The sequence below is a fragment of the Pristiophorus japonicus genome, chromosome 9 (genome assembly GCF_044704955.1).
Source record: "Pristiophorus japonicus isolate sPriJap1 chromosome 9, sPriJap1.hap1, whole genome shotgun sequence".
NCBI lineage: Eukaryota > Metazoa > Chordata > Chondrichthyes > Pristiophoridae > Pristiophorus > Pristiophorus japonicus.
The window spans coordinates 11,243,390-11,820,105 of NC_091985.1; the positions used below are offsets into that span (position 1 = coordinate 11,243,390).

General features: G+C 46.7%; 1 long non-coding RNA gene and 1 pseudogene across 1 annotated transcript; both read left to right on the plus strand.

Moving 5' to 3' along the window:
* Window positions 1-7,449: 7,449 nt before the first annotated feature.
* On the plus strand, window positions 7,450-336,588 carry LOC139272569 (uncharacterized). The gene is made up of 3 exons (XR_011594892.1): window positions 7,450-7,526; window positions 20,855-21,019; window positions 336,509-336,588. It is a non-coding gene; the product is annotated as an uncharacterized lncRNA (long non-coding RNA).
* On the plus strand, window positions 38,850-54,991 carry LOC139272545 (small ribosomal subunit protein eS27-like; annotated as a pseudogene).
* Window positions 336,589-576,716: the final 240,128 nt, after the last annotated feature.

Below are 576,716 nucleotides of genomic sequence, written 5' to 3' on the forward strand. Positions count from 1 at the left end.
GGTACTGAAGTTGCATGTTCAGCCACGAACTCATTGAATGGCGATGCAGGCTTGAAGGGCCGAGTGGCCTACTCCTGCATCTATTTTCTATAAACGGGTCCTTTTCAGAATGGCAAGCAATGATTAGTGGGTGCCGCAGGGCTCAGTGCTGGGACCCCAGCTATTTACAATATATATTAATGATTTGGATGAAGGAATTGCGTGTAATATCTCCTAGTTTGCAGATGACACTAAACTGGGTAGCGGTGTGAGCTGTGAGGAGGATGCTAAGAGGCTGCAGGGTGACTTGGACAGGTTAGGTGAGTGGGCAAATGCATGGCAGATGCAGTATAATGTGGATAAATGTGATGTTATCCACTTTGGGGGCAAAAATACGAAGGCAGATTATTATCTGAATGATGGCAGATTAGGAAAAGGGGAAGTGCAACGAGACCTGGGTGTCATGGTACATCAGTCATTGAAAGTTGGCATGCAGGTACAGCAGGTGGTGAAGAAGGCAAATGGTATGTTGGTCTTAATAACTATGGATTTTGAGTATAGGAGCAGGGAAGTCTTACTGCAGTAGTACAGGGCCTTGGTGAGGCCTCACCTGGAATATTGTATTCAGTTTTGGTTTCCTAACCTGAGGAAGGACGTTCTTGCTATTGAGGGAGTGCAGCGAAGGTTCACAAGACTGATTCGCGGGATGGCTGGACTGACATATGAGAAGAGACTGGATCGACTGGGCCTATATTCACTGGAGTTTAGAAGGATGAAAGGGGATCTCATAGAAACTTATAAAATTCTGACGGGACAGGACAGGTTAGATGCAGGAAGAATATTCCCGATGTTGGGGAAGTCCAGAACCAGGGGACACAGTCTAAGGATAAGCCATTTTGGACCAAGATGAGGAGAAACTTCTTCACTCAGAGAATTGTGAACCTGTAGAATTCCCTACCGCAGAGTTGTTGATGCCAGTTCATTGGATATATTCAAGAGGGAGTTAGATATGGCCCTTACGGCTAAAGGGATCAACGGGTATGGAGGGAAAGCAGGAAAGGGGTACTGAGGTGAATGATCAGCCATGACTATATTGAATGGTGGTGCAGGCTCGAAGGGCCGAATGGCCTACTTCTGCACCTATTTTCTATGTTTCTATGCCCTTGAGAAGGTGGTGGTGAGCCGCTGCAGACCGTGTAGTGAAGATATTCCCAAAGCGCCGTTAGGGATGTTCCTTTATCGACCCAGCGACGATAAAGGAACAAAAACGATGGGGTTAGATTTTGCATTATTTTTGCATGCATACCGCCCACAACGTCCATTTTAACATTGAAATGAGGTGTAACACCTATTTAGCCATAAAATGGAAAGTAACGCCCATTTCTCGGTCACTTATCGCCGAGCGTTAATTTTGGCATGTACGTAACGCCGATAAAATATAATACCGCCTGCCAATTTTTTAATGCGGAAAGATCAGAATGGGCAACACCAATGCCCATATCGCCTAGTGTTACTTTCGGCTCATAATTCATGCCGAGATTTAATAATACCGCCCGGCCACTGCTTTTTATTGTAAAGATCACATTTGCCGAAACTACTGCTCAGAAAATCACCCATCCTTACTTTCAGCACCTCGCACACATCTCGCCAACAATATCGCTCGCCAAAAAAAAAAACGCTGTGAAAAAGTTAAACTTACCGGGACTACTCACAGCGGTATGGATGCCATTTTCTAAATCGCAGGTTGCATCATTTAAAAGGCTGTTCTGCTTCAACTTCGGGGAATTTTGGATGTACTCTGGAGATCTTTTGTGGTGATGTGAACATCTGAACAAACATCTTATCATACTGTGGACGATTGGAATTTACTTTAGGTGTCTTAGTGTTGAGATTTATTGTTTGTGAACAATCGGTGTAATAGTGATAGCTATTGAAATGGGGCCTGTCATTTCTCAGCCTCTCTTGATGACCACGCACATGCTGCACTCGAGATGACAGAAAGTACATTCAACAGCATTATGAGCCCAATGTAAGACGTGCCAGACTCATGAGGACCATATGTTACACCCCACCGCCCCCACTTACAAGAAGCAGTCTTACCTCAACTTGTCCGACACCACTTGCCTTTGGAGACTGCGCTTCCACAAGGAGTTATTAGTGAGATATGCCAGCTCATTAGGGGAGATCTGCAGCCTGCCAGCACCGTCGAGGTCAAGATCACCGCGGAACTTTCGTTCTATGCGTCGGGTTCCTTTCAGGTCTCCGCTGGCGACATTTGCGCTATATCTCAGCATGCCACACAGTACTGCATTAGACAAGTCACTGAAGCCCTTAATGCATGCAGGATGGACTTTATCAACTTCCCTATGACCAGGGAGACTCAGCCTGAGAGGGCTTTAGGATTCTACCGAATTGCTAACTTCCTCAAGGTGCAGGGAGCAATAGACTGTACACACATCGTGAAGTGGGCACCTTTTCAGGATGCAGAGGGTAACTCGTTGTCGACCACCAGCAAATTATAATGACAGTAAATGCAAAATTTCCGGGCAGCATCCATGATGCTCACATCCTGCATGAGAGCGCTGTATCTGATATGTTTACTAGTCAGCCACAAGGTCAATGCTGGATGCTTGGTGACAAAGGATATGGCCTCGCCATCTGGCTGATGACCCCCCTGCGTAACCACCCAGACAGAAGCTGAGAAGCGATACAATGAGAGCCACAGAGCCACACGCAATATCATCGAGAATACCACTGGCGTGCTTAAGTAGCACTTTTGATGCCTGGACCACTCAGGAGGCGAATTACAATACCACCCTAAGTAGGTAGCTAAATTCATGGTGGTGTGCTGCATGCTGCACAATTTGGCTATCAGAGGGGACAAGAATTGCCAGACGGGACTCAGGAGAGGAAGAGGAGGAAGACGCTGACCTCGGGCCAGACAATCAGGCTGACAATGAAACCATGCTCCCCCCCCTCTAGATCGCAGGAAAGGGCCCGTGGTGGCTACATAGCTGCAAGATTCTGACGTCAGCAGCTCATAAATGATCACTTTGCTTGAAATAACATTGGTCGTATTTACAAAGCTGCAAGACTGCTGTGTCTGCAGCTTATACATGAATGGTGTGCATTACCTTGGTGACAGTTAAAGTTTAAGTTGATTCAAGTGATGCTGAATTATATCCTTTCATGTTAAGGAATCACCAGTGTGTAACGGTGCAGCTATCTGAGACAATGAGCAACAGATTATGTTAAATAAAAAACATTTAATCCGACCATTTGTTTAAAATCATAAGTATATCTGTAAAAAAACACCCCGCCCCACAACAAATTTATCACATTTACATCATTACGATGGTCCCCATTTCCCGCAAAACAGAACACAAATGCAAACTAACAAGGTAGTCCCCTCGCCCCAACCCTCCCACCAAAATAGCAGCAGCAACCTAAAAATATGCCCCAGACAACACCTGCGGCCATGCACCTCACTTTCCTCCCTCTCCGCTTCTCCTCCCCACCTCAACCCCTTCCCCTCCTGACTCCAAGCCGCTTGGCCGTGGAGCTCCTCAGGCACTGCTTTATTGGGGAGGATGACAGCAGAACCGCTGATTGGACGGATACGGGAGAGGACAGTCCCGAGGTGGGAACGTGCTCCAAGCCAGAAGCAAGATCTTCCTCCCGACTCTCATGTGTCGTTGGCAATGGGGGTGCGCACCTTGGGATACAGTGCCGCGCTCCGGGACCACTGGGAGCCCTCTGCCACCAGAGTTCCTGGCTAAGAGCTCCAGGGCCTCCTCCATCCCTTCCATGTTATATATTATTTGTTGGATAAAAACTCAGTGCCAACTATGTTCTTCGTTTTTGGTGCTTAAAAGGCTTTTTGCTGCTGATTGAATCTCCCTCCTGCCTCCCACAACAGCCAAACAAACACACACCACACCCACTTTCAGTTCCTCTCTGCTCCCTCTCTGCTCCCTCTTCTGCACATGTAATGATGACCCCTGACCTCCTGAATCGTGGGAAACGTGCGTTGCCATGCCGTTGCTAAGGACGGCGACACTTTACAGCAGAAGGTCAGAGATTTAACGCTAACGTCCATTTCAGATCGCTCACGGTAATGCCCATTTTTTAAAATGGAAACTAGGGGGTTTGAAAATGGGCAATAATCTAACAATCTGAAAACCCGTATTTACTGCCCATGACAGAAATAACGCCCATTTTTGGGCCATCTGCACAAAAATGGAAAATCTAGCCTGATATATTTTCAAGTCAGGATGGTGTGTGAATTGAAGTCAAACTTAGAGGTGATGGAGTTCCCATGTGCCTGCTGCCTTTGTCCTTCTAGGTGGTAGCAAGCCACGGGTTTGGGAGGTGCTTGGGAAGAAACCTTACACTATCGCACGTCAAGAGCTACCCCAGTCTTTAGGCCTGTGCTTGTAGGCTTTGCTTGACAGCCTGCAGCACATGCAACTCCTAACTCACCGCAATTATATATGGCCCTGGAGAGAACACACCTGAAGTATTGTGTACAGTTAAAGTCTCCTTACCTAAGGAAGGATATATTTGCTATAGAGGGAGAGCAACAAAGGTTCACCAGACTGATTCCTGGGAAGGGAGGATTGTCCTATGAGGAGAGATTGAGTAAACTTGGCCTATATTCTCTAGAGTTTAGAAGAATGAGAGGTGATCTCATTGAAACATACAAAATTCTTACAGAGCTTGACAGGGTAGATGCAGGGAGGATGTTTCCCCTGGCTGGGGAGTCTAGAACCAGGGGTCACAGTCTCAGAATAAGGGGCCAGCCATTTAGGACTGAGATGAGGAGAAATGACTTCACTTAAGAAGGCTGTGAATCTTTGGAATTCTCTACCCCAGAGGGCTGTGGATGCTCAGTCGTTGAGTATATTCAAGACAGAAATTGATAGATTTTTGGATATTAAAGGAATCAAGAGATATGGGGATAGTGCAGGAAAGTGGAGCTGAGGTACATCAGCCATGGTCTTACTAAATGGCAGAGCAGGCTCATAGGGCCGAATGGCCTACTCCTATTTCTTATGTTCCATCTTCTAATATCCCGATCCCGTTCTCTTGCTTCCTTTTTAACTTTCTCTCTCACTGTAAATAATAACACCTTTTTTAACTGATGCAGTAATGTGTAACTCTGCAGCTTGCTGAAAGGTGAAAACAGTGTTGAAATAAAGTACTTGTTTGCTCTGGGTTGATTCATTTAATGAGTTGCTCAGCTGTATGTTGAGCTCAACTAGGGTGAACTAGATATTTGTAGTGTGCTACTCCAGGATGTCACATGGCCTTCTATGTTTTAATAATTTGTTTTACTCAACCATGTCCAGGATTTCCTTCTGAGCCTGGTAAGAACAAATGGGGTCATAGCTTTTGAAAAGAATTATCCTCAGGATTTGTTCATTGCTGGCATATATTGCCTATCCCTAGTTGCTCTGAGGTAACTGTGGTTTGCTTGGTCACTTCAGAGGGTAGTTAAGAGTCAATCACATTCATGTGCGACTGAAGGCTGATATAGGCCAGACTGGGTAAGGACGGCAGGTTTCCTTCTCTAAACAATATTAGTCTACCATTTGGACCACTTTTTCCTGATATAAACTTTTTTATTTCCAGATTTGTTTTAAAACATAATTCAAATTCTCAAACTGCCGTCGTGGGATTTGAACACATGTCCTCTAACTTATTATTCTAGGTCACTGTATTACTCGTCCACTACCATAGGCTACCGTATCACCAGGGAGTTAAGCTATGAAGCTGTAGCTAATCATTACACAACAATGACAGGTTAGTGGTTCCTTCTTGATGCAGAGTTCAGGTTATTGACAGTTTTCTTTGTCAACTACACTTCGTATGGTGTCCTCCAATAAATTCATACTGAGGTTACAATCACTTTGAATGTTTTAGAATACTATCTCTCAACGGTTCACAGCATTTCTCTCTATGTTCTGGATAATGCACTTGTTCGATAATCTCTTGAAGACCTGTGACCTAGGATTAATAATGACCCGATTCAGTGAGCTGCACATGGATCAAATGTAGTATTGTGCCACACTACCCACTCAGACTGGAGTTTGTGCAGGCTAAAACAACTCATGTATATGTATTTACAATTACACAGAAATGTGAAGCATACAATAAATCAGCTAATATTCTAGAAATATTAAGCAAATCCCCGATTTTAATCGCTCCATCGGTGGCCCTGCCTTCAGCTGCCAAGGCCCTAAGCTCTGGAATTCCCTCATTAAACTTCGCTGCCTCTTTCCTCCTTTAAGATACTTCTTAAAACCTATCTTTTTGGCCAAGTGTTTGGTCACCTGTCCTCCTAATATGTCATGTGGCTCGGTGTCAAATCTTGTCTGATAACGCTCCGGTGAAGCGAATTGGGACATGTTACTACGTTAAATGCACTGAATAAATACAATTTGTTGTTGTAAAGAGCAAAATGCAGAAGAGATGAATTACCATTTTTTTAAAAATGGGAACCTTTGTAAAGCAAGCCAGTCTTCGGGTTGCAAATGCTGCTGCTGTGGCCCATTCACTCCGTCTCAGCGATGATCGGACCTGACCCCTCATGTACAATGCAAATCTCATTTTGCTGGCTTCCGCAATCTCAGAATATACTGTAAAAACAGCACATTCAAAAACAGATTATCTGGTCATGATCACATTGCTGTTTATGGGATTTTGCTGTGCACCAATTGGCGGTCACATTTCCTACATTAAGACAGTGATTACACTTCAACAAGTTCTTCATTGGCTGTAAAGTGCTTTGGGTCATCTGGTGGTCTTGACAGGCGCTATATAAATGCAAGTCTTTTTTTTTAAAAAAGTGCAGCAAGTTTCTGTTTCCTCAACAACTTCCATTTTCTTCTAAGCCTTGGCGAAATTTAAAAAATATATCAAGGATGCCTTCTGCCGGTTTGAATATTTTTCATGTGTGACTGTTACTTCGGGTGGTGGGGTATGTCGAGCTCAGAGCCGGCGGCAGGCTCCGGGCCTCCGAGGGAACTGTTTCACGTCGGCTCGAGACCTTTCCCCCTCAGAGGCGGTCTGGCCATCGGGAATTCGCCCCTCCTCCTCCTCCCTTGCGCGGTCCGGTGAATATGGAGCTCTCGATCTCACTAAAGGTGCTCTTTGCCGCAAGGCTCTGAGGCGAGGCGAGGCGTCCACCACCGCCCGAACGGACTACGTACTCCCTGCTCCTCCAATCGCAGCCTGGCCTTTTATCCCGCGCTCACAGCCGCTCGCGCTTCTGCCGTTCGAGGGGTTTGAACGCTCAGCCCCTCCCCGCTAATGCTCTCGGGTCGTCCAATCATAGCTTTCCTTTACCACTCTCCGACCGCTCGCGCTTCTGCCGTTGGCGTTTGAGCGCTCAGCATCCGCCCCCGCGCGCTTATGCTCGCTGCTCCTCCAATCACGGCCTCGCCTTTCCCCACCCCACTCAGGCGGCTCACGCTTCTTCCGTTGGGGTTTCATCATCACAGGCAGTCCCTCGAAATCGAGGAAGACTTGCCTCAACTCTAAAAGTGAGTTCTCAGGTGACTGAACAGTCCAATTCGGGAATTACAGTCTCTTGTCACCGGTGGGACAGACAGTGGTTGAAGGAAAGGGAGGATGGGGACTGGTTTGCTGCACGCTCCTTCCGCAGCCTGCGCTTGATTTCTGCATGCTCTCGGCGACTCGAGGTGCTCGGGGCCCTCCCGATGCACCTCCTCCACTTCGGGTGGCCTTTGGCCAGGGACTCCCAGGTGTCGGTGATGATGACATAGAAACATAGAAACTAGGTGCAGGAGTAGGCCATTCGGCCCTTCAAGCCTGCGCCGCCATTCAATGAGTTCATGGCTGAACGTGCAACTTCAGTACCCCATTCCTGCTTTCTCGCCATACCCCTTGATCCCCCGAGTAGTAAGGACTTCATCTAACTCCTTTTTGAATATATTTAGTGAATTGACCTCAACTACTTTCTGTGGTAGAGAATTCCACAGGTTCACCACTCTCTGGGTGAAGAAGTTTCTCCTCATCTCGGTCCTAAATGGCTTACCCCTTATCCTCAGACTGTGACCCCTGGTTCTGGACTTCCCCAACATTGGGAACATTCTTCCTGCATCTAACCTGTCTAAACCCATCAGAATTTTAAAGATTTCTATGAGATCACCTCTCATTCTTCTGAACTCCAGTGAATACAAGCCCAGTTGATCCAGTCTTTCTTGATATGTCAGTCCAGCCATCCTGGGAATCAGTCTGATGAACCTTCGCTGCACTCCCTCAATTACAAGAATGTCCTTAGGAGACCAAAACTTTGGTCCTTGAAAGGCCTTGAAAGACCTTGAAAGGTTTGCTCTGCCCACCTGGGGCTCAGAGTTCTGAGTAGAGCGCTTGCTTTGGGAGTCTTGTGTTGGGCATGCGAACAATGTGGCCCGCCCAACGGAACTGGTTGAGTGCGGTAAGTGCTTCAATGCTGGGGATGTTGGCCTGAGCAAGAACACTGTCGTTGGTGCGTCTGACCTCCCAGGCGATTTGCAGGATCTTGCGGAGACATTGTTGGTGGTATTTCTCCATCGATTTGAAGTGTCTACTGTGATATATTCACAGAGCACCGCGCACACAGCTTTTTATAATGGCAGACAGCATCTCAGAAGTTCCGGAAGCTTCTGGTCACCTTTAGTTGCAGTAACACAATATGTCCACAGGGTGGAGCTACAGACATTACACCTCTCTCCTAAATGAAGAAGTTATTATAACAAAGATCATACATAACTTGCATGTTTATACATTACAAAGGATATGGACTTATTTTGCCAGATTTGCAAATTTAACTTAACCACTTGTTTTCTGTTTCGAAGAGGATATCTTCGCTCTCGAACAGAACCTTCCAAACATGGTGTTGAATTTAAACTCATTTGTGGCTCATCCTGAGGAAAGTTTTCGTGCAAGGAATTTCCTTGATTTCCATTTGAACTCACTCGAACTTCAGACTGTTTGTTTTCTTGACTCGGACTCAGACTTAAATTCTGATTTTCTCTTCAATTTGTTTCCAGTACATTGGATATAGGATTTGCTACTGGTGTATCAAAACTCTCTGATGAGTCAGAAATAATTGAATCATTTTCACCTTCAACTCCTTCCAATTCTGTAGGTAAAATATGATCAATGTGAACAAACCTAACCTAACCTGTCCATTATCAAATATCTTGACCAAATATGTGCAACGACCACATAGCTTCACTACTCTTCCTAGTAACCACTTTACCCATTTATGGTGATGGTTCTTCACTCTCACCTTCTGACTTAATTTCACACTTCTCTCTTTTTTACTCTACCTCTATCATGATTCTCTTTCTGTCTTAATTGTGTCTCTTCTACGGACTGTGCCAAATTTGGTTTTAACAATGAAAATCTGGTTCGTGGATGTCGTTTGAGAAACAACTCTGCTGGTGTTCTACCTGTAGTTGCATGAGGAGTATTATGATACGTAATTAGAAAATTAGACAGTTTGTGATCCAATGATAACTGTCGTTTCTTTGGATTTGGATCCAGCATTTGTTTTATGAGGGCATGTTTTACAATTTGTACAGTGCACCCTGCTGCACCATTCGAAGCAGGGTGGTACGGTGGAACCTTGGTATGTTTCACACCATTTTTGCTTGTGAACTGTGCAAATTCTTCTGAATGGAATTGTGGTCCATTATCTGAAGCAATTTCTTCAGGGAGGCCAATTGAAGAAAATAAACTTCGCAAAATGTCTAATGTTTTACTTGTTATTTTCCACATTGGAAACACCTCAACCGACTTCGAATGGCTATCAATCACAATGAACAATTGTTGTTCTTCTAGCTCTGCATAATTGATTTGTAGCCTTTGCCATAGCCTGGGAGGCCATTTCCATGGCTGTAATGGTACTGATAGTGGTTGCTTGCTTACCGATTGACATGTCATACATTGACTCACGATGTACTCTATATCTTTATCAAAACCTGGCCACCATAAATAACTGCGTGCAAAACTCTTGGTCAAGCACATCCCCAGGTGCTGGTCATGGAGGTCTCCTAATAATTTGGACCTGAATTTATTTGGCATAACCACTCTTGCACCCCACATGATACAATCTTTCACGACTGATAATTCATTCCTACGAATGAAGAATGGATAAATATCTTGGTCTGTTACCTGGTTTGGCCATCCATTTGCAATATAATCATACACCTTTGACATCACTGGGTCACGTTTGGTTGCTCTACCAATTTCTTCAGCTGTGACTGACAGTTCATCAGTGTATGAAAAATCGAACACTTCTTCCCTATCGGGTGTAACTTGTGATGGGGAAGGCAATCTAGACATTGCATCAGCATTACTGTGATCAGCTGATTGTCTGTATTCAATATCATATGTATATGCTGACAAAATCAAAGCCCATCTTTGCATTCGGGCTGCAGCTAATGTTGGAACTGGGGACTTTGGATGGAGGATTGCTGTCAGGGGCTTATGGTCCGTAACGATGGTAAACTTACGACCATACAAGTATTTGTGAAACTTCTTGACCCCAAATATTAATGCCAAAGCTTCCCTTTCGCTTTGCGCATAATTACTCTCACTGGCACTGAGAGTTTGTGAAGAAAAAGCAATTGGTCTCTCCTCCTCAATCCGTAATACATGAGAGATTACTGCTCCAACTTCATACGGAAAGGCATCACATGCTAGCTTAATCTTCTTAGATATGTCATAGTGAACTAACATGGTGCTCTCTACCAATTTGCTTTTACACTCCTTGAATGCTGTATCGCATTCTTTTGACCACTTCCAATGGACCTGTTTTTTCAATAGTTCATTCAATGGATGTAATACTGTAGCCCAATTTGGTAGGAACTTCCCATAATAGTGCAAAAGACCCAAAAATGATTGAAGTTCAGTAACATTCCTGGGAGTGGGTGCATTTCTAATTGCATCCAGTTTTCCCATGATTGGATGTAAACCACGTTTGTCTACGCTATACCCTAAGTACTCCACTGGGTTTTTAAATAACTCACACTTACGAACAGACACTCATACTCTGCTTCTCTAGTCATTTTAGGATGTAATTCAATATGTTATTATGAATTTGCCTATTTGATGCTGAAATTTGTATGTCATCCAAATAACATATTACCCCTTCAATACCTTGCAAAATCTGGTTCATCACCCCTTGGAATATGGCAGGGGTGGAAGACACTCCAAACGGTAACCTATTAAATTGATATAAGCCTAGATGAGTATTTATAGTCAAACATGACTTGGACTCCTCATATAGTTCAAGCTGTAAGTAGGCATTCGTAAGATCCAGTTTTGAGAAAATTTGACCATTTGTCAGTGTTATGAACAAATCTTCTATATTCGGCAATGTATTGAGGACATTACCATATAGAACCTGGTTTACGGTTACTTTATAATCACCACACAATCTTACCTTACCATCGGACTTAGGTACAATGACAATGGGTGTAGCCCAATTACATCGATCTATCTTACAAATAATGTTCTCAGTCTCTAGTCTTTTGAGTTCTTGCTCAACTTTCTCATTGAGTGCATATGGTACAGAACGTGGCTTGCAGTAAACCGATCTAGCGTCCTTCTGTACCCTGACACTCATCTTGAAGCCTTGGATTGGACTGCCCATTTTGCAGAACATCTTCGGATAATTCTTGATAACATCATCTTGTTTCAACACGGAAAATCTCATTCCAATCCAGCTTCAGTGATCTCAACCAATTTCTTCCTAGTAAGGCAGGCTTGTCTCCTTTCATTACTATTAGAGGCAAGTTCTGAAATTGATCCTTGTATTTCACCAGTACGGTGATATGACCTACCACAGTTCTCTCCCGAGTAGCCTCGCAGCTCAATCTTGGATTTCTCCAATGGGAAATCACGCAATTTGTCGAGGTATCGCGACTCCGGTACTACACTCACGGATACACCAGTGTCGCTTTCCATTGGTATCTTGAATCCCGCAACATCTATGTGGATTTTGATACTTTTCGAATCGCTGTCTGTTAACCTCATACTCCTGATGACGTGTAACTCCAACATCTCCTCGTCCTCTTTTTGTTCTTCTATGCTATGTAGTCTTATCGGAATTTCTACTCATATCTTTGAAAACTGGACATAGCTTTGAAAGCCAGTTTATCCTTCAGTTGGCATGCCTTCGCAAGATGCCCAGAAACAGCAGAAACACTCTGCCTTCCCATATGGACAACTTTGAGCAATGTGTTGTCCCAGGCACCGATAGCACGACTTCAATGCTTTGTTACAATTTCCAGTTTCTGAGACTTTGGGCCCCCACCGCCTTTTACTTTGAATCTGCAGATGATTCACCTTGGTTGACTGACGACCGTTATTATTATGAAATTCTCGGGAATTTGCTGTCTGACAAGCAATCTCAAAAGTCAAGTCATCCATCGTCAATAACTTTCTTCTGATCGCATCATTTTTCATCCCACAAACAAAACGGTCCCGCAATACTTGGTTTTGAAAGTTTCCAAAATTACAGTGAATAGATAGCTTTTTAATGCTCCAATGTACTCACTGATATATTCATCAGTCTTTTGATTTCGTACACCGAAACGATAGCTTTCAGCAATTTATAATGGTTTGGGGTTGTAGTGCTGCTCCAGCTTAGTTAAAATCTCTTTAAACGTTGTGTCCTTTCCTTCGTCAGGCACAAGCAGATTTATCAGAGTTTCATACAATTCTGGACACGCTTCAGATAAGAAAATTGCTCTCTTACGTTCCAACACAGTGAGGTTCTGATCAGCATTCTGTGGAACTTCGATTATATTATTTACAGTGAAATACATTTTTAGCCGGTCCACATATGCCTTAAACCTTTCCTGGTCACGTTTATATTCACCTAAGTGTCCCATTACTGCTATGGGTGCCACCATTTTGGCTCTGCAGTGCAGACAGTGTGCTCGTTTTTTTTTTACCTTGGATTTTGTAGCTATTTCCAAACACAGAAGCTTCCAAAGTCTCTCTGTCGGCTGGCTGAATCCTTCACCAACAAAATTTCAGCTTTATATCATCCAAAAAATGCCATCCTCATCGCAAAATGTGATAACTTCACAGAGCACAGTTTTCTATAATGGCAGATAGCACCTCAGAAGTTCCGGAAGCTTCTGGTCAGCTGACTCATTTATTCACCTTTAGTTGCAGTAACACAATAGTTCCACAGGGTGGAGTTACAGACATTACTTCTACTGTATATGGTCCACGTCTCTGGGCCATACAGGAGGGCAGATATCACCACAGCGCTGTAGGCCATAAGATTGGTGCCAGATTTAAGGGTCTGATTTTCGAACACTCTCATCCTCAGGCGACCGAAGGCTGCGCTGGCGCACTGGAGGCGGTGTTGGACCTCGTCGTTGATGTCTGCCCTTGCAGTTAGTAGGCTCCTGAGGTATAGAAAGTGGACACGTTGTCCAAGGCCGCGCCATGGATTGTGATGACCGGGGGGTGGGGCAGTGCTGTGTGGTGGGGTCAGGTTGGTGGAGGACCTTTGTCTTGCGGATGTTTTGTGTAAGGCCCATGCTTTCATAAGTCTTGGTGAAGATGTTGACGATGACTTGGAATTCAGTGGACGACAGAGGATGGGACGGTCTTGGACCTAGCCTGGAGGCGACGAAGGTTGAACAGGTTCCCACTGGTTCTATAGTTTAGTTCCAATCCAGCAGGAGCTTGTTGAGCGTGAGGTGGAGCATTGAAGCAAGGAAGAAAGAGAAGAGGGTTGGCGTGATGACGCAGCCCTGCTAGACCTTGGTCCGATTGTGAATTGGGTCTGTGGTGGATCCGTTGGTCAGGATCAGGCTTGCATGTCATCGTGGAGCAGGTAGAGGATAGTGACAAACTTTTGGGGGCAGCTGAAATGGAGGAGGATGCGCCCTAGTCCCTCGTGGTTAACAGTGTCAAAGGCCTTTGTGAGGTCAAAGTAGGCCATGTACAAGGGTGATGCTGTTCCCTGTTTTTCTCTTGCAGTTGTTGCGCTGTGATGATCATGTCTGTTGTACCCCGTAGCGGACGGAATCCGCACTGTGACTCCGGGAGCCACAGGGAGAAGATGGTTGAGGAGGATTCTAGCGATAATTTTCCCAGTGGCCAACAACAGGGAGACTCCTCTGTACTTGCCGTGGTCGGACTTGTCCCCTTTTTTAAAGATGGTCACGATTACAGCATCTCTGAGATCTCCAGACATTCACTCCTCCTTCCAGATGAGAGAGATGAGGTTATGCATTCGAGCCAATAGTGCCTCTCCACCATACTTTAGTGCCTCAGCGGGGTTTCCATCTGCTCCTGATGCCTTGTTGTTCTTGAGCTGATGGATGACCTTTTCTACCTTGTTCAGAGCTGCGGTTTTGCTGAGATGGTGGCGGTTAGCATGCTGCGGGATGGAGTTGAGGACACTCGTGTCAAAAGCAGAGTCTCGATAAAGGAGATCTTCAAAGTGCTCCGTCCAGCGGGCCCCGACTGCCTCAGTGTCCTTGATGAGTGTCTCCCCATTCTTGGCCAGCAGTGAGGTGGGTGCTTGAGCCATAGGTGTGTTGATTTCTGAGTTCTTTTCTCTCAATCTGGTTCAGTGAAATTACTGAGTCGAATACCGATTGTGCTTTCAACAAAGCAGTCTTTATTCACCGGCCGGCAAGACTTATCAGACAAAAGGTATACTCTCTCGATAGAGCGTACACACTTCCTACAGATAAGCGAAGTTACATCGTAAAGCGACGACAGTTATACATTTTTGAAAATAGATAACAAGATACAATTAGATTGACATTCTAGTTCAGCTTATCCCTTTTGATCCTTCCTTTCCTTTGTCCACTCATTAGCCGACATCTATATGGGCTGTTTTTTACGAAAGCTCAGGCATTGCCTCTAAATGTTACAATTTTACTGGCGTGACTACTAACGGAAACCTTGCAATTCTGCTAATTGTGCTGATGTTGTATTTTCATTTATCCATATATCCATTTCATGTTACAATTTATATTGGCATGATTAGTAGCTTAAAACCTTGAGAAAGTCTGTTAATTGTGCTGATGTTGTATTATTTGCAATCTGACATTCTCTTGGTTATTTTTCCATGGCTTATACATTTTCATATATCCAGTTCACTTCACTGTCTTTATTTCCATATATCCAGTTCACATATCCACAGGTGGACTTGACTGCGGTGAAGAATCCTCGCATGTCATGGCTGTCGGCAAGCTGCTGAATCTCTTGTGCTTTCTCCATCCACCATCTGCTCTTTAGGTTGCGGGTTTTTTGTCGGACCTTGGCCTAACCCCCTGTAGAGCTGCTTTGCTGCTCCCGAGTTGGGTTGTTGCTTTAAGTTCAGAAATGCCCTGCGCTTGCAATTTATTAGCTCTTGTATCTCCTGGTCATTCTCATCAAACTAGTTCTGGTGTTTCCTGGTTGAGTGACCGAGCGTCTCTTCGCAGGCATTGGTTATGGTGGCCTGGAGGGCAGACCAAGCGCTGTGGGCACTCTGTGTCTCGGGTCATCGAGGGTCGTCAGGTTGGTAGTGAGACATTGGCTGTATAGGGCTCCCTTAGCTGGGTCTTTGAGTGCCCCGGCATTGATTTTTTTGCGACATTACTTCTGTTACCTTCGTCGCTTTGAGGTATATTGATGATGGAACGGATTTGGCGGTGGTCCGTCCAGTAGTCGTCGGCTCCTGTCATGGTGCTGGTGATGCGCATTTCCTTGCGATCCTTCATTCGAACGATGACATAGTCGAGTAGGTGCCAGTGTTTGGAGGGAGGGTGTTGCCACGATGCCTTATATTTGTCCTTCTGGCAGAACAAGGTGCTGGTAATGATAAGGTCATGTTCTCGGCATTTTGTCAGGAGCAGGGTACCGCTGGAGTTGATTTTCCCTACCCACTCTCTACCTATCACGCCTCCCCAGAGATCCGTGTCCATACCGACTATGGCGTTGAAGTCACCGAGGAGAATCAGTTTGTCGTCCGTAGGGACGCGGGACAGGGATTGTTTGAAGCTGGAGTAGAATGCTTATTTGGCCTCATCTGTTGCGTCGACTGTTGGGGTGTCCACACTAATAACTGTAATGCACTGGTGCCGGGATAAGATGAGCCGGAGAGTCATGAGGCATTCGCTAATCCCGCAGGGGTAGTCTCTGAGGCGGTCGACCAGCTCTATCTTGATGGCGAGACCAACTCCATGGAGGCGGCGATCTTCCTCTGGTTTGCATTTCCAGAAGAAGATGTAACCTGCACCTTGTTCCCTGAGCTGGCCTTCCCCTGCCTGCTGGGTCTCACTTAGGGCGGCGATGTCGACATTCAAGCGTCTTAAGTTCCCGGGCAATGATAGCAGTGCGGCGTTCTGGCCTGTCACTTTTGGGGATGGTCCATGAGGTTCCTGACTTTCTAGGTCCTGAACTTCATTTTGAAGGGTGGAAGATGCCTGTGCGTGAGTTCTTTTAACATGCGGTGGCCATTGCACACCGGCTACCACATTGGCTTAGCAGAGCAAGGTCTTGGTCCAGTGGCAAGGGGGTCCGAGATGACTGGAGACCAGGCTTGTTGGGGTTTGAGCGCTCAGCTGGCACCCGTCCATCAGCCATTGGTGCAATAGGAACACAGGAGCAGGAGGTGGCTATTCAGCCCCTCGAACCTGTTCCACCATTCAATGAGATCATGGCTGATCCGTGACCCAACTCCATAAACCCACCTTTAGCCCATATCCCTTAATAACTTTGGGTAAGAAAAAGCTATCAATCTTCGATTTAAAATTAAGAATTGATTTTCCATCAATTGCCATTTGCGAAAGAACATAAGAACTAGGAGCAGGTGTATGCCATTCGGCCCCTGAGCCTGCTCCACCATTCAATAAGATCATGGCTGATTTTCTACCTCAACTCCACTTTCCTGCACTATCCCCATATCCCTTGATTCCCTTGATATCCAAAAATCTATCGATCTCTGTCTTGAATATATTCAAAGGCTGAGCCTCCACAGCCCTCTGGGGTAGAGAATTCCAAACATTCACCACCCTCTGAGTGAAGAAATTTCTCCTTATCTCAGTCCTAAATAGCCAACCCCTTATTCTGAGACTGTGACCCCTGGTTCTAGACTCCTCAGCCAAGGGAAACAGCTTCCCTGCATCTACCCTGTCAAGCCCTGTAAGAAATTTGTATGTTTTAATGAGATCACTTCTCATTCTTCTAAATTGTAGAGAATATAGGCCGAGTCTACTCAATCTCTCCTCATAAAACAATCCTCCCATCCCAGGAATCAGTCTGGTGAACCTTCGTTGCACTCCCTCTATGACAAGTATATCGTGAGACCACATATACTGAGAGACCAAATCGAAGGATCACTTATACTGAGTGACTAAATCCAGGAACTACTTATTCCGAGAGATCAAATCCAGGGACTGCTTACACCGAGAGACCAAATCCAGGGACTGCTTACTCCGAGAGACCAAATCCAGGGACTGCTTACACTGAAGGACCAAATCCACAGATCACTTACACCGACAGATCAAATTCAGGGACTGCTTACAACGAGAGACCAAATCCAGGGACTGCTTATACCGAAAGATAAAATCCAGGGACCGCTTACACTGAAAGACAAAATCCAGGGACCGCTTACACCGAAAGACCAAATCCAGTAACTGCTTACACCAAGGGACCAAATCCAGGGACCGCTTACACCGAGGGAAAAAATCCAGGGACCGCTTACACTGAGAGAGCAAATCCAGGGACCGCTTACACCAAGAGACCAATCAAGGGACTAGTGACACGGTGAGACCAAATCCACAGACGACTTACACGGTGAGACCAAATCCAGGGACCGCTTAAACTGAGAGACCAAATCCAGGGACTGCTTACACCGAGAGACCAAATCCAGGGACTGCTTACACTGAAAGACCAAATCCACAGATCACTTACACCGACAGATCAAATTCAGGGACTGCTTACAACGAGAGACCAAATCCAGGGACCGCTTACACCGAAAGACAAAATCCAGGGACCGCTTACACCGAAAGACCAAATCCAGGGTCTGCTTACACCGAGGGACCAAATCCAGGGACCGCTTACACCGAGGGACAAAATCCAGGGACCGCTTACACTGAGAGAGCAAATCCAGGGACCGCTTACACCGAGAGACCAAATCCAGGGACCGCTTACACCGAGAGACCAAATCAAGGGACTAGTGACACGGTGAGACCAAATCCACAGACGACTTACACTGTGAGACCAAATCCAGGGACCGCTTACACTGAGAGGCCAAATCCAGGGACTGCTTACACCGAGGGACCAAATCCAGGGACCATTTACACTGAAAGACAAAATCCAGGGACCGCTTACACCGAAAGATCAAATCCAGGGACTGCTTACACCGAGGGACCAAATCCAGGGACCGCTTACACCGAGGGACAAAATCCAGGGACCGCTTACACTGAGAGAGCAAATCCAGGGACCGCTTACACCGAGAGTCCAAATCCAGGGACCGCTTACACCGAGAGACCAAATCAAGGGACTAGTGACACGGTGAGACCAATTCCACAGACGACTTACACTGTGAGACCAAATCCAGGGACCGCTTACACTGAGAGACCAAATCCAGGGACTGCTTACACCGAGGGACCAAATCCAGGGACCGCTTACACTGAAAGACAAAATCCAGGGACCGCTTACACCGAAAGACCAAATCCAGGGACTGCTTACACCGAGGGACCAAATCCAGGGACCGCTTACACCGAGGGACAAAATCCAGGGACCGCTTACACTGAGAGAGCAAATCCAGGGACCGCTTACACCGAGAGACCAAATCCAGGGACCGCTTACACCGAGAGACCAAATCAAGGGACTAGAGACCCGGTGAGACCAAATCCACAGACGACTTACACTGTGAGACCAAATCCAGGGACCGCTTACACTGAGAGACCAAATCCAGGAACTGCTTACACCGAGGGACCAAATCCAGGGACCATTTACACTGAAAGACAAAATCCAGGGACCGCTTACACCGAAAGACCAAATCCAGGGACTGCTTACACCGAGGGACGAAATCCAGGGACAGCTTACACCGAGGGACAAAATCCAGGGACCGCTTACACTGAGAGAGCAAATCCAGGGACCGCTTACACTGAGAGACCAAATCCAGGGACCGCTTACACCGAGAGACCAAATCAAGGGACTAGTGACACGGTGAGACCAATTCCACAGACGACTTACACTGTGAGACCAAATCCAGGGACCGCTTACACTGAGAGACCAAATCCAGGGACTGCTTACACCGAGGGACCAAATCCAGGGACCGCTTACACTGAAAGACAAAATCCAGGGACCGCTTACACCGAAAGACCAAATCCAGGGACTGCTTACACCGAGGGACCAAATCCAGGGACCGCTTACACCGAGGGACAAAATCCAGGGACCGCTTACACTGAGAGAGCAAATCCAGGGACCGCTTACACCGAGAGACCAAATCCAGGGACCGCTTACACCGAGAGACCAAATCAAGGGACTAGTGACACGGTGAGACCAAATCCACAGACCACTTACACTGTGAGATCAAATCCAGGGACCGCTTTCACCGAGACACCAAATCCAGGGACCGCTTACACAGTGAGACCAAATCCAGGGACCACTTACACCGGGAGACCAAATCCAGGGACCACTTACACCGTGAGACCAAATCCAGGGACCATTTACACCGTGAGACCAAATCCAGGGACCGCTTACACTGAGAGAGCAAATCCAGGGACCGCTTACATCGTGAGACCAAATCCAACGACCGCTTACACTGAGAGAGCAAATCCAGGACCGCTTTCACCGTGAGACCAAATCCAGGGACCGCTTACACTGAGAGAGCAAATCCAGAGACTGCTTACACTGAGAGAGCAAATCCAGGGACCGCTTTCTCCGTGAGACAAAATCCAGGGACCACTTACACCTAGATTATAAAATGCGTATCAGAGTGCCTCAGTACAACCAATGATCATGGTAGTGAAACCAGCTCTCGTGAAGGCTAAAGACATGTAATAAATGTAACAGATGGCGACTGGTGAGACCTAGTGATATAATACTGTCAGAAGCTCTTTGCTGACATCCCGGTGACTGGATATAACCTATAACCTTCTGGATCCACCTGTTCGTGTGCCAAAATCCAAAAATCTAATCTCGCTGGGAAACGTAGAGATGTTAAAGAAGGGAGGAAATCAGGCTTGGGCCAGAAGAAATTTTTTTAGATGTGTTTTGTTACTTGTCTGCATGAGGTAAAACCATTAACTGGAAAAGGATGCATCTAGTTCCAAACATGAACTTATCCCCCTTCCTCTAGCCCTAATTTCTAATCCTAACCCCTAAACCGAACACACTCACCACTAGCCTCCTAATCCTAACCAATAATCACTAACCTTAAATCGTGCAGTGTCAATAGCGCAACACACAGCATGGTATTGTTGTGTCAATAGTCATTGCGATGACACCGATGTAAGTCAGCTGCGTTGTCAATAGTCACTCACGGAAAAAAAGGCCATCCAAAAAAATCTTGATCAAAGCCAGAAGGGAGATGCATTATTTGAACAGGAAAGGTTACAGAGTAAAGCACACAGATTGCCATGGACAGGAAGGGCTCCCCTTTTCCCCTGTGTCCTGGCCAATACATATCCCTCAATCAGCATCGCTAAAAACAGATTATCACATTGCTGTGTGTGGGAGCTTGCTGTGCACAAATTGGCAGCTGCATTTCCTACATTACAACAGTGACCACACTTCAAAAAGTACTTCATTGGCTGCAAAGTGCTTTGGGACATCCGGTGGTCATAAAAGGTGTAGTATAATTGCAAATCTTTTCTTTCAGTTTTCATACCCACTGTGGAGGACCCAGAGATAATGCATGCAAGGTGTGTGCAGAGCGTGCTATGAGCTTGTGGTTTATCGCTAACACTGAGGCAGCCAGTTGTGGTTCTATAACAGATTAGGACCAAAGGAAATCAACATGACAGGTACATTCCCAAACAGAAAGGTAGGTGGCTCAATCTCAGGTCCATTCTGACCATGTGCCCTTTCTGTTAACACAAATATTTCTCATATTTAACAGATATTCCAGGGTGATATGAAAAAATGTTTACATTTGTGAAAGGTAGTTAGAAGACTGCTGCCTCCGGTGGTTGGCGGTTGGGACAGGGGGGGTATTGGGTCAAGATGAGAAGCCATAGATACAAGGTTAAATATAAGAGATTTAGAACAGTAATCAAGAGAAACATAGAATCATAGAATGGCTACAGTACAGAAGGAGGCCATTCGGCCCGTCAAGCCTGTGCCGGCTCTCTGCAAAAGCAATTCAGCTAGCCGCACTGACCCGCCCTTTCCCATAACCCTGCAAATTTATTTCCTTCAGGTACTTATCCAATTCCCTTTTGAAAGCCACAATTGAATCTGCCTCCACCGCCCTTTCAGACAGTGAATTCCAGATCCTAACCACTCACTATGTAAAAACGTTGTTTCTCATGTCGCCTTTGGTTCTTCTGCTACTCACCTTAAATCTGTGTCCTCTGGTTCTCGACACTTCTGCCAATGGGAACAATTTCTCTATATCTACTCTGTCCAGACCCCTCATGATTTTGAACACCTCTATCAAATATCCTCCCAAACTTCCCTGCTCTAAGGAGAACAACTGCTTCTCCAGGTTATCCACGTAACTGAAGTCCCTTATCCCTGGAACCATGTGGACAATTAAACAACTAATGGGAGAAGGAGGCTCCATGAATATCCCCATCCTCAATGATGCCGGAGCCCAGCACGCAGATGAAAAAGACAAGGCTGAAGCGTAAGCAACCATCTTCAGCCAGAAGTGCCAAGTGGATGATGCATACCGGCCTCCTGAGGACCTCACCATCACAGAAGACAGTATTCAGCCAATTCAATTCACTCCACGTGATATCAAGAAACGGTTGAACACACTGGATACAGCAAAGGCGATAGGTCCCGACAACATCCCGGCTGTCGTGCTGAAGACTTGTGCTCCAGAACTAGCTGCACCTCTAGTCAAGCTGTCCCAAAACAGCTACAACACTGGCATCTACCCGACAATGTGAAAAACTGCCCAGGTATGTCCTGTCCACAAAAAGCAGGACAGATCTAATCCAACCAATTACCGCCACAACTCTGAATCATCAGCAAAGTGATGGAAGATGTCGTCGACAGTGCTATCAAGCGGCACGTACTCATCAATACCCCAACCTCTGTCGTCGAGCTACAATACGCGGATGGCGCCTGCGTCTGTCTGCGCACATGCAGAGGCTGAACTCCAGGACATAGTCGATGTATTTACTGAGGTGTACAAAAGCATGGGCCTTACGCTAAACATCCGTAAGACAAAGGTCTTCCATCAGCCTGTCCTCGCCCCACATCACTGCCACCCAGCCATCAAGATCCACGGCGTGGCCCTGGACAACGTGGATCACTTCCCATATCTCGGGAGCCTCCTATCAACAAGAGCAGGCACCGACAACGAGATTCAACACTGCCTCCAGTGCACCAATGCCTTCAGCTACCTGAGGAAAACAAAGTTTGAAGACCAGGCCCTCAAAACTGCCACCAAGCTCATGGTCTACAGGGCTGTAGTAATACCCACCATCCTGTATGGCTCAGAGACATGGACCATGTACAGTAGACACCTCAAGTCGCTGGAAAAATATCACCAACGATGTCTCCGCAAGATCCTACTAATCCCCTGGGAGGACAGATGCACCAACATCAGTGTCCTCATCCAGGCTAACATCCCCAGCATTGAAGCACTGACCACACTCGATCAGCTCCACTGGGCAGACCACATAGTTCGCATGCCAGACACGAGACTCCCAAAGCAAGTGCTCTACCCGGAGCACCTTCATGGCAAATGAGCCAAAGGTGGGCAGCGGAAACGCTACAAGGACACCCTCAAAATCTCCCTGATAAAGTGCAACATTTCCACTGACACCAGTTCCACGCACCCCTTCGCTCAACGACGATCTGTCCCACCTGTGACAAAAGTCTGTGGCTCTCGTATTAGAATGTTCAGCCACCAAAGAACTCACTTGGAGTGGAAGCAAGTCTTCCTCGATTCCGAGGGACTGCTTATGATGATGATGATGACTCACTAATATCATCATCATCATAGGCAGTCCCTCGAAATCGAGGAAAACTTGCTTCCACTCTAAAAATGAGTTCTTAGGTGGCTGTACAGTCCAATGTGGGAATTACAGTCTCTGTCACAGGTGGGGCAGACAGTGGTTGAAGGAAAGGGTGCGCGGGGAGCTTGGTTCACCACACGCTCCTTCCGCTGTCTGCGCTTGTTTTTCGCATGCTCTTGGTGACGAGACTCGAGGTGCTCAGCGCCCTCCCAGATGCTCTTCCTCCATTTAGGGCGGTCTTTGACTAGGGATTCCCAGGTGTTGGTGGGGATGTTGCACTTTATCAAGGAGGCTTTGAGAGTGTCCTTGAAAGATTTCCTCTGCCCACCTGAGGCTCGGAGTTCCGAGTAGAGCACTTGCAATGGAGTCTTGTGTCGGACATACGGACGAAGTGGCCCAGTGCAGTCAGTACTTCGATGCTGGGGATGTTGGCCTGAGTGAGAACACTGACGTTGGTGCGTCTATTCTCCCAGGGGATTTGCAAGATCTTGGGGAGACACCGTTGGTGGTATTTCTCCAGCGATTTGAGATGTCTACTGTATTTGGTCCACATCTCTGAGCCATACAGGAGGGCGGGTATCACTACAGCCCAGTAGACCATAAGCTTGGTGCCAGATTTGAGGACCTAGTCTTCGAACACTCTCTTCCTCAGGCGACTGAAAACTGCACTGGAGGTGGTGTTGGACCTCGTTGTCGTTGTCTGCCCTTGCTGATAGTAGGCTCCCGAGGTATGGAAAGCGGTCCACGTTGTCCAAGGTCGCACTGTGGATTTTGATGACCGGGGGCTGTATTGTGTGGCGGGGTCAGGTTGGTGGAGGACGTTTGCCTTATGGATGTTTAGTGTAAGGCCCATGCTTTCATATTCCTCGGTGAAGATGTTGATGATGGCTTAGAGTTCAGCCTTTGAATGTGCGTCGACACAAGCGTCATCCGCATACTGTAGTTCGACGACAGAGGATGGGACGGTCTTGGATCTAGCCTGGAGGTGACGAAGGTTGAACAGGTTCCCACTGGTTCTATAGTTTAGTTCCACTTCAGCGGGAGCTTGTTGAGTGTGAGGTGGAGCATTGCAGCGAGGAAGATCGAAAAGAGGGTTGACGCAATGACGTAGCCCTGCTAGACCCAGGTTCGGACGTGGATTGGGTCTGTGGTGGATCCATTGGTCGGGATCACAGCGTGCATGTCGTCATGGAGCAGGGGGAGGATGGTGACAAACTTTTGGGGCAGCTGAAACTGAGGAGGATGCTCCATAGTCCCTCGCGGTTAACAGTGTCAAAGGCTTTGTGAGGTCAAAGAAGGCCATGTACAAGGATTGGTGCTATTCCCTGCATTTCTCTTGCAGTTGTCGCACCATGAAGATCATGTCCATTGCACCCCATAGTGGATGGAATCCACATTGTAACTCCGGGAGGAGCTCCTCAGCCACAGTGAGAAAACGGTTGAGGAGGATTCTAGTAATGACTTTCCCAGTGGCTGACAGCAAGGAGATTGCTCTGTAGTTACCGCAATCGGATTTGTCCCCTTTTTTGAAGATGGTCACTGTTATATATGTGGACTTGTATTTACTCTGTACGGCTCATCCCCTGGAGTCCCAAGGGATCCCATAATCCCTTGGGAGCACAGGTATTTAAGAAGGCTTCACAGTTTGGAGAGGCACTCTGGAAACCTGCAATAAAAGACTAAGGTCACACTTTACTTTGAGCTCACAGTGTTTAGTCTGACACTTTCTCCATACACAGCAATCACGATTACGGCATCTCTGAGATCTCCTGGCATGCTCTCCTCCTTCCAGATAAGAGAGATGATGTCATGCATTCGTGTCAATAATGCTTCACGGTCATACTATATTGCCTCGGTGGGGATTCCATCTGCTCCTGATGCCTTATTGTTCTTGAGCTGACGGATGGCCTTTTCTACCTTGTGCAGGGCTGGGGTTTGATGTGATGGTGACTGGTAGCCTGCTCTGGGATGGAGTCAAGGACACTTGCGTCAAAGGCAGAGTCTCGGTTGATGAGATCTTCGAAGTGCTCCTTCCAGCGGGCACTGACTGTCTCAGTGTCCTTAATGAGTGCCTCTCCATTCTTGGTTAGCAGTGGGGTAGGTCTTGGGTGCTTGGGCCATAGGTGGACTTGACTGCGCTGAAGAATCCTTGCACATTGTGGTTGTCGGCCAGCTGCTGGATCTCCTGTGTGTTCTCCACCCACCATCTGTTCTTTAGGTCGGGTTTTTTGTTGGACCTCGGCCTTCAGCCGCCTGTAGAGCTGCTTTGCTGCTCCAAAATTGGTTTGCTGCTTTAAGTTCAGAAATGCCTTGCGCTTGCAGCTTATTACCTCCTGGATCTCCTGGTCGTCCTTGTCAAACCAGTTTTGGTGTTTCCTGGTTGAGTGACCGAGCATCTCTTCGCAGGTGTTGGTTATGGAGGCCTTGAGGGCAGACCAGACATTGTGGGCACTCTGCGTCTCGGGGTCATCGAGGGTCGCCAGGTTAGCAGAGAGGCGCTGGCTGTATAGAGCTTTCTAAGCACTGGCACCTGCTTGACTACGTCATCGTCCGAGCGAGGGACCACAAGGATGTTCGCATCACCCGCGACATAACAGGAGACGATGACTGCTGGATGGACCACTGTCTAATCCGCTCCATCATTAACATCAATATAGCCCCAAAACAGAGCTGGAAACAGAAACAATGCCCAGGAAAATCAAAGCTGTGGCACTCAAAGACTTACCAATAACCTGCACACCGATGCTCAGTTTGGGTTCCTTCAGGACAACTCGTCTCCAGACCTCATTACAGCCTTGGACAAAAGAACTGAATTCCAGAGCTGAGGTGAGAGTGACTGCCCTCGATATCAAGGCAGTATTTGACTGAGTGTGGCATCAAGAAGCTCTAGTAAAACTGAATTTAATGGGAATCGGAGGAAAACTCTTCACTTGCTGGAGTCATACCTAGCACAAAGGAAGATGGTTGTGGTTGTTGGTGGTCCATCATCTTAGCCCCAGGACATCACTGCAGAAGTTCCTCAGGGCAGTGTCCTGGGCCCAACTATCTTCAGCTGCTTCATCAATAACCTTCCCTCCATCATAAGGTCAGAAGTGGGAATGTTCGCTGATGATTGCATAGTGTTCAGTTCCATTCGCACCTCCTCAGAAAATGAAGCAGTCCATGCCCGCATGCAGCAAGACCTGGACAAATTTCAGGCTTGGGCTGATAAGTGACAAGTAACATGTGCGCCACACAAGTGCCAGGTAATGACCATCTTTATCAAGCGAGAGTCTAACCAGCTCCCCTTGAAATTCAACGACATTACCATGCCGAATCCTCCACCATCAACGTCCGGGGCGGGGGGGGGGGGGGCGGCGGTCACCATTGACCAGAAACATAACAAGATGAGCCACATAAATACTGTGGCAACAAGAGCAGGTCAGAGGCTGATTATTCTGCTGTGAGTATCTCACCTCCTGACTCCCCAAAGCCTTTCCACCATCTACAAGGCACAAGTCAGGAATGTAATGGAATACTCTCCACTTGCCTGGATGAGTGCAGCTCCAACAACACTTAAGAAACTCGACACTAGCCAGGACAAAGTAGTCCACTTGATTGGCACCCCTTCCACCACCTTCAACATTCACTCACTCTACCTCCGGTGCATCATGGCTACAGTGTGTGCCATCAATAAGATGCATTGCAGCAACTCGCTACAGCTTCTTCGGCAGCAACTCCCAAACCTGTGACATCTAGCACCGAAGGACAAAGGCAGCAGGCACATGCGAACACCATCATCTTCAAGTTCCCCTCCAAGTTACACACCATCCTTACTTGGAAATATATCGCCGTTCCTTCATCGTCGCTGGGTCAAAACCCTGGAACTCCCTCCCTAACAACACTGTGGGAGTTCCTTCACCACACGGATTGCAGCAGTTCAAGAAGGCGACTCACCACCATCTTCTCAAGGGCAATTAGGGATGGGCAATAAATGCTGACTTTGCTAGTGACACCCACATCCCAGAACGAATATAAAAAATAAAAAAAATTTCTGCACATCCTTCCTAAAGTTCTGTACCCAGAATTGGACACAATTCTCCAGTTGAGGCCGAACCAGTGTGTTATAAAGGTTCATCATAACTTCCTTGCTTTTGTACTCTATGCCTCAATTGATGAAGCCCAGGATCCCATATGCTTTTTAATCGCTTTAGTTTATATTGCCTCCCCTCATTCTTCCGACCAAAGTGGATCACTTCGCACTTTTCTGCGTTAAATTTCATCTTCCACGTGTCCACCCATTCCACCAGTCTGTGTCTTCTTGAAGTCTATCACTAAACTCCAAAGTTTTGTGTCATCTGCAAAATTTGAAATTGTGCCCTTGCACCCAAGTCCAAGTCATTAATATATACTGTATCAAGAAAAGTAGTGGTCGTAGAACCGACCCCTGGGGAAACCCACTGTATACCTTCCTCCAGTCCGAAAAACAACAGTTCAGCATTACTTTCTGTTTCCTGTCACTTAGCCAATTTCGTATTTGTGCTGCCTCTGTCCCTTTTATTCCATGGGCTTCCACTTTACTGGCAAGCCTATTATGTGGCACTTTGGCAAACGCCTTTTGGAAGTCCCTGTATACCTCATCCAAACATTCAAACAAGTTAGTTGTGAGGCTGTGCAATTCTTTTTCAGGGTTATGGTTAGGTACAATGTTTCGTAGTGACAAGTGGATCTCCTGTTTTTATCCATGACAGGCCTCAGCCCAGTCATTTGCTCCAAATGTTGACGCAGTGGTTCAAGCTAAGAGATGCCAGGTGTCGGGAGCAGCAGTAGCAGTGAATAAAACCTAAATGTAAATCAGTACCAATAGAGTTTATCTTCACTATTTCTGTTTAGTAACTTTTGCTGTATGTGGCCTATACCAAGGACAACAAGAACAATAACAGCTTGTATTTATGTAGCACTTTTAATGTAGTAAAAGCATCCCAAGGCTCTTCGTAGGATCGTTAAAAATCAAAATTTGACACCGAGCCACATAAGGAGATATTAGGGCAGTGGTCAAAGAGGTAGATTTTAAGGAGCGTCTTAAAGGAGTAGAGAGAGATAGAGAGGCGGAGAGATTTAGCAAAGGAATTCCAGAGCTGAAGGCACGGCCACCAATGGTTGAGTGATTAAAATCGGGGATGCTCAAAAGGCCAGAATAAGAAGAGGTCAGATATCTCGGGGGGGGGGCTGGTTGTGAGTCTGGAGGAGTTTACAGAGATAGGTAGGGGTGAGACCATTGAGGGATTTGAAAACAATGTTGAGAATTTTAAAATTGAGCTGTTGCTTAACTGGGAGGCAATGTAGGTCATTGAGCACAGAGGTGATGAGTAAACGTCAGATCAGACTTACAGTAGAAAATGAGTTTGACACCGTAGTTAACTCAACAAATATCAGGTTTGTGTCTATTAAGGCTGTATATAAAAACGTTAATTTCTGTCTGCAAAGCTTCACTTAATGTAGAACTGTTCAGACAAATGCAATGGGTAATCCATTCACCTCACAGGAAAACTGGACTCCTGCTGTTTACATTATATTAAATCGCTTAGTAATTTAAAACAGGAAACTAATCTTATCGTGGGATCAAAGTCCAACTTGGTCTTTTATCTCTTGAATAATAGGCCCCATCTGTACTTCATTTGAAATTGCCACGGGCAAATCGACACATTTGCAACACAGGGATTCAAATAAAGTTTGCGAGCTGGAATTTGGTGTTTGAATTTGAGGACTTTTTTCTGGAAAGCATCCCAGTTCAATCTTCAGCACAGTATTTCCATTTTTGGAAGTATGGATCATTGAAATCCGGAAGCATTTTGTTCCCACTTTTCTCATTGTTTGCCTGCTTATTTTCATATGGATTAAGCTTTTTCTAAGCCCTGTGACATATCCTCTTTCAGTTAGACTCCTTGGACAACCGCTGTATCTATCACATCTGAGCCGAGCTGATATAAAACAGATGTACGTGCAATAGGGAGAAAACCCATGCAATCCAAAGTGTAAATGGGATGTGTTCTGAGGGGAAGAATTGGGAAAGTCGAACTGTATGATCCAGATGGAAGGTTAAGGAGTTGGGGGGGGGGGGGCGGGCGGGGGCGGTGGGGGAGATATCACTGAGGTATATATATTGGCTTGAAGTTTGCATAATGGCGATATTGGAGACAAACTCCATAATTAGACATTGAGCTCCCCGATACTCCAGTGGCGAATTCTCACCACAACTCGCTGGAAAAATAATTAGAATCGTCATCATAGACAGTCCTTCGGAATCGAGGAAGACTTGCTCCACTCTTAACATGAGTTCTTAGGTGGCTGTACAATCCAATACGAAAACCACAGTCTCTGTCAAAGGTGGGACAGATAGTCGTTGAGGGAAGGGGTGGGTGGGACCAGTTTACCGCACGCTCTTTCCGCTGCCTGCACTTGATTTTTGCATGCTCTCAGTGACGAGACTCGAGGCGCTCAGCGCCCTCCCGGATGCACTTCCTCCCCTGGTCTTTGGCCAGGGTCTCCCAGGTGTCAGTGGGGATGTTGCACTTTATCAGGGATGCTTTGAGGGTATCCTTGTATCGTTTCTGTTGCCCACCTTTGGTTCGTTTTCCTTGAAGGAGTTCCGAGCAGAGTGCTTGCTTTGGGAGTCTCATGTCTGGCATGCGAACTATGTGGCCTGCCCAGCGGAGCTGATCAAGAGTGGTCAGTGCTTCAATGCTGGGATGTTGGCCTGGTCGAGGATGCTAGCATTGGTGCATCTGTCCTCCCAGGGGATTTCTAGGATCTTGCGGAGACATCATTGGTGGTATTTCTCCAGCGACTTGAGGTGTTGACTGTACATGGTCCATGTTACTGAACCATACAGGAGGGCGGGTATTACTACAACCCTGTAGACCATGAGCTTGGTGGCAGTTTTGAGGGCCTGGTCCTCAAACACTCTTTTCTTCACATGGCCGAAGGCTGCGCTGGCGCACTGGAGGCGGTGTTGGATCTCATCGTCAATGTCTGCTCTTGTTGATAGCAGGCTCCCGAGATATAGGAAGTGGTCCACGTTGTCCAGGGCCGCGCTGTGGATCTTGAAGACTGGGGGACAGTGCTGTGCAGTGAGAACAGGCAGGTGGAGGACCTTTGTCTTGCTTATGTTTCGCGTAAGGCCCATGATTTCGTATGGTTCAGTAAATACGTTGACTATGTCATAGAAACATAGAAACATAGAAAATAGGTGCAGGGGTAGGCCATTCAGCCCTTCGAGCCTGTACCACCATTCAATAAGATCATGGCCGATCATCACCTCAGTACCCCTTTCCTGCTTTCTCTCCATACCCCTTGATCCCTTTAGCCGTAAGGGCCATATCTAACTCCCTTTTGAATATATCCAACGAACTGGCATCAACAACTCTCTGCGGTAGAGAATTCCACAGGTTAACAACTCTCTGAGTGAAGAAGTTTCTCCTCATCTCGGTCCTAAATTGCTTACACCATATCCTAAGACTGTGTCCCCTGATGCTGGACTTCCCCAACATCGGGAACATTCGTCCTGCATCTAACCTGTCCAGTCCCGTCAGAATTTTATATGTTTCTATGAGAGCCCCTCTCATCCTTCTAAACTCCAGTGAATACAGGCCCAGTCGACCCAGTCTCTCCTCATATGTCAGTCCTGCCATCCCGGGAATCAGTCTGGTGAACCTTCGTTGCACTCCCTCAATAGCAAGAATGTCCTTCCTCAGATTAGGAGACCAAAACTGAACACAATATTCCAGCTGAGGCCTCACCAAGGCCCTGTACAACTGCAGCAAGACCTCCCTGCTCCTATAGTCAAATCCCCTAGCTATGAAGGCCAACATGCCATTTGCCATTTTCACCACCTGCTGTACCTGCATGCCAACTTTCAATGACTGATGTAGCATGGCACCCAGGTCTCGTTGCACCTCCCCGTTTCCTAATCTACCGCCATTCAGATAATATTCTGCCTTCGTGTTTTTGCCACCAAAGTGGATAACCTCATATTTATCCACATTATACTGCATCTGCGATGCATTTGCCCAATCACCTAATTTGTCCAAGTCACCCTGCAGCCCCTTAACATACTCCTCACAGCTCACACCGCCACCCAGCTTAGTGTCATCTGCAAACTTGGAGATATTACACTCAATTCCTTCATCCAAATCATTGATGTATATTGTAAATAACTGGGGTCCCAGCACTGAGCCCTGCGGCACCCCAGAAATCACTACCTGACATTCTGAAAAAGACCGTTTATCCCGTTTCTCTGCTTCCTGTCTGTCAACCAGTTCTCTATCCACGTCAATTCATTACCCCCAATACCATGTGCTTTAATTTTGCACACCAATCTCTGGTGTGGGACCTTGTCAAAAGCCTTTTGAAAGTCCAAATACACCACATCCACTGGTTCTCCCTTGTCCACTCTACGAGTTACATCCTCCAAAAATTCCAGAAGATTTGTCAAGCATGATTTCACTTTCATAAATCCATGCTGACTTGGACCGATCCTGTCACTGCTTTCCAAATGCGCTGCTATTTCATCTTTAATAATTGATTCCAACATTTTCCTTACTACTGAAGGCTCACCGGTCTATATTACCTGTTTTCTCTCTCCCTCCTTTCTTAAAAAATGGGTTGCATCAGCTAGCCTCCAGTCCAAAGGAACTGATCCAGAGTCGATAGACTGCTGGAAAATGGTCACCGATGCATCCACTATTTCTAGGGCCACTTCCTTAAGTACTCTGGGATGCAGACTATCAGGTCCTGGGGATTTATCAGCCTTCAATCCCATCCATTTCCCTAACACAATTTCATACATAGAAACATATAAAATAGGCGCAGGAGTCGGCCATTCGACTCTTTGAGCCTGCACCGCCATTCTATAAGGTCATGGCTGATCATTCACCTCAGTACCCCTTTCCTGCTTTCTCTCCAGATCCTTTGATCCCTTTAGCCATAAGGGCCATATCTAACTCCCTCTTGAATATATCCAATGAACTGGCATCAACAACTCTTTGCGGGAGGGAATTCCACAGGTTAACAACTCTCTGAGTGAAGAAATTTCTCTTCATCTCAATCCTAAATGGCTTACCACTTATCCTTAGACTATGTCCCCTGGTTCTGGACTTCCCCAACATCGGGAACATTCTTCCTGCATCTAACCTGTCCAGTCCCGTCAGAATTTTATATGTTTCAAATGGATCCCCTCTCATCCTTCTAAACTCCAGTGAATAGAGGCCCAGTCGATCCAGTCGCTCCTCATATGTCAGTCCTGCCATCCCGGCAATCAGTCTGGTGAACCTTCGCTGCACTCCCTCAATCGATGCGCCGAGAGATTGTGGAGCAATGTGATCGGGGCCCAGGAGAGTCGAGAGTTCAGTGCCCAGAAGAGGCGAGGGCCCATGGGCTGGCCGACACTGCAATATGTGTGTGCACTAGGTCCGTGCAGCAGAGCTGGTCTCCAGTCATCTGGTGTAACCCTTGCCACTGGACCAAGACCAAGCTCTGTCAAGCCCGTGTGGTTGCTGGTATGCAAAGGCCACCACACATCAAAAAAATCCACCCACAGGCATCTTCCACCCTTCAACATGTAGTTCGCGACCTGGAATCTTAGGTCCTTCATTGAAACACCTGTGAACTCATCCCTTTTGGCTTGGAAGCAAGTCATCCTCGATACGAGGGACCGGCTATGATGATGATGTAAATGCAGGTACTTGTCTGCCCACAATATGCTCTGTTCCCTCTTTACGGGTGCTCAGGGTTCCCAGCATTTTGGCTCCTCTTTCGATTGTAATAATGTGACACGGGTTGTAGAAGAGTTTTTCTCTTGGGAGGGAGAGAGAACAATGTGAAGGGGGCCTGTGAGGGGCAAGGACACCTCTCCACCCCCCACAGTATGGACCTGCATCCGATGGTGATGATGAGAGGTGGAGGTACATTGCCCCTTTGAACAATTGAGCTTAAAGACTGGCAGTGGCCCTTGTGGCGGGCTAGAAGTACAGAGTAATTCAAATGGAAGCAGTGGTGGCCTGTGTAATGTAGCATTGTAGTGTAAGATGAACCTGATACATCTCATACGCCTCAAAGCTGGACCCTCTGAGCCTAATAGAACGAGACCCAGTTGTAAAATGATCATTTAGGTGAATAAAAATCAGGCCTGGTGGAGCATCTCATCACTAAAAGGAGCGACGCAGTTTAATAAGGCCAAAAAAACCCCAAACAAAACACTGGGATTCATGTCCAGAAAGAAAGAAGGAGGAACTGAGGGAAATCCTTATTAGTAGGGAAATTGTGTTGGGGAAATTGATGGGATTGAAGGCCGATAAATTCCTAGGGCCTGATGTACTGCATCCCAGAGTACTTAAGGAGGTGGCCTTGGAAATAGCGGATGCATTGACAGTCATTTTCCAACATTCCATAGACTCTGGATCAGTTCCTATGGAGTGGAGGGCAGCCAATGTAACCCCACTTTTTAAAAAAGGAGGGAGAGAGAAAACAGGGAATTATAGACCGGTCAGCCTGACATCGGTAGTGGGTAAAATGATGGAATCAATTATTAAAGAGGCCATAGTAGCGCATTTGGAAAGAAGTGACATGATAGGTCCAAGTCAGCATGGATTTGTGAAAGGGAAATCATGCTTGACAAATCTGGAATTCTTTGAGTATGTTTCCAGTAGAGTGGACAAGGAAGAACCAGTTGATACGGTGTATTTGGACTTTCAGAAGGCTTTCGACAAGGTCCCACACAAGAGATTAATGTGCAAAGTTAAAGCACATGGGATTGGGGGTAGTGTGCTGACGTGGATTGAGAACTGGTTGGCAGACAGGAAGCAAAGAGTAGGAGTATATGGGTACTTTTCAGAATGGCAGGCAGTGACTAGTGGGGTACCGCAAGGTTCTGTGTTTACATTGTACATCAATGATTTAGACGATGGGATTAAATGTAGTATCTCCAAATTTGCGCATGACACTAAGTTGGGTGGCAGTGTGAACTGCGAGGAGGATGCTATGAGGCTGCAGAGTGACTTGGATAGGTTATGTGAGTGGGCGAATGCATGGCAGATGAAGTATAATGTGGATAAATGTGAGGTTATTCACTTTGGTGGTAAAAACAGAGAGACAGACTATCATCTGAATGGTGAAAGATTAGGAAAAGGGGAGGTGCAACGAGACCTGGGTGTCATGGTACATCAGTCATTGAAGGTTGGCATGCAGGTACAGCAGGCGGTTAAGAAAGCAAATGGCATGTTGGCCTTCATAGCGAGGGGATTTGAGTACAGGGGCAGGGAGGTGTTACTACAGTTGTATAGGGCCTTGGTGAGGCCACACCTGGAGTATTGTGTACAGTTTTGGTCTCCTCACTCGAGGAAGGACATTCTTGCTATTGAGGGAGTGCAGCGAAGGTTCACCAGACTGATTCCCGGGATGGCGGGACTGACATATCAAGAAAGACTGGATCAACTGGGCTTGTATTCACTGGAGTTCAGAAGAATGAGAGGGGATCTCATAGCAACGTTTAAAATTCTGACGGGTTTAGACAGGTTAGATGCAGGAAGAATGTTCCCAATGTTGGGGGAGTCCAGAACCAAGGGTCACAGTCTAAGGATAAGGGGTAAGCCAATTTGGACCAAGATGAGGAGAAACTTCTTCACCCAGAGAGTGGTGAACCTGTGGAATTCTCTACCACAGAAAGTTGTTGAGGGCAATTCACTAAATATATTCAAAAAGGAGTTAGATGTAGTCCTTACTACTAGGGGGATCAAGGGGTATGGCGAGAAAGCAGGAATGGGGTACTGAAGTTGCATGTTCAGCCATGAACTCATTGAATGGCGGTGCAGGCTAGAAGAGCCGAATGGCCGACTCCTGCACCTATTTTCTATGTTTCTATGTTTCGATGTTTCTGACACAGAGAAATTAGATTGAAAAGGCTGAGACTTGTTCCTCTCGGAAAGAAAATGAGGGGTGAACCGATAGAGGTCTTTAAGATTCTGAAAGGATTTGATAGCGTAGACATGTAGGGTGAACTAATAATGATTTCCTTCAGTTCCTCCTTCTCACTAGTATTTTCAGAAAGTTATTTGTGTCTTCCTTCGTGAAGACAGAACCCAAGTATTTGATCAATTGGTCTGCCATTTCTTTGTTCCTCATTATAAACTTCACCTGATTCTGACTGCAAGGGACCTACGTTTGTCTTAACTAATCTTTTTCTCTTCACATATCTACAGAAGCTTTTGCAGTCAGTTTTTATGTCTTGAAGTTCAGCCTCTGTATGTGTGCAGACGCAGGGCGTACTGTAGCTCGACAACAGTTTGGGGTGGTCTTGGATCTGGCCTGGAGACGCCGAATGTTGAACAGGCTCCCACTGGTTTTGTAGTTTAGTTCCACTCCAGCGGGGAGCTTGTCGACTGTGAGATGGAGCATGGCAGCGAGGAAGATTGAGAAGAGGGTTGGGGCGATGACGCAGCCCTGTTTGACCCTGGTCCGGACGTGGATTGGGTCTGTAATGGATCCATTGGTAAGGATCACGGCCTGCATAGAAATATAGAAACATAGAAAATAGGTGCAGGAGTAGGCCATTCGGCCCTTCGAGCCTGCACCGCCATTCAATAAGATCATGGCTGATCATTCCTTCAGTACCCCTTTCCTGCTTTCTCTCCATATCCCTTGATCCCCTTAACCGTAAGTGCCATATCTAACTCCCTCTTGAATATATCCAGTGAACAAGCATCAACAACTCTCTGCGGCAGGGAATTCCACAGGTTAACAACTCGCTGAGTGAAGAAGTTTCTCCTCATCTCAGTCCAAAATGGCCTACCCCTTATCCTAAGACTATGTCCCCTGGTTCTGGACTTCCCCAACATCGGGAACATTCTTCCCACATCTAACCTGTCCAGTCCCGTTGGAATCTTAAATGTTTCTATGAGATCCCCTCTCATCCTTCTAAACTCCAGTGAATAAAGGCCCAGTTGATCCAGTCTCTCCTCATATGACAGCCCAGCCATCCCTGGAATCAGTCTGGTGAACCTTCGCTGCACTCCCTCAATAGCAAGAACGTCCTTCCTCAGACTAGGAGACCAAAACTGAACACAATATTCCAGGTGAGGCCTCACTAAGGCCCTGTACAACTGCATTAAGACCTCCCTGCTTCTATATTCAAATCCCCTAGCTATGAAGGCCAACATACCATTTGCCTTCCATACCGCCTGGTGTACCTGCGTACCCACTTTCAGTGGCTGATGAACCATGACACCCAGGTCTCATTGCCCCTCCCCTTTTCCTAGTCTGCCGCCATTCAGATAATATTCTGCCTTTGTGTTTTTGCCCCCAAAATGGATAACCTCACATTTATCCACATTATACTGTGTCTGCCATGCATTTGCCCACTCACCTAACCTGTCTAAGTCACCCTGCAGCCTCTTAGCGTCCTCCTCGCAGCTCACACCGCCACCCAGTTTAGTGTCATCTGCAACCTTGGAGATATTACACTCTATTCCTTCATCCAAATCGTTAATGTATATTGTAAAGAGCTGAAGTCCCAGCACTGAGCCCTGCGGCACTCCACTAGTCACTGCCTGCCATTCTGAAAAGGACCCGTTTATCCCGACTCTCTGCTTCCTGTCTGCCAACCAGTTCCCTACCCATGTCAGTATATTACCCCCAATACCATGTGCTTTGATTTTGCACACCAATCTCTTATCTCTTGTGCGGGATCTTGTCAAAAGCCTTTTGAAAGTCCAAATACACGACATCCACTTGTTCTCCCTTGTCCACTCTGCTAGTTACATCCTCAAAAAATTCCAGAAGATTCGTCAAGCATGATTTCCCTTTCATAAATCCATGCTGACTTGGTCCGATCCTGTCACTGCTTTCCAAATGCGCTGCTATTTCATCCTTCATGATTGATTCCAACATTTTCCCCACGACTGATGTCAAGCTAACCGGTCTATAATTATACATTTTCTCTCTTCCTCCTTTTTTAAAAAGTGTTGTTACATTAGCTACCCTCCAGTCCATGGGAACAGATCCAGAGTCGATAGACTGTTTGAAAATGATCACCAATGCATCCACTATTTCTAGGGCCACTTCCTTGAGCACTCTGGGATGCAGACTATCAGGCCCCGGGGATTTATCGGCCTTCAATCCCATCAATTTCCCTAACATAATTTCCCACCTAATAAGGATATCCTTCAGTTCCTCCTTCTCACTAGACCCACTGTACCCTAGTACCTTCGGAAGGTTATTTGTATCTTCCTTCGTGAAGACAGAACCGAAGTATTAGTTCAATTGGTCTGCCATTTCTTTGTTCCCCATTATAATTTCACCTGAATTCGACTGCAAGGGAGCTACGTTTGTCTTTACTAATCTTTTTCTCTTCACATATTTATAGACGCTTTTGCAGTCAGTTTTTATATTCCCTGCAAGCTTTCTCTCGTACTCTATTTTCCCTCCCTTAATTAAACCCTTAGTCTTCCTCTGTTGAATTCTAAATTTCTCCCAGTCCTCAGGTTTGTTGCTTTTTCGAGCCAAATTATATGCCTCTTCCTTGGCTTTAACACTTATCCTTAATTTCCTTTGTTAGACATGGTTGAGCCACCTTCCCAGTTTTATTTTTACTCCAGACAGGGATGTACATTTGCTGAAGTTCATCCATGTCATCTTTAAATGTTTGCCATTGTTTATCCACCGTCAACCCTTTAAGCATCCTTTGCCAGTCTATTCTAGCCAATTCATGCCTCATACCGTCAAAGTTACCTTTCCTTAAGTTCAGGACCCTAGTTTCCGAATTAAATGTGTCACTCTCCATCTCAATAAAGAATTCTACCATATTATGGTCACTTTTCGCCAAGGGGCCTCGCACAGCAAGTGCAGAGTTAATAATAAACAGAACCAGGCAGATTCCGGAGGCTTCCGAGAGAGCTGCCTGCCATGTAGGAAGCTGTGTGTGCTTGTGCTCTGTGAATATATCACAATTCTCATCAAACCAATCCTGGTGTTTCCTGGTCGAGTGACCGAGCATCTCTTTGCAGGCACTGGTTATGGAGGCCTGGAGGGCAGACCAAGCGCTGTGAGCATTCTGCGTCTCGGGGTCATCAAGGCACGCCAGGTTAGCTGTGAGGTGCTGGCTGTATAGGGTTCTCTTAGCTGGACCTTTAAGTGCCCCGGCATTGACTTTTTTGCGGCACTGCTTCTGCTGCCCCCTCCGCTTTGGGGCTATGTTGATGTCAATGACGCATCAGATTAGGCAGTGGTCCATCCAGCAGTCGTCAGCTCCTGTCATGTCGCGGGTGATGTGCACATCATTGCGATCCCTGGCTCTGATGATGACATAGTCGAACAGGTGCCAGTGTTTGGAGTGAGGGTGCTGCCACGATGCCTTGTACTTGTCCCTCTGGCGGAACAAGGTGTTGGTGATGTCAGGTTCATGTTCTAGACATTTTGTCAGGAGTAGGGTACCGCTGGAGTTGGCTTTCCCTAATCCCTCTCTGCCAATCACGCCTCCCCAGAGGGCTGTGTCCTTGCCGACCCTGCCGTTGAAGTCACCAAGGAGGATCAGTTTGCCATCCGTGGGGATGCGGGACAGGAATTTTTCGAGGTTGGAGTAGAAACCCTCTTTGGTCTAATTTGTTGCATCGAGTGTTGGGGCATATGCACTGATGACTGTGTGAATGCGAGGCCACACCAAGATGCCCCTGGCGAAAGATTTGTTGCATCCGTCTCCTGAGGAGGAGAAGAGGAAATACAAGAAGAAACGCTTGGTGCAAAGCCCGAACTCCTACTTCATGGCTGCTACAAAATCACCACCGTGTTCAGCCACGCTCAGACCGTGGTGTTGTGTGTTGGATGTTCCACCGTACTCTGCCAGCCCACCGGGGGGAAGGCCAGGTTGACAGAAGGCTGTTCCTTCAGAAGAAAGCAGCGGTCTGAGGATGGGTGGGACGATCCCACGCATCCCGGGATGAGCCATAAGGCCAGCCATTGGCACTCTCACTGAGGGACACTGAGGGGCTTCCTTGCCCCCTGGCCGGCGGTGGGGGAGAGGGGGCGCCTCACTGTCCCGTGGTCTCACCCGTCTGGTTTCTCTACACTTTTTTTGGGGGAGATCTTCTTGTTGGTATTGAGTTCCTTGTTTTAAGAATTGTCAAAAAAAATAAAATGAGGCAACGATTAAAAAAAAATCTTTGGCAAGTACTTGAATTAGAAGTTAAAAAAAAAAATTTGGAGTTTAATCTAAAATGCTGCCTTTCCTGATGAGAAGACTTTTACTATGACGGCTTTACTAATGATTTCTGCTGTTTAACGAATTCCTAATTTCTAAGCAAGTTTTGAAGGCACAAATACTTTTTTTTCAGATGATTACGTGAAGTCACGTAATGACATCAGTTCTTCTTACAAACCTGTAAAGGAGTTAACCCTTTCCATTGACAGCCGTTTTATACTGAACATTATTAATTTGGATTTCTTAATAGAATAAAGACTCACCTGACAGATAAAGGAAATGGTGGGATAGTCAGAATAAAATAGAACTAGCTTATGTAATAATACTTGCCTGATACAATAAAGAAATAGATACTCAAACAAAACAAATTCAAGAGTTAAAATGCTAAGATAAATAAGCTGAAAGAGATTTAAAGAAAACGGGACCAGACAGAGACAGATAGTACAGTGCACAGCCATAGCACCATCACCTGTGGCAAAAGAGCCAATGTACCCCACGGTGGGGAGTCCACAAACCCAACCTAACCCTGACCTCCGATTTCACGAAGTGACCTCGATATGCATGGATAAAAGATGAGTCAGACTAAAACCTTGCAAAAGATAAATTAGCCTCGGAAAAACCAATGCCAACCATCCAAGATGTCATTAAAGCACAGGAGGACGCTCCTGAAAAAGATAAACTGTTGTGGAAAGATTATGGATGTACTTATGACAATGTCTCTAACTCTGGACCACTCCCGTGGAACAGACTTGCATGTCTGATGAGTTGGCCCGATGAGTTACTGAATGTATGCACTTTGCTACTCACTGTGGAGCAAGGACAACAAGTGACAAGCTTTTGGCCACTTGGTGGCACCCTAGACTCCAGGCGCTGGCCCAGAACATCAGTAGTCGCTGCCTTGTTTGCCAACAGCATAATGCAGGGAAGGGAATCCCCTGTGATTGGGGTAAGACGCCCCTACCAGAAGGTCCCTTTGAGACCTTGCAGTTGGACTACATTGAGTTGCAAAGAGTTCAGTGTTACAAATATATGTTAGTAATAGTGGATGTGTTTAGCAAATGGATCAAAGCTTACCCTACCCTGGACAATAAGGCTCAAACTGTTGTTAAGGTGTTAATGAGGGAAATTGTTCCTAGATATGGTATCCCAGCTCGACTGAGTTCCGATAATGGCCCTCACTTTATTGGCCAAGTTAACAAAGAATTCTGTTCCCAGATGCGCATTAACCAGCAGCTGCATTATGCCTACCGACCCCAAGCTGTGGGATTAGTTGAACGTGCTAATCAAACTCTTAAAACCAAGCTTGCAAAACTGGTAGCATCAACCGGACTCAATTGGCTCAAACTCCCTCCCATTGCCCTATTCCAGATCCAAACTACTCCTACTGGTAAGGCTAGACTGACCCCCGCTGAGGTCATTTATGATAGACCCCTTAGGACCCCCTGGAATCAGAATGTCCCCTCCACTGTCCAATTCCACCACATGACTGAGGAGATGACTACCTATGTTCTTTCCCTGACTCAGGCTCTGCGAATAGCCCACAACCAGGTTCGAGATGCTCACCTCGACCTCCCAGTCTTACCTGAATCGTCTCTCGTGGCACCAGGGAAGTATGTCCTGATTAAGAAATGGATTCGGAAGGGATTGGAGCCTTGATGGGATGGGCCTTTTCAGGTGTTGCTTACCACCCCCACCGCCATCAAGGTTAAGGGGAGGAGCACCTGGGTTCACCTGCACCACTGTAAACTTGTCACCCCATAACGAACTTATTTTACTGGTTGTCCTAACCCCTGTATCTGTTCCAGACTTCCTCTTCTCCATAGCTGAATCAAGTCATTCCTAGGAGCGTCCCGACTAGCCGAGTGGGTCCCGAGGAGAACAGTTTGAACCCCTGCCCGTAGTGATAGACAACCAGCTACACCAACGATGACCTGAGAAGAGAGGCGAAAAAACCAAACTCTTTGAATCAGCAAAATATTCGGACTATTTATCCTTGTCCATAGAGACGCTACAAGAAACATTTTGTTCTCGAGTAATTGTTAACCTAGAGCGATAAGATGAAACTGTGTCTGTGTGCCACAGTCTATATAGTAGCGTTGGTGTACGTCAAGTGCAGCGCGTGGGAAGCGAGACTGAAGCGAGAGCTCCATGTAAACACCTTTTTGTATATGTCTTATGTTTATGTGCGAAATGGGAACTTTTCTAGTTGCTGGGTGTGCTCACATATCCCTATACATACCGTTACCGCGTGGACAACCACGGGGACGTCACCGAGTGGGAGAGTGCTGGGTACCCCATTCGTCAAACGTTCCAGGGATGGTACCAACCACCCTATGACCATAAAAAGGAACCCCCATTCTTAGTCCTGACCAATACCTCGGGGATCGGGAGGCCAACCGGGGCCATATGTTTAACCCGAAATGACACCAGCAGAAAGGGAAATATTATAGGGTACAGCGATTGCCCACACAACCTCAACATCACAACAGGTGCATGAGTCACTATCCTCTCTCACCTTCCAAATAAAACAGGTGAAGGTCTGTGGGCCCAGTCTTGGGACCCTAACACAATATATATAAAGGCAGCGTATAACGGCACGTATTTTGTGTGCGGCCATAGGGCATACCCCTGGTTACCTAGGCGATGGACAGGGTCCTGCTATTTGGGATATGTGGTGCCATTTGTGCGGCAAACACGTACCCTGGCGGAAGCACATGCCTCCAGCCGACACAGGCGAGACCTCACACCCGTCGAGAGGTTCTTTGGGGTCATGATGTTCCCATTCGGGATAGGATGCACCATGGATGAAGTACAGAACCTAGAGGGGATATTGGAACAGATAGCTAACTATACTGCTGAAGCTCTGGAGGGCATTACGGCCAAAATGATAGCAATACGGACCGTGGCATTACAAAACCGAATGGCCCTCGATTATCTGTTAGCTGAGAAAGGGGGAACATGTGCCCTGCTAGGATCTGAATGTTGCACTTACATCCCCGATAATTCAGAAAACATAACTAATCTCGCTGATCACATAAGAAGGGAGGTAAAGAAGTTATCCACCCCTGCAGGAGGAGTAGGCTGGTTTGATTGGCTGTTAGGTGGATCCTGGGGATCGTATCTAATGCATGGAGCGATTATTCTCATCGTAGTAATAATTACCTGTTGCTTGATTATTAATTGCTTTAATCTTTGTTGTAAAGTCATGATGGCAAGATTAGCAAACCCTCTTGTGGCCAAGGGCTCTCGGATTATGATCCAGCAAACTAAAGACCTACTCAACAAGGAGGATCAGGAAAGAGAGTGCGAACGGCTGAATGCGATACTCCTGGAATAGTCACCAGGGTTATCATGGAATGATAAAAGGGGGGAATGTGAATGTGAGAAAATGTATAAGCAATAGAGACAGTGAAGTGAACAAAGGAATCATGGAAAAATAACTAAAAGAATGTCAGACTGCAAATATTACAACATCAGCACAAATAACAAACTTGCTCAAGCTCTTAGTTACTAGTCACGCCAGTAAAATTGTAACATTTACAGGCAATGGGTGAGAAAGCTCTTTGTGCAAAACAGTTGCTATAACCACTTGCCCGTATCTAATTGGGCAAGGAAGGCCAGGTATCGGCTAATGAGTGGACAAAGGGAAGGAGGGATCACAAAGGATAGGGTGAACTGAATGTCCCTCAATTGTATTACGTATTGAAAGTGTCTAACCGTTGTGCCCCTACATTGTAACGGGGCTTGTCCGAGGGAAGTGGTCGCACTCTGAGGGAGAGCGTCCCTTTGTTCTGATAAGTCCCGGCCGGTGAAACAAATAATAAAGACTGCTTTGTTATAAGCTGCTTTGGTGTCCACCTCAGTGTATTCACTGAAACAGATTGAGGGAAAAAGAACCCGGATCAACAACTGTGGTGCATTGATTCCGGGATAGGGTGAGTCGAAGAGTCATGAGGCATTCGTTAACCCCGCAATGGGAGTCTTTGAGCGATATTATGTTAGACCATTCCTCTAGTGGCGAATTTATGCCACAACTTGCTGGAAAAAGAATTAAAATATGCCGCATCGAGCATAACAGATCAGAAGTGTAGTGGCCAATGTCTGATATGTATCCAAGTTACTGGGGTCTGATATGGAAGAGAACAGTGAGTTATTTGACAGGGGCATAGTTAGCAGCAGTAGCTCTGATCTGATAACGTAGGAATGGTTCACGGTCTGTGCGGACAGAATGTCCAGGTCAGGTTTAATTTGATCTATGAGTTTGTACACGTATAAATATGTAAATTGGTGTTCAAAGGGGACCTTTATGCATGGGGTCGTCTCCCAAACTGCGTGCGATCCCTTGCCATATTTCATTACTGGTTGCATTCCATGCATAGTGCACGATCTTCAATAAATCACACTTCAAGTGCACATCCAAGTACCCTTTAAATGTGGCCTCTACCACCCTTTCAGGCAATGAGTTCCAGACCCCCACCACCCTCTGGGTGAAGAAATTTCCCCTCAAATCCCCTCTAAACTTTACTTTACTTTAAATCTATGCCCCCTGATTGTTGACCCCTCTGCTAAGGGAAACAGGTCCTTCCTATCAACTCTATCTAGGCCTCTCATAATTTTATACACCTTAGTAAGGTTTCTCCTCGGCCTTCTCTGTTCCAAAGAAAACAATCCCAGCCTATTAATCTTTCCTCATAGCTAAAATTCTCCAGTCCAGGCAACATCCTCGTAAATCTTCTCTGCACCTTCTCGAGTGCAAGGTTTTCTTTCTTAGAATGAAGTTCTTTGCTCTAAGGTATATGAAATTTTAGAATAATCTGTTAGATGAGAGAGTAGAGAGAAAGGCATTAGGAGCATTCAAAGTGTGCTTGGATGTTGTAATGGAAGATTTAGGATACTGGAGAGATGGATTTCAAAGAGCAAATGGCTCCTTAACTGTTCTTCTGATGTTCAGGAGCTGTAAACCTGAGGTTAAAGCCTGGCCTAATTTTTAGCCAAAGCCTGGCTTATTGTTTTAGTCAACCTCTAAATCCAACTTGAGTGGTTGCAACACTTGGCTGTCGGGTCAACTAAATGGGAAGCCAGGCTTCAAATGCAGGATCCTGGCCTATGCTATGTTTTATGCAAGTTTTTTTTTTAGTGAGATTGCTATAGGAACAAGGTTTAGGTTTAGCCTTTCTTTCACTGCAGCTCTGGGTGTGGCCCCTATTCTTTAATAAAGTGCCTAATACCACAATGCGAATGCGGTCCATAACTGAGCGCTCTGCATCGAGGGTCATTTCAGCCAAAAAAAGTTTTTGCACAAGGCAAAGTCAAGTGCATCCAAATGTTGTTTTTCATTAGTGCTATTTGGCTGCTCTGCTTCTTCAGCTCATGCTGTGCGCTGAGATTTCTTTTTAACAAACTAAGTAAATTAGCTCTTTAATGCTGAGGACTGGTTGTCAAAGTGAGTTCTCAAGCAGTATTTCACTCCTTTCCCTCCTGGTTAAAATCTAGCTGTTTGTGGATTAAGTTTGGGCAGATCCATCCAAGTCTGGCTGCAACATCCTAAAACTGCCCTCTTTCCCATTCCCCCTCCAAACAGGATCAGACTCAGCTGTGAGGTTGTCCTCAATGAAATATGCTGTCTGGGTTCACAAAAATACACACAAAAAATAGACATAATGTGTGTGCTGCCAACATTCAAGAAACTGGAAAGTGCCAGCACCTACGGCTCACCTGAAAGACAGTACCTCCGACAGTGCAGCACTCCCTCAATACTGCACTGGAGTGTCAGCCTAGATTATGTATTCAAATCCCTAGAGTGGGACTTTGAACACACAACCTTCTGACTCAGAGGCGGGAGTGTGAAACACTGAGCCAAGGTTGACACCGCTGGACCAGCACAAACCTATGTTTTGCTAAGATTGCAAAATCGGAGCTGGTATCCCACAGATGTGGAATATGCTGCATGTTTCTTATAAACATTACATTGTGTAATGGGCCTGAGTAGATCATATAAAATAACCTCCTAAATAAGTTGTGCAATTGCTTCATTTCATAGATGCTGTGGGAATGATGATACATTTTTGCAGACGAGTGGATGAAAATGCTGGTTTATTAAAAATCATATATGCAGGCACCGACCACAGATGGTTGCCAAAAATATTAATTCATATTGAGCCTTCATTTTTGCAGACATGTATAAAATAATCCTGCACTTGTCGATCATGGTCAGATCTTTTTCTGCACACTTTACGATTCCCCATTCATCTCCGCAATGGAGCTTTGCCCTTTACAATTTGGTTAAAAATCAAATTCTGCCCAACAGTAATGAAATTCAGCAGTTACATCAACTGGTATGCCAGGGCCCATGGATAACATAAGAACATTAGAACATAAGAAATAGGAGCAACAAAGGAAGTTAAATATAAAATTAGATCAAAGGAAGAGACTTGTAATGTTGCCAAAAAGAGCAGGAAACCTGAGGATTGGAAGGATTTTAGAATTCAGCAAAGGAGGACCATGAAATTAATAAAGAAATGGAAAATAGAATATGAGAGTAAACTAGCAAGACACATAAAAACAAACAGTAAAAGCTTCTGTCGGTACGTAAAAAGGAAAAGATTAGTGAAATTAAATGTGGATCCTGAATGTAATGTAGTCAAGTTTGCTGACGATACAAAGATGGGTGGGAAAACCAGTTGTGAGGAGGACACAAATAATCTGCAAAGGGATGTGGACAGACTAAGTGAGTGGGCAAACATTTGGCACTGTAATGTGGGAAAGTGTGAGGTTATCCACTTTGGCAGGAAAAATAATAATACAAATTATTATTTAAATGGAGAGAGATTACAAAATGCTGCAGTACAGAGGGATCTGGGCGTCCTTATGCATGAAACTAAAAAAGTTAGTATCCAGGTACAGCAAGTAATCAGGAAGGCAAATGGAATGTTAGCCTTTATTGCAAAGGGGATACAGTATAAAAGCAGGGAAGTCCTGTTACAACTGTACAGGGTATTGGTGAGGGCACACCTAGAGTACTGCGCACAGTTTTGGTCCACTTATTTAAGCCATCGTCAACACCTTCACCGATTGCCACATAGCATTGCCCCCCGGTTATCAAAATCCATGACGAGGTCTTGGACAATGTCATCCATACCTCGGGAGCCTCCTGTCAACAAGGGCAGACATCGACGACGAGGTCCAACACCGCTTTCAGTGTGTCAGTGCAACCTTCGGTTGCCTGAGGAAAAGAGTGTTTGAAGACCAGGTCCTCAAAACCGGCACCAAGCTCATGGTCTACAGAACAGTGGTGGTACCCGCCCTACGATATGGCTCAGAAAAATGGACTATGTACGGCAGGCACCTCAAAACACTGGAGAAGTACCACCAACGCTGCATCTGCAAGATCCTGCAAATCCATTGGCAGGATAGGCGCACCAACGTCAGTGTCCTCGCTCAAGCCAATATCCCCAGCATCGAAGCACTAACCACGCTCGATCAGCTCCGCTGGACAGGCCACATCGCCCGCATGCATGACACAAGACTCCCAAAACAAGTGCTCTACTCGGAGCTCCAACACGGCAAGCGAGCCCCAGGTGGGCAGAGGAAACGCTTCAAGGACATCCTCAAAGCCTCCTTGAAAAAATGTAACATCTCCACCGACACCTGGGAATCCCTGACCCAATACCGCCCAAAGAGGAGGAAAAGCATCTGGGAAGGCGCTGAACACCTCGAGTCTCTTTGCCAAGAGTAAGCTGAAGCCAAGCATCGGCAGTGGAAGGTGTGTGTGGCAACCCAGGCACCCCACCCACCTGTTCCTTCAACCACTGTTTGCCCCACCTGTGACAGAGACTGTAGGTCCCGCATTGGACTCTTCAGTCACGTAAGAACTCATTTCTCATGTGGAAGCAAGTCACCCTTGACTCCAAGAGACTGCCTACAATGATGACTTATTTAAGGAGGGATACACTTGCATTTGAGGCAGTTCAGAGAAGGTTTACGAGCATGATTCCTGAGATGAAGGGGTTGACTTATGAAGAAAGGTTGAGCAGTTTGGGCCTTTTCTCATTGGGGTTTAGAAGAATGAAAGGTGATCTTATTGAACCATATAAGATACTGAGGGGGCTTGACAGGGTAGATGCAGAGAGGATGTTTCCCTTTGTGGGGGAGTCTATTTAGAACTGAGATGAGAAGTTCAGAGAAGGTTCACGAGGAGAACAGATACACCACTTTGAATACTGTTGGGGGATGACTCATCAGGGGGGAGCAGCAGCAGCCAAGTTCATAGCACCTTGGCTGGCTCTGCTGCTCAGGAGGGCAGGAAAAAGAGTGGGAGAGCGATAGTGATCGGGGATTCAATTGTAAGGGGAATAGATAGACATTCTGAAAATGTAGGGTGAACAGCCAGTTGTCGTGGTGCATATAGGTACCAACGATATAGGTAAAAAAACAGGATGAGGCCTTACGAGATGAATTTAGGGAGCTAGGAGCTAAATTAAAAAGTAGGACCTCAAAAATAGTAATCTCAGGATTGCTACCCGTGCCACGTGCTAATCAGAGTAGGAATCACAGAATAGCTCAGATGAATACGTGGCATGAGCAATGGTGCAGAAGGGAGGGATTCAAATTCCTGGGACATTGGAACCGGTTCTGGGGGAGGTGAGACCAGTACAAACCGGATGGTCTGCACCTGGGCAGGACCGGAACCAATGTCCTAGGGGGAGTGTTGCTAGTGCTGTTTGGGAGGAGTTAAACTAATGTGGCAGGGGGATGGGAACCTATGCAGGGAGACAGAGGGAAATAAAATGGAGTCAGAAGCAAAAGATAGAAAGGAGAATAGTAAAAGTGGAGTGCAGCAAAACCTAAGGCAAAAAAACAAAAAGGGCCACATTACAACAAAATTCTAAAGGGCAAAGTGTGTTAAAAAGACAAGCCTGAAGGCTCTGTGCCTCAATGCGAGGAGATTTCAGAATAAGGTGGATGAATTAACTGCGCAGATAGCAGTTAATGGGTATGATGTAATTGACATCACGGAGATATGGTTTTAGGGTGACAAAGGGTGGGAACTCAACATTGAAGGGTATTCAGCATTTAGGAAGGATAGACAGAAAGGAAAAGGAGGCGGGGTGGCGTTGCTTGTTAAAGAGGAAATTAATGAAATAGTAAGGAGGGACATTAGCCTGGATGATGTGGAATCGGTATGGGTGGAGCTGCGGAATTCCAAAGGGCAGAAAACACTAGTGTGAGTTGTGTACAGACCACCAAACAGTAGTAGTGAGGTTGGGGACAGCATCAAACAAGAAATAAGGGATGTGTGCAATAAAGGTACAGCAGTTATCATGGGTGACTTTAATCTACATATTGATTGGACTAACCAAACTGGTAGCAATGCGGTGGAGGAGGATTTCCTAGAGTGTATTAGGGATGGTTTTCTAGACCAATATATTGAGGAACCAATTAGAGAGCTGGCCATCCTAGACTGGGTGATGTGTAATGAGAAGGGACTAATTAGCAATCTTGTTGTGCGAGGCCGCTTGGGGAAGAGTGACCATAATATGGTCGAATTCTTTATTGAGATGGAGAGTGACACATTTAATTCGGAAACTAGGGTCCTGAACTTAAGGAAAGGTAACTTCGACGGTATGAGGCATGAATTGGCTAGAATAGAGTGGCAAAGGATGCTTAAAGGGTTGACGGTGGATAAACAATGGCAAACATATAAAGATCACATGGATGAACTTCAGGAATTGTACATCCCTGTCTGGAGTAAAAATAAAATGGGGCAGGTGGCTGAACCATGGCTAACAAGGGAAATTAAGGATAGTGTTAAAGCCAAGGAAGAGGCATATAATTTGGCTCGAAAAAGCAACAAACCTGAGGACTGGGAGAAATTTAGAATTCAACAGAGGGAGACTAAGGGTTTAATTAAGAGGGGGAAAATAGAGTACGAGAGGAAGCTTGCAGGGAACATAAAAACTGACTGCAAAAGCTTCTATAAATATGTGAAAAGTAAAAGATTAGTGAAAACAAACATAAGTCCCTTGCAGTTGGATTCAGGTGAATTTATAATGGAAAACAAAGAAATGGCAGACCAATTGAACAAATATTTCAGTTCTGTCTTCACGAAGGAAGACACAAATAACCTTCCGAAGGTACTAGGGGACAGTAGGTCTCGTGAGAAGGAGGAACTGAAGGATATCCTTATTAGGCGGGAAATTGTGTTTGGGAAATTGACGGGATTGAAGGCGGATAAATCCCCGGGGCCTGATAGTCTGTATCCCAGAGTACTTAAGGAAGTGGCCCTAGAAATAGTGGATGCATTGGTAATCATTTTCCAACAGCCTTTTGACTCTGGATCAGTTCCTATGGACTGGAGGGTAGCTAATTTAAAAAAGGAGGGAGAGAGAAAACGGGTAATTATAGATCGGTTAGCCTGACATCAGTAGTGGGGAAAATGTTGGAATCAGTCATTAAGGATGAAATAGCAGCGCATTTGGAAAGCAGTGACAGGATTGGACCAAGTCAGCATGGTTTTATGAAAGGGAAATCATGCTTGACGAATCTTCTGGAATTTTTTGAGGATGTAACGAGCAGAGTGGACAAGGGAGAACCAGTGGATGTGGTGTATTTGGACTTTCAAAATGCTTTTGACAAGGTCCCGCACAAGAGATTGGTGTGCAAAATCAAAGCACATGGTATTGGGGGTAATGTACTGACGTGGATAGAGAACTGGTTGGCAGATAGGAAGCAGAGAGTCGGGATAAACAGGTCCTTTTCAGAATGGCAGGCAGTGACTAGTGGAGTGCCGCAGGGCTCAGTGCTGGGACCTCAGCTCTTTACAATATACATTAACGATTTAGATGAAGGAATTGAGTGTAATATCTCTAAATTTGCAGATGACATTAAACTAGGTGGCGGTGTGAGCTGTGAGGAGGACGCTAAGAGGTTGCAGGGTGACTTGAACAGGTTAGGTGAATGGGCAAATGCATGGCAGATGCAGTATAATGTGGATAAATGTGAGGTTATCCATTTTGGGTGCAAAAACACGAAGGCAGAATATTATCTGGATGGCGGCAGATTAGGAAAAGGGGTGGTGCAACGAGACCTGGGTGTCATGGTTCATCTGTCACTGAAAGTGGGCATGCAGCTCCAGCAGGCGGTGAAGAAGGCAAATGGTATATTGGACTTCATAGCTAGGGGATTTGAGTATTGGAGCAGGGAGGTCTTACTGCAGTTGTACAGGGCCTTAGTGAGGCCTCACCTGGAATATTGTGTTCAGTTTTGGTCTCCTAATCTGAGGAACGACGTTCTTGCTATTGAGGGAGTGCAGCGAAGTTTACCAGACTGATTCCCGGGATGGCTGGGCTGTCATATGCGGAGAGACTGGATCAACTGGGCCTGTATTCACTGGAGTTTAGAAGGATGAGAGGGGATCTCATAGAAACGTATAAGATTCTGACGGGACTGGACAGGTTAGATGCGGGAAGAATGTTCCCGATGTTGGGGAAGTCCAGAACCAGGGGACACAGTCTTAGGATAAGAGGTAGGCCATTTAGGACTGAGATGAGGAGAAACTTCTTCAGTCAGAGAGTTGTTAACCTATGGAATTCCCTGCCGCAGATAGTTGTTGATGCCAGTTCATTGGATATATGCAAGAGGGAGTTAGATATGGCCCTTACTGCTAAGGGCATCAAGGGGCATGGAGAGAAAGCAGGAAAGGGGTACTGAGGGAATGATCAGCCATGATCTTATTGAATGGTGGTGCAGGCTCGAAGAGCCGAATGGCCAACTCCTACACGTATTTTCTATGTTTCTATGTTGAAGGTCGATAAATCCCCAGGGCCTGATAGGTTGCATCCCAGAGTACTTAAGGAAGTGGCCCTAGAAATAGTGGATGCATTGGTGATCATTTTTCAACATTCTATTGAATCTGGATCAGCTTCTATGGCCTGGAGGGTAGCTAATGTAACACCACTTTTTAAAAAAGGAGAGAGAGAGAAAACAGGAAATTATAGACCAGTTAGCCTGACATTGGTGGTGGGGAAAATGTTGGAATCAATTATTAAAGATGAAACAGCAGCGCATTTGGAAAGCTGTGACAGGATCGGTCCAAGTCAGCATGGATTTATGAAAGGGAAATCATGCTTGACAAATCTCCTAGGATTTTTGAGGATGTAAATAGTAGAGTGGACAAGGTAGAACCAGTGGATTTGGTGTATTTGAACTTTCAAAAGGCTTTTGACAAGGTCCCACACAAGAGATTAGTATGCAAAATTAAAGCACATGGTATTGGGGGTAATGTACTGACGTGGATAGAGAACTTGTTGACAGACAGGAAGCAGAGAGTCGGAATAAATGGGTTCTTTTCAGAGTGGCAGGCAGTGACCAGTGGGGTGCCGAGGGTTCAGTGCTGGGATCCCAGCTATTTACAATACTTTAGAATGATTTAGATGAAGGAATTGAGTGTAATATCTCCAAGTTTGCAGATGACACTAAGCTGGGTGGCGGTGTGAGCTGCAAGGAGGATGCTAAGAGGCTGCGGGTTGACTTGGACAGGTTAGGTGAGTGGGCAAATGCATGGCAGATGCAGTATAATGTGGATAAAATGTGAGGTTATCCACTTTGGTGGCAAAAACAGGAATACAGAATATTATCTAAATGGTGACAGATTTGGAAAAGGGGAAGTGCAACGAGACCTGGGTGTCATGGTACATCAGTCATTGAAGTTTGGCATGCAGCTACAGCAGGCGGAGAAGAAAGCAAATGGCATGTTGGCCTTCATATCTAGAGGATTTGAGTATAGGAACAGGGAGGTCTTACTGCTATTGTACAGGGCCTTGGTGAGGCCACACCTGGAATATTGTGTTCAGTTTTGGCCTCCTAATCTGAGGAAGGATGTTCTTGCTATTGAGGGAGTACAGCGAAGATTCACCAGATTGATTCCCGGGATGGCAGGACTGACATATGAGGAAAGACTGGATCAACTGGGCTTGTATCCACTGGAGTTTAGAAGAATGAGAGGGGATCTCATAGAAACATTTAAAATTCTGACGGTATTGGACAGGTTAAAGCAGGAAGAATGTTCCCGTTGCTGGGGAGTTCCAGAACTAGGGGTCACAGTCTAAGAGTAAGAGGTAAGCCATTTAGGACCGAGATGAGGAGAAACTTGTTCACTCAGAGAGTGGTTAACCTGTGGAATTCTCTACTGCAGAAATTTGTTGTGGTCAGTTCGTTAGATATATTCAAAAGGGAGTTAGATATGACCTTTACGGGATCAAGGGTTATGGAGAGAAAGCAGGAAAGGGGTACTGAGGTTGAATGATCAGCCATGATCTTATTGAATGGCGGTGCAGGCTTGAAGGGCTGAATGGTCTGCTCCTGCACCTAATTTCTATGTTTCTATGTTTCTGTGTTTGATTCCGGAGTTAAGGGGATTGACTTATGAGGAACGGTTGAGTCGGTTGGGCCTCTACTCATTGGAATTCAGAAGAATGAGAGGTGATCTTATCAAAACGTGTAAGATTATGAGGGGGCTTGACAAGGTGGATGTAGATAGGATGTTTCCACGGATAGGGGAGACTAGAACTAGAGGGCATAATCTTAGAATAAGGTGCTGCCCATTTAAAATTGAGATGAGGAGGAATTTATTTTCTCAGAGGGTTGTAAATCTGTGGAATTTGCTGCCTCAGAGTTCTGTGGAAGCTGGGACATTGAATAAATTTAAGACAGAGGCAGACGGTTTCTTAACTGATAAGGGAATAAGGGGTTATAGGGAGCGGGAAGGGAAGTGGACCAGCCATGATCGTATTAAATGGCGGAGCAGGCTCGAGGGGCCTTATGGTCTAAGGTAAGTATATCCTTCCTCAGATAAGGAAAACAAAACTTTGAGCAGTACTCCAGATGTGGTCTCACAAAACCCTGTACAATTGTAGCAAGACTTCCTTACTCTTATACTCCAATCCCCCCGCAATAAACATGAACAACAACAACTTGGTATTTATATAGCACCTTTAATGTGGTAAAACATCTGAAGGCACTTCGCAGAAGTACTATAAGACAAAACATTTGACATCGAGCCACATAAAGAGAAATTAGATCAAGTGACCAAAAGTTTGGTCACAGAGGTAGGTTTTAAGGAGCGTCTTAAAGGAGGAAAGGGAGGGAGAGAGCTGAGAGTTTTATGGAGGGAATTCCAGAGCTTAGGGCCTTGGCATCTGAAGGCATGGCCGCCAATGATTGAGTGATTAAAATTAGGGATGCTCAAGTGGCCAAAATTACAGGAGTGCAGATATCCCGGAGGGTTGTCGGGCTAGAGGAGATTACAGAGGTCGGGGGGGTGCAAAGCTGTGGACTGATTTGAAAACAAAGATGAGAATTTTAAAATTGAGCCATTGCTTTGTTGATTTCTGAGTTCTTTTCCCTCAATCTGGTTCAGTGAAATCACTGAGTCGAATACCGATTGTGCTTTAAACAAAGCAGTCTTTATTTCACCGGCCGAGACTTATCAGACAGAAGGTTTACTCTCTTGATAGAGCGTACACACTTCCTACGGACAAGTGAAGTTACATCGTAAAGCGACGACAGTTATACATTTTCGGAAATAGATAACAAGATACAATTAGAGTGACATCCTAGTTCAGCCTATCCCTTTTGATCCTTCCTTTCCTTTGTCCACTCATGAGCCGACATCTATATGGGCTGTTTTTACTAAAGCTCAGGCATTGCTTCTAAATGTTACAATTTATACTGGCATGATTAGTAATTTAAAACCTTGAGAAAGCCTATTAATTGTGCTGATGTTGTATTATTTGCAATTTGACATTCTCTTCGTTATTTTTCCATGGCTTATACTTTTTCATATATCCAGTTCACTTCACTATCTTTATTTCCATATATCCAGTTCACATATCCACATTCGCCCCTTTTATCATTCTATGATAACATTTAGGATCATTCTAGGAGTATTGCATTCATCCGTTCATACTCTATTTCCTAAATCATATTGTTGTTATTGTCGAGTAGTTCTTTAGTTCGTTGGATCATAACCCGGGAGCCCTTGACCACAAGAAGGTTTGCTAACCTTGCCATCATTACTTTACAGCAGAGGTTAAGGCAACCAATAATCAGACAACAGGTAATTATTACTACGATGAGAATAATTGCCCCATGCATTAGATAGGATCTCCAAGATCCACCTATCAGCCAATCAGACCTGCTAGATCCTCTTGCTGGTGTGGATAACTTCTTCACCTCCCTTCTTATGTGATAGTCTGGCTCTGAATCCATCTGACAGTCTCAGTTAGGATCAGTGGAACAGGGCGCAAAGGAATTCCCCCTTTGGAATGTATAGGGATATGGGAACACACCCAGCATCTCGAAAAGTGCTCATTTTGCGCATAAACATAAGACATATACAAAAAGGTGTTTACATGGAGCTCTCGCCTCTGTTTCCTTTCCCATGCGCCGAAACTGTCATATATCAATACTATTATATAGACTGTGGCAAACAGACATGGTTTTATCTTACGGCTCAGGATTCAGAAAAATAGTCCAATTATTTTGCTGATTAAAAGAGTTCAGTTTTCCCGTCTCTCTTCTCAGGTCACGGTCGGTGTAGCTGGCTATCTATCACTACGAGTAAAAGTTCAAACTGGTCTCCTCAGGACCCACTCTTTTAATCAGGACGCCGCTAGAGATGGCCTTGTTCAGCTATGGAGAAGAGGAAATCTGGAACAGAAACAGGAATTAGAATAACCAGTAAAATAGGTTTGTTAGAGGGTGGCGAGCTTGCAGCGGTGCAGGTGAACCCAGGCACTTTTCCCCTCAACCTTGGCTGCAGTGGGGGTAGTGAGTAACACCTGAAAAGGCCCCTCCCATCGTGGCTCTAATCCCTTCCGAATCCATTTCTTAATCAGGACATACTTCCCTGGTGCCACGAGGGACATTTCGGGTAAAACTGGGAGGTCGAGGTGAGCCTCTCGAACCTGGTTGTGAGCTAGTCGCAGAGCCTGTGTCAGAGAAAGAACATAGGTGGTCATCAGTCGAGCTGGGATACCATATCTAGGAACAATTTCCCTCATTAACACCATAACAACAGTTTGAGCCTTATTGTCCAGGGTCGGGTAGGCTTCAATCCATTTGCTAAACACATCTACTATTACTAACACATATTTGTAACACTGAACCCTTTGCAACTCAATGTAGTCCAACTGCAAGGTCTCAAAGGGACCTTCTGGTAGGGGCGTCTTACCCCAAGAACAGGGGACTCCCTTCCCTGGATTGTGCTGTTGGCAAACAAGGCAACGACTACTGATGTTCTGGGCCAACACCTGGAGTCTAGGGTGCCACCAAGTAGCCAAAGCGTATCACTTGTTGCCCTTGCTCCACAATGAATAGCAAAATGCATATATTCAATAACCCATAGAGCCAACTCGTCAGACATGCAAGTCTGTTCCGCGGGAGTGGTCCAGAGTTTAGAAACATAGTCATAGGTACATCCATAATCTTTCCATAACAGTTTATCTTTTTCAGGAGCATCCTCCTGTGCTTTAATGACATCTTGGATGGTTGGCATTGGTTTTTCCGAGGCTAACTTATTCTTTGCAGGACTTTTAGTCTGACTCATCATTCTGGGCACTACCATTTGTTGTCCACGAGAGGCCTGTTTGGCCTCTTGGCCAGCACAGCGGTTTCCTATATCAACCGGAGTGTTTCCGGTAGTGTGGGCGGTACATTTGACAATGGCAATGCGCTTGGGGAGCATGAGGGCTTGCAACAAATCAGATACTAGCTGCTTATGAGATATCTCATTCCCATTTGAAGTTAGGAATCCCCTATTTTTCCATAATTGTCCAAAATCATGGGCTACTCCAAAGGCATACCCAGAGTCAGTATAGATATTGACCTTGAGGTTTTTAGCCAAGATACAGGCTCGGGTGAGGGCGAATAGTTCAGCTTGTTGAGCGGAATAGGCGGTCTCAAAGGCGGCAGATTCCAGTACCTGATTCTCCTGGTCTACTATGGCATATCCCGAATTTCGTCTGCCTTCTGGGTCAATGGAAGAGCTTCCGTCAACATACATAGTAGAGTCAGGGTCCTCCATTGGTATATCAACTAAATCTTCCCTGACCGAGTTAGCTTCTTGAATTAAAGATAAACAGTCATGACTTGGTTCTTCCTCATCTTGGGGTGGCTCGGTAAGAAAACAGGCCGGATTAATGGCAGTACAGTGCCGAAAGGTCAGCTTAGGATTATTTAGTAGGTAGATCTCAAATCTGCTTTGCCTGGCCATGGTAAGATGTTGAGTCTGCAGTTGACCCAAGAGGGCAGCTACGGAGTGAGAGGTATATACAACAATATTCTGCTGGAGGGTAAGGTTGGCGGCAAATTGAAGGCTATTGTAGATGGCAGTTAATATTTGAGTACATACGGGGTGTCCCAAGGCAACAGGATCTATTTTAGAAGAGTAGTAGGCTTGCCCCCATGTTTCTGAGTTAAGACAGCGGTAGCACAATCTTTCAAGATCGTACAATACAGTTGAAAGGGCCGGTCATAGAGGGGCTGGCCCAAAGTCGGAGCTTGCAGCAGGGCTGTTTTTAGTTCCTTAAAGGCTTGGATGTCTGTGGTTTCTATTTCAAAGCTGCCTTCCTTGGTAGTGTATGGTGTGAGTTGCTTGGTCATCAGGGCAGCATTAGGGATCCAGGATCTACAGTAATTTATCATCCCCAACCACTGCCGCATTTGTCTAGCTGTGCTAGGGACTGGAAACTGGCAGATGGGTTCGATTCGACTAGCCTCCAAGGCTCGGTGGGTGCCTGATAAAATGATCCCAAGAAATTTGACTTGAGACTGGCCAATTTTGACCTTTGACGGGGAAATTATCTATCCCAGGGAGGACAAGTAATTCAGTAACTGATTAGCATCTTCCTGATTACTTGGTTCATCTGTGCTGTCTACCAGTAAATCGTCCACATACTGAATTAAAGTGGATCCTTTAGTCAGCGTGAGGGATTGTAACTGTTTCTGCAGGCACCTTGAGAATAAGGTCGGGGAGTGGATGAACCCTTGGGGAAGTCTAGTCCAGGTATATTGCTGTCCCTGGTAAGTGAAGGTGAATAGGTACTGACTTGCCTGGGCTAGCGGCAAAGCGAAGAAGGCATGTTGAAGGTCTATTATAGCGAAGATCTTGGCGTTTGCTGGGATTATTGACAGTATCTGTGCTGGGTTGGGAACCAGAGCGTGCAGGGCTGGACGATAGCATTGATAGCTCGAAGGTCTTGAACTAAACGTATTCGTTTGGTCTGCCTGGCTTAGGGACTGCCAGTATAGGAGTAATACACGGGGACTGGCATTGGACCAAAATCCCCTGTTCTACTAGCCCCTTAATTAGTTGGTGGATACTCGGCATTGCCTGTGACTTCAGTGGGTACTGTCGGATAGAGGGCCAGTCCACATTGCCTTGTACTGAGATCTCAATCGGATCAATGGGAGTATAACCCACTTGGGAGGGGTCCTCTGCCCACACATGAGGATCCACATAGTCAGGTATGTCAGAGCCAGTATGATGCTGCAGAGTTGTTGAGACCTTCTCGGGGTCCCCGTGGAATTGGACTGTTCGGCCATGTTTCACAATTTGCACATCCCGGCTGGTAGGGTCAGCCTCGTCTATAGCCTGGCGCACCATAACTCCCAAATCTTTAGCGTGGTGAAGGGCTAGTACTTCACGAGTAATATGTGGTGCCACCGTTGGGGGCTGTCTCCACAGATTCTTATCCATTTCCACAAAATCTGCCTTCCCTTCCGGTCCAGTCACTCTAGCCCTCAATAGAATTTCCTTCACTTCCCCTTCGTGATCCTGATAAAAGTTCTGCAGGTCCTGATTCTTTCCACTGGGATCGTATGCTAGGGTCATGTGAAAGGGTGCCTGTGGCAGAGAGACCACCACTGAGGGGTTCTAGTAGTATTATACTGCCGCTTAGGGATCCCTTGTTTTACAGTAATCCCATCATCTCCACACTCCAAATGCAAGTGGAATTTGCAGAAGAGGTCTCTAGCCATCAAGTTACAGTCCAGATTGGTAGTGATAACAAATCGATGTTGTACCGATTCTTCCTGGTAACCCACTTTAACCGGTTCTGACACCGGGAATGTAGAGACTCGTCCCAGGAATCCTGACAGTCCCTGTGTTTCAGTGGAGGCAGGGAGTTTAAGCTTTGATTGTACAGAAGACATGAAGGCTCCCGTATCTATCAAGAAGGGTTACCACTCATTCAGAACTTTTAACAATATCATCGGTTCGTCATCCGGGGAGGGTCCCTGGACAATCAAGCTACGTAGTCAATATGAATAATTGGGGGACGATTGGCCAAAGGGGTTGTTCTGAGAGAAGTTAGTATAAGATCCTTGTCCTCTCCCCCCTTGCCCCCCTCCTCTTCCTTTTTCGTGCTGACGGTAGGGACAATTTTTATTCCAATGTCCTTCTTGCCCACAATTAAAGCATTCATTTCCTTTCACCCAACCCCGACCTCTTCCCATACCAGGCCGGGGACAATAGGGTGGTCCGTAATTAGCAGGGCCCGGGCCGTTTGGATGTTTAGTATAACTATATCCTTGCTTATCTACCCAACCCTGCATACAATATTGCGGTTCCATCTGGTATCCCCTTGGGTTGAGTTTTGGTCCTTCCACCCGAGACGGCCCTTCCTTTCTAGTCACGTATTCAGTCATGACCCGGGTTGGGGGCACACCTCCCCCCTCTCCTTTCTTTTCCTGCCAATAATATCTAACCGCTCTTTCCATCTGGGCTTTACTGTTATCTGCCCAATTCATATTATTTGTCCGGATAGCGTGAGCAATTGAATAGGGCAGGCACTGAAGTAGGATAGCGCAGAATTGAGGAGAATCCTCTCCTTTCCTGAAGGCATTATCTCCTGATTGACTCCCGTATATTTCAATAAATCTTTCCATGAATTCATCGGCAGTTTCTTCTCGGTTGGGTTTAGTTTCTAATACTGCGGCCATACTGATGGGCTTCTGAAGGGACGTGGTGAGAGCATTAAAGATAGCGTTTAGGCGATCCTCGACATTGTTAGGGTGTGCACCGCCAATGCATCATGAGTAGCACGTCCTAGGTGAGTTAGAAATCGGGTATGCTCAGTTGGGCTCAGGGTTTGCTTTACCAAGGCCCACAGGTCCCTTGATTCTGCATTATAAACTGAAATAGTAGTTCAAAGATGATCTATAAATTTGCTAGGTTCTTTTTTTTCGATCTGGTATGTTGACCATAAGGGCCATAATTTCGTTCGGTTTCCAGGGCACATAGACATCTATGGTGGGGTGGTTTGCAGCTTGTTGTGCATCAGGGTTTGGCATTGGTCGGACTGGGAATTGGTGTCAGGGCTTTGGGATCTTGGAAGGCATTTCTAGGTCGGAAGATGTTTCGGAGCTGTCTGACTGCTCGACACCTCCGCGTCTCGATCGGCGGGAATGTTTGCTATGCCTTTCACAACTGGGACTGGTAGTTTGACTAGAAGATTTACGGGATTGTTTGTGATGTCGAGATATAGTTCTACCCTTCCGAGTGTGAGATCTGGTCCTCTTGCCTGTGAACTGGGGATCCGAATCGCTATCAGAGGATGAGGAGTCAGTTTGGCTTGTTGCTTCGTTGGTGTGGAGTTACATTTATATATTTTTTTTGCCGGAGTGTAAGGTGGAGGGGGATGAGAAGAGGACAGTGGCAAGGGGCTAGGGGGTGCAGGAGGCGCCGTTGGGTGCCGAGTCAGTGACCATTCATCAATTTCATCATCAGCCTCGGTCAACGCAAAGCTAGCCATTTGACTACGTAGTTGGTCAATACCTTTCTCAGAGGTCCCAGCGGATCTCTTAGTATGTTTCTCATACGCGCATTCTTTTTTTAAGACGTCTACAGTTTTAACATGTCCTCTGTCAATGAAAGTCCTAATTTAATAGCATTTATTTGCCAACTTGACAGAAGTGATGCATCTTTTAATTTTTGACAATAGTGTCGCCATGTTGCAATTAAGTTTTTGTCCCCTTTCCCTCGTCCCCTTCTCCAAATCAATCACTGTGCTTTTTTTTTCGACCTCCACGCTTCTAGTGCCACCTAGATGCCATTGGTCATCTCCTAATAATTTGTTCAGGGCTCCTGATAATTTTCTAAATTCTTCAGCTCTTTCAGGGAATTCCTCACATAACTTTTATAGCGGACTACCCGCATCTGTTGTTTTATCCAACTGATTACCCATTTTCACGCCGCCCCTCGTATTTAAACTAACTCTAATTCCCGCGTCGTCCCGCGGTTCGCGTCGCCGCGCGATTTAAACTAACTCTAACTTCCGCATCGCCCTGCGGTTCACGTCGCCGCACGATTAAAACTAACTCTAACTTCCGAGTCGCTCCACGGTTCGGTCGCCGCGCAATTTAAACTAACTCTAACTTCCGCGTCACCCCGCGGTTCACGTCACCTCGCAATCGCGTCGGCCCACGGTTCATGTCACCTCGCAATCGCGTCGGCCCGCGGTTCATGTCACCTCGCAATCGCGTTGGCCCGCGGTTCACATCACTGCGCGATCGCGTCGGCCCGCGGTTCACGTCACCTCGCAATTGCGTCGATCTGCGGTTCACGTTGCTGCGCAATCGCATCGGCCCGCGGTTCACATCACTGCACGATCGCGTCGGCCCAAGTTTCACGTCACCTCGCAATCGCGTCGGTCCGCGGTTCACATCGCTGCGCAATCGCGTCGGCCCGCGGTTCACGTCACCTCGCAATCGCATCGGCCCGCGGTTCACATCACTGCACGATCGCATTGGCCCGCGGTTCACATCGCTGCGCGATCGCGTCGGCCCGCGGTTCATGTCACCTCGCAATCGCGTCGGCCCGCGGTTCACATCGCTGCGCGATCGCGTCGGCCCGCGGTTCACGTCACCTCGCAATCGCGTCGGCCCACGGTTCACATCACCTCGCAATCGCGTCGGCCCACGGTTCACGTCGCTGCGCGATCGCGTCGGCCCGCGGTTCACGTCACTGCGCGATCGCGTCGATGCGTGATGTTGCGTTATCCCGCGGTTCGTGTCGCTGCGCGATTTTGCGTTACCCCGCGGTTCGCGTCGCTGCGCGATCGCTTTGATGCACGATTTTGCCTTACGCCGCGGTTCGTGTCGCTGCGCGATTGCGTCGCTGTGCGATTTTGCGTTACCCCGCGGTTCGCGTCGCTGCGTTTCTATCTAGTCCTATCTAGCCCTACCTTCTGTGTTGCCACGTGATTTGAATCCAATCAGTGCCTAGACGGGCCAAGTGATATACAAGGTCGACGTCACACCTGACTTGGACACTTATCCCCTATGAACCTTACTTAATTCCCCATAAGCCTTACTTAATTCCCTGTGAGCCTAATTTAATTCCCTATGAGCCTAATTTAATTTGTTCTAGTCTCCAGATTTCCCTATCCTTTCGCGTCACTGCGCAGTTTAAATCCAATCAGTGCCTAGACGGGCCAAGTGATATACAAGGTCGATGTCACACCTGACTTGGACACTTATTTCCTAAGTTTAGAAGGTATTCGCCAGATTGTTATGGATCTCGTTCAGACACTACCTGAGAACCAGCGAGTGGCCAAACTTTCCTCAGACTTTTGAAACCGGGGGAAGCTGGAGCTGTATTAAAAGTATACTTACTCCAGTGGCCACTTTCCCCTCGTCTTGTCCAAGGCTAGTCTGGCTCTTAATTCGCAAATTTTCGGCAGTCGTCCGTTGAGATCCCACTTCTGACACCAAATGTTGATTTCTGAGTTCTTTTCCCTCAATCTGGTTCAGTGAAATCACTGAGTCGAATACCGATTGTGCTTTAAACAAAGCAGTCTTTATTTCACCGGCTGAGACTTATCAGACAGAAGGTTTACTCTCTTGATAGAGCGTACACACTTCCTACGGACAAGTGAAGTTACATCGTAAAGCGACGACAGTTATACATTTTCGGAAATAGATAACAAGATACAATTAGAGTGACATCCTAGTTCAGCCTATCCCTTTTGATCCTTCCTTTCCTTTGTCCACTCATGAGCCGACATCTATATGGGCTGTTTTTACTAAAGCTCAGGCATTGCTTCTAAATGTTACAATTTATACTGGCATGATTAGTAACTTAAAACCTTGAGAAAGCCTATTAATTGTGCTGATGTTGTATTATTTGCAATTTGACATTCTCTTCGTTATTTTTCCATGGCTTATACTTTTTCATATATCCAGTTCACTTCACTGTCTTTATTTCCATATATCCAGTTCACATATCCACAGCTTAACCAGGAAACAATATAGGTCAGCGATCGCAGGGGTGATTCCCGACTATCAAATTCGCTCATCTTTAGAATGATATCGAGAGTTAGAGTGTTAAATTATGAGGACAAGTTGGCTAGTATTCCCTCAATTATGGAAGATTTAAGGGTGATCTAATTGAAATGTTAAAAGATTTTGATAGAGTAGATATGGAGAAGCTGTTGCCTCTGTTAGGGGAATCCAGAACATGGGGATATAATCAAAATTAGAGCAAGGCCATTCAGGTGAAAAATATGGAAGCACTTTTTCACACGAAGGGAAGTAAAAATAAATTGTTTTCGTGATGTTGGTTGAGAGATGAATATTGCCCAGTACACTGGGATGAACTTCCCTGCTCTTCTTCAAATAATGTCATGGGAATGCTGTCTTAAAATCCAAAAATATGACCACAACTGGTTCTCCTTTATCCACTCTACTCATTAGCTAGGAGTTAAATTAAAAAGTAGGACCTCAAAGGTAGTAATCTCTGGTTTGCTACCAGTGCCACGTGCTAATCAGAGTAGAGGGAGCAGGATAGTTAGAATAAATACGTGGCATGAGCAATGGTGCAAGAGGGAGGGATTCAAATTCCTGGGACATTGGAACCAGTTCTGGGGGAAGTGGGACCTGTACAAAAGGGACGGTCTGCACTTGGGCAGGACTGGAACTGATGTCCGAGGGGTAACATTTGCTAATGCAGTTCGGGAGTGTTTAAACTAATATGGCAGGGGGATGGGAACACATGCAGCGAGATAGGGCGAAGTAATATGGAGTCAGAAACAGATGGTAGAAAGGTAAAAAGCAATAGTGGAAGGCCGAGTAAACAAAGGCAAGAAACAAAAAGGGCCACGCTACATCATAATTCTAAAAGGACAAAGGGTGTTAAAAAAACAAGCCTGAAGGCTTTGTGTCTTAATGCAAGGAGTATCCGTAATAAGGTGGATGAATTAACTGCAAATAGATGTTAACGGATATGATGTGATTGGGATTACGGAGACGTGGCTCCAGGATGATCAGGGCTGGGAACTCAACATCCAGGGGTATTCAACATTCAGGAAGGATAGAATAAAAGGAAAAGGAGGTGGGGTAGCGTTGCTGGTTAAAGAGGAGATTAATACAATAGTTAGGAAGGACATTAGCTTGGATGATGTGGAATCTATATGGGTAGAGCTGCAGAACACCAAAGGGCAAAAAACATTAGTGGGAGTTGTGTACAGACCTCCAAACAGTAGTAGTGATGTTGGGGAGGGCATCAAACAGGAAATTAGGGGTGCATGCAATAAAGGTGCAGCAGGTATCATGGGTGACTTTAATATGCATATAGATTGGGCTAACCAAACTGGAAGCAATACGGTGGAGGAGGATTTCCTGGAGTGCATAAGAGATGGTTTTCTAGACCAATATATCGAGGAAAACAACTAGGAGGGAGGCCATCTTAGATTGGGAGTAGTCGTGAGAGAGGTTTAATTAGTAATCTCGTTGCGCGAGGCCCCTTGGGGCAGAGTGACCATAATATGGTGGAATTCTACATGAGGATGGAGAATGAAACAGTTAATTCAGAGACCATGGTCCAGAACTTAAAGAAGGGTAACTTTGAAGGTATGAGGCGTGAATTGGCTAGGATAGATTGGCGAATGATACTTAAGGAGTTGACAGTGAATGGGCAATGGCAGACATTTAGAGACCGCATGGATGAACTACAACAATTGTACATCCCTGTCTGGCGTAAAAAATAATAATGGGAAGATGGCTCAAGCGTGGCTATCAAGGGAAATCAGGGATAGTATTAAAGCCAAGGAAGTGGCATACAAATTGGCCAGAAATAGCAGTAAACCTGGGGACTGGGAGAAATTTAGAACTCAGCAGAGGAGGACAAAGGGTTTGATTAGGGCAGGGAAAATAGAGTACGAGAGGAAGCTTGCAGGGAACATTAAGATGGACTGCAAAAGTTTCTATCAATATGTAAAGAGGAAAAGGTTAGTAAAGACAAACGTAGGTCCGCTGCAGTCAGAATCAGGGCAAGTCATAATGGGGAACAAAGAAATGGCAGACCAATTGAACAACTACTTTGGTTCGGTATTCACTAAGGAGGACACAATCAACCTTCCGGATATAAAAAGGGTCAGAGGGTAACATACAAACATAGAAACATAGAAGATAGGTGCAGGAGCAGGCCATTCAGCCCTTCTAGCCTGCACCGCCATTCAATGAGTTCATGGCTGAACATGAAACTTCAGTACCCCCTTCCTGCTTTCTCGCCATAACCCTTGATCCCCCGAGTAGTAAGGACTTCATCTAACTCCCTTTTGAATATATTTAGTGAATTGGCCTCAACTACTTTCTGTGGTAGAGAATTCCACAGGTTCACCACTCTCTGGGTGAAGAAATTTCTCCTCATCTCGGTCCTAAATGGCTTACCCCTTATCCTCAGACTGTGACCCCTGGTTCTGGACTTCCCCAACAAGGGTCTCATAAGAAGGAGGTACTGAGGTAAATCCTTATTCGTCGGGAAATTGTGTTGGGGAAATTGATGGGATTGAAGGCCGATAAATCCCCAGGGCCTGATGGACTGCATTCCAGAGTACTTAAGGAGGTGGCCTTGGAAATAGCGGATGCATTGACAGTCATTTTTCAACATTCCATAGACTCTGTATCAGTTCCTATGGAGTGGAGGGTAGCCAATGTAACCCCACTTTTTAAAAAAGGAGGGAGAGAGAAAACAGGGAATTATAGACCGGTCAGCCTGACATCAGTAGTGGGTAAAATGATGGAATCAACTATTAAGGATGTCGTAGCAGCACATTTGGAAAGAGGTGACATGATAGGTCCAAGTCAGCATGGATTTGTGAAAGGAAAATCATGCTTGACAAATCTTCTGGAATTTTTTGAGGATGTTTCCAGTAGAGTGGACAAGGGAGAACCAGTTGATGTGGTATATTTGGACTTTCAGAAGGCTTTCGACAAGGTCCCACACAAGAGATTAATGTGCAAAGTTAAAGCACATGGGATTGGGGGTAGTGTGCTGACGTGGATTGAGAACTGGTTGTCAGACAGGAAGCAAAGAGTAGGAGTAAATGGGTACTTTTCAGAATGGAAGGCAATGGAAGGTTCTGTGCTGGGGCCCCAGCTATTTACATTGTACATTAATGATTTAGACGAGGGGATTAAATGTAGTATCTCCAAATTTACGGATATCACTCAGTTGGGTGGCAGTGTGAGCTGCGAGGAGGATGCTATGAGGCTGCAGAGTGACTTGGATAGGTTAGGTGAGTGGGCAAATGAAGTATAATGTGGATAAATGTGAGGTTATCCACTTTGGTGGTAAAAACAGAGAGACAGACTATTATCTGAATGGTGACAGATTAGGAAAAGGGGAGGTGCAACGAGACCTGGGTGTCATGGTATATCAGTCATTGAAGGTTGGCATGCAGGTACAGCAGGCGGTTAAGAAAGCAAATGGCATGTTGGCCTTCATAGCGAGGGGATTTGAGTACAGGGGCAGGGAGGTATTGCTACAGTTGTACAGGGCCTTGTTGTACTGAGGTTGCATGTTCAACCATGAACTCATTGAATGTCGGTGCAGGCTCGAAGGGCCAAATAGCCTACTCCTGCACCTATTTTCTATGTTTCTATGTTTATATGTTTCTATTACATCTTTAACGTTCATCTGAGAAAGGAGAAGAGATTTAGGCAGGGAATTGCAGAGCTTGGGGCCTAGGCTACAGAAGGCACAGCCACCAATGGTTGAGCAATTATAATCAGGGATGCTCAAGAGGGTAGAGTTAGAGGAGCGCAGATATCTTAGGAGGGTTGTAGGGCTGGAGGAGATTACAGGGATAGGGAGGGGCTTGGCCATGGAGGAATATGAAAACAAGGATGAGAATTTTGAAATCAAGGTGTTACTTTAACGGGAGCCAATGTAGGTCAGCAAGCACAGGGGTGATGGGTGAATGTGACTTCGTGTGAGTTAGGACACGGGCAGCCGAGTTTTGAATGATTTTACGTTTGCATAGGGTAGAAAATGGGAGGCCAACTGGGAGTGCATTTGAATAGTCAAGTCTAGTGCTAACAAAGGCATGGATGAGGGTTTCAACAGCAGATGTGTTGAGGCAAAGGTGGAGACGAGCGATTTTACAGAGGTTTAAATAGGTGGTCTTAGTTATGCTGCGGATATGAGGTTGGAAGCTCATTTCAGTGTCAAATATGACACCAAGCTTGCAAACAGTGTGGGTCAGCCTGAGACAGAAGTTGGGGAGAGGGATGGAGTCAGTAGCTCGGGACCGGAGTTTGTGGTGGGAACCAAAAACAATGGCTTCGGTCTTCCCAATATTTAATTGGAGAAAATTTCTGCTCATCCAAAACTGGTTGTCGGACAAGCAGTCTGACAATTTAAAGACTGTGGAAGGGTCGAGATAAGTGGCGGTGAGGTAGAGCTCGGTATCGTCAGCGTACATGTGGAAACTGACTGTGTTTTTGGATGATGTCACCAAGGGGCAGTATGTAGATGAGAAGTAGGAGGGGGCCAAGGATAGATCCTTGGGAGACACTAGAGGTAATGATGCAGGAGTGGGAAGAGAAGCCATTGCAGATGATTCTCTGGCTATGGTTAGATAGTTAAGGATGGAACCAGGCGAGTGCAGTCCCGTGTTGGACGACGGCGGACAGTTGTTGGAGAACGATGGAGTGGTCAACCGTGTCAAAGATTGCAGACGAGGAGGGATAATTTACCTTTGTCACAGTCACAAAGGATGTAATTTGTAACTTTGATGAGAGCCATGAATAAAGGCTAACATACCATTTTACTTCCTAATTACTTGCTGTACCTTGATGCTAACTTTCCTCCAGGAGGACACTTAAATCTCTCTGAACACCAACAATAGTTTCTCACCATTTAAAAGGGAAAATGGGCTGGAACTGGCCTATGGAGCACTACTCATAGATATCCCAGTGGCCAAATGGACAAATATATTAAGATTCGAAGATTGGATCCATGATTCTTAGCTGAGTTAGCAGATCCCAGCCAGGGCAGAGGTTGAGTGTTTCTGACATCAGTGCTTCTGGTTAAGGAGAGGCAAAATAAGAAAGGATCTATTTACATTTATAAGAGGCTTTTATTTCCTCAGAACACCACATCCTGCTTGACAGCCAATTAATCACCTTTGAAGCATCGGCCCTGTTATTGTCAGTAAACATAGTAGCCAATTTGCACACACAGCAAGTTGTACAAACAGCAATGAGATAATGAATAGTAAATCTGTTCTTTTTTTGTGTTGGTTGAGATCCCTGCAGAATACCACTTGTCACATCCTGCCAATCAGAGAACAAATCCTTTTTGCCCTTAACCAAAAATAATTGATCGCAGTACGGTGAGGGCTCTCATCAAGAAATTGTAGATTACATATGAACATAAGAAATAGGAGCAGGAGTAGGCCATTCAGCCCCTTGAACCTGCTCAGCCATTCAAGAGATCATGGCTGATCTTCTGCCTCAACTTCCTGCACTATTCCCATATCCCTTGATTCCATTAATATCCAAAAATCTATTGATCTCTGTCTTGAATATACTCAATGAATCTCTGGGGTAGAGAATTCCAACAATGCACCATCCTCTGAGTGAAGTCATTTCTCCTCATCTCAGTCCTAAATGGCTGAAAACTTATTCTGAGACTATGAACCCTAATTTTTGACTCCCCAGCCAGGTGAAACAACCTTTTTTTTTAATTTGTTCATGGGATGTGGATATTGCTGGAAAGGCCAGCATTTATTGCCTATTCCTAATTCCTTGAGAAGGTGGTGGTGAGCCGTCTTCTTGAATACAACTGAATGGCTTGTTAGGCCATTTCAGAGGGTAGTTAAGAGTCAACCATGTTGCTGTGCATCGGGAGTCACATATAAGACAGACTGGGTAAGGTTGGCAGATTTCCTTCCCTAAAGTATTGGATGGTTTTTTTGCGACATTCCGGTAGTTTCATGGTCACCATTAGCTTTTTAATCCGGATTTATTTAATTGAATTTAAATTCCCCAGCTGCCGTGGTGGGATTTGAACTCATGCCTCCGGATTGTTAGTCCAGGCCTCTGGATTACTAGTCGAGTAACATAGTCACTATGCTACTATAAGGGGTGGTCTCTATGAGGGGGTCAGGTTCTCCTCTGACCAACTTGAGCGGTTCGAATCGCTCCCACACCCTTGGGTTCTCGACACTGGATTTGACAATGTGCAAAAGACACTGGTTCGATGCAGAAGAACTTTGATTTTATTACAGTCAAGAAAATACAAACTTATAATTACTCGAATAAGAAAGTACAAGGTCAAAACTTATTCAAACTTATTAAAAACAATACCTTACACACTCAGAGCGGGTTACAATAGCTTATAATGACTCGAATAGAGAACAATACATTACATATTTGAAGGGGGTTACAGTAGAATTACACCTCCCACCTCCCAATCCCTAATCCTAGCTAGGTTGGACTCCAAGGCAGGCAGGAACTATGCTTACCAATCCCTTTGACAGTTAGCGATAGATCGCAGTTTCGGGGTTTGCTGGACGAGGTAGGGTCTGCTTGCCATACCCCGAACGTCGGAGAAGACTTTTTGCTGCGCAATCTTCAGCTGGGTTGAGTCCGCTGATGCAGTAAGGCGCGTTTTGGATCTGTGGGTTAAGTACCCGTTTTCTTTGGTTAGAAATAGGTTTCTACAGTCTTTTAGGTAATGTTTTACCCGTTGGTAGGTCAGGATTAGGTTGTAGAGTGGAAACTTTTCGATTCTTCGTTTTTTTCCCATTGGAGTTTTGTTTCGAGTTTGGTCGATCGCGCTGGTTTTCCGTTGATACCACGTTGGTTGTGGTCGGCTGCTGCCGCGATGGTGATGTTCTTCCTTCCTTCAGGACTTCGAGGCTGGAGAAGTTAGTTAACTCCTTGTCTTGATGACATAGTCGTAATATAGTACGAGCAATATGGCATACCCTCTGTTGAAACAGGGGGCCAGTTATGCGGTTTGAGTGGTTCTAATCTTGGCGCCAAATCAGTTCAGAATTCTTTGTTTAAATTTGGCGGCTTGACTCTTTGTAATATTTTGGCGGGCTCGTTAAAAGTTAATATGGCTTGGGTGGGTTGTTGTTCGAAAACTGTTTCCTGATAGAAATATTTGCTTGGTAATCGCAATGTCCTTTTGTGCTTAGTTTTCTGCATACAGGCTGGATTGGGCCGCTTTGTGATGTATATGCTGAAATAGTTTTCCAGATTCAGGTTGATGGTTGGCTATCTCTGGGTTATTTGTTGTAATGCTAATGTCTCTTGTGGAGAAGGATTCTCGAATGCCCATTCCTCCAGACAAGTAAACTTAGTCTCAACATCTAGACAGTTCCAATAATCAAGTTATCTCCTGTTAGTTCTTTAGGCCCGCCCACAGCCTTGAATTTGTCTTTTATAAGTCCAAAATTCGATTAAAGCTCGTAGTTTCTTCCATAAGCACTTTAGGATTCCAAACGTTTCAGTAGATAGTCACAAATTAAATTTTCTTTCGAATGAGCCCAAACACTGCGGGGCATGCTTGTGAATTTTGCATCCTTTCAGTCCCCGCTGTTGGCACTCCACAGCCTTGAGTGTCAAAATCAAGGTAAGCAAAATTCCTGCTCCCGAGAGTCAACCTTCCCTGCATTTACACTAGCTAAAACATTACCCTGCATCCCCCGTTGACATGCAATGCAATCTACAGGCGAATACAATCATTACAATCCAGTTATAGCATAGAGGGGATGCCCCTCCTTTACTCGGTTTTCTCAGTAAAGTAACGGTATACAGTCAAACACAACTTTAAGTAAAATAAAATGAAAGCATACAGTCAAAACACATTCTCAAGTAACATAAAGGTCCATAGTCAAACATCTTTTTAAGTTCAGTAAAAATAGAGGTACACAGTCAAACACGTTTTAAGTAAAACTCTTACAGCACTCAATATTTTGCGGTTTACAGCAGGTAAAATCAAACACAAATTAAACATGGTAGTATGGTGTCACCCCTCCCTGCGCGATTCCCAAGTTCGGCCAAGGAGCGTACAGACCTGATGGCCTCTGTGTTTCACTCAGCAACTGAGACAGCATAAGTAAAGAATAAGCGCGAGTTAACAGATCACTAAAGTGTGGGAAGCGATTCGGATCCAGACTGGGACTTCTATATTTCTGAAAAGTTCCCACCAAAACCGAATTGTGATCTCGAGAATCTGTTTCCCTAACTCAATGGTTTTCTGTTCTAGAGTGTAGAAGTGTTTTTGTGAGATAATTACAGCTTTTCGCAGAGCGGTAAGATGTTCGGGTAGAGGGGGAATTGCATAGCCAAAATGTACAACATAATCCTGCAGGTTTGTAATGTTTTCCTTCACAGTGAGGTGGACAGTGGAGGGTTCAGGAATGGGGACAATCCGTTCCTGGGCCACTTGAACTGATGCCTCAGGTTTGAAGTAAAACTTGCTGTCACTTACCGGACACCAGAAGTGTCCATGTTGGTAGTGGGGCGCACTGGTGAAACATAGGGCACAAATTTCGGGCCGCGCCTTGAACGGCGCAGCCCTGACCTGGACGCCCGTTTTTCACGCCACAAAGTGCGCCTAAAAAATACTTACAGATTCTAAAAAAAAAACTTGCTGGTCCTCTGGAGTCGGGCGTGGCGCAGCACGAGCTATAGGGGGCGGAGCTAGGTCCCTGCGCTGAAAACAGTGCCGGGACCTCTGCACATGCGCGCTACAGTGGGCGCACATGTGCAGTAACTCCAGGCACCCAAAACTGTGTGGGAGGGGCCCGAAGCACACAGCCCCTAGCCCTGGCCGAATGGCCTCACTGGGGCTGCGTGCATAAGGCTGCCTCCCACGCCCAGCTCCTGCTTCCTCTCGACCTGACTCGACTCCCGCTTCCCCCTGCCCCCGCACCCGACCCGACCCCGACCCGACCCCCCGGACTGGACCCGACCTGCGCTCCCCCCAACCATCCCCTCCCCCGACCTGACCTCGCTCTCACTCCCTCCCTCCCCCCCCCCGACCAGAACCGAACCGACCTGCTTCCGCCCCCCCGACCCGACCCGCGCTCCCGACCCGCGCTCCCCCCCCCCCGACCTGACCTCCCTCTCCCTCCTCCCCCGACACGAACCGAACCTCCCTCCCGACCTGACCCGCGCTCTCGACGCCCCCCCCCCCCCCACCCCACCCGGACCGGACCCGACCCAACCTGACCTCTCTCCCCTCCCCTCCCCCCTCCCCAACCCGAACCGAACCGACCTCCCTCCGCGCCCCAAACCCGACCCGACCCGCGCTCCCCCCGACCCGACCCGCGCTCCCGACCCCGGACCCCGGACCCGACCCGACCCAACGCCACCTACCTGTGAATCTGATGCTGGGGACGGGCCCTGCCCAAAGTCTTGGGCCCAGCCAGGCCCGGCCCTTTCAGCCTCCTCCCCCCCGCCCCTTCTCCTTCCCCCCCCTTCTCCTTTTCCCCCCATCTCCTTTCCCCTCCTCCTTTCCCCTCCCCTTCTCCTTTCCCCCCCTTTTCCTTTCCCCCCTTCTCCCTCCCCTTCCCCTTCTCCCTCCCCCTCCCCCCTTCTCTCTCCCCTCCCCCTTCTCTCCCCCCTCCCCCTTCTCCCCCTTCCGTCCCCCTTCTCCCCATCCCTCCCCCTTCCCTCCCTCCCCCTCTGCCTCCCTCCCTCCCCTCCCCCTGCCTCCCCTCTCTCCCTCTAGCCCCCTCCTCCCCCTCCCCTCGCTGTCAGAAACACAGACACTGACAGACAGAGAGTGAGAGACACACACAGACAGACAGAGAGATAGAGACACTGACAGAGACACACTGAGGGGGAGGGGGGGGGCGACATCCCAGCACGCTGTTGGAGGGCTCCCGGTGCTGCAGTCGGTAAGTAGAAAATGTTTTATTTATTGATTTTTTAAAAATTATTTCTTAATTAATTTTTTTGATTGATTTATTGGTTGATTTATTGATGTTTTTATCATTTATTATTGATGATGGCTCTTTATTTGTAAAACTGAAGTGTTTAATGTTTGTAAGCTTCCCTTTAAACGCCCCCCCCCATTCCCTACGCCTGATTTTCTAAAGTGTAGACAAGGTTTTTTCGAGCATACAAAAATCTTCACTTACTCCATTCTAAGTTAATTTGGAGTAAGTTTTCACTGCCGAAACTTTGAAAAGTGGACAGACACGCCCCCTTTTGAAAAAAAATTCTGTTCCAAAGTGAAACTGTTCTAACTGATTAGAACTGGAGCAAACTAAATGCCGAGAATTTGAATTTCTAAGATACTCCGTTCTACACCAGTTGCTCCAAAAAATCAGGAGCAACTGAGGCCGAAACTTGGGCCCAATATGTCCCACCCCCTATGTATGCTACCTGTGGAAGGACGTGGTCTTGTGCCATTACTTCCATGGTGCAGTAATAGGCTGTGCGCCAGCAGCTTCAAACCCACACTGTGACTTTGAATGGGCACTCAAGTACTGGGGGCACAGTATTACGTGTGCACCCCGGCTCCAGCACCCAGAAAGGACAGCACCCGTTATAGCATGTTCCCACTTGATGACATTGGGTGGGACCGCTGCGAAATGAATGTGTGCACCTCCCTGAATAACTCCAATGTTCTCCACCCGGTATACCAGTACGTGTTGGGCTGTCCCACCCATGATCAGCATCCTTAATATGATTCCCATAATGGTGTGGTTAGATTTCCCACAGTCTACTGGGACAGGATAGGCTTCAGAGGTTAGGCGGAGCTGTCACGGGCTTAGTGAACTGCTGTATGGGTGGAGGGCTGCGAGGTGCTTGTTCCTGATCCAAGAGGTGACTACACCTTGTTTTAAATCTTCCAGGTTGTTGCGGCCCTCACCCAACAACCATACCCCATAAAGTACGCACACCTGCGCAGCCTGGTCCGAAGCGTTTCTATCCTCCTGCATGAGTGCATTCACTGTCTGTGCATGTTTTTCAAGCTCAGCCACTATTTCTTATAAATGGACAGTCATAACCTGGTCCTCTGTGTAGTTCTGATCCTACTACTGTATTCTCTTGTTTCAGGATTTTCCTCAATTGGTATATTCAACAATTTATCTGTGTTTGCAGTTCTGTGTCATCTAGGCTATTTATTACAGAGGATGCTGTATTGTAGGTAGTAAAAACGTCATTTATGATTCCCCTTCTAGGTCCCCCTGAGCCCATGGTGTCCCTTGGGTGTATAGGTTTGCTTTATCTACATTTCCAAAGTCCAACTCATAAAATTTCTTGAACATGTCTCTCAGTAGGGCCTGGCATAGCAGCTCTGTTTCCTTCGGACACCATGCAGGTAGGTGTACCTCGGTAAGGTTTAAAATTACTGAAGCTGCTGCATAATGTACCCCCTAGTATAACACCTTTTCGGTCGGTTCCAATGCTAATCCATTCCCAGGTCCCTTGGTGGTGCTAGGACATCTTTCTATTAGTGTGCATATTGGCGGGGTTGTGGGCAGGGGTTTCTTAATGTGTGTTCTTAGTTCGGTGGCGTTAATTGAGAGTGGGGAGTGTGGGACCGTGCACCCATGTAGGCTAGAATCCGACCCATCCCTTCCCCTTCATCTGACCATTGCCTGGCGAAGGCGATCGATATGCTTGTGGGACAAATGCTCTCTGATCCCCACATGCAAATGTTAATTCCTTGTTCGGATTCCCACCATTTGTCCCAACGCACTTTTACTCCTCCCTGTGTCCCCGTGATGGTGCGGTACATATCATTACCGAGTCTTTCCCAGTCCGATTCCTGGTCCCATGCGTCCTTGCTGAGTTTCCTGAGCCACCACCATCTTCCTAGGGGAATCTGTCCTTTGCAAATCAAACATATGCGTTTTCCCTCTGTAACACTGACTCGGGCAGCGATGATCCGTATCCAGGGGCATGGAACTGAGGCCGCCCCGTAGGTAAACCCTTCCTGGCTGGAGTAGCGGGTAGAATTAGATCCCTGGCCATCTTCCCTCGTGGGCGTAAACGGCGAGTTCTTCCACGCCTGGGGTGCCACCCCCGTCGGTTACGATCGGTGCTCTTCTTCCTGAACACCCGTAAATGAGGGATTCTTCCACGTCTCCTCGGTCGCCACTGCTCATACCTGTTAACTTTCAGTGATTTGTATACAAGGACACCCAGGTCCTCTGAACATGAAAATTTCCCAATCTCTCACCATTTAAAAATACTCTGTTTTGCTATTTTTCCTACCAAAGTAGATAACTTCACATTTCTCCAGATTAGACACTGATGCCCAATTATCTTTGTTGCTCTCTCTGTCCCTTCCTTACTCACCTTATTTCTACCCAAAACTCTGCTCTGCTCTAGAGCCTTGACATTTCTCTTGCTGCTTTTAAATTTACTCTTTCTTGAATCCTCCCACCATCCCCTTCATTAGTTTAAACCCCTGTTTACTGCCCTAGTTGTTCGATTCGCCCGGACACTGGTTCCAGCCCGGTTTAAAAAAACATATTTACAGAAAACATATTACTGAGCAGTGCAGTTATGAGTGAACTGTATTAACCAGAACACACAAGATTTATTTGCCTTAATCCTCTGTCATCTTTCGGATGAGATATTAAACCGAGGTCCCTTCTGCCCTCTGAGGTGGATCTAAAAGACCCCATGGTACTGTTTTGAAGAAGAACAGGGAAGTTCTCCCCAGTGTCCTGGCCATCATTTATCCCTCAAACAACATAGCTAAAACAGATGATCTGGTCAATATCTAATTGCTGTTTGTGGGAGCTTGCTGTGCATAAACTGGCTGCCTGGTTTCCTTAATTACAACAGTGACTACACTTTAAAAGTACTTCATTAGTGTGAAGCACCTTGGGATCCCCTGATCTTTTTGAAAGGCGATATATAAAGGTAAAGATCAAGCACGATTTACTTGAATGGCAGAGCAGGCTGAAGAGGTTGAATGCTCTACTCCTGTTCTTCTATTCATGCAGTTATATAATCAGTATGTGCTTGGTTTTATGAATTTCAATTGTGTAGTATTTGCTAAATTATATAAAGCTTAATAGTTTTTCCAGCCAATACTGTCTAATGGAAAGTGATGGAACTGGCCAAGTGCTGGCACAAGTGAACATAGAGGGGTGGAGGGAGGTGGGTTCATAATCAATCACTACCCAGGCTTATCATTCAGACATACCCAATTGCATGTAACCTCATCCTTCTCCTTCACGTTCCCAGTTATTACAGCATTTTACAGTCACTGGGACTGACTTCCAAACACTCCAGGAAAGGCCAAACATTAATGGAAATTATTTCAACTTTTCCATACGGTTCAATGGGGACATTTTTACATGCTAATTTACAGCCAAGGCAAGGGTCCTAAGAATGACTTGAAACATTTGGCTTGATGAAAATTAATAGTTTTTTTACATCAAAAATGCCACTTTTCGAAAGCCGTATATTACATTTTACATTTCTCTGGGGGACTTCACAGCATTGATTAAGAGGGAAAGGTTAATCTGTCTCATCCCTTTAACATCAATTAATATCAAATTGCTCTTTTCACTTAGCATCAACACAGATTCAGTAATTAAGGAAGTAAGTTTTTAAAAAGCATATAGCCTTGATCCACTTTGACAATTCGAACTTTCTTTATGGGAATTTCCATCTTACAGCCAGCCCTTTGAAGTCAACTCTCTTATTCTTTCTCTATCTGTCTTTCGGATGAGACGGCTGCTCTCTTAGGTGGATGTAAAAGATCCCATGGAACTATTTTGAATAAGAGCAGAGGAGGTATCCAAAGTGCCCTGGACAATATTTATTCCTCAAGCAACAGCATAAAAACAGATTATCTGCAATGATCAGTGCTTGGGCCTCAGCTATTTACAATCTATATTATCATCATCATAGGTTGTCCCTCGAAATGAGGATGACTTGCTTCCACGCCAAAAAAAGGATGAGTTCACAGGTGTTTCGAAAGAAGAACCTCAAGGGTGGAAGATGCCTGTGCGTGGATTTTTTTAACGTGTGGTGGCCATTGCACACTAGCCACCACACGGGCTTGACAGAGCTAGGTCTTGGTCAGGCGGCAAGGATTAACCAAGACAACTGGAGACCTGCTCTGCTGCACGGACCTAGTGCGCACATATATCACAGTGTGGGCTGACCCGTGCAGTCCCTGAGCCCCTGGCCATATTACTGACCTAGATGAAAGGACTGAGTGTAATGTATCTAAGTTTGCTGACGATACAAAGCTAGCTGGCTGCTCGGGGACAAGAGATACGGCCTGGTCACCTGGCTAATGCCACCCTCCGCAACCCTACCACAGACCCAGAAGAACGCTTCAATGAGAGCCATGCTGCCACCCTCAACATCATAGGGCAAACAATAGGGCTGCTGAAGCAGCGATTCTAATGCCTGGACTGCTCTGGAGGCAGCCTTCAATACTCCCCTGAACAGGACTCACTATTCATTGTCGTGTGCTACATAACTTGGCTATCATGAGGGCCCAGGCCTTGCCAGTGGGGATAACAGGCCCACCTCAGGAGGAGGAGGAGGAGGGCAGGGAGAAGGAGGAAGAGGAAGAGGAACAGGAGCCTGCCGACGCCCTGAATGTCCAGCAAGGCGACGAAGACCAGCAGCAGCCACGGAGGAGACAGCATGCAAATGTTGGCGGCAGCAGGACTATTCAGCGCCGGCTCATAAGGGATCACTTTGCTTAAATTGAGGGAGCTGAGGGATGCATCTAATAATGACCCACATTGTGCTACGATAATGCCACAACTCCATCACAAATCCACAGTTATACACCAGAGGCTGATGGAGATGGTCAAAGTAAGAGTTTATTCAACAGAAATCGCTGGGCCAACCCCCAAACCGCACACCCTCAAAGAAAACAACATGGAGCACCCGCCCCTTCAAAGAAAACAAAGATACATCAGACTTGAGACATTTTCAGTGAGGTGCCAGACCCTCAAATGAAACAAAATGGAGCACCTGCCCCTTAAAATAAAACAAATAAACATGAGAGTTGATTAATTTTTTACACACGTCCTATGGGGAGACGTTTGCTCAGTGGATCCTAAGATGGCATTTCCCACCCCTCTGCCTCACCCCCCTCCCAAACCTACTGCTCCTCCTCAATGTGGCCTCAGTGCATGCAGCAAGGCTGCTCAAGAACTGCTGTGGTGTCTGAGGCAGTCAGGCCAGATGGATACCCTGGAACAGCTGCAGCTAAGGAAGGCCTGGCTGCTGACTGCACCACCTCAGGATGGGCAGCAGCTAAGGGATGGCTGGGGTGCAGGCCATGGCGGGTGCAAAGGCGGACTGGTAGTGGTGGGAGCTGGAATGCTGTCATCGTGAGGAAGGACATCACCTTCCATTTCCTGAGGGACACAGCCAGTTCTCCAGGGTGGTGTCAGAGCATCAGGATGAATATGTTGCCCCACAGATTGCTTACCTGATGTGGCACCATTTGTTCCCCCTTCCGGCTGTTGGCACGATTGAGAGGATAGCGGCAGATGCTGCTTCCATGACAGCACTCTGAGGCTGCATAAATGTAGGGAGTGCTTGAAACACTTGAAAGTGGACTGCTGAGAGGCATGGGCCATGCTGGTGGTGACCTCCGCCAACCTCACAGCAAGTGCATCCATGCTCCGTGGCACACTCCCCAATGAACCCATAATCTCACAGTGCATCTGCAATAACTCCCTGGGTATAACCTCCAAATACAAGTCCTCATCTGCCTAATCACTAATTAAGTAGTACTTGGTAAAATAATGGGACTAAAGGCGGACAAGTCCCCTGGACCTGATGGCTTATATCCTAGGGTCTTATAGGAGGTGGCTGCAGAGATAATGGATGCATTGGTTGTAATCTACCAAAATTCCCTGGATTTTGGGGCGGTCCCGGCAGATTGGAAAATCGCAAATCACGTCCCTATTTAAAAAAGGAGGCAGACAAAAAGCAGGAAACTATGGGCTAGATTTTACACTTTGGTGCAGATCGCCCAAAAATGGGTGGTATTTGCGGCATGGGCGGTAAAAATGGGTTTTTAAATCACCGGCTTGTCACCAATTTTCAAAGTCCCCTTGTCTCCATTTTAAAAATTGGTCGTTACCACGAGCGATCTGAAATGGTCGTTAGCGTTAAATCTCTCTGGGCTAGAACCTCCACTTTTGTGCTTATCGCCCAAAAATGGACGTTATTTCTGGCGTGGGCGGTAAAAAAATTTTTCAGATCACCGACTTCTCGGCCATTCACAAAACACCTAATTTCCATTTTTCAAAAAGGGTGTTATCGCGAGCGATATCAAATAGACAGTAGCGTTAAATTTTTTTGACGTTCTGCCGTAAAGTGTGGCTGTCCTTAGCAACGGCATGGCAATGCTCGATTCCCACGATTCAGGAGGTCAAGGGTCATCATGACATGTGTAGAAGAGGAGAGAGGGAGCTCAGAGGCACTGAAAGCATGTGTGGCTGTGGTGTGTGCTTGTCTGGTGTTGTGGGAGGCACTACAGAGATTCACCAGTAGCAAAAAGCCTACTAAGCACCAAGAACATAGTTGGCACCGAGTTTTTGTCTAGCAAATAAAATATAACATAGAAGGGATGGAGGAGGCCCTGGAGCTGGTAGTCAGGAACACTGGTGGCAGAGGGCTCCCAATGGTCCAGGATCGCCGCACTGCACCCCAAGGCGATGCACCCCCATTGCCAACCACACATGAGAGCCAGCAGCAACATCTTTCTTCTGACTCGGAGCACGTTCCCACCTCGGGACCGCCCTCTCCCGTATCCGTCCAAGCAGCGCTTCGGCCGTGACTCCCCCCTCCCGCCCAAATGAGGCATCACCTGAGGACTTTCTCGGCCAGTTGGCTTGGAGTCAGGAGAGAAAGGGGTAGAGGTGGGGAGGAGAAGTGGGGATGGAAGGGTTGGTTTGTACAGAAATACTGATGATTTCAGACTAATGCTCAGTTTAAATGTTTTTTATTTAACAAAACCTTGTAGCACATTGGCTCAGATAGCTGCACCATTACACATGAGTGATTCCTGAACATCAAAGGGTGTAATCACACTTAACTTCAATCAACTTAAACTTTAACTGTCACCAAGGTGATGCCCACCATTGATGTATGACCTGCACACCCAGCAGTGTGTCAGCCATGGAAAATAACACCAACGTTCTTTCAGGCAAAGCAATCATTGATGAGCTCCTGACGTAAGCCTCCCTGGTGCAAGGGTCAAGGATGTCTCGGAGCGGGTGCAGGACATTCTAAAAATGGAGGGAGATCAGCCAGTTGTCGTGATGCACATTGGTACCAACGACATAGGTAAAAAAAGGGATGAGGTCCTACGAAACAAATTTAAGGAGCTAGGAGCTAAATTAAAAAGTAGGACCTCAAAAGTAGAAATCTCGGGATTGCTACCAGTGCCACGGGCTAGTCAGAGTAGGAATTGCAGGATAGTGCAGATGAATACGTAGCTTGAGCAGTGGTGCAGCAGGGAGGGATTCAAATTTCTGGGGCATTGGAACCGGTTCTGGGGGAGGTGGGACCAGTACAAACTGGACGGTCTGCACCTGGGCAGGACCGGAACCAATGTCCGAGGGGGAGTGTTTGCTAGTGCTGTTGGGGAGGATTTAAACTAATATTGCAGGGGGATGGGAACCTATGCAGGGAGACAGAGGAAAACAAAAAGGAGGCAAAAGCAAAAGACAGAAAGGAGATGAGGAAAAGCGGAGGGCAGAGAAACCCAAGGCAAAGAACAAAAAGGGCCATTGTACAGCAAAATTCTAAAAGGACAAAGGGTGTTAAAAAAACAAGCCTGAAGGCTTTGTGTCTTAATGCAAGGAGTATCCGCAATAAGGTGGATGAATTAACTGTGCAAATATATGTTAACAAATATGATGTGATTGGGATTACGGAGACGTGGCTCCAGGATGATCAGGGCTGGGAACTCAACATCCAGGGGTATTCAACATTCAGGAAGGATAGAACAAAAGGAAAAGGAGGTGGGGTAGCATTGCTGGTTAAGGAGGAGATTAAGGCAATAGTTAGGAAGGACATTAGCTTGGATGATGTGGAATCTATATGTGTAGAGCTGCAGAACAGCAAAGGGCAAAAAAAGTTAGTGGGAGTTGTGTACAGACCTCCAAACAGTAGTAGTGATGTTGGGGAGGGCATCAAACAGGAAATTAGGGGTGCATGCAATAAAGGTGCAGCAGTTATAATGGGTGACTTTAATATGCATATAGATTGGGCTAACGAAACTGGAAGCAATACGGTGGAGGAGGATTTCCTGGAGCGCATAAGGGATGGTTTTTTAGACCAATATGTCGAGGAACCAACTAGGGGGGAGGCCATCTTTGACTGGGTGTTGTGTAATGAGAGAGGATTAATTAGCAATCTTGTTGTGCGAGGCCCCTTGGGGAAGAGTGACCATAATATGGTGGAATTCTGCATTAGGATGGAGAATGAAACAGTTAATTCAGAGACCATGGTCCAGAACTTAAAGAAGGCTATCTTTGAAGGTATGAGGCGTGAATTGGCTAGGATAGATTGGCGAATGATACTTAAGGGGTTGACTGTGGATGGGCAATGGCAGACATTTAGAGACCGCATGGATGAACAACAACAATTGTACATTCCTGTCTGGCGTAAAAATAAAAAAGGGAAGGTGACTCAACCGTGGCTATCAAGGGAAATCAGGGAGAGTATTAAAGCCAAGGAAGTGGCATACAAATTGGCCAGAAATAGCAGTGAACCCGGGGACTGGGAGAAATTTAGAACTCAGCAGAGGAGGACAAAGGGTTTGATTAGGGCAGGGAAAATGGAGTACGAGAAGAAGCTTGCAGGGAACATTAAGACGGATTGCAAACGTTTCTATAGATATGTAAAGAGAAAAAGGTTAGTAAAGACAAAGGTAGGTCCCCTGCAGTCAGAATCAGGGCAAGTCATAATGGGGAACAAAGAAATGGCGGACCAATTGAACAAGTACTTTGGTTCGGTGTTCACTAAGGAGGACACAAACAACCTTCCGGATATAAAAGGGGTCGGAGGGTCTAGTAAGGAGGAGGAACTGAGGGAAATCCTTATTAGTCGGGAAATTGTGTTGGGGAAATTGATGGCATTGAAGGCCGATAAATCCCCAGGGCCTGATGGACTGCATCCCAGAGTACTTAAGGAGGTGGCCTTGGAAATAGTGGATGCATTGACAGTCATTTTCCAACATTCCATTGACTCTGGATCAGTTCCTATGGAGTGGAGGGTAGCCAATGTAACCCCACTTTTTAAAAAAGGAGGGAGAGAAATAACAGGGAATTATAGACCGGTCAGCCTGACAACGGTAGTGGGTAAAATGATGGAATCAATTATTAAGGATGTCATAGCAGTGCATTTGGAAAGAGGTGACATGATAGGTCCAAGTCAGCATGGATTTGTGAAAGGGAAATCATGCTTGACAAATCTTCTGGAATTTTTTGAGGATGTTTCCAGTAGAGTGGACAAGGGAGAACCATTTGATGTGGTATATTTGGACTTTCAGAAGGCTTTCAACAAGGTCCCACACAAGAGATTAATGTGCAAAGTTAAAGCACATGGGATTGGGGGTAGTGTGCTGACATGGATTGAGAACTGGTTGTCAGACAGAAAGCAAAGAGTAGGAGTAAATGGGGACTTTTTAGAATGGCAGGCAGTGACTAGTGGGGTACCGCAAGGTTCTGTGCTGGGGCCCCAGCTATTTACACTGTACATTAATGATTTAGACGAGGGGATTAAATGTAGTATCTCCAAATTTGCGGATGACACTAAGTTGGGTGGCAGTGTGAGCTGCGAGGAGTATGCTGTGAGGCTGCAGAGTGACTTGGATAGGCTAGGTGAGTGGGCAAATGCATGGCAGATGAAGTATAATGTGGATAAATGTGAGGTTATCCACTTTGGTGGTAAAAACAGAGAGACAGACTTATCTGAATGGTGACAGATTAGGAAAAGGGGAGGTGCAAAGAGACCTGGGTGTCATGGTACATCAGTCATTGAAGGTTGGCATGCAGGTACAGCAGGCGGTTAAGAAAGCAAATGGCATGTTGGCCTTCATAGCGAGGGGATTTGAGTACAGGGGCAGGGAGGTGTTGCTACAGTTGTACAGGGCCTTGGTGAGGCCACACCTGGAGTATTGTGTACAGTTTTGGTCTCCTAATCTGAGGAAGGATATTCTTGCTATTGAGCGAGTGCAGCGAAGGTTCACCAGACTGATTCCCGGGATGGCGGGACTGACCTATCAAGAAAGACTGGATCAACTGGGCTTGTATTCACTGGAGTTCAGAAGAATGAGAGGGGATCTCATAGAAACGTTTAAAATTCTGACGGGGTTAGACAGGTTAGATGCAGGAAGAATGTTCCCAATGTTGGGGAAGTCCAGAACCAGGGGACACAGTCTCAGAATAAGAGGTAAGCCATTTAGGACCGAGATGAGGAGGAACTTCTTCACCCAGAGAGTGGTGAACCTGTGGAATTCTCTACCACAGAAAGTTGTTGAGGGCAATTCACTAAATATATTCAAAAAGGAGTTAGATGAAGTCCTTACTACTAGGGGGATCAAGGGGTATGGCGAGAAAGCAGGAATGGGGTACTGAAGTTGCATATTCAGCCATGAACTCATTGAATGGCGGTGCAGGCTAGAAGGGCCGAATGGCCTACTCCTGTACCTATTTTCTATGTTTCTATGTTTCTATTATGCCACCATTGGCCCTTTCATGCGGTCTACAGGGGGCAGGGGGGCATGGCTTCAGCGACAGCCTGATTGTCTGGGCCGATGTTAACGTCCGCATCCTCGTCCTCCTCTTCCTCTCTCTGGTGAGGTGGACTGTCAAACTCATCAGGCAATTCTTGTCCCTCCTGATAGCCAAGTTGTGTAGCATGGAGCACACCATCACGAATTGAGCTACTGCTCCTGTATTGGAGCTCATCTTCTGAGTGGTCCAAGGAATCGAAAGCACTGCTTCAACGCTCCAGTGGTTTTCTCCATGATATTGCGAGTAGCTCTGTGGCTCTCGTGGTATCACCTATTGGCCTTGGTGTGGATGTCACACAGGGGAGTCATCAGCCAGCTGGAGAGGCCATATCCTTTGTCACCAAGCATCCAGCATTGACCTTGTGGCTCATTGTTAAACAAGTCAGATACAGTGCCCACACACAGGATGTGAGCATCACGGATGCTGCCCGTAAATTGAGCATTCACTGCCAGTATAATTTGCTGGTGGTCGACAACCAGTTGGACATTCAGGGAGTGGAATCCCTCGTGGTTGCTGAAAACCTCTGCATCCTTAAAAGGTGCCCGCATCGCGATGTGCGTACAGTCTATTGTTCCCTGCACCTTGGGGAAGTTTGCAATTCTGGAGAATCCTAGAGCCCTCTCACTCTGTGCCTCCCTGGTCATAGGGAAGCTGATCAAGTCCCTCCTGCATGCATACAGGGCTTCAGTGACCTGTCTAATGCAGCGATGTGTGGCATGCTGAGAAAGTCCGCAAATATCACCAGATGTGTCCTGAAAAGAATTTGAGGCGTAGAACGACAGTGCCGCGGTGACTTTGACCTCAATGGACAGTGCAGTACTGATGGTGCTGGCAGGCGGCAGATCTGCCCTTATCAGCTGGCATACCTCAGTGATAATCTCTTTGTGGAAGCGCTGTCTCCAAAGGCAGATGTCGGGCAAGTCGAGGTAAGAATACTTCTCCTTGTACTTGCGGTGGGTGTAACATCTGGTCCTTGTAAGATTGCAAAATTTGTGGGAAAACGCCCCCAGTGTTTTCACTCATTGGAAAGGAAATTCGATTTGGATCTATCAGCCAGAAAGTTTGCGGTCCTAAAATGCACATGGAAGAAACTTACAAATTTTGGATTTTACAGAGCAGATTGGGTCCATGTGAAAAGGGCTAATAAACTAAGGGACAACTAGCCTCCAAAGAAGCCAGTCTTTGGGTCTTGAAACTGTCTGGGGTATTGAAGCGAAACAAATTGTCTGGAGAATTATGTAAACTCGAAAACCCTTCTCCCCAGGCAACATTAACATAGCAACAATCAACCCAGAGGTAGCCAGCCATTGCTCTAAGCAGGAAACCCATCCAGCGCATACATAATGTTAATGGCCCATCCAGCCCACATGGAAAACCCAGGTCGAGGCAGACATTGCAAATACCAAAAGTAATTTCCCCGATTGAGTGGAGGGCAGAGAAACCCAAGGCAAAAAACAAAAAGGGCCACTGAATATAAAGGGACTGCAGGAGGGGTCAAAACTAAAAATCAAGGTTTAAAAACGAGTATTAAAACACTCTACCTAAACATGCGCAGCATTCGAAATAAAGTAAATGAGTTGACGGCACAAATCATTACAAATGGGTATGATTTGGTGGCAATTACAGAAACGTGGTTGCAGGGTGGCCAAGACTGGGAATGAAACATACAGGGGTATCTGACGATTCGGAAATATAGACAAGAAGGGAAAGGAAGTGGGGTAGCTCTGTTAATAAAGGATGATATCAGGGCAGTTGTGAGAGACGATATTTGCTCTGATGAACAAAATGTTGAATCATTTTGGGTGAAGATTAGAGAAAGTAAGGGGAAAAAGTCACTGGTGGGTGTAGTTTATCGGCCCCCAAATAATAACTTCACGCTGGGGAGGGCAATAATCAAGGGAATAATGGAGGCATGAGAAAAAGGAACAGCAGTAATCATGAGGGATTTTAACCTACATTTCGATTGGTCAAATCGAATCGCACGGGGTATCCTGGAGGAGGAATTCATAGAATGCATGCGGGATTGTTTCTTTGAACAGTATGTTACAGAACCTACAAGGAAGCAAGCTATCTTAGATCTGGTCCTGTGTAATGAGACAGGAATAATAAACGATCTCCTGGTAAAAGATCCTCTCGGAATGAGTGATCACAGTAAGGTTGAATTGTAATACAGATTGAGGGTGAGGAAGTAGTGTCTCAAACGAGCGTACTATGCTTAAACAAAGGGGACTACAGTGGGATGAGGGCAGAGTTGGCTAAAGTAGACTGGGAACACAGACTAAACGGTGGCACAAATTGAGGAACAGTAGAGGACTTTTAAGGAGCTCTTTCATAGTGCGCAACAAAAATATATTCCAGTGAAAAAGAAGGGCAGTAAGAGAAGGGATAACCAGTCGTGGATAACCAAGACAATAAAGGAGAGTATCAAATTAAAAACCAATGCGTATAAGGTGGCCAAGGTTAGTGGGAAAATAGAAGAGTGGGAAAATTTTAAATGACAGCAAAGAATGACTAAGAAAGCAATAAAGAAAGGAAAGATAGATTACAAAGGTAAACTTGCGCAAAACATAAAAACAGATAGTAAAAGCCTTTACAGATATATAAAACGGAAAAGAGTGACTAAAGTAAATGTTGGTCCCTTCGAAGATGAGAAGGGGGATTTAATAATGGGAAATGTTGAAATGGCTGAGACCTTAAACAATTATTTTGCTTCGGTCTTCACAGTGGAAGACATAAAAACCATGCCAAAAATTGCTGGTCACAGGAATGTGGGAAGGGAGGACCTTGAGCCAATCACTATCACCAGGGGGGTAGTGCTGGACATGCTAATGGGACTCAAGGTAGACAAGTCCCCTGGTCCTGATGAAATGCATCCGAGGGTATTAAAAGAGATGGCGGAAGTTATAGCAGATGCATTCGTTATAATCTACCAAAATTCTCTGGACTCTAGGGAGGTACCAGCGGATTGGAAAGCAGCTAATGTAACGCCTCTGTTTAAAAAAGGGGGCAGACAAAAGGCAGGTAACTATAAGCCGGTTGGTTTAACATCTGTAGTGGGGAAAATGCTTGAAACTATCATTAAGGAAGGAATAGCGGGACATCTAGAAACGAATAGTGCAATCAAGCAGACGCAGCATGGATTCATGATGGGGAAATCATGTTTAACTAATTTACTGGAATTCTTTGAGGATATAACGAGCATGGTGGATAGAGGTGTACCGATGGATGTAGTGTATTTAGATTTTCAAAAGGCTATCGATAAGGTGCCACACAAAAGGTTACTGCAGAAGATAAAGGTACGCGGAGTCAGAGGAAATGTATTAGCATGGATAGAGAATTGGCTGGCGAACAGAAAGCAGAGAGTCGGGATAAATGGGTCCTTTTCGGGTTGGAAATCGGTGGTTAGTGGTGTGCCATAGGGATTGGTGCTGGGACCACAACTGTTTACAATATACATAGATGACCTGGAAGAGGGGACAGAGTGCAGTGTAACAAAATTTGCAGATGACACAAAGATTAGTGGGAAAGCGAGTTGTGTAGAGGACACATAAAGGTTGCAAAGAGATTTAGATAGGTTAAGCGAATGGGCTCAGGTTTGCCAGATGGAATACAATGTCGGAAAGTGTGAGGTCATCCACCTTGGGGAAAAAAACAGTAAAAGGGAATGTTATTTGAATGGGGAGAAATTACAACATGCTGCGGTGCAGAGGGACCTGGGGGTCCTTGTGCATGAATCTCAAAAAGTTAGTTTGCAGGTGCAGCAGGTAATCAGGAAGGCAAATGGAATGTTGGCCTTCATTGCGAGAGGGATGGAGTACAAAAGCAGGGAGGTGTTTCTGCAACTGTATAGGGTATTGGTGAGGCCGCACCTGGAGTACTGCGTGCAGTTTTGGTCGCCTTACTTAAGGAAGGATATACTAGCTTTGGAGGGGATACAGAGACGATTCACTAGGCTGATTCCGGAGATGAGGGTGTTACCTTATGATGATAGATTGAGTAGACTGGGTCTTTACTTGTTGGAGTTCAGAAGGATGAGGGGTGATCTTATCGAAACATTTAAAATAATGAAAGGGATAGACAAGATAGAGGCAGAGAGGTTGTTTCCACTGGTCGGGGAGACTAGAACTAGGGGGCACAGCCTCAAAATACGGAGGAGCCAATTTAAAACCGAGTTGAAAAGGAATTTCTTCTCCCAGAGAGTTGTGAATCTGTGGAATTCTCTGCCCAGGGAAGCAGTTGAGGCTAGCTCATTGAATGTATTCAAATCATAGATAGATAGATTTTTAACCAATAAGGGAATTAAGGGTTACGGGGAGCGGGCGGGTAAGTGGAGCTGAGTCCACGGCCAGATCAGCCATGATCTTGTTAAATGGCGGAGCAGGCTCGAGAGGCTAGATGACCTACTCCTGTTCCTAATTCTTATGTTCTTATGTAAATTCGACAGATCGACACATCCGAAACAGATTACCATTAACGAGCTTGCCAAAATATGACAAAGAAATATCAAGCCCGCCAAAATTAAGACAAAGAATCAGGGCTGATTTAGAAACATAGAAACAGAGAAAATAGGTGCAGGAGTAGGCCATCCGGCCCTTCGAGCCTGCACCACCATTCAATAAGATCATGGCTGATCATTTCTTCAGTACCCTGTTCCTGCTTTCTCTCCATACCCCTTGATCCCTTTAGCCGCAAGGGTCATATCGAACTCCCTCTTGAATATATCCAATGAATTGGCATCAACAACTCTCTGCGGTAGGGAATTCCATCGGTTAACAACTCTCTAAGTGAAGAAGTTCCTCCTCATCTCAGTCCTAAATGGCTTACTCCTTATCCTAAGACTATATCCCCTCGTTCTGGACTTCCCCAACATCGGGAACATTCTTCCTGCATCTAACCTGTCCAGTCCCGTCAGAATTTTGTATGTTTTATATGAGATCCCCTCTCATCCTTCTAAACTCCAGTGAATAAAGGCCCAGTCGATCCAGTCTCTCCTCATATGTCAGTCCTGCCATCCCAGGAATCAGTCTGGTGAACCTTCGCTGCACTCCCTCAATAGCAAGAATGTCCTTCCTCAGATCAGGAGACCAAAACTGTGCACAATATTCCAGATGGAGCCATACCAAGGCCCTGTTCAACTGCAGTAAGACTTCCCTGCTCCGATACTCAAATCCCCTTGCTATGAAGGCCAACATACCATTTGCCTTCTTCACCACCTGCTGTACCTGTATGCCAACCTTCAATGACTGATGAATCATGACACCCAGGTCTCGCTGCACCTCCCCTTTTCCTTATCTGCCGCCATTCAGATAATACTCTGCCTTCGTGTTTTTGCCCTCAAAGTGGATAACCTCACATTTATCCACATTATATTGCATCTGCCATGTATTTGCCCACTGACCTCACCTGTCCAAATCATCCTGCAGCCTCTTAGCGTCCTCCACAAATCTCACACCGCCACCCAGTTTAGTGTCTTCTGCAAACTTGGAGATATTACACTCAATTCCATCATCCAAATCATTCATATATATTGTAAAGAGCTGGGGTCCCAGCACTGAGCCCTGTGGCACTCCACGAGTCACTGCCTGCCATTCTGAAAAGGACTCGTTAATCCCGACTCTCTGCTTCCTGTCTGCCAACCAGTTTTCTATCCACGTCAGTACATTACCCCCAATACCATGTGCTTTGATTTTGCACACCAATCTCTTGTGTGGGACTTTGTCAAAAGCCTTTTGAAAGTCCAAATCCACTGGTTCTCCCCTGTCCACTCGACTAGTTACATCCTCAAGAAATTCCAGAAGATTTGTCAAGCATGATTTCCCCTTCATAAATCTATGCTGACTTGGACCAATCCTAACACTGCTTTCCAAATGTGCTGCTATTTCATCCTTAATGATTGATTCCAACAGTACTGATGTCAGGCTAACTGGTCTCTAATTACCCATTTTGTCTCTCCCTCCTTTTTTTAAAAATGGTGTTACATTAACAACCCTCCAGTCCATAGGAACTGATCCAGAGTCGATGGACTGTTGGAAAATTATCACCAATGCATCCACTATTTCTTGGGCCACTTCCTTAAGTACTCTGGGATGTCGACTATCAGGCCCTGGGGATTTATTGGCCTTCAATCCCGTCAAATTCCCTAACACAATTTCCCGCCTCATAAGGATATCCTTCAGTTCCTCCTTCTCACTAGACCCTCGGTCCCCTAGTACATCCGGAAGGTTATTTGTGTATTCCTTTGTGAAGACAGAACCGAAGTACTTGTTCAATTGGTCTGCCATTTCTTTGTTCTCACTTTTTAAAAAAGGAGGGAGAGAGAAAGCAGGGAATTATAGACCGGTCAGCCTGACCTCAGTCGTGGGTAAAATGATGGAATCAATTATTAAGGATGTCATAGCAGCGCATTTGGAAAATGGTGACATGATAGGTCCAAGTCAGCATGGATTTGTGAAAGGGAGATCATGCTTGACAAATCTTCTGGAATTTTTTGAGGATGTTTCCAATAAAGTGGACAAAGGAGTTCCAGTTGATGTGGTATATTTGGACTTTCAGAAGGCTTTCGACAAGGTGCCACACAGGAGATTAATGTGCAAAGTTAAAGCACATGGGATTGGGGGTAGTGTGCTGACGTGGATTGAGAACTGGTTGTCAGACAGGAAGCAAAGAGTAGGAGTAAATGGGTACTTTTCGGAATGGCAGGCAGTGACTAGTGGGGTACCGCAGGGTTCTGTGCTGGGGCCCCAGCTGTTTACATTGTACATTAATGATTTAGACGAGGGGATTAAATGTAGTATCTCCAAATTTGCGGATGACACTAAGTTGGGTGGCAGTGTGAGCTGCGAGGAGGATGCTATGAAGCTGCAGAGTGACTTGGATAGGTTAGGTGAGTGGGCAAATGCGTGGCAGATGAAGCATAATGTGGATAAATGTGAGGTTATCCACTTTGGTGGTAAAAACAGAGAGACAGACTATTATCTGAATGGTGACAGATTAGGAAAAGGGAAGGTGCAACGAGACCTGGGTGTCATGGTACATCAGTCATTGAAGGTTGGCATGCAGGTACAGCAGGCGGTTAAGAAAGCAAATGGCATGTTGGCCTTCATAGCGAGGGGATTTGAGTACAGGGGCAGGGAGGTGTTGCTACAGTTGTACAGGGCCTTGGTGAGTATTGTGTACAGTTTTGGTCTCCTAACTTGAGGAAGGACATTCTTGCTATTGAGGGAGTACAGCGAAGATTCACCAGACTGATTCCCGGGATGGTGGGACTGACCTATCAAGAAAGACTGGATCGACTGGGCTTGTATTCACTGGAGTTCAGAAGAGTGAGAGGGGACCTCATAGAAACGTTTAAAATTCTGACGGGTTTGGACAGGTTGGATGCAGGAAGAATGTTCCCAATGTTGGGGAAGTCCAGAACCAGGGGTCACAGTCTAAGGATAAGGGGTAAGCCATTTAGGACCGAGATAAGGAGAAACTTCTTCACCCAGAGAGTGGTGACCCTGTGGAATTCTCTACCACAGAAAGTAGTTGAGGCCAATTCACTAAATATATTCAAAAGGGAGTTAGATGAAGTCCTTACTACTCGGGGGATCAAGGGGTATGGCGTGAAAGCAGGAAGGGGGTACTGAAGTTTCATGTTCAGCCATGAACTCATTGAATGGCGGTGCAGGCTAGAAGGGCTGAATGGCCTGCTCCTGCACCTATTTTCTATGTTTCTATGTTTCTATTATGAATTCACCCGAATCCGACTGCAAGGGACCTACGTTTGTCTTCACTAATCTTTTTCTCTTCACATATCTATAGAAACTTTTGCAGTCATTTTTTATGTTTCCGGCAAGCTTCCTCTCGTATTCTGTTTTCCCCCTCTTAATTAATCCCTTTGTCCTCCTCTGCTGTATTCTAAATTTCTCTCAGTCCTGTGGCTTGCTACTTTTTCTGGCTAATTTGTATGACTCTTCCTTGGATTTAACACTGTCCTTAATTTCCCTTGTTAGCCACTGTTGAGCCACCTTCCCCATTTTATTTTTACTTCAGACAGGGATGTATAATTGTTGAAGTTCGTCCATATGATTTTTAAAGGTTTGCCATTGCCTATCCACCGTCAACCCTTTAAGTATCATTTGCCAGTCTAATCTAGCCAATTCGCGCCTCATGCCATCAAAGTTACCTTTCCTTAAGTTCAGGACCCTAGTTTCTGAATTAACTTTGTCACTCTCTATCTTAATAAAGAATTCTACCATATTATGGTCACTCTTCCCCAAGGGGCCTCGCACAACAAGATTGCTAATTAGTCCCTTCTCATTACACATCACCCAGTCTAGGATGGCCAGCTCTCTGGTTGGTTCCTCGACATATTGGTCCAGAAAACCATCCCTAATACACTCAAGGAAATCCTCCTCTACCGCATTGCTACCAGTTAGGTTAGCCCAATCAACATTTAGATTAAAGTCGTCCATGATAACTGCTGTACCTTTATTGCACACATCCCTTATTTCTTGTTTAATGCTGTCCCCAACCTCACTACCACTATTTGGTGGCCTGTACACAACTCCCACTAGCGTTTTCTGCCCTTTGGTATTCCGTAGCTCCACCCATACCGATTCCACATCATCCAAGCTAATGTCCTTCCTTACAATTGCATTAATTTCCTCTTTAACCAGCAACGCCACCCTGTCTCCTTTTCCATTCTGTCTATCCTTCCTAAATGCTGAATACCCCTGGATGTTGAGTTCCCAGCCTTGGTCACCCTTGAGCCATGTCTCCGTGATGCCACTCACATCATATCCGTTAACTGCTATCTGCGCAGTTAATTCGTCCACCTTATTCCGAATACTCCTCACATTGAGGCACAGAGCCTTCAGGCTTGTCTTTTTAACACACTTTGATCCTTTAGAATTCTGCCTTTTTTGCTTTTTGCCTTGGGTTTCTCTGCCCTCCACTTTTACTCTTCTCCTTTCTATTTTTTTCTTCTGTCTCCATTTTATTCCCCTCTGTCTCCCTGCATAGGTTCCCATCCCCCTGCCATATTAGTTTAACTCCTCCCAAACAGCACTAGCAAACACACCCCCTTGGATATTGGTTCCGGCCCTGCCCATGTGCAGACCGTCCGGTTTGTACTGGTCCCACCTCCCCCAGAACCGGTTCCAATGTCCCAGGAATTTGAATCCCTCCCTTCTGCACCACTGCTCAAGCCACGTGTTCATCTGAGCTATCATGCGATTCCTACTCTGACTAGTACGTGGCACTGGTAGCAATTCTGAGATTACTACTTTTGAGGTCCTACTTTTTAATTTAACTCCTAGCTCCTTAAATTCATCTCGTAGGACCTCATCCCTTTTTTTTACCTATATCATTGGTACCCATGTGTACCACGACAACTGGCTGGTCACCCTCACTTTTCAGAATCTACTGCACCCGCTCTGAGACATCCTTGACTGTTGCACCAGGGACATGCAGATTTGGCGCGCAAATTGGAATGATTCCCAAAGTATAACTGGGGCCCTGTTTTGTGGGTAAAGGAGACCACCGCAGAAGCCTTAATGAGCCTTCCAGAGAGCTTGCTACACAGCCTTCTATGCAGCTCTTCTGAGTATCAGGATCTTCAGCTTTGATGACACGCCCGGGCTACACTGCTCTGCTACCGAAGAAGAAGGAAGAATATCATCAAGGCAGAGAAGAGCAGTTCTCAGTAACTTCGGACATCACCATCGCGGCAGCAACTAACCACAGCCAACGTGGTAACATTGAAACCACCATGATTGATAAATTCTAAGAACAAAACTCCTTAAGAAGAAACCGAAGATTCGAAAATTTCCACTCTACAATCTGTTCCTAGCTACCAACAGGTGAAACATTACCTAAAAGAACTTTAAAACCTACTGCTGACAGAAGAAAGTCGGTACTCACCACATAACTCTATTACGCGCCCTACCGCATCAGCGGACACCACCCAACTAAAGACTACATAGTAAGAAGTCTTCCACGCCGTTCGGGGTATGGCAAGCAGAACCTACAGAGTCCAGTGAACCCTGAAATCACGAACCACCGCCAACTGACAATAAAAGGATTGGTGAGCATAATCCCTTATTGCCCTGGAGTTCAACCTAGTCAGGGTTAGGCATTGGGGGGTGGGAGGTGTATTATTTTCTGTAACCTCTTTTGAACGTGTGATAAAGTGTTCTTTTTGTAGTGATTGCAAACTTTGGTATTGTACTTTCTTGTCCTTAATAAAATCGATGTTCTTTGCACCAAAACCAGTTGTCTCTTGCACTTTGTCACATCCCCAAATAAATCCAAAGTCTAGAACCCAGGGAGTGGGAGCAATTCAAACCACTCAGAGGTCAGAAGTGAACCTGACCCCCGAGACCACCCCCTACAGAATGGCAATGATGGCAGGACTTTGGTACAAAGGATGTGATGCAGAGAGTACTGTATTGGAGTAAAGAACTAAGATGGAAGAGAGGATTCCCTCCTATGTGCATAAGAAAGTGAAAGTCACTAAAGAATGGGTGCTTGGTCTGTTGTGTGCTGAGCATCTGGGAGATGCTGCGGCCCAGTGGACTGCAAGAAAAGACCATAAGGAATCAATAGAAAAGGCAATTTGGTTGGCCTGCTTACAGCGACAGGTCCAACTCTTAGACAAGAACATCGAGTCACTGCAGGCAGAACTGTGGGAATGTGCAGAAACATCACATGAAAGGGCTATGGCAGGAGAAAGGTTATGGGGAGAACTCCACAAGCTGAAGCACAGAAAGGCGCAGTTAATGGAGAGGTTCAAGAACAGCCAGGACTATTTTCAGTGTCAGGTTACAGAGGCTAAGAATAATGAAAAGATACTGCGGGAAGAAAATACTTGCCTTACCCTTCAAATAAAAGAGCAGGAGGAGAAGTTAAGCGACGTACAGGCAGCTTACAAAGTAGCCAGCACTAATGGGTTTGAGTCAGGCGACCACGGTCTCTGCCAGCAACAAATCAAAAGTATAATCCTTGCTCTGTCCAAGGCAAAAGGCATGGTATGCCTAATAAGCCCGGGTGCGGCCCAAATAAACCTGGAAGAGAAGGAAGAAAGTGTTCAACCACCATCTGTGGCACCGGTGACGGTACCGGTTTGGCAGCAGGAGGGCGAACGGGTTGCGGGACGGACAGGGATTGCAGACCACCACCACCTGTGGTGCCGAGTTTCAGCTCGGTTTGGCAGAAGGGAGAGGTAGGCGAGCCAGAGCAGGAAGAGCCAGAGCCGGGGCCAATGTGCCCGGTCCAGCAACAGAAGTTTGTCCCGCCCAATGGCGCTGGGGGTCAGGGGCCCTGGAAAGTCAGTTTGTGTTTCCCCACACTACCCAAAAGCTTAGGGCTATGATAAGTCACTTGGGAAAGCTCACTCCAAAGGTAGACCCCTCAGACCACTTTATGGAAGTGGAACAGGCAGGGGATATCAACGGTGCGATGATGCCGAAATAGCAAAAATGCTCCTCCTCTCACTGGATAGTAAGCTGTACCAGTCCCCCTCTACCGAGAGCAAAAGGGGGAAGAGGACATATGCTGCCATCCGGGAGGACATTCTGGAAGCCATGGGCTGTAATGACGGGAGTCCCTTCTCCAGAGTGGAAAAGACAGTGCAGCTCACAGGGGAAACCCCACAGGCCTTCGCAGACAGATTGCGGCCTGTATACCAGAGCGCCTGTGGTGGGGACCTCAACCGGAATCTCCTAACCCGGGACGAGAGAGCCCGCTGGCTCCAAAGCCTGGTGGCAAACAATTAAAAGCAAAGGCTGAGGCCTGGTTTGACCTGAGAGATCCCCATGCCACTGAGGAGGGAGTGGTCAGGCAACTGACCCGAGCTTACCGGAACAACAGGGGGACGGAAGAGCATCCACCCAAGGGAAGGGTCCACAAAGTCAGACCTAGTCAGGATATGAGGGAATGGCACCAGAAGGGGGCAACCCTTCCGATACGAAGCGGACCTGCTTTGGGTGCGGGAAGAGTGGGCACTGGAGAAAGGATTGTAAGAATCCATGGAAGAGTAGCGCAGGGAAGAATTCTCCAGCCCCTGCCCAAAAGACCGAGACCGAGAAACCAGTCTCTCCCCATACGTTTGACACATTCATGAATGCGCTCCGAACAATGCTAGATGGCCCTGGGAGGGTAGCCGCTGCCACCGCTACCGAAATCCCATCTGCCCTGTCCCATTCAAAACATTGACTAGGACAGGCACAGCCTGTTCGCCTGTGTTCCCTCGAGTATGATGCGTGGGGGAGACCGACTGTTCAGATGGAAGTGGTAAAGGTGAAAGGGACTTATCTGCTGGATACCGGTGCATCGAGCATCCTCGTCTATGCAGCTAACCCCGCCGCCTCACCTCTGTCTAGCGAGGTCCCCTACAGCTTAGTGGGTTTCACAGGCACCGAGCAGGCTGGCTCATTCTCTGTTCCGCTCTCTATTCATTGAGGAACACTCCACACCAAGTGGACTTGAGTCCTAATGAAGTGGGAACAGGAAGGGAGGGGGATTCTGGGGGCTGACTTCATCCTAGGCCACAGGATCCTAGTGGATTTAAGAAACCACTGTCTTTGGGGGGCAGTATGTACGGGACAAGAGAGTGAGGTGGTGGTTACCCCAGAAAAACGGGGAAAAGGGACGGTGTGCACCATGAAGCTAAAGGAGGGGTATGACCTTGAATCACTGGTCAGTAACGCTCCGATGGAGTACCAAGAGTACGTGAGGGCAAACCTTACAGCCTTTGCCACTCACAAATATGACTGTGGAATGATAAATGGGGTCGAGGTTAGCGTAGATGGGGACCCCATGACCCGACCGCAGAAACAGTATAACTTCCCCAGGGAGGCAGAGGCAGGCATGGAAGCAACCTTGGGTTCTTTGGCTAAACAAGGGGTATTGAGACCAATAGCCACCCATGTGAACTCTCCATTGTGGCCGGTTAAGAAACTGGACAACTCCTGGAGAACCATGGTGGACTATCGAGTACTCAACCGTAACATCCCCGGCTGTGAACCCACGGTTGCTGCCGTCGCCGACCTCATTGGAAGTATCCCAGCCTCCGCGACCACCTTCACGGTGCTGGATATTTCCAATGGGTTTTGGTCCATCCCTTTACGAAGAGAAGACCAGTACAAGTTTGCTTTTACCTTTAAAGGCCAGCAATACATTTGGAACTGTCTACCTCAGGGCTTCCTAGTATTTTTCACCAATGTATGGCCAACTGTTTAAAGAACTTCAGTAGACCCCAGCAGTTGGTACAGTATGTGTACGACCTGCTTCTATTCACCGATGAGGGGGAGGAGAATAGCCCACTGCTGGCTGAACTGCTGGAGCTACTGAAGGAAGAGGGGTTTAAAGTGAATCCCAAGAAGGCACAGATCGGCCTGAAGGAAGTAAAATTCCTGGGACTGACTGTGTACGCTGGGGAAAGAGCGCTTGACAAAGCTAGAAGGGAAGCAGTGCAGAAGTTACCAACCCCCAACACAGTAACAGGAGTAAGATCTTTTCTAGGGCTAACTAGGTACTGCAGAGATTTCATTGAGGATTATGCAGCCACCGCAGCCCCTCTGATCCGACTCCTACACAAGGGAGTGGAGTGGGATTGGGACGAAGGTTGCGAGGCAACATTTATCCAGCTCAAGAAAGACCTGCAGACCGCGGCAGCTTTAGGGGCTATTGATGGGGGTAAAGAGTTCTTCCTGGAGGTAGCAGCCAGTGGGGACAGCCTGAGTGCAGTACTGCTCCAGGAGCGGCACGGCCGGCTGAGGCCAGTGGTCTACTCCTCCAGGATACTCACAAATGTGGAGAAGGGATACTCCAACTGTGAGAGGCACCTCCTAGCCACTCACTAGGCTGTGAAAAGATCACTGATCTTCACAGGGGGACCCGCTATCACACTCCTTACCCACCATACGCCCACCCAAATGCTCCTGGATGGGAGAATCAAGGACGGGATGGTGAGCAGTGCCCGCATTGCTCGCTGGATCCTACTCCTCTCTCAGATGATCCTAAGGGTAAAGAGTCTCTGTGAGCCAAGGCTCGCAGCCAACATAATCTATCCAGAGACAGCCCACCGGTGCTCCATAGAAGGGGCATGGGAAATTAACATCGGCTTTCGGGCCAGATTACACTCCACAGTCCGAGAAATTTATGTAGGCGGTTCAAGTACAGTATCTGCAGGCGAACGACTCACATGCTGCGGAGTGTATGACCCAGAGGCAGGCATTGCCCTGGCGATTAAACTCCCCAGTACTATGAGTGCCCAGCATACTGAATTGTCGGCGGTGGTGTACATGGTCACACACCCCTACCCCATACACGATTTGCTCGGACAATATGTTCACATGCAATTCGTGCATGGAATACCTGGCTATCTGGTCCCGTCGTGGATACACATCTGCACACGGGAGATCCCTGGCAATTAAACCTTTACTGGAAAAGATCATGGCAGCCATGAGGGAGGAAGGAAAGGTCTATATACACAAAGTGAAGGCACACTCAACCACTGAACCCCGTAGCGAGGGAAACCAGCAGGCTGACATGTTGGCCAAACAAGGTGCTCGCACCGGCAGGCTCTGGGATCGGTACAATCCAAGCCCCATTGCAGCGGTTAGGGGCGGGATTGGGACGGCAGGGAGGGCAGGGGTAGCATTGCCCCCGGACCTGAAGACAGTTCAGACCCAAGACCCCGTCCTCAAAACTGTCCTGAACACGCTAGCTAAAGGGGAAAAGGTAGACGGCCCGTATGGCACTGCAGCGATTGCCATTAAAGAAGGCATGCTGTTCAGGGGGGAGCAATTGGTAAAACCGCAACAACACCGGAGAGAATTCCTCCAGCTGCCCCCCCCGAGGGTCCAGGAGCAGGACACTCTGGACCTGAAACCGCTTGGCAATGGGTGGAACAGGCAGGGTAGTGGCCGGGACTCAGGGAAGATGTCCGCAAGTTCTGCGCCAGCTGTCTGGTATGTGCTGCCAACAACCCTGACCCCCAGAAAAGGAAGGTGTCAATAGGACACATCAGGAGGCTAGAGGGACCCTGGCAGTCAATCCAGGTCAATTACATTGGGCCCCTACCCACTGCCCAGGGAGGCTACAAGTACTGCCTAGTGTTGGTGGATGTGTTCACCAAATGGAAGCCTTCACATGCCAAACAGCTTCTGCATTGGAAACAGCCAGGATCCTGGTCAGGGAAATGTTCTCCCGATGGGGACTACCACAGTACGTGGAATCTGACCAAAGGAGTCACTTCACCGGGCAGGTAATGCAGGAGACCCTTAAGGTGCTTGGTATCGAGGTGAAATGGCATGTCGCCCACAACCCGCAATCATCTGGGCCTGTGGAGCGTTTAAACCGCACTATCAAAGAAAGGTTAAGTAAGGAGACAGGGTACTCACCTAAGAGGTCTTGCCACTGATCTTCATGGGAATCCGGGCCAGCCAGTCAAAGAGCACGGGGTACTCCCTGTACAAGCTCATGACCGTCAGAGCCACGCGAACCTCCACCCAAACATTAGCCCCGGTGCTCACAGAAGGGCAGCTCAGAGAAGCGAGCCAGGACAACTTTGTCAGGAATCTGTTTGAACACCTTAAACAGATTCACTGGCAGGCTGCTAACAACATGGGAAAACAGCATCGGAGAAATTGATTGCTGCTAGAGCCCCACAAACACCACAAATGGGAGATAGGAGACCAGGTTATCGTACGGAACTACGCTTGAGTAGGGGCTTTTGAGGCACTGTACATGGGGCCGTACCACATTGTCGACAAGGCAAGCGCCATGGTCTATGCTGTAATGATATCCCACTGTACAAAGTAGTTCCACATAAGCCAGTGTAAACTGATTAACCCCGGGATAGCTGCAAAGCGCTAGGGGCAGCCAGGAACAGGGAACCATTCTAAGGACAGGGATCCTCCGCCAGCAGCCCACGACTGTGAAGATCCCACAGGGGACGTGGCAGACCCACAGACCGTACCTAATGGGGCGGTCGACTGTGTTACTGGAGGAGCTATCCCCCCAATCATTTGGGACTTGGACACACCCCCAGTAGTCAGAGCCTTGAGGAGGACTGTCCGCACGCCATGACCTAAGACACCACGGTCACCAGCGCCTCAATTTTTAGTGGTTCAGCCCCGGGAGGGGGACCAGCCGTAAAGGGGTACCTAAGATCAGGGACCAGCCTGCGAGCAGGGACCCCCAGCCGGTAGTCTTGAGTGACGAGGGAACCCCGGAAGAAATAGTGGTGGACCAGACACCAATTGAGAGTCCCCAGCCTGCAGCCCTCGACTATGCAGATCCCTCAGTTAACAAAACGAACCTTGCAGCCATCCCTAAAGGGGCGATGTGCTGTAGCACCGGAGGGGCCGTTCCCCCGATAATGTGGGACTCAGACCTACCTCCGGTCAGGACACTCCAGGTCCTGCGGTACAGGCTGACTTACTGCCAGCCACGCTGGAAACCCAGAGGCCCAAAAAGAAAAAGAGAAGAATAGGAGTTAACCTGGCCACCCGGAGACGGGTGGCAGATGTATATAAATAGGACGACATGAGTTAAAGTGTGTTTAATAAGAATAAATAGAATGACATGAGTTTAAGTATGTTTAATAAGAATCTAGCGTAGTGTGGCATTGTGAGTGTAAGAATTTTCAGGTCACCACGACCTCATGAAGAGTGATTTCAGGTCACCACGACTTAAAGAAACCACGCGTAATGAAGTAGTGAAACGAATACGAAATAGGATACGAATGGTTTAAAGACTTTATATGAAATGAAAGAGTTTCGGCGGGCAGCCGGTGTCCGGTTAGTGACATGTACCTGGTAGTATTTTGGGAAGGTGTGTAAGAGCCCATTCGGGTATGAGAAGAATCCACCTGTGCAACTATTAGAAGAGGCACAGACCAGGTAGCATCCGGGAGTATGGAGAATCTACCTGTACAGCTATTAAAGGAAGCACCGGCAGTATTTCTGGGGAAAGGAAAAGACTCCACCTTGTAGTCAGTAAAAGAGGCACTACAAGGACGATAAGAAAATGACTAAGAGACGAAAATTAAAAACTAGACATCAGTTCAGAGACAGGAACTGAAAAAGATAGCCAGTTGGTTGAAGACTTTATTATGCTTCCGAAAAGAAATGAGCTGAAATTGGGACTTGATTACCTTTTGTCAAGCTGGAGAGTTTTTCTCAGGGCTAGGCTATGTGTTTTATGTGTCCCTACAGGAAGGAGAACGACATGAAAAGGGCCTTGTTCCTGCTCGCCCTGATAGGGATGAGCATCGGTGACCGAGGAGACATGGAAGAATTCCTCATTTATGGGTGCTCGGGAGAGAGAGCACAGATCGTAACTGCAGTGGGTGGTACACGGGTGTGGAAGAGCTCACCGTTTACGCCCACGAGGCAAGGTGGCTAGGGTGGCTGGGGTCTAATTCCACTCGCTACTCCAGCCAGGAAGGGTTTATCTATGGGGAGGCTTCCGTCCATGCCCCAGGATACGGGTCGTTGCTGCGCGGGTCAGTGTCACCGAAGGAAAACATGTATGTTTGACTTGTAAAGGACAGATTCCCTTGGATAGATGGTGGTGGCTCAGGAAGCTGAGCAAGAATGTGGGGGACCAGGAATCTGACTGGGAATGACTCGGTAACGATAACGTACCGTACCATCACGGGGACACGGGGAGGAGTGAAGGTGTGTTGGAACAAGTGGTGGGAATCTGAACAGGGAATTTACGTTTGCATGTGGGGATCAGAGAAGATCTGTCCCGCAGGCATATCAATCGTCTTTGCCAGGCAATGGCAAGATGACGGGGAAGGGATGGGGTGGGATTCCAGCCTACACGGGTGTGCGGTCCCACACTCCCCACTCCCAATTAACGCCATCGAACATATAGCACTCATTAAGAAACCCCTGCCCACGACCCCGCCAATGCGAACAATAATAGAGAGGTGTCCTACCACCACCAAGGGACCAAGGAACGGATTAGTATTGGTACCGACCAAAAAGATGTTATACCAGGGAGTACACTATGCAGTAGCTTCAGTTATTTTAAACCTTACCGAGGTACACTTAACTGACTGGTGCCCGAAGGAAACAGAACAGCTATACCAGGCTCTACTCAGGGAAATGTTTAAGAAATTTTATGAGTTAGACTTTGGGAACGTAGACAAAGCAGATTTATACACCCTACACGCTAGGGATGCCATGGGCATGGGGAGACCTAGAAGGGGAACCTTGAATGACATTTTTACTGCATATAATACAGGATCCTCTGTGATAAATAGCCTGGACGATATAGAACTGCAAGCGCAAATAAATGGTCTAAAAAACCAACTGAGAAAGATCCTAAAAGCGGAAAATACAGTAGTGGGCTCAGAGCTACACAAGGACCAAGCTATTTAAAAGAGATCTTTGCTGAGCTGGAAAAGCATGCACAAACAGTGAATGCACTCATACGGGAGGATCGGAATGCTTCAGACCAGGTTGCACAGAACAAGGTGTGTGTGTTGTATGGGGCATGGTTGTTGGGCGACAACCTGGAGGATTTAAACCAAGGTTTAGTCCCCTCCTGGATCAGCAACAAGCACCTCGCAGCTCACCACCCGGATAGTAATTCACTAAGCGTGTCAGCTTCTCCTAGCTTCTGAAGCCTACCCTGACCCAGTGGATTACGGGCTTTCTAATCACACCATCATGGAGATAGTACTAAGGATGCTGGTCATGGGTGGGACAGGGTGGAGAACATTGGAGTTATTCAAGGAGGTGTACACGTTCATTTCACAGCGGTCCCACCGTATGTCATAAAGTAGGAGCACGCTATGACGGGTACTGACCTCTCCGGGTGCCGGAGCCGGGGTGCACACATAATACTGTGTCCCCAGCACTTGAACGCCGATTCTAAACCACAGTGCGGGTTTAAAGCTGCTGGCACACAACCTATCAACTGTACCATGTAGGTAATGGCACAAGACTATGTTCCCCCAAGGTAGCATACATAGCGGGTGGAACATATTGTGTCACCACTGGTGCGCCCCACTACCAGCATGGACAACACTTCTGGTGTCCGGTGAGCGACAGCAGTTTTTGCTTTAAACCTGAGACAGAAGTTCAAGTGACCCAGGAACGGATTGTCCCCATTCCCAAACCCTCCACTGTTCACCTCACTGTGAGTGAAAATATCACAAACCTGCAAGATTATGTTGGACATTTTGGCTATGAAATTCCCCTCCACCTGAACATCTTGCCCCTCTACTAGAAGCTGTAATAATCTCACAGAAGCATTTCTATACTCTAGAACAGAAAACAATCAAGATAGGGAGAAAAATTCTAGAGATCACAATTCCACCTTTATGGGACATTTTCAGAAATATAGAAGTTCCTGTTGGGATCAGAATAGCTTCCCACGTTTTGGTTGTCTGTCAACTCGCGATTATTCTTTACTTATGGTGTCTCACTTGCCGAGTGAAACGCAGAGGCCGGCAGGTCCGGCACGAAAGGGTGCTGTACGCTCCCTGGCCGAACTTGGGGATCGCACAGGGAGGGGTAACACCATATTATCATGTTTAATTTGTTTTTGATTTTCACCTGCTGTAAAAACGCAGAGGTCGAGTGTTGTAAGGATTTTACTTAAAAATGTGTTTGACTATGTACCTATATAAAACCGGAGTAATGGAGGGGCATCGGACCCCCTCTATGCTGTAACATAATTTGAATGACTGGATTTGCCTGTAAACTGCATTACATTTCAAAGGGGGTATGCACGTTTAAGTTTTAGCTAGGTAAATACAGGAGAAGGTTGGCTCTTGGGAACCAGGAATTTTGCTCACTTAACATGACATTCTAGCATGTAGAGTATCACAGGGGGCACTGTAAGGTTGCAAAATTCATGGGAAAACCCTCCCAGTGTTTGGACTCATTGGAAAGGAAATTCGATTTTGGAACTATCAGCCAGAAAGTTTGGGATCCTAAAATGCAGATGGAAGAAACCACGAGTTTTAACCAAATTTGGGATTTTACAGGGCAGATTGGGTCCGTGTGAAAAGTGCTGAAAAACTAAGGGACAACTAGCCTCCAAAGAAACCAGTCTTTGGGTATTGAAACCGTCTGAGGTATTGAAGCTAAACAAATTGTCTGGAGAATTGAGTAAACTCGAAAACCCTTCTCTTCAGGAGACATTAACATAGCAACAATCAACCCAGAGAGAGCCAGCCATCGCTCTAAGCAGGAAACCCATCCAGCGCATACATAATGTTAATGGCCCATCCAGCCCACATGGAAAACCCAGGTCTAGGCAGACATTGCAAATACCAAAACTAATTTTCCCGATCGAGAAACAAATTTGACAGATCGACACATCCGAAACAGGTTGCCATTAACGAGCCTGCCAAATATGACAAAGAAATATCAAGCCCGCCAAAATTAAGACAAAGAATCGGGGCTTATTTGGCGCAAATTAGAACGACTCCCAAAGTATAACTGGGGCACTGTTTTGCGGGTAAAGGAGAACACCGCAGCAGCCTTAATGAGCCTCCAGAGAGCTTGCTACACAGCTTTCTATGCAGCTCTTTTGAGCATCAATATCTTCAGCCTCGATGACACTCCTGGGCTACACTGCTCTGCTACCGAAGAAGAAGGAAGAATATTATCAAGGCAGAGACTAGCAGTTCCCAGTAACTTCGGACATCGCCATCGCGGCAACAGCCAAAGAGGCAACATCGAAACCACCGCAATCGATAAAGTCTAAGAACAAAACTCCTCAAGAAACCGAAACTTCGAAAGTTTCCATTCTACAATCTGTTCCTAGCTACCAACAGGTGAAACATTACCTAAAAGGGCTTTAAAATCTACTGCTGACAGAAGAAAGTGGGTACTCACCCCATAAGTCTAATACGCGCCCTACCGCATCAGTGGACACCACCCAACTAAAGACTATGCAGTAAGAAGTCTTCCACGGTCGAGGTACGGCAAGCAGAACCTACAGAGTCCAGCGAACCCCGAAATCACGAACCACCACCAACTGACAATAAAAGGATTGGTAAGTATAATCCCTGTTTGCCCTGGAGTTCAACCTCGTCAGAGTTAGGCATTGGGAGCTGGGAGGTGTATTATTTTCTGTAACCTCTTTTGAACGTGTAATAAAGTGTTCTTTATTCTAGTGATTGCAAGCTTTGGTATTGTACTTTCTTGTCCTTAATAAAATCAATGTTCTTTGCACCAAAACCAGTTGTCTCTTGTACTTTGTCACATCCCCAAATAAATCCAAAGTCTAGAACCCAGGGAGTGGGAGCGATTCGAACCGCTCAGAAGGTCAGAAGTGAACCTGACCCCTGAGACCACCCCCTACATCCTTCTCATCTGTCTATCACTTCTTACATTGGGCACATAATGTAATGGAGCATTCCTTCAGCGATGTCGAGTCTGCTGCATGTATTTGGTCACCAAGAGAGGGTGAGAAAGGACAGGCCCCATTGCAGTAGCTCTCTGTTTTCCACCGATTGGTCACAAACAAGCAATGTCCCGACGAAGACACCTCTTCAATTCCAATCAGTCACACTATGGTCAAGTTGTTTTTACAGCACATCAACTCCAACGACCTGCAGAGTACATCCGAACTCCGCCGAGGTTGAATCACAGCAATCTTTTAAAGGACGCGACATGTGATCTCGAACATAGCGTCCATAACACTGTGATTTGTTCCGTTTAATTCTGTTATGTATGGAACCCTTGGCAACCTGTATCATACCACCACCAGAGGGCTTATCTGTTGGAGTCCCAAGGGATCTCAGAATCCCTTGAGAGCACTGTATATAAGCAGGCCTCCCACACTGTACTAACACTCTGGAGTTTAATTAAAGGAGCTAAGGTCACACTTACTCATTGCATACAGTACTCAGTTGTATCCTTTATTATGAGCATAACAATTGGCGACGAGGTAACGAACAACCACGTGAAAATGCAAAGAACTGTTGGTATCCTGGTGAAATTCTCAGAAGGGGACAATTGGGAGGCCTTCGTGGAACGACTCGACCAATACTTCATGGCTAACGATCTGTTAGTGGACAAGAACGCTGCTAAACGAAGAGCGATCCTCCTTACCGTCTGTGGGGCAACAACCTATGGCCTCATGAAGAATTTCCTAGCTCCGGTGAAACCAACAACCGAATCCTATGAAGAATTGTGTATGCTGGTCCGGGAGCACCTAAATCCGAAGGAAAGTGTTTTGATGGTGAGGTATCGGTTCTACATGTGTCAATGGTCGGAAGGCCAGGAAGTGGCGAGCTATGTCGCCGAACTAAGGCATCTTGCAGGACATTGCGAATTCGATGGATTCCTTGAACAAATGCTAAGAGACTTTTTTATGCTTGGCATTGACCATGAGGTTATCCTTCGCAAACTATTGACTGTTGAAACACCGAATCTGAGCAAAGCCATAACGATAGCCCAGGCATTTATGCCCACCAGCAAATACACCAAACAAATTTCGCAGCATAAAGAGGTTTCGGCTAGTACTGCACACAAAGTAATGTCGTTTTCAAGCAAGAATGCATATGGCAGAACGTACACGCCGGCAGCTGCACGACCTCAGATGACCCAGCGTCTGCCATCAATCGTTAATGCGAGGCAGTTAACACCTTGTTGGCGCTGTGGAGGTGATCATCGGGCCCATCATTGCTGCTTCAAACACTGTGTGCAAAGGCTGTAGAACAATGGGACGCCTCCAGCGAATGTGCAGACGAGCTGCAAACCCTGCAAACCACCACGTTGCAGAGGAAGATCAATCTATGGTGGATCAGGCTGAACTAGAGACTTGAACCGAGGAGGCAGAAGTACACACCTTCACCACGAAATGTCCACCGATCATGTTAAAAGTTGAACTGAATGGAATTCCAGTATCGATGGAACTGGACATGGGTACGAGTCAGTTTATAATGAGCAAAAAGGCTGTGGAGCAACAAGGCACACAGGCCCAAGCTTAGCCCCATTCACAGCAAGCTAAGAACTTATAACAAAGAGCTGATCCCTGTTATTGGCAGCGCAGAAGTAAAAGTCTCCTATGATGAAGCAGTGCATGAACTCCCACTATGGATTGTGCCAGGGGATGGCCCCGCACTGTTCGGCAGAAGATGGCTGGGAAAAATCCGCTGGAACTGGGACGACGTCCAAGCGCTTTCGTCCATCGACAATGTCTCATGTGCCCAGGTTCTGAGCAGATTCCTGTCGTTGTTTGAGCCAGGCATTGGAAGTTTCTGAGGGGTGAAGGTGCAGACCCACTTAGTTCCCGGTACATGACCCAGCCACCACAAGGCACGGGAAGTACCATATATGATGCGAGAGAAAGTGGAAATGGAGCTGGACATGTTGCAGCGAGAAGGCATCATCGTGTTGGTGGAGTTCAACGAGTGGGCCAGTCCAATTGTTCCGGTTCTTAAAGGCGACGGCATGGTCAGATTTTGTGGGGACTATAAAGTAACGATTAACCGTTTTTTGCTACAGGACCAGTACCCGCTACCCAAAGCAGACGACCTATTTGCGACCTTGGCTGGAGGAAAGACATTCACCAAGTTGGACCTGACCTCAGCCTACTTGACGCAGGAGCTGGAGGAATCTTCGAAAGGCCTCACCTGCATCAACACGCACAAAGGTCTGTTCATCTATAATAAGATGCCCGTTTGGGATTCGTTCGACCGCGGCAATTTTCCAACGGATCATGGAGAGCCTGGTAAAGTTGATTCCACGCACTGTGATTTTCCAGGATGACACACAGGTCGAGACACCATCGAACACTTGAAGAATCTGGAAGATGTTCTAAGTCAGCTAGATCGCGTGGGACTCAGATTGAAATGCTTGAAATGTGTTTTCCTGGCACCAGAGGTCGAGTTCTTAGGAAGAATAATTGTGGCAGACGTCATCAAACCTACCAATGCCAGACGGAGGCCGAGACCACAGAATGTGACGGAGCTGCGGTCATTCTTGAGATTCCACAACTATTTCAGTAATTTCCTACCCGGGTTAAGCACCTTGCTAGAACCCCTACATGTGCCACTGCGCAAGGGAGACGACTGGGTATGGGGGAAATCACAAGAGACTGCTTTTGAGAAAGCCAGAAATCTGTTATGTGCCAACAAACTGCTTGTTCTGTATAACCCATTGTAGGGGGTTTATTGCTCTGCCCAATTACAGGGGTCTTTGGTGGCAGTTGGTGTATTGGGCCTCTCTGTCCCTTCTAGGAGACAGTCTAGCAGCTTATGGCTCGCTGACCACTAAATTGGCAGTTGCGAAGTGCACTAACACCCCTATCTGATTGTAAGCTCAGAATTCTGGTGGATTATGAGCTTCCACAAGGGAAAACAAAACACTCAGAGACAAGTGGTTCTTGGAACAAAAAAAACGGGTAGGTCCAATTTATTAACCATGGTAAGTTTCCAACGAGGTCAAACTTCATCAAAACACCTATCTGACACACACTTATAAACTATGAAAATCTATGGGAAGAAACGGACACAATGAAAACCTTACACAATTTTATCTTTACAAGACAGTTCCAACACCACCCCCACCACCCTTTTTACCTGACTGACCTAGGCTGACAGTTGGGAAAAGAAAACCCCAGGATAATACTTACGATCTCTTTCGACAGTTATCCTTTTAGCCTTAGGATGGTTGGTTTACGGGGTAGCTGAAGTGAATGTTGCCTCTCCCAGTTACTTTGGTCTCCGGTTCTTCAGCTAGTTGGCCTTGGAGCGTTGTTCGATGTGCGGCTCGGCTTCTTGAGACAATGTTGGGTCTCTCGGTAGTTGGGTTGTATATTCTGCACACAAGTCGAGCCCAGTGCCCGTACGATGGTATGTTTCACAGCCGGTAACAGTCTGTCTCCGTTCTCTCTCGGTTTCTGTCTTGTTGCTCCTCGACTCCTTCTCCGACTGCCCCAGCTGCTTTCTCTCTGTTGTTTGTCTGTGGTTCTCTAGGTCCTACTCCTCCAGCTGCTTTTTCTACTATATTCAAACTGGGCCGGGTAGTGCCTATTGGTTGAGGATTTCCCCGCTTCAGGCCCGACTTGACCCCTGATTGGCCTGCCAGAATGCACTTTTCCCCCATTGGCCAGTGCCTCTGTCTCACTTTTGAGCCAGACTCCACAATGTAATCAGAAGATGTCATAGGTAGGTGTGAGGGGCGCGGAGTCCCATGTTACGGGATGCACCCCTTGGTCCTCCCACTGGTCTATCCCTTCCTCTACCTGCCCTGTCGTTATACTGCACAGGACTCCCTTCTCCTGTGCTAAGTCCCTTTCCTGCCTATCAGGCTGTGTGATGGTCTTACTGTGGCAGTGGACTATTCCAGGTTGTGGGGCTTCGGGGCCGGGGTTGACCTCTGCTACAGCCTCCATATCCATCAGAATGTCCTCTGCCTCCCGTGGGGTTTCTTTACCTGTGGGAGTCTTCCTTTTCCCTGCCCTAGTAGGGTCGAACCGCTTGCATTGGTTTATGTGGTACCACTTTACCCGGCGGGGTAATTGGACCGCATAAATCATAGGGCTTGCCTTGTCCACTATACTGTAGGGCCCCATGTACAGTGGCTCAAACACCCCCACCCTGGCAAAGCTGCGTACCATGACCTGGTCGCCTATTTCCCAGTCGTGGTGGCTACGGGGTTCCAGCAGCAGCTTGTTACTAAAGTGCTGTCTTCCCATGTTGGTGGCTGCCTGCCAGTGAATCTGCTGCAGCTGTTCCAGCAGATTCCGAGCAAAGTGGTCTCGGTTAGCTTCCTGAAGCTGTCCTTCGGTGAGACCCGGCACCAATGTGTGTACTGGGGTCCTCATGGGTCTCCCAGTCATCAGCTCGTGGGGTGAATACCCTGTGCTTTTCGACTGACTGGCTCGGATCCCCTCTATCCGTCTATTGGGTGAATTCCCTGTTTCCTTGCGGAGCCTTTCTTTGATGGTGCGGTTGAGGCGCTCTACAGGGCCTGAGGACTGGGGGTTGTATGCCACATGCCACCATGCTTTAATCCCCAGTACCTTTAAGGTGGCCTGCATCACCTGGCCGGACTCCACAAACTGCAGCAGACCCCACCTTGAGAACACTTCCCTGACCAGGATCTTGGCCGTCCCCAATGCAGTAGCTGTTTGGCAAGGGAAGGTTTCCACCCATTTGGAGAATACATCCACCAGCACTCGACAGTATTTGTAACCCCCCTGGACGGTTGGTAGGGGCCCTATATAGTCGATTTGGATCGACTGCCATGGTCCCTCTACCCGCCTGATGTGTCCCATGGATGCCTTTCTGGGGGTCTGGATTGTTGGCTGCACACACCAGACAGGCTGCGCAGAAATCACGGACGTCGTTCCGGAGATCTGGCCACCATGCTGCCTGTTCCACCTTCTGCCAGGTAGACTCTGGCCCGGGGTGTCCCGCACCTGGACCCTTATGGGCCAGTTGTAGGAACTCCCGCTGGTGTTGTGCTGGAACCACCCACTTATCCCCTTTAAACAGCATCCCTTCCTTGACAGCTATATCTGCGGCACTGTATAGGCTCTCTGCCTTTCCTCCACTTAGGATGGTTGCTATGGCAGCCTTGAGGATGGGGTCCTGTGCCTGAACCGTTCTCAGGTCCGGGGCCACTGCTACCCCTGCGCTCCCTTGTTTCCCTGGCTTGCCTCTAGCTGCTATCACCCTGCCTTTCTCATACGGGTCCCAGAAGCGACCTGTCTTGGCTCCTTCTCTGGCCAGGAGGTCCGCCCGCTGGTTACCCTCTGCCCTGGGCTCTGTCTTAGAATGTGCCTTAACTTTGTGGATGTAGACGTCCCTATTGTTCCCTAGGGCTGCCACTATCCTTACTAGCAGGGGTTTGGTTACCAGGGGCTTCCCATCTGCGGATGTGTACCCCCTGCGTGACCAAATAGCCAGATACTCTGTACACGAATTGCAAGTAAACATACTGCCCGAACAAATCGTGTACGGGGTGGGGAATTTCTCGGGGTGAGTCACCACGTACATCACCGCTGACAGTTCAGCCTGCTGGGTGCTCAGGGTGCTGGGGAGTTTAAGCGCCAAGGCTATGCCTGCCTCGGGGTCCCAAACTCCGCAACCCGTGAGTCTTGTACCCGCGGACACTGAACTGGATCCATCGACGTAGATCTCGCGGCCTGTGGGATGTACCCCTGCCCGAAATCCAAAGTCGGTGTCCCAAACCCCTTCTCCTGAGCATCTGTGTGGCTCTCCTGCATATATGAGGTTAGCTGCAAGCCTGGGCTCGCAGAGGCCCCTGACCCTGATGGCCATTTGGGAGAGGAGGAGGGTCCAGCGAATGATCCTGGCACTGCTGACTGTTCCATCCTTTATTCTCCCATCTTACAACATCTGGGTCGGGGTGTGATGGGTGAGGAGTGTGATAGGGGATATTCCTGTGAAAACCTGTGCTCTTTTCACAGCCCAGTGAGTGGCTAACAGATGCCTTTCACAATTGGAGTACCCCTTCTCCACCTCTGCAAGGACCCTAGAGGAGTACACCACCGGTCTCAGCTGTCCTTGCCTTTCCTGTAAAAGCACTGCACTTAGACTGTCCCCGCTGGCTGCTACTTCTAAATAGAAATCCTTTCCCCCATCAATAGCCCCCAGTGCAGGTGCCTTCTGCAGGTTCTGTTTCAACTGAAGAAATGCAGCTTGGCAGCCTTGGTCCCACTCCCACTCGACCCCTTTGTGTAGGAGCCTTAGTAGAGGGGCTGTGATTGCTGCATAATCTTCTATGAAATCTCTGCAGTAGCCTGTGACCCCTAAAAAAGATCTGACTCCGGATACGGTGGTCGGTACCGGGAGTTCCTGCGCGGCTTGCCTTCAGGCCTCATCTATACCTCGTCCCCCTGCTCTGAGTGTTAGACCCAAGAATTTTACTTCCTTTAACCCTATCTGGGCCTTCTTGGGGTTGACCTTAAAACTCCTCTCCTTAAGCACAGCCAACAGTTCTGCCAGCAGGGGACCATGTTCTTTACTGTTGTTGGGAACATTGCAACTGGTCGCCTATGCATCCAGGAATTTGTCCAAGGCTGAAAGGGCTGACAGCTTAATTGAAAAAGAAGCTCTGGCATGCGTTTACAGGGTGAAAAAAATGCACCAGCATCTGATTGGTCTCAAGTTTGAGCTAGAAACTGACCATAAGCCGCTCATATTGCTATTCTCAGAGAGCAAAGGGATTAACACCAATGCCACTGCCTGCATCCAAAGATGGGCGCTCATGCTGTCGGCATACAACTATGTAATCCACCACAGACCAGGCACAGAGAACTGCGCTGATGCTACCATTGCCCACCACCAGAGTGGAAATGGCACAGCCTGCAGTCTTGCTCTTGGTGATGGATGCATTCGAAAACGAAAAGTCACCTGTTACGGCCCACCAGATCAGGACCTGGATCAGCCAGGATCCTTAACAGTTCCCGGTAAAAAACTGTCCTCCATGGGAGTTGGTCCAGTGTCCCAGTGGAGATGCAGGAAGAGATCAAGCCGTTCCAGAGGTGTAAAGACGAAATGTCCTTACAGGTGGACTGTCTTTTGTGGGGCAATCGCGTGGTCTTGCCGAAGAAAGGCAGGGAAATGTTCATATGCGACCTACACAGTACCCACCCAGGCATAGTAATGATGAAAACCATAGCCAGATCCCATGTGCGGTGGCCCCGCATTGACTCAGATTTAGAGTCATGCGTGCGCCAATGCAACACTTGCTCTCAACTGAGCAATGCACCCAGAGAGGCATCATCGAGTTTGTGGTCGTGGTCCTCCAAACCGTGGTCTAGGATCCACGTAGGCTTTGCGGGCCCATTTCTAGGAAAAATGTTCTTGGTTGTTGTGGATGCTTATTTATAATGGATTGAATGTGTAATAATGTCGGTAAACACATCCACTGCCACCATCGAAAGCCTACGAACCATGTTTGCCACGCACGTTCTGCCGGATATCCTTGTCAGCGACAATGGGCCGTGTTTCACCAGTGCTGAATTCAAGGAATTCATGACCCGCAATGGGATCAAGCACGTCACATCTGCCCCGTTCAAGCCAGCATCCAACAGCCAGGCAGAACGGGCAGTTCGAACCATGAAGCAAAGCTTGAAACGCATGTCGGAAGGCTTCCTGCAGATCTGACTGTCCCGAGTCCTGCTCAGCTACCGCACCAGACCCCACTCGCTCACTGGGGTTCCCCCAGCTGAGCTGCTCATGAAAAGGGCGCTCAAAACAAGGCTCTCTTTCATCCACCCTGATCTCCATGATCACGTCGAGGCCAGGCAGCATCAACAAAGCATGAACCATGATCGCGTAAAATTGTCACGCGATATTGAAGTCAATGACTCTATATTTGTACTCAACTATGGACATGGTTCCAAATGGCTTGCCGGCACTGTCATAGCCAAAGAAGGGAGTAGGGTGTTTCAGGTCAAATTGGCCAATGGACTAACGTGCAGAAAGCATTTGGACCAAACCAAATTGTGGTTCACAAACAGCCACGAGCAACCTGAAGAGGACACCACCAACTTCGACCCTCCAACACACACACAAGTGGCCACCGACATCATGGTTGACCACGAAGCTGAACTCACTAACCCCAGCAGCCCAGCAAGGCCAGCTGCCCAGCAGCCCAGCCAAGAACCCACCAACTCACCCACACCTGCATTTTTACCAAGACGATCGACTAGGGAGCGAAAAGCCTCAGATTGTCTCACCCTGTAAATAAGTGTACTATTGACTTTGGGAGGGAGTGATGTTATGTATGTATCACACGACCACCAGAGGGCCTACCTGTTGGAGTCCCAAGGCATCCCAGCATCCCTTGGGAGCACTGTATATAAACAGGCCTCCCACGCTGTACCAACACTCTGAAGTTTAATTAAAGGAGCTAAGGTCACACTTACTCATTGCATACAGTACTCAGTTGTATCCTTTATTATGAGCGTAACAAGTCCCACCTTTTGTTGGCGAGCGATATTGTGGGCGATATGTGTGCGAGATGGTGAAATTGACGATGGGCGATCTGCATGGCTGCTAGTTTGGGTAAATATGCTCTTTACGTCAAAAAAAAGTGTGCGGGCTTAATATTGAATCTCGGCGTAAAATCCGTGCGGAAAGTAACGCTGGGCGATATTATGGGTGTTGAGTTTGCCCATTCTGCTGATTCCGCCCAAAAAATGTGGGCGGCCAATAATATTTTTTCCCGGTGTTAAGCACTTGGGGAAAGTAACGCCCGATGATAAGGTTCCAAAAAATGCCCGCCAGTTTCCATTTTGTGCCAAAATGGGCGCTATATAGGCGTTATACGTCATTTCAGCGGTAAAATGGGAATAAGTGGGCGTTACGCATGCAAAAAAAGGGGAGGTTCTAGCCCATAAACAGGCTAAGTGAGTGGGCAAAAATAGAGTATAGTGTGGGAGCATAGTGTGGCAGAAAAAATAGAAAAGCAAATTACATTATAAATGGAGAAAAATTGCAAAGTGTTGCAGTACAGAGGGACCTGGGGGTCCTTGTGCATGAAACTCAAAAAGTTAGTATGCAGGTACAGCAAGTGATCAGGAAGGCAAATGGAATGTTGGCCTTTATTGCGAGGGGGATAGAGTATAAATGCAGAGATGTCCTGCCACAACTGTACAGGGTATTGGTGAGGCCACACCTGGAGTATTGCGTACAGTTTTAGTCTCCGTATTTAAGGAAGGATATACTTGCATTGGAGGTAGTTCAGAGAAGGTTCACTAGGTTGATTCCGGAGATGAGGGTGTTAACTTATGAAGATAGGTTGAGTAGGTTGGGCCTATACACATTGGAGTTCTTAAGAATGAGAGGTGATCTTATCGAAACATATAAGATAATGAGGGGGCTCGACAAGGTGGATGTGGAGAGGATATTTCCACTCATAGGGGAAACTAAAACTAGGGGACGAAGTCTCAGAATTAGGGGCTGCCCATTTAAAACTGAGATGAGGAGGAATTTCTTCTCTCAGAGGGTTGTAAATCTAGGGAATTCTCTGCCCCAGAGAGCTGTGGAAGCTGGGTCATTGAATATATTTAAGTTGGAGATAGACACATTTTTGAGCAATAAGGGAGTGAAGGGTATGGGAGCAGGCAGGGAAGTGGAGTTGAGTCCATGATCAGATCAGCCATGATCTTATTGAATGGCAGAGCAGGCTCAAGGGGCCAAGTGGTCTGCTCCTGCTCTTATTTCTTATGATATTATGTTCTTATGCCTGATTCTGAACCGGACTAGCGGGGAGCTGGCCCCCTTGCTTCCCCTCACGTTGCTTCAGGCCACTGGGGCCAGATGCGTTTGCATCTAGAAACCCCGAGAACATGCCCTCCTTCACCGACATGGTCTCCCCATTCGCAGGCACTGAGGATGGGTCTCGGTTTGTGGCCACACACATCTCCACATCCTCCTCATCCTCCCCCTTGTGTGGTGATGGCGACTGACGGGCAGGCTACGGCTCATCTGGGCCATCATCTGTAAGCACAAAGCAACACAAGTGTGGATTGCAATTGGGAAGGGGGCATCGTTATTGTGGAGCTACATGTTGCAAGGCAAGGTTCAGGGCTCTCAAGGAAAACGGACATCTCATTCACAATCCGTCACTGTTGTGCAGGGGCTCTGCCTCGCCCCCTGCCAATGGCCCGACTGGTGGGCCTATTCGGGCAGACACTCGCTCCTCTATGGCACATAAGTCCTGGAGGTCTGACTCCCCACCTTCCATCCACTCCTGTTCTTATCTGTTGTGAGTAAGTTTGGCCTGCAATGACCAAAACAAGAAGTCAGTGGGTCTGTAGCTACTCGTGTGCCACATGTGTCTGCAGTAAGTGACTCAATACTAATGTTGCAAGGTCTGAATCTTTCATCTCAGTCTGCGTGGCAGCGCACAGTGGATTTATCAAAGGTGGGTTTTGGGGACAAAGAGCTACGAATAAGTATGAGGCTGAAGGCCTGTGATCGCATATGAAGAGTTAAAAGATGTTGGTAGGTGTCCTCGGGCTACGTTGAGAGCCAGCAGGGGAAAGATGCTTGGATGGATGGGGCATGTCTGGTGAGGTGACAGAGAGCTTTTAGGGTTTCTCCATCAATGAAGAGTATGGCCTAGTACACATAGAGAAGGGTGGGCAGTGTAAAACCTTTACATTGTGCAAGACAGTGAGGCTCACATGAACGCATTGCAAGATTAATGTAAAGGGTACGCACACTGACGACCCTAATGAGATCGCTGCATTTCTTGCGACATTGAGTTGCTGCCTGACCACTGTGTCATGGGCAGAGATGTGCTGGGCCAATTCCCTCCACGGCCTCCTGAACACCCATGGAGATGGCCTTTATCCCCCTTCCAGGAGGCAGGGCACTGTTGCACCTCTCCACAGTCTCCAACAAGGCCTCAAGCGCCATGGCTGAGAAACAGTGCGCTCTCTGCATTCCTCCCTGCTCCTCCATTTTCCCGCTCTACAGACATTGAGGAGGTGGAGCTGCGCATGCGCATACTTAACGTATCATGCCTTTAACTGTTGGCGTTTCCCGGGATCGCAAGCGGAGAGCGGCAGATGCGCAACGGGTCAGTTAAATTTAGCGCTGGCATTTTTGTTAGCGCCCCCCCAGATCTAATGTGTAACGGCTGATTTTGCGCCACCTTCAGCTCTTCGCCCAATTCCGACAAATCTCTCAGTGGGAGGTGCAAACTTTTTCAAGGCGCTAAAATTACCGCTTCGCCTAGTTTAGAGTCCCGACTGAGGCACGACCGAATTTGTCCCTCCCAGTCCAGATGGATTATATCCACACATTTTAAAAGAATCTAGGGAAAAGATAGAAGAGGCATATTTAATAATTCGTTCGTAAAAGGTGTAATGCCAGAGGACTGGAGGATAGCTAATGTAAAACCTATAATTAAGAAGGGGGGATAGAACATGTCCAGGGAATTATAGACCAGTCAGCTTCACATTGGTGGTAAGAAAAATAATGGAATTCCTACTAAAGGAGAAAATAGAAGAGCATCTAGAAACCAAAAACAAAATAATGAATAGTCAACATGGGTTTCAAAAGGTAATGCAGTAGATGTAACTTATCTAGATTTTCAAAAGGCCTTTGATAAGGTACCCCATAATAGACTGATGAACAAGGTCAGAGAATGCGAGGACAGGGGCCAAGTCTCAGAATGGATAGCTAGCTGGCTTCAAGTCAGAAAGCAGAGAGTAGAGGTAAAAGGAGTAGGGGTAATTCAGAGTGGCAGAAAGTGAGTCATGGTGTTCTACAAGGATCAGTGCTGGGACCACTGTTATTCACAATTTATATTAATGATTTCGACTTTGGAATCAAAAATACAATTTCTAAATTTGCTAATGACACCAAATTGGGGGGTTCGTCAATACTGAGGAGGACTGCAACAAATTACAGGAGGACATTAATAAACTTGCAGAATGGGCATATGACGTTCAACACAGATAAATGTGAGGTATTACATTTTGGTAGGAAGAATAAGGAGGTCACTTATTCCTTGGAAGGTGCGAATCTAGCTGGGATAGAGGAACAAAGGGATCTCGGAGTACAAATACACAAATCACTAAAAGTTGTGACACAGGTTAACAAGGCTGTAAAAAAATCAAACCAAGCACTCGGGTTTATTTCTAGAGGTATAGAATTGAAAAGTGGGGAGGTTATGCAAAACCTCTATCAAATCTTGGTTAGACCACACTTAGAGTACTGCGTACAGTTCTGACCGCCTGGATAACGTGGCCCATTTCCCATACCTCGGGAGCCTCTTATTAATAAGAGCAGACATTGATGACGAGATTCAACACCGCTTCCAGTGCGCCAGTGCAGCCTTCGGCCGCCTGAGGAAAAGAGTGTTCGAAGACCAGGCCCTCAAATTGCCACCAAGCTCATGGTCTACAGGACTGTAGTAATACCCGCCCTCCTGTATGGCTCAGAGACATGGACCATGTACAATAGACATCTCAAGTCGCTGGAGAAATACCACCAACGATTTCTGCACAAGATCCTACAAATCTCCTGGGAGGACAGACGCACCAACATTTGTGTCCTCGACCAAGCCAACATCCCCAGCCTTGAAGCACTGACGACACTTGATCAGCTCCGCTGGGCAGGCCACATTGTCTGCATGCCAGACACGAGACTCCCAAAGTAAGCGTTCTACTCGGAACTCCTTCACGGCAAACAAGCCAAAGGTGGACAGAGGAAACATTACAAGGACACCTTGAAAGCCTCCCTGATAAAGTGCAACATCCCCACTGACACCTGGGAGTCCCTGGCCAAAGATCGCCCGAAGTGGAGGAAGTGCATCACCAAGAGCATGCAGAAATCAAGCGCAGGCAGCGGAAATAGCATGTGGCAGACCTGTCCCACCCACCCTTACCCTCAACGACTATCTGTCCCACCCATGCTAAATGTGAGGTTATCCACTTTGGTGGCAAAAACACGAAGGCCGAATATTATCTGAATGACGGCAGATTAGGAAAAGGGGAAGTGCAACGAGACCTGGGTGTCATGGTACATCAGTCATTGAAAGTTGGCATGCAGGTTCAGTAGGCGTTGAAGAAGGCAAATGGTATGTTGGCCTTCATAGCAAGGGGATTTGAGTATAGGTGCAGGGAGGTCTTACTGTAGTTGTACAGGGCCTTAGTAAGGCCTCACCTGGAATATTGTGTTCAGTTTTGATCTCCTAATCTGAGGAAGGACTTTCTTGCTATTGAGGGAGTGCAGCGAAGGTTCACCAGACTGTTTCCCATGATGGCAGGACTGACATATGATGAGAGGGGATCTCATAGAAACATATAAAATTCTGACGGGACTGGACAGGTTAGATCCAGGAAGAATGTTCCCGATGTTGGGGAAGTCCAGAACCAGAGGACATAGTCTAAGGATAAGGGTTAAGCCATTTAGGACTGAAATGATTAGAAACTTCTTCACTCAGAGAGTTGTTAACCTGTGGAATTCCCAACCGCAAAGAGTTGTAGATGCCAGTTCATTGGATATATTCAAGAGGGAGTTAGATATGGCCCTTACGGCTAAAGGGATCAAGGGGTATGGAGAGAAAGCTGGAAAGGGGTACTGAGGTGAATGATCAGCCATGATCTTATTGAATGGTGGTGCAGGCTCAAAGGGCCAATTGGCCTACTCCTGCACCTATTTTCTATGTTTCTATGTGACAGGGAATGTGGCTCTTGTATTGGACTGTTCAGCCTAAGGATTCATTTTAAAAGTGGAAGCAAGTCTTCTCGATTCCAAGGCACTGCCTATGATGATTATAAAAAGGATATAGAGGCACTGGAAAGGGTGAAGAGAAAATTTACAAGGATGATACCAGAAATGCAAGAGTATACATATCAGGAAAAGATGAACAAGGTGTGTCTCTTTCCTCTTGAAGGCTGAGGGGTGACCTAATAGAGGTCATTAAAATTCTGAAAGGTTTTGATAGAGTGGATACAGAGAGAATGTTTCTACTTGTGGGGAAGAACATAACTAGAGGCCATCAATATAAGATAGTCACCAAGAATTCCAATAGGGAATTAAGGAGAAATATTGGCCAGGACTTCTCTGATTTTCTTTAAAAAGTGCCATAGGATCTTCTATATCCACCTGAGAAAGCAGGTTGCATCTGAAAGTCGGCACCTCTGATAGTCCTGCATTCCCTCAATACTGCACTGGAGTATGAGCCTGGATTCTGTGCTCAAGTCTCTGGAATAGGACTTGAACACACTGCTAGCACTGAGCAATGGTAATACTGTAAGTGAAGTGTATACTCCTTTACAAAGATGGGAGGAAAAGCAAAGTGTGAGGAGGACACAAAAAAATCTGCAAAAGGACATAGGCAGGCTAAGTGAGTGGCAAAAATTTGGCAGATGGAGTATAAAGTTGGAAAGTGTGAGGTCATGCACCTTGGCAGAAAAAAATCGAAGAGCAAGTTATTTAAATGGAGAAAGATTGCAATATGCCGCAATACAGCGGGACCTGGGGGTACTTGTGCATAAAACACAAAAAGATAGTATGCAGGTACAGCAAGTGATCAGGAAGGCCAATGATATCTTGGCCTTTATTGCAAAGGGGATAGAGTATAAAAGCAAGGAAGTCTTGCTACAGTTATATCAGGTATTGGTGAGGCAACTACACTTGGAAAGTTGTCGCTCGCATTCTCCTCAATCGTCTTCTCCCTGTGGCCGAGGAGCTCCTCCTGGAATCACAACGCGGATTTCGTCCCCTATGGGGCACAACAGAAATGATTTTTGCAGCGCACCAGATGCAGGAAAAATGCAGGGAGCAGTGCCAGCCCTTATACGTGGCCTTTTTTGATCTTACAAAGGCCTTTGATACTGTCAACCGTGAGGGTCTATGGAGCGTCCTCCTCCGTTTCGGATGCCCCCAAAGGTTTGTCGACATCCTTCGCCTGCTTCAGGATGACATGCAGGCCATGATCCTTACCAATGGATCCATTACAGACCCAATCCACGTCCGGACCGGGGTCAAACAGGGCTGCGTTATCGCTCCAACCCTCTTCTCAATCTTCCTCGCCGTCATGCTCCACCTCACAATCAACAAGCTCCCCACTGGAGTAGAACTAAACTACAGAACCAGTGGGAAGCTATTTAACCTACGCCACCTCCAGGCCAGGTCCAAGATCACCCCAACCTCTGTCATTGAGCTGCAGTATGCGGATGACGCCTGCGTCTGTGCACATTCAGAGGCTGAACTGCAGGATATAGTCAATGTATTCACTGAGGCATATGAAAGCATGGGCCTTATGCTTAACATCCGTAAGACAAAGATCCTCCACCAGCTTGTCACCGCTGCACAGCACTGCCCTCCAATCATCAAGACCCACGGCTCGGCCCTGGACAACGTGGACCATTTCCCATATCTTGGGAGCCTCTTATCAACAAAGGCAGACAGTTGATGCGGAGATTCAGCATCGCCTCCAGTGCGCCAGCGCAGCCTTCGGTCGTCTGAGGAAAAGAGTGTTTGAAGACCAGACCCTAAAATCTACCACTAAACTCATGGTCTACAGGGCTGTAGTAATACCCGCCTTCCTGTATGGATCTGAGGCATGGACGATGTATAGAAGGCACCTCAAGTTACTGGAGATATATCACCAACGATGTCTCCGCAAGGTCCTGCAAATCCCCTGGGAGGACAGGTGCACCAACATCAGTGTCCTTGACCAGGCTAACATCCCCAGTATTGAAGCACTGACCACACTCGATCAGCTTCGCTGGGCAGGCCACATAGTACGTATGCCAGATACGAGACTCCCTAAGCAAATGCTTTATGCGGAGCTCCTTCATGGTAAACGAGCAAAAGGAGGACAGCAGAAACGTTATAAGGACACCCTCAAAGACTCGCTGGTAAAGTGCGACATCATCACTGATACCTGAGAGACCCTGGCCACAGACCGCCCAAGGTGGAGAAAGTCCATCCGGGAGGGCGTTGAGCTCTTCAAGTCTCAACGCAAAGAGCATGAAGAGGACAAGCGCAGGCAGCAGAAGGAGCACGTTGCAAACCAGCCCCACCTGTAACAGGATCTGTGGCTCTCATATCGAACTGTTCAGCCATCAACAAACTCACTTTGGGAGTGGAAGCAAGTCCTCCTTGATTCCGAGGGACTGCCTATGATGATGATTGGTGAGGCCACACCAGGAATACTGCATGCAGTTTTCGTTTCCATATTTACGAAAGGATATACTTGCTTTGCAGGCAGTTCAGAGAAGGTTCACTAGGTTGATTCCAAGGATGAAGGGGTTGACTTATGAGGAAAGGTTGAGTAGGTTGGGCCTCTACTCATTGGAATTCAGAAGAATGAGAGGTGATCTTATCGAAACGTATAAGATTATGAGGGGGCTTGACAAGCTGGATGCAGAGAGGGTGTTTCCACTGATGAGGGAGACAAGAACTAGAGGGCATGATCTTAGAATAAGGGGCCGTCCATTTAAAACAGAGATGAGGAGAAATTTCTTCTCTCAGAGGGTTGTAAATCTGTGGAATTCGCTGCCTCAGAGAGCTGTGGAAGCTGGGACATTGAATAACTTTAAGACAGAAATAGACAGTTTCTTAAACGATAAGGGGATAAGGGGCTATGGGGTGTGGGAGGGGAAGTGAAGCTGAGTCCATGATCAGATCAGCCATGATCTTATTGAATGGTGGAGCAGGTTCAAGGGGCCTTATGAACTACTCCTTTCTTATGTTCTTATATGTTCTTATTAATCTCAGACGTAGCTCAGTTAGTAGCGTCCTCACCTCTGAGTCAAAAGGTTGTGCATTCACATCCCACTCCACAGCCTTTGAGCACAGAAATCTAGGCTGACACTCCAATGAAGTACTGAAGGAGTGCTGCACTGTCGGAGTTGCTCTCTTTTGGATGAGACGTTAAACCAAGACCCTGTCTGTTCTCTCAGGTGGACGTAAAAGTCTCCGTGGCACTAGTTTAAAGAAGAGCAGGGGAGTTATCCCGATGTGCTGGCCAATATTTATCCCGCAATCAACATCACTAAAACAGATTATCTGGTCATTATCTGATTGCTGTTTATGGGAGCTTGCTGTGTGCAAATTGGCTGCCACATTTTTCACATTACTTCAGTGACTATACTTCAAAAAATACTTCATTGGCTGCAAAGCACTTTGGGACGTCCGGTGGTCGTGAAAGGTGCTATAGAAATGAAAGTCTTTTTCTTTCTTTCTGTTCAGAGGGCCATAAACCTTCCGCAGATATTGTAGCTGTGGTGATTAGTCCTTGTTTCCCCAAATCTGGGCCCATTCACAGTATATTGGACCAATTGCCCTTGCTGAATTTTTTCATACCATGTCCTATACAGAGGGTTATTACCCTTTGGTACCCTCAGCGGGAATTCAATTGTAAACTTTCCATGTCTGTTTTATTTTGCTAGTAAACACATTGCCAGCAAGTTTACATGGTCAGTTTTGGTCAAAAATGACATTAGCATAACCGGAGCCTTGAGAATTTTTCTTATTGGGAAATCTAGGGAAAGAGCTAAGGTTTGGAAGTGTTGGGAGAAGACAGGATCAGTGAAGATTAGGTTGACCACAAACTTGAGTTTTAAAAGCCTGTGGATTATAGAAGGAAAGTAGGTTGAATGGAGTTCTGCTTTTGGGATTAAAATGATCTCAAGTAGGAGACTGTGATGAGTCTGGATTTCAGCCCAGGATGGAGGAACAGTTTGGAAGACAGCACATTTGAAACTTGGCAGGAACAAGGGAGGAAAGTTCAGGAGACATTAATAAAATAGAGACAGTAAAAAGGGTTGCAGTGAGACAAGAAAGAATTTGGAGGGTAGAGGTGAAAGAGGCATCATCTAACAGATGACAAGTTTTGCCTTGTATCCAACCCAGTAGTTATTGAGTCTTGGGGCCTCACAGTGAGTTGAAGACAACTTGCATTTATATAGTGGCTTTTTTGACATCAGGATGTCCCAAAGTGCTTTGTAGCCACTTAAATACTGTTTGAGGTGTAGCCACTGTTGTAATGTAGGAAACGTGGCAGCCAATTTGCACAAATCATGGGGTCAATTTTCTCCAGTGATTTGCGCCGTTTTCTTGGCGCGCGCCACTTTTTTTGGCCTAAATTAAAAAATATAAGTTTCCCCAATCAATGTGCACCAGCGTAACTCAGTCAGTTACAATTTTTTTAGATTTGTTTTTTTTGTGTGTCATGGGGGCGTAACCTGTCACCCACGCCAATTCTGGCCAGTTAAGCAAGTTTGGCCAGCTCCAATTTACTCCAATTCTTCTTTGGACGGAGTATGTGGCCTCTGTGGGAAAACTTTCTGGTGAGTTAAGAAAATCAGCGCAGGTAAATAAATCATTCCTGGACAGCAGCAGTAGAGAGGTGAGAGAGAGTGGAAGGGGAGGGAACCTTTCGGGCATAGTTAGGTGCAGGGACCAGGAGAGAGGAGACCGTTTGCCCTGGAATAGGTGGAGGGACTGGGAGGCCATTCGGCCAGGGATAGGTGCGGGGACTGGGACCTGGAGGACATTCGGCCAGGGATAGGACCGGGACCGGGAGGGGAGAGACCATTCGGCCAAGAATAGGTACGAGGACCGGGACAGAGAGGTCACTTGGCCAGAGATAGGAGCCAGAACCGGGAGGCCATTTGGCTAGGGATAGGAGTCGGGACTGGGGGGCATTCGGCCAGGGATAAGTGCGGGGACTGGCATCGGGAGGTCATTCGGCCAGGGATAGGAGCGGGGACCAGGAGAGGGGGAGGCCATTTGGCCATGGATGGGTGGGGGATTGGACCAGCACAGGGAGGCCTTTCAGCCTGGGATAGGAGCAGGGACCGGGTCCGGTATTGAGAGGGTGTGGGAAGGGAGATAGACTTTTGTCATTACACTTTAATAATTTAATGGAGGTAAGTTGCTGCAATGTTTAATGTGTTTGGTAATTTGCTGTAATGTGCTTGTGCAGGTTGCTGTGAGCTGGCTGTATGTTTCACTTTCCAGCCTCAGCCCGCATTGAGTCCTTGGTTACCGTGGCAACCCAATCTTTTTGGTGCAAATCAAGGCTCTACCCATAAAACTAAATGACAGGCTAGGCAGCGCCAAAATGAAGAATTCAAATGGGGAAACTTGGATGATTTTTTTTAACACGTTCTTGAGCCCCCCCAAAAAGCGGGCGTAATTCTTCAAGTACGCCAAAAAACAACTTTGGGGAAAATTGAGCCCAAGTTCCCAAAACACCAGGGAGAAAAATGATTAGATAATCTGTTTTAGTGACGTTGGTTAAGGAATTAATATTGGCCAGGACACCAGGATGAATTCCACTGCTCTTCTTCAAAATAGTGCCCTGCGATCTTGACATCCATTTGAGAGGGCAGACTGGGCCTCGGTTTAGCGTCTTGTCTGAAAGATTCATTCTCAGCATTTCAGAGGAATGAAGGAAGAATGGTTGATCAAAGAGTATCCCTTTCACCGCGAGCACAGGTACATTTTTTGTCAGAGTGGAACTAGAACAGCCCTGAAATTACAATATTTCTTCAATGAAATGTGGCTTTTCATGTGATTATAGTCCCAGCAGTAAAGATCAAGTAATAAGAAAGATTTACATTTACAAAGCACCTTTCACAACCACTGGACGTCCCAAAGTGCTTTATAGCCAATGTAGTACTTTTGCAAGTGTAGTCACTGTTGTAATGCAGGAAACGCAGCTGACAATTTGCACACAGCAAGCTCCCACAAACAGCAATGTGATAATAACCAGATAATCTGTTTTTTAGTGATGTTGGTTTTGGGATAAATATTGGCCAGGACACCAGGGATACCTCCCCTGCACTTCTTGAAATAGGATTTTCTACTTGCATCCGAGAGAGCAGATGGTTTAGCCTTTCATTCGAAAGAGGCCACCTCAGTCAGTGCAGCACTCATTCAGTACTGCAGTGGTGAGTCAGCCTAGATTTTTCTGCTCAAATCTCTGGATTGGGATTTGACCCCACAACCTTCTTACTCAGAGGTACGTGTGCTACCAACTGAGCCATGGCTGACACTTTCTGTACCTCATGCCATGTATTTTCTTTAATTTATTCTCAGGATGTGGGTGCCGCCAGCAAGGCCAACATTCATTGCCTAATCCTCGTAGCTCTGAATGAAAATCATGACAAACAAAGCCAGTCAAAGTCTTAATGAATTTGTGTGCCTGATTGTGCCTCGTTCAATGCAAGGGTATTATACATAGTGAGAACATCACTGAGCTTACTCACTAATATATTTGTGTCGCCGTTTGTAATCATTTTTCATTATTTATCAGAAATGATTGCATTGTATTTTTTACTTCTAACTTTTATTGTTAGTTGCTTGCATTGTTTATGAAACTATGGGGGTGAAATTAGGGTACTTTGCGCCTCCCGTTTGCGTCCGCGGGAGGCGCAAATGGGTTTCCGCCTGCACGCAGCGAAATTGGCCTGGGGTTTTGCAGAGATACTAAAAGGTAACGCCCCTGCTTGGCTACGCCCAGCAATGATGATGTTATTGCCGTGCGCAGCAGCCCGTTACCGCCCCGGAAGAGAATTTCGGTGGCACCCCCTCACTTACCGCCTGATGTGGACAATGACAGTTTCAGTCAGGAGTCGGCTGGAGGAGCGCTAATTAAAGGCACTGATCTTTAGAAATAATTTTTGTTGGCCATTACTGTTTGCAGCTTACTAACACTTAGGCAGACTTGCTGTTGGACAGATTTGAGAGATTTTTAGTAGAAGGAGTGTTCTGCCTCTTAACCATTCCTGTGTTTCATTGAGGGCAGAATTAAAAGTACAGCATTTAAATAATTTCATGGGGACTGTCTTGGCATTCGACCTCCTGCTCCGGTCACTCAGTGCAATGGAACAATTCTCAGTGTTAGGTCTATGATGAATAATATAATCATAGGCAGATAATGTCAACGCCCTCCTCTGGATATGGGACGATGCATTGGTATTAATCCCGTTGTTTTCCGAAAACAATGAAATGAGTGACTTGTGATCCATTTCGAGTTCAAATCGAAGACCAAATAGGTACTGATGCATCTTTTTGACCCCATACACACAAGCCAAAGCTTCTTTTTCTACCATGCTGTAAGCTCGTTCTGCCTTTGACAAACATCTCGAAGCATACGCAACAGGTTGTAGCTTACCCGACTCATTTTCTTGTTGGAGTACACATATGATGAAGCATCACAGGCCAATACAAGACACTTACACCGATCATAATGAACAAGCAACTTGTTTGAACAGAGCAGATTCTTAGCTTTCTCAAAGGCTCTATCTTGAGCACACCCCAGACCCAGATATCGCCTTTTCTGAGTAACACGTGCAGTGGCTCTAACAAAGTGCTCAATCTGGGTAAGAAATTACCAAAGTAGTTGAGTAGCCCAAGGAATGAACGCAGCTCCATCACACTCTGAGACCTGGGTGCATTTGTGATGGCCTTGGTTTTCAAATCAGCAGCAATCTTCCTCCCCAGGAATTCAACTTCAGGTGCCATGAAGACACACTTTGAACGTTTCAGCCTGAGTCCCACTTTGTTCAGACAATATAGGACTTCTTCAAGATTGTTCAGATGTTCAGTAGTGTCGCGACCTGTGACCAGAATGTCATCTTGAAACATGACACTTCTAGGAACGGACTTCAGTAGACTTTCTATATTCCTCTGAAATATGGCTGCAGCCGAACGAATTCCAAAAGGACACCTGTTGTAGACAAACAATACTCTATGGGTGTTGATGCAGGTGAGTTTCTTCGAAGTGTCATATCGGTTGACATCAGATCCAGTTTAGTGAACGACTTTCCACCAGCTAGCATGGCGAACAGGTCATTAGCCTTCGGTAACGGGTACTGATCCTGTTTCAAAAATTGGTTAATTGTAACCTTGTAGTCTCCACAAAGCCGCTGCTTTGGGGTCAAATGGCCGACCTGACCAAAATTCAGGTTGGGGATTTTTCGGCCTGAACACAAGCCCGCCCAATTCTGATGACCGACGAAAGCGAGTCATGAGTTAGTGCACTGCCAGTTTTAATAAAGAAAAATACTTACCTTTCTAAATTCAGCTGAACTCATCGATCCCCTGCTGCGCGGTGCCCCCAACAGGTTTTTCTGTCGATGCACTCTCTCAAGAAAGAATGCGGCCCAGCAGTGCAGTGTTGATGTCTGGGAGCTTGCAATGTGCCTATTGGTTGCCGCGTTTCCTACATTATAACAGTGACTATAATTTTTTTTAAAGTAATTCATTGGCTGTAAAGCATTTTGAGGCATCCTGAGGTCGTGAAAGGCACTATATAAATGAAAGTCTTTATTTTTCTTTTCAGTGACATAACCACTATGCTGACATAACCTGTGTTACGTGTACTGCCTTATTGACCACGACCTAAAGGCTTTACTTTACTATTATCTACTATTATCGATGGGTTGGTTATACGTCATTATCCGCATACAAATTGCTAATCAACTGCAATCTGTATAAGCTGTAACTCCTGAGACCTACAGGTTACAGATTCGTACTTGAGATTTATGAGAAATTACACAAGATACATGAGCTCCATCTTTAAGATTTTATTGTTCTTAAGGAAGATTAAAAACTTTAATCACTATTCGAACAGTACACCAATAATGTTACAAGAGATCATACATACACCCACCCGCAGATGATCAGTTCAGCGTTGATTGTAGGTCCTCGTAGGCGAGATGACTGGCCAGGCCACATCCTTCCGACTGCAGTGTTGATATGTTTTATACAGTTCTTGTTCTTCTCAGTAAATTTCCATCATGCAGGGACTGTGAGGGGCGTTCCTCCAATGTTCAGCTTGAGTTTCTGAGCTGTCAATCTCTCAAACATACACATACTGTGTTTACGACCGTTGTTATCTGCTAGGTGCCCTTGTCAGACCCCGAGTCACTCAGTTACTCATAAGAATTTTCAGAAGTGGTCAGCAGACCATTAGATCCCAATACACATTGTGGAATACTCATTAATTTGTGTCCTGTCTTGCAAAACTCCCAAGGTCTGTTTCATCCCTTCAGCTACAGATGTCTTGTTTCATGACCCCCGTGGCCCCAACCGACTGATTGCATTGTCTGGCCTTATCAGCCCTTTTGAAAAAACAGGTTAATGTGTCAAAGCAATTCAGTAAGTTTTCCAAAATAAATGTACCCATCTGCATCGCTTAACGCTCCTCAAAATATGCTGGTGAATTAGGTCAAGTTCTTAGCCTTTGCTCATTAAAGTTTGTTATCATCTCCATTAAATTCTCAGAGCAAGACTTAAAGAACGTTCTTATTCTCCTTTTATCAGTGAAAGACAGCTTGTTACACTCAGCAGATTTATTTCACTTTGAAAAGTCTTTTGGCCTGGCAAAGCATTTTAATATACACAAAATTAAGGGTCTGTACATTCTTACAAAGCCTGTAGTAAGCACATACCTCTATAAGATCACTTCTCATATACTTCGTTTTCAGACTGAAAAGCCCAAATCTTTCCAGTTTCTCCTTAAAATTCAGACCAGGAACATTAGGGATCAGCCCTGTGGCTCTTCTCTGAGCTTCCTCCAGTGCTTGAATTGTCTCTCCTTGTTTCTTGGCAACCAGAGCAGTATTCAAGATGCGATATGATCAGAGCCCAGTAAAATTTGATCACTGCATCCTCTGAATTATATTCTACTGTTTTGGCTCAGCATTTCAAAATGATTGCTGCTTTGCATTGGCTGGATATGTTTCGCATCGAGTCTACTAAGAGACCCAGGTTTCTTTCAACTTTCAATGAAGAGAAGGAAACTAGCTCACCTATGTCTCAGTGACTCAGTGCACTGACCAGAGTTGGTGCTGAGTCACACGGTTCTGAATGCCTGGGTTGGCCATGTGCCTGTGTGTACATGTTTGCGTGTGTCAGCCTTGGCTCAACGGTAGCAATCTCGCCTCTGAGTCAGAAAGTCCCACACCAGAGACCTCAGCATAAAATCTAGGCTGATACTCCAGTGCAGCACTGAAGGAATGCAGCACAGTCAGAGGTGCCACCTTCCAGATGATCCATTAAACCGATGCCCTGTCCGCCCTCACAGATGGATGTAAAAGATCCCATAGCACAATTTTGAGGAAGATCTGGTGAGTTCTCCCAGTGCCTTGCCAATATTTATTCCTCAATCAACCTCACTAAAACAGATTATTTGGTCATTATCTTATTGGGGCTTTGCTGTGCACAAATTAGCTGCTGCATTTCCCTGCATTATAATAGTAACTACACTTCAAAAGTACTTCATTGGCTGTAAAGCACTATGGGATGTCCCGAGGTCATGAAAGGCACTTTTTAAATGCAAGGTTTTCTTTTATTGTACATGTTTGTGTAAGAACCTGCGTGCATGCATATAACTACCTATTTTGGAGAACCAGTGAAAATTTAACGGAATAGAAGGTTTAAGAAAAGTTTTCAAAATTATGCAAAGTTTTGGGAGTGCAATCAGCACAAGATTGTTTGACTGTTTGCTGAATTGATAGTAACAGGATACAAACTGAGAATTATAACTGGAAGAATGAGGAAAGAAGTTAGAAGAAGTTTTTTTTCTGCACAGGCAGATGTTAGAAAGATTGAGGGTACTGTAGCATAACAGTTGTGTTATGGATTAGTAATCCAGAAACCTGGACTAATAATGTGTAGACAGGAGTGAAAATCCCACCATGGCAGCTGGGGAGCTTAAATTCAGTTAATTAAATAAATCTGGAATTTAAAAAAAGCTAGTATCAGTGATGGTAACCATGAAACTATCAGATTGTTATAAAAACCCAACTGGTTCACTAACATCCTTTAGGGAAGGAAATCTGCCGTCTTTACCTGGTCTGACCTACATGTAACTCCAGACTCACAGCAATGTGGTTGACTCTTAACTGCCCTCAGAAATGGCCACTCAGTTGTATCAAAACCGCCACAAAAAACTATAATCCATAAAGACTGCGGCGGTTCAATAAGGTGGCTCACTACCAACTTCTCAAAGGCAATTAGGGATGGGTAGTAAATGATGGCCTTGCCAGCGACGCCCACATCCCGTGAATGAATAAAAAAAATAATTCTCAGGATGTGGCGTTGCAGTCAAGGCCGGCATATTTATTGCCTATCCATGGTTGAGTTTGAGAAGATGTTGGCCAGCCTTCTTCTTGAACTGCTGTAGTCCATGTGGTGAAGATGCTCCATGATTGAAAAGGAAATTGGCTAAGTATTTGAATGAGAAATCCATTAAAGGATACGGGGAAGTGAGAGGGATATAGGATTAGAACATATAATTCCATTTGAAGAATTAGCATCGGCATAGTCACGATTGGACGAATGGTCTCATTTTGTGCTGCAATTGTGTGATCGCCCTCAGATTGAATTACACCAAACCTTTGTTTTGTTAGACTGATTTACAGCTCTCTTCGCCCTGTGGAATTATTATAGTGCCCTGGTTATTGTCACTCACATTGACAGTCCCTGGCCCTTTGAAGCAACTTTTATTTGCCTACCAGAACAATTTAGCTTCAGGTTTTCTTGCAGTTTGTCGGCGGCTGTCACTACTGGTTTCAGCTGTCAGTGTTCAGTGTATATTCACACCTGCATCCCGATCAGTCTGAGATATGTAAATCCCTCATGTTTCGCTGGAAAACATATTTTTAATAGAATCCGAGGACTTGAGCTGTTTCAAAAAAAAAATTGAATCTTTGGAAGATCAGGATACTGAATTGTATAACTCCCAAAGCTGTTGTCTATGGTTATTGGAAGTGTTAAAACATGAAGGGCACGTTGCATAAATTTGGCTTGTATTCCCTTGAATTTAAAGATTCGAGGCATTTAAAATGATAAAGGGATCCACTAGGGTAAGGATCATCTGGTGGAGGAATCAAGAACAAGGGAACATAACTTTAAAATGATTGCTAGGCCATATAGGAGAGAAATCACGAAACACTTTTTCATGCAAAGGGTAGTGGAAATCTGGCACTCTGTCCCGCAAAAGGCTGTGACTGCTGGGACAATCGGAGCTTAGACTGAGATTGATCGATTTTATGTTAGGTAAGGGTATTGGGGGATATGGAGCAAAGGCAGTAAAATGCAGTTGAGATACAGATCAGCCATGATCTCTTGAATGGCGGAGCAGGCACGAGTGTCAAGATAGCCTACTGCCTATCCTACATTCCTAAAATGAGCTGCAGTCCTCATATCATAACAGGAGCATGCAAATGAAACACTATAAAGATGCTGGATCAAAATCCTGGAACTCCCTCCCTAACAGCACGGTGGGCGTACCTTCACCTCATGGATTGCAGCAATTGAAGAAGGCAGCTCAACACCCCCTTCTCAAGGGCAATTAAGTATGGGTAATAAATGCTGGCCTTCCCAGCGACGCCCACATCCCTTGAAATAATTTTTTAAAAGCACGCAGGGCTGAATTTTCGGCTTGTTGCCACCTCTGTTTTTGCCCTGTTTTGGAGGGGCAGTAATGGCTGCGGAAAGCATTTCAGGGCGGGCGGCCAGCTTCCAGCGCCCCACCAGGACATTCAGTGCCGGGTTTGTGGGGTTGGGGAGTAGCACCGGCCGGAACAGGCGAGACGGTGTGCAACGCCCCTGGTTGTGACACCGGCTCGATATTTGGTTCGTGCCCGATCCGTAGTGCCCGTAGCGCACCCGAGTGGGATCGCCTGTGATAGCTGCCGCTCCAAGCTGTACCGGCCGCAGTGAGTGAAGTAATGTCGACCTGAGGTAAGTGTGATTGTTTTTTTATTTTTTTATATTTGCGATTAATGTTGATGTGGCGTCAGTAATGTATTGGTAATATTTATGGTGTGTACTCTGTGGCTGGCTGGTGTGGGATTTTCAGTTGCTCAGCCGGCCTAGCGCCCTAAAAGAGGTGTGAAACATTTCCCTTAGTGCTCCGCTCCACACTCAGGGCCCAGCTGGTGAATTTTGTGGCAGGAGACACAAAGCATTTCCTGGCACAAAAATTACCGCTCCACCTGGATTAACACCCAGCAGAGGCGCGACCGAATTTCTACCCCCAACTATCTGTCACCGTTTGCCCTATTTTTCTTTGGGTTCCAGCAGAAGACCTATGAAAATTCAGGGCTTCTGTTTTGAAACAATTTCTCACGAATTTAAATGTTCCTTTAGTCCGGCAGCTTTCCTCTAATTTGAAGTGTAATTCTTGGTTTACGTGCTCTGTGCTGTTTCTCTTAATAAGGTTCCTTCTCCATCAGCGTGGGGCTGGAATCCCCAGTTTACATCAGCTGAGTTTGTCTGAGGGAGTCCTAAGCGGACCAAAAATTTTAGCAATCGGGCATACTTGGATAGTCTGGTGTTGTTTCCTTTGGAACAGAGGAGGAGACTTAATTGAGGTGTTTAAGGTATAGGAATGACCTGTTTCATCTAGCAGAGAGGTCAATGACCAGGGTGCAAAGATGTAAAGTAATTGGAAGGAGGATTAGAGAGGAGCTGAGGAGAATGTTTTTCACTCAGAGGGCGGTGGGGGTCTGGAACTCACGGCCTGAAACAGTGGGAGTTTCAGAAACCCTCATTGCATTTAAAAAGTACTTGGATATGCACTTGAAGTGCTGCAACTTACAAGGTAAGTGGGATTAGGCTGGTTAGTTATTTTTCAGTCTGCACTGACCCGATGGCTGAATGGTCTCCTTTTGTGCTGTAACTTTCTATGATTCTATGAAACAGTCTGGACTTGAGCCGGGAAAATGGCGGAGAGAAATTGTCCTGAAGGGAAATGCCTCCAGGACGGCTGGATATGGGGATTGGATACACACAGGGCCCCGTGCCACGGCACCGGTTGCACAGCCCTAACACTGCCCCTGTAAGAATCTCTGGATAGCATTCAAGAGCAGGAACTCCCATTCCTGAACACAGAGGCAGTGAAACTTACTGTAGCAATTGTGATCAGCTAATGCAACACAGGGTTTAAACTTAGCACCTTTCTGTCATCTAAGGTTCGTACTGGGGTAATGCATTTTTCCAGTCAATGCGTCATCCTCCGATACAATTTTATTTTCCTACTATTGAGATGAGCTTCTGACCCATGTTACCAAGACTGCCAATTTTCACCTCCGTAACATTGCTGGTTTCTGCTGCTGCCTCAGTCCATCTGCTTTTGAAAGCCTCATCCATGCTTTTGCTGCCTCCAGACTTGACTATTCCACTATCCTGACCGGCTTCCCATCTTCCACCCTCCGTAAACTCCAACATCCAAAACACTTCCGCTTGTATCTTAACTTGCATTACTTCCCATCATCCCTGTGCTCGCTGACCTACATTAGTTCCCGGTTCACCAATACCTCAAATTTAAAATTCCTATCCTTTTGTTCAAATCCCTCAATGGCTTTGATGCACTCTATCTCTGTAACCTCCGAGAACTCTGTGTTCCTCCAACTCTGGCCTTTTGTAAATCCTCGATTTCCTTCGCCCCCACCATTGGCAGCCGTGCCTTCAGCTGTCTAAGGCCTAAGCACTAGAATTCCCTCCCTAAACCTCTCCACCTCTCTGTCCTCTTTTAAGATGCTCTTTAAAATCTACCTCTTTGGTCTAGGTTTTGGTCAGCTGTCCTAATATCTCCTTACGTGGCTCAGTGTCAATTCTTTTCTGATGACGCTCATGTGAAGCGGTCTTGGGACATTTCACTACATTAAAGACGCTATATAAATGCAAGGGATTTCATTGTTTCACTGTGGGTCTATAAGGAAAACAACACATGGGAATGTAGGAGAGAAACTGTGGAAAGTTTGGGAGACACAGAATGTGCTATCTCTTGGGAACGAGCCAATACCTGGAATGAAGGAAAATCATCATTCAGCACTACCCTGTCTCCCTCTAGGCCTGAACATTTGCTCCACATTTAATGACAGCTACACGATCAAGGGGCTAATGGGTGATATGGGAAGAATGCAGTAAACGTGGTTCAAGTCCATATGTTGCTCGATGATAAGTTGTCGCAAAATTATCTTTCAAGTTTAATAGATTTACAGGCTTGGATAGACTTCAACTACTGTGCATCCAGACAGAGGAAACCATAGCTACTGAGGGCGAACCAGATGACCCTCCATCTTAACCAAAGTCTAGACTGAATTATTTATTATCTGTTTTTATTATTCGGTAGTTCTCTTTGTTTCTTCAGATGTTCTCCCTATGATAGTCAGAAAAAATGTGGATTTATATAGCTCCTTATCAAGTCTCTCAGAAACATCTAAAAAAAAGAGCTTCTTCTGCAATGAATTACTTTGTTATGGTTTTTTGCATGGCAGCCATTTTGTTCCAGGAATACCTAATGAGATGAATATCTTGGTGATATTGGCTGAGGGAGTAATGTTGGTCGGGATATGGAAGAACTCTTGGCTTTTCTTCAAATAGCCCAGTGGATTGTTCAATATCTGTCCGAACCACCAGATGAGGCCATGGATTAACATCTTGACCAAAAGATAGCACTTCCTCAGTACTGCACTGCAGTGTTAACATAGAGGATTCTTGGTACTGGCTTAAACTAGTAAACCTGTCCCAGAGGCAAGCGTGTTACCAATTGAGCCAAGTTGATTCACAACTTTCCACACAGAAAGAGGGATGGGGACGAGAAATTCAGAATTGTGCTCTAATTACTGGTTTTGTTTTAAAGCCTCATTCCTTAACACAGAAGCATTGAGGCTTATTGTAATTTTATTTGTGCTCATCAAGGTGAGAGATATCAGTGTTGCAGAATGGGATATTTAGTAGTGTCACTCCCTACACCTCTCCACTTTCCACCTCCCTTTTCTTTAAGACCCTCCTTAAAACCAACCTCTTTGACCAAGCTTTTAGTCTCCGAATGTTTCCTTCTTTGGCTCGATATTGAATATTGTCCGATTACACTTTTGCATCACCCCTTGGGACGTTTATTAATGTTAAAAAAGGCACTATATTAATACAAGTTGTTGTCAGCATTCAACAGATCCGTTGGTAGGATGTGGAGCATTGCTTGCTTTGCGTGCCCCGGAGGCGATAATGGGAGGTGCTAAGGAGGCCAATTTCTAGGCCCTTATCTTAGAGAAGTACAGGGTGCACAAAGAGATGGAGTAGATCTTAGCAAAGTAGTTCATGCAATATCATATTTGGAAAGCAGCCAGATATATCTTTAGTTAAGAACAGAGTCAAAGGTTATAAGGATCCATATTGACTTAGCTGAAAAAATACTCCGCAGAACATTTTGATTCTAGCCTCTTATTCTTGGGTGTGTCAACTGTAGAATTCTTTAATGTCAGATTTGACAGAAAGACTCAGATTTATATAGCACCTTTCACGACCAAAGGATGTCTCAAAGCGCTTTACATCCAATGAAGCACTTTTTGAAGTATAGTCACTGTTGTAATCTAGGAAACGTGGAAGCCAATTTGTGCACAGCAAGCTCCCACAAACAGCAATGTGATAATGACCAGATAATCTGTTTTAGTGATATTGATTGAGGGATAAATAATGGCCAGGACACAGAGGAGAACTCCCCTGCTCTTCTTCAAACTAGTGCCATGGGATATTTTACATCCACCTGAGAGAGCAGACCAGGCCTCGCTTTAACATCTCATCCGAAAGATAATACCCCAGACAGTGCAGCACTCCCTCAGTACTGCGCTGGAGTGTTAGTTGAGATTTTTGTGCTCAATCTCTGGAGTGGGTCTATGAACCTTTTGAGTCAGAGGCGAGAGTGCTACCAACTGAACCACGGCTGACACACTAAGTTAACCTGGGGCCTTTCGGACTGTATACATCAGCTATATGTGAAACATCAGAACATCTAGAGCTAGTGTTAAATGACGTTAAATTGACCTCCTGAAGCTTTTACTCATAATGAAGCAGTACTTTTCCAGAGTTCTCTTGTCTTTGAAATGATCTGTGAGGTTGTTAAGTTCCTCAGGAGATTAAGGCCCTGATTTTCCACATTCACGATTTCAGGCACCCACGAACGATAACGTACATTTGCCCCGTTTGCGCAAAAAACCCGGCAATTTCCACAAATGTAGAATTTACCAATATCTCGCAAAGATTCCAGGTACCTTTCCCCTGCAGAGGAGAAGAATCCCTTTCTGGGCTTTTAAAATGAGTTTAAAGGGGCAGACAAAGCCTGTGGGGGATAAAAGGGGATGCATTCATGGAGACCCCCCCCCAGTGTTTGGACTCATAGGAAAGGGAATTCAAAATGGATCTAAATTACAGAAGCTTGAGATCCCTTAAACATCTATGGGAAGGAGCATATCAATTTTAAGATTCTACAACATTTTGGCTGCGAAAAAGAGTTATCAAATACAGGAGGTGGGGCTAACCTCTGAAACAATTCATCCCCTAAGAGATAATCGAATTACCCAATCAAGCACAATGGAAATCATGGTCAGGAAACTGGACAATCCTAAAACAATGCAAAACCAGTGATAGCACATTCTCACACCCTAATCGAGTTACTGCTGACAAAGGAGACATTTGAAAATCAATGGACAGAACAGTTTAAACAGAGCCCAAGATATTTGATGGGGGATAACGGAACCTTTTTTTTGGGATATATCTATCCACCAGTTTTACAGGGAAAAAACTAACAGAACACTGACTGGAACTCGCACAGACTCGAACAGAACACAGACTTGGAACTCGCACAGACTCGAACAAGGACATAGACTGGAACACAGACACAGACACAAGCAGCCTGCTTCCTCGACAGTGAAGAAATGGAATAGTGAAGGCAACTACCAGAACTCATCAGGAACTGACTGAGCACGAGGCCTACAAAACGGAAGGTTGTCAGCAACCAAATTGACAACCACTCTACAATCTACTTCTGAACGTCCCAACAGGGGAGAAATTACCAAAAAGGGACAAACTAAAACTATTCCTAACCAAAGAAAGTGGGTACTTAACCCATACATCCAAAACGCAACTTAGCGCATCAACGAACGCACCCCAACCGAAGACTACGCAGTCCGAAGTCCTCTCCTCCGTCCGGGGTACGGCTCGCCTAGAAGGCCAAGTGCAGCGAACCCCGAAACCGTGATTCACCGGCAACTGTCTAAAGGGATTGGTGAGCATAGCCCCTGAACCCTCAGAGCTATAACTTAGTTAGTTAGGGGAATTGGGAGGGGGGGAGGCTGGGATAACTTGTGTAAATATATCTGCATTCTCCTCTTTACCCCATTTAGAGTTTAAGCTGTATTCTTCTCCCCACAGGCTGTAATTTGACATTTTATTCAATGTGTTGTACCCCTCAGTGTGTATTGGTCAGTGTGTGTTATTAAAGGTGTGCCTTTTACTTCTTTTTAAACACAATAAAGCCATATCTGCTTCCTACCTTGAAACCGATTGTCTGTCCAAATCTGTCACAGTCCCTTCATAATTCCAGTGTCTAGAACCAAGGGTATGGGAGCGATTCGGAACCGCTCATATAAGGTCAGAAGGGAAAACTGACCCCCTGCAAACCACTCCTTACAAAAGAAGAAGTTATTTTTAGCGCCGCGCTACCTGAAGACATTTCTGGGGGCGGAGTTGTAGTGTGTGCCAAAAAATAACAGTGCATGCGCTGGAAAAAAAAATCACTCACTGTATACGCTGGGGGAAAAAAATCACTTTCTGCACATGATGGGTCTGCCTGGTCTGGATCACCACTGAGAACCCATTGGTAGCAGAGGTGGGTTTGCGGATTGAAAATACAGCTTCAAACAAAAGATGGATGCAAGGGAAGGGTCAGAGAAAGAGAAAGGGACAGAGAAGGGGAAGGGGAAGGGGAAGCTGTAAGGGCCAAGAGATGTCTAGCAGAAGAAATTGAGCCCATGGTAGACATAATTGAGAGGAGATGGGATGTGCTTGAAAACAAAGGGAGAATGGACCAAAAGAAACTTAAACCCTCTGAACTTGCAAAAGTTTGGGACCAAGTTGCAGTAGAGTTTAATGCATTGTCTATTACCCTGAGAAGGGGCGTACAGCTCAAAAAGAAGTGGCAGGACCTCGGACAAGCAGTGACTGTAAGTAATATTTTTATTTAAATTTATTTAAATGTATATTTATATTTATGCACTGCAATAACATTTTTGAATATGATTAATGTGTGTGTGTGCAGAAGGACCCTCTCTTAAAAAAGTTCTATTTTCATCTTTGCAGAAGATGGTGTCACAGATCATCCGAGAAAGGTCAAAAACTGGTGGAGGTCCGGCAAGTAGGCTGCAACTAACAGCCGTGGATTGAGATCGCTCCTCGAAACCTTGGGTGGGGTGAGGATAGAACTGGTGGGACTGGCACTTGAAGTAGCAACACTGACTGGAGGAATGGGTGAGGTGAGGGGAGAAATTGCGGGACTGTCATTAGAGGTAGCAACACTGTCGGGACAGATGAGTGGGGGGTTGTCAGAGGTAGTAGCAGCAATAAGGGTGCACACCCAAGCTGTCATTGCTGCCACTAACATTCAGGGATTTGATCCACAGGCTGAAGAAGGGTCCGAAGAGGAACCCGGGCCTTCCACAATGACGTCTGATAGCTCTGTCCCTGACCCACCAACAACAAACGCACCGTCGGAAAGAAAACAGAAAACACCTTGGGGTCGGGCGGGGCCAGGAAGCAGAAGTCTGCAACAACGGGCACGGGGAGGGGTAGAAGCAACAACATGGGCGGGAGTGGCACACAGCCCTAAGGGGAGGAGAGATGGCTTGTTTGTTTGTTTCTTCATTGAAAAGTTTGATACAAAATTTAGTACAGTTAATAGTTAAATTAAGTACAAGTACAACTGTACTGTACAAATGTTTAATAAACATATTTATTTTTTACATTTAACCATAATCCTGTACGTTATTTTTTGAATCCAGCACTAGAAAATCTTTCTAGGTTATGTCATGGATTCGACAGGCCAAATTGCCTACTTCTGTGTTGTAACCAAACTAGGTAAAGTTCAGGAAACTATTTCATTAACTTGATCAGCATGAGTCATCTTTACAAGACACTTTTTAAACATAAAAGGTACAAAAAAGGTAATTATGAAGCAATGTAGGCTTTGGGGGAGAAAGAGGTACAAAAGGGAACAAATATTGTTCACATTTAAACTCTGTGCTTTTAAAAACTGAGAATTAAAATTTTGTTCAGAGCCAAATTTGCAGCATAAAACCACACACACACACACACACACACACAATAATCACGCTCCTTTCCAATGCTGACCTGAACGCCCATTCTGTGATTGTGTGCTGGAGACGAAAGGGAAACTACAAGCACGAATGTGACACCTTCATATAAAAATTTTAATAAAGGCATTAAAAGATGTAAAAGTTAATCTTGTTAACTTTATTATAAAATATGTAGTTTAAAATAACTAAGTTGAAATGAAACAGGGGTAGGTTCTATAAGCTGTGATCTGCTCTGCCAGGTGGTCCCTTAGGGCAAAGTTGAAAATTGCCCCCATCAGTCTTGTTTGTAAAATCAAGCTTTGCCTTCCAGAATTGAAGTGTTCATTTGATGACTTTGTAAACATGCTTCCTCCCTAATTTATATATACAAACTGCCTTTTGTACTGCAAAAATTCATCATGGTTTATGTCCCATTGGAAGACAGTGTAAATTTGGAATTGGATTGGATTAAAGATCAAATGAGATTTGTTTGAAGCATTCTGATAGGGCAAAAGAAAACAGAATGAAGTCAGCAAATTAGAGCCCATCTGAAAAGTTTAAGTAATGCATTTTTGAGCAAGGCTGCTTTAAATTCTTGACAAATCTTCGAGAGTTTTTTGAGGATGTAACTAGCAGAGTGGATAAGGGAGAACCAGTGGATTTGGTGTATTTGGACTTTCAAAAGGCTTTTGACAAGGTCCCACACAGGAGATTAGTGTGCAAAATTAAAGCACATGGTATTGGGGGTAATGTATTGACGTGGATGGAGAACTGGTTTGCAGACAGGAAGCAAAGAGTGGGAATAACTGGGTCCTTTTCAGAATGGCAGGCAGTGACTAGTGGGGTGCCGCAGGGTTCAGTGCTGGGACCCTAGCTATTTACAATATACATAAATGATTTAGATGAAGGAATTGAGTGTAATATCTCCAAGTTTGCAGATGACACTAAGCTGGGTGGCAGTGCGAGCTGTGAGGAGGATGCTAGGAGTCTGCAGGGTGACTTGGACAGGTTAGGTGAATGGGCAAATGTATGGCAGATGCAGTATAATGTGGATAGGTGTGAGGTTATCCACTTTGGTGGCAAAAACAGGAAGGCAGATTATTATCTGAATGGTGACAGATAAGTAAAAGGGGAGGTGCAACGAGATCTGGGTGACATGGTACATCAGTCATTAAAGGTAGGCATGCAGGTACAGCAGGCAGCAAAGAAAGCAAATGGCATGCTGGCCTTCATAGCGAGGGGATTTGAGTATAGGAGCAGGGAGGTCTTACTGCAGTTGTACAGGGCCTTGGTGAGACCACACCTTGAGTATTGTGTGCAGTTTTGGTCTTCTAATCTGAGGAAGGACATTCTTGCTATTGAGGGACTGCAGCGAAGGTTCACCAGACTGATTCCCAGGATGAGATATGAAGAAAGACTGGATCAACGAGGCTTATATTCACTGGAATTTAGAAGAATGAGAGGGGATCTCATAGAAACATATAAAATTTTGACGGGATTGGACAGGTTATATGCAGGAAGAATGTTCCCGATGTTGGGAAAGTCCAGAACCAGGGTTCACAGTCGAAAGATAAGGGGTAAGCCATTTAGGACCGAGATGAGGAGAAACTTCTTCACTCAGAGAATTGTGAACCTATGGAATTCTCTACCACAGAAAGTTGTTGAGGCCAGTTCGTTAGATATATTCACAAGGGAGTTAGATGTGGCCCTTATGGCTAAAGGGATCAAGGGGTATGGAGAGAAACATAAGAACATAAGAATTAGGAACAGGAGTAGGCTATCTAGCCCCTCGAGCCTGCTCCGCCATTCAACAAGATCATGGCTGATCTGGCTCCACTTACCCGCCCACTCCCCATAACCCTTAATTCCCTTATTAGTTAAAAATCTATCTATCTGTGACTTGAATACATTCAATAAGCTAGCCTCAACTGCTTCCTTGGGCAGAGAATTCCACAGATTCACAACCCTCTGGGAGAAGAAATTCCTTCTCAACTCGGTTTTAAATTGGCTCCCCGGTATTTTGAGGCTGTGCCCCCCAGTTCTAGTCACCCGGCCAGTGGAAACAACCTCTCTGCCTCTATCTTGTTTATCCCTTTCATGATTTTAAATGTTTCTATAAGATCACCCCTCATCCTTCTGAACTCCAACGAGTAAAGACCTTGTCTACTCAATCTATCATCATAAGGTAACCCCCTCATCTCCGAAATCAACCTAGTGAATCGTCTCTGTACTCCCTACAAAGCCAGTATATCCTTCCTTAAGTAAGGCGACCAAAACTGCACCCAGTACTCCAGGTGCGGCCTCACCAATACCCTGTACAGTTGCAGAAGGACCTCCTTGCTTTTGTACTCCATCCCTCTCGCAATGAAGGCGAACATTCCATTCGCCTTCCTGATTACCTGCTGCACCTGCAAACTAACTTTTTGGGATTCATGCACAAGGACCCCCAGGTCCCTCTGCACTGCAGCATGTTGTAATTTCTCCCCATTCAAATAGTATTCCCTGTTTCTGTTTTTTTTCCCAAGGTGGATGACCTCACATTTTCCGACATTGTATTCCATCTACCAAACCTTAGCCCATTCACTTAACTTATCTAAATCTCTTTGCAGCCTCTCTGTGTCCTCTACACAACCCGCTTTCCCACTAATCTTTGTGTCATATGCAAATTTTGTTACACTACACTCTGTCCCCTCTTCCAGGTCATCTATGTCTATCGTAAACAGTTGTGGTCCCTGCACCGATCCCTGTGGCACACCACTAACCACCGATTTGCAACCCGAAAAGGACCCATTTATCCCGACTCTCTGCTTTCTGTTAGCCAGCCAATTCTCGATCCATGCTAATACATTTCCACTGACCCCGTGTACCTTTATCTTCTGCAGTAACCTTTTGTGTGGCACCTTATCGAATGCCTTTTGGAAATCTAAATACACCACATCCATCGGTACACCTCTATCCACCATGCTCGTTATATCCTCAAAGAATTCCAGTAAATTAGTTAAACATGATTTCCCCTTCATGAATCCATGCTGCGTCTGCTTGATTGCACTATTCCGATCTAGATGTCCCGCTATTTCTTCCTTGATGATAGTTTCAAGCATTTTCCCCACTACAGATGTTAAACTAACCGGCCTATAGTTACCTGCCTTTTGTCTGCCCCCTTTTTTAAACAGAGGCATTACATTAGCTGCTTTCCAATCCGCTGGTACCTCCCCAGAGTCCAGAGAATTTTGGTAGATTATAACGAATGCATCTGCTATAACTTCCGCCATCTCTTTTAATACCCTGGGATGCATTTCATCAGGACCAGGGGACTTGTCTACCTTGAGTCCCATTAGCCTGACCAGCACTACCCCCCTAGTGATAGTGATTGTCTCCAGGTCCTCCCTTCCCACATTCCTGTGACCAGCAATTTTTGGCATGGTTTTTGTGTCTTCCACTGTGAAGACCGAAGCAAAATAATTGTTTACGGTCTCAGCCATTTCCACATTTCCCATTGTTAAATCCCCTTTCTCATCTTCTAAGGGACCAACATTTACTTTAGTCACTCTTTTCCGTTTTATGTATCAGTAAAAGCTTTTACTATCCTTTTTTATGTTTTACGCAAGTTTACCTTCGTAATCTATCTTTCCTTTCTTTATTGCTTTCTTAGTCATTCTTTGCTGTCGTTTAAAATTTTCCCAATCTTCTATTTTCCCACTAACCTTGGCCACCTTATACTCATTGGTTTTTAATTTGATACTCTCCTTAATTTCCCTGGTTATCCCTTCTCTTACCGCCCTTCTTTTTCATTGGAATATATTTTTGTTGAGCACGATGAAAGAGCTCCTTAAAAGTCCTCCACTGTTCCTCAATTGTGCCACCGTTTCATCTGTGTTTCCAGTCTACTTTAGCCAACTCTGCCCTCATCCCACTGTAGTCCCCTTTGTTTAAGCATAATATGCTCGTTTGAGACACTACTTCCTCACCCACAATCTGTATTACAAATTCAACCATACTGTGATCATTCATTCCAAGAGGATCTTTTACTAGGAGATCTTTTATTATTCCTGTCTCATTACACAGGACCAGATCTAAGATAGCTTGCTCCCTTGTAGGTTCTGTAACATACTGTTCTAAGAAACAATCCCGTATGCATTCTATGAATTCCTCCTCCAGGCTACCCCGTGCAATTTGAGTTGACCAATCGATATGTAGGTTCAAATCCCTCATGATTACTGCCGTTCCTTTTTCACATGCCTCCATTATTTCCTTGATTATTGCCCGCCCCACCGTGAAGTTATTATTTGGGGGCCTGTAAACTACGCCCACCAACTTTTTCCCCTTACTATCTCTAATCTCCACCCACAATGATTCAACATTTTGTTCATTAGAGCCAATATCGTCTCTCACAACTGCCCTGATATCATCCTTTATTAACAGAGCTACCCCACCTCCTTTCCCTTCTTGTCTATCTTTCCGAATCGTCAGATACCCCTGTATGTTTAATTCCCAGTCTTGGCCACCTTGCAACCACGTTTCTGTAATGGCCACCAAATCATACCCATTTGTAATGATTTGTGCCATCAACTCATTTACTTTATTTCGAATGCTGCGTGCGTTTAGGTAGAGTGTTTTAATACTAGTTTTTAATCCATGATTTTTAGTTTTGACCCCTCCTGCAGCCCCTTTACATTCAGTGGCCCTTTTTGTTTTTTGCCTTGGGTTTCTCTTCCCCCCACTTTTACTCATCTCCTTTCTGTCTTTTGCTTTTGTCTCTTTTTTGTTTCCCTCTGTCTCCCTGCATTGGTTTCCATCCCCCTGCCACATTAGTTTAACTCCTCCCCAACAGCACTAGCAAACACTCCCCCGAGGACATTGGTTCCGGTCCTGCCTAGGTGTCGACCGTCCAGTTTGTACTGGTCCCACCTTCCCCAGAACCGGTTTCAATGCTCCAGGAATTTGAATCTCTCCCTGCTGCACCACTGCTCAAGCCACGTATTCATCTGAGCTATCCTGCGATTCCTACTCTGACTAGCACGTGGCACTGGTAGCAATCCTGAGATTACTACTTTTGAGGTCCTATATTTTAATTTAGCTCCTAGCTCCTTAAATTCATCTCGTAGCACCTCATCCCGTTTCTTACCTATATCGTTGGTAATAATGTGCACCACGACAACTGGCTGTTCTCCCTCCCTTTTCAGAATGTCCTGCACCTGCTCCGAGACATCCTTGACCCTTGCACCAAGGAGGCAACATACCATCCTGGAGTCTCGGTTGCGGCCGCAGAAACGCCTATCTATTCCCCTTACAATTGAATCCCCTATCACTATCGCTCTCCCACTTTTTTTCCTGCCCTCCTGTGCAACAGAGCCAGCCACGGTGCCTTGAAATTGGCTGTTGCTGCCCTCCCCTGATGAGTCATCCCCCTCAACAGTACTCAAAACGGTGTATCTGTTTTGCAGGGGGATGACCACTAGCTGGCTGTGGACCCTTCACCTGCGGTATGACCAACTCACTAAACGTGCTATTCACGACATTCTCAGCATCGTGGATGCTTCAGAGTGAATCCACCCTCAGCTCCAACTCCGCAACGCGGTCTGTCAGGAGCTGGAGGCAGATACACTTCCCGCACACGTAGTCGTCAGGGACACTGGAGGCGTCCCTGAGTTCCCACATGGTACAGGAGGAGCATATCACGTGTCAGAGCTCTCCTGCCATGACTTAACCCTTAGATAGGCAACAACAATGCTAAAGTTTACTCACTGTTTTAGAAGAGAAAAAAGAAAAACTACTCACCAATCACCAGCCAATCACTTACCCCCTTGGCTGTGACGTCACCTTTCTGTTTCTTTCTACTTCTTTTTTGCCTTCTCCCTGTAGCTGCACCGGCTCGCCTCTCCACGCACCTCCTCGACGCTGCTCCCGACTCAGCGACGCACCTCCACACGCTGCTCCCGACTGCCGCCGCGTTGGGCCTTTTGTAGGCCTCTCGCCGACCCCGGAAGCAGGAATGGGGTACTGAAGTTGCATGATCAGCCATGATCATATTGAATGGTGGTGCAGGCTCAAAGGGCCGAATGGCCTACTCCTGCACCAATGTTCTATGTTTCTGTGTTTCTTCTGTGGCAATGGAAAAAGTAGGCTATGCGCCTGTTTTTACCAGGTGCAAGAGTTTTAAGGACCTTCGCTGCAAATACCGCAATCTTGCCCATGCGAATGTCCTTGCTGCTGAGATGCGTGCGATCTGTCAAGCCAGAACTTGACAGATCGGAAAAGCTGGTTTTCAGAGCATGATCATTGCGTGCCAAAATCCGGCTTTTGCGATGCCTTCCTGGGTCCGTACACACTCCAAACGAACCCGGGGAGGCCGGAATTTCCGGCCCAATAAAAGCATGAATAACAATTCCCTATTAAGATGTTTTATTTCCACCCCATTTCTCCTCTTCACCTCCATTGCACCCCCCTCCGCCTCCCCCCCCCCACACACATGCAGTCTAAATTCACTAACCACAAATCAACACTTAGAAATTTTACATTTTAGGCAGTTTTGAATACCAAATTAATTGAAAATACTGTGGACTGAAATAGTATGAAATTGACGGGAAGTTGCATTCAATTGTATTAAGGCCAATAGATTGAAAAGGCTCTTCTGCAAGTTTATTTTTCAGTGCCTGGAGTATGATTGTTGTTCAGTCTGGCACAGAAGTTCTAGACGTGGATTGCAGCGGGCCGGGTAATGTGGAGGACCTTTGGCCAGAGATTGCAGCGGGCCAGCGCCGATTTCCTTAACTTAAGGTAGACATTTTTACAATGGTGTCTAAGATCTCTCTGCACTGTTTTGAAAAAAATCATTGCTGGGGAAACTGGCATAAATGGCCAGAAACGGAGCGGAATTCCTTTTTAACGCATACCAGCGTCAAAATATCTGGCGCCAAAAAAATCTGGCGCTGACAGTCGTTGTCGGCGCCAAAACTTTGGGGACAATTTCAAATGACCGCTTACACCAAAGAAAAATCGCCGGGCACCAAAAAAACATCGCCCAATGATGCCGAAAATTGCCCCCTAAATAAGTAACATAATGGGACAAATTACACATTGCCTCTTGCAATGAGCAGTCTTGGTGAGCCAAAGTGGTATTTTCACATTTCGGGCTTTATACTTTCAAGAGGAAAAATGAACAAGCTGTGCTTTCTAAAAAGCTCAGGTCAGTGACCTAGTCAGGGTGGCCCAGTTACCTGATGCCAACGTGAGGAAATACAAATATGAAAAATTGGGGTTTTCTTTTCTGTTAGAACAAAGCAGATTGCACTTGAAGTGCCGTTAGCTACAAGGCTATGTACCAAGAGATTAAATAGAACAAGGTCACATTCTGTGTTTCTATATAGGGGTGCCAGTGCAGATGATGTGCCGCAACTGCAGCATGTGGGAATTTGTGGAGAGCATTGTGATGCCAGACAATCGTGTTTGCAGTAAATGCCTGCATCTTGAGGAACTTCAGCTTAGAGTTGTTGAGCTGGAGTCTGAGATGCTGACATTGCAGGGCATCAGGAAGGGGGAGATTTACCTGGACACTTTGATCCAAGAGGCAGTCACACCCCTTAGATTAGGTAGTGGTGCAAGTCTGGTTAGTGGTCAGGGACAGGAGAGTTTGACTGCAACTCAGGCAGTTAAGGGGATCCCAGGTGCAGTGCTGGAGGAGCCTCAGCCTTTGCTCTTATCCAACAGGTATGATGTATTTGCTGCCTGTGTGGATGAGGGAAAAGCCTACAGGATGGATCATAGAATCATAGAAGTTTACAGCACGGAAGGAGGCCATTTCGGCCCATCGTGTCCATGCCGGCCAACAAAAGGCTATCCAGCCTAATCCCACTTTCCAGCTCTCGGCCCTGGCAAGAAGTTGGCCAGTGGAACGTTAATCAGGCCCGGGAGTTATAATAGTCCGGGCCTTACTTCTGGAGCATCGGGTGAGTTTATAACTCACAGTGCTACCCACCTGCCTGGAGTTAAAATCAGGGCCCCAGAGTGTGAACCTGAGGGGGGGTGAGGGTGAGTGAAGGAGGACTGAAGGGGAGTGAATGGGGAGTGAGAGCGATGGACAGAAATCGAAAGACAAAGGAAGTGAGAAAGAGTAACAGAGCGAAAGCCAGACGTGGAAATAAAGGGGAAGTCTGACAGAAGAAAATAAGAAATAGGAGCAGGAATAGGCCATTCAGTCCATCAAGCCTGCTCCACCATTCAACAAGATCATGGCTGATCTTCTACCTCAACTCCACCTACCCGCACTATCCTCATATCCCTGGATTCCCAGTATGACAGAGAGAAAAGATGGACAAAATCAATGGAGAGTGAAAATTAGACACACGCACATAGAAAAAAGATTATTTATTGAATGACGAGAGACTGGAAAATGTTTGTATTCAGATAGACCTGCATGTCCTTGTACATGAATCACAGAAAATTAACATGCAGCTACAGCAAGCAATTAAGAAAGCAAATGGTATGTTAGCTTTGGTTACAAAAATCTTTGAGTATAAGGCTAAAGTCTTACTACAATTATACAGGGCATTGGTGAGGCCACACCTGGAGTACAGTGTACAGTTCTGGTCTCCTTTCCTAAGGAAAGACATACTTGCCATAGAGGAAGTGCAAAGAAGATTCAGTAGACTGATTCCTTGGATGAGGTGATTGCCATATGAAGAGAGATTGAGTAGACTAGGCCTAAATTCCCTAGAGTTTAGAAGAATGAGAGGTGATCGAATTGAAACATATAAAATGACAGGGTTAATGCTGAGAAAATGTTTCCCCTGGTTGGGGAATCTGGAACATGGCGTCACAGGTTCAAAATAAGGAGTTGGCCATTTAGGACTGAGATGAGGAGCAACTTCTTTGCTCAGAGGGTTGTGAATCTCTGGAAATCTCTACCACAGAAGGCCATGGAGGATCATTCTGTGAATATATTCAAGACAGAGTTTGATAGATTTTTGGATATTGATGCTATGGGGATAATGCAGGAAAGTGTTGAGGCAGAAGCTCATCCATGATCTTATTGAATGGTGGAGCAGGCTCGAGGGGCCGAATGGCCTACGGCTGCTCCCAATTGTTATGTTATTATGGTCTAAGAGCTGAAAAGTGGGATTAGGCTGGATAGCTCTTTTTTGGCTGGCACAGACACAATGGGCCCAATGGCCTCTTTCTGTGCCGTAAACTTCTATGATTCAGATAATAGAAGTGTTTAAAGTTATGAAAGGGTGGGACAGAGTAGAGAGAAGCAGACAGATTCCAGGTGTTGTGGGGTCAAGAATGAAGGATGATTAATACAAGATAAAGTGTAAGAGATGTAGAACAGAGGGCAGGAGCAACCTCTTCACACAGACAGTTGAGAGGCTGTGGAATTCACTCCCAGGGTTAGTGGTTGTGGCAGAAACAAAATCAATATTCAAGATTACATTGGATAGGTAAGAAAGAAAGTGGGATAAAGGGATATGGGAGCAGGTTGAGTAAATATGATTAGGACTAATTTCTCACAAGAAAAAGAAAGAAAAGAAAGACTTGCATTTATATAGCAACTTTCACGACCTCAGCGCTTTACAGCCAATTAAGTACTTTTGATGTGTAATCACTGTAGTAATGCAGGAAATGCGGCAGCCAATTTGTGCACAACAAGCTCTCACAAACAGCAATGTGATAATGACCAGATAATTTGTTTTTTGATGTTGATTGAGGGATAAATATTGGCCAGGACACCGAGGATAACTCTCCTGCTCTTCTTCAAAATAGTGCCATGGGATCTTTTACGTCCACCTGAGAGGCCAGACGGGGCCTCGGCTAACGTCTCATCTGAAAGATGGCACCTCCGACAATGCAGTGCTCCCTCAGTACTGCACTGAGGTGTCAGCCTTGATTTTTGTGCTGGGGGTAAATACCAGCTCGAACTGGTTGGGTCTAATAACCTGTTTCTGTGTTGTAACGTTTATGCTTTTCAATATATAGCAAACCCATTACAGTTGACTTCCATAAATTAGGCAAAGGAGATAAAATTAGCCAGCATTCCCACTATTCAGAGGTTCCTGCTGGACAATGTATACATGCAGATTTCAGTTGAGATGGCCAAAATCAAGAGTGGTTGTTCTGCCCTCCATAGCCTAATGGCCTGTTGATGCTAATTGGCCTGGCTGTCACGTGTAGAATGGACCCAATGGTAGTGAGAGTGCAGACTGCAAGCATATAAAAGTACTGCAGTAGGTGTTGACACAACTATGAGAGGAGGGGGAGGAAATTGGAGATGGAATATAGGAACATAGGAATAGGAGTAAGCCATTTAGCCCCGCGAGCTTGGTCCGCCATTCAGTTAGATCATGGTTGATCTGTAGCTCATCTCCATTTACCCAACTTGGTTCCATATCCTTTAACACACTTGACTAACAAAAATCTATCAATTTCAGTTTTGAAATTTACAAATGACTTTCCAACCTCAACAGCTTTTTGGTGGCGAGAGTTTCAGATTTCCACCACCCTTTGTGTGACGAAGTGCTTCCTGACATCACCCTGAACAATCTAACTTAAATTTGAACTTCCTCACCAATGGAAATAGTTTATTTCAATCTACCACAACAAATCCTTTAATCATCTTGAACGCCTCTATCAGATCACTGCTTCTATATCAATCTTCTATACTTGAGGGAATACAAGTCGAGACTATGCAACTTGTCACAATTGAACCTTTTCAATTGAACATTTCAGTCCCGGTATCATTCTGGTGAATTTTCGCTGCAAAAGACCAGTATATTCTTCCTGAACTGCGGTGCCCAGAACTGAATGCAGTTACTCCAGATGCAGATGTGGTGGGTGGGGGGGGGGGAGGGGCAGGGGCAGGGATAGCTGTGAAGAACATAGGAAAAAATGGACAAGCATGCGGTTGAGAAGAATCTCGCAGCAGTACACAAGAGTGATTTGCAGGCAGCCATCATTGGAGCAGATACAATAATCAATGGAGCTAAACAGAGAGTTTAACAAGAAACCACTTTATACTGTTCACAGCCCTCTCCCCTAGGGTGACTGATTTATAGCCCTGCTTTGTTTCTACTGCAGAAGAAAGAAATCTTTTGGAAGCTGACTGAATCAATCTCTGAAGTATTTAGAGCGCTAACGCATTTCATCTGGCTCGCAGGTGTTGCTCCTGTCCACTGTACAGAATTAGCCTCAGTGCAGTCTCATTGGTGAGAGAACGTATCGTGCCTCTAGCGGTTTGGAGAGGGGCATTGGGAATCCCTCCCCCACACATCTGTCCCCAAGTCACAGCCCAGACTATGGAGCCGTATGCTTGAATGAATGGGACTGAAGAAAGTCAAGTGTGGAGCTGTGTGCACAGTTTATAACAGCCGCACCCCAGACATGGAGAAAGATCTATGGCTGCTAAAATTACCAAGGCTTGACTGTTTATATTGGATTACAGATGACTTATGGAAACTGACTTTCGATTTTATGATATTCTTTTGCGATTTACGTGCGTGTTTTCTCTATTTTATGTCCACAAGCTCCTTGGTGCTGACCTTGGGTCACATGAAAGCACATCAGGGCATTGTTATACGATGGATGCTAGTTTGAGACCAGTACTGGCTCAGACCAACGGCGAGCTGAGTTATACTACCAGATTTGCCTTGCTCTCTGGCCAGGGAAAGTGGAGTTCTCTGAATGGGACAGTTGATTCTCTGATAAGTGAAGTTTAAAAAGTTTCAGTACCTTCCATAGCATTTCATTGGGGAACTTTTTGGACCATGCTGGTTTTAGTGACAGTGCAGCAGGTGTGAAGCTGAAAGAAAAATGGTCAGGATTCTTGAACTGGTACCACAGTATAATTAGGCTTCAATTTGTCTGCTCATCTGAAAGAAGGTATTTCCCAACAATGCAACACCTTCATCGTCAGCTTAGATAAGGTGACAGACTCTTGTTATGGCTCAGTGGTACCATTCTTACCACATCTTTAGAAGGATCTGGGTTCAAGTCCCACTCCAATCTCAAAAATCTAGTTTGACACTCCAGTGCAGTACTGCAGGAGTGCTGCACTGTTGGAGGTGCCGTCTTTCAGATGAGACATTAAACTGAGGACCCGTTAACCCCCCCCACCCACCTTAAGGCGGACATAAAAGATGCATGACACTATTTTGAAGAGGAGCAGGGGAGTTCTCCCCGATGAACTGGCCAATATTTATCCCTCCATCCACATCACAAAAACAGATTATCTGGGCATTATCACATTATTATTTGTGGGAGCTTGCTGTGCGCAAATTGGCTGCCGCGTTTCCTATATTATAAGAGTGACTACACTTCAAAAAGTACTTCATTGGCTGTAAAGCGCTTTGGGATGACCTGAGGTTGTGAAAGGCGCTATATAAATACAATCTTTCTTTTATAATTAAACTGAATGTTTGGATTACAGAAATGCAAGTCTTTCTTTTTGAATCTGTTTTGTAGACAATTCTTTCCCAAGGAGTCAAGACCACTGGGACCAAAGCTGAAATGACATTTGATACACTTCACCTGGGGTCCTTTTAGCCAACACAGAGAAGAGACTTTCATACCATTAGTCTGGCCTGCATTCAAACCCAGGTCAGGGAGGTAAAAGAAGACATTTCTATTTGCACCATCTCACTTCTTGTAAGACCTGTTTGCAATTAATTCGGCTGACAGATCTCTGAGTATTAGTGGGTGGAGTCAGAGTCAACATGTAAAACCCAGCTCTTGGTAAATCAGCAATCAGGCATTAATCATATCATCTGGAATAAGATTAAGGGGAAGAAATGAGCCTTCTTTGCACCTCCTGCTAGCGCCTCCGGGGGAGGGTGCGATAACGGAGTGCTACTGCCTCTGCGACCGGCGCAACCAGAGTACTGATGTCCACGAAATTCCTTTGCAGGTTAGCGCCGGCGGTAAACCCTAACGCCACGATCTCCTGCGTCCCGGAAATTGTTACATCATCCAGTGAGATACCACCCTGGATGCGAACTTTGCTTCTGCCCCCTGCAGCATCGCAGGGCATCAACACCAGCAGCTGCAGGAGGCATTGCAAGATAGCCCAGCCACTTGGGTAGCACTAGTTAAAGGGATTGCCGGTGAGGTAGGGGAAACATTTTTATTCAGCCCTCAGGTCATTTTTTATTTAGATTTCTTCTGCCGCGATTGATAAGCCCTGCACGCTGCTTTTCCTCCCATCTTTGTAATCGTCAGCAAACTTGGCTACGTTACACTCAGTCCCTTCTTCCACATTGTTAATATAGATTGTAAATAGTTGGGGTCCCAGCACTGATCCCTGCGACACCCCACTAGTTACTGGTTGCCAACCAGAGAATGAACCATTTATCCCAACTCTCTGTTTTCTGTTAGTTAGCCAATCCTCTATCCAGCGTTGGCCTCACTTGTGTAACACCCGGCGATATTTTTGCGCTCTCGCAAAAGTTCTTGCCCCACATTACATAAAAATTTAAAGAATAACATTTTTAGGAAGAATATGGCACAATTGTAAAGTGGGCTGCAGAAATACAGATTTGGGGTCCCCATACATAAATCTTTGAAGATTTTGAAGGACAAGTTGATAAGACTGTTAAAAATCAAAGAGGATCCTGGGCTTTATAAGTAGAGACATGAAGCAAAGAAGTTGGGCTAAACTTTTTTAAATCATTGGTTAGGCCTCTAACTAATGACTTATAAAATCACTATAGGAGGGATATTTAAGGCCTTGGAGAGAGCGCAGAGGAGATTTTCTAGAATGGTACCAGGGATGCGGAACTTCAGTTATGTGATGAAGCTGAGGTTGTCTCAAAGCAGAGAATAAATGATGCGCGCATATTGAAAATTGACCCTTTGCAGGCTTTAGGACGTGCTGAGGTCATGAAAGGCTCCATATAAATGCAAGTTCTTTCTTTTCTTTCTTAGGCCTTAGTTTGAAGGAATTGTTGTCTTTTGTGTGGATTTAGCAATATTAAGACCAGCTGAAAGCTGGTTGTTGATGCAAACCTCAAGCATTAAAGGTTTGAGGGGAAAAAAGCCATTGACTGCCATTACAAACACAACCATCAATTAAAATAGTCATCACCTTATGTAACAGTTGGGTTGGTCTGGTTTATTACTGGCACAGGCCATTAAAAGGAAAAACCTGGCACATTACAAACCTGTGCACTAAGAGAAAGGAATGCAAACACAATGGAAATAATTCTGTCCCTTCACGCCAAGTTACGAAGACCACCCTTGCGGAGCGTTGAGATGTCCCAATACCTTGGCTTCACTGAGTGATAAGAACCCTATGTCCTGAAGGGTGTGTTCAAGAATCAGACGCAGTGATATTTATTCAAGAATTGGAGTTCTGCGTCTGAGACCCACACAGGGAGCTGACCAAATACACAGCTGCTTTCCCTGCTGTTCTGCCATAAAAGATTTTCATTGATCTGGTTGCTCCCGGCTTTTCCTCATTCTATAATCTGCTTCCTGGCTGTTTTACTTCCATCATGGATGTTTTTTGTTTTGTTCCGTTTCCTCCAAAACATCTCCATCATACAGTACAGAACTCGGCTATTTGACCCATTGTGCCTGTGCCGGCTCTTTAAAAGGCAAACTAATGATCCAGAAACATGAGTTAAAATCCCACCGCAGCAGCTGGAGAATTTAAGTTCAGTTAATTAAATAAATCTGGAGTAAAAAGCTAGTATCAGTAATGGTGACCATGAAACTACCGCATTAGCATAAAAACTCATCTGGTTCTCTAATGTCCTTTAGGGAAGGAAATCTTCCATCCTTATCCGGTCTGGCCTATATGTGACTCCAGACTTACAGCAATGTGGTTGACCACCACCGTCTCAAGAGCAATTAGGGATGTGCAATAAATGCCGGCATTGCCAGTGACGCCTGTTTTGTTCAGAATAAATCCACAGGATTGTATTGTAAGCTCAAACTGTTCCATAGGCCATCAGCAGAGAATGCACCTTGGCCTCTTTATTCAGACTCCAGAGTGGGGAAGCAGCATGATGAATCACCTTTTATACCAGCTAGCCCCAGAGTGCACAGGTGACCCTTAGGTCTCCCACAGGTGTGCCATCTAGTGGCAAGTCTTACCCTGAGGTCTAGCAATCCCAGGAGGGCCGCAATGGCCTTGAGACTTTCGGTAGTGGCGGGAGGCCTATTGGTCCCCGTGGGTCCTGGGCCATCGACTGTGTGTAGCTGCCCTGCCTCACTTTGCAATGTTGGGTGTGCCTTTCGTCTTTGCGACGGATAGGTTGCAACATCCCGTCTAGCAGTCCATCTTTGGCAGGCGGTAACGTGGGATCCTGGCTGGTCCAGGTCCTAAACTGCGGGGCCGTTATGGTTGACCCCTCGCTTTCTAGCATTTCCACCATGAGTGGATCTGCAGGCTGCGCCGTTTCCACCCCGGTGGTTGGCAACGGTAGCCAACTGAGGGCATTAATACCATGGCAGATCATGTTACAATGCACAGTGTTAGACATTAATGAAACAACGCATCGATAGTGGTGCCTCTGCTCTCTCAAACTTGTGGGATGGGCAGCTTGTTTGAATCGAGCACATATTGGAACACTCTTTGGTACGTCTCTTTAGTCACGTGAATACAGGCTGCTGCCTTGGTTAACTTATTGGATACATGTTCAATCGTTTGGGGCTCGCCCGCTACTTTTGCTTGCTGCACAACATTCCAGACCCCGTGTGGTAACATCTCACTTGCTACGAATACTTTGCTAGATACATATACAACTGGTTAGGTTTCGCCCGCTACTTTGGCTTGCTATACAATACACCCAACCCCGTGTGATAACACATCACTTGTTACAAGTACTTTGTCAGATATATATACGACCGGTTGGTGTTCGCCCGCTACTTTAGCTTGTTGTAAAGTCCCCCCTGTTATGTCTCATATAAAGTAATGTAACTGAGTACTGTAGACGTGAGTAAATGTGACCTTAGTTCCTTTATTCTAACTCCAGAGTGTTGGTACAGCATGGGAGGCCTGCTTATATACAGTGCCCCCAAGGGATGCTGGGATCCCTTGGGACTCCAACAGGTACGCCCTCTGGTGGCGGTATAATGCTGGTTACATAGGGCCCAATTTTGGCCATGACTTTCTCCAATTTCTTTTGGAGTAAGTTGGTTTTTCTGGCGTAAGTTAAAAAACTCAATTTTCCCCAATAAACTTGCTCCAGAGTAACTCAGTTAGGTACGAGTTTTTTAGTTGCTTTTTTATCAAAAGGGAGCATTCCCAGCCACTTACACCAGTTTTGGCCATTTATGCCACTTTGGCTAGCTAAAACTTACTCCAAATTGACTTAGATCAGCGTATGTGGCCAGCTCTGAAAAACATTGCAGGCAGTTAAGAAATCGGCGCATGTTAGCACATTTAAAGCACCACAGTTCTGAGCTTCACACCATTTATTCTGATCTATCTTTCTTGGGTCCAAAGTGGATAATCTCAGCCAGGGGAAACAACCTTTCAACATTTAATCAACTTAGCATATAGTTTTTTAACTCATTACTTGATCTACTTTAAGTTATAAGTAGATTATATGAAATATTTAAATATGTAACAAGTATTGAAGCTAAAAATCAGAACCTCCTTCCCCTCTGCACCGAATTCCCACTTACCAAATTCCCAACTTTTACCAAATTCCCAACTTTTATACTTTGTTTATGTTGCATTCAGTTTCTGACAACTTTGAGCGACCCTGAATAAATACTGCAGGATATTCCGCACTCACCAGGCAAACATCGGGGCGTCCCTTCGGCCAGGGATAAGGTGCGGCGAACATCAGGCGTCCCTTTGGCCAGAAATAGGGGCTGCAAGCGTTGGGTCCTGCTCACAGCCCGCACAACACACTGGGAGGGCGAGGAGCATGCGCGCAGACTCCACTGTTCATGTGTGCAGCTGCCGGCAGTGTTTTCTGTGCTGGGCTGTTGCTCTGCCCCCCCCACTGCACTATGTATGCCACGCTGGGACACCTGAGACTCGGCAGAGCGGGCAGGATGGGGCCACTTTTATTCGGTGCCGTTTCCAGTGGCGCATTTAGGGTAAGTGCGCCGAAAAAAGGGGTTGTGGAAAATTGGGCCCTTAGGGTTGCATACATAACATCACTCCCTCCCAAAGTCAATAGTACACTTATTTACAGGGTGAGACGATCTGGGGCCTTTCGCTCCTTAGTCGATCATCTAGGTACAAATGCAGGTGTAGGTGAGTTGGTTGGTTCTTCGCTAGGCTGCTGTGCAGCTGGCCTTGCTGGGCTGCTGAGGATGGTGAGTTCAGCTTCGTGGTCAACCGTGATGTCATTTGCCACTTGTGTGTGTTGGAGGGTTGAAGTTGGTGGTATCCTCTTTGGGTTGCTCGTGGCTGTCTGTGAATCGCACTTTGGTTTGGTCCAAATGCTTTCTGCAAGTTAGTCCATTTGCGAGTTTGACCTGAAACACCCTACTCCCTTCTTTGGCTATGACAGTGCCAGCAAGCCATTTGGGACCATGTCCATAGTTGAGTACAAACACAGGGTCATTGACTTCAATATCGCGTTACAAATTTGCGAGATCATGTTACATGCTTTGTTGATGTCGCCTGTCCTCGACGTGATCATGGAGATCAGGGTGAACTAGAGAGAGCCTTGTTTTGAGCGCCCTTTTCATGAGCAGCTCGGCTGGGGGAACCCCGGTGAGCGAGTGGGGTCTGGTGCAGTGGTTGAGCAGGACTCGGGACAGGCGGGTCTGGAGGGAGCCTTCCGACACCCGTTTCAAACTTTGCTTGATGGTTTGGACTGCCCGTTCTGCCTGGCTGTTGGATGTGGGCTTGAATGGGGCAGATGTGATGTGCTTGATCCCATTGCAGGTCATAAATTCCTTGAATTCAACACTGGTGAAGCACGGCCATTTGTTGCTGACAAGGACATCAGGCAGGCCATGCGTGGCAAGCATGGCTCGTAGGCTTTCGATGGTGACAGTGGACGTGCTTACAGATATTATTACACACTCAATCCATTTTGAATAAGCATCCACAACAACCAAAAACATTTTGCCGAGAAACGGGCCAGCAAAGTCAACGTGGATCCTCGACCACGATTTGGATGGCCATGACCACAAACTTAGCAATGCCTCCCTGGGTGCATTGCTCAGTTGAGAGCAAGTGTTGCATTGGCGCATGCAAGACTCCAAATCTGATTCGATGCCGGGCCACCACGCATGGTATCTGGCTATAGCTTTCATCATTACTATGCCTGGGTGGGTACTGTGTAGATCGCATATGAACGTTTCCCTGCCTTTCTTAGGCAAAACCACGCGATTACCCCACAAAAGACAGTCGCCTGTATGAACATTTCGTCTTTGCGCTGCTGGAACGGCATGATCGCTTCATGCATCTCCGCTGGGACACTGGACTAGCTTCCATGGAGGACACAGTTTTTTACAAGGGACAATAACTGATCCTGGCTGGTCCAGTTCCTGATCTGGCAGGCCGTAACGGGTGACTTTTCGTTTTCAAATGCATCCATCACCAAGAGCAAGTCTGCAGGCTGTACCATTTCCATCCCCGGTGGTGGGCAATAATAGCCGACTGAGAGCATCAGCGCAGTTCTCTGTGCCTGGCCTGTGGCGGATTACATAGTTATATGCAGACAGCGTGAGCGCCCATCTTTGGATGCGAGCAGAGGCATTGGCATTAATCCCTTTGCTCTCTGAGAATAGCGATATGAGCGGCTTATGGTCAGTTTCTAACTCAAACTTAAGCCCCAAAAGATACTGGTGCATTTTTTTTTAATCCTGTAAATGCATGCTAGAGCTTCTTTCTCAAAGTAGGCCCTTTCGGCCTTGGACAAACTCCTGGACACATCGGCGACCGGTTGCAATGTTCCCGATTCGTTTGCTTGTTGTAACACACACACCCGACCCTGTACGAAGATGCATCGCAAGCTAGCACTAAACGTTTACATGGGTCATGCAGAACAAGCAGTTTGTTGGAACATAACAGATTTCTGGCTTTCTCAAAAGCAGCCTCTTGTGATTTCCCCGATACCCATCTCCCTTGCGTAGCAACACATGTAGAGGTTCAACCCGGGTAGGAAATTACCAAAATAATTGAGGAGTCCCAGGAATGACCGCAGCTCTGTCACGTTCTATGGTCTTGGTACGTTCTTGATAGCCTCCATCTTGGCATCGGTGGGTCTGCTGCCATCTGCCCCGATTCTTCTCCCTAAGAACTCGACCTCTGGTGCCAGGAAAACACGCTTCAAGCATTTCAACCTGAGTCCCACATAATCTAGCTGACTTAGAACCTCTTCCAGGTTCTTCAAGTGTTCGATGGTGTCTCGACCTGTGATCAATATGTTGTCCTGGAAAACCACAGTGCACGGAACCGACTTTAGCAGGCTCTCCATGTTCCTTTGAAAAATAGCCATGGCCGATCGAATCCCAAATGGGCATCTATTGTAGAGGAACATTCCTTTGTGCGTGTTGATGCGGGTGAGGCCTTTCAAAGATTCCGCCAACTCCTGCGCCAAGTAGGCCAAAGTCAGGTCCAACTTGGTGAATGTCTTCCCTCCTGCCAGCGTCGCAAATAGATCATCTGCCTTGGGTAGCGGGTACTGGTCCTGCAGCGTAAAACGGTTATTCATTACTTTATAGACCCCACAAATTCGCCCTTGAGGACCGGAACAATTGGACTGGCCCACTCATTGAAATCCACCGGCGCGATGATGCATTCTCGTTGCAGCCTGTCCAGCTCGATCTCTACTTTCTCTCGCATCATATATGGCACCACCCGAGCCTTGTGGATGGGTCGTGTACCGGGAACCAGGTGGATCTGCACCTTCGTCCCCGAGAAACTTCCGATGCCTGGCTCAAATAACGACGGAAACTTGCTCAGAAACTGGGCACATGAGGCGTCGTCGACTGACGAAAGCACTCGGATGTCGTCCCAGCTCCAGCGGATTTTCCACAGCCAGCTTCTGCCGAACAGTGTGTGGTCATCTCCGGATACAATCCATAATGGGAATTCGTGCACTGCTCCATCATAGGAGACTTTTACTGCTGCGCTGCCAATTACAGGGATCAGTGTAATTCTCAGCTTGGTATGAATAGGGCTCAGCTTGGGCTTATGTGCCTTGTTGCACCGCAGCCTGTCGAAGGCCTTTTTGCTCATGATAGACTGACTCACACCCGTGTCCAGTTCCATGTATACTGGAATTCCGTTCAGTTCGATTTTTAACATGATCGGTGGACATTTCGTGGTGAAGGTGTGTACCTCATGCACTTCTGCCTCCTCGGTTTGAGTCTCAAGTTCAGTTTGATCCACCATGGATCGATCTTCCTTTGCAACATGCTGGTTTGCAGGGTTTGTTGCTCGTCTGCACACTCGCTGGAGGTATCCCATTGTTCCATAGCCTTTGCACGCATGGTGTTTGAAGCAGCATTGATGGATTCGATGATCGCCTCCACAGTGCCAACAAGGTGTCAGTTGCCTTGCATTAACGCTTGATGGCAGACTCTGGGTCATCTGAGGTCATGCAGCTGCAGGCATGTAGGTTCTGCCATATGCATTCCTGCCTGAAAACGACGTTACTTTGTGTACAGTACTTGCCGAAACCTCTTTATGCTACGAAATTTGTTTGGTGTTATCGCTGGTGGACATAAATGCCTGGGCTAGCATTATATCTTTGCTCAGGTTCGGTGTTTCAACAGTCAATAGTTTGCGAAGCATAACCTCAAAGCCAATGCCAAGCATGAAAAAGTCTCTTAGCATTTGCTTCAGGAATCTATCAAATTCGCAATGTCCTGCAAGGCGTCTTAGTTCGGCGACGTAGCTTGCCAATTCCTGACCTTCAGATGTGATGAGATGTGTAAAATCGATGACTTGCCATCAGAACACTCTCCTTTGGATTTAGCTGCTCCCGGACCAGCATACAAAGTTCTGCATACGATTTGGCTGTTGGTTTCACCAGAGCGAAAAGATTCTTCATGAGGCCATAGGTTGTTGCCCCGCAGACGGTGAGGAGGATCGCCCTTTGTTTGGCAGCGTTCTCGTCCCCTTCCAGCTCGTTGGCCATGAAGTATTGGTTGAGTCGCTCCACGAAGGCCTCCCAATCATCCCCTTCTAAGAATTTCTCAAGGATGCCAACAGTTCTCTGCATTTTCGCGTGATGGTTCGTTATCTATTACTCGTCGCCATTTGTTATGTCTCAAATAAAGTAATGTAACTGAGTACTGTAGACGTGAGTAAGTGTGACCTTAGTTCCTTTATTCTAACTCCAGAGTGTTGGTACAGCATGGGAGGCCTGCTTATATACAGTGCTCCCAAGGGATGCTGGGAACCCTTGGGACTCCAACAGGTATGCCCTCTGCTGGCGGTATAATGCTGGTTACACAGGGTTGCATACATCTCATGTATATGTACCCCATATAATGGTACACCATTGGCCGCGAAAGACCGCTCACATGGGTTACATAGTGCAAACAACTTTTTGGAACATGGTGGGTTCCTGACCTTCTCAGCGGCCGCCCCTTTAACTTTGCCCCAAACCCAGTCGTCTTCCTTGCTGGGCGACACATTCCTCCATTCCGTTGTGGTGACCTCCCATGGTCTGGATGCTCTCTCGTCCTGTGGTCTGGACGTCCTTTCGTCCCGTGGTCTGGACGCACTCTCGTCCTGTGGTCTGGGCGCACACTCATCCCGTGGTCTGGATGCTCTTCCGTTCCGTGGTCCGGATGCCCTCTCGTCCGTGTCCATGATGCCGACTGCCGCGATCTTCCTCCCCAGGGATTTTGCCTCTGGCTTCGGGAAGACGCATATGGATCGTTTCGACCGGAATCTCACTCCGCATGGTCGACCTGGAGCCTCTTCCATCGTCACAAAGAGGTCGTCGGCTTTGGATGGTTGATACCGCGCCTGTACCACTGCTCGGTTGATCGTCAACTCCTCGTGGTCGTAATGAACGGCCTGTGCCTTGGGGATCTGCAAATGAATCTGCACTTCGATGCCTGGTTCTGCTGAAGATGGGGCTTTGCTCAACCTTTGAGAATGGGAGATGTCGTTTGCCGGAGAAGGTATGCAGAGGTCTTCCCAGTTCCATCGAATTTTCCCCATCCACCTCCTACCAAACAGCGTTGGCTCATCACCTGAAACAATCCACAGTGGTAAATCGTGCACTGCTCCCTCATGGGATACTCTTAGTCTGCAATAACTAGTATCAGTTCCTTGGTGTAGGTGCGCAGCTTTGCCAGAATCGGGATCAGCTTGGGTCGCTGTGCTTCATCGCCCCACAGCCTCTCTAATGCCTTCTGGCTCATAACTGATTGATTCGCACCCGTGTCTAGTTCCATGCAGACTGGAGTGCTGTTAAGTTCAACTTTTAACATTATTGGACGGCTTTTGGTGGTGAAGGTGTGTATCCCATATACTTCCTCTTCATCCTCAGGTTCAGTTGCCTCTCCTGCTCATTCATCATGATCCTCACTGGATTGGTCATCCTTTCCTGACTCTGCCACGTGGCGAGTCAGAGATCATTTGCACATTGGAGGTGTCCCATTGTTCCACAGCCCTTGCATACATAGGGCTTGAATCGACATTGATGATCTCTATGGCTGCTCCCGCAGCGCCAACATGGTGCTAATGGATATGCATTCACGCCCCACGGCAGACTCTGAGTCACTCTAGGCCTAAGTCTGGCCTCTGCAGTCATGTGGGCCCTGCCCTGTGCCGTTCTGCCTGCTGAAAACATTATTTTATGCACAGTACTTGCCGGTGAGCTTCAATTCTGTGAAGATATCTGTTTCATGTTATCGCTCGTGGATATAAAGGCTTGGGCTATCTTGGCCTTGCTCAGATCTAGGGATTCGGCAGACAGCAGTTTGCGAAGAATGACCTCGTGGCCAATTCCAAACATGAAAAAGTCCCGCAAGGCGTCTTAGGTCGGCGTCAAAACTCGCAACGTTCTGGCCCTCAGAGCGATGGTGCGTGTAAAAGCGATACAAGGCCATCAGGATGCTCTCCTTTGGCTTGAGGTGTTCCCTAACCAGCGTTCACAGCTCTGTGTAAGACTTGTCCATTGGTTTGACCAGTGCCAGCAAATTTTTGAGAAGGCCATATATCGAAGACCCACATACGGTGAGGAAAATCGCCCTGCGCTTGATCGCCATCTCACTGGTCGAGGCGCTCAGTGAAGGCTTCCCAATCATCACCCTCAACAAATCACTCAAGAATACCAATGGCAGCCATTACCACGTGAAAGTTCATGATCCGTTACTCGTCGCCAATTTGTTATGTTCAGAATAAATCCACAAGACTGTATTGCAAGCTCAAACTGTTGTGACCTTGGTCTCTTTATTCAGATCCAGAGTGGAGAAGCAGCATGCTGAATCACCTTTTATACCTGCTTGCCCCAGGGTACACAGGTGACCCTTGGGTCTCCCACAGTTGTGTCCCCTAGTGGCAAGTCTTACATTTTGGTTTACATACATACATAACAATTCCCACATCCCATGAACGAATACAGTTTAAAAAAAACACAATTAATTCCACTCCCCTGCAAATTCCCCATAGCCTTGCAATTTTTTTCTTTTCAAGTATACATTCAATTCCTTTTTGAAAGCTACTATTGAATCTGCTTGCACCACCGTTTCAGGCAGTGCATTCTAGATCATAACAACTCACTGCATAAAAACATATCTCCTCATCTCCCCTCTGGTTCATTTGCAATCTCTTTTATTTCCGGCTGATCAATGATCGGGTTTCTATAAGAACATAAGAAGCTGAAGTAGGCCAATTGGCCTTTTGAGCCTGCTCTGCCATTCAACAAGATCATGGCTGAATTTCTACCTCAACTCCACCTTTCTGCACTATCCCCATAGCCCTTAATTCCCTTAGTTCCCAAAAAATGATCAACTTCTGTCTTGAATATATTCAATGACTCAGCATCCACAGCTCTCTGGGGTAGAGAATTCCAAAGATTCACAACCCTTTGAGTGAAGAAATTTCTTCTTACCTTAGTCTTTATTCTGAGACTGTGACCCCGTATTCTAGATTCCCTAACCAGGGCAAACATTTTCTCAGCATTAACCCTGTCAAGCTTCTATGTTTCAATTAGATCACCTCTCATTCTTCTAAACTCTAGGGAATATCGGCCTTGTCTACTCAATCTCTCTTCACATGGTAATCACCTCATCCCAGGAATCAGGCTGCTGAACCTTCGTTGCACTCCCTCAATAGCAAGCATGTCTTTCCTTAGGTAAGGAGACCAGAATGTACACTGTGCTCCAAATATGGCCTCACCAATGCCATGAATAATTGTCGTTAGAGTACTTTACTCTTATACTCTAATCCCTTTGTAACCAAAGCTAACATACCATTTCCTTTCTTAATTGCATGCTGTACCTGCATGTTAACTTTCTGTGATTCATGTACAAGGACACCCAAGACCCTCTGAATACAAATATTTCCCAGTCTCTCACCATTCAATAAATAATCTTTTTCCTATGTCTGTGAGTGTCTGTTTTTCACTCTCCATTGACTCTGTCATACTGGGAACCCAGGGATATGAGGATAGTGCGGGAAGGTGGAGTTGAGGTCGAAGATCAGCTCATCATCATAGGCAGTTCCTCGAATCGAGAATGACTTGCTTCCATGTCAAGAAGTTCACAGGTGATTCAATGAAGGACCTAAAGTTCCAGGTCCTGAACTAAATCTTGAAGGGTGGAAGATGCCTCTGCGTAGATTTTTTAACGAGTAGTGGCCGTTGCACACCAGCCACCACACGAGCTTGACAGAGCTAGGTCTTGGTCCAGTAGCAAGGATTAACCAAGACGACTGGAGACCAACTCTGCTGCACAGACCTAGTGCACACACATATCTCAGTGTGGGCTGACCCGTGCTGCTCCTGGGCCCTCGCCTTTCCTGGGCCCCGAACTCATGCCTCTGCTGGGCCCCAATCACGTTCCTCTACAATCTCTCGCCGCTCCTTCGCCCCAACCTCGCCGCTCCTTCGCCCCGACCTCGCCACTCCTGCTGTATCTGCCCATGCTCCAATCACAGACCTGGACCTTGGTGATGTCCCTTTTCACTGCCATTGCTCTCCTGCTCCAGCACGTGCTGCTCCCTGGAGTGGTATGCCGCCACACTGCTCCTTCAGCTATGGGCTTATTGAATGGCGGAGCAGGCTCGATGGCCTGCTCCTATTTCATATTTTCTTATGTCAGTCTTCCCCTTTATTTCCACGTCTGGCTTTCACTCTGTCACTCTCTTGCACTTCCTTTGTCTTTCTATTTCTGTCCATCGCTCTCACTCCCCATTCACTCCCCTTCAGTCCTCCTTCACTCACCCTCACTCCCCTTCAGGTTCACACTCTGGGGCCTTGTTTTTAACTCCAGGCAGGTGGGTAGCAGTGTGTTATAAACTCACCCGATGCTCCAGAAGTAAGGCCAGGACTATTATAACTCCCGGGTCTGATTAAGGTCCTGCTGGCCAATTTTCTGCCAGGAATGAAGAGCTATAAGGCTGGAGGAGGTTACATAAATAGGGAGGGGCAAGGCCATGGAAGGCTTTGAACATGAGGATGAGCATTTTAAATTTGAGGCAGTGCTAGACCAGGAGCCAATGTACATCACCGAGCACAGGGATGATGGGTGAATGGAACTCGGCGTGAGTTAGGATACAGGCGGCAGTATTTTGGATGAATTCAAGTTACTGGAGGTTGGAAGATGGGAGGCTGGCCAGGAGGACATTGGTATACTTGAGTCTAGCAGTAACAAAGGCATGGATGAGGGTTTCAACAGTAGATGGGCTGAGGCAAGGGGAAGCCGAGAAATGAACGCAAATGATGTTAATGGACAAACACATAGGGCATTCTTGTCTATTTTTATTAGCAGAACCATCAAACCATTTATTTTAAACTGCTGCATTAAAATACTAGACAAATTAAGGTTCTATAAACATGTTAAGCTTTGGCACGTTGCTTTTATGCACTACTGTCTTAGCTTTTATTGAGTTAATTGATATGGCGTTTCAAAGACTAGAGAGATCATTCAAAATTTTTCAAAAGCAAAATTTTCTTTTCAAAAGATAGGTTACCTCGAATTACTTATCAGGATTGGGAAATGGGGACATGCAAAATGAACCCTTCACATCAGTGGATGAGACAAATTGCAGATCAATTATCTCATCTCAGCAAGTCAAAACACAATTAAGAACCAGTAAAGCTAAAGTGTTATGAAGTAACTTAAAAGAAAAAAATGAACAGGATACACTTTTCTTGTTCTATTTTTTAAAATTTCAATGGACAGCAAACAAAATGGTGGCTGAGCGTAATTTTCCTGCAATACCAATTAGAAAAAGAAAGGAAGACTTGCATTTTTATAGTGCCTTTCATGACCTCAGAACATCCCAAACGCTTTAATTTTTGAAATGTAGTCAATGTTATAACGTAGGAATAATGGAAAACTGACTTAAATTTATGAATCACCTCTTACATGGTAGAAACAATCAAACATTCTTATTCAAGCTACAGTGTAACATAGCTGTCTGTAAAATATCCATGAGAATGAGAAAGTTTAGATTTACCCACAAGCTCCCGCTTGCAGTAAACATTCCACTCACTCCAAATTGTTCTTCATTTTAGTTCTTTACAATTATAATAGATATGTAAGCCAAAATAATTATTTTTAAAAAGGATTGGACTTGCTTGTGCTTAATTGATTTGTTCTAAAATAATTTTAATTCAGCTCTAACAACACTGAAGAAGCTCGACACCATCCAGGACAAAGCAGCCCGCTTGATTGGCACCCCATCCACCATCTAAAATATTCACTTCCTCCATCACCTGTTGCTGCAGGATCTACTAGCTATAAGATGCACTGCAGCAACTAACACGCCAATGGTTCGTTGCCAGCAACTCCCAAAAGCGCACCCTCTACCACCTAGCATGTCAAGGGAAGCGGGTGCATGGGAGCACCACCACCTCCAATTTCCCATCAAGTCACACACCATCCTGACTTGGAAATATATCGCCATTCCTTCATCATTGCTGGGCCAAAATCCTGGAACTCCCTCCCTAACAGCACTGCGGGAGTACCTTCGCCACACGGACTACAGCGGTTCTCGAAGACGGCTCACTACCACCTTCTCAAGGGCAATTAGGGATTGGCAATAAATGCCGGCCTTGCCAGCGACGCCCACATCCCGTGAACGAATAAAAAATAATTACGACAGTTACTCAACCTAAAGCACATGACAAGATAATTTTAAAATATATATATATATTCATTCTCAATATGTGGAAATCGCTGACAAGGCTATCATTTTAATGCCTATGTCTAGTTGTACTTGAGAAGGTGGTGTGGGCCTTCTTGAACCGCTGCAGTCTGTGTGTGAAGGTATTTCCATAGTGCTGTTAGGGAGGGAATTCCAGGATTCTGACCTGGCAACGATGCAGGAAAATAGACTGACTTCATTCAGTTAATTATGACTGTGTTGATGCTTTGTTCTAAATATCAGACTGATAGATTTATGACTCTGGAGTTCAGAAGAATGAGAGGTGATCTCATTGAAACATATGATTCTGAGGGAGATTGACAGGGTAAATGCTGAGAGGTTGTTTCCCCCGGCTGGAGAGTCTAGAACTAAGGGGCACAGTCTCAGGATAAGGGATTGGTCATTTAAGACGGAGATGAGGAGGAATGTCTTCACTCAGAGGGTTGTTAATCTTTGGATTCCCTACTCCAAAGGGCTGTGGATGCTGAGTCATTGAGTATATTCAAAGCTGAGATAGAGTGATTTTTAGACTCTAGAGGAATCAAGGGATATGGGGATCGGGCAGGAAAGTGGAGTTGAGGTCAAAAGTCAGCCATGATCTTATTGAATGGTGGAGCAGCCTCGAGGGGCTGTATGGGCTACTTCTACTCCTAATTTTTACGTTCTTATGTTCTTAAGAGAATTAAACATTCACAAACAACAGGGAACTCTGCATTTGTGCACTTGAAAATCTGCACCTATCTCCACTCCAGAAGGATTGATTTAAAAAAATTTTGGCATCATAGGTAGAAGAATCTCTACTCTCGACACATTCTGGAGTATTCTTTGTTGATTTATAAAGTGCTTCGGAGGTGCAACGCCATATTATAAGCACAGTCTGTTTGTGGATAGGAATTACACTTGAGTAATGCCCAAGTGGTGTGAGTTTTTCTCCACAGGGGATTTATCACCGCTCCACTCTGGAGTCAGATTCAGATCTAAATCTGGAGTTAAAAGCTTTGATTTTAACTCCCCCTGCCGAGCGGAACATAGGAAGTGGGGGAGCAGGGGTGGGGGGTGGCGGCGGACAGTTAAAATGGAGCAGGGAACTTTACCCGCTCCTTTCCTGTCCTGATCTGATCAACTGTAATTTTAAATTGCGTACAGCAAGGCACCCACCCCACGCTGGTGGACTCCTCATTAAATATAACGCTATTAGGGCCCGATCCACAGTTTCAATCTGAGGCCTGAGCGGTCAAACCTGCCCGGAGCTGAATTGGGCTTCCCTGATCCCGAGCTTTCATTCCGCTTCCCTGATCAAAATCACCACTGGACCCCCCCGCCCCTCTCCCCCCCTCCCCCCCCCCCCCACCACACCCCATCACCACTTACCCAGGAGCTGTTCCCACGGGTCTCCTGCTGCTGGAATTCCCACTCTCACTCACCAGCCAGGCAGTGATTCCTGCTGGGTTTGGGTGGGAGTTGTAACCTAAATATTTAAATGAGGCCCTGGAGTCCAAGGGGACGAAATTCAGGCCCGCCAGAAACCTAGTGCACCTACCGTCTTTTTGGCGACATTACCGTCACGATGTTTGCGGCGGGCACTCGATCAATTTTCACGGATGTTTTTGAAAAAGCGGCGTCCAGCGGTAATGACCGGCGGGAATTGGGAGTTTGCAGCGGTGTGGGTGGGTTGGATCGGCATTACCAAAAGGAAATTCACACTTGTGGTCATTTGCAGCTAACAAGTCAGCTGCTCGTGGACTTCTTAAAGGCCAGAGTTTGCAGCTAAGCCCTGAGGGGGGAAGGAGTTGTATCCAACGATGGCTGGTGCTGCTGGAGCAAGAAGAGCAAGTAGAATTTTCAGTGTCGAGCTGGACACGCTGATGTAAGGTGTGGAGGGAAGGAAGCGAGTCCTTTAGCTAGGTGCAGGGAGACCCACTCGCGAGGTGTTTACCAATGTCTGGAGAGAGATTGCTGTGGAGGTCTCAGGGACCTCCGTTCATAACCACACAGCCACTCAGTGCAGAAAACTGCTGAATGACATCATCCATCTGATGAAAGTGAGTACCTGTTCCACCAACTGCTGACCTTGCATCTGCGAGCCTCTCCTTCATCCTTCTCTTATTTCCCACCTTCACTACATCGTCACTGAAGCAGTATTTCATTGTTGAGGCCTCTATATATCTGTGTAAGTCTGTGTAATGGAGGCTCCCTTTCATCTCACGTTACAGTTACATGTCAGGGATACACTTGTGCACCCATTTCTGATGCGTCATCATAGTGGTACTCACCAACCATTCCATGTTTTGCAGGCCAAAATTGCACACAACAGAATGGAGCAAAGAAGGACTGGTGCTGGTGAGGCCGATCTCCAAATTCTCACACCCTTGAAGGAGAGGGTTGAGGCGGTCGTTGGCAGACATGGTGCCTTCCCTGTTACCACCGGTACTGCAGATGCCGATGTGGTATGCGAAGGTCCTCCTTTAATGCTCTCTCTCCCTGAATGCAACAGCACCTACTATGCTCGGTGCAGCCTCAATGCATCAATCCCCTACCTCCCCCCTCATGGCAGCCCTTCTCCCATTTAGGCTTGCAGATGAGAGGCTGAGTGGCAGCCGAGGAGACCGAGAGGCACCACCTGTGAGACCAGCGCCAGGCCTGGAGACAACCCCGGAACCGAGTGGCAGCACATCATCCTTGGCAGTCCCTCGGGGTCGAGGATAACTTGCTTCCACTCAGGTGACTGAGGTGTCCAATGTGGGAATTACAGTCTCTGTCACAGGTGGGACAGAAAGTGGTTGAAGGGAAGGGTGGGTGGGGAGTCTGGGTTGACGCACGCTCCTTCCGCTGTCTATGCTTGGTTTCTGCTTGTTCTTGGCGATGGGACTCGAGGTGCTCAGCACCTTCCCGGATGCTCTTCCTCCATTTTGGGCGGTCGTGGGCCAAGGATTCCCAGGAGTCAGTGGGGATGTTGCACTTCATCAAGGAGGCATTGAAGGTGTCCTTGAAGCGTTTCCTCTGCCCACCTGGGGCTTGCTTGCCGTGTTGAAGCTCCACGTAGAGCGCTTGCTTTGGGAGCCTCGTGTCAGGCATGCGGACGATGTGGCCGCTCAACAGAGCTGAACGAGTGTGGTCAAAGCTTCGATGCCGGTGATGTTGGCCTGATTGAGAACACTGATGTTGGTGCGTCTATCCTGCCAATGAATTTGCAGGATCTTGCGGAGGCACTGCTGATGGTACTTCTCCAGCGTTTTGAGGTGTCTGCTGTATATAGTCCATGTCTCTGAGCCATATAGGAGGGCGGGTATCACTACTGTCCTGTAGACCATATGCTTGGTGCTGGATTTGAGGTCCTGGTCTTCAAACACTCTCTTCCTCAGATGACCGAAGGCTGCGCTGGCAAATTGAAGGCGGTGTTGGACCTCGTCGTCAATGTCTGCTCTTGCTGACAGTAGGTTCCTGAGGTATGGAAAATGGTGCATGTTGTCCAAGGCCCTGATGTGGATTTTGATAATTGGGGGGACAGTGCTGTGTGGCAGGGTCAAGTTGGTAGAGGACCTTTGTCTTACGGATGTTTAGCGTAAGGCCCATGCTCTTGTACGTCTTGGTGAAGGTGTTAACGATGGCTTGAAGATCCGCCTCCGAGTGTGCACAGACTGCTTACTGTAGTTTAATGACAGAGGATGGGACGACCTTGAATCTGACCTGGAGGCGGCGGAGGTTGAACAGATTCCCATTTGTTCTATAATTTAGCTCCACTCCAGCGGGGAGCTTGATAAGGGTGAGATGAAGCATTGCAGCAAAAAATCGAAAAGTGCGTTGGTGCGATGACGCAGCCTTGCTTGACCCCCAGTCCAGATGTGGATTGGTCTGTGGTGGATCCATTGGTCAACCCTGGAACCGAGTGGCAGCACAGGAGACAGAGAGGCACCACCTGTCAGATCAGTACCAGGCCTCGATGGCAACCTTGAGTACAGCAGTATCGAAATACTTAATGACAGCATCAAGGACATTGAGGGCTCCAGCCTTGCTGACACCCTGGAGCACTCTCTATCTTTTGGGGACCTCAGTGATGAGGAAGAGGAAGAAGAGGACAATGCTGGCATCACTGCTTCCACCCACACGCGCCAGTTCAGATACTGGTGGTCCGATCCCGTGCAGATAGTACAGGGGTCTGCACTGGGTGTTGCACCGGGGAGTAGAGGGCTGCAGCATGGTGATGGGACTAGGCAGCCTCAGGTGCCATCTCTCTCCGGTGGGCGACTCCGCACCAGCGTTCTGCTGAGGAGGACTCAGACAAGCCCATCGATGTTGCGGCTTATGAGAGAAGGGTGGAGGCCATGCATTCCCAGATGTCGGGGGCACTGGAAAGGGTCCCAGAGAGCCTGTTGGACGTGGTGAGGAGCATGGAGGACTCCGCCTCCCTCATAGTCGACAGCTCTGCTCACTCCATAGAGTGCATCATCTGTATCCTGGTCCGAGGAGCCTGAGTCATTCACCAGGGACAGCACATTACCACCACCATCAATCTGAGGGAGCTCAGATTGGGGATGTGGGGACGCACCAGATGGTCACCCGTGGCTTGTGGTGGATCCAGCTGCGAAGGCAGTGTGCAGGCGATGGTGGACTCCCAGAGTGTCCATGAGGATCCAGCTGTGGTGCTGCAACTGGCAGGTGACATGACAGGTGCCATTGCAGCACAGGCGTGAGGGAACGAGCGCATCGGTGCTGGTTTGGAGAGGATGGCCGTGGCCCTGGAAGCGCAGAATGTTCATGCACTCTGGCCAACAGGCCACGGAGCGTCTTCCTGCTGCCATGTCTGCTGGCTTTGAGACACTGGCTGCTCTCATGCAGTCTCAGCTCGATGCCACCTGACACCTCAGTGTTGCCTTCGCAGCTGGATCCACCACAAGCCACGGGGGACCATCCGGTGTCCCCCCCCATCCCCAACCTGAGCTCCCTCAGATTGGTGGTGGTGGTAATGTGCCCCTGGTGAATGACTCAGGCTCCTCGGACCAGGATACAGATGATGCGCTCCCTCAGGGACGCAGCATTCCTGGTCCCAGACCTGTCACTCCACCAGTGCCTCCACGCATGGCCTCGCCTGAGCCAAGCCAGACTGAACCCTCCCAGGAGGGTGTTGACCAGTCTGCAGCCAGTCCTTCCAGGCCCAAAGCTGGTCGAGGGCATCTTCGAAGGACATCTGCAAGTTCCACACATGAAACACAGCAGTCTTCCCAGAGCCATGAGGCAGCCACAGGGGAAACACTGAGGCATAGCCGTAGATTAGGCACGTGTAAGAGAGGTTATAAGGAAATGCACAAGAGTGAGAAATAAGTTTTTTGCATTGCTTTTTGCATTGATTTAGATGATGTCATAAATCTTTATTTTTGGCACCTATACCTGGGCAGGTGTATCATTTCAGAGTGGGCAATTATGTATGAAGGCACTCATTGGGATATCCATGGAAAATAAAAGCTGAAGGGTCATGTGGAGATGAAATTTATCTGAATCGAACAACAATCAGACGTCTCTGCACCTCCCTTGCAGGGTTGGAATGGCGACGACATCTCTTGGGTGGGTGGCGACGGGGATCATGGTCCTCCTCCTCCTGCGTCTCCTCCTGCTGCTGCTGCACCTCCTCCTCAGATGGTACTGCTGGCTCGACCTCCAGCAGCTTGCCCCTCATGAGATCCAGGTTGTGCAGCGTGCAACAGACCACCACGAATATGGAGACCCGTTCAGGAGAGTACTGCAAAGTGCCACCAGAGCGATCCAGGCAACGGAACCTCTGTTTGAGGATCCCGATGCAGTGCTTGATATTGCACCTGGTGGCAGAATGAGCGTGGTTGTTATGCATGCTCGGCTGCAGTCCTGGGGTTCCAAAGTGGAGTCAGCAGCCACAAGCAGCCATCCACAATCGTGGTTTGGCCCAGTGAAGACGGCCGGCACACTGCTCTGGTGCAGGATGAACGAATCGTGGCTGCTGCCTGGATACCTGGCATCAACTGCCAGAATCCTACACCAGCTGCACCTTCAGGGAATGGAATCCCTTTCTGTTCATAAAGAATTCGGGATGGTTCAGTGGCACCCTCAGGCCAACCTGTGCGCAGTCGATGCCACCCTGCACCCTGGGGAACCCTGCAATCCAGATAAATCCAGCTTGCCACTCTACCTGCTTCTCCCTGGTATGGGGAAGGAGATATATTGGACTCTTCTCTTATACAGAGCATCGGTCACCTGCCGGATGGAGCGATGGGCGGAGACTTGGGATATGTTGGATATGTCTGCAGTTGCAGACTGGAAAGAGCCCGTCACATAAAAGTTGAGAGCTATGGTGACCTTGGTCTCAATGGTGAGAGCTGTCCTCAACCTTGTCTGAGGCTGCAGATCTGCCCGCAGGAGATTGCAAAACTCCCTCAGTATGTCCTTTCTAAATCGCAGCCTTCACAAATATTGTTCATCATTGAGCTCCAGGAATGAAAACTGACATCGATACACCCTTTGACAGCAGGGCCTCCTTCCCCCAAGCTTGTGCTGGGCTCCTCCGATGGCAGCTGGCTGATCGTATTCGCTCTGTTCCTGCTGATGTTCTTCAGCCTCTGCAGGTTGCTGCTACGGGGGGGGGGGGGTCAGTGTACCTGACCCTGCTCCTCACGCCATCTCCCTCGTGGCCACCCTCTCTACGTGAAGGTCTGCGGCCTTCTGCAGGCCTTTCTCCATGTTGGGAAGCCATGACTGCTGGCTTCCTTGCCCACTGCCTCTGTACCCGTTGCTGATGGCACCGTCTTCTCCTGCGTGACATCCTGCCTCTCGCAATGTGCACAAGGCATTGCCCTACCAACACTGAGCCTACTCCATGTACAGGCTCGACCCTCACAAGGAGGCCTCTGAGGGAACATGCACCACTGCAGCAGAAGGCCAGAGCCTCATTGGGCCACCGAGGAAAAGCTTGTTTTGGCAACGCTGGGCTTGCCGAGGATTTTCCCGGGGGAATATCGTCGTCGGGGAGGGGTTAGATCACCGCTGCGCACGGTGATGACGCGCTTAAGATGGATCAGTAGCAGCGGAGTGGTAGGGGGAACCTCAGAAGGGCATTTGGGCTATCAGCGCCATTCCACCAAAAGTCGGCGGCCACTCCACTCTGCCGATTTGTGGTGGTAACAGGCCTTAGGGAGAAGAGCAATTTCGGCCCCTTAATGTCCTATAAAGTGTCCTCAAAAACTACTCAGTTTGAATACAAGTGCTTTAAGAAAGCCCACCACCATCTCAGGGAAACTAGGGGTGGGCAATAAATGCTGATGTTGCCAGCAGTGCGCACATCCCAAGAAGAAATATTAAAAATATCAGAGCAGGAACTGACAAACAGCAAAGATTCTACAGTCAGGAAACTGTTTAATATACATATTGCATGTAAGATAGTTAATTTTACATTATCTTCACACAGTGTAAAGCTTAAACAGTTTGGGGCCGGAATTTCCCCCTTCCTTAAGGCCTCTAAGAGGTGGAAACGGGGCGGTAAGTCCTTTCCGACGCATGTGGAATTGCCCCCGAGTAAGGGGCGGTGGAAACAGGTTTCCGTCGCACCCTGTGTTTCCACCGCCCCCCCGCCGCTCTGACCCGTTGTCGGGAACACAACAGCCCCTTCTGCCCCATGAGGGAAATTGCTCGTGGGCGCGGAGCCGCTGCCGGTCGGAGCCCCCAACAGCTTCTGTCAGCGGGAACCTGCCAGTAGCTGGGCGGTGCAACCTTAAAGGAGAGGGCGCACCGCTGTGGCCGCCATTTTATTTTAATTGCCGGCCAACTCTGCAGTTGGCCCGACAATGGCGGTCATGGGTTTGGCCGGGTCGCCAATAGGCACGCTGGCACCCCATCTTGGGTACCGGGCGGTTGGCCCGGCCAAAATCCTCCCTGGTGGGCGAGTGGGCTCAATGTATGCCTCGCAGAGGGAGGGATATTGAAATGAGAGGGAGGGACATTGATACGCATCAGTGTGATGCGGCACGTCCGCTTTGCGCTGACGTCATTAGCGTTATGCTAATGTGCTCAGTATGGCACTGATGACATCGCCCGTCTTCCATCCCACTCCCGACTAGCTTCTTTGGTGCCCCAAAAACCTCTTGAATGAAAAGAGAGCAATTATCCTCTATTCTCCGCTCCATCGATTCGGCCGGTAATTCATCACAGAATACAAATTATCAGCCTCAAACGGGGCGGAGGGCAATTTCTGCCCCATTGAGTTCCTCTGAGTAAGACTCACAGTGCTCCAATTAGAATCAAAGCAAAGCTGTTGCGCAGGAATACGAATGTGGCAGCATAACTGCGCTCCTATGGTATTCTCATACCTCATTGCTTAATGTAATCCTCAGATCGACAAGCTCTGGATCCTCAGATCAACAATATGTTAAACTGCCCAAGTATGTCCTGTCCACAAAAAACAGGAGAAGTCCAATCCGGCTAATTACTGCCCCATCAGTCCACTCTCAATCATCAGCAAAATGATGGAACTTGCTGCCGACAGCGCGATCAAGTTGCACTTACTCACCACTAACCTGCTCACCGATGCTCAGTATGGGTTCTGCCAGGACCACTCAGCTCCAGGCCTCATTACAACCTTGGTCCAAACATGGACAAAAGAGTCGAATTCCAGAAGTGAGGTGAGAGTGATTGCCCTTGACAAGGCAGCAATTGTGGCAGAATCTAGCACCAAGGAACTCTTGTAAAATTGAAATCAATGGGAATCAGGGGAAAGACTCTCCACTGGCTAGAGTCATACCTAGAAGATGGTTGTGGTTGTCAGAGGCCAATCACCACTGCAGGAGTTCCTCAGGGCAGTGTCCTAGGCCGAACCATCTTCAGCTGCTTCCTCAATGACCTTCCCTCCATCATAAGGTCAGAAGTAGGAATGTTCGCTGATGATTGCACTGTGTCCCGTTCCATTCACAACTCCTCAGATAATGAAACAGTCTATGGCCACGTGCAGCAAGATCTGGACGACATTCAAGCTTGAGTTGATAAGTGGCAAGTAGCATTCACGCCAGGCAATGACTATTCTCCAACATCATCATTATTGTATTCATAACACAGAGGGAGGTTAAAGTAACAGTGATCTTAGTCATTAATAAGACACTCCAAAGTGAGGAACAGGCCTTATATACAGTGCTCCAAAGGGATGCTGGGATCCCTTGGGACTTCAGGGGATGAACCCCCTGGTGGCGGAACATGGGAGTGCATGCTTTACAGATACACAGCATCACTCCCCCACCAAAGTTAAAGTGAAAACTATTTACAAGGTGAAGCGGTCGGGAGCTTTTCTTTCCCTGGTGGACTGCCTCGGTACAAATGTCTGTTCTGGTGTGTTGGCTGTGCCCTCACTGTATTGGTATGTTGATGGCCCTGCCGGGCTGCTGGGTGAGCCTGGCCTTGCTGGGCTGTTGGGCGTGATGGGTTTGATTTCCTGGTCCGGCGTGGTGTCGTTGATCCTTTGGGTGTGTGTTGTGTGCTTGAAAAAGGTGGTGTCTGCTGTGGGTTGTTCAGGGCAGTCTGTGAACCGCTGTATCGTTTGGTCCAGGTGCTTTCTGCAAATTTGTCCATTGTCTAGTTTGACTACAAACAACCTACTCCCTTCTTTAGCTATCACCGTGCCCACGATCCACTTGCGACCATGTCCACAGTTTAGCACATACACAGGGTCATTCAGATCAATTTACCATGACACTATGATGCGACCATTGTTTATATTTTGTTGCTGCCGCCTGCTCTCTACCTGATCATGCAGGTTGGCGTGAACCAGCGAGAGTCTGGTTATAAGTGTCCGTTTCATGAGTAGTTCAGCCAGGGGCACCCCTGTGAGCGAGTGGGGTCTCATGCGGTAGCTGAGCAGTACTCGGGACAGGCGGGTTTGGAGTGAGCCTTCTGTGACTCGTTTAAGGCTCTGTTTGATTGTTTGTACTGCCCACTCTGCCAGCCCATTGGAGGCTGGTTTAAACGGGGCCGAGGTGACATGTTTGATCCCATTGCGGGTCATGAATTCTTTAAATTCGGCACTGGTGAAACATGGCGCGTTGTCACTGACCAGTATGTCAGGCAGGCCGTGGGTGGCAAACATGGCCCTCAGGCTTTCAATGCTGGCGGTGGCGGTGCTTCCCGACATTATTTCACATTCAATCCATTTTGAAAAAAGATCCACCATCACCAGGAACATTTTACTGAGAAACGGACCCGCATAGTTGACATGGATCCTCGACCATGGTCTGGAGGGTCGGGACCACAAACTTAGTGGTGCCTCTCTGGGCGCATTGCTCAACTGAGCACATACGCTGCATTGCCGTACACAGGACTCTTAGTCAGAGTCGATACCGGGCCACCACACGTGGGATCTGGCTATCGCTTTCATCATTACTATACCCGGGTGTGTGCTGTGGAGATCCGAGATGAACGTCTCCCTGCCATTTTTTGGTAGCACGATGCGGTTACCCCACAACAGGCAGTCTGCATGAATGGACAGCTCGTCCTTTCACCGCTGGAACAGCTTAATTGGCTATTGCATTTCAACGGGGATGCTGTCCCAGCTCCCTTGCAGTACACAGTTTTTCACTAGGGACAGCAGAGGATCTTGGCTGGTCCAAGTCCTAACCTGGTGGGCTGTGACAGGTGATTTATCATTTTCAAATGTTTCCATGACCATCAACAAGTCTGCGGGCTGCGCCACCATCAACAAGTTTGCAGGCTGCACCATTTTCACCCCAGTGGTGGGCAATGGTAGCCGACTGAGAGCATCCGCACAGTTCTCGGTGCCTGGCCTGTGGCGGATGGTACAGTTATACGCTGATAGCGCGAGTGCCCACCTTTGTATGTGGGTTGAGGCATTTGTATTTATCCCCTTGTTTTCAGCGAATAGGGATGTGAGGGGCTTGCGATCGGTTTCCAGCTCAAATTTGAGGCCAAACAGGTACTGATACATTTTCTTTACCATGAACATACACGCTAATGCCTCTTTCTCAATCATGCAGTTGGCCCTCTCGGCCTTAGACAAGCTCCTGGAAGCATCGGCGACAGGTTGCAACTTCCCCGCAACGTTAGCTTGTTGTAATACACACCCGACTCCGTACGATGACACATCACATGCTAGCACAAGTCTTTTACACGGGTTATACAATACAAGCAGCTTGTTGGAGCAGAAAATGTTTCTGGCTTTCTCAAAAGCAATTACTTGTTTTTTTCCCCATACCCAGTTCTCACCTTTGCGCAATAACACCTGTAGGGGCTCTAAAAGGGTGCTTAACCCCAGTAGGAAGTTACCAAAATAGTTGAGGAGTCCCAGGAACGACCGCAGCTCCGTGATGTTCTGTGGCCTGGGCGCATTCCTGATAGCCTCTGTCTTGGCGTCTGTGGGCCAAATGCCATCCGCCGCGATCTTTTTCCCCAAAAACTCCACTTCTGTTGCCACGAAGACGCATTGCGACCTCTTCAGCCGCAGCCCTATGCGATCCAGTCGCTGGAGGACCTCCTCCAGGTTTTGTATGTGTTCGGCGGTGTCCTGACCCGTGACCAATATGTTGTCCTGAAAGACCACCGTGTGTGGTATCGACTTGAGTAGGCTCTCCATGTTTCTCTGGAAGATCGCTGCAGCCGACCGAATTCCAAATGGGCATCTGTTGTAGATGAACAGTCCCTTGTGCGTCATGTCGAAGTCATGTCGAGCTTGGTGAACTTCTTGCCTCCTGCCAGCCATCTGCCTTAGGTCCTGTAGTGAGAAATGATTAATAGTTACTTTATAAGCCATTCAATTTTACGTTTAGCATTATAGGTGGACATTTCGTCGAAAATGCGTGCACCCCGTGTACTTCAGCATCTGCCTCCTCTCTCTGAGGCTCGAAATTGCTTTGATCCACCATGGACCGATCTTCCTCTGCCACGTGGTGGTTAACAGGTTTTACAGAGCTTGCAGCTCGTTTGCAAGCTCATTGAAGGTGCTCTATTGTTCCACAGCTCTTGCAAACATACCCTTTGAAGCGGCATGAATAGGCTGAATGGAAGCCTCCACAACGCCAACAAGGTGTGAATTGCCTTGCATTCATCCTTTGTTGCGGACTCTGAGTCATAAGAACATAAGAACATAAGAATTAGGAACAGGAGTAGGCCATCTAGCCCCTCGAGCCTGCGCCGCCATTCAACAAGATCATGGCTGATCTGGCCGTGGACTCAGCTCCACTTACCAGCCCGTTCCCCATAACCCTTAATTCCCTTACTGGTTAAAAATCTATCTATCTGTGATTTGAATACATTCAATGAGCTTGCCTCAACTGCTTCCTTGGGCAGAGAATTCCACAGATTCACAACCCTCTGGGAGAAGAAATTCCTTCTCTACTCGGTTTTAAATTGGCTCCCCCTTATTTTGAGGCTGTGCCCCCTAGTTCTAGTCTCCCCGACCAGTGGAAACAACCTCTCCGCCTCTATCTTGTCTATCCCTTTCATTATTTTAAATGTTTCTATAAGATCACCTCTCATCCTTCTTAACTCCAACGAGTAAAAACCCAGTCTACTCAATCTATCATCATAAGGTAACCCCCTAATCTCCGGAATCAGCCTCGTGAATCATCTCTGTACCCCCTCCAAAGCTAGTATATCCTTCCTTAAGTAAGGTGACCAAAACTGCACACAGTACTCCAGGTGCAGCCTCACCAATACCCTGTACAGTTGCAACAGATCATCTGGGTCATCTAAGGCCGGCTGGCAGTTGCAGACTCATGGGTTCTGCCTTGTACATTTCTGCTCGCAAACACAGTTCCAGTTAATTTATGAACATTGCTAGCACTTGTGTGCTGAGAGATTTGTTTGGTGTTATCAATGGTGGACATAAACGCCTGTGCTATCGCAACGGCCTTACGGAGGTTCGGGAACTCGACAGTCAAACGTTTTCATAGGATGGTCTCGTGGCCAATGCCCAGTACAAAAATTTCTCTGAGCATTTGCTCCAGGTCGCCATCAAACTCACATTGTCCTGCAAGTCGCCTTAGCTCGGCGACGTAGCTCGCCACTTCCTGACCTTCAGATCACTGGAACGCGTAGAACCGATACCTCGCCATCAGCACGCTCTCCCTCGAGTTAAGATGCTCCCGAACCAGTGTACACAGCTCCTCATACGTCTTATCTGTGGGTTTCACCGGAGCCAGAAGATTCTTCATGAGGCTGTAGGTCGGTGCCCCGCAGACTGTGAGGAGGACCGCTCTCCTTTTTGCAGCGCTTCCTTCTCCGTCCAGCTCATTGGCTACAAAGTACTGGTCTAGCCATTCGACATAGGCTTCCCAGTCCTCACCCTCCGAGAACTTCTCCAGGGTGCCCACAGTTTGCTGCATTTTTGCGTTGGATTCGTATTCTCATTGCCAGTTATTGTGTTCCTAACACAGGTGAGACTGCACACAGGGTGGTTAAAGTAACAGTGACCTCAGTCTTTAATAAGACACTCCAGAGTGAGAAACAGGCCTTCAGGGCCGGCTTATATACAGTGCTCCCAAGGGATGCTGGGATCCCTTGGGACTTCAGGGTATGAGCCCCCTGGTGGCGGAACATGGGAGTGCATGCTTTACAGATACACAACAATCATCATCATCATTATCATCATAGGCAGTCCATCAGAATCGAGGAAGACTTGCTTCCACTCCTAAAGTGAGTTCTTTGTGACTGAACAGTCCAATACGAGAGCCACAGAATCGGTCACAGGTGGGACAGATCGTCGTTGAGGGTAAGGGTGAGTGGGACTGGTTTGCCACACGCTCTTTCCGCTGCCTGCGCTTGATTTCTGCATGATCTCGGCGATGAGACTCGAGGTGCTTAGCACCCTCCCGGATGCACTTTCTCCACTTAGGGCCGTCTTTGGCCAGGGACTCCCAAGTGTCAGTAGGGATGTCGCACTTTATCAGGGAGGCTTTTGAGGGTGTCCTTGTAACGTTTCCGCTGCTCACCTTTGTCTTGTTTGTCGTAAAGGAGCTCCGCATAGAGCACTTGCTTTGGGAGTCTCATGTCTGGCATGCGAACTATGTGACCTGCCTAGTGGAGCTGATCGAGTGGGGTCAATGCTTCAACAAGAGAGCGTCTAATCACCACTCCTTAACATTCAATGGCATTAGCATTGCCGAATTCCCCCAAATCAATATCCTGGGAGGTTATCATTGACCAGAAACTTAATTGGACCAGCCATTTAAATACTGTGGCTACAAGAGCAGGCGAGAGGCTGGGTATTCTGCGATGAGTGTCTCACCTTCTGATTCCCCAAAGCGTTTCCACCATCACTGGTCAGGAGTGTGCTGGAATACTCTCTCCTTGTCTGGATTAGTGCAGCTCTAACAATACTCAAGACGCTTGACACCATCCAGGACAAAGCAGCTTGCTTGATTCTCACCCCATCCATCTCGTTCAACATTCACCCGCTCCACTGTGGCGGCAGTGTGTGCCATCTGCAAGATGCACTGCAACTCACCAAGGCTTCTTCGACAGTACCTCCCAAACCCAGGACCTATACCACCTAGAAGGACAAGGGCAGCAGAAGCATGAGAACACCATCACCTGCGAGCTCCCCTCCAAATCACACACCATCCTGACTTGGAAATATATCGCCTTTCCTTCATCATCGTTGGGTCAAAATCCTGGAGCACCCTCCATAATAGCATTTTGGGAGTACCTTCGCTATACAGACTCCAGTGGCTGAAGAAGGCAGCTCACCACCATCTTCTCAAGGGCAATTAGGGATGAGTAATAAATGCTGGCTTTACCAGCGATACCAGCATCCCAGGAACAAATTTTTTAAAAGCTCAGATATGATGATTATGTAAAAGAAGAAGAAAGAACTGCATTTATCTAATACATTTCACAAACTCAGGATGACTCTGCTCATTTGGGGGTGGTAATGGCAGCGTAGCAGGTAAAGTTTGCGCCTGGGAACAGTTTGCGCCTCAGTCAGGTAAATTCATTAGCTGGGCCCTGAGGGGCGGAGCGCTAAGGGAAGTGTTACACACCTCTTTTAGTGCGCTGGGCCGGCTGAGCAAATGAAAATCCCGAACTAAACAGTCGACCTCGGAGTGCTCTCAGAGAGGCCTGGGAGAACAAAAAAAACCTGAAAAAAATCACATTCTCAATAAATAATTCACAACATAACATAAATTGCAAAGAAATAAAATAAAAAACAATCACACTTACCTGAGGTCGACATTACTTACTTCCCTGTGGCCGCTACAGCTCGGCCCACCAGCTTTCACAGGCAGTCCCAGCAGGGCGCTCTACGGAGTGCTACGGATCCAACGGCAGTCAAAAATCGAGCCAGTGTCACAACCATTGGTGTTGCACACCATCCCGCCCAGAAGTGCTTAGCGCCACCAATGTCGCCGCTCCAGGACGCTAACAGGGATGAGAAAAGACTGAATATCCAACCCAAAGTGTTTCACAGCCACTGAAGTACTTTTAAAGTGTATTCACTGTAGTAATGTAGGAAATATGGAGCCAATTTGCACAGAGCAAGCTCCCATAAACAGCAATGAGGTAATGACTACTTGTTGGGGGAGAGATACACAGCCACCTGAGCGAGCAGACGAAACCTAAGTTTAATGTCTCATCCGAAGAATGTCACCTCTGACAGTGTAGCACTCCCTCGGTACTGTACTGAAGCATCAGCCTGGGTTTTGTGGACTGATGTGTATTTGAGATCACTTTGCTTCTGCACCAAACTGAGAGTTTAATAGGCCTCATCATCACAGGCAGTCCCTCGGAGTCGAGGATGACTTGCTTCCATTCCAGGTGACTAAAGAGTCCAATACGGGAATTGCAGTCTCTGTCGCAGGTGGGACAGACAGCCGTTGGAGGAAAGGGTGGGTGGGGAGTCTGGTTTGCCACTTGCCCCTTCCGCTGCCTGCACTTGTTTTCTGCATGCTCTCGGCAATGAGACTCGAGGTGCTCAGTGCCTTCCCGGATGCTCTTCCTCCACTTAGGGCGGTCTTTGGCCAAGAACTCCCAGATGTTGGTGGGGATGTTGCACTTTATCAAGGAGGCTTTGAGGGTGTCCTTGAAATGTTTCCTCTGCCCACCTGCCGTGTAGGAGTTTCGCATAGAGCGCTTGCTTTGGCAATCTTCTGTCCGGCATGCGGACAATGTGGCCCATCCAACGGAGCTGGTCGAGTGCGGTCAGTGCTTCGATTCCAGGGATGTTGGCCTGATCGAGAACACTGACGTTGATGTGTCTATCCTCCCAGGGGATTTGCAGGATCTTACGGTGACATCGTTGGTGGTATTTTTCCAGCGATTTGAGGTGTCTACTCCTCAAATTGGCAGGATAGACGCATCAATGTCAGTGTTCGCGCTCAGGCCAACATCCTCAGCACCGAAGCATTGACCACGTTTGAACAGCTCCGTTGGGTGGGCCACATCGTCCGCATGCCCAACACGAGACTCCCAAATCAAGCACTCTACGCGGAGCTTCGACACGGCAACCGAGCCCCAGGTGGGCAGAGGAAACGCTTCAAGGATACCCTCAATGCCTCCTTGATAAATAGACCTTTAAAGCCATCATAGGCAGTCCCTCAAAACGAAGATGACTTGCTTCCACGCCAAAAAAAGGGTGAGTTGACAGCTGTTTCAATGAAGGACCTAATATTCCAGATGCTGAACTACATCCTGAAGGGTGGAAGATGCCTGTGCGTGGATTTTTTTAACGTGTGGTGGCCGTTGCACACCAGCCACCACAGGGGCTTGACAGAGTTGGGTCTTGGTCCAGTGGCAAGGGTTATGCAAGACGACTGGAGACCTGCTCTGCTGCACGGGCCTAGTGCGCTCACATATTGCAGTGTGGGCTGGTCCATGGGCCCCTGGCCCCGAACTCACGCCCCGATTACATCCCTCCACTGCTATATCTGCCCACACTAAAATCACTGACCTGGGCCTTGATGATGTCACTCTTCGCTGCCGTTGTCCTCCTGCACCAGCTCGCGCTGCTCCCTGAAATGGCTGCCACGTTGCTCCCGGGCCGCCGCACCTCCGCTCCTTTTATGGCCCCGACCTGCCACTGGTTTTCTCACTCAGGTCAGGGCCTCCACGTCTTTCTCTCGTCTGCCACTCGCTGTCCAGTAATAGTCACCTTTAAAGTAATACTCAGCTGAAAGAGAGAGAACCTTAATTCTGGTTAAAAGCCATTTAAGTTTGTTCCTGCTTTTCTGGCAAGGCAAATTTAATCTGGTTGGGACTCTACGCTGCCCCATGTTGGTGTTGTTGTATGAACTAAACCCTGAGCAATCACATTCACTGAATCCCATGGCTTGCTTGGCAACAAGCATGCTTTATCTCCTCTGCCAATGTTAGCACTTCTCCGATAATGGTTCCAGCCACTGACACCGAACCTAAGAAAGTCAAACAATAACAAGCAACCCATTCAAAACTGTTCACACATTCTCCTATAAAGCCAGGACTTAGCTGTTGTTGCAGTGGGAAGGTTATTGTGGCCAATATGCTATTGCCAGCTGGAGTTAAATGTCAATAAAGATCGCACGTTGTTGACAATCCACAGGCAGCGGCAGTTGGCGAGAGGCGGGAGCAGCGTCGGAGCGGCCTATAAAGGCCCAGCGGGTGTTCCACAGGCAGCGGCAGTTGGCGAGAGGCGGGAGCAGCGTGGTGAGGCCTATAAAGGCCCAGCGGGTGTTCCACAGGCAGCGGCAGTTGGCGAGAGGCGGGAGCAGCGTCGGAGCGGCCTATAAAGACGTACCGGTGCAGCTACAGGGGGGAGAGAAGGCAAAAAAGAAGTAGATCAAGAAGAAGAATCAAAAGGTGATGTCACAGCCAAGGGGGTAAGTGATTGGCTGGTGATTGGTGAGTAGCTTTTCTTTTTCTTTTTTAGATCAGTAAGTAAACTGTAATATTGTTGTTGCCAATTTAAGGGTATCTAAGGGTTAAGGCATGGCAGGAGAGCTCGGTCGGGTATTATGCTCCTCCTGTACCATGTGGGAACTCAGGGACGACTCCGGTGTCCCTGGCGACTACGTGTGCGGGAAGTGTATCCGCCTCCAGCTCCTGACGGACCGCGTTGCGGAATTGGAGCTGAGGGTGGATTCACTCTGGAGCATTCACGATGCTGAGAATAACGTGAGTGGCATGTGTAGCGAGTTGGTCTTACCGCATGAGAAGGGTCCACAGCCAGCTAGGGAATGGAAGACCAGCAGGAAGAGCAGTGCAAAGAAGGAAGTGCAGGGGTCCCCTGTGGTCATCCCCCTGCAAAACAGATACACCGCTTTGGGTACTGTTGAAGGGGATGACTCATCAGGGGAGGGCAGCAGCAGCCAAGTTCATGGCACCGTGGCTGGCTCTGTTGCACAGGAGGGCAGGAAAAAGAGTGGGAGAGCGATAGTGATAGGGGATTCAATCATAAGGGGAATAGATAGGCACTTCTGCGGCCGCAACCGAGACTCCAGGATGGTATGTTGCCTCCCTGGTGCAAGAGTCAAGGATGTCTCCGAGTGGGTGCAGGACATTCTAAAAAGGGAGGGAGAACAGCCAGTTGTCTTGGTGCACATTGGTACCAACGACATAGATAAAAAAAGGGATGAGGTCCGACGAGACGAATTTAAGGAGCTAGGAGCTAAATTAAAAAGTAGGACCTCAAAAGTAGTAATCTCGGGATTGCTACCAGTGCTACGTGCTAGTCAGAGTAGGAATCGCAGGATAGCACAGATGAATACGTGGCTTGAGCAGTGGTGCAGCAGGGAGGGATTCAAATTCCTGGGGCATTGGAACAGGTTCTGGGGAAGGTGGGACCAGTACAAACCGGACGATCTGCACTTGGGCAGGACCGGAATCAATGTCCTAGGGGGAGTGTTTGCTGGTGCTGTTGGGGAGAAGTTAAACTAATATGGCAGGGGGATGGGAACCAATACAGGGAGACAGAGGGAAACAAAAAGGAGACAAAACAAAAAACAGAAAGGAGATGAGTAAAAGTGGAGGGCAGAGAAACCCAAGGCAAGAAACAAAAAGGGCCACTGAATATAAAGGGGCTGCAGGAGGGGTCAAAACTAAAAATCATGGTTTAAAAACTAGGATGAAAACACTCTACCTAAATGCATGCAGCATTCGAAATAAAATAAATGAGTTGACGGCACAAATCATTACAAATGGGTATGATTTGGTGGCCATTACAGAAACATGGTTGGAGGGTGGCCAAGACTGGGCATTAAACATGCAGTGGTATCTGACGATGCAGAAAGATAGACAAGAAGGGAAAGGAGGTGGGGTAGCTCTGTTAATAAAAGATGATATCAGGGCAGTTGTGAGCGATGATATTGGCTCCAATGAACAAAATGTTGAATCATTTTGGGTGGAGATTAGAGATAGTAAGGGGAAAAAGTCACTGGTGGGCGTAGTTTATAGGTCCCCAAATAATAACTTCACGGTGGGGCGGGCAATAATCAAGGGAATAATGGAGGCATGTGAAAAAGGAATGGCAGTAGTCATGGGGGATTTTAACCTACATATCGATTGGTCAAATCAAATCGCACGGGGTAGCCTGGAGGAGGAATTCATAGACTGCATACGGGATTGTTTCTTAGAACAGTATGTAACAGAATCTACAAGGGAGCAAGCCATCTTAGATCTGGTCCTGTGTAATGAGACAGGAAAAATAAACGATCTCCTAGTAAAAGATCCTCTCGGAATGAGTGATCACAGTATGGTTGAATTTGTAATACAGATTGAGGGTGATGAAGTTGTGTCAGAAATGAGCGTACTATGCTTAAACAAAGGGGACTACAATGGGATGAGGGCTAAAGTAGACTGGAAACAAAGACTAAACGGTGGCACAATTGAGGAACAGTGGAGGACTTTTAAGGAGCTCTTTCATAGTGCGCAACAAAAATATATTCCAGTGAAAAAGAAGGGCGGCAAGAGAAGGGATAACCAGCCGTGGATAACCAAGGAAATAAAGGAAAGTATCAAATCAAAGACCAATGCATATAAGGTGGCCAAGGTTAGTGGGAAACTAGAGGATTGGGAAAATTTTAAGCAACAGCAAAGAATGACTAAAAAAGCAATAAAGGGAAGGTAAACTTGCGCAAAACAGAAAAACAGATGGTAAAAGCTTTGACAGATATATAAAACGGAAAAGAATTAATAAAGTAAATGTTGGTCCCTTTGAAGATGAGAAGGGGGATTTAAAAATGGGAAATGTGGAAATGGCTGAGACCTTAAACAATTATTTTGCTTCGGTCTTCACAGTGGAAGACACAAAAACCATGCCAAAATTTGCAGGCCACAGGAATGTAGGAAGGGAGGACCTTGAGACAATCACTATCACTAGGGGGGTAGTGCTGGACAGGCTAATGGGACTCAAGGTAGACAAGTCCCCTGGTCCTAATGAAATGCAGGATATTAAAAGAGATGGTGGAAGTTATAGCAGATGCATTCGTTATAATCTACCAAAATTATCGGACTCTGGGGAGGTACCAGCAGATTGGAAAGCAGCTAATGTAACGCCTCTGTTTAAAAAAGGGGGCAGGCAAAAGGCAGGTAACTATAGGCCGGTTAGTTCAACATCTGTAGTGGGGAAAATGCTTGAAACTATCATTAAGGAAGAAATAGCGGGACATCTAGATAGGAATAGTGCAATCAAGTAGACGCAGCATGGATTCATGAAGGGAAAATCATGTTTAACTAACTTACTAGAATTCTTTGAGGATAGAACGAGCATGGTGGATAGAGGTGTACCGATGGATGTGTTGTATTTAGATTTCCAAAAGGCATTCGATAAGGTGCCACACAAAAGGTTACTGCAGAAGATAAAGGTACGCGGAGTCAGAGGAAATGTATTAGCATGGATCGAGAATTGGCTGGCTAACAGAAAACAGAGAGTCGGGATAAATGGGTCCTTTTCCGGTTAGAAATTGGTGGTTAGTGGTGTGCCACAGGGATCAGTGCTGGGACCACAACTGTTTACAATATACATAGATGTCCTGGAAGAGGGGACAGAGTGTAGTGCAACAAAATTTGCAGATGACACTAAGATTAGTGGGAAAGCGGGTTGTGTAGAGGACTCAGAGAGGCTGCAAGGAGATTTGGATAGGTTAAGCGAATGGGCTAAGGTTTGGCAGATGGAATACAATGTCGGAAAGTGTGAGGTCATCCACCTTGGGGAAAAAAAACAGTAAAAGGGAATATTATTTGAATGGGGAGAAATTACAACATGCTGTGGTGCAGAGGGACCTGGGGGTCCTTGTGCATGAATCCCAAAAGGTTAGTTTGCAGGTGCAGCAGGTAATCAGGAAGGCGAATGGAATGTTGGCCTACATTGAGAGAGAGATGGAGTACAAAAGCAGGGAGGTCCTGCTGCAACTGTATAAGGTATTGGTAAGTCTGCACCTGGAGTACTGCATGCAGTTTTGGTCATCTTACTTCAGGAAGGATATACTAGCTTTGGAAGGGATACAGAGACGATTCACTAGGCTGATTCCAGAAATGAGGGGGTTACCTTATGATGATAGATTGACTCGTTGGAGTTCAGAAGGATGAGGGGTGATCTTATAGAAACATTTAAAATCATGAAAGGGATAGACAAGATAGAGGCAGAGAGGTTGTTTCCAATGGTCGGGGAGACTAGAACTAGGGGGTACAGCCTCAAAATACGGAGGAGCCAATTTAAAACCGAGTTGAGAAGGAATTTCTTCTCCCAGAGGGTTGTGAATCTGTGGAATTCTCTGCCCAAGGAAGCAGTTGAGGCTAGCTCATTGAATGTGTTCAAGTCACAGATAGATAGGTTTTTAACCAATAAGGGAATTAAGGGTTACGGGGAGAGGGCGGGTAAGTGGAGCTGAGTCCACGGCCAGATCAGCCATGATCTTATTGAATGGCGGAGCAGGCTCGAGGGGCTAGATGGCCTACTCCTGTTCCTAATTCTTATGTTCTTATGTTCTTATGTTCTTATGTTCTTATGACAAGCCCGGCTCGGGAATGAGCTGAGCACCACAGCAGAAGGTTAGGTGGACTTGATCGGTGGCTTGATAGTTTTCAGTCCTGCTGGACTCCAGTTGGCTAGCACGAGCCATTGGCTGATTGAACTCTCTGAAGTTTCTGCAGTCTGCATGTCTGTTACTTTATTTTGAGTCTTTTCTGCCCCCTCAAATGCTGTAATCCAAACTTCCGTTGGTCTTGTTTTCACATTTTTCATTGACTTTACACATCCTAATATAATTGTAAATACTAATCAGTACACAATGGGGATATATCTGGCTAATTGTTGCTTACAACGTATCGGACTGACCATTGTCCATGATGCCCTCAGCAAACCTCAGGTACAATTTTCGGGCTGTCTGGAACAGTTTCCAATTACTGCTTAGAATGTCCATAAGTACGTTAAGCCAGTCAGTACTTGCCTCAAATGGGGAATGTAATATCGATTTTGTTAACCATTGACAATCAAGAGAGATATTAGAAGAAATTCCTTTACACAGAGAATTGTTGGAGCTTGAAGTTCTTTTTTTTTCCATTCACTAGATAAGGGTGTTGCTGACAAGGCTGGCATTTATTGCCCATCTAGTAGAGTTTTTTGAGGATGTAACCAGCAGGGTAGATAAAGGGATGTTGTATATTTAGATTTTCAAAAAGCATTCGATAAGATGCCACACGAGAAGGTTGTCGCCCATGACAAGGGCTCATGGGATTCGGAGTAATATATTAGCATGGATAGAGGATTGGTTAAAGGAAAGAAAACAGAGAATCGGGATAAACAGATCATTTTCAGGTTGTCAGGCTGTTACTAGTTGGGTGCTGGAAGGATCAGTGCTTGGGCCTGAATTACTTAGAATCTATATCAATGAATTAGATGAAGGGATCGAGTGTAATGTATCCAAGTTTTGGCATTGTGGAGGCTTCGATTCAGCCTATTCATGCCGCTTCAAAGAGTATGTTTGCAAGAGCTGTGGAACAATGGGGCACCTCCAACAAGCTTGCCGACGAGTTGCAAGCTCTGTAAAACCTGTTAACCACCATGTGGCAGAGGAAGATCAGTCCATGGTGGATCAAAGCAATTTCGAGCCTCAGAGAGAGGAGGCAGTTGCTGAAGTACATGGGGTGCACACATTTTTGACGAAATGTCCACCTATAATGCTAAATGTAAAATTGAATGGCTTACCCGTAGCCATGGAACTGGACACTGGTGCTAGCCAATCCATCATGAGTAAAAAGATGTTTGAGACACTGTGGTGCAACAAATCACTCAGACCAGCCCTGAGCCCCATCCACACGAAACTGAGAACGTACACCAAAGAGCTTATCACTGTCCCAGGCAGCACCATGGTCAAGATCACCTACGAGGGCACGGTGCACAAACTGCCACTCTGGATTGTCCTGGGCGATGGCCCCACACTGCTTGGAAGGAGCTGGCTGGGCAAATTCCGCTGGAACTGGGGTGACATCCGAGCGCTATCACATGTCGATGAGGCCTCATGCACCCAGGTTCTGAACAAATTTTCTTCCCTTTTTGAGCCAGGCATTGGAAACTTTTCCAGGGCGAAAGTACGGATCCACTTGGTCCCAGAGGCACGAACCATTCACCACAAGGCGCGAGCGGTACCTCACATGATGAGAGAGAGAGTGGAAATTGAGCTGGACAGGCTGCAATGTGAGGGCATCATCTCCCCAGTGGAATTCAGCGAGTGGGCCAGCCCGATTGTTCCAGTACTCAAAAGTGATGGCACGGTCAGAATTTGCGGCGATTATAAAGTAACTATTAATCGTTTCTCGCTACAGGACCAATACCCGCTACCTAAGGCAGACGACCTATTTACGACGCTGGCACGAGGCAAGATGTTCACCAAGCTCGACCTGACTTCGGCCTACATGACGCAGGAGCTGGAGGAGTCTTCGAAGGGCCTCACCTGCATCAACATGCACAAGGGACTGTTCATCGACAACAAATGCCTGTTTGGAATTCAGTCGTCCAGAGAAACATGGAGAGCCTACTCAATTCGGAACCACGCACGTTGGTTTTTCAGGACGACATATTTGTCATGGGTCGGGACACCGTCTAGCACCTTCAAAACCTGGAGGAGGTCCTCTAGCGACTGGATCGCGTAGGGCGGCGGCTGAAGAGGTCGAAATGCGTTTTCATGGCAACAGAAGTGGAGTTTTTGGGGAGAAAGATCGCGGCGGATGGCATTTGGCCCACAGATGCCAAGGCAGAGGCTACCAGGAACGCGCCCAGGCCATAGAATGTCACGGAGCTGCGGTCATTCCTGGAACTCCTCAACTATTTTGGTAACTTCCTACCGGTGTTAAGCACCCTCTTAGAGCCCCTACATGTGTTATTGCATAAAGGTGAGAACTGGGTATGGGGAAAAAAACAAGTAATTGCTTTTGAGAAAGCCAGAAACATTTTATGCTCCAACAAGCTGCTTGTATTGTATAACCTGTGTAAAAGACTTGTGCTGGCATCTGATGCGTCGTCGTACGGAGTCGGGTGTGCATTACAAAAAGCTAACGTTGCGGGGAAGTTGCAACCTGTTGCCTATGCCTCCAGGAGCTTGTCTAAGGCCGAGAGGGCCTACAGCATGATTGAGAAAGAGGCATTAGCATGTGTGTTCAGGGTAAAGAAAATGCATTAGTACCTGTTTGTCTTCAAATTTGAGCTGCAAACCGATTACAGGCCCCTCATATCCCTGTTCGCTGAAAACAAGGGGATTAATACTAATGTCTCAGCCCGCATTCAAAGAAGGGCACTCGCACCGAGAACTGTGCGGATGCTCTCAGTCGGCTACCATTGCCCACCACGGGGATGGAAATGGCGCAGCTTGCAAACTTGTTGAAGGTGGCACAGCCCGCAGACTTGTTGATGGTCATGGAAGCGTTTGAAAATGATAAAGCACCTGTCACTGTCCGCCAGATTAGGACTTGGACCAGCCAAAATCCTCTGCTGTCCCAAGTAAAAAACTGTGTGCTGCATGGGAGCTGGGCCAGCATCCCCGTTGAAATGCAAGAGCTAATCAAGCCATTCCAACGGCGAAAGGACGAGCTGTCCATTCAGGCAGACTGCCTGTTGTGGGGTAACCGCGTAGTGCTACCCAAAAAGGGCAGGGAGACTTTCATCTCGGATCTCAACAGCACACACCCGGGTATAGTAATGATGAAAGCGATAGCCAGATCCCATGTGTGGTGACCCGGTGTCGACGCTGATTTAGAGTACGGCAATGCCGCGTGTGTGCTCAGTTGAGCAATGCGCCCAGAGAGGCACCACTAAGTTTGTGGTCCTGGCCCTCCAGACTATGATCCATGAGCAGCTCAGCCGGGGGCACCCCTGTGAGCGAGTGGGGTCTCGTGCGGTAGCTGAGCAGTACTCGGGACTGGAGTGAGCCTTCTGTGACTCGTTTAAGGCTCTGTTTGATGGTTTGTACTGCCCGTTCTGCCTGCCCATTGGAGGCTGGTTGAATCGGGGCTGAGGTGACATGTTTGATCCTATTGCGGGTCATAAATTCTTTAAATTCAGTACTGGTGAAACATGACCAGTATGTCAGGCAGGCCGTGGGTGGCAAACATGGCCCTCAGGCTTTCAATGGTGGCGGTGGTGGTGCTTCCCGACATTATTTCACATTCAATCCATTTAGAAAAAGCATCCACCACCACATGGAACATTTTACCGGGACCTATCCGTGCGCCACAAGAGGTATACAACGTCCCCTGATACAGGGCCCAGATACTCAAACTTACGTACTAAAGCGCAAACTAATCCCAGCCGCTAACTTTCTCGACCTGCTGCCATTATCACCCCAAAAACACAAAAGCTGAAAATCCAGCCCAAAGAGCTGCAAAGGGATATAGAAAGGTTAAGAGCACGAAGGTGGCAGATGGAGTATAATGTGGGGAAATGTGAGGTTATTCACTTTGGTAGGAAGAATGGAAAAACAGAATATTTTTTAAATTGTAAGAAACTATTAAATTTTGGTGTTTAGAGGAATTTGGATGTCCTTGTACACGAAACACATAAAGTTAACATGCAGGTACAGCAAGCAACTAGGAAGGCAAATTATATGTTGGCCTTTATTGCAATGGGGTTGGATTGCAAGGGTAAGAAAGTCTTGTTGCAATTGTACAGGGCTTTGGTGAGACCACACCTGGTGTACTGTGTGGTTTAGCTCTCCAGACCTGAGGAAGGATATACTTGCCCTAGAGGGAGTGAAACAAAGGTTCTCTCGATTGATTCCTGAGATGAGAGGGAAGCGATCGGGGGCTGAGACTGGCGGGGGGCTGGGTGGGATCTGAAGAGATCAGAGGCCGGGAGGAGCACAGGTAGGGTCAGAGGACCAGGAGGGGTAGGGGGAGTAGGAGGAGCGGGTGGAGGCAGGTGACATCGGAGGGCCAGAGAAGCATGGCGGGGGTGGGAATCAGAGACCTGGGGGCTGGGGGATCAGATGCCTGGGGCTGGGGTGGGATTTATGCCTGGGGGTGGGGGTGAGGCCTAGTGGTGGGGGTCGGAGGCCTTGGGGGTGGGGGGGGTGTGCATCGGATGCCGGGGCGGTAGAACCAGAGGCCTGTGGTGGGGATTGGAGGCCTGGGGGAATCAGAAGCCTCACGGGGGGTCTCCGATTGTGGAGGGTGGTGTAAAGGCACTTGCATCCTGGATCCAGCAGTCCTCGCCTTGCATTAGCTGGCAGGTTTCATGATGCCTGCAAAACCCAAGCAGCTGAAATTAAAATCCAAATTCAGATTAAAGCAGAGGCTTCCAGCTTCATTATAATATTTAAATAGACAAGCCGCCACCATTCAGCAGATTTGCTCCCTGCCCAGTCTCGCTTCCGTTAAAACCGGCAGTGGGCAGGTCGGAGGCAGGTTCAGGTCAAGATTCAGATTTTTAAAACTTTAACTTGCCACATGCCCCCAACCCATCCTTTCTTTTTAGGTTAAAATTTCCCCTGTATTATCGGTAGGTCTCTGAGCGATGCGATAAATCTCGACAAGTTTTTAAAGTCTTTCGTTTTAACTGGCCCTTAACCATGTATTAGGGCACTGTCTCACATTCATTTAAGGATACCATAACAACACAAAGATTCACTGTTCTATTTAACAATGCGCACAGTATGGTAAATGATGCCGGTTATTGGGATTTTAGCTGCATTCGATTGCTCCCGAGTAAATGTATTGCCATTGCATTGCAGCCAATGGATGACCAGGCATCAGTTAATGATCTATCTGTTGCTGTGTGACAAGATGACTCACCATTTCTCTGGACTATATTGTTTATAGCTTCCCCTTCTATAAATGGAAAGTTTGAGAACTGAAAGGTTCTCTCCCCTCCACGCTGTCTGGTGATCTGTGGAGGACGAGTTAAAAATAATTTATCTTAGTTTCCATCTGAGAATCCCAATGGTTCAATAAATCTTCTCAGAGCAGCACATCTGAGTTGTGGAAGAACATCAGATAGAGACTGTCTGAGTAATGGCAACTAGCGCGCTATGGGTGAGTCATACAGGGAGTAACACAGCTCTGGGGGAGTTATATAGGGAATAACACACAGCTATAGATGGTTGTACAGAGAGTAGTGGTGAAACGTTGTTTTTTGGACTGGAGGAAGGTATACAGTATTGTTCCCCAGGGTTTGGTACTAGGAACAATGCTTCTCTTGATATATTTTAATGACTTAGGCCTAGAAATTCGCCTCCTTTGCGCCTCCCATTAGTGTCTCCGGGGGTCAATTACGGGGTGCTACTGTCTTTGGAACCGGGAGCGGCAAGAATACCGCCGACCGCAAAATTACCATCGAGGTTAGTGGCAGTGGTAAGCCCTAGCGCCACGATCTCCTGCGCCCGAAGAGCGTGACGTCAGCGTGCTGGACATCGCCCCAGTAGAATGCCGGACCCGAACTCCGGTTCTGCCTCCTGAAGTATCGGCAGGCGACAACACTGACAGCTGCAGGAGGTGTTGTTAGGAAGGCTGGGTGCTTGAGGAACGCTATTTAAAGGGGATGATGGTTGCGTCAATGAAAAATGACTCTGACTCCGTTACTTCAATTTTTCAGCGTTTTCTTCGGCTGCACTCTTATCAGCCCTGCACTCTTCTAGAATACTCAGGGGTGATCGGTGCAGATCGCAGCTGAAGTCAGCGACGAGGGACATCGTTTCCATGCAGAGCCTGCAGCGATGACCCTTTTCTTTCAGGAAGGGAAGGAGCCTCCATTCCCGGCAGCGCTGCCCTCGACATTGGGCAGCGCTGCATCACTACTGCCCCTCTTGCCGGCTTTAGCGCTCCAAGGGAAGTGATAGCGCATGATTTAGCGCTCCACTTTCTTCCTGGAGCGCTAAACCGGAAGTTTGCGTCGGAGTCCCTCGCGTAGCACCCGGCAATACTTTTGCACAACCACAAAATTATCGCCCCAAACAGCATTGCGCAATTTCTTCCCTTGGATGTGGGTGTGCAAAGCACAATTTCAAAATTTGCAAATGACACAAAACTTGGAAGTATAGTGAACAGTGAGGAGGAGAGTGATAGACTTCAGGAAGACATCGACAGGCTGCTGGAATGTGCGGACACACGGCAAGTGATACATTTTGGCAGGAAGGATGAGGAGAGGCAATATAAACTAAAGGGTACAAATCCTGGAGGTATATGTACACAAATCATTGAATATGGCAAGGCAGGTTAAAAAAGCATACGGGATCCTGGGTTTCATAAATAGAGGCAAAAGTACAAAAGCAAGGAAGTTCTGATGAGCCTGTATAAAACACTGGTTCGGCATATGTTGTAAGGCTGTCTTGTTCTTTTTGTTTCATTGCTTTAAACATCGAATTACACACACACGCAGTTGTAGTAAAGGCAGGATTGGGTCTTTTATTTAGACATTCATACTAAACAAACCCAGTCTGAAAGTTACTGAGATACTTCACAAAGGCAGCTCTCTGCTTTCCGTGGCTACTTGTGACACACCTTCCGAGATTCCAGTGTGTGGTGTCCAGTATCTAAACTCATCTTTATACCAAAAAGGCCTTTGAACTCTTATTGTACATTTAGACAATTAAAATTGTCCTGATATCATGGCGAACTGCTTTCTGAATTACTATACACAAACCAGATCATTTAACATCCAGATTACTATTATTATTCGCGTAGTAACAAGTTATACTCAAATACATCATCATCATAGGCAGTCCCTCGGAATCGAGGAAGACTTGCTTCCACTCTTAGCATGAGTTCTTAGGTGGCTGTACAGTCCAATACGAGAACCACAGTCTCTGTCACAGGTGGGACAGATAGTCGTTGAGGGAAAGGGTGGGCAGGGAGCCTGGTTTGCCGCACGCTCCTTCCGCTGCTTGCGCTTGATTTCTGCATGCTCTCGGCAACGATATTCGAGGAGCTCAGCACCCTCCCAGGTGCACTTCCTCCACTTAAGGCGGTCTATGGCCAGGGACTCGCAGGTGTCAGTGGGGATGTCGCACTTTATCAAGGAGGCTTTGAGGGTGTCCTTATAACGTTTCCTCTGCTTGCCTTTGGCTCATTTGCCGTGGACGAGTTCCGAGTAGAGAGCTTGCTTTGGGAGTCTTGTGTCTGGCATGCGAACTATGTGGCCTGCCCAGCGGAGCTGATCAAGTGTGGTCAGTACTTTAATGCTGGTGACGTTGGCCTGGATCAGGACGCTAACATTTGTGCGTCTGTCCTCCCAGGGGATTTCTAGGATCTTGCGGAGACATCGCTGGTGGTATTTCTCCAGCAACTTGAAGTGTCTACTGTACATGGTCCACATCTCTGAGCCATACAGGACAATGTCATGAATTACTATACACAACTCAGATAGTAACAAGTTACACTCAAATACTCAACATGGCACCATATCGTCTAGCAGCCTGTTTTAATCCAATCTTCCACTTTTAGGGCTCAAGTTTTGGCTCGAGTTGCTATTTTTTTGGAGCAACTCGTTTAGAATGGAGTATCTTAGAAATTGCATTTTTCAGCATTTAGTTTGCTCCAATTCTAGTGAGTTCGAATAGTTTAGTTTTAGAACAGTTTTTTTTTAAAAAGGGGGCGTTACCAGCCACTTACGCCTGTTTTGCAAGTTTAGGCAGCGAAAACTTACTGCAAACTAACTTAAAATGGAGTAAGTGTAGATTTTTGTACGCTCAGAAAAACCTTGCCTACACTTTATAAATTAGGCGCAGGGAGCGAGAGATCGGGGGAGGGAAAGGAAGTTAGAGTGAAGTTCGGGGATTTTACAAGCATTAAATACTTGACTTTTACAAATAAAGAGCCATCATCAATAATAAATGATAAATAAATCAACCAATAAATCAATCAAAAAGAATTTTAAAAAAATTAAAAAATAATAAAAAATCAATTAATAAATAAAAAATTAAAAGTTTCTACTCACCTACTGCAGCACTGGGAGCCCTCCAACAGCCTGCTGGGATGGAGTACCCCCAGGAGATGCCAGTCGGGCGGGCCCCGCCGCCGCCGAGGATGCCGAGGACTTCGGGCGGGCCCCGTCGCCAACAAGATGCTGGGCAGGCGGGCCCCTCCACCGACGAGGAGTTCGGGCGGGGCCTGCCCCCAGGAGACGCTGGGCGGGCCGCCGGGGAAGAGGTAAGGGCAGTCAGGCCACTCGGCCCGGGATTGGCCAGGGATAGGGTCGTCGCCCGGAGACAGGACGTGCTGGGAGGGCCAGGAGCTACTGCGCATGCGTGCAGCTGCGGCACTGTTTTTGGCGCAGGGCTGTAGCTCCGCCCCCAGCAGCTCCTGCTGCGCTGTGCTTAGCTGGAAACAGGCCGACAGAGAATCGCAAGGTAAGTATTAGGCGCAATTTCTGTTCTACAAATTAGGCGGGCCTCTCTGATATGCGCCGTTCTAGCAGGTGTCCGAAACTTGAGCCCTTAATCCTTTCGATCGCCTGACCGCGCCGAAGCAAAGAGTTTCAGAAATGCAGGCTTGCGCTCCCACAGCCTCAACTGGAGTATTGTGTCCAATTCTGCACACCACACTTTAGGAAAGATGTGAAGGCCTTCGAGAAGGTTCAGAGAATATTTACAAGAATGGTTCCAGTGCAGTTGTTTGCCTTAGAGCAGAGAAAGTTGAGAGGAAATTTGATAGAGGTGTTCAAAATTATGAGGGGTCTAGACAAAGTAGATAGAGAGAAACTTCCTATTGACTGAAGTTTCAAGAACCAAAGGACACAGATTTAAGGTGATTGTCAAAAGAACCAAAGGCGACATAAAGAAACACTTTTTTATGCAGCGAGTGGTTAGGATCGGGAACGCACAGCCTGAAAGGGTGGTGAAGGCAAACTCAATCATGGCTTTTAAAAGAGAATTGGATAAGTACCTGAAGGAAAAATAATTGCAGGACTACGGGAAAAGAGCAGGTTAGTGGGACTAGCTGAAGTACTCTTACACAGAGACGGCATGGGCTCGACGGGCCAAATGGCCTCCTTCTATGATTCTATAAGGAATAACACACAGCCCTGTGGGAGATAGAGAGTAACACAGCTATGGGTAGTTATACAGGGAGCTACACACAGCTATGGGAGAGTTATATGAGGGTAACATACAGCTCTGTGGGTGCAATAATGGGAGTATCATAACTATGAGGAGGTTATATATTGAGTAATGCACAGCTCTAGGGGAGCTATACAGAGTAATACAGCTCAGGGTTATATAAGGAGTAATACGTAGCAATTGTGGTATATAGGGAGTAACAGGTCTGGGGTGCTATGCATAGAGCAGCACAGCAATGAGGAGGTTATACAGAGAGTAAGACACAGCTATGTAAAATAATTCAGACCCATAGCCCATAAGTTAACCGTATAGTTGCGACATGGATAGACAAAAAGTGATACGTAACCATGAGGGAGGTCTAAATGAGTTGCACAAAAGGGATCACAGCTATGAGGTAGTTACATATCTCAGTGGTGCCTTTTGGGAACTGATGCTGAGTAAAGTATGGGCAAACTCTCCACCCAATTGGGAAAATTGAAGAGTCAGCCCTCATATAATGCTCAGAAAACCAGGCTTAAGGAAACAGCGCTTAATTCCTCAAGCATGGATGATTTGCCATCTTAGGGATGAACTTCACCCATTTAGTCTCCAGATGTAAAGTTCCACATAACTATTCACTGGTCCCCAAGCAAAATGTTGAGAATATTCATCCAGCCTCACATCTTCATTGTTCAACCCTGGCCTGCTGCCCAACATAAACAACACTCACTCCCCGTCATTCTCCCCATCACCCCCTTACTAAGGTCAGCAGCACAGCAGCCATTGTGTCCCAAGGAGCAGTTGATCATCTCAGTCCGTACCTATCCCTTGTGACGAAGCTTTGGATTGGCATTGCCTGAGGCCTGGGAACACATCTGCCCATCCTCTTCACTGTGGATAGTGCAGGGGCTCCATGAAAGGGAAATGGCAGAAGACTACTTCATCATAAATAATAGAAAGACAAATATATTACCTTCTCTAATGAACTGTGTATTTAGAACATAAGAACATAAGAAATAGGAACAGGAGTAGGCCATATGGCCCCTCGAGCCTGCTCCGCCATTCAATAAGATCTTGGCTGATCTGATCATGGAGTCAGCTCCACTTACCCGCCCGCTCCCATAACCCCTTATCCCCTTATCATTTAAGAAACTGTCTATTTCTGTCTTAACTTGGTTCAATGTCCCAGCTTCCACAGCTCTCTGAGGCAGCGAATTCCACAGATTTACAACCCTCTGAGAGAAGAAATTTTTGCTCATCTCTGTTTTACATGGGCAGCCCCTTATTCTAAGATCATGCCCTCTAGTTCTAATCTCCCCCATCAGTGGAAACATCTTCTCTGCATCCACCTTGTCAAGCCCCTCATAATCTTTTTTCGTTTCGATAAGATCATCTCTCATTCTTCTGAATTCCAATGAGTAGAGGCCCAACCTACTCAACCTTTCCTCATAAATCATCACCCTCATCCCCGGAATCAACCTAGTGAACCTTCTCTGAACCGCCTCCAAAGCAAGTATATCCTTTCGTAAATATGGAAATCAAGAACCCAAGTTTCCACAGGATAAAAAACGGACGCCCCTCCGAGCTGGGCGTCCGTTTTTCGCGCCTAAAACGGCACCAGAAAAAAAACGGGCTATTCTCAAGTGCTTTGCAGCTACTTGTCTGTTTGGCACGGTGCCCAGGGGGGCGGAGCCTACACTCGCACCGATTTTGTAAGTGGGAGGGGGCGGGTACTATTTAAATTAGTTTTTTTTCCTGCCGGCAACGCTGCGCGTGCGCGTTGGAGCGTTCGCGCATGCTCAGTGTGAAAAAAAACATTGGCACTCAGCCATTTATGTAGTTCTTTGTAGCTGTTTAATTTTTGAACATTTTTTAATAAAATCACATTGCCATCAGCACATCAGCACTGTCTCCTTCCCCTCCCTCCCCTCCGCAGCAACAAACGGCTGTCTCCTTCCCCTCCCTCCCCTCCACAACAACAACCAGCTGTCTCCTTCCCCTCCCTCCCCTCCGCGGCAACAAGCCGCTGTCTCCTTCCCCTCCCTCCCCTCTGCGGCAAAAAGCCGCTGTCTCCTTCCCCTCCCTCCCCTGCGCGGCAACAAGCCGCTGTCTCCTTCCCCTCCCTCCACGGCAACAAGCCGCTGTCTCCTTCCCCTCCCTCCACGGCAACAAGCCGCTGTCTCCTTCCCCTCCCTCCACGGCAACAAGCCGCTGTCTCCTTCTCCTCCCTCCCCTCCCTCCACGGCACCAAGCTGCTGTCTCCTTCCCCTCCCTCCCCTGCGCAGCAACAAGCCGCTGTCTCCTTCCCCTCCCTCCCCTGCGCGGCACCAAGCTGCTGTCTCCTTCCCCTTCCTCCCCTGCGCAGCAACAAGCCGCTGTCTCCTTCCCCTCCCTCCCCTGCGCGGCAACAAGCCGCTGTCTCCTTCTCCTCCCTCCCTTGCGCGGCAACAAACGGCGGTTTCCTTCGAACGATGGCTGAAGCACTTTCACACAGGTAGGAAGATGGTTTATTTAATCTTTTCTTTGCTTATAAATGTTTATTCAGGTTGGATTTATTTGTATGATATTTGTAGAAGTATAAATAAGGATTGATTGTAGAATTTAATGAGTTCCCTTCCCCCCCCCCTCCCCCCCCACCTCGTTCTGGACGCCTAATTTGTAACCTGCGCCTGATTTTTTAATGTGTAGAACAGGTTTTTTCAGTTCTACAAAAATCTTCACTTGCTCCATTCTACTTTAGTTTGGAGTACGTTTTCACTGTGGAAACTTTGAAATCAGGCGTCAGTGGCCGGACACGCCCCCTTTTGAAGAAAAAATTCTGTTCTAAAGTAGAACTGTTCTACCTGACTAGAACTGCAGAAAAAAAAATGTGGAGAATTGCGATTTCTAAGATAGTCCATTCTCCACCAGTTGCTCCTAAAAATCAGGCGCAAATCATGTGGAAACTTGGGCCCCAAAACTGCATGCAGTATTTGTGATACTGCCTTAAAGGAGACAAAAAGGAAAACTTGGCTTTTATTGCGGAGGGGTGGGGGTGGGGGACGGTGGCGGGTGGAGTACGAGTGTAAGGAAGTCTTGCTAGAATTGTACAGGTCTTTGATGAGACCACACCTGGAGTACTGTGCACAGTTTCGGTCTCCTTATCTGAGAAGGGACATACATGCCTTAGAGTTGGTGCAACAAAGGTTTACTAGATTGATTCATGGAGTCAGAGGGTTGGCATATGAGGAAGAATTGAGTAGATTGGGCCTATTCTCTCTGGTGTTTAGAAGAATGAGAGGTGATCTCATTGAAATATATAATATTCCGAGGGGGATTGGCAGGGTAGATGCTGAAGGTTATTTCCCCTGGCGAGAGAGTCTAGAAATTGGGGGCACAGTCTCAGGATAAGGGGTCAGCCAGTTAGGACTGAGATGAGGAGGAATTTCTTCACTCAGAGGTTTGTGAATCTTTAGAATTCTTTGCTGCAAAGGGCTGTGGATGCTGAAGCAAGTATATTAACATAGAAACATAGAAAATAGGTGCAGGAGTAGGCCATTCGGCCCTTCAAGCCTGCACTGCCATTCAATGAGTTCATGGCTGAACATGCAACTTCAGTACCCCATTCCTGCTTTCTCGCCATACCCCTTGATCCCCCTAGTAGTAAGGACTACATCTAACTCCTTTTTGAATATATTTAGTGAATTGGCCTCAACAACTTTCTGTGGTAGAGAATTCCACAGGTTCACCACTCTCTGGGTGAAGAAGTTTCTCCTCATCTCGGTCATAAATGGCTTACCGCTTGTACTTAGACTGTGATCCCTGGTTCTGGACTTCCCCAACATTGGGAACATTCTTCCTGCCTCTAACCTGTCTAAACTGTCTAAAACCCAGTTGATCCAGTCTTTCTTGATATGTCAGTCCCGCCATCCCGGGAATCAGTCTGGTGAACCTTCGCTGTACTCCCTCAATAGCAAGAATGTCCTTCCTCAAGTTAGGAGACCAAAACTGTACACAATACTCCAGGTGTGGCCTCACCAAAGGCCCTGTACAACTGTAGTAACATCTCCCTACCCCTGTACACAAATCCCTTCACTATGAAGGTTGAGATAGATTTTTGAGCTCTTGGGGAATCAAGGGATATGGCAATCGGGCGGGAATCAAGGGATATGGCAATCGGGCGGGAATCAAGGAATATGGCAATTGGGCGGGAAAGTTGAGGTCGAAGATCAATCAATATCTTATTGAATGGTGGATCAGGCTCAAGTGGCTGTGTGGGTCACTCCTTCTCCTAAGTTTTATGCATTTAATGTTCTTAAGTTGCATTTCTATAATGCATTTCATGACCATAGGACGTCCAATGTGATTTACAGCCAATTAAATACTATTTTTTTTGAAGTGCAGTCACTGTTGTAATGCAGGAAACATGGCAGGCAAATTGTGCATAGAAAGCTCCCACAAATAATAATGAAATAGATAATTAGATTATCTGTTTTTAGGTGTAGTTTGAGGAATAAATAGCCAGGCTATCAGGATAATTACCCTGCTCTTCTTCAAAATGGAATCTTTTACATCCTCTGAGAGGGCAGACAGGACCTCGGTTCAACATCTCATCCAAAAGATGGCACCTCCGACAGTGCAGCTCTCCTACAGTACTGGACTGAAGTGTCAGCCTAGATGTTCTGAATTTGCTACATCTTGTCCAGGTGGCACATTGGCAAGCAACTTGGCATAACATTTCCACGGGGTTCATCAAACTCTGGCAGAATCCCTATTTTCTATGTTTCTATAAACTTTGGATGCCATTTCTCCAGAGTTCCCATTGATCTTCCACCAAAGTTACGGCCAGAGATAGAGAGAGCACCACACTCCTGCCATTGCCCACCCCCATCTCACTAGAATTACTGTCAAATCCGTTGATGTCCAGCTGAATTTGACTATGAGAATTATCACCGGTACACCTTTATCGACACCAACACCATGGCTGCCCATGCTTGCAAACATCGCACCACCACACCTACGCCGCGAATATACAGTCTCCGGAGAATACAATAGCTACACCAGCAAAGACATGCTGATTCAGGCTGACTTGAACAAGCTACCATCAACTCATCTCAAATCTAGAAGGTCATTTTGGACCGTCGCCGAAGCCCTTTAGTGATCTTCCCTCAGCCTTGATGACCGATGGCGAAATGCTTGGAAGAACTGCGAAATAACCTGAAGGATCAAATCTTCCTCACGAACAGTGGACAACCATCAACCACCTCAGAACTGGTCATGGTATATGCTGTCACCTTCTCTATAGCTGGCAGATTAAAGCATCCCCATAATGCGACTGTGGAGCTCTTAATCAGACCCTGGAGCACATCATAGAGCACTGCCCTCAGAGGAAATTTGCAGGTAGCCTACAAGATATCCACGCTGTGTAAGGGGGTGGTCCCGGGGGTCAGGTTCACCTCTGATCTACTTGAGCGGTTCGAATCGCTCCCACTCCCTTGGGTTCTAGACTCTGGATTTTTGGGGGGTGTGACAAAGTGCAAAGGACAACCAGTTTGATGCAAAAGAACTTTGATTTTATTACAGACAAGAAAATACAATGTCAGACTTATAATCACTCTAATAAAGAACAATACATTACACATTCAATGGGGGGTTACAGTAAAAATTACAGCTCCCACCTCCCAATACCTAATACGAGCTAGATTAGACTCCAGGGCAGGCAGGGACTATGCTTACCAATCCTTTCTGGTCAGTTAGCAGTTGTTCGCAATTTCGGGGTTCATTGAGTTCTGTAGGTTCTGCTTGCTGTACCCCGAACATCGGAGAAGAATTCTTACTGCGAAATCTTCAGTTGGGTTGAGTCCGCTGATGCGGTAAGGCGCGTTTTGGATCTACGGGGTAAGTACCCGGTTTTCTTCATTTGAAATAGGTTCAAAGTCTCTTTAGGTAATGTTTTCACCTGTTGGTAGTCAGGACTTAGATTGCAGAGTGGAAACTTTCGATTCTTCGGTTTCTTTCTGTTGGAGTTTTGTTTCGAGTTTGGTCGATCGCGGTGGTTTTTCGGTGGTACCACATTGGCTGTGGTTGATTGCTGCCGCGATGGTGATGTTCTTCCTTCCTTCAAGACTTCAGGACTTCGAGGCGACAGAAGTTAGTTTTCAACTGTCACGTTGGTTTCTCTCCATTCTTGATGGCATACTCGCAGTATAGCACCTGGTATCGTATGGCATACACTCGGAATGAGTGATCACAGTATGGTTAAATTTGTAATACAGATTGAGGGTGAGGAAGTAGTGTCTCAAACGAGCGTACTATGCTTAAACAGAGGGGACTACAGTGGGATGAGGGCAGAGTTGGCTGAAGTAGACTGGAAACACAGACTAAACGGTGGCACAATTGAGGAACAGTGGAGGACTTTTAAGGAGCTCTTTCACAGTGCTCAACAAAAATATATTCCAGTGAAAAAGAAGGGCGGTAAGAGAAGGGATAACCAGCGGTGGATAACCAAGGAAATAAAGGAAAGTATCAAATTAAAAACCAATGTGTATAAGGTGGCCAAGGTTAGTGGGAAACTAGAAGATTGGGAAAATTTTAAACGACAGCAAAGAATGACTAAGAAAGCAATAAAGAAAGGAAAGATAGATTACGAAAGTAAACTTGCGCGAAACATAAAAACAGATAGTAAAAGCTTTTACAGGTTTATAAAACTGAAAAGAGTGACTAAAGTAAATGTTGGTCCCTTAGAAGATGAGAAGGGGGATTTAATAATGGGAAATGTGGAAATGGCTGAGAACTTAAAGAATTATTTTGCTTCGGTCTTCACAGTGGAAGACACAAAAACCATGCCAAAAATCACAGGAATGTGGGAAGGGAGGACCTTGAGACAATCACTATCAGTAGGGGGTTAGTGCTGGACATGCTAATGGGACTCAAGGTAGACAAATCCCCTGGTCCTGATAAAATGCATCCCAGGGTATTAAAAGAGATGGCGGAAGTCATAGCAGATGCATTCGTTATAATCTACCAAAATTCTCTGGACTCTGGGGAGGTACCAGCGGATTGGAAAGCAGCTAATGTAACGCCTCTGTTTAAAAAAGGGGGCAGACAAAAGGCAGGTAACTATAGGCCAGTTAGTTTAACATCTGTAGTGGGAAAATGCTTGAAACTATCATTAAGAAGAAATTGCGGGACACCTAGATAGGAACAGTGCAATCAAGCAGACGCAACATGGATTCATAAAGGGGAAATCATGTTTAACTAATTTACTGGAATTCTTTGAGGATATAACGAGCATGGTGGATAGAGGTGTACCGATGGATGTGGTGTATTTAGATTTCCAAAAGGCATTCGATAAGGTGCCACACAAAAGGTTACTGCAGAAGATAAAGGTACGCAGAGTCAGAGGAAATGTATTAGCATGGATAGACAATTGGCTGGCTAACAGAAAGCAGAGAGTCAGGATAAATGGGTCCTTTTCGGGTTGGAAATCGGTGGTTAGTGGTGTGCCACAGGGATCAGTTCTTGGACCACAACTGTTTTAAATATAAATAGATGACCTGGAAGAGGGGACAGAGTGTAGTGTAACAAAATTTGCAGATGACCCACAGATTAGTGGGAAAGCGGGTTGTGTAGAGGACACAGAGAGGCTGCAAAGAGATTTAGATAGGTTAAGCGAATGGGCTAAGGGTTTGGCAGATGGAATACAATGTCGGAAAGTGTGAGGTCATCCACCTTGGGAAAACAAACAGTAAAAGGGAATATTATTTGAATGGGGAGAAATTACAACATGCTGCGGTGCAGAGGGACCTGGGGGTCCTTGTGCATGAATCCCAAAAAGTTAGTTTGCAGGTGCAGCAGGTAATCAGGAAGGCAAATGGAATGTTGGCCTTCATTGCGAGAGGGATGGAGTACAAAAGCAGGGAGGTCCTGCTGCAACTGTATAGGGTATTGGTGAGGCCGCACCTGGAGTACTGCGTGCAGTTTTGGTCACCTTAAGGAAGGATATACTAGCTTTGGAAGGGGTACAGAGACGATTCACTAGGCTGATTCCGGAGATGAGGATAGATTGAGTAGACTGGGTCTTTACTCGTTGGAGTTCAGAAGGATGAGGGGTGATCTTATAGAAACATTTAAAATACGGTTTTCACAGTAAAATAACGGTATACAGTCAAACAACTTTATGTTCCGTAAAATAAAGGTACATAGTCAAACACATTTTAAGTTCAGTAAAATAAAGGTACATATTCAGACACATTCTAAGTTCAGTAAAAATAAAGGTACATGGTCAAACACATTTTAAGTTCAGTAAAAATTAAGGTACATGGTCAAACACATTTTAAGTAACATCCTTACAACACTCGATATTTTGCAGTTTACAGCAGGTAAAATCAAACACAAATTAAACATGGTAGTATGGTGTCACCCCTCACTGCGTGATTCCCAAGTTCGGCCAAGGAGCAAACAGCACTCTTTGGTGCCAGACCTGACGGCCTCTGCGTTTCACTCGGCAAGTGAGACACCATAAGTAAAGAATAATCGCGAGTTGACAGATAACTAAAGTGTGGGAAGCGATTCGGATCCAGATTGGGACTTCTATATTTCTGAAAAGGTCCCACCAAGGCAGAATTGTGATCTCGAGAATCTTTTTCCCTATCTCAATTGTTTTCTGTTCGAGAGTATAGAAGTGATTTTGTGAGATAATTACAGCTTTTAGCAGAGCGGTAAGATGTTCGGATAGAGGGGGAATTGCATTGCCAAAATGTACCACATAATCCTGCAGGTTTGTAATGTTTTCCTTCACAGTGAGGTGGACAGTGGGTGGTTCAGGAATGGGGACAATCCGTTCCTGGGCCACTTGAACTGATGCCTCAGGTTTGAAGCAAAATCTACTGTCACTTACCGGACACCAGAAGTGTCCATGTTGGTAGTGGGGCGCACTGGTGGTGACAGATTATGTCCCACCCCCTATGTATGTTACCTGTGGAGGGACGTGGTCTTGTGCCATTACCTCCATGGTGCAGTAATAGGCTGTGCGCCGGCAGCTTTAAACCCACACTGTGACTTTGAATGGGCACTCAAGTACTGGAGACACAACCGGAGAGGTCAGTACCCATTACAGCGTGCTCCCACTTTATGACATAGGATGGGACCACTGCGAAATGAATGTGTGCACCTCCCTGAATAACTCCAATGTTCTCCACCCGGTATACCGGTGCGGGTCGGGCTGTCCCACCCATGACCAGCATCCTTAGTATTATTCCCATAATGGTGTGGTTAGATTTCCCACAGTCTAATGGGACAGGGTAGGCTTCAGAGGCTAGGCGGAGCTGACACGGGCTTAGTGAATTGCTGGAAGGGTGGAGGGCTGCGAGGTGCTTGTTCTTGATCCAAGAGGGGACTACACCTTGTTTTAAATCCTCCAGGTTGTTGCGACCCTCGCCCAACAACCATGCCCCATTCGCACACCTCGTTCTGTGCAGCCTGGTCCAAAGCGTTTCTATCCTCCCGTATGAGTGCATTCACTGTCTGTGCATGTTTTTCCAGCTCAGCCACTATTTCATTTAAATGGACAGTCATAGCCTGGTCCTCGTGTAGTTATGAACCTGCTACTGTATTCCCTTGTTTCAGGATTTCCCTCAATTGGTTCTTTAAACCATTTATCTGTGTTTGTAGTGCTATATCATCTAGGCTATTTATTACAGAGGATCCTGTATTGTAGGCAGTGAAAACGTCGTTTATGATTCCCCTTCTAGGTCTCCCCGAGCCCATGGTGTCCCTAGCTTTTAGGGTGTATAGGTCTGTTTTGTCTACATTTCCAAAGTCTAACTCATCAAATTTCTTGAACATGTCTCTAAGTAGGGCCTGGTACAGCAGCACTCTTTCCTTCAGGCACCATGCAGGTAGGTGTACCTCGGTAAGGTTTAAAATTACTGACGCTACTGCATAATGTACCCCCTGGTATAACACCTTTTCAGTCGGTACCAATACTAATCCGTTCCCAGTTCCCTTGGTGGTGGTAGACACCGTTCTATTACTGTGCATATTGGTGGGGTTGTGGGCAGGGGTTTCTTAATGTGTGTTCTTAGTTCGGTGGTGTTAATTGGGAGTGGGGAGTGTGGGACCGTGCAGCCGTGTAGGCTAGAATCCCATCCCATCCCTTCCCTTTCACCTTGCCATTGCCTGGCGAAGGCGATCGATATGCTTGTGAAACAAATATTCTCTGATCCCCATATGCAAACATAAATTCCTTGTTCAGATTCCCACCAATTAGTCCCAACACACTTTTACTCCTCCCGTGTCCCCATGATGGTGCGGTACGTATCATTACCGAGTTTTTCCCAGTCTGATTCCTGGTCCCATACATCCTTGCTGAGTTTTCTGAGCCACCATCATCTTTCCAGGGGAATGTTTCCTTTGCAAGTCAAACATGCACGTTTTCCCTCTGTAACACTGACTCGGGCAGCGATGATCCGTATCCGGGGGCATGGAACTGAGGCCTCCCTGTAGGTAAACACTTCCTGGCTGGAGTAGCGGGTAGAGTTAGATCCCTGGCCATCTTCCCTCGTGGGCGTGAACGGGGAGTTCTTCTACGCCTGGGGTGCCACCCCCGGCGGTTACGATCGGTGCTCTTTCTCCTGAACACCCGTAAATGAGGGATTCTTCCACGTCTCCTCGGTCACTGCTCATCCTTATCAGGGCGAACAGGAACAGGATCCTTCTTATGTTCTCTTTCCTGTAGGAGCACATAAAACAGATTGTCTAGGCCTGAGAAAGCTCTCTGGCTTGACAAAGATGACCGGGTTCTCTTCCTTTCAGACATAGTATAGTCTTTAATCGACTGGCTGTCTTATTCAGTTCCTTGTGGACTGATGTCTGCTTCTAACTTTTATCTCACAGCCATTTTGCTTGTTATCTCACTGGTGCTTCCCTTAATGGTTATACCGGTAGATTCCTCTTACTCCCGGGTATTACACGGCCTGTGCCTCTTTTAATAGCTGCACAGGTAGATTCTTTTCCTTACGCCAGTAACTAATACATATATACTTATCATTACACAGATAATCTTACACTATAAATTACTCACTAGACATACTTAAAGTCATATGGTACTATATACATACATCTGCCACCCGTCTCCGGGTGGCCAGGTTAATTCCTGCCTTCTTTCTTTCTTCTTTTGCCTCTGGGTGTCCAGCGGGGCTGGAAGTAAGTCGGCCTGCACCACCGGACCCGGAGTGTCCTGACTGGACGTGGTTCTGAATCCCACACTATCGGGGGAACGTCCCCTCCGGTGCTGCAGCACACCGCTCCTTTAGGGGTGGCTGCCTGGTTCGTTTCTTTCCCTGGGGGTTCTGCCTGGTCAAGGGCTACGGGCTGGGGACTTTCACTTTGTGCCTGGTCCATCACTATCTCTTCTGGGGGTCCCTCGAGGCTATCAACTGGGTGTCCCTGCTCGCGGACTGGTCTCTGACCTTAGGCACCCTTTTGCAGCTGGTCCCTTTCCCGGGGCCGAACCATTCAAACTGGAGTGCTGGTGACCACGGTGTCTTTGGCCGTGGTGTGTGGGGAGTCCTTCTTAAGGCTCTGGCTGCTGCGGGTGCGTCCGAGTACCAAATGATTCGGGGGACAGCTCCTCCAGTAACACAGTCCTCTAGGTGCAGTCTATGGGTCTGCCACGTCCCCTGTGGGAATTCCACAGTCGGGGGCTGCTGGCTGGTGGTCCCTGTAAATTGTACGGTTTACAGTTTTTGGCTGTCCCTTACGTTTAGCTGCTGCCCCCGGTTGAAAAGTTTGCAGATTTATGTGGAACCACTTTGTACGGCGGGGCAATTTAGGGCATAGACCATGGGGGTTGCCTTGTCGACAATTTGGTACGGTCCCATGTACAGTGCCTCAAAGACCCCTACTCTAGCGTAGTTCCTGACCATGACGTGGTCCCCTATCTCCCATTCATGGTGTTTGCCGGGCTCTAACAGCAGTCGATTGCTCCGATGCTGTTTTCCCATGTTGTTAGCAGCCTGCCAGTGAATCTGTTTAAGGTGTTCAAACAGATTCCTGACAAAGCTGTCCCGGCTCGCGTCCCTAAGCTGACCTTCCGTGAGTCCCAGGGCTAACACATGGGTGGGGGTTCGCACGGCTCTGCCGGTCATGAGCTCGTACGGGGAGTACCCCGTGCTCTTTGACTGGCTGGCCCGGATCCCCATGAGGACGAATGGTAGGACCTCTACCCACCCTTTGGGTGAGTCCCCTATCTCTTTGCGCAACCTTTCTTTGATGGTGCGGTTTAAACGCTCCACAGGCCCGGATGACTGCGGGTTGTGGGCGACATGCCATTTTCCTTTGACATCGAGCACCTTAAGGGTCTACTGCATCACCTGCCCGGTGAAGTGACTCCCTTGGTTCGGACTCCACGTATTGTGGTAGTCCCCAGCGGGAGAACACCTCTCTGTCCAGGATCCTAGCTGTTCCCAGGGCAATGGCTGTTCGGCATGGGAAAGCTTCCACACATTTGGTGAATACATCCACCAATACTAAGCAGTAATTATAGCCTCCCTGGCCAGTGGATAGGGGCATCCCTGACAGGGTCCCTCTACCCTCCTGATATGTCTCATCGACACCTTTCTTTTCTGGGGGTCGGGGTTGTTGGCCGCGCACACCAGACAGCTAGCATAGAACTCGCGGGTGTCTTACCTGAGTCCCGGCCACCACCCTGCCTGTTCCACTTATTGCCAAGTGGTCTCAGGTCCGGGGTGTCCTGCTCCTGGACCTTCATGGGCCAGCTGGAGGAACTCTCTCCGGTGTTGTTGCGGTACTACCCATTGTTCTCCACTGAACAGCATGCATCCTTTAATGGCGATTGCTGCTGTGCCGTACGGGCCGTCTATCCTTTCCCCTTTAGCTAGCATGTTCAGGACAGTTTTGTGGACGGGGTCTTGGGTCTGAACCATTTTCAGGTCCGGGGGGCAAAGCTCATTTATAGGGAGTGACCAAAAAGGCCAGCTGATGCAGGGAGAGAAGGCAAAAAAGAAGTAGAAAGAAATCGAAAGCTAACGTCACAGCCAAGGGGGTAAGTGATTGGCTGGTGATTGGTGAGTAGTTTTTTTCTTTTTCTTTTCTTTATCAGTAAGTAACCTTTAGCATTTTGATGCCAAATTAAGTTAATCTAGGGATTAAGTCATGGCAGAAGAGCTCAGACACATGTTATGCTCCTCCTGTACTATATGGGAAGTCAGGGACGTTTCCAGTGTCCCTGACAACTACATATGCGGGAAGTATATCCGGCTGCAGCTTCTGACAGACTGCATTGCGGCACTGGAGCTACGGGTGGATTCACTCTGGAGCATGCGCGATGCTGAGGATGAATAACACATTTAGTGAGTTGGTCTTACACAGCCAGATAGGGGATGGGTGACCAACAGGAAGAGCAGTGAAAGGAAGGTAGTGCAAAACAGATACACCACTTTGGGTCATGTTGAGGGGGATGACTCATCAGGACAGGGCAGCAGCAGCCAAATCCATGGCACCGTGGGTGGCTCTGCTGCACAGGAGGGCAGGAAAAACAGTGGGAGAGCTATAGTGATAGGGGATTCTATTGTAGGGGAATAGACAGAAGTTTCTGCGGCCGCAACCGAGACTCCAGGATGGTATGTTGCCTCCCAGGTGCAAGGGTCAAGGATGTCTCAGAGCGGATGCGGGCATTTTGGAGGGGGAGGGTGAACAGCCAGTTGTCGTGGTGCATATAGGTACCAACGATATAGGTTAAAAAAAACAGGATGAGGTCCAACAAGCTGAATTTACGGAGCTAGGAGTTAAATTCAAAAGTAGGACCTCAAAGGTAGTAATCTCTGGAATGCTACCAGTGCCACGTGCTAGTCAGAGTAGAAATAGCAGGAGAGTTAAGATGAATACATGGCTTGAGGAATGGTGCAAGAGGGAGGGATTCAAATTCCTGGGATATTGGAACCGGTTTTGGGGGAGGTGGGACCACTACAAACCGGACGGTCTGCACCTGGGCAGGACCGGAACCAATGTCCGAGGGGGAGTGTTTGTTAGTGCTGTTGGGGAGGGGGATGAGAATCTATGCAGGGAGACAGAGGGAAGTAGAATGGGGGCAGAAGCAAAAGATAGAAAGGAGAAAAGTAAAAGTGGAGGGCAGAGAAACCCAAAGCAAAAAGCAAAAGGGGCCACATTACAGCAAAATCTTAAAGGGGCAAAGGATGTTAAAAAGATAAGCCTGAAGGCTCTGAGCCTCAATGCGAGGAGTATTTGGAATTAGATGGACGAATTAACTGTGCAGATAGCAGTTAACGGATATGATGTAATTGGCATCACGGAGACATGGCTCCAGGGTGACCAAAGCTGGGAACTCAACATCTCGCGGTATTCAACATTTAGGAAGGATAGACAGAAAGGAAAAGGAGGTGGGGTGGCGTTGCTCGTTAAAGAGGAAATTAATGCAATAGTAAGGAAGGACATTAGCTTGGATGATGTGGAATCTGTATGGGTGTAGCTACGGAATACCAAAGGGCAGAAAACGCTAGTGGGAGAGTAATGAGGATGAGGACGGCATTCAACAAGAAATTAGCGATGCGTGCAATAAAGGTACAGCAGTTATCATGGGCGACTTTAATCGACATATTGACTGGGCTAACCAAACTGGCAGTAATGCGGTGGTGGAGGATGTCCTGGAGTGTACTACGGATTGTTTTCTAGACTAATATGTCGAGGAACCAACTAGAAGGCTGGCCATATTAGACTGGGTGATGTGTAATGAGTAAGGACTAATTAACAATCTTGTTGTGCGAGGCCCCTTGGGGATGAGTGACCTTAATATGGTAGAATTCTTTATTAAGATGGAGCATGACACAGTTATTTCAGAGACTAGGGTCCTGAACTTGGGGAAAGGTAACTTCGATGGTATGAGACATGAATTGGCTAGAATAGACTGGCAAATGATACTTAAAGGGTTGACGGTGGCTAGGCGATGGCAAACATTTAAAGATCACGTGGATGAACTTCAACAATTGTACATCCCTGTCTGAAGTAAAAATAAAATGGGGAAGGTGCCTCAACCGTGGCTAACAAGGGAAATTAAGGATAGTGTTAAATCTAAGGAAGAGGCTTATAAATTGGCCAGAAAAAGCAGCAAACCTGAGGACTGGGAGAATTTTGTAATACAGCAGAGGAGGACTAAGGGTTTAATTAGGAGGGGGAAATAGAGTATGAGAGGAAGCTTGCTGGGAACATAAAAACTGACTGCAAAAGCTTCTATAAATATGTGAAGAGAAAAAGACTAGTGAAAACAAACATAAGTCCCTTGCTGTCAGATTCAGGTGAATTTATAATGGGAACAAAGAAATGGCGGACCAGTTAAACAAATACTTTGGTTCTGTTTTCATGAGGAAGACACAAATAACTTTCCGGAAATGCTTGGGGACCGAAGGTCTAGTGAGAAGGAGGAACGGAAGGATATCCTTATTAGGCGGGAAATTGATGGGATTGAAGCCCGATAAATCTCCGGGGCCTGATAGTCTGCATCCCAGAGTACTTAAGGAAGTGGCCATAAAAATATTGGATGCATTGGTGATCACTTTCCAACAGTCCATCAACTCTGGATCAGTTCCTATGGACTGGAGGGTAGCTAATGTAAAACCACCTTTTAAAAAAGGAGGGAGCGAGAAAATGGGTTATTATAGACCGGTTAGCCTGACATCAGTTGTGGGGAAAATGTTGGAATCAATTATTAAAGATGAAATAGCAGCGCATTTGGAAAGCAGTGACAGGATTGGTCCAAGTCAGCATGGATTTATGAAAGGGAAATCATGCTTGACAAATCTTCTGGAATTTTTTTAAGATGTAACTAGTAGAGTGGGCAAGGGAGAACCTGTGGATGTGGTGTATTTGGACTTTCAAAAGGCTTTTGACAAGGTCCCACACAAGAGATTGGTGTGCAGAATCAAAGCACATGGTATTGGAGGTAATGTACTGACGTGGATAGAGAACTGGTTGGCAGACAGGAAGCAGAGAGTCGGGATAAACGGGTCCTTTTCAGAATGGCAGGCAGTGACTCGTGGGGTACCGCAAGGTTCAGTGCTGGGACCCCAGCTCTTTACAATATACATTAATGATTTAATGATTTAGATGAAGGAATTGAGTGTGATATCTCCAAGTTTGCAAATGACACTAAACTGGGTGGCGGTGTGAGCTGTGAGGAGGATGCTAAAAGACTGCAGGGTGACTTGGACAGGTTAGGTGAGTGGGCAAATGCATGGCAGATGCAGTATAATGTGGATAAATGTGAGGTTATCCACTTTGGGGGCAAAAACACGAAGGCAGAATATTATCTGAATGGCGGCAGATTAGGAAAGTGGGAGGTGCAACGAGACCTAGGTGTAATGGTTCATCAGTCATTGAAAGTTGTCATGCAGGTACAGCAGGCGGTGAAGAAGGCAAATGGTATGTTGGCCTTCATAGCTAGGGGATTTGAGTATAGGAGCAGGGAGGTCTTACTGCAGTTGTACAGGGCCTTGGTGAGGCCTTACCTGGAATATTGTGTTCAGTTTTGGTCTCCTAATCTGAGGAAGCACGTTCTTGCTGTTGTGTGTGTGCAGCAAAAGTTCACCAGACTGATTCCCGGGATGGTGGGACTGACATATGAGGAGAGACTGGGCCTTTATACACTGGAGTTTAGAAGGATGAGAGGGCATCTCACAGAAACTTATAAGATTGTGACGGGACTGGACAGGTTAGATGCGGGAACAATGTTCCCGATAATGTGCAAGTCCAGAATCAGGGGACACACTCTTAGGATAAAGGGCAGGCCATTTAGGACTGAGATGAGGAGAAACTTCTTCACTCAGAGAGTTGTTAACCTGTGGAATTCCGTGCCGCAGAGAGTTGTTGATGCCAGTTCGTTGGATATATTCAAGAGGGAGTTAGATATGGCCCTTACGTCTAAAGGGATCAAGGGGTACGGAGAGAAAGCAGGAAAGGGGTACTGAGGGAATGATCAGCCATGATCTTATTGAATGGTGGTGCAGGCTCGAGGGGCCGAATGGCCTACTCCTGCACCTATTTTCTATGTTTCTATGTTTCTATCACTGCCTTCTCTGCCGTCCCCATCCCCCCTGACTGCTGCGATGGGTCCTAGGTTGTGCGGATCCCAGAGCTTGCCTGTCCGGGCCCCCTGCTTGGCCAACATGTCAGCCTGCTGGTTTCCCTCACTACGGGGTTAGGTGGTGGAATGTGCCTTCACCTTATGTATAGAGATATTCCCTTCCTCACCTATGGCTTTCATGATCTTTTCCAGTCGGGGCTTAATTGCCAGAGGTCTCCTATCTGCGGATGTGTATCTGCGGCGGGACCAAATAGCCAGGTGCTTCGTACACAAATTGCATGTGAACATACTGTCTGAGGAAATCGTGTATCGTGTCGGGAATTCTTCGGGTTGTGTGAATATGTGCACCACCGCAGACAGTTCAGCGTGCTGAGCGCTCATAGTACCGGGGAGCTTAATCGTCAGGGCAATCCCACCCTCAGGGTCATAAACTCCGCAGCCTTAGAGTCATTCACGCACAGATACTGTGCTTGAACCGTTCACATAGATCTCTCGGCCTGTGGGAAGTAACCCAGCCCGAAAGCCTATGTTAGTTTCCCATACCCCTTCTACAGAACACCGGTGGGCTGTCCCTGGATAAATCATGTTGGCTGCGAGTCTTGGCTCGCAGAGACCCTTTACCCTTAGGTCCATTTGAGAGAGGTGCAGGGTCCAGCGAGCAATACGGGCACTGCTCACTGTCCTGTCCTTGATTCTCCCATCCAGCAACATTTGGGTGGGCGCATGGTGGGTAAGGAGTGTGTTAGGGGACCCCCTTGTGAAGATCAATGAACTTTTCACAGCCCAGTGAGTGGCTCGGAGGTACCTCTCACAGTTGGAGTATCCCTTCTCCACATCCGTGAATATACTGGAGGAGTAGACCACTGACCTCAGCCGGCTGTGCCGCTCTTGGAGCAGTACTGCACTCAGGCTGTCCCCACTGGCTGCTACCTCCAGGCAAAACTCTTTACCCCAATCTATGGCCCCTAGAGCTGGTGCGGCCTTGAGTTGGATAAATGCTGCCTCGCAACCTTTGTCCCATTCCCACTCCACTCCCTTGTGTAGGAGTCGGATCAGAGGGGCTGCGGTGGCTGCATAATCCTCAATGAAATCTCTGCAGTATCCGGTTAGCCCTAGAAAAGATCTTACTCCCGTTACTGTGTTGGGGGCGGATAATTTCTGCACTGCTTCCCTTCTAGTTTTGTCAATGGCTCTTTCCCCAGCGCGCACAGCCAGTCCCAGGAATTTTACTTCCTTCAGGCCGATCTGTACCTTCTTGGGGTTTATTTTAAACCCTTCTTTCAGCAGCTCCAGCAGTTCAGCCAGCAGTGGCCATGCTCCTCCTCCTCATCGCTGAACAGGAGCAGGTCATCCACATACTGCACTAATTGCTGGGGTCTGCCGAAGCTCTTTAAACAGTTGGCCATAAACTGATGGAAAATACTGGGGCTGTTGTGGAAGCACTAAGGGAGACAGTTCCAAGTTATTGCTGTCCCTTAAAGGTAAACGCACACTTGTACTGATCTTCTCTTCTTAAAGGTATGGACCAGAACCCGTTGGAAATATCCAGCACCATGAAGATGGTCGCAGAGGCTGGGATACTTCCAATGAGGTCAGCGACGGCAGCAACGGTAGGTGCACATGCGGAGATGTTACGGTTGAGTACTCGACAGTCCACCGTGGCTCTCCAGCAGTTGTCCCCTTTGTTAACCTGCCACAATGGAGAGTTCACATGGGTAGCTATTGGTCTCAATACCCCCTGTTTAACCAGCGAACCCAAGGCTGTTTCCATGTCTGCCTCCGCCTCCCTGGGGAAGTTGTACTGTTTCTGTGGTCGGGTCATGGGGTCCCCATCTACGCTAACCTCGACCCCGTTTATCCTCCCACAGTCGTGTTTGTGAGTGGCAAAAGCTGCAAGATTTTTCCTCATATGTTCTTGGTATTCTATCGGAGTGTTACTGACCAGTGATTCAAGGTCGTAACCCTCCTTTGGCTTCATGGTGCACACCGTCCCTTTTCCCTGTTTTCCCGGGATAACCATCACCTCACTCTCCTGTCCCATACAGACTGACCCCAAAGACAGTGGTTTCTTAAATCCACTATGATCCCGTGGTCTCAGATGAAGTCAGCCCCCAGGATCCCTCTCCCTTCCTGTTTCCACTTCATCAGGACACATGTCCACTTAGTGTGGAGTGTACCTAAATGAATGGAGAGCGGAACGGAGAATGAGCCCGTCTGTTCAGTGCCTGTGAGACCCACCAAGCTGTAGGGGACCCCGTTAGACAGAGGTGAGGCAGCGGGGTTAGCTGCATAGACAAGGGTACTTGAGGCATCGGTGTCCAGCAGGTAAGTCCCTTTTACCTTTTCCACCTCCATCTGAACGGTCGGTCTCCCCCACGCATCATACTCAAGGGAAGGATATCCTTATTAGGCGGGAAATTGTGATAGGGAAAATGATGGGATTGAAGCCCGATAAATCCCCGGGGCCTGATAGTCTGCATCTCAGAGTACTTAAGGAAGTGACCCTAGAAATAGTGGATGCATTGGTGATCATTTTCCAACAGTCTATCGACTCTGGATCAGTTCCTATGGACTGGAGGGTAGCTAATGTAACACCACTTTTTAAAAAAGGAGAGAGAGAGAAAACGGGTAATTATAGACCAGTTAGCCTGACATCAGTAGTGGGGAAAATGTTGGAATCAATCATTAAGGATGAAATAGCAGCGCATTCGGAAAGCAGTGACAGGATCGGTCCAAGTCAGCATGGATTTATGAAAGGGAAATCATGCTTGACAAATCTTCTGGAATTTTTTGAGGATGTAACTAGCAGAGGGGACAAGGGAGAACCTGTGGATATGGTGTATTTGGACTTTCAAAAGGCTTTTGACAAGGTCCCGCACAAGAGATTGGTGTGCAAAATCAAAGCACATGGTATTGGGGTTAATGTACTGACGTGGATAGAGAACTGGTTGGCAGACAGGAAGCAGAGAGTCGGATAAACGGGCCCTTATCAGAATTGCAGGCAGTGACTCGTGGAGTGCCGCAGAGCTCAGTGCTGGGACCCCAGCTCTTTACAATATACATTCACGATTTAGATGAAGGAATTGAGTGTAATATCTCCAAGTTTGCAGATGACACTAAACTGGGTGGCGGTGTGAGCTGTGAGCAGGACGTTAAGGGGCTGCAGGGTGACTTGGACAGGTTAGGTGAGTGGGCAAATGCATGGCAGATGCAGTATAATGTGGATAATTGTGAGGTTATCCATTTTGGGGGCAAAATCACCAAGGCAGAATATTATCTGAATGGCGGCAGATTAGGAAAAGGGGAGCTGCAACGAGACCTGGGTGTCATCAGTCATTGAAAGTTGTCATGCATGTCATGCCTGTACAGCAGGCGGTGAAGAAGGCAAATGTTATGTTGGCCTTCATAGCTAGGGGATTTGAGTATAGGAGCAGGGAGGTCTTACTGCAGTTGTACAGGGCCTTGGTGAGGCATTACCTGGAATATTGTGTTCAGTTTTGGTCTCCCAATCTGAGGAAGCACGTTCTTGCTATTGAAGGAGTGCAGCGAAGGTTCACCAGACTGATTCCAGGGATGGCTGGACTGACATATGAGGAGAGACTGGATCAACTGGGCCTTTATTCACTGGAGTTTAGAAGAATGAGAGGGGATCTCATCGAAACGTATAAGATTCTGACGGGACTGAACAGGATAGATGCGGGAAGAACGTTTCCGATGTTGGGGAAGTCCAGAACCATCGGATCTAGTCTTAGGATAAGGGGTAGGCCATTTAGGACTGAGATGAGGAGAAACTTCTTCACTCAGAGAGTTGTTAACCTGTGGAATTCCCTGCCGCAGAGAGTTGTTGATGCCAGTTCATTGGATATATTCAAGAGGGAGTTAGATATGGCCCTTACGGCTAAAGAGATCAAGGGGTATGGAGAGAAAGCAGGAAAGAGGTACTGAGGGAATGATCAGCCATGATCTTATTGAATGGTGGTGCAAACTCGAAGGGCTGAATGACCTACTCCTGCACCTATTTTCTATGGGGTGAAGTTTTGGCCTGAGTTGCTCCAATTTTTTTTGAGCAACTGGTTTAGAATGGAGTATCTTCGAAATTGCAATTCTCGGCATTTAGCTTGCTCCAGTTCTAGTCAGTTAGAACAGTTTCATTTTGGAACAGATTTTTTTTTTCAAAAGCGGGAGTGTCCGGACACTTCTGCCTGTTTTGAAAGTTTAGGCAGTGAAAACTTACTTCAAACTAACTTACAATGGAGTAAGTCTAGATTTTTGTATGCTCAAAAAAACCTTGGCTACACTTTAGATATCAGGCATAGGTTATAAATCAGGCATAGGGAACGAGGGCGGGGGCGGTGGGGGAGGTGGGGAAGGGAAGTAATTAAATTTGCAAGCATTCAACAGTCTTACTTATACAAATAAAGAGCCATCCTGAATAAAAAATTATAAACAAAGCAAATACAAAATATTGAATATTCCTACCTGTGTGAAGCAGCAGCAGCCTTCGAGCTGCAGTGCTTCAGGCAGGCCTTCCATGTAGGAGACAGGGGCGGTGCCAGTGACTCAATGGCAGCCCAACAACAATGGCAGCAAGCAGCCTTCGAGCTGCGAGGGAAGCTGAGGCCATTCGGCCACGGGATAGGGACAGTGGCAGTGGCTGACGGTGGCCGAAGACACAGCAAGCAGCCTTCAAGCTGCGAGGGAAGCTGAGGCCATTCGGTCACGGGATAGGGGCGACGGGAGTGGCTGACGGCGGCCGAAGACACAGCAGGAAGCCTTCAAGCTGCGAGAGAGGCTATGGCCATTCGGCCAGGGACAGGGAGAGGCAGCAGATAGCCAGGTTGAAACTTAAATTTGTAATTGCTGAATGGGTGCTGCATTGTCAACACCACGGATTATGCAATGTTTCGCCAGCAATTCACTGCATAGGAGAGAATTGATTAGAGCTCACCGCACCAGGAATGTCATAGCCCATAGGCTGATGGGCAGGAGACCTTACTCACGTCATCAATATCGAGCCAGACGCTCATACCTGGACATGAGCGAGGTTGATTGTGTCAAAAGGCTGCGTTTCCGCAGAGAAGTTGTCGTTGAGATCTGTGATATGCTGAGAGCAGATTTGCAGGCCAGAAGCAGAACGCCAACTGTTGAAGTGAAGATAACAGCTGCACTTGCCTTCTATGCCTCGTGATCGCTTCAGGCTACACCTGGAGATGTGTGCGCCATCTCTTAACGTGCAATACATGCCTGCGTTTACCAGGTCACGGCTGCACTGAGGAATGACTTCATCAATTTCCTAATGACCGCACAAGCGATCCATGAGAGGGCTGTGGGCTTCTTCAGGATTGCCGGCTTCCCAAAGGTACAGGGCTGCATGATTGTACCCACATAGCCTTGCGAGCACCTGTGGAGGATTCCGAGCAGTACAGGAATAGAAAAGGTTTCCACTCCATCAATGTGCAGCTCGTGTGTGACGACAAGCAGCGCATCATGTCAGTCGATGCGAGATACCCTGGCAGCACCCATGATGCATTCATCCTATGCGACAGCGTTATATCTGACATGTTTGAGCAGCAGCCAGAACGGCAGAGCTGGCTACTGGGAGACAAAGGGTACGGCCTGACCACCTGGTTCATGACACCCCTACGCATGACACGGACAGAAGCTGACCGTCAATACAACATGGCGCACATTGCGACACGCAGCATCATTGAGAGGACCATTGGCATATTGAAACAGCGTTTCCGATGCCTGGACCATTCTGGAGGCCACTTGTAATACTCTTCTCAGATTGTCGGTCACTTCACTATTGTGTGCTGCATGCTCCATAACTTATCCATCATGAGGCAGCAGGAGCTAATAGTGGAACCAGAAGACGCACGTGAGGGTCCAGTGCCTGATGATAGTATTTTGGAAGAGCAGGATGAGGATGATGGCGACAATCAGGAAAACATGCAAGTGACTGATGCCGGAGCACGAGGTCAGAGGAGGGCCGTCCATCGTGCTCCTTTAAAGATTGCTCGAGCCCTGCGCCAGCAGCTCATCCGTGAACGCTTCAATTACTGATGCCTGAGGTCTCTGCAACAACTGTTGCGCATGGACATGTTTATTCTTTGGAGTTGTTCCTACGTTGTGTTGTGTTAATGGAAGATGAATCAGTTTTAATGAAAAAATACTTTATTGAAAAGTTAACGTCACTGTGATAAAACATTTGTTGTATCAAACTTTACTTTTTAATATGACTCTTGAAGATACTTAAAAACTTTAAGATCACTTATAAACTTGTAAAGTTACAGAACAATTTCAATGTGAAAAATCTTACACTCTTAAGGTCACTTAAACTTCAAGATCACTTTTAGGTGCAAAATTAAATAAGATACAAAAAGTGAGAGCATTTACGCTATAAGATCACTTAAAAACCCTAAGATCACTTATAAGTTGTAAAGTTACAAAACTTACAAAACAATTTCAATTTGAAAAACGCGACTACAGCTGCATCAAGAACAAGAACAAAAGCAGCAAAGAAAGGCTGCAACCATCTCTCATCCACATCTCAGTGAATGTTCACTTCTTCATGGGGGTGTCATTTGATTGACGGGGCTGTGTGCCCTTATTGCAGCAGTTACCTCCATGAGGGCCTGTGCCGTCACTTGCATGCCCTCCCTGACGGCCTGTGCCGTAGATTGCACTCCCTCGGACATTCCCTCCCTAAGTTCCCGTGTCATTACTGCTATTTCTCCCGTCAGGACCGTCACCTCTTCACCCACTGCACTGACGCTACCGATGAGTGATCGGGTAAGCTCATTGGTCTCCATACCCAATGCCACAACCTGAGCCGCATCTGTTGCACGCTGCATCTCAGGAGAGCGTGTCTCCAATCTCCTTCTCCTCTGCCTGGGTCTGCCTCGCGGCACCACTGCACTGGGGGGCGCGGGCACAGACGGTGGGACGCTCGGTGTTGCAGACAGCAGTACTAGAGAGAGAGGCACAGGCTTGGACGGTGGGACGCTCGGTGTTGCAGACAGCAGTACTAGAGAGAGAGGCGCAGGCTAGGATGGTGGGACGCTCTGTGTTCCAGACGGCAGTACTAGAGAGAGAGGCACAGGCTTGGACGGTGGGACGCTCGGTGTTGCAGACAGCAGTACTAGAGAGAGAGGCACAGGCTTGGACGGTGGGACGCTCGGTGTTGCAGACAGCAGTACTAGAGAGAGAGGCGCGGGCTGGAACGGTGGGGGGCTTGGTGTTCCAGATGACAGCACTCGAGTGCGAGCCGTGGGCTGGGATGGTGGGTGAATGGGTGTAAACTGCTCCATTATATCACCAGCACCACTGGGACCCGCAACGTCGGAATCAAAACCATGGAAGGTGGAACCAGAACCTATGCAAGGGGTTGAAACTCTGATGCCCCTTAATGGGGGCTCATAAACATTAATTTGGAAGCTCTCCCCTGTAGACATTTCAGTCATCGCTGCCAGCATCCAGTCTAGATCGTCCGCATCTGGTTGTACTGGTTCTTGTTCTGTATCTTCAGGATCCTCAGGGTTGGCAGCATCATCATCATCATCATGTTCTGCAAAATACATCAGAACAGTCAAATGTTTAACAGCAAGGGAGGGGGCCGGATGGGTGGCATGAGTACTCTCACACATAGCAGGCCAGGCAGCAGGTTGATTTGAAGGGCTACGATGCATTTTCAGAACTTACCTTCTTCCTCGCATGCGGGCCCAGCTTTGTGCTGTACTGATTGCTTTTCTCCATGTACGACTCATCATAGCATCTACCCTTTGTTCCAAGGGTGTCAGTGGATGCAGATTGGGCGAGCCGCCTCCTGTTCGAGTTGCTTCCCTTTTGTTGTGGGCCAATTTCTTCTGCAAAGAGTAAAATCTAACTTTTTACAGAGTGCGTCTTTCTGCAGGGTGGGACATACAGATAGTCACATTACAATTACGATTATATTAAAAAATGAAAATATACTTACACTAACTACTTGACCAAGATCGTGCCATTTCTTTTTACACTGGCTTCCAGATCTCATGGTATGCACCACTGCGCAGTAATCTTCTGCAACTTGGTTCCAACGTTTCTTCATTTCTTTAGGTGGCACTTTTATGCGACGTCTGCTGCTGGTATCTAGCTCCTGCCATCTCTGCTCAATGACGTTGACTCATATCTCCACTTCCACATGAAATAAATTATTTATTCTTGGTGGACGTTGCTCCATTGCTGTATTGAATTGACACTCTTATTTTTCAAAACACACAGTCCTTAATTTGCATGCACCTATGCTGCACATGTTCTGGAAGTTTAGCAGTGAAAAGCAGAACTCACTGATTTCAGCAGGTGATTTATTCAACAGTGCTGCTAAAAACACTCCTTCAGACACCAAAGAATCACCAAACTTCAATCCCAAGCCTTTCCAGAGGTCCACAAGACAAATCAGCACTTTTCTTTAAGTTCCTTTAAAAATGGCCGTGTGCCAATGTTTCTGGGCTCCTGCGTGTGCGCGCGCGCTCCAACGCGCGTGCGCAGGGCTGCCGGCACGACGTTCCCTCATTTGACTTAGCCCCGCCCCACTCCACTTGCAGAATCGGCGTGCCTCTGTGGCTCCGCCCCCCGCTGTTGTCTGTGCGCCGCGCCGATATCCCAGGAACCAGCAAGGAGCCTGAGAATTACGAGGTAGATTTTTGTCGCGCTTTTAGGCGCGAAAAACAGTTGTCCATGTCGGGGCTGCGCCGTTCTAGGCGCGGCCCGAAACTTGACCCCTATATTTCTATGTTTCTATGTAACACAGGTGGACAGGCTGCGCCTGTTCTAGTCACGGTTTTGGTTGGGATGGGGCAGATGGGATTTCGATACCGGTGGTGGTGGCTACCTTCCCAGGGCATCTAACATGGTTTGGAGTGCGGTTAGGAAAGTATCGAATGAGTGGGGAGGGACTGGCTTATCGGTCTCGGCCCCTTTGGTCGCGCCTGGAGAACTTTTTCCTGCGCTACTCGTCCAAGGATTTCTACAATCCTTTTTCCGCACCCGAAGCAGGTACGTTTTGTATCGGAGGGGTTGCCCCCCTCGTGGCGCCATTCCCTCTTATCCTGGCTAGGTCGGATTTCGTGGACCCTTCCCTTTTGTGGGAACTCTTCCGTCCCTCTGCTGTTCCGGTAAGCTAGGGTCAGTTGCCTGACCACTCCCTGTTCGGTGGCTTGGGGATCTCTTGGGTCGAACTAGGCCTCAGCCTTGGTTCTTATTCGGGGTAAACTGTTAGCTACTAGGCTTCGGAGCCAGTGGGCTAACTCGTCCGGGCTTAAGTTATCTCGGTCGAGGTCCCCTGCACAGGTGCTCTGGTATACAGGCCACAGTCGTTCTGCGAAGGTCTGTGGGGTTTCCCCTGTGAGCTGCACCATTTTCGCTACTCTGGAGAAGGGACTCCTATCATTACAGCCCATGGCTTCTAAAATTTCTTTCTAGATGGCAGCAAGTGTTCTCCATCCCCTTTTGCTCTCAGTAGAGAGGGACTGGTACAGCTTGCTGTCCAGGGATAGGAGGAGCATCTTTGCCATTTCTGCATCATCGCATCCATTAATATCCCCTGCCTGTTCCACCTCCATAAAGTGAACCGAGGGGTCTTCCTTTAGAGTTAGCTTTCCCAGGTGGCTTATCATAGCCCTAAGCTGTTGGGGAGTGTGGGGGACCACAAACTAACTTTCCATGGGCCCTGGACCCCCAGCACTGGTGGGCGGGCCAAACTTCTGTTGCCGGACTGGGCACATTGGTCCTGGTTCTGGCTCTCTCTGTTCTGGCTCGCCTACCCCTCCTCCCTGCTGCCAGACCGAGCTGAAACTCTGCGCCACAGGTGATGGTAGTATCCCTGTCTGCCTCACAGCTTGTTCGCTCCTCCTGCTGCTGCAGCAGTGTAGCCACCGGTGCCACAGGTAGTGGCTGAACAATTTCTTCCTTCTCTTCCAGACTTACCTGGGGTGTACCCGGGCTTATTAGGCGTACCATGCCTTTTGCCTTGGACAGACCAAGGTTTAGACTTTTAATTTGTTGCTGGCAGGGACCGTGGTCTCCCGATTCAAACGCATTAGAACTAGCTACTTTATACGCTGCCTGCACATCTTTTAATTTTTCCTGGAGCTCTTTTACTTGTAGGGTGAGGTGAGTGCTTTCCTCCTGTAGTAACTTTTCATTATTTTTGGCCTCGGTAACCTGACATTGAAAATAGTCCTGACTGTTTTTAAACCTTTCCATTATCTGGGTCCTTTTCTGTTTTAGCTTCCAGAGTTCTCCCCATAACCTTTCTTCTGCCATAACCCTTTCCTGATAGATCTCTACGCATTCCCATAACTCTGCCTGTACTGTCTCATTGGTTTTATCTTGGAGTTGGACCTGTCACTGTAGACAGACCAACCAAATTGCCTTCTCTACTGCTTCTTTGTGATCATTGCTACTGTCCAGTGGGCTGCAGCATCAGCTGGATGCTCAGCGCGCAATAGACCAAGCATCCATTCATGACATTAACCTTCTTATACACATAGGAGGAAATCCTCTCTTCCATCTTGGTTCTTTGCCCGAAACCAGCACTCTCCGCATCACACCCCTTGCACCAGAGTCCTGCTGCGGTTGCCATTTTCTAAGGGGTGGTCCCGGAGGTCAGTTTCACCTCTGACCAACTTGAGTGGTTCGAATCGCTCCCACTCTCTTGCGTTCTAGACTCTGGATTTATTTGGCGGGTGTGACAAATTGCAAAGAACAACTGGTTTGATGCAAAAGAACTTTGGTTTTATTACAGGCAAGAAAATACAATGTCAGACTTATAATCACTCTAATAAAGAATACATTACACATTTAAAGGGGGTTACAGTAAAAATTACACCTCCCACCTCCCAATACCTAATCCTAGCTAGGTTAGACTCCAGGGCTGGCAGGGACTATACTAACCAATCCTTTCTGGTCAGTTAGCGGTAGTTTGCGATTTCATGGTTCGTTGAGTTCTGTAGGTTCTGCTTGCCGTACCCCGAACATCGGAGAAGACTTCTCACTGCGCAATCTTCAGTTGGGTTGAGTCCACTGATGCGGTAAGGCACATTTTGGATCTATGGGGTAAGTACCCGGATTTCTTCGTTAGAAATAGGTTCAAAATTTCTTTAGGTAATGTTTTCACCTGTTGGTACTCAGGACTCAGATTGTAAAGTGGAAACTTTCGATTGTTCGGTTTCTTTCTGTTCGAGTTTTGTTTCGATCGCGGTGGTTTTTCGTTAGTACCACATTGGCTGTGCTTGGTTGCTGCCGCGATGGTGATGTTCTTCCTTCCTTCAGGACTTCAGAACTTCGAGGCTGGGGAAGTTAGTTTTCAACTGTCACATTGGTCTCTCTCCCTTCTTGATGGCATACTCGCAGTATAGCACCTGGTGTAGTATGGCATACAGTGTCTCCTGAGCTAGTAGCAACCTAGCCTCTGTTAAAACAGTGGACCAGTTATATGGTTTGAGTTGTTCTAATCTTCGTGCCAAATCAGTCCAGAATTCTTTGTTTAAATTTGGCGGGCTTGACTTTTCTTCGTAATATTTTGGCGGGCTCATTAAAAGTTGATATGTCTTGGGTGGGTTGCATTTCTAAATCTATTTCCTGATGGAAATATTAGCTTGGTAATCGCAATTTCCTTTTGTGCTTGGTTTTTCACATACAGGCTGTAGTGGGCCCTTTGTTCTTATTCATGGCTTTTCTCAGTTTAGTTTGATGGCTGGCCATCTCTGAGTTATTGTTGTAATACAAATGTCTCTTGTGGAGAAGGGTTTTCAAATGTCCATTCCTCCAGAAATGTTAACTTAGTCCCAACACCCAGACAGCTCCAATAATCAAGTGGGCTTCTTTTGTTCCCTCGGCCCGCCCACAGGCTTGAATTTGTCTTGTAAAAGTCCAAAATTCGATTAACGTTTGTAGTTTCTTCCATAAGTACTTTAGGGTTTCAAACTTTCCGGTAGATAGTCCCAAATTAAATTTCCTTTCGAATGAACCCAAACACTGGGCTGGGGTGGGGGGAGGGCGGGGTTCTCGTGAATTTTGCACCCTTCAGCTGTTACACCAGAAGCCTTGGCCTGGATATCCAACTTCGATATTAACATTTGATTTGCTTTGCTACTACCATACGGAAGAAGAAGACTGGAATCACTAGCACTTTATTGGTTAAGTACATAACCAGAGAGAATAATGTATATAAGGGTGTGATTGCACAGTAAACAATTCAGCCTCCGCAACATCCATGTTATCTCCCTACTTGCATCTTAGCTGACAGGTGGCAGCTCAGGTTGTGCTTCTGGACAGTTAATTCTTCACATATTAACTGGAAAAAAGAAGATCTGGTCTGCCAGATATCTGATGTCCTCCGATTGATGGCACATGTTCCTAATTACATGTCTGTTGAGTCAGGGATGTAAAGGATTAGGTTCAGGTCACGGTGACATTGGTTGATGATTCTGTGCAGATTTATTGCTAAACTCCAGCTGCCCTACATTTAAGTCTGCTATTCGAATAAAACACCCTTCCATTGGCCCAATGCCATGAAAATTCCATACACCTCCTTGTTTGGTAAAAGAACATGACCAGATAAACACCAGTAACTTCAAAGCAATTTGGACTGACATTGCTTGCCAATCCCAGTGGTTATGCCAGGATTGTGCCCACTGCTGCCCTCTGGAAGTACCAAAGTTTGCAGGGTCAGTCTTGTCTTACCCTGTCAGTCTAGACTCAGTTGGTAGCACTCTCACCACTCACAGAAGGTCATGAGTTTGAGCTCCACTCCAGAGAATTTGACACAAAATCCAGGCGAACACTTCAGTACCAAAAGAGCTTTCAGATGAGACGTTAAACTGATGCCCTAACAGGTGGATGTAAAAGATCCCATGACACTATTTGAACAGCAGTGGAGTTCCCCTAATGCCCTGAGCAATATTTATCCCTCAACCAACATCACCGAAACAGTCACTATCACATTGTTGTTTGTGGGAGCTTGCTGTGCACAAATTGGCAGCTGCATTTATTACATTACAATCGTGACTATATTCCAAAAGTTATTAATTGGCTGTAAAGTGCTTTGGGACATCCAGAAGTCATATATAAATGCAAAGTCTTTATTTATTTTCTTTTTTTTTTAGTGAGAGAGCATCTAATTAAAGAAAGAAAGACTTGAAAAAAGTGTCAGCTGTGGCTCAGTTACTAGCACCCTCGCCTTTGAGTCAGAAGGTTGTGGGTTCAAGTTCTGCTCTAGACACTTGAGCAAAAAAATCTAGGCTGACACTTCAGTGTAGTGCTGAGAGAGTGCTGCACTGTCGGAGGTGCCGTCTTTCGGATGAAACGTTAAACCAAAGCCTCGTCTGCTCTCTCAGGTGGACATAAAAGATCCCATGGCACCATCTTGAAAAAGAACAGAGGAATTCCCTCTGGTGTCTTGGTCAATATTTATCCCTCAATCAACATCACTAAAACAGATTATTGGGTCATTAGATAAGAGTAGGGATAACCAAGGAAATAAAGGAGAGTATCAAATTAAAAACCAATGCGTATAAGGTGGCCAAGGTTAGTGGGAAACTCGAAGATTGGGAAAATTTTAAACGACAGCAAAGAATGACTAAGAAGCAATAAATAAAGGAAAGATAGATTACGAAAGTAAACTAGCGCAAAACATAAAAACAGATAGTAAAAGCTTTTACCAATATATAAAACGGAAAAGAGTGACTAAAGTAAATGTTGGTCCCTTAGAAGATGAGAAGGGGGATTTAATAATGGGAAATGTGGAAATGGCTGAGACCTGAAACAATTATTTTGCTTCAGTCTTCACAGTGGAAGACACAAAAACCATGTCAAAAATTGCTGTTCACGGGAATGTGGGAAGGGAGGACCTTGAGATAATCACTATCACTAGGGGGGTAGTGCTGGACAGGCTAATGGGACTCAAGGTAGACAAGTCCCCTGGTCCTGATGAAATGCATCCCAGGGTATTAAAAGAGATGGCAGAAGTTATAGCAGATGCATTCGTTATAATCTTCCAAAATTCTCTGGACTCTGCGGGGGGTACCAGCGGATTGGAAAGCAACTAATGTAACGCCTCTGTTTAAAAAAGGGGGCAGACAAAAGGCAGGTAACTATTGGCCGGTTAGTTTAACATCTGTAGTAGGGAAAATGCTTGAAGCTATCATTAAGGGAGAAATAGCGGAATATCTAGATAGGAATAGTGCAATCAAGCAGATGCAGCATGGATTCATAAAGGGGAAATCATGTTTAACTAATTTACTGGAATTCTTTGAGGATATAATGAGCATGGTGGATAGAGGTGTACCGATGGATGTGGTGTATTTAGATTTCCAAAAGGCATTCGATAAGGTGCCACACAAAAGGTTATTGCAGAAGATATAGGTACGCAGAGTCAGAGAAAATGTATTAGCATGGATCGAGAATTGGCTGGCAAACAGAAATCAGAGAGTTGAGATAAATGGGTCCTTTTCAGGTTGGAAATCGGTGGTTAGTGGAGTGCCACAGGGATCGGTGCTGGGACCACAACTGTTTACAATATACATAGATGACCTGGAAGAGGGGACAGAGTGTAGTGTAACAAAATTTGCAGATGACACAAAGATTAGTGGGAAAGCGGGTTGTGTAGAGGACACAGAAAGGCTGCAAAGAGATTTCGATAGGTTAAGCGAATGGGCTAAGGTTTGGCAGATGGAATACAATGTCGGAAAGTGAGAGGTCATCCACCTTGGAAAAAAATACAGTAAAAGGGAATATTATTTGAATGGGGAGAAATTACAACATGCTGCGGTGCAGAGGGACCTGAGGGTCCTTGTGCATGAAACTCTTTTAGAGTCTACCTGCAAAAACATAAAACATTAAATCGTGCCACCCGACCTGGGTGACACACCAGACATTTACAAGGCCCTTTTTTTTCCTTTTTTTGTATTTTTTTTGAGTTTTTTACTTTTCTTTTTTTTTTTGGGCACTAAAATCACAATTTTCCAGTGCCCCCTATAAAAGGGAAGGGGACACTAAAAGCACCGGCATTTAAAACAAATTAAACTTTAAAACGTAAAATCAAATTAAAATTTGGTTGCCGGGCGTGATGATGCACTCCAGTCCCTCCGGTGCCCACCTCTCGCGGAAGGCCGCGAGCGTACCGGTGGACACCGCGTGCTCCATCTCCAAGGACACCCTGGACCGGATGTAAGAGCGGAAGAGAGGCAGGCAGTCAGGTTGAACGACCCCCTCGACCGCCCGCTGCCTGGACCGGCTGATGGCGCCCTTGGCCGTGCCCAGGAGCAGTCCTACGAGGAGGCCTTCGGACCTACCCGCTCCCCTCCGCACAGGGTGCCCAAAGATCAGGAGAGTGGGACTGAAGTGCAGCCAGAATTTCAGGAGCAGCCCCTTCAAATAATGGAACAGGGGCTGCAACCTCGTGCACTCAATAAAAACATGAAACACGGACTCCTCCAGACCGCAGAAATTGCAGGCGGCCTGGGAGTCCGTGAACCGGCTTAAAAATTTATTGCACGGGGGGACCCCCGCCTCCTCCGGACGGCAAGATGGTACGCCATGGCGTGTCCGGACGGCCGGCGAGGATGGCAAAGTTGAGAGTGTGCAGGAGCAGCCCGTACAGGAAACCCCTCCGCGCAGAACTGAAAGGCACGGAGGGGATTTCCCCGAGGCGGCTCAAGTTGTGAGGCGCCGGCCCCCGAGGGAGGTTCCGGGGTTTGGCGCCGATGAGGAATTCCATCCGGACGGGGGTCAGTTCGGACGGGATCTCCCCACGTGCCTGAGCCTCCTCGATGCACCTAACGGAGTCAGGGCCCAGAGCTGTTTTTAGCGACTCGATGGCATCGGCCGCGTGACGGACGTTGGCAGAATTTATGCGCCGCGCCAGCGTGTCTGGCGCCATCCAGCCCGCTCCTCCGCCATCGAGCAGGTCCCTGACCCTGGTCACCTCACCAGCCACAGCCCTCTCTTCCGACCGCCACATAAAACCTCGGTCGTGGAGGTACGGATTCCCGAGCAGCGGCTCCTGCAGGACGGCCGCCACTCCAGCCGGCGGAGAGCTGCGCTTGGTGGAGACTTTGTTCCAGACCCTGATGAGTTCCCTGTAAAAGACAGGCAGCTCCCGGAGGGCGGTCCTGGCACCCCCCAAGTTCACAAACAGGAGCTGCGTGTCATAATTGAGGTCGCGCTGCTGGCGGAAGAAATACCTCGCCAGAGCACACCACCTAGGAGGGGGCTCGACGTAAAGGTATCTCTGCAGGGTCTGAAGACGGAAAGTCGCGAGCTGGGCGCTGACGCACACCAACGACTGACCGCCCTCCTCAAGCGGGAGACTCAAGACCACAGTAGAGACCCAGTGCTTCCTGTTGTTCCAGAAGAAGTCCACCAGCTTCTTCTGTATCTTGGCGACAAACGCAGGGGGAGGGGTCAAAGTGACCATCCGGTACCACAACATTGCGGCCACCAGCTGGTTTATGACTAGCGCTCGACCCCTGTAGGACAGCACTCGGAGCAGTCCTGTCCAGCGCCCTAGGCGAGCGGCGACCTTGGCCTCCAGCTCCTGCCAGTTCGCCGGCCAGGTTCCCTCGTCGGGGCTAAGGTAGACTCCCAGATAGAGGAGATGGGTCGTGCTCCAGGCAAAAGGCCTGAGCTCCCCCGGCAGGGAGTCCACCCGCCACTGACCCACCAGGAGTCCGGAACATTTCTCCCAGTTGATCCTGGCGGAGGACGCGGCCGAGTAAATCTCCTGGCACTCACGCATCCTCCGCAGGTCAGCGGGATCCTCTACCGCAAGGAGCACGTCATCGGCGTAAGCCGAGAGGACGACCTCCATGCCCGGCCGTTGCAGAGCCAGTCCCGTCAACCTCGTCCGCAAGAGGCGCAGGAAAGGCTCCACGCAAACGGCGTATAACTGGCCGGACATGGGGCATCCCTGGCGCACCCCTCTCCTAAAGCGAAGGAGCGCCGTCAAAAACCCGTTAACCTTAATCAGACACTCCGCGGCGGCGTACAAAAGTCGGATCCGGGCAACGAAATGCGTCCCGAATCCGAAAGCGCGCAGAGTTCCGAGCAGATAGTCGTGATCCACCCTGTCGAACGCCTTCTCTTGGTCGAGGGATAGGAAGGCAACCGACAGACCAACCTCCTGGGAACAATGGATGAGGTCCCGGACCAGATGGATGTTATCGTGGATTATCCGGCCCGGGACCGTGTAGGACTGGTCGGGGTGGATCATGTGGTCCAGCACGGCACCAAGGCGAGCAGACATCGCCCTGGCGAAGATTTTGTAGTCCATGCTGAGGAGGGAGACCGGGCGCCAGTTCTTAAGGAGGCGGAGATCGCCCTTCTTAGGCAGCAGGACGATGACTGCCCTGCGCCAAGAGAGGGGCATCTCCCCGGTCGCCAGACTTTCCCCCAGGACCCGCGCGTAGTCGCCCCCCAGGACGTCCCAGAACGCCCTGTGGAACTCCACGGTCAGCCCGTCCAGCCCCGGGGATTTTCCCCTCGAGAGCCGGGCGAGGGCACCGGTCAGCTCCGCCAGGCTTAGCGGAGCTTCCAGATTTTCGGCGCATTCCGGGCTGACCTTCGGCAGGTCCTCCCACAAAACTCTACGCGCTTCCTCGCTGGACGGATCCGGAGAGAACAGAGCCCCGTAATATTTACGGGCCCTGTTGTTGACGCCCTCCGGATCCGAGACGAGAGAGAGCCGTCGTCGGCCAGCAGCGTCAAGAGCTGCTTACGGACACTCTGCCTTTTTTCCAGCGAGTAGAAGAAGGGGGAGCCGCGGTCTAGATCCCGCAGGAACCGGATCCGCGACCTCACGAACGCGCCTCGGGACCCGACGAGCTGCAGGTCCTTCAGCGCGGCCTTCTTCGCTTCGTACACCGTCCGCAGGGCCGGGTCCTGGACGACTTGACCGAGACGGGCTTCCAGGTCGAGCACCTCTTTTTCTAGGCGCCCGACTCTGGCCGCCCGCCTCTTGGTCGACCCCCTCGTGTACTCTTGACAGAAGACGCGGACGTGAGCCTTGCCCACGTCCCACCATAGCCTCAAGGAGGGGAAGCCCCCCTGCTTCCTCCTCCAGTCGGACCAGAATCGACGGAACGAGTCCTGGAACTGCACGTCCTCCAGCAGCCGGTTGTTAAAGTGCCAGTACGCGGACCCCGTCCCCGCGCGGAGCGAATCGAGCTCCGCCCACACCAGGTGGTGGTCCGAACACGGCACCGGCCGCATGGAGGCCGCCGGGACGCAGGAAACGTACGCCCGAGACACGTAAAGGCGGTCGACTCCAGACCATCCAACTCCAGGCCTCACCCAAGTAAAGGCGCTGGAGTCGGGGTGGAGATTTCGCCAGACGTCCACCAAGTCGAAGGACCCGACCAGGTCCCTCAACTTCTCCATTGCCGTCATGCACTGCGGGGCACCGGAGCGGTCCCTCGCCTCGAGGGTGCAGTTAAAATCCCCCCCGAGGACAATGCAGTCGCCGACGTCGACGGAGCCAAGAAGAGCGGACACCTCTTCAAAGAAGCGCGTTTGCTGCGGGCCGGGCTGAGGGGCGTACACGTTCACGAGATGGAGCGGCACGTCCCCCAGGCGAACCGTTACGTGCAGCAAGCGGCCTGGCACGGGCTCCTCGGCCCCCAAGATCTCCGGCTGAAAATGCGGGCCCAGCAAGATGGCCACCCCACTAGAAATGGCGGTGCGGTGGCTCATGCGGACCTCTCCTTGCCATTCCAGGAGCCACGTGGCTTTGTCTCCCGGAACGGTGTGGGTTTCTTGCAGGAAGCACACCGTATATTTCCCCTCCCGCAGGAGCGAAAAATTGTCAAATCTACGGCGTGCCCCTCTGCCGCCGTTGATGTTGAGGCTGGCTATGGTTATCTTCATGGCAAAAGCATAGTGCAACCTCTACCTTAACCTATTGTGGGGGAGGGAGCGGAGTCTTTTGTTGAACTCCGCTCCCTCCGCAGCCCAGCGAGGAGTCCCTCGAGCTCGCGCAGCTCAAGGTGTTGCGCCTTTGTCAAGGGCCCGCCCGCGGCCAAGGTTTTAACGGCGGCGCGGACGGACCCCTTGATCAGCTCTGGCTCGGACCATTTTTCCAGGGCCAGTCGGGCTTGGTTGCAGTGACCCCGGCTCTGGGCCAAAAAGTCCCGGAGTTCCTTTGCAGGAATGAGGATGGTCTCGGCGGCGGCCGCGAGCAGATCCACCGCCTCGCTGGCGGTGGTCTCTAGGTCTTCACCCGCGTCCCCCACCGAGTCCCCGTCCTCCTCCGGGAGGTGGCCGCCAGCAGCCGGCCCATCGACCGCACAAGGTACGGCAAATGAACCGGCCGCTCCAACCGGCCCTGGCTCTGCCCCGATCCCACCCCCAGGATCGTCGGCAGAGGAGTCCCCACTGGGTTCTTTTAAAAATGGTGCTGGGTCGGGAAATGACAGCGGAAGGGGTTCCCCCTCCGCCCAGGCACCGAGGAACAAGGAGAGACCCGGCCATAGGAAATCCCCAGGCTCCCCAAGTGCACCAGCTCCAAAGTAAGAGGCGAGGGTGGGTGTTCCTCCCCCTCCCCGCTGCCACCCCCCGGCCCAGCATCTACAGTTTCATTAAAATCAATCATTTGTGTTTCTGCCGGGTCGAGCGACTCCCGGGGGAAGTTGATTAATAGCAGGGCGGGCTCAGGTTCGGCCTTTTCGGCCCCGCCTGCCTCAGTCCCCGGGACGCCCGACCCGGCGGCAATGCATTCCTCCACGATCCCCACGCCCCTCACGACAGGCAGATCTTCCACGCCATCCCCGGGAGGCAGAGGCTGGGCAGCCTCGACTGTCTCACCCTCCCCGGGGACAGACTCCTCTCGCCTACAGCGCAGCTTGGGGGCGCTGGTTGGGGACACGGGACACGCGGCGGGCACCGACTCCTCCGCAGAGGGATGTTGTTCCCCCTCCGCCTCATCGGAGCCGCGCCTCCTTTTGTTCCTGGGGGCGCACGGAGGCAGGGAGACCTCCATGTCTGCCGAGGCCTCCCGCTCCGCCCCCCCCTTTTCCTTTTCTTGCCCGCGCCCGGGCCCCTCTGTGGTGTTGTTCAAGGGCTCGGACACGGGCTCGGGGCACCCCGCGCTCGCCGGTGACTGGGTTGGGCCGAGCGCGGTAAACAAATTGTCTGGCGCACCGAGGGGACCCGCCTCTGGATGTTTTGTCTTCCCCCGCGCCTTCCTTCCGATCGGATGCTCTTCCTCCCCCCTCGCCGGAGGCCGTAATAGCAAGGGCCCCCGGCGATGCCCGCACACCCATGGCTCCCGGCACGCGGACGCAACTAGGGGGAGGGGTGGCGGCGGCGCCAGCCTTGGCCGCCTTCGGTGGTTTGGCGGCCTTGGAGGCGGGGCAGTTCTTGCGAATGTGCCCCACCTCTCTGCAGGCATGGCACCGCACGCCGTCCGACGTCCAGAAGACGCGATAGGCAGTCCCCTCGTGCACCACATTAAAAGACCCCTCCGTCGTCTCCTCCCGCGCCAGCCGGACAAAGAGCTGGCGGCGGAAGGAGAACACGTGGCGCAGGCTGCTCTCCCTGAGGCCGAACGGTATGGGGTTGATCCCCGACCTTACCTCCCCCAGTTGTTGTAGGTGAGGGAGGAGGAGCCCAGCGGGAACAAAGGGCGGGACGTTCGACACGATGACACTCTGCGCGGTGGCCTCGAGGGGATCCACCGGCAGGAACGTCCCGCCCACCGTGAGCCCCCTTTCGAGGGCCAGGGACACCGCCCGCTCCGACCCCAGGAAGAACACAGCCTTCCCAGACATCTTGGAGGCTGCGACAATGGCCGAGGGGCCGACTACCCCAGCCATCGCCCGCACGCACTCCTCGATGGTCATTGTGGGGTGAGTGTAGCTCTTGACCCCGTGTTTTTTTGTGATTAATCTGAATGGTGGCAGGACAGCGGGTGGCGCAGGAGGTGCCGTGGAAGCGGTTGCCACCTGCGCATATGTCCTTGCTGGCCCTGCCACCGGCGTGGATGGGGTCGCCATCACGGGGTCCCTTTAAGGGCTACACCCACCCCAAAGTCACAGGCCTTAATGGTCTTTATTGGCCTCTTGTATATTGACTGAGCAGAGGAGCCCTTAATGAGGCACACCTCTCCCCTAGTTGGCAATTGGGGAGGGGCCTTGCTCCCTCTGCTCAGTTGTCTTAATTGTTTTATCTTTTTTTTTTAAATTAGAAGAAAGCGGTCTCAGAGAGAGAGGGGAGAAACAGAGTAACTGAGAAAGAGAGAGGGGGGTGGGAAGGGGGGGAACTGCGAGGGCATGTCTCCCCTCGCAGCTGTGGGTGGATGCAATCCCCAGATGGCAAAACAAAAACACAGTCTTTGGGTTGGTCTTCAGGTGAGGGGAGAAGATGTCTTCACCTGGGGCAGCTCGAGCCACCAGGCACACACTCGTAATGATGTTTAATAGGGTGATTAAGGAAAATCTTCAGCCTGGTAGCTCCAGCTATCCCAGGCTAGGCAATTGGGGAGGGGGGGGGTTCAGTTGTGTGTGGGGCCTAGTTGTAGCAAGGCCCCCATACACACTTCCACACACACACACACCCCGCGATGTTCCGGCCCTCAGTGGTCTTCTTTCCTCCCCCCACCGATTCAACAAAGTCTTTTTGGGACTGCACCAATACACCCACCTGTAGAATGGTAGAGTCTCCCTCCTTCCACACTGGATGTTTGTTGGTCTTTCCCCCTCTCTCCAACTCTTTGCAGAATGGTAAAATGTTGTTTAAAAGTTTTCTGCTTCCTCCTCTCCCTCTGGGTGAAAGTTGGTGGTGAAGCCCCTTCCTTCCTTCTCTTCCTGGGCTGGTCTCAGGGCTCTCCAGGCAGGAGCAAAATTTGATAGCTGCTCTCCTCTCACTGCTCACAGCTCCAACTGAGCAGGACACACCTCCACTGCTCCACAATTGGTCCTTGTGCATAAAACTCTTTTTGGAGTTCACCTGCAAAAACATAAAACATTAAACGGTGCCACCCGACCTGGGTGACACTCCAGACATTTACAAGGCCCTTTTTTTTTCCCCCCTTTTTTTTTTGTGTTTTTTTTTTTAGGCACTAAAATCACAATTTTCCCCAGTGCCCCCTATAAAAGGGAAGGGGGACACTAAAAGCACTGGCAATTAAAACAAATTAAACTTAAAAACGTAAAATCAAATTAAAATTTGGTTGCTGGGCGTGATGATGCACTCCAGTCCCTCCGGTGCCCACCTCTCGCGGAAGGCCGCGAGCGTACCGGTGGACACCGCGTGCTCCATCTCCAAGGACACCCCGGACCAGATGTAAGAGCGGAAGAGAGGCAGGCAGTCAGGTTGAACGACCCCCTCGACCGCCCGCTGCCTGGACCGGCTGATGGCACCCTTGGCCGTGCCCAGGAGCAGTCCTACGAGGAGGCCTTCAGACCTACCCGCTCCCCTCCGCACTAGGTGCCCAAAGATCAGGAGAGTGGGACTGAAGTGCAGCCAGAATTTCAGGAGCAGCCCCTTCAAATAATAAAACAGGGGCTGCAACCTTGTGCATTCCATAAAAACATGGAACACGGACTCTTCCAGACCGCAGAAATTGCAGGCGGCCTGGGAGTCCGTGAACCGGCTTAAAAATTTGTTGCACGGCACTGCTCCGTGCACCACCCTCCAGGCCAAGTCCCCGATGAATAGTGGGAGGACCCCTGCGTAGAGTGCCCTCCATCGGGGACCCCCGCCTCCTCCGGACGGCAAGATGGTACGCCATGGCGTGTCCGGACGGCCGGCGAGGATGGCAAAGTTGAGGGTGTGCAGGAGCAGCCCGTACAGGAAACCCCTCCGCGCGGAACTGAAAGGCACGGAGGGGATTTCCCCGAGGCGGCTCAAGTTGTGAGGCGCCGGCCCCCGAGGGAGGTTCCGGGGTTTGGCGCCGATGAGGAATTCCGTCCGGACGGGGGTCAGTTCGGACGGGATCTCCCCACGTGCTTGAGCCTCCTCGATGCACCTAACGGAGTCAGGGCCCAGAGCTGTTTTTAGCGACTCGATGGCATCGGCCGCATGGCGGACGTTGGCAGAATTTAGGCGCCGTGCCAGCGTGTCTGGCGCCATCCAGCCCGCTCCTCCGCCATCGAGCAGGTCCCTGACCCTGGTCACCTCACCAGCCACAGCCCTCTCTTCCGACCGCCACATAAAACCTCGGCCGTGGAGGTACGGATTCCCGAGCAGCGGTTCCTGAAGGACGGCCCCACTCCAGCCGGCGGAGAGCTGCGCTTGGTGGAGACTTTGTTCCAGACCCTGATGAGTTCCCTGTAAAAGACAGGCAGCTCCCGGAGGGCGGTCCTGGCACCCCCCAAGTTCACAAACAGGAGCTGCGTGTCATAATTGAGGTCGCGCTGCTGGCGGAAGAAATACCTCGCCAGAGCACACCACCTAGGAGGGGGCTCGACGTAAAGGTATCTCTGCAGGGTCTGAAGACGGAAAGTCACGAGCTGGGCGCTGACGCACACCAACGACTGACCGCCCTCCTCAAGCGGGAGACTCAAGACCGCAGCAGAGACCCAGTGCTTCCTGTTGTTCCAGAAGAAGTCCACCAGCTTCTTCTGTATCTTGGCGACAAACGCAGGGGGAGGGGTCAAAGTGACCAGCCGGTACCACAGCATAGCGGCCACCAGCTGGTTTATGACTAGCGCTCGACCCCTGTAGGACAGCACTCGGAGCAGTCCTGTCCAGCGCCCTAGGCGAGCGGCGACCTTGGCCTCCAGCTCCTGCCAGTTCGCCGGCCAGGCTCCCTCGTCGGGGCTAAGGTAGACTCCCAGATAGAGGAGATGGGTCGTGCTCCAGGCAAAAGGCCTGAGCTCCTCCGGCAGGGAGTCCACCCGCCACTGACCCACCAGGAGTCCGGAACATTTCTCCCAGTTGATCCTGGCGGAGGACGCGGCCGAGTAAATCTCCTGGCACTCACGGATCCTCCGCAGGTCAGCGGGATCCTCTACCGCGAGGAGCACGTCATCGGCGTAAGCCGAGAGGACGACCTCCACGCCCGGCCTTTGCAGAGCCAGTCCCGTCAACCTCGTCTGCAAGAGGCGCAGGAAAGGCTCCACGCAAACGGCGTATAACTGGCCGGACATGGGGCATCCCTGGCGCACCCCTCTCCTAAAGCGAAGGGGCGCCGTCAAGGACCCGTTAACCTTAATCAGACACTCCGCGGCGGCGTACAAAAGTCGGATCCGGGCGACGAAATGCGTCCCGAACCCGAAAGCGCGCAGAGTTCCGAGCAGATAGTCGTGATCCACCCTGTCGAATGCCTTCTCTTGGTCGAGGGATAGGAAGGCGACCGACAGACCAGCCTCCTGGGAGCAATGGATGAGGTCCCGGACCAGATGGATGTTATCGTGGATTGTCCGGCCCGGGACCGTGTAGGACTGGTCGGGGTGGATCATGTGGTCCAGCACGGCACCAAGGCGAGCAGACATCGCCCTGGCGAAGATTTTGTAGTCCGTGCTGAGGAGGGAGACCGGGCGCCAGTTCTTAAGGAGGCGGAGATCGCCCTTCTTAGGCAGCAGGACGATGACTGCCCTGCGCCAAGAGAGGGGCATCTCCCCGGTCGCCAGACTTTCCCCCAGGACCCGCGAGTAGTCGCTCCCCAGGACGTCCCAGAACGCCCTGTGGAACTCCACGGTCAGCCCGTCCAGCCCCGGGGATTTTCCCCTCGAGAGCCGGTCGAGGGCACCGGTCAGCTCCGCCAGGCTTAGCGGAGCTTCCAGATTTTCGGCGCCCTCCGGGCTGACCTTCGGCAGGTCCTCCCACAAAACTCTACGCGCTTCCTCACTGGACGGATCCGGAGAGAACAGAGCCCCGTAATATTCACGGGCCCTGTTGTTGACGCCCTCCGGATCCGAGACGAGAGAGCCGTCGTCGGCCAGCAGCGTCAAGAGCTGCTTACGGACACTCTGCCTTTTTTCCAGCGAGTAGAAGAAGGGGGAGCCGCGGTCCAGATCCCGCAGGAACCGGATCCGCGACCTCACGAACGCGCCTCGGGACCGGACGAGCTGCAGGTCCTTCAGCACGGCCTTCTTCGCTTCGTACACCGTCCGCAGGGCCGGGTCCTGGACGACTTGACCGAGACGGGCTTCCAGGTCGAGCACCTCTTTTTCTAGGCGCCCGAATCTGGCCGCCCGCCTCTTGGTCGACCCCCTCGCGTACTCTTGACAGAAGACGCGGACGTGAGCCTTGCCCACGTCCCACCATAGCCTCAAGGAGGGGAAGCCCCCCTGCTTCCTTCTCCAGTCGGACCAGAATCGACGGAACGAGTCCTGGAACCGCATGTCCTCCAGCAGCCGGTTGTTAAAGTGCCAGTACGCGGACCCCGTCCTCGCGCGGAGCGAAGCGAGCTCCGCCCACACCAGGTGGTGGTCCGAACACGGCACCGGCCGCATGGACGCTGCCGGGACGCAGGAAACGTACGCCTGAGACATGTAAAGGCGGTCGACTCTAGACCATCCAACTCCAGGCCTCACCCAAGTAAAGGCGCTGGAGTCGGGGTGGAGATTTCGCCAGACGTCCACCAAGTCGAAGGACCCGACCAGGTCCCTCAACTTCTCCATCGCCGTCATGCACTGCGGGGCACCGGAGCGGTCCCTCGCCTCGAGGGTGCAGTTAAAATCCCCCCCGAGGACAATGCAGTCGCCGACGTCGACGGAGCCAAGAAGAGCGGACACCTCTTCAAAGAAGCGCGTTTGCTGCGGGCCGGGCTGAGGGGCGTACACGTTCACGAGATGGAGCGGCACGTCCCCCAGGCGAACCGTTACGTGCAGCAAGCGGCCTGGCACGGGCTCCTCGACCCCCAAGATCTCCGGCTGAAAATGCGGGCCCAGCAAGATGGCCACCCCACTAGAAATGGCGGTGAGGTGGCTCATGCGGACCTCTCCTTGCCATTCCAGGAGCCACGTGGCTTCGTCTCCCGGAACGGTGTGGGTTTCTTGCAGGAAGCACACCGCATATTTCCCCTCCCGCAGGAGCGAAAAATTGTCAAATCTACGGCGTGCCCCTCTGCCACCGTTGATGTTGAGGCTGGCTATGGTTATCTTCATGGCAAAAGCATAGTGCAACCTCTACCTTAACCTATTGTGGGGGAGGGAGCGGAGTCTTTTGTTGAACTCCGCTCCCTCCGCAGCCCAGCGAGGAGTCCCTCGAGCTCGCGCAGCTCAAGGTGTTGCGCCTTTGTCAAGGGCCCGCCCGCGACCAAGGTTTTAACGGCGGCGCGGACGGACCCCTTGATCAGCTCTGGCTCGAACCATTTTTCCAGGGCCAGTCGGGCTTGGTTGCAGTGACCCCGGCTCTGGGCCAAAAAGTCCCGGAGTTCCTTTGCAGGAATGAGGATGGTCTCGGCGGCGGCCGCGAGCAAATCCACCGCCTCGCTGGCGGTGGTCTCTAGGTCTTCACCCGCGTTCCCCACCGAGTCCCCGTCCTCCTTGTGCATGAATCCCAAAAAGTTAGTTTGCAGGTGCAGCAGGTAATGAGGAAGGCAAATGGAATGTTGGCCTTCATTGCGAGAGGGATGGAGTAAATAGAAACATAGAAAATAGGTGCAGGAGTAGGCCATTTGGCCCTTCAATGAGTTCATGGCTGAACAGCAGCGAGGTCCTGCTGCAACTGTACAGGGTATTGGTGAGGCCGCACCTGGAGTACTGCATGCAGTTTTGGTCACCTTACTTAAGGAAGGATATACTAGCTTTGGAGGGGGTACAGAGACGATTCACTAGGCTGATTCCGGAGATCAGGGGGTTACCTTATGATGGTAGATTGAGTAGACTGGGTCTTTATTCATTGGAGTTCAGAAGGATGAGGGGTGATCTTATGGAAACATTTAAAAATAATGAAAGAGATAGACAAGATAGAGGCAGAAAGGTTGTTTCCACTGGTCGGGGAGACTAGAACTAGGGGGCACAGCCTCAAAATAAGGGGGAGCCAATTTAAAACCGATTTGAGAAGGAATTTCTTCTCCCAGAGGGTTGTGAATCTGTGGAATTCTCTGCCCAAGGAAGCAGTTGAGGCTAGCTCATTGAATGTATTCAAATCACAGATAGATAGATTTTTAACCGATAAGGGAATTAAGGGTTACGGGGAGTGGGCGGATAAGTGGAGCTGAGTCCACAGCCAGATCAGCCATGATCTTGTTGAATGGCGGAGCAGGCTCGAGGGGCTAGATGGCCTACTCCTGTTCCTAATTCTATGTTCTTATGTTCTTATCACATTGCTGTTTGTGGGAGCTTGCTGTGAATTGGCTTCTGCGTTTACTACATTATAATAGTGACTACACTTCAAAAAGTAGTTCATTGGCTGTAACGCACTTTGGGACATCCGGTGGTTGTGGAAGGCACTATAGAAATACAAGTCTTCCTTTTTGACTCACTGTCTTATGTCTATTTTTACTACCGCAGTCCAGATTGTGTATATATATGTTGAAAAGAGAAATAGCCCCATACTGGAATAAAATGGCATGGGTGAGGTCAGAGAGCAGATCAGCCTCTGGGATCTTAGCCACAGTTAGTGCATTGGGGGAGGGGAAGCACAATTTGAGGAAGTTGCTCTCTTCACTGAAATGGCGCAGAACTCCCAGTTGTGTCTACATCGGGCGTCTTGCCAGACCTCATGTGGCAAAATGACAGCTGGCATGGTGCCTTCTGGTTCTGTATTAAGGAGAACATGTGTCATTTTAGTCAGTAACAGGGCTGATAACCTTATCTTCCAACCTTAACCCTCTCTTCCTCCAGAAACACATCCAATTGTTTTTGGAACCCATTTATTCTTAAGAACGCCACACATCTTGAAGTGAGAGAAAAAAGGTAGCATTTGGTTCCATGAAGCTTGCTCTTTCAACAGTTAGCGCAGGGACTTTATGGCCTCACTCCTATCCATATTAATGGTGGTGTCTTCAGCTGCCAAGGCCCTAAGCTCTGGAAATCCCTCCCTAAACCTCTTCGCCTCTCTTTCTTCCTTTGGTTGATGAAGCATCCCCCCAAACCGTTAACTTATTTGACAACTTCAAAAAGGGAAATATTTGAATATTTGGAAAAGCAAAATTCGATCAGGCAGAGTCAGCATGGAATTATGAAGGGGAAGTCATGTTTGACAAATTTGCTGGAGTTCTTTGAGGATGTAACGAACAGTGTGGATAAAGGGGAACCAGTGGATGTGGTGTATTTGGACTTCCAGAAGGCATTTGACAAGGTGCCACATAAAAGGTTACTGCACAAGATAAAAGTTCACGGGGTTGGGGGTAATATATTAGCATGGGTAGAGGATTGGCTAACTAACAGAAAACGGAGAGTCGGGATAAATGGTTCATTCTCTGGTTGGCAACCAGTAACTAGTGGGGTGCCGCAGGGATCAGTGCTGGGACCCCAACTATTTACAATGGTGTATTTAGGACTTGGTAGAAGGGACTGAGTGTAACGTAGCCAAGTTTACTGACGATACAAAGATGGGAGGAAAAGCAATGTGTGAGGAGGATACAAAAAATCTGCAAAAGGACATAGACAGTCTAAGTGAGTGGGCAAAAATTTGGCAGGTGGAGTATAATGTTGGAAAGTGTGAGTTCATGCACTTTGGCAGATGAAGTATAATGTTGGAAAGTGTGAGGTCTTGCACTTTGGCAGAAAAAATTAAAGAGAAGTTATTATTTAAATGGAGAAAGATTGCAAAGTGCTGCAGTACAGCAGGACCTGGGGCTACTTGTGCATGAAACACAAAAGGATAGTATGCAGGTACAGCAAGTGATCAGGAAGGTTAATAGTATCTTGGCCTTATTACAAAGGGGATGGAATATAAAAGCAGGAAAGTCTTGCTACAGCTATACAAGGTATTGGTGAGGCCACACCTGGAATACTGTGTGTAGTTTTGGTTTCCATATTTACGCAAGCATATACTTGCTTTGGAGGCAGTTCAGAGAAGGTTCACTCGGTTGATTCGAGGGATGAGGAGGTTGACTTATGAGGAAAGGTTGAGTAGGTTGGGCCTCGACTCATTGGAGTTCAGAAAAATGAGAGGTGATCTTATCAAAACGTATAAGATTATGAGGGGGCTTGACAAAGTGGATGCAGAGAGGATGTTTCCACTGATAGGGGAGACTAGAACTAGAGGGCATGATCTTAGAATAAGGGGCCGCCCATTTAAAACTGAGATGAGGAGAAATTTCTTCTCTCAAAAGGTTGTAAATCTGTGAAATTCGCTGCCTCAGAGAATTGTGGAAGCTGGGACATTGAAGAAAGTTAAGACAGAAATAAACAGTTTCTTGAGCGATAAGGGGATAAGGGGATACCTCGCCATCAGCACGCTCTCCCTCGGGTTAAGATGCTCCCGAACCAGTGTACACAGCTCCTCATACGACTTATCTGTGGGTTTCACCGGAACCAGAAGATTCTTCATGAGGCTGTAGGTCGGTGCCCCGCAGACTGTGAGGAGACCGCTCTCCTTTTTGTAGCACTCCCTTCTCCGTCCAGCTTGTTGGCTACAAAGTACTGGTCTAGCCATTCGACATAGGCTTCCCAGTCCTCACCCGCCGAGAACTTCTCCAGGATGCCCACAGTTTGCTGCATCTTTGCGTTGGATTCGTATTCTCGTCGCCAGTTATTGTGTTCCTAACACAGATGAGGCTACACACAGGGAGATTAAACTAACAGTCTGAAATAAGACACTCCAGAGTGAGAAACAGGCCTTAGAAACATAGAAACATAGAAAAATAGGTGCAGGAGTAGGCCATTCAGCCCTTCGAGCCTGCACCACTAGGGGCTGGCTTATATACAGTTCTCCCAAGGGATGCTGGGATCCCTTTGTACTTCAGGGGATGAGCTCCCTGGTGGCGGAACATGGGAGTGCATGCTTTACACAACATCACTCCCCCGCCAAAGTCAAAGTGAAAACTATTGACAAGGTGAGGCGGTCGGGAGCCTTTCTTTCCCTGGTGGACCGCCTCGGTACAAATGTCTGTTCTGTTGTGTTGGCTGTGCCCTCACTGGGCTGGCGTGTTGTTGGCCCTGCAGGGCTGCGAGGTGAGCCTGGTCTTGCTGGGCTGTTGGGCGTGATGGGTTTGATTTCCTGGTCTGGCGTGGTGTCGTCGATCATTTGGGTGTGTGTTGTGGGCTTGAAAAAGGTGGTGTCTGCTGTGGGTTGTTCAGGGCAGTCTGTGAAACGCAGTCTCGTTTGGTCCAGGTGCTTTGTGCAAATTTGTCCATTGCCTAATTTGACCTATTCCCTATTCCCTCTTTAGCTATCACCGTGCCCGCAATCCACTTGGGACCATGTCCATAGTTTAGCACATACACAGGGTCATTCAGATCAATTTCCCGTGACACAGTGGCGCGACCATCGTTTACATTTTGTTGCTGCCGTCTGCTCTCTACCTGATCATGCAGGTTGGGTGAACCAGCGAGAGTCTGGTTTTAAGTGTCCTTTTCATGAGTAGCTCAGCCGGGGGCACCCCTGTGAGCGAGTGGGGTCTCGTGCGGTAGCTGAGCAGTACTCGGGACAGGTGGGTTTGGAATGAGCCTTCTTTGACTCGTTTAATGCTCTGTTTGATGGTTTGTACTACCCGCTCTGCCTGCCCATTGCAGGCTGGTTTAAACGGGGCTGAGGTGACATGTTTGATCCCATTCCGGGTCATGAATTCTTTAAATTCAGCACTGGTGAAACATGGCCTGTTGTCACTGATCAGTATTCAGGCAGGCCGTGGATGGCAAACATGGTCCTCAGGCTTTCAATGATGGCAGTGGCGGTGCTTCCCGACATTATTTCACATTCAATCCATTTTGAAAAAGCATCCACCGCCACCAGGAACATTTTACCGAGAAACGGGCCCGCATAGTCGACATGGATCCTCGACCATGGTCTGGAGGGCCAGGACCACAAACTTAGTGGTGCCTCTCTGGGCGCGTTGCTCAACTGAGGACATACGCTGCATTGCCGCACACAGGACTCGAAGTCAGAGTCGATACCGGGCCACCACATGTGGGATCTGGCTATCACTTTCATCATTACTATACCCAGGTATGTGCTGTGGAGATCCGAGATGAACGTCTCCCTGCCCTTTTTTGGTAGCACTACGCGGTTACCCCACAACAGGCAGTCTGCCTGAATGGACAGCTTGTCCTTTCGCCGCTGGAATGGCTTGATTGGCTCTTGCATTTCAACGAGGATGCTGGTCCAGCTCCCATGCAGTACACAATTTTTTACTAAGGACAGCAGAGGATCTTGGCTGGTCCAATTCCGAATCTGGTGGGCCGTGACAGGTGATTTATCATTTTCAAATGTTTCCATGACCATCAACAAGTCTGCGGGCTGCGCCACCATCAACAAGTTTGCAGGCTGCGCCATTTCCACCCCTGTGGTGGGCAATGGTAGCCAACTGAAAGCATCCGCACAGTTCTCGGTGCCTGGCCTGTGGCGGATGGTATAGTTATACGCTGATAGCGCAAGTGCCCACCTTTGTATGCGGGCTGAGGCATTAGTATTTATCCCCTTGTTTTCAGCGAACAGGGATGTGAGGGGCTTGTGATCGGTTTCCAGCTCAAATTTGAGGCCAAACAGTTACTGATGCATTTTCTTTATCCCGAACACACACGCTAATGCCTCTTTCTCAATCATGCTGTCTCGGCCTTGGACAAGCTCCTGGAAGCATAGGCGACAGGTTGCAACTTCCCCGCAACGTTAGCTTGTTGTAATACACACCCGACTCCATACGACGACGCGTCACATGCTAGCAGAAGTCTTTTACAGGGGTTATACAATACAAGCAGCTCGTTGGAGCATAAAATGTTTCTGGCTTTCTCAAAAGCAATTACTTGTTTTTTTTCCATATCCAGTTCTCACCTTTGCGCAATAACAGATGTAAGGGCTCTAAAAGGGTGCTTAACCCCGGTAGGAAGTTACGAAAATAGTTGAGGAGTCCAGGAACGACTGCAGCTCCGTGACGTTCTGTGGCCTGGGCGTGTTCCTGATAGCTTCTGTCTTGGCGTCTGTGGGCTGAATGCCATCCGCCGTGATCTTTCTCCCCAAAAACTCCACTTCTATTGCCATGACGACGCATTTCGACCTCTTCATCCGCAGCCCTACATGATCCAGTTGCTGGAGGACCTCCTCTAGGTTTTGTAGGTGCTCAGCGGTGTCCCGACCAGTGACCAATATGTCGTCCTGAACGACCACCGTGTGTGGTACCGACTTGAGTAGGCTCTCCATGTTTCTCTGGAAGATCGCTGCAGGCGACCGAATTCCAAATGGGCATCTGTTGTAGATGAACAGTTCCTTGTGTGTGTTGATGCAGGTGAGGCCCTTCGAAGACTCCTCCAGCTCCTGCGTCAAGTAGGCCGAAGTCAGGTCGAGCTTGGTGAACGTCTTGCCTCCTGCCAGCGTCACAAATAGGTCGTCTACCTTAGGTAGTGGGTATTGGTCCTATAGCGAGAAACGATTATTAGTTACTTTATAATCGCCGCAAATCCTGACCGTGCCATCAGTTTTGTGTACTGGAACAATTGGACTGGCCCACTCACTGAATTCCACTGGGGAGATGATGCCCTCGCTTTGCAGCCTGTCCAACTCAATTTCCACTCTCTCTCTCATCATGTGAGGTACCGCTTGCGCCTTGTGGTGAATGGGTCATGCCTCTGGGACCAAGTGCATCCGCACTTTCGCCCCGGAAAAGTTTCCAATGCCTGGCTCAAAAAGGGAAGGAAATTTGTTAAGAACCTGCGCATGAGGCCTCATCGACATATGATAGCGCTCGGATGTCATCCCAGTTCCAGCAGATTTTGCCCAGCCAGCTCCTTCCAGGCAGTGTGGGGCCATTGCCCGGGACAATCCAGAGTGGCAATTCGTGCATCGTGTCCTCGTAGGTGACCTTGACCATGGCGCTGCCCAGGACAGTGATAAGCTCTTTGGTGTATGTTCCCAGTTTCGTGTGAATGGGGCTCAGGGCTGCTCTGAATGCCTTCTTGCACCACAGTCTCTCAAACATCTTTTTACTCATGATGGATTGGCTAGCGCCAGTGTCCAGTTCCATGGCTACGGGTAAGCCATTGAATTTTACGTTTAGCATCATAGTTGGACATTTCGTTGAAAATGTGAAAATGTGTGCACCCCGTGTACTTCAGCATCTGCCTCCTCTCTCTGAGGCTCAAAATTGCTTTGATCCACCATGGACCGATCTTGCTCTGCCACGTGGTGGTTAGCAGGTTTTGCAGAGTTTGCAGCTCGTTTTCAAGCTCGTTGGAGGTGCCCATTGTTCCACAGCTCTTGCAAACATACCCTTTGAAGCGACATGAATAAGCTGAATGGAAGCCTCCACAACGCCAAGGTGTGAATTGCCTTGCATTCATCCTTTGTTGGGGACTCTGAGTCATCTGGGTCACCTGAGGCCTGCTGGCAGTTGCAGACTCGTGGGTTCTGCCCTGTACAGTTCCGCTCGCAAACGCAGTTCTAGTTAATTTATGAACATTGCTAGCACTTGTGTGCTGAGAGATTTGTTTGGTGTTATCACTGATGGATATAAACACCTGTGCTATCGCAATGGCCTTCCTGAGGGCCAGTGTCTCTACAGTCAAAAGTTTTCGTAGGATGGTCTCGTGGCCAATGCCCAGTACAAAAAAGTTTCTGAGCATTTGCTCCAGGTAGCCATCAAACTCACATTGTCCTGCAAGTTGCCTTAGCTCGGTGACGTAGCTCGCCACTTCCTGACCTTCAGATCGCTGGCACGTGTAGAACCGATACCTCGCCATCAACACGCTCTCCCTCGGGTTAAGATGCTCCCGGACCAGTGTACACAGCTCCTCATAAGACTTATCTGTGGGTTTCACCGGAACCAGAAGATTCTTCATGAGGCTGTAGGTTGGTGCCCCGCAGACTGTGAGGAGACCGCTCTCCTTTTTGTAGCACTCCCTTCTCCGTACAGCTTGTTGGCTACAAAGTACTGGTCTAGCCATTCGACTTAGGCTTCCCAGTCCTCACCCGCCGAGAACTTCTCCAGGATGCCCACAGTTTGCTGCATCTTTGCGTTGGATTCATATTCTCGTTGCCAGTTATTGTATTCCTAACACAGATGAGGCTGCACACAGGGAGGTTAAACTAACAGTGACCTCAGTCTGAAATAAGACACTCCAGAGTGAGGAACAAGCCTTAGAAACATAGAAAAATAGGTGCAGGAGTAGGCCATTCAGCCCTTCGAGCCTGCACCACTAGGGGCTGGCTTATATACAGTTCTCCCAAGAGATGCTGGGATCCCTTGGGACTTCAGGGGATGAGCTCCCTGGTGGCGGAACATGGGAGTGCATGCTTTACAGATACACAACACAGATCTGCATTCTTTTTCTCTGTGAAAACATGTGATGGCAATGCTAAGGCTCATTCCGCCTTCTCTCATATAATTGTTAAATCAGTGGAATTACACTCTTGTCTTTTCTTTTCACATTTCCAGCTCTCGAGTTACTTCACAAGCCTGTGGTCTCTTTGGGAAAAACATGTGACATTTTTGGTCGATGATGACTCCTCCCCACCCCAAATCATAGACCTTTTAGCTCATTTTGGCTAGTTAGCGATTGAACAATGAGCAGACACGGTATTGGGTTTTATGTCGTGATTGGACTTCAGCATCCTTTCATCCGCAGCCAGGGCTGTGGTCTAATACACATGTGATGATTTATGTATCGCAGATGAACAAAGGATTACCATTTTTTTTTAACGCTTGGGCTTCATGTTGGACATAGGCTCCGAGGGGAACAATGAAAACCGCAGTGCCGATCCCACGACTGTGCCCAGCCTTGTGCACACCAGCCAAAGGAGGAGTAAATAATCAGGAATCTCACTGCAGATTTTTCAGATACAGAAGCTTCAATCCATGTGGATAAGACTAAGGGAGCATTTAAAGCTGTAACACATCCTTGATTTTTCAGCAGATCTATCATAGAATCATAGAAATTTACAGCAGAGAAGGAGGCCATTTGATCTATCACGTCTGTGCCAGCCGGAAAAGAGCTATCCAGCCTAATCCCACTTTCCAGCTCTTGGTCATAGCAACATCGATAATAGGAGCAGTAATAGGCCATTCGGCCCTTCGAGCCTGCACCGCCATTCAATATGATCATGGCTGATCCTCTATCTCAACACCATATTCCCACTTTTTCCCCATACCCCTTGTGTCTAGAAATTAATCTATCTCCTTCTTAAATATATTCAGTGACTTGGTCTCCACAGCCTTCTGTGGTAGAGAATTCCACAGGTTCACCACCCTCTGAGTGAAATAAATTCTCTGTAGGTTACACACTTCAAGTGCATATCCAGGTACTTTTTAAATGCGATGAAGTGCCAGATCCTCACCACGCTCTGGGTGGAAAACGTTCTCCTAAACTCATCTCTAATCCTTATAGCAATTACTTTAAACTATGCCCCCTGGTTATTGACCCCTTTGCTAAGTGAAATAGGTCTTATCCACTCTATCTAGGCCCCTCTTAATTTTATACAACTCAATTACATCTCCACTCAACCTCCTCTGTTCCAAAGAAAAAAAACACAGCCTTTCCAATCTTCCCTCATTGCTAAAATTCTCCAGTCCTGATCCATTGAATCTGCTAACCAGTCTTTTTGTTAAGCTTTCAGCTCACTTGATCCTGAATCAAGCATTAATATCACAATATTAAATACTACAGTAATTGTTGTGTGTGCAAGCACTCTAATAATGACTCCACGAGGTAAGGGTATAGTACTTGAACTGTAGTGACCTTAGTCCTTTATTGCAGCTCCAAGAATGAGGACACCAAGAGGTGAGCTCTCTTTTATACTTGGTTATCTGCAGTGTAGGTCTCCAGCAGCAGCACCTTCTGGTGGTACAAATATAGTATATACAGGGTGAAGGTACATTCAGTGGTCTAGTGTTACAGTACATATATTAACATGCATACATAACACTCCCCCCTAAGCCTTTCCCAAATCCTTATTGCAATGACATGGGGAGGCAATCAGTAGTGGACGGTGGAAGGTTGTGGTGAGGGTTGTGTGGGTGCCAGGTGTGATCCATGTGCTTGTGGCTGCACACATCCATTTCCCCCCCCCCTCCATACATAGACCATGTGGATATGTCACTGTTGGAGTATTTTGCGGTGGCGGAGCAAATACATGTTGTTATGGGTAAGCTACATACATTGTAGAATGGGTAGGTGATGGCGTTTAGTGGTGGGTAGGGCCGCAGGGTGGTGTGGCCTCCTTGTCCTCCACTGGTCGAAGTCTGGTCATCCCAGGTTCTGCCGGGAAAGCTGGAGGGTACTGGCCTCTTGCTCACAGTGCTGGCCCTGGTGGCCAGGTGGGGTATGGCTGATCTGGGGCGGGTTGCCAGTGGTGGTGGCTGTGCTGCCCATTGACTGTTGTCCCTGCAGTGGGCATGTTCCCACTGGGTGTGTGGGAACCCTTGGAGCATCACATTGGTCCCGGAAGCGCAGGCTACATGATCAGGTAGCCCGCTGGACCTGGGTGTTTCCCACGTGGGGTTACCTTTAGCATTGTCAGTATACATGTAGAACCCGGTATCATTTCTCATTCTATCATTAGCATACATGATATATTGGCTCCGACCATAACTAGGCGACTCGACATTGTTATATCTCTTTACACTTTCACATTTGTTACTTACAACGCTTTCTTGTGTGCTATCAGTATCTCTGTACAAGATTACATTTGGATACCTGCCTTTGTTAGTTACATTTGTCACGTTAGCAATAATGGCATCACTGTTCAACAGTACAAGCTTGTCACTTACATTTCTCCCATTACAGTACATTTATAACCTGCATTCATTAATTCCACTTTTATCCATAATATTACCGGCATCGCTGTGCCAAGATTGGAACTGTCCCTTTAATTGTTTTGGGTTGCCGGTCTCTTTTAAGAGGGCCTTGCAATCTTTACTCCAATACGGTTCGCCGCTCGGTAACACATCATGCTCCCTCAATGCTGCCCCTCGTGGTCTGGTCGTGGCCATCCTGATTTCAGGTGCTTTGTCTCGTGGTGCGGGCGACATCTTCTTTCTCTCCACGAGGTAGGCTGCGGTGATCATTTTCTCCCCAGGTTCTGCCATGGACGCCGGGAATCTACCTTCTGCGCCGATCTTCTTCCCTCAGAGTCCTGCCACTGGAGCCCGGAAGGTGAGATCTGGTCGTTCAGGTTGGATCATCTCGCCGTTGAGTTGTGCAGTCTGTGTCGTCACCGCGCAGTCGAGTTGGACGGTAGAATTTTCAGGTGCTGCGATGGATCCAAGTTTGGGGCCGCCTAGGATGTCGATTGCCGGGGCCCGGAGGCCTTTGTCGCTCCGACAGATTTGGACTTGCTTCATCCATCGTCTTCACAGCAGCGTTGGACCATCACCGGCAACGTTCCACAGGAGAAGCTTGTGCATCGGGCCGCCATGGGACACCTGGACCTCCACACTGCCAATGGAGCCTTTTGTGTAGGTGAGCAGCTTTGCCCGGATTGGGGACATTTTGGGTCATTTGGCGGGGTTGTCCCAGAGTTTCTCAAAGGCCCGTCTGATTCATTAATGACTGGCTCGCCCCTGTGTTGATCTTCATCGAGACTGGAACCCTGTTGATTTCTACTTCCATTTTCCACAGGGAACTCTCGGTGGAGCAGGTATATATTCCGTATTCCTCTTCCAGGGGCTGAGCCGCTTCGTCGTCTTCAGCACTGGAGCCTGGGTCATCGGCCAACTCTTCAGCGACTCGGTCAATAAAACTTCTACACATTCGCTGAAGGTGACCTTTAGGGTTGCAGCCTTTTCAGGTATAGTCCTTGTATCGGCACTGGTGGGCCCTGTGGTTTCCTGCACAGCACCAGCACGGGGCTAGCCGGTTGGCCCATGTGGCGGACTCAGGGTTGCGGGACTCGGGGCAGCAGTCTTGCCTCTGAACATCGCCATTCTGTTCACTGTACTCGTCGGGTTTAAGTCATCATCCTTTTGGAGTCGCAGACCGAAATCATGAATGTCTGGCTCTCTTTGATTGCCTTCTGCAGTGTCCGCAGAGAGCAGTTTATGGAGGAGGCCCTTGTGGCTGATTCCAATAACGAAGACGTCCCTTAGTGCTTCGGTGAGGTGGTCATCAAAATCACATGGTGCAGCCAAACTTCTCAGATCTGCAGCATATTTAGCAATTTCTTGGTATTCGGGCCGCCGTTGGATGTAGAACCGATGTTTGGCTTTGAGGATGCTCTCTTTAGGCTTGAGTTGTTCTTGTATTAAATTTACGAGCTCCACATAGGTCTTGGTTGTCGTCTTCGCTGGGGCTAGCAGGTCCCTGACGAGGCCGTGGACATTGGGCCAACAACTGCTGAGCAGGATGGCTCTGCGCTTGTCCATCAGCGAGGTTGGTGAGTCCCCAGCCATGTTGTTTGTGATGAAAGTGTTCTAGCCTGTCCACAAAGGCATCCCAATCTTCCCCATCAGTGAATTGTTGGAAGTTGCTCAGGTTAGACATATTGTATGTGGGAATTCATAACATCTTCGCCTGTTGTTGTGTATGCAAGCACTCTAATAACGACTCCACAAGGTAAGGGTATAGTACTTGAACTGTAATGACTTTAGTCCTTTATTGCAGCTCCTAGAGTGAGGACACCAAGAGATTAGCTCCCTTTTATACTGGGTTACCTGCAGTGTACAGAGATGACCCTTAAGTCTCCAGCAGCAGCACCCTCTGGTGGTACAGGTATAGTGTATACAGGGTGAAGGTACATTCAGTGGTCTAGTGTTACAGTACATACATTAACATGAAACATTACAGTAATATTTATAGAAATAAAGTTACTACAGTCTCAGCAGCTTTATTAGAAGGAACAAACTTTCATTTATATATTGCCTTATCACAACCTCAGAAAGATCACAAACCTCAGGTACGGGTAGCCTAGTTGTCATGATACTCGATCAGTAGGCCAGAGTTTGTGAGTTCAATTCTCCACCAAGGCAAGTTATAATAATTGAATGATAAATTTATGAGCTAGCACCAGGAAAAATATGACAATGAGAGCTGACTTATTATTGTAATATCCTTCAGGAAAGGGAACATACCACTCCTAGCCAGTCTAGGCTACATGTGACTCCAATCCCATATGATGTGGTTATCACCTAAAGCCCTCAGGGTAAGACTATGGGAAATAAATATTGCCTTGCCAGTGTTGCCTGCACCCAAAGAATACATTTTTAAAATCCTCAAAACAATTGAAATTCAGCGATTTTCAGCCATGGCTCAGTGGGCAGCACTCTCGCCTCTGACTCAGAAGGCTGTGGGTTCATAGTCTAACTCCAGAGACCTAAGCATAAAAATCTAAGCTGACACTCCAGTGCAATACTGATGGGGTGCTGCACTGTCGGAGGTGCTGTCTTTCGGATGAGTTGTTAAACTGAGATCCCGTCTGCTCTATCAGGTGGACATAAAAAATCATATGGCACTATTTCGAAGAAGAGCAGAGGAGTTATCCCCAATGTCCTGGCCAATATTTAACCCTCAATCAACATCTCAAACAAATTATATGGTCATTGTCACGTTGTTTGAGAGAGTTTGCTGAGCGCAAATTGGCTGCCGCATTTCCTACATAACAACAGCATCTACACTTCAAAAATTACTTCATTGGCTGTAAATTTACCCATGAGACCCACTTCCTGCTCCCTTGAACCTATTCCCACTAAACTGCTGACCACCCAACTTCCTTTTTTGTTCTGTTAGCTGACATTGTTAACGGTCTCTCTCCTCAGATACTGTTCCCCTCTCCTTCAAATCTGTGGTCATCACCCCTCTCCTCAAAAGGCCAACCCTTGACGCCACTGTGCTTGCTTGCTACCGCCCCATCTCCAACCTCCCATTCCTTTCCAAAGTCCTTGAATGTGTTGTCACCTCCCAAATCCGTGACCATCATTCCCAGAACTCCATGTTTGAATCCCTTCAATCTAGTTATCGCCCCTGCCACAGTACCGAAACGCCTCTCATAAGTCACAAATGATATATTTTATGATTGTAACAAAGGTAAACTATCCCTCCTCTGGACCTGTCTGCAGCCTTCGATACAGTTGACTACTTCATCCTTCTCCAAAGTCTCTCCACCATTGTCCAGCTGGATGGGATTGCACGCGCCTGGTTCCATTCTCATCTATAATTGTAGCCAGAAAATTTCCTGCAATGGCTTCTCTTCCCACTCCAGCATTGTTACCCCTGTTGTCCCCCAAGGATCTATCCTTGGCCACCTCCTATTTCTCATCTATATGCTGCCCCTTGGCGATATCATCCGAAAACACAGAGTCGGTTTCCACATGTACACTGACGACACCCAGTTCTACCTCCCCACCACTTCTCTCGACCCCTCCATGATCAGAGCAGGAGGTGGGACACTGAGCGGAGGCTCTCAAACAATTGCCATTTGTCCCACGCTCTGTCCTTTCTCCGCTCAGTCAGCTGGAATGATGGCAGGCTGAGCGGCCCCCGAGCACCATCAGAGCAGACAGGGGAGCGAAAGGAGCAGCGTGGCGGCCTGGCCCAGTGGGCTGAGCGGCCCCCGGGCTGAGCAGCCCCCGGCCTGCGTGCACCATCAGAGCAGGCCGGGGAGTGGAAGGAGCAGCGTGGCGGCCTACCACTCCAGGGAGCAGTACATGCTGGAGCAGGAGAGCAACTGCAGTGAAGAGGGATGTCACTAAGATCCAGGTCGGTGATTGGAGCGTGGGCAGGTACAGGAGTGGCGAGGTTGGGGCGAAGGAGCGGAGAGAGATTGTAGAGGGACATGATCCAGGGCCCAGGAGAGGCATGAGTTCGGGGCCCAGAAGAAGCGAGGGCCCAGGGGCAGCACAGGCCAGCCCACACTGCAATATGTGTGTGCACTTTGTAAGTAGTTTCCCTTAGATGTTTTCGAAGCAGCCTCACTTTACAATAGTTCTAACGCTGGGAATTATTACTGTACTGAACAGATGAATGAGTCAGGGACAGGTAGCTTGGTTTGAGTACTGGCAATGGTTTTATTAAAGTTAAAGCATACACCGGCACTCAGTAAAAACACACCCTGGTAGTGTAATACAAACAAACAGTATAACACACAGTCTGGCGTGTCTAAACAGGCCCCTAACACGAAGTACCCACATCTTAAACACCTCCCCTGAAAACCCCTAAGAATTTGGTTGGGAGAACACACGATACCTCCTCATCACACCATGGCTGTGATCTTAAAAGACGTGTGTGCAGAGATGATGCTCACCGATTCACTGGCTTACTCGCTGCTTCTTCTGATGAAAAAGGTGTGTCTTCTGGTTTCTTCTCTCTGTCCCATACGGAGGGTTGGATTCTTGTAGAGGTAAAGCAGCGAGGCAAAAGAGAGAGAGTGGCCACACGGCCACGTTTATATCCCAATACTGTCCGTCCTTTCAGGCTGAATAAAGTTTGTTTCGAGGCGAGACTTCCTGTGGGTGTGTCTTCTGCTTTTAGCTCAATAAAGTTTTCTTCCTTTGTTTCGAGGTTTCCTGTTTTTCCAGTGATGGGTTTCACTTCCAAGCAGTCTGAGCTTAATGGCTTACTACTGTTCTGGTATCTCATCCAGGTAATGGCTCGATCACTGGTCAGTTCACTTGACGAGTTCACATTGCTTAACAAAACACAGTCCATTTGTTCATCACCTGCGATGAATTGCCTTATCTTGGCCATCGTCTTTCCAGACCCCCTGCCCATCATTCGAATTCTAACATGGAGCAGCTCCTGGGCCCCTCCCACAACAGCTTCCAGCTTTTTCTGCGGTGAGAAAAATATTGAAACGCAAATCCTTGGGGATTAAAACGCAATGTCCAGATCCTTGGGGATTCAATGCTTACAGTCCTTACACTTGGTTCATGCAGCAGAGCTGGTCTCCAGTTGTCTTGGTTAATCCTTGCCTCTGGACCAAGACCTAGCTCTGTCAAGCCCGTGTGGTGGCTGGTGTGCAACGGTCACCACACGTTAAAAAAATCCACACACAGGCATCTTCCACCCTTCAAGATTTAGTTCGGGAGCTGGAATATTAGTCCTTCATTGAAACACCTGTGAATTTTTGAAGTGGAAGCAAGTCATCCTCGATTCGAGGGACTGCCTATGGTGATGTCTCTAAATTGTCAGACTACTTCTCCGACATCCAGTACTGGATGAGCAGAAATTTTCTCCATTTAAATATTGGGAAGACCAAAGCCATTGTCTTTGGTCCCCGCCACACACTGCATTCCCTAGCTACTGACTCCATCCCTCTCCCTAGTATCTTTCCGAGGCTAAGCCAGACTGTTCACAACCTAGGCGTCATATTTGAAATGAGCCGCGGCATAATTAAAACTGCCTGTTTCCACCTCTGTAACATTGCCCTACTCTGCTCCTGCCTCAGCTCTTCTGCTGCTGAAACCCTCACCAATGCCTTTGTTACCTTAGACTTGATTAGTCCAACACACTCCTGGCTGGGCTCCCACATTCTACACTCCATAAACTTGAGGTTATCCGAAACACGACAGCCCGTGTCCTAACTTGCACCAAGTCACAATCACCCATCACCCTTGTGCTCACTGATTTACATTGGCTCCCGGTTAAGCAACACCTCAATTTCAAAATTCTCATCCTTGTTTGGAGGAGGAGAAATTTCTTTTCTGAGGGTTGTAAATTTGTGGAATTCGCTGCCTCAGAGAGTTGTGGAAGCTGGGACGTTGAATAAATTTGTGACAGAGATAGACAGTTTCTTAAATGATAAGGGGATAGTGGGTTATGGCGAGCGTACAGGGAAGTGGAGCTGAGTCCATGATCTTACTGAATGGCGGAACAGGCTCGAGGGGCCGCATGGCCTACTCCTAATTCTTATGTTCTTATTGTTTACAAATCCCTCCATGGCCTCGCCCCACCCTATCTCTGTCATCTCTTTCAGCCTCACAACCCTATGAGATGTCTGCGCTCTTCAAATTCTGCCCTCTTGAGTATCCATGATTAGAACTACTCAATCATTGGTGGCCGTGCCTTCAGCTGCTTGGGCCCTAAGCTCTGGAACTCCTTCCCTAAATCTCTCTGCCTCTCTACTTCTCTTTCCTCCTTTAAGACGCTTCTTAAAACCTACCTCTTTAACCAAGCTTTTGGTCATCTGCCGTAATTTCTTCTTCTGTCACTCGGTGTCAAATTTATCTGTTTTGTCTTATATCACTACTGTGAAGCACCTAGGGATGCTTTGCTATGTTAAAGGCGCTATATAAATAAAAGTTGTTGTTGTTGTAGTGCTATGGGATCTTTTACATCAACCTGAAAGGGCAGACGAGATCTCGGTTTAACATCTTATTTGAATGATGGCACCTATGACAATTCAGCACTCCCTCAATACCACATTGAAGTGTCAGCCTCTGGATTGGGACTATGAACCCACAACCTGCTGACCCAGAGGCGTGAGTGCTACCCACTGAACCACAGCTGACACAAAGAGTGTGATTCATGCTTAGAAGAAGCCATGAAAGTTGTAACTGTAATGTTTGCGGTTACATTTAGAGACACTCAATAGAAAAACAAAGTGATGATGTTTGGACATGGGTTAGATGATGAATGGAGTACTGTGTGTATTTATAGACACCCCCTATAGAAAGAATATTGCAGTTATGTAAAAGATTCATTGTAGATCTACTCGGATGAGAGGTGAAAAGATGTAATTAAGATGAGACATTTAAAAAAAGGCTAATGCAATATTCACTGAGCAGATAAAGTTACGAAGGATCTAGCGGAAAATTTCCAAATTATGAAAGGTTGTTTGTGCTGGTCACAAAGTGGAATAAACTCAGGATTCATTCAAGGGAAGCATAAAGGGAGAGGGTAGAGGAATTTTTTTCACACAGAGGGTTGTTAGAATATGGGAACATTGCCACACGCAACTGAACTTGTGTCAACCATTTAAAAGAGAGTTGCAGAAGAAGAAGAAAACTATTAAATGGTGCTGGGAAGGAGCAGAGAAATTAGACTAAAGTAGGTAGGTTTGAAGCAGCAGCTATCATCAGCAGAGGAACGATAGACCAAGTGGCCTCCTACCCTGCTGAAATTTCTATGATTCTATGAAACTTCGATTGTATTCAACCTCAGGAAGGAGCAGGTTTAGTGAGAGGAGCAGACAGTTTAGATAGATGCTTTACTCAGAGAGTGATGTGTACATGGAACAGAATGTGGAGGTGTATCATTATCATAGGCAGTCCCTCAAAATCGAGGAAGACTTGCTTCCACTCTGAAAATGAGTTCTTAGATGACTGAACAGTTCAATACGGGAATTACAGTCTCTGTCACAGGTGGGAAAGACAATGGTTGAAACATAGACATAGAAACATAGAAAATAGGTGCAGGAGTAGGCCATTCAGCCCTTCGAGCCTGCACCACCATTCAATGAGTTCATGGTTGAACATGAAACTTCAGTACCCTATTCCTGCTTTCCCGCCATACCCCTTGATCCCCCTAGTAGTAAGGACTACACCTAACTCCTTTTTGAATATATTTAGTGAATTGGGCTCAACAACTTTCTGTGGTTGAAGAAGTTTGTCCTCATCTCAGTCCTAAATGGCTTACCCCTTATCCTTAGACTGTGACCTCTGGTTCTGGACTTCCCCAACATTGGGAACATTCTTCCTGCATCTAACCTGTCTAAACCCGTCAGAATTTTAAACATTTCTATGAGAACCCCTCTCATTCTTCTGAACTCCAGTGAATACAAGCCCAGTTGATCCAGTCTTTCTTGATATGTCAGTCCCGCCATCCTGGGAATCAGTCTGGTGAACCTTCGCTGCACTCTCTCAATAGCAAGAATGTCCTTCCTCAAGTGAGGAGACCAAAACTGTACACAATACTCCAGGTGTGGCCTCACCAAGGCCCTGTACAACTGTAGTAACACCTCCATGCCCCTGTACTCAAATCCCCTCGCTATGAAGGCCAACATGCCATTTGCTTTCTTAACCGCCTGCTGTACCTGCATTCCAACCTTCAATGACTGATGTACCATGACACCCAGGTCACGTTGCACCTCCCCTTTTCCTAATCTGTCACCATTCAGATAATAGTCTGTGTCTCTGTTTTTACCACCAAAGTGGATAATCTTACATTTATCCACATTATATTTCATCTGCCATGCATTTGCCCACTCACCTAACCTATCCAAGTCACTCTGCAGCCTCATAGCATCCTCCTCGTAGCTCACACTGCCACCCAACTTAGTGTCATCCGCAAATTTGGAGATACTACATTTAATCCCCTCGTCTAAATCATTAATGTACAATTAAACAGTTGGGGCCCCAGCACAGAACCTTGCGGTACCCCACTAGTCACTGCCTGCCATTCTGAAAAGTACTCATTTACTCCTACTCTTCGCTTCCTGTCTGCCAACCAGTTCTCAATCCACGTCAGCACACTACCCCCCCCCAATCCCATGTGCTTTAACTTTGCACATTAAGGAAAGCGTGGGTGGGTGTCTGATTTGCCGCACGCTCCTTCTGCTGCCTGAGCTTGCTTTCTGCATGCTCTTGGCGATGAGACTCGAGGTGCTCAGTGCTCTCCCAGATGCTCTTCCACCACTTAGGGCGGTCTCTGACCAGGGACTCCCAGGTGTTGGTGGGGATGTTGCATTTTATCAAGGAGGCTTTGAGGGTGTCCTTTAAACGTTTCCTCTGCCCTGGGGCTCGCCTGCCATCTAGGCATTCCGAATAGAGCGCTTGCTTTGGGAGTCTTGTGTCAGGCATGCGAACAACGGAGCTGGTTAATGCTTCAATGCTGGCGATGTTGGCCTGAGCGAGAACACTGATGTTGGTGCATGTGTCCTCCCAGGGGATTTGCAGGATCTTGCGGAGACATCGTTGATGGTATTTCTCCAGCGATTTGAGGTGTCTACTGTACATGGTCCACGTCTCAGCCATAAAGGAGGGCAGGTATCACTGCAGCCCTGTAGACCATGAGCTTGGTGCTGGCGGATAGAGGAGAGAACTAGATAGATACCTAGCAGGGAAAGGCGATATGAGGGCTATGGGAAATAGAGCAATGTATATTAATTTTTGAATTTTGGTACCAGCCATGTACCTGCAGAGATCGCTTCCATTGTCCATTTTCTTCCCATTTTTATTATTTTTTTCTTTAATTTTTACGATATATTCTAACCTAAAAACTCTGATATAATGTGCTTTTGTTTAACCTTGAAACAATCCATTCAACCAACAGCACCAGCAACAAGCATTTTTATAGAACTTTTCAATTAAACATAGAAACCTAGAAAATAGGTACAGGAGCAGGCCATTCGGCCCTTCGAGCCTGCACCAACATTCAATATAATCTTGGCTGATCATGCAACTTCAGTACCCCACTCCTATCCAGAACCAGGGGTCACAGTCTAAGGATGGGTAAGCCATCTAGGACCGAGATGAGGAGAAACTTTTTCACCCAGAGTATTGTGAATCTGTGGAATTCCCCACTCCTGCCTTCTCTCCACAACCCCTGATCCCTTTAGCCATAAGGGCCACATCTAACTCCTTTTTGAATATATCCAACGAACTGGACTCAACAACTTTCTGTGGTAGAGAATTCCACAGGTTCACAATACTCTGGGTGAAAAAGTTTCTCCTCATCTCAGTCCTAGATGGCTTACCCATCCTTAGACTGTGACCCCTGGTTCTGGACTTCCCCAACATCGGGAACATTCTTCCTGCATCTAACCTGTCCAATCCCGTCAGAATTTTATATGCTTCTATGAGAACCCCTCTCATTCTTCTAAATTCCAGTGAATATAAGCCTAGTCGATCCAGTCTTTCTTCATATGTCAGTCCAGCCAAGCCAGGAATCAGTCTGGTGAACTTTTGCTGCACTCCCTCAATAGCAAGAATGTCCTTCCTCAGATTAGGAAACCAAAACTCTACACAATATTCAAGGTGTGGCCTCACCAAGGCCCAGTACAACTGCAGCAAGACCTCCCTACTACTATACTCAAATCCTCTCGCTATGAAGGCCAACATGCCATTTGCTTTCTCAACTGCCTGCTGTACCTGCATGCCTACTTTCAATGACTGATGTACCATGACACCCAGGTCTTGTTACACCTCCCCTTTTACTAATCTGTCACCATTCAGATAATAATCTGCCTTCCCGTTTATTCCCACGCTTTGCTTCCTGTCTGCCAACCAATTCTCTATCCACGTCAATACAAAATACATCATCCCAAGGTCCCTCACAGGAGGAGTATGGGGAACAGATGCCAAGTTAGGAAAGGAGAGGTTAGGAGCTATACTGATAGCTAGGTCAGAGAAGAATTTTGAAGAGGTTTTCAAAAGAGGAGCGGGAGGTTTGAAAGAAAGAAAAGGAAGAGCGTGCATTTGCGTAGCACCTTTCCTGTCAAGATGTCCTAAAGTGCTTCACAGCCAATGAAATACTATTTTTAAAGTGCAGTTACTGTTATAATCTAGACAAATGCACAGACAATTTGAACACAGTAAGGTCCTACAAACAGTAATGCGATAAATGACCAGATAATTAGTTTTAGTGGTGTTGATTGAGGAATAAATGGGAGAATCCCCCTGCCTGTGTTCGAATTGCCATGACATATTTTACATCCAGCTGAGAGGGCAGATGGAGCGTCGGTTTAATATTCGAAAGATGGCACCTCTGAGTGCAGCACTCCCACAATATTGTGCTGAGGAAAAAAAGTCCAGAGGATTGGACCTAGATGGCTGAAGGCTCTGCCACTAATGGTGAAAATGAAGTGGGATAGATGCCCAACCAGTTGGTGCCAGAGGAACGAAGATCCTATTTACTTATTTCTCAGAACCTCCCAATATCCATTATGGAAATAGAAAGAACATTAAGACAATAAGAAACGTTTCAGGCCGAAAAATGATTTAGAAAAAGCTTAAACTCAGAAGGGCCCATCTGAAGCTATCTTGAAATCTTGTCAATAGCTGTAACCGATTACCAAGAATGGTGGCTGAGGCCAGAATGCTGAGCCTTTAAGAAGCGGCTGGATGAAATTGGCCAGGTTGGCTTTCGTGTGGGATGTGAGGAAATGGGCTGTAATTTACTGAAACTATCTTGTGAACCAATGACTGATGACAATCAAGGAATCTCATCAATAGACGTCAGAAATTATGATGGTTGGATATGCAAACTTGCCTAGAAAAGACAGAAAGACCTGCATTATATGCCACCTTTCACGACCACTGGACATCCCAAAGCGCTTTACAGCCAATTAAGTACTTTTGAAGTGTAGTCACTGTTGTAATGTAGGAAACCCGGTAGCCAATTTGCACACAGCAAGCTACCACAAATAGCAATTTGATAAAGACCAGACAATCTGTTTTTAGTGATGTTGATTGAGGGATAAATATTGGCCAAGACACTGGGAATAATTCCCCTGCACTTCTTCAAAATAGTGCCATAGGATCTTTTACATCCAGCTGGTTTAACGTCTCATCCAAAAGGTGGCACCTCCAACAGTACAGCACTCCCTGAAATGTCAGCCTAGATTTTTGGTGCTTAAGCCTTTGGAGTGGGACTTGAACCAACAATCTTCTGACTTAGAGGTGAGAGCGCTACCCACTGAGCCGTGGCTGGCACTGTAAGGGTTAAAGTGGACTTCTGTTGAGTCGCTTGAGTATGGCTACAGCTGCTGGTAATTACAGCAAATGCTCATGTGATCCACACCCTACATGTGAGGTGATGCTCATAAACAGTGCTCTTGTGATGATAAACCAGTAGAAACAAGATCTAATATAAACCAAATAATAAATGTAAAATATAAACCAGACTAAGAATTCGCCTGTAATCATTTGCAGATTGTGCATCAATAAGCTCTCAAAAAATAATTTCACAATGGATAATTCGTATGCATAAACATCATCGCAGATCAAGGTCATGGAGAGCATTGATCACTGGGGTTAGAATTGAGAGATGACATCATGTGCCAAATATGACCAGAAAACAAAGCAAAGAATAAATAACTCCACATTAAATGTAAACAGTTTATATTACAAATAACAGATACCAGATATCAGGAAGTGATTCCAAGGCTGCAGTCAAATTCCAGCCATTAGCCATTGGTTTATGACATCATTCCTACATTCAGATTAGATTCCAGCCAGTTACTCATTCAGGGGTGTCCATTATTCTATATATAAACCACTCAAACCCCTCCATTAGATTCCAGCCTGTAACTCACTCCCAGCTATCTATTACTCTATATCATAGAATCATAATGATACAGCACAGAAGGAGAACATTTGGCGCATCGTGCCTGTGCCTATAAACCATCTGATCTCCTTGGTCCTAACTCACACTAAGTCCTACTCACCCATCTCCTCTGTGCTCGCTGACCTACAGAGGCTCCTGGTTAAGCAACTCCTCAAATTAAAAATTCTCATCCTGATTTTCAAATCCCTCCATGATCTTACTCTTCCCTATAATCTCCTACAGCCCCCCCCCCCCGCCCCACCACCCCGCGGAATCTTTGCGCTCCACCAATTCTGGCCTCTTGATCATCCCCAATTTTAATTGCTCCATTGCCTTCATCTGTCAAGGCCCTAAGCTCTGGAATTTCTTCCCTAAATCTGTCCGCCTCTCTATCTCTCTTTGCTCCTTAAAGATGCTCCTTCTTTGACCAAGCTATTGATCATCTGTCCTATTATCCCCTTATGTAACTTGGTGTCAAATTTGATAAGGTTCCTATGAAGAACTGGAGACATTTTACTACGGTAAATGCACTATATATAATTGTAAGTTGTTGTTGTTGTTGAATAGATCATTGTCTCTGATGGATTTCTAGGTATCCATTATTTAACAATTATACATGCAGGTAAATGATGGCATGAGTGCAGGAAAAATACAGGGAACGGGTGAGAGAGATACACAGGGAAAGGGTGAAAGAGATGGAGGATTACAGGGAAAAGAGGGAAAGAATATAGAATTAATCCAATAGGGAAAGGAGACAGATCCAATGTGAGGAATGTACGCAACAAATACAGGAACAATATCGGGAAAGAATAGGAGAAATACAGGTAAAGGAAGGAATATATACATGAGCAATATTAGAAAAGGAGACGGGATTGGAAACTGAGGGAAGGCATATGATAACAGTATGAGGAAAGTATACAAATTCAGAAAAAATAGAGAAAGAAAATAACATGGGAAAAAGAGATACGGGAACAATATGGGGAAAAAAGTGGAGTAAAGAGTGAAGAGATATAAGGAACATCCAGACACATCTTTCAGAAAATAAAATTAACTGTAGCGTTTCTGCATGGGGATCAGTTAATACTTGATTCCACAGGGATTGGTGTTAGCACAATTGCTCTTCACAATCTATATTAATGGTCTGGATGAGCAGACTGACCAAGGCACCGTGGTGCAGAAAGCCATTCAAATGGGGGGAGTAAAGAGGCAGGTTGTAGTAGGGGACAGTAAAGATAAGGGAATAGATGGGGTTCTCTGCAGCCAAGAACATGCGTCCCGAAGGCTGTGTTGTCTACCCGGCGCCAGGGTAAAGGACATCTCCTCTGGGCTGGAGAAGAACTTGGAGTAGGAGGGGGAAGAATCCAGTTGTCGTGGCACACGTAGGTAACAATGATATAGGTAGGACTAAGAAAGAGGTTCTGCTGAGAGAGTTTGAACAGTGAGGGACTAAATTGAAAAGCAGAACCACAAAGGTAATAATCTCTGCATTATTAGCTGAGCCACGAGCAAATTGGCATAGGGTCAATAGAAACAGGGAGATGAATGCGTGGCTCAGAGGTTGGTGTGGGAGAAGTGAGTTTCGATTCGTGGGGCACTGGCACCAATACTCGAGCTGTTCCGTGAGGATGGACTACACCTGAACTATGCTGGGACCAGAGTTCTAGTGAACCGACTAACTAGGGAGGTAGATATAGATAGGGCTTTAAACTAAATAAGGAGGGGGTGGGCGGTGGAAGACAGTCACAGTAGAGAGAAATCTAGAATGCTAAAGAGAAAAGAAAAGGAAGCAATGCAGGAAAGTGATTGTGGTAAGGAAAACCAGATTATGTCAGGAAGGGACAGAGCATACAAACAAAAGAGTGCACTAACAAATAGGGTCCAGGTAAGAAAAAATAGCGATAAGACAAATTGGGTTATAGTACAAAATAATGTTAAGATGGCTGACAATGTTAAAAAAACAAATTTATAAACATTGTATCTGAATGTACGAAGCATCTGTAATAAGGTAGACGAATTAACAGTGCAAATAGATGTAAATGGATATGATATAGTTGCAATTACAGAGACATGCTTGCAGGGTGACCAGGGTTGGGAACTGAATATCCAAGGATATTTGATATTCGGGAAGGACAGGCAAAAAGGAAGAGGAGGTGGTGTGGCGTTGTTAGTAAAGGATGAAATCAGAGCAATAGTGAGAAAGGATATTGGCTCAGAAAATCAAGATGTAGAATCAGTTTGGGTGGAGCTAAGGAGCACCAACGGGCAGAAAACATTGGTGGGAGTTGTCTATAGGCCTCCAAACAGTAGTGGTAGTGTAGGGGATGGCATCAAACAGGAAATTAGAGATGCATATAGCAAGGGTACTACAGTAATCGTAGGTGACTTTAATCTCCATCTAGACTGGTCAAACCAAATTAGTAATAATACTGCGGCAGATGAATTCCTGGAGTGTGTACGAGATGGTTTTCTAGACCAGTATGTTGAGGAGCCTACTAGGGAACAGGCTATCCTAGATTGGGTATTGTGCAATGAGAGGGGGTTAATTAACAGTCTTGTTGTGTGGGGTCCTTTAGGGAAGAGTGACCATAACATGATTGAATTTCTTTTTAAGGTGGAAACTGAAGTAGTCCAATCCGAAACTTAAACAAAGGAAACTATGAAGGTATGAGGAATGAATTGGCTATGATAGATTGGGAAGATTCATCAAAAGGCATGATGGTGGATAGGCAATGGCTAATATTTAAGGATCGAATGCATGAATTGCAACAGTTATACATTCCTTTCTGGTGTAAAAACACAAAAGGAAAAGTGGCCCAACTATGGCTAACAAAAGAAATTAAGGATAGTATTAGATCCAAAGAGGAGTTATACAAAGTTGCCAGAAAAAGTAGCAAGCTGGAGGATTGGGAGCAGTTTAGAATTTAGCAAAAAAGGACCAAGAGATTGATTAAGAGGGGAAAAATAGAGTGTGAGAGTAAACTTGCAAAGAACATAAAAACCGACTGCAAAAGTTTCTACAAGTACGTAAAAAGAAAACGATTAGTGAAGACACTAGGTTTCGGATTGGACTACTTCAGTTTCCACCTTTGCAGACAGAAACAGGAGAATTTGTAATGGGGAACAAGGAAATGTCAGAACAATTAAATAAATAACTTTGGTTCTGTCTTCACGGAAGAGGACAAATAACGTCCCAGAAATGCTAGGGAACCAAGGGTTTAGTGAGCAAGAGGAATTAATGGAAATGATTATTAGTAAAAAAAAATAGTGCTGCGACTGAAGGCCGATAAATCTCCAGGGCCTGATGATCTGCATCCCAGAGTATTAAAAGAGGTAGCCATGGAAATAGTGGATGCATTGGTTGTCATCTTCCAAAATTCTATAGATTATGGATCAGTTCCTGCAGATTGGAGGGTGGCAAATGTAACCCCACTATTTAAAAAAGGAGGGAGAGAGAAAATGGGGAACTACAAATCAGTTAGCCTGATATCAGTAGTAGGGAAAATGCTGGAGTCTATTATAAAGGATGTGATAAAGGCACACTTAGATAATATCAATGGGATTAAACAAAGTCAACGTGGATTTATGAAAGGAAAATCATGTCTGACAAATCTACTGGAGTTTTTTGAAGATGTAACTGATAAAATAGATAAGGGAGAAGCAGTGGATGTAGTGTATTTGGATTTTCAGAAGGACTTTGATAAAGTCCTACATAAGAGATTAGTGTGCAAAATTAAAGCACATAGGATTGGGGGTAATGTATTGACGTGGATAGAGAACTGGTTGGAAGACAGGAAGCAAAGAGTAGGAATAAACGAGTCCTTTTCAGAATGGCAGGCAATAACTAGTGGGGTACAGCAAGGTTCAGTGCTGGGACCCCAGCTATTTACAATATACATTAATGATTTAGACAAAGGAATTGAAGGTAATATCTCCAAGTTTGCAGATGACACTAAGCTGGGGGCAGTGTAAGCTGAGAGGAGGATGCCAAGAAGCTGCAGGATGACTTGGACAGATTAGATGTGTGGGCAAATGCATGGCAGATGCAGTATAATGTAGATAAATATGAGGTTATCCAATTTGGTGGCAAAAATAGGAAGGTAAAATATTATCTGAATGGTGACAGATTAGGAAAAGGGGAGGTGCAACGAAACCTGGGTGTCATGGTACATCAGTCATTGAAGGTTGGCATGCAGGTACAGCAGGCGGTGAAGAAGGCAAATGACATGTTGGCCTTCATAGCGCGAGGGTTTGAGTATAGGAGCAGGGAGGTCTTACTGTAGTTGTACAGGGCCTTTGTGAGGCCACACCTTGAATACTGTGTACAGTTTTGGTCTCCTAATCTGAGGAAGGACATTCTTGCTATTGAGGGAGTGCAGCGAAGGTTCATCAGACTGATTCTGGGGATGGCAGGACTGACATATGAAAAAAGACTGGATCGACTAGGCTTATATTCACTGAAATTTAGATGAATGAGAGGGGATCTCATAGAAACATAAAATTCTGACGTGATTGGACAGGTTAGATGCAGGAAGAATGTTCCCGATGCTGGGGAAGTCCAGAACCAGGGGTCACAGTCTAAGGATAAGGGGTAAGCCATTTAGGACCGACATGAGGAGAAACTTCTTCACTTAGAGAATTGTGAACCTGTAGAATTCTCTACCACAGAAAGTTGTTGAGGCCAGTACGTTAGATATATTCAAAAGGGAGTTCGATGTGGCCCTTACGGCTAAAGGGATCAAGAGGTATGGAGAGAATGCAGGAACGGGGTACTGAAGTTGCATGATCAGCCAGGATCATATTGAATGTTGATGCAGGCCCGAAGGGCCGAATGGCCTACTCCTGCACCTATTTTCTATGTTTCTATGGCCAGCTTTTACTGCCCGGCCAGCAAATTCGGCTCATGGCTTGTGGCGGTGCAAAGACTTATCGCCGCGTCCTCTAGTTTCACTGAGATCTTGACGTCAATTGTCGTGCAATGCGCCGCTAGTGCCCTGGATGCAAAATTAGGTCCCAACGCCTCATTAAACGCCCCCCTCAGGATATGTCTGAAAAGCCAGGTGTTCCCAGAGTGTAGCAGGTGGTATTGGCAGCATATTTAAATGGAGAGATGAGGATCCTACATTGCAGGTCACATTGACTGCAATGGTTGCGCACATCAAGCGGAGTGAAGCTCCGACTTGCACTTTTATCTGCCATGACAGTGTCCTTACAAGGTCAGTGAGAAAATTTAATTGGGGCAATAATAGTTCATGCTACATGCTATTGCCAGGCGGCGTCAAGCTAGAAGGGCTGCTGGCCATGTCGAGCCACAGATGAGGAGAGGCCGAAGATGTCTGGAGAGGAGGGCTTACCCCCCACAGGTTTACAGGCACCAATGCTCATCCCTCCAGCTCTCTGAGGAGCAGTGTATAAGAAGGCTGTGCTTCTGAAAGGAAGTGCTAACAGAGAGATACCATCTCCTACTGGCAGACCAACAGCCTTCCAGTGCCAACAGGACTGCGCTGCCAGTCGCAATGAAGGTGTCTGTGGCGTTGGCCTTCTATGCCTCCAGCTCCTTTCAGGCAACAGCAGGGGACATATACAACATCTCTCAATACACTGCACATTGCTACATTCGCTACATCACAAAGGCTCTGTACGTCTGCAGACTGGACTTCATAAAGTTCCCAATGAACAGGGAGAGCCAGAATTGCGGGGTTCAAGGAGCCATTGACTGCACACATGTGGCTTTGCAAGCACCATTCAACAACGCAGTTATTCAGAAACCAAAATGGATACTACTCCCTAAACATCCAGCTGGTGTGTGGCCACACGCAGCGCATTCTCAGTTAATGCCTGCTATTCAGGGAGCGCACATTGTGCATTCATCTTGCGTGAGAGCAGTGTCTCACGAATGTTTCAGTGACAAAGCGAAAGGCACGGCTGGCTGGTCAGGGACAAAAGATACAGCCTAGCCACCTGGCTCATGACCCCTCTTCGCAATCCTACCACAGAAGCCAAGCAGCGCTACAATGAGAGCCACGCAGTCACCTGCAACATAATTGGACAGACAATTGGGGTGCTCAAGCAGTGCTTCCGGTGCCTTGACCGCTCTGGTGATAGCCTTCAATATTGCCCTAAACATGTCTCCAAATTCATTGTGGTGTGCTGTAAGCTACAAAACTTGGCCATCCTGAGGGGCCAGGCATTGCCAGTGGAGATTGCAGGCCCACCTCAGCAGGAGGAGGTCGATGAAGAGGAGTCTGGCGAGGCCCCGATTGGACAGCAATCCGATGGGGGAGGCAGCATGGAGATGCTGTGCGAGCAAGAGCCACATGTCGCCAGCTCATAATGGACCGGTTTTCTTGAATGTAGGAAGCTGAGGGATGAATCTAATACTGGCCACGCTGAGCTTCGCAATGATACACACAACACCAACATCAAAGGGTCAAAGTGACATTTTTATCAAAACAAGTAACAAACAATCCTGTGATGTATGTAGCACACAAATCACTGACACCACACGGTCTGGTGTTGATCTAACTGCTGTGACTTTGGTCCTTTATTGAACAGCTTCAGAGTGACTCTCAGGTGTGGTGGTCAGCCTTTTATACTCTCTCTTGCAGGTACTTTCAGGTCTCTCTGTACCATTGTGCTTATTATACATTTAAGGTACCAGGATGATACACACATCAATACATAACATCTCACTTTCCCTCCCCCCCCCCCCCCCCCCCGAGTCCCGAAGCTGTTGCCGGGGATCTCGGTCTTGTTTGTCCAACGGAAGGCAGGTATGCATAGACAGTGTGTTTGTATGGTACATGTTATCTGGTACAGATGTTGCATCAGTGGGTTGCAGGTACACTGAGCAGTTACATTAAATAGTTATTAAATCCCAGCTCCTCTGGGTGAGATGCAGTGACATGGTAACGGATCCCTGATTTCCTTATTAGCTCTAATCATTAATTGTACTTCATATCCATTATTTTACACAAACAGTGACCATTCAGCATTAAACTATTAATTATTATAAATCCATCATCTCACATTAACATAGCTCATTTTAGACTCGCTCTTGCCTTACAAAAGTCACTTTGTGGGGATCACCACATGGTAAGGCCTTTTTAAGACTACCGGGTGCATTTCCTCTTTAAGGCGCCATCTTGGATTCCACGAGGCTTCTCCTTGGGTGCCGCCATCTTTGATGCTCTACTGCTCTGGACACGAGGCCGCCGCCATCTTGCTCTCCGCCGCTCCGGATGCCCTCCGCTGCCGCAGCCTTCGCTCTCCTCTGCTGCCACCTGACTTGCTGCCTCCCCTGCGGCCTCCGTAGTGGCCTCCTCTGCGGCTGTTGACCTCCAGCTGCTGCCGCCGCCCGACTCTCCCTCTGTGTGGGTCCCTCCGATCCGCCGGCCATCCTGGATCTCTCGCAGCGCTCCCCCACCCCCCCCGCCCCACTAGACCCGCCTCTGCAGGGCTGCTTGCCTGTGGGGGCTAAGGCTGCACGATCTCTGTGGCTTGAGGTCCGGGACTGGGGCTTGCTCTGCTTGCCTGTGGTTGGATTGAGGCTGCAGCTCCAGCTCTCTGGGAACCCAGGGCACGGCAGCACCCCGGGGAGCAGCAGCCTGTGGAGTGATGAAGTCTTCCCAGCTCCCACGGACCATCCCCATCCACCTCCAGCTGAGGAGCGTCGGCCCATCGCCTGCAACGACCCACAGAGGTAAACTGCGTCTCATCCCCATGGGATACCTGCACCTCCGCTCTGCCGAGAACAGGTATCAGTTCCCTGGTGTAGGTACGCAGCTTCGCCGTGACCGGGACCAGCTTGGGTCGTGCAGCCGGGTTAATCCACACTTTATCAAAAGTTCTCTGTCTCATCAACGACGGACCCGAGCCCGTATCGACTACCATGCTCAGTGACTCAATTGATTTTTACTTCCATTCTCACTGGGGGCAAATCGTCAGTGCACGTATACAGTCCCAACACCTCATCTTCTCCTGCCTGCTCCTCGCTGAACAGTGAATCATCCCCCATCTCCTCAGCCACACGGTGAGTTCGATTTCTTTTACACATGCGCCTTTCAGGTGGCAGGTATTGCACGTGTACTCCGCAAACCTGCACCGGTGAGCCCCATGGCTTCCTCCACAGCGCCAGCATGGTGCTGCTTGATTGGTCCCCCTCAGCGGACTCTGAGTTCCAGGACCCCAAGGTCCGTGCTCTCTGCCCCGGGCAGAGCCATGTTCTGCAGTTTTATCCGTGGTGGACGCTATCCTGTGGACAGTGCCTGCCAGGTTCGAGACTGTGTGGATCATTTGTTTGGTGCTGCAAGTCGAGGTCATATATGCCTGGCTGATGGCGATGGCCTTTGTCAGAGTGACTGTGGGTTCCGTGGCCAGCAGCTTGTGAAGGAGGCCCTCGTGGCCAATCCCCATAACAAAAACGTCCCGCAACGCCTCGTCAAGGTGTGCCCCAAAATCACACGGCGCCACGAGTCTCCTGAGGTCCGCAGCATATTTGGTGACATCCTGGCCCTCAGGTCTGCAGTGATGGTAAAATCTGTATCTGGCCGTGAGGATGCTCTCCTTCGGTTTCAACTGGTCACGAATGAGTTCAGTCAGCTCCTCGTATGACTTGTCCCTGGCGCTCCCAGGTGCCAGCAAATCCCTGACGAGACAGTAAACCTCATCACCACAACTGGAGAGCAATATCGCCTTACGCTTCTCTCTCATTGCGTGTGTGTGCTCCGTCAGATCATTTGTTGCGAAGTAGTACTCAAGCCTTTCCATAAAGGCCTCCCAATCATTGCCCACGGTAAAATCCTTTAGCGAGCCCAGAGTAGCCATGGTTACGTGGAGTTCGTCCGCTTCCTTGTCGCCAATGTGGTGTATGTAGCACACAAATCACTGACTCCACACGGTCTGGTGTTAACCCAACTGCTGTGACCTTCGTCCTTTATTGAACAGCTCCAGAGTGACTCTCAGGTGTGGTGGGCAGCCTTTTATACTGCCTCTTGTAGGTACTTTTAGGTCTCCCACCACAGCGCCCTCTGTGGTGTACCATTGTGCTTATTATACATTTAAGGTACCAGGACGATACACACATCAATACATAACAAATCCCTTTCCAACAAGACCCAACGATACAATAAACCAACAAACTAAAACGATACAATAAACAGCATTCTGCTGCACGTAACTGAACAACAAGAGCATTTTTCAAAAATAACTATTTACAGGCATCCTCATAATATAGCAAGGCATCTGCACAAGGTTGTCCCACCCCTTAATGGGACTTGCCCTGAGATTTACCCCCTTCCCTTCATCTCCCTCCCATGCCTGCTACTCCTCTTTAATGAGGCCTCAGTGCCTACAGCAAGGCTGTTTGAGGGCTGCTGCATTAAGGGGGCAGGCAGTGCAGATGGCGTTTGATGACGCTCTGGACCAGCTAAGGATGCTGCATCTCGGCATCGGCGGAAGCAGTCTCTGTTGGCTCAGGTGTGGACCGCGCAAGGTGCATGGTGGGAGAGTCAGTGGTGAGAGCTGGAATGCTGTCATCCTGAGGAAGGACAGCACCTTCCATTTCCTGTGAACCACTGACTTTCAGACCGGGCTGGGCCTCAGCATCTGGAGCACGATGTGTCAGTACAATTTGCTGGCCTGCTTCGGCACAGTAACTTCCCCGCTGGACAGTGGGGAAGACAGAGAGGATGGCACCAGTCAGCGACCGCATGACATCACCAAGCTGCAGCGTAGCTTGTGTCTGCGATGCAATCGCTGCTGCGAAGTGATCAAGGGCACATGCCACACACTCTGGCATGCCACTCTTGCTGCTGGCGGCTACTTGCCTTGGTGAGTGGGCAGGGATGACTTCGCTGGAGTCCTGAGTTGCAGGGACAATGCGTGAGGCAGCCTCTGCAACACTCCCAGGGAACCTACCCATGAGCTCACAGTGCATCTGTGTTTTCTCCCTGGATATTGCCACCAAGTCCAGGTCCACGTCTGCTTGTTCTTCAGCAGGACTACTGTGCCGACTCAGCCTCCGCGGAGCTGGCCTCCGAGCTTCCCCTCCCGCTCGGCGTTGCTGTAGACCACTGGGGCCAGGAGCCGGAGTCCTCAAACCCCAGGAAGTCGGCTTCCTTCCCAGATCGTGCTCCAGATGCTGAGGCCCAGCCCTGTCTGAGGGTCAGTGGTTCCCAGGAAATGGAAGCTGCTGTGGGAGATGCTTGGTCTGTTTTCTTTGGAATAGAGGAGGCTGAGGGGAGACATGATTGAGGTGTATAAAATTATGAGGGGCCTGAATAGATTGGATAGGAAGGGCCTGTTTCCCTTGGCAGAAGAAGTCAACAACCAGGGGGAATAGATTTAAAGTAATTGGGGGAAGGTGTTGAGGAGATATGAGGGGAAATTTCTTCACCCAGAAGGTAGTGGGGGCCTGGAATTCATGCCTGAAAGGGTGGTAGAGGCAGAAACCCTCACCACATTTTAAAAATACTTTCATGTGCATTTTAAGTGCCGTAACCCACAGGGCTATGGATCAAGAGCTGGAAAGTGGGATTAGGCTGGATAGCTCTTGGTCAGCTGGCGCGGACATGATGGGCTTAAATAGCCTCCTTCCGTGCTGTAAATTTCTATGATTCTATGTAGTATCGGCAGACTGCTGGGATGTGACGTTCAGGCAGCACACTTTCATAGAAACATAGAAAATAAGTGCAGGAGTGGCCATTCAGCCCTTCGAGCCTGCACCGCCATTCAATATGACCTTGGCTGATCATGCAACCTCAGTAACCCACCCTTCTCTCCATACCCCCTGATCCCTTTAGCTGTAAGGGCCACATCTAACTCCCTTTTGAATATAGCCAACGATCTGGATGCAACAACTTCCTGTGGCACAGAATTTCACAGGTTCACCACTCTCTGGGTGAAAAAGTTGCTCCTCATCTCTGTCCTATATGGCTTACCCCTTATCCTTAGACTGTGACCCCTGGTTCTGGACTCCCCCAACATCAGGAACATTCTTCCTGCATCTAACTTGTCCAGTCCCGTCAGAATTTTATAAGTTTCTATGAGATCCCCTCTCATTCTTCTAAATTCCAGTGTGTATAAGCCTAGCCGATCCAGTCTTTCTTCATATATCAGTCCTGCCATCCCGGGAATCAGTCTGGTGAACCTTCGCTGCACTCCCTCAATAGCAAGCACGTCCTTCCTCAGATTAGGAGACCAAATCTGCACACCATACTCAAGGAAGTGGTCTCAACAGGGCCCTGTACAACTGCAGTAAGACCTCCCTGCTCCTATACGCAAATCCCCTCGTTATGAAGGCCAGCATGCCATTTGCTTTCTTTACTGCCTGCTGTACCTTCAATGATTGATGCACCATGACACCCAGGTCTCGTTGCACATCCCCTTTTACAAATCTGTCACCATTCAGATAATAATCTGCCTTCCTGTTTTTGCCACCAAAGTGGATAACCTCACATTTATCCACATTATACTGCATCTGCCATGCATTTGCCCACTCACCTAACCTGTCCAAGTCACCCTGCAGCCTCTTAGCATCCTCCTCGCAGCTCATACTGCCACCCAGCTTAGTGTCATCTGCAAACTTGGAGATATTACATTCAATTCCTTTGTCTAAATCATTAATGTATATTGTAAATAGTTAGGGTCCCAGCACTGAACCCTGCGGCATCCCACTAGTCACTGCCTGCCATTCTGAAAAGGAGCCGTTTATCCCAACTCTCTGCTTCCTGTCTGCCAACCAGTTCTCTATCCACGTCAGTACATTACCCCCAATACCATGTGCCTTAATTTTGCACACTAATCTCTTGTGTGGGACCTTATCAAAAGCCTTTTGAAAGCCCAAATACACCACATCCACTGGTTCTCCCTTATCTACTCTACTAGTTACATCCTCAAAAAATTCTAGAAGATTTGTCAAGCATGATTTCTCTTTCATAAATCCATGCTGACTTGGACCGATCCTGTCACTGCATTACAAATGCGCTGCTATTACATCTTTAATAATTGATTCCAGCATTTTCCCTATTACCCATGTGAGGCTAACCGGTCTATAATTCCCTGTTTTCTCACTCCCTCCTTATTTAAGTAGGGTTACATTAGCTACCCTCCAATCCACAGGAACTGAACCAGACTCCATGGAATGTTGGAAAATGACCACCAATGCATCTATTATTTCTAGTACTCTGGGGTGCAGACTATCAGGCCCTGGGTATTTATCGGCCTTCAGTCCCTTCAATTTCCCTAACACCATTTCCTGACTAATAAGGATTTCCCTCAGTTCCCACTTCTCGCTAGACCCTCGGTCCCCTAGTATTTTCGGGAGGTTATTCGTGTCTTCCTTCGTGGAGACAGAACCAACGTATTTGTTCAATTGGTCTGCCATTTCCTTGTTCCCCATGATGAATTCACCTGATTCTGACTGCAAGGGACTTAAATTAGTCTTCACAAATCTTTTTCTCTTCACATATCGATAGAAGCTTTTGCAGTCAGTTTTTATATTCCCTGCAAGCTTACTCTCAAACTCTATTTTTCCCCTCCTAATTAAACCCTTAGTCCTCCTCTGCTGAATTCTAAATTTCTCAGTCTTCAGGTTTGCAGCTTTTTCTGGCTTTAAAGCTTTCCCTAATTTCCCTTGTTAGCCACGGTTGAGCCACCTTCCCATTTTTATTCTTACACCACACAGGGATATACAATTGTTGTAGTTCAGCCATGTGATCCTTAAATGTCTGCCATTGCCTATCCACCGTAACCCTTTAAGTATCATTCTCCAGTCTATCCTAGCCAATTCACGTCTCATACCATCGAAGTTTCCTTTCTTTAAGTTCAGGATCCTAGTCTCTGAATTAACTGTGTCACTCTCCATCTTAATAAAGAATTCTACCATATTATGGTCACTCTTCCCCAAGGGGCCCTGCACGACCAGATTGCTAATTAATCCTCTTGCGTTACACAAGACCCAGTCTAGGATGGCCTGCTCTCTAGTTGGTTCCTCGACATATTGGTCTAGAAAACCATCCCTTACGCACTCCAGGAAATCCTCCTCCACAGTATTGCTATCAGTTTGGTTAGCCCAATCAACATGTAGGTTAAAGTCGCCCATGATAACTGTTGTACCCTTATTGCACGCGTCTCTAATTTCCTGTTTGATGCCACCCCGAACCTCGCTACTTCTGTTTGGTGGTCTGTACACAACTCCCACTAACCTTTTCTGCCCTTTGGTGTTTCGCAGCTGTACCCATATAGATTCCACATCATCCACGCTAACGTCCTTCGTTACTATTGCGTTAATCTCCTCTTTAACCAGTAACGCTATCCCACCTCCTTTTCCTTCCTGTCTGTCCTTCCCAAATATTGAATACCACTGGATGTTGAGTTCCTAGCCTTGGTTACCCTGGAGCCATGTCTCCGTAATCCCAATTACATCATATCCGTTAACAGCTATCTGCGCAGTCAATTCATCCACCTTATTACGAATGCTCCTCGCATTGAGACTCAGAGTCTTCAGGCTTGTTATTTTAACACTCTTTGTCCTTTCAGAATTATGTTGTAATGTGGCCTTTTTTGATTTTTGCCCTTGATTTCTCTGCCCTCCACTCTTGCTTTTCTCCTTCCTACCTTTTGCTTCTGCTCCCTTTCTACTTCCCTCTGCCTCCCTGCGTAGATTCCCATTCCCCTGCCATTTTAGTTTAAACCCTCCCCAACCAGCAAACAGTCCACCTGGAACATCGGTTCCGGTCCTGCCCAGGTGCAGACCGTCCGGTTTGTACTGGTCCCACCTCCCCCAGAACTGGTGCCAATGTCCCAGGAATTTGAATCCCTGCCCCTTGCACCATTCCTCAAGCCACGTATTCAACTGAGCTATCCTGCAATTCCTACTCTGATTAACACGTGGCACTGGTAACAATCCTGAGATTACTACCTTTGGGGTCCTACTTTTTAATTTAACTCCTAGCTCCCTAAATTCAGCTTGTAGGACCTCATCCCATTTTTTACCTAGATCGTTGGTACCTATATGTACCACGACAACTGGCTGTTCACCCTCCCCCTCCAGAATGCGCTGCAACCGCTCCAAGACATCCTTGACCCTTGCACCAGGGGGGCAACATATCATCCTGGAGTCTCGTTTGTGGCCGCAGAAACGCTTATCTATTCCCCTTACAATAGAATCCCCTATCACTATAGCTCTCCCACTTTTTTTCCTGCCCTCCTGTGCAGCAGAGCCACCCCTGGTGCTATGAACTTGGTGCTGCTGCCTTCCCCTGATGAGCCATCTCCTCCAATAGTACCCAGGTGGTGTATCTGTTTTGGAGGGGGATGACCGCAGGGGACCTCTGCACTAACTTCCTTCCACTGCTCTGCCTGATGGTCACCCATTCCCTATCTGGCTGTGTAATCTTTACCTGCGGTGTGACCAACTTGCTAAATGTGCTATTCATGACATCCTCAGCATCACGGATGCTCCACAGTGAAACCATCCTCAGCTCCAGTGCCGCAATGCAGTCTGTCAGGAATTGCAGATAGATACACTTCCTGCACATGTGGTTGTCAGGGACACTGGCAGTCTGGGCTCTCCTGCCATGACTTAACCCTTAAATTAACCTAATTGGTAACAATGCCAAAGGTTTCTTACTGATAAGGAAAGAAAAAGATAAAGAAAAAAGAAAAACTACTCACCATTCGACCAGCCAATCACTTACCCGCTCAGCTGTAATGTCAACTCAATTTCTTTCTACTTCTTTTTTGCATTTTGAACCTGAACCTGCTCTCCCTCTGTTGAGCTGCTCTCCCGACTGCCGCCCTTTTATGGGCCTCGCTCTCCCTCTGTTCATCTCCTGCCTCATCGTCCCACCATAGCCAGATATAGATGGCTCATGAGAAGGCTGTCGCGCTTGCGGTTAGTCATCTACAAGCAGAAATCAACAGACGTGTGGTTATCAGCAGGGGAGGGAACAGGTTGATAGCAGGAAGGTGACATTGCACATGTACATGTAAATGGGCTAGGCCACTTCATATTACGGGTCAATGAAGTCACATCAGTCGCGTGTTCCATTTACATACCCTCACTACCCGAAGGGGGCTCGACATCGCCCTCGGCTACTGTCCAAATTGGGTTGCCCTCGAGGACCGAGCATCGCTGCTCCACATCAGTTAGCTCCAGCAGCTCAGGCTGTCTGTCTTTGGTATGCCGTTGATCCAGTCTGTTGTGGGACAGCTTGGCCTGCAATAAGAAGGATTCAGTACAGGTCCACCTCATGTTGTAAGAACAGAAGAACCTAAGAAATAGGAGCAGGGGTAGGGCATTTGGCTCCTCAAGCCTGCTCCGCCATTTAACAAGATCATGGCTGATCTGATCAAGGACTCAGCTCAACTTCCCTGCCCGCTCCCCTTAACCCTTTATTCCTCAAAAGGTTTTAGTTTGCTGTGTGTTTGTGTGTGTGTATGGTCACTCTCTAAATGGCCAGAATTGGCATAGGTGGCTGGTTACGCCCACTTTGGCTGAAAAAAAAAAGAGACCTAAAAAAGTCGTACAAAAAATGCGCAAATCACTGAGGAGAATTGAGCCCATTGTCTTATACGTTTCAATAAGATCACCTCTCATTCTTCTGAACTCCAATGAGTATAGGCCCAAACTACTCAACCTACCTTCATAAGTCAACCCCCTCATCTCCGCAATCAAACTAGTGAACCTTCTCTGAACAGCCTCCAATCTTTCCTTAAATACGGAGACCAAAACTGTAAGGAGTACTCCAGGTGTAGCCTCATCAATACCCTGTACAGTTGTAGCAGGACTTCTCTGCTTTTATACTCTATCCCCCTTGCAATAAAGACCAACATTCCATTTGCCTTCCTGATTACTTGCTGTACACACATACTGACTTTGTGTTTCATGCACAAGGACCCCCAGGTGCCTCTGTACTGCAGCATTTTTCAAATTTTCTCCATTTAAATTATAATTTACTTTTCTATTTTTTCTGCCAAAATGGATAACCTCACATTTTCCCACATTATACTCCATCTGCAAAATTTTTGCCCACTCATTTAGCCTGTCTATATCCCTTTGCAGATTTTTCGTGTCCTCCTCACAATTTGCTTTCCCACCCTAATTTGCACCACATATGCCTTCCATATACAATAGCTGCCACTGTGTGAAGCAAATATCTTCACTTTAATCTGTATGGCTGTTGAGTGAGGTTTTTCAAAGATTGGGAGTAGGTGAGAGACAGGTAGCATAGCGGCTCATGGTAATGTTAACGAAATGCATATCAGCAGTGGGAGTGGATTGCGAGAAGGCTTGACAATGACTAAGGAACAAGAGGTTATGTGCATCCTGAATGCAGAGGTAATAGCTGGAGAAGTGAGCCTTCAGCCTTCAGCTTTCTGCAGCATTTTACAACCCACACATGACCTGCAACACATTGAGAAGGGGCAGTTCCATTAAAGACTTAGCATTATGTGATACATTGATCTTGGAAGCATGGCAGACCTACATAAATGTGAAGGGTACTCAATTAAATAAATCTGGAATTTAAAAAATGCTAGTGTCAGTAATGGTGACCATGAAACTATCGGATTGTCGTAAAAACCCATCTGGTTCATTAATGTCCTTTAGGGAAGGAAATCTGCCGCCCTTACCCGGTCTGGCCTATACATGACTCCAGACCCACAGCAATGTGGTTGACTCTTAACTGCTCCTCTGAAATGGCCTAGCAAGCCACTCGGTTGTACCAAACTGCTACTTTGGGAGTACATTCACCTCAGAATGCTGCGGTTCAAGAAGGCAGCTGACCATCACCATCTCAAGGGCAATTAGGGATGGACAATAAATGCTAGCCTTGCCAGCGACGTCCACATTCCACGTACGAATAAAAAAAAGCTTCCAATCTGCAGAGCCTGTTCTAGAATGAAGGGAATTCTGGAAGATCAAAACCAATATATTCACCTTCTCTGTAGCATACTCTTTAAAACCCTAGAATGTAGGTCATCAGGTCTGGTGGGTTTGTTGACTTTTTGTCCCATTAATTGCTCCAGTACTATTTCTTTACTAATACTCATTTCTTTAAGTTCCTCATTCTCGTTAGACTCTTGGTTCCCTACTATTTCCAGAATTATATTTATGTTTTCTACGGTGAAGACAGATGGGGAGAAATTCGGTCGCGCCTCTGTTGCGCCGTTAATGCAGGCGGAGCGGTACTTTTAGCGCCCTGAAAATGTTTGCGCCTCCCATCCAGAAATTCGGCAGAATCAGTCGAAGAATTGACAGGGACGCTAAATCAGCCGTTGCACATCAGAGCTGGGGAGGCGATAACAAAAGTTTGCTCTCCGGAGGGTAAGTTGGCCCATGAGTCCTACTCACAGACAAGCAGATTAGGATCTGGATTTGGAGGCTATGTCCTGGGAGTCAATGCAGATGCACCACAAGCTCATGGGTGCATTGGCGAGGATCCCGCCGAGCGTGAATGCACTTGCTTTCTGTGTGGTGATGGCCGCCTCTACCTTTACATTTGCATCTCAGGAGCCCATTGAGCCCAACCTTGGTAGATACCAATGGATGGTGGACGTCACAAGTGACCATGGGGTCCCAGACATGATGGCGCGTGCCATGGCTGACGTGGCAGTAGCCATAGAGTGGCAGGCCAAGACCATGCAACACCTGCATTTGCCATCAGTGCGTGCTGGCATCAATTCGCTGTATGCTCTGATGCAGAGTCAAATTTTATGCCACGCAAGCACTGACTGCTGCCATCATGTCTGGGCCCCATCAGTCCAACGGGGAGGTAACGGTGCCAAAGTAGACCAGCAATCTGCGCTCCAACAGATTGCTTCGGATGCTGAGGCACTGCCCCAGGGCAGTGGAAGCCAATCGGTCGAGATAGAACATGACGTCCTCTCTCAGGAGGACATCATTCTGGCTCCCACCATTGCCATTCCACCTTTGCACCTGCCACAGTCTGCACCCCAGACTGGCGCCGTTCATTCTCAGGCGGTGCTGTTAGCAGCCGGGCCTTAGCAGGCCCAGAGTTGGTCCAGGACATCGTGCTAGGCCATTTTTCCTGTCACCCTCAGACACACAGCAGCCCTCAAACAGTCATGCTGCAGGCACTAAGGACCCATTGAGGAGGAGCAGTAGGCGAAGGAGGGGGTGAGGCAGAGTGGTGGAGAATGCCAGCGGAAGACCCTCTGAGTAATTGTGTCCCCATGGGACCTATGTACATATGTTGGGAAGTTTCAGCATCTGTTCTGTTTTTGAAGGGGCGGGTGTTTCATTTTGTTTTATTGGAGAGTGTGTGATTGTTTGAGGCATCTTTGCCAAATAAAATGATCGTTGAACCGTTTCCTTCAGCCTCTGGTGTCTGACGGAGATGTGGCATTATCGTTGCACAATTCACAGTCTTTATTAGCTGCATCCCTCAGCTACCTCCATTTAAGTGAAATGTGCCCTTATGAGCCATCACTGAATAGCCATGATGCCACCAACATTGGCAGGCTACCTCCTCCGTGGCTGCTGCTGGTCCTCGTCATCTTGCTAGATATTTGGGGCAGCGCCATGCTTCTGTTCCACTTCCTCCTCCTCCTCCTCCTCCCCCTCCCCCTCTCCCTGTTCCTCGTCCTCTTGAGGTGATCCCCACTGGCAAGGCCTGGGCATTCATGATGGCCAAGTTGTGCAGCATGCAGCACACAATGAATGCAGCACACAATGAACATGTTGAGGGAAGTATTGAAGGCTGCTTCCAGAGCGGTCCAGGCATTGGAATTGCTTCAGCAGCTCTATTGTCTGCTCTATAATATTGCGGGTGGAGCATGGCTCTCATTGTAGTGTTCCTCCGGCTCTATGGTGGGGTTATGGAGGGGGGTCATTAACCAGGTGTCCAGGCCATATCCCTTGTCCCCGAACAGCCAGTCTCGACCTTGCTGTGGTGACTGAAACAGTCAAGGCATAGTGCTCTTCCGGAGGATAAAGGCATCATATGCACTTCCAGGATAGTGAGCATTGACTGCGAGAATGCGCTGTGTGTGATTGCACATCAGCTGCACATTTAGGATGTGATATCCCTTTCTGTTTCTGAAAGCATCTGTATTCTGGAATGGTGCTCACAAGGCCACGTGCGTACAGTCAATTGCTCCTTGCACCCTCGGGAAGCCCGCTATCCTGGCAAACCCACATGCGCGCTCATCCTCTTTCTCCCTGGTCATCGGGGAGGTAATGAAGTCCATTCTGCATGTGTAGAGTACCTGTATGACATCAAATTGTGAGACACTGCATATGTCCCCTGATGCAGCTTGGAAGTAGCCGGAGGCAGAGAAGGTAAGTGACACCGTGACCTTCACTGCGACGGTGCCAATGTGAGGCTGCAGGTCTGCCTGCAGGACATGGCATACCTGCAGCATTGCTGCCGGTGAAGCCGGCTGCACCGATGTCTAGGGGCTGTCCTCGTTCGACCGCTGGCATGACCAAAAGCCCTTCTCCATTGACACTGCCTTGCTAGAGCATCTTCAATGTGACGCTGGTGGCATAGTAATGCACCCATCAAGGTTTAGCAAATTTCTTTTTCTAATGCTGAACTATTATGTGTGTCTGCCGCTGCAAACACGAAGGCTCACGCACGTGTTCTTTGTAAATGTTTCATTGACTGTGACCTCCCTTTAAGTAGCCACCATTTAACGCCTCTGGAAGGCTGTACCAGCTGTTTTTTCAGACGTAATTATTGGCGGTCGCTAAATGAGGCGGCCACACCTAATTTGCTGAACTGGGCGCAAGCGTGCACATTGCACCAGGATAACTTCATGATAGGGGTGATCGTCAACAGCCAGGTGCGAGCGGTTTGCGCCCCGGTAAACCTGTAACAAATTTTCCGTCAGGGTGCTAAAAGCTGTGTGCCCGGTCGCTATCTCTGACGCTCACATTAGCGCCCCCTTTGGCCACTAACTGAGGCTATAGACAACCGAAAATCCAATCCAAAAGTATTTGTTTAATATCGCTGCCATTTCCTTATTCCCCATTATAATTACTCCTATAAGGGACTGTCAGGGACCCACGTTTAATCTCGCTAATCTCTTCCTTTTTTCACGCTATAGAAGCTTTTATAATCTTTTTTTAATGTCTCTTGCTGGTTTACTCTCATATTCTCTTTTCTCATTCTTTATCAATTTCGTAGTCATCCTTTGCTGAATTCTAACATTTTCCCAATCCTCAGGCATCTAAGCACAATGTTAGTGGGACGTACACAGTGCTCTCAATTTAAAACTGAATTTCCTAAGCACATAGAGTCTGATCAGAACAGATGGAAATCTGTCGTAACCTACTTGTATGCACCAGAGGGCAATTTGAAAAATAGCTCATTACAAGACGTATGGATAAAAATCTTCACAGTTACACCATCCTGAACAGAGCACCAGGACATCGTTAAGATCCTTTGTGAAGCCATCACATAAAAAGATCTGTGTAAGGTCACTGAATTCCCACAGATCAACAGGAGATAGAGAGATGTTGTAGTGGCGTATTACAAAGAGTGACTAAGAGAAGAGCAATCATAGAAATTTACGGTTCGGAAGGAGGCCATTTTGGCTCATCGTGTCCATGCCAGCCGACAAACAGCTATCCAGCCTAATCTCACTTTCCACCTCTTGGTCCGTAGTCATGCAGGTTACAGCACTTCAAGTGCACATCTAAGCACCCCTTAAATGAGGTGACAGTTTCTGCCTCTACCACTCTTTCAGGTAATAAGTTCCAGATCCTCACCACCCTCTGGGTGAAAAAATTTCCACTCATATCTCCTCTAAACCTCTGACTAATTTCTTTAAATCGATGTCCCCTGGTTGTTGACCCCTCTGCCAACGGAAATAGGTCCTTCCTATCCACTCTATCTCGGCCCCTCATACGTTTATACTCATCAATAAGGTCACCCCTCAGCCTCCTCTGTTCCAAGGAAAAAAAATCCAGCCTATTCAATTTTTCCTCATTGCTAAAATTTTCCAGACCAGGCAACATCCTTGTAAATCTCCTCTGCACCCTCTCCAGTGCAATCACATTTTTCCTCTAATGAGGTGACCAGAACTGCACACAGTACTCTAGCTGTGGCCTGACTCATGTTTTATAGAGTTGAGCATACCCTCCCTGCTCTTGTATTCCATGCCTCGACTAATAAAGGCAAGTATTCCATATGCCTTCTTAAACACTTTATCTATCTTGCCTGCTACTTTCAGGGATCTGTGGACATGCACTCCAAGGTCCTTTTGTTCCTCCGCACTTTTCAGTGTCCTACCATTTAATGTGTATTCCCTTTCCTTGTTAGCCCTCCACAAATGCATTACCTCACACTTCTCAAGATTGAATTCTATTTGCCACTGTTCTGTCCATCCACCAGTTCATTGATATCCTCCTGCAGTCTGCAGCTTTCTTGTTCATTATCAACCACACAGCCTATTTTTGTATCATCTGCATCAAGTCAAAATCATTGATATATATCACAAAAAGCAAGGGATCCAGTACTGATCCTTGCAGAATCCCACTGAAAACATCCTTCCAGTCACAAAAACACCCATCGACCATTACCCTTTGCTTTCTGCCTCTGAGCCAATTCTGGATCCAACTTGCCACTTTGCCCTGGATCCCATGGGCTTTTATTTTCGTAACCAGTCTGTCATTGGGACCTTATCAAAAATCTTGCTAAAATCCATATACACATCAAACGCACTACCCTCCTTGTTACCTCTTCAAAAAATCAATCAAGTTAGTCAGACTCGATCTTCCCTTAACAAATCCATGATTAATTTGTGTCTTTCTAAATGAAGGTTTATCCTGTCCCTCACAATTTTTTTCAATAATTTTCCCACCACCGAGGTTAGGCTGACTGGCCTGTAATTACTCGGTCTATCCCATTCTCCCTTTTTAAACAAAGGTACAACATTAGCAGTCCTCCAGACCTCTGGCACCACACCTATATTCAGAGAGGATTGGAAAATGATGGTCAGAGCCTCTGCTATTTCCTCCTTTGCTTCTCTTAACAGCCTGGGATACATTTTCAAAACTGCTAGGCCCCTTAATACTTCTTCTCTCACTATGTTTATTTCGTCTAATATTTCACACTCCTCCTCCTCCTCCTCGTTTGCAATGTCTGCATCACACTCTCTTTTGAAAACAGATGCAAAGTATTCATTCAAAACCATACCCATGTCTCCAACTCCACACACAGATTACCTTTTGGTCTCTAATAGGCCCCACTCTTTCTCGAGTTATCCTCTTGCTCTTAAATGTATTTATAAAACATCTTTGGATTTTCCTTGATTTTACTTGCCAACATTTTTTTATGCTCTCTCTTTGCATTCCCATTGTCCTTTTAATTTGCACCCTTGCACTCTGTACTTCTCTAGATTTGCTGCCGTATTGAGCAGATGGTATCTGTCATAAGCCTACCTTTTTTCTTTATCCTGCCCTGGATGTCCCTTGACATCCAGGGTGCTCTAGATTTGTTAGTCTCACCCTTTTTCTTTAAGGAACATACTTGCTCTGTACTCTCAGGTTCTCTTCCTTGAAAGCCTCCCACTGCTCTGACACTGATTTACCTTCAAGTAGCTGTTTCAACCTCAGTTTAGTAAAATTGGCTTTTCCCCAATTGAGAAATGTTATTCCTAGTTTATCTTTGTCCTTTTCCATATCTTCCATAACTAATCTATTCAGTACTGTTAAAATTTATAGAATCATAGAATGGTTACAGCACAGTAGGAGGCTATTCGGCCCATCGAGCCCGTTCTGGCTCTCTGCAAGACCACCTCAGCTAGTCCCACTCCCCACCCTTTCCCCGTAGCCCTGCAAACTTTTATTCCTTCAAGTACATATCCAATTACCTTTTCAAAGCCACAATTGAATCTGCCTCCACTGCCCTTTCAGGCAGTGCATTCCAGATCCTCATGTCGCCTTTGGATCTTCTGACAATCACCTTATATCTGTATCCTCTGGTTGTCGACATTTCTGCCAATGGGAACAGATGTGGAAATGGCTGAGACCTCAAACAATTATTTTGCTTCGGTCTTCACAGTGGAAGACACAAAAACCATGCCAAAAATTGCTGGCCACGGGAATGTGGGAAGAGAGGACCTTGAGACAATCACTATCACTAGGGGGGTAGTGCTGGACAGGCTAATGGATCTCAAGGTAGACAAGTCCCCTGGTCCTGATGAAATGCATCCCAGGGTATTAAAAGAGATGACGGAAGTTATAGCAGATGCATACGTTCTAATCTACCAAAATTCTCTGGACTCTGGGGAGGTACCATCAGATTGGAAAGCAGCTAATGTAACGCCTCTGTTTAAAAAAGGGGGAGAGAAAAGGCAGGTAACTATAGGCCGGTTAGTTTAACATCTGTAATGGGGAAAATGCTTGAAGCTATCATTAAGGAAGAAATAGCGGGACATCTAGAGAGGAATAGTGCAATCAAGCAGACGCAACATGAATTCACGAAGGGGAAATCATGTTTAACTAATTTACGGGAATTCTTTGAGGATATACGACCATGGTGGATAGAGGTGTACCGATGGAGGTGTGTATTTAGATTTCCAAAAGGCATTCGATAAGGTGCCACACAAAAGGTTACTGCAGAAGATAAAGGTACGCAGAGTCTGAGGAAATGTATTAGCATGGATAAAGAATTGGCTGGCTAACAGAAAGCAGAGAATCAGGATAAATGGGTCCTTTTCGGGTTGGAAATCGGTGGTTAGTGGTGTGCCACAGGGATCGGTGCTGGGACCACAACTATTTGCAATATACAAATATGACCTGGAAGAGGGGACAGAGTGTAGTGTAACAAAATTTGCAGATGACACAAAGATTCGTGGGAAAGCGGGTTGTGTAGAGGACACAGAGAGGCTGCAAAGAGATTTAGATAGGTTAAGCGAATGGGCTAAGGTTTGGCAGATGGAATACAATGTCAGAAAATGTGAGGTCATCCACCTTGGAAAAAAAAACAGTAAAAGGGAATATTATTTGAATGGGGTGAAATTACAACATGCTGCGGTGCAGAGGGACCTGGGGGTCCTTGTGCATGAATCCCAAAAAGTTAAGTTTGCAGGTGCAGCAGGTAATCAGGAAGGCGAATGGAATGTTGGCCTTCATTGCGAGTGGGATGGAGTACAAAAGCAGGGAGGTCCTGCTGCAACTGTATAGGGTATTGGTGAGGCCGCACCTGGAGTACTGCGTGCAGTTTTGGCCACCTTACTTAAGGAAGGATATACTAGCTTTGGAGCGGGTACAGAGACGATTCACTATGCTGATTCCGAAGATGAAGGGGTTACTTTATGATGATAGATTGAGTAGACTGGGTCTTTACTCGTTGGAGTTCAGAAGGATGAGGGGTGATCTTATAGAAACATTTAAAATAGTGAAAGGGATAGACAAGATAGAGGCAGAGAGTTTGTTTCCACTGGTCGGGGAGACTAGAACTAGGGGGAGCCAATTTAAAACTGAGTTGAGAAGGAAGTTCTTCTCCCAGAGGGTTGTGAATCTGTGGAATTCTCTGCCCAAGGAAGCAGTTGAGGCTAGCTCATTGAATGTATTCAAGTCACAGATAGATAGATTTTTAATCAATAAGAGAATTAAGGGTTACGGGGAGCGGGCGGGTAAGTGGAGCCGAGTCCACGGCCAGATCAGCCATGATCTTGTGGAGTGGCGGTGCAGGCTCGAGGGACTAGATGGCCTTCTCCTGTTCCTAGTTCTTATGTTCTTATGTTCTCTCTATTCTGTCTCGACCCCTCATGATTTTGCACACCTCTATCAAATCTCCTCTCAACCTTCTCTGCTCTAAGGTGAACAACCCAGCTTCTCTGCACCCTTCTAAAGCCATCACATCCTTCCTGAAGTACGTTGCCCAGAATTGGACACAATTCTGTAGATGTAGACATTAAATGAAGCCCAATGGATCGAGTTATTTTGCTTGCTAGAGGCTAACAGACAGAGAGGGAAAATTTCCTGAGGTTGCTATAAAACTTGAGACACTCATTCAACCCTCGGATGAGTTGGAGATAGGGCGATATAACTATAGTTCAGATGTTCATCACTAGCAAACTTCCATGCTAACAAAGCCTTGTGAAATGATCTCGCATTCGTACGCAACACCAGAAACACAGCTGGGAGGGCATTTATGATTTCACTAAAATCATTGATGAGGCAAAATGTTCCTGCTGTCTTTATGATGTCCCCAAAAACACGGCAACCAGAGGAAATCCTTGCTCATTTCGGTGGCCCTTAGAAGCAAATTAATATTGAGTGGTAAATTATTAATGCCGCACTCCCTGCAGGGCACTTTGCTGAATGCGAGTGAGGATTGGAAAACCAATGCTATGGTGTGACTCCCTCTTAACAGCATGGGATCAGTGGACTCTTAAAGGTGGTGGAACTAGTGTACAGTAATTATATTCTGAATGGGAAGTAGGCTCAATTGTGTGGAAGAGCAGAGTTAGATTAAAATCAGGGCAGCTTTGTGTTGCCAGCTGGCAGAGGCATGGGTAACCTTCAATTGTTATGATCTGCAACTTTTTCAGCCATGATTCAGTGGATGGCACCCTCACTTCTGTGTCAGAAGGTTATGGGATCAAGTTCCACTCCAGAGACTTGAGCTGAAAAATCTAGGCTGACACTCCAGTGCAGTACTGAGGGAGTACTGTATTGTTGGAGGTGCTGTCTTTCAGATGAGATGTTAAACCAATGCTCTCTCAAATGGACACTAAAAATTCCATGTCACTATTTTGAAGAGGAGTTATCCCCAGAGTCCTGGCCAATATTTATCCCTCAATCAACATCACCAAAACAGATGATCTGGTAATTATCCCATTGCTGTTTGTGGGAGCTTTAAATGCGCAAATTAGCTACATTACAACAGTAACTACACTTCAAAAGTAAAGCACTTCAATGGCTGTAAAGCACTTTGGGACATCCAGTGGTGAAAGGCGCTGTATAATTGCAAGTCTTTCTTCATTGCACACTTGGGCACTATCTGAGCTCAGTCCCTGGTGGGTCCCAGCTGTGTCAATACACTGCAGCACTAAATACGACCAGCGTTTGATTAAAACAGACTCACTCTTCAGACTGTGGATCACAATTTTCATCCAGCAACTGCCTGGTATTTAAAACTCCAAGAACAATAAAAACTGACAATTCCTGCTACTGGATTGGCAAACTCTTCCATTCTCCAGCATACACATCGCTGGAAACTGCAGGCCATTGTCAGGGCAATTCCAGGACAAGTCAGGATGTTAGGGGTGTCACTAAATACTTTTGTCAGGGGGATTTGTCAGTCACTGCTGTGTAATCTCATGCACCCTGTGAGAATGTGTTCTCCATCTTACGGCTGACGGCTCAGGCCCGTAAAGAGCTAGGGGCCCGTCTGACCACAGCCTCCAGTGGATTGGAGTGTGCAGCATGAAACTGCCATAATTCACCATTAACTGGCAGCTAATTGGCAATCTCTGTATGGCAGTGCAGTGATTAAGTTGCTGGACGAGTGATCCAGAAGCCTGGACTAATAACCCACTGTGCTCTCCGTGCTCCTCTACCATTAGTCTCTCTCTCCCTGCCCCCCTCTCTCTCACTGCATCCCCCCCCCACCCTCTCTCTCTCTCTCTGTCCCTCTCTCTCTCTCTCTCTCTCTCTGCCCCTCTCTCTCTGCCCCTCTCTCTCTCTCTGCGCCTCTCTCTCTCTCTCTCTCTCTCTGCCTCTCTCTCTCTCTCTCTCTCTCTCTCTGCCTCTGCCTCCCTCTCTCTCTCTCTCTCTCTCTCTCTCTGCCCATAAACTTTTTTCACCCAGAGGGTGGTGTGTCTGGAACTCACTGTCTGAAAGGATGGTAGAGGCAGAAAAATTCACCACATTTAAAAAGTACCTGGATATGCACTTGAAGTGCCGTAACCGACAAGAGCTGAAAAGTGGGATTAGGCTGGATAGCTTTGTCGGCCGGCTGTTAATTTGCAACACCTAAAGCTGTGATTGGACCCCCTTAGTGAGAAGTCCTGATTGCTGATTGGTCCTCTTGGACGATAGGACACCCAGCAGTTTCTCTGAAACTCTTTTTGGTAATGTTTCTGCCCGGGATGTATAATTAGATCCTCCCTGCCTACGTAATCAGTGACAGTGCAAAGTATAATTCGAGCTATTCTGACTGCCGAAACCAGGCTGAACACAGCTCATTTAGAACAGACAGGGATCACTCTCACAGGTTAAGATCTTCTCCCACCCCCCAAACAATTTCCAGCCCCCAACCCCAAAGTTTGTGACCTTCTCCCTCCAAGTCTCTGACCTCCGACCCTTATCCAGCTTTCTGTGGCTGGAAATTGGACAGCTCATCAAACCAATTACTAGTTTTCTAAGAGTCGCCTTTGGCCCTAGGAGGCAGGTTGGCATTTTAAATATTTTAATGAGGCTGGCAGCAGCATATAATTTAACCTGCTTCATAGAATCATAGAATGGTTACAGCACAGAAGGAAGCTATTCGGCCCATCAAGCCTGTGCCGGCTCTCTTCCAGAGCACTTCAGCTAGTCCCAATGCCCTTTCTCTGGAGCTATGCGATTTTTTTTCCATCCAGTACTTATCCAATTCCCTTTTTAAAGCCACAATTGAATCTGCCTTCACCACCCTGTCAGGCAGTGAATTGTAGTTCCTAACCCCTCGCTATGTAAAAAAAGTTTCTCCTCATGTTGCCTTTGGTTCTTCTGCCAATCATCTTAGAGCTGTGTCCACTGGTTCTCGACCCTTCTGCCAATGGAAACAGTTTCTCTCTATCTGCTCTATCTAGACCCCTCATGATTTTGAGCATCTCTATCAAATCTCATTTCAATCTTCTCTGCTCCAAGGAGAACAACCCCATCTTTTCCAGTCTATCCACATAGCTGAAGTCCCTCCTTCCTGGAACCATTCTTGTAAATCTTTTCTGCACCCTCGCTAAGGCCTTCACAACCTTCCTAAAGTGCAGTGCCCAGAATTGGACACAATAGTTCAGTTGAGGCCGAACCAGTGTTTTATAATGGTTCATCATAACTTCTTTGCTTTTGTACTCTATGCCTGTTTATATGAAGCCCATGATCCTGTATGCTTTTTTAACTGCTTTCTCAACCTGCCCTGCCACTGTCAACAATTTGTGCATATATACCCCAGGTCTCTCTGTTCCTGCACCCCCTTTAGACTTGTACCCTTTAGTTTATGTTGCCTCTCCTCATTCTTCCGACCAAAATGTATCACTTTGTACTTTTCTGCATTAAATTTCATCTGCCACGTGTCTGCCCATTCCATCAGCATGTTTATGTCTTCTTGAAGTCTATCACTATCCTTCCCACTGTTCACTATACTTCCAAGTTTTGTGTCATCTGAAAATTTTGAATTTGTGCCCTGTACACCCAAGTCCAAGTCATTAATATGTATCAAGAAAAGCAGTGGTTCTAGTACTGACCCCTGGGGAACACCACTGTATACTTTCCTCCAGTGCAAAAATAACTGTTCACCACTACTCTCTGTTTCCTATCACTTAGACAATTTCATATCCATTCTGCCACTGTCCCTTTTATTCCGTGGGCTTCAACTTTTCTGGCAAGCCTATTATGTGACACTTTATCAAATGCGTTTTGGAAATTCATGTGCACCACATCAACCACATTGCCCTAATCAACCCTCTGTTACCTCATCCAAAAAAAATCTATCAAATTAGTTAAACAAATCCATGCTGGCTTTCCTTAATTAATCTATACTTGTCCAAGCATCTGTTAATTTTGTCTCTGATTATAATTTTTAAAAGCTTCCCCACTACCGAGGTTAAACTGACCGGCCTGTAGTTGCCTGGTTTATCCTTACACCCTTTTTTGAACAAGGGTGTAACATTTGAAATTCTCCAGTCCTCTGGCACTACCCCCGTATCAAAAGGAGGATTGTAAGATTATGGCCAGTAACTCTGAAATTTCCACCTTTACTTCCCTCAGCATCCTATGATGCATTCCATCCGGTTCTGGTGACTGATCTACTTTAAGTACAGCCAGCTTTTCTCATACTTCCTCCTTATCAATTTTTATCCCATCCAGTATCTCAACTACCTTCTTCTTCCTTGGTCAAGACAGATGCAAAGTACTCATTTAGTACCTCAACCATGCCCTCTGCCTCCATGCATAGGTATCCATTATGGTCCCTAATCGGCCACACCCCTCTTACTACCCATTTACTATTTATATGACTATATAAGGCTTTTGGATTCCCTTTTACATTAGCTGCCAATCTTCTCTCATACACTCTCTTTGCCCCTCATTTCCTTTTTCACTACCCCTCTGAACTTTCTACATACAGCCTGGTTCTCATTTGTATTCTCAACCTGATATCTGTCATATGCCCCCTTTTTCTATTTCATCAATATCTTTTTCAACATCCAGGGAACTCTGGCTTTGTTGCCCTACGTATCCCCGTTTTGGGAACGTACCACAACTGTGTAGGACTTTTTCCTACAGGTTTCGAACATCAAGCCTTATAAGAACACTGAGATTTTCCAATACACTAGTCTTTATTAAAAAAGATTAAAAATGACTATAAGTGCCGAGTTCAACATTTAAAATCAAAAACTGAAACTACAGATCTCTAGCTTACCAATTTTAGATCCACATGCCCCAATTCCCCCAGTTACATGCAATTAAAAAACCTTAAACTTTGTAATGTATATGCTCCTACATTAACTGGTTATGCACAATTCCTCTTGCAATGTATATATCCAACTGTTTAAAGTTATCCTATTCCTCCAGTTACGTGCAATTAAAATGCTCCTACATGAACTAGTCATACACGATACTTCCCACAATGTATATATCCAACTATTTACAGTCCCCAATTTCCCCAGTTACGTACAATTACTCATACGTTAACTGGTTATGCCTCTCAGCAATAACTCTGCTTAAACTGGCTCAGTATCATTCAATGGGTGATCAGTCCAATCGAATATACCTTACACATGTTTCCTTCCACGTGTTCGATAGCTGTCTTCCAACACCGCCTTCCGGTGTCCTGTTTCAAACTCAAGAGAGAGAAATTCCTTTGTCTCTTTTGTTTTATAATACCTCAAACAAACTGATCTTGAGTAACCAGGTGTCCAGTTCTGTTTGGTTAGAAATAACGTGACCATTTCACTGATTGGCCAACTCGAATGTCAATCAATGTCCCTTCCTGTTTCAATTCAAACTTTACACAGTTCTGTTAAACTTCCTGTTTGAATTCCAAACTGCTTGTGGAGCCCATCCCCCGAGGATTTCAGACATCTGATTCTCCCACAAGCCTTTAACTGTACCCGACCAATGGCCTCTTTAAAGGCAGCCCATTGTTCCATTACAGTTTTGTCTGCCAATCTTTGATTCCACTTTACCCGGGCCAGATCCAGTCTCAACCCACTGAAATTGTCTTTCCTCCAATTAAGCTTTGCAGGTTATACAGTGAGTGGCCAGGTTTTTCAGGACCTGGCAGCTAAAGTGAGGCAAGAACAGCTTTGGGGAGAGGGTTAAGCACTTTTATTGCACTGCTTGTGGGCTAGGAAGAACAGTAGTGCTTCCCTCCGGCCCCCCAGCTTCCACCCCCCCCCACCCCGTCAAATCCCCCTCCCCAATGCAAAAAACCCTGGGGTCGGAGACCTGACCCTGGCCCCCCACCAGGATCAGAACCCCCTCGGGTTCTGGGGTTGTGGGTCAGATCTCCCCCAGGTTCTGGAATTGGACTTCCCAGGGTTTGGGATCGGAACCTGCAGGTTGGTGATCGGACCCCAAATCCTGGGACCGGACGCCCCACCCCCGGCGTCATGAATAGGACCTTCCTGCTCCTGCGGCCTGCTCCAGTGTGCTCCTTGCCCGATTGGAAGCCAAGTCTGTCAATCAGACTAACTTCCGGGAGGGAACCTGTCAGGGCAAAAGACTCATGCTGTGGAGCACGTGGGGAAATCCTAACTTCTGGGTTTCCCATCCGAAACTCACCCGCTACCCCCTGCCCTCCCCGCCTAATAACCCGCCCCAGTAAATATCCAGGCCATTGTTTCTGCAGGCAAAAAATAGAATTCAATTTTTGGACAACAAGGAACCCATAAACAGTAGAGGAAAGGAATAATGACTGACTAATTAATCTGTTTTTGGAGGTATTGGTTGAGGAAGGGAAGTGGGCCTGCACGTCCTCCCTCTTCTTCAAATAATACCATGAAATCTTTTACAGGCATCTGAAAGGCAGTATTACACTTTAACATCTGATTTTACATGATGATACCTTCAACAATGCAGCACTCCGTCAGTACTATAGCAAAGCGTCACCTTAGATAACGCGCTCAAGTCATAAGAACATAAGAACATAAGAAATAGGAGTAGGAGTAGGCCATTTGGCCCCTCGAGCCTGCTCCGCCATTAAATATGATCATGGCTGATCTGATCATGGACTCAGGTCCACTTCCCTGTCCACTCCCCATAACCCTTGTACAGTAGACACCTCAGGTCGCTGGAGAAATACCACCAATGATGTCTCCGCAAGACCCTACAAATCCCCTGGAAGGACAGACGCACCAACATTAGCGTCCTCGTCCAGGCCAACATCCTCAGCATTGAAGCACTTGATCAGCTCCACTGGGTAGGCCACATAGTTCGCATGTCAGACACGAGACTCCCAAAGCAAGCGCTCTACTCGGAGCTCTTTCACGGCAAATGAGCCAAAGGAGGGCAGCGGAAAAATTACAAGGACACCCGCAAAGCCTCCCTGATAAAGTGCAACATCCCTACTGACACCTGGGAGTCCCTGGCCAAAGACCGCCCTAAGTGGAGGAAGTGGAGGGCACTGAGCATCTCGAGTCTTGCCATCGAGAGTGTTATGTATGAAGCAAGAGTCTGACTGGATACTGTGAGCTCAAAGTAAAGTGTGACCTTAGTCTTTTATTGCAGGTCTCCAGAGTGCCTCACCAACCTGTTAAGCCTCCTTCAGTACCTGTGCTCCCAAGGGAATATGGGATCCCTTGGGACTCCAGGGGATGAGCCCTCTGGTGGCTGTACAGGGTATATACAAGTTTACATATATAACAACACTCCTCCCCCCCCGCCCAAAGTCAACAGTGTAACTATTTACAAGGTGAGTCGATCTGGGGCCCTTCTTGCCCTGGTTGATCGACTCGGGGCAAATGCTGGTGTTGTTGAATCGTCTTTTGGGCCCTCGCTGGGCTGCTGTGCAGCTGGCCTTGCTGGGCTGCTATGGATGATGGGTTCAGCTTCGTGGCCAACCGCGGTGTCGGTTGCTACTGGTTTGTATGTTGGGGTCTCAAAGAAGGTAGGGTCCAAAGTGGGTTGCTCAGGATAGTCGGTGAATCTGAGTTTGATTTGGTCCAAGTGTTTCCAGTGAATGAGTCCATTTGAAAGTTTGACCCGAAACACCCTGCTCCCCTCTTTGGCCACAACAGTGCCGGGAAACCACTTGGGACCTTGTCCATAATTTAATACAACTACAGGATCATTGATTTCAATCTTGCGTGACACAGTTGCGCGATCATGGTATGTACTTTGTTGAAGCCGTCTGCTCTCTACCTGTTCATGTAGATCAGGGTGAACTAATGAGAGCCTTGTCTTAAGTGCCCTTTACATAAGCAGTTCAGCAGGTTGGATCCCAGTGAGTGAGTTGGGTCTCATGCGGTAGCTAAGCAGGACTCGGGATAGGTGAGTCCTCAGTGAGCCTTCCGTTACCCTCTTCAAGCCCTGCTTGATGGTTTGCACTGCTCTCTCTCCATTGGATGCTGGTTTAAATAGGACAGTTGTGACATGTTTGATCCTGTTGTGGGTCATGAATTCTTTGAACTCGTCACTGGTAAAACATGACTCGTTGTCGCTCACCAGGACATCGGGTAGCCGGCAGCAGGACATGGCCCGCAGGCTTTCAGCGGACGTGCTTGCTGACATTGTCTCACATTCAATCCATTTGGAGTACGCATCTACAACCACAAGAAACATTTTACCCAAGAACGGGCCTGCATAGTTGACATGGACCCTAGACCACAGTTTGGAGATCCAAAACCATAAACTTAGTGGTGCCTCCCTGGGTTGCATTATTTAACTGCGAGCATGTGTTACATCTGTGCACGCAGGACTCTAAGTCCGCATAGATACCGGGCCACCACACGTGAGATCTGGCTATCGCTTTCATCATTACGATGCCTGGATAGGTGCTGTGGAGGTCACTGATGAAGGTGTCTCTGCCCTTCTTGGGAACCACTACCCGATTTCCCCACAGAAGGCAGTCTGCCTGTATAGACATTTCATTTTTGCGCCGCTGGAACGAGTTTATCTCTTCCTGCATTTCCACTGGGACACTGGACCAGCTCCCGTGAAGCACACAGTTTTTAACTAGAGACAGTAAGGAGTCCTGGCTCGTCCATGTTCTAATCTGTTGGGCTGTGACGGGTGATTGCTCACTCAAATGTTTCCATAACCATGACTAAATCTGCGGGCTGCGCCATTTCCTCCCCCGTAGTTCAGGAGTCCTAGAAACGACCGCAGCTCCTTCACGTTCTGTGGCCTTGGTGCGTTCTCGATTGCCTCCGTCTTCGAATCAGTGGGCCTGATGCCGTTCGCCGCGATTCTTCTCCCCAGGAACTCCACTTCAGGTGCTGGGAAAACGCACTTCGAGCATTTTAACCTGAGCCCCACGCGGTTGAGTCGACTAAGAACCTCCTCCAGGTTCTGCAGATGCTCGCTTGTGTCCCGACCTGTGACCAAGACATTGTCCTGGAAGACCACCGTGCGTGGGACCGACTTCAGTAACTTTCCATGTTCCCCTGGAATATCGCTGCCACTGATCGATTTCCAAACAAGCATTTGTTATAAATGAAGAGACCTTTGTGCAAGTTGATGTAGGTGAGGGCATTCGATGATTCCTCCAGCTCCTGCATCATGTGGGCTGAGGTCAAGTCCAGCTTCGTGAACGTCTTTCCTCCCGCAGCGCAGCAAAAAGGTCATCGGCCTTTGGGAGTGGGTATTGGTCCTGCAGGGAGAAACAATTGATTGTTATTTTGTAATTGCCACAGATTCTGACAGTGCCGTCTCCCTTGAGGACAGGAACGATCGGACTGGCCCATTCGTTGAATTCGATCGCCGAAATGATGCCCTCTCGTTGCAGCCGGTCCAGCTCGATCTCTGCCCTTTCTCTCATCATGTACTGTACTGCTCTCGCTTTGTGATGGATGGGTCGTGCCTCCGGAATTAGCTGGATCTGCACTTTTGCTCCGTGGAACTTCCCGATGCCTGGTTCGAACAGCGAGGGGAACTTGTTTAAGACCTGAGCACACGAAGTGTCGTCAGTGGACGAGAGCGCTCGGACGTCGTCCCAGTTCCAGCGTATCTTTCCCAGCCAGCTCCTGCCGAGCAACGTGGGACCATCGCCCGGTACCACCCAGAGTGGTAGCTTGTGCACCGCTCCATCGTAGGAGACTTTTACAGAAGCACTGCCGATTACGGGAATCAGTTCCTTTGTGTAAGTTCTCAGTTTTGTGCGAATTGGAGTCAAGACTGGCCTTGAGGCCTTGCTGCACCACAATTTTTCGAAAGTCTTTTTGCTCATAATGGACTGGCTCACGCCCATGTCCAACTCCATTGACACCGGGAGTCCATTTAGTTCAACCTTTAGCATTATCGGGGGACACTTACTGGTAAATGTGTGCACCCCATATACCTCTGCCTCCTCGGTCTGAGGCTCCCGTTCGTCGTGATCCGCCGTTGATCTGTCCTCCTCTGCAACATGGTGGTTTGCAGGAATAACAGGATTAGCAGCTCGCCTGCACATACATTGGAAGTGTCCCACTGTTCCACATCCCTTGCAAACGTACCCTTTGAAGTGGCATGAATGGAAACGATGATCACCCTCGCAGCGCTAGCAAGGTGTTAATGGCTTTGCATTCATCACGCTTGATAGTGGATTCTGAGACATCTGCGGATGTGCAATTGCAGGCACGTTGGGCCTGCCCTGTACGTTGCAATTTGAAAATAACATCACTTTGTTCACAGTACTTGTGTGCTGAGAGATTTGCTTTGTATTGTCACTGGTTGCAATGAACGCCTGGGCTATCGCTAATTAGTTACTCAAGGTTGGGGTCTCCACAGTCAAAAGTTTGTGAAGTATCGTTTCATGGCCAATGCCGAGTACAAAGTCTCTGAGCATGTTCTCCAAATGTCCTTCAAACTTGCAATGTCCTGCAAGACGTCTTAGCTCGGCGACATAACTCGCCACTTCCTGGCCTTCATACCTTTAGTAGGTGTAGAAGTGGTACCTCACCATCAGAACGCTTTCCTTTGGGTTCAGATGCTCCCGGATCATTGTGCACAAATCATCGTATGATCTCTCTGTGGGTTTCGCTGGAGCAAGCAGATTTTTAATGAGGCCATACGTTGGTGCCCCGCAGACGGTGAGGAGAATCGCCCTTCGTTTGGCAGCGTTCGCTTCTCCTTCCAGCTTGTTGGCCACGAATTATTTGTCGAGTCGCTCCACGAAGGTTTCCCAAACATCTCCCTCCAAGAATTTATCCAGGATGCCCACTGTTCTCTGCATCATTGAGTTCGTTATCTGTATCTCGTCGCCAGTTGTTATGTATGAAGAAAGAGTCTGACTGGATACTGTGAGCTCAAAATAAAGTGTTACCTTGGTCTTTTATTGCAGGTCTCCAGAGTGCCTCTCCAACCTGTGAAGACTCCTTAAGTACCTGTGCTCCCAAGGGATTATGGGATCCCTTGGGGCTCCAGGGGATGAGCCCTCTGGTGGCTGTACAGGGAATATCCAAGTTTACATATATGACAGAGAACATGCAGAAATCAAGCGCAGGCAGCGAAAAGAGCATGCGGCAAACCAGTCCCACCCACCCCTTCCCTCGACGACTGTGTGTCCCACCTGTGACAGAGACTGTGGTTCTCATATTGGACTGTATAGCCACAAGAGATTATTGTGCAAAATTAAAGCAAGTGATATTGGGGGTGATGTATTGATGTGGATAGAGAACTGGTTGGCAGACAGGAAGCAAAGAGTAGGAATAAACGGGTCCTTTTCAGAATGGCAGGCAGTGACTAGTGGGGTACAGCAAGGTTCAGTGCTGGGACCCCAACTCATTACAATATACATTAACGATTTGAACGAAGGAATTGAATGTAATATCTCCAAGTTTGCAAATGACACTAAACTGGGTGGCAGTGGGAGCTGTGAGGAGGATGCTAAGAGGCTACAGGGTGACTTGAACAGGTTAGGTGAGTGGGCAAATTCATGGCAGATGCAGTATAATGTAGATAAATGTGCGGTTATGCACTTTGGTGGCAAAACCAGGAAGGCAGAATATTATCTGAATGGTCACAGATTAGGAAAAGGGGAGTTGCAACGAGACCTGGATGTCATGGTACATCAGTCATTGAAAGTTGGCATGCAGGTGCAGCAGGCGGTGAAGAATGCAAATGGCATGTTGGCCTTCATAGCGAGAAGATTTGAGTATAGGAGCAGAGAGGTCTTACTGCAGTTATATAGGGCCTTGGTGAGGCCACACCTTGAATATTTGTACAGTTTTGGTCTCCTAATCTGAGGAAGGACATTCTTGCTATTGAGGGAGTGCAGTGAAGGTTCACCAAACTGATTCCCGGGATGACAGGACTGACATATGAAGAAAGACTGGATCGACTAGACTTTATTCAATGGAATTTAGAAGAATGAGAGGGGATCTCATAGAAACATATAAAATTCTGACGGGATTGGACAGGGTCGGTGCAGGAAAAATGTTCCCGATGTTGGGGAAGTCCAGAACCAGGGGTCACAGTCTAAGGATAAGGGGTAAGCTGTTTAGGACCAAGATGAGGAGAAACTTGTTCACTCAGAGAATTGTGAACCTATGGAATTCTCGACCACAGAAAGTTGTTGAGGCCAGTTCATTAGATATATTCAAAATGGAGTTAGATGTGGCCCTTACGGCTAAAGGAATCAAGGGGTATGGAGAGAATGCAGGAACGGGGTACTGAAGTTGCATGATCAGCCATGATCATATTGAATGGTGGTGCAGGCTCGAAGGGCTGAATGGCCTACTCCTGCACCTATTTTCTATGTTTCTATGTTCTATGTTTCTATGTTTTACCTAAGAACTCATGCTTAGAGTGGAAGCAAGTCTCCCTCGATTCTGAGGGACTGCCTATGATGATGATGATGACCCCTTATTCCCTTATCAGTCAAGAAACTGCCTATCTCTGTCTTAAATTTATTCAATGATCCAGCTTCCACATCTTTCTGAGGCAGCGAATTCCACAGATTTACAACCCTCTGAGAGAAGAAATTCCTCCTCATCTCAGTTTTAAATAGGCGGCCCCTAATTCTAAGATTATGCCCTCCAGTTCTACTCTCCCCCATCAGTGGAAACATCCTCTCTGCATCCACCTTGTCAAGCCCCCTTCATAATCTTATATGTTTCGATAAGATCACCTCTCATTCTTCTGAATTCCAATGAGTAGAGGCCCAACCTACTCAACCTTTCCTCATAAGTCAACTCCCTCACCTCCAGAATCTAGTGAACCTTCTCTGAACTGCCTCCAAAGCAAATATATATTTTCTTAAATATGGAAACCAAAACTGTACACAGTATTCCAGGTGTGACCTCACCAATATCCTGTATAACTGTAGCAAGACTTCCCTACTTTTATACTCCATCCCCTTTGCAATAAAGGTTCATAAAGGTACTGGAAAGGAACCTGAATACACAACCTTCAGATTCAGAGGCAAGAGTGCTACCAGCTGAGGCAATCTTGCACACCATATTGAAATAATTGAAGGTGAGCAAAGGTTCAGCAGTGACCACACTGCCCAGTGAGTATCTAGACCTATACAGAAACTAGAAGTTCAGAGGTTCTGCTACATATGCTTATCACTATAATAAATCACACGTGGCCCATTGCTGGAGCTGATCACTTTGTGACCTTTAGCTTTAATGTAAACTCCAAAAGTGATCACCGCAGGGGGAGCCTGCTTTATATAGGGAGGCAGCACGAGGTGCAGTAATGTGTGCCTCCCGGGCTTTCCCCATCTGTTGGCTATTTCATGTAATTACATGGTACAGAGCATGGCTGCAAATACATCACAATACTTCTCCCCAAGTCTTTCGATGCGGTTTACAGGTCGAGCCTGACCGGGGGTCTGCGCTCTCTGGTTGAGCGTCTGAGTTGGACACTGGGTGTGCCGGCCTGACTGGAGTGTCGCTGCCTTGCGCTGCTGCGGCTCTGGTCGGACTGTCTGGTGCGATGGGTTCTGTCTCTTGGTGAACCGCCGGTTCTGTTGCTTGTGGTTGGAAGTCGATGTCACTGTCGGCATCCAGCGGTTCTGGATCATCGGTGAACCTCAATTTGGTTTGATCGATGTGCTTCTTGCAGGTTTAGCCATTAGTGAGTCTCACCACAAATACCCTACTCCCCTCTTTAGCTACGACAGTGCCTGCGAGCAACTTGGTGCCCGTACCAAAGTTCAGCACGAAAACAGGGTCATCGACATTGATACAATGCATTACAGAGTTGCGATCATGATATGTACATTGCTTAAGATACCAGTTTTCGACAATCTCACTTAAAACTGTGTGCACGAGGGACAATCTTGTTTTGAGGGTCCTCTTCATGAGGAGTTCGGCGGGTGGAACCTCTGTGAGTGAGTGGGGCCTCGTCCGATATGCAAGCAGCACTCGAGACAGACGGGTCTGCAAGGGGCCTTCCGTCACTCGCTGCATGCCCTGCTTTATGATCTGTACTGCCCGTTCAGCTTGACCATTGGAGGCTGGTTTGAACAGGGCCGACCTGACATGCTTTATGCCATTACAGCACATAAATTCGCGAAATTTGGAACTCGTAAAGCATGGTCCATTGTCACTAACAAGGATGTCAGGCAGGCTATGGATGGCGATCATTGTCCGAAGGCTTTCTATTGTGGCGGTGGATGTGCTGGACGACATTATAACACATTCGATCCTTTTAGAGTAAGCATCAGTTACAACTAGGAACATTTTTCCTTGACATAGCCTACGTGGATGCGGGACCAGGGTTTGCAAGGCCAGGACCACAGGCTCGGGGCTTCCCTGGTACGTTGCTGAGTTGCGATCACGTGTTGCACCAGCGTATGCACGACTCTAAGTCTGCGTTGATGCCGGGCCACCACACGTGCGATCTCGCAATGACTTTCATCATTACGATGCCGGGGTGTGTGCTACGGAGATCCTTGGCAAATAAATCTCTGCCCTTTTTGGGCAGGACTACGCAATTTCCCCACAAAATGCAGTTGGCCTGGGTGGATAACTCGTCCTTGCGTCAGTGAAACGGCTTAAAATCGCCATGCATCTCTCCATACGTGGTTCCCCAGTTTCCACTTAATATACAGTTTTTCACCTGGGACAGCAGTGGGTCTTGGCTGGTCCAGATTCTTATCTGGCGCCCTGTGATGGGTGACCCTTCGCCCTCAAAGGCTTCCATGGCCATGACCAGTTCCGCGGGTCGCTCCGCTTCACCCTCGGTGGTGGCGAGCGGGAGCCGGCTGAGCACATCTGCGCAGTTATCGGTGTCTGGTCTGTGACGGATCGTGTAATCGTAAGCAGAAAGTGTTAATGCCCACCTCTGAATGCGAGCTGCATTGGTATTAATGCCTTTGCTCTCAGAGAATAATGACGGTTTCTAGTTCGAACCGCCAAATAGGTACTGGTGCATCTTTTTTACCGCGTACACACTAATTAGGGCCTCCATTTCGACCATGCTGTACCCTCTTGGAAAGGCTGCGGGACGCATACGCTACAGGTTGGAGCTTACCTGACACATTCACTTGCTGAATCACACACTTGATTCCATAGGATGACGCCATCACATGCTAAAACAAGATGCCTTCAGGGATCATACAATGCCAGAAGTTTGTTTGAACACAATAAGTTTCTGGCCTTCTCGAAGGCAGTTTCTTGATTTTTATCCCAGACCCAGTCATCACCCTTACAGAGCAGTCCATGTAATGGTTCAAGCAAAGTGCTCAGCCTAGGCAGAAAGTTACCAAAGTAGTTCAGTAGTCCTCTGAACGAGCGCAGTTCCGTCGTGTTGCATGGTCTTGGGTCCTTCTGGATCGTCTCCATCTTGGAGTCTGAGGGTCTGATGCCATCTGCTGCGATTCTCCTTCCCAGGAATTCCATCTCTGGTGCCAAGAAGACGCATTTGATTTGTTTCAATCTTAGACCTATTCGATTTAGTCGGTGTAGCACCTATTCCAGGTTATGGAGGTGTTTACCCGAGTCATGTCCGGTGATCAAGATGTTGTTTTGGAAGACGACTGTTCCCGGGATAGATTTCAGCAGGTTCTCCATGTTTCGTTGGAAGATCACAGCCACTGAACGGATCCCAAAGGGGCACCGGTTGTGTATGAACAGCCCCTTGTGTGTGTTTATGCACGTCAGCTTCTTGGACGATTCCGCCAGCTCCTGGGTCATGTACGCCGAGGTGAGATCCAATTTCGAAAACAGCTTTCTGCCCGACAGGGTCGCGAACAAATCCTCCGGCTTGGGTAGCGGGTACTGGTCCTGTAACGATACACGGTTTATGGTTACTTTATAATCTCCACTGATTCTAATTGTCCCATCTCTTTTAAGAACGGGGACAATGAGACTGGCCCAGTCATTAAGTTCCACTGGCGATATAATGCCTTCGCGCTGAAGCCAATGTAGCTCGACTTCTACTTTCTCCCGCATCATGTAAGGGACCGCTCTGGCCTTGTGGTGAACGGGTCTCGCGTTTGGGCTGAGGTGAATTGTCACCTTGCCCCCTGTGAAGCTGCCGATGCCAGGCTGGAACAGTGATGGAAACTTGTCTAAGACCTGCACACACGTGGCTTTCTCCACCGACAATGTTTAGATCGCCCCATTTCTAGTTAAAATTCCGTAGCCAGCTTCTGCCAAGTAGCGTGGGCCCGTTACCGGGAACAATCCATAGTGGCAATTTATGCACAGAACCATCATATAGCAACTGAACCATTGCACTTCCGAGGACCAGGATAATCTCTTTAGTGTAGGTGCGCAGCTTCACGTCGATCGGGCTCAGCTTGGGCCTGTGTGCCTTGTTTGCCCATAACTTCTCGAAGGCCTTCTGGCTCATGATCGATTGGCTCGCGCCCATGTCCAGTTCCTCGGTGCCGGTATGCCGTTCAGTTTAATGTTCAGCCATGAACTCATTGAATGGCGGTGCAGGCTCGAAGTGCCGAATGGCCTACTCCTGCACCTATTTTCTATGTTTATATGTTTCTATAATCGGGGGACTCTTGTTGGTAAAGGTGTGCACCTCATGCACGTGCACCCCATGTACCTCTTCCTCCTCGGTCATCTCTGCACCTTCTCAGGATCTACGCTTGACCTCCCATCTTCCGCTATGTATCGAGTTGTAGCACGTTTACACATTCGTTGGACGTGCCCCATCATTGAGCAATTCTTGCAGACATATTGTTTGAACCTGCACTGGTTTGCACGATGAGCCCCTCCACAGCGCCAATAGCGTGCTGATGGACTTGCATTCACAGGTACTGATCTCTTCGCATTAGTCCATTGTTGTGGTGAGTGAGTCATCTCAGGTCAAGCAGAGGTCACATTAGCCCAGCTGGGGATACTTCTCCTGTCTGCTGACGAATTTAGCTTATTCACGGTGTTTCCGAAGTTGTGAGTAAAGTAGCTTTGTTTCTTCCTCTCTGGCCATGTCTTCCTGAGCAATCAGAGTGGCTTTGGCTAAGTCCAAATCTTCCTCCGCTAGCAATTTGCGGAAAATTCCTTTGTGCCCGATTCCCAAAACAAATAAGTCTCCTAACATTTCTTCTAATTTGCATGGTCCAGCAAGACCCCTTAGCTCAGCGATGAATGCTGCCACGTTTTGGCCTACGCCACGCCGGTGGGTGTAGAAACGGTACTTCGCCATGAGCACACTGCGTTTCAGCTTTAGGTGATTTCGAACTGGCTCGCACAGTTCTTTGTAACTTTTCTCAGCGGGTTTCGTCGGGGCCAGTACGTCCTTGATCAATGCATATGTCCATGATCCGCAGACCGTGAGGAGGACGGCCCTGCGTTTGCTGGCATTCGCAGCTCCCTCTAAGTCTTTCGCGACAAATCATTGATCCAGCCGGTCAATGAAGACATCCCAGTCTTCCGCGAAGCAATATCGCTCGATGTAGTCAATGGTGGCCATGGCTGCGTGTTAGTATCCTATTCTCGTCAACAGTTGATACATATGCTTATCACTGTAAGAAATCATACGTGGCCCATGCTGGAGCTGATCACCTTGTGACCTTTAGGTTTAATGTAAACTCCAAAAGTGAGCACTGCGGGGGGAGCCTGCCTTATATAGGGAGGCAGCACGAGGTACAGTAATGTTTGCCTCCCGGGCTTTCCCCATTTGTTGACTATTACATGTAATCACAGAGAATGAAACATAGAAACATAGAAAATAGGTGCAGGAGTAGGCCATTCAGCCCTTCAAGCCTGCACCACCATTCAATAAGATCATGGCTGATCATTCACCTCAGGACCCCTTTCCTGCTGTCTCTCCATACCCTTTGATCCCTTTAGCCGTAAGGGCCCCATCTAACTCCCTCTTGAATATATCCAATGAACTGGCATCAACAACTCTCTGCGGTAGGGAATTCCACAAATTAACTCTCTGAGTGAAGAAGTTTCTCCTCATCGCAGTCCTAAATGGCTGACCCCTTATTCTTAGACTGTGTCCCCTGGTTCTGGACTTCCCCAACATCGGGAACATTCTTCCTGCATCTAACCTGTCCAGTCCCATCAGAATTTTATATGTTTCGAAGAGATCCCCTCTCATCCTTCTAAACTCCAGTGAATAAAGGCCCAGTAGATCCAGTCTCTCCTCATAGACAGAAAGGCAAAGGATGCGGGGTGGCATTGCTGGTTAAAGAGGAAATTAATGCAATAGTAAGGAAGGACATTAGCTTGGATGATGTGGAATCGGTATGGGTGGAGGGACGGAATACCAAAGGGCAGAAAACGCAAGTGGGAGTTGTGTAAAGACCACCAAACAGTAGTAGTGAGGTTGGGGACAGCATCAAACAAGAAATTAGGGATATGTGCAATAAAGGTACAGCAATTATCATGGGTGACTTTAGACTACATATTGATTGTGCTAACCAAACTGGTAGCAATGCGGTGGAGGAGGATTTCCTGGAGTGTATGAGGGATGGTTTTCGAGACCAATATGTTGAGGAACTAACTAGAGGGCTGGCCATCCTAGGCTGGGTGATGTGTAACGAGAAAGGACTAATTAGCAATCTTGTTGTGCGAGGCTCCTTGGGGAAGAGTGACCATAATATGGTAGAATTCTTTATTAAGATGGATAGTGACATGGTTAATTCAGAGACTGAGGTCCTGAACTTAAGGAAAGGTAACTTCGATGGTATAAGACGTGAATTGACTAGAATAGACTGTCGAGTGAAACTTAAAGGGTTGACGGTGGATAAGCAATGGCAAACATTTAAAGATCACATGGATGAACTTCAACAATTGTACATCCCTGTCTGGAGAAAAAATAAAACGGGGAAGGTGGCTCAACCGTGGCTAACAAGGGAAATTAAGGATAGTGTTAAATCTAAGGAAGAGGCATATAAATTGTCCAGAAAAAGCAGCAAAGCTGAGGACTGGGAGACATTTATAATACAGCAGATGAGGATAAAGGGTTTAATTAGGAGGGGGAAAATAGAGTATGAGAGGAAGCTTGCTGGGAACATAAAAACTGACTGCAAAAGCTTCTCTGGCTCTGTGAAGAGAAAAAGATTATTGAAGACAAACGTAGGTCCCATGCAGTCAGATTCAGGTGAATTTATAATGGGGAATAAAGAAGTGGCAGACCAGTTAAACAAATACTTTGGTTCTGTCTTCACGAAGGAAGACACAAATAACCTTCTGGAAATATTAAGGGACTGAGGGTCGAGTGAGAAGAAGGTACTAAAGGAAATCCTTATTAGGCGGGAAATTGTGCTAGGGAAATTCATGGGATTGAAGGTCGATAAATCCCCGGGCCCTGATAGTCTGCATCCCAGAGTACTTAAGGAAGTAGCCCGAGAAATAGTGGATGCATTGGAGATCATTTTCCAACAGTCTATTGACTCTGGATCGGTTCCTATGGACTGGAGGGTAGCTAATGTAACACCACTTTTTAAGAAGGGAGGGAGAGATAAGGCAGGTTACCCTGACATCAGTCGTGGGGAAAATGTTGGAATCAATTATTAAAGATGAAATAGCAGCACATTTGGAAAGCAGTGACGGGATCGGTCCAAGTCAACATGGATTTATGAAAAGGAAATCCTGCTTGACAAAACTTCTAGAATTTTTTGAGGATGTAACTAGTAGCGTGGACAAGGAGAACCGGTGAATGTGGTGTATTTGGACTTTCAAAAGGCTTTTGACAAGGTCCCACACAAGAGATTGGTGTGCAAAATTAAAGCACATGGTATTGGTGGTAATGTACTGTCGTAGACAGAGAACTGGTTGGCAGACAGGAAGCAGAGAGTCGGGATAAACAGGTCCTTTTCAGAATGGCAGGCAGTGACTAGTGGGGTGCCGCAGGGCACAGTGCTGGGACCCCAGCTATTTACAATATATATTAATGATTTGTATGAGGGAATTGAGTGTAATATCTCCAAGTTTGCAGATGACACTAAGCTGGGTGGCAGTGTGAGCTGTGAGGAGTACGCTAAAAGGCTGCAGGGTGACTTGGACAGGTTAGGTGAGTGGGAAAATGAGTGGCAGATGCAGTATAATGTGGATAAATGTGAGGTTATCTACTTTGGTGGCAAAAACACGAAGGCAGAATATTATCTGAGTGGTGGCAGATTAGGAAAAGGGGAGGTGCAACAAGACCTGGATGTCATGATACATCAGTCATTGAAAGCTGGCAGGTACAACAGACGGTGAAGGCAAATGGTATGTTGGCCTTCATAGCTAGGAGATTTGAGTATAGGAGCAGGGTGGTCTTACTGCAGTTGTACAGGGCCTTAGTGAGGCCTCACCTGGAATATTGTGTGCAGTTTTGGTCTCCTAATCTGAGGAAGGATGTTCTTGCTATTGAGGGAGTGCAACGAAGGTTCACCAGACTGATTCCCGGGATGGCAGAACTGACATATGAGGAGAGACTGGATCGACTGAGCCTGTATTTAGAAGGATGAGAAGGGATCTCATAGAAACATATAAAATTCTGATGGGACTGGACAGGATAGATGCAGGAACAATGTTCCCCATTTTGGGAAAGTCCAAAACCAGGGGACATAGTTTAAGGATAAGGGATAAGCCATTTAGGACTGAGATGAGGAGAAACTTCTTCACTCAGAGAGTTGTTAACCTGTGGAATTCCCTACCGCAGAGAGTTGCTGATGCAAGTTCATTGGATATATTCAAGAGGGAATTAGATATGGCCCTTACGGCTAAAGGGATCAAGGGATATGGAGAGAAAGCAGGAAAGGGATACTGAGGTGAATGATCAGCCATGATCTTATTGAATGGTGGTGCAGGCTCGAAGGGCCGAATGGCCTACTCCTGCACCTATTTTCTATGTTTCTATGTCAGTCCAGTCAGCTTGGGAATCAGTCTGGTGAACCTTCGGTGCACTCCCTCAATAGCAAGAACTTCCTTCCTCAGATTAAGTGACCAAAACTGAACACAATATTCCAGGTGAGGCCTCACCAAGGCCCTGTACAACTGCAGTAAAACCTCCCTGCTCCTCTACTCAAAACCCGTAGCTATGAAGGCCAACATAACATTTGCCTTCTTCACCGCCTGCTGTACCTGCATGCCAACTTTCAATGACTGATGTACTATGACACCCAGGTCTTGTTGCACCTCCCCTTTTCCTAATCTGCCGCCATTCAGATAATATTCTGCCTTCGTGTTTTTGCCCCCAAAGTGGATAACCTCACATTTATCCACATTATACTGCATCTGCCATGCATTTTCCCACTCACCGAACCTGTCCAAGTCACCCTGTGGCCTCTTAGCGTCCCCCTCACAGCTCACACTGCCACCCAGTTTAGTGCCATCTGCAAACTTGGAGATATTACACTCAATTCCTTCATCTAAATCGTTAATGTATATTGTAAAGAGCTGGGGTCCCAGCACTGAACTCTGAGCACTAGTCACTGCCTGCCATTCTGAAAAGGATCCGTTTATCCCAATTCTCTGCTTCCTGTCTGCCAACCAGTTCTCTATCCACATCAGTATATTACCCCCAATACCATGTGCTTTGATTTTGCACACCAATCTCTTGTATGGGACCTTGTCAAAAGCCTTTTGAAAGTCCAAATACACCACATCCACTGGTTCTCCCTTGTCCACTCTACTCGTTACATCCTCAAATAATTCTCGAAGATTTGTCAAGCATGATTTCCCTTTCATAAATCCATGCTGACTTGGACCGATTCTATCACTGCTTTCGTAAATGCGCTGCTATTTCATCTTAAATAATTGATTCCAAATTTTTCCCCACTACTGATGTCAGGGTAACCGGTCTATAATTACCCGTGTTCTCTCTCCCTCCCGTTTTAAAAAGTGGTGTTATATTAGCTACCCTCCAGTCCATAGGAACTGATCCAGAGTCAATACACTGTTGGAAAATGATCACCAATGAATCCACTATTTCTCGGGCCACTTCCTTAAGTACTCTGGGATGCAGATTATCAGGCCCTAGGGATTTATTGGCCTTCAATCCCATCAATTTCCCGAACACATTTTGCCGGCTAATAAGGATTTCCTTCAGTTCGTCCTTCTCACAAGACCCTCAGTCCCCTAGTATGTCCGGAAGGTTATTTGTGTCTTCCTTCGTGAAGAAAGAACCAAAGTATTTGTTCAATTGGTCTGTCATTTCTTTGTTCCCCATTATAAATTCACCTGATTTTGACTGCAAGGGACCTACATTTGTCTTCACTAATCTTTTTCTCTTCACATATCTTTTGCTGTCATTTTTATTCTCCCTGCAAGCTTACTCTCAAACTCTATTTTCCCCCTCCTAATTAAACCCTTTGTCCTTCTCTGTTGAATTCAAAATTTCTCTCAGTCCTCAGGTTTGCTGCTTTTTCTGGCCAATTTATATGCCTCTTCCTTGGATTTAACACTATCCTTAATTTCCCTTGTTAGCCACAGTTGAGCCACCTTTCCCATTTTATTTTTTATTCCAGACAGGGATGTACAATTGTTGAAGTTCATCCATGTGATCTTGAAATGTTTGCCATTGCCTATCCACCGTCAACCCTCTAAGTATCATTTGCCAGTCTATTCTAGCCAATTCACGTCTCATACCATCGAAATTACCTTTCCTTAAGTTCAGGACCCTAGCCTCTGAATTAACTGTGTCACTTTCCATTTTAAAAGGGAATTCTACCATATTATGGTCACTCTTCCCCAAGGGGCATCGCACAACAAGGTTGCTAATTAGTCCTTTCTCATTACACATCACCCAGCACCCAGTCTCGGAGGGCCAGCCCTCTTGTTGGTTCCTCGACATATTGGTCCAGAAAACTATCCATAATACACTCCAGGAAATCCTCCTCCATCGTATTGCTACCAATTTGGTTTGCCCAATCTATATGTCGATTGAAGTCGCCCATGATAATTGCTGTACCTTTATTGCATGCATCCCTAATTTCTTGTTTGATGCTGTCCCCAACCTCATTACTACTGTTTGGTGGTCTGTACACAACTCCCACTAGTGTTTTCTGCCCTTTGGTATTCTGCAGCTCCACACATGCAGATTCCGCATCATCCAAGCTAATGTCCATTCTTACTATTGCGTTAATTTCCTCTTTAACCAGCAACGCTACCCCACCTTCTTTTCCTTTCTGTCTTTCCTTCCTGAATGTTGAATACCTCTGGATGTTGAGTTCCCAGCCTTGGTCACCCTGGAGCTAATGCTCCGTGATGCCAACTATATCATATTCATTAATTGTTGCCTGTGTAGTCAATTCGTCCAGCTTATTAAGAATATTCCGAGCAGTGAGGCACAGAGTCCTCAGGCTTGTCTTTTTAACACACTTTGTCCTTTTAGAATTTTGCTACAACGTGGCTGTTTTTGATTTTTGCCTTGGGTTTCTCTGCCATCCACTTTTACTTTTCTTCTTTCTATCTTTTGCTTCTGCCCCTATTTTACTTCCCTCTGTCTCCCTGCATAGGTTCTGTCATGTATTCAACCAGCATTGTAACCCATGTATAATCCGACCTAAGTTGTACACTGAGAACAATGAGCACTAGATGGTGAACTTGTGGGAGACACTCCTAACCTAGACCTTCAGATATAAAAGGGGAAGCTCCACCCACTTCCTGCACTTGAGTGCTATGAAATAAAGGACAGGTCACAGACTGATCTTCTCTCAAGCATGGGCCTCGTGTGCTTTTATACTGTATAGTAAGGACGTATTAATGGCGACAAGAAACTGGGATTTAAACCACGCGAGCATGGCCACTAGCAATAACAGGGGCAGTCAGGGACGATTGACTGGCAAGGGACCTTTTGTTTCAAACCGCAGCTCATGCTGGAGGCATGGAGGCACACACTCAGCCGGAGTTTGCAGAGGTGAGCAAAATACCTGCAGAAATTGCAGAAATGAACACTGGGGAAAATCGCTGGAAGCTGAAGTTCAGCGAGTTCATGTGGAGCACGTATACAGTTCATATACCAGGATGCCACCGATAATGATGAAAGTGCTCCTCAATGGCATCCCAGTATCAATGGAGCTAGACACGGGGGCCAGCCATTCCCTGATGGGTATCAAACAGTTCGAAAGGTTGTGGGCGTCCAAGGCCAGGAGGCCAAAATTATCGGCGATTGACGCACAGCTGCGGACTTACACAAAGCAGATCATTCCGGTGCTAGGCAGCGCCACGGTAGTCATGACCCACAAAGATTTGGAGAACAGACTGCCACTCTGGATTGTCCCGGGGACGGTCCCGCACTACTGGGGAGGAGTTGGCTTGCTGTCATGAACTGGAAATGGAGTGATGTCAATGCAATTTCCTCTGTGGAGCGAGTATCATGCTCACAGATCCTGGACAAATTTGACTCATTATTTCAACCCGGCATTGGCACTTTCATGGGGGCCAAGGTAGTGATTCACATAAACCCGGATGCCAGGCCAGTACACCACAAGGCCAGAGCGGTGCCGTACGTGATGCGGGAAAAGATAGAAGGCGAATTGGACCGCCTGCTGAGGGAAGGCATCATCTCGCCAGTCAAATTCAGTGACTGGGCGAGCCCGATTGTGCCGGTGCTCAAGGCGGATGGGTCAGTCAAGATATGTGGCGATTACAAGGCCACTATCAGTCGGGTGTCATTCCAAGACCAGTACCTGCTACCGAGAGCGGAGGACGTCTTTACGACGCTATCCGATGGCAAACTTTTTTCAAAATTGGACTTGACCTCAGCTTACATGACTCAGGAGCTGGCGAGTGAGTCGAAGAAGCTGACCACCATCACGACACACAAGGGGTTGTGTGAGTACAACAGATGTCCGTTCGGGATTCGCTCGGCCGCCGCGATCATCCAACGAAATATGGAAAGCCTCCTCAAGTCGATTCCAACGATGGTGGTTTTTCAGGACGACATGCTCATTACGGGTTACGATACCGAAGAACACCTCCACAACCTGGAGGAGGTGCTATGCAGACTGAACCGGGTAGGGCTGCGACTGGAAAAGGCGAAGTGCGTCTTCCTAGCTCCAGAGGTAGAATTCCTGAGGATGAGGGTAGCAGCAGACGGGATCAGCCCGACTGCGTCCAAGACGGAAGCGATCCAGAGAGCACCCAGACCCCGTAACATGACAGAGCTGCGTTCATTCCTGGGGCTCCTGAACTATTTTGGTAACTTCCTTCCCAAATTGAGCACGCTGCTAGAGCCGCTACACGTGCTCCTACGTAAAGGTCGCGAATGGGTCTGGGGGGACAGCCAGGAAAGGGCTTTTCATAGAGCACGCAATTTGTTATGTTCCAACATTCTGTTAACGCTATATGACCCATGTAAGAAACTTGTGTTAACGTGTGATGCGTCGTCCTATGGTGTCGGGTGTGTGTTGCAGCATGTCAATGCCAAGGGTCAATTAAAGCCGGTAGCTTATGCCTCCAGAAGTCTGCCCAGGCAGAAAGGGGCTACGGGTTGGTAGAAAAGGAGGCTTCGCATGTGTATATGCGGTAAAGAAAATGCCTCAGTACCTGTTTGGCAGGAAATTTGAGCTGGAGACAGATCACAAACCCCTAACGTCCCTTTTGGCCGACAACAAGGCCATAAATGCAAACGCATCGGCCCGCATACAGAGGTGGGCACTCACGTTAGCCATCGATGACTACACAATTCGGCACCGAAAACTGCGCCGATGCACTCAGCAGGCTCCCACTAGCCACCACTGAGGGGGCTACCGAGCATGCTGCTGAGATGGTCATGGCTGTTGAAGCTTTCGGAAGCGAAGGCTTACCCGTGACAGCCCGTCAGATTAAAGTCTGGACAAATAGAGACCTGCTATTGTCTCTCGTCAAGAAATGTGTTCTGAATGGAGACTGGGCAGCCACGTACAGGGCATGCCCTGAGAAATTTAAACCATTTCACAGGCGCAAGGATGAACTCTCGATTCAGGCCGATTGCCTACTGTGGGAAAACCGCGTAGTCATGCCCCAGATGGGCAGAGAGCTGTTCATCAGAGAACTCCACAATGGGCACCCGGGCATTGTCACGATGAAGGCAATTGCCAGGTCACACGTTTGGTGGCCAGGGATAGATGCAGATCTGGAACTTTGTGTTCGCAGGTGCAACACGTGTGCCCAGCTGGGCAATGCGCCCAGGGAAGCCCCCCTTAGCCCCTGGCCATGGCCCGCCAAACCTTGGTCACGCATCCATGTGGACTACGCAGGTCCTTTCATGGGGAAAATGTTTTTGGTTGTAGTAGACTCCTACTCCAAATGGATCGAGTGTGACATTTTAAATTCAAGTACATCCTCTGCCACGGTAGAAAGCCTAGGGCAATGTTCGCCGCCCACGGTCTACCTGACATCTTGGGCAGCGACAATGGCCTGTGCTTCACAAGCACTGAATTCCAGGACTTCATGGCAGGCAATGGAATTAACCATGTTAGAACGGCACCGTTCAAGCCAGCCTCAAACGGCCAGGCAGAACGAGCAGTGCAGATAATCAAACAGGGGATGCTCAGAATCCAAGGGGGTTCCCTACAATGCCACTTATCACACCTCCTGTTGGCCTACAGATCCAGACCACACTCGCTCACAGGGGTTCCACCTGCAGAACTGCTAATGAAAAGGATGCTCAAAACCCGGTTATCCCTTATACACCCCACCATGAAAGAAATTGTCAAGAGCAGGCGCCAGTCACAATATGACTACCATGACAGGAATGCAAGGGCGCGATGTATTGATGTAAATAACCCTGTTTTTGTCCTCAACTACGCTGCAGGGCCCAAATGGCTCACAGGCACTGTGGTTGCCAAAGAGGGAAATAGGATTCTGGTAGTTAAACTTACCAATGGACAAATCTGCCGCAAACATGTGGATCAAACAAAAAAGAGGTTCAGCAACCCCATAGAAGAAGCAGAGGAAAAACATGATGTAAAGTTCACTCCACCACAGGTGACCAAACACAGGAACCAAAGGGAGGAGAGCCCAGTCACTGTGGGCAGTTTGGACAGGCCTGAGGCACCGCAAACAGCAGACACTCAGGCCAGCGCCCAACAACCGGAGCCCCAACTCAGGCGCTCTACAAGGGAGCGTAAACCACCAGAGAGACTCAACCTGTGATTCCAATAAGACTTTGGTGGGGGAGGTGATGTCATGTATTCAACCAGCATTGTAACGCATGTATAATCCGACCTAAGTTGTACACTGAGAACAATGACCACTAGATGGTGAACTTGTGGGAGACACTCCTAACCTAGACCTTCAGATATAAAAGGGGAAGCTCCACCCACTTCCATCACTTGAGTGCTATGAAATAAAGGACAGGTCACAGACTGACCTTCTCTCAAGCATGGGCCTCGTGTGCATTTATACTGTATAGTAAGGACGTATTAGGTTCCCATCCCCCTGCCATATTAGCATGGCTGCAAATACATCACAGTTCAATCCCTGCTCTGTGCTGAGTGAGATCGCAGCCAACGCCGTGATGGGTCCATTATAATCAAGACTACCGAAGAGATGTTTTCCTACTTCTGATTATTATCCACTGTTTTTTTATGGCAAGTGAATGTCAGATGAGGACAGGATAGGGTTCAGCTGAGATGTCACGTAGTCTGCCAACATCCGTTGTTCCTGGGTCATACCTGAGGAGAGAAAACAATGGGCAGTTGCTGCCACGTGGAACTGTACCCCAGCAAGTTATTGATAGTGCAGTTATGGTAGTGGCTAGAAATCCAGAACTCACGAGTTCAAATGCCATTGCCAATTGTAAAAATGAATTCAAGAAATTTGATCATTTGTAAGCTGGCATCAGAGGGAAAAAAATAATATTTGTTCCTTCAGGGAGGAAATCTGTCACCCATTAGCTGGTCTGAACTACATGCAAATCCAATCCCACATATTTGGTTCACTCAATGCCTTGATTAAAAAGGGAGACATGGATAGACCAAGTAATTACAGACAAGTCAGCCTAACCTCAGTGGTGGGCAAATTATTGGAAAAAATTCTGAGGGACCCAATCAATTGTCATTTAGAAAGGATTAATCAAGGACAGTCAGCATGGATTTGTAAGGGAAGGTCGTGTCTGACTAACTTAATTGAATTTTTGGAGGAGGTAACAAGGAGGGTCGATGAGGGTAGTGCATTTTATGTAGTCTACATAGATTTTAGCAAGGCTTTTGACAAGGTCCCACATGGCAGGCTGATCAGAAGAGTAAAAGCCCATGCGATCAAAGGGAAAGTGGCAAGTCGGATCCAAAATTAGCTCAGTGGCAGGAAACAAAGAGTAATGGTCGATGGGTATGTTTGTGTCCATGGGTCTCAGTAGTTGGTCCCTTGCTTTTCATGGTATATATCAATGATTTCAATTTCATAGTAGGGAGCATAATTAAAAAGATTGCAGACGATACAAAAATTAGCTGTGTGGTTGCATTTAGGGTTGGGAAGGAAGCTGTAGACTGCAGGACGATATTAATGGACTGGCCAGGTGGGCATAAAAGTGGCAAATGGAATTCAATCTGGAGAAGTGTGAGGTCATGCATTTAGGAAAGGCTAACAAGGCACGGGAATACACTATAAATAGTGGGATACTGAGAAGTGTAGAGGAAAAGAGGAACCTTGGAGTGCATCCCTAAAAGTAGTAGGACAGGTAGTTAAGAAGGCATCTGATGATACTTTCTTTATTAGCCGAGGCATAGAATATAAGAATAGGGAGGTTATGCTAGAATTGTATAAAACACTAGTTAGGCCACAGCTAGAGTACTGCGTGCAGTACTGTTCACCACATTACAGGAAAGATCTGATTACACAAAAGAGGGTAGAGAGGAGATTTATGAGGATGTTGCCAGTACTGGAGAATTTTAGCTATGAGGAAAGATAGGGTCGGGTGGGGTTGTTTTTCTTTGGAGCAAAGGAGACTGAGGGGTGATTTAATTGATGTGTATAAAATTATGAAGGGCCTAGATTGAGAAGGACCTATTTCCCTTAGCAGAGGTCAATAACCAGGGGGCATTGACTTAAAGTAATTGTTAGAAGGATTAGAAGGAAGTTGAGGAGAACTTTTTTCACCCAGAGGATGGTGTGGGTCTGGAACTGCCTGAAAGTGTGGTAGAGGGAGAAAACCTCATCTCATTTAAAAAGTACTTGGATATGAACTTAAAGAGCCGTAACCTACAAGGTTATGGACCAAAAGCTGGAAAGTGGAATTAGGCTGGATAGCTCTTTTTCGGCCAGCACAGATATGATGGGCTGAATGACCTCCTTTTGTGCCATAAACTTCTATCATTCTATGATTGTGGAAACAATCACAATCAAGAAGGAGGCCCACCACAACTGGGATTAAGCGTTGTCCCTACAAACAAATAAAAATAAGTTGTGTCATCAAGGCATTTGTAAAGCAGAGGTTGCACACAGCCTGAATGCAAGCCTGAGTAATAGGGCATCATCTCACTCCAGCTGTCTTCACTTGACTTATGTCCAAAAAATCTAGCATCTTTATCCAAATGTCATCACCCAAATGAATTCCAGATAGAAGCAGGGATTGTTTCAACTTACTTTCCGTGAGCCGCTTCGTTCAATGGGACAAATGATGGAATACCGTTCATTTAGCAAAGAACCCCCCTCCCGCCTAACCATAAGAACATGAGATGATGTCATATGTCAGGGTGTTCTGCAATGTTAGCAATACCGCCGATAACTTGCATGAGGCTGATGGATTCTGGACTCTTGACCAGGAATCAATGCCACACATTGGAGCTGGACCTGAGAAGATAGATAAGACATGGCATTTACTGCAAACACCACAGTATAGTATTTCCATCCAGTGAGTGCTTTAATGAAGAATTATAAATGAGCTATTGAGGGAACTCAATTAATCATAATTGTTTGCATTACTAAACCATTGTATTGTTTACTTGTTTTTCTGCAGAGTTGTTTACAAGGAGGCTGATTGAATTTAGAAACCAGAGAGATAAATATCATTTCCAGGACAATTTGCGTAGGCTCAGTAGAGTCCGCTCGCAAGCTTTGAAGTACTCACTAGCAATCGTAGTGGAATTTTAGGATGGATTAAATCATAAAGGGGTGTTGAATCCAGATTGTGGATCGACAGGACTGCAATAAAGGAAAGTTAAAATTATGTGTAGAGGGAAAGATAGGAGTAGCCTTAACATAGAAACATAGAAAATAGGTGCAGGATTAGGCCATTCGGCCCTTCGAGCCTGTACCACCATGCAATATGATCATAGCTGATCATGCACTTCACTACCCCATTTCTGCTTTCTCTCCAGAGATATGTGAAGAGAAAAAGATTAGTGAAGACAAATGTAGGTCCCTTGCAGTCAGAATCAGGTGAATTTATGATGGGGAACAAAGAAATGACAGACCAATTGAACAAATATTTTGGTTCTGTCTTCACGAAGGAAGACACAAATAACCTTCCGGAAATACTAGGGGACGGAGGGTCTAGCGAGAAGGAGGAACTGAAGGAAATCCTTATTAGTCAGGAAATTGTGTTAGGGAAATTGATGGGATTGAAGGCCGATAAATCCCCAGTACCTGATAGTCTGCATTCCAGAGTACTTAAGGAAGTGGCCCTAGAAATAGTGGATGCATTGTTGGTCATTTTCCAACATTCTATAGACTCTAGATCAGTTCCTATGGACTGGAGGGTAGTTAATGTAACCCCACTTTTTAAAAAAAGGAGGGAGAGAGAAAACAGGGAATTATAGATCGGTTAGTCTGACATCGGTAGTGGGGAAAATGTTGGAATCAATTATTAAAGATGTAATAGCACCGCATTTGGAAAGCAATGGTAGAATCGGTCCAAGTCAGCATGGATTTATGAAAGAGAAATCATGGTTGACAAATCTTCTAGAATTTTTTGAGGATGTAACTAGTAGAGTGGACAAGGGAGAACCAGTGGATGTGGTGTATTTGGACTTTCAAAAGGCTTTTGACAAGGTCCCAAACAAGAGATTAGTGTGCAAAATTAAAGCACATGGTATTGGGGGTAATGTATTGACATGGATAGAGAACAGGTTAGCAGACAGGAAGCAAAGAGTAGGAATAAACGGGTCCTTTTCAGAATGGCAGGCAGTGGCCAGTCGGGTTCCGTAAGATTCAGTGCTGGGGCCCCAGCTATTTACAATATACATTAATGATTTGGACGAAGGAATTGAATGTAATACTCGAAGTTTGCAGATGACACTAAGCTGGGTGGTAGTGTGAGCTGTGAGGAGGATGCTAAGAGGTTGCAGGGTGACTTGGAGAGGTTTGGTGAGTGGGCAAATGCAATATAATGTAGATATATGTGAGTTTATCTGCCTTGGTAACAAAAACTGGAAGGCAGAATATTATCTGAATGGTGACAGATTAGGAAAAGGGGAGGTGCAACGAGACCTGGGTGTCATGGTACATCAGTCATTGAAAGTTGGCATGCAGGTACAGCAGGCGGTGAAGAAGGCAAATGGTATGTTGGCCTTCATAGCTAGGGGATTTGAGTATAGGAGCAGGGAGGTCTTACTGTAGTTGTACAGAGCCTGCACCACCATTCAATATGATCATGGCTGATCATGCAACTTCAGTACCCCATTCCTGCATTCTCTGCATACTCCTTGATCCCTTTAGCCGTAAGGGCCACATCTAACTCCCTTTTGAATATATCTAATGAACTGGCCTCAACAACTCTCTGCGGTAGAGAATTCCACAGGTTAACAACTCTCTGAGTGAAGAAGTTTCTCCTCATCTTGGTCCTAAATGGCTTACCCCTTATCCTTAGACTGTGACCCCTGTTCTGGATTTCCCCAGCATCGGGAACATTCTTCTTGCATCTAACCTATCCAGTCCTGTCAGAATTTTACATGTTTCTACGAGATCCCTCTCATTCTTCTAAATTCTAGTGAATTTAAGCCTAGTTGATCCAGTCTTTCTTCATGTGTCAGTCCTGTCATCCCGGGAATCAGTCTGGTGAACCTTCGCTGCACTCCCTCAATAGCAAGAATGTCCTTCCTCAGATTAGGAGACCAAAACTGTCGACAATATCCAAGGTATGGCCTTAACAATGCCCTGTACAACTGTAGTCAGACCTCTCTGTTCCTGTACTCAAAGCCTCTCGCTATGAAGGCCAACATGCCATTTGCCTTCTTCACCGCCTGCTGTAATTGTATGCCAACTTTCAATGACTGATGTACCATGACACCCAGATCTTGTTGCACCTCCCCTTTTACTAATCTGTCACCATTCAGATAATATTCTGCCTTCTTGTTTTTACCACCAAAGTGGATAACCTCACATTTATCTACATTATACCGCAACTGACATGTATTTGCCCACTCACCTAACCTGTCCAAGTCACCTGCAGCCTCTTAGCCTCTTCCTCACAGCTCACACCGCCACCCAGCTTAGTGTCATCTGCAAACTTGGAGATATTACATTCAATTCCTTCATCTCAATCATTCTGGTAGGGAGTGAAGTCTTGTTGAAATTATGCCAGTTCTATGCTACCCCAAGTGTAACTCAGCTTTGTTTGTGCTGGATGCAGATGTTAGCAATGTGGGAGGTAGAAAGTGATTACATTTCAGGGGAGTAAGGCGTGAAGTTGATGACATAACTTTCTTTGAGCTCATCCCTGTGGGCACTGATCTTTTAATTCAACTTCTGCTCACAGTTTAATGCAGAATTAAACTTTAGATGCGACTGGCTACGTTTGCTGTGTTGAAAGATTGTGCTTGCCCCTTCGATAACAGTGCCAGCCTTGGCTTCGTGGGTATCACCCTCACATAAGACCGTAAGAAAAATAGTAAGTGTAGCCCATTGGGTCCCTTGAGCCTGCTCCACCATTCAATAAGATCGTGGCTGATCTGATCTTGGCCACAACTCCACTTTCCTGCCTGTTCCCCATAACTCTTGACTCACCTGCAGTTCCAAAAATCTTTCTATTTCCGCCTTAAATATATTCAATGACTCAGCTCTCTGGGATAGAGAATTTCACAGATTCACAACCCTCTGAGAGAAGAAATTCTTCTTCATCTCCGTTTTCAATGGGTGACCCCATTATTCTGAAACTATGCCCCCTAGTTCTAGATTCCCCCATGAGGGGAAACATCCTCTCAGCATCTCCCCTGTCGAGCTCCCTCAGAATCGTATATGTTCCAATAAGATCACCTCTCATTCTTGTAAACTCCAATGAGTACAAGCCCAACTTGCTCAATCTTTCTTCATTCGACAACCCCTTCATCTCAGGAGTCAACCGAGCGAACCTTCTCTGAACTGCCTCCAATGAAAGTATATCCCTCCTTAAGGAGACCAAAATTGTACGCAGTACTCTAGGTGTGGTCTCACCAACGCCCTGTACAGTTGCAGAAACACTTCCTGCTTCTGAGTTAGAAGGTTGTGGGTTCAACCAGAGACTTCAGCACAAAGTAGAGACTGACAGTACTGAAGGAGTGCTCGGAGTGATTATCTGCACATTTTTGTGTCATTCTGCGCATGTGTGCGGCCAGCCCCGCCCATTTTTTGTGCATGTGCACCCCATCCCCTTCTGCGCATGCGCGCCGCCATCGAGATCCGGCTGCGCATGTACAGTACCCTCCAGTTGTAGATGCCATACAGCGCGGGCCACGCTTTCCTCAGCTCCATAGGAGAAGGCCTATCACTGGGTTTGTGGGAGAAGGCCCCTCACTGGGTCCGTGGGAGAAGGCCCCTCACTTAGTCCGTGGAGAAGGGCCCTCACTGGGCCCATGGGAGAAGGGCCCTCACTGGGCCCATGGGAGAAGGGCCCTCACTGTGTCCATGGGAGAAGGGCCCTCACTGGGTCCGTGGAGAAGGGCCCTCATTGGGCCCATGGGAGAAGGTCCCTCACTGGGCCCATGGGAGAAGGGCCTCACTGGGTCCGTGGGAGAAGGGCCCTCACTGGGTCCATGGGAGAAGGCCCTTCACTGTGTCCATGGGCTAAGGCCCCTCACTGGGTCCGTGGGAGAAGGTCCCTCACTGTGTCCATGGGAGAAGGCCCCTCACTGGGTCCCTGGGAGAAGACCCCTCACTGGGACCATGGGAGAAGGTCCCTCACTGGGTCCATGGGAGAAGGTCCCTCACTGTGTCCATGGGAGAAGGTCCCTCACTGGGTCTGTGGGAGAAGGTCCCTCACTGTGTCCATGGGAGAAGGTCCCTCACTGTGTCCATGGGAGAAGGCCCCTCACTGGGTCCGTGGGAGAAGGCCCCTCACTGGGTCCGTGGGAGAAGGTCCCTCACTGGGTCCATGCGAGAAGGCCTCTCACTGGGTACGTGGGAGATGGTCCCTCACTTTGTCCGTGGGAGAAGGTCCCTCACTGGGTCCATGGAAGAAGGTCCCTCACTGTGTCCATGGGAGAAGACCCCTCACTGGGTCCATGGGAGAAGACCCCTCACTGGGTCCATGGGAGAAGACCCCTCACTGTGTCCATGGGAGAAGGTCCCTCACTGTGTCCATGGGAGAAGGGCCCTCACTGGGTCCGTGGAGAAGGGCCCTCATTGGGCCCATGGGAGAAGGGCCTCACTCGGTCCGTGGGAGAAGGGCCCTCACTGGGTCCATGGGAGAAGGCCCTTCACTGGGTCCCTGGGAGAAGACCCCTCACTGGGTCCATGGGAGAAGGTCCCTCACTGGGTCCATGGGAGAAGGTCCCTCACTGTGTCCATGGGAGAAGGTCCCTCACTGGGTCCGTGGGAGAAGGTCCCTCACTGTGTCCATGGGAGAAGGTCCCTCACTGTGTCCATGGGAGAAGGCCCCTCACTGGGTCCGTGGGAGAAGGCCCCTCACTGGGTCCGTGGGAGAAGGTCCCTCACTGGGTCCATGCGAGAAGGCCCCTCACTGGGTACGTGGGAGAAGGTGCCTCACTGTGTCCGTGGGAGAAGGTCCCTCACTGGGTCCGTGGAAGAAGGTCCCTCACTGTGTCCATGGGAGAAGACCCCTCACTGGGTCCATGGGAGAAGACCCCTCACTGGGTCCATGGGAGAAGACCCCTCACTGTGTCCATGGGAGAAGGTCCCTCACTGGGTCCGTGGGAGAAGACCCCTCACTGGGTCCATGGGAGAAGACCCCTCACTGAGTTCGTGGGAGAAGGCCCCTCACTGAGTCTGTGGGAGAAGTTCCCGGAGAAGATTGGATCCAAAGGGGAGAGAGAGGGGTGAGAGATTGGAGGGAGAGAGAGGGAGAGGGAAAGAGTGGAAAGGTCAGAGGGAGAGAGGGGGAGGGAGAGGGAGAGAGGAGAGAGGTCAGAGAACAGAGAGGGGGAGAGAGAGAGGCACGAGAGTGAGAAGCAGGGGAGGGAGAGAGGGAAGAGATTGGAGAGAGATCGGCGGGAGAGAGGGGGGAGGGAGAGGGGGAAGAGAGGGGAGAGATCGGAAGGAGAGAGAGGGGGAGATTGGAGGGAGATCAGAGGGAGAGAGGGGAGAGGGAGAGGGGGAAGAGAGGGGAGAGATTGGAGGAAGAGAAAGGGGGAGAGAGAGGGGAGAGAGAGAGAGGGAGAGTGCAGGGAAGAGGGTGAGAAAAAAGGGAGATCAGAGGGAGATGGGGGGAGAGAGAGGGAGAGAGAAAGGGGAGCGATTGAAGGGAGAGAGAGGGGAAGAGAGGGGAGAGATCGGAGGTAGATCGGAGGGAGAGTGGGGTGAGAGAGAAGTCAGAGAGAGAGGTGGAGGGAGAGAGAAGAGATCAGAGGAAGAGAGCAAGGGGAGAGAGAAGGGGATCGAAGAATGAGAAAGGGAGATCGAAGGGACAGAAAAGGGGGGATCGGAGGGAGAGAGAGGAGGTCAGGAACTCATGTGGGGGGGACAATAAAGGGTATGGAAGCACAGTGGGGTTGGCGGAAGAATGTGATTCAGTTGTAAAGCTGGTGGGGGGGGGGCGGAGGGGTTGGGTTTGAGAGCAAGTACGTGGTCCAGATGGTGAGACTGGACGAAATTCGGAAGTCAAGTTCACTTCATGCCAAATAAACCTGTTAACAATCCGTGACCGACACACAATGTCCCATTAATGGTCAGGAACTTGGACTGGAAGTGAATAGGTTAGGAACTTGGTCTGTGAGGTGAGTAGATCAGGAACTTGGGCTGGGGGTGGGGCGGGGGAGTGGGTTAGATACTCGGGCTGAGGGGTGAGTAGGTTGGGAATTTGAGTGGTGGGACAGGAATTTGTTTGAGGGTGGAAGATTGTATAAATCCATGAGAGTGAGCTCTAATCTGTGTGGAGTTGACAGTCAGAATGGTTTAAATTACACTTTGCAAAGTCACCAATTATGTCGGCAGGGCAGCTCTAATTCCAGAGAAACTGCTGGATGTGTCTTATTCTCCAAGGGGACCAAGCAGCAATCAGGTCATGTGTTCAAGAGGACCCAATCAGAGCTTTAGGTGTTGCAAACTAACACATCCAGGAGTGCTGCATTTTCGGAGGTGCCATCTTTCGGATGAATCGTTAAACCAAGGCTCCGCCCGCTCTCTCAAATGGATGTAAATGATCCCACAGCACTATTTTGAAGAAGAGCAGGGGAGTTCTGCCAGGTGCCCATGTCAATATTTATCCCTCAACCACCATCACTAAAACAGATTATCTGGCCATTATCTCATTGCTGCTTGTGGGAACTTGCTGTGTGCAAAATGGCTGCTGCTTTTCCTACATAACAAAAGTGACTACATTTCAAAAAGTACTTCATTGACTGTAAAGTATTTAGGGACATTCTAAGGTCGTGAAAAGCGTCACTTGTAGCATTGGAAGGACAGAGTTCTTTATCTCAGTAAGTGCAAGAGCTGTGGAGCTCAAGGCATCTAACTGCCTGTGGTTGAGGGATAAATATTGACATGGACACCTGGCAGAACTCCCCTTCTTAGTTTAACAACTACTGAAAAGAACTAAAAGTCAGTCCAACAAATGCAGATTGGCCCAGTAGGTCACACTCTCACCCCAATCCCACTCGAGAGATTTGTGCATGTGATAGAAACATAGAAACATAGAAAATAGGAGTGGGCCATTCAGCCCTTCGAGCCAGCACCACCATTCAATAAGATCATGGCTGATCATTCACCTCAGTATCCCTTTCCTGCTTTCTCTCCATACCCCTTGATCCCTTTAGCCGTAAGGGCCATATTTAACTCCCTCTTGAATATATCTAACGAACTGGCATCAACAACTCTCTGCAGTAGAGAATTCCACAGGTTCACATTTCTCTCAGTGCAGAAGTTTCTCCTCATCTCAGTCCTAAATGGCTTACCCCTTATCCTTAGACTGTGACCCCTGGTTCTAGACTTCCCCAACATTGGGAACGTTCTTCCTGCATTTAACCTGTCCAATCCCGTCAGAATTTTATATGTTTTTACGAGATCCCCTCTCATTCTTCTAAATACCAGTGAATATAAGCCTAGTCGATCCAGTCTTTCTTCTTATATCAGTCCTGCCATCCCGGGAATCAGTCTGGTGAATCTTCGCTGCACTCCCTCAATAGCAAGAATGTCCTTCCTCAGATTAGGAGGCCAAAACTGTGCACAATATTCAAGGTGTGGCCTCACCAAGGCCCTGCATAATTGCGGTAAGACCTCTCTGCTCCTATACTCAAATCCTCGCGCTATGAAGGCCAACATGCCATTTGCCTTCTTCACCGCCTGCTGTACCTGCATGCCAACTTTCAATGACTGATGTACCATGACATCCAGGTCTTGTTGCACCTCCCCTTTTCCTAATCTGTCACCATTCAGATAATATTCTGCCTTACTGGTTTTGCCACCAAATTGCATAACCTCACATTTATCTACATTATACTGCATCTGCCATGCATTTGCCCACTCACCTAACCTGTCCAAGTCACCCTGCAGCCTCTTAGCATTCTCCTCACAGCTCACACTGCCACCCATCTTAGTGTCCCTGTTTTCTCTCTCCCTCCTTTTTTAAAAAGTGGGGTTACTTTAGCTACCCTCCAATCCATAGGAACTGATCCAGATCTAGACTGATACTCCAGTGCGGTACTGAGGGAGTGCTGCAATATCGGAGGTGGCATTGTTTGAATGCAATGTTAAACCGAGGACCTGTGTCAATGCTCTCGAGAATCAGGTGGGCTTGAAAGCTCCCAATGTTGTTATTCAAAGAAAAGCAGGGAGTCCTATATCCTGAGCAACAATACTCGCTCAACCAACACCACTCCTATATTGTGAGATTTCTGTGCCAAAAAGTACCATCAGAAACAGATTAACAGGCCCTTCAGCCCATTGCTGTTTGTGGAATTTTGTTTTGAGCAAAATGGCTGCCATGTTTGCATAAATAACATAATTGCAATTCAGTGTAATCTGTACATAATGTGCTTGCAGATGTTTCTGAGGAACATAAGATACTGTATAAATGCAGCTGATTCCTCTAAAACCATTGCTTTATGTTCCATAAAGCTTAAAACCAAGATATTCCAACTGCGTTTTTGGCTTGCGAATCATGCACTCTGAGCGTGGGGGAGGAATTTTGAGCAGAATCTGTTGCCTCTGGGGTAGCTATCTCCCCCTTTTGGCCTATGTTAAAGGATTGGGGAGCTCCCTTTCTCCATCATGATGTCACAGTAAGAGTTGGAACTGATGGGATTGTGGTTGCAAGTTGTGAATCCCGCTCAGTTCCACGGAATTACTTGCCATTCGGAAAGTTGCCACTCAATGGAAGAGCAGCAGGAGAGGAGTTTAAGTTTGTTCTCCAGGGTTAGTGCAAGGGTAGGAGAAGTCCCAGCCTACCACGCTACTGTTGATGCAATAGCCCGACAGAAAGTTCTAGGCTTCAATTCCTACAATGTGTAAAAGCACTTTAAATCATACAACAATGATAAAGGCCAAAACTGTTCCATCTGCAAACTATTCTCATATATTTATTGTTTAGACTAACATAGATATTCTGACTGTGACTAGTTTTTATCCTATGGCAGTGAATTTTCCAAACTAAAATATAAAGCATCTGAACCCCTGCGTCAGTGTCCTGTGACACACTCCTTGCTGTGTTATCATGTACAGGAAAAGAAAGAAAGACTTGCATTTCTATAGCACCTTTCACAATCTCAGGATGTCCCAAAGCACTTTGCAGCCAATGAAATTTAGTCACTGTTGTAATGTAGGAAACGGGCGCCCAATTGCACACAGCAAGCTCTCACAAACAGCAATGCTTGTGGCAAACAGTTAATCTGTTTTTGTTACTTTGATTCAGGGATAAATATTGGATGGGACACCGGGAATAACTCCCCTGCTTTTCTTTGAAATAATGGGCCTGAAATCACGCTCCCCAGGGGCGCGTCCGAAGTGCACATGCGCCGATGGGTTTTATCTCCGCAAGTTCCGGGTTTAGGTATGCGAAGCACATGTGCTAAACCCGGCACTTGTGATCTATCAAAAAATCTTTTGGCAGATTGCAAGTATGCGAAGGAAAAGGGCTTCCGCAGGTGGAGAGTTGAGCTATTTGCCCAATTCCTGCCCAGCGAATGTCCTTCAAATTGTTACTCTGGTAAAAGCAGGCATAAGCGCAGAAGGAGACAATTTTGATCCATCATGTCCGCGCCGGCCGACAAAGAGCTTCACGGCCCTCGGTCAACAGCGCTGAAGGTTACATATAAACCTATGAACAATGAACACGGCAGAAAGGTAAAGAGCACCCAGGCTCTCCCATGACTTCCTCCATATGTTTATGGAGGAATTCACAGCATGCAGGGAGGTTCTCTTCCCGTCCCATGGGCCTCCCCAGGACACCAATGCAGCCTGGTTGCACATTGCACAGGAGGGCACAAGCAGTGATGTCGTCAGGAGGACCTGGCTGCAGTGGTGCAAACCTTTCAATTATCTCAGTAGATCATGAAACATTACTGCAAAGCCATGCTCAACCTCGTCCTGCTGTGCCTTTCATCACGTCCCCATCACTCTGCCTTCCCTACCCTGCTCCTGCACATCCTTACTCACATCAACTGACCTTGCACCTCCACCCATCCCTCTCTCTCTCTCTCTCTATATCATCACATCCGCATCTCACTATCCACCCCTCACACTCATCCTTCTCCAATCATACCAACTAACAACACACAAGGGTAGACACTTGTGTGTTTGAACCAATGTTCCTGTAAAGTTTATGTTAATGTTTTGTTAAGCATTGAAATCTTTATTTTCAACACTTTGCCTTCTTGGACAGATTTGTGTGCTCCTTTGCTGGTGGCTTAGTGAGTTGCAGTGAATGGTGAGACACAACGGTACCCCTGTAATAGTGATGAGTGTGAAAGGAATGGCTTGGGCATTTTAGGGATGCTTTATGGTGTTGGTGTGGGGTGGTGCCAACCTGGAGCATCATGTGGCAGCCAGGGTGTACAGCATTAAGTGAAGTAAATCTGGCCATGGTGAGGCCATCCTTGGCCTCCTGGGCAGCCGTGTGGTCGGGTGCTGATGCCCCGTGTCCTGTGCAGCATCAGTTAATTGCAGAGAAGGTTGGTGTTGTTGGTGATGCTGGTGTCCCTGGTGCTGCTGGTGTGCCTGGTGATGTTGGTGTTGGGGCTGGTCGTGGTGGGATTCTGAGGACCAAGGTGAGATTTTTTCAAGGGCACCAATGCTGCTGGAATAAATGAATGCTGAAGTTGAGATGACAGAAGTGATCTGTCAATGGTAAGACAGGGTGCACCAAGGAGGTGACACTGCATAGAGAGATTACTTCCAACTTTCAAAAGCTGAAAAATGCATTCCAAACCTTGAAGACTCCAGCTTCTAGCATTGGAAAGTGAACAGCTGTGAAATAGAAGCTTATATACCACCTTTGCAGCTGTCACCTATTCAGAGGAAAGGTGAGTCATTGAAAACTCAACCTACTTACCTGACGTGATCCCTCTGAGTGCTAAGAAACTCGTCAAAAAGCTGGAAAAATGGTAAGTAGATGGTGAAATACCTTTTAAGTACCTTTTAACAACCTCTAAATTATTGGCTCATCCGCCGCTTAGTGTCAGCTCTGTAAAGTGCAGGCAAACTCGGCACTTGGGGAAACTTACATGAAAGTGGTTGACAGCGGGATTTCGACACGTCAATCTTTTAGATTTTAACAGTGGATCCCACTCCGCCCTCTGAGTGCTGGCAAGATTCCGGCTTAAGTATTGGTAAGAAATTGGCTGAAGAGTAGGAAACAACGAACACTTGTTAAACAAGTCATGTCAGGGAAGTACTGAATGGGATGACTTAGGACTCAGTGCCAGAACCACTACCATTTCTAATTTACATAAATGGCCTGGATTCAGAATCTCAACTTTGCAGATGATTCAAAACTAGGAGGGGCAGTGAAATCAGAAAAGGTAGTTCAGAAATTACATAGTGAGTTAGACAAATATGTAAGGGGAGAGAACAATGGCAGATGAAGTTTAATGCAGAAAAATATAAAATGCTACACATAGGAAGAAATAAAAGGAGATACACTTTGTGAATGATGTGAAATGATGTAAGACTGATATGTACAATTAATGCTTTAGTCATCCATTAGGTGGTCCTCATTGCCTCAAATGTGCATTGTGGGAGATTTAGCCACAGTCTTGTGCTGCTGAAGTGCCGAAATATCTCAATGGCCCTGAAATTCCGCTCGGAGTCTTCTTTCGGACAAACGCCTCCGACCCGAGAATTTTAATGAAATTACCTGGTGGTCCCGGATGCGCCTTCGATTTCAGTGGGGAGGCCTTCTCTTCCCGCACTGCCGAGCGTGTTACTATCCTCGAGGTTCCAACACAAATGGTGCAGTCACGTGTGACTGCTCAACCAATCAGGTACAGTATTCTCATTAATAGCAATGAGAACTCCGTATCTACGAGTTCTTATTGCTACTAATGAGAAAAAAAACCCAAGCACACTAAACACAACATAAAAAATAAAAAACAAACCTCACATAGTTAAAATTAATTGAAATTAAAGTTAATAAATGTCTTAAAAATATATACATTTTTCCAATTTTTAAAAAAGTTTTGTAATTAGGCTTTAAAATAAACTTACCTTAGTGGGCAGGGTTTTTAAAAGAAAAAGGTGTTTTTTAATTTTATTTTTATATGTTTTGCTGCTGAGATGCGTGCAATCTGTCAAGCCAGAACGTGACAGATCGGAAAAGCCGGTTTTCAGCGCATGCGCATTGCGCGTCGAAAACCGGCTTTTGTGATGCCTTCCCGGGTCCGTACACACTCCGTACGGACCCAGGGAGGCCGGAATTTCAGGACCCATGTTATGGTATGGGGATTTTTCTGTTTGCTAGTGTAGTTTTAGAGGTGCTTCTCCTGCAAGCCTCAGTACCCTCTCTGTTGGATGTGATGCTAGTTATTGAGTGTTATGTTTGAGTCATATTTGACCCTGAAATGATGAAATGAGCTTCCGACCATGTATCCACATCATAACTAAGACTGCCTGTTTCCACCTCCATAACTCCTCAGGAAATGAAGCCATTCATGCTGCATGTTGCAAAATCTGGACGACATTCGGACTTGGGCTGATAAGTGGCAAGTAAAATTCGCGCCACACAAGTGCCAGGCAATGACTATCTCCAACAAGTGAGAGTCTAACCATAGCCCCTTGACATTCAATGACATGACCATTGCCGAATCCCCCACCATCAGCATCCTGGGGGTCACCATTGACCAGAAACTTAACTGAACCAGCACTTAAATACTGTGGCAGTTAGAGCGGGTCAGAAGTTGGGTATTCTGCAGCGAGTGTCTCGCCTCCTGACTCCCCAAAGCCTTTCCACCATCTACAAGGCACAAGTCAGGATTGTGATGGAATACTCTCCATTTGCCTGGATGAGTGCAGCTCCAACAACACTCAAGAAGCTCGACACCAGGACAAAGCAGCTCGCTTAATTGGCACCCCATCCACAACCTTACACATTCACTCCCTCCACCACTGGCGTACCATGGCTGCAGTGTGTACCATTAACATGATGCACTGCAGAAACTCGCCAAGACTTCTTCGGCAGCACCTTCCAAACCCGCGACCTCTATCGCCTAGAAGGACAAGGGCAGCAGGCGCATGGGAACACCATCACTTCCACATTCCCCTCCAAGTCACACACCATCCTGACTTGGAAGTATATCCTCGTTCATTCATCGTCACGGGTCAAAATCCTGGAATTCCCTCACTAACAGCATTGGGAGAGTACCTTCACCACACGGACTGCAGCAGTTCAAGAAGGTGGCTCACCACCTCGGCTTCTCAAGGGCAATTAGAGATGGGCAATAAATGCTGGCATTGCCAGCGATGCCCACATCACATGAACAAATAAAAAAAAAACCTCCGTAACATCGCCCGACTCCAACCCTGCCTGAACTGCTGCGAAACCCTCATTCATGCCTTTGTTACCTCTCAAATTGAGTATTCCATTGCACTCCTGGCTGTCCCCCTAAGTTCTATCCTCCCTAAACTTGAGGTCATCCAAAACCCTGCTGGCCATGTCCTAACTCGCACCAAGTCCCGCTCACTCAACATCCCTGTACTCGGTGACCTACATTGACTCCCGGTTAAGCAACGCCTCGATGTAAAAATTCTCCTCCTTCTTTTCAAGTCCCTCCTTGGCCTCACCCCTCCTTATCTCTCTAATCTCCTTCAGCCACACAACCATCCGAGATATCTGTGCTTCTCCAAATCTGACCTCTTGTGCATCCCCGATTTTAATCACTCAATAATTGGTGGCCGTGCCTTCAGCTGCTGAGGCCCTGAGCTCTGGAATTCCCTCCCTAAACCTCTCAACCTCTCCAACTTCTTTTAATATCTATCTCTTTGACCAAATTTTTGGTCATCTGCCCGAATATCTTCTTATGTAGCTCGATGTCAAATTTTGTTTTATAACGCTTCTGTGAAGTACCCTGGGATGTTTTACTATGTTAATGGTGCGATGTTTGAGGGACTGCTCCTTATTGCCTCAGTGCCATTGTTTAGGTGGGGTTGCTAGTTGTGTACTGCTGTGTTCAGTGTGTTGTTCCTACGTACCTCAGGGAACTCTCTGTTGGGTGCGCTGCTAGTTATTTAGTATTGTGATTGAGACAATGCTCCTGCTTTTCGGACATTTGGGGATGCTCATAGCTTCACTGGTGCATTGAGGGGCTGAGTTGCCTAACTGAAGGTTGAATTTTTATTTTTCCCGTTTTTCCTTTGGAATTGTTAAAAAATGAGGAGGCACATTGCTTGCATGATATAAATCCACCGAGGCAGGTATAGGCAAATTAAAACTGCGTCATCTGCGGTTGCGACTAATCTCACGCCAGGAAGCCCTGTCGAGTCACCATGTGATCATATGGTCTGAACATCTGGCTCCACAGCAGTCAGGCATGTCTGCTCCAGCTGCAGCTGAGGAAACTGTGAGTAAACTTCGGAAGCATTCCAGGCTCCCAATTTTCATCTCTGGTGACCCTGGAGGCTGTGATTTCATTCATTTGATGTAGATATCTATCTCTTATCTCCGACCGAAAGCAAAACAGACTTTTGGAGGAAAAGGAGCTGAAGGAAAATGAGACCGGTACTTGACGACGTGACCTAGAAGGAATCTATTTGCTGAAGATCGAAAGAAACCCTTAACTACATAAGGATGGATAATGTATAATTCACTTGGGAGGGCTTAGCTTGTAAAAGAAACAAAGAAACAACTTGCATTGATATTCTGTCTTTCATGACCCCAGTACATCTTCACTCGTGTCAGCCGTGGCTCAGAAGGTTGTGGGTTCAAGTCCCACCACAGAGATTTGAGCACAATATTCCAGGCTTACACTCTAGTGCAGTACTGAGGAAGTGCTGCGTTGTTAGAGGTGCCGTTTTTCAAATGAGACGTTAATCTGAGGCCCCGTCTGCCCTCTAAGGTGGACGTAAAAGATCCCATGGCACTATTTTGAAGAAGAGCAGGGGAGTTATCCCTGGTGTCCTGGCCAATATTTATCCCTCAATCATTACTAAAAAAAAGATAATCTAGTCATTATCACGTTGTTGTTTGTGGGAGCTTGATGTTTGCAAATTGGCTGCTGAGTTTCCTACATTACAACAGTGACAATTCAAAAATTATTTAATTGGCTGTAAAGCACCTTGAGGTGGCTGTGAAAGCTGCTATATGAATGCAAGTCTTTTTTTTAAAGCTCTTTGCAATGAATTAAGTACTTTTGAAAGGTAGCTACTTGTATAGTACAAGTAACTAATGGGGTGCCGCAGGGAACAGTGCTAGGACCCCAACTATTTACAATCTATATTAACGAGTTGGAAGAAGGGACTGAGTGTAACGTAGCCAAGTTTGCTGACGATACAAAGATGGGAGGAGAAGCAATGTGTGAGGAAGTCACAAAAAATCTGCAAAAGGCTTAGTGAGTGGCAAAATTTGGCAGATAGAATATAATGTTGGAAAGTGTGAGGTTATACACTTTGGCAGAAAAAAAATCAAAGAGCAAGTTATTATTTAAATGAAGAAAGATTGCAAAGTGCTGCAGTACAGCAGGACCTGGGGCTACGTGTGCATGAAGCACAAAAGGATAGTATGCAGGTACAGCAAGTAATCAGGAAGGCCAATGGAATCTTGGCCTTTATTGCAAAGGGGATGGAGTATAAAAGCAGGGAAGTCTTGCTACAGCTATATAAGGTATTGGTGAGGCCACACCTGGAGTACTGTGTGCAGTTTTGGTTTCCATATTTATGAAAGGATATACTTGCTTTGGAGGCAGTTCAGCCAAGGTTCACTAGGTTGATTACAGTAAGGAGGAAAGGGTGTAAGAGAAAAGATAGCCATCTGTGGCTAACTAAAGAAATAAAGGACGGTATCCAATTAAAAACAAAGTGGCCAAAAATAGTGGGAGGACAGAAGACTGGGAAGCTTTTAAAAGCCAGCAAAGGATGACTAAAAAAATGATTAAGAAAGGGAAGATAGACTATGAAAGTAAACTCGCACAAAATATAAAAACAGATAGCAAGAGTTTCTTTGGTATATAAAAAGGAAAAGAGTGGCTAAAGTAACTGTTGGTCCCTTAGAGGACGAGACCGGTGAAGTAGTAATGGGGAACATGGAGATGGCAGAAACTCTGAACAAATACTTTGTATCAGTCTTTACGGTAGAAGACACTAACAATATTTCGACAGTGGATAGTCTAGGGGCTATAGGGAGGGAGGAACTTAACACAATCACAATCACTAAGGAGGTGATACACAGTAAGATATTAGGACTTCAGGCAGATAAATCCCTTGGATCTGATGGCTTGCATCCTAGGGTCTTAAGAGAAGTAGCGGCAGGGACTGTGGATGATTTGGTTGTAATTTACCAAAATTCCCTGGATTCTGGGGAGGTACCAGCAGATTGGAAAACTGCAAATGTAACACCCCTATTTAAAAAAGAAAACAGACAAAAAGCAGGAAACTATAGACCAGTTAGCCTAACATCTGTGGTTAGGAAAATGTTGGAGTCCATTATTAAAGAAGCAGTAGCAGGACATTTGGAAAAGCAAAATTCGGTCAGGCAGAGTCAGCATGGATTTATGAAGGAGAAGTCATGTTTGACAAATTTGCTGGAGTCCTTTGAGGATGTAACGAACAGGGTGGATAAAGGAGAACCAGTTGATGTGATGTATTTGAACTTCCAGAAGGCATTTGACAAGGTACCACATAAAAGGTTACTGCACAAGATAAAAGTTTATGGGGTTGGGGGTAATATATTAGCATGGGTAGAGGATTGGCTAATTAACAGAGAACAGAGAGTCGGGATAAATGGTTCATTCTCTGGTTGGCAACCAGTAACTAGTGGGGTGCCGCAGGGATCAGTGCTGGGACCCCAACTATTCACAATCTATATTTGGTTTGCTGACGATACAAAGATGAGAGGAGAAGCAATGTGTAAGGAGGACACAAAAAATCTGCAAAAGAACATAGATAGGCTAAGTGAGTGGGCAGAAATTTGGCAGCTGGAGTATAATGTTGGAAAGTGTGAGTTCATGCACTTTGGCAGAAAAAAATCAAAGAGCAAGTTATTATTTAAATGGAGAAAGATTGCAAAGTGCCATAGTACAGTGGGACCTGGGGATACTTGAGCATTAAAACACAAAAGGATAGTATGCAGGTATAGCAAGTGATCAGTAAGGCCAATGGTATCTTGGCCTTTATTGCAAAGGGGATGCAGTATAAAAGCAGGGAAGTCTTGCTACAGCTATATAAGGTATTGGTGAGGCCACACCTGGAATACTGCGTGCAGTTTTGGTTTCCATATTTATAAAAGGATATCCTTGCTTTGGAGGCAGTTCAGAGAAGGTTCACTCGGTTGATTCCGGGGATGAGGGGGTTGACTTATGAGGAAATGTTGAGTAGGTTGGGCCTCTACTCATTGGAATTCAGAAGAATGAGAGGTGATCTTATAGAAACGTATAAGATTATGAGGGGGCTTGACAAGGCAGAGAGGATATTTCCACTGATGGGGGAGACTAGAACTAGAGGGTATGATCTTAGAATAAGGGGCCGCCCATTTAAAACAGAGATTAGGAGATATTTCTTCTCTCAGAGGGTTGTTAATCTGTGGAATTTGCTGCCTCAGAGAGCTGTGGAAGCTGGGACATTGAATAAATTTAAGACAGAAATAGACAGTTTCTTAAACGATAAGGGGATAGGGGTTATGGTGACCGGGCGGAAAGTGGAGCTGAGACCATGATCAGATCAACCAAGATCTTATTGAATGGCGGAGCAGGCTCGAGGGGCCTTTTGACCTACTCCTGTTCCTATTTGTTATGTTCATATGTTCTTATTAGGCTCAGCCATTGTCACTGAGTCTTTATTAATCTTTTATCCTTTATTATCCTTATCTGCGGCAGGTTGGGTCTTAAAAGAAGTGGCGAGCATGGTGGCATATCACTCCAGGGAGCAGCGCAAGCTGGTGCAGGAGGATGATGGCAGTGAAGAGGGCGACTGGATTGGACGTCACCATAGACCAGGTCGGTGATTGATGCATGGGCAGGTACAGCAGGAGCGGCAAGGACGGGGCGAAGGAGTGATGAGAGATGTCAGGCGACGTGATTGGAGCCCAGGAGAGGCGAAATTTCGGGGCCCAGAAGAGGCGAGGGCTCAGGGGCCGCACGGGCCAGCCCACACTGGAATATGTGTGTGCACTGGGTCCGTGCAGCAGAGCTGGTCTCCAGTCGTCCTGGTTAATCCTTGCCACTGGACCAAGACCCAGCTCTGTCAAGCCCGTGTTGGAGCTGGTGTGCAATGGTCACCACACATTAAAAAAGTCCAAGCACAGGCATCTTCCACCCTTCAATTTGTAGTTCGGGACCTGGAATATTTGGTCCTTCATTGTAAATAGTTGAGGACCCTCATAAGAGGCTGCAGCACAAGATAAAAGCTCACGGGGTTGGGGGTAATATATTAGCATGGATAGAGGATTGGCTAACTAACAGAAAACAGAGAGTCGGGATAAATGGAGGACACAGCTGGTGAACGGAACGAGGAAAGAGCACAAGAAGAGGCAGAAAATTGCGGAGATGTAAACAGGATGCAGATGGTAGAAAGCACACCCAAGTATGGTGGAAAAGGACAAAGACAGCGGAGGGCAGCACGGGTCAAGGGCAGAGTCGAACCATAATGTGGCTCGGCTCTCCCTAAAGAATCGGATATCCATGCAGGGAATGGAGCTGGGAGCTGGGTGCAGGGTAAGTGTAAGTACTCCAAAGGAATACGGGGAGTCAAACATCTTGTGGAGCAGGAGGGGGCATGAAAAGGAGAGGGTGCATGAGGCAGGATCCTTAAAGGTGCAGTAGTATGGGAGCAGGGAGACAAATAAGCCAAAAGGGGGCAAGATAGGTGAAGATGCGCCATTGACACAGAGAGAGAAGAAACGGGGAGCAAGGGTCAGAGTAGGAGATGAGGCTGAAGGGAGTGGAACTGTTGGAGAAACCACAATAGCAGAAAGACGTTTTAAGGGAGATTATGTATCTGATGGAGAGCAGGGACGGGAGATTACAGAAGAGCTCGAGAGTGAGGAATCAGAGGGGAATGGAGACATGGAAGTGGGGAGTGGGGGGGGGGGGCATCATGTGGAAAGGGAAAGGTTCATGAAGGGGCAGAAGGAGGGAGAAGGGGCAGCTCCTCGGCCTAAACCAAATGTAAGGAAGAGGCTGAAATGGCAGGGAAGGTTCAAACAGGAGGCGAAAAAGCACTAGAGAAAGCATCAGCTGCCTGAAAAGTTGGGAAGGAGCATGAGAGCAGCGAAGAGCCAGAGATTAAATAATGGGGGGATTATCAGGCATACTTCCTTTATTAGGAGTCATGATTACATTAGTCTCAATTAATGTGAACGGACTGAGGGGGGAGAAGAAATTACAGCAGTTATTGTCGTGTTTTAAAGACAAAAAACCTTTTGGGGTGAGGATATCCTCGAAAGAGTTCAGAAGGTTTAGTTATGATGAATTTTTATAGTAGAATAGATTAATATATGTTACTGGAGACAAATTAAACTTCAGGTTTTGATGTTAATATGTGTTGGAAGAACGGCTGTGCAGAGTGGCGGAAAGGATGTGTATGATACAGTGGAATGATCGCAATGATGTACATTTATTTGAATGTTGAATAAATTATGTTTAAGAAAAAAAGTGGGTAGCACCCCCGTCTCTGAATCAGAAGGTTGTGAGTTCAAGTCCCACTACAGAGACTTGAGCACATAAATCTAGGCTGACACACCAGTGCAGTGCTGAGGTAGTGCAGCACTATCGGAGGTGCCGTTTTTCAGATGAGATGTTAAACCAAGGCCCTGTCTGCTCTCAGGTGGATGTAAAAGATCCCATGGCACTATTTCGAAGAAGAGCAGCAGAGTTATTCCCGGTGTCCTGGCCAATATTTATCCCTCAATCAACATAACAAAAACATATTATCTGGCCATTATCACATTGCTGTTTGTGGGAGCTTGCTGTGCGCAAATTGGCAGCCACGTTTCCCACATTACAACAGTGACTACAATCCAAAATTACTTCATTGGCTGTAAAGTGCTTTGAGACGTCCGGTGGTTGTGAAAGGCACTGTATAAATGTAGGTGTTTCTTTCTTGTTCTTGATTCCTTCACCAACGGAAATCATTTTTCAACATCTACCCTATAAAATCCTATTAACATCTTAGCTGGCCGAATCATATCATCCCTCAATCTTCTATACTCAAGAGAATACAAGCCAAGTTTATACAATCTAACCTCATAACTTAATCTAAACCTCTGTTGTTTTTCCAATTTTGTTTGTTTGTTCCTGGGATGTGGGTGTCATTGGCAAGGCCAGCATTTATTGCCCATCTCTAATTGCCTTTGAGGAGGTGATGGCACGCTGCCTTCTTGAACCTCTGCAGTCCATGAGGTGAAGGTACTCCCACAGTGCTGTTTGGGAGGGATTTTGACACAGTGACCATGAAGGAACGACGATATATTTCCAAGTCAGGATGGTGTGTGACTCGGAGCGGAACTCGCATGTGGTGGTGATCTCATGCATCTGCTGCTCTTGTTCTTCAAGGTGGTAGAGGTTACTGGTTTGGAAGGTTCTTCCAAAGAAGCCTTGGCGATTTGCTGCAGTGCATCTTGTAGATGATACAAACTGCAGCCACGGTGCGCCGGTGGTGGAGGGAGTGAGTGTTGAAGGTGGTGAATGGGCTGCCAATCAAGTGGGCTGCTTTGTCCTGGATGGTGTCGAGCTTCTTGAGTGTTGTTGGAGCTGCACTCATTCAGGCAATGGAGAGTATTCCATTACATTCCTGACTTGTGCCTTTTAGATGGTGGCTTGCTCTCCTGATTGGAATAGAAAACTAGCAATATGTGAGAGTGCAGGGGTGCAGTGAGGCAATAATAAGAAAATACAAAATACCACACCAAAAAACAATAATTTAGTAGCAATGGGTCCAAGTTTCGGGCCGCGCCTCGCAGCCCGACCTGGATGCCCGTTTTTCGCGCCACAAAGTGCGCCTAAAAAAAACTTATCTATTCTCCGGCTCCCTGCAGGCCCTCTGGAGCCGGGCGCGGCGCAGCACAAGCTGTGGGGGGCGGAGCCAGGTCCCTGCGCTGAAAACAGTGCCGGGACCTCTGCACATGCACACTACAGTGGGCGCGCATGTGCAGTAGCTCCAGGCGCCCAAAACTGTGTGGGAGGGGCCCGAAGCACGCAGCCCCTAGCCCTGGCCGAATGGCCTCACTGGGGCTGCTTCGATAAGGCCGCCTCCCACGTCCAGCTCCTGCTTCCTCTGGACCGGGACCTGACCCGACTTGACTCCCGCGCACCCCGCCATCACCGGACCGCACTCCCTGACCCGACCTCCGCTTCCCCCGCTCCCGACCTGCTCCCCCCTCCCCTCTCTCCCTTCTCTTCCCCCCCTCCTCTTCCTCCCTTCTCTCCCCTCCCTACCCTCCCTCCCTTCTCTCCCCCCTCCCTCCCTTCTCTCCCCCACCTCCCCTCCCTCCCTTCTCTCCCCCCTCCCCTCCCTCCCTTCTCTCCCTCCCCTCCCCTCCCTCCCTTCTCTTCCCCCCTCCCTTCCCTCACTTCTCTCCCCCCTCCCTTCCCTCCCTTCTCTCCCCAACCTTCCCTCCCTTCTCTCCCCCCTTCCCTCCCTTCTCTCCTCTCCCCCCTCCCCTCCCTCCCTTCTCTCCCCACTCCCCCCTCCCCTCCCTCCCTTCTCTCCCTCCCCTCCCCTCCCTCCCTTCTCTCTCCCCCCTCCTCACCCCCCTCCCCTCCCTCCCTTCTCACCCCCCCACCTCCCCCTCTCTCCCCCTCCCCCTCTCTCCCCCTCCTCCTCCTTCTCCCCCCACGCCCCTCCTCTCCCCCTCCCCCACTCACCCCCCCTCTCCACCCCCTCACACCCCCCCACCTCTCCAACCCCCTCCTTCCCCTCCCCTCCCCCTCCTCCCCCTCCCCTCCACCCCTCGCTGTCAGAAACACAGACACAGACAGACTGAGAGTGAGAGAGACACACACAGACAGACAGAGAGATAGAGACACTGACAGAGACACACAGGGGGGGTGTCCCAGCACGCTGTTGGAGGACTCCCAGTGCTGCAGTCAGTAAGTAGAAAATGTTGTATTTATTGATTTAAAAAAAAATATATTTTTTATAAATTTTTTTTGATTGATTTATTGGTTGATTTATTGATGTATTTATCATTTATTATTGATGATGGCTCTTTTTATAAAACTGAAGTGCTTAATGTTTGTAAACTTCCCTTTAAACCCCCCCCACCCCCCCCCCATTCCCTACGCCTGATTTGTAACCTACGCCTGATTTTCTAAGTGCAGACAAGGTTTTTCTGAGCGTACAAAAATCTACACTTACTCCATTCTAAGTTAGTTTGGAGTAAGTTTTCACTGCCTAAACTTTCAAAACGGGCGTAAGTGGCCGTACACGCCCCCTTTTAAAAAAAGAAATCTGTTCCAAACTGAAATTGTTCTAACTGACTAGAACTGGAGCAAACTAAATGCCGAGAATTGCAATTTCTAAGATACTCCATTCTAAACCAGTTGCTCCAAAAAACAGGAGCAACTCAGGCTGAAACTTGGCCCCAATGATTCAACATTGAAAGAACAGAAAATGAATAGCAGCTGTTGATGGCAAAAAAGTGACCTTTGTTGTTGCTTGGGATGATTAATGACCATAACGGAAAGGAAGATTGCAGCAGGAATTGTGGAACCTGATATCTGGAGAACACTGTCATCACTATATGAAGAGGACTGAGATGGGTTGCAGGTGTTACTCCTCCTCAGCACTTGTCTTTCATAGGGTACTGGTAAAGGAGGAGAAGAACGTGCAAGAAGACCAACTCTACAAAATTCCTGAGCCCCAGAACTGCAAGTAGTTTAAGAAGACCAAACGAGGAAGGAAGGAATGACATGTTAGCTCTGGTTTGATAAAGTTCATTTCCTTGGCCAGATTCGGAATATGACCTGATGTTCCATTCCTGTCAACCCTGTGTAAACAGATCTGGAGAAAAACAACATCTTTGACTGTCACAGGAGCGAGTGGTTACCCGTCCAAACCAACACTTCGAGACATACAGCTGGTTTCCTAATCTGTTGCTGATTGACACAGCTCCCAGTCCTCTTCCCAGGAGTTCTGCGCAGAAAAAAAGGGCTATGATCTCTGTTTTCCCGATGGAGAGATTTCGGAAAATATTTTATGGAAGCAGTGAATGACAGCCTCATCATTTATGCAAACAAAAGAAAATGGCTGCCTCTTGCCTTCTCCTCATCACAACTGCTACATGCTGGTCATCTTGGCTTGTATTCTCTTGAGTCTGAATGATGATGGGTGATCTAATCGAGGTCTTTAAAATGATAAAGGGATTCGATTGGGTAGATATAGAGAAACTTTTTCTGCTGGTGGTGGAATTCAGAGGGTACAATCTTCAAAGTGGAGCTAGGCCATTCAGGAATTAGATCAGGAAGCACTTCTTCACACAAAGAGTAGTGGAAACCTGGAACTCTCTCCCCTAAAAGGCTATGGATGTTGGAGGACAATTGGAGCTTTCAAGACTTGTATTGATCAATTTTTGTTAGGTAAGAGTATCAAAGGATATGGAGCAAAGACGGGTAAATCGACAAGATGCAGATCAACCCTGTTCTAATTGAATGGTGAAACAGGCTGGAGGGGCTGAATGGTCTACTCCTGTTTATATCTTTCTACGATGTGCTACCAGGCACCATTGTGGCTTTGTACATCTACCCCTCAACTAGGGGTGCTACCCCATGGCGGGTTGGTTAACAGCGCTACCGGGCATTGGACAGTTGGTCTTATCCTGACCTCTGTCAAATATGGTCAGCTGTCTATCCAGGCCCCGATCTATTGCACTCTCCGTCCTCTTTTGAACCATATTGACGTTCTACATCCAGAATGCTCTACCCTTCTGCCTCAGCTCCCTGTGAGAAAACGGGTAGTGACTTAGCATCATGTGTTTTTGCCTTGTTGGATTACCCTGTGAATACTGGGGGTACGGGAGAGGGAGGCAGAGTGCTTGGGCCTAAATTGGCATAAACATTCTAATCCCAACTGAATGAAGTGGGAGTGACAACACCTCCCACTTCATTTTTCTCCCCCCAACGTTACATGGATGTGCATTAAAAGGACATTAGGCCCTTCACCAAGCTCCATGCTGAGTGGGATGGGAAGCCAGACCATGGAAAAAAAGAAGTAGAAAGAAATCGAAAGGTGACGTCACAGACAAGGGGGTAAGTGATTGGCTGGTGATTGGTGAGTAGTTTTTTTTTCTTTTCTTTATCAGTAAGTAACCTTTAGCATTATTGTTGCCAAATGAAGTTAATCTACGGGTTAAGTCATGGCAGAAGAACTCGGACACGTGTTATACTCCTCCTGTACTATGTGGGGAAGTCAGGACGCTTCCAGTGTCCCTGATGACTACATATGCGGGAAGTATATCTGACTGCAGCTCCTGACAGACCGCATTGCGGCACTGGAGCTGTGGGTGGATTCACTCTGGAGCATGCGCGATGCTGAGGATGTCGTGAATAGCACATTTAGTGAGTTGGTCTAACCGCAGGTAAAGGTTACGCAGCCAGATAGGGGATGGGTGATCAACAGGAAGAGCAGTGGAAGGAAGGTAGTGCAGGGGTCCCCTGCGCTCATCCCCCTGCAAACAGATACTTTGGGTACTGTTGAGCAGGATACTCATCAGGGGAGGGCAGCAGCAGCAAAGTTCACGGCACTGTGGGTGGCTCTGCTGCACAGGAGGGCAGGAGAAATAGTGGGAGAGCTATAGTGATAGGGGATTCTATTGTAAGGGGAATAGATAGGCGTTTCTGCGGCTGCAACCGAGATTCCAGGATGGTATGTTGCCTCCCAGGTGCAAGGGTCAAGGATGTCTCGGAGCGGATGCAGGACATTTTGAAGGTGAAGGGTAAACAGCCAGATGTCGTGGTGCATATAGGTAAAAAACGGGATGAGATCCTACAAGATGAATTTAGGAAGCTAGGAGCTAAATTAAAAAGTAGGACCTCAAAAGTAATCTCAGGATTGCTACCAGTGCCACGTGCTAGTCAGAGTAGGAATCGCAGGATAGCTCAGATGAATACGTGGCTTGAGGAGTGGTGCAGAAGGGAGGGATTCAAATTCCTGGGACATTGGAACCGGTTCTGGGGGATGTGGGACCAGTACAAACCGGACGGTCTGCACCTGGTCAGGACTGGAACCAATGTCCGAAGGGTAGTGTTGCTAGTGCTGTTGGGGAGGGGTTAACCTAATATGGCAGGGGGATGGGAATCTATGCAGGGAGACAGAGGGAAGTAGAATGGGGACAGAAGCAAAAGATAGGAAGAAGAAAAGTAAAAGTGGAGGGCAGAGAAACCCAAAGCAAAAAGAAAAAAGGGCCACATTACAGCAAAATCCTAAAGGGGCAAAGGGTGTTAAAAAGACAAGCCTGAAGGTTCTGAGCCTCATGCAATGAGGATTCGGAATAAGATAGACAAATTAACTGCGCAGATAGCAGTTAACAGATATGATGTAATTGGCATCACGGAGACATGGTTCCAGGGTGACCAAAGCTGGGAACTCAACATCCAGGGATATTCAACATTTAGGAAGGATAGACAGAAAGGAAAAGGAGGTGGGGTGGCGTTGCTGGATAAAGAGGAAGTTAATGCAATAGTAAGGAAGGACATTAGCTTGGATCATGTGGAATCTGTATGGGTGGAGCTACGGAATACCAAAGGGCAGAAAATGCTAGTGGGAGTTGTGTACAGACCACCAAACAGTAGTAATGAGGATGGGGAAGGCATCAAACATGAAATTAGCGATGCGTGCAATAAAGGTACAGCAGTTATCATGGGCGACTTCAATCTACATATTGACTGGGATAACCAAACTGGTAGCAATGCGGTGGAGGAGGATTTCTTGGAGTGTATTCGGGATTGTTTTCCAGACCAATATGTCGAGGAACCAACTAGAAGGCTGGCCATCCTAGACTGGGTGGTGTGTAATGAGTAAGGACTAATTAACAATCTTGTTGTGTGAGGCCCCTTGGGGAAGAGTGACCATAATATGATAGAATTCTTTATTAAATGGAGAGTGACACAGTTAATTCAGAGACTAGGGTCCTGAACTTGGGGAAAGGTAACTTCGATGATATGAGATGTGAATTGGCTAGAATAGACTGATGAGTGATATTAAAGGGTTGACGGTGGATAGGCAATGGCAAACATTTAAAGATCACATGGATGAACTTCAACAATTGTACATCCCTGGCTGGAGTAAAAATAAAACGGGGAAGGTGGCTCAACTGTGGCTAACAAGGGAAATTAAGGATAGTGTTAAATTGAAGGAAGAGGCATATAAATTGGCCAGAAAAAGCAGCAAACCTGAGGACTGGGAGAATTTTGTAATACAGCAGAGGAGGACAAAGGTTTTAATTAGGAGGGGGAAAATAGAGTATGAGAGGAAGCTTGCTGGGAACATAAAACCTGACTGCAAGAGCTTCTATTGATATGTGAAGAGAAAAAGATTAGTGAAAACAAAAGTAGGTCCCTTGCAGTCAGATTCAGGTGAATTTATAATGGGGAAAGAAGAAATGGCGGATCAGTTAAACTTTGGTTCTGTTTTCACGAAGGAAAACACAAATAACCTTTCGGAAATACTAGGGGACCGAAGGTCTAGTGAGAAGGAGGAACTGAAGGAAATCCTTATAAAGCGGAAAATTGTGTTAGGGAAATTGATGGGATTGAAGTCCGATAAATCCCCGGGGCCTGATACTCTGCATCCCAGAGTACTTAAGGTAGTGGCCATAGAAATAGTGGATGCAGTAGTGATCATTTTCCAACAGTCTATATCAACTCTGGATCAGTTCCTATGGAATGAAGGGTAGCTAATGTAACACCACTGTTTAAAAACGGAGGGAGAGAGAAAACAGGTAACTATAGACCGGTTAGCATGACATCAGTAATGGGGAAAATATTGGAATCAATTATTAAAGATGAAATAGCAGCGCATTTGGCAAGCAGTGACAGGATTGGTCCAAGTCAGCATGGATTTATGAAAGCAAAATCATGCTTGACAAATCTTCTGGAATTTTTTGAAGATGTAACTAGTGGAGAGAACAAGGGAGAACCAGTGGATGTGGTGTATTTGGACTTTCAAAAGGCTTTTGACAAGGTCCCACACAAAAGATTGATGTGCAAAATCAAAGCACATGGTATTGGGGGTAATGTACTGACATGGATAGAGAACTGGTTGGCAGACAGGAAGCAGAGAGTTGGGATAAACGTGTCCTTTTCAGAATGGCAGGGTGTGACTAGTGGGGTGCCACAGGGCTCAGTGCTGGGACCCCAGCTCTTTACAATATATATTAATGATTTAGATGATGGAATTGAATGTAATATCTCCAAGTTTGCAGATGACACTTAACTGGGGTGCGGTGTGAGCTGTGAGGAGGACGCTAAGAGGCTGCAGGGTGACTTGGACAGGTTAAGGTGAGTGGGCAAATGCATGGCAGATGCAGTATAATGTGGATAAATGTGAGATTATCCACATTGGGGGCAAAAACACGAAAGTAGAATATGATCTGAATGGTGGCAGATTAGGAAAAGGGGAGGTGCAACGAGACCTGGGTGTCATGGTTCATCAGTCATTGAAAGTTGGCATGCAGGTAGAGCAGGCAGTGAAGAAGGCAAATGGCTAGTATAGGAGCAGGGAGGTCTTACTGCAGTTGTACAGGGCCTTGGTGAGGCCTCACCTGGAATACTGTGTTCAGTTTCCCCTAACCTGAGGAAGGACGTTCTTGATATTGAGGGAGTGCAGCGAAGGTTCACCAGACTGATTCCCGGGATGGCTGGACTGACATATGAGGTGAGACTGGATCAACTGGGCCTGTATTCACTGGAGTTTAGAAGGATGAGAGGGATCTCATAGAAACATATACGTTTCCGACGGGACTGGACAGGTTAGATACGGGAAGAATGTTCCAGATGTTGGAGAAGTCCAGAACCAGGGGACAGAGTCTTAGGATAAGGGGTAGGCCATTTAAGACTGAGATAAAGAAAAACTTCTTCACTCAACGAGTTGCCATCCTGTGGAATTCCCGACCGCAGAGAGTTGTTGATGCCAGTTCATTGGATATATTCAAGAAGGAGTTAGATATGGCCCTAATGCTAAAGGGATCTAGGGGTATGGGGAGAAAGCAGAAAACAGGTACTGAGGGAATGATCAGCCATGATCTTATTGAATAGTGGTGCAGGCTCGAAGGGCCGAACGGCCTACTCCTGCACCTATTTTCTATGTTTCTATGGAACCTGAAAATATGAGTCAGCAGCAAGACCCTTGGGGTTGGACGTTCTGGCCGCTGTCTTTGGACACCAGCTAGATGGTGGTTATTACTGTAGCAGTGGGCAGATTTCTGCCACCATTGCAACCCCCCCCCCCACCCCCCACCACCCAGCCCCTCTGGATTACAAGTGTACATTTTGACCAGAAACTCTTCTCAAGCTTCCCTCACACAGAAAGTTGTGAAGAATTGGCACGCTTATGCAATTTTGAATCAGTTGTAATTTGAAGTTGGAAGCGAACAAGCAGGAGGGAGGGATGCCTGGCTGGCGATCACTCAATGGATTTATTAAAGCACTCTCCTTGGTGTTGGCACTGGTCAGGTCTACAATGTTAAAAACAGTTTAGAGAATGATATTGATGCTAAAATAATGGTTGATGTTAATGCCAGGGATGATTGATTATCATGAAAAAAACATGACTGTGAGAGAGTCATGAAAATTGGCCCTTTGAGAACTCTACCAGCACAATATGGGGATTGAATGAAGTGCAATCTCTGCTGCTCCTTTACCGCTGTCATTCATTGTGCGTACATAAGGGAGGAGAGAATGGGCGAGAAGATCAGGGTCACCGAGCTCCATCAGCACAAATGGCTGAAGGAGCCAAATGAGGAGCAAACACTTCAAGACCTATGAGATTTCACAGGCAGAACACATCAGTCATGACATCTTGGGTCTTCTCACCACATAAAATGATATTTTCATGGATGTCTTCCAGAGCAGGATTTCTCAATCCTTGAAACATCCTGACAGGAATGCGTTGTGTCTGTCAGTCTTGGCTACTGAACAGTCGATAGAGTTGTCCTTGTTTCTGTCTACTGCATGACTAAGAGGACAGTAAAGCTGTTATGGTTCATCAGTCCTCTCTAGGTTAATGGATCACAACAGGTTGTGTCTCCTGACTCAGTATGTTCCTCCTCTGGTGCTGTTCAGTTTAAATGAGTTTGGCTACATAACAGACCAGTGAGTCAGTGATTCTTGTCTGGGCTTCGCAGGCAATGTGAAAAAAATACCACACATAGAGATAAGGCACAACACGAAGGCTGGAAATTTGAAATAAAAACAGAGCCTGTGGAGCATGCACAGCAAGGCCTGCATTACAACAGTGACTGCACTTCAAAAACATACTTCATTGCCTGAGATCCTGAAATAGAAAGGCTCTTCGCAGACTGTTCGCAACCTAGGTATCATATTTGACCCTGAAATGAGCTCCCGGCCATATATCTGTGGCATAACTAAAACTGTCTATTTCCACCTCCGTAACATTGACCTTCTCCGCCTCTGCTTCAGCTCATCTGCTGCTGAAACCCTCATCCAGTCCTTTGTTACCTCTAGACTTGATTATTCCAATTCACTTCTGGCTGCCCTCCCACATTCTATCCTTGTTTACAACTCCCTCCATGGCCTCGCCCCTCCCTAGCTCTGTAATCCTCTTCAGCCTCACAATCCCCCAAGATATCTGCACTCCTCAAATTCTGCCCTCTTGAGCATCCTTGTTTATAACTGCTCAATCATCGGTGGCCATACCTTCTGCTACCGAGGCCTTCGTGTCAGCTGTGGCTCAGTGGGTAGCACACTTGCCTCTGAGTCAGAAGATTGTGGGTTCAAATTCCACTCAAGGGACATTAGCACTCAAATCTAGGCTTACAATCCAGTGCAGTGCTGAGGGAGTGCTGCACTGTCGAAGGTGCCGTCTTTCGGATGAGACATTAAACCGAGGCCCTGTCTGCTCTCTCAGGTGGATGTAAAAGATCCCATAACACTATTTCGAAGAAGAGCAGGGGATTTATCCCTGGTATGCTGGCCAATATTTATCCCTCAGTCAACATAACAAAAAACAGATTATCTGCTCATTATCACATTGCTGTTTGTGGGAGCTTGCTTTTGCGCTGAGGCGAGTGTGCAACTCCCTTGCACAAGATGTGCAGATGATGCTTGGGCCTCCAATAGTTGTGTCCTCTGGTGGCAACTCTTACACAGTTACAATATTTACGTACATAACATCACCCCAAAGTCTTTGATATAAATTATTTACAAGTTGAGACGCTCCGGGGCCCTACGCTCCCTGGTTGATCGTCTGAGTTCAAACTCTGGCATGGGTGAGTTGGTCGGACCATTGCTGCACTTAGGACCACGACCGTAATTAAGGACAAACACAGGGTCGTTAACATCAATGTCACGCGATACAGCCGCGCGATCGTGGTACATGTTTTGCTTGTGACGCCGGGTTTCCATATCATCATTTAGATCCGGATAGACTAGGGAGAGCCTGGTTTTGAGTGCTCTCTTCATTAACAATTCTGCAGGGGGAACCCCAGTGAGCGAGTGGGGTCGCGTCCGGTAGCTGAGCAGAACCCGAGATAAGCAGGTCTGCAAGGAGCCTTCCGTCACACGTTTCAAGCTCTGCTTGATAGTTTGGACTACCCGTTCCGCTTGACCATTGGATGCGGGCTTAAACGGGGCAGACCTGACATGCTTGATGCCATTGCGAGTCATAAACTCGTTGAATTCCGAGCTGGTGAAACACGGTCCATTGTCACTGACAAGGATGTCGGGCAAGCCATGGGTGACGAACATAGCCCGGAGGTTTTTAATGGTGGCAGTGGATGTGCTGGATGACATGATTACTCATTCAATCCACTTAGAGTAAGCGTCCACGACAACTAAAAACATTTTGCCGAGAAAGGGACCAGCAAAATCTACGTGGATCCTGGACCACGGTTTGGAGGGCCATGACCACAGACTCAATGGAGCCTCCCTTGGTGCATTGCTCAATTGTGAGCACGTGTTGCACTGGTCCGAATCAATGCTGGGCCACCATACATGCGACCTGGCTATAGCCTTCATCATGACTATGCCTGGGTGGGTACTGTGTAGGTCGCATATAAACGTTTCCCTGCCTTTTTTTTGGCAAAACCACGTGATTACCCCATAAGAGACAATCCAACTGGATGGACATTTCATCTCTGTGTCGGTGAAACGGCTTAATTTCATCTTGCATTTCCCCGGGTACGGCCGACCTGCTCCCACTGAGGACGCAACTTTTTACAAGTGATAGCACCGGATCCTGGCTGGTCCAGGTCCTGATCTGGTGAGCAGTGACGGGTGACCCCTCACTCTCAAAAGCATCCATGACCAGAAGCAAGTCTGCAGGCTGCTCCATTTCCACCTCGGTAGTGGGCAATGGTAGCTGACTGAGAGCATCAGCACAGTTCTCCGTGCCTGGTCTATGGCGGATTACATAGTCATTGGCGGACAATGTTAGTGCCCATCTTTGGATACGGGACGAAGCATTGGTGTTTATACCTTTGCTTTCTGAAAACAGCGAAATGAGCGGTTTTGTGGTCAGTTTCTAGCTCAAACCGAAGTCCAAATAGGTATTGGTGCATTTTCTTAAACACATATACACATGCTAATGCCTTTTTCTCGACCATACTGTAGGCTCTTTCAGCCTTAGACAGATTTCTAGATGCGTATGCAACCGGTTGAAGTTTGCCCGATACATTGGTTTACTGTAACACACAGCCGACCCCGTACGAAGATGCATCACAAGCTAGCACTAATCGTTTACATGGGTCATACAGGATAAGTAACTTATTTGAACAAAGTAGGTTTCTGGCCTTCTCAAAGGCTGTCTCTTGAGATTTATCCCAAACTCGATCATCACCCTTTCGTAGCAACATGTGCAATGGCTCCAGCAAAGTGCTTAACCCGGGTAGAAAGTTACCAAAATAGTTGAGGAGTCCCAGGAACGAGTGCAGCTCTGTCACATTCTGTGGTCTGGGTGCATGCTTGATGGCCTCTGCCTTTGAGTCCGTGGGTCTGATGCCGTCTGCCGCAATTTTCTCCCGAAAGATTCGACCTCTGGCGCCAGAAAAACACACTTGGAGCATTTCAGCCTGAGTCCCACTCTGTCCAGTCGACTTAGAACCTCTTCCAGGTTGTGCAGGTGTTCGGTGGTGTCACAACCGGTGATAAGGATGTCGTCTTGAAACACAATGGTGTGCGGAACCGATTTCAGCAGACTCTCCATGTTCCTCTGGAAGATGGCAGCAGCCGAGTGAATCTCAAAAGGACACCTGTGGCATATAAACAGTCCTTTGTGCGTGTTGATGCACGTCAATCTTTTTGAAGATTCAGCCAGCTCCCGTGTCATATAGGCGGAGGTTAGGTCCAATTTTGTGAATGACTTCCCCCCGCTAACGTTGCGAACAGGACATCCGCTTGGGTAGCGGGTACTGGTCTTGTAACGAGACTCGGTTGATCGTTACCTTGTAGTCTCCGCAGATTCTGACCGTGCCATCGATTTTCAACACCGGAACAATCGGACTGGCCCACTCGTTGAACTCGACTGGCGATATGATTCCCTCTCGTTGAAGTCTGTCCAGTTCGATCTCGACTTTCTCCCGTATCAAATATAGAACCGCTCGAGCCTTGTGATGAACGGGCCTTGCATCGGGGACGAGCTGGATCTGCACCTTGGCGCCTGTGAAGTTGCTGATGTCTGGTTCAAATAGCGACAGAAACTTGCTCAGCACTTGGGCGCACGAGGCGTCATCCACTGAAGATAGTGCTTTGATGTCATCCCAGTTCCATCCAATCTTTCCCAGCCAGCTTCTGCCGAATAGCATTGGGCCATCGCCTGGTACAATCCACAGTGATAAATCATGCACAGCTCCATCGTACGATACCTTAACTGCTGCACTGCCAATGGCTGGTATGAGCTCTTTGGTGTAGGTGCGCAGTTTTGTCTGAATCGGACTCAGTTTGGGCCTTTGTGCCTTGTTGCCCCAGTTTCTCAAAAGCCTTTTGGCTCATAATTGACTGACTCGCCCCCCGTGTCCAACTCCATTGATACCGGAATACCGTTCAATTTGACTTTCAGCACGATAGGAGGGCTCTTCGTGGTGAAGGTGTGTACCCCATACACCTCTTCCTCGGGTTGAGTTGCCTCTCGATGGTACTGCATGATCCGCGCCGGATCGATCATCCTCTGCCGGCTCTGCCACGTGGTGAGTCGCAGCACTCTTGCACATTCGCTGGAGGTGCCTCATTGTTTCGCAGCCTTTGCTCATGTAGTGCTTGAATCGACATTGATGGGCTCGATGATTACCCCCGCAGTGCCAACATGGTGCTAATGGATTTGCGTTCACGCTCGATGGCGGACTCTGATTCATCCTAGGTCTTGCAGCTGCAGAAGTGTAGGCCCTGCCATATGCAGTTCTGCCTGCTAGCACGATATTTTATGCACAGTACTTGCCGGTGAGCTTCGATGCTGGGATGTCTGGTATTATCGCTCGTGGATATGAATGTCTGGGCTATCGTGATGGCTTTATTCAGGTCTAGGGATTTGATGGACAGCAGCTTGCGATGAATGACCTCGTGGCTGATGCCAAGCACAATAAAGTCCCGCAGCACTTCCCCCAAGAATCCAGCAAATTCGCAAGTTCTCGCAAGGCGTCTCAGGTCGGTGACATAACTCGCCACGTCCTGGCCCTCGGAGCGATGGTGTGTGTAGAAGCGATATCTGGCCATTAAGACGCTCTCCTTCAGCTTGAGGTGATTCCGAACCAGTGTACACAGCTCTGTATATGTCTTCTCTGCTGGTTTCTCCAGTCCTAGCAGATTCTTGATGAAGCCGTATATTGTGGACCCACACACGACGAGGAGAATCGCCTTGCGCTTGATCGCTTTATCGTCCCCATCCAGCTCGTTGGCCACGAAGTACTGGTCGAGACGCTCAACGAAGGCTTTCCAATCATCACCCTCTACAAACCTCTCTAAAATACCAACGGCAGCCATGACTGCGTGAAAGTTCATAATCTGTTACTCGTCACCAATTGTTAAGTATGGAAGAACTCCACAAGACTGAGTACTGTGAGCTAAAACTGACGTGTCCTTAGTCTCTTTAATACAACTCCAGAGTGCCTAAGCAGCATGGCAGACAACCTTTATACTCCCTTGCACGAGGTGTGCAGGTGACCCTTGGGCCTCCAACAGTTGCGCCCTCTGGTGGCAAGTCTTACACAGTTACAATGTTTACATACATCACACTATCCACTGAGTTACAGCTGACACTGCAGGAGGTGAAAGGGCAGGTGTTACATCCCCTGCACAGGAAGATCACCAATATGAAACTTTTACTCTGTTTCTCTCTCCACTGATGCTGCCGGACCTGCTGAATATTTGCAGCCTTTTCTGTTTTTATTTCAGATTTCCAGCATCCACAGTATTTTGTTTTTGTTTTAGAATGAAATCAATGATATGTTGATGTGCTATTGTTTGAGGAACACTGGGACACTGCATAAAATCCACTGCTCTTCTGCAAGTAGTCCCATGGGGTCTTTTCGAACTGGTCCTCACATTACAGGAAAGGTTTGATTGCAGTGGAAAGGGTACAGAGGAGATTTACAAGGATGTTGCCAGGACTGGAGAATTTTAGCTACAAGGAAAAATTGGATAGGCTGGGGTAGTTTTCCTTGGAACAGAGTATGCTGAGGGGAGTCTTGATTGAAGTGTATAAAATTATGAGGAGCCTAGATAGAGTGTATAGGAAGGACCAATTTCCCCGAGCAGAGAGGTCAACAATCAGGGGGCATTGATTTAAAGCAATTGGTCGAAGGATTAGAGAGGAGTTGGGGAGAATTTCTTTCACCAGAGGATGGTGGGGATCTGGAACTCACTGCCTGAAAGGGTGGTAGATGCAGAAACCCTCACCGCATTTAAAAAGTACTTGTATATACACTTGAAGTGCATAGACTAGAAGGCGACCGACCAAGAGCTGGGGAAGTGGGATTAGGCTGGAGAGCTCTTTGTCGGTCGGTACGGACATGATGGGCCGAATGGCCTCCTTCTGTGCCGTAAATTTCTATGATTCGATGATTCAAATTTAAAAACCTCTCTATATCCTACTCTATATACTCTATATCCAGTGCACGCTACCTCCTCCATCGGAACACGGCCCACTTACCAAAGCACAAAGAGCCTATGGCAGCCGAGAAAGACCCTCGAGAATCCCAAGGGTGTTTACAATGGCAGCTCACCATCTTTCATTTCTAGCTCCAGGTCCAGGCTATTGCTGGAGTGTAACCAGTTAAAACTGTGCAATTTACAGGCACACAGCGCTGGTAAGATTCCAGCATGGCTACTGTACCCACATACAGAGCTGTCACAGAGTCAGGTGACAGAACCCGAGCTTGCAATGATGATCTCAACTTTCCACAGCCCACCAAGGTGTCTGGAATTGTTGAGTTATGCAGACCTGCCTCATTTTTAACTCGGAACATCTTGGGAACTATTGTGTTCCTAACACAGATAAGGCTGCTTAAAGTAACAGTGACCTCAGTCTTTAATAAGACACTCCAGAGTGAGGAACAGGCCTTAGGGGCTGGCTTATATACGGTGCTCCCAAGGGATGCTGGGAACCCTTGAGACTTCAGGGGATGAGCTCCCTGGTGGCGAAACATGGGAGTGCATGCTTTACAGATACACAACATCACTCCCCCCTCAAAGTCAAAGTGAAAACTATTTACAAGGTGAGGCGGTCGGGAACCTTTCTTTCCCTGGTGGACCGCCTCGGTACAGATGTCTGTTCTGGTGTGTTGGCTGTGCCCTCGCTGGGCTGGTGTGTTGTTGGCCCTGCAGGGCTGCTAGGTTAGCCTGGCTTTACTGGGCTGTTGGACGTGATGGGTTCAATTTCCTGGTCCGGCGTGGTGTCGTTGATCCTTTGGGTGTGTGTTGTAGGCTCGAAAAAGGTGGTGTCTGCTGTGGTTTGTTCAGGGCAGTCTGTGAATCGCAACCTCGTTTGGTCCAGGTGCTTTCTGCCAATTTGTCCATTGTCTAGTTTGACTATAAACACCCTACTCCCTTCTTTAGCTATCACCGTGCCCGCGATCCACTTGGGACCATGTCCATAGTTTAGCACATACACAGGGTCATTCAGATCAATTTCCCGTGACACAGTGGCGCGACCATCGTTTACATTTTGTTGCTGCCGCCTGCTCTCTACCTGATCATGCAGGTTGGGGTGAACCAGCGAGAGTCTGGTTTTAAATATCCTTTTCATGAGTAGCTCAGCTGGGGCACCCCTGTGAGTGAGTGGGGTCTCGTGCGGTAGCTGAGCAGTACTCGGGGCAGGCGGGTTTGGAGTGAGCCTTCTGTGACTCGTTTAAGGCTCTGTTTGATGGTTTGTACTGCCCGCTCTGCCTGCCCATTGGAGGCTGGTTTAAATAGGGCCGAGGTGACATGTTTGGCCCTATTGCAGGTCATGAATTCTTTTAATTCGGCACTGGTGACACATGGCCCGTTGTCACTGACCAGTATGTCAGGCAGGCCGTGGGTGGTAAACATGGCCCTCAGGCTTTCAATGGTGGCGGTGGTGGTGCTTCCCGACAATATTTCACATTCAATCCATTTTGAAAAAGCATCCACCACCACCAGGAACATTTTACCGAGAAATGGGCCCGCATAGTCGACATGGATCCTCGACCATGGTCTGGAGGGCCAGGACCACAAACTTAGTGGTGCCTCTCTGGGCGCGTTGCTCAACTGAGCACATACGCTGCATTGTTGTACATAGGACTCTAAGTCAGAGTCGATACCAGGCCACCACACGTGGGATCTGGCTATCGCTTTCATCATTACTATTCCCGGGTGTGTGCTGTGGAGATCCAAGATGCCCTTTTTTGATAGCACGATGCAGTTACCCCATAACAGGCAGTCTGCCTGAATGGACAGCTCGTCCTTTCGCCGCTGGAACGCCTTGATTAACTCTTGCATTTCAACAGGGATGCTGGCCCAGCTCCTATGCAGTACACAGTATTTTACAAGGGACAGCAGAGGATCTTGGCTGGTCCAAGTCCTAATCTGGCGGGCCGTGACAGGTGATTTATCATTTTCAAATGCTTCCATGACCATCAACAAGTCTGCGGGCTGCGCCACCATCAACAAGTTTGCAGGCTGCGCCATTTCCACCTCCGTGGTGGGCAATGGTAGCCGACTGAGAGCATCCGCACAGTTCCCGGTGCCTGGCCTATGGCGGATGGTATAGTTATACACTGTATGACAACAGGGATGTTAACGGCTTGTGGTCCGTTTCTAACTTGAACCTTCACCCCGTAGACACATGCGAGTGCTTCCTTTTCAACTATCCCATATCCCCGTTCTGCTTGGGAGAGCGACCTGGAGGCATAAGCCACAGGTTGTAGTTGGCCCTCATCATTACTCTGCTGCAACACTCACCCAGCCGCATAGGATGATGCATCACATGTCAAAACCAATTTTTTACAGGGATTGTACAGGGTCAACAGCTTATTAGAAAAAAGCAGGTTCCGCGCCCGATTGAACGCCCGTTCCTGACAGTCCCCCCAAAATCAATCACAATCCTTAAGCAGGAGCACATGTAGTCGCTCCAACAATGTGCTTAAGTTCGGCAGAAAGTTCCCGAAATAGTTCAAGAGTCTCAGAAATGAACGCAACTCCGATGTGTTGCCGGGCCTGGGCGCACGATGAATCGCCTCCGTTTTGGATTCGGTGGGCTCCCGTCTGCGACAACCCTTCTGCCCAAAAACTCGACCTCTGGGGCCAAAAACACACACTTGGACTTCTTTAGTCGCAGGCCTACCTGGTCCAGTCGGCGTAGCACCTCCTTCAGGTTGTGGAGGTGTTCCTCGGTGTCTCGACCCGTGATAAGGATGTCGTCCTGAAATACGATTGTTCCAGGGATGGATTTGAGCAGGCTTTCCATGTTCCTTTGAAAGATAGCGGCTGCTGATCGAATGCCAAACGGACACCTGTTGTAGACAAACAGCCCCTTGTGCGTGGTGATGGTGGTCAGTAGCTTGGATTCTTTGGCCAGTTCCTGGGTCATGTAGGCTGAAATGAGGTCCAACTTGGTGAACAGCTTGCCACCTGCCAGCGTGGCAAAAAGATCCTCCGCTCTCGGAAGTGGGTATTGGTCTTGTAGTGACACTCGTTTGATAGTGGCCTTGTAGTCGCCACAGATCCTGACCGAGCCATCCGTTTTTAGGACAGGGACGATGGTGTTTGCCCAGTCGCCGAATTCAACAGGTGAAATTATGCCCTCTCTTAGCAACCTGTCCAACTCACTCTCAATTTTCTCCCGCATCACATACGACACAGCTCTGGCTTTGTGGTGCACTGGTCTGGCATCCGGGGTGATGCGTATCACAACTTTGGTACCTTTGAAAGTCCCAGGTTGAAATGGTGACTCAAATTTCTGTAGGACCTGTGAGCATGAACTTCGCTCCACAGATGAAATGGCGTGCACATCCCCCCATTTCCAGTTCATCTCGGCTAGCCTGCTCCTCCACAAAAGAGCGGGACCATTTCCCGGGACAATCCAGAGTGGCAGCCGGTTCTCTGATCCATTATGTGTGACCACCAACATTGCATTGCCTAGCACTGGGGTGATCTCTTTGGTGTACGTCCGTAATTGCGTGTCAATGCATTCCAGTTTGGGTCTGCTAGCTCTGAGTGGCCATAGTTTCTCGAATTGTTGGATACTCATAAGTGACTGGCTGGCCCCTGTGCCCAGCTCCATGCGTACCGGGATGCCGTTTAATAGGACTTTCATCATCATAGGTGGTGTTTTGGTATATGAGCTGTGGATGTTTGCCGCATGAACCCGCTGAACTTCAGCGTCCATTGCTTTGGCCCAAGCAACAACCTGCCTTGCAGACCCCTCTTCTGGTTCATCTGCATCGTAAATTAGCCTCGCTGCGGGCTTCCTGCACATTCTGGCTAAATGTCTACTGAAGTTGTCTACGATAAATTGTTGAAACCTACAGGTTTTTGCAGCATGTCTGCCTCTGCACCTCCAGCATGAGCTGAGATTGTTGTGAACAAAAGGGCATTCCTCTCTGATTGCCTCTTTGATTACTCTTGAGCACTCTGTTGGTGGGTGTCAATGGCCCCATCCCGGGACGCATTGTCCACCGTGATGGCATAAATGTCCGTTCAACCTGCCATTGTCTCTGTTGAGGGCCCACTCTAGAGTCTGTTGCTGCTTGGGTGGTGTCAAATTGCCCTTGCCTGCCTGCTGGGTTCTGAGTTGCGTTTACAATGTTAACTCCTTGATCCATCGTTACATTGGAAGCAGAGTTGCGCGCGTATATTATCTCGGTTTCCTCCTCCCCCGCCATGAAGGTCTGAGCCATCAACGCCGCCGCTTCCAAGGTCAAGTCCTTGGTCTCAATTAGCTTTCTGAAAATCCTGGCATGCCCAATGCCCTCAATGAAGAAATCCCTTAACATCTCCCCCCTGCAGGTGTCTGTGAACTTACAGAGGCTGGCCAAGCGCTGAAGGTCCGCATCGAAGTCCGGTACGCTCTGTCCTTTCCGACGTCGGTGTGTATAGAATCGGTGTCGGACCATGTGTATACTGCTCGCCGGTTTGAGGTGCTCACCGATCAGTTTGCTGAGCTCTTCAAAGGTTTTGTCCGCTGGCTTCTCGGGTGCGATCAGGTATTTCATCAGCACGTACATTTTAGGTCCACAGCTGGTCAGTAGATGCGCCCTTTGCTTGTCAGCTGCTGCATCTCCCAGCCAGTCCTTCGTGACAAAGCTCTGCTGGAGCCTCTCAACGAAATCGTCCCAGTCCTCACCAACACAGTACCGTTCCTCTGTGATACCGGTGGCCATTCTCGTGAGTCGTTGATTCCCGTTTCTCATTGGCAAATGTAATGTCCTTACACACTACTATAAATTCACACGAGGCACATTCTGTAGACAAGGTCACTCTGTGACCTTATCTTTTATTCACAGGACCAAGAAGTGATGACCCTGCGTGGGACCTCCCTTTATATATACCTGGATGGCCAGGTGAGGAGTGTCTCCCACAAGTTCACCCCCTGTGGTCAAGGTGTGCATTTCTTCAGTGTATACAGTGTACAGTGTTGTTACATAAAGGTTACAGTTACATGAAGGTTACATACATGACAAGAACAGCCCGGGTAAACTGAATCAAAGATTGGCAGGTAAAACTGTAATGGAACAATGAGCTGCCTTTAAAGAGGAAATAATTCAGGTACAGCTGAGGTACATTCCCACTAGGGGGAAGGGCAGGGCAACTGAAGTCAGGGCTTCCTGGATGCCAAAACAGATAGAGAATATGATGAAGCAGAAAAAGAGCGCGTAGGACAGGTGTCAGCTTGCAAATACACCGGAGAATCAGGCTATAGATAGAAAGGTCAGAGGAGAAGTGAAAAAGAAAATAATAGGGGCAAAGAGAGTCTATGAGAATAGAATGACAGCTAACATAAAAGATAATCCAAAAGTCGTCAATAGGCATGTAAATAGTAAAAGGGTAGTAAGAGGAGGGGTGGGGTCGATTAGGGGCCAAAAGGAGACCTACACATGGAGGCAGAGACTATGGCTGAGATAATAAACGAGTACTTTGCATCTGGCTTCACCAAGGAAGAGGATGCTGCCATAGACATAGTGAAGGAGGAGGTGGTGGAAACACTTGATCAGATGAAAATTGATAAAGAAGAGGTATTAGAAAGGCTGGCTGCACTTAAAGTGAATAAATCAACCAGGAGCAGATGGGATGCAGCGTAGGATGCTGAGGGATTTGAGGGTGGAAATTGTAGAGTACTGGACATAATATTCCAATCCTCCATAGATACGGGGGTGGTGCCGGAGGACTAGAGAATTGAAAATGTTACACCATGTTCAAAAAAGGGTGTAAGGATAAAACCAGCAACTACAAGCCTTCAGTTTAACTTCAGTAGTGGGGAAGCTTTGAGAAACAATAATCAGGGATAGAATTAACAGTCACTTGGATAGGGGTGGGTCAATTAAGGAAAGCCAGCACGAATTTGCTAAAGGCAAATCATGTTTAACCAACTTGTTCGGGTTTTTTGATGAGCTAACAGAAAGGGTTGATGAGGGTAATATGGTTAACGTAGTGTACATGGATTTCCAAAAGGCGTTCGACAAAGTGCCACATAATAGGCTTGCCAGCAAAATTGAAGCCCGTGGAATAAAAGGGACAGTGGCAGCATGGATACAAAATTGGCTAAGTGACAGGAAACAAAGAGTAGTGATGAACGGTTGTTTTTCGAACTAAAGGAAGGTATACAGTGGTGTTCCTCAGAGGTTGATTCTAGGACCACTGCTTTTCTTGATATATATTAATGACTTGGATATGGGTGTACAGAGCACAATTTCAAAATTTGCAGATGACACAAAACTTGGTAGTATAGTGAACAGTGAGCAGGAGAGTGATAGACTTCAGGAACTGGGGAATTAATAATGGAGAACAGGGAAATGGCAGAGACGTTGAACAAATATTTTGTATCGGCCTTCACGGTAGAAGACACGAAGAACATCCCAATAGTGGATAATGAAGGGGCTATAAGTGGGGAAGAATGTAATACAATCACTATCACTAATGAAGTAGTACTAGGTCAAATCATGGGACTAAAAGCAGACAGGTCCCTTGGACCTGATGCCTTACATATTAGGGTCTTAAGAGAAGTGGCTGCAGAGATAGTGGATGCATTGGTTGTGATCTACCAAAATTCCCTGGATTCTGGGGTGGTCCCACTAGATTGGAAAACCGCAAATGTAACGTTCCTATTTAAAAAAGGAGCAAACAAAAAGCAGGAAATTATAGACTAGTTAGCCTAATATCTGTCGTTGGGAAAATGCTGGAGTCCATTATTAAGGAAGCAGAACCAGAGTCAGAATGGTTTTATGAAAGGGAAATCAGGTTTGAAAAATTTGCTGGAGTTCTTTGAGGATGTAACGAGCAGGGTGAATAAGGGGGAACCAGTGGATGTGGTGTATTTGGATTTCCAGAAGGCATTCGATAAGGTGCCACAAAAAAGGTTACTGCACAAGATAAAAGCTCACGAGGTTGGAGGTAATACATTAGCATGGATAGAGGATTGGCTAACTGACAAAAAACAGAGAGTCGGGATAAATAGGTAATTTTCCGGTTGGCAAACAGTGACTAATGGGGTGCCGCAGGGATCGGTGCTGGGACCTCAACTATTTACAATCTATGTTAATGACTTGGATGAAGGGACTGAGTGTAATGTAGCCAAGTTTGCTGATGATACAAAGGTGGGTGGGAAAGCAAATTGTGAGGAGGACACAAAAAATCTGCAAAGGGATATAGACAGGCTAAGTGAGTGGGCAAAAATTTGGCAGATGGAATATAATGTGGGAAAATGTGAGGTTATCCACTTTGGCAGAAATAATAGAAAAGCAAATTATAATTTAAATGGAGAAAAATTGAGAAGTGCTGCAGTACCGAGGGACCTGGGGGTCGTTGTGCATGAAACACAAAAAATTAGTATGCAGATACAGCAAGTAATCAGGAAAGAAAATGGAATGTTGGCCTTTATTGCAAGGGGGAGAGAGTATAAAAGCAGAGAAGTCCTGTTACAACTGTACAGGGTATTGCTGAGGCCACACCTGGAGTACTGCTTCCAGTTTCGATCTCTGTATTTAAGGAAGGATAGACTTGCATTGGAGGCTGTTCGGATAAGGTTCACTCGGTTGATTCCGGAGATGAGGGGGTTGACATAAGAATAGGGTGGATAGGTTGGACCTATACACATTGGAGTTCAGAAGAATGAGAGCTGATCTTATCGAAACGTATAAAACAATGAGGGGGCTCGACAAGTTGGATGCAGAGAGGATATTTCCACTCATAGGGGAAACTAAAACTAGGGGACTTGGGGCTAGATTTTACACTTTTGTACAGATCACCCAAAAATGGGCATTATTTCCAGCGTGGGCGGTAAAAATGGGTTTTTAGATTGCCGGCTTGTCGCCCATTCTCAAAGCCCCTAGTCTCCATTTTTGAAATTGGGCGTTACCACGATATGAAATAGGCATTAGCGTTAAATATCTCTGACCTTCTGCCGTAAAGTGACACCGTCCTCAGCAACGGCATGGCAATGCTCGATTCCCGCGATTCAGGAGGTCAAGGGTTATCATGACATGCACATAAGAGAGAGAGGGAGCTGAGAGGGAGTGAAGGCGTGTGTGGGTGTGATGTGGCTGCTTTGAGAGGAAGGAGGGAGAGGTTCGAGCTTTACAGCAAATTGGGAGAAAAATTAGCTGTTACCAGCCAGATATTTGCCCGAATTTGGTGCCTATAATGGAGGGAGAGTGTTGTGTATGCAATAACTGTTAGACTGAGTACTGTTTAACTCCAAGAGGTATGACCTTGGCTCTGCTTTATTAAGGCCCAAAGTGACTAATATACAAAATGGCTGGCCTGTTATACTTAGGCTGCACACACGTGCATGTAGCTCAATGGCTTCCAACAGTGATGCCATCTCGTGGCTAGTGATCCCAAAAGTACTTACATGACAATACCCCCCTCTGAGATATTAGCACAGTCTTGAGACGGTCCGGTGTTTTATGCTCCAGGGTTGACCGTCTCAGTTCAACTCCAGCCTTGGGTGAGTGTTCAGAGTTTGTTATGACTGGTAGTTGGGTGGCTGACCTGGTGGGAGTGGCAATGGCCATGTCAGGGATTGAAAGTCCATTTTCATTGAACATGTCAATGATTGAAAGTCCCGATTCACTGATGACCACTGAGTCCTCTGATGACTGGGGTAGGTTGGTTGGTCGTTGATTGTCTCTTCCGCCGACTGTTCCGATTCATCTGTGTGCCACAGCTTTGTCTGATCCATATGTTTCCTGCATGTTTGCCCATTTCTGAGCTTGACAATGAATACTCTGTTGCCTTCCTTGGCCATGACAGTACCAACGATCCACTTGGGACCCTGACCATAATTCAGAACATATACAGGATCATTGACAGAAATATCGTGTGACACAGCTGCGCGATCAAGATACCCTTGCTGGCTTTGTCTTCTATATTCAACATGATTATTCAAGTCAGGGTGTACAAGAGATAGCTTGGTCTTAAGACCTCTCTTCATCATTAGTTCAGCAGGTGAGACCCCGGTAAGCGTGTGGTCTTGTCCTGTAACTAAGCAGTATGCATGACAGGCGGGTCTGCAGTACCGTTGGGTTACTCGCTTCATGCTCTGCTTTATGATTTGGACAGCACGTTCTGCTTACCCATTGGATGCAGGTTTGAGCGGTGCTGACCTTACATGTTGGATACCATTGAGTTTCATGAACTCTTGAAACTCTTGACTGGTGAAGCACAATCCGTTGTCGCTATCAACGATGTCAGGCAGACCATGTGTCACGAATATGACACTGAGATTCTCAATGGTAGCTGTGGATGTGCTGGATGACATGATTATACACTCTAGCCACTTCGAATATATCCACCACAACTAAAAACATCTTCCCCAGGAAGGGACCTGCAAAGTCTATGTGGATCCTGGACCATGGTTTGGACGGCCACGACCACAGACTCAGCGGCGATTCCGCTAGTGCTTTGCTGAGCTGCATGCAAGTGATTCCAGCTCAGAGTCAATTTACAGCCACCATACATGAAACCTGGCAATGGCTTTCATCATTACAATGCCGGGATGTGTGCTATGTAGCTCACATACAAATTTCTCTCTCCCTTTCTTGGGCATAACAACATGATTGCCCACAGTATATAATCCGACTGAATAGACAGTTCGTTTTGCGAGGAATATGAGGTTTGTTCTACTTGCACATTTGTTTGAGTATGGCAGGCCAATTACCTTTGAGGATGTAACTCTTCACCATCGATAAAATCGGGTCCTGGCTGGTCCAGTTCTTAACTTGTTGAGCCGTGACAGGGGTTCCTTAACTCTCAAAAGCATCCATAACGAACAATAGGTCGGCCGGTTGTGGCATTTCCACCTCCGGTGTGGACAACGGCAGATGGCTCAAAGCATCGGCCCAATTCTCGATGCCAGGTCTATGGCGAATGACAAAATCATAAGCGGATAACGTCAGTGCTCACCTCTGCTTGCAGGATGAAGCATTGTATTGATACCTTTGTTTTCAGAGAATAGTGAAATGAGCGGCTTGTGATCTGTCTTCAGTTCAATCCAAAGACCAAACAGGTACTAATGCATCTTTTTAACCCCATACACACAGGCTAGTGCTTCTTTCTCTACCATGTTGTAGGCTCTTTCCGCTTTAGACAAACCTTTTCAAGCATACGTGACAGGTTGAAGTTTACCCGACTCATTAGCTTGTTGGAGTAGGCAACCAATTCCATATGACGAAGCATCACAGGCCAATACTAAACATTTATATGGGTCATAATGTACCAGCAGCTTGTTAGAGCAAAGCAGATTAGTGGCTTTCTCAAAAGCTCTGTCTTGAGACTCACCCCACACCCAGTTGTCGCCTTTGCTTAGCAGCATGTGCAGTGGTTCTAATAATGTGCTCAATTTAGGTAGGACGTTACCGAAGTAGTTGAGTAGACCCAGGAACGAACGCAGCTCCGTCACATTCTGCGGCTTGGGTGCATTCTTGATGGCCTTGGTTTTCGCGTCCGTGGGCCTGATGCCGTCAGCAGCAATTTTCCTCCCCAGGAATTCAATCTCTGGTGCCACGAAGACACACTTCGAGCGTTTCAGTCTGAGTCCCACTTTGTCCAGACGATGCAGAACCTCTTCCAGGTTATTCAGATGTTCCTCAGAGTCATGACCTGTGGTCAGAATGTCATTTTGGAACACGATGGTTCTGGGAACGGACTTCAGTGGACTCTCCATGTTCCTCTGAAATATTGCTGCAGCCGAGCGAATTCCAAAAGGGCACCTCTGATAAATAAACAATCCTTTATGCGTGTTAATGCACATAACTCTCTTCGACGTCTCGACCAGTTCCTGTGTCATGTAGGCCGACGTCAAGTCCAGTTTGGTGAACGACTTTCCCCCGGCTAGCGTTGCAAACAAGTCATCAGCCTTCAGTAATTGGTGCTGATTCTGTTTCGAAACCCTGTTGATCGTAGCCTTGTCGTCTCCACTGATTCTGACTGTGCCATCACTTTTCAGCACAGTAACAATGGGGCTGGCCCCTTCATTAACTTCAACCGGTGATATTATCCCTTCATGCTGGAGTCTGCCCAGTTCGATTTCGACCTTCTCCCTCATCATATACGGAACTGCCTGAGCTTTATGATGGACGGGTCTTGCATCTGAGTCCATGTGGATCTGTACCTTGGCTCCCGTGAAGTTGCCGATGCCTGGTTCAAACAGCGAGGGGAACTTGCTCATTACTTGGGCACATGTATCTTCCTCTGATGACAACGCCTTGATGTCATTCCAGTTGCATCTGATTTTTTCAAGCCAGTTCCTAGCGAACAATGTTGGGCCATTGCCTGGTAGCTCCAGAGTGGTAACTCGTGAACCACGACACTTTAATTGTGTCACTGCCAATCACCATTATGAGTTCTTTGGTGTACGTGCGCAACTTGGCATTGACTGGACTCAGCCTGGGACACACAGCTTGTCGATGCCCTCTGGCTCATTATCGATTGACTCGCCCCCGTGTCCAGTTCCATCGATACCGGCACCCCATTAAATTTCACGTTGATCAATATCGGTTTGCTCTTAGTTAGTAACGAGTACTGTCCATACACTTCCTCCTATGGTATCTCGGATTGCGTATCCGGATCTGGGCTAGTCTGACCATCATCCTCCACGTGGTCACCTGCAGACACTTGCGCTGGAGATGCCCCACTCTCAGACAGCCTTTGCAACTATATTGTTTAAATCGGCACTGCTGGTGCCGGTGATTTCCCCCACAATGCCAACACGGAGAAATCAGATGCATTCCCGCTGGCGGACTTTGGGCAGCCACAGGTTTCGCGTACGCAGTGGGGTAGGCCCTGCCATGTGCCGCTCTGCCGAACGCCGAATCAATCACATTTACAGTACTTGCCGAGTTTCACTATTTCACTGCTATCTGCTTTAGACTTCGATCCATCGTCATGCATGACTGAGCGATCGTGATGGCCCTGTTCAAGTCCAATGTTTCCACCGCCAGTAATTTACGTAGGATCACTTCATAGTTGATGCCAATTACAAAGAAGTACCGCAGCATGTCTGCCAATACAGCCCCAAACTTACGCGGTCCTGCTAGACGTCTCAGGTCGGCAACGAATTCCGCCGCATTCTAGCCCTCTGAGCTATAAAATCTGTATCTCGAGATGATAATGCCTTCGTCTGGCTTAAGGTGGTCCTGTACTAGTGTACATAATCCTTCATACGTCTTCTCTGTTGGACTCACAGGCACGAGTAGATTCTTTATCAGACCATAAATTTTTGGACCGCGCACTGTGAGGAACACCGCCCGGTGCTGATCTGCATCGCTGACCTCCTCCATTTTGTTGGCCACGAAGAACTGGCTCAAACGGCTCACAAAGTCTGCCAATCTTCACCTTTCACAAATCACTCCAACAATCCAATTGTGCTCATTTTTGCATGCAAAGGTTCTTGTTGCCTCGTCGTCAAATGTTGTGTGTGCAATAACTGTTAGACTGAGTACTGTTTAACTCCAAGAGGTATGACCTTGGCTCTGCTTTATTAAAGCCCAAAGTGACTAATATACAAAATGGCTTGCCTTTTATACTTGGGTTGCACACACATGCGTGCAGCCCAATGGCCTCCAACAGTGATGCCATCTAGTGGCTAGTGATCCCAAAAATACATAGATGACAGAGAGGAGGAGATGACACCGCATGCTGCGAAGACTGATGGTAGCAAGAGCAGTGAGCTGGGAGAGGAGAACATTGAAGGCGCAAAAGATCGAGGAGGTTCTCGGACGAGGCAAATGCCTCCCTCCTGCAGGAGATCGAGTTACACTGGGGTGATTTGACTCAGGGAGGGTGTGGGAAGTCCACTGCAAAGGCCTACCAGAAGATATGGGCCGAGATAGTAGGGGTCTTGTCGGCGACCAACGAGGTATGTGAGGGCAACCAATGCCGCAAGCGATGGAACGACCTTGTCGGATCCACAAGAGTAAGTATTATATTTATTTACATGTACTTATATATTTATATAATTTGATTTGTAAGAGTCATGACTGACTATAATTAGATGTGAGGTCTTTCATTTTTACCGGGAATGTTGTACTCAAAGCCTGCGGTCACGGTGCACGTCTTTAGGCAAAGAATGATAATTATCATAATAATCATGATTCCATCTGTTGGTTATGTGTTGTATCAGTCTCTGTGACAGTACCTAGCAATGATATCATGCAATGATCTCATGCCATGTCCTGTCATCCTTTACTGAAGAAGCTATCGACGATTAGGTCCGCGCAGAGGCGTACGGGTGGGGGGCCACCAGTCATCAGCGACATCACTGACATCGAGGAGTGGGTGCTCACACTCGTGGAGAAGCACATCTGAACAGCCACGAAAGCATCTGCAGATCCTAAAGTGATGCCACGTGAGTAAAGAATATTATTGCGTGATCTAAAATCAATTGATGCCATACCCACTCATATCCGAACAATCATATATGATAGATGGTTTCTAAAATTGTCCTATAAATAATGCTGGCCTAATGAACATCATTGCAATGCACAATGTGTTGATGGTCATGAAATGTGATGTCTGTAATGATTTTGATAGTGGTGGTGCTTTTGTCGTGCATGTGCTGTGTGTAGCACTAGACTCACCTTGTGACCCTAGCACGCACTTCTCCTCTAATAACCTAATTTGTGTTTTGCAGCTCAGCCAGCAGCACGGCCCAAGGCAAGACCACAGAGGCCAGAAGGTGGGGGCACAGGGCTGGACTCGACGGACAATCCGACATCTGGTTTAATGACTTAGAGGAAGGGACTGAGTGTAACATAGCCAAGTTTGCCGACGATACAAAGATGGGAGGAAAAGCAATGTGTGAGGAGGACATCTGCAAAAGGACATAGACAGGCTAAGTGAGTGGGCAAAAATTTGGCAGATGGAGTATAATGTTGGAAAGTGTGAGATCATGCACATTGGCAAAAAAAAAAGCAAAGAGCAAGTTATTATTTAAATGGAGAACGATTGCAAAGTGCTGCAGTACAGCGGGACCTGGAGGTACCTGTGCATGAAACACAAAAGTTTAGTATGCAGGTAAAGCAAGTGATCAGGAAGGCCAATAGAATCTTGGCCTTTATTGCAAAGGGGATGGAATATAAAAGCAGGGACGTCTTGCTACAGTTGTACAGGGTATTGGTGAGGCCACACCTGGAATACTGAGTGCAGTTTTGGTTTCCATATTTACGAAAGGATATACTTGCTTTGGAGGCAGTTCAGAGAAGGTTCACTAGGTTGATTCCGGAGATGAGGGGGTTGACTTATGAGGAAAGGTTGAGTAGGTTGGGCCTCTACTCATTGGAATTCAAAAGAATGAGAGGTGATCTTATCGAAACGTATAAGATTATGAGAGGGCTTGACAAGTTAAATGCAGAGAGGATGTTTCCACTGATATGGGAGACCAGAACTAGAGAGCATAATCTGAGAATAAGGGGCCGCCCATTTAAAACAGAGATGAGGAGAAATCTTTTCTCTCAGAGGGTTATGGATCTGTGGAATTCGCTGTCTGAGAGAGCTGTGGAAGCTGGGACATTGAATAAATTTAAGACAGAAATAGACAGTTTCTTGAATAATAAGGGAATAAGGGGTTATGGAAGTGGACCTGAGTCCATGATCGGATCAGCCATGAACATATTAAATGGCGGAGCAGGCTCGAGAGGCCGTATAGCCTTCTCCTGCTCCTATTTTTTATGTTCTTATGTTTCTGTGGTGCTGAGGAGCTCCGATTCTCGACCAGCAATCCGCTGGCTCTGTTCTCTACGGATGAGAGCGCCGTCTTCGAGGAACCTGCATCACCTTGCTCCAGAAGGCATTCCACCCCAAAACCATCTAGTGCTCCTCCGGCCATTCCCGAGCCCAAGCACCTTGCCACAGGGCACCCCATTTGTTCCCAGGACGGCACCGACTCCGCGGAGGTTTCGAGGACACGGCAGGTCTGATCCATGAGTGCCAGATGAGACCTGAGAGATGGTTAAGTAGTCCAGGAGAACTGTAGACATTGGTGACAAGATCTTCAATGCATTGGGGGCCACCATCTCCGGCATCATGACTGAGGACGTTCCGCGGATGGCGGAGGCCCTGTAGGCGATAGCCAGGAACACTGCTGGCACAGGCTTCCCAGTGGTCCCGGAGCGCGGCACTCCATCCCTAGTTTCTGCACCACCAGTGCCAATGACATGAAAGGCAGGACCAAGATCCTGCTTCTGGATCCAAGAATGTTCCCACCTCGACATACCCCTGCTCCCGTACCCGTGCAACCACTGCCTCTGCCTTCATCCACCCCAGTGAAGCACTGCCTGAGGAGCTCTTCGGCCAGACGGTGTGGAGCGGGGATGGGAAGGAGTAGAGGTGGGGGAAAGAAGGGGAGGGGAGAAAGAAAGTGAGGTGCATGTCCGCAGGTGATGGCTGTGTTATATCTCCATCTCGGTGTATGCAATTTGTTGTAATGTATGGGGGGAGGGGGTCACCCATTTGTGTGCTGTGTTGCTGGACATGTTGATGACCAATTGATTGATGTTAATGGTCAAAAACGTGGGGTGGGGGTGGGGTGGTTTTGCCCATGATAGTTATGATTTCAGACCAATGGTAGTATTAAATGTTTTTTATTCAACATAACCTTGTTGTGCATTGTCTCAGACAGCTGGACCGTTACACACTGGTGATTCCTTAACATGAAAAGGTTAAAAAAAACTTAACTTGAATCAACTTAAACTTTAACTGGCACCAAGCTGATGCCCACCATTGATGTCTGAGCTGCACACACAGCAGTGTGTCAGCTTTGTCAATTACAGCAACATTCTTTCAGGCAAATCGCTCATTTATGAGCTCCTGACGTAAGAGTCTTGCAGCTATGTAGCCACCATGGGCCATTTCCTGCTGTCTGGAGGGGGGCGTGGGCATGGTTGCATAGTCTGTCTGATTGTCTGGCCTGAGGTCAGCGGCCGGCCCCTTGACCTTCTCTTCCTCTCTCTCCTGAGGAGGAGCATTAGTCCCTTCTGGCAATTTTTATCCCCTCCTGATAGCCAGGTTGTGCAGCATGGAGCACACGACCATGAATTTAGCTCCCCTCCTGAGTGCTCCAGGCATCTAAAGCGCTGCTTAAGCATGGTAATTATTTTCTGGACCACATTGTGTGTATCTCTGTGGCTTTCATTGTATCGCTTCTCGGCCTCGGTATGAGTGTCACCCAGACAGGTGGGTAGGCCATATCGGTTGTCACCAAGCATCCAGCATTGTCCTTGTGGCTGACTCTTAAACATGTCAGAGACAACGCTTTCATGCAAGATGTGAGCCTCATCGAAGCTGCCTGGACATTTGACATTCACTCCCATTATTATCTGGTTGTGGTCGACAACTAGTTGGACCTCAGGGAGTGAAATCCTTTTCTGTTACGAAAAAGCTCTGGGTCCTGAGAAGGGGCCCGCATGGTGATGTGAGTACACTCTATTGCTCCTTGCACCTCGGGGAACGTAACAATGTGGTAGAATGTTGTAGCCCTGTCAGTCTGAGCCTCTGTGGTCATGGGGAAGCTGATAAAGTCCATCCTATGCACATACTGGGTCTCCGTGACCTGTCTAATGCAGCAATGTGTGGCACGGTGAGACAGAGGAGAAATGTCAACCACGGAGGCTCAAAAGAAACCAGACATGTAGAACGACAGTGCCGCGGTGACCTTGACAGTGATGTCCTGATGGCAGGCTGCATATCTGCCCTGATGAGCTGGCATATTTCAGTGATCACCACTTTGTGGAAGCGCAGTCTCCGAAGGCAGGTGTTCTCGGACACATCAAGGTAAGACCTCTTCTCCATGTAAGTGCGGAGTATGTATGGTCTGGACCTCCTCCTCATTCTGGCACATCTTAGATTGGGCACAGAATGGTGTGCATTAGACATTGTGCCATTTGCACTCTGCAGCATCTGCATATTAATCGATGAAAGCTGAGAAATAGCTGGCCCCATTCCAATGAAAGTATAATATCGATTGATCAGAAGCAATAATTTCCACACTAAAAGACATCTACAGTAAAACCCAATCATCCATAGTCTGAAAAGATGTCTGTTGAGATGATCACTTCACCTGAGAAGAACTCCAGAGTCAATCCAAACACCCCCGAAGTTGAAGTAGCCTTTTCAATGAAGTGACCTGCGATTTAAAAAATGCCGCCCACACTACTGTGATTAGTTCAGAACATTTCCACTTTTTCAGAGCGGAGTTTTGGGTGAGCGATATTGTGGGCGAGATGTGTGCGAAGTGATCTTTACGACAAAAAAAAGTGGGCGGGCGGTTTTATTGAAGCTCAACGTTAATTACGTGCCAAAAGTAACGCTGAGCAATATTATGGGTGTTGGTTTCACCCATTCTGATGATTCCGCCCAAAAAAAGTCGGCAGGCGGTATTATTTTTTCCCGGCGTTACATACATGGCGAAAGTAACGCTTGGCGATAACTGTCCAAAAAATAGGTGTCAGTTTCCAGTTTGTGGCTAAGTGGGTGATATCTGGGCGTTACACCTCATTTCAGTGGTAAAATAGACATTAAGTGGGCGTTATACATGCAAAAAAGGTGGAAAATCTGCCTATGGTCTTAGAATAAGGGACTGCCCATTTAAAACTAAGATGGGGAGAAATTTCTTCTCTCAGAGGGTTGTAAATCTATGGAATTCTTTGCCCAGAGAGTTGTGGAGGCTGGGTCATTGAATACATTTAAGGCGAAGATAGACAGATTTTTGAGCGATGTTAATAAGGGGCTATGGGGAGTGGGCAGGGAAGTGGAGCTGAGTCTATGATATAGACAGGTTAGCGAAATGGATGGACACATGGCAGATTAAATTTAATGCACAATAGTGTGAAGTGATACAATTTGGTAGAAAGAATGAGGAGCGGACATATAAACTAAAGGGTGCAATCCTAAAGTGGATGCACAAACAGAGAGAGCTGGGGTACGTGTGCACATATCGTTGAAGTTGGCAGGGCAGGTTGAGAAAGCAGGCAAAAAGGCTTATGGGATCCTGAGCTTCATAAATAGACATATTGGGGCTGAAATTGATCAAGTTAGCGCCCACTGCCGCCGACATTCCTCTGCTCGAACCGCCCAGTGCCACGTTCAACGTGGTCTGGAGCGGGCGGGAGGGGAGAGCCGCCGGGAAGCACCTGTCGATGTCAGTGGACGCTCGCTGAGATGCCAGATTGGTGTGGATGGGAGTTGGCGGTGGACCGCCGCGTGCAGGCAGCTCTGTCCTCAATGGTAAGTGTGAAGATCCTGTAAAAAAGGTAAGTGGAATGTTTTAAAATTATTTATTTGCAGGTACTTACCTGGATGGGGTCCCCTGAAGGTCCTCAGATGTTTCTTTTTTTTTGTTGATGATGTTTATTTTTAGGTCTTCGATCCTCCGACTCCATCCTCGGCGGCACCTCTGCCACCGAGAATGAGACCTCCCGCCTGCTGCTGTCCAGATTGGCAGGGTACGTCGCTGCTTTGCCACCTGCCGACCTTCGAGGGACCTCGGCGATGAAAACCCCGTCGAAAGTACCGTTCGGTACCTCGGAGGCCATCGGCGGCACTTTCGGCGGCACTTGGGAGGGCGGTGGCCTTGACCAAATTCGGCCCCATAGAGTACAAAGGTTTGAAAATTATGATGAACCTGTATAAAACATTGGTTCAGCCCCAACTGGAGTACTGTATCCAATTCTGGGCACCACACTTTAGGAAGGATGTGAAGGCCTTAAGAGAGGGTGCAGAAAAGATTTATGAAAAAAATTCCAGGAATGAGGGACTTCAGTTACATGGATAGACTAGAGAAGCTGGGGTTGTTCTCCTTGGAGCAGAGAAGATACAGAGGAGATTTGATAAGAACATAAGAATTAGGAACAGGAGTAGGCCATCTAGCCCCTCGAGCCTGCTCCGCCATTCAATAAGATGATCTGGCTGTGGACTCAGCTCCACTTACCCGCCCGCTCCCCATAACCCTTAATTCCCTTATTGGTTAAAAATCTATCGATCTGTGATTTGAATACATTCAATGAGCTAGCCTCAACTGCTTCCTTGGGCAGAGAATTCCACAGATTCACAACCCTCTGGGAGAAGAAATTCCTTCTCAACTCGGTTTTAAATTGACTCTCCCGTATTTTGAGGCTGTGCCCCCTAGTTCTCTCCCCGACCAGTGGAAACAAACTCTCTGCCTCTATCTTGTCGATCCCTTTCATTATTTTAAATGTTTTTATAAGATCACCCCTCATCCTTCTGAACTCCAACGAGTAAAGACCCAGTCTACTCAAACTATCATCATATGGTAACCCCCTCATCTCCGGAATCAGCCTAGTGAATCATCTCTGTACCCCCTCCAAAGCTAGTATATCCTTCCATAAGAAAGGTGACCAAAACTGCACGCAGTACTCCAGGTGCGGCCTCACCAATACCCTGTACAGTTGCAGCAGGACCTCCCTGCTTTTGTATTCCATCCCTCTCGCAATGAAGGCCAACATTCCATTCGCCTTCCTGATTACCTGCTGCACCTGCAAACTAACTTTTTGGGATTCATGCACGAGGACCATCCCAGGTTCCTCTGCACCACAGCATGTTGTAATTTTTCCCCATTCAAATAATATTCCCTTTTACTGTTTTTTTTCCCAAGGTGGATGACCTCACATTTTCCGACATTGTATTCCATCTGCCAAACCTTAGCCCATTCGCTTAACCTATCTAAATCTCTTTGCAGCCTCTCTGTGTCTTCTACACAACCCGCTTTCCCACAAATCTTTGTGTCATCTGCAAATTTGCTACACTACACTCTGTCGCCTCTTCCAGGTCATCTATGTATATTGTAAACAATTGTGGTCCCAGCACCGGTCCCTGTGGCACACCACTAACCACCGATTTCCAACCCGAAAACGACCCATTTATCCCGACTCTCAGCTTTCTGTTCGCCAGGCAATTCTCTATCCATGCTAATACATTTCCTCTGACTCCACGTACCTTTACCTTCTGCAGTAACCTTTTGTGTGGCACCTTGTCGAATGCCTTTTGGAAATCTAAATACACCATATCCATCGGTACACCTCTATCCACCATGCTCGTTATATCCTCAAAGAATTCCAGTAAATTATTTAAACATGATTTCCCCTTCATGAATCCATGTTGTGTCTACTTGATTGCACTATTCCTATCTAGGTGTCCTGCTATTTCTTCCTTAATGATAGCTTCAAGCATTTTCCCCACTACAGATATTAAATTAACCGGCCTATAGTTACCTGCCTTTTGTCTGCCCCCTTTTTTAAACAGAGGCGTTACATTAGCTGCTTTCCAATCCGCTGGTACCTCCCCAGAGTCCAGAGAATTTTGGTAGATTATAACGAATGCATCTGCTATAACTTCCGCCATCTCTTTTAATACCCTGGGATGCATTTCATCAGGACCAGGGGACTTGTCTACCTTGAGTCCCATTAGCCTGTCCAGCACTACCCCACTAGTGATAGTAATTATCTCAAGGTTCTCCCTTCCCACATTCCCGTGACCAGCAATCTTTGGGATGGTGTTTGTGTCTTCCACTGTGAAGACCGAAGCAAAATAATTGTTTAAGGTCTCAGCCATTTCCACATTTCCCATTATTAAATCCCCCTTCTCATCTTCTAAGGGACCAACATTTACTTTAGTCACTCTTTTCCATTTTATATATCTGTAAAAGCTTTTACTATCTGTTTTTATGTTTTGCGCAAGTTTACTTTCGTAATCTATCTTTCCTTTCTTTATTGCTTTCTTAGTCATTCTTTGCTGTCGTTTAAAATTTTCCCAATCTTCTAGTTTCCCACTAACCTTGGCCACCTTATACACATTGGTTTTTAATTTGATACTCTCCTTTATTTCCTTGATTATCCACGGCTGGTTATCCCTTCTCTTACCGCCCTTCTTTTTCACTGGAATATATTTTTGTTGAGCACTATGAAAGAGCTCCTTAAAAGTCCTCCACTGTTCCTCAATTGTGCCACCATTTAGTCTGTGTTCCCAGTCTACTTTAGCCAACTCTGCCCTCATCCCACTGTAGTCCCCTTTGTTTAAGCATAGTACGCTCATTTGAGACACTACTTCCTCGCCCTCAATCTGTATTACAAATTCAACCATACTGTGATCACTCATTACGAGAGGATCTTTTACTAGGAGATCATTTATTATTCCTGTCTCATTACACAGGACCAGATCTAAGATAGCTTGCTCCCTTGTCGGTTCTGTAACATACTGTTCTAAGAAACAATCCCGTATGCATTCTATGAATTCCTCCTCAAGGCTCTAGAGGTGTTCAAAATCATGAGGGGTCTAGACAGAGTAGACAGAGAGAAACTGTTCCCATTGGCAGAAGTGTCGAAAACAGAGGACATAGATTTAAGGTGATTGACAAAAGAACCAAAGACGATGTGAGAAAAAACTTTTTTGCGCGAGTGGTTAGGTTCTGAAATGCACTGCCTTAAAGGGTGCTGGAGGCAGACTCAATCTTATCTTTCAAAAGTGAGTTGGATAATTATCTGAAGGTAAACATTTGCAGCGCTATGGCGAAATGGCAGGGGAGTGGGACTAGCTGAGTGTTGGCACGAGCTCAACAGACCATTCTATGATTCTATGACTGACCAGATGTAACGGGGTGGGATGGTGAAAGAAACAGCTCCCACAAACATCAATGAGATAATGACTAAATAATCAGCTTTAGTGATGTTGATTGAAGGATAAAATTGGCCAGGACACTGGGGATAAGTCCCCTGCTCTTCCTCAAAATAGTGCCATGGGATCTTTTACATCCACCTGAGAGAACAGACAGGGTCTCGGTTTAACATCTCATCTGAAAGACAGCACCTCTGACAGTGCAGCACTCCCTCAGCACAGCACTGGAGTATCAGCCTAAATTTTTGTGCTCAAGTCTCTGGAGTGGGACTTGACCCCACAACTTTATGACTCATAGACAAGAGTACGAGCAACTGAGCCACGGGTGGTGGGAGGCCTATCTATTCCGCTGGATGTCAGCCCAGTATTCAGAGACTGGCACTCTTGTATCTGCCAGCCAGGACAGTCTGGAGTAGGGCCCGAATCTATAAACTTCCATCTCAGAAGCAGGAATGCAACCACCGAGGGAGGTTCACTCCCACATTCACATGTAGTTACCCTGAAATACACACACAATCACAAATGGGAGCCCTTCCCAATATTTAGGGATGCTGAGGCTTATTGAAACATCTTGCTACTGACCCAGACTAAGTTCAGCTGATTCAGCACAGGCCAAGGATTAAACCTGGGACCTTCCTAATCTGTTTGCCATTCACTGAATAACTTACTAAGCCATTGACCCAGCTTTCAGTTCTCCAATCTTAGCAATAAAGCATCGTTCTATACCATTGTATCATTGAATAAATCATTCAGACATCATTGAGTGAGTCAATTCATAATCCTGTGTAATAACATTATCCCTCCATTCCCCCTAACCCCCACCTTACCACGCCCTCCCCATCCCAATGGATATGCAGGAAAAGATTGCTTGCAGTAAATTGTAGTAGAAAGTTCCGGGGCAAAGCAATTTCCTGTCTCCAGAGAGCAAGTGATTGTTGAGACCATCCCGCAGATATCCTGCATTGAGCCTGTTGAGTGTTATAATGGCTGTTTAGGATAGTGAAGTGATAGGTTCCAGTCACTGGGTACACCTGGCTTGTGAAGCTGGTCTATCTGGTAGAAGTGGGTACAGCTGCATATGGAATGAAACCTTTCTGTGTCCACCCGTTGCCAATATCAACAACTCTGTGATTCTTGGAGACACTCACAGGAAATACAGTTTGTTTCCATTGCCGTTTTTTTGTTCTGTATAACTGGAAGTAAGATCTGTTTTACAGTTGTGGCAGATTGTTTGCGTGGGGAAGTGAAATGAATAAGCAGAAATTTCATTGAATTAAATATTTGAAAGGCCGAAGTCATTGTCTCTGGTCCCTGCTACAAACTTAATTCCCTAGTTACTGGCTCTATCCCTCTCTCTGACCACTGTCTGATGCTGAAACAGCCTGTTCACAACCTCGGCATCCTATTTGACCCGGAGCTGAGTTTCTGACCCATATCCTCGCCATACCAAGACCGTTTACTTCCACCTCCTGTAATATTGTCCATCTCCACTCCTGCCTCAGCTCATCGGCTACTGAAACCCTCATCCATGCCTTTGTTACCTCCAGACTCAACTATTCCTGGTCAGCCTCCCAACTAGCACCGTTTGTAAATTTGAGTTCATCCAAAACTCTGCTGCCCTTATAATAACTCACACAAGATTGTATTCACCCGTCACTCATGTGCTTACTGAGCTACATTGGCTCCCGGTCTGGCAACGGTTGTTGTTGTTTTCGGGACACGAGGCCAGCAGCGAGGTTGGGACCCAGGGAAGGTACAGCATGGTCCAGCAGGGAGGTCAGGACATGAGACCAACAGGACGGTCGGAACCCAGGAAAGATACAGCACGGTCCAGCAGGGGGGGTCGGGTCTCAGGACCAGCAGTGATGTCGGGACCCGAGGCTAGAATACGCATAGTAACCAATGACCAAAGTGTGAGCGGATGGTGTAAGCCAATGGAAAAAGTGCAGCAGAGCCTGTGCATGGAGAGCAGCGAGCTGGAGCCGGGAAGCCCGGGGTACAGTGTCAGTATTCTATGGACAAATACACAAGCTACTCCAAGATTAATGTGCTCACCTACACTGCGAACTCTGAAAACCAGAGAGAGAGGACCTGAGGGTGGGAGGGAAGGGGTCAGTAGGAATGTGTGCGTGTGTATGTTCGGCCCATGCAGCATAGCCTGGTCTCCAATCGTTCTGGATTCCCTTGCCTTTGGACCAAGACTTTGCTTTGTCAAGTCCGTGTGGTAGCTGATGTGCAACGGCCACCCCACGTTAAAAGAATTCATGCACAGGCATCTTCCATGAAGTTCGGGACCTGGCCAGCATTGGTCTCATCAGTCACCTTAAAACTCATTTTAGCGTGGAAGCAAGTCATTCACGACTCCGGTGGACTGCCTAAGAAGAAGAAGCTTCCATGAGCATTAGTCATACTCTGGCGCTTTGCTCGTTTTCTGTGTGTGGTCCTCAGTGATAAAGAGTTAGCAGGTTGGTGGCAGGCTATTGTAACTGGGCGTAATCCAGCCCACATTCGATGGCATACCCGCACACTTTTGAACTGGATAGAAATCAAGAGAAGGAACCTTGACTATGTTTTTCTTTCGTTCTTAACCCGAGGCACTGATCCCACGTGCTACCTGCTGCCTGTGATCAGCTAAGCCATCAGAGATGATCATTGGGATCTTCCTGATCTGTATGGCTTAGTTCATGGGGTAGGATAGCATGGTCATTATGTTACTGGACTAGTAAGCCAACAGACCTGGACTAATAATCTGTGAGAGGTGAGTTCAAATCCCTCCATGGCAGTTGGGGAATTTAAATTCAGTGAATTAAATCAATCTGTAACAGAAAGCTAGTATCAGTAATGATGTAATAATGACCATGAAACGACCAGATTGCTGTAAAAACCCAACGGTTCGCTATTGTCCTTTCAGGAAGGAAACCTGCTATCCTTGTCCACAGTGTCAGCTGTGGCTCAGTGGCTAGCACTCTTGCCTCTGAGTCAGAAGGTTGTGGGTTCAGGTCCAACTCCAGGGACTTGAGCACAAAAATCTAAGCTGACACTCCAGGGCAATGCTGAAGGAGTGCTGCATTGTTGGAGGTGCCATTTTTCGGATGAGACATTAACCGAAGCCCTGTCTGCTCTCTCAGGTGGACAGAAAAGATCCCATAGCACTATTTTGAAGAAGAGCAGGGGAGTTATCCCCAGCCTCCTGGCCAATATAACATGCCCTCAATCAATATAACAAAAAGAGATTATCTGGGTCATTATCATATTGCTGTTTGTGAGAGCTTGCTTTGGGCATATTGGCTGCCGCATTTCCGCATTTCAACAGTGACTACACTCCAAAAGGAGTCATTGGCTGTAAAATGCTTTGCAATGTTCAGTGGTTGTGAAAGGCGCTATATAAATGCAAATCTTTCTTCTTTTTACCTTGATGTGACTATATGTGATTTCAGTCCCACACCAATGTGGTTGACTCTTAACTGCCCTGAAACGGCCTAGTCAGCAACTAGGGATGGCCAATAAATGGCAGCAACGTCCACAACGAGAAACGGGAATCAAAGACCCACGAGAATGGCCACCATTAGCACAAAGGAACGGTACTGTGTTGGTGAGGACTGGGATGATTTCATTGAGAGGCTTCAGCAAAGCTTTGTCATGAAAGAATGGCTGGGAGATGCAGCGGCCGACAAGCGAAGGGCTCACCTTCTGGCCAGTTGCGGACCTAAGGCTTACGCGCTCATGAAGGACTTACTAGTACCTGAAAAGCCAGCAGACAAAACCTTTGAAGAGCTCAGCAAACTAATCGGGGAGCACCTCAAACCGGCGAGCAGTATACACATGGCCCGACACAGATTCTACACTCACCGACGCCGTGAAGGACAGAGCATACCGGACGTCGTAGCCGACCTCCGGCGTATGGCCATCCTCTGTAAGTTCACAGACGCCTGCAGGGTGGAGATCCTAAGGGACTTCTTTATTGAGGGCATCGATCATGCGGGGATTTTCCGAAAGTTAATTGAGACCAAGGATTTGACCTTGGAAGCGGCGGCGTTGATGGCTCAGACTTTCATGGTGGGGGAGGAAGAGACCAAACTAATATACGCATGCAATTCTGCTTCCAACGCGGCGATGGATCAGGGAGTCAATATCATAAACACGACACAGAGCCCCGCAGGCAGGCAGGGGCAGTCCGACATACCCCAGGCAGCAATAGACCCCAGAGTAGGTTTTCAACAGAGACAATGGCAGGCTGAACGGACATTTACGCCATCACAGTGGACAATGCGGCCCAGGATGGGGCCATTGACACCCATTAACAGGGTACTTAAGAGCAGTCAAAGGGACAGTCAGCGAGGAATGCCTGGCCATAGTCCCTTTGTTCACAACAATGGAAACTTTAGCTCATGCTGGCGGTGTGGGGGAAAACATTCAGCCAGTTCGTGCAGATTTCAACAGTTTGTCTGCAGAAACTGTAATCTCAGTGGCCATTTAGCTCGAATGTGCAGGAAGACTGCAACCAGACTAAGTTATGAGGCGGATGGACCAGAAGAGGGTTCTAAGAGGCAGGATCGACGCTGAAGTTCAGCGGGTCCATTTGGCAAACATTCGCAGCTCATATACCCAAAACGCCACCAATGATGATGAGGGTTTTATTAAACGGCATCCCTGTGCGCATGGAGCTGGACACGGGGGCCAGCCAGTCACTCATGGGCGTTCCACAATTTGAAAAGCTATGACCACTCAAAGCCAGTAGACTCAAACTAGAACGTATTGAGACACAATTATGGACTTACACCAAAGAAATCATTCCAGTGCTAGGCAGTGCAATGTTGGCTGTCACACACAATGGATCAGTGAACTGGCTGCTGCTCTGGATTGTCCCGGGCAATGGTCCCACACTGTTAGGGAGGAGCTGGTTAGCTGAGATGAACTGGAAATGGGGGGATGTTCACGCAATGTCATCTGTGGAGCGAAGTTCGTGCTCACAAGTCCTACAACAATTCGAGTCACTATTTCAACCTGGCGTCGGGACTTTCAAAGGTACCAAAGTAGTGATATGCATCACCCCGGACGCCAGACCAGTGCACTACAAAGCCAGAGCAGTGCCGTATGTGATGCGGGAGAAAATCGAGAGCGAATTGGACTGGTTGCTGAGAGAGGGCATCATCTCGCCCATTGAATTCAGCAACTGGGCGAGCCCCATCGTACCCGTCCTAAAAGCGGATGGCTCTGTCAGGATCTGTGACGACTACAAAGCCACCATCAATTGCGTGTCCCTACAAGACCAATATCCGCTCCCGAGAGCGGAGGACCTTTTCGCCACGCTGGCAGGCGGCAAGCTGTTCACCAAGTTGGACCTCACCTCAGCCTATATGACCCAAGAACTGGCCGACAAATCTAAACTATTGATCATCATCACCACGCACAAGGGACTGTTCGTTTATAACAGGTGCCCGTTTGGCATTCGGTCAGCGGCCGCGATCTTTCAACGGAACATGGAAAGCCTGCTCAAATCCATTCCTGGAATGATCGTATTTCAGGACGACATCCTCATCACGGGTCGTGACACCAAGGAACACCTCCATAACCTGGAGGAGGTGCTACGCCAACTGGACCGGGTAGGCCTGCGACTCAAGAAGTCTAAATGTGTGTTTTTGGCTCCTGAGGTTGAGTTTCTGGGCAGGAGGGTTGCTGCAGATGGGATGCGGCCCAAAACAGAAGCGATTCGACGAGCACCCAGGCCCTGCAACACATCGGAGTTGCGGTCATTTCTGGGACTATTGAACTATTTCGGGAACTTTCTGCCGAACTTAAGCAAGCTGTTGGAGCCGTTACACGTGCTCCTGCGTAAGGGTCACGATTGGTTTTGGGGGCACTGTCAGGAACGGGCCTTCGATCGGGCGCGAAACCTACTTTGTTCAAATAAGTTGCTAACCCTGTACGACCCCCGTAAGAAATTGGTTCTGACATGTGATGCATCGTCCTATGGGGTTGGGTGCGTGTTGCAGCAGAGTAACACTGAGGGCCAACTACAACCTGTGGCTTACGCCTCCAGGTCGCTCTCTCAAGCAGAACGGGGATATGGGATGGTTGAGAAGGAAGCACTCGCATGTGTCCATGGTGTAACAAAAAAATGCATCAGTACCTCTTTGGTAGGAGGCTTGAATTAGAGACGGACTACAAGCCGTTTACATCCCTGTTGTCAGACAGCAAGATTGTCAATGCCAACGGGTCAGCTCGCATACAGCGATGGGCCCTCACGCTGGCTGCGTATGATGACTCAATCCGGCACTGGCCTGGCACGGGAAAATTGCGCTGACGCGCTCAGCAGGCTTCCACTGGCCATCACTGAGGGGGCAGCGGAGCAAAGCGCCGAGATGGTCATGGCCATTGATGCCTTTGACAGCGCAGGCTACCCCATCACAGCCCGCCAGATCAAAATCTGGACAAACAGAGATCCCCTCCTATCTCTGATTAAGAAATGTGTCCTGACTGGGGATTGGGCGCCCGCACACGGAGCATGCCTTGAGGAGGTCAGACCGTTTCACAGACGGATGGATGAGCTCTCCATCCAAGCCGACTGCCTACTATGGGGCAGCCAGGTAGTCATGCCCCAGAAGGGCAGGGAGGCATTCATCAGGGAACTCCACAGCGAGCACCCAGGCATCGTGCTGATGAAGGCATCAAATGTTTGGTGGCCAGGAATTGATTCAGACCTGGAACACTGTGTTTACAGGTGCACGACGTGTGCCCAGCTGGGCAATGCCCCCAGGGAGGCCCAACTCAGCCTGTGGCCCTGGCCCACCAAGCCATGGTCACGTATTGATGTAGACCACGCGGGCCCGTTCATGGGAAAAATGTTTCTCATTGTGGTAGATGCGTACTCGAAATGGATTGAGTGCATTATTCTGAATTTGTGCATGACATCCACCACCGTGGAGAGTCTACGTGCGGTATTTGCAACCCACGCCTTGCCAGACATCCTTGTTAGTGATAATGGCCCGTGTTTCACAAGCTAAAAATTCCGGGAGTTTATGTCGGGCAATGGCATCAACCATGTCAGGACAGCGCCGTTCAAGCCAGCCTCCAATACCAAAGGAAGTAACTTACTATTAACTTTCATTTTAAACTTTTAATCAATTTGGGAAACTTTTAAACAACTTGGGAAAACTTTTAAAACTTCGGGAGAAACTTTTAAACAACGTGGAGGAACTTGCAAGAATTATTTTCTTTTAAAAATTTTTACTAAGGAATTGAATACTGTACCCCAATCTTACTAGAAAATAGTTTGGTGTGTTTTATTAGCATCATTCTCAGTCATTTGAAACTGGGTTACTCATGACGACGGCCAGCAAGTAGGTGAACCTCCGACCAGGTGACCAGAACGTCACCCCCCCCCCCTTCCTGTGGCGGGCCTTCATCCGTCCAGCGGCGATCGGGCCTCTTCTTGTCGACAGCTGGAACCCTTCTTCCCCACTGGTGACCTGGCCTCTTCTATAGTGAGCATCATAGCTATGACTCTTCCACCCTCCAACACCTTGCTGACCTTCCACTCGGAACTCCAGTGGACAACTGACCTTCCTAATGCCTGCCCCCCAACAAAGCCTCGGGCCACCTACCATCAAGGACGCTACTCGGTGCTGAGCTTGCAGCCAACATCTCGCCGTAGGCAATTAGGCTCATACAGCAGTGCCTGGTCTCCAGTCGTCTCTTGCCACTGGACCAAGACCTTGCTCAGCTAAGCCAGTGTGGTGGCCGGTATGCAACGGCCACCCCACGTTAAAAGAACTCTTGCACAGGCATCTTCCACTCATTTAACATGAAGTTTGGGACCTGGAACATCAGGACCCTCATGGACAACTCCAACAGCGACAGGCCGGAACGCCGTACTGCCATAGTTGCCTAGGAACTTAGACGCTTTGACATCGACATCGCCGCCCTAAGCGAGGCCCGGCGGGCAGAGGAAGGCCAGCTCAGAGAACAAGATGGAGGTTACACATTTTTCTGGAAAGGGAAACCAGAGGAAGAACGCCGCCTTCACAGAAGGCATCAAAAATGAGCTAGTCGACTGCCTCAACGACTCCCACTGCGGGGTTAACGAATGCCTCATGACTCTTCAACTCACCCTATCCCGGAACCAATGCACCAATGCCCCAACACTCGATGCAACAGATGAGACCAAAGATGGTTTTTATTCCAACCTCGAAACATCCCTGTCCCGCGTCCCCGCGGGCGACAAACTGATCCTCCTAGGTGACTTCAACGCCAAGGTCGGCAAAGACACAGCCCTCTGGGGAGGTGTGATTGGCAGAGACTGGGTAGGGAAAGCCAACTCCACCGGTACCCTACTCCTGATAAAATGTCTAGAACATGAACTTCTCATCACCAACACCCTTTTCTGCCTGAGGGACAACTACAAGGCATCATGACAACACCCTCGCTCCAAACACTGGCACCTGCTCGACTATGTCATCGTCCAAGCCAGGGATTGCAAGGATGACAGGAGTCATGACAGGAGCTGACGACTGCTGGACGGACCACAACCTAATCCGATCCATCATCGACATTAACATAGCCCCAAAGTGGAGGGGACAGCAAAAGCAGTGCCGCAAGAAAGTCAATGCCGGGGCACTTAAAGACCCAGCTAAGAGAGCCCTATACAGCCAGTGCCTCACAGCCAATCTGCCGTGCCTTGATGACCCTGAGATGCAGAATGCCCACAGTGCTTGGTCTGCCCTCCAGGCCTCCATAACTAGTGCCTGCAAAGAGATACTTGGTCACTCAATCAGAAAACACCAGGACTGGTTTGATGAGTATGATCAGGAGATCCAAGAACTAATAGATCGCAAGCGCACAGCATTTCTGAGCATCAAACAACAACCCAACTCGAGAGCAGCAAAGCAACATTACAGGCGGCTCAAGGCTGAAGTCCAACAAAAAACCCAGGACCTAAAGAACAGGTGGTGGATGAAGAAAGTACAGGAGATACAATAACTGGCCGACAGCCATGATGTGCGAGGATTCTTCATCACATTCAAGGCCACCTACGGTCCAAACTCCCAAGGCGGCCAAGAATGGGAAAACACTCATCAAGAACACCGAGGCAGTCAGGGCCCGCTGGAAGGAGCACTTCGAAGATCTGAATTGAGACTCTGCCTTTGACTCGCATGTTCTCAACTCCAATCCGCAGCATGCGACCCACCACCACCTCAGTAAAACCCCAAAGTTGCACGAGGTAGGAAAAGACATAAGACTGCTCAAGAACAACAAGGCTACGGGAGTGGATGGAATCCCTGCTGAGGCGCTAGAGTATGGCGGAGAGGCACTGTTGACACTGATACATGACCTCATCTCTCTCATCTGGAGGGAGTGGAGCATGCCGGGAGATCTCTGAGATGCAGTGATCGTGACCATCTTTAAAAAGGGGGCGTCTGACTGCAGCAACTACAGAGGAATCTCCCTCCTATCAGCCACTGGGAAAGTTGTTGCTAGAGTCCTGCTCTACCGTCTTCTCCCCATGGCCGAGGAGTTTCTCCTGCAATCACAGTACGGATTTCGTCCCCTAGCGGGGATATGATCTTTGCAGTGTGACAGCTGCAGAAAAAATGCAGGGAACAGCACCAGCCCTTATACATGGCCTTCTTCGACCTTACAAAGGCCTTTGACACTGTCATCCACGAGGGTCTATGAGACATTAAACCAAGGCCCCATCTGCTTTCTTATGGCAGTATTTCGAAGAAAAGCAAGGGAGTTATCCCTGGTATCCTGGCTAATATTTATCCCTTAATCACCAGCATTAAAACAGTAATGTCTGTGGAAATGGAACATAGGGCATCAGATGACGGAGGAGGAATTGAGAGGCAACGCAACCGAGAGTCCAGGATGGTATGTTGCCTCCCTGGTGCAAGGGTCAAGGATGTCTCGGAGCGGGTGCAGGACATTCTGAAAAGGGAGAGTGAAGAGCCAGTTGCTGTGATACATATAGGTACCAACGATATAGGTAAAAAACGGGATGAGGTCCTACGAGACGAATTTAGGGAGCTAGGAGTTAAATTAAAAAGTAGGACCTCAAAAGTAGTAATCTCAGGATTGCTACTAGTGCCACGTGCTAGTCAGAGTAGGAATCACAGGATAGCTCAGATGAATACGTGGCTTGAGAAATGGTGCAGAGGGAGGGATTCAAATTCCTGGGATATTGGAACCGGTTCTGGGGGAGGTGGGGCCAATACAAACCGGACAGTCTGCACCTGGGCAGGACTGGAACCAATGTCCTTGGGGGTGTGTTTGCTAGTGCTGTTGGGGAGGAGTTAAACTAATATGGCAGGGGGATGGGAACCTAAGCAGGGAGAGAGAGGGAAATAGAAGGGGCGCAGAAGCAAAAGATAGAAAGGAGAATCGTAAAAGTGGAGGGCAGAGAAACCCAAGGCAAAAAGCAAAAAGGGCCACATTTCAGCAAGATTCAAAAGGGGCAAAGTGTGTTAAAAAGACAAGCCTGAAGGCTCAGTGCCTCAATGCAAGGAGTATTCGGAATAAGGTGGATGAATTAACTGCGCAGATAGCAGTTAATGGATACGATGTGATTGGCATCACGGAGAAATGGCTCCAGGGTGACCAAGGCTGGGAACTCAACATCCAGGGGTATTCAGCATTTAGGAAGGATAGACAGAAAGGAAAAGGAGGCAGGGTGGCGTTGCTGGTTAAAAAGGAAATCAATGCAATAGTAAGGAAGGACATTAGCCTGGATGATGTGGAATCGGTATGGGTGGAGCTGCGGAATTCCAAAGGGCAGAAAACGCTAGTGGGAGTTGTGTATAGACCACCAAATAGTAGTAGTGAGGTTGGGGACAGCATCAAACAAGATATAAGGGATGTGTGCAATAAAGGTACAGCAGTAATCATGGGCAACTTTAATCTACATATAGATTGGGCTAACCTAACTGGTAGCAGTGCGGTGGAGGAGGATTTCCTGGAGTGTATTAGGGATGGTTTTCTTGACCAATATGTCGAGGAACCAACCAGGGAGCTGGCCATTGTAGACTGGGTGATGTGTAATGAGAAGGGATTAATTAGCAATCTTGTTGTGCAAGGCCCTTTGGGAAAAGTGACCATAATATGGTAGAATTCCTTATTAAGATGGAGAGTGACAAAGTTAATTCAGAAACGAGGGTCCTGAACTTAAGGAAAGGTAACTTCAACAGTATGAGGTGTGAATTGGCTAGAATAGACTGGCAGAGGATACTTAAAGGGTTGAAGGTGGATAAGCAATGGCAAACATTTAAAGATCACATGGATGAACTTCAGCAATTGTACATCCCTGTCTGGAGTAAAAATAAAACTGGGAAGGTGGCTCAACCATGGCTAACAAGGGAAGTTCAGGATAGTGTTAAAGCCAAGGAAGAGGCATATAAATTGGCTAGAAAAAGCAACAAACCTGAGGACTGGGAGAAATTTAGAATTCAACAGAGGAGGACGAAGGGTTTAATTAAGAAGGGGAAAATAGATTACGAGGGGAAGCTTGAAGGGAACATAAAAACTGACTGCAAAAGCTTCTATAAATATGTGAAGAGAAAAAGATTAGTAAAGACAAACGTAGGTCCCTTGCAGTCGGATTCAGGTGAATTTATAATAGGGAACAAAGAAATGGCAGACCAATTGAACCAATACTTTGGTTTTGTCTTCACAAAGGAAGATATAAATAACCTTCTGAATGTACTAGGGGACAGTGGGTCTAGTGAGAATGAGGAACTGAAAGATATCCTTATTAGGTGGGAAATTGTGTTAGGGAAATTGATAGGATTAAAGGCCGATAAATCCCCGGGTCCTGATAGTCTGCATCTCAGAGTACTTAAGGAAGTGGCCCTAGAAATAGTGAATGCATTGGTGATCATTTTCCAACAATCTATCGACTCTGGATCAGTTCCTATGGACTGGAGGGTAGCTAATGTAACGCCACTTTTTAAAAAAGGAGGGAGAGAGAAAGCGGGTAATTATAGACCAGTTAGCCTGATATCAGTCGTGGGGAAAATGTTGGAATCAATCATTAAGGATGAAATGGCAGCCCATTTGGAAAGCAGTGACAGGATTGGACCGAGTCAGCATGGATTTATGAAAGGGAAACCATGCTTGACGAATCTTCTAGAATTTTTTGAGGATGTAACTAGTAGAGTGGACAAGGGAAAACCAGTGGATGTGGTGTATTTGGACTTTCAAAAGGCTTTTGACAAGGTCCCGCACAAGAGATTGGTGTTCAAAATCAAAGCGACTGATGTGGATAGAAAACTGGTTGGCAGACAGGAAGCAGAGAGTCGGGATAAATGGGTCCTTTTCAGAATGGCAGGCAGTGACTAGTGGGGTGCAGCAGGGGCTCAGTGCTGGGACCCCAACTCTTTACAATATACATTAACGATTTGGATGAAGGAATTGAGTGTAATATTTCCAAGTTTGCGAATGACACTGAACTGGGTGGCGGTGTGAGCTGTGAGGAGGACGCTAAGAGGCTGCAGGGTGACTTCCACAGATTAGGTGAGTGGGCAAATTCTTGGCAGATGCAGTATAATGTGGATAAATGTGAGGTTATCCATTTTGGGGGCAAAAGCACGAAGGCAGAATATTATCTGAATGGCGGCAGACTAGAAAAAGGGGAGGTGCAACGAGACCTGGCTGTCATGGTTCATCAGTCATTGAAAGTTGGCATGCAGGTACAGCAGGCGGTGAAGAAGGCAAATGGTATGTTGACCTTCATAGCTAGGGGATTTGAATATAGGAGCAGGGAGGTCTTACTGCAGTTGTACAGGACCTTAGTGAGGCCTCACCTGGAGTATTGTGTTCAGTTTTGGTCTCCTAGTGTGAGGAAGGACATTCTTGCTATTGAGGGAGTGCAGCGAAGGTTCACCAGAGTGATTCCAGGATGGCTGGGCTGTCATATGGAGAGACTGGATCAACTGGGCCTTTATTCACTGGCGTTTAGAAGGATGAGAGGGGATCTCATAGAAACATATAAGATTCTGACAGGACTGGACAGGTTAGATGCGGGAAGAATGTTCTCGATGTTGGGGAAGTCCAGAACCAGAGGACATAGTCTTAGGATAAGGGGTAGGTCATTTAGGACTGAGATGAGGAGAAACTTCTTCACTCAGAGAGTTGTTGACCTGTGGAATTCCCTGCCTCAGCGAGTTGTTGATGCCAGTTCACTGGATATATTCAAGAGGGAGTTAAATATGGCCCTTACGGCTAAAGGAATCAAGGGGTATGGAGAGAAAGCGGGAAAGGGGTACTGAAGGAATGATCAGCCATGATCTTATTGAATGGTGGTGCAGGCTTGAAGGGCCGAATGACCTACTCCTGCACCTATTTGCTATGTTTCTATGTTTCTATTCCCAAATAACTGAGCTCATAGAACTCTTTCAGCAAGTTCCAAAAATAAAAATATTAGACATTCAAAGAACGAATAAAAGAAAATCAAAGACAAAAGGAAAGACTTGCATTTATGTGGCGTCTTTAATGACCACCGGGCATCCCAAAGCGTTTTACAGCCAATGGAGTACTTTTTCAATTGTAGTCACTGTTGTAATGTCAGAAACACGACAGCCAATTTGCACAGCAAGTTTCCACAAACAACAATGTGATAATGACCAGATAATCTGTTTTAATGCTGGTGATTAAGGGATAAATATTGGCCAGGACACCGGGGATAATTCCCTTGCTCTTCTTGGAAATGGTGCCATAAGATAGCAGATGGGGCCTTGGTTTAACGTCTCATCCAAAAGACGGCACCTCTGACAGTGCAGCACTCCCTCAGTAATGAACTGGAGTGTCAGCCTCGACTTTTGTGCTCAAGTCTCTGGAGTGGGACTTGAACCCACAACCTTCTGACCTGAGCCACAGCTGACACAGGGAGAAAAGGCAGAACTAGGAATGTAAGTGTTTTAGTCCTGATCACGTTGTTAATCTCTCCTAGCAACAGACAGGCAAAGGCATGTAAGACTAACATTTTCAAAGAAAGAAGGAATGCTGGCACAGATTGTTATTACTGGGTGTCTACTGACCTCCGGTGGATTAATGCAATTTGTGTACCGCGCCATCTCAATGACATCATCACCAGGGTAAGACACCATATTTGATGCAGTCCTACTGCAAGGAACCAATTTTCTTGCTGTTTGCTATACTTTTCATATTGGTCCAGGTTTTAAAAAAAATCATTCTTGGGATATTGGCATCACTGGCAAGGCCTGTATACTACTCATCCCTGAGCAGCTTGATAGGACTGAGTGGCTTGCTAGATCGCTTCAGGGGGAAGTTAAGTATCAACCACGTTGGTGTGGGACTGGAGTCACATATAGGCCTGCAAGGACAACAGGTTTCCTTGCCTAAAGTACATCAGTGAACCAATTGTTTTTTTTTTTACAAGACTTTTATTGATACCAGCTTTCTTTTTCAAGATTTTCTAAACTGATTTCAAATTCTCAAACTGCTATTGTGGGATTTGAACTCACATTCTACTGGATTATCAATCCAGGCCTTTGGATCACCAGTCCACTAACATAGCATAACATAAAGGGGCTTATTTTAACTCTACCCACCTGGCAGAAACCAGGGAGGCAGCCAGTTAAAATTACTCAAGTTACTTAGCCGCCAGGAAGCAGTCAGGAATTCAGAGTTATGGTGCCAGAACTGAGAGATTGCAGCTATTGGAAAAGATTGAACAGATTGGGGTTTTTTTAATTGGAAAAGAGAAGACCTAGAGGAGACCTGATAGAGGTCTTTAAAATTATGAATGGGTTGGACAGGGTAGATGTGGAGAGAATGTTTCCACTTGTGGGAGAATCTAAAACTAGGGACCATAATATAAGATAGTTACTAATAAATCCATTAGGGAAATAAGGAGAAATTTCATTGCAAAGAGATTGGTTAGAATGTGGACCTCCCTATGACAGGAAGTGGTTGAGGTAAATAGTTTAGATGCTTTCAAAAGGAAACTAGACGAGTACATGAGAGAAAAGGGAATAGAAATATGTGCTGAAAGACTGAGGTAAGATGGATGGAATGGGAGGAGACTTGTGTGGAGTATAAACACCAGCACAGACTAGTTGGGCCAAATGGCCTGTTTCTGTGCTGTATATGCTATGTAACCTGCTCTACTGAGCATTAAGCCCTGATTTACATGAAGTTGAGTATGTAGCAATAAATTAACCACTACTTTTTCTGCTTTATTATGAAGTTCACTGCTTTCATCTTTTCACTTTACAAATTTCACCCTCCCCTGGCAGCACTGACCCCTTTGCAATTCAACGGGTGATAATTCCCCTCGATTACTTCACACAATTGGTTACTGTGTTCAATTTTGGGCACTACACTGTAGGAAGGATATACAGGTACCGGCCTTAGAGAGGGTGCAGTGCAGAGTTACCAGAGCTTAAAGTATTGAATTATGAGGGCAAATACCTTAACTTGGCTTGTATCCCCTTAAGATTGAGGGGTGATCTAATTGATGTATTTAAAATGTTTAAGGGAAACAATTTCCTCTGATGGGAGAATCAAGAATGAGGGAACATAATCTTAAAATTGGAGCCAAGCCACTTAGGAGGGAAATCAGGAGACACTTTGTGACACAAAGGGTAGTAGAGATCTGGAATTCTGTCCCCCAAAAGGCTGTAAAAGCTGGGTCAGTTGGAGCTTTCAAGACTGAGACCGATAGATTTTTGTTGGATAAGGATATCAGGGATATGAAGCTAAGATGGATAAATGGGGTTGAAGTAGAGATTAGCTATGATCTAATTAATCATGGCTGAAGGGGCTGAATAGCCTTCTCCTGTTGCTATATTCCTATATTCCACCGACTATGTTCTTACAACCTACCTCGTCCATCATCCCTTCAGTGACCGCTCCGAGTTCCTTCCTACACTTGATCGAGTTTGGCCACCCCTATTTGGAAGGCACTTAGGATGTTTTCGCTATGCATCGAGTTGGCTAAGGGTACGGCAAGAATAGTTACCCAATCCAATGACATCTCTATCTTATCTCAAGGGGGCTAAGATATCGAAGGGCTGGAAATTATGCTACAGTTGTTTAAAGCTGTGGTTAGACCACATCTGGAATACTGCATTCAGTTCTGGCTATCACACCTCAGGAAGGATATATTGGCCTTGGAGGGCGTGCAGACCAGATTTATTAGTGTGATACCAGGGCTGCAAGGGTTAAATTATGAGGACAGGTTGCATAGACGAGGCTTTTTTTCCCTTGAGTATATGAGGTGTTTAAGATGATTGAAGGAGTTAATAGGGTAGTTAGAGATAAACTATTTCCTCTGGTGGGAGGCCTCCAGAACAAGGGGGCATAACCTTAACATTAGAGCTAGGCTGTTTAGGGGTGAGACCAGGAAGCATTTCTTCACATAAAGAATATTGAAAATCTGGAATTCTCTTCCACAAAAAGCCATTGAGGTTTGGGGGGGTCAATTGAAAATTTCAGAACTGAGATTTATAGATTTTTATTAGGTGTAGGTATTAAGGGATTTGGAAACAGGTGGGTAAATGGACTTAAGTTACAGAACAGCCATGATCTAATTGAACGGCAGAACAGACTCAATGGGCTCAATGGCCGACTTTGGTTGCTATTTTGCTATTTCGGATCATTCCTGTGCAGCTCAGCTCAACTCCCTTCTAGCTAAGGCCAACAAAGCACCCTAGTCCCGAGGGCATCCAATTTGCCAGGTGTACCAGCAGACTTATTGTGCATTCCAGTAAATGGTGTAAGACAGCTGCAGATCCATCATGCAACTCAGTGTAAAATTCAAAACCCAAACAAAGCAGCATTCTGGGAGGGTAGAACATTCCACAATGCAGCATTGCTCAATTGTCAGCTGGGGCTCAGTGGGTAGCACTCTTGCCTCTGGGTCAGAAGGTTCTGGGTTCAATTCCCAGGCCAGAGACTTGAGCGCAAATATTTAGACTGACTCTCAAGTGCAGTACTGAGGGAATGCTGCACTGCCGGAGGTGCCGTCTGCTCTCTCAGGTCGACATAAAAGACCCCATGGCACTATTTCGAAGAACAGCAGTGGAGTTATCCCTGGAGCCCTGGGCCAATATTTATCCCTCAATCAACATCACTAAAACAGATTATCTGGATCATTATCACATTGCTGTTTGTGAGAGCTTGCTGTGAGTCATTGGCTGCCACATTTCCTACATTACAGCAGTGACAACACTTCAAAAAGTAATTCATTGGCTGTAAAGTGCTTTGGGATGTTCTGAGGTCATGAAGGGTGCTATATGAATGCAAGTCTTTCTTTTCACTGTATTAAAAAAAGCACAAGAAATAAGAGACCACAGTCAGTGGAGCGAAGAGCCAAAAGGCTAAATCCTAGGCCCAAATAATGAGGAAAGACTGAAGTAATAGGGTTTTGCAGCCTGGAAAGGAGGCATCTGAGAGGTGCTCTTATAGATTGATAAAGATACAGAAAATGTTAATCTGGAACAATGGCCCTGAAATTCCGATCCTCTGCTTCCTGCGGGCGCTCACCAGAAAATGGCTAAAAAGATCCGCACCTACCTTTTCCTGCTGCGCCCACCAGTGATCCCAGACCTGAGGCCTCCTCTTCTTGCGCAACGGAACGCGCCTACATTAGGATGTCCGTAGGAGTCACGTGGGCCTGGACACCCAATCATGGTAAAGTATTTTCTCATTCATATTATTAGGAGTTTCGTAAGTCCAAAATCCTGTTACTATGAATGAGAAACATCCCCAAACACCCAAACACTACATAAAAAATTTAAAACACACCTCACATAAATACATTATAGAAATTAAAGTTGATAGAAATGTTTTAGAGAAGAAAAATATTTGCCGATTTAAAAAAAAAGTTTAATTATGGTTTAAAATAAACTTACCTTAGTGGGCAGGGTTTTTAACATTAAAATGTGTTTTTTAAATTTTATTTTTATATGTTTTTGTATGTTTTAAAACTCTTACGCTAGTAAAAGTAGGCTATGCGCCTGCTTTTACCAGGTACAAGAGTTTTAAGGACATTCGATCAGCCATGATCTTATTGAATGGTGGTGCAGGCTCGAAGGGCCGAACGGCCTACTCCTGCATTTATTTTCTATGTTTCTATTTGTAGAGCAAATAGCCCAATCTCTGTTGTCGGAATGTCCTTCTCCCCGAGATGCGTGCGATCTGTCAAGCCAGAAACTTGACAGATCAGAAAAGCCAGTTTTCGGCGCATGCACATTGCGCCAAAAAACAGCTTTTGCTGATGCCTTCCCAGGCCCGTACACACTCCATATGGGGAAGCTGGGATTTCAAAGCTATTACTTTAAACTAAATTGCAGGGATATATCTAGGGGGCACAGGATCAAACGAGTAAAAGGCAGATTTAGGACTGATTCCAGGAAATTCTTCATACCTTGAGGGGTAATTTCAACTTATGCCGATGGTGTAAAATGGTTGTCATTGAACTAGTCGCCCCGTCCGATTTTCCTTTCTGTTGCCGCCAACTGAAGGGAAAATTGGGCAAGGTGGTCAATTCAATATCATTCATTTTACCCCATCGCCCAAAGTTAAAATTACCCCCAGTATGTGAGCAACATATGGAATAAACTTATAGTTAATGTAATGGAGGCAAAGTTTGGAATCATTAAAGAAACAGTTCGATGATACAATGAAATAGGGGAATGCTAGCAAATCCCTTTAAGCCACGCAGCCATGCTGTGCTCTGGAGATCCCATGCAGGCAGCTTGCTGGATTTTCAATGCAAAAAACATGCATTCGCAGTATTTTGAATGTGCCACGCAGCTACTTTAAGGCGCCCCAAAAAATTACAAGGAGACATTGCAGGATGGATGAATTAACACGGGCTGAATGGCCATTCTTATCCATAACTATCTTGTTGTCTTGAAAGCTGTTGAAGAAGTACTGAAGGATTAGCTGCTACTTTCTGCTACCACGAATGAAATTGTATTCTCATGATTTGACTGGCTTGTAAATTTCAATACAAATTGTCTTTTTCGCATTTTCTTTTGTTAAACAGGAATACTGCGATCCAGAAATACATGTCAAGAATCTTGGGTCCTGCCAGGATTGATAGAAAATGTAGTTCTTTTTCAAGAATAAAGTTTAACAAAAGGGTAGTGTCTATGAGGGTTACTGCAATACAATTCAAAGAGACGAAGACATAACAATAAATCATCTGAACTACGATCGGGTCGGGTAGGAAACTCGAGAGATAGAAAGCAGGGACTTCATGGGCAAGTTCAATGGAATTGTAATATTTTCCTTATGCAGACAATGAAGTAGGGAAAATGTTATTCAAAATCCATCATGTTCTGCTAATTTGCGTTCTTTGCATTACAAGAGGATGTGGAATAGGCAATTTACTCAAACGAGTGAGCGGATGGATGGCTGAATTCCCAGTGGGAATAATGAGTGGTGTTTATAAGGTTATTAAATTATAGCTTCACAATCCATGCCAGTAACCTAGAATTTCACAATTACTGGCATTGAGTATAAGGATATGTAATCAAGGTGTTCAGATGCTGTTTTTGACAAAGATTCAAATAGAGATGGGTTCCACATTTCAGCTCAATTCAGCCTCTTAATACTTTTTTCTCCTCCAAATTTTTCCTCATGGGTGTTAATCACCCTCTAGTACCTCAGCCAAGTGGCAATTCTCCGTAGGTAAGCTTACACAGTGAATGCAGACTGGTAGATAGTGTGTGGCATCAAATACGAGCCATATTCTGTCATCCATCGATCACCTCATCAAAGCCCATCCTTCGATTCATTCCATCAGTGTCGATTGTGGCTCAGTTGGCAGCATCCTTGCCTCGGGGTCAGAAGGTTGTGGGTTCAAATCCCACTCCAGAGACTTGAGCAAAAGAATCTAGGCTGACACCCCAGTGCAGTACTGAGCGCTGCGCTGTCGGAGGTGCCATCTTTCGGATGAGTTGTTAAAACTCTGTCTGTTCTCTCAGGTGGATGTAAAAGATCCCATGACACTAATTTGAAGAAGAGCAGGGGCGTTACCCCCAGTGTCCTGGCCAATATTTATCCTTCAACCAACATCACTAAAAAACAGATGATCTGGTCATTATCACATTGCTGTTTGTGGGAGCTTACTGTGCGCAAATTGACTGCCGCGTTTCCTATATTACAACAGTGATTACTCTTCAAAAAGTACTTCATTGATTGGAAAGCGATGTCCTGAGGTTGTGAAAGTCGCAATAGAATTGCAAGTCTTTCTTTTCTTTATCCCTTGAGACAGCCTACCAAAGGTCACCATTCTATTATTCATTAAAGCCATTCTTCCATTTACCCTATCAATACTCACACATTTGACTCATTGAAGTTCACCCCCCCTAAAAGCCCCACCAAAGCTCATCCTTTTATTAAGCTCATAAAAGCTCATTCTCCCATTTAGTCGATCAAACTGTGACCCTCTATTTGACTCAATGACCCTGAATTTATGGTCAACAGCAAAGCGAAGGTGTTCATTGCTGGCCCCGAAGTATGCATTGCACAAGGAACATAAGCACATAAGAAATGGGAGCAGGAGTAGGCCATTTGGCCCCTCGACCCTGCTCCACCATTCAATAAGATCATGGCTGATCTGATCTTGGCCTCAACTCCACCACCCTGCCCTCTCCCCATAACCCTTGACTCCCCTTATCGTTCAAAAATCTGTCTATCTCCACCTTAAATATATTCAATGACCCAGCCTCAACAGTTCTCTGGGGAAGATAATTCCAAAGATTCATGACCCTCTGAGAGAAGAAATTCCTCTTCATCTCAGTTTTAAATTTGCAACCCCATATTCTGAAACTATGGCCCCTTGTTCTAGATTCCCCCACGAGGGGAAACATCCCCTCTGCATCTACCCTGTTGAGCCCCCTCAGAATCTTATTCAATAAGATCACCTCTCATTCTTCTAAACTCCACTGAGTATAGGCCCAACCTGCTCAACCTTTCTTCATAAGACAACCCCTTCATCTTAGGAATCAACTTAGTGAACCTTCTCTGAACTACCTCCAATGCAAGAATATCCCTCCTTAAATAAGGAGACCAAAACTGTTCGCAGTACTCCAGGTGTGGTCTCATCAACGCCCTGTACAATTGTAGCAAGACTTCCCTACTTTTATACTCTATCCTCCTTTCCAATAAAGGTCAACGTTCCATTTGACTTCCTAATTACTTGCTGTACCTGCATGCTAACTTTTTGTGTTTCATATGCAAGGAACCCCAGGTCCCTCTGTACCACTGCATTTTGTATTCTCTCTCCATTTAAATAATAATTAGCTTTTTTATTCTTCCTACCAAAGTGGATAACCTCATATTTTCCCACATTATACTCCATCTGCCAAATTTTTGCCCACTCACTTAACCTACCTATATCCCTTTACAAATTCTTTGTGTCGTCTTCACAACTTGCTTTCCCACCTGTTTTTGTATCATCAGCAAATTTGGCTATATTACACTTAGTCTTTTCATCCAAGTCATTAATATAGATTGTAAGTAGTTGAGGCCCCAGCACTTATCTCTGTGGCACTAAACTAGTTACAGTTCACCAACCTGAAAATGTCCCATTTATCCCGACTCTCTGCTTTCTGTTAGTTAGCCATTCCTCTATCCATGCTAATATATTAGCCGCAACCTCGTGAGCTCTTATCTTGTGCAGTAATCTTTTATGTGGTACCTTATCGGATTGGATTTTAGTGAATCCTCACGTTTGTGTTGGGGAGGCTTCTGCTCCATAGTCACAAAAGCTGAGCTCAGAATCTCCATCCATTATTTTGACTTGAATTTCCCAAAAAATAACTTCTTGCTTGAGTGCTTTTGTTAGTAAACCGATATTGGAGGTGTAAGCGGACAGTGGTAACACGTCAATCTGTGAACAAAATGAGTAGAATGCAATGATTTGGGTCAGTTGAGTATAACCAGGGTAGCCTTGAGGAAGAGTTCAATGAGTGTATCTGGGATAGTTTCCTTGAACAGTACTTTGCGGAACCAACCAAGGGAGCAGGCTATTTTAGATCTGGTACTGTGTAATGAGACAGGATTAACACATGATCTCCTGGTAAAAGATCCTCTAGGAATGAGTGACCATAACATGGTTGAATTTCAAATTCAGTTGGAGGGCGAGAAAGTTGGCTCTCAAACCAGTGTCCAAAGCTTAAATAAAGGAGACTACAAAGATATGAGGGCAGAGTTGGCTAACATGGACTGGGATAGTAGATTAAAGTATGGAACGGTTGATGAGCAGTAGCAGACATTTAAGGATATATTTCATAACTCGCAACAAAAATATATACCAATGAGAAAGAACGTCTTCATGTAAGTAAACAGCGTTTGGAATGGCCTTCTGGCTCATGGAGACAATGTAGATTTTTGAGTCAGAATGGTGTGGGAATGATCTGCAAAGATCAGCTACAATGCCCCTCCCCAACTGCTCCTATCCTGTATGATCTCATCTCATCTCTCCAATTTTCTCTTCTGAAGGCATTACTTGATGCTGGGATATAGGTCTCCTGGGTGTTTGGAGCTCTCTGGTTTCTCGCCATAGTGGGCATTGTAGTCAAGCGGAGCTTGCCCTCACCTGATGGTCACGTGCATTTTCCAGTACAGCTCTTTGGACTGTGATGAACAGGAACCAAGATTTCCTTTGCGCTGGGTGCCACGGCCACATAGCACACCAGCTAACTGGGTGCACTGTGAGTCAAAGCTGGGCCTTCGGATCAGTGTGCTTAGTTGTGCAGTACATTAAGTGGGCTCAGGAGAGGCGTGAATCTGGGGCCCAGAAGAGGTGAGGGCCCAGAGGCAGCACGGGCCAGCCCACACTGCAATATGTGTGCGCGCTCAGTCTGTGCAGCGGAGCTTGTCTCCAGTTAGTCTTGGGTAACCCTTGCCACTGGACCAAGACCTAGCTCTGTCAAGCCCGTGTGGTGGCTGGTATGCAACGGCCACCACATGTTAAAAAAGTCCATGCACAGGCATCTTCCACCCTTCAGGATGTAGTTCGGGACCTGGAATATTAGGTCCTTCATTGAAACACCTGTGAACTCATCCCTTTTTGGCGTGGAAGCAAGTCATCCGCGCTACGAGGGACTGCCTATGATGACGATATCGAATGCTTTCTGGAAATCCAAATACACGGCATCTACTTGTTCCCCTTTATCCATCCTGCTTGTTACATCCTCAAAGAACTGTAGCAAATTTATCAACCATGATTTCCTTTTCAATAAAACCATGCTGACTCTGCTTGTTTGTATTATGATTTTCTAAATGTCCTGCTACGACTTCCTTAATAATGGACTCCAGCATTTTCCCAATGACAGATGTTAGGCTAACTGGTCTATAGTTTCCTGCTTTCTGTCTCCCTCCTTTCTTGAACCTTCTCTTCTTAGGCAGTCCCCCATAGTTGAGGATGACTTGTTTCCACACGAAAATGAGTTCAAGGTGACTGATGAGACCAATGCGGGATCTACAGCCTCTGTCACAGGTGGAGCAGATGGTGGTTGGAGGGACGGGTGGGTGTAGTGCTTGATTTGTTGTACACTCCTTCCGCTGTTTGTACTGGTCTTCCGCGTGCTCCTGGCAAAGAGACTCAAAGTGTTTACACTTTCCCTGATACTCCTCTTCCACTTTGAGCAGTCTTGGGCCAGGGATTCCCAAGAGTCGGTGTGGATGTTATATTTCTTCAAGGAGGCTCTGAGTTTTCTCTGCCCTCCTGGGGCTCTCCTGCCAGGACGTAGCTCGGAGTACATTGCTTGTTTCGGGTGTCTAGTATCAGCCATGCAGACAATGTGGACCATCCAACGGAGCTAATCGAGTGTGGTCAATACCTCGATGCTGGGGATGTTGGCCTGAGAGAGAATGCTGACGTTGATGCACCTATCCTGCCAATGGATTTGCAGGATCTTGTGGAGGCAGCATTGGTGGTACTTCTCCAGTGCTTTAAGGTGTTTACTCTACATAATCCATGTCTCTGAAGTATATAGAAGGGAGGGTATCACTACTGCTCTGTGGTGCCAGGTTTGGAGCCAGGTTTGAGATCCTGGTCTTTGAACACTCTTTTCCACAGACGGCCAAAGGCTGCACTGGCACACTGAAGTGTTGGACTTTGTCATAAGAACATAAGAACATAATAAATAGGAGCAGGAGTAGGCCATTTAGCCCCTCGAGCCTGCTTCGACATTCAAAAAGATCATGGCTGATCTGATCATGGACTGAGCTCTACTTCCCTGCTCGCTCCCCATAACCCTTTACTCCTTTATCACTCAAAAATATGTCTTTCTCTGCCTTAAATATATTCAATGACCCAGCCTCCACAGCTCTCTGGGCAGTAATTCCATAGATTTATAACCCTCTGAGAGAAGAAATTTCTCCTCATCTCAGTTTTAAATGGGCAGGCCCTTATTCAAAGACTATGTCCCCTAGTTTTAGTTTCCCCTATGAATGGAAATATCCTCTCTGCATATATCTTGTCGAGCCCCCTCATTATCTTATATGTTTCAATAAGATCACCTCTCATTCTTCTGAACTCCAATGTATATCGGCCCAACCTATTAACCTCTCCTCATAAGTCAACCCACTCATCTCCAGAATCAACCTAGTGAACCTTCTCTGAACAGCCTCCAATGCAAGTGAATCCTTCCTTAAATACAGAGACCAAAACTGTATGCAGTACTTCAGGTGTGGCCTCACAAATACCCTGTACAGTTGTAGCAGGACTTCTTTGCTTTTATACTCTAGCCCCCTTGCAATAAAGGCCAACATTCCATTTTCCTTCCTGATTACTTGCTGTACCTGCATACTAACATTTTGTGTTTCATGCACAAGGACCCCTAGGTCTCTCTGTATTGCAGCTCTTGTCATCAATGTCTGCCCTTGCTCCCAAGGTATGGGAAGTGGTTCACATTGTCCAAGGACTTGTCATGGATCTTGATAATCAGGGAGCAATACTGTGTGGTGGGGACAGGTTGCTACAGAATCTTTGTCTTACTGATGTTTAATGTAAGGCCCAGATTCTCAAACGCTTCAGTGAAGGTGTCAACGATGGTTTGGAGTTCGGACTCCGAGTGTGTCCAAACGCAAGCGTCATCTGCATATTGTAATTCAATGACAGAGATTGGAACAACCTTGGATCTGGACTGCAGGCGTTGGAGGTTAAACAATTTCTCCCTTGCCCAATAGATTAATTCCACTCCAGCAGGGAGGTTGTTAAAGGTGAGATGAAGCATTGCAGTGAGAAAGATTGGGAAGAGTGTTGGTGCGATGGCACAGCCTTGCTTGACCACGATCTGCACTTGTATTGGTGGATCCATTGGTGAGAATCACGGCTTGCATGTCGGCATGAAGCAGGCGGAGGATGGTGGCAAATTTTGAGGACGGCCCAATTTGAGAAGGGCATTTAATAATTCCTCAAGGTTGACAGAGTTGAAGGCCTTTGTGAGGTCAAAGAAAGCCATGTACAAAGGTTGATGCTGCTCCCTACATTTTTCTTGGATTTGTCGCGTGGTGAAGATCATGTCCGTTGTGCCCCTTAGTGGGTGGAATCCGCATTGCTCTTCAGCCACTGGGAGAAGACGATTGAGGAGGATTCTTGCGATGATTTTCCCTGTGGCAGACAGCAGGGAAACTCCTCTGTAATTACCGCAGTCGGACTTGTCACCTTTCTTGAAGATGGTCACGATTATGGCATCTCTGAGGTCCCCTGGCATGCTCTTCTCCTTCCAGATAAGAAAGATGATATCATAGATTCGCGTCAAGAGTACTTCTTCACCACGCTTTAGTAATTCGGCGGGAATTCCATCTGCTCCTGAGCCTTGTTGTTTTTTAGTTGTTAGATGGCCTTTTCAACCTCATGCCGGGCTGGGATTGTGCCGAGGTGGTGATGGGTAGCATGCTGTGGGATGGAGTCAAAGACACTCACATCAAAGACAGAATTTTGGTTGAGGAGATCCTCAAAGTGATCCTTCCAGCGGGCACTGACTGCTTCTCTGTCCTTGATGAGCACATCTCCATTCTTGGTTCTCATTGGAATAGGACCTTGAGTGCTTGGGCCTACGCTAAAAAATCCATGCACATCATGATTATCAGCTAGTTGCTGGATCTCCTGTGCTTTTTCCACCCACCATCTGTTCTTTAGGTCCGAGTTTTTTGTTGGACCTCGGCCTTCAGTTGCCTGTAGATCTGTTTTCTTTCACTCGAGTTGTGGTATTGTTTCCGGTTTAAAAATGCCTTGCGTTTGCCGTTTATTAGCTCCAGGATCTCTTGGTCATTCTCATCAAACCAACCTTGATGTTTTCTGCTAGAGTAACCAAGAGTCTCTTCACAGGTACTAATTATGGTGACTTGAGGGCAGACCAGGCACTATGGACACTCTGCGGCTCCAGTTTATTAGAAGTCGTCAGGTTGGCTATGAGGCATTGGCTGGATAGTGCTTTCTTTGCTGGGTCTTTGAGTGCTTCAATGTTGATTTTTTTGTGACAGCGTTTCTGTTGCCCCAGCTGTTTTGAGGCTACGTTGATGGAGATAACAGAGTGGATTAGGCGATAGTCAGTCCAGCAGTCGTCAGCTCCTGCCATGGCGCGAGTGATGCGGACGTCCTTGCGGTCCCTCGTTCGAATGATGACGTAGTTTAGCAGATGCCAGTGCCTGGAGCAAGGGTGTTGCTAGGAGATCTTGTACTTGTCGTTCTGACGAAACAAGGTGTTGGTTATGACAAGACCATGTTCTGAGCACTTCTCCTGCCCGTCATGTCTCGCTCAGGGCGGCAATGTTGATGTCGCAGCTTCTGAGTTCCCGGACAATGATAGCAGTACGACGTTACGGTCTGTAGCTGTTGGGGTTGTCCATGAGGGTCCTGATGTTTAGGTCCCGAACTTCATTTTAAAGGGTGGAACATGGCTGTGCATGAATTCTTTTAACGTGGGGTGGCTGTTGCACACCAGTTACCACATGAACTTGACAGAGCAACGCCTTAGTCCAATGGCAAGGGGATCCAAAATGATTGGAGACTGGGCACTCCTGCATAGACCTAGCATACACACACAAACACACACACACACACACACACACATGTTCGACTGATCCCCTCTGCCCCTCCCTCAGGTCTTCTCTCCCTGGTTTTCAGAGGTCACAGTTGTTATATATGTGGGCTTGTATTTACTCTGTACAGCCACCAGAGGCCTCATTCCCCAGAGTCCTAAGGAACCCCATAATCCCTTGGGAGCACAGATATTTAAGAAGGCTTCACAGGTTGCAGAGGCACTCTGGAGACCTGCAATAAAAGACTAAGGCCACACTTTACTTTGAGCTCACAGTGTTCAGTCTGACTCTTTCACCATACACAACAACTGCCGATGAGATACAGATAGAGAACACAAAGATGCAGAGAGCAGTGGGCATCCTGGAGAAATTTCGGAGGGAGATGATTGGGAAACTTTTGTGGAATGACTCGATCAATACTTCATGGCCAATGAGCTAGATGGGGAAGAGAGCGCTGCCAAACGTAGAGCGATCCTCTTCACAGTCTGTGGGGTACCAATGTATGGCCTCATGAAGAATCTGCTCACTCCAGCAAAACCCACGGAGAAATCTTACGACAATTTGGTCCGAGAGCATTTGAACCCGAAGGAAAGCATTCTGATGGCGAGGTACCGGTTCTACACCTACAAAAGATCTGTAGGCCAGGAAGTGGCGAGTTATGTCGGCGAGCTAAGACACCTTGCAGGACATTGCGAATTTGAAGGACATTTGGAGAACATGCTCAGAGACTTTTTCATACTTGGCATTGGCCACAAATCCATACTTCGCAAACTTTTGACTGTAGAGACCCCAACCTTGAGTAAGGCAATATCAATAGCCCAGGCGTTCATTGCCACCAGTGAAATTATTAAGCAAATCTCTCAGCACACAAGTGCTGCTACAAGTACTGTGAACAAAGTGATGTTGTTTTCGAATCGTAACGTACAGGGCAGGTCACACATACCTGCAGCTACACATCCGCAGATGTCTCAGAGTCCACCATCAAGGGTGATGAATGCAAGGCTGTGGAGGTGATCATCATTTCCATCAAAGGATACGTTTGCAAGGGCTGTGGAACAATGGGACACCTCCAATGAGTGTGCAGGCAAGCTGCTAAGCCTGTTAAACCTGCAAACCACCATGTTGCAGAGGAGGACAGATCCACGGAGGATCACTATGAACCAGAGCCTCAGATAGAGGAGGCAGAGGTACATGGGGTGCACACATTCAGCACGAATTGTGCCCCGATAATGTTGAATGTTGCACTAAATGGACTCCCGGTGTCAATGGAGCTGGACAGGGGCGCAAGCCAGTCCATCATAGGCAAAAATACTTTCAAGAGGTTGTGGTGCAACAAGGCCTCAAAGCCAGTCTTAACTTCAATTCGCATGAAACTAAGAACTTGCACAAAAGAACTGATACCTGTAATCGGCAGTGCTACCATAAAGGTCTCCTACGATGGAGCGGTGCACAAGCTGCCACTCTGGGTGGTACCGGGCGATGGTCCCACGCTGCTCGGCAGGAACTGGCTGGGAAAGATATGCTGGAACTGGGATGACATCCGACGCTATCGCCCGCTGACGACACTTCGTGTGCCCAGGTCTTAAACAAATTTCCTTCGCTGTTCGAACCAGGCATCAGGAAATTCCAAGGAGAAAAAGTGCAGATCCACCTAATTCCAGGGGCACGACCCATCCATCACAAGGCGAGAGCAGTACCGTGCATGATGAGAGAAAGGGTAGAGATCGAGCTAGACCGACTACAAAGAGAGGGCATCATCTCACCGATCGAGTTCAGCGAGTGGGCAAGTCCTATTGTCCCAGTCCTCAAGGGAGACGGCACCGTCAGAATCTGTGGCGATTACAAAGTAACTATCAATCGTTTCTCCCTGCAGGACCAACGGCCACTACCAAAACCGACGACCTCTTTGCAATGCTGGCGGGAGGAAAGACGTTCACGAAGCTGGATCTGACTTCAGCCTACATGACGCAGGAACTGGAGGAATCATCGAAGGCCCTCACCTGCATCAACATGCACAAAGGTCTTTTTGTTTATAACAGATGCCCGTTAGGAATCTGATCAGCGGCGGCGATATTCCAGAGAACATGGAAAGCTTATTGAAGTCAGTCCCGCACACCGTGGTGTTTCAGGACAACATCTTGGTCACAGGTCGGAACACAGTCGAGCACCTGCAGAACCTGAAGGAGGTGCTTAGTCAACTCAACCGCGTGGGGCTCAAGTTAAAACGCTCAAAGTGCGTTTTCCTGGTGCCTGAAGTGGAGTTCCTGGGAAGGATGATTGCGGCGGATGGTATCAGGCCCACCAACGCGAAGACGGAGGCAATCGAGAATGCACCGAGGCCACAGAACGTAACGGAGCTGCGGTCGTTTCTGGGACTCTTGAACTACTTTGGTAACTTCTTACCGGGTCTCGGCACACTGCTAGAACCACTACATGTCTTACTATGAAAAGGGGGCAAATGGGTTTGGGGCAAAAGCCAAGAAAATGCCTTTGTAAAAGCGAGAAAATTGTTATGCTCAAACAAATTGCTTGTGTTGTATGATCCATGTAAGCGTTTGGTACTAGCATGTGATGCGTCGTCATATGGCAGCGGGTGTGTATTGCAACAAGCTAATGCTTTCGGGAAACTGCAACCAGTTGCTTATGCATCCAGGAATCTGTCTAAGGCTGAGAGAGCCTACAGCATGATTGAAAAAGAAGCATTAGCGTGTGTCTATGGGGTAAAGAAAATGCATCAATACCTGTTTGGGCTAAAATTCGAATTGGAAACAGACCATAAGCCACTTATATCCCTGTTTTCCGAGAGTAAAAGGATAAATACCAACTCATCGACCCGCATCCAGAAATGGGCGCTCACGTTGTCCGCATACATCTACGCCATCCGCCACAGGCCAGGCACAGAAAATTGTGCCGATGCTCTCAGTATGCTGCCATTGCCCACCATGGGGGTGGAAATGGCGCAGCCCGCAGATCTAGCCATGGTTATGGAAGCATTTGAGAGTGAGCAATCACCCGTCACTGCCCGGCAGATCACAACCTGGACAAGCCAAGTCTCCTTATTATCACCAGTCAAAAGCTGTGTGTTTCACTGGAGCTGGTCCAGTGTCCCAGTGGAAATGCAGGTTGAGATAAAGCCGTTCCAGCGGCGCAAAGATGAAATGTCTATACAGGCAGACTGCCTTCTGTGGGGCAATCAAGTAGTGGTCCCCAAGAAGGGCAGAGACACCTTCATCAATGACCTCCACAGTACCCACCCAGGCATCGTAATGATGAAAGCGATAGCCAAATCTCATGTGTGGTGGCCCGGTATCGTGCGGACTTAGATTTCTGCGTTCACACATGTAATGCATGCTCGCAGTTAAGCAATGCACCCATGGAGGCGCCGCTAAGTCTATGGTCTTGGCCCTCCAAATCGTGGTCTAGGGTACACGTCGACTATGCAGGCCCGTTCTTGGGTAAATTGTTCCTTGTGGTTGTAGACGCATACTCCAAGTGGATTGAATTTTTCGACATTCAATGAAGATTAGTTGTCCTGGCCCATATATTTGTTTAGCAGTAATAATGCTGCTAAACCCCCAATTACATCTAATCCCCTTTTGATCTAACTTCTAGTGGGGAATTTAAATGCATACTTACTGCCTAAGATCGGAGGTTTCCACGATTTGGCTGATTGCCGGCTCTGTGGGGGGTGGGGAGCATAGCGCAGCCTCTGTCAGAGCTGTCACTAGCAGACGCCAACTTTAGGATTTCCACATGAACCTGTGCCAAATACCGAAGTTGCGGTACCTGAACTTAAATAAAGGTAATTATAAAGGTATGCAGACAGAGTTGGTTAAAGTGGACTGGGAAAATAGATTAAATGTTTTTGTAAAGAAATGAAAAAAGGCTTGCAAAACACTTTTTGGAAAAGGTAGTCTCTTTTTAGCCATGGAATATCCTAGAAGCAATAACAATTCTCAAATCTCTTGGCGGGAGAACATGGCACAAATGGTGAAATATTCCTCAGTATTCCAAGTTTTTTTGGCAACTTTCCGCAAGCAAGACTTGGATCAAGCACCTTTGAAGTTATTTGCATTGCAGAACTCTCAAGATGTGGAATGTTCTTTTGAGAGCAATTTACTGACCATCATTTTCTGCTGACTCCAATGTTGTTAATAGAAACATAGAAACAGAGGCCCCGATATTGGTGGCCTTACCGCCCACTGCTGCCAAGTTTTTCTGCCGATCTCCCCTCTTTGCCATTTTCCACTTGGACAGGAGGGGAGTACCGCCGGGAACCGCCTACTGACATCCTCTGGCCGCCAAGTGGTGGAAAGTGATCTTTCACCCGCCGAGCTGCCAGATGGGTGCGGGAGGGAGTCGGCGCCAGCATGGGGGAGGACTGCTGCGTGGTGGCTGCTCTAATCCCGACGGTAAGTACTAAGAATGGAAAAAAAAGGTTAGTGAACATATTTTAAAAATTGTTTTTACAACGACTTAACTGGATGGGGTCTCCTGAAGGTGTCACGCTTTTTTTTAAGCTATGAATTTTATTTGTAGGTGTTCCACCCTCCCTGGGCCTGACTCCATCCTCGGCGGCACTTGGGCAGCCGAGATTAGGAGCTCCCGCCCGCTGCCGCCCAGATTGATGGCGCAAGCCGTTGTTTGGCTGCCGGGCGATTCTGCCACCTCTTTTGGAGGAATCGTCCAGGCAAAGTACTGCCCGATTTCTCGGCGGTCATCGGCGATCCTTTGGGCGGCACTTGGGCGGGCCTTGGCTTCGATCGAGTTTGGGTCGTTAGAAACATAGAAATTTACAACGCAGAAGGAAGTCATTTCGGCCCATCATGTCCGCGCCGGCCGAAAAGAGCCACACGGCCCTCTGTCAGCAGCTCTGAATGTTACATATAAACCGATGAACAATGAACAATGGCAGCCAGATAAAGAGCATCCAGCCCAACCAATCTGCCCCACACAACTGTGATGTCCCCTGCATCACAACATTTTACACTCCACCCCACCCGAAGGCATGCGACCTTCTGGGAGAAGCAGAAAAACAGATAAAAACTCAGGCCAATTAGGGAAAAAAATCTGGGAAAATTCCTCTACGACCCATCCAGGCGATCGAACCTAGTCCAGGAGATCATTCTGGCCGTATTAGATTCCATGATGTAATTAGTATCATGTCTGCGCCAGCCAACAAGAGGTTATCCAGTCTAATCCCATTTACTTAATGATGCTTAAAGGGGTCACAGTGGATAGGCAATGGTAAACATTTAAAGATCACATGGATGAACTTCAACAATTATACTTCCCTGTCTGGAGTAAAAATAAAACAGGGAAAGTGGCTCAACCGTCGCTAACAAGGGAAATTAAGGATAGTGTTAAATCCAAGGAAGAGACATATAAATTGGCCAGAAAAAGCAGCAAACCTGAGGATTGGGAGAAATTTAGAATTCAGCAGAGGAGGACAAAGGGTTTAATTAGGAGGGGGAAAATAGAGTATGAGAGGAAGCTTGCTGGGAACATAAAAACTGACTGCAAAAGCTTCTATAGATATGTGAAGAGAAAAAGATTAGTGAAGACAAACATAGGTCCTTTGCAATCAGATTCAGGTGAACTTATAATAGGGAACAAAGAAATGGCAGACCAGTTGAACAAATACTTTGGTACTGTCTTCACGAAGGAAGAAACAAATAACCTTACAAAAATATTAGGGAACCGAGGGTCTCGTGAGAAGGAGGAACTGAAGGAAATCATTATTAGGCGGGAAATTGTGTTGGGGAAATTGATGTGATTGAAGGCCGATAAATCCCCGAGGCCTGATAGTCTGCATCCCAGAGTACTTAAGGAAGTGGCCCTAGAAATAATGGATGCATTGGTAATCATTTTCCAAGCAAAAAGGGCCACATTACAGCAAAATTCTAAAGGGGCAAAGTGTGTTAAAAAGACAAGCCTGAAGGCTCTGTGCCTCAATACGAGGAGTATTCGGAATAAGGTGGACGAATTAACTGTGCAGATAGCAGTCAACAAGTATGATGTAATTGGCATCACGGAGACATGGCTCCAGGGTGACCAAGGCTGGGAACTCAACATCCAGGGGTATTCAACATTTAGGAAGGATAGACAGAAAGGGAAAGGAGGTGGGGTGACATTGCTGGTTAAAGAGGAAATTAATGCAATAGTAAGGAAGTACATTAGCTTGGATGACCAAAGGGCAGAAAACGCTAGTGGGAGTTGTGCACAGACCACCAAACAGTAGTAGTGAGGTTGGGGACAGCATCAAACAAGAAATTAGGGATGCATGCAATAAAGGTACAGCAGTTAGATGGGCGACTTTAATCTACATATAAATTGGGCTAACCAAACTGGTAGCAATGCGGTGGAGGAGGATTTCCTGGAGTGTATTAGGGATGGTTTTCTAGACCAATATGTCGAGGAACCAACTAGAGGGCTGGCCATCCTAGACTGGGTGATGTGTAATGAGAAAGGGCTAATTAGCAATTTTCTTGAGCGAGGCCCCTTGGGGAAGAGTGACCATAATATGTTAGAATTCCTTATTAAGATGGAGAGTGACGCAGTTAATTCAGAGACCAGGGTCTGGAATTTAAGGAAAGATAACGTCGATGATATGAGACGAGAATTGGCTAGAACAGACTGGCGAGTGATACTTAAAGGGTTGACGGTGGATAGGCAATGGATTTCAAGATCACATGGATGAACTTCAACAATCGTACATCCCTGTCCGGAGTAAAAATAAAACAGGGAAGGTGGCTCAACCATGGCTAACAAGGGAAATTAAGGATAGTGTTAAATCCAAGGAAGAGGCACATAAATTGGCCAGAAAAAGCAGCAAACCTGAGGACTGGGAGAATTTTATAATACAGCAGAGGAGGACAAAGGGTTTAATTTGGAGGGGGCAAATAGAGTATGAGAGGAAGCTTGCTGGTAACATAAAAACTGACTGCAAAAGCTTCTAAACATATGTGAAGAGAAAAAGATTAGTGAAAACAAACATAGGTCCCTTGCAGTCAGATTCAGGTGAATTTATAATGGGGAACAAAGAAATGGCAGACCAATTGAACAAATACTTTGGTTCTGTCTTCACGAAGGAAGACACAAATAACCTTCCCGAAATACTAAGGGACCGAGGGTCTAGTGAGAAGGAGGAACTGAAGGAAATCCTTATGAGGCGGGAAATTGTGTTAGGGAAATTGATGGGATTGAAGGCTGATAAATCTCTGGGGTCTGATGGACTGCATCCCAGAGTACTTAAGGATGTAGCCCTAGAAATAGTGGATGCATTGGTGATCATTTTCCAACAGTCTATATCAACTCTGGATCAGTTCCTATGGACTGGAGGGTAGCTAATGTAACACCACTTTTTAAGAAAGGAGGGAGAGAGAAAACGGGTAATTATAAACCAGTTAGCCTGACATCAGTAGTGGGGAAAATGTTGGAATGAATTATTAAATATGAAAAAACAGCGCATTTGGAAAGCAGTGACAGGATCGGTCCAAGTCAGCATGGATTTATGAAAGGGAAATCAGCTTGACAAATCTTTTTGAATTTTTTGAGGATGTAACTAGTAGAGTGGATAAGGGAGAACCAGTGGATGTGGTGTATTTGGACTTTCAAAAGGCTTTTGCCAAGGTCTCTCACAAAAGATTTGTGTGCAAAATTAAAGCACATGGATTGGGGGTAATATACTGACATGGATAGAGAACTGGTTGGCAGACAGGAAGCAGAGAGTTGGAATAAACAGGTCCTTTTCAGAATGGCAGGCAGTGATGAATGGGGTGCCGCAGAGCTCAGTGCTGGAACCCCAGCTATGTACAATATACATTCATGATTTCGATGAAGAAATTGAGTGTAATATCTCCAAGTTTGCAGATGATACTAAGCTGTGTGAGCTGTGAGGAGGACGCTAAGAGGCTGCAGGGTGACTTGGACAGGTTAAGTGGGTGGGCAAATGCATGGCAGATGCAGTATAATGTGGATAAATGTGAGGTTATCCACTTTGGGGGCAAAAACATGAAGGCAGAATATTATCTGAATGGCAGCAGATTAGGAAAAGGGGAAGTGCAACGAGACCTGGGTGTCATGGTACATCAGTCATTGAAAGTTGGCATGCAGGTGCAGCAGGCGGTGAAGAAGGCAAATGGTATGTTGGCCTTCATAGCTAGGGGATTTGAGTATAGGAGCAGGGAGGTCTTACTGCAGTTGGTAAGGCCTCACTTGTAATATCGTGTTAAGCTTTGGTCTCCTAATCTGAGGAAGGACGTTCTTGCTATTGAGGGAATGCAGCGAAGGTTCACCAGACTAATTCCCGGGATGGCAGGACTGACATATGAGGAGAAACTGGATCGACTGGGCCTGTATTCACTGGAGTTTAGAAGGATGAGATGGGATCTCATCGAAACATCTAAAATTCTGACGGGACTGGATAGGTTAGATGCAGGAAGAATGTTCCCGATGTTGGGGAAGTCCAGAACCAGGGGACACGGTCTAAGGATAAGGGATAGGCCATTTAGGACTGAGACGAGAAGAAACTTCTTCACTCAGAGAGTTGTTAACCTGTGGAATTCTCTACCACAGAAAGTTGTTGATGCCAGTTCATTGGATATATTCAGGTGGGAGTTGGATGTGGCCCTTGCGGCTAAAGGGATGAAGGGGTATGGAGAGGAAGCAGGAAAGGGATACTGAGGTGAATGATCAGCCATGATCTTATTGAATGGTGGTGCAGGCTCGAAGGGCCGAATGGCCTACTCTTGCACCTATTTTCTATGTTTCTATGTTTACCAGCTCTTGGTCCGTAATCCTGCAGGTTAAGGCACTTCAAGTGCACATCCAAGCACATTTTGAAGGTTTCTGCCTTCAGCACTCTTCCAGGCAGTGAGTTCCAGACCCCTACAACCCTCTGCGTGAAGAAGCTTCCGCTCAAATCCCCTCTAAATCTTCCACTATCACCTTAAACCTATGCCCCCTCGTAATTATCCCCTCCACCAAGGGAAATAGGGCCTTACTAGCCACTATATCAAGGCCCCTCAAAATGTTATTCACCTCAATGAGGTCTCCTCTCAGCATCCTCTGTTCCAAGGAGAACAAATCCAGCCTGTCAAATCTGTCCTCATAGCTAAGATTCTCCATTCCAGATAGCATCCTCGTAAATCTCCTCTGCACCCGCTCCAGTGCAATCACGTCCTTCATGTAATACGTCGACCAGAACTGAACACAGTTTTTCAGCTGTGGCCTAACCAGTGTATTATACAATTTAAGCATAACCTCTCTTGTATTCCATGCCTCGGCCAATAAAGGCAAGCATTCCGTATGCCTTCTTAACCATCTTATCCAACTGGCCTGCTATGTTCAGGGATCCGTGGACAAGTACTCCAAGGTCCCTTTGTTCATCTACACTTCTAAGTGGCCCCGTTTAAGGTGTATACCCTTTCCTTATTAGCCCACTCCCAATGCATTACCTCACACTTCTCCGAATTAAATTCCATTTACCACTGTTCTGCCCAGCTGACCACTAAATTGATATCCTCCTGCAGTTTATGACTTTGCTCTTCATTATTAACTACACAGCCCATTTTAGTGTAATCTGCAAACTTTTTAATCATACCCCCTATATTCAAATCTAGATCATTGATGTATACCACAAAAAGCAAGGGACCCAGTATGGAGCCCTGCGGAACACCACTAGAAACATCCTTCCAGTCCCAAAAACATCCATCAACCATTACCCTTTGCTTCCTACCTCTAAGCCAATTTTGGATCCAACTTGTCACTTTGCCCTGGATCCCATGGGCTTTAACCACCGTGACCAATCTGCCATGTGGGACCTTATCAAAAGCTTTGCTAAAGTCCATAATCACGACATCATACCCGCTACCCTCAGCGACCCTCCTGTTTACCTCCTCGAAAAATTAAATCAGTTTCGTCAAACACGATCTTCCCTTAACAAATCCGTGCTGCCTGTCCCTGATTAATCCTTGCCTTTCTAAATGTAGATTTATCCTGTCCTTCAGGATTTTTAATAGTCAGGTATTTTACACAGAATTCTAGGTGTCCTTTTTTCTTATTATCGACAACAGTTGGCGCCATAATTGAGTGGAAGTAAAACCCATGACTGTTCTGTAATTTGTTCCATGGTTTGCTCCATGATTGAAGGTAATTAATAATGAATGTAGTTGACCATTTGGCATATCTAGCCAGCAACTTATTTTTAATTCATTTGTTGCCCATCCAAGCTCGCCCTGAGAAGATGGTGGTGGGTTTTCTTCTTGAACCATTGCAGTCTGTCTATCCTTTATAGTGGTTCAATACAAATGAGTGGCTTGCTAGGCCACTTGAGAGCAGTTAAGAGTCAACCATGTTGGTGTAGGATTCGAGTCACATGTAGTCCAGACAGGGTAATTACAGCAGGTTGTTCGCTTGCCTGACACAAGACTCCCAAAGCAAGCGCTCTACTCGGAACTCCTTCACGGCAAACGAGCCAGAGGTGGGCAGAGGAAATATTACAAGGACACCCTCCCTGATGAAGTGCAACATCCCCACTGACACCTGGGAGTCCCTGGCCAAAGACCGCCCTAAGTGGAGGCAGCGCATCCGGGAGGGCGCTGAGCACCTCGATTCTCATTGCCGAGAGTATACAGTGGAAAGAGCGTGTGGCAAACCAGTCCCACCCACCCCTTCCCTCAATGGCTATCTGTTCCACCTGTGACAGAGTCTGTTGTTCTCGAATTGGACTGTTCAGCCACCTAAGAACTCATTTTAAGAGTGGAAGTAAGTCTTCCTCGATCCCGAGGGACTGCCTATGATGATGTCAGCAGGTTTCATTCCCTCAAAATAATTTGTGAACCAGTCGGGTTTTGAAACATAGTCATTTATTTGCAGATTTTTAAAAATTCTCAACTGCTGTATTGGGATTCGGGCTCATCTTTTCTCAATTTTTTTTCAATGATTCTGGATTACTAGTCTAGTGACATAGCGACTACACTACCACTATGCTTGGCTTACATCTCAGCATTCTTTCTCTGGTGTCTTGGTGACAAATAAATTGGAATTATATCAAGCAAGAGATTGTTGCATTGGAATGGCATCCCATTTATTAGTCAAGTGATTCAGACTACTTTAGACTCGGACCAAGCAGGTCATACAGACTATCAAATCCTACCTGGACAACACATTGTAGTATCTACATTCTTTGGAAATTTGATTCCACCATTATTAATAAAATCATAAAAATAATCAATAGGTATATGGGGAAGATGCAGCAATCATAACACTACAGAAGCCTATCATGTAAAAAGCACAATCATACTAGAAGTGCTACTCCACAATCAGTTTTCAATAAAACAATATACAGTCAAGATTTAAATGTTAACAGAAGATTGTCAAATCCAAGTTGAATATAAAACCCAACTCCAATTCCCCCTCTTGGGGATAAACACACAGTAACATCTGTGGTTAAGATAGAATTGTACACTCTTCTCACTGGAAAGGCCTCTGAAATCGAAGGCCAAATTCCTTAAAGTGCAGTCATCCAATTGCTGAATCGAGATCAGTCATAGCATGGCTGGACATCTTCAAAAACATTATCCTGTTAAAACTACAGTTGGCTATGTGGAGCTTATTGGTTCATCCTGGTCAACTATCCATACCAATCAATGTTTTCCAATCCAAGTGGAAAGCAGCAATCGCTGCACTTTTCAGAAGAAGTTGTGAAAGTCAACCTAAATTAGCGAGACCATTAACGAATTGCTTTCCAATTCAATCCTGGTGACAATTGATGAAAGAAGATAGAAAAACTGGTATTTATATAGCTCCTTTCATGACCACTGGATGTCTCAAAGCGCTTTACAGCCAATGAAGTACTTTTGGAGTGTAGTCACTGTTGTAATGTGGGAAACGCGGCAGCCAATTTGTGCACAGCAAGCTCCCACAAACAACAATGTGATAGTGACCAGCTAATCTGTTTTGTTATGTTGATTGAGGGACAAATAATGGCCAGGACACTGGGATACTAAGTACTGTTGTGGGTCAGGTGATAGAGGTGTACAGCTACAAGCTATACCAGCATATGTTGAATCACATTATCGGTATTTTGTTATTTTAGTGACTAACTAAGGAAATAAAGGATGGTATCAAATTGAAAACAATGGCATTCAAAGTGGCCAAGATTAGTGGGATTGGGAAACTTTTATAAAACAGCAAAGGATAACTAAAAAAATAATAAAGAGAAAAGATAGATTATGAGAGTAAACTAGCAAAAAATATAAAAACAGATAGTGTGAGTTTCTACAGGTATATACAAAGGAAGAGAGTGGCTAAAGTAAATGTTGGATCCTTAGAGAATGAGACTGGGGAATTAATCATGGAAAACAGGTAAATGGCAGAGACTTTGAACAAATATCGGTCTTAACGGTAGAAGACACTAAAAACATCCCAATAATGGATAATCAAGGGGCTATAGGGAGGGAGGAACTTAAAACAATCACTATCACTAAAGAAAACGTACTCGGTAAAATAATAGGACTAAAGGTGAACAAGTCCCCTGGACTTGACGGCTTGCATTCTAAGATCTTAAAAGAAGTGGCTGCAGAGATAGTGGATGCATTGGTTGCAATCTACCAAAATTCCCTGGATTCTGGAGAGGTCCCAGCGGATTGGAAAACTGCAAATGTAACGCCCCTCTTTAAAAAAGGAGGCAGACAGAAAGCAGGAAACTATAGACCAGTTAGCCTCACATCTGTCATTGGTAAAATGCTGGAGTCCATTATTAAGTAAACAGTCGCAGGACATTTGGAAATGCATAATACAGTCAAGCAGAGTCAGCAGGGTTTTATGAAAGGGAGATCATGTTTGACAAAGTTGCTGAGATCGATAGTTTTTTGGAGTCTAGGGGAATCAAGGGATTTGGAGATCGGGCTGGAAAGCGGAGTTGAGGTCAATGATCAGCCATGATCATATTAAATGGCGGAGCAGGCTCAAGGGGCCATATGGCCTACTCCTGCTCCTATTTCTTATGTTCTTATGTTCTTATGGAAGGATATACTTGCCAAAGAGGGAATGCAATGAAGGTTCACCAGACTGATTCCTGGGATGGGGGGATTGTCCTATGAGGAGAGATTCAGTAGACTAGGCCTTTATTCTCTCGAGTTTAGAAGAGTGAGAGATTATCTAATTGAAACATACAAGATTCTTACAGGACTTGACAGGGTAGATGCAGGGAGGATGTTTCTCCTGGCTGGGGAGTCTAGAACCAGGGGTCACAGTCTCAGAATAAGGGATCGGCCATTTAGGACTGAGATGAGGAGAACTATCTTCACTCAGAGAGTTGTGAATCTTTGGAATTCTCTACCCCAGAGGGCTTTGGAAGCTCAGTCGTTGTGTATATTCAAGGCAAAGATCGATAGGTTTCTGGATATTAAGGGAATTAAGGGATATGGGGATAGTGCAGGAAAGTGGAGTTGAGGTAGAAGATCAGCCATGATCTTATTGAATGGCGGTGCAGGCTTGAGGGGCCAAATGGCTGTCTCCTGTTTCTAATTCTTATGTTCTTATGTTCTTATTTGAAGGGATAAAACTTGCTCTGGGAAAGAGCAGGGGAGTGGAACTAATTGGATAGCACTCTCAACAAGCCAGCACAAGCACGATGCTTCAAATAGCCTTCTTCTGTGCAGTATGATTCAATGCTTCCATTATTCTATGATTTTATTCCGTCTAAATTTATTCCTTAAATAGAAAAGCTCTGCTTTGACGGTAAAATATTTTTTTTTTCACTTGGGGGCAAATGTTTCTGAGCTTCTTGGACAACTGAAAGCAAATAATTTATTGGCTATCATTTAAATGTGTTATATTCATTCATGTGGATGTTGCCGGCAAAGCCAATAGTTATTGCCCATCCCTAATTGCCCTTGAGAAGGTGGTGATGAGCTGCCTTCTTGAATACAACTGAGTGGCTTGCAGGGCCATTTCAGAGGGCAGTTAAGAGTGAACCACATTGCTGTGGGTGTGGAGTCACATGTAGGCCCAGAATGGGTAGAAGATATTCGTGAACCAAATGGATTTTTACAACAACCTGGTAGTTTCATGATCACCATTACTGAAACTAGCTTTTTAATTCCAGATTTATTTAATTATTTGAATTTAAATTCCCGAGTTGTTGTGGTGAGATTTGAATTTACACTTCCTGATCATTAGCCCAGCCCTCTGAATTACTGGTCCAATTACATAACCACTATGCTACTGTTCCCCCTTGATCAGTAGTTTTATCAACTCTCACTTGGCCCGTTGTCCACCGTTTAATTCTGTTGTATTTTAAGATTAAATTAAAAGCGACAGCAGGAATGGCTTGGAAATGCCCATTAGTTCTGTAATTGTTCACCAGCCGACCAACTCTTCATTCAGCAGAGATTTGTCCATCTGTTGCAGATAATGCTTGCCACACTTGATGAAGGAAAACCCAACTGACATGCAAATAGCTTCAATATAAACTGTAAACAAAGAATCTGTTAAACATATTTGGATACAATTCTGGTTTTTCGCTGCTGCTGCCTGTTCCTGTGGTAATGTTTACCAAAAAAAATCCCAGTGCAGTGCATTTTTCAGTTGATTCTGGTTGTGTTTATTTTTCTTCTATCTTGCGCATTCTGGGACATCAAAACGCACACTATTGTTGGTGAACGACAGAAGGGTACATTTTGTCAACTACCAGCTCTTAGTCTAGACCCCTCTGTTTGACAAGAGGGAGGTTAGCCACTCACTGCGGCCTTCCCGATTGTTAAAATGAATGGCTAGAAAACTGGGAGCATTGACCTCCGACCCCGAATCATGGTCTGCCCCAATTTACTGGTTGTTGATATTAATGAAGAGAAAAATCAGATTGTTCTAACTTACGGATGCTACACCATTAATGTAAAGCTCTCAACCTTTACCATGAACATTTTTAAAAACTTTTAAAAAAAAATCCTCCACTGGATATGGGGCATCGCTGGCAAGGCCGGCATTTATTGCCCATCCCTAATTGCGCTCGAGAAGGTGGTGGTGCAGTCCTTGTGGTGATGCTGCTACACAGTGCTGTTAGGTAAGGAGTTCCAGGATTTTGATTCCAGTGTTGATTTGCCAATGAAAGATGAATATTGTAGTGCAGAGCCTTGCCAGGTGGGAGCTTCGATTGGAGAATTGGGTGCAGAGGTTAGCGGGCCTGATGTGCAGTGTCCCTGATCTCCTGCCGATTATATTTGCTCGCCGGAAAATCGGCTATGAATTCAGCATGTTGCCCCCTCTCCTCCCAAAACCCGTTTTTTTGAGCATTGCCCCGAATTGACCGAGGCTCCACACAGGAGGCAAAGTCCCACAACATTTACCTCGACATATTAAAGATAGAAACAATTAGAGTCCCCCTGATAGTTTAGTAGGTAAGTGATATAGAGATAAAGAATTGCATTCAACAAACAGCGGAAATAGTTTCTTTCTCTCTCTTAAACCGATGCCCAATCTGCCCCCTCAGGTGGACGTAAAAGATCCCATGGCACTATTTCGCAGAAGAGCAAGGGAGTTATCCCCAGTGTCCTGGCCAATATTTATCCATCAATCAACATAACAAAAACAGATTATCTGGTCATTATCACATTGCTGTTTGTGGGAGCTTGCTGTGCGCAAGTTGGCTGTCGCTTTTCCTTCATTGGCTATAAAGCGCTTTGAGACGCTTTGGTGGTCGTGAAAGGTACTATATAAATACAAGTCTTTCTTTTTTTTCCTTTTTATATATATCACCTTTAATGACCTCAGGACGTCACAAAGTGCTTCACAGCTAATGAACCACCTTTGAAGTAGAGTCACTGTTGTAAAGTAGGAAAGTCAGCAGCTAATTTGAATACATTAAGCTCCCAAAAACAGCAATGAGATAATGACCAGATAATCTGGGCTTTTTTTAAGGTGTTGGTTGAGGGATAAATATTGGCCAGAAGGGGGAATGGGAGGAAGAGGGAAGAGGATTGGGCAAGAACAGGTTTTCTTCTTCCTGTGCCCGAACATACTCTTAAATTAACAGACGAAAAATCCCAGGGGTGGGGGATCTCTTTTGGGCCCGCCCGATTCCCCTCTGTTTGCTGCCCCCAGACCCGATCCAATGGACCCAGGGCTGCAGGGATCAAGAAAACCTGCCCCATAAACAATGGGAAGAGCAGAGGGAAGCAGACAGTCTGTTGTGAAGGCCTGTTAAATTGAGAAGAGTGAGAGGGAGCCTCGCCAAAATGTACAGACCAGATGTGAAGGGATCGAAGGACTGGCTGACTAGTCAGGGCTCATCCCAAGCTAATTCATTGACGTCCCGAGTCTCCAGCACAGAGACAGCATTCCCACATTAAGATCAGATGCTTCCTGTCGACTACGTCTATTTCCCTGGTATTTTCCATGAGGGGTTTTCCGGCATTCATTTCCTATGTGCTCACTAAAGTGAAAACACATCAGGAAAAGTATGAGAACACTGAAAAGGATACTTTCTGCTGAGCAGTGAAGGAATTGATTGTTCAAAGTGTCACCTCTGTAATTCAAGAACTGCTAAATCAATGTCTGATTATAATCTTAGGAAGGTATTGGCTGCTTGTTCTGTTTCACCTACCCCATTCAACCATGCTTTTAAAATCACCACAACCTATTCATGGCAATCTTCCACAGCCATTTGTAGGAAAATACTGGATCCAAAATGAATCTGGAACTCGCCTGACCAGTCCTAATCATCCTCAAAAGGCCTTTGAATGCTCCTTTCAATTTTACCACACTAGAGAAAGAAAGCGCTTGCCTTTATATAGCCCCTTTCACAACAGCACTTCTGGCATTGCAGCACTCCCTCAGTATTGCATTGAAACTTGATTGGGTGCTTAAGTCTCTAGTTTGGGTCCCACACCCTTCTGACTGAGAAGCAGGAATGCTGAGCCATAATTGACAGAATGATCTTATTGAATGGCAGAGCAGGCTCGAAGGGCTGAATGGCTTACTCCTGCTTATTTCTTACATTCTTATTTTATTCATTAGATGTGGGCATCCCTGGCATGGCCAGCATTTATTGCCCATCCCTAATTGCCCTTGAGAAGGTGGTGGTGAGCTGCCTTTTTGAACCACTGCAGTCCGTGTGGTGATGTTAGGGAGGAAGTTCCAGGATTTTGATCTAGTGACGATGAAGGAACAGCGAAATATTTCTACGTCAGGATGGTGTGTGACTTGGAGGGGAATTTGGATGTGGTGGTTGTAGTATATTCTCTTCGACATCACAACACACGGAACTATACTAGATGGCTGCTTGATGTCTTTTTCGCAATATTGATTTGCTCTGAGGCTGCCAGCGTCAGCGTCAACTGCGTTTGGGTCTACGTGGCCTAACAGGCTGTCCTTAAATTGCCTCCACCAAAAAGGTAAGATTTTTAAATATACTTACGTGAATATGGAGCCGGGAGGAGCTGGGGTGCACGTTAAAGCCACGAAAACCACTTCCTGTCTTACTGATGCCACTCACCCGATCACCTCTGATGCCCCTTCTCTTGGTCACCATCTCTCTCCGGGTCTCCTATAATGGTGCACCTGAGGACTGCTGCTGGCCCTACAATGGCCCGAGCTCCCTGAGGACGCCCATTAGATGTCCGCTGCTCACCAGCTCATTGATAATGCAGCCTGAGGTCTAACATAACGTGTGCCTCGGATCTATCCATTCAGGCATGGCAATTGAACTGTTTTTGGGGATGCTCAAATCTGTAGGTCCTTGTAGTTTATATTATAGCTTATCATGTCTCAGATCCTACAACAAGATCCCACAAACAGGAATTGAGAAGAATGGTTAGTTAATCCGTTTTTGGCGGTGTTGGTTGAGGGAAGAATATTAGCCAGGACATGAGACAACACCCCGTTCTCCTTTAACAGGCAGAAAGGACTAGAAAAGACATCTCCTATAATGCATCATAACTTTCAAATGGGGCTGTAGCCATGGAAGGACTTAAATATATTTCTTAAGAGAATATGTCTGATTTCGGTCTGTATTTGTGGCTCTGTTTATTGTCTTGAACTAAACTGCAGTGTTTCTGTTTTATCTATAATGTGCTTGCAATTAGTTAATGGTTAGGGACCTTTCCTGGTGCATTCATCACCAGGTGCTAGGGAGCAAGTGCCATACTTATGCCTCAGGCAGATATTTTGAAATGGCTCTGCTATGGTTGCCATGGGATTGAGGAGGGAGAACAAATCAGGTTGGGCAACTAGGGACTGGGAGGGACACATGTGAGGTCACTAATATTCTGGGCATTGGTCGCTGGACAGTGATGAGGAATGGGAATCCTGACTGATTCTAGGATGCTGCTGTGGAAGAGGTGGATAGGGGTCAGAGGGTACAAGTTCTCTTTACTTAGTTCTTATGCATACTTGCCTGCGAGGCCAAGACGATGGAGATCTAACAGATCAGTGAGGATCTCAGGGGAAGGATGCAAGGATATGCCAGCTGGCTGACCCATGAGTTTTGAACTTGCAGATTAATTTTTTTTCTGCTAAATTGACTTTTTGGGTTTCAGGAGGGAGGGGGTGAAGGGGTCAGAAGAGCAAATTACCTGTCAGTGAGCATTCAGAGATTCAGGGGTGGACACTAACACCATCATCAGCATAGGCAATCCCTCAGAATTGAGGAAGACTTGCTTCCACTCTAAAAATGAGTCCTTAAGTGGCTGAACAGTCCAATACAAGAACCACAATCCCTGTCACAAGTTGGACAGATAGTCGTTGAAGGAAAGGTTGGGTGGGACAGGTTTGCCGCACGCTCTTTCCGCTGCGTTTGATTTCTGCATGCTCTCGGCGATGATACTCGAGGAGCTCAGCGTCCTCCCGAATGCACTTCCTCCACTTAGGTCGGTCTTTGGCCAAGGACCCGCAGGAGTCAGTGGGGATGTCGCACTTATCAGGGAGGCTTTGAGGTTGTCCTTGTAACGTTTCCTCTGCCGACCTTTGGCTCGTTTTCCGTGAAGGAGCTCCGAGTAGAGCGCTTGCTTTGGGAGTCACGTGTTTGGCATGCGAACAATGTGGCCTGCCCAGCGGAGCTGACCAAGTGTGGTCAGTGCTTCAATGCTGGGGATGTTGGCCTGGTCGAGGACACTAATGTTGATGTGTCTGTCCTCCCAGGGGATTTGTAGGATCTTGCGGAGACATCATTGCTGAATTATCTCCAGTGACTTGAGGTGTCTTCTGTACATGGTCCGTGTCTCTGAGCCATATAGGAAGGCAGGTATTACTACAGCTATACACTAACATGAACCAATAAGTAGACATTGACACAGCCTTGGGCAGGATACTTAGCCCCCTCTCTGCTTTCCAACAGTCCTATATGTGTGTAAACCAATCTGTATCTTTGTCATTAGCACCCCATTTTGAATGGGGCAGAGGCCGACCACTCATTGCAGTCAGGCACTGCTGCCACCGAGGGTTAGGCCTCTGCCCATCATTGGGATTTTAGCTCTCACTAACCATTAACGCCAGTTTTCCTGTGAAAATCGACCCCAGTACATCGGTACAGACATTATAGCTTGAAATTCAGTTGCTGGCACCACCATTAGCACCAGAGAGGGGAGCTAAGGAGACGCTAAACACCTACTGCCCGAGTGTCATGCTGTCAGCTCCTGCCGCGAACTTCAGTGAAAGTTTTGCGGCAGCGCTAACACTTTGCGCTGCACTCATTAGCGCCGCCCACTCGGTGACATCACCAAGTATACAACGCCTCCATAGTGGAAAATACACTCTTTCGCCTGCCGTAGCTCCTGGTACTGACAGCAGCAGAGGAAAGCAGTTGGTTCAACGTCGATCACGGCGTGATATCGTCCGGAGTGCAAGGTAACCGATGAAATTTCAGTTTTTCAACCTCTATTCATTTGATGCAGTGATGGAGAAGTGTGGGTGCCGCTTATTACATTTTTCACAAGGATTTTTTTTTAAAGCTTCTGGCGCTATGATGCCAGCATCAGCCCAGCACTAAAGGTAGCACCCTGGTGTCGTCACCGCCTCAAAGCGGGCAATACGGAATTTCCAGCCTTTGATGCTGTATGTAAGTAGATTTTTTTCTCCACTCTCTTTTTCTCATACACACACACACACACACATACACACACACACACACACATACATACACATACACACACACACATACATACACATACATACACACACACACACATACACACACACATACACATACACACACAAACATACACACACACACAAACATACACACACACACAAACACATACACACACACACATACACATACACACACACACATACATACACACACATACACACATACATACACACATACATACACACACACAAACACATACATACATACACACACACACACACAACGAATAGACAGGCAATAAGTTCGATATGAATTGTTAGCCAATTCAGTGATGTATGGCTTCCATAGTAAGTAGCTTGCCTGCCAATAATATAAGAACATAATATTGGGAAATTAGGAAAGCAAAGAGGGAGCATGAAAACATATTGGCAAGTAAAATCAAGGAAAAGCTAAAGATGTTTTATAAGTATATTAAGAGCAAGAGGATATCTAAAGAAAGAGTAGGGCCTTTTAGAGACCATGAAGGTAATCTGTGTGTGGAGGTGGAAGACATGGGTATGGTTCTTAATGAATACTTTGCATCTATTTTAACAAAAGGGTAGGGCGATGCAGACATCGCAATCAGGGAGGAGGAGTGTGAAATATTCGATGAAATAAACATATTGAGAGAGGAAGTATTAAGGGGTTAGCATCTTTGAAAGTGGATAAATCCCCAGGTCCGGATGAAATGTATCCCAGGCTGTTAAGAGAAGCAAAAGAAGAAATAGCAGAGGCTCTGACCATCATTTTCAAATCCTCTCTGGCTTCAGGTGTAGTGCCAGAGGACTGGAGGACTGCTAACATTGTACCATTGTTCAAAAAGGGAGAAAGGGATAGACCGAGTAATTACAGGCCGGTTAGCCTAACCTTAGTGGTGGGAAAATTATTGGAAAATTTCTGAGTGACAAGATAAATCTTCATTTAGAAAGACACAGATTAATCAAGGGAAGGTCGTGTTTGACTAACTTGATTGCATTTTTTGAGGAGGTAACAAGGAGGGTCGATGAGGGTTTGATGCAATGTATATGGATTTCAGCAAGGCTTTTGATAAGGTTCCATGTGACAGGCTGGTCATGAAGTAAAACCCCATGGCCCTGAACTTGGTGGAAGCTAAGTTCCGCTCAAGTGCTGCCCAAAGGACTGCTGAGATACCTGACGGTACTTTGGGCAGGAGTTTCGTGCAAAAGTCCTGGAAAGATCAGCAGCAGCAAAAAAGGGACTTACTCCCTGAATCTGGACGGCAGCGGGCGGGAGCTCCCAATCTCGGCAGCAAATGCAATCCTTGCCAAAGTACCGCCGAGGATCGAGTCGGGCCCAGGGAGTGGGGGGGGAAACACATAAAATAAAACATTTCCAAAAAATAAAAAAAAACACTGAAAAACCTTCAGGGGACCCCATCCACCTGAATCGCTGGGAAAAAAAAAAATCAAGAAAAGAAGTTTACTAATCTTTTTTTGCAGGTCTTCTTACTTACCGTTGAGGTTAGACCTGTCTCAACACGGCGGTCCTTCCTCCTGCTGCAGCGGATTCTCGCCCGCACCAAACTGGCAGCTCGGCGGGTGGGAGGACACCTACATGAGTTGCGTATCAGCGGGCAGTTCCCAGCGGTCTTCCCTCCGCGCCGGTGGGAAGCCTTCACCAAACTCGCTCGGAGGGGAGACCGCCCATTAAACTCGCCGGCATTCGGCAGCAGCGGGCAGCAGCGGGTGGTGAGTCCACCAAGTTCGGCCCCATGGGATCCAGGGCAAAGTGGCAAGTTGGATCTAAAATTGCCTCAGAGGCAGGAAGCAAAGGCTAATGGCCGATAGGTGTATTTGTGACTGGAAGGCTGTTTCCAGTGGGGTTCCGCAGGGCTCAGTACTAGGTCCCTTGTTTTTTGTGGTATATATCAATGATTTTGACTTGAATGTAGGGGGTATGATTAAAACATTTGCAGATGATATAAAAATTGGCCTACAAGGCCACTGACTAAGAGCTAGAAATTGGGATTAGGATGGATAGCTCTTTGTCGGCCGGCACGGACACGATGGGCTGAATGGCCTTCTTCTGTGCTGTAAATTTCTATGATTCTATGATAAGAATTAGGAGCAGGGGTAGGCCACATGGTCTCTTGAGCCTGCTCCGCCACTCAATAAGATCATTACTGATCTTTGACTTCAACATTGCTTTCCTGCCCGATCTCCATATTCCTTGAGATAACATGAAATGTTTGCATGCTTCAACAAGTCAATTTGTTTGATGAAAGTTGACTTGCTCAAATGTTTGCAGAGTTTAGCCTGCTGAAACAGGCCTGATTACATGTATTTTCCATCTTAACACATGGCCTGTGGACTGATTGATAACCTACTTCTCTGGGCCTGCCTTTGCTGCGATTGTGCCCTACATTCCATCTAAACTGAAAAAGGCATCGGGTGCCTCCCCTGATGGTTCTGCGAGTTTACTCATTGAATAGCTGTACAGCACAGATGAGGTAGGGCATAGATTGATTCCAAGTCTGTGCTGTGCTGTGCTGCGTTAGTAAATCTCAGTTGGGGGAACCAGTAAGGGGCCGCATCATCAAAGATTCAGGAGGGAAATATCAGCTGGGATCGCTACTACCTCATGCTGCCAGGCACCATTGTGGCTTTGTACACCTACCCCTCAAGTAGGGGAGTAGGGGTGCCAGTTTGTGGCGATACTGGCTGACAACTCTACCAGCCACTGTACGGTCGATCTTGCCCTGACCTCTTTGCAAAATGGTGGCCAAACGTCTACCCAGCTCCCTGTCTACTGTAATTTCCATCCTTTCCTGCCATGCTTGAACCATACTGACTTGGGAGTGGGAGAATTCAGCTTCACACCTCAATCCCCACACAGTAATGCCTGAAACCATTGATTCTTTCAGACGGAGGCATCAGGTAGAGGCCAAGTCTCTACACCAAGGATCAGGTGAGGCGGTGGGCGGGGTGAAGGAGTCAGAAGAGCAAGTTACCCTGGGAGCGGACATACGGAGGTTTAGGGATGGTTACTGATCACCAATTAGTAGACATTTAAACACTCAGACAGGATACTTAGCCCCCTCACCCTGGATATGGTGCACAGGGTGATAGTGGGGTAGGGAATGCCATAGGGAGGAAAAGCAGAACATTTCAAAATAGCACAGCGAATCCTTGCATTTACAGTTCCCTCAACATCCTCAGAATTTCATAAATGTTTCACAATTACTTTATTTTTGAAATATAGTTACTAATGTAATGTGGGTAAAATTTAAACAGCAATGATATCAGCCTTGGCTCAGTTGGAAGGCCCTTTGGCTCCATTTTAGAAGATTATGGGTTAAGGCTCCTGTCCAGGAATTGGGCATGAAATCTAGGCTATCGTTATTAGCAATGTAGTCTCTTCGATAATGTGTTAAACTAAAATCTTATTTATCTGTTCAAATGAACAAAAAAGATCCTTCTGGTGTTAATCGATGAGGAAAAGGGGGCTGTTCTCCTGATGTGCTAACCAACATTTATCCCTCAAACTGCCAGAAAAACAAATCCACCATATTGCCATTTGTGGGATCTTGCTTTGTACAGATTGGCCGCCTCATTTACCTACACATTGCGACATCGACTTCACTTCAAAAGTACTTCAATGGCCGTGAAGTGCTTTGGCATGTCCTGAGGACGTGAAAGACGATATAGGAGGCACATTTTCTTGCAGCTTCTCCTACTCCGCCACCATAACTTTGCCAGAAGCTTAGCAGAGACCCCGGAGGGATGGATTCTGTGTGATATTTCTGGAACTTGACCCCAGCTCAGTTGACCGTACGTCTGTTACTGAGCAAAGACCTTATACAGTTGTAGCCCTGAGTATCACAAAAAGATTAAGGAAGTTCCAGAAAAAAACATGAATGATTCCTGGGCTCTGATCCAAGAGCTATGTGGATAGATTGAGGGAGCCTGCAGCTAGTCTCCTTTGAAGGAAAGGATAAATGGGGATATGTTCAAGTATTTAAACTTGAGTCAGCAATAAGCAAGATGGAAATTTTTTAATCCTTTCGACACGGCATAGAGCATGAAGCTCGATTTGCAATAAGTAGCTTTGTTTTATCTCAGGGAACAGTTTATTTGCAGTCAAACCTCATTAGCCAAGTGATTCATCAAACATGATGGTTACATTATTGAAGCCTGAACTCCTCTGTTGACTGCGACCGAAGCTTCCATGAAGGCAAGGGAAATCGTTTGGGGTAAAAATTCATTGTGGCCCCTTTTCGGGAGCACGCTTCCAGCATGCGCCCCAACAGGCAGGCCTCAATCTAACAGTGGGGCAAAGCTGCCGAGGCCTATTGTGCCTTTAGAGGCAGCTTCCACATGTGGCCAGACCTCATATGGGGCATTTGCCTCTCTGGCAGCGATCCTCTAATACGTCCTGGGGTGGGGGCAGGGAAGAGCAGGAGGGACCGGTTCTATATAAAGGTAAGTTGCCGAAAAATTTGCTTGCCCTTTTATTCCCTACGGATTCCGACTGCCCCTTTAAAGACCACTGGTTAGGCGGCTGTAGAATTATTTCAACAACTGGTCAGAGCACGCATGGTGCATTTTCTGACTTGTCTTAACAGGTTTAGCAAACTGAAAATGAGGTTTTCTTTCATTTCAGGCCACTGCCAGAGCCACCTCAAAAACAAGGGCCTGATGAAGCTCGCAGTGGCTCGAATCCACGCACAGATCAAGTGCGGGCCCTCTCACTGCCTATTTTACAACTGTAAAATGGTGCAACAATTTTGGCTTTCTTCCCCTTTGTTGTGAAACTCAGATTATCTATATTTCAGATATATCTTCTAGCTAGTTTGCAGCTGCTCCATCATATCAGAGGTGACCTAATGCTGGAGAAATACCACCAACGATGTCTCCACAAGATCCTACAAATCCCCTGGGAGGAGAGATTCACCAACATTAGCGTCCTCGACCAGGCCAACATCCCCAGCATTGAAGCACTGACCACACTTGATCAGCTCCGCTGGGCAGGCCACATTGATCACATGCCAGACATGAGAATCCCAAAGCAAGCGCTCTACTCGGAACTCCTTCGCGGCAAACGAGCCAAAGGTGGGCAGAGGAAACATTACAAGGACACCCTCAAAGCCTCCCTGATAAAATGCAACATCCCCACTGACACCTGGGAGTCCCTGGCCAAAGACCGCTCTAAGTGAAGGAAGTGCATCTAGGAGGGCGCTGAGCACCTCGAGTCTCATCGCCGAGAGCATGCAGAAATCAAGCACCGGCAGCAGAAAGAGCATGCGGCAAACCAGTCCCACCCACCCTTTCCCTCAATGACTATCTGTCCCACCTGTGACAGGGACTGTGGTTCTCGTATTGGACAGCTCATCCACCGAAGAACTCATTTTAAGAGTGGAAGCAAGTCTTCCTCGACTGCCTATGATGATGATGAATAGAGGACTTTAAAATTAGGAAAGGTTTTGATAGAGTAGATGCAGAGAGAGTGTTTCCACTTGTGGGGAAAGCAAAACTAGAGGCCATCAATATAAGATAGTCACCAAGAAATCCAATAGGGAATTCAGAAGAAATTTCTTTACCCAGAGAGTGGTGAGAATGTGGAACTCGCTACCACAGGGAATAGTTGGAGCGAATAGTAAAGATACATTTAAGGGGAGGCTATGAGGGAGAAGGGAATAGAGGGTTATGGTAATAGATTTAGATGAGGAAAGATGGGACTCGACTAGAGCATAAATGGTGGCATGGACTGGTTGGGCCGAATGGCCTGTAACTGTGCCGTATATGCTATGTAATCCTATGATCCTCCGTCTTTGACTCGAGTGTTCTCGACTCCATCCCACAGCATGCTACCCGCCACCACCTCAGTAAAACCCCAACGCTGCATGAGGTAGAAAAACCCTAAGACAGCTTAAGAACAACAAGGCTACGGGAGCGGATGGAATTCCTGCTGAGGCACTGAAGTATGGCGGAGAGGCACAGTTGGCACGAATACATGACCTCATCTCTCTCATCTGGAGGGAGGAGAGCATGCCGGGAGATCTTAGAGATGCAGTGATCGTGACCATCTTTAAAAAGGTGACAAGTCCAATTGCGGCTACTACAGAGGAATCTCCCTGCTATCAGCCACTGGGAAAATCGTCGCTAGAGGTCTCCTCAACCGTCTTCTCCCTGTGGCCGAGGAGTTCCTCCCGGAGTCACATTGCGGATTTCATCCCCTACAGTGCACAATGGACATGATTTTTGTAGCGCGACAGCTGCAGGAAAAATGTAGGACCAGCCCTTACACATGGCCTTCTTCGACCTTAAAAAGGCCTTTGACACTGTCAACCACGAGGGTCTATGGAGCGTCCTCCACTATTTCGGATACCCCCAAAATGTCGTCAACATCGTCCGCCTGCTCCATGACGACATGCAGGCCACGATCCTTACCAACGGATCCATTACAGACCCAATCCACGTCCGGACCGGGGTCAAACAGGGCTGTGTTATCGCCCCAACCCTCTTCTCAATCTTCCTCGCTGCCATGCTCCATCTCACAATCAACAAGCTCCCCGCTGGAGTGGAACTGAACTACAGTGGGAACCTGTTCAACCTTCGCCGTCTCCAGGCCAGGTCCAAGACCACCCCAACCTCTGTCGATGAGCTACAGTACGCGGATGACGCCTGCGTCTGCGCATATACAGAGGCTGAACTCCAGGACATAGTCGATGTCTTTACTGAGGCGTACGAAGCATGGGCCTTATGTTAAACATCCGTAAGACAAAGGTCCTCCACCAGCCTGTCCACATCGCACAGCACTACCCCCCCAGTCATCAAGATCCACGGCGTGGCCCTGGACAACGTGGACAATTTCCTATACCTCGGGAGCCTCTTATCAACAAGAGCAGACACTGACAATGAGATTCAACACTGCCTCCAGTGCGCCAGTGCAGCCTTCGGCTGCCTGAGGAAAAGAGTGTTTGAAGACCAGGCCCTCAAATATTCCACCAAGCTCATGGCCTACAGGGTCATGTAGACTCAGAGACGTGGACCATGTATAGTAGACATCTCAAGTCGCTGGGGAAATACCACCAACGATGTCTCCGCAAGATCCTACAAATCCCCTGGGAGGACAGATGCACCAAAATTAGCGTCCTCGACTAAGCTGACATCCCCTGCATTGAAGCACTGACCACACTTGATCAGCTCTGCTGGGCAGGCCATATTTTCACATGCCAGACACGAGAATCCCAAAGCAAGCGCTCCACTCGGAACTTCTTCATAGCAAACGAGCCAAAGGTGGGCAGAGGAAACGTCACAAGGATACCCTCAAAGCCTCCCTAATAAAATGCAACATCCCCACTGACACCTGGGAGTCCCTGGCCAAAGACCACCCTAATTGGAGGAAGTACATCCGGGAGGGCGCTGAGCACCTCGAGTCTCGTCGCCGAGAGCATGCAGAAATGAAACGTAGGCAGCGGAAAGAGCATGCGGCAAACCTGCCCCACCCTCCCTTACTCCTCAACGACTATCTGTCCCACCTGTGGCAGGGACTGTGGTTCTTGTATTAGAGTGGATAAGGGAGAACCAGTGGATGTGGTGTATTTGGACTTTCAAAAGGCTTTTGACAAGGTCCCACACAAGAGATTAATGTGCAAAATTAAGGCACATGGTATTGGGGGTAATGTATTGATGTGGGTAGAGAAATAGTTGGCAGACAGGAAGCTAAGAGTGGGAATAAATGGGTCCTTTTCAGAATGGCAGGCAGTGACTAGTGGGCTGCCACAAGGTTCAGTGCTGGGACCCCAGCTATATACAATATACATTAATGATTTAGACGAAGGAATTGAACGTAATATCTCCAAGTTTGCAGATGACACTAAGCTGGGTGGCAGTGCGAGCTGTGAGGAGGATGCTAAGAGGATTTGAGTATAGGAGCAGGGAGGTCTTACTGCAGTTGTACATCAGGGGGTATGGAGAGAAAGTGGGAGTGTGGTAATGAAGTTGTATGATCAGTCATGATCATGTTGAATGGTGGTGCAGGCTCGTAGGACCAAATGGCCTGCTCCTGCACCTATTTTCTATGTTTCTAGGGACTGCTCAGCCACCTAAGAACTCATTTTAGTGGAAGCAAGTCTGCCTCGATTCCGAGGGACTGCCTATGATGATGATGATATAATCCTATGTAATCACACTTGCGTCACAATTTGGGGCTTGCACACACTTGAACATAGGCAAATATCTTGCAGCTGATTGGCTAAAATGTCATACTCATAAAGCAGCAACAAATAAAAATTAAAAAGGTTGGGAACATGCCAGTCAGCAAATAGATAACACGCCAGTAGCCTTTTATAAACAAGAGTACAAGAGCAAAGAAGTTGTTCAATTTATTCAAGGCAACAGTTAAGTCCCAGTTAGAGTACTATGGCCATTCAGCCCATTGTACCTGTGCTGGCTCTTTGCTAGAGCAATCCAAAACTGATCCCACTGCATCCTTCCTACATCCTTAATCTGCCTCTGCTTCAACTGTTTATCTACCCTTCCCTTGAAAGATCCAAAGATCTCTGCCTCACCTAATGCCTGTGGCAAGAATCTAACAATTTTACATTATCATAATTTTGAAAGCCTTCATTAAATCTCATTGTTTTGTGTTATGCTCCAGTTGAAATAGTCCCAGTATCTCAAATTTAGTTGTTTCTCATCTCAGACATCATCCTAGTGAATTTGCCCCGTGCATTCTCTATGATTTTAATGTTCTTTCTATAATTGGGGCACACTCTAATTGCGACCCAACTATTGCCTAGTACAAATTTATCATTACCTCTTTGCTCTTGCCCTGATACCCCTATTTATAAAACGCAGTATTCTAGTGTCCTTTTTAAGGCTCTTTGTACCTTCATTCGTATTTTCTAGGTGATATATCCTCACCTTTAGGTCTCTCTGTTCTTGCACACTCTTCACTGTATTTCCTTTGAGTTTATAGTGCTATTCCTTTTTTTCCCCCCTTCCACTTCCTGCGTTAAGTAGATTCTCACTTGTTTGGCCATTCTACTAATCTGTCTATGTCCTCCTAAAGTCTCTTACTGTCTGCCTTACTGTTTCAAACTCCTGCTCCCCCCGCACGCTCACTGCCTCCCCACCCCGTCTCCCACACCTACTTTTGATATTGTGTTTTCTACGCTCAAATCATCTCCATATCCCCAGAACAAAAGTGAACCCCTGGCATATAGTACTTTAAATCCTTCTCCTAGTAACTCTAAACCCAAAGGGGTGCATTGCAACCAAACATCTCGGACAGGAAACGCACGGGATCGGGCGGAAGGCCAGTTTTACACACTGCCTAATATTTCTCTGTGTTGACTTCAATGGAAAATAATATCAGGCGGGGTGTAAAGCCAGTGATGCACCTGATCCCATCCGTTTCCCGATGGGTGAGTTAGATTAATATTGTCCCCTTTGTTTCATGTCCATCAACTAGATTTCCAATCAGCCTGCTGCATTTCCTCTTTAACTATACGCCTGAACTTTGTGGCAAATCTCCTGTGACACCCTTGTTGAACATCCTCTGAGAATTCCTATGCACAACATATAAAAACAGATAGCAAGAGTTTCTATAGGTACATAAAAAGGAAAAGAGTGGCTAAAGTAAATGTTCGTCACTTAGAGGATGAGACCGGGGAATTAGTAATGGGGAACATGGAAATGGTAGAAACTCAGAACGAATATTTTGTATCAGTTTTTACAGTAGAGGACACTAACAATATCCCAACAGTGGATAGTCAAGAGACTATAGTGGGGAAGGAACTTAACAGAATCACAATCACTAAGGAGGTGGTACTCAGAAAGATAATGGGAGTAAAGACCTGATGGCTTGCATCCTAGGGTCTTAAGAGAAGTAGCGGCAGGGATTGTGGATGCATTGGTTGTAATTTACCAAAATTCCCTGGATTCTGGGGAGGTCCCATCAGATTGCAAAACTGCAAATGTAACACTCCTATTTTAAAAAGGAGGCAGACAAAAAGCAGGAAACTTTCGACCACTTAGCCTAACATCTGTGGTTGGGAAAATGTTGGAGTCCATTATTAAAGAAGCAGTAGCAGGACATTTGGAAAAGCAAAATTCAGTCAGGCAGAGTCAGTATGGATTTATGAAGGGGAAGTCATGTTTCACAAATTTGCTGGAATTCTTTGAGGATGTAACGAACAGGGCGGATAAAGGGGAACCAGTGGATGTGGTGTATTTGGACTTCCAGAAGGCATTTGACAAGGTGCCACATAAAAGATTACTGTACAAGATAAAAGTTCATTGGGTTGGGGATAATATATTAGCATGGATAGAGGATTGGCTAACTAACAGAAAACAGAGAGTCGGGATAAATGGTTCATTCTCAGGTTGGCAATCAGTAACTAGTGGGTGCCGCACGGATCAGTGCTGGTCCCCAACTATTTACAATCTATATTAACAACTTGGAAAAAGGGACCGAATGTAACATAGCCAAGTTTGCTGATGATACAAAAGTGGGAGAAAAAGCAATGTGCGAGGAAGACACAAAAAATCTGCAAAAGGACATAGACAGGCTAAGTGAGTAAGCAAAAATTTGGCAGATGGAGTATAATGTTGGAAAGTGTGAGGTCATGCACTTTGGCAGAAAACATAGAAGAGCATGTTATTATTTAAATGGAGAAAGATTGCAAAGTGTTGCAATACAGAGGGATCTGGGGGTACTTGTGCATGAAACACAAAAGGATAGTATGCAGATACAGCTAGTGATCAGGAAGGCCAATGTAATCTTGGCCTTTATTGCAAAGGGAATGGAGTATAAAAGCAGGGAAGTCTTGCTACAGTTATACAGGGTATTGGTGAGGCCATACCTGGAGTACTGCGTGCAGTTTTGGTTTCCATATTTACGAAAGGATATACTTGCTTTGGAGGCAGTGCAGAGAAAGTTCACTAGGTTGATTCTGGAGATGAGGGGGTTGACTTATGAGGAAAGGTTGAATAGGTTGGGCCTCTACTCATTGGAATTCAGAAGAATGAGAGGTAGTCTTATTGAAACGTATAAGATTATGAGAGGGCTTGACAAGGTGGATGCAGAGAGGATGTTTCCACTGATAAGGGAAACTAGAACTAGAGGGTATAATCTTAGAATAAGGGGCCGCCCACTTAAAACTGAGATGAGAAGAAACTTCTTCTCTCAGAGGCTTGTAAATCTGTGGAATTCGTTGCCTCAGAAAGCTGTGGAATCTGGGACATTGAATAAATTTAAGACAGAAATAGGCAGTTTCTTAAACAATAAGGGAATAAGGGGTTATGGGGAACAGGCAGGGAAGTGGATCTAAGTCCATGATCGGATCAGCCATGATTGTATTAAATGGCTGAGCATGCTCGAGGGGCCGTATGGCCTACTCTTGCTCCTATTTCGTATGCTCTTATGTTCTTATAACACCTACTGCATTTCTTTTATCTATCCAATCACTCACTTCTTCAAAAAACTCTATTGCATCTGTCAAATATGACTTGCCTTCCATGCTAGCTATACTTGATTATCCCATTGCTGACAGCTGAAACTTGGTTAATTCCGCTTCTGAAAGGTGCTCATGTTCAGTAATATAGGGGAAAAATGTGGTTAGTATCATTTAGAGTGAGAGAGCGAGAGAGAAAGGTACAGATGTCACCTAGCAACAACCGGTGCTAGCAAAGCACTGGCCTTGGATATGTTTATAATACAATGTTTTGATTAGAAATGTTATGATTGGAATGTCTAGAGACTAGAAGGTTTATGCTTACCAAAGCAAGGCCATGGTGTTTTTATGTGCTACTCACGCCTTTGATGCTCTTATGTTCTTATGATGCATGTTGAAGGAAATGTAGACTTGTGTCTCTGGACTATGCGGGGCGAAAACAGAAGGGGAGGGGGGAAAATCCTTTAAAAAAAACACAAAAACAGACCCAAAACCTTGCCTACGCCATCACAACACAAATTGCAAAAAAAAATTAAAAGACCAAACACTCGCACTTATTTTTGCAGCACATTACCTTCCTCACCGCCGCCGGCATGGCTGGACCGCTCTGATTTCCCAGGTGGTCATTGCGAGGCGCGATTCCAGGTGTACGGATCGGGCGGGAGTCAAAACTCGGACGGTACCGCAATGGGAGGCGTTGCACACCCGGCACATCGCTTCCTGGCGGTGCTGCTGAATACCATCGCAAAACCAGACCGGATGATCGCGACCGGACGGAGGAGACCTCGCTATCCCATTTCACGCTGCTCCAGGGCAAAAACCAGAGCGCAAAAGACCAGAAAATTCAGCCCGAGCTTTTTTCATTATTCAAGCTGCATGAGAAAGGGCCCGTGCCCAGTTTTGCGTATCCTATCAGTGACTATACTCCACTTGTAAATTGTTTTCTATGCTGAAGTTCAAGAATAAAATGGTTATAACTAGAAGACTGAATTAGTTACTACTCAAGTGAACATCAGAGGTCTATCTAAATGCACAGTAATATCTGGAATTATGAACTTTAAAAGTTTGCCCACAGTTGCCATTAGACGTAATCATACCATGGTTACCTGTTTTATCCTTCTTTCTTTCTTGAACACAGGAATCATGTAGTCAGTTCAGTGGTATCACGCTTGCCTTCAAGTTAGAAGGTTGTGTGTTCGAGTCCCACTCTAGAGACTTGAGCACAGAAATGTAGGCTGATACTCCAGTGCTGTGCTGAGGGAGTGCTGCACTGTCAGAGGTGCCATATTTCAGATGAGACGTTAAACGGAGTCTCCATCTTGTCCCTCAGGTGGACCCTTTCGAAGAACTGCAGGGAAATTCTCCAGTGTCCTAGCCAATAAATATTCGCCGACCAGCACTTAAATAAATGGACCTGATCATCTGTTTTTAATTGTGCAAATTGACTGCTGCATTTCCTACATTACAACGGTGACTACACTTCAAAAGTACTTCATTATCTGTAAAGCGCTTTGGGATCTCCTGAGGTCATGAGAGGTGTTATATAAATACAAATCATTATTTGCCTTTTACAGGAGTTTCATCGGCTATTCATAATTTCATATCAAAATTTGTATATTTAAGGTGGATTGAAAAGATGTGATCAGAGCCGTTGCTATATGTAGGGGGTGGTGGGTCTGTCAGCTTGCCTCCCTGACCAGAGCGGATGCAAGTCGCTCCCACTCCCTAGTTCTCGAGCTTGGATTTATTAATCAGGGTGTGATAAAGTGCAGCAGACAACTGTTTTGTACAAAGAAGGTATGGATTTTATTCAAGAAAGCAAATAACACAAATACACTCCAATAAATCTGTAAAATCTTACAAAAAGGTTCTAAACAATGGGGAATACTTTATTACAGGTAATGAACACAACAGAAATACCTCCCGCCTCCCACTTACTGTCTAACTAGGTCAAACTCGAGGGCAACAGGGATAATGCTCACCAATCCTTCCTTTGACAGTTAGGGCTGTTTCGTGGTTTCGGGGTTCTTTGGTTATAGCCGGTTTGCCTTGCCCTGGACATGGTAGAAGACCTCTGCTGCGTATTGAAAGCCAGTTGGGGCGAGTTCTTTGCTCCGATGTCGCGATGTTTCTTCCTGCGTTTTCTTGCCGTGTGCTCTCGAAATTGTTGATCCAAAGTGCTTGGTCAGAAAAGTTATTTCTGTGATGGCCAGCACAGTTCTTCCTGTGATGGTCAGAATAGAGAATAGTTCTCTTGGCACGATAAGCCCCCAATTATACTCTGAGAGGCTCCTTAATCTTTGCGCCAAATATAATGTTTCTTTTGTTTAAGTTTTGCAGCCCAGCTAACTGAAACTTGATTAAGTGTTTTTAATCTGGCGTTGATAGACTTTTCTGAGCTGACGAGCTCTTGTCAATTGTTGAAATTATCCTTTGGTTTCGAGTCGCAATTGTTAAAGTTAGTTTCTGGTGTCTAGTTGTCTGCCTGGGTCCAAGCTTTCTATGCAGGCCGGAAAGGTGATTAGCATTTTGTATGTTTTGGATGGGTTTTGTGCTTGGATTGAAACTGTACTTCCTTGGATTGATTGTTGAAATGTAAACATCTTCTAGGGGGCAGGTTTTGAGGGTAAACAGTTCCCCAGACAATTTGATTAGCTCCAATATCCCCAGACAGCTTGATTAGCTCCAATATCCAAACTGGCTTTTCAGAGGCTGAACCCACCCCTTTTCTTGCAGCCCTTTTCTCACAGACCCAACATGCACCTTTTAAAAATCCCAAACTTGGTTAAAACTCATAGATTTCTTCCATAAGAATTTTAGGATCCCAAACTTTCTGCTTAATAGTCCCAAATCGAATTTCCTTTTCAATGAGTCCAAACACTGGGGGGGTTTCCACGGATTTTGGAATCTTGCATATCTTTTCTTCTATATCATCCAAAATCTTTGTCGTCCTTCAAAGCTAAACCCTGGTGACAGTGAACTGTGTAAGTTAAGTATTCTTTCAAGTGATAACAAGAGAGGTCATAAGATTTCCCATAGTTCAGCAGGACCTGGTCAACATCCAAACTGGGTAGAAATGTGGCAATGAACATTTACACCACATAAGTGTCAGCTAGTAACCATCTGAAAGAAGAGAAAGCCCACCATCTCCTCCTGACATTCAGCAGTAGCACCATCAGTGCGTTCCTCACCGGCCCCTTCTCACAGCAATGAGGGGGGGGCAATAAACATGGCCTTACCAAAGCCACACACATCATGAGAATGAATTTAGAATAAGGAATAAATCACTTCAGGTAGTGAATAGGCATGTGGTATATTATATTTATGGCCAGGAGAATAAATCTCTTTATTTAACCTATCCACATAACTGAGAACACAGATTTAAGAGAATTGGCAAAACAGCCAGAGGGAGATGAGGAGAATTCATTTTACGCAGTGAGTTATGATGATCTGGAACGCACTGCCTGAAAAGGCGGTGGAAGCAAATTCAATAGTAACTTTCCAAAGGGAATTGGATAAATACTTGAAAAGGAAAAATTGGCAAGGCTATGGGGAAAGAGCAAGGTGAGTAAGACTAATCGGATATTCAAAGAGTCGGCACAGGCATGATGGGCTGGATGGCCTCCTTTTGTGCTGTAAGGTTCTTTGATTCTATGATATCTACTGTGGAATCATTGCAAACTCTCTTCGGTTACAATGGGATCAAATTTTCCCAGGAGTTGCTCTGTTTTTTTTGAAGCAACTTGATTTTTCTGGAGTATCTTAAAAATCCCCATTCTGCACATTGCGCCAGTGTAAGTGAGTTAGTTAGGATTTTTAAAAGTTTTTTTTTCAAAAGGGGGTGTTACCAGCTGTTTTGGCAATTTAAGCCAGTTTGGACAGCTAATAGTTACTCCCAACTAACTTAGGCCAGTGTACGTGGCCACTTGTGGCCGCACAGAAAACCGTTGTGGCGAGTTAAGAAATCAGCGCAGGTTAGTACATTCTAGAGCTCCAAGACTTACAAAGCACTAAACAAAGCACAAAAAGCATTTAATAATAAATAAAAAAATAGAAGGACCTGCACCTAAAGCACCAAGACTTACAAAGTTTTAAGGAAAGATTAAAAGAAAATAAAGGAACTCTGCAAACACACAATCACAGTAGTTTAAACAACACAAGCAGCTACTTACATGTACAGGGCTTTTTTCATGTCACTTATTACTTTGCACATTTTTACAGGTCTCCTTCACAATCATTTTTTTACCTATCCAGGGATCTCCCTAAAACAAATTAAGCCAAGCGATGTTTACATTCTCTGTAAGTAATTGGCTCCAAAGGCTGTATGTCAAGATATTATCAAAAGATGTGCAAAATAGAAACATATTTATGCCAGAAACAAGTTAGCACAGCGGGTTTCCATCTATTCAATAGCTCGTGGGGCGGTGCGGGAGACCATTCGGCCAGGGATGGGGCGGTGAGCATCGGGTCGTCCCTTTGGCCAGGGATGGGGTGACAAGCATCGGGTCCCGCTCACAGCCTGCAGGATGCGCTGGGAGGGCGAGGAGCTACTGCGCATGCGCGCAGACTCCACTGCGCATGCGGACAGCTGCCGACACTGTTTTCGGTGCAGGGCTGTAGCTTCGCCCTCCCCCCCGCCCCCACTCCACTATATATGCTGCACCAGGATCCGGGACATGCAGCAGAGTGGCCAGAATCGTGAGTGTGTTTCTTGGCGCCGTTTTGAGCAGACAAAGTCGGCGCATCTCGGGTGAGTGCACAAGAAAAAGGGTTTAGGGAAATTTGTGCCCAATCACACTGCTCTTTGTCTTGGTAATCAGATCTGATCAATTCTGCAAGTAAATGGAAAAAGCTGGTTTGAAATGCTATTACAGGCAACTCTAGATTAAGCGGGTCCCTCGGGGGGCTATTCCGGGTAAACGATTTCACCGCTAGGGCGAGTGCACGTACTTGGCGAGAATGTTTGGGTCCCAAATTTGACGTGGAGAAAAAGGTAAAAACGCGGGCAAGGGCACGGTGAACCCTATCGTGTCGGAAGCGGATATTTTTGAACTCTCTGGAGTGGGAACATTGAATAAATAATTCATTGCATCCAGGGCTGCAGTTACTCACTGATGTCAGCGCTTTCGTGCAAACAGCGGACAGTGCAGAAAGTGGTCAGCACAGGACTGTGTGTGGGGTGGGTTTAATGGTCGTGTGTAAGAGCGCGTTAAAAACCAAAAATTAGTAGTTTGGACAGGAGCTTTGCATTGCTTTCTGTTGCAGTTGGGATCAGCTTGTTTTCCGGTGCTGAGATTAGAAAAACAGCAAAATGTCCATCTCGGTGCAGCTGTACACGGGACACTATCACGGTTTTTAAAAGTGCCGTTGCAGCGGGTTCTCCGTTAGATCCATGGACGGGTAATCGAGAGTTGCCTGTATTATAGGCAATATTCATGAAATGTTGGCTTTTCTAGTCTTTGTCAGCAACCTCAATGTTTTACAAAGCGTAAGTCCATAGAGTGATAGATTATTGTAGCCCTGTTTGGCAAGCGACCGAGAAAACACAGCTGCTATTTTTGGACTCAGTACCGTGCAAATCAGTGAGCCTGCTGAGGATGCTCAACTCCATGCCAGAGTTCACCACCTACAGCATCAGGGAAATGAGGCCAGCCAGTCAGTCCTCTACAAGCTTTCAAGTGCAGCAGCACCGCAAACATAACCCAGACCCTCACGACTATGCCAGGAACACTGCAGTTTTTGTCAGCTGCTTCTCAATTTTCTGGTCATTTTCTCAAAGGTGTAGACAGAATATTGGAGGAAAATATCTTGCTTATGAAACTGTCTTCCGGGCAATCATCACTTTGAACCTTGTGAACGGACGTATACGGGGATTAATTTTGTGAAGCTTCACTCTCAACATGGGGCTGAATGAGCAACATACACGGTACCAGAGATAGTGGTCCTCATTGCAATCCTGAAACACACTGGGAGACTCGCCTCATAACATTATCCCCTTGATGCATGGTTAACCATGAATTTTCTTTTTTGTTTCTTCTGAGGATGTGGGCGACGCTGGCAAGGCTGGCATTTATTACCCATCCCTAGTCCCATTGGGAAGGTGGTGGTGAGCCTTCGCCTTGAACCGCTGGAGTCTGCGTGGTGATGGTGCTTCCACAATGCTGTGGGAATTACAGGATTTTGACCCAGTGACGATGAAGGAACAACAATGGGGGGAAAACTGTGGTCGGAAGCTTCCTTCGTACGAACACCTCCAACCCGGAAAAAATCGACGAAAGTTCCTGATGGTCCCAGAGGAACATAGCATCCCAGTCGAAGGCCTAGATTCGCTGTGCAGTGCAAAGGAAGATACCTTTCCGGTACGTACGTACATGCTGGAGTCATGTGGGCCTGGACCACCAATCACTATGCAGTATTCTCATTGATAAAAATGGGAACTCCGAATGTACGAGTTCCCATTACTATCAATGAGAATAACACACCGAAACACAGCACAATAAATAAATAAAACACCTCACATATTTAAAATTAATTGAAATTAAATGTAATTAAATGTTTTAGTAAAATATATATTTTGGGGAATTTAAAAAAAATATGTTTTAATAGTTTAAACAATTAACTTACCTTAATGGACAGGGTTTTTAATATAAAAATGAGATTTTAAATGTAATACTTATATGTTTTAAAAGTGTTACACTGGTAAAAGTAAGCTATGCACCTGCTTTTACCAGGTATAAAACTTTGAAGGACATTCGCTGAGCATCCTGCGCGGACATCCTTCTCTCAGGGATGCGGAGGATCTGTCAAGAAAAAAAAGTTTTTGGCGCATGTGCATTGCGACCCGAAAACCGTTTTTTGCGAGGCCTCAGGTCTTCGTACGGACCCGGTGAGGCTGCAAATTTCGGCCTGATATATGTCCAAGTCAGGATGTTGTGTGACTTGCAGGAGAACTTGGAGTTGATGGAGTTACCATGACATTGCTGCATTTGTCCTACTTGATGATAGTTAAGGAAGGTGTTGTAAAAGTAACTCTGATGAGTGGCTGGCTGAACCATGGTCGGGAGCACACTTTACACAATGAGGAATTTATAGCATCCCCGTTGGCCTATAGCATTATCTCTCTAAGTCTTTAAATGTTTCCAGCATCCAACAAGACCAAATTTGTGACGCGTCTTGCCTGGTTACAGTTTCTTCCAGCTATGTCCTATTGCCATGCCACACATATACAAAATTAGCAGCTCTATTATTTCTGCCATAAACAGAAGGGGTTCTTTGACTCCCATCTACATAGATAAGATGACAAGATGTAAAGTTTCTGTTGAGAGCCATGAGGAATAGATTTATTGGGGCAAATGGCCTTTTTCTGTCCCTAAGATTTACTGTCTTCTATTATACTGAGAGCATTTTGTAGGGAATTAAAGGCATGATAAGCTAAGGCTTTTCACATGCAAAAGGAGATATTTCAGAGGGAGCCTTGTAGAGAAAGTAAACCCATGACAATATAGATAGGCCAGGACAGCAGGACAAGAGGGCACAGGTTCAGGGCCGTGAAGGGCAATTTAGAACAGACTCCAGGCAGTATCTTTATAAAATACTAAGAACAGCTGAAATAAATTGCCAGGAATAGCACTTGAGGGCAAGACACTGGTGGTGTAATGAGAATGTGATGGGGTCAGTATTCTGAGAGCAGATGAGCAGAAGGGGTCTTCATCTACATCTATCTAGTAATGGTAATCTTTGTGTGGAGGCGGAAGATGTTGGTATGGTCCTTAATGAATACTTTGCATCTGTTTTCACAAAGGAAAGGGGCAATGCAGATACTGCTATCGAGGAGGAGTGTGAAATTCTGGATGAAATGAACATAGTGCGAAAGGAGGTATTAAGGGATTTAGCAGCTATGAAAGTAGAAAAGTTCCCAGGCCCAAATGCTTCCCAGGCTGTTGAGCGAAGTAAAAGAGGAAATAGCAGAGGCCTTGACCATCATTTTCCACTCCTCTTTGGATTTGAGCATGGTGCCGGAGGACTGGTGGACTGCTAATGTGATACCCTTGTTTAAGAAGGGAGAAAGGGATAGGCCGAGTAACTACACGCCTGTCAGCCTAACCTCAGTAGTGGGAACATTTTTGGAAAACTCCTGAAAGACAGGATAAATCTACATTTGGAAAGGCAAAGATTAATTAAGGACAGTCAGCATGGATTTGTTAAGGGAAGATCGTGTTTGATTAACCTGATTGAATTTTTTGAAGAGGTAATCAGGAGGGCCGATGAGAGTAGTGTGTATGATGTAGTGTATATGGACTTTAGCAAAGCATTTGATAAGGTCCCACATGGTGGACTGGTCACGAAGGTTAAAGCCCATGGGATCCAGGGCAAAGTGGCTAGTTGGATCCAAAATTGGCTCAGAGGAAGCTAAGGGTAATGGTTGATGGATGTTTTAGTGACTGGAAGGATGTTTCCAGTGAGGTTCTGCAGGGCTCAGTAACATAGAAACATAGAAACATAGAAAATAGGTGCAGGAGTAGGCCATTCGGCCCTTCTAGCCTGCACCGCCATTCAATGAGTTCATGGCTGAACATTCAACTTCAGTACCCCATTCCTGCTTTCTCGCCATACCCCTTGATCCCCCTAGTAGTAAGGACCTCATCTAACTCCTTTTGAATATATTTAGTGAATTGGCCTCAACAACTTTCTGTGGTAGAGAATTCCACAGGTTCACCACTCTCTGGGTGAAGAAGTTCCTCCGCATCTCGGTCCTAAATGGCTTACCCCTGCGTCTTTTTGTTTTGTGGTATATATCAACGATTTAGATTTGAATATAGGGAGTATGATTAAAAAGGTGGCAGATGACATTAAAATTGGCTGTGTGGTTGATAATGAAGAGGAAAGTCATGGACTGCAGGAGGATATAAATCTACTGGTCAGGTGGGCAGAGCAGTGGAAAATGGAATTTAATTCAGAGAAGTGTGAGGTAATGCACTTTGGGAGAGCTAATAAGGAAAGGGTATACACATTAAGCAGTTGGCAACTTAATAGTATAGATGAACAAAGGGACCTTCGAGTGCTTGTCCACAGATCCCTGAACGTAGCAGGCCAGGTGGATAAGGTGGTTAAGAAGGCTTACGAAATGCTTGCCTTTATTGGCCGAGGCATAGAATACAAGAGTAGGGAGGTTATGCTTATATTGTATAATACTCTGGTTAGGCCTCAGCTGGAGTACTGTGTGCAGTTCTGGTCGCCGTATTATAGGAAGGACGTGATTGCACTGGAGAGGGTGCAGAGGGTATTTACTAGGATGCTGCCAGGAATGGAGAATCTCAGCTATGAGGACAGATTGGATAGGCTGGATTTGTTCACAATGGAACAGAAGAGGTTGAGAGGAGACCTCATTGAGGTGTACAACATTTTGAGTGGCCTGGATATAGTGGATAGCAAGGGCTTATTTCCATTGGTGGAGGGGTCAATTATGAGGGGGCATAGGCTTAAGGTGGTTGGTGGAAGGTTCAGAGGGGATTTGAGAGAGGCTTCTTCACACAGAGGGTTGTGGGGGTCTGGACCTCATTGCCTGGAAGGGTGGTGGATGCAGAAACCCTCACCACATTTAAAAGGTGCTTGGATGGGCACTTACGGACCTAGAGCTTGTAATTAGGATTAGACTGGATAACCTCTTGTTGGCCGGCACAGATATGGTGGTAAATACTGCAGGGCGAATGTGGCCAGAGTGATATCCTGGACTAGTTTTGATCGCCTGGATGGGTCGGAGAAGAATTTTCCCAGTTTTTTTCCCTCAATTGGCCTGGGTTTTTATCTGGTTTTTGCCTCTCCCAGGAGATCACATGGCTCCGGTTGGGGTGGAGTGTAGAATGTTTCAGTGTAAGGGGTATCACAGGTGTGTGGGTGCTCGTTACCTGTTTGCCATTGTTCATTGTTCATAGATTTATACGTAACCTTCAGGGCTCCTGACCGTGTGGCTCTTTGTCAGCCGGCATGGACACGACGGGCCGAAATGGCCTCCTTTTGCGCTTTAAATTTCTATGTTTTTATGTTAATGAATTTTTCTTCTGACTGGGATCTCAAATAAAGCATGAGGGAAGTCCGTGCGAGAATTGCTGTGACAATGTGCATTGTGAATGGGAATCTGATGGCAATGGACCAAAGGATCAACTGGATTTAAGATTGCCCTTCATGAGACTTCTATCAAAGCTCTAATCAGTCAATGAACACAGATCAGGAAAGCCCTGATTTATGTTCTGCATGAGTAGAATTGGAGTAGGCGACTGTTGGCAGTCCATGCTTACTGTTAAGTCTCGTGCATGAAGAGAATTGGTAGCAGTCGTGCCTCTCAATCAGCAGGCTGCAGGTTCAATCCTCATTCCAGAGACTTGAGCACATAATGTAGTCTGACACTCCCAGTGCAGTACTGAGGGAGTGCTGCACTATTGGAGGTGCCATCTTTTGAATGAGAACTTAAACCAAGGCCTCATCTGTTCTCTCAGGTGGATGTTAAAGATCCCATGGCACTATTTGAAGAAGTACAGTGGAATTCTGGTGTCCTGGCCAACAGTTCTCCCTCAAACACCATCACTAAAACAAATTATTGGGTAATTTTTTCTCATTGCTGCTATGGGATCATGCTGTGCTCAAATTAGCTACCACATTTCCTTACATTAACTATACTACAGAAGTACTTTATTGGCCATGAAGCACTTTGCGACATCCAGAGGATGTGAAAAGTGCTCATATAAATGTAAGTCCCTTCTTTTCTGTACAACTACATCTCAGCACACACCTGGGGAGAGGGGAGAAGAAGAGTTGCATTTATATAGCTCCTTTCATGACCTCAGGACATTCAAAAGCACTGTACTGTAGTGTAGTTACCGTTGTGATGTACGAAACGCGGCAGCCAATTTGTGCACAGCAAGCTCCCACAAACAGTAATGTGATAATGACCAGATAAATATTGGCCAGACACCAGGGAGAACACCGCTTCTCTTCTTCAAAAGAGTGCCATGGATCTTTTACATTTTGAAACACCAGCTTATTATCCCAGCACAATAAGTAGCGTGATATTTCAGCACGATATATCATTATTACTTTAGATACTGAAAATTAAACTGAGACTAACACTCATTTTCTTTCACATCAAGGAGTTGTCTCCTGTAAGAGCTACTCATTCCCCCTTTTGTTAACTTTCTTTTTTCCACTTTTCTTCATGGTACATTTCCTAGCCCCCCCCCCCCCACCCCCTCCCATCCCCTCCCCCCACTTTTTATTTCTCTCAAAGGAACATTAGGGACAGGAGTAGGTCATTCAGCCCCTTGAGCCTGCTCTGCCATTCAATTAGACCACGGCTGAACTCAGCTCCATTTACCCATCTTTGCTCCATATCACTTGATGACCTTTCAAAAATCTGTCGATCTCAGACTTGAAAGCTTCAACAACCAACAACAACAACAAGATAAAGCGCCTTTAATGTAGAAAAATGTCCCAAGGAGATATTCATCAGGGTGATTAAAGAGGTTGGGGCCAAAATTGCCCACCACCTCAAAAACGTCACACCTATCTTTTTGGAACAGTTCCGTCCACCCCAATGCAAGGGGTGGACAATACGGAGATTTTCAGATGTTACTGCTTTTTTTCAGGGTGAGGTGCAAGTGGCCTCATCATTAGGATAGAAGCGGGAGCAGGACGGACTGGCCGTCACTAGTGGGGCAGAAGTGGGGGCGGGGTGGAGTGGCCGACGCTCAAAGTCATCAGCGCCGCACTGATGATGTCATTGCGCTGGCATGTCACGACGCCCCTCCCCATCAGTTAAAGGGGAGGGCCATTATGAACTCTGCAGCCACTTTAGTGTCAAACACTGGGCCACCAGGATAGGTTTCGGCCGGGCCAGTGGCCTGGCACCCAGGCTGCCTGTTGGTGGTCTGGCCGAACCCGTGGCCATGATTGTCGGCCCGACCTGGCAGTTGGGCGACAAAAAAAAATAACATGGCATCGCTGGCAGCGCCATCTACCCTTTAAGGGCAGCCGCACCACCAAGCCACCGGACGTGTACTGACAGCAAAAGCTGTTCGGGGTACCGACTGGCGGCGACGTTCCCGGGGGGGGGCAATTCCGGAAAAATGGTAATTTCCCGAGGGGCAATTTTAGGAAAGGGTCCCCGCCGGTTGGTAAAGGGCCAGCGCATACACGCCGTGGCAGGGTCCCCTACACCGCTCCAAAACCGAAGGAAGACAATTTAAACAATGGCGGCCCCTCCACGGCGACTGGGCAGCCATACTGCACTGATTTCAGGCTGCCAGATGCCTTACAGGAAGGGGCAATTTCGGCCCTGTACATTTAAAAAAAAATTGATATGCATCTGGTATGTACTTACCCATGTGCATTGCTGCCGCTTCTGTGCCAACTGGAGTTGTGCAAATGAACGAAAGGTTAATTTCTGCAAACCCTTCTCGTACCCATTAGAAGATGTGTCGGCACTCTGAGACTCAGACGTGGTATAGAAATAATTGGAGAAAGAATGTATGCATTGAAGTACCATCATAACTCATATGGTGAATGGATCCCGCTGACTTCTTTGATCTTGCAACACCAGACTGCGGAAAATAGATCAAAGAAGCTCACTCAGTTAACAGATTGTGAACAGATAGCCTTCTGGAACTAGGACATAAATTGGAAGCAGCACCAACTTTGAACAATTAAGAAGCTATACGTATTGTGTTCCTAACACAGATGAGGCTGCACATAGGGAGGTTAAAGTAACAGTGACCTCAGTCTTTATTAAGACACTCCAGAGTGAGGAACAGGCCTTAGGGGCCGGCTTATATACAGTGCTCCCAAGGGATGCTGGGATCCCTTGGGTCTTCAGGGGATGCGCTCCCTGGTGACGGAACATGGGAGTGCATGCTTTACAGATACACAACTAAGAATAAGACTTTTTGGTAATAACCCAACCAAAATGAGAGTTCTTGTCCTGGGGAATGGAAGACATTTTCACTTTTGTCATGCAGTGGCACCAAAAAGCAGCATCAGACCTGGTGAAGTTCAGGGGAGTCGCAAAGCAAAGCTCCCTTTACGCTGCTTCACAATCTTCAGAAGAGCTCCCCCACTCCATGTGTGTGATATTTTCATTTTCCAGACCCACTGTGTTAATGGTGTTTCTGAATAAGATTGCCAATTAGTGGTAAATACTGTGGACTTGGGTCAAACTCATTTCATACAATCCTAACCCTTGCAGTTAGCTAAAAGAAAATTATTTCATCTCATTGGTTTTGTAAGAATAAAAGTATATATTAATGAATAAAATTGATTCTGTGTATGTATAAATGATAAAAGTGTAGGTTATACGGAAAGACCTGTTTGTGTTGAAACAAAATGAAAGCCCACAGTTTGCCAGCGTGGGCTGATTTTGGAAAGAAACAAAATGGAAGCCCACAGAGCTGCCGCAAGGGTTTTGTGTATTGGAAAGTCATTTAAATTAATCGAGAGAAGGCTGAGCCAGGCCAGACAGCTACATGTGTGAGGAGAGCCAATAAGGAACTGCCCTGGAACCAAGATCCAATCATGAGGCTTTCGGAGGGACAATAACTTTTGAGAGGTTTAAAAGAACTCAGCCAAAGACTTTTCTCCCTCTCCTGAACCAGCCAACTCTTTATTATAACCTCATTGTATCTGTTGTAACTAAGGTGGGTGTGCATGTGTGTGTGTTTTTTTAATAAACTGTTCCAATTGTGTTAGAAGAATTGTCTCACTGTCAAATTTAATGCCAGAGATTTAGAAATCTTATAGTTTGAAAAATTCTTCTAATTATTGTTGGAAAGTTTAACTATGCCACTCCATCCTACTTCAGCCACCGCACAAGACCAAGAATGAAAGACTTGCATTTGTATAGCGCCATTCACAACCACCGGACATTTCAAAGCAATTTACAGCCAGTGAAATACTTTTGAAGTGTAGTCGCTGTAATAATGTAGGAAACGTGACAGCCGATTTGTGCACAGCAAGCTCCCACAAACAGCAATGTGATAGTGCCCAGAAATCTGTTTTAGTGATGCTGACTGAGAGATATGTATTGGCCAGGACACCGGTGATAACTCCCCTGCTCTTCTTCAAAATAGTGGCCGTGGGATCTTTTATGTCCACCTGAGAAAGCAGGCGGGGCCTCGGTTTAATGTCTCATCCAAAAGAAGGCACCTTCGACAGTGAAGCATTGCCTCAGCACTGCACAGGGAGTGTCAGCGTAGATTTTTATGCTCTAGTTCCTGGGGTGGGACTTGAGTCAACAAAGAGGCGAGAGTGCTATCCACTGAGCCACGACTGACACTGCAGAAGAAAAAGTAACACTGTCAACATCATCATCATCGTAGGCAGTCCCTCGGAATCGAGGAAGGCTTGCTTCCACTCTTAAAATGAGTTCTTAGGTGGCTGAACAATCCAATACGAGAGCCACACACTCTGTCACAGGCGGGACAGATAGTCGTTGAGGGAAGGGGTGGGTGGCACTGGTTTGCCGAACGCTCTTTTCGCTGCCTGCGCTTGATTTCTGCATGCTTTCAGCGATGAGACTCGAGGTGCTCAGCGCCCTCCCAGCTGCACTTCCTCCACTTAGGGCGGTCTTTGGCCAGGGATTCCCAGGTTTCAGTGGGGATGTCGCACTTTATCAGGGAGACTTTGAGGGTGTCCTTGTAACGCTTCCGCTGCCCACCTTTGGCTCGTTTGCCGTGAAGGAGATCTGAGTAGAGCACTTGCTTTGGGAGTCTCGTGTCTGGCATGCGAATTATGTGGCCTGCCCAGTGGAACTGATCAAGTGTGGTCAGTGCTTCAATGCCGGTGATGTTGGCCTGGTCGAGGACGCTAATGTTGGTGCGTCTGTCCTCCCAGGGGATTTGCAGGATCTCGCGGAGACTTCATTAGTGGTATTTCTCCAGTGACTTGAGGTGTTTACTGTACATGGTCCATGTCACTGAGCCGTACAGGAGGGCGGGTATTACTACAGCCCTGTAGACCATGAGCTTGGTGACAGTTTTGAGGGCCTGGTCTTCAAACACTCTTTTCCTCAGGCAGCCGAAGGTTGCACTGGCGCACTGAAGGCGGTGTTGGACAACAGTTGTCCCCTTAAACAACATAGGATGTAGGATTAGGATTGTACAGGAATAGAGCAACTGTGGTCCATCAAAGCAGTTCCAAAGCTTGAAACATACCACACTGCATCATTTATACATCTTAATTACTGCCTTGGCCAAAATCTGATCCAACATCCTTTTGAATTTATCAAATAATGATGATGTACTCCAAGGAGACATAGAAAAACATTTAAGACTATCTTACTGATGCAGAGAAGAAAGCACAATCAGAAACAAATCTTAGAGAAGCAGTCAAATAGCCAAGTAAAATACAAATGAAGCTTCATTGTAGTTCTACATCTGTTACTCCTTCTTTAAATGATGTAAACCTACCAGCTCCAGCTCATATTTTATGAGAGATACAATCAGCTGGGTGATTGACACAGGGGAATGAGCTTTCAGATCCTAAAGCCAGCGGCAGTTTCTTCAATTTAACTGGTTATCATCTGTGTTACAACTAGAAAATCTAGGCCAGAATATGGTCAATTTGAAATAATAAGCGTTTAAAAACCGAATTGAGAAAGACTGCAAAAGGGACCAATAAGGTTACTGTTATAAAGTGATCAATCTTACCTTATTGAATGTTCCGAATCTGTTAAACAAGCAACTCCCAAAACCCAACCCAATGTGAGTCGTCAGGGTAATGAATTTCCCTACAATCCCAATTTTACGATCCAAGTCATAAAATTACTGCACAGAACTGGTCGATGCTGCCACCTTCTCCATAGATAGAAGATTAAAGCATCATGTGACTGTGGAGCTCCTAATCAGGCCCTGGAGCACATCACTGAGCACTGCCCTCAGAGGGAATTCGCAGGCAGACTACAAGATAGCGACCCTGTTACACTGGAAGCTTTGGTCTGGATATCTGACTTAGCTATTGACATTTGATTTGCTTTACATACGAAAGATGAAGCAGAAGACCACACAAAACATTCACAATCTGAACTAATCTAACTGCCATTTTGGCCCACACAATGGTTAGCAGATCAAGGTATTATGGAGCTAATGGGACAGATTCAACCAGAAAGCACCAATATCATTTATTCTTATCAGTGCATCACTGTTAACAAATAAAGACACTAGAGATGAGCAGCTGTGCACGTTGTGCTTTTATTTCCCCTCCTGCCATGGATGATTTCAAGGAGCAATCAATAATGTGAAAATTTTATTTTACTAAGCTGTATTTCTATTCGCAACATTCTGAGGACTTTGTTTCCCAAAAGTCTTTTCAATTATATCGATGTGCCTCGAAATTTTCCTTGACAGGAAAACAACGTGGTTTTACAGTGGGAATTTCAGGCATTATCACTGCCATGCCTGTGGAATCCAGTATGTCTCAAAGATCTCACATCATTAGAGCACTTCTCAAGTGCTTAGTTCCAGAATGACTTGAATCACTTGCATTTATATAGTGCATGTCATGACCTCAGGATGCCCTAAAGCACTTTACAGCCAATGAAGTACCTTTTGAAGTGTAATCACTGTTGTAATGTAGGAAACATGGCAGTCAATTTGCGCACAGCAAACTCCCACAAACAGCAAAGTGATAATGACCAGATAATCTGTTCTTGTTATGTTGATTGAGGGATAAATATTGGCCAGGACAGCAGGGATAACTCCCCTGCTCTTCTTCGAAATAGTGCTGTGGGATCTTTTACGTCTATCTGAGAGAGCAGATGGCCACTCGGTTTAACAGCTCATTTGAAACACGGCACCTCTGACAGTGCAGCACTCCCTCAGCACTGCACTGGAGTGTTAGTCTAGATTTTTGTGCTCAAGTCTCTGGAGTGGGGCTTGCACCCACAACCTACTGACACAGAGATGACAGTGCTACCCACTGAGCCACGTAAAACATAAATCAACACAACCTTCCCAACTTCGGCCCTTGGTGTTATCCAAACTGATTTTGTCAACCTGGAAAAGGGAAGGAACTCAATGATATGGATTAGGTCATAGGGTTAAGAAATGACAGCTGGATTTAAATGTGAGGTAATGAACTCTGAAATCGGAAACATGTGTGCACAGTGGGTCCTACTTTGAAATGCAAAGCTCTTATCAATAAGTCTAATCAAGTACAGGAATGCATCTTGAAGATGCTTGATTATAAGTTGGAACAGATTGTTTTAAGACTGAATGACACATTGTTCAGGCTATATTTAGAACCCAAATTTGAGCCGTACCTTCAAAAGGATGTTGATGCACAATATTTACCTCAGAAAAGAGTGACAGGGATTCAGGGCTCTAAATTATGAAGACTGACTCAGGGAAGGAACAGCCAAGAACTTAGATTACATCAAAAAAACTGACAATAAGGTGGAACAAGAGTTAAAACTGATAACAGCTGGTAATGATTGGTTGCTTATTGCAATCAAAATCTGTTTTCCAAAACCACTACCCAACTGCTCCTTCTTTGCATTTATTTATATTGGGTTTTGCAGTTCAGTTGAGGTGTAGAATCACAGAATAGTACAGCACAGAAGCAGGTAATTTGGCCCATCGAGTCTGCGCCGGCTCTTTCGAAGAGCAATCCAGTTAGTCCCTTTCCCCATATCCATGCAATTTTTTCTCCTTCAATATTATTCCAATACCCTTTTGAAACCTACTATACTGGTTCAGCCTCAACTGGAGCATTGTGTCCAATTCTGGGCACCGCATTTTAGGAAGGCTGGGAAGGCCTTGGAGAGGGTGCAGATAAGATTTATGAGACTGCTTCCCGGGATGAGCGACTTCAGTTACGTGAATAGACTGGAGAAGCTGGGGTTGTTCTCCTTAGAACAGGGAAGGTTGAGAGAAGAGGTGTTCGAAATCATGAGGGGTCTAGACAGAATCCATAGGGAGAAACTGTTCCCATTGGCGGAAGGGTCGAGAACCAGAGGACACAGATTTAAGGTGATTGGCAGAAAATCCAAAGGTAACATGAGGTGAAACTTTTTTACGCAGCGAATGGTTAAAATCTGGAATGCACGGCCTGAGAGGGTGGTGGAGGCAGATTCAATCACTGCTTTCAAAAGGGAGTTGAATAAGTACATGGAAAAAAAAATTCAGGGCTACGGGGATAGGGCAGGGGAGTGGGACTAGATGAAGTGCTCTTGCAGAGAGCCGGCACAGGCTCGATGGGCAGAATGGCCTCCTTCTGTGCTGTAACCTTTCTATGATTCCATGATTTTATTGAATCTGTATCCACCACCCTATCAGGCAGTGCATTCCAAATTCTAACCACTCGTTGCGTAAAAAAGGTTTTCCTTATATCGCCTCTGGCTCTTTTGCCAATCACCTTAAATCGGTGCTGTCTCGTTATTGTAGCTTCAGCCTTTGGAAATAGTTTTCCTTTACTTGCACTGGTTCCTAATTGTCAAAATGAAATTGCTTCAGTCATAGTGTCATTAAGCCATTGTTAACTTAACATAGGAATGAGTAATTATGCCACGAATGGGGCGCGTATCTAATCCAAACTAATTGATAATGAAGGGTGCTAAGATTGACTCGATGACTATACTTGTATTTTTGGTTTTATCCTCATATTCGGAGCCAGACACCACTCTTCAGAAAGTTCTACCCTCAAGCTGGAGTGTGCATATTCCTGCCTAATGTCTAAGCAATGGTCATCGACCAGGGGTTGAAGTGAAACCCTTGTCACTTCATTCAGCTAACTGAATATATTATGCACCCTTACATGATTCTTTTGATTTCATAAAGCAGTAGAATAAAAAATGCATCACACCATGACTTAGATGATAAACTATGAAACAAGTATTAACAGTAAATCAATAAATAAACCATGGCAAAGAGAACCACAGCTTTACAATAATGCAGAAAACTTAACTGCTCCTCCTTCAAATAAAGAAAGGGTGGCAAAATTGACCCGCGCTTTGTTTGGGGCACACAATTTAAATTAAATGATTATTTAGCGCCCGGCAAGATGGGCTGGTAAATGTTGCAGAATTGGGGTCTTTGTTTTAAAAAATTGTGCAGGGTGGTACCGGAGGTCTCCACGGGGCGGTAGCGTGGTGTTAGCGATGCAGAAGTGGTGCGTGAGGCTCAGTGCGACGCGAATGTGCCACATCGCACTGATGCATCACAATGTCCCTCCCCTTTTGAAGGGGAGAGCCGCTGCAAACTCTGCAGCCACTTTCCTGGCACCCACTGGGCCACAAGGGAGGGTTTTGGTGGGGCCAGTGGTGACCATTGTTGGCAGTCGGCCGACAGAAACAAGATGGCGGCCGCAGCGCAAGGCCCTCCCCACAACAGTTTTGCGACCCGCAAAGCTGTGGAAGGGGTTTTCACAGGGTTGTTGTGCCTTGGGTGTCTCTCTCTGGGCTTCTGCCCCCACAGCTTATGCCTGGCCTGTGAGGTACCCTGAGTGCTGCAAGAGCACCCCTGGAGAGACTGTGTCCACAGCTTATGAAGGGGGTTTTGAGACACGTGCGTCCCCACAGCTTATGCCTAGCCTGTGAGGCACCTGTGAGTGTCAAACACTCCTAACCCCTTCTTCCCTAGCCTGTGACACACAGTTGAGCGTTTTCGAGGCGCTCCTAGCTTCCCTTACACGGTTCTGACATAAGACTCACGATCAGGAGATGTAATACAATAGAACTGAGACAAGATGATTCCAAGAGGAACTTTGGGCTTCCAATTTATTTGACAAGGTGTAACTCAACAAACAGCAATACACCAACAAAACAATCCCCCTAAATCCCACTAAAACGGACCCAACGAAAATCTTTACACCAGTTTAGCAGTACAATGCCCAACCTCCCACCTTTCCTGGCCTAACTGAGTTGGGAGTTCTGGGGACCAGAGGTTAGACTCACTACTGTGCCTTCTGCAGTCTGGTGGTTTGTTTCTTCTATCTTCAGTGTCTTCGGACACTGGTTTTCCTTCAGTGTCGAGAGGCTTGCTGGTTGTGGTTGTTGGATGACGAGGGCAGGGAAAATCATTACTTCTTTTTCACTACGTCAGAAACCCCTTTTTTATAGCCAGATTATCCAGTCCGCCTCTCCTGCTGAAATCGATTCTTTTCATTGGTGGACTTTTTGATTTTGAAAATTGCAGCAGTTTTAGATTGATGTTAACCTACTCAAGGTTTGAGTGGGTGTTGATTGCATTGGCCTCCTGTAGCCATTGTGCTAGTCTGGCCTGAGCCAGATATTTCTATGCCTGATGAAAAAGGTGTTGGAATATGTATGTGGCATTGTTTAAATGCTAATGTTTTCAAGGGGCAAGTTTCGAGGGTATACAGTTCCCAGACAATTTGATTAGTTCCAATGTCCAAACTGGCCCTTTTGATATTGACTCCACCCCTTTTCTTGCAGACCCAACGTACACCTTTTAAAAATCCCAAATTCGATTAAAGTTCGTAGTTTCTTCCATGTGCACTTTAGGATTTTTAACTTTCTGGGAGATAGTTCCAAATTAAATTCCCTTTCCTATGAGTCCAAACACTGGGGGGGGGAGGGGGTCTCCATGAATGCACCTCCTTTTATCCCCTTCAGGCCTCATCTGCCCCTATAAAATTCATTTGTGTCCCAAAGTTTTCCTTCCATCGGTTTCAATTCACAGCACAGACTGATCCCACAGCCCTTTTCCTTCCCGCGGGGTGCAAAGGGGTCGGCGAGCACAGCGATGCCATCATCACTGTGTGCGCCCCACCTTGGGCGAAAATGCAAATCCATTTTTGCCCGTGACATCCCAGGGGCATTTCCAACCAGTCCGCTCCACCGGCCGTCCCCGGGCAAGAAATCATTAGCGCCCTAACGGGACTATAAAAAGGGGCAATTTTGGCCCCCAAGTTTTGTCTTCTACATTTGAACTCAATGTAAAACTGGATCTCAAACAAGGACCCAGATCGTAATGTGAATGTTCACTACTATTCTCCTTCAGGGCCTTGTATTTTTCATTCTCTGATGGTTACAAGAAAGAAAGACTTGCATTTATATAGCGTCCTGACCACCGGACATCCCAAAGCACTTTACAGCCAATGAAGTACTTTTGAAGTGTAATCATTGCTGTAATGCAGGAAACGCGGCAGCCAATTTGTGCACAGCAAGCTCCCACAAACAGATAATCTGTTTTTGTTATGTTAATTGGGGGATAAATATTGGCCAGGATAGCAGGGATAACTCCCCTGCTTTTCTTTGAAATATTGCGAGGGGATCTTTTACATCCACCTAAGAGGGCAGATGGGGTCTCGGTTTGACATCTGAAAGACAGCACAGCACTCCCTCAGTACTGCACTGGAGTGCCAGCCTAAATAATTGTGCTTAAGTCTCTGGAGTAGGACTTGAACTCACAACTTTCTGACTCAAAGGCAAGAGTGCTACCCACTAAGCCACAACTGACCAAGTGGTTTACTGTAATGGGCCAAATCTTCTCTCGATCTCGCTCCCTTGAAGTTTCACTTGGAACAAAGGAAATCAAATATGGATCATTCCTGATTGTATCAAGCTGCCAATCATTCACGGAATGTCATAGACTGAGCTTCCCAGAAAATATATCCATGACAAGTTAGGAGTTTGCCTGAAATGTAATAATCTGTATGTGAACAGCTCATCAGAAATGCATGTATACAAACACACCTACTTAAAAGGCCACCTCCTAAATATGTGCCAATTATGGCTCAGTCAGTAGCACTCTCACCTTTGAGCCAGCAGGTCCTGGATTCGAAAAACACTCCAGAGACTTGAGCACATAATTTAGGCTGGCACTCCAGTACAGTACCAAGGGAGTGCTGCACTGTTGGCGGTGCCGTCATTCAGAGAGGTGTTAAACCGAAAAGTAGTGTTATGGGATCTTTTCCATCCAACCATAAGATTTCCCACTGTGTTTACGATGCAACAATCGGGTAACTCTTGGCCATTGTAAAAAAACTGTGCAGTATCTGGCTAACTGATAGATATCGAGGGCTTGGCAGAGAAAAGTTGCTTATATGCTCACCAGTTGAGGTAACAAAATAGGTTGAAACATGCCACATATGGGATTAACTAGAGTATATAAATAAATAACAGTGGTATTAAGACCAACTGTTTCTTGATTTAAGAACATAATAATTAGGAGCAGGAGTAGATCCCTCGAGCCTGCGCCACCATTTAGTAAGATCATGGCTGATCTTCAACCTCAACTCCACTTTCCCGCCCGATTCCAATATCCCTAGAGTCCTTAACATAACACAATGTTTGTAAATACATGATCTGGGGCTGAACTAGAAGGGAACCCTCCAGAAATGTCAACTCAATCTGATTACAATCGTCTCTCATGTTTTGCACATATTGGCGCTTGGTGCTTAAGTCTCTCTCAATAAGGTTTTGTGTTTTTATTTATTCTACGAGCCAGAAGGTTGTGGGTTCAAGTCCCACTCCAGAGGCTTGAGCACAATAAACTAGGCTGACATTCCAGTGCAGTGCTGAGTAAGTGCTGTACTGTTGGAGGTGGGGTTAAACTGCCTTCTCAGGTAGACGTAAAAGATTCCATGGCACTCTTTCGAAGAAGGGCAGCAGAGTTATCCCTGGTGTTCTAGTCAATATTTATCCTTCAATCAACATCACCAAAATAGATTATCTGGTCATTATCAGGTAAAGGTTGTGCCCCGGCGATGTCACCGCCTCAAAGCGGGCGATACCGAATTTCTAGCCCAGAATGTTCAAGGCCAGAAGCAAATGGGATTTAACACAGACAAATGTAAAAATGTAAAAATGTAAAAAAGTGTAAAGAAGACATGGACAATTGGAACAGGGTGATTATAAACGAACGTGGGAGTAAAAGTAATGTAACGATGGGCCGGAATTTGATGAACAAATAACAGGGTGTAAATCAATCTCAGATAATCCCCGGGAGGTGAGGTTAAAGTGGGCTATGGGGGGGAGGCCAATCATGACATCGGTGCAGCTCAGGTACAGCACACCTGCTCCTCCTGTCTCCCAGGAAAGTACTTTTAACAAAACTTTATAGCTTATTCCTTACGGCAGCCGTGAGGGCCGCTGAAGACTCCTAAGCGAGGTAGCCCCAAAGCCTGCCACCACTCATTGTTGACTAATCGAAGGGATGTGGGGATCGGGTGGGAAGATGAACAGTTGAGGTTGAAGGTCAGCCATGATCTTATTGAATGGCGGAGCAGGCTCGAGGGCTCGTGTGGCCTACTCCTGCATCCACTTCCTTCTTTCTTTTTCAGGTGGACGAAATATATCCCACGGCACTATTTGATAGAGGAGCAGGGAAAGTTATCCCCGGTGCCTTGGCCAATATTTATCCCTCAATCAACATAACGAAAACAGATTATCTGGTCATTATCATATTGCTGTTTGTGGGAGCTTGCTGAGAGCAAATTGGCTGCCGAATTTCTTACATTATAACAGTGACTACACGTCAAAAAGTACTTCATTGGCTGCAAATCACTTTGAGACATGTGCTATATCAATACATGTCTTTCTTTCTTTTCATTTTAGCAGACACCAAGGGTTAAATTTTAGTCTTCCTAGTTGATGGGAAGTCTCTCCCTCCATGGCGGAACATTATTGGGCAGACTGGCAGGACGGATGTGTGTTCCAAGCACACAGACCTCTGGATCCTCGCTGTTTGCGCCCCAGAAGGTCAATGATTTCTGGCTGGACGGCCAGCTCCCAGCAACCTGCCGGGAAATAAGTTGCCGGTTTTGCGGGATGCGGAGCAGCACTGCCCAGGAGGGTCGAGCCGGCGTGTAACGGTTCCGATTTCGACTGCGCTTTGAAGTTTGTTGTCCGCTGGCCCTATAGCGCCCCGCCTATTCACCTGGCGATCTGCTGAAGACATCTCGCTCCATAGATAAATGGCAAGACAAGATTGTGACAAATTTAAATAATTTTTATTGACAACAAAAACTAAATTGTGCTGTAAAGAAGCATTAAACATAGAAACATAGAAAATAGGTGCAGGAGTAGGCCATTCGGCCCTTCGAGCCTGCACCATCATTCAATAAGATCATGGCTGATCATTCACCTCAGTACCCTTTTCCTGCTTTCTCTCCATACCCCTTGACCCCTTTAGTCGTAAGGGCCATATCTAACTCCCCTTTGAATATATCCATTGAACTGGCATCAACAACTCTCTGTGGCAGGGAATTCCACAGGTTAACAACTCTCTGAGTAAAGAAGTTTCTCCTCATCTCAGTCCGAAATGGCTTACCCCTTATCCTAAGACAATATCCCCTGGTTCTGGACTTCCCCAACATCGGGAACATTCTTCCCGCATCTAACCTGTCCCGTCCCGTCAGAATCTTATACGTTTCTATGAGATCCCCTCTCATCCTTCTAAACTCCAGTGTTCAAAGGCCCAGTTGATCCAGTCTCTCCTCATATGTTAGGCCAGCATTCCTGGAATCAATCTGCAGAACCTTTGCTGCACTCCCTCAATAGCAAGAATGTCCTTGCTCAGATGAGACCAAAACTGAACACAATATTCCAGGTGAGGCCTCACCAAGGCCCTGTACAATTGCAGTAAGACCTCCCTGCTCTTATACTCAAATCCCCTAGCTATGAAGGCCAATATGCCATTTGCCTTCTTCACCGCCTGCTGTACGTGCATGCCAACTTTCAATGACTGATGAACCATGACACCCAGGTCTCGTTGCACTTCCCATTTTCCTAATCTGCCACCATTCAGATAATATTCTGCCTTCGTGCTTTTACCACCAAAGTGGATAACCTCATATTTATCCACATTATACTGCATCTGCCATAGATTTGCCCACTCACCGAACCTGTCCAAATTACCCTGCAGCCTCTTAGCATTCTCCTCACAGCTCACAGTTTAGTGTCATCGACAAACTTGGAGATATTACATTCAATTCCTTCATCCAAATCATTAATGTATAATGTAAAGAGCTGGGATCACAGCACTAAGCCCTGCGGCACTCCACTAGTCACTGCCTGCCACTCCGAAAAGGACCCGTTTATTCCTGTCTGCCAACCAATTATCTATCCACACCAGTACATTACCCCCAACACCATGTGCTTTGATTTTGCTCACCAATCTCTTATGTGGGACCTTGTCAAAGGCCTTTTGAAAGTCCAAATACACCACATCTACTGGTTCTCCCTTGTGCACTCTACTACATCCTCAAAAAATTCCAGAAGATTTGTCAAGCATGATTTGCCTTTCACGAATCCATGCTGACTTGGACCGATCCTGTCACTGCTTTCCAAGTGCACTGCTATTTTGTCCTTTATAATTGATTCCAACATTTTCCCCACTACTGATGTCAGGCTAACCGATCTATAATTACCCATTTTCTCTCTCCCTCCTTTTTTAAAAAGTGGTGTTACATTTGCTACCCTCCAGTCCATAGGAACTGATCCAGAGTTGATTGACTGTTGGAAATTGATCACCAATGCATCCACTATTTCTTGGGCCACCTCCTCAAGTACTCTGGGGATTTATCGGCCTTCATTCTCATCAATTTCCCCAACACAATTTCCCGCCTAATAAGGATATCCTTCAGTTCCTCCTTCTCACTAGACCCTCAGTCCCCTAGTACATCCAGAAGGTCATTTGTGTTTTCCTTCGTAAAGACAGAACCAAGGTATTGGTTCAATTGGTCTGCCATTTCTTTGTTCCCCATTATTAATTCACCTGAGTCTGACTGCAAGGGACCTACGTTTGCCTTCACTAATCTTTTTCTCTTCACATATCTATAGAAGCTTTTGCAGTCAGTTTTTATGTTCCCAGCAAGCTTCCTCTCGTACTCTATTTTCCCCCTCCTAATTGAACCCTTTGTCCTCCGCTTCTGGAATTTTTTGAGGATGTTTCCAGTAGAGTGGACAAGGAAGAACCAGTTGATGTGGTGTATTTAGACTTTCAGAAGGCTTTCGACAAGGTCCCACACAAGAGATTAATGAGCAAAGTTAAAGCACATGGGATTGGGGGTAGTGGGCTGACGTGGATTGAGAACTGGTTGGCAGACAGGAAGCAAAGAGTAGGAGTAAATGGGTACTTTTCAGAATGGCAGGCAGTGACTAGTGGGGCCCCAGCTGTTTACATTGTACATTAATGATTTAGACGAGGGGATTAAATGTAGAATCTCCAAATTTGCGGATGACACTAAGTTGGGTGGCAGTGTGAGCTACGAGGAGGATGCTATGAGGCTGCAGAGTGACTTGGATAGGTTAGGTGAGTGGGCAAATGCATGGCAGATGAAGTATAATGTGGATAAATGTGAGATTATCCACTTTGGTGCTAAAAACAAGGACTCAGACTATTATCTGAATGGTGACAGATTAGGAAAAGGGGAGGTGCAACGAGACCTGGGTGTCATGGTACATCAGTCATTGAAGGTTGGCATGCAGGTACAACAGGCGGTTAAGAAAGCAAATGACACGTTGGCCTTCATAGCGAGGGGATTTGAGTACAGGGGCAGGGAGGTGTTGCTACAGTTGTACAGGGCCTTAGTGAGGCCACACCTGGAGTATTGTGTACAGTTTTGGTCTCCTTGAGGAAGGACATTCTTGCTATTGAGGGAGTGCAGCGAAGGTTCACCAGACTGATTCCCGGGATGGCGGGACTGACATATCAAGAAAGACTGGATCAACTGGGCTTGTATTCCTTAGTGAGGCCACACCTGGAGTATTGTGTACAGTTTTGGTCTCCTTGAGGAAGGACATTCTTGCTATTGAGGGAGTGCAGCGAAGGTTCACCAGACTGATTCCCGGGATGGCGGGACTGACATATCAAGAAAGACTGGATCAACTGGGCTTGTATTCGCTGGAGTTCAGAAGAATGAGAGGGGATCTCATAGGATCTGACAGGTTTAGACAGGTTAGATGCAGGAAGAATGTTCCCAACGTTGGGGAAGTCCAGAACCAGGGGTCACAGTCTAAGGATAAGGGGTAAGCCATTTAGGACCGAGATGAGGAGAGACTTTTTCACCCAGAGAGTGGTGAACCAGTGGAATTCTCCACCACAGAAAGTTGTTGAGGCCAATTCACTAAATTACTACTAGGGGGATCAAGAGGTATGGCGAGAAAGCAGGAATGGGGTACTGAAGTTTCATGTTCAGCCATGAACTCATTGAATGGCGGTGCAGGCTTGAAGGGCCGAATGGCCTACTCCTGCACCTATTTTCTCTGTTTTTATGTTTCTATGTTGAATTCTAAATTTCTCCCAGTCCTCAGGTTTGCTGCTTTTTCTGGCCAATTTATATGCCTCTTCCTTGGATCAAACACTATCCTTAATTTCCCTTGTTAGCCACGGTTGAGATATCTTCCCTGTTTTATTTTTACTCCAGACAGGGATGTACAACTGTTGAAGTTCATCCATGTGATCTATAAATGTTTGCCATTGCCTATCCACCGTCAACCCTTTAAGTAACATTTGCCAGTCTATTCTAGCCAATTCGCGCCTCATGCCGTCGAAGTTAACTTTCCTTAAGTTCAGGACCCTAGTTTCTGAATTAACTGTGTCACTCTCCATCTTAATAAAGAATTCTACCATATTATGGTCACTCTTCCCCAAGTGGCCTCGCACAACAGGATTGGTAATTAGTCCCTTCTCATTACACATCACCCAGTCTAGGATGGCCAGCTCTCTAGTTGGTTCCTCGACATATTGGTCAAGAAAACCATCCCTAATACACTCCAGGAAATCCTCCTCCACTGCATTGCTACCAGTTTGGTTAGCCCAATCAATATGTAAATTAAAGTCGCCCATGATAACTGCTGTACCTTTATTGCACACATCTCTTATTTCTTGTTTGATGCTGTCCCCAACCTCACTACTACTGTTTGGTGACTTGTACACAACTCCCACTCGCGTTTTCTGCCCTTTAGTATTCCGTAGCTTCACCCATACCGATTCCACATCATCCAAGCCAATGTCTTTCCTTACTATTGCATTAATTTCCTCTTTAACCAGAAACGCCACCCTGCCTCCTTTTCCTCTCTGTCTATCCTTCCTAAATGTTGAATATCTCTGGATGTTGAGTTCCCAGCCTTGGTCACCCTGGAGCCATGTCTCTGTGATGCCAATTACATCGTATCCATTAACTGCTATCTGCGCAGTTAATTCGTCCACCTTATTCCGAATACTCCTCGCATTGAGGGACAGTGCCTTCAGGCTTGTCTTTTAAACACACCTTGCCGCTTTAGAATTTTGCTGTAATGTGGCCCTTTTTGTTTTTTGCCTTGGGTTTCTCTGCCCTCCACTTTTACTATTCTCCTTTCTATCTTTTGCCTCTCTCTCCCTATTGTTTCCCTCTGCCTCCCTGCATAGGTTCCCATCCCCCTGCCATATTAGTTTAACTCATCCCTAACAGCACTAGCAAACACTCCCCCTAGGACATTGGTTCTGGTCCTGCCCAGGTGCAGACCGTCTGTTTTGTACTGGTCCCACCTCCCCCAGAACCGGTTCCAATGTCCCAGGAATTTGAATCCCTCCCTTCTGCAAAGGACACCATCATCCACAGCAAACAATAATTGAAACCAATTGAAACATTCTCGCCCACAACCATGTACAACTATTTACATTAGTTCATATTCGAACAAGGACAGCATATCTGGCCACTATCGCACAATTCTTTATTGGCTCATCCAATTTACATGAGTTCATATTCGACAAAAATCACCATCTCTGGCCATTTGCACATACATATTTAAAGGATCTTTCTGACTGCTATCCCACCCTTTGCGTTCTCCCCTCTCCCACGCCTACTGTTCCTCTCAATTGGGTCTCAGTGCCTGCAGCAAGGCTGGCAGAAGGTTGCTGTGTTAGTGTCACTGCCACAGCTGATGGCCTAGTAGGATGTTCCCCACCAGCTCGGGCCCTGGAAGGCCCGGTTACAGACTGCATCACCTCAGCATGGGGGCAGCACTCTGTGGTAGATGGGTTGCAGAGAGCGGTAGTGGCAAGGGCAGAATGATGTCATCCTGAGAGAGGAGATCACATTCCAACAGGCCCGACATGCTGCTACTCCCCCGGGGCAGAGCCTCAGCATCTGGAACAATCAGGTGACTTTCTGCCATTGCCTGCGAAAATGTCTGGGGGTGTGGCCTCCTTCCAGCCTCCGTCCTCAGTAGTTCTCAATGCCTCTCCAAGGTATCAAGCAGTGCATCGCCGGCGGTGTCGGAGAAGCGGTGAGCCTGCTGGCGAGCTGCTGCTGCATCTGCCGTCTTCACCCTGTGAGTGAGTGAGTAGCAAGCGAATATATGCACGAGGTGATGCCACACCCAATCAATGCCTCAATTGAATCCAGGTGGCGACAGTCTGTCTGTGGCGCAGTTACAAATGATGATTGCGACTCCAGAAGCTAAGCTTGTTTGCCCTCAGGAAGAAAAAGCTGAGAAAGCATTGCATTGAGGTGTTCAAGATCCTTAAAAGTATCAAATTAAACTGCTTTCTCGCCTTGAGAACAATGAGTGGCCATGGGTTGAAGGTAAGAGAAGGGAAGGTTAATGGACAGGTCAGATCTAAGTATTTCACATTGAAGAAGTGGAATGTCTGGAATGAAACACCGAAGGAGGCGATCAAGGCCAACATCATCAGTAATTTTAAGAGGACATTAGACAGGCATTCGGTGAGAAAATCATGGTACTACTTCGAATCCATAGCACAGAAACAGGCCAATCGGCTTGACTGATCTATGCTGGTGCTTATACTCTACACGAGCCAACTCACGCAGTGTCGGCCAGTGGCTCAGTTGGTAGCACCTTCACGTCTGAGTCAGAAGGTTGTGGGTTCTGTGAGCACAGAAATCTAGGCTGACACCCCAATGCAGTACTGAGCGAGTGCTGCACTGTCCGAGGTGCTGTCTTTTGGATGTAATGTTAAACCGAGGCTTGGTCTGCTTTCTCAGGAGGATGTAAAATATCCCATGGCACTATTTCGAAGAGGAGCAGGGGAGTTATCCCCGGTGTCCTAGCCAATATTTATCCCTCAATCAGCATAACAAAAATATTATCTGGTCATTATCACATTGCTGTTTGTGGGAGCTAGCTGTGCACAAATTGGCTGCCATGTTTTCTACATCACCACAGTGGCTACACTCCAAAAGTCTATAATTGGCTGTAAAATGCTTTGGGATGACGGGTGGTCGTGAAAGACGCTATATAAATGCAAGTCTTTCTTTCACATTAATTACCTCTTCCAATCCTTCCCCTGAATCCTTCTGTTCCTTTCATGTATGCATCATTCCTTCCCTTAAATGCATCAATGCTATCTGCTTCAACCACTCCATGTGGCAGCGAGTTCTATATTCTCACCTCTCTCTGTAAACACATTTCTCCTAAGTTCAATATTTGATCTGTTAGTAACTATTTTATATTTAGGCCCCTTGTTCTGGAGTTATCTTCAAGTAGAAGTAGTTTCTTCATATCCACCCTTAATTAATTGAGGGATATAGGTAGTAAGCTGTGCATTCTGTTATTAACTCTGGTCCTCTACATTCGTACGAAATGTGGCTCCTTTTGTATCTCTATCACTTCCCTTTTCTATTGTGGACTAAATGTGGGGGTATTATACCCTAACAACTTTTGCTGTAATCTGATTTTAGCCAAGTAGGTTCAACTTCACTTCCCGTTCAATGCAACACCGGTGTCTCGGACTTTCTGAGATCAATAGATTCTTGTTACATAAGAGTATTAAGGGTTACCGAACCAAGATGGAATTAAGATACAGGTCAGCCATGATCTCATTGAATGGCAGAACAGTTTCGAAGGGCTGAATGGCGTGCTCCTGTAATCTATGGTTATGGAGAACCCATTCAATGACAGATAGTTGCTTCATATTAGAAAGTTCATTAGCCAGGGTTGAAGAGTGGAAACAGAACCCAATGTTTGTAGAGTTGCAAAATTCATGGGAGAACCGCCCCCCCCCCCCCCCCAACCTCAGTGTTTGGACTCATTGGAAAGGAAATTTAATTTGAAACTATCTACCAGAAAGTTTGGGATCCTAAAGTGCTTATGGAAGAAATCTACGAGTTTTAACCAAGTTTGGGATTTTTAAAAGGTGAATGTTGGATCTGCAAGAAAAAGGGTGGGGTCAATCTCTAAAAGGCCAGTTTGGACATTGGAGCTAATCAAATTGTCTGAGAACTGTTTACCCCGAAACCTGCCCCTAGAAAACATTAGTATTTAAACAATCGACCACGGAAGAAACATTATCACCCCACCCAGAGGACCCAAATGTCACATACATATTCCACCTTTTCAATAGGCATAGAAATATCTGGCTCAGGCCAGACTTACGGAAGCAAAAAAAAATAGTGCTATCACAATGGACAAGAGCTCATCAACTCAGAAAATCTATCAATGCCAGATTAAAACTTAATCAAGTTTCAGTTAGCTGGGCTGCAAAACCTAAACAAAGAACCAAGGTTGATTTGGGGACAGAGATAAGGAAGTCTCTCAAAGTATAATTAAGGCCTGTTTTTACAGCCAGGACTGCACTTGGCTTCTACACCTGCTTCATATGCTTCAGACCTGGTAGACTTCAAAACCAGCACACCAGCTTTGTTAACCTGGTTCTTCAGAACATCAACCAAGACAGCATTGCAAACAACCAGGACACCAAGCACGCTGCGGGAGCAAGAGGTTTACGAAGCAACCACCAAGATATTACCAGCAACCAAATTGGTAATATTGAGTCACCGCGACCAACGATTTTCAAACCGAAGTCAACTCGACGAAAACCTGAAGATTCGCAAGCTGTTTCCACTCTACAAGCTATCCCTGAGCTACCAACGGGTAAAACATTACCTAAAAGAACTTTAAAACCTACTGCTGAAGGAAGAAAGTAGGTACTTACCCTATAAATCCAATACACGCCCTACCGCATCAGCCGATACCACCCAACTGAGGAACATGCAGAAAGAAGTCCTCTCCTACGTTCAGGGTATGGCTAGCAGAATCGACCAAATCCGACGCACCCCGAACCCGTGACCCATTACCGACTGTCAAGGAAGGATTGGTGAGCACAGTCCCTGAAGCCCCAGAGCCTAACCTAGTTAGATAGGGGAATTGGGAGGTGGGAGGTGTTGTACTGCTGGGTATTCTCTTGTGTTTGAGTAAAGGATTCCCCATTACAGTGACAGATTTTCTCTCATTTAAAGTGATGTTTTCTCTCATCTAAAGTGATAAGTTTTCTCAGTTTTAAAAAAAGGTGTATTCATTCTTCTTGAATAAAAACCATACATTTCTTTGTACAAAACAGTTGTCTGCTGTACTTTATCACACCCTGATTAAGAAATCCAGGCTCAGGAACCAGGGAGTGGGAGTGACCCACAACCGCTCTGGTCAGGAAGGCAAGCTGACAGTTGTTGGGGCGGTGGTGGTGGGGGAATGGGGGGGGGGGCAATAACCAAATCCGTGTGCTGGAAGTGAGACCTTGAACTTGCCTGAAGGAAAATAAATGAAAATTTGCTTTTCATCGTAAGTGAGTGTTGATTTTGAAAACGGAGAGGGAGGACCGAATGGATCCGTGCAAGAAGATAGCAGATTTGTTGCAGTCAAGGAAATCGAAAGAACAATGAGTTTTTCATCTCGGAAAAATGGGAAAAACAGGCATGGCGAATCGGTGACTTGGGTTAAGATCCTGGCCATGTGTTGAACAGACACTCATCAATATTGTTCACCTCACGATACCCAAGCTCTTCGAAGTAATCTCCATGAAATCAATAAGTCAAATTTAATTCAACGGAAGTCCAAAACAGTCAAAGTGCTGTGAAACATGGCAGGTGGTGAATGCATCACATGTGACAACCACCCATATTTTTTCAAAAAAACACATTTTTCCAACCACAAACAAACGTCAAGCTAAATACCAGAGTCCTCCTTTGCCTATGGGAAATCCTGTTGCCTTTAATCCTGCCATCACTCACATTCTGAGAGAGATAGACATTTGGGGCATTTTAACAGAAAGTCTGTCCAATGAAGGAGAAAAAAAAATCAGAAATAGGGGGCAGGTTACTCTCTGCTCCTCTGTACTTTTCTAGTCCATTGAATCGCTTTTGTGATGACTCTTCCTCACCCCCTCCTCTTACACGTTCTTTTGTCCCTTTGAATGGAAAAAAGTTGGGAGCTAGGTGTGTAAAGGTTGAGAGCCAGCAGCAGTCAAATCCCAGCTCAAGTCTTCTCCAGACCCAGATGTTGCACAATGACCAACCCCTGAGTAATGTGATGAATGTTTTGTTACACACACAAATTGCATTTAGTGGTCAGTGCCATTAATTTATCGCCGCATTAGATGGTGAGACAGGACTGAGACCTATTGTGTTGCATAATTTTTTACATATTTCCAATCATAATGGGTTTTCCAGGGCTCTGTTGGAATTCCTGGAAAAAAGTACAAATTTTACTGCATGCAAGATAAATAAGCAGGGAGTATGTTTTTTTTAAAAAGCAGCTTTCATGCAAAGAATTGAAAAAAGGTACTCCAATCAGAGGGAAGGGGTGATCTTTCTCCTCAGTATTTTCTCTTCTTTCCTCCTGAAGGCTGGGGTAAGTATTCATGAATGCCAACCAGTGAGTGGAAAGAGTGTTATGATGTCTTTTGTTTTTGGTAAAAACAGTTTTGTGACCCATTGCCATCCTTAAAAGTGTTCAAACCAAACTGCTGAGGATTATGTCAGAGTTTCTTGTCTACCCTCAAGTACCTTCGCCCCACCATTGGCAGCCGTATTCACAGCTATCTAAGCCCTAAGCTCCAGAATTTCCTCCTTAAACCTCTCCCTAACCCCCTCTCCCTCTCTCTCTTCCTTTAAGATGCTCCTTAAAACCTACCTCTTTGACTAAACTTTTGGTCTCCTGTCTTAATATCTCCTTTTGTGCTTGGTATCAAATTCTGTTTGTTAATGCTGCTGTGAAAGCACCTTAGATATTTCACCACATTAAAGGTGCTGTATAAATGCACGATGTTGCTGTTTGATTGATAGAGTTCACAATCTATCACCCCCGAGGGACACACTCCATTTACTGAAGCTACGAGGAAGTTAGTTGCAGTGAGGTCAAAACGTAGCAATCCCCAAGAATGTATGGTGGTAATACAGGAGTTAAAAAAAAAAGACTTGCATTTATATAGTCCCTTTCACAACCACTGGATGACCCAAAGCACTTTACAGCCAATAAAATACTTTTTGAAGTGTAGTCACTGTTGTAATGTAGGAAATGTGGCAGCCGATTTGCACAACAGCAAGCTCCCACAAACAGCAATGTAATAATGACCAGAAAATCTGTTTTAGTGATGTTGATTGAGAGGTAAATAATGGCCAGGACACTGGGGATAACACCCTTGCTTTTCTTCAAAATTGTGCCAGATCGATAGATTTTTGAAGGATAAGGGAGTCAAGGGTTATGGGGAGAGGGAAGTGGAGTTGAGGCCAAGGCCAGATCAGCCATGCTCTTATTGAATGGCGGAGCAGGCTCGAGGGACCAGATGGCCTATTCCTGCTCCTATTTCTTATGTTCTTATGAAAGAAAAGAAAGAAAGACTAGCATATGTAGAAGTGCCTTTTATGACTGCTTCCTCAGTACTGCACTGGAGTGATCTGCAACAGAGTGGGAAAAATCCCAGCCTCGCTCCCCAGTGTCACGCCTCTCTCTCCAAGGCCCATCAATGAGCCACTGGCTCATCATCAACACCTATCTGAGGCTCAGGTGTCACTGAGGGTCAACTCATTCCAATCATCAGGCACGTTACTTTGGAGCCAACTCAAGCCTACTGACACAGAGAGAAGCTCACGCATGTTAAAACAAAAAGGTGGGGCGGGGTGGGGGGGGGGGGAAATAGGTGTGTGAGGGAGGGAAGATACAACTTTTCTTTGTCAACAAACTGCCCTCTGCTCAGACCTCGGAGGCAGCTGGAATCTCTGTGTCGGGAGCAATCCAAGTCCATGGGGCTGGAGGAGAGGGAAGCAGGGGTGATTGGCTTTGAGGCAGGCAGGAGGGAAAGGGCAAGCGTCAAGCCTGATCCCGCCTGCCACCTTGACGTCATTCCCGCCTGCTTTGAACGGGAGACCAATCTCAAACCAGGACTTAAAATGGCCAAGGCCTCACGCCGACGGGTCCATGTTATATTCCCGCCCCACTCCCACCACACCCCATCCATTCATACTGAACCAGCCCCAGGTTAAAATTGGGGCTACTGAGTCACAAGATAAAGCCCTATATAAATGCAAACATACTGACTATGGCGGACAGGAATAGACCCTCTGGTCCTCTTCAGTCTGTCCCACCCAACCACAATGCCTTGTAATATATATACCTCCCCCACCCTGCTTGAAAGCTATGTGATCTCCTTAGAGAAGCTAAAAAAATAACGAAACACCCAAGGCCAATTAGAAAGGAGTAAAACATTTGGAAAATTCCTCTCCAATGCCCTTCGGCGATTTAATGGTTAGCAAATGAGTTATGATTGTATCATCTTAAAAATTGTAGGAGAGAGATGAACTTTCGAGAAGAAGTATTGTCAGCAGATGGTATTGTTATACAAAGATGCAGAATTATGTTTATAGCCTAGGGAGCAATGACAAAAAGATTGCTGGAGAACAGTTAGAAAACTTCTGCAACTAAAGGTTGTATAAACAGACTTTCTTTAATAAGAAGTCCAGAGGTAGCAAATTCCACCTCCCAGTAAATTTATCTTGGCTGAAGCTCGACATTTAAAATTCATAAGAAAACTACCTGAAAACCAGCTGAAGACTGGTTCAAAATAAATATTATGTGAAACGTCTGTACCAAAAATGAAATCTATTATAGAGAAGGAAATGTGGTTTCAAAATCAGTAGGGTGCAAAAACACCATGAATCACTCCACTAAAAGTGAGAATTAACCCCCTTAAAAAAAACAGTTTCTTAGAGCAAAAGGTAACACAAGAGACCTCTGGCACATGAGTCTCTTGCTTGCTGGAGGTCAAGAGAAAGGGAGGGAGAGGACTTGCTCAGGTTTATGTGTGTTAGCTCAGTCATTTAGGTTGAAGGCTGAGATCGATAGATTTTTAGACTCTAGGGGAATCAAGCGATATGGGGATCGGGTGGAAAAGTGGAGTTGAGGCCAAACAATTAGCCATGATCTTATTGAATGGCTGAGCAGGCTCGAGGGCCGTATGGCCTACTCCTACTCCCATGACAGCAGCAGCATTAAACCGTGCAAAACCAAACCGCGCGACACCCCTCACTCCCCGCACAGCTCCGTAAACTCTGGATGTAACTGTCAAGTGGAGGTGAGACACCTTTGTTGGGACACGTCATGATTTTTAGCACCGCCTCCAGTGTGAATTTTTCTTTATTTGCTCCCAGATTGTGGCGAAGCGAGCATTTATTGCCCATCTCTAGCTGTCCCTGTTTAGACGGTGATGGGCCTTCTTCCTCAGTAACAGTTTTAAATAATATAACACCTTGCTACATCACTTCAGATGGGATTAAGATTCTGTCACATAGTGTGGGACTGAAGTCACATATAGGCCAGGCCAGATAGTGGTGACAGGTTCCCTTCCCCGAAGGACATTAGTGAATCAGTTGGCTACTTGGTGTCATCAGTGGGTTGCACTCTTGCCTCTGAGTCAGAAGGTTGTGAGATCAAATCCCACTCTAGAGATTTGAGCACAAAATTGAGGCTGACAGTGCAGTACTGAGGGAGTGCTGTATGGCCGGAGGTACTGTCTTTCATATGAGACGTTCAACTGAGGCCCCGTCTGCCTTCTCAAGTGGATGTAAAATATCTCATGGCACTATTTCAGCCATGATCTTATTAAATGGTGGAGCAGGTTTGAGGGGCTAGGTGGCCTACTCCTGCTCCTGTTATGTTCTTTCTTATGTTCTTATTTCAAAGAAGAGCAGGGGAGTTTTCCCTGGCTTCCTTGAGTAATATTTATCCCTCAACCAACATCATTAGGAAACATCATCTGGCCACATTGTTGTTTGTGGGCCCTTGATGTGCACAAACTGACTGTCATGTTTCCCACAGTGCAGCAGTGACTACATTACTTCATTGACTGTAAGGTGATTTGGGATGTCGTGAAAGGCGCTATATAAATGCAAGTTTGTTCTTCTTAAATCACTATCATTCTTTCTATTGACAATTCAGCCACTTTTATGATCATTTTTATTATGCTGGCTCACAATTTTGCAGATTTGATTGAGTAAATAAGAAGCAATGTTTTCCACTGGCAGAATCTTCAGTGACCAGAGCACACAGAATTAAGATAATTGGCAAAAGAGCTAGCAGTGAGATAGGGAGAATTATCATGTTCTAAAAAGAAGACTTGTTCAAAAGGTTTGCACTCACATCTGGATTGGTTTTTGAGCCCACAATCTTTTGACTTTAAAGATAAGCGTGCTACCAACTGAGCCACAGCTGACACAACTCGGGAATGCATTGCTTGAAAGGGCGGTGGAAGCAGATTAAATAGGGAATTGGATATGTACTTGAAGGGCGAAACTTGCGGGGGGTATGCGGAAAGAGCAGAGGAGTGAGACCAATTGGAGTTTCCTGTTTGTGATACATGACGCAAACCATTTCTTCCACTGCTATCTGTCAAGAGAAAGATATTTGACTCTGATTGGAGTGTCATATTGCCTTAACATCTAACAGATGGCGGTTCCCCACAGTTGATGCTTATATTTGTCAGTCCACAACACATTCGTCTTGTTGCTGGATTTTTTCCTTAACAAAAGGATGAACAGTTCATCATTAGCCAGACTCACAACCACCTAGCAGCAAGACCGGCAGATGTGACTTTAGTCTGGCTCCCTACCTTCCCGCCCATCTGGCTTGGGTGTCCCGACCTGGAGTTATACTGCAGCTAGCATGGCTCTCAGGGTCATAGTAGCACCCAAGGTCTCCTCACCACATCAAGTTGCAGACCCTAGTGAAGGACTCATGAGGGAACATGGGACTCATACCCGCTTCCCTTCACCCCAGACCACCAAAGACTGGGCACAGGTTAGATTGAAACCAGAAGCAGAACAAAACATGAGATCATAGTTAATCATCTGGAAAACGAGAGCCACATGTCCAGCAGCAAGAATATAGAAAAATAATGATTACTGAAATGTTGGAAGTTACCTACAATATTTTCCCGTTCGTGCACCTTAATTCAGATTTTTTTTTAAATTTGACACTTTCATCACAGACCTTAGGGCAGGCTGAAAACAAATGTTTAATTAGAACACAACAATTTAAATTTAATCGTATCTAGATTTCAGTAGATGTCTTGGTTTTGCAGATGCTCCCACTGAGCAGTTCAAGTTGAAAATATCAATTTGAAAAAAGACGGAGAAGTGAACATTCTCAGATCCCAACTCCTGTTTCCGTTTAGAGAGGTTGGGATATGTTAAGTGCACAGCTTCATCCAATGCTGCTTAAAGCTGGAGAAAAGAAACAATCAAGTGCCTCATATAAAGTGCCAGCGCTGTTGCCAACACCACTGGTACTTATACGCTGAGTATTCAGTTCCCTCACAGTGTGAGTCAGCGCAGAAATATCGTCTGCTGTTTATAAAATATTCCCAGGTCACTGTATCTTATTCAGTGCTTACAAATGTCAATGTTACATCAGCTTAATAGTTGGTGTTGAGTGTTTCAAAAGCCATAAAATAAAATTCCCCCACAAATTATCGGGAAGGCACTTGTTAAATTTATAAATACCATGGAAAGCAGAAGTCTTGCTTCTACTTAGCGCCTCAACACTACTCTCAGAAACATGCCATAGTGGTTCAGATACAGTGGGCCGTGAATTGCGGCCACCCCCAGGTGGGTATGATGTGCACATGCACTCGAAGAGGCCCCTGCAGATGCCAGTTCCAGGTGAGCGATACGCATGCGCCAAGAACTGGCTTTTGCAATCTGTCAAAATGTCTTTTGACAGTTCGCATGCATCCCCAGGAGAAGGACGTTTGTGCGCAGAGATTTGTGCTATTTGCCCACCTGCTGCCCAGCGAATGACCTTCAAACTCTTACGCCTGGAAAAAGCAGCAAAACAGCCTTTTACCAGTGTAAGAGTTTTAAAAGGTAGAAAAATTGAATTGTATCACTAATTTTTATGTTAAAAACCTGTCCATTAAGGCAAGTTTACTTTTACCCCATTAAAACATATTAAAAACATTCAAAGCAATAATCTTTTATCTAAAACATTTAATTAAATCCAATTTCAATTCATTTTAAATATGCAAGCTGTTTTTAAAATTTATGTATTGTGTTTCTGAGTTTTTAGGAGTATTCTCATTGATAGTATCGGGAGTTCTTACAAACGGAGCTCCCATTATTATCAATGAGAATACTTCATGTTCATTGGTGGTCCAGGCCCATGTGATCACAGGTTGCGCTTATGTTCCTGGGATGCATAAGCCCATACGCTGAGCAGCAAATGGAGGCCTTGGACCGCAAGTATACGTTCCTCCGGGACCGCCAGGTACTTTTGTAAAAATGTTTTCGATCGGACGCGTTTGCCCGCAGGAAGCCTCTGACTCCAATTTTGAGTTACTGTGAAGGGCAGTGACTATTGATATGTAGGCAAATGTGGCAGCCATTTTGCATATGTTAAGATCCCACAAACAGCAATGTGATGAATGACAGGTTGATGTTTTTTTTGGTGCCATTGGTCGAGGGAGAAATATTGGCCAAGCTACTGGGAGAACTCTCTTTGAATCGTACCACAGGATCTTTAACATGCACCAGAACAGGCAGGCAACAACAACAACTTGTATTTATATGGATGCGTTTATTTGTACTAACTGGGTTGCGGCCGTTTCCCTGTTTCTCCATTATCACATGACCTATTGCTGATTGGTCCCCTTGGAGGATATGTCACACCCTGAAGTTTCTCTGGCATGTGTAAATGGAACCACCCAGCCTAACTTTGCATATTGGAACATGATCCATTTGAACTTCAGAAGTCAGAAAGGACACATCCCTCCCCCAGCCGAAGTCCCTCCTTACCCCAGTGCAAGTGTATCCCTCCCCCAGCCGAAGTCTCTCCTTACCCAGTGCAAGTGTATCCCTCCCCCAGCCAAAGTCCCGTACCCAAGACCTTACTCCCCACCCCAACGCCACATTGGGGCATTGTGTGCAGATTTTTAACAGGTTTATTGTGTATGAAGCGTCAATGTCGTGACTTCTGAATTTCATCCACCCCAACGATGTCAGGTATAAAGGGAGTTGGAAGAACATGATTTGACTTCCATGAGTTTCCTTTCTACCCTCCCTCCCTCCCCCATTTCTCCCGCTCCCCCCAAACCAGGCTCTTTCTCCCCCCCCCCCCCACCCAACCAGGCTCTTTCTCCCCCCGCCCCCACCCAACCAGGCTCTTTCTCCACCCCCCCCCCCCCAACCAGGCTCTCTCTTCCACACACCCCCGTCCCACCCCCACAAACACTGCTGGGCCCCGAGCTAGGCATGCGCAGAAAAGGGTTCGTGTAAATTGCGCTGGATGCAGGGGCGGAGTCGGAGACTATCTGTCCTAACTCGCTTCTGTGCATGAGAGAGCCTGAGAAAGAGCTTGTTTGGTGGGGAGAGAGAGAGAGCCTGGTTTGTGGGCGGGGTGAGGGAAGAGAGCTTGTTTAAGGGAGGGAAGAGAGAGAGCCTAGTTGGGGGGCTGGGGGGGGGGGGCGGAGAGAGAACCTGGTTGGGGGGGGCGGGGAGAGAGCTTGTATGGTTGGGGGGAGAGAGACAGGGTGGGAGAAGCGGGGGAGAGAGGGAACTCAGGGAAGACAAATCAAGTTCTTCCAACCCTCTTTCCACCCACACCCGATATCGCTGGAATGAATGAAATCAGTTAGTACAAATAAACACATCCTTTATATAGTGCCTTTAACCTGGTAAAACATCCCAAGCACTTCACAGGTGTGTTATCAGACAAAATTTGTACTAAGCCACGCAAAGAGATATTAGTGCAGATGACCAAAAACTTGGTCAAAGAGGTAGGTATTAAGGAGCGTCTTAAAGGAGGGAAATAGAGAGGTGGAAAGGTTTAGGGAACCTACAGCCGAGATAGTTGAAGGTACTGCCACCAGTGGTGGAGTGATTAAAAACAGGGATGCTCAAAAATCCAGCATTAGAGGAGCGGCCACATCTCGCTGGGGGCTGAAGATTACAGAAATAGGGGAGGGATGGGGCCATGGAAAGATTTAAAAACAAGAATGAAAATTTTTAAATCGAGGTGTTGCTTAACTGAGAGCCAATGTAGGTCAGCGAGCACAGGGGTATTAGTTGAATGTTTCATTTGAAGGACACATCATCCAATGGTACAGCGCTTCCTCAGTAATGCTCTGAAGTGTGCGCTCAAATCCTAGACTGGGCCTCGAACAACTGGTTAAAGTTTCAGCTGCTGACCCCTTGCATGATGTGATGAGGAATTTCCACCTCTCTATTTTTCCTTTCAGGTGCTGACTGATCTGTTCCATACTGCCTCTGCTTTCTGTTTTCATTTTAGATTTCCAGCAATGACATATTGTGCAGTCAATACCTCATTATATCTCAAACCAGTCTGCTAAGCTTAAATAAAATAGACTACAAGAGTATGAGGGCAGACTTGGCTAAAGTGGACTGGGAAAATAGATTAAAGTGTAGGACGGTTGATGAACAGTGGTGTACATTTGAGGAGATATTTCACAACTCTCAAGAAAAATATATTCCAGTGAGGAGGAAAGGGTGTAAGAGAAATGATAGCCATCCGTGGCTAACTAAAGAAATAAAGGATGGTATCCAATTAAAAACAAGGGCATACAAAGTGGCCAAAACTAGTGGGAGGACAGAAGATTGGGAAGCTTTTAAAAGCCAGCAAAGAATGACTAAAAAAATGATTAAGAAAGGGAAGATAGACTCTAAAAGTAAGCTAGCACAAAATATAAAAACAGATGGCAAGAGTTTCTACAGGTATATAAAAAGGAAAAGAAACATAGAAACATAGAAATTAGGTGCAGGAGCAGGCCATTTGGTCCCTCGAGCCTGCACCGACATTCAATGAGATCATGGCTGATCATTCAACCTCAATACCCCTTTCCTGCTTTCTCTCCATACCCCTTAATCCCTTTGGCCATAAGGACCATATCTAACTCCCCTTTGAATATATCTAACGAACTGGCCTCAACAACTTTCTGCGGTAGAGAATTCCACAGATTAACCACTCTCTGAATGAAGAAGTTTCTCCTCATCTCGGTCCTAAATGGCTTACCCCTTATTCTTAGACTGTGACCCCTGGTTCTGTAACTCCCCAGCAATGGGAACATTCGACCTGCCTCTAACCTGTCCAATCCCGTCAGAATTTTAGAGGTTTCTACGAGATCCCCTCTCATTCTTCTAAACTCCAGTGGATTCAAGCCCAGTTGATCCAGTCTCTCCTCATATGTCAGTCCCGATATCCTGGGAATCAATCAGGCGAACCTTCGCTGTACTCCCTCAGTAGCAAGAACGTCCTTCCTCAGATTAGGAGACCAAAACTGAACACAATATTCCAGGTATGGCCTCACCAAGGCCCTGTACAACTGCAATAAGACCTTCCTGCTCATATACTCAAATTCTCTAGCTATGAAGGCCAACATGCCATTTGCCTTCTTCACTGCCTGCTGTACCTGCATGCCAAACTTCAATGACTGATGTACCATGACACCTCGTTGCACCTCCCCTTTTCCTAATCTGATACCATTCAGATAATATTCTGCCTTCCTGTTTTTGCTACCAAAGAGGATAATCTCACATTTATCTACATTATACTGCATCTATCATGCATTTGCCCACTCACCTAACCTGTCCAAGTCACTCTGCAGCCTCTTAGCATTCTCCTCACAGCTCACACTGCCACCCAGCTTAGTGTCATCTGCAAACTTGGAGATATTACACTCAATTCCTTCATCTAAATATTGTAAATAGCTGGGGTCCTAGCACAGAACCCTGCGGCACCCCACTGGTCACTGCCTGCTATTCTGAAAAGGACCCGTTTATCCCGACTTTCTGCTTCCTGTCTGCCAACCAGTTCTCCTCCATGTCAATACATTACCCCCAATACCATGTGCTTTAATTTTGCACACCAATCTCTTGTATGGGACCTTGTCAAAAGCCTTTTGAAAGTCCAAATACACCACATCCACTGGTTCTCCCTTGTCCACTTACAAGTTACATCCTCAAAAAATTCCAGAAGATTTGTCCAGCATGATTTCCCTTTCGTAAATCCATGCTGACTTGGAGCGATCCTGTCACTGCTTTCCAAATGTGCTGCTGTTTCATCTTTAATAATTGATTCCAACATTTTCCCCACCACTAATGTCAGGCTAACCGGTCTATAATTCCCTGTTTTCTCTCTCCCTCCTTTTTTAAAAAGTGGTGTTACATTAGCTACCCTCCAGTCCATAGGAACTGATCCAGAGTCAATAGAATGTTGGAAAATGATCACCACTGCATCCATTATTTCTAGGCCCACTTCCTTAAGTACTCTGGGATACAGCCTATCAGGCTCTGGGAATTTATCGGGCTTCAGTCCCATCAATTACCCTAATACAATTTCCTGACTAATAAGGATTTCCTTCAGTTCCTCCTTTTCGCTAGACCATCGAACCCCTAGTATTTCCGGAAGGTTATATGTGTCTTCCTTAGTGAAAACAGATCCAAAGTATTTGTTCAATTGGTCTGCCATTTTTTTGTTCCACCTTATAAATTCACCTGATTCTGACTGCAAAGGACCTACGATGGTCTTCACAAATCTTTTTTTCTTCCCATATCTATAGAAGCTTTTACAGTCAGTGTTTATGTTCCCTGCAAGCTTCCTCTCATATTTTATTTTCCCCCTCCTAATTACACCCTTTTTGTAGCTAAAGAATGGCTAAAGTAAATGTTGGTCCCTTAGAGGACGAGACCGGGGAATTAATGATGGGGAACATGGAGATGGCAGAAAGTCTGAACCAATATTTTATATCAGTCTTTACGGTAGAGGACACTAAAAATATCCCAACAGTGGATAGTCAAGGAGTTATATGGGGGGAGGAACTTACCACAATCACAATCATTAAGGAGGTGGTACTCAGTAGGATAATGGGTCTAAAGGTGGATAAATCCCCTGGACCTGATAGCTTGCATCCTAGGGTCTAAAGAGAAGTAGCGGCAGGGATTGTGGATGCATTGGGTGTAATTTACCAAAATCCCTGAATGCTAGGGAAGTCCCAGCAGATTGGAAAACTGCAAATGTAACGCCCCGATTTAAAAAAAGGAGGCAGACAAAAAGCAGGAAACTATAGACCAGTTAGCCTAAAATCTGTGCTTGGGAAAATGTTGGAGTCCATTATTAAAGAAGCAATAGCAGAACATTTGGAAAAGCATAATTCAGTCAGGCAGAGTCAGCATGGATTTATGAAGAGGAAGTCATGTTTGACAAATTTGCTGGAATTCTTTGAGGATGTAACGAACGGGGTGGTTAAAGGGGAACCAGTGAATGTGGCGTAGTTGGACTTCCAGAAGGCGTTTGACAAGGTGCCGTATAAAAGGTTACTGCACAAGATAAAAGTTCGCGAGATAGGGGGTAATATATACGCATGGATAGAGGATTGGCTAACTAACAGAAAACAGAGTGTCGCGATAAATTGTTCATTCTCGGGTTGGCAGCCAGTAACCAGTGGGGTGCCGCAGGGATCAGTGTTGGGACCCCAACTAATTACAATGTATATAAATGACTTGGATGACGGGTCCAAGTGTAACGTAATCAAATGCTGATGAGACAAAGATGGGAGGAAAAGCAATGTGTGATGAAGGGTGCAAAATTCATGGGAAACCCCCCCCGAGTGTTTGGACTCATTGGAAAGGAATTTTAATTTGGAACTATCTACCAGAAAGTTTGAAATCCTAAAGTACACATGGAAGAAACTACGAGCTTTAATCAAATTTGGGATTTTACGAGACAAATTTAGTCTGCATGTGCAGGGCTAGAGAACTAAAGGATGACGATCCTACAAGGAAACCAGTTTGAGTATTGAAGCTGTCTGGGTTATTGAAACTAAAGTAAATTGTCTGGAGAATTATGGATACTCAAAAATCCTTCTCCACAAGAGACATTAACATAGCAACAATTAACCCAGAGATAGCTAACCATCATCAAGCATATGCATAACAACAAAGGCCCATCCAGCCCATATGAAAAAACCCAAGCATACACAGACCTTGCAAATACAAGCTAATATTTCCATCAAGAAACAGATTTAGAAGATCGACACACCCGAGACAGGTTAACATTTTAATGAGCCCGCCAAAATATGACAAAGAAATATCAAGCCTGCCAAAAATTAAACAAAGAATCCGGGCTGATTTGTCGCAAAGATTAGAATGTCTCAAAACGTATAACTGTCCCTGCTTTAACAAAGGACATGCCTTATGCATGCTACTGCCTCAGGAGACACTGCTAGGGATGTTTAACAGAAGGTATGCGCACAGCAGCCTAGCATCATAGAGCATCAAGAAGGGAGAGAGACCACCGCAGCAGTTGTAACTAACTTCTCCAGCACCGACGTTCTGAAATCGAAAAGGAAGGAAGAGCATCACCATCGCGGCAGCAACCGACCACAGACAACGTGGTACCACCAAAACCACCACAATCGACCAACTTCGAAACAAAACTCCACAACGAAGAAACTGAAGAATCGAAAATTTGCACTCTACAACCTAGGCTTGACTACCAACAGGTGAGAACATTACCTAAAAAGACTTTGAAACCTATTTCTAATGAAAGAAAAGGGGTACTTACCCCGTAAGTCCAAAACACGCCCTACCGCATCAGCGGACACCACCCACTCCTTGCGCAATAAGAAGTCTTCTCCGATGTTCGGGGTACGGCAAGCAGAACCTACAGAATCCAGCGAACCCCGAAATCGCAAACTACCGCCAACTGACCATAAAGGATTGGTAAGCATTGTCCCTGTTTGCCCTGGAGTCTAATCTAGTCAGTGTTAGCTATTGGGAGGTGGGAGGTGTGTTATTCACTGTAACCCCTTTGAATGTGTGATGTACTGTTCTTTATTAGAGTAATTATAAGTTTGACATTGTATTTTCTTGTCTTTAATAAAATGAAAGTTCTTTTGCACCAAACCACTTGTCTCTTGCACCTTATCACATCCCCCAAATAAATCCAGTCTAGAACCTAAGGAAGTGGGAGCGATTCGAACCGCTCAGAAGGTCAGAGGTGAACCTGACCCCCAAGACCACCCCGTTACAGTGAGTAGGACACAAAAAACCTGCAAAAGGACATAGACAGGCTAAGTGAGTAAGCAAAAATTTGGCAGATGGAGTATAATGTTAGAAAGTGTGAGGTTATGCACTTTGGCAGAAAAAAATCGAAGAGCCAGTTGTTATTAAAATGTACAAAAATTGCAAAGTGCTGCAGTACAGCAGGACCTGGGGGCCCTGGTGCGTGAAACACAAAAGGTTAGTATGCAAGTGATCAGGAAGGCCAATGAAATCTTGGCCTTTATTGCAAAGGGGATGGAGTATAAAAGCAGGAAAGTCTTGCTACAGTTATACAGGGTATTGGTGAGGCCACTCCTGGAATACTGTATGCAGTTTTGGTTTCCATATTTAAGAAAAGATATACTTGTTTTGGAGGCAGTTCAGAGAAGGTTCAGTAGGTTGATTCCAGAGATGAGGTGGTTAACTTATGAGGAAAGATTGAGTCGGTTGGGCCTCTGCTCATTGGAATTCAGAAGAATGAGAGGTGATCTTATTGAAACGTATAAGATTACAAGGTGGATGCAGAGAGGATATTTCCACTGATAGGGGAGACTAGAACTCATGCCATACTCTTAGAATAAGGGGCCGCCCATTTAAAACTGAGATGAGAAGGAATTTCTTCTCTCAGAGGGTTGTAAATCTGTAGAATTCGCTGCCTCAGAGAGCTGTGGAAGCTGGGTCACTGAATAAATTTAAGACAGAGGTAGACAGTTTCTTAACCGATAAGGGGATAAGGGGTTATGGGGAGCGGGCAGGGAAGTGGAGATGAGTCCATGATCGGATCGGCCATGATCGTATTGAATGGCGGAGCAGGCTCGAGGGGCCGCAGGGCCTACTCCTGCTCCTATTTCTTAAGTTCTTATGTTCTTATAATAAACTATGCTGCTTTAACTCACACAGTATAGCAAAATTATTTCAGCTGAAGCTTCATAATAACCCATAGAAAACTTTGATGATATGAACTCCTGATAAAAAGAAGGTTGTGTTTATTTGCAACACCAAATTTCTGATTGGCCCCCAAGACACACCCAACAGTTTGTCTGAAATGTGTAATTTGATCTTCCTGCTGGATTTTTGATCCATTTATGGTGACAGCCAGGCTCCAGAGCTTACAATGCTAACACTGCTGCTTTTAGAGAGCAGACAGAGCTCACCCTCCTAGGTTAGAAACACTTACAATGCTCACACTGCAGTGCCAAATGAGGGCACATGTGCAATGGGACCAGAACTCAGTGGAAATAATCATAGTGTGGTCCTTGCTGGTCCTGAGGGGTTTGTATTCATAGAAACATAGAAACATAGAAAATAGGTGCAGGAGTAGGCCATTCGGCCCTTCGAGCCTACACCACCATTCAATAAGATCATGGCTGATCATCACCTCAGTATCCTTTCCCTGATTCATGAGAGTTCATCTTTTCAAAGATGCGTGTGTAAGTGTAAGGAGCTATACCTCTGCCTGTGTACCCCCTGTCTGTGTCTATGACTAACTGTATATACCTGAGTATTTGTTTGTGAACATTTGTGAGACATTTCATTTGCTGATCATTTCACAATCTACACTTCTTTGCACTCTTACAAACATATACACGCACAGACACACGTGCACACTTGCTTAACAGTGTCAGCTGTGGCTCAGTTGGTAACACACTTGCCTCTGAGTCCGAACACTGTGAGATCTATGTCCCACTCCAGGGACTCGAGCACAAAAATCTAGGCTAGCACTCCAGCGCAGTGCTGAGGGAGTGCTGAACTGTCAGAGGTGCCGTCTTTCAGATGAGACGGCAAACTGAGGCCCTGTCTGACCTCTCAGGTGGACATAATAGATCTCTTAGCGCTCTTTTGAAGAAGCGCAGGAGAGTTATCCCTGGTGTCCTAGCCAATATTTATCCCGAAGTCAACATCGCTGACACAGATTATCTGGTCATTATCACATTGTTGTTTGCAGGAGCTTGCTGTATGCAAAATGGCTGCTGCATTGACTACACTTTGAAAAGTACTTCATTGGTCGCACTTTGGGGACCAATTGTACCATGTTAACCTTAAGATAACATGCTAATGATTGAAATGAATTAAAATCAGAGTCATCAGCATTTGAATTTCCTCAGTATCACCCACACCGAATATTTTAAAGTGTTTCCAATTGCGAAGAGCTATTTACTTGTTGAATTCAGAGACCAAAACTCTCAAGCTAATATATTTCCGATCTGAATACTGCACAAAAATAAAATGATCAAACTGCTATTGGCAGCTGAACAGAAAAATCTGACTTGTTTAAAGCTGGGAGCTGGACAGGATAATCATTGGAAGATGCTGAGGAGAGGAGAGGAAACCGGTAGATGACGGCATACACTGAGCTTGATTTCAGAACCAGCGTAATCGTGACTTGGCACGAAAGTTGAAGGTAAAATGCAGCGGAATACAGAAAAAGTGATTAGCTTCAGTGGAAATTCCAATTTCCTCAGTGATCTCAGCTTCTCTCTGCTCATAGAGACATTAATGAACCTATTTCTCACTGGTTTCTGTTTGCCATGTTCCTCAAATGCAATCAGATTCTTCCTAGAGAGGATATATATTTTTTTGGTGCCATATAAAAAAAATGAAACTTTACGAGCAAATTTTGTTTTCCCCAGCTTTCGTCCTACTTCACTGGAAAGCACTGACTTGTACTGGGATATGGTTCCGTGAGGCAGCAACTCCCTTCCTGTATCTCACTCGAGTCACTATTCTTTGTGACTGAGCCCAGAGAGTTAGTGGTGGCAGACAATTCGACTGAAGTGAGAGCGGATGGGGAATAACACAGCCCAGCCTCATCCTGCCTTTCATGTATCTTACATTGTTATATATAACTGTGTCATAACATGCTACACATGACTGTAATAAGATATGACCTGTAACCATCAGCATACCTTACCACCAGGGGTGCACTTGCAAGAGACAGGTATATAAGGGCAGGTCTCAGGCAAGTGCAGCATTCCAGAGCTGTGAAATAAAGGTGCAGGTCCAGAGTGACCTTGACTTCACTACATGCCTCGTGTGAATCTGTACTGAGGGGACAGGACTTTACAGTGGCGACGAGTTACGGGATTACAGAATCCACAGAATGGCGAACAACGGATCAGATGAAAAGTACAATGCGGGAGACAATTAGGAGGACTTTATAGAAAGGCTCCAGCAAAGCTTTGTAACCAAAGACTGGTTAGGCGACGATAAGGCAGACAAGAGAAGAGCCCATCTCTTGACCAGCTGTGGCTCGAAAACATACGCTTTAATGAAGGATCTGTTGGCACCCGAGAAACCAGCAAGCAAGTCTTTTGAAGAATTGAGCACACTGGTAAGAGACCACCTGAAGCCAGCGAGCAGCCTACACATGGCCAGACACAGGTTCTACAACTACAGACGCTGTGTGGGCCAGAGCATACCCGACTTCGTGGCGGAACTTCGGAGGTTGGCTAGTTTATGTGAGTTCTCCGATGAACTGAGGAGAGAAATGCTGAGAGACTTTTTCATTGAAGGAATAGGCCACGCAGGCATATTCTGAAAGCTCATAGAAACCAAGAACCTGACCTTAGAGGCAGCAGCACTGGTTGCACAGACATTCTTCGTAGGGGAAGAAGAAACGAGGTTGATTTACAATGCAGGTACGACAACTAACGAAATATTGGAACAAGAAGTTCACAGCACTAAACAAGCTGCTACCCCCACACAAAGACAAAACCGGGAGAACGGGCTCTCGACAGCAGGCAGAAGCCATCAAGGGCCACAGGAACGGCCGTTCACACCTCATCAACCCACAATGCGAGCAATCAACTACAAACTGAGAGAAGCTCAAGAGAGATCAGCCAGACGCAGCTCATTCTTTGGAAACTCTTTGAACAATGGAACAGGTCTGTGCTGGAGGTGTGGGGGTGGGCACTCGGCAAGGGGATGTCGATTTCAGCAGGCTGTTGGCAGAAATTGTGAATATACAGGGCATTAGGCCCGCATGTGCAAAAAAACGGCAGCTCGGCTGGTATATGAATCGGATGGGTCGGAAAGCGGACCAGAAGATGGTGGGGACAGTACCCGGGACACCGATGTACAGCGGGTCAACACGATCAATGGCCGCTGCTCCTACAACAGGACGCCTCCTATAATGATGAGGATCCTACTCAACGGGATATCTGTCAACATGGAGCTGGATACGGGAGCGAGTCAATCTCTCATGGGCGCTCAACAATTTGAACAACTGTGGCCGCATCAAAGAGACAGACCAAAACTCACAAGGGTCGACACCACACTAAGGACCTATACCAAAGAAATCGTACCAGTCCTCGGCAGCGCCATGCTCTCTGTCACACACAAAGGGACAGTGAACCGACTTCCCCTGTGGATTGTCCCCGGAGACCCCCCAGCACTGCTGGGGAGAAGCTGGCTGGCAAAACTAAACTGGAAATGGGATGATGTCCATGCCATGTCATTAGAGGAACGGACCTCCTGCTCAACAGTTATAAAGTGATTTGAACATCTCTTTCAGCCAGGTGTGGGCACTTTCAAAGGGGCCAAAGTCAAAATCTACATCACACAGGATGCTAGACTGGTCCATCACAAGGCCAGAGCTGTATCCTATGTGATGAGGGAAAAGATTGAACACGAACTCGACAGGCTTCTGCGGGAAAGCATTATATCACCTGTGGAATTTAGCGACTGGGCAAGTCCCATCGTCCCAGTCATGAAGCCTGATGGATCCGTACGAATCTGTGGGGACTACAAATCTACCATAAACAGAGTGTCCCTACAGGACCAGTACCCGCTGCCCAGAGCAGAGGACTTATTTGCCACAATGGCTGGAGGTAATCTTTTCTCAAAATTCGACCTCACATCTGCGTGTTTGACGCAAGAATTGACCGAGGAATCCAAACCACTCACCACCATCAACACACATCGAGGCCTTTTCATGTACAATCGATGCCCATTCAGCATCAGGTCGGCAGCTGCCATATTCCAGCGCAACATGGAGAGTCTGCTCAAGTCCATCCCGGGGACGGTTGTATTTCAAGATGAAATACTTATCACGGGCAGGGACACCGACTCCCATCTCCGTAATTTGGAGGAAGTACTAAAGCGGTTGGATCGGGTAGGCCTACGAGTCAAGAAATCCAAGTGCCTGTTTCTCGCACCCTAGGTTGAATTTTTGGGCAGAAGGATTGCCGCTGATGGAATCTGCCCAACAGAGTCCAAAACAGAAGCAATTCGCCTGGCACCCAGGCCCCGGAATGTTTCAGAACTGCGTGCCTTTCTTGGGCTACTCAATTACTTTGGGAACTTTATGCAGAACTTAAGCACGCTGCTGGAGCCTCTCCACGTGCTACTCAGGAAGGGGTGCGATTGGTTTTGGGGGGACGCCCAGGAACGCGCCTTCAATAAGGCACACAACCTTTTGTGTTCCAACAGTGTTTTGACTTTCTTTGACCCAGGTAAAAAGCTAGTTCTCACATGCGATGTGTCATCGTATGGGGTCGGGTGCATTTTGCAACATGTCAATAGTGCGGGCAAATTACAACCCATAGCTTATGCCTCCAGGTCACTTTCACGGGCGGAGCGCGGGTACGGAATGGTAGATAAGGAGGCGCTCGCGTGCGTGTACGGTGCCAAAAAGATGCACCAATACCTTTTCGGGGCCAAGTTCGCATTAGAAACCCACCACAAGCCCCTCACGTCCCTCCTATCCAAGAGCAAGGCAATAAACGCCAACGCCTCGGCGCGAATTCAACGGTGGGCACTCATGCTGGCGTCCTACGACTATACCATAAGGAACAGACTAGGCACAGACAACTGTGCCAACGTGCTTAGCAGGCTACCCCTGGCGACCACAGAAGGGTCTGACGAACAGGACTGTGAGATAGTCATGGCAACCAATGCCTTTGAGTCCACAGGTTCGCCCATGACGGCTCGCCAAATCAGAGCCTGGATGGCCAGCGACGCCACGTTATCCTTAGTAAAAAGATGTGTCCTAACCGGTGACTGGGCAGAGGCTCGCGATGCCTGCCCCGAGGAATTAAAACCCTTTCACAGGTGCATGCATGAGCTATCACTACAAGCAGACTGCCTGATGTGGGGCAGCCGTGTAGTCATGCCTCTGCGAAGCAGAGAGGCATTTGTCTGGGAGCTCCACCGCGAGCACCCGGGGATTGTTCTCATGAAGGCCATAGCCAGATCCCACGTCTGGTGGCCTGGTATTGACCGTGGATCTGGAGCTCTGCGTCTGAAGGTGCACGATTTGTGCCCAACTCAGCAATGCCCCCAGGGAGGCTCCACTGAGCCCCTGGCCCTGGCCTACCAAACCGTGGTCGCGGGTGCATGTAGACTATGCGGGCCCATTCATGGGCAAAATGTTCCTCGTAGTTGTAGATGCATTTTCAAAGTGGATTGAATGCACCATTTTAAACTCGAGCACAACCTCCACCACTATGGAGAGCCTCGCAACCATGTTTGCAACGCACGGAATCCCTGACATATTGGTCAGTGACAATGGTCCGTGCTTCACCAGCGCAGAATTCCAAGACTTTATAATTGACCACGGCATAAATCACATCAAGACGGCACCGTTCAAGCCGGCCTCCAACGGCCAGGCGGAGAGAGCAGTGCAAATCATTAAACAAGGCATGCTTAAAATCCAAGGTCCCACGCAGCAGGGTCGCCTGTCGCGACTGCTGCTGGCATACAGATCTCGTCCGCACTCACTGACTGGGATCCCCCCCGCGCAACTGTTGATGAAAAGGACTTTAAAAACAAGGCTCTCATTAATCCTCCCAGACATGCACGAAATCATTGAAGCAAAGCGCCGTAAGCTGACTGAGTACCATGACAGAAATTCGAGGGGGAGATGAAATGAGATAGGGGACAAAGTGTTTATACTAAACTATGGCAGTGGTCCCAAATGGCTTGCAGGGACAGTAACAGACAAGGAAGGAAACAGGCTACTGGTTGTACAAATGGACAATTGCCAAATCTGCCCTGGAGAAGGTGGTGGTGAGCCGTCTTCTTGACAAATTTCAGTCCGTGTGATGAAGGTACTCCCACAGTGCCACAGGGAGGGAGTTCCAGGATTTTGACCCAATGACAATGAAATTCCGGCGATATATTTCCAAGTCAGATTAGTGTGTGACTTGGAGGGGAACTTGATGATGTTCCCAAGTGCTTGTTGAACATGTCCTTCTTGGTAGTTAAGATTGCGGGTTTGGGGAGGTGCTGCCAAAGAAGACTTGGAAAGTTGCTGCAATGCACATGTTGCCGAAGGTGGAGGAAGTGAATGATTAAGTCTATATGGTGAAGGGACTCCTATAATGTTGTTAGGTAAGGAGTACCAGAATTTGGGAAAGATGTTTTATCAATTCAGCCAATGAGGCACCTGGGAAGCACTTAATTGTTTTTAAAAATTTACTACGGCGTTACATACATAGAAGAAAGAATTGGTATTTATTATGTCTGTAATGTACTTATGAATGACTCCATGAGACAATGTGTTGTACTCAAACTGTAGTGACCTTGGTCCTTTATTCGTAACTCCAGAGTGAGGCAGCCGCATGGTGTGCAGCCTTTTATACAGTCCCTGCCACCAGTGCAGGAAACCCCGGTCTCCACCAGTTGCACCCTCTAGTGGTGCCAGCATGTATATACACAGTGTAAACCTTATTGATAATACATCAGGTAACAAGTCATCATTTTATGCAACCACACAGTGACTACACAGAGAGTATATCTATAGTCTGCACATATAACATCACTCTCCCCAAGTCCTTTTGCCACAACGTTGGGTAGTGGTTACCAGTTTGGATGGTTCTATGATGCAGTGGAAGTTCCAGTGGGTTCTGGGTGTGATCCATGTGTGTGTCCATGGCTACATACATCCATTTCCCCCCCACCCCCCACAGCGAGATCATGCGGTTGGCCCGTTAGATTAACATACAGGATCGGACACAGTGCAAGCGCAAAGAAAGTAAGAAAACATTTTTTTTCACAGTTTGTATCGTGACACCTTGGTTCAGTGACTTACATTCGTTACGTTTTACGGTCGTGCACCAGGATTGGGAAGATTGCATTCATGTTACAGTCATGGTCAGTACTGAGGTAGCAGTACAGGTATGCGAGGACACTAGTTCCAGAACAACCGGACGGGGTCCTAGTCATCTGATGGCGGCACTGGAACCCCCTGCTAGCGAGGTGGGCTTGGTTCGCTCACCTTGCCAGGATTCAGGGCCTTTGCCGTTGCCTAGTGGTAGGCAGAACCACAGATGTGTGTGGCCTCCCTGTCCTCCTTTGAGGGATGCAGAATTTTTGCCTGCTCTCTGATGGTGTTGGGAACCTGGCTGTTCCAGGTCACGTTTGGGGAACTCGTTGGTTCTGACTTTTCGCTCATGGCCGAGGTAGTGACTGGGTCTGGGTGCTGCGCTGTCTCCACCCGGGTGATGGGCAACAGTGGCCAACTGCACGTATTGGAGCCATTTTCGTTTCCAGATCCGTGGCAAATAGTGCCATCGGGTGCCTGCAGCGTGGGATAGACTTGGGGCAGGGTATCAGGATCAGCGCCTTGACCCTTCCGAATTCGCTCGCTTGCTACTTTTGGGGACACTCTATTCCCGACATCTCGCAACAACATTTTGTTCTTTACATTCTTAATCAGTTCGTTACATTGATTGCCATGCATACAATGTCTCTTTAAGTTCAGTTGGTTGCAGGTCTCCTATAAGAGAACCCTGCTGGCTTTACCCCAATCAAATCCTTTGTTAGACACCACGTGTTGGTCCCTCAGCGTTGCACCTCGTTGTCTGGCCGTGGCCGTCTTTTTTTCCAGCCACGCTGCACCTCGCTGCAGCAGGGACGCCATCTTGCCTCTGTCCTCGAGGTCGAATGCCTTGATCCTTCTGTCCCGCGATTCTGCCACAAAAGCTGGAAGAGTGCCTGTGAATTCGATCTTCCTCCCCAGGAGTCCTGCCACTGGAGCCAGGAGGGTACTTTTAGGTCGTTCAGGTTGGTTCATTACCACGCAGTCGTGATGGACGGTCTGTGCCTCAGGTGCTGCGCTGGTCTGTTCTCTGGTGCCTGGCCCAAGCGAAGGTGAGGTTTTGCTCTGCCTCTGAGCACGGGGGACATCGATTGCTGGAGTGAAGAGGTCTTCCCATTTCCACTGGATCTTCCCCATCCACCTTCTTCTGAGTAGCATTGGACCATCACCTGCAACAATCCACAGAGGTAACTTGTGCACCATGCCATTATGGATTACACTTACATCTGCACTACCAAGGACTGGGATCAGCTCCTTGGTGTAAGTGCGCAACTTTTCCTGTACTGGAACCAGCTCGGGTCGTTTTTCGTTCCATAGCCTCTCAAAGGCATCCTGGTTCATCACTGACTGACTCGCTCCCGTGTCCACTTCCATGAAGATTGGAACGCCGTTTATCTCGACTTCCATCTTCACTGGAGGACAATCGGTGGAGCAGGTATACACTCCATTCACTTTTTCTTGGGGTTGAGCTGCCTCTCTGGCCAAATCATCATACTCCCCGCTGGATTCAAAGTCATCTACCGACTCCTCTGCTAGATGATGAGTCATATTTCTTTTACACGTGGCCCTTCGTGTTACAGGCTTTGCATACATACTCAGCAAACCGACACTAGTGAGCCCTATGGTTTTTTCTGCAACGGCAGCATGGTGCTACTCGATTAGCACCCCTTGGCGGAATCTTGAGTTCTGGAACCCTGAGGTCTGTGCTCTTTCCCCTGGGCAGAGCCACATTCTACAGTCTTGCCTGTGAAAGGCACCATTCTGTGTACAGTACTTGTCGGGTTTGAGTCCACAAGATGAATAATTTGCTTGGTGCTGCAGGTCGAGGTCATGAATGCCTGACTGATGCTGATGGCCTTCTGCAGGTTGACTGTAGTGTCGGCAGATAATAGCTTGTGAAGGAGGCCCTCGTGGTCAATTCCTATAATGAAGATGTCCTGCAATGCTTCGTTGAGGTGTGTGCCAAAATCACATGGTACCGCAAGTCTCCTGAGGTCGGCAGTATATTTTGCAATCTCCTGGCCCTCAGGTCTGCGGTGGGTGTAGAATCAGTGCCTGGCCGTGAGGATGCTCTCTTTTGGTTTTAGTTGGTCGCGAATTAGTTCAATCAGCTCATCGTATGTCTTAGCCTTGGCCTTCGTGGGTGCCAGCAAGTCCCTGACGAGGTGGTAGACCTTGGGCCCACAACTGGTCAGCAGTATAGCCTTGCGCTTCTCCGCTAATGTGTCCGTCTCCCCTGCCAGGGCGTTTGCCACAAAATATAGCTCAAGCGTTTCCATGAAGGCATCCCAATCATCACCCTCTGCAAAGTCTTTTAGTGTGCCAAAGGTAGCCATTATCGCGTGAAAGTCCATAATCTCATCACCAGTTATTATGCCTGTAATGTACTTATGAATGACTCCACGAGGCAATGTGTTTTACTCAAACTAGCGTAAGCTTGGTCCTTTATTCATAACTCCAGAGTGAGGCAGCTGCATGGTGGCTAACCCTTTTATACAGTCCCTGCCACCAGGGCAGGAAACCCCAGTCTCCACCAGTTGCACCCTCTAGTGGTGCCAGCATGTATATACACAGTGTAAACCTTATTGATAGTACATCAGGTAACAAGTCTCCATCTTATGCAACTATACAGTGACTACAAAGAGTATATCTTTCGTCTGCATATATAACAGTATTTATACAGCACCTTTCATAACATCAGGATGTTCTAAAGCACTTCACAACCAACACTCACAACAAATTGAAATGCAGCTATGGTTGTAATGTAGTTGTTGAGTATATTCAAGACTGAGGTTGATAGATTCTTGGGCACGAAGGGAATCAAGGGATATGGGGATAGGGTGGGAAAGTGAACTTGATGTAAAAGATCAGGCATAATCTTATTGAATAGCGGAGCAAGCCTGAGGGGCCGTATCACCTGCTCTTGCTCTTATTTCTTATGGTTCTTATGAAAACTGGCAGTCAATTTGTGCACAACAAGGTCCCACAGACAGCAGTGAGGTAATCACTAGATAATCTGTGTTTAGACTTTGGTTGAGTGAGAAATATTGTCAAGGACACCGAGGAGAACTCTCTTGCTCTTTTTCAAATACTGCCACTGGATCTTTCACATCTAAACAGGTGGGACAGGGCCTCGGTTTAACGTCTCCCTTGAAAAACTCTGAAAATGTAGCACAGCCTCTGTACTGCGCTGAAATGTCAGCCAAGTCCTTGAACCCACAGCCTTCAGACTTCGAGGTGAAAGTGCAGCAGGATAGGGTAGGTTAGAGGGAGCCATCAAGTTGCGGGGAGCAATGGAGATAGCGTTGTGTGTTATTTGGTCTCTTTGTAGCGTTGGCAGTTATGCCAACCCCCTCCTCCCACAGATATAACTGAATGGTGGAGATATCCAGGCACAAAGGAAGCAAATTGGCAGCCAGGGTTACTGCTTTTGATTATTGTCTAATGATCCCCACTGTTACAGAAGAACATAGGAACAGGAGCAGGACATTCAGTCCCTCGAGCTTGTCTGCCAATCAAATAGATTATGGCTGACCTGCATCTTAACTCCATTAACCCTGAAAATCCTTACCTAACAAAAATCTAGCAATCTGAGTTTTGAAATTTTCAATTAGAACCCCATCCTCAACAGCTTTTTGGAGGAGAGAGTTGCAGATTTCCATCACCCTTTGTAGGAACAAGTGCTTTCTTTCTTTTTATTTATTCTTGACATCACTCCTGTAGGGGGTGGTCTCGGGGGTCAGGTTCACTTCTGACCTACTGAGCATTTCGAATTGCTCCCACTCCCTGGGTTCTAGACTTTGGATTTATTTGGGGATGTGACAAAGTGCAGCAGACAACTGGTTTTGGTGCAAGAAACTTTGATTTTATTTAGGAAAAAGAAAGTACAATGTCAAAACTTATGATTTCTAGAATAAGGAACACTTCATTATGATCTCGAGAATAAGGAACACTTCATTACACATACAAAAGGGGTTACAGAAGATAATACACCTCCCGCCTCCCAATACCTAAATCTGACTAGGTTAAACTCTAGGGCAACAGGGATAATGCTCACCAATCCTCTTATTCACAGTTAGCGGTGGTTCGCTAGGTTCTGTAGGTTCTGCTTGCTGTACCCCGAACGTCATGGAAGACTTCTCACAGCGTAGTCTTCAGTTGGGTGGTGTCCACTGATGCGATAGGATGCGTATTGGATTTATGGGGTGAGTACCCACTTTCTTCTGGTAGGAGTAGGTTTTAAAGTTCTTTTAGGTAATGTTTTACCCGTTGGTAGCTCGAGGATAGCTGTGGAGTGGAAACAGCTTGCGAATTTTCGGGTTTTCATTGAGTTGACTTCAGTTTGGAAATCGTTGGTCGCGGTGGCTCAATACCTATTTGGTTGCTGATAATATCTTGGTGGTTGTTTCATGAGCCTTTTGTGACCGCAGCGTGCTTAGTGTCCTGGTCATTTGCGATGCTTTTCTTGGTCGATGTTCTGAAGAACCAGGTTAACGAAAACTGGTGTGCTGATCTTGAAGTCTGCCAGGTCTGAAGCATTCGAAGCTGGTGTAAAAGCAGGGTGGCTACCTTTGGCTGTAAAACAGGACCTTAATTATACCTCGAGAGTCTTGTTAATCTGCGCGCCAAATCAAACCCGATTCTTTATCTTAATTTTGGCGGGCTTGGTAATTCTTTGTTGGATTTTGGCGGGCTCATTAACGGTAACTTGTTATAGGATGTGTCGATCGGTTGAATTCGAGTTGCGATTGTACGAATTATTTTCGGTGTTTACGTTGCCCGCCTAGGCCTGGGTTTTCCATGCAGGTCCGATAGGCGATTAACATTATGCATGTGCTGGATGGGTTTCATGCTGAGAGCTATGGCTGGCTATCTCTGGGTCAATTGTTGCTATGTTAATGTCTCCTGGGGAGCAGAGTTTTGGAGTTTACACAATTCCCCAGACAATTTGTTAGAGCTCGAATATCCCAGACAGCTCCAATACCCAAAAGCTGATCTTTTGAGAGGTTGATGTTCCCCTGGTTTTTGCAGTCCTTTTCCCTTGCAGACCCATGCATCCTTTAAAATCCCAAAGTTCATTTAAAGCGAGTGTTTTGGATCAATAATAATAGACCCATGTTCGGGATCTGAATGAATGTTAAATAAGAGACAAGACAAATGAAGTAGAGAATAAAACACCGTTTGCTGAGAGAAAAGAAACATTAATAATACAGTTTATGAAGAAAAGAGAAGTATGATAAGATGCAACAAAGCTCACGGCCTTCCGCCCGTCGGGTACTCCACAAGCGACAGCTGGTCTGGAGCATTGTGGGTCCCGGACTGCTCACGAATCGCGGTCCAAGGTGAAGTTCCCAGAGCTACGGGACAGTGCTGTACTTTTATACTATCAAATAAACATACTATTGAACAAAATATGGGTGCATGTGGCTTATGGCCAACTCCTAATCTGTAAGGCCCCAGGTGCTTGTCCACAAAGCATGAGACCTTGAGCCGCGGACCGTCTCATAACAAGCTGGTGTGCGTCTCAAGGCCGCTTTCTCTCTCTTTCTATCCATGAAGCATGGAGCAGAGACACACTGTGAATGACTAAATATCATAATTAACCCTGTGTGATTAACCCCATACAATACAGCGAGTCCAAAATGATCCTTCCTTAGGGTTTCTTCATACCGAGGGGGAATCTTTGAATTTTGAGAAAACTCGAGTTTTACACTCCTGAAAGGCCCAACTCTAATTTTAAGGTTATGAGTCGCCTTGTTCTGGACGCCCCCCCATCCCCCCTCCCCCCCCCCCCGCCGCCTCCACCACCAGAGGAAATCATTTCTCTTGATCTACCCTATCGAATCATCATGTGTGTGTGTAGGCATCAGGTGTGGTCAAGTTTGAGTTCAGGAGTGTTATCACCCTTGGTCAAATAGCCTCATAAATATAAGCATTCAGTGCCTAAGTTCACCCAAATAAGGAATGGCCACTCGCTTGCAACATCCTCACCACGATAGGTATATAAAAAGGAAAAGGGTGGCTAAAGTAAATATTGGTCCCTTAGAGGATGAGACCGGGGAATTACTAATGTAGAACATGGAGATGGCAGAAACTCTGAACAAATATTTTGTACCAGTCTTTATGGTAGAGAACGCTAACAATATCCCAACAGTCGATAGTCTAGGGGCTATAGGGAAACGTAACACAATCACAATCACTAAGGAGATAGTACTCAGAAAGATAATGGGACTAAAGGCAGATAAATCCCCTGGACCTGATGGCTTGCATCCAAGGGTCTTAAGAGAAGTAACGGCAGGGATTGTCGATGCATTGGTTGTAATTTACCAAAATTCCCTGGATTCTGGGGAGGTCCCAGCAGATTATAAAACTGCAAATGTAACATCCCTATTTAAAAAAGGAGCAAAAAAAAAGAAGGAAACTATAGACCAGTTAGCCTAACATTTGTGGTTGGGAAAATGTTGGAGTCCATTATTAAAGAAGCAATAGCAGGACATTTGGAAAAGCAAAATTCGGTTAGGCAGAGTCAGCATGGATTTATGAAGGGGAAATCATGTTTGACAAATTTGCTGGAGTTCTTTGAAGATGTAACAAACAGGGTGGATAAAGGGGAACCAGTGGATGCGGTGTATTTGGACTTCCAGAAGGCATTTGACAAGGTGCCACATAAAAGGTTACTGCACAAGATAAAAGTTCACGGGTTTGGGGGTAATATATTAGCATGGATAGAGGATTGGCTAACTAACAGAAAACAGAGAGTTGGAATAAATGGTTCATTCTTTGGTTGGCAACCAGTAACTCGTGGGGTGCGCACGGATCAGTGCTGGGACCCCAACTATTTACAATCTATATAGATGTCTTGGAAGAAGGGACTAAGTGTAACGTAGCCAAGTTTGCTGATGATACAAAGATGGGAGGAAAAGCAATGTGTGAGGAGGACACAAAAAGCCTGCAAAAGGACATAGACAGGCTAAGTGAGTGGGGAAAAAATTGGTAGATGGAGCATAATGTTGGAAAGTGTGAGGTCATGCACTTTGGCTGAAAAAAATCAAAAAGCAAGTTATTATTTAAATGGAGAAAGATTGCAAAGTGCCGCAGTACAGCGGGACCTGGGGGTACTTGTGCATGAAAGACAAAAAGATAGTATGCAGGTACAGCAAGTGATCAGGAAAGCCAATGGTATCTTGGCCTTTATTGCAAAGGGGATGGAGTATAAAAGCGGGGAAGTCTTGCTATAGCTATATAAGGTATTGGTGAGGCCACACCTGGAATACTGCGTGCAGTTTTGGTTTCCATATTTACGAACGATATACTTACTTTGGAGGCAGTTCAGAGAAGGTTCACTAGGTTGATTCCGGGGATGAGGTGGTTGACTTATGAGGAAAGGTTGAGTAGGTTGGGCCTCGACTCATTGGAATTCAGAAGAATGAGAGGTGATCTTATCGAAACGTATAAGATTATGAGGGGGCTTGACAAGGTGGATGCAGAGAGGATGTTTCCACTGATGGGGGAGACTAGAAGTAGAGGGCATGATCCGAGAATAAGGGGCCGCCCATTTAAAACAGAGATGAGGAGAAATTTCTTCTCTAAGAGGGTTGTAAATCTGTGGAATTTGCTGCCTCAGAGAGCTGTGGAAGCTGGGACATTGAATAAATTTAAGGCAGAAATAGACAGTTTCTTAAACGCTAAGGGGATAAGGGGTTATGGGGAGTGGGCGGGGAAGTGGAGCTGAGTCCATGATCAGATCAGCCATGATCTTATTGAATGGCGGAGCAGGCTCGAGGGGCCGTATGGCCTACTCCTGCTCCTATTTCTTATTTAAACTCACCCCAGTATGTTACAGTCTGTTTGAGAGAGAATGGGTAAAGGTAGAAAGTTAACAAGTCTAAAGCGCAATCTTGGTTTGGGACCAAGCTCTGGAATTCTCTCCCTAAACCACTTTGCCTCTCCACCTCTCTCTCCTCCTTTAAGACTCTACTTAAAATCTACCTCTTTCACCAAGCTTTTGGTCGCCTGTCCTAATATTTTCTTCTGTGGCTTGGTGTTTGATAACACTCCTGTGAAGCGCCTTGGGGACATTTTACTATGTTAAACATGCTATATAAATGCAAGTTGTTGGCTATAATTGAGCCTACTTAGAATCCGGACAGATGTGCATTCGATTCTCTGGCTTTCCTGTATTCTCCTTGCGTGCCCACGAGAATAAAATGGCTCCAGTACATCTGGAGACAGAGAAAGAGTTGAGTAACACAGTAGCTTCCACACCAGAGCCTGAGGTGGCTCATTAAGGCAGAAGCACCACTTCCTCAATCGGCCCATGCATTGAAAGTTGCTAGCCTTAGTCAGGCTTGGTTACAATTCCACGGAGGGTTGCGGTATCCTATCTGTTCTCTTTAACGCTTTGCACGTTTAAAATCCAGCATGATCTACAAAGGGGCTTTTTTAATGGGACGACAGGCTGCACTCAATTGCCAGACTTCTCAACGGATTGGAGGGACAGACACCCCAGCCTGCCCTCCTGTATCTCAGAAGGTTATAGGTTCAAGTCCCACTCCAGAGATTTGAGCACAAAAAAATCCAGGCTAACACTCCAGGGCAGTGCTGAGGGAGCACTGCACTGTTGGAGGTGCCGTCTTTCGGATGAGATGTTGAACCGAGCCCCTGTCAGCTCTCTCAGGTGGACGTAAAAAATCGCATAGCACTATTTCGAAGAAGAACAGGCGTGTTCTCTCCAGTGTCCTGGACAATATTTATCCCTCAATCAACATAACAAAAACAGATCATCTGGTTATTATCACATTGCTATTTGTGTGAGCTTGCTGTGCGCAAATTGGCTGCTGCATTTCCTACATGACAACAGTGACTACACTTCAAAAGTACTTTAATGGCTCTGAAGCATTTTGGGATGTCCTGAGGTCGTGAAACATGCTATATAAATGCACATTTCTTTTTCTTTTTAATTCAGCATGAGCCAGGGGATCAAACCCTAGGACCTCCCTAGTCTTTATGTTTTCAGCCTCCCAATTCATCCATTCACTTGTTGAGCAGTGAAGCGAGTTCTATTAAATATTCATACCAGTTACACATCAAGGATGGAGCCTCTCAATCCAGGTTCTGAATCTGAATCAGATACTAATTCCAAATCGTGCTTCATTTCAAGCCGTGTCCTGCTGCTTCCATGAGTAAGCTGGTAAAAGGGAAGAGATGTGAGACTATAGCTAATGGAAGTGACTGCTATCTAGGGGTTGGACTCATGTTGTCGTGGTTGCAGATAGGCTGGGAGGAGATTGTGTATGGTGTGGGGAGTGCGTGCGTAAGAGTGCCAGAAAGGGAAAAGAAAGAAAGTCTTGCATTTATATAGCGCCTTTTATGGCCACCAGATGTTCCAAAACACTTTACAGCCAATGAAGTAGTTGTTGAAATAAAAACAGAAAATGCTGGAACTACTCAGCAGGTGAGGCAGCATCTGTGGGGAGAGAAACAGAGTTAACGTTTGAGGTTCGAAAACCTTCTGTCAGAACCTTTTGAAGTGTAGTCACTGTTATGATGTAGGAAACATCGCAGCCAATTTGCACACAGTAAGCTCCCTCAAACAGCAGTGTGACAACGACCAGATAATCGTTGGTTGAGGCATAAGTATTGGCCAGGGCACCTGGGAGAACTCCTCTGCTCTTTTTTGAAATAGTGTCCTGGGATCTTTTATGTCCACCTGAGAAGGCAGACATTTCATATCTCATCCAACAGACAGTACCACACTGCACTGGGCTATCAGCCAAGGTTTTTGTGCTCAAGTCTCAGGAGCAGGAACTTGAAACCACAACCTCGTGTTTCAGATGCAAAGGGTGCTACCAAGTGAGTTACTGACTGACACAAATATGAATGAAAGCAAATGGGAAACAGATTTGAAGAAATAGTACGAAGTGAGGCAATGAAGAAATTTGTGGAGAAGAATGGGATTTGTGTAATCGTGTACCTTTCTGCTTTGAAGCCTTGTCAGAAAACAATTGTTTAACTTAGAGATAAACCGCTGTATTCGATCCAGCTCGAAAGCTACCATTGTTTACCTTTTTGTTTCTCCATTAGATGGATAAATCACAAACAGATATAAGGGAAAGAGTTTAAATGAATAAATCATCAACAAAATATGGAAATATTTATATATTTTTTTCCAATTCTAGTTTCCAGCCATAACACTGAAAGTTAATATTCATTCCTAAAATGTTTCCAACATTCGTGCTCTTTTGTTTTTGGTACATTTACAAATAATATTTTTTTTCATCTGTGTGTCAAAGAAATTGCACTAGTGGAAGATCCATGTGACTGAGGTATCAGAAGATAACCAGAGACCATGAAACTTCCAGCTAGAAGCAGTGGGAGCCGATGGGAGATGGAGATACGCAGAAAAATTCTGAAATTGGATCTCTCATTGTAGTGCTTTTTCCCTCCACACACTTGCAGCTTTGTTCTGATAAACACACACTCGTAGAACTACATAGAAACATAGAAACATAGAAAATAGGTGCAGAAGTAGGCCATTCGGCCCTTCGAGCTTGCACCGCCATTCAATAAGATCATGGCGACCATTCACCTCAGTACCCCTTTCCTGCTTTCTCTCCATACCCTTTGATCCCTTTAGCCACAAGGGCCATATCTAACACCCTCTTGAATATATCCAACGAACTGGCATCAACAATTCTCTGCGGTAGGGAATTCCAAAGGTTAACAACTCTCTAAGTGAAGAAGTTCCTCCTCATCTCAGTCCTAACTGGCTTACCCCTTATTCTTAGACTGTGTCCCCTGGTTCTGGACTTCCCCAACATCGGGAACATTCTTCCTGCATCTAACCTGTCCAGTCCTGTCAGGATTTTATATGTTTCTATGAGATCCCCTCTCATCCGTCTAAACTCCAGTGAATACAGGCCCAGTCGATCCAGTCTCTCCTCATATGTCAGTCCTGCCATCCCGGAAATCAGTCTGGTGGGCCTTTGCTGCACTCCCTCAATAGCAAGAATGTCCTTCCTCAGATTAGGAGACCAAAACTGAACACAATATTCCAGGTGGGGCCCTGTACAACTGCAGTAAGACCTCCCTGCTCCTATACTCAAATCTCCTTGCTATGAAGGCCAACATACCATTTGCCTTTTTCACCGGCTGCTGTACCTGCATGCCAACCTTCAGTGACTGATGAACCATGACACCCAGGTCTCGCTGCAACTCCCCTTTTCCTAATCTGCCGCCATTCAGATAATATTTTGCCTTCGAGTTTTTGCCCCCAAAGTGGATAACCTCACATTTATCCACATTATACTGCACCTGCCATGTATTTGCCCACTCGCCTACCTATCCAAATCACCCTGCAGACTCTTAGCAACCTCCACACAGCTCACACCACCATCCAGTTTAGTGTCATCTGCAAACTTGAGATATTACACTCAATTCCATCATCTAAATCATTAATATATATTGTAAATAGCTAGGGTCCCAGCACTGAGCCCTGCGGCACTCCACTAGTCACTGCCTGCCATTCTGAAAAGGATCCGTTAATCCCGACTCTCTGCTTCCTGTCTGCCAACCAGTTCTCTATCCACTTCAGTATATTACTCCCAATACCATGTGCTTTATTTTGCACACAAATCTCTTGTGTGGGACCTTGTCAAAAGCCTTTTGAATGTCCAAATACACCACATCCACTCGTTCTATCCTGTCCACACGACTAGTTACATCCTCAAAAAATTCTAGAATATTTGTCAAGCATGATTTCTCCTTCATAAATCCATGCTGACTTGGACCAATCCCATCACTGCTTTCCAAATGCGCTGCTATTTCATCCTTAATGATTGATTCCAACATTTTCCCCACTACTGATGTCAGGCTAACCGGTCTATAATTACCCGTTTTCTCTCTCCCTTTTTTAAAAAGTGGTGTTACATTAGCTACCCTCCAGTCCATAGGAACTGATCCAGAGTCGATCGACTGTTGGAAAATTATCACAAATGCATCCACTATTTCTAGACCACTTCCTTAAGTACTCTGGGATGCAGACTATCAGGCCCCGGGGATTTATCAGCCTTCAATCCCATCAATTTCCCTCACACAATTTCCCACCTAATAAGGATATCCTTCAGTTCCTCCTTCTCACTAGCCCTTCGGTCGCCTAGTACATCCGGAAGGTTATTTATGTCTTCCTTTTTGAAGACAGAACCAAAGTACTTGTTTAATTGGTCTGCCATTTCTTTGTTCCCCATTATAAATTCACCCAAATCCGACTGCAAGGGACCTACGTTGGCCTTCACTAATCTTTCTCTCTTCACATATCTATGGAGGCTTTTGCAGTCACTGGGTGATGTGTAATGAGAAAGGACTAATTAGCAAGATTGTTGGGGAAGAGTGACCATAATATGGTAGAATTCTTTATTAAGATTGAGATTGACACAGTTAATTCAGAGATTAGGGTCCTGAACTTAAGGAAAGGTAACTTCGATGGTATGAGACGTGAATTGGTTAGTATAGATTGGCCAATGATATTGTAAGGGGTGGTTTGCAGGGGGTCAGCTTTCCCTTCTGACCTTATATGAGCGGTTCCGAATCGCTCCCACACCCTTGGTTCTAGACACTGGAATTATGAAGGGACTGTGACAGACTTGGACAGACAATCGGTTTCAAGGTAGGAAGCAGGTATGGCTTTATTGTGTTTAAAAAAAAGTAAAAGGCACACCTTTAATAACACACACAGACCAATAGACATTGAGGGGTACAACACATTGAATAAATTGTCCAATTACAGCCTGTGGGGAAAAGAATACAGCTTAAACTCTAAATGGGGTAAAGAGGCGAATGCAGATACAAGTTATCCCAGCCTCCCTCCCCCAATTCCCCTAACTAACTAAGTTATAGCTCTGGGGGATTCAGGGGCAATACTCACCAATCCCCTTTTTGACAGTTGACGGTGAATCGCGGTTTCGGGGTTTGCTGCACTTGGCCTTCTAGGCGAGCCGTACCCCGGACGGAGGAGAGGACTTCGGACTGCGTAGTCTTCGGTTGGGGTGCGTCCGTTGATGCGGTAAGTTGTGTTTTAGAGGTATGGGCTAAATACCCACTTTCTTTGGTTAGGAATAGTTTTAGTTAGTCCCTTTTGGTAATTTCTCACCCGTTGGTCATTCAGAAGTAGATTGTAGAGTGGAAATAAAGGTCGATTCTTCAGTTTTTGCTGAGTTGGTTTTGGTTGGTCGTTTCGCTGGTTGTAGTAGCCCGGGTTTGTCAATTTGGTTGCTGACAACCTTCCATTTCGTGGGCCTTGTGCTCAGTCAGTTCTTGATGAGTTCGAGTAGTTTCCTTCACTGCTCCATTTCTTCACTCCCCAGCTCCAGCTGCTTGTGTCTGTGTCTGTGTTCCAGTCTGTGTTCTGTTTCTCTCCTGTCTTCTGCTAGTTTCTGTGTTCTGCTAGTCTGCGTGCTGCTCCTTGCTGGTCTTTCCTTGTAAAAACTGGGGGATAGATATATTCAAAAAAAGGCTCCGTTATCTCCCATCAAATCTCTTGGGCTCTGTTTGAACTGTTCTGTCCACTGATTTTCAAATGTCTCCTTTGTCAGCAGTAACTCGCTTAGGGTGTGAGAATGTGCTATCACTGGTTTTGCATTGTTTTAGAATTGTCCAGTTTCTTGACCATGATTTCCATTGTGCTTGATTGGGTAATTCGATTATCTCTTAGAGGGTGAATAGTTCCCCCAGACAGTCTGGGGTCTTTAATACACGAATTTGGCCCCACCTCCTGTATTTGGTAACTCTTTTTATTTTGCAGCCAAAATGTTGTAGAATCTTAAAATTGATATGCTCCTTCCCATAGATGTTTAGGGGATCTCAAGCTTCCGTAATTTAGGTCCATTTGGAATTCCCTTTCCAATGAGTCCAAACACTGGGGGGGGGGGGGTCTCCATGAATGCATCCCCTTTTATCCCCCGTAGACTTCATCTGCCCCTTTAAACTCATTTTAAAAGCCCAGAAAGGGATTCTTCTCCTCTGTAGGGGAAAGGTACCTGGAATCTTTGCGAGATATTGGTAAATTCTACAATACTTAAAGGGTTGATGGCGGATAGGCAATGGCAAACATTTAAAGGTCACATGGATGAACGTTAACAATTGTACATCCCTGTCTGGAGTAAAAATAAAATGGGAAAGGTGACTCAACCGTGGCTATCAAGGAAATTAAGGATAGTGTTAAATCCAAGGAAGAGGCATATAAATTGGCCAGAAAAAGCAGCACACCTGAGGACTGGGAGAAATTTTGAATTCAGCAGAGGAGGACAAAGGGTTGAATTAGGAGGGGGAAAATAGAGTATGAGAGGAAGCTTTCTGGGAACATAAAAACTGACTGCAAAAGCTTCTATAGATATGTGAAGATAAAAGGATTAGTGAAGACAAACATAGGTCCCTTGCAGTCAGATTCAGATGAATTTATAATGGGGAACAAAGAAATGGCAGACCAGTTGAACAAATACTTTGGTTCTGTCTTCACGAAGGAAGACACAAATAACCTTCTGGACATACTAGGGGACTGAGGGTCTTGTGAGAAGGACGAACTGAAGGTAATCCTTATTAGCCGGGAAATTGTGTTAGGAAAATTGATGGGATTGAAGGCCAATAAATCCCTGGGGCCTGATAATCTGCATCCCAGAATTCTTAAGGAAGTGGCTCTAGAAATAGTGGATGCATTGGTGATCATTTTCCAACAGTCGATTGACTCTGGATCAGTTCCTATGGACTGGAGGTTGCTAATGTAACTTTTTAAAAAAGGAGGGAGAGAGAAAATGGGTAATTATAGACTGGTTACCCTGACATCAGTAGTGGGGAAAATGTTGGAATCAATTATTAAAGATGAAATAGCAGCACATTTGGAAAGCAGTGATAGGATCGGTCCAATTCAGCATGGATTTATGAAAGGAAAACCATGCTTTACAAATCTTCTAGCATTTTTTGAGGATGTAACTAGTAGAATGGACAAGGGAGAACCAGTGGATGTGGTGTATTTGGACATTCAAAAGGCTTTTGACAAGGTCCCACACAAGAGATTTATGTGCAAAATAAAGCACATGGTATTGGGAGTAATATACTGAAGTGGATAGAGAGCTGGTTGGCAGACAGGAAGCAGAGAGTCGGGATTAACAGGTCCTTTTCAGAATGGCAGGCAGTGACTAGTTGAGTGCCGCAGGGCTCAGTGCTGGGACCCTAGCTATTTACAATATATATTAATGACTTAGATGAAGGAATTGAGTGTAATATCTCAAGTTTGCAGATGACACTAAACTGGGTGGTGGTGTGAGCTGTGAGGAGGATGCTAAGAAGCTGCAGGGTGACTTGGACAGGTTAGATGAGTGGGCAAATGTATGATAGATGCAGTATAATGTGGATAAATGTGAGGTTATCCATCTTGGGGGCAAAAACACGAAGGCAGAATATTATCTGAATGGTGGCAGATTAGTAAAAGGGGAGGTGCAACGAGATCTGGGTGTCATGGTTCATCATTCATTGAAATTTGGCATGCAGTTACAGCAGGCGGTGAAGAAGGCAAATGGTATGTTGGCCTTCACAGCTAGAGAATTTGAGTATAGGAGCAGGGAGGTCTTACTGCAGTTGTACAGGATCTTAGTGATGCCTCACCTGGAATATTGTGTTCAGTTTCGGTCTCCTAATCTGAGGAAGGACGTTCTTGCTATTGAGGAAGTGCAGCGCATGTTCACCAGACTGGTTCCCGCGATGGCAGGACTGACATATGAGGAGAGACTGGATCGGTTGGGCCTGTATTCACTGGAGTTTAGAAGGATGAGAGGGGATCTCATAGAAACATATAAAATTCTGACGGGACTGGGCAGGTTAGATGCAGGATGAATGTTTCCGATGTTGGGGAAGTCCACAACCAGGGGTCACAGTCTAAGGATAAGAGGTAGGCCATTTAGGACTGAAATGAGATGAAACTTCTTCACTCAGAGAGTTGTTAACCTGTGGAATTCCCTGCCGCAGAGAGCTGTTGATGCCAGTTGGATATATTCAAGAGGGAGTTAGATATGGTCCTTAAGGCTAAGGAGAACAAGGGATATGGAGAGAAAGCAGGAAAGGGGTACTGAGGGAATGATCAGCCATCAACTCATTGAATGGTGGTTCAGGCTCGAAGGGCCAAATGGCCTACACCTGCACCTATTTTCTATGTTTCTATGACCTGCTGAGTATTTCCAATATTTTCTGTTTTTATTTCAGATTTGCATTTGTGCAGCATTTTGTATTACTGCTTTTCTTTTCTTCCTACCAAAGTGATTAACCTCACATAACATTTCCCAACATTATAATCCATCTGCCACCTTACTGCCCACTCACTTAACCTTCTATATAGGGCCGGATTTTTGGATTTTGGTATTTTTCAGTGAAAACGGTCGCGATACGTTTGCGCTGTGCGGCCGTTTTCAGCCCAAATCTTCGGCCTTTACATCTGCGCCAGGGCGCATCGGTGAGAGGGGCATTGCATGAACATTCGCGGCGCAAACCGCGCGTTTCGGCAACACTAGTCCAGGGCCGGGAGCACTGCGAGAGAGGCCTTGGGAGAAGAGAAAATGAAAAGAAAATCCTGAAAACATTCCAAAAACATTTACAAGACCCTTAACTAACTAATCGCTGCAAAAAAATAAAAAAATAAAAACTTTAACTTACCTTTTTTGCAGGTTTTCATACTTACCGCTGCTGACGGGGTTGCATCGCTGATCTGTCGCATTTCTGGGCGCAGCACACAGGTTGGGAGAGTGCTGAAACCCGGATGCAAACACAATCCAAGTCGTTGCACAATGGCGCACGTCTCCCCAGCGGTACTTGAAAGTGCCGCTGCAAACAGGTACCCGAGGATCCCACCCGGGCTTTTTGACCGGGTTTTCGCCACGGAGGGTCAAATCGCGAATGGAGCTGAACACTGCAATCATCAGCAAACATCCCCACTTCTAACCTAACGATGGAGCTTAGGAGGGCATTAAGAGGCCAACATTCCCTGGATAATGCTGCCCGTTAACGCCAGCGAAGGGCAGCTAACGGGCAGCAAAGCCCTACCGTCGGCGGTGAGCGGCGTCCACACCTCCCTGCATATCGAGTTCGTCGTTGGTATAAGCATCAAGAGGTAACACTGTGCCCTCTAACACCACCCACGTGGTGATGTCATCCAGTGTACAACGCCCCCTTGGCACCGCTCCCGTGATATTTGATTTGTACGGTGGCCGAATAGCCAGGCGTCCGTACAGTCAGGAAAAAGTGGTGTCAACGTAGTGGATCTCGGGCGGAACCGCCCAGAGATCAAGGTAAGTTTCTTTCTTTATTTATTACAGCTTTTATTTACTAGTTGTACCAGTGGGGAAGCGTGTGTGTGGCTCGGAGACGTTTTCTTTTGTGTTTTTTTTCCTCCCTGTTTTTGCAGCTCGCCTGCTGGCAGCCTCCCATCATGACATTCGGTCGGCCTCCTGAGCTCCCGCCCCATTGGTGCCCGAGGATGAGTGCACAACGCCACTTTTAGTGCTGCTCTCTCATCTTTGGGTGTTAAAACTGAATCTGGCATTTTGAGGTTGCACCTAACGCCCGGCACTAAAACCAGCACTTGGGCGGTGACAACGCCTCAAAAACGGTGGTATCAAATTTTGACCCCCTAAATGTCAACCAGCTTATGTGAGATTGGAATCACACATAGGCTGGGCTAGGTGAGCTGGTGGGTGCTTTTTTTTTTGTGAACCAGTTGGGTTCCTACGACAATTCGGCATCTTTCATGATCAGTTCTTGTATTGTCAACCCATACATTGTCAGGTTAATTATTTCATAGCTTAACATGGTGGGATTTGAATGCACAGCCCTCTGGTTTTGTGCCACAGCACCAGAAACAACATACTACTGCACCCCAACCATAGCCAAGATTTAACATCGCTTCTGAAGGATAGCACCTCCAGCAATGCAGCACCCCCTCAGTACTGCACTGACATAATCAGTCTAGAGTATGTGCTCAAGCCCAGGACCGGGCTTAGGCTACAACCTCTGACTCAGAGACAAGAGAGCAACCACTGAGCCCAACTCACACTTAAAGATCGTCACTAAACAATGGAGAAGAGAACGTAGGATTAAAAAAGAAATAGCAACAAAAATGCAATTAAAGAGTTTAAACAGTGAGGCACAATTTAATTTAAAAATATAAAAGATTGTAGCAGAGGGATATTTTTAAGACATTTGTTCATGGGGCATTGATGATTCTGGCAAGGCTGCCATTTCTCGTCCTTCCGCAGATTCCCGAGAAGGTGGTGGTGGGCCTTCTTCTTCAACCGCTTGTAGTGATAGTGCGAGAGAGGGAATTCCTGGATATTGACCGAGCAATGGTGAAGGAATGGTGGTATATGTCCAAGTTGGGATGGTGTGTGACTTGGAGGGGAACTTAGAATTGATGGTACTTCCACGACATTGTTGCTCTTGATACAGGTCACGGGGAGAGAGGTACTATCAAACTAACACAGATGAGTTGCTGTAACGTTACGGATATAAAAAACATTTCTAATCTTTGAGCCGATTTATGACTAATATTCATAATTATTTCACATAATACTTGATGAGGTGCTTATAAATTTCCAGTACTGGATCAGAAGAAACCAGCATAAAATGACTGTCTTTCTTGTACTTTTTTCATACCTTTGTTGCTTCCAAGTGCAAATTCTGAAGCGTCAGCTATTACCTGAACCACGTGGTGCTTACTTACCCACAAGTCTTGCCAGTGAATGTCAGCGGGTTATTCGTGGGGAGGCATGGCATCACAGTTCGAACGATGCTGATCTGATGTCCCCACGTGCACATTGTCAAATCTGTGTCTCATGCTAAGTCGACCTTGAAACCTTCACCCATAAGCGTAGGTTATGGTCCGCATTAAGCCTGTGGCTCTAGACCTGGAACCTATTTATTGTCGCCACATTATTCACTCGTGACTCAGATGAACCTCGAGGGTTTATGCCCAGCTGGAAAGAGTTGTGGCAGAGCTGCTCTCCATACCCTGGGGCAGTATGAACAGCAGTGTGTTCTTTCCCAGGTTAAAAGCTGTCTCACAAGGGAATCCTTCGCTCCAGACGTCAAAGAAAATTCTAGATTGAAAGACAAGCCCAAAGCCTTAAGGTGACTCAAGTTAATTGGTTGGTGAATCACAACTCCAGTCAACAGTTTTAAACATTGATGACAGCAAGGTATTGCACTTCCATGAAAGACAGGAATCTCCCAGAGAAAAAAGAAGAAAGATTTGCATTTATATAGCGCTTTTCATGACCACTGGATGTCCCAATGTGCTTTACAGCCAATGAAGTACTTTTGAAGTATAGTCACTGTTGTAATGTAGGAAACGCGGCAGCCAATTTGCACACAGCAAGCTTCTACAAACAGCAATGTGATAGTGACCAGATAATGTGGGTTTTTTTTAGGGATTTTGACTGAGGGATAAATATTGGCCCAAGGCACTGGGGATAACTCTCCTGTTCGTCTTCGAAATAGTGCCACGGGATCTTTTATATCCACGTGAGTGAGCAGAAGGGGGCCTCGCTTTAAATTCTCACCAGAAAGATGGCACCTCCGACAGTGCAGCACTCCCTCAGCACTGCACTGGATTTTTGTGTTCAAGTCTCTGGAGTCACATTAAACGCAATATCCCTCCTCTTGTCTTCTATCACAGTGGCAGTGACAAGGCTCAGATGGATCATTTACCATCACTGGTAACAGACATAGACAAATTGTCACTTTTATTTCAATGATCTATCATAAATTTAAATTAGCGATGCAGTTTCTTTGTTTGAAGCTTGCACTTATTTTCTTATAGCTCTGGAAAAAAAAACTAACATCGGGCTCTATTTTTCTATTTACCGATTTTTGGCGCCCAGGAGAACGTATGGCTGATTTTTTTTGTGCCCGTTTGTGTCGGAAAAAATCCCACAATTTTTGACAAAGTAAAATTTAATTTTGGCGCTGCGGTACCTGAAGTTAAGTCTGGGGGGGGTGGAGCTTCAAGTGTGCAACGAAAAGTCAGTGAGCATGCGCCGGGAAAAAACCTTTTTCCACGTGACGGGTGTGCCCACGCATCCACAGTGAACTTCCTGGTCTGGATCAGCAGCTTGTGAGAACACATTGGGATCTGAGCTGGATCTGGACATTTAAATTATAGCTGCAAAAGATGGATCCAAGGGAAGGGGAAGGAGAAGGGCCAAGACATTTCAAGCAAAATTGAGCCCCTGGTAGACATCATTGAGAGGAGATGGGATGTGCTTGAGAAAAAAGGAAGAATGGAACAAAAGAAACTGAAACTCTCTCTACGAGCAAAACTTTGGGACCAAGTTTCAGAAGAGCTCAATGCAGTGGCCATGACCCCGAGAGGCGGCACACAGGTCACAAAGAAGTGGCAGGACCGTGGCCAAGCCATTACTGTAAGTATTTATGCACTGCAATTACATTTGTAAATGTGACTAGTGTGTATGTGTGACCACCACAGCAGAAGGACCCTCTCTTAAAAAGTTCTACTTTCATCTTTGCAGAGGAAGTTGTCACTGATGAATCAAGAAAGGTCGAAAAGTGAAGGATTTGCACCAAGTCGGCTGCAACTAACAGCCGTGGAACAGAGGATCGCTGATATGATTAAATCTCGCAAGAGAAAATCAACCACCAATGTGGACGCTGGGCCCAGGTTACCGAGGGAGGGTAAGCCCTGCCGCGTACTCATGTCACCCTGCCCCCTCTGCCACCTCCCCTGCTGCTAACCAAACATCTGCCCTGTTATGTTTTGCAGATGTTGTGCATCAGATAAAGATCGAAGATGAAGCAGAAGATCAGGAAGCCGTCAGCCCAGATATTCTTCACCCACTTCAGGATGAGGATGGGCTGGACAATGAAGGGGAGCAGCAAGACCCCAATGATGACATGGTCACATTGTAACTGGAGCCGGTGAAACCCCCTGAGGATGCCAATCCCTTTGCTGAGCGATACGACCAAGGCGACATTTCAAGGGGGAGAGTCTGAGGCTGCGGGTCCCAATGGGTTGCAGCAAGTCACACCTGGGAGACGGCCGAGGAGAGTGGGAAGGAGAGCTCAACCTGAAATGCAGAATGTAGGGGACATAGGACAGCTCATGGGAATGAGTGGGGAGAGCATTGAGCTAACAAGATCGCTCCTGGACACCATGGGTGGAGTGAGGGTAGAATTAGGGTGACTTTCAGTAGAAGTAGCAACACTGTCTGGAGGAATGGGAGCACTGTCGGAACAGATGAGGGAGGGCATGTCAGAGATTAGGAAGGGAATGTTGGAGGTAACTGATACACTGTCGGGGCAGATGAGGGAGGGGATGTCGGCGATTAGGGAGGGAATGTCGGAGATAGCTGCTGCAATAAATGGACACACGCAGGCAGTCATTGCCCAACAGCAATTGGCAGCATCAACTGCTGACACTCACTTTCCAATCACCAGGCCAAGATCAGGCTGTGTGCCGGGGGTTCATCCACAGGCTGAAGAAGAGTCTGACGATGAACCCGGGCCTTCCACAATGCTGTCTGCTGGGTCTGTCCCTGTCCAACCCCACCGACAACAAATGCGCCTTCGCGCAGAGAGTCGAAAAACCTTGGGGTCAGGGTGAGGAGGCAGATGTCTGAGACAACGGGCACGGGTAGGGGCAGAGGCAACAACAGGGCTAGAGAGGTGCACAGCGCTAAGGTCTTTGAATAATAGAGGCTGCAGCTTGAGTTTGTTTGTTTGTTTGTTGCTGCTACTTGTTTATTCTTCATTGAAAAGTTTAAAGTTTGATACAAAATGTTTTATTAACGTTAAGTACAATAGTACAAATATTTAATAAACCTAATAATTTTTTTAATTTAAGCAGAATCCTGCACATTACTTTTTGAATTAAAGCAGCATAAACCAACACCACATAACGTACATATGATGTACATTATTTTTTCAGACTAACAGATGCAAAGAGTCAACACTCTCAGGCCGCTTAGCCTTCAGGCACCAAAGCGATCACGGATTAGCTGCTGACACACGTCTCTAGCTATGGCTATAGGTGTACGAGACCACCTCCTCCGCCATCGTCCTGCGGGTAGAGGTGGTGGCATTGGTTCGTCGTTGTCCTCCTCCTGCTGCTGGTCCTCCTCGTTCTCCTGCTGCTGCTCCTTTTCCTCCTCCTCCTCCTCTTCGACCTCGTTGTCAGCCTGCTCGTCGTCCTCTTCATCCCCTCCCCCTTCTCCCCTCAGGAGGATCTTCAGTGTCCAGGGCCTGGCCCCTCATGATGGCCAAGTTATGCAGCATGCAGCACACAAAAGTAAACTGACCAACGTGGTGAGGGGTGTATTGCAGGTAGCCTCCAGAGTGGTCCAGGCATCGGAAACGGTGCTTCAGTATGCCAATTGTCCGCTCTATGATGCTTCGTGTCGTTATGTGCAACATGTTGTATCGGCGCTCTGGCTCAGTGTGGGCATTGTGTAGGGGGGTCATAAGCCAGGTAGCAAGCCTGTACTTTTTGTCCCCGAGCAACCAGCTGTGTCCTTCTGGCAGCTCCTGAAACATGGTTAATATAATGCTCTCACGTAGGATGAAAGCATCGTGGATGCTACCTGGGTATTTGGCATCCACTGCCATGATCCGATGCAGATCATCGCAAACAAGCTGCACATTTAGGGAATAAGAACATAAGAACATAAGAAATAGGAACAGGAGCCCTCGAGCCTGCTCCGCCATTTAATAAGATCATGGCTGTTCCGATCATGGACTCAGCTCCACTTCCCCACCCGCTCCCCATAACCCCTTATCCTCATACTGTTTAAGAAACTATCTATTTCTGTCTTAAATTTATTCAATGTCCCAGCTTCCACAGCTCTCTGAGGCAGCGAATTCCACAGATGTACAACCCTCTGAGAGAAGAAATTTCTCCTCATCTCTGTTTTAAATGGGCGGCCCCTTACTCTAAGATCATGCCCTCTAGTTCTATTATGCTGTGTTTTGGTGTTATAGGGGTTTTTCTCATTGATAGTAATGGGAATCCAAACAAACAGAGCTCCCATTATTATCAATGAGAATACTGCATAGTGATTGGTGGTCCAGGACCACGTGACTCCAGCTTGTATGTACATACCTGAAAGGCATCCCCCGTGCGCTGTGCAGTGATTCTAGGCCTCCTTCATGGACAGGATCTTTGCGTTCCTCCGGGACCACCAGGTACTTCCATAGAATTTCTTCGGGTCGGAGGCATTTGTACGAAGGAAGCCTCCGACTGCAATTTTCCCCCCATTATCTTTTCCAGGTGACGTAAAGAATTGCAGGGAGAGGGCTGCAGCTCTCCCAGAAGGTCACCCCAGCTGTCTCTGTGGGACGGCATCAAAACCGGCTTTCACGGAGGAAGGATGCGAAGCCTTTAGAGAGGGTGCAGAAAAGATTTACAAGAATGATTCCAGGGATGAGGGACTTCAGTTACTTGAATAGACTGGAGAAGCTGGGGCTGTTCTCCTTGGAGCAGAGAAGGTTGAGAGGAGATTTGATGGAGGTGTTTGAAATCATGAGGGGTCTAGACAGAGTAGAGAGAAACTGTTCCCATTGGCGGAAGTGTCGAGAACCAGAAGACACAGATTTAAGGTGATTGGCAGCAATCCAAAGGTGACACGAGGGAAATCTTGTTTACCCAGCGAGTGGTTAGGATCTGAAATGCACTGCCTGAGAGGGTGGTGGAGGCAGACTCAATCACGGCTTTCAAAAGGGAATTGGATAAGTACCTGAAGGAAAAATAATTGCAGGGCTACGAGGAAAGAGTGGGCGAGTGGGACTAGCTGAAGTGCTCTTGCAGAGAGCCGGCATGGGCTCGAAGGGCAGAATGGCCTCCTTCTGTGCTGTAACCATTCTATGACTCTATGAATACCAGACACGCTTTCAATTTCTTTTAAGAACATAAGAACATAAGAAATAGAAACAGGAGTAGGCCATACGGCCCCTCGAGCCTGCTCCGCCATTCAATAAGATCATGCTGATCGGATCATGAACTCAGCTCCACTTCCCTGCCCGCTCCCCATAACCCCTTATCCCCTTATCGTTTAAGAAACTGTCTATTTCTGTCTTAAATTTATTCAATGTCCCAGCTCCCACAGCTCTCTGAGGCAGCGAATTCCAAAGATTTACAACCCTCTGAGAGAAGAAATTTCTCCTCATCTCTGTTTTAAGTGGGCAGCCCCTTATTCTAAGATCATACCCTCTAGTTGTAGCCTCCCCCATCAGTGGAAACATTCTCTCTGCATCCACCTTGTCAAGCCCCCTCATAATCTTATACATTTCGATAAGATCACCTCTCATTCTTCTGAATTCCAGTGAGTAGAGGCCCAACCTACTCAACTTTCCTCATAAGTCAACCCCCTCATCCCTGGAATCAACCTAGTGAACCTTCTCTGAACTGCCTCCAAAGCAAGTATATCCTTTCATAAATATGGAAACCAAAACTGCACGCAGTATTCCAGGTGTGGCCTCAGCAACATCTTGTATAGCTGCAGCAAGACTTCGCTGCTTTTATACTCCATCCCCTTTGTTTTATTTTCAAGATTCACGGTCCTTAGGTCAGGTGTTCGATCAGTATCCATTCTTCTGAATCGTTGACAGCTGCAAATGTGGTACAAAAGCTACCATTTCACAGCTGTTCACTTTCCAGTCTCAGAAGCTGGAGCCTTCAGGATTTGGAAGAGACATTTGAGCTTTATGTAGGTTGGAAGTGTTTGAAGTAAACTCTCTTTGTCACTGTCACCTCCTTGGAACAACCTCTCTCACCATTGACAGATCGCTTCTGTCATCTCAATCACACCTGTCATCTATTCCATCGGCATGAAAAGATCTCACCTTGAGCCTCAGAATCCTGCCTAGATCAGCCCCAACATCACCAGGCACACCAGCATCACCAACAATAACACAAACCATCTCCGCAATCACCTGAAGCTGCACAGGACGGAGGGTATCAGCACCCGACCACATTGCTGTCCGGTAGGCCAGGGATGGCCTCACCATGGCCAGCTTTACTACACTTGATGCTGTACACTCATATGGCTGCCACACGATGCGCCAGGTTGGCACCACCCCACACCAGCACCATAAAGCAGCCAAAGCCATTCCTTTCACACTCATCACCATTGCGGGGGGGTACTGCTATGTCTCACCATTCACTGCACTCACTTTGCCACTTCCAAAGGTGCACACAAATCTGTCCAAGAATGCAAAGTGTTGAGAATAATGGTTTCAATGTTTGACACCACATTAACAGAAATTTGGCTATCATAAACAAATGCCGACCTTTGTGCGTTTTTAGTTGGTATGATTGGACTCGAATGAGGGTGAGTGTGAGGGGTGATGAGTGAGATAAGAAAGTGATAATGTAGATAGAGAGGGATGGGTGGAATTGCAAGATAAGTTGATGTGAGTAAGAATGTTTAGAAGCAGGGCAGGGAAGGCAGAGTGATGGGGATGTGATGAGTGGCACAGCAGGATGTGCTTGAGTGTGGCTTTGCAGTAACGTTTCGTGATCTACTGAGATCATTGAAAGGTTTGTGTCACTGCAGTCAGCTCCTCTAGATTACATCCCTGCTGTTGCCCTCCTGTGCAATGTGCAACCAGGCTGCATTGGTCTCCTGGGGAGGTCTCTTCAACCCATTGGAAGGGAAGGGAACCTCCCTGTGTGCTGTGGAGAGAGTCATGGGAGAGCCTGGGTGCAGCCGTGCACCTTTGTGCAGTGCTTGTCAGTGTTTGCAGCACCTCAATGTTGTAGAACATAGAAACATAGAAACCTAGAAAATAGGTGCAGGAGTAGGCCATTCGGCCCTTCGAGCCTGCACCACCATTCAATAAGATCATGGCTGATCATTCCCTCAGTACCCCGTTTCTGCTTTCTCTCCATAACCCTTGATTCCTTTAGCCATAAGAGCCATATCAAATTCCCTCTTGAATATATCCAATGAACTGGCATCAACAACTCTCTGCGGTAGGGAATTCCACAGGTTAACAACTGAGTGAAGAAGTTTCTCCTCATCTCAGTCCTAAATGGCCTACACATTATCCTGAGACTGCGTCCCCTGGTTCTGGACTTCCCCAACTCGGGAACATTCTTCCCGCATCTAACCTGTCCAGTCCCGTCAGAATCTTGTATGTTTCTATGAGATCCCCTTTCACCCTTCTAAACTCCAGTGAATACAGGCCCAGTCGATCCAGTCTCTCCTCATATGTCAGTCCAGCCATCCCGGGAATCAGTCTGGTGAACCTTCGCTGCACTCCCTCAATAGCAAGAACGTCCTTCCTCAGATTAGGGGACCAAAACTGAACACAGTATTCCAGGTGAGGCCTCACCAAGGCCCTGTACAACTGCAGTAAGACCTCCCAACTCCTATACACAAATCCCCTAGCTATGAAGGCCAACATACCATTTGCCTTCTTCACCGCCTGCTGTACCTGCATGCCAACTTTCAATGACTGATGGACCATGACACCCAGGTCTCGTTGCACCTCCCCTTTTCCTAATCTGCCGCCATTCAGATAATATTCTGCCTTCGTGTTTTTGCCCCCAAAGTGGATAATCTCACATTTATCCACATTATACTGCATCTGCCATGCATTTGCCCACCCACCTAACCTGTCCAAGTCAACCTGCAGCCTCTTAGCATCCTCCTCACAGCTCACACCTCCACCCAGTTTAGGGATGCTATGGCCAACTGCTGTTATTGTGTGAATGCTTAACAAGGTCCTATCAAATTATGCACCTGTATCAGTAAACTAGATTAATATCTCTGCGCAAATAGCCATCACACGGATTTGATACAAGTGGTTGTAGACTGCAGGAAGATATCAATGAACTGGTCAGGTGGGCAGAACAGTGGCAAATGGAATTCAATCTGGACCAGTGTGAGGTAATGCATTTTGGGGAGGGCTAACAAGGTAAGGGAATACACATTAAATGGTACGACACTGAGAAGTGTAGAGGAACAAACCGACCTTGGAGTGCAGGTCCACAGATCCCTGAAGGTAGCCGGCAGGAAGATAAGGTGGTTAAGAAGGCATACGGAATACTTTCCTTCATTAGACGAGGCATAGAATACAAGGAGGCTATGCTAGAACTGTATAAGGAACTAGTTAGGCCACAGCTAGAGTACTGCATGCAGTTCTGGTCACCACGTTACAGGGAAGATGTGATTGCACTGGAAAGGGTACAGAGGAGATTTACGAGGATGTTGCCTGGACTGGAGAATTTTAGCTCTGAGTAAAGATTGAATAGGCTGGGTTTGTTTTCATTGGAACAGAGGAGACTGAGGGGAGACTTTATTGAGGTGTATAAAATTACGAAGGGCCTAGATAGAGTGAATAGGATGGATCTATTTCACTTCCGGGCAGGGAGCCAGCTTCCAGCGCTCCGCCGGGACATTCGGTGCCGGTTTCGGTGGGGCGCGGAACATTACCACCCAGAAGAGGTGAGCCGATGTGCAATGCCCCTAGTTGCAACATTGGCTTGATTTTTGGCTGCCGCCCGATCTGTAGCGCTCCATAGAGCCGCATGCTGGGACCGCCTGTGAAAGCTAGCAGTCCGAGCTGTGGTAAGTAATGTCGACCTCAGGTAAGTGTGATTGTTTTTTTTTGCAATTTATGCTGGCGTGACATGCGTTATTTATTGGGAATGTTTTTGGTGGGTTTTTTTCAAGTTTTTTTCGCCCCCGCTCTCAATTAGAGCTCTGAGCCCGGCTGTTTAGCGTGGGATTTTCACTTGCTCCGGTGGCCTAGCGCCCTAAAAGAGGTGTGTAACGCCTCCCTTAGCGCTCCGCCCCACACTCAGGGTCCAGCTGATGAATTTTGCTGCCTGAGGCGCAAATTGTTCCCCGGGCGCAAACTTTACCACCCCACCCCCCCCGCCCCCTCTCGCCACCATTTCCACCCCGAAATGAGCAGAACCTAAAATCCTTAGGATGGATATATTGGCCTTCGAGGGAGAGCAGCATAGATTTACCAGAATGATACTTAGGCTCCAAGGGTTAAATTACGAGGAGAGATTACACAAATTAGGGTTGCTTTTGATCGTAGGTTTCAGGATATTAAGGGGAACAGATAGGGTAGGCAGAGAGAAACAATTTCCGCTGGTTGGGGAGTCTAGGACAAGGGGGCATCGTCAAAAAATTAGAGCCAGAACTTTCAGGAGTGAAACACTTCGACACACAAAGGGTGATAAAATTTTGGAACGCTCTTCCACAAATGGAATCTTCTTCTTCGGCAGTCCCTTGGAGTCGAGGATGACTTGCTTCCACACTAAAAATGAGTTCTCAGGTGACTGATGAATCCAATGCGGGGCCTGCAGTCTCTGTCACAGGTGAGGCAGACGGTGGTTGAAGGAACGGGTGGGTTGCCGTGCGCTCCTTCCGCTGTCGACGCTTGGCTTCAGCTTGCTCCCGGCTAAGAGACTCGAGGTGTTCAGCGCCTTCCCGGATGCTTTTCCTCCACTTTGAGCGGTCTTGGGTCAGGGATTCCCAGGTGTCGGTGGGGATGCTGAACTTTTTCAAGGAGGCTTTGAGAGTGTCCTTGAAGCCTTTCTTCTTCCCACCTGGGGCTAACTTGCTGTGTCGGAGCTCCGAGTAGAGCGCTTGTTTTGGGAGTCTCGTATCGGGCATGCGGATGACGTGGCCCATCTATCGGAGCTGATCGAGTGCGGTCAATGCTTCGATGCTGGGAATGTTGGCCTGAGCGAGAACACGGACCTTTGCGCGCCGATCCTGCCAATGGATTGGCAGGATCTTGCGGAGGCAGCGTTGGTGGTACTTCTCCAGTGCTTTGAGGTGCCTACCGTACATAGTCCATGTCTCTGAAGCTTGTAGAAGGGCGGGTACCACTATTGCTCTGTAGACCATGAGCTTGGTGCCAGGTTTGAGGTCCTGGTTTTCAAACTCTCTCTTCCTCAGGTGACCGAAGGCTGCACTGGCACACTGAAGGCGGTGTTGGACTTCATCATCGACGTCTGCTCTTGTTGACAGTAGGCTCCCGAGGTATGGAAAATGGTCCACGTTGTCCAAGGCCTCGTCATGGATTTTGATAATCGGGGAGTAAATAATGGGATGATGCTGGATCAATTGTTAATTTTAAAAGATAGATAGATTTTGGTTAACCAAAGGTATTACAGCATATGGACCAAAGGCAGGGGTATATGGATTTAGATTGCAGATCACCCATGATCTCATTGAATTGCATAACAGGCTTGAGGGGCTAAATGGCCAACTCCTGTTCCTATGTTAAATATTATAATGAGGGTCCATGCCCCATAATTAGCCACCATTTTAAAGTTAACACTGGCCCGCCGGGTTTCTCTGGCCTCGGGAAACCCTGTAGCAGAAAGGAGGTGAGGACTGCTCAATCCATGAGGTAAGTGCCTTTCCAAGTACCTGCGAGATCCAGTCTACCTGCTTCACCCACCCCTCTGACACTTAGGATCTCCCCCCCACACCCCCCCCCGACTTTTCTGATCTCCCCTAGAGGCCTCTAATCTTCTCCACCACCGTTTTTTCCGATCTCCCCTTGAAACATTTCTGATCCCTCACTGAGGCCCCTGATCTCTCCTCTCCCACCACCACCTGCCCCCGCCGGGGGGGCCTCAGGTCTCTTCCATCACCAACCCTTCTGATCTCCCTCCGAGGCCATCGATCCCTGCCTCCCTCCTCTCCGCTCCCTCGCTATGGCCTGGTGGCGAAGGCTTACTCACCTGACAGCCAGCCAGCCTGCCACTCAATCTGGCTGGCTGGGGCCAGGAAATGGAGACAGAAAATGGTAAGTCGGTCCTGCCCTTAAATTCGGCAGGATCTGAGGGAAAGCCATTCCTCCAGGTTTCCCGACCTCAAAGCAGCACCTCCATTCCCTCCGCGTCTCTAAGCTAAGATCATGGCCCATGTAACTGTGTAAACATAGGACTTTGACTGGTGGGAGCCTCAGTAATAAATGCAAATCAGGGGTCGCATAGCAAGCGTCCATCCATCTGCCCACCACCTATCTATATATATATATATATATATACATATATATATATAATATATATATATATCTATAGAGCTATCTATCATTCTATCTATCTATCTGTGATGTCTTTACACACTACTATAAATTCACACGAGGCACATTCTGCAGACAAGGTCACTCTGTGACCTGCACCTTTATTCACAGGACCAAGAAGTGATGACCCTGCTTGGGACCTCCCTTTATACACCTGGATGACCAGGTAAGGAGTGTCACCCACTGTGGTCAAGGTGTGCATTTCTTAGGTGTATACAGTGTACAGTGTTGTTACATGAAGGTTACAGTTACATGAAGGTTACATACATGACATTATCTATTTCCTCAGTAGCCTGGAGACATAAGAACATAAGAACATAAGAATTAGGAACAGGAGTAGGCCATCCAACCCCTCGAGCCTGCTCCGCCATTCAACAAGATCATGGCTGATCTGGCCGTGGACTCAGCTCCACTTACCCACCCGCTCCCCATAACCGTTAATTCCCTTATTGGTTAAAAATCTATCTATCTGTGATTTGAATACATTCAATGAGCTAGCCTCAACTGCTTCCTTGGGCAGAGAATTCCACAGATTCACAACCCTCTGGGAGAAGAAATTCCTTCTCAACTCGGTTTTAAATTGGCTCCCCCATATTTTGAGGCTGTGCCCCCTAGTTCTAGTCTCCCCGACCAGTGGAAACAACCTCTCTGTCTATCCCTTTCATTATTTTAAATGTTTCTATAAGATCACCCCTCATCCTTCTGAACTCCAACGAGTAAAGACCCAGTCTACTCAATCTATCATCATAAGGTAACCCCCTCATCTCCGGAATCAGCCTAGAGAATCGTCTCTGTACCCCCTCCAAAGCTAGTGTATCCTTCCTTAAGTAAGGTGACCAAAACTGCACGCAGCACTCCAGGTGCGGCCTCACCAATAACCTGTACAGTTGCAGCAGGACCTCCCTGCTTTTGTGCTCCATCTCTCTCGCAATGAAGGCAAACATTCCATTCGCCTTCCTGATTACCTGCTGCACCTGCAAACTAACTTTTTGGGATTCATACACAAGGACCCCCAGGTCCCTCTGCACCGCAGTATGTTGTAATTTCTCCCCATTCAAATAATATTCCCTTCTACTGGTTTTTTTTCCAAGGTGGATGACCTCACATTTTCCGACATTGTATTCCATCTGCCAAACCTTAGCCCATTCGCTTAACCTATCTAAATCTCTTTGCAGCCTCTCTGTGTCCTCTACACAACCCGCTTTCCCACTAACGTTTGTGTCATCTGCAAATTTTGTTACACTGCACTCTGTCCCCTTTTTCAGGTCATCTATGTATATTGTAAACAGTTATGGTCCCAGCACCGATCCCTGTGGCACATCACTAACCACCGATTTCCAACCCGAAAAGGACCCATTTATCCCGACTCTCTGCTTTCTGTTAGCCAGCCAATTCTCGATCCATGCTCATACATTTCCTCTGACTCTGCGTACCTTTATCTTCTGCAGTAACCTTTTGTGTGGCACCTTATCGAATGCCTTTTGGAAATTTAAATACACCACATCCATCGGTACACCTCTATCCACCATGCTCGTTATATCCTCAAAGAATTTCAGTAAATTAGTTAAACATGATTTCCCCTTCATGAATCCATGTTGTGTCTGCTTGATTGCACTATTCCTATCTAGATGTCCCGCTATTTCTTCCTTAATGATAGCTTCAAGCATTTTCCCCACTACAGATGTTAAACTAACCGGCCTATAGTTACCTGCCTTTTGTCTGCCCCCTTTTTTAAACAGAGACGTTACATTAGCTGCTTTCCAATCTGCTGGTACCTCCCCAGAGTCCAGAGAATTTTGGTAGATTATAACAAATGCATCTGCTATAACTTCCGCCATCTCTTTTAATACCCTGGGATGCATTTCATCAGGACCAGGGGACTTGTCTACCTTGAGTCCCATTAGCCTGTCCAGCACTACCCCCCTAGTGATAGTGATTATCTCAAGGTCCTCCCTTCCCACATTCCCCTGACCAGCAATTTTTGGCATGGTTTTTGTGTCTTCCACTGTGAAGACCGAAGCAAAATAATTGTTTAAGGTCTCAGCCATTTCCACATTTCCTATTATTAAATCCTCCTTCTCATCTTCTAAGGGACCAACATTTACTTTAGGCACTCTTTTCCGTTTTATATATCGGTAAAAGCTTTTACTATCTGTTTTTATGTTTAGTGCAAGTTTACTTTTGTAATCTATCTTTTCTTTCTTTATTGCTTTCTTAGTCATTCTTTGCTGTCGTTTAAAATGTTCCCAATCTTCTAGTTTCCCACTAACCTTGGCCACCTTATACGCATTGGTTTTTAATTTGATACTCTCCTTTATTTCCTTGGTTATCCACGGCTGGTTATCCCTTCTCTTACCGCCCTTCTTTTTCACTGGAATATATTTTTGTTGAGCACTATGAAAGAGCTCCTTAAAAGTCCTCCACTGTTCCTCAATTGTGCCACTGTTTAGTCTGTGTTCCCAGTCGACTTTAGCCAACTCGTCCCTTATCCCACTGTCGTCCCCTTTGTTTAAGCATAGTACGCTCGTTTGAGACACTACTTCCTCACCCTCAATCTGTATTACAAATTCAACCATACTGTGATCACTCATTTTAAAAAGTACTTGGATGTGCACTTGAAGTGACGTAACCTGCAGGGTTGGAAAGTGGGATTAGGCTGTATCGCCTCTTGTTGGCCAGCGCGGACATGATGGGACATGATTTTCCTAAATTCCCTATTAGATATATTAGTGATGATCATATTTATGACCTTTAGTTTTGGACACCACAAGTGGAAACATTTACTCTACGGCTACTCCAACCCCTCGCCACGCCCCACATCCTGGTCTTACCTTGGTGTCAGCAGCCTTCCGTCGGTGCTGGCAGTTAGCCTCTAGGCAGCGAGATCTTCGCCCCCCATCCTCCCGTCAGCTGCCACTTTGCCCAGAACAGACAAATAGTTGACTGATGGCATTCAAATGAGCCGGCCTTCCTGATGCAGATCCCCACCTGGCAGATTGCTATCCGCTCACACCAGCGTGTGTTACATAGAAACATAGAAAATAGGTGCAGGAGTAGGCCATTCAACCCTTCGAGCCTGAACCACCATTCAATAAGATCATGGCTGATCAAGTTTAAATTGATACAAAATTTTCTGGCATTTTGACAAATCTCAGCCTAAAAACAAACTGAATTACTACATACATTATGGAGGTGAAATTCCTGTAGCAAAAATGCAAACTGTTTGTTTTTCTCTGAAAAAAATCAATTCATTAAATAAATTGTGGGAATGCACAAGTTGAAATTTGTGATTCGCAAGTATGGTGATTTTGCTAGCAGATTAAACAACAGGCCCTCTTCTGCTTTCCATTATGTGATGGATTTCACCCCATGACGTCTTATGAACTTATTGATATGCATATATCGTTAAAAAAAAATTAATTGCTCAGTTATTAGTTTCAAGATCTGCCAACAGAAGCAGCAAACTTTAATCACCAAATGATAGGAATCATACAGGTAACCAATAAAAAGACATTCGGCCCTCAACCCTTTGGTTGTAACTGAGTGCGCTACCTCTAGTTTTCGATACACCACTCGGCGTGGTACTGAACCCAGCAGTGGAGGGCCATCCTAGCTTCGATCGGCTGGTCTGGTCTGAGCTAGGCCATCATTGTCAGGGTTACAATGGGGATGGTCTCAGCTGCCCCTAGGCCCTGGGTGAGAAAATTGGTCGGGGGTGGGGAACTCATTCCCGATCGCTGTCCCAAAACTTTGAGCAATGCATGTACAAGGTGAAAATAACCGTCAACGGTGTTATCATAGAAATCATAGAAATTTACAACACGGAAGAAGGTCATTTCGGCCTATTGTGCCCGCGCCGACCGACAAAGAGCTATCCAGCCTAATCTCACTTTCCAGCGCTTACAAGGGTGGCAAAAGACCGAAAATCCAGCCCGTGGTGCCCAGAACTGCTCACAGTGCTCCAGCTGTGGTATAACCTGGTGTTTGTATAGCTGTAGCAAGGCTTTGTATAGCTTAAATGACCAAACTGTTTCCTGCAAGCGGGTTGGCTGTCCGCCCCCTCATCCTGCCTCCATTAAAACCGTAAGTGAGTAGGTTGGAGGGGGGCTGGGGTCGGGTTTCAGAATTTTTATATTTTTACATATCACCCGACCCAAACCCACCCTTTTTTGAGGGTTAAAATTCTCCCCCATGGAGTCGACAGCACAGAAGCAGGCCCTTCGGTCCAACTGGTCAATGCCAGTATATATGCTCCACACGACCCTCCTCTCACCCATCTTCAACAAACCCCATCAGCATATCCTTCTATTCCTTTCTCCTTCATGTACTTATCTAGCTTTCCCTAAAATGCTATTCGCCTTAGCCACTCCATGCAAGAGTTTCACATTCCAACCATTCTTTGGGTAAAGAGGATTTTCCTAAATTCCCTATTAGATTTATTAGTGACAATCATATTTATGACCTTTAGTTTTGGACACCACAAGTGGAAACATTTACTTTACGGCTACTCCAAACCCTTTTATTATTATGATGGAACGTTGCTCATTATGTTTATTGTGATTCTGTCGTGCTCAGATGTCACACTCAGAGATGCCACACTCAGAGACGTCACACTTCAAAGCAAAAGACCACGCCTTGACCCTGGCATGCTCCCAGCATGCTTTGCTTTGCATCCTGGGCATACCATGGTGTGTCAGGATCCATACCATGAGTGACCTGTTGCTGGTTAAAACAAAATTTGAAGTAGACATGTATTAAAATAGGTTTTCCTATTGACATTTTTCCCAAACAACCTTCTTATGAGTAAGTTGACCACAGTCCAGAGAAAACACTGGTGTAGAGTATTCCAATCACTGGCAATTAAAACATTTTTCACTGTGCAGACAATGACAGGACACATCGCAGATGCTTTTGTCATTAGGGTTCCTGAAGTTAGCCTCAGGAATGTAGCAGGATTTCCTTTCTGTAGCCTTGGGAGTCCAGCAACAGACTTTCATTTTTACTGAGCCAAGATAATCAAGGCTCACAGCACACAGACACATTTACAGATTGACAGATGGATTACAGACATATACATAGGTAGACAGATAGATAGATAGATAGATAGATAGATAGATAGATAGATAGATAGATAGATAGATAGATAGATAGATAGATAGATAGATAGATAGATAGATAGATAGATAGATAGATAGATAGATAGATAGATAGATAGATAGATAGATCGATAGGAAGGTAGGTAGGGAGACAGACAGACAGATAGAAAGACACAAGTTTCAAGTGGCCATTCAATTCAAACATAACATGATTCAAAAAACTAGATTGGATACTTCATAGAATCATAGAAGTTTGCAGCATGGAAGGAGGCCATTTCGGCCCATCATGTCCGCGCCGGCCAACAAGAGGCTATCCAGCCTAATCCCACTTTCCAACCCTGTAGGTTACGGCACTTCAAGTGCTCATCCAAGTACTTTTTAAATGTGGTGAGGATTTCTGCCTCTACCACCCTTTCAGGCAGTGAGTTCCAGACCCCCACCACCCTCTGGGTGAAGAAATTTCCCTCTAAACCTACCAAATACTTTACATTTATGCCCCCGGTTGTTGACCCCTCTGCTAAGGTAAATAGGCCCTTTCTATCCACTATATCTAGACCCCTCATTATTTTACACACCTCAACGAGGTCCCTCCTCAGCCTCCTCTGTTCCAAAGAAAACAAACCCAGCCTATCCAATCTATCCTCATAGCTAAGATTCTCCACTCACGGCAACATCCTTGTAAATCTCCTCTGCACCCTCTCCAGTGGAATCATGCGCTTACTGTAATGCGGTGACCAGAACTGTACGCAGTATTCCAGCTGTGGCCTAACCAGTGTTTTATACAGTTCAAACATAACCCCCTGCTCTTGTTTTCTATGCTTTGGCTAATAAAGGCAAGTATTCCGAATGCCTTTTAACCACCATATCTACCTGGCCTGCTACCTTCAGGGCTCTGTGGACATGCACTCCAAGGTCTCTTTGTTCCTCTACACTTCTCAGTGTCCTACCATTTAATGTGTATTCCCTTTCCTTGTTAGCCCTCCCCAAATGCATTACCTCACACTTCTCTGGATTAATTTCCACTTGCCACTGTTCTGCCCACCTGACCAGTTGATTGATATCAACCGCCAAACATTACCCTTTGCTTTCTGCCTCTGAGCCAATTTTGGATCCAACTTGCCATTTTGCCCTGGATCCCATGGGCTTTTACTTTCATGACCAGTCTGCCATGTGGGACCTTATCAAAAGCTTTGCTAAAATCCATACACACTACATCATATGCACTGCTCTCATCGACCCTTCTGGTTACCTCCTCAAAAAATTCAATCAAGTTAGTCAGACACTACCTTCCCTTAACTAATCCCTGCTGACTGTCCTTGATTAATCTATGTCTTTATAAAATGAAGATTCATCTGTCCTTTAGGATTTTTTCCAATAATTTTCCCACCACTGAGGTTAGGCTGACTGGCCTGTAATTACTCGGTCTATCCCTTTCTCCTTTCTTAAACAAAGGTACCACATTAGCAGTTCTCCAGTCCTCTGGCACCACACCTGTAGCCAGAGAGGACTGGAAAATGATGGTCAGAGCCTTTGCTATTTCCTCTTTTGCTTCGCTTAACAGCCTGGGATACATTTCATTCACGCCTGGGGATTTATCCACTTTCAAAGCTGCTAAACCCCTTAATACTTCCTCTCTCACTATGTTTATTTCATCTAATATTTCACACTCCTCCTCCTCGATAGCAGTGTCTGCATTGCCCCTTTCTTTTGTGAAAACAGACGCAATGTATTCATTAAGAACCATACCCACATCTTCTGCCTCCACACACAAATTACCCTCATGGTCTCTAATAGGCCTTACCCTTTCTTTAGTTATCCTCTTGCTCTTAATATATTTATAAAACATCTTTGGGTTTCCCTTGATTTTACTTGCCAATAATTTTTCTTGCTCTCTTTTTGCTTTCCTAATATCCTTTTTAATTTCACCCTGGACTTTCTATACTCCTCCAGAGATTCTGCAGTATTTCGCCCTCGGTATCTGTCATAAGCTTCCCCTTTTTTCTTTATCCTACCCTGTATGTCCCTAGACATCCAAAGACCTCGAGATTTGTTAGTCCCACCCTTTTTCTTTAAGGGCACATATTTGGCCTGAACCCTCCAGATCTCCTCCCACTGCTCTGACACTGATTTACCTTCAAGTAGCTGATTCCAGTCCACTATGGCTAAATCACCACTCAGTTAGCAAAGTTGGCTTTTCCCCAATTTAGAACTTTTATTCCTGATCTATCTTTGTCCTTTTCCATAACTACCTTAAATCTAACTGAATTATGGTCACTAGTACCTAAATGTTCTCCCACTGATACCCCTTCCACCTGCCCAGCTTCATTCCTAAAACTGAATCCAGAACCACCCCCTCCCATGTTGGGCTTGCTACATATTGGCTAATAAAGTTCTCTTGAATGCATTTTAGGAATTCCGCACCCTCTATACCCTTCACACTGATTTTGTCCCAGTTCATACTCGGATAGTTGAAAACCCCTACTATTACTGCCCTATAGTTTTTGCACTTCTCAGAAATTTGCCTACATATTTGCTCTTCTATCTCCCTCTCACTGTTTGGGGATCTATAGTACATGCCCAGCAATGTGATCACCCTTTTTGGTTTTTCAATTCGACCCATATAGCCTCGTTTGATGATCCTTCTAACATATCATCCCTCCTCACTTAGGGGGCAAAATTGCCCCTCGCCCCGATTGGAGCCGGTAACCTTCCGGGACCGGGACTGCCTGCGCCCGACCCGACCCGGAAGTCCCGCCGCCAATGCGGAATTGTGCCGTGCACCCCTCAAAGGAAGCAAAGCGCTATCTCCAGCACTGTCTCTGGCGCTCCGCTTCCTTTGAGGAGCGCTCCCGGCACGGTAGCGGGCACCGATTCCGGCGCTACGCGAAGCAGGCCAGTGTTATGCAGATGCACCGCGTAGCGCTGATGCGCTACAATGCCCCTCCCATTCCACTAAAGGTGAGGGGCCCTGCGCACTCTGCATGGCCAGCAAGGACGTGTTCGACCAAGCCAGCAGCCTGGCACCCAAAACAACCCAAGAGTCGGCCGAAAAAGAAAGATGATAGCCGAGTTGGGGGGGGGGGGGGGGGGCTAAAGACCTCCCATTTAAATAACGTGCCGGCAGTGGATACCTGCCAGCTCCGTGGGGCGGAAAGGGGTCGACGCAATGCGGTGAGGGGTCGACACTCACGGCCCGGGTCGTTAACCGTGGGGCACGTGCAGCCAGGACACGCCCCCCCCCCCGAACCTCCGGGGCAATTTCCCACGAGGTGGTAGCATCCCCCTCTCCCAGGCGAAAATGTCATTGTGCCATGTTAGCGCCCCCTGAAGGAGCTAACGTTGCTATAAAACAATTTTGCCTCCCTAGAATTTCCATATTTATGCTATAACCTCTATTTAAACTGTCTTTCACACTCCCTTCTGAACAAGGTGGTATATTTTTAGGAATTAATTTTAATCTTGGTATGACAGTTAAAGTACTTTTGTCAATTTGAGTGCAGTGTCGGGTCCCTAAGCTTGCTATTGGAGCGTCCTTCAGCTGTTAATAAGTCCATTGAATGCTGCAAAAACTCTTTGGTGTATATTTCACAATGAATTTGATGAAATAGGATAAATTGCCATGGTACATGTCAAATTTGTGCCGTGTGCGAATGAGATTGCTGAATTCAAAGAAGCTATCATTGTGACTGTCTGACAAACTTGTGCCTACATTTTTGCTGTTTCCTTTCGTAAATTCTTTTCTGTTTGCAAACCCCAGTCCTGGCCCTTAAACAGAAGACGCTTGATGCAATCTCAATCAGAAGACGCTTGGAGATGTGTCACGAAATCATGAGTTGGATACCGATGAGGAAGGTCACTCTACAGTAGTGTCAGCCATTGCTCAGTTGGTATCATTCCCATTTCTGAGTCAGAAGGTTGTGGGTTCAAGTCCCACGCCAGAGACTTGAGCACGAAGATTTAGGCTGACACTCCAGTGCAGTGCTGAGGGAGCGTTGCACTGTTGGAAGTGCTGTCTTTTGGGTGAAGCATTAAACCGAGGCCCCGTCTGCTGTCTCAGGTGGACATAAAAGATCCCATGGCACTATTTTGAAGAAGAGCCTGGGAGTTATCCCCGGTGTCCTGGCCAATATTTATCCCTCAATCAACGTAACAAAAAGAGATTATCTGGTCATTATCACATTGCTGTGTATGGGAGCTTGCTGTGAGCAAATGTCTGCGCGTTTCCTGCATTACAACAGCGACCAGACTTCAAAAAGTACTTCATTGGCTGAAAAGCTCTTTGGGATGTTCGGTGGTTATGAAAGGTACGATATAAATGCAAGTCGTTCTTTATTTTACACATCTTAGCTCATTCATCCAGATTAATGTCATGCTGTCCCCTTATCCGTTTTCGTGGCAGGAAAGAAATACCAGAGCTACAGCTGCATGGTGAGCAAATAGAAAGAGCTATGTTCACAGGAATCCTCACCCTCACGATGAAGTACCTAGGCCCAGGACAATATACCGGACCATCTCTGAGGGGCCTGAGGAGACTGGGCTTCTTTCGCGTGGCTCTTACAGAGTTGTGTCACCTCCTGCAACAAGACCTGCAGCAAACTGCCACAGCTAACACAGCATTTTAACTTGCAGTCAAGGTCACAGCAGCCTCCGACTTATTTGCTTCTGACTCCTTCCAGGTTCCAATCGAGGATATCAGTCGCATCTGTCAGTCTGCAGTTCAGTTTGTCGTTGCATTAAGCAGGTGACTGATGCGGTGTTTGAACACTTTCATCACTTTCCCCGTGGAAAACCGGAAGCCACGAGATAGGGCTGTGGAGTTTGCACAGAATGTAGGACAGGGACTCATTGACGACATGCAAGTCACTCTGCAAGCTCCTTCAGATGACCACACTGCCTTCATGAATCACAAGGGCTGCCACTCCATTAATGTATGACTGGTGGGCAATCAGCTGCAGTTGCCAACATGCCTTTATCTGTGACAATCCTCCATCCAACCATCCCGCCAGCCCCCCGGCCCCCCCACCTCCACTTTTAGACACTGCACAGCAAGTGAGAGGCTGGCTGCTTGGGGGTGAGGGCTGTCCCCAGGCTCTGTAGCTGAACTGCGCTACAATCGCTTTTTGCGATTTCGCCCGTTTGCGAGCACAAATCGCGGCGAAATTAAAGTTTTCGTGCTGGGTTAGCGCTAGTGCCAGAGCGCGGAACTTTCGCCAAATAAAAGGTCACAACGAATGTTAGCACTACCTCCGGTGTTGCACCACAACATTTGAGAGCCGGAGCCAAACGTTTCGGCCCGAAAGAAATTGACTGTTCTGTGCATTGGCTAATTTTTTTTCTGGACTGCTGTCCGATCGCAAACACTGTCCAATCCCTGCCCGCTCCCCATAACCCTTTACTCCCTTGTCGCTCAAAAATCTGACTATCTCCGCCTTAAAATATATTTAATGACCCAGCCTCCTCATCTCTCTGGGGCAGAGAATTCCACAGATTTACAACCCTCTGAGAGAAGAAATTCCTCCTCATCTCAGCTTTAAATGGGCGACGCCTTATTCTGAGACTATGCCCCCTAGTTTTATTTTCCCCCATGAGTGGAGTTATCCTCTCTGAATCCACCTTGTCGAACCCCTTCATTATCATATGTTTCGATAAGATCACCTCTCATTCTTCTGATGAGTATATGAATCTATCTTCATAAGTTAACCCCGTCATCTCCGGAATCAACCTAGTGAACCTTCTCTGAATAGCCTCCAATGCAAGTATATCCTTCCTTAAATATGGAGACCAAAGTTGCATGCAGTACTCTAGGTGTGGCCTCACCAATACCCTGTACTGTTGGAGCAGTACTTCTCTGCTTTTATACTCCATCCCCCTTGCAATAAAGGCCAACACTCCATTTGCCTTCCTGATTACTTGCTGTACCTGCATACCAACTTTTTGTGTTTCATGCACAAGGACCCCCAGGTCTCTCTGTACTGTAGCACATTGCAATTTTTCTCCATTTTAATTATAATTTGCTTTTCTATTTTTTCTGCCAAAGTCCATAACCTCACATTTTGCCACATTATACTCCATCTGCCAAATTTTTGCCCACTCACTTAGCCTGTCTATATCCCTTTGTAGAGTTTGTGTGTCCTCCTCACAATTTGCTTTGCCACCCATCTTTGTATCATCAGCAAACTTGGGTACATTACTCTCAGTCCCTTCATCCAAGTCATTAATATAGATTGTAAATAGTTGAGGACCCAGCACCGATCCCTGCGGCACCCCACTAGTCACTGTTTGCCAACTGGAAAATTATCCATTTATCCTGACTCTCTGCTTTCTGTTCGTTAGCCAATCCTCTATCCATGCTAATATATTATCCCCAAGCCCGTGAACTTTTAGAAACATAGAAACATAGAAAATAGGTGCAGTAGTCGGCCATTCGGCCCTTAAGGCCTGCACCACCATTCAATAAGATCAGGCTGATCATTCCCTCAGTACCCCTTTCCTGCTTTCTCTCCATACCCCTTGATCCCTTTAGCCGTAAGGGCCATATCTAACTCCCTCTTGAATATATCCAATGAACTGGCATCATTTATCTTGTGCAGTAACCTTTTATGTGGCACCTTACCGAATGCCTTCTGGAAATCCAAATACACCACATCCACTGGTTCCCCCTTATCCACCCTGCTCGTTACATCCTCAAAAAACTCCAGCAAATTTGTCAAACATGATTTCCCTTTCTTAAAACCATGCTGACTCTGCTTGATTAAATTATGCTTTTCCAAATGTCCTGCTATTGCTTCCTTAATAATGGACTCCAGCATTTTCCCAATGACAGATGTTAGGCTAACTGGTCTATAGTTTCCTGCTTTTTATCTTCAGACAGTATGGTATAAGTGCTTTGGTGGCTATCTGTGTGTGCTACAAGAGCAGATGGACCCTCTGTAACCATTCCCATTTTCATCTTTGCGGGCAAAGAAATCCCATAGCCGCTGCAAACAGTGGACCCTGCCACTTATCGACCTGGAGGAGTGAGTGGCAGGCTTCATTGGCATCTCAGGCCAGTCAACTGACACCCGGGGCCCTGACCCCCTCTTGGATACTGAGGATAAGTCCTGCACACTCCCTGGGCTAGTTTGGGGCAATGTGATGCAGTGTCTCTGGTCTAGGGTTGGGGCAATATCCTGCAGTGTATGTGGATTAGGGTTGGGGCAATGTGATGCAGTGTCTGTGGACTAGGGTTGGGGCAATACCCTGCAGTGTATGTGGACTAGGGTTGGGGCAATGTGATGCAGTGTATGTGGACTAGGGTTGGGGCAATGTGATGCAGTGTCTGTGGATTAAAGTTGGGGCAATATCCTGCAGTGTATGTGGACTAGGGTTGGGGCAATGTGATGTAGTGTCTGTGGACTAGGGTTGGGGCAATGTGATGCAGTGTCTGTGGACTAGGGTTGGGGCAATGTGATGCAGTGTCTGTGGACTAGGGTTGGGGCAATGTCCTGCAGTGTATGTGGACTAGGGTTGGGGCAATGTCCTGCAGTGTATGTGGGCTAGGGTTGGGGCAATGTGATGCAGTGTCTGTGGACTAGGGTTGGGGCAATGTGATGCAGTGTCTGTGGACTAGGGTTGGGGAAATGTCCTGCAGTGTCTGTGGACTAGGGTTGGGGCAATGTCCTGCAGTGTCTGTGGACTAGGGTTGGGGCAATGTCCTGCAGTGTCTGTGGACTAGGGTTGGGGCAATGTCCTGCAGTGTCTGTGGACTAGGGTTGGGGCAATGTCCTGCAGTGTCTGTGGACTAGGGTTGGGGCAATGTCCTGCAGTGTCTGTGGACTAGGGTTGGGGCAATGTCCTGCAGTGTCTGTGGACTAGGGTTGGGGCAATGTCCTGCAGTGTCTGTGGACTAGGGTTGGGGCAATGTCCTGCAGTGTCTGTGGACTAGGGTTGGGGCAATGTCCTGCAGTGTCTGTGGACTAGGGTTGGGGCAATGTCCTGCAGTGTCTGTGGACTAGGGTTGGGGCAATGTCCTGCAGTGTCTGTGGACTAGGGTTGTGGCAATGTGATCCAGTGTCTGTGGACTAGGGTTGGGGCAATGCCCTTCAGTGTATGTGGGCTAGGGTTGGGGCAATGTCCTGCAGTGTCTGTGGACTAGGGTTGGGGCAATGTCCTGCAGTGTCTGTGGACTAGGGTTGGGGCAATGTCCTGCAGTGTATGTGGACTAGGGTTGGGGCAATGTCCTGCAGTGTATGTGGGCTAGGGTTGGGGCAATGTGATGCAGTGTCTGTGGACTAGGGTTGGGGCAATGTGATGCAGTGTCTGTGGACTAGGGTTGGGGAAATGTCCTGCAGTGTCTGTGGACTAGGGTTGGGGCAATGTCCTGCAGTGTCTGTGGACTAGGGTTGGGGCAATGTCCTGCAGTGTCTGTGGACTAGGGTTGGGGCAATGTCCTGCAGTGTCTGTGGACTAGGGTTGGGGCAATGTCCTGCAGTGTCTGTGGACTAGGGTTGGGGCAATGTCCTGCAGTGTCTGTGGACTAGGGTTGGGGCAATGTCCTGCAGTGTCTGTGGACTAGGGTTGGGGCAATGTCCTGCAGTGTCTGTGGACTAGGGTTGGGGCAATGTCCTGCAGTGTCTGTGGACTAGGGTTGGGGCAATGTCCTGCAGTGTCTGTGGACTAGGGTTGTGGCAATGTGATCCAGTGTCTGTGGACTAGGGTTGGGGCAATGCCCTTCAGTGTATGTGGGCTAGGGTTGGGGCAATGTCCTGCAGTGTCTGTGGACTAGGGTTGGGGCAATGTCCTGCAGTGTCTGTGGACTAGGGTTGGGGCAATGTCCTGCAGTGTCTGTGGACTAGGGTTGGGGCAATGTCCTGCAGTGTCTGTGGACTAGGGTTGGGGCAATGTGATGCAGTGTCTGTGGACTAGGGTTGGGGCAATGTGATGCAGTGTCTGTGGACTAGGGTTGGGGCAATGTCCTGCAGTGTATGTGGACTAGGGTTGGGGCAATGTCCTGCAGTGTATGTGGACTAGGGTTGGGGCAATGTCCTGCAGTGTCTGTGGACTAGGGTTGGGGCAATGTCCTGCAGTGTCTGTGGACTAGGGTTGGGGCAATGTCCTGCAGTGTCTGTGGACTAGGGTTGTGGCAATGTGATCCAGTGTCTGTGGACTAGGGTTGGGGCAATGTGATGCAGTGTCTGTGGACTAGGGTTGGGGCAATGTGATGCAGTGTCTGTGGACTAGGGTTGGGGCAATGTCCTGCAGTGTCTGTGGACTAGGGTTGGGGCAATGTCCTGCAGTGTCTGTGGACTAGGGTTGGGGCAATGTCCTGCAGTGTCTGTGGACTAGGGTTGGGGCAATGTCCTGCAGTGTCTGTGGACTAGGGTTGGGGCAATGTCCTGCAGTGTCTGTGGACTAGGGTTGGGGCAATGTCCTGCAGTGTCTGTGGACTAGGGTTGGGGCAATGTGATCCAGTGTCTGTGGACTAGGGTTGGGGCAATGTGATGCAATGTCTGTGGACTAGGGTTGGGGCAATGTCCTACAGTGTCTGTGGACTAGGGTTGGGCAATGTGATGCAGTGTCTTTGGACTAGGGTTGGGGCAATATCCTACAGTGTCTGTGGACTAGGGTTGGGCAATGTGATGCAGTGTCTTTGGACTAGGGTTGGGGCAATGTCCTGCAGTGTATGTGGACTAGGGTTGGGCAATGTGATACAGTGTCTTTGGACTAGGGTTGGGGCAATATCCTGCAGTGTATGTGGACTAGGGTTTTGGCAATGTGATGCAATGTCTCTGGACTAGATATAATGGAGCAGCTGTGGTCCTTCAAATGAACCTGTGCCATGTGACCTTCCTCATGTCACCCTGCCTCCTCCCCTGCTGCTCACCACTCGTCTGTTGCTTTCTACTTCCAGATGACCTGTCACAGGAGCTGCATCCCTCACAGCACACCTCCACCTCAGGCCATCATGTGGGGGAGGAGGAGGAAGAGGAGTTCACAGATCACCTGACTCGGGGGGGGTGCGGCGTTGCAAATGCACTCGACACCTCTATTTCTACCAGCGAACACCTCATCTGAGGATGTTGTAACTTTCCTGGGTTTGGGATCTCTGAGGCTCCTTGGACTAATGGCGTGCACCAACGCAATTCTGGGGTTGAATCCCATATGCCATCTTTCTGGAGGGTGAGTCAGCAAAGTCGGTCTACTGACAGAGAGGCAGACACGGAACTGGACATGGTGGAACTGTCCAGAGAGAGCATCCAGCTCACCCATCAGCTCCTTGATGTCTGGGTAGGATTCTCACAAACATTGAGAATCTCACTGCGACCATTACGGAGGTAGGGTCGCAGATTGTTGGTGTGAGCCATAAAACCTGCGAGGCCATCAGTACCCACACGAGGCTGGTGGCCTCTGTTACGCTCATAGTAAAGGTTGAAACTGAGTACTATATGCAATGAGTAAGTGTGACCTTATTTCCTTTAATCAAACTCCAAGGTGTTGGTACAGCATGGGAGGCCTGCTTATATACAGTGCTCCTAAGGGATGCTGGGATCCCTTGGGATTCCAACAGGTAAGCCCTCTGGTGGTGGTGTGATATAGGTTGCCAAGGGTTACATATATAACAGCCTCTACCAGTGACATTGGAGTCACGGAGAATGTGGCCAGCAGCCTTTCCGAATATGATGCATCACAGCCACAAGCTCTGCTTCAGCTTGGGCATGTGAAGTAGTCCATAAACCCTTCCGCCATACTCTCTGCATTCCCCAGTGTGACACCAAGACCCACACCACCTGTGACTGGAGACACCGATGCAGAGGCCATCTATGCCACAAGTTGGTCCAGTGTCTCCCCAGGCGTTGTCTCCACTGGCTCTCTTCCCAACACACCAGCGCTCTGGCAACTTTGCAGCACGCTATCGTAGTACCACTTTGGCTAGGAGCAGCAGGCAAGGGACGGGGATAAGGGGTGGGGGCGGGGTAGGGATAAGGGGTGGGGTGGTGGGAGGGTGGGGGGGGCGGAAGCCGCTGGTAAAAGACAGTGGGGTCGGGATTGATGCATTATGTTCTGCATTTTGTTAGTTATAATGTTGATGTTGTTGTTGCTGCTGTTGTTTAATCACACTGCTGGATGCAGATAATTTATGTTATTTTATTAAAGTTTCAAAGTTTGCAAATTATGTTAACAAAGTTATAAAAGTTTACAATGTCTGATAAATTCTCTTGTTCACCTTAACCATTCCTGTGTAGTATCTCACTTGCAGAATAAGAGGGGGCATAGTCAACATGTTGGGATAGAGTGGCCAGGCAATGGTCAAACATGCTGTTCACACTTCAAGCAAAGCGTTGAATTATGAGCTGCTGACATAAGGCTTTTGCAGCGGCGAAATTCCCATGATGCCTCCCCTGTGGTGGTGGTGGTGGCCAGGCTCCTCTTCCTCATCTTCCACCTCCTCCTCCTCCACCCCTCTCTCCTGAGGTGGTCCTGCAATCCCCATTGGCAAATCCTGTCCCCTCATGATGGCTAAGTTGTGCAGCATGCAGCACACCACAATGAACTCAAGAGACCCGCTGAGGGCTGTATCGCAGGCAGCCTCTAGAGTGGTTCAGGCATCGGAAGCGCTGCTTGACACATCTGTTCGACAATGTTGCATGGCTCTCATTATAGCGATGCTTGGCTTCTGTCTGAGGGTTCCGGTGGGGGGTCATGAGCCATGTGGCGAGGCCGTAACCTTTGATCCCCAGCATCCAGCTCTGGCCTTGTGGTTAAAGCTGGAACATGCCTGAGACCGTGCTCTCACGCCAGCTGAAAGCATCATGGATGCTCCCTGGATATTGGGCATTGACTGCCATGATGTGCTGAGTATGGTCGCAGACGATCTATATGTTAATGGAGTGGAATCCCTTTCGGTTTCGGTAAACCTCTGGATGCTGTAAAGGTGCTCGCAGGGTGATGTGCGTGCAGTCAATGGCACCCTGAATATTGGGGAAGCCAGCAAATTGTCCAAAACCTACAGTCCATTTATTTTGGGTCTCCTTGGTCATTGGGAAGTTTATGAAGTCCACCCTGCGTGCCTACAGTGCAGTAGTCACCTGGCGAATGCAGCAATTTGTAGCATGCTGCGAGATGAAGCATATGTCTCCCGCTGATGCCTGAAAGGAGCCGGAGGTATAGAAGGCAAGTGCCGCAGTCACCGTCACCTTGACGGGCGGTGCAATCCTATTGCTGCTGGTAGTCTGTAGGTCTGTCTATACGAACTGGCATATCTCTAAGCACGTCTTTCCAGAAGCGCAGCCTTCTAACGCACTGTGCCTCAGAGAGCTGCAGGTATGTGTGATGTTCCCTGTAAACTTGTGGGACAGGTAAGGCCTCCTCTTCATACGTCTGCGACCTCTTCGATTGCATTGAAAATGATCATCAATAAGCCTTCTTCCAGTTCTACGCCGTATAAATATAGCAGCCAGGATTAATGAATGACATAGTATGGCTCCCACCTTTTAAAATGTCCTTAAATTTACTTTAAAATAAACTCTGAATTCACTTAAACTTCACAATGAAAAGTATGCAGTAATGAAGCACTCTTCTCCCAATGTTTTTAATCACTCAGAACTCCAACTTTCTCCTCCGTTAGCGCCTGGTGCGTCCTGGGTTCATCTGGTTTTCCTGGGCGGGTTCCCGGGCGGACGTTAATTTGGGCGACATGCTCGAAAGTTCCGCCTGGGGTGCTAGCGCAACGATGCACGATGATTTATGTCATGCAAATGGTGAAAAGCGCGGGCGGGCGCGAAGTTTTAGCGGCGCCACAAAACCATTGCCGAAAGTTCCGCCAGGATGCAAAATCTTGTGCGCCTCATTTCACACCAAAAAAAAAATTGTTTTTGCGCCCTGCAGAGGCGCTAAACAGGGCGCAAGTGAGCCAAAAATCCAGCCCCATGAGTTAACTAGAGCCCTCATCCAAGCAGGCCATGGGAGTGTTCATGCAACGACTCCACTGCTAGCAAAGTTCTGGCGGCTTCCCGCAACACAGTCCACAAAGCATGCCTCGTAACATAACACATATGAAAATTTGAGGTCATCCACCTTGGAAAAAAAAACAGTAAAGGGGAATATTATTTGAATGGGGAGAAATTACAACATGCTGCGGTGCAGAGAGACCTGGGGGTCCTTGTGCATGAATCCCAAAAAGTTAGTTTGCAGGTGCAGCAGGTAATCAGGAAGGCGAATGGAATGTTGGCCTTCATTGCGAGAGGGATGGAGTACAAAAGCAGGGAGGTCCTGCTGCAACTGTATAGGGTATTGGTGAGGCCGCACCTGGAGTACTGCGTGCAGTTTTGGTCACCTTACTTAAGGAAGGATATACTAGCTTTGGAGGGGGTACAGAGACGATTCACTCGGCTGATTCCGGAGATGAGGGGGTCACCTTATGATGATAGATTGAGTAGACTGGGTCTTTACTCGTTGGAGTTCAGAAGGATGAGGGGTGATCTTATAAAAACATTTAAAATCATGAAAGGGATCGACAAGATGGAGGCAGAGAGGTTGTTTCCACTGGTCGGGGAGACTAGAACTAGGGGGCACAGCCTCAAAATATGGGGGAGCCAATTTAAAACCGAGTTGAGAAGGAATTTCTTCTCCCAGAGGGTTGTGAATCTGTGCAATTCTCTGCCCAAGGAAGCAGTTGAGGCTAGCTCATTGAATGTATTCAAGTCAAAGATAGATAGATTTTTAACCAATAAGGGAATTAAGGGTTATGGGGAACGGGTGGGTAAATGGAGCTGAGTCCACGGCCAGATCAGCATTATCTTTTTGAATGTCGGAGCAGGCTCGAGAGGCTGGATGGCCTACACCTGTTCCTAATTCTTATGTTCTTATGTTCTTATGTTCTTATGTTCTAAAATAGGTGCAGGAGTAGGCCATTCGGCCCTTCGAGCCTGCACCACCATTCAATGAGTTCATGGCTGAACATGCAACTTCAGTATCCCATTCCTGCTTTCTCGCCATACCCCTTGATCCCCCTTGTAGTAAGGACTACATCTAACTCCTTTTTGAATATATTTAGTGAATTGGCCTCAACAACTTTCTGTGGTGGAGAATTCCACAGGCTCACCACTCTCTGGGTGAAGAAGATTCTCCTCATCTCGGTCCTAAATGGCTTACCCCTTATCGTTAAACTGTGACCCCTGGTTCTGGACTTCCCCAACATTGGGAACATTCTTCCTGCATCTAACCTGTCTAAACCCGTCAGAATTTTAAACGTTTCTATGAGATCCCCTCTCATTGAATACAAGCCCAGTTGATCCAGTCTTTCTTGATATGTCAGCCCCGCCATCCCGGGAATCAGTCTGGTGAACCTTCGCTGCACTCCCTCAATAGCAAGAATGTCCTTCCTCAAGTTAGGAAACCAAAACTGTACACAATACTCCAGGTGTAGCCTCACCAAGGCCCTGTACAACTGTAGTAACACCTCCCTGCCCCTGTACTCAAATCCCCTCGCTATGAAGACCAACATGCCATTTGCTTTCTTAACCGCCTGCTGTACCTGCATGACAACCTTCAATGACTGATGTACCATGACACCCAGGTCTCGTTGCACCTCCCCTTTTCCTAATCTGTCACCATTCAGATAATAGTCTGTCTCTCTGTTTTTACCACCAAAGTGGATAACCTCACATTTATCCACATTATACTTCTTCTGCCATGCATTTGCCCACTCACCGAACCTATCCAATCACTCTGCAGCCTCATAGCATCCTCCTCGCAGCTCACACTGTCACCCAACTTAGTGTCATCCGCAAATTTCGAGATGCTACATTTAATTCCCTCGTCTAAATAATCCCCTCGTCTAAATCATTAATGTACAATGTAAACAGCTGGGACCCCAGCACGGAACCTTGCGGTACCCCACTAGTCACTGCCTGCCATTCTGAAAAGTATCCATTTACTCCTACTCTTTGCTTCCTGTCTGACAACCAGTTCTCAATCCACGTCAGCACACTACCCCCAATCGCATGTGCTTTAACTTTGCACGTTAATCTCTTGTGTGGGACCTTGTCGAAAACCTTCTGAAAGTCCAAATACACCACATCAACTGGTTCTCCCTTGTCCACTCTACTGGAATCATCCTCAAAAGATTCCGGAAGATTTGTCAAGCATGATTTCCCTTTCACAAATCCATGCTGATTATTTCTAGGGCCACGTCCTTGAGCACTCTAAGATGTAGACTATCAGGACCCGGGGATTTATTGGCCTTTAATCCCATCAATTTCCCTAACACAATTTCCCGCCTAATAAGGATATCCTTCAGTCCCTCCTTCTCACTAGACCCACCTTTCTCTTCGGAAGATTATTTGTATCTTCCTTCGTGAAGACAGAACCGAAGTATTAGTTCAATTGGTCTGCCATTTCTTTGTTCCCCATTATAATTTCACCTGAATCCGACTGCAAGGGACCTATGTCTGTCTTTACTAATCTTTTTCTCTTCACATATTTATAGAAGCTTTTGCAGTCAGTTTTTATATTCCCTGCAAGCTTCCGCTAGTACTCTATTTTCCCCCTCTTAATTAAACCCTTAGTCCTCCTCTGTTGAATTCTAAATTTCTCCCAGTCCTCAGGTTTGTTGCTTTTTCTAGCCAATTTTTTTGTCTCTTCCTTGGCTTTAACAATATCCTTAATTTCCTTTGTTAGCCACAGTTGAGCCACCTTCCCAGTTTTATTTTTACTCCAGACAGGGATGTACATTTGCTGAAGTTCATCCATGTGATCGTTAAATGTTTGCCATTGCCTATCCACCGTCAACCCTTTAGTATTGTTTGCCAGTCTATTCTAGCCAATTCACGCCTCATACCATCGAAGTTACCTTTCCTAGCGAGAGGAAGAAAATGAAGGAAATCCTTATTAGTCAGGAAATTGTGTTAGTGAAATTGATGGGATTGAAGACCGATAAATCCCCGGGGCCTGACAGTCTGCATTCCAGAGTACTTAAGGAAGTGGCCCTAGAAATAGTGGATGCATTGGTAGTCATTTTCCAAGATTCGATAGACTCTGGATCAGTTCCTATGGATTGGAGGGTAGCTAATGTAACATCACTTTTTAAGCAAGGAGGGAGAGAGAAAACAGGGAATTATAGACCGGTTAGTGGGAAAAATGTTAGAATCAATTATTAAATATCTAACTGCAGCGCATTTGGAAAGCAGTGACAGGATCGGTCGAAGTCAGCATGGATTTAAGAAAGGGAAATCATGCTTGACAAATATTCCAGAATTTTTTTGGAATGTAACTAGTCGAGTGGACATGAGAGAACCAGTGGATGTGGTGTATTTGGACTTTCAAAAGGCTTTTGACAAGGCCCCACAAAAGAGATTAAAGCACATGATATTGGGGGTAATGTATTAATGTGGATAGAGAACTGATTGGCAGACAGGAAGCAAAGAGTTGGAATAAACGGGTTCTTTTCAGAATGGCAGGCAGTGACTAGTGGGGCACCGCAAGGTTCAGTGCTGGAACCCCAGCTATTTACAATATACATTATGATATAGACGAAGGAATTGAATGTAAATCTCCAAATTTGCAGATGACACTAAGCTGGGTGGCGGTCTGAGTTGTGAGGAGGATGCTAAGAGGTTGCAGCGTGATTTGGACAGATTAGGTGAGTGGAAAAATGCTTGGCAGATGCAGTATAATGTAGATAAATGTGAGATTATCCACTTTGGTGGCAAAAACAGGAAGGCAGAATATTATCTGAATGGTGACAGATTAGGAAAAGGGGAAGTGCAACGAGACCTGGGTGTCATGGTACATCAGTCATTGAAGTTTGGCATGCAGGTACAGCAGGCGGTGAAGAAGGCAAATGGCATGTTGGCCTTCATAGCGAGAGGATTTGAGTATAGGAACAGGGAGGTCTTACTGCAGTTGTACAGGGCCTCGGTGAAGCCACACTTGAATATTGTACACAGTTTTGGTCTCCTAATCTGTGGAAGGACATTCTTGCTATTGAGGGTATGCAGGGAAGGTTCACCAGACTGATTCCCGGGATGGCAGGACTGACATATGACGAAAGACTGGATCGACTCGGCATATATTCACTGGAATTTTGAAGATTGAGAGGGCATCTCATAGAAACATATAACATTCTGACAGGATTGGACAGGTTAGATGCGGGAAGAATGTTCCCGAGGTTGGGGATGTCCAGAACCAGGGGTCACCATTTAAGGATAAGGGGTAAGCCATTTAAGACCGAGATGACGAGAAACTTCTTCACTCAGAGAAGAGTCAACCTGTGGAATTCTCTACCACAGAAAGTTGTTGAGGGCAGTTTTTAGATATATTCAAAAGGGAGTTTGATGTGTCCCTTACGGCTAAAGGGATCAAGGGGTATGAAGAGAAAGCAGGAATGGGGTACTGAAGTTGCATGATCAGCCATGATCATATTGAATGGTGGTGCATTTTCGAAGGGCTGAATGGCCTACTCCTGCACCTATTTTCATTGTTTCTATGTTTCTATGTTTCTAACAGCTGGACATGACATCAGATGATGAGATTAGAAATGAGATAACTGCATTTAAAATAAAACAAAGAGATATATTAAATAAACTAATGAAACTCAAAAAGGATAAAATCCCTGGACCGGATGGATTACAGCAACGTAGTTTAAAAGAATCGAAGAAAGAGATAACAGAGGATACTACACATATTTAGTAATTCGTTAGAAAATGCTGTAGAACCCGAGGACTGGAAGATAGCTAAGATAAGAGCAAGTGATTATTTAAATGGAGAAAGATTGCTAAGTGCCTCAGTATAACGGGACCTGGGGGTACTTGTGTATGGAACACTAAAGGATAGTATGCAGGTACAGCAAGCGATCAGGAAGGCCAATGGTATCTTGGCCTTTATTGCAAAGGGGATGGAGTATAAAAGAAGGGAAGTCTTGCTACAGCTATATAAGGTATTGGTGAGGCCACACCTGGAATACATACGGCATGCAGTTTTGGTTTCCATATTTATGAAAGGATATATTTGCTTTGGAGGCAGTTCAGAGAAGGTTCACTGGGTTGATTCCAGGGATGAGGGGGTTGACTTATGAGGAAAGGTTGAGTAGGTTGGGCCTCCAATCATTGGAATTCAGAAGAATGAGAGGTGATCTTATCGAAACGTATATGATTATGAGGGGGCTTGACAAGGTGGATACAGAGAGGATGTTTCCATTGATGAGGGAGACTAGAACTAGAGGGCATCATCTTAGAATAAGGGGCCGCCCATTTAAAACAGAGATGAGGAGAAATTTCTTCTCTCAGAGGGTTGTAAATCTGTAGAATTCGCTGCCTCAGAGAGCTGTGGAAGCTGGGACATTGAATAAATTTAAGACGGAAATAGACAGTTTCTTAAATGATAAGGGGATAAGGGGTTATGGGGAGCGGGCGAGGAAGTGGAGCTGAGTCCATGATCAGACAAGCCATAATCTTATTGAATGGCGGAGCAGGTTCGAGGGGCCATATGGCCTACTCCTGCTCCTATTTCTTATGTCCTTATGTTCTTATTATAATCTCTATGTTTAAGAAGAGAAATAGAACAGGTCCAGGGAATTATAGACCAATCAGCTTAATATCAGTGGTAGGAAAAATAATGGAATCCCTACTAAAGGAGAAAATGGAAGAACATCTAGAAATCAAAAATATAATAATAAATAGTCAGCATGGATTTTGAAAGGGACAGTCTTGCTTGACCAACCTCATTGAATTTTTTGAAGAGGTGACAGAGTAGACAAGGGTAATGGAGTATATGTAATTTATCTAGATTTTCAAAAGGGCTTCGCTAATGTACCACATAATAGATTAATAAATAAGGCCAGGGACTGCGGAGTCAGGGGACAAGTAGCAGAATGGATAGATATCTGGCTTCAAGACAGAAAGCAGAGAGTAGGGGTAAAGGGTAGCTATTCACAGTGGCAGAAGCTGGTAGTGGTGTTCCACAAGTATCAGTGCTGAGTTCACTGTTGTATACAATTTATATTAACGATTTAGATTTGGAATCAAAAACACAATTTCTAAATTTGCAGACAACACCAAATTGGGGGGATAGTCAATACTGAGGAGGACAGAAACACATTACAAGAAGACGTTAATCAACTAACAGAATGGGCATATAATTGGCAAGTAGAATTCAACACAGATAAATGTGAGGTATTATATTTTGTTAAGAAAAATAGGGAGGTCACTTATTAATTGGAAAATAAGAATCTAAATGGGGCAGAGGAACAAAGGGATCTTGGAGTACAAATACACAAATCACTAAAGGTTGCGACACAGGTTAACAAAGCCATAAAAAAGCAAACCAAGCACTAGGGTTTATTTCTAGAAGGATCGACTTGAAAAGTAGTGAAGTTATGCAAAACTGGTATTGAACATTGGATGTACCACACTTAGAGTATTGCATACAGTTCTAGTCGCCATATTATAAGACAGAGGCACTGGAGAGGGTGCAGAGAACCAGATATGTGAGGGTACACATATCAGGAAAGGATGATACCAGAAATGTGAGGGTACACATATCAGGAAAGGATGAACAGGCTAGGTCTCTTTTCTCTTGAAAAGAGAAGGCTGAGGAGTGACCAAATAGGGGTCTTTCAAATTATGAAAGATATTTATATAGATAGAGAGAGTGTTTCCACTTGTGGGGAAGAGTATAACTAGAGGTCATCAATATAAGTTAGTCACCAAGATATCAAATAGGGAATTCAGAAGAAACGTCTTTACCCAGAGGGTGGTGAGAATGTGGAACTCACTACCACAGAGTATAGTTGAAGTGAATAGTTTACATTTATTTAAAGGGAGGCTAAACAAGCATATGAGGGAGAAGGGAATAGAGGGATATGCTGATAGTTTTTGATGAGGAAAGGGGGTGGGATGCCGGCATGGACTGGTTGGACTGAATGATCTGTTTCTGCACTGTATATCCTATGTGATCCTATGTATTCAAGGACAGATATGGTCAGGCTTGGATTAATTTTGGTGTGATTAATAAAAAAATATTTGTAAATGCTATTCCAATATACGTGCGTACAGAGAAGAATAAGCAGAGAGTTTGTTTAGTAGGTCAGGTCTAGGGCATTGGGCTGTCAAAGCAAAAGACGGCTGGTAACATTCCCTGTGGTTAGCTGTTTATGCTCATTGTACAAAGCAATCAAGATCATAAAACATATCGGACTATTCCCAAGGCTCTCCTCTCCAGAGGCAGGCCCATCCTCCAGTTTGACCTCTTGCACAGTCTCCTTTGGGGAGAGTGGTAAAATGATGCTTCTTCTGACCAAAAGAAGATTTAAGGGCAATTACCGTGCTTCCTTGAATACTGAACGACACAACGGCAAAGGACCGTAAAAGGTATCGGCCCCCGAAAATCGGCTTTCCTGTGAACTCCCACCGAATCTCCAATATACGTCCAGCTGAAGGCCTGGGAAATTAGGCCTGAGCCTGAATGCAATGGGTCCCCAGAATTCATTCATTCACTGCAAGTTTCCTGGGGGAAGCCTTGTTTGGAACCAAACCTCTGCCCAGCCACCGCCCCCCCCCCTCCCCAGCCCCCCAGACCCCCGTTTCCCCATGGCCCCTCCTCCCTGCCTGAGTGTCAGAAATGATGGGGATGGTGTCAGGGACTCTCTGGCCTCAATTGGAGTAGGATTCAGTCTCCTGAAGGGCATGCTAGCAATGGAGAGGGAGCCAGGCCAGGGAAATGGCCTGGGCTCCTAAAAAAGTTTATTTATTTTTTTACATTTTTATTGGCCTTCACCCTACAATAGGGACTAAAGGGGCCAGTAAATGGTTTCTCGGGAGGGGTGACCCGAACACCCATCCTTGGAATGGCAGCAGCCAGCAGAGGTTCCATCCTCTGGAATCAGGAGGGTGCCGGAGGTACACCCCTAGTGGCACGAACGCCCACTGACTCCATGCTAACTAGGCGCCCTCCTACTGACCTCAAATATTCTGATGTGGTAGACACAAATCCCAAGCTGACCACTGGGATCGCGATCCGTGCAAATTCGAGGGGTGTGAAGGGGTTGGGGACTTAATCTACCAGGGCACAGTGAACTAATGGAGCAGGTTAAAATGGACATGGGAGCTCCACCTCCCATTCACCGTTCCAGGGAACAGGCCAAATGAAGGGAAGGAAGCTCTTAGGTGATAAGAGCTAGGAGGGGAATTTAAAGAGCAATTAAAACCTCCCTGAAATTACAGAATGAGGCGTTGGACATTGGAAACTGTAATCTGGCATGGCTGCAGGAGGCCCTTTTGAAATAAGTTATTGAAAGGTGTCATCTTCTGCAGCTTATGTGGATTTGAGCAGCAGGTGAGACAGCCAGTGCCATCACATGACTGAATAATACAGTGCATACGTGCCATCAGACCTGCTCCAGTGCCCAATTCTCCTTTATGGATCCGGCGTATCAGGGACCCAGTGCATTTAACACCATTCCGGCCAACGCCTGCCAAAGTTATGCTGTAAAGAGCAGAGGAATTTTAGATCCAAGGTTTACTCATATTATAGGGTTACAGATTGTCCACTTAACATGTTAAACCCTAGTTGAATACAGGGAAATAGATTTCTGGCAATTTCCTCTTTGCTCCCTGAAGATGGAAGGAATATCGAAATTTACAGCGCAGAAGGAGGCCATTTTGGCCCATCGTGTCCGCGCCGGCTGACAAAGAGCCACACTACCCTCGGTCAGCAGCCCTGAAGGTTATATATAAACCTATGAACAATGAACAATGGCGGACATGTAAAGAGCATCCGGCCCAACTAGTCCGCCCCACACAACTGCGATACCCCTTGCATCGCAACATTTTACACTCCACCCCACCCGGAGCCATGCGATTTCCTGGGAGAGGCAAAAAAAACCCAGATAAAAACACAGGCCAATAGGGGAAAAAAATCTGAGAAAATTCTTCTCCAACCCATCCAGGTGATCGAAACTAGTCCAGGAGATCATCCTGGCCGTATTAGATTCCATGCTATACTTACCATCATGTCTGCGCCAGCCAACAAGAGGTTATCCAGTCTAATCCCACATACCAGCTCTAGGTCCGTAACCCTGCAGGCTACGGCACTTCAAGTGCACATCCAAGCACTTTTCAAATTTGGTGAGGGTATCTTCCTGAAAAACCCTCCCAGGGTGAGAGTTCCAGAACTCCACAACTCTCTGTGTGAAGAAGCTTCCCCTCAAAACCTCTCTAAACCTTCCACCAACCATGTTAAAACTATGCTCCCTCATAATTGACCCCTCCACCAAGGGAAATCGGCCCTTGCTATCCGCTATATCCAGGTCCCTCAAAATTTTATACACCTCAATGAGATCTCCCCTCAGCCTCCTCTGTTCCAAGGAGAACAAACCTAGCCTATCAAATCTGTCCTTATATCTAAGATTCTCCATTTCAGCAGCATCCTCGTAAATCTCCTCTGCACCCTCACCAGTGCAATCACGTCCTTTCTATAAAACAGCGACCAGAACTGCTCACAGTATTCCAGCTGTGGCCTAACCAGTGTATTATACAATTTAAGCATAACCTCCCTGCTCCTGTATTCTATGCCTCAGCCAATAAAGGCAAGCATTCCATATGCCTTCTTAACTACTTTATCTACCTGGCCTGCTACTTTCAGGGATCTGTGGACAAGCACTCCAAGGTCCCTTTGTTCATCTACACTTCTAAGTGGCCTACCATTTAATGTGTATACCCTTTCCTTATTAGCCCTCCCTAGTGCATTACCTCACACTTCTCCGAATAAAATTCGATTTGCCACTGTTCTGCCCACCTGACCAGTAGATTGATATCCCCCTGCAGTCCATGACTTTCCTCTTCATTATTAACCACACAGCCAATTTTAGTGTTATCTGCAAACTTTTTAATCATATCCCCTATATTCAAATCTAGATCCTTGATGTTTACCACAAAAAGCAAGGGACCCAGTACTGAGTGCTGCAGAACCCCACTGGATACATCCTTCCAGTCACGAAAACATCCATCAACCATTACCCTTTGCTTCCTACCTCTAAGCCAAATTTGGATCCAACTTGTCACTTTGTCCTGGATCCCCTAGATTTTACCTTCGTGACTAGTCTACCATTTGGGACCTTATCAAAAGCTTTGCTAAAGTCCATATATACTACATCGTATGCACTACCCTCATTGACCCTCCTGGAAAAATTCAATCAGGTTTGTTAAACATAATCTTCCCTTAACAAATCCGTGCTAACTGTCTCTGATTAATCCTTGCCTTTCTAAACGTAGATTTATCCTGTCCTTCAGGAGTTTTTCCATAATTTTCCCACCACTGATGTTAGGCTGACAGGCCTGTAATTACTGAGCCTATCTCTTTCTCCCTTCTTAAACAAGAGTACCACATTGCCAGTCCTCCAGTCCTCTGGCACCATGCCCAAATCCAAAGAGGACTGGAAAATAATGGTCAAGGCCTCTGCTATTTCCTCCTTTACTTCGCTCAACAGCCTGGGATGCATTTCATCCAGGCCTGGGGACTGATCCATTTTCAAAGCTGCCAAACCCCTTAATACCTCCTCTCTCACTATGTCTATTTTGTCCAGAATTTCACACTCCTCAATAGCATTATCTACATTGCTACTTTCCCTTTGTGAAAACAGACGCAAAGTATTCATTCAGAAACATACCCACATTTTCTGCCTCTACACACAGATTACTCTCATGGGGCTAGAGTTTCCCTAACTTGTTTTTCTGGTGCCCTCACCCGAGGGACACCGCTTTTGTCTGCCTCCAAGCGCGCTGAAGAAAGACGTTCGTATTCTGGCTGCTCCCCAGCCTCTCCTCTGTCGTGGCACAGAATGGCCCAAGGGATTGGGGGCGGTGCCAGGTCCCGGCGCTGAAAACAGTGCTGGGACCTCTGCACATGCGCGCTAGAGTCTGCGCGCATGTGCAGTAGCTCCTGGCAGGCCGTTTCTGCAAACGCACGCTGCAGCTGTGTGGGAGGGGCCTGAAGCACGCCGTCCCCAGCCCTGGCTGAATGGGTTCCCTCATCGGCGGCCCGCTGTGTTCTCTAAGGTAGGAGTTCTATTTTTTATTTGTTATTTACTGATTGATTTTGGTGCTTTAGGTACAGGGTTCCTTCTATTTTTTTATTTGTTATTTATTGATTGCTTATTACTTTGGTCTTGGTGCTTTAGGGGCAAGATTCCTTCTATTTTATTTGTTAATTAATTGCTTGTTACTTTTTGTGCTTTGTTTGGTGCTTGGTGGTGATTTAAATGTAGTTACTTGCACCGATTCCTTAACTTGAGGTAAGGTTTTACTGTGCGGACAGAAGTGGCAACAAACGCTGGCCTAAGTTAGTTTAGAGCAACTATTTGCTGGCCAAATGCCTAAAACAGGGGTAAGTGGCTGGGAACGCCCCCTTTTGAAAAAAAACTGAACTAAAAAAAAACCTAACTAACTCACTTATACTGGCGCACATTAAATAGCCAGAATTTCAACTAAAAAGATAGTCCAGAAAATCAAGTTGCTCCAAAAAAAAAAGGAGCAATTCCTGGGTAACTTAGGCCCATGGTCTCTAGTTATCCTCTTGCTCTTAATATATTTATAGATCATCTTTGGATTTTCCTTGATTTTACTTGCCAAGAATTTTTCCTGCTCTCTCTTAGCATTCCTAATATCCTTATTAATTTCATCTCTGAACTTCTATGTTCCTCCAGAGATTCTACAGTATTTAGCTGTTGCTATATGACATAAGCTTCCCTTTTTTTCTTTATCCTTCCCCTGTCAGTCCCTAGACATCCAGGGGGCTCTAGAATTGTTATTCTCACCCTTTTTCTTTAAGGGCACATGTTTGGCCTGAGCCTTCCGGATCTCCTCCTTGAATGCTGTTCCGACACTGTAAGTAGCTGTTTCCAGTTCACTGTGGCCAAATCACTTCTCAACTTAGCAAACTGAGCTTTTCCCCAATGTAGAACTTTTATTCCTGTTCTATCCTTGTCCTTATCCATAACTACCTTGAATCTGACTGAATTATGGTCACTGGCACCCAAGTGCTCTCCCACTGGTACCCCTTCCACCTGCCCAGCTTCATTCCCCAAAACTAAATCCAAAACTGCCCCCTCTCATGTTGGGCTCGTTACATACTGACTAAAAAAGTTCTCTTGAATGTATTTTTAGGAATTCCTTCACACTATATTTGTCCCAATCAATATTAGGATAGTTGAAATCCCCAACAATTGTTGCCCTATGGTTTTTGAAGTTCACAGAAATTTGCCTACATATTTGCTTTTGGGGGTCTATAATACACGCCCAGCTGTGTGATTGTCCCATTTTATTTATCAGCTCGCCCCATATGGCCTCATTTGATGATCCCTCTAATATATCATCCCTCCTCATAGCTGTAATAGTTTCTTTAATCAATATCGCGACCCCTCCCCACCCCACTTTTTACCCACCTCTCTGCCCTGTCTAAAAATCCTGTAACCAGGAATATTGAGCTGCCAAACTTGCCCCTCTTTCAGTCATGTCTCTGTAATGGCTATAATGTCATACTCCCAAGTGTCTATCTGTGCTCTCAGCTTGTCCGCCTTATTCGCTATACTCCTTACATTGAAGTATATACCATGTAGCAAGGAAGACCTCCTTGCTTACTACTTATTAACCCTCGTTTCATCTGTCTTACAGATTCACTTTCGACATTCTTGCTTTGCAATTTCAGTTTTACTTCCTTCCCTTTGAATTTGTTCACAGGTTCGGTTCCCATCCCCCTGCCAAGCTAGTTTAAACTCTCTCCAACAGCAGTAGCAAAACTCCCCGTTGGTCCCAGCTCTCTGGAGCCCTTTATCCAACTGTGGTGGCAACACTTATTAGGTGGCAGAGTAAATAGTGCAGGTAGGAGCAGAAAGTTGCAAAGGGACACTGATAGATTAAGTGACTGTGCAAAATATGGCAGATGGAGTTCAGTTTGGGGAAGTGTGAGGTCATCCACTTGGGACCTAAGAAAGATAGATCAGAGTAGGTGTCGTGGTAAGAAAGAAAAATAAATATGGTGGAGATCACCTCTTACAGAAGGTAGGTACTGCAGGGAATCTAATGGCCAGAGTGATCTCCTGGATGAGTTTCAATCGCCTAGATGAATCATAGAGGAATTTCGCAGATTTTTTTTCCCCCCATTGGCCTTGGTTTTTTATCTGTTTTTTTCCCTCTCCCAGGAGATCATATGGTTTCGGGTGGGGTGGAGTGTATATGTTGTGATACACAAGGTATGAAATTGTGTAGGACAGACTCGATGGACCAAATGGTCTTTACCTGTCCATCAATGTTCGTATGTTCTAAATGGTGAGCAGCACAGAAATCACTATAAACTAGTGGACGGGTAGAAAAATAATGAATAAGGCTAATGGAATAAGAGCAGGAGTAGGCCATACGGCCCCTTGAGCCTGCTCCGCCATTTAATAAGATCATGGCTCATCTGATCATGGACTCAGCTCCACTTCCTTGCCCGCTCGCCATAACCCTTTATTTCCTTATCGCTCAAAAATCTGTCTCTCTCGGCCTTAAATATATTCAATGACCCAGCCTCCACAGCTCTCTGTGGAAGAGAATTCCTCAGATTTACAACCCTCTGAGAGAAGACATTCCTCCTCATCTCAGTTTTAAATGGGTAGCCTCTTATTCTGAGATATTGTCCCCTAGTTTTAAGTGGAAATATCCTCTCTGCATCCATCTTGTCGAGCCCCCTCATTATCTTATAAGTTTCGATAAGATCACCTCTCATTCTTCTGAATTCCAATGAGTATAGGCCCAACCTACTCAACCTATTTTCGTAAGTCAATCCTCTCATCTCCAGAATCAACCTCGTAAACCTTCTCTGAACAGCCTCCAATGCAAGTATATCCTTCCTTAAATATGGAGACCAAAACTGCACGCAGTACTCCAGGTGTGACCTCACCAATATCTTGTACAGTTGTAGCAGGACTTCTCTGCTTTTATATTCCATCCCCCTTGTAATAAAGGCCAATATTCCATTTGCCTTCCTGATTACTTGCTGTACCTGCATACAAATTTTTTTTGTTTCATGCACAAGGACCTCCAGGTCTCTCTGTATTGCAGCACTTTTCAGTTTTTCTCCATTTAAATTATAATTTGTTTTTCTATTTTTTTCTGCCAAAGTGGATAACCTCACATTTCCCCACATTATACTCCATCTGCCAAATTTTTGCCCACTTACTTAGCCTGTCTATATCCCTTTGCAGATTTTTTGTGCCTTCCTCACAATTTGCTTTCCCGCCCATCTTTGTATCATCAGCAAACTTGGCTACATTACACTCGGTCCCTTCATCCAAGTCATTAATATAGATTGTAAACAGTTGAAGCCCCAGCACCGATCCCTGCGGCACCCCACTAGTTACTGTTTGCCAACCGGAAAATGACCCATTTATGCCGACTCTCTGTTTTCTGTTAGTTAGCCAATCCTCTATCCAAGCTAATATATTACCCCCAACCCCGTAAACTTTTATCTTGTGCAGTAACCTTTTATGTGGCACCTTATCGCAAGTCTTCTGGAAATCCAAATACACTACATCCACTGGTTCCCCCTTATCCACCCTGCTTGTTACATCCTCAAAGAACTCCAGCAAATTTGTCAAACATGAATTCCCTTTCATAAAATCATGTTGACTCTGCTTGATTGAATTATGCTTTTCCAAATGTCCTGCTACTGCTTCCTTAATAATGGACTGCAGCATTTTCCCAATGACAGATTTTAGGCTAACTGGTCTATAGTTTCCTGCTTTTTGTCTGCCTCCTTTTTTAAATAGGGGCATAATATTTGCATTTTTCCAATCCGCTGGGACCTCCCCAGAATCCAAGGAATTTGGGTAGATTACAACCAATGCATCCACTATCTCTGCAACCACTTCTTTTAAGACCCTAGGATGCAAGCCATCAGGTCCAGGGGACTTGTCTGCCTTTAGTCCCGTTATTTTACCAAGTATTCCTTCTTTAGTGATAGTAATTGTATTAAGTTCCTCCCTCCCTATAGCCCCTTGCTTATCCACTATTGGGATGTTTTTAGTGCCTTCTATTGTGAAGACCAATACAAAATATTTGTTCAAAGTCTCTGCCATTTCCCTGATCCCCATTATTAATTCCCTAGTCTCATCCTCTCGGGGACCAACATTTACTTTAGCCACTCTTATCCTTTTTATCTACCTGTAGAAACTCTTACTAACTGTTTTCATATTTCATGCTAGTTTACTTTCATAATCTAGCTTCCCTCTCTTTATTATTTTTTTATTTGTTCTTTGCTGGGTTTTACAAGAATGTTAGCCTTTATCTCAAGGGGCCTGGAATACAATGGGTTGGAAATTATGCCACAATTGTATAAATCTCTAGTTAGACCCCATCTGTAGTACCGAGTTTAATTCTGGAGCCCCACACCTTCGGAAGGATATTTTAACTTTGGAGTGGGTGCAGCACAGGTCCACCAGAATGATACCAGGGCTAAAAGGATTGAATTATGAGGACAGGTTGCACACACTAACCTTATATTCCCTTGAGTATAATAATAACTTTTATTTATATAGCGTCCTTAACGTAGTAAAACGCCCCTTAGCGCTTAACGGCAGTGTTACTAGACAAAACAGATACATTTGACACCGAGCCACAAAAGAAGAAATTATGGCAGATGACCAAATACTTGTTAAAGGAGTAGGTTTTAATGAGTGTCTTAAAGGAGGAAAGACAGGTAGAGAGGCAGAGAGGTTTAGGGAGGGAGTTCCAGAGCTTAATACCCAAACAGCTGAAGGCACGGCCACCGCTGGTTGAGCAGTTATAATCAGGGACATTCAAGAGGGCAGAATTTGAGGAGCGCAGACATCTTGTGGGGTTGTGAAGCTGAAAAAGATTACAGAGACAGGAAGGGGCGAGGCCATGGAGTTTTTTGTAAACAAGGATGAGAATTTTGAAATCGAGGCATTGTTTACCCGGGAGTCAATGTAGGTCAGTGAGCACAGGGGTGATGGTGCGAGTTAGGACATGGGCTTTTGAGTTTTAGATGACCTCAAATTTACGTAATGTAGACTATGAGAGGCCGACCAGGAGTGAATTAGAATTCTCAAGTCTTGGGGTAACAAAGGCAGGAATGAGGGTTTCGGCAGCTGAAGAGCTGAAGCAGAGATGGAGGCAGGCAATGTTATGGAGGTGAAAATCGGTGGTTTTAGTTATGCCGCGGATATGTGGCTGGAAACTCATTTTAGGGTCAAATATGACATAGATTTCGAACAGTCTTGTTCACCCTCAGATTGATGCAAGGGAGAGGGATGGAGTCAGTGGTTAGGGAATGCTAAATTGTGGCAGGGACCAAAGATAATGGCTTTGGACTTCCCAATATGTAATTGGAGAAAATTTCAGCTTATCCAGTACTGGTCTTAACTAATAAGGGATTAAGGGATTATGGGGAGCGGGTAGGAAAGTGGACCTGAGTCCATGATTGGATCAGCCATGATCATATTAAATGGTGGAACAGGCTCGAGGGGCCGTATGGCCTACTCCTGCTTCTATTTCTTAAGTTCTTATGTTCTTATAGCTGTTGGACAAGCAATCTGACAATTTAGAGACCATGGAGGGGTCGAGGGAAGTAGTGGAGAGATCAAGCTGGGTGTCGTCTGCATACATGTGGAAACTGATTCCATGTTTTCGGATGATATCGCCAAGGGGCAGCATATAGATGAGAAATAAGAGGGTGCCAAGGACAGATCCTTGGGGGACACCAGAAGTAACGATGCGGGAATGGGAAGAGAATGCAGGAGATTTTCTGGCTGCGATTAGATAGCTAAGAATGGAACCAGGCGAGTGCAGTCCCACCCAGCTGGACGATGGTTGAGAGGCGTTGGAGGAGGATGGAGTGGTCAGCTGTGTCAAAGGCTGCAGACAGGTCCAGGGTGACGAGGAGGGATAGTTTACCTTTTCCACACTCACAAAGGACTTTGATGAGAGCTGTTTCGGTGCTGTGGCAGGGGCAAAAACCAGATTGAAGGGATTCAAACATTGAATTCATAGAAAGTTGGTCACGGATTTGGGAAGCGACAACACGTTCAACTACTTTGAAGAGGAAAGAAAGGTTGGCGATGGGGTGATAGCTAACAAGCAAAGTGGGGTCAAGGGTTGTTTTTTTGAGGAGAGGAGCGATGACAGCAGGTTTGAAGGAGAGGGGAACAGTACCTGAAGAGAGAGAACCGTTAACAATGTCAGCTAACATGGGAGCCAAAAAAACAAGTTGGGTGGTCAGCAGTTTAGTGGGAATAGGGTCAAGGGAGCAGGAAGTTGGTTTCATGGATAAGATGAGCTTGGAGAGATCAAGAGTGGAGATCAGAGAGAAACTAGAGAAAGATGTGAGTTTAGGGCTAGGGCAGATGGGAGCATCAGGTGCATTTTGGCCCTGTGGGCTAGGTGCAGGAAGGGAACTCGCAGAGGCAGCTGATCAGATGGTCTCAATCGTTGAGACAAAGAAGCCCATGAGCTCCTCACACTTGTTGTTGGAGGTGAATGTGGTGGAGACAGGGGAGAGGGGTTTAAGGAGATGGTTAGCAATAGAGAATAGTAGCCGGGAGTTATTTTTGCAATCCAGAATGGAATAGTGAGCAGTTTTATTAGACAAGAGTAGGAACCGATAATGTTTTATGTGTTCGAGCCAGATCTGGCGGTGAATGGCTAAACCAGTTGCCCGCCACATCTGTTCCAGTCTGCGCCCTTTTGACTTGAGGGAGCAAAGATGAGGGCTTACGAGGGGGAACAGCCAGCGTGGGAGAGAGTAATCTTTTTAATAGGGACAAGGGCATCAAAGGTTGGTGAGGGTGTGGTTGAGCAGATTGGTGGCTGCAGACATGTTTTGTTAAGAGAGGGCCAAATGTTGGACCATTTTGAGTTGATAAGTGCAGTCATAAGAGAGTTTGGAGAGAGTTTTTTCCAGGAGCGGATGCAGAAGGAAGTAGGGTTGGATTGGGGAAGGGGGATGTTTGTTTAGAATGATACAAGGAAATGGTCAGAATGGCTTTATCTTTAATTGACACGGTTGAGAAAGTTCCATCAGATTACATGAGATTAAAGGAGGATAGCAGGATTATGAACTCAGAGGAGAGAGAACATGATGAGTTGAGATGGAGGTTGAAGTCACCGAGGATGAGAAGTCGCTCGGTGCATAGTATAGGATATTAAAGGATGATCTAATTGAGGTGTTTAAGATGATTAAAGGGCCTAATTGGCTAGATAGAGAGAAACAATCTCCTCTGGTGGTGAGTCCAGATCAAGGGAGACATAATCTTAAAATTAGAGCCAGGCCGTTCAGGAGCATTGTCAGGAAACACTTTTTCACACAAAGTGTAATGGAAATCTGGAACTCTCTCCTCCAAAACAATGTTGAGGTGGTGGGAGGGGGGGGGGGGTTAATTGAAAATTTCAAAACTGAGATTAATAGATTTTTGTTGGGCAAGGCTATTAAGGGATATAAATCCAAGATGGGTAAATGGAGTTAGATACAGATGAACAATGATGTAATTGAAAGGCGGTACAGGCTCAAGGGGTACAATGGCCTTCTCCTGTTCTTATGTTTCTTTGATCAAAACCAGGTTGTAGGAGATAACAGTGACCATGAGGCACCTTTGCCAATAGATTCTCAATATGTTTCAAAGGTCTACCAGCCTCAACTGGACAGAGTTGAATTAGTTCCATATATGTGAAGTGAAGGATGTGTGACTTGAACGTGTTCCAATGCACCTACTGCCCTTATAGGTGGTGGGGACTGTGGGTTTGGGAGATGCTACAGTGCATCCTATAGATAATACACAGTGCAGCCATGGTACATCATCATCATAGGCAGTCCCTCGGAATCGAGGAAGACTTGCTTCCACTTCTGAAGTGAGTTCTTTGATGGCTGAACAGTCCAATACGAGAGCCACAGACCCTGTCATAGGTGGGACAGACATTCGTCGAGGGAAGGGGTGGGTGGGACTGGTTTGCCACATGCTCCTTCCGCTGCCTGCGCTTGACCTCCTCATGCTGCACGGTACACTGGTGGCGTAGAAGGTGGATATTTAGGCTCGTGGGATTGGAGGAGCAGCCAAAGAGAAAGTTCAGCATCACACAGGCCTGTGTTGGGATTGTACAGGATATTGTCATATATCCCTATTGCCCTGATGTGGAGGCATTTTTTATCCATTCAGGGGATGTGGGCAAGGCCGGCATTTATTGCCTATCCCTAGTTGCTCTTGAGAAGGTGGTGGTGAGTCGCCTTCATGAACCGCTGCAGTCAGTGTTTGATACATGTGGTTTATGAGGCCATTTAAGAGTCAACCACATTGCTGCAAAGTCTTTGGGCTAGATTTTACACTTTTTTGCATGCATAACGCCCACTTAACATCTATTTTACCGCTGAAATGAGGTATAATGCCCAGATATTGCCCATTTAGCCACAAAATGGAAACTGGCACCCATTTTTCGGACATGTATCGCCGAGCGTTACATGTACATAACGGCAGGAAAAAATAATACCGCCCGCCCACTTTATTTGGCCGGAATCATCAGAATGAGTGAAACCAATGCCCATAATATCGTCCAGCATTAGTTTCCGCACGTATTTAACGGCGCGATTCAATAATACCGACCGCCCTCTTTATTTTGTCGTAAAGATCACATTTGCCGAAACTAACGCCCAGGAGATCGCCCAGTGTCACTTTCACCACCTCGCACACATCTCAACCACAATATCGCTCGTCCAAAACACCGCTCTGAAAAAGTGGAACTGTTCTGAACGAATCACAGTGGTGTGGGCGCTGTTTTTAAAATCGCAGGTCGCTTCATTCAAAAGGCTGCTTCAACTTTGGGGAAGTTTGGATTGACTCTGAAGTTTTTCTCAGGTGAAGTGAATAGACATCTTTCCAGACTCTGGGTTTACTGTAGGTGTATTTTAGTGTGGAAATTATTGCTTCTGATCAATCGCTATTATGCTTTCACTCGAATGGGGCCAGCCATTTCTCAGCCTGCATCGATTAATACGCAGATGCTGCAGAGTGCAAATGGCTCAACGTCTAATGCACATCATTATGTGCCCAATTTAAGACATGCCCAAATGAGGAGGAGGTCCAGACCATACACACCCGGCACATACAGAGAGAAGAGGTCTCACCTCGACGTGTCCGAGAACACCTGCCATCGGAGACTGTGCTTCCACAAGGTGGTGATCAATGAAATATGTGAGCTCATCAGGCCACATATGCAGCCTGCCATCAGGACATCAGTGTCGGTCAAGGTCAAGGTCACCGCGGCACTGTCTTTCTATGCGTCCGATTCCTTTTGGGCCTCCGTGTCGAGATTTCCCCTCTGTCTCACCATGCCACACATTGCTGCATTAGACAGGTCACGGAGGCCCTGTACGCCATAGGATGGACTTCATCAGCTTCCCCATGACCACGGAGGCGCAGATTGACAGGGCTGGAGCATTCTACCGCATTGCTCAGTTCCCCAGGGTGCATGGAGCAATACAGTGCACTCACATCGCAATACGGGCACTTTCTCAGGACCCAGAGCTTTTTCGTAACAGAAAAGGATTTCACTCCCTGAAGGTCCAACTTGTAGCAGCTCAGACATCAATGGTGGGCATCACCTTGGTGCCAGTTAAAGTTTAAGTTGATTCAAGTTACGTTTTATTTAATCCTTTCATGCATCCCAGAGTACTTAAGGAAGTGGCCCTAGAAATAGTGGATGCATTGGTGATCATTTTCCAACAGTCTATCAACTCGGGATCAGTTCCTATCGACTGGAGGATAGCTAATGTAAAACCACTGTTTAAAAAAGGAGGGAGAGAGAAAACGGACAATTATAGACCGGTTAGCCAGCAGTGGGGAAAATGTTGGAATCAATTATTAAAGATGAAATAGCAGCATTTGGAAAGCAGTGACAGGATTGGTCCAAGTCAACATGGATTTATGAAAGGGAAATCATGCTTGACAAATCTTCTCGAATTTTTTGAGGATGTAACTAATAGAGTGGACAAGGGAGAACCAGTGAATGTGGTGTATTTGGACTTTGAAAAGGGTTTTGATAAGGTCCCACACAAGAGATTGGTGTGCAAAATCAAAGCACATGGTATTGGGAGTAATGTACTGAGGTGGATAGAGAACTGGTTGGCAGACAGGAAGCAGTGGGTTGGGATAAACGGGTCCTTTTCAGAATGGCAGGCAGTGACTAGTGGAGTACCGCATGGCTTAGTGCTGGGACCCCAGCTCTTTACAATATACATTAATGATTTAGATGAAGGAATTGAGTGTAATATTTCCAAGTTTGCAGATGACACTAAACTGGGAGGCGGTGTGAGCTGTGAGGTGGACACTAAAAGGCTGCAGGATGACTTGGACAGGTTAGGTGAGTGGGCAAATGCATGGCAGATGCAGTATAATGTGGATAAATGTGAGGTTATCCACTTTTGTGGCAAAAACACAAAGGCAGAATATTATCTGAATGGCGGCAGATTAGGAAAGGGGGAGCTGCAATGAGACCTGGGTGTCATGATTCATCAGTCATTGAAAGTTGGCATGTAGGTGCAGCAGGCGGTGAAGAAGGCAAATGGTATGTTGGCCTTCATAGCTAGGGGATTTGAGTATAGGAGCAGGGAGGTCTTACTACAGTTGTACAGGGCCTTGGTGAGGCCTCACCTGTGTTCAGTTTTGGTCTCCTAATCTGATGAAGGACGTTCTTGCTATTGAGGGAGTGCAGCGAAGGTTCACCAGACTGATTCCTGGGATGGCTGAGCTGTCATATGAGGAGAGACTGGATCAACTGGGCCTTTATTCACTGGAATTTAGAAGGGTGAGAGGGGATCTCATAGAAACTTAGAAGATTGTGACGGGACTGGACAGGTTAGATGCGGGAGGAATGTTCCCGATGATGGGGAAGTCCAGAACCAGGGGACACAATCTTAGGATAAGGGGTAGGCCATTTAGGACTGAGATGAGGAGAAACTTCTTCACTCAGAGAGTTGTTAACCTGTGGAATTCCCTACCGCAGAGAGTTGTTGATGCCAGTTCATTGGATATATTCAAGAGGGAGTTAGATATGGCCCTTATGGCTAAAGGGATCAAGGGGTATGGAGAGAAAGCAGGAAAGAGATACTGAGGGAATGATCAGCCATTATCTTATTGAATGGTGGTGCAGGCTCGAAGGGCTGAATGGCCTACTTCTGCACCTATTTTCCATGTTTCTATGTTTCTATGTTAAGGAATCACCAGTGTGCAACGGTCCAGCTATCTGAGAAAATGCACAACAAGGTTATGTTGAATAAAAAACATTTTATATGACCATTGGCCTGAAATCATATGTATCACAGGAAAAAACACTCCATCCCCACCCCACTTTTTCAACCATTGACATCAATCAAATGGTCAACATGTCCAGCAACACAGAATACAAATGCAAAGCAGGAGGATGGCCCCCCTCCTCCCATACCTTACAACAAATTGCATACATCCAGATGGAGATATTTTACAGTCATCACCTGCGGACATGCACCTCACTTTCTTTCCCCTCTCTCCTTCTTCTCCCCACCTCTACCCCTTACCCTCCTCGCTCCACGTCGCCTGACCGAAGAGCTCCTCAGGCAGTGCCTCATTCGGGGGGATGAAGGCTGAGGCAGTGGTTGTATGGGTACGGGAGCTGGGGGTGCCGCTCCCGTGGGAACATTCTCGGATCCAGAAGCAGGATCTTGGTCCTGAATCTCATCTGTCGTTAGCAGTGGTGGTGCGGAACCTAGGGGTGGAGTGCCGTGCTCCAGGACCACTGTGAGGCCTGTGCCAGCAGTATTCCTGGTTATTGACTCCGGGGCCTCCGCTGGAGTGTACTCAGTCATGGTGGTCAGCTACCGGGATATGCCCCCCAATGCATCGAGGATCTGGTCACCAATATCTACAGTCCTCCTGGACAACTGTACCATCTCTCTGCTCTCATGTGGCGCTCGTGGAACAGACTTGCCGCGTGCTGGAAACCTTCACGGGGTCAGCGCCGTCCTGGGGATAAATGGGGTGCCCTGTGGTGAGGTGCTTGGGGCTGGTACCTCCAGAGTGAAGGCGGGAATGGCCGGAGGAGCACTAGATGGCCTTAGGGTGGAATGGCTTATGGAGCATGGTGATTCGGGCTCCTCAAAGTCCGTGCTCTCATCCGTAGAGAGCAGACCCAGCGGATTGACGGGCAAGAATCGGAGCTCCTCAGCAGCAGATGTAGGATCGTCCGCTGAGTCTGGCCCTGACCCCCTAACTTCTGGCCTCTGCGGTCTTGCCTTTGGACGCGCTGCTGGCTGAGCTGCAAAACACAAATGAGGTTATTAGAGGAGAAGTGGGTGCTCGGGTCACAAGATGAGTCCAGCGCTACAGACAGCATATGCACGTCAAAAGCACCACCGCTATCAAAATCATCACACACATCACATTTCATGACCATCAACACATTGTGCATTGCAATGATTTTCATTCGGCCAGCATTATTTATAGGACAATTTTAGAAACCATCGATCATATATTATTGTTCGGATATGAGTGGGTGTGGCATCAATTGACTTTAGGTCACGCAATGGTGTATACTTTACTCACGTGGCGTCACTTCACAGTCTGCAGCTGCTTGCGTGGCTGTCCAGGTGAGCCTCCCCATAAATGCGAGCACCCGCTCCTCCATCTCAGTGATGTCGCTGGTGACTGGTGGCCCCCCACCCGTTCACCTCTGCTCGGAGCTAATCGTCAATAGCTTCTTCTGTAAAAAGTATTAGGATGACATGGCATGAGATCATTGTGTGGTATCATTGCTAGGTACTGTCACAGAGACTGATACAACACATAACCGACAAATGTAATCATGATTATTCTGATAATTATCATTCTTTACCTAAAGACATTCACCATGAACGCAGGCTTTGAGTACAACATTCCCGGTAAAAGTGAAAGACCTCACATCTGATTATAGTCACTCATGATTCTTACAAATCAAATTATATAAATATATAAGTACATGTAAATAAATATAATACTTACTCTTGTGGATCCGACAAGGTCGTTCCATCGCTTGCGGCATTGGTTGCCCCCACATACCTCGTTGGTTGCCGACAAGACCACCTCTGCAATCTCGGCCCATATCTTCTGGTAGGCCTTTGGGGTGGGCTTCCCACGCCCTCCCTGTGTCAAATCACCCCAGCGTAACTCAACCTCCTGCAGGAGAGGAGGCATTTGCCTCGTCCGAGAACCTCCTCATTCTTTTGCGCCCTCCAATGTGCTCCTTCTCCCAGCTCACTGCTCTCGCCAGCATCAGTCTCCACAGCGCGCTGTGTCGTCTCTTCCTCTCCCTCCATTATAGGCACCAAATTCGGGAAAATATCTGACTGGTAAGAGCTACATTTTTTTTCCCAATTTGCTATAAAGCTCGAAACTCTCCCTCCTTCCTCCCAAAGTAGCCACACCACACCCACACACGTCTTCTGTCCATCTCAGCTCCCTTTCTCTCTGGCTCCTCTTATGCACATGTCATGATGACCCTTGACCTCCTGAATCGTGGGAATCGAGCGATGCCATGCCGATGCTAAACACGGCGACACTTTACGGCAGAAGGTCAGAGAGCTTTAATGCTAACGCCCATTTCACATCGCACGCGGTAGTGCCCAATTTCAAAAATGGAGACGAGGGGCTTTGAGAATGGGCGACAAGCCAGCGATATGAAAACTAATTTTTACTGCCCACACCGGAAATAACGCCCAATTTTGGGCGATCTGCACAAAAGTGTAAAATTTAGCCCTTCGAGTCACATATAGGGAAAAAAAATGTCGCCCTTACCAGCCAGATATTTTCCTGAATTTGGTAAGGACAGCAAATTTCCTCCATTTCACTAAAGGGCATTAGTGTTTTTACAACAATCTGATAGTTTTTATTCCATTTATTTAATTAACTGAACTTAAATTGCACAGCAAACATGGTGGGATTTGAACTCATGTTGCTTCCGATCATTAGGGCAGCTCTCCGGTTTACTAGTCCAGTAACAGATCACTCTACTACCGTTCCCATATCGAGCCCTTATAGGGTATTGGCACACATCCTTTACCTCGAATATCAGTTTGAGGACTAGGAAACACTTAAACCATCTGCATAATATTCTTTATTAAATCAAGTCAATGAGATAATGAAACACAAACCTTTACATGCAGTGCATTTGAGATATACCGAGGACTCCTTCAGGAGATCGCAAGTGTATCGTCTTGACTGCTTACGCGAGCCTCAGAAAGACTAGGTGGAAGTTCCTCAGTGTGTCTTTTTAAGTTTAATTTAGTGGAGCAAATGTGGGTACCGTATATCATCATGTTCTGTGTTAATGCTGTTGATATATTTGTTGTGTATGGCGTTGATGTCTTTGATTGTTTATTATAGCCTGGACATTCAACACATGAGTAAGCATTTGAAGTTTTCGCTCCCTGATCTCTTCCAAGTACATCCATAACACAAGTCTATTCATACCATTGCTTCCCCTCTGTATTCTTGACTGAGTTACTATGGGCTCAATTTTCGCCACCACTGGACGCCATTTTTTTTGGCGTCTGCTGATTTTTTTTGAGCAATCATGAATTTCAACTTTCCTCAATGTTTGTACACTGGAGGCAACTGTCAGCACCGTATTTTTTGTACTCCAGATTTTTTGGCGCAGGTCTGGGTAAAAACTGATTTCCGTGTGGTTTTTGGCCCCTTTTGGCCACTTAACCGATTTTTTTTCAGGACGGCACAGAGTGGCCCTAAGTCAGAAAAGCCCTACATTAACTTAAGGAAACCGCCGCTGAGTATATTTCTGAATTTTTGGAGTGAGGAAAGAAGACAATTTAATACACAAATTCATGATGATTTTTGCAGAGGGAACTCGGAAAATAACTCAGAAAGTTAATTTTTCCTACAGAATGTTTTTGAGAATGTTATGTGAGAAGGCAAATTACGACTCCACCCTACCACAGAATCCCTGCTCACGGGACTCCAGGCATGGAATCGGAGGAGTGTCGGCTGGCCGGTGGCAGGATCGCTCCCTTGGCTGGACACAAGCACAGGAGCTCGGCGCTTGGATTCCACCCCTCACCCCCCCGGCTTCTTTCCAAGCTGAGCACCGATCTCCTGAGTTTCTGTCCGGCCAAGGGAGCGATCCGGCAGGCCAACACATCGGAGACGGCACTACAGTTTTGTACACAGCAGCAAACATACGCATTACTGCAAAAGCTTTAATTAAAGTACAATAAATTACTGTGCATCGCGTCTCAATAGAGACAGAGCCTAGTTGTGCATGCGCAGACCAGTGTGTGGCCCATTATATTAGGGCGTCACCCAGCAAAGGTGCTTCAGTAAGTACTGTCTCACAATAACAAGAATAACAAAATTAACAATAATAATAATGGATGCCTCATGTCATAGGTTAATTTGCATGCATGCCATGCAGAGGTGATGGATAATACGACGCCAACATCGGAGAAGCCAGATCGCTGGCATTAATGGGGAGGAGGTCATAAACTGATTGAATCTACAGGGACGGGCGCTCATACCTACAGTGAGTGAGGCATACTGCATTCGCAGGCTGAGATTTAGAAAGGAGGTCATGACCGAGACCTGCCAGCTAGTCAGGTCAGACATACAGCCAAGAAGTGGCAGGAGGACTGCCCTACTTTGGAAGTGAAGGTCATTGCAGCACTTGCCTTCTATACTTCTGGCTCATTTCAAGCAGCAACTGGGGACATATGCTGCATCTCGCAGCACGCCACACATTGCTGCATTCGACAGGTGACTGCTGCACTGTATGCCAAAAAGAACCAGTTCATCAACTTCCCGATGACCACCCAGACAATGCGAGACAGGGCTGTGGGATTCTCCAGAATTGTTGGCTTCCCCAAGGTGCAGGGTGTGATCGACTGTACCCACATCGCCTTGAGAGCACCTTTGGACGACTCCGAGGTTTATCGCAACAGGAAAGGGTTCCACTCCCTAAATGTCCAGCTCGTCTGCGACGATATGCATCGGATCATGGGATGGATGCCAAATATCCAGGTAGCATCCGTGATGCTTTCATCCGATGTGAGAGTGTTATATCTGCAATGTTTCAGGAGGGCACAGCTGGTTGCTCGGGGACAAAGGGTACAGGCTCGCCGCCTGGCTTATGACACCCGTACGCAATACCCGCACTGAGCCAGAGTGTCAGTACAACATGTCGCATATAACGACACGGAGCATCATAGAGAGGACAATTGGCATATTGGAACAGCGTTTCCGATGCCTGGACCACTCCGGAGGCTACCTGCAATACACCCCTCACCACTTCAGTCAGTTCACTGTCGTGTGCTGCATGCTGCACAACTTGGCCATCATGAGAGGACAGGTACTGGACATTGAAGATCCTCCTGAGGGGAGAAGGGGTGGTGGGAGGAGGAGGAGGCTGACAACGAGGAGGCCAAGAAGGACCATCAGGAGGAGGACGACGGCGAACCCATGCCACCACCTCAACCCGCAGGACGACGGCAGAGGAGGCGACCTCATGCACCTATAGTTGTAGCTAGAGACTTGGGTCAGCAGCTAATCCGTGATCACTTTGCTGCCTGAAGGCTAGACGGCCCGACAGTGTTGACTCTTTGCACCTGTTAGTCTGAAAAATAATGTACATAATAATGTACGTAATGTGTTGGTTTATGTTGCTTTAATTCAAGAAATAATGTGCAGGATTATTTAAAAAATAATTAGGTTTATTAACATTTAAACAGTTGTACTTAACTTAAATAAAACATTTTGTATCAAAATTTAAACTTTTCAATGAAAAAAATAACAAGTAGCAGCAACAAACAAACTCTAGCTGCAGCCATCTCTCCTCCCCCTTATTCAAAAACCTTAGCGCTATGAGCCTCTCTTGCCCCTGTTGTTGCCTCTACACTTGCCCATTGTTGCAGACTTCTGCTTCCAACCCCAGACCCCAAGGTTTTTTCTGCTTTCTGCGCGAAGGCGCATTTGTTGTTGGTGGGGTTGGACAGGGACAGACCCAGCAGACAGCATTGTGGAAGGCCCGGGTTCATCGTCAGACTCTTCTTCAGCCTGTGGATGAACCCCCGGCACACTACCTGACTTTGGTCTGGGGATTGGAAAGTGAGTGTCAGTAGTTGATTCTGGCAATTGCCATAGGGCAATGACAGCCTGGGTGTGTCCATTTAATGCAGCAGCTATCTCCGACATTCCCTACCCTAATTTCCGACATCCGCACCCTCATCTGTCCCGACAATATATCAGTTGCCTCAGACATTCCCTCCCTCATCTCTGACATCCCCTCCCTCATCTGTCACAACAGTGCTCCCATTCCTCCAGACAGTGTTGCTACTTCTACTGCCAGTCCTGCTAATTCTACTCTCACCCCACCCATGGTGTCTCTGGTTAGCTCAATGCTCTCCCCACTCATTCCCATGAGCTGTCCTATATCCCCTGCATCCTGCATTTCAGGTTGAGCTCTCCTTCCCACCCTCCTTGACCATCTCCCAGGTGTGGCTTGCTGAAACCCACTGGGACCCACAGCCTCAGACTGCACCCCATGAAATGTCGTGTCGGTTGTATCGCTCAGCAAAGGGCTTGGCGCCCTCAGGGGGTTCACCGGCTACAATTCCAATGTAAACATTTCTGTATTGGGGTCTTCCTGCTGCCCTTCATTGTCCAACTCATCCTCACCCTGATGTTGAAGAAGAATATCTGGACTGACGGCTTCCTGATCATGCTCTGCTTCGACTTCTGCTTCAGCTTCCATCACTTCCTGATGCGCAACATCTGCGAAACAAAGCAGAGCAGATGTTTGGTTAGCAGCAGGGGAGGGGGAAGAGGGGGCAGGGTGACACGAGTACGCGGCAGGGTTTACCCTCCCTCGGTAACCTGGGCCTAGCATCCACATTGGCGGTTGATCTTCTCTTGCGAGATTTAATCAGATCAGCGATCCTCTGTTCCACGGCTGTTACTTGACGCATCTGCTCCAGTTTTTGACCTTTCTCGGTTGACCTGTGACACCTTGCCCTGCAAAGATGAAACTAAAACTTTTTAAGAGAGGGTCCACCTGCTGTGGTGGCCACACACACACACACGCACACACACACACACATATTGGTCACATTTACAAATGTAATTGCAATGCATAAATAAAAATATTAGCTACAGTAACTGCTTAGCCAAAGGCCAACCACTTCTTTGTGACCTGTGTGCCGCCTCTCGGGGTCATGGCCACTGCATTGAACTCTTCTGCAACTTGGTCCCAAAGTTTTGCTAGTAGAGAGGGTTTCAGTTTCTTTCGTCCCATTCTCCCTTTGTTCTCAAGGACATCCCATCTCCTCTCAATGATGTCGACCAGAGGCTAATTTTTTCTGCTAGAAATCTCTTGGCCCTTCCCCTTCTCCTTCCCCTTCCCTTGGATCCATCTTTTGCAGCTAATATTTAAAGGTCCAGATCCAGCTCTGATCCCAATGTGTTCTCACAAGCTGCTGATCCAGAACAGGAAGTTCACTATGGGTGCGTGGGCACACCCGTCACATGGAAAAAGGGATTTATTTTCCCGGCGCACGCTCAGAGACTTTTGAAGCTCCCTCCCCAGACTTAACTTTGGGTAACACAGCACCAAAATTACATTTGACTTGGGCGAAAATTGTATTTTATTTTCGGTGCAAATGGGCACAAAAAATTCGGACATACATCCTCCTGGGTGCCAAAAATCGGCAAATAGGAAAATTGAGCACAATATACCTTCTATATTTCATATCCCTGAATGGCTAGTAAGGTAATGTCTCCCATACACCAAGCCTGACCTTGTACACCCATTGCACAACGAGTACTAATGGTTGGATTTCTATTTTAAAAGCTTACAACAATAACTTGCATTTATATAGCACCTTTAACATAGTAAAACGACCCAAGGCGCTTCACAGGAGTGTTATAAAATAACATTTGACACTGAAAGTTTGACACGGAGCCACATGAGGAGACATAAGGTTAGATGACCAAAAGCTTTGTCAAAGAAGTAGGTTTTAAGGAGCGTCTTAAAGGAGGAGAGACGAGGAGAGAATGAAAGGTTAGGAAGGGAATTCAGGGGCCGAGGGCCTAGGCAGCAGAAGGCACGGCCACCAAAGGTCGAGTGATGCGAATCGGGGATGCACAAAAGGCCAGAATTGGAGGAGTGCAGTGATATCGCAGGGCTGTCGATCTGGAGGGGATTACAGAGATAGGGAGGGAGGAGGCCAGATCAAGAAGCAATGTAGGTCAGCAAGCACAGAGGGTGATGGGTGAGTTAAGATACGAGCTATTCTACCTAATGGGTAAAGTGACAATGGCATGTGAGCTGTTTTACTTTTCCCTCTTGCCCAAACTTCCCATATTCGCAGAGCCACATCATAATCATTTGAACACATTGGGGTGGAAATTCGGCCACCCCTCTTAGCGCCCTGGAGCGGGGCAATGGCGGCGGAAAGCAGATGACCAGCTTCCAGCGCTCGGCCAAGACATTTGGTGCCGGTATGGACGGGCTGCAGAGCAGTACCGCCCGGGCGAGGTGACCCGGTGTGCAACACCCCTGGTTGCGACACCGGCTCGATTTTTGGTTGCGTCCCGTAGCACTGTGAAAGCAGGCGTTCCAAACTGTAACGGCCACAGTCAGGTAAGTAATGCTGACCTGAGGTAAGCGTGATCGGTTTTTAACATTTTTCTTTCGCGATTTATGTTGTGGTGGCGTGAGTTATGTGTTGGGAATGTTTTTGGAGTTTTCTTTTCAGATGATTTTTTTTCCCCAGGCCTCAGTTATGGTGCTCCGAGGCAGGTTCTTTAGTTCGGGAGTTTTCCTTGCTCAGCCGGCCTAGCGCCCTAAAAGCATTTTTCTGGTGGCTTATTTGAAATTCTCACAGCAGGTTGCCCTAGGAAGCTACAACTGTCTGATATAATAACACCAGCACTCATCAAACATGACACTGCACCTTTAATTACGACACTTTTCTTTTAATGGTGAAAATAGTGCTTCATTTCTGACTATTCCTTTAATCAAACAACTACACATTAGCCAATAGCACCCATTGATACCCAAACATAACATTGCCCCTTTACTCAAGAAGTTACCCCTCAAATGACAACAGCAGTTTTTATTAATCACGATAGCACCCTTTTAATCATGGCAGTGTCCCATTAATTATATTTCTAATGCCTATTTTATCACAGCACTATCCCTTTAAACACTGCAGTTCCCCCTCCCAACAGCACCCTGTTAATCATGACAGTGCTGATTTAATTATAATTATACCACCACTGTTATAAAAGAAAAACATACATTTAAATAATGCCTTTCATGACCACCGAATATCCCAAACCATTTTACAGCCAATGAAGTGCAGCCACTGTTGTAATGTAGGAGGCACATCCCCAGCATTGAAGCACTGACCACACTCGATTCGCTCCGCTGGGCAGGCCACAGTGTTCGCATGCCAGACACAAGATTCCCAAAGCAAGTGCTCTACTCGGAACTCCTTCACGGCAAGGGAGCCCCAGGTGGGCAGTGGAAACATTTCAAGGACACTCTCAAAGCTTCCTTGATAAAATGCAACATCCCCACCGACACCTGGGAGTCCCTGGCCAAAGACTGCCCGAAGTGGAGGAAGAGCATCCGGGAGGGCGCTGAGCACCTCGAGTCTCGTCACCGCGAGCATGTAGAAAGCAAGCGCAGGCAACAGAAGAATCGTGCGTCAAATCTGTCCCACCCACCCTTTCCTTCAACGACTCTCTGATCTACCTGTGACAGAGACTGTAATTCCCGTATTGGATTGTACAGTCACCTGAGAACTCACTTTTAGAGTGGAAGCAAATCTTCCTCGATTTCGAGGGACTGCCTATGATGATGTCGGAAATGCGGCAGACAATTTGTACACAGCAAGTTCCCACAAACAGCAACGTGATAATGACCTGATCATCTGTTTTTAGTGATATTAATTGAGGGATAAATATTGGCCAGGACATTGGGGATAACTCCCTTGCTCTTCAAAATAGTGCTATGGGATGCTTCACATCCATTTGAGAGAGCAGACAGGGTCTCGGGTTAAAATCTCACCTGAAAGACAGCACCTCTGACAGTGCAGTGCTCCCTCAGTACTGCACTGGAGTGTCAGCCTAGATTCTTTGTGCTCAAGTCTCTTGGGCCCCTATTTTCCATTTGCTGGACTTTTGACGCCCGTGCATGTTAACGTACGATTTTTTTTGTGTACGTTCGCCCAGAAAAAAAAAAGTTGGGACTTTGGTCAAACAAATATTTGAATTTGCCATCGCGCTCTCCGAAGTTGTCTGGGTGGTGGCGGAGCTACAAATCTGCACTAAAAACTCTCTGGGCATGCACGAAAAAAGAAACTTCCTGGTCTGGATCACCCCTTTGTGATCGGATCGATTTTCCTTTTGTGATCAGATCGTGCTGGCTGGATCTTTCTGCAATTTTTAACATTAAAACCTGCAAAACATGGTTCAGAGAGATGTGGAAGAGGAATTCAAAGGACAAGGAGAAGGAATGGCCGCTCGATTTCTGACACACAAAGTGGTATCCCTGGTAGAGGTCACTGAGAGGAAATGGGATCTGATGGCAACTCGGGGAAAAGCGAAAAAAAGTAAAACCTGCTATAATGGCTCAACGTTAGGATGATGTCGTTGAAGAGTACAATGCAGTAACCATTACCCGGAGAATCGGCGGGCAGCTGAAAAAGAAGTGGCAGGATGCAGGACAATTAGCTAAAGTTAGTATACACTGCAATTACATTTGTAAATACGTGTGTGGCCACCACACAAAAGGACCGTCTCTTAAAAAGTTCTATTTTCATCTTTGCAGTTGAGCCAGCTGCAACAGAGGATCTCTGATCTGATTAAAGCTCACCGGAGAAGATCCACCACCAATGTGAAGGCAGGGTCCAGGTCAAAGAGACGGAGTAAGCCCTGCGATTTGCACTGTGGGTTGGCTAAATACTGCGTAGGCTAGTTAGGCTTTAATAGATGTTTTCGATCAGCTAAGCTTCGGTTTATGCAATGTGCCGTCTTCGTGGTCTTTGAAAAGACCCTGCCCCTGCGCTGTGTGAGCCGCGTACTTATGTCTCCCTGCCCCCACCCCTGCTGCTAAACAAACAGCTCTGCTCTGTTATGTTTTACAGGAAGAGGCAGAAGGTGATCCAGAAGGACAAGCAGAAGTACCAGCAGAAGTAGCACCCGAAGGACAGCCAGAAGAAAGGCCAGAATTGTTTCCTGATTTATGAGCCGGACGACCTGAATGAAGGCCAGCATGAGGATCCCCCCCCACTGATCAGATGGCCATATTGGGTCTGCAGCTGGTGGAGCCCGTGGCCCAGGATGCGTGTCTCAGTGTGGTCCAGCCACGAGCCCCTGTGAGAGGGAAGCCCAATAGGGTCGAGGAGCAATGAACGGGTGGGAAATGGCGAAGGAGGGTGGAAGGGAGAGCTGAACCACAAGCGCAGGTAGACATGGTACAGCACATCGGGATGAGTGGGGAGAGTATGCCGCTAACCAGGTCGCTCCTGGCCACCATGGGTGAGGTGAGGCTAGAAATTGCAGGACTGTCAAGAGAACACTTTCTGAAGGAATAGGGCCACCACTGGCGGGGCAGATTAGAGAGGGAATGGTGGATGCAGTTGATGCACTGTCGGGACAGCTGATGGGGAAATTGTTTGGCACATGTGACAGGATGTTGCAGGCAGCTGCTGCAATAAGGGAACACACCCAGGTTGTCATTCAACAACACTAATTGGCGGCATCAACTGCTGTCGCTCAAATCATTGCCAGACCACCATCAGGGACTGTGCCGCAGGGTGAAAAAGAAGTCCAAGACGAACCCGAGCCTTCCAGAAAGTTGTCTACTCGGTCTGCCCCTGTCCAACCCACCACCAACGAAAAAACAATCTAACCTTGGGCTCACCGGGGGGGCCGAGGAAGTCTGCTGCGCCAACAGACAGGGCTAAGGGTAGAGGCACCAGGGCGAACAGGAGGGGCACTATGCGCTAGTGGACGTTGAATAAGGGGAAGAAAGATATTTGTATCGTGCTGTTACTTGTTTTATTAATAGAAAAGTTTGATACATTAAAGTTTTGTTAATTGAAAATGTTAAAGTTTGCAAGAAGTTTAAAGTTGATACATGTTAATTGAAAATTTTAAAGTTTGATATTTCTTCATTGAAAAGTTAAAAGTTTGATTAAAAAATGTTTTATTAAAGTTAAGTACAAATGTACTAATGTTTAATAAACCTATTCTTTTAATTTAACCAGAATCAGTGTGTTATTTTAGGAATTTAACCAACAGCATACATTAGTCCAACATAAACCAATACATTAATATAAGTGCAAACAGATGTAAACAGTCAACATGGTGTGACACTATAATCAAATATGCCGCCGTTTCGCCTTCAGGCAGAAAAACATTCACAGATTAGCTGCTGACGTAAGTCTCTAGCAATGGCTAGAGGTCCCCTTGATCGTCCCACCCTGCTCTGCCGTCGTCCTGCAGTTTGAGGTGGTTACTCCTCCTGCTGCTGGTTCTCCTCCTCCTCCTCCTCGTCAGCCTCCTCCGAATCTTCATCCCTCCTTCTCCCCTCAGGAGGATCTTCAATGACCAGTAACTGTCCGCTCATGATGGCAGCACATGACAGTGAACTGAGCGACGTGGTGAGGGGAATATTGCAGGTAGCCTCAAGAGTAGTCCAGGCATCAGAAACATTGCTTTAAAATGTCAATTGTCCTCTCTATGATGCTCCGTGTTGTTGCATGGGACATATTGTACTGACGCTTTGCCTCAGTGCGGGGATTGCGTAGGGGGGGGTCATAAGCCAGGTGGTGAGTCCGTAACCTTTGACCCCGAGCAGCCAGCTCTGCCCTTCTGGCAGCTCCTGAAACATCGCAGATATAATGCTCTTACGTAGGGTGAAAGCATCATGGATGCTACCTGGGTATTTGGCATCCACTGCCATGATCCTCTGCAGATCATCGCACACCGGCTGCACATTTAGGGAATGGAACCCTTTCCTGTTGCAGTAAACTTCGAAATCTTGCAAGGGTGTTCTCAAGGCGATGTGGGTACAGTCAATGGCACCCTGTACCTTAGAGAAGCCAGCAATTCTGGAGAACCCCACAGCCCTGTCTCTCATTGCCTGCGTGGTCATAGGCAAAGTGAAGGGATGAACTGATCCCTTTTGGCTTACAGTACAGCAGTCACCTGGCGAATGCAGCAATGGGTGGCGTGCTGCGAGATCGAGCACACGTCCCCAGTTGATGCTTGAAATGATCCCGTAGCATAGAAGGCAAGTGCCGCTATTAACTGTACTTCTACAGGTGGGGCAGTCTTCCAGCCACTTCTTGGCAGGATGTCTGCCCTGATTAGTTGGCAGATCTCAGTGATGGCCTCCTTTCTGAATCACAGCCTGTGAGCGCCGTCTGTCTCGCTCAGTTGCAGGTATGAGCGCCTCTCCCTATAAGGCCTCCTCCCCATCAATTTGTCTCCCCGATATTGCCGTTGAATTATTCGTTGCCTCTGCATGCCATGTATGGCCAATGCCCTTATCACATCAGGCATGCTAAAAATTGCACCCATTATTATTGTTATTATCCAGATAAATAGTTAAATCACTAACACTTTTCCTCTCCATTTCCCGCCACAAGGCTGGGTGACGCTCTAGATGGGACCACACCCTGATCTGCGCATGCGTTTGTTTGTTTGTTTGTTTGTACAGTGATTCTCATGGGTTGCCTGTGACAAACTGTGATTTCTAGCTTGCTGCTGTGCCTGTGCACAAAACGTCCTGTTTCGGACATTGACCGAGCTCAAGGCACAGGTTGAAGGAGTGCCGGCCAGGCACGATCGCAAGCTCAGCCGGACACAAGCACAACAACTCGACGTTCGGCTTCAAAAGCAGCCCGGGCTCTGACGCTTGTGTCTGGCCGAGCCCACGGTCCTGCCCAGCCAGCACTCCCCCGACCCGTGCCTGGAGCCCGGCCAGCAACGATTGTGTTGTGGTGGACAGTCGCGATTTGGGTGAAAAAAACCCAGCGGGACAGAGTTATCTCAGTTCCCTCTGAAAAAATTGTGCATTTGTTTTTTACATTGTCTCGTTCCAAAAACTCAGAAATTACTTTCCGAGTTATTTTCAGAGTACCCTGTCAAAAAAAAAACATGCATTTGCACTTTATTTTGTCTTCTTTTGCCTGGCCCCAATGTCCTTTTGTGCGCTGCGCCAACTTCCTTAAGTTCACAGAAGGTTTTTTTTTCCAGGGCACCGCACTGAAAAAAAATGGCAAACGGCCAAAATTGCTTAACTGCACAAAAATGGCGCCCATTTTCACTCGTATCTGTGCCAAAAATGTTTAAACTGGCGCACATGGTCGGCACTGGCGTCCAAACATTGGCAAAAGTTGGAAACAGGATTTCACGCCAAAAAACGGCACACCAAAAAACGGCACACAATTGTGGCGAAAATAGGAGCCCCTGAATGGGATTTGGATTCAACCTTCTGACTCAGAGCTGAGACTGAGCTGAGACTGCTACTCACTAAGCTACAGCTACATAACAGCCCCTGCTTAATTATAATCATACTTCACTTATAAGCCTTAAAATATCATGATAGTGCCTCTTTTAGCACAACAGCACCCCTTTAATAACTACGTAACCCCTTTAATCATACTAGTACCTTTACCAATGATACTGCCCCTTTCATAGTCTTACTCCTAAACTCGTAAACAGGTTATTTTTGGTACTTTGTAAATGGGGCAATTTATTGTTTCAGATTAAATAAACTGCTTTTAATATCCGGCACTCGGAGTAGCTGGGGAAAGAACACATTACTGACTTCTATTCCAAAAACATTTTATTTGGTGAAAACATTCTTCGTGTCCAGCTGTTTGAACAATGTTCTTAAAAGTTATTTGTGGTTCTTTAAAGAGTAACTGGCCACATGTGTTTTCCTCCTTTAAGAAAGGATTTTTTTTAAAGCCTGATTTGTGTTATTGTTCTTCTTCTTCTTGTCGTCTTGTCTTCTTGGGGTGTTGTTGCTAGAAGATGCAGCAAATGGGGTTTTCCCAATCCCAATCACCTGCCCCGTCCCCAACAACCCCCTGGGTCTCAATAAGGTCATTGTGATTGCATTAGAGAGGGTACAGAGGAGATTTTGTGATTGCACTAGAGAGGGTACAGAGGAGATTTTGTGATTGCACTACAGAGGGTACAGAGAGTTGAGGAGAATTTGTTTTCACCCAGAGGATGGTGGGGGTCTGGAACTCACTGCCTGAAAAGGTGGTAGAGGCAGAAACCCTCATCGCATTTAAAAAGTACTTGGATAAGCACTGGAAGTGCTGTAACCTACAGGACGACAGACCAAGAGCTGAAAACTGGGATCAGGCTGGATGGCTCTTTTTTGGTAGTCACATCGACAATGGGTCGCATGGCCTCCTTCTGTGTCGTAAATTTCTATGATTCTATGATTCTCATCATCATTATAGGCGATCCCTCGAATGAGGATGACTTGCTTCCATGAGCGTTCACAGGTGTTTCAATGAAGGACCCAATGTTCCAGTCCTGAACTCCAGTTTATGATTCTATGATATGAAGGTAAGATGACACTGAACAAGAGGACACTCAACTCATTCACTGGTAAAGAGTGTTGTTCGGAGAGCTGTGTGTCTCCCTCAGTCTGAAGGGGTTGTTCCGAGTCTGTGAAAGAACTGACCCCATTACATTCAACAACTAACTTCATTCGGGCCCGAAATTCCTGCTTGGTACCATTTTTCTTTAAGTTTGTCCTCGGCGATGTTGACCTAATTTATTGCCCATCCCAAGATGATCTGAGAGGTATTGTGGTGAGCCTTCTCTTTGAACTGCTGCAGTCCTTGCGATGAAGATGCTCCCATAGTGCTGTCAGGCAGGACAGTTCCAGGAACTCTGGCCCAGCAATCCTGACGGAATGGTGATATATGTCCAAGTCAGGATGGTGTGTGAGCTCGGAGGCAAACTCAAGGGAAATGGATCATGGGTGAGTAAAATGGAGTTGAGGGATGGATCATCCATGATCTAATTGAATGGCGGAACAGGCTCGAGGGGCTGTGTGGCCTACTCTGGTTTCTAAGTTCCCATGGTGGTGTTACATATGTTGCTGCTCTCGTCCTTCTCAGTGGTGGAGGTGACAGGAATGTGCAGTGGAATCAAGCCCCCCCGCAGTTACATAGAAACATAGTTGCCCTGAGAAGGCGGGCCTTATGCTTGATACAACTGAATGACTTGTTAGGACACTTCAGCGGGCAGTCAAGAATTAACCACGTGGGTATGGGACTGGATTCATATGTAGGTCAGACCGGGTAAGGATGCAAGGTTTCCTTCTGTCATGTATCTCACACTACTGTATATAACTGTATCTTACCATGCTATACATGACTGTAACTAGATATGACCTGTAACCACAAGCATTCTTTACCACCAGGGGTGCACTTGCAGGAGACACTGCATACCTGTTCCTCACAGGTATATAAAGGCAGGTCTCAGGCAAGTGTGGCACTCGAGAGCTGTGAAATAAAGGTGCAGGTCCAGAGTGACCTTGACTTCAACATGTGCCTTGTGTAAGTCTGTACTGCAGGGTCAGGACTTTACAGTGACGACAAGTTACGGGATCACAGAATCCACAGAATGGCTACCAACAGCTCAGATGAGAAATACAATGCTGGAGACAATTGGGAGGACTTTATAGAAAGGCTCCAGCAAAGCTTTGTAACCAAAGACTGGTTGGGCGACGATAAGGCAGACAAGAGAAGAGCCCATCTCTTGACCAGTTGTGGCTCGAAAATATACGCCTTAATGAAGGACCTACTGGCACCTGAGAAACCAGCAAGCAAGTCGTTTGAGGAGTTGAGCACACTGGTGAGAGACCACCTGAAGCCAGCGAGCAGCCTACACATGGCCAGACACAGGTTCTACAACTACAGACGCTGTGTGGGCCAGAGCATACCCGACTTTGTGGCGGAACTTTGGAAGCTGGCTAGTTTATGTGAGTTCCCCGTTGAACTAAGGAGAGAAGTACCGAGTGACTTTTTTATTGAAGGAATAGGCCACGCAGGCATATTCCGAAAGCTTATAGAGACCAAGAACTTGACCCTAGAGGCAGCAGCACTGGTCGCATAGACATTTCTGGCAGGAGAAGAAGAAATGAGGTTGATCTATACTGCAGGTATGACAACTAACGAAACATTAAAACAAGGGGCTCACAGCGTGAAACAAGCCGCTATCCACACACAGACAAAGGCAGGAGAACAGGCCTTCAACAGCAGGCAGTGGCGCCAGAAACCATCAAGGGCCATTCACATCTCATCAACCCACAATGTGAGCAATCAACTACAGACTGAGAGAAGCTCAAGAGAGATCAGCCAGACGCAGCTCACCCTTCGGAAACAATGGAAGCGGTCTGTGCTGGAGATGTGGGGGAAGGCACTCAACAAGGGGGTGTTGATTTTAGCATGCTGTTTGCAGAAACTGCAACTATACAGGGCATCTGGCTTGCATGTGCAGAAAAACAGCAGCTCGGCTGGTATACGACTCGGAAAGGTCGGAAAGCGGACCAGAAGACGGTGGGGACAGTGCCCTGGACACCGAGGTATAGCGGGTCAACACGATCAATGTCCACTGTTCTTACAACAAGATGCCTCCAATAATGATGAGGGTCCTACTCAACGGGATACCAGTCAATATGGAACTGGACACAGGAGCGAGTCAATCTCTCATGAGCGTCCAACAATTTGAACAGCTGTGGCCGCACAAAAGCAACAGACCAAAACTCACAAGGATCGACACCAAACTAAGGACCTATACTAAAGAAATCGTCCCAGTCCTTGGCAGCGCCATGCTCTCAGTCACGCACAAAGGGACGGTGAACCGACTTCCCCGGTGGATTGTCCCCGGAGATCTCCCAGCACTGTTGGGGAGAAGCTGGCTGGCAAAACTAAATTGGAAATGGGATGATGTT